At 43.2% G+C, this 507,191-nt stretch overlaps 21 protein-coding genes and 4 long non-coding RNA genes across 72 annotated transcripts; 15 read left to right on the forward strand and 10 right to left on the reverse strand.

Moving 5' to 3' along the window:
- Window positions 1-9,726: 9,726 nt before the first annotated feature.
- On the reverse strand, window positions 9,727-14,634 carry SUCNR1 (succinate receptor 1). Its single transcript, XM_040567477.1, has 2 exons — window positions 14,354-14,634; window positions 9,727-12,419 (listed from the first exon to the last, which is right to left on the reverse strand). The coding sequence occupies exons 1-2, from the start codon at window positions 14,354-14,356 to the stop codon at window positions 11,472-11,474; spliced, it is 951 nt and encodes a 316-aa protein (XP_040423411.1). The 5' UTR covers window positions 14,357-14,634; the 3' UTR covers window positions 9,727-11,471.
- Window positions 14,635-20,074: 5,440 nt separating this feature from the next.
- LOC121074812 (arylacetamide deacetylase-like) lies at window positions 20,075-92,222 on the reverse strand. Of its 3 annotated transcripts, none has more exons than XM_040567365.1 (6): window positions 92,153-92,222; window positions 69,995-70,091; window positions 27,740-27,962; window positions 26,562-26,631; window positions 22,863-23,034; window positions 20,075-21,960 (listed from the first exon to the last, which is right to left on the reverse strand). In XM_040567365.1, the coding sequence occupies exons 3-6, from the start codon at window positions 27,933-27,935 to the stop codon at window positions 21,352-21,354; spliced, it is 1,047 nt and encodes a 348-aa protein (XP_040423299.1). In that variant the 5' UTR covers window positions 27,936-27,962; window positions 69,995-70,091; window positions 92,153-92,222; the 3' UTR covers window positions 20,075-21,351. The 3 variants fall into 3 exon arrangements, with proteins under 3 accessions (XP_040423299.1, XP_040423300.1, XP_040423298.1); XM_040567366.1 differs by having other exon boundaries at window positions 69,991-70,091; XM_040567364.1 differs by lacking the exons at window positions 69,995-70,091; window positions 92,153-92,222 and adding an exon at window positions 33,827-34,257.
- On the forward strand, window positions 76,203-92,630 carry IGSF10 (immunoglobulin superfamily member 10). Of its 7 annotated transcripts, none has more exons than XM_040567336.1 (7): window positions 76,203-76,385; window positions 77,548-77,797; window positions 79,741-79,870; window positions 81,162-81,552; window positions 82,705-87,114; window positions 87,755-88,655; window positions 90,423-92,630. In XM_040567336.1, the coding sequence occupies exons 2-7, from the start codon at window positions 77,604-77,606 to the stop codon at window positions 92,329-92,331; spliced, it is 7,935 nt and encodes a 2,644-aa protein (XP_040423270.1). In that variant the 5' UTR covers window positions 76,203-76,385; window positions 77,548-77,603; the 3' UTR covers window positions 92,332-92,630. The 7 variants fall into 7 exon arrangements, with proteins under 7 accessions (XP_040423270.1, XP_040423271.1, XP_040423272.1 ...); XM_040567337.1 differs by lacking the exon at window positions 76,203-76,385 and adding an exon at window positions 77,101-77,397; XM_040567338.1 differs by lacking the exon at window positions 76,203-76,385 and adding an exon at window positions 77,101-77,315 and having other exon boundaries at window positions 79,716-79,870.
- A 1,794-nt stretch (window positions 92,631-94,424) lies between these two features.
- MED12L (mediator complex subunit 12L) lies at window positions 94,425-234,476 on the reverse strand. Of its 20 annotated transcripts, none has more exons than XM_040567361.1 (44): window positions 234,284-234,476; window positions 228,360-228,464; window positions 227,185-227,376; window positions 225,626-225,785; window positions 222,116-222,285; window positions 221,266-221,376; window positions 220,613-220,882; window positions 218,249-218,398; window positions 217,618-217,717; window positions 216,429-216,565; window positions 205,085-205,216; window positions 203,820-203,946; window positions 201,469-201,683; window positions 200,187-200,291; window positions 199,028-199,204; window positions 139,330-139,477; window positions 138,615-138,733; window positions 137,318-137,461; window positions 136,602-136,765; window positions 135,977-136,108; window positions 134,645-134,872; window positions 132,436-132,577; window positions 131,468-131,588; window positions 130,635-130,736; window positions 128,592-128,705; window positions 125,173-125,372; window positions 124,415-124,603; window positions 123,388-123,462; window positions 123,075-123,265; window positions 122,589-122,750; window positions 119,954-120,065; window positions 118,611-118,700; window positions 116,290-116,399; window positions 115,655-115,790; window positions 114,890-115,051; window positions 113,102-113,464; window positions 111,893-112,049; window positions 110,439-110,665; window positions 103,388-103,477; window positions 102,501-102,721; window positions 101,392-101,548; window positions 100,447-100,524; window positions 96,080-96,161; window positions 94,425-95,641 (listed from the first exon to the last, which is right to left on the reverse strand). In XM_040567361.1, the coding sequence occupies exons 1-44, from the start codon at window positions 234,380-234,382 to the stop codon at window positions 95,589-95,591; spliced, it is 6,519 nt and encodes a 2,172-aa protein (XP_040423295.1). In that variant the 5' UTR covers window positions 234,383-234,476; the 3' UTR covers window positions 94,425-95,588. The 20 variants fall into 20 exon arrangements, with proteins under 20 accessions (XP_040423295.1, XP_040423285.1, XP_040423284.1 ...); XM_040567351.1 differs by having other exon boundaries at window positions 96,080-96,164; XM_040567350.1 differs by having other exon boundaries at window positions 96,080-96,164; window positions 114,884-115,051.
- On the forward strand, window positions 139,510-144,293 carry P2RY12 (purinergic receptor P2Y12). Its single transcript, XM_040567370.1, has 2 exons — window positions 139,510-140,567; window positions 142,273-144,293. The coding sequence occupies exons 1-2, from the start codon at window positions 140,442-140,444 to the stop codon at window positions 143,314-143,316; spliced, it is 1,170 nt and encodes a 389-aa protein (XP_040423304.1). The 5' UTR covers window positions 139,510-140,441; the 3' UTR covers window positions 143,317-144,293.
- Window positions 140,435-148,556, forward strand: P2RY13 (purinergic receptor P2Y13). Of its 2 annotated transcripts, none has more exons than XM_040567369.1 (2): window positions 140,435-140,567; window positions 146,879-148,556. In XM_040567369.1, exon 2 carries the CDS (start codon window positions 146,892-146,894, stop codon window positions 147,921-147,923), a length of 1,032 nt encoding a protein of 343 aa, XP_040423303.1. In that variant the 5' UTR covers window positions 140,435-140,567; window positions 146,879-146,891; the 3' UTR covers window positions 147,924-148,556. The 2 variants fall into 2 exon arrangements, with proteins under 2 accessions (XP_040423303.1, XP_040423301.1); XM_040567367.1 differs by lacking the exon at window positions 140,435-140,567 and adding an exon at window positions 144,527-146,357.
- On the forward strand, window positions 154,899-170,173 carry GPR87 (G protein-coupled receptor 87). The gene is made up of 4 exons (XM_040567371.1): window positions 154,899-155,808; window positions 155,907-155,986; window positions 167,572-167,704; window positions 168,939-170,173. The coding sequence occupies exons 3-4, from the start codon at window positions 167,671-167,673 to the stop codon at window positions 169,982-169,984; spliced, it is 1,080 nt and encodes a 359-aa protein (XP_040423305.1). The 5' UTR covers window positions 154,899-155,808; window positions 155,907-155,986; window positions 167,572-167,670; the 3' UTR covers window positions 169,985-170,173.
- P2RY14 (purinergic receptor P2Y14) lies at window positions 188,048-189,174 on the forward strand. Its single transcript, XM_040567372.1, has one exon. The coding sequence runs from the start codon at window positions 188,048-188,050 to the stop codon at window positions 189,059-189,061; it is 1,014 nt and encodes a 337-aa protein (XP_040423306.1). The 3' UTR covers window positions 189,062-189,174.
- On the forward strand, window positions 196,261-197,784 carry GPR171 (G protein-coupled receptor 171). The gene has a single exon (XM_040567373.1). It carries the CDS (start codon window positions 196,261-196,263, stop codon window positions 197,239-197,241), a length of 981 nt encoding a protein of 326 aa, XP_040423307.1. The 3' UTR covers window positions 197,242-197,784.
- Window positions 234,477-237,669: 3,193 nt separating the features above from the next.
- CLRN1 (clarin 1) lies at window positions 237,670-246,621 on the forward strand. Its single transcript, XM_040567556.1, has 4 exons — window positions 237,670-238,055; window positions 243,692-243,871; window positions 244,368-244,724; window positions 246,396-246,621. The coding sequence occupies exons 1-3, from the start codon at window positions 237,803-237,805 to the stop codon at window positions 244,631-244,633; spliced, it is 699 nt and encodes a 232-aa protein (XP_040423490.1). The 5' UTR covers window positions 237,670-237,802; the 3' UTR covers window positions 244,634-244,724; window positions 246,396-246,621.
- Window positions 238,005-246,621, reverse strand: LOC121074911. Of its 2 annotated transcripts, none has more exons than XR_005822612.1 (5): window positions 246,396-246,621; window positions 244,478-244,724; window positions 242,137-242,299; window positions 240,242-240,403; window positions 238,005-240,132 (listed from the first exon to the last, which is right to left on the reverse strand). It is a non-coding gene; the product is annotated as an uncharacterized LOC121074911 (long non-coding RNA). The 2 variants fall into 2 exon arrangements; XR_005822611.1 differs by having other exon boundaries at window positions 238,006-240,132; window positions 242,183-242,299.
- A 2,382-nt stretch (window positions 246,622-249,003) lies between these two features.
- Window positions 249,004-250,636, forward strand: LOC121074777. Its single transcript, XR_005822533.1, has 3 exons — window positions 249,004-249,290; window positions 249,531-249,558; window positions 250,215-250,636. It is a non-coding gene; the product is annotated as an uncharacterized LOC121074777 (long non-coding RNA).
- A 7-nt stretch (window positions 250,637-250,643) lies between these two features.
- On the forward strand, window positions 250,644-263,899 carry MINDY4B (MINDY family member 4B). Of its 5 annotated transcripts, none has more exons than XM_040567294.1 (10): window positions 250,644-251,636; window positions 252,638-252,729; window positions 253,333-253,498; window positions 253,933-253,998; window positions 254,527-254,597; window positions 255,465-255,537; window positions 255,812-255,916; window positions 256,352-256,532; window positions 257,218-258,400; window positions 261,038-263,899. In XM_040567294.1, exons 1-9 carry the CDS (start codon window positions 251,385-251,387, stop codon window positions 257,358-257,360), a joined length of 1,149 nt encoding a protein of 382 aa, XP_040423228.1. In that variant the 5' UTR covers window positions 250,644-251,384; the 3' UTR covers window positions 257,361-258,400; window positions 261,038-263,899. The 5 variants fall into 5 exon arrangements, with proteins under 5 accessions (XP_040423228.1, XP_040423229.1, XP_040423230.1 ...); XM_040567295.1 differs by lacking the exon at window positions 261,038-263,899 and adding an exon at window positions 259,893-260,022; XM_040567296.1 differs by lacking the exon at window positions 261,038-263,899 and adding an exon at window positions 259,265-259,401.
- A 1,947-nt stretch (window positions 263,900-265,846) lies between these two features.
- SIAH2 (siah E3 ubiquitin protein ligase 2) lies at window positions 265,847-276,243 on the forward strand. The gene is made up of 2 exons (XM_040566958.1): window positions 265,847-266,378; window positions 274,755-276,243. Exons 1-2 carry the CDS (start codon window positions 265,941-265,943, stop codon window positions 275,310-275,312), a joined length of 996 nt encoding a protein of 331 aa, XP_040422892.1. The 5' UTR covers window positions 265,847-265,940; the 3' UTR covers window positions 275,313-276,243.
- LOC121074623 lies at window positions 266,629-268,649 on the forward strand. The gene is made up of 2 exons (XR_005822439.1): window positions 266,629-267,061; window positions 267,164-268,649. It is a non-coding gene; the product is annotated as an uncharacterized LOC121074623 (long non-coding RNA).
- A 2,346-nt stretch (window positions 276,244-278,589) lies between the features above and the next one.
- On the forward strand, window positions 278,590-288,079 carry ERICH6 (glutamate rich 6). Of its 3 annotated transcripts, none has more exons than XM_040566955.1 (12): window positions 278,590-278,840; window positions 279,170-279,285; window positions 281,525-281,571; window positions 281,679-281,795; window positions 282,645-282,746; window positions 282,825-282,982; window positions 283,975-284,042; window positions 284,872-285,086; window positions 285,176-285,261; window positions 286,049-286,201; window positions 287,012-287,243; window positions 287,495-288,079. In XM_040566955.1, exons 2-12 carry the CDS (start codon window positions 279,174-279,176, stop codon window positions 287,756-287,758), a joined length of 1,554 nt encoding a protein of 517 aa, XP_040422889.1. In that variant the 5' UTR covers window positions 278,590-278,840; window positions 279,170-279,173; the 3' UTR covers window positions 287,759-288,079. The 3 variants fall into 3 exon arrangements, with proteins under 3 accessions (XP_040422889.1, XP_040422891.1, XP_040422890.1); XM_040566957.1 differs by having other exon boundaries at window positions 284,872-285,029; XM_040566956.1 differs by having other exon boundaries at window positions 278,590-278,728.
- Window positions 288,080-288,168: 89 nt separating this feature from the next.
- Window positions 288,169-290,063, reverse strand: LOC121074622 (glucose-dependent insulinotropic receptor-like). The gene has a single exon (XM_040566959.1). It carries the CDS (start codon window positions 289,592-289,594, stop codon window positions 288,635-288,637), a length of 960 nt encoding a protein of 319 aa, XP_040422893.1. The 5' UTR covers window positions 289,595-290,063; the 3' UTR covers window positions 288,169-288,634.
- Window positions 290,064-293,692: 3,629 nt separating this feature from the next.
- SELENOT (selenoprotein T) lies at window positions 293,693-300,962 on the reverse strand. Its single transcript, XM_040567141.1, has 6 exons — window positions 300,763-300,962; window positions 299,820-299,930; window positions 298,578-298,704; window positions 297,023-297,110; window positions 296,037-296,188; window positions 293,693-294,501 (listed from the first exon to the last, which is right to left on the reverse strand). Exons 1-5 carry the CDS (start codon window positions 300,909-300,911, stop codon window positions 296,064-296,066), a joined length of 600 nt encoding a protein of 199 aa, XP_040423075.1. The 5' UTR covers window positions 300,912-300,962; the 3' UTR covers window positions 293,693-294,501; window positions 296,037-296,063.
- A 716-nt stretch (window positions 300,963-301,678) lies between these two features.
- On the reverse strand, window positions 301,679-317,738 carry EIF2A (eukaryotic translation initiation factor 2A). 2 transcript variants are annotated; one of them, XM_040567023.1, is made up of 14 exons: window positions 317,609-317,738; window positions 314,342-314,411; window positions 313,833-313,907; window positions 313,033-313,151; window positions 311,705-311,804; window positions 311,208-311,290; window positions 310,430-310,503; window positions 310,141-310,285; window positions 309,090-309,206; window positions 306,327-306,898; window positions 305,349-305,465; window positions 304,340-304,468; window positions 303,191-303,256; window positions 301,679-302,135 (listed from the first exon to the last, which is right to left on the reverse strand). In XM_040567023.1, the coding sequence occupies exons 1-14, from the start codon at window positions 317,634-317,636 to the stop codon at window positions 302,070-302,072; spliced, it is 1,761 nt and encodes a 586-aa protein (XP_040422957.1). In that variant the 5' UTR covers window positions 317,637-317,738; the 3' UTR covers window positions 301,679-302,069. The 2 variants fall into 2 exon arrangements, with proteins under 2 accessions (XP_040422957.1, XP_040422958.1); XM_040567024.1 differs by lacking the exon at window positions 314,342-314,411 and having other exon boundaries at window positions 317,609-317,666.
- Window positions 317,739-317,837: 99 nt separating this feature from the next.
- On the forward strand, window positions 317,838-318,664 carry SERP1 (stress associated endoplasmic reticulum protein 1). The gene is made up of 3 exons (XM_040567232.1): window positions 317,838-318,035; window positions 318,228-318,303; window positions 318,400-318,664. Exons 1-3 carry the CDS (start codon window positions 317,952-317,954, stop codon window positions 318,438-318,440), a joined length of 201 nt encoding a protein of 66 aa, XP_040423166.1. The 5' UTR covers window positions 317,838-317,951; the 3' UTR covers window positions 318,441-318,664.
- A 7,483-nt stretch (window positions 318,665-326,147) lies between these two features.
- Window positions 326,148-351,643, reverse strand: TSC22D2 (TSC22 domain family member 2). 6 transcript variants are annotated; one of them, XM_040566930.1, is made up of 5 exons: window positions 349,577-351,643; window positions 339,000-339,073; window positions 335,189-335,260; window positions 328,850-328,901; window positions 327,560-327,724 (listed from the first exon to the last, which is right to left on the reverse strand). In XM_040566930.1, the coding sequence occupies exons 1-4, from the start codon at window positions 351,556-351,558 to the stop codon at window positions 328,861-328,863; spliced, it is 2,169 nt and encodes a 722-aa protein (XP_040422864.1). In that variant the 5' UTR covers window positions 351,559-351,643; the 3' UTR covers window positions 327,560-327,724; window positions 328,850-328,860. The 6 variants fall into 6 exon arrangements, with proteins under 6 accessions (XP_040422862.1, XP_040422863.1, XP_040422864.1 ...); XM_040566928.1 differs by lacking the exon at window positions 339,000-339,073 and having other exon boundaries at window positions 326,148-327,724; window positions 349,577-351,642; XM_040566932.1 differs by lacking the exon at window positions 339,000-339,073 and having other exon boundaries at window positions 335,152-335,260.
- A 33,446-nt stretch (window positions 351,644-385,089) lies between these two features.
- Window positions 385,090-454,978, reverse strand: LOC121074605. Of its 3 annotated transcripts, none has more exons than XR_005822431.1 (5): window positions 454,510-454,978; window positions 452,981-453,809; window positions 393,354-393,518; window positions 386,534-393,088; window positions 385,090-385,975 (listed from the first exon to the last, which is right to left on the reverse strand). It is a non-coding gene; the product is annotated as an uncharacterized LOC121074605 (long non-coding RNA). The 3 variants fall into 3 exon arrangements; XR_005822430.1 differs by lacking the exon at window positions 385,090-385,975 and having other exon boundaries at window positions 391,004-391,176; window positions 391,833-393,088; XR_005822432.1 differs by lacking the exon at window positions 385,090-385,975 and adding an exon at window positions 404,122-404,332 and having other exon boundaries at window positions 391,004-393,088.
- A 198-nt stretch (window positions 454,979-455,176) lies between these two features.
- PFN2 (profilin 2) lies at window positions 455,177-460,860 on the forward strand. 3 transcript variants are annotated; one of them, XM_040566939.1, is made up of 3 exons: window positions 455,177-455,522; window positions 456,927-457,119; window positions 458,810-460,860. In XM_040566939.1, exons 1-3 carry the CDS (start codon window positions 455,391-455,393, stop codon window positions 458,905-458,907), a joined length of 423 nt encoding a protein of 140 aa, XP_040422873.1. In that variant the 5' UTR covers window positions 455,177-455,390; the 3' UTR covers window positions 458,908-460,860. The 3 variants fall into 3 exon arrangements, with proteins under 3 accessions (XP_040422873.1, XP_040422874.1, XP_040422875.1); XM_040566940.1 differs by having other exon boundaries at window positions 459,119-460,860; XM_040566941.1 differs by lacking the exon at window positions 455,177-455,522 and adding an exon at window positions 456,587-456,765.
- Window positions 460,861-465,053: 4,193 nt separating this feature from the next.
- On the reverse strand, window positions 465,054-498,993 carry RNF13 (ring finger protein 13). 3 transcript variants are annotated; one of them, XM_040566936.1, is made up of 10 exons: window positions 498,858-498,993; window positions 493,556-493,679; window positions 491,980-492,060; window positions 486,720-486,845; window positions 481,642-481,729; window positions 479,584-479,674; window positions 475,003-475,108; window positions 471,160-471,253; window positions 467,289-467,369; window positions 465,054-466,523 (listed from the first exon to the last, which is right to left on the reverse strand). In XM_040566936.1, the coding sequence occupies exons 2-10, from the start codon at window positions 493,667-493,669 to the stop codon at window positions 466,159-466,161; spliced, it is 1,146 nt and encodes a 381-aa protein (XP_040422870.1). In that variant the 5' UTR covers window positions 493,670-493,679; window positions 498,858-498,993; the 3' UTR covers window positions 465,054-466,158. The 3 variants fall into 3 exon arrangements, with proteins under 3 accessions (XP_040422870.1, XP_040422869.1, XP_040422871.1); XM_040566935.1 differs by lacking the exon at window positions 498,858-498,993 and adding an exon at window positions 498,450-498,586; XM_040566937.1 differs by lacking the exon at window positions 498,858-498,993 and adding an exon at window positions 498,510-498,558.
- A 349-nt stretch (window positions 498,994-499,342) lies between these two features.
- Window positions 499,343-503,828, forward strand: COMMD2 (COMM domain containing 2). The gene is made up of 5 exons (XM_040566938.1): window positions 499,343-499,467; window positions 499,605-499,682; window positions 500,237-500,319; window positions 501,509-501,682; window positions 502,069-503,828. The coding sequence occupies exons 1-5, from the start codon at window positions 499,401-499,403 to the stop codon at window positions 502,264-502,266; spliced, it is 600 nt and encodes a 199-aa protein (XP_040422872.1). The 5' UTR covers window positions 499,343-499,400; the 3' UTR covers window positions 502,267-503,828.
- The last annotated feature ends 3,363 nt before the right edge of the window (window positions 503,829-507,191 follow it).

Below are 507,191 nucleotides of genomic sequence, written 5' to 3' on the forward strand. Positions count from 1 at the left end.
TAAATTCCTTCAACAATACTGAAATAAAAGATACTTTGCATTTATATATGTCACTGACCCCTCATCTGTATTTTTAGTATATGACATGCAATTTCCTTATCTCATTCTAATCACTTGCCATCTGCTCAGGGATCTCCTTTGCTTCATCGCTGTCATGCTTTCAGAGTCACAAGGTAGTCTTGACAAAACAGGAGGAGAACATATACAGACCTTCGGAGTCTGTGGACAGAAATACATGCTTTTAAAAACGTCTGATTTGCTCAACATCAACTACTCATACAAACAAGAGTATTGCTCACACTCATATGCTCATCAAGTGAATTTTTAGTCAATAGTTTCTAGCCTAATACTATTACTCAATTTTGTTTTTACATTTCATCATCTGCAAATTCAGCTTATTGAAGATCATGAAAATTTTTCCCACTTCCTGACCTCAGTGTTAGACAAGTCCAATAAAACTAATTTGTATGCCACAATGACTTCTTCCATTTGAAACAAACTCAAAAGACAATTGTGTGGGTTTGTAAACACAGCAAACAAATTAAATTGGTACAGAAACCACACTTTCCTGCGAGCTTACACATCTGACATGCTGCAAGCATCACTGATTGCAAATAAGTAAAACCACGTTCCAGAGATGAGCTTCATCCTTTCTCAGGAAAACCACATGGCCCTCGCTGCTGCCAGGCTGCCCAGGAAACGCTTCGCCCAGCCCGAAGGGCAGCTCTTGCTGCAGCCCCAGGGGAGAGGGCTGACTGATGGAAGCAAAGAGGCAAGTGTTGGGACAGGCTGAGTGTCATTCACCCTCTGCTCAAATGAATCATGCTAAGTATTTAAATGTTTCATAGGATAGACTCTTTTTTAGAAGAGATTACTCAAAGTCGAAGTAAATCCATGGAAATAAATACTCCTTTCTACTCTCTCTTTATCCATGATAGTATCTTCCTAAGAAGCTATAATCTTACAGCCACTCATAGTTCAGGTGACAGTTTCTTATTACAGACATTATTTTCCAGTAGCTTTCACTGTAACCTCCCCTCCCAGGCACAAGCATGACATTTAGCTTTGTCATCACTCGTCTGTGGAAGAGTTCCATGGGGATTTGGAGGAAGACAGCCAGTGACTTACAAAGCAGTGCAGCACGGACATTTCTTATTTTACATCAACTACAAGGGAGGAGGCATGGAAGCAATTGTAAAGCAGACAGCAGGGAAACTGAGGCTGCCATTAAGAGACCAGTGCGCAAGCTAAATAATTGTTGCATTGTTGTTGCAGTGGTGAGCATTTTCCTTAAACCTGTGCAGTTATACAGCATGTATGTAATAAAATTACTCTTATTTCTTCATCTTCTAAGATACTTACTGTGATATGCTGCAATGAGCAGAAGCCAATGTTTTAAAATAAACTGATGACACATCACTAAAAAAAGGTCAATAGCCAAGGATGTTCTTAATCAAGTTCACATGATAAATCATGAAATAACCAATACATTAATAGCTCAATGCTTAATTTACTGTTTTGGGCATTTATAATGCATTTTAAGCATTAAGAAATGAAATCCATTTGAGCTCAGATTTCTTTTTTTTTTCCAGATCCTGGACACATTTGCTTTCACTAAAATCAATATTGTTATGAGGCTGCTGTTTGTATATATAAACTTATTCCAGCTCCAAGAAGATGTGAAACTGAACATACCTTTTGTCCCATAAACACTCACACAGATTGCTGGGAGCCTTGCAGCCCGCTCTCACCAGAGGCTGAAGCACAAGCACATCGTGCAAAAAGCCTTGGTGTTAGAGTGGGAACGCAGGCACTTGGGCTGCACCCAGCCGGCAGTGGAGCCTGCCTGGCCCTGCGAGGCCACTGCCTGGCACGGACAGGTGGACAGACGGATGGATGGATGGATATATGGATGGATGGACGGACAGACAGCTGCTCCTGGGCACATAAATATATAAATATAAATATAAAATTTATATTAAATATTACAAAAAAATGCTACATAAAGAAATGGCAGATTTCAGCACCTTATTCTGCATGTGGAAAAAAGCCCCAACTCTCCAAGAAGCATTCACCTTAAGCACTCTTTTCTTCCTAAATTGAGTGGAACATTCCGTACAGTACAAATATTTTTAAGTTTGTCACCTTATCCCTATTGTAAAGGTTTACTTTTCAAAGAAAAAGTATTTTAAGTGACCTTTTGACATAACTCAATATTGCATCTTTTAAATCACCAAAAGCTGCACTTGTGCAGCTGCTCCAGCTTCTCCATTTCCCAGAAGCAAAGTAACCAGGTTGTAATCATCTCTGCTGATCCTTGGTAGTTCTTTATTGTCAGTCCCTATGGCCCAAATCTAGATACTTAAGAATTATAACAGTTTTTAAACTTAGTGTTTTCATTTCTCAGCTCCACAAACAGGAAGCATTATTCAGGTTAGCAAGTTAGCAATTTAAGTATGTCATTAGGCAACATCAAAGAGTAGGTTTTAATCTGTTAATATGAAATCATAACAAAGGGGATTAGCAAGATTTAGATTATCTTGCTGTTAAATCAAGTTTTTTCAGAGAGCAGTGTAGATAGAGGCTGAGTGCTCTTTTCAGAGCTGTCCCCTCTATGCTCTCCTGTTTGCAGCACAGATATTTTAGCGAGTCTGTGAGCTTCCCCTGCTGCTAAGCAGAAACACGGAACCGCTGCCATTTCTACACCACTTGCTCTAATCTTTTCTGAGTCTAAAGCACTTATATTTGCACAAGGCAAGCATCTGTAGATAACATCAAGAGAAAAGCCTGAAAGCAAACACCATTGAGCAGCCAATGTACCGAGAAGTGTTTGTATCGCGTATTTCTCCATCAACAGAGAAGTTAAGGGTGACCAGCGGCTTTGAGAGCTGGCAGAGCTGCATCTAAGCACGCCGCCCGACTACTTGGGTGCCTTGTGGAAATCGAGCCCATTCACAGCTTTCTGAGACTCCATATAGTGACAGAAAAGGCGGTGTCCAAGGTGCTTCCATGGCTCGGACCAGCGGAATTCCTTCCTGGCCACCTGGGTGCCCGCGCCGCCAGCCTCGCACCCAGTGCTGCCCCCGCCCCGCTCGCCCCGCGCCACGGCATGGGGAGGTGGCACCAGGCGGCGAGGACAGGCCGCGCTGGGACATGGTGAGCCCTGGGGCCTTGCTGTGGGGCTCGGCCTGCAGCCTCTGCTGTGGTGCCGCTTCTGGTGTTCCTCGATGGATTTTGGCTTCAGCCACTTAGCAGTGAGCATTAATCTCCAGTCCTTTTGATTCACTACAAGCCCGTTTTATTTAAAGTTGCTTAATGTTGTGATGTAGCGTTGGAAGACTAATGGCTTTACGGTTTCCACCACATTTGCCTCAGGAAGGCGTTAAGGAGAGGATGCTGTGAAAGGAGCCATCTGAGCTTTCATGCATCAAAATCTTGATTCAGCCAGCACCAAGCATTTGCGGGAAGCCATGGATTGCCTGTATTCCCATCCTTCTTCTGCTTCCACAGCGCCACGCCTCAGAATCCACCCGCTTGTGGTACAAGCAGCATCCTGCTGAAGGCCGTTTCTTTTACACTGCTGCATGAGCACTGAGTATGTTTGCCCGTAGCTAGACACCCAACCGAGTCACACCGTTTCTCTATAGTAACTTCTATTTTAATGTGGTGCTTCACACCGCTGCTAAACAACACACTGAAAATGCTCATCTATGGGCTTTGTCTCTCCAGAAGACCACCTGAGAAGACTTTCCCAAGAAATCCTGCAGCAAAAATTCCTGCTGCAGTTTGTTACTTTCTTAGAAAAAGACGTTTCAGAAATGTTACTACACTCTTCCTTTTTCATTGCATTGCACTTTTTAATATCCCCTCTGAGTGAGGGCAGCAGGGCCACCCCTGCGCATCCTGGAGCCGAGGGGCTGCAGTGGGGCCCCCACTCCTGCTGCTGCAGTGCAGCCACCCCACAGCTGGCCCCACAGCAGCGGGCTCCCCATGGCACAGCCTGGGGTGGAAAAGCTGGGTTTGGTTTTTGTAGTTTCAGGTTCTAAGCTTTTTGAAAAGCAGAGCTACATGTGGCACAGCCTTTTCCCTTCCTTGCTAGGTTAACGGTTGAACTTTATGATCTTAGAGGTCTTTCCCAACCTAAATGGTTCTGTAATTCTTCCCACCAGCAAGAATAAATCCAGCTGGCAGCAGGTGGGACACTTCCTTCGTTTCTCAACAACACTCGCCAAAACAAAGCAAGTGCCCAGGAAGGACAAAGATATAATAAAATCACATCTTACGGTAGCTGAGAGGGCACAATTTATTTAAAAAGTCAGCCTGCAAGTTGCTGAACTGGTTTTCTTTATCAAAAGACTTAATTATTTCAACTGGAAGCTTATTTGTGAGACTTTCTATCCTGCAATTCTTGCGTGAACACATCAGGAAGTGAAGTAACAGTGCAGAAATGTATAATCTGAGGACAATTTGAAACAAAAACAGCAGTTAAAAGTTCAGCTTTACTTATATGGACTAGAATCAAGAGAAGACATGGAAAAGTAAAAAAATTAAGCCTAGCCTCACAGCTACCTTGCCTGTGACATCCCCCATGTGCAACATCTTATCCTCAGGGTGAAAGTGTGTAAGTAGTTAGGTCAGACCCTGGTGTTGCTGATTACTTGCTGTAAAGCTGTTTCGAACAAATAAATAAAAATGTAAGTATTTAAGTGTGTGATTTACTGCACACTTCATATGCCGTTCATGGACCTTGGGGTATTGTTGAGGTGATACACAAATAAAAGAGTGCATTTGGCCGGCTTACAGGCTCTTAAAGAATTAAGTTCCTCATGGGCTTCACAAGGAGTATTTAGCTTAAATACTTTTAGAAAGCGTGAATCAAACTGAAAGTAAGCAAAAGTCAAGTGAATGAATATCTCTATCTCTGTCAACGTCAGCAGTTAAAAAATGGGCTGGCTGCACCAGCTGTGCCATGAGGGGCACGGTGCTGACCCTCGCCAGCAGCGCCAGTGTGCAGGAACAGCCTCGCAGCACAGGTGGGAGCACAAGATGCGCGGCTCAGCTGCAGTGGGGGGAGCTTGTTTGAAGGTCGGCTTCCAGGCCTGTCTCCAGCTCCACAGGCACCCAGCCTTCACGTGGCCCTGCACTAAATCCACAACCACTTCAGGCATCCCATCCTTCTGCAAAGCCAGCCTCATGAGGGACCGCTGGAACTGCGCAGCGGTGCTCTGCTCTTTTTGTCCCACCACAGGTGCCAGTGGCAATGGGCACAGCTCGACCTCCAGCTGAATGGGGGCACGGCCCTGCTGGTGCTGGCCCCTGGGGACGGGCAGCGCCCCAGCACCTCCACTGCCACCTCCGCACCATCTGAAAGTGGGGCACAAGCCCACTGAAATACCCCTTCCAAAGTGCCTGCCCCAGTCTGCACAAGAAGCACATTTGGCTGTTACAACAAAACTGGTTTCATTCACTTCTGCTACTCAGAACAAGTCGGACGTCCTGGTCTTCTCGGAGTCCGTTCCTCTGTGCAGCCACGACTCCACTTGTCACTTCTCAGCCCTGGTGGCCGCCTTGCCAGTGCTGTCCCTCCACTGCTGTGCTTTTACTTTCAGCACTATGAGCTGCACGGGGGCTGAGGTTTGCTAGGTTTTTCAATGAAAAAAAAAAGTACACTTGTACATTTTTCAGGCAGCTGCTCTGGTGGCAGCTTTGGAGTCGTGCTACCATTTCCCCCAAAGGATGTTTCCCTTGCCCTGCAGCCCCCGTGGCTGGGACCAGACATCTCCCACAAAGCAGACCCCGCTCGTTCCCTCCACACTGCCACAGAGCCAGCGCGGCGCAGCGAGCCGGGCTGCGACTCCCAAGGCAGGGCCCAGCCCAGGCCGCTCCCTTCCCGTTTTGGAGAGCCGAGTGTCCCCGGCTCGCGGAGCTGACTCCTTGCTGGCACTGGCCTCGCTCACTGCACGGAACATTTATTTTTAGGTCGCTGACCACCATTAAAACATACTTGGACTATTTTCAGTCTGACTCACCACTGAATCGCTGTTCTTCTGGAGGCCAAGTTCTCTGTCCCCACCCAAAGCGAAGGAAGGCAAAACAAAACGAAACGAAAAGAACTGGACCAGGACCAAGGCCCTGCAAGCGAGCCTCCATCCGCCCCAGCGCTGTGCCCAGAGTGGGGTCAGGGGCACCCAAGGAGGGCCCCCAGCCCCCAGCACGGCCACCGTGGCAGCAGGGGCAATTCGCACTGCTCGGCCCCATGTTCACAGCACCCTCATCACTGTCCCCGCCTGAGCTGCCACAGGCTGCCCACGGCCCCTTCACCACGTACCCACAGCAGAAGGCATGGCAGCTGTCCCACCTGGTGGCCGGGTCACTGGATGGCCGGAGGCCGGTGTCACCGTTTGTCCCCGCACGCAGCCACAGCAGCGGTGGGTGCTGCCGCCCGCGGCTCCCTCCCGCACATCGCTCCTCCGGCGATGGTTCGGTTTTTAACTCAAATGGGTTCATTTTTTAATTCAAATTCATCTGTTAACTGCTCAGGAGAATTAAACGGAGACCAAGTACGCGCACACTGCTTTAGGATGGAGACGTTAGTCTTAGCACCACGCGGAGCAGGGGGGACGAAGCCCTTAGCACCAGGGGACAGCTGACGCGTGGCCCCGAGGCAGGGCAGCACATGCAGAGCTCTGCATCTGGCCTGTACGGTGAGACATGGTCATTCACGTAAGGGCATTGAGCTCTGCCCTTCGAAAAACAGAAATGTGTATCTGCAGAGAACAACTGTATAGGGAGGGAAAAATTCTCCTTGAATATTAGCCTTTTTGGAAAGACACTTTCACGTTTTCTAGTCAAATGCTATGGATCATTTATTCCTTTTCAAGAGAATTTCTGTAAGGAGTCCTTTATTGTTTCATTTGTGCTATTTTTAATTGAAAGACCAGAAGCACCATAGTAAGACGTCCAATGATCAGAATTTTCACTAATCGGCTGGGGGAGATGGAAGTAGATGGGGATTTTTGACATGCTGCTTAACCCACAGTAGGAAGCGGGATTATCTCAGCAAGTGAAAGGGACTTGAGCCCAACAGGTCAGAAAATTACCTGAGGTGCCTGAGCTTTGTCTAGGAGCACCTAAGCAAAAAAGAAAATACTTTTGCCAGGTCTGAGAAAATGGTCAGTGTCTGCAGCAGCGCTAGAAATCAAAACAGGCTAAGCGGAGCTGGCTGCGGCCACTGGTGCAATGTTCAGCTTAGGCTAGGCAGGACAAAAGCTGCAAATGGGCACAACCTCGAAATATCAGGGTTAGAATTCATATGCTTTGTTAATCAGGATCATCTAATCTGGTAATCATCTAATCTGGTCTGGTAAGAACAGACTCAGAAATAGATCTCCGCTGGAATAGTATTTAAATATTCACTTGAAATACCTAAAAGCTAAAGCAACTCACCCGTCCCAGTCTCAGTCCCAGTCCCGGGGGAGCAGTACCCCACTGCTGCCAAAGAGGTTGTTTGGCTCTTGGCTGGCTCCAAGAAAGCTCGGGACCTGTTTGGTTTTGCTTACCTGAACTGCTTCCACCCCGATGGGAAGCGCAGAGCCACCTGTCCTGAAGCACGGCTGGCTAACAAATGTCATCCAAATTCCTCTCCAGGTTTCTTCAGCCCTGTCACTCACAGAGGCCCCTTGTCCCACGTTGTCCCAAAGCCAGCTCTTACTGACCTCCATAGCCCGCGGGGGCCACGAGCCCCGCTCTCGTGCAGGGGGCAGCGGCGCTCTCCTGGGGAGACCTGTGGGACCTGCAGGCAGAAAAGATCCACAGGTAAGGTGCATCCTTAAAACGTTATTGGTGTTTTAATGGAGAAATACAATTTTCCTAATTTAACAAATGTTTATAATTGGAAGAGCAAATCTGGAAGTGGGGAACTACAGCAGTATCAAATAAGTGCATTAACCATGTAAGTGGCTGCATTCAATCATAAAAATTATTTGTCTTCATTTGTGTTCAGTCGCACAGACTTTAGCAATATATTTGTGAGAATATTGAACTTTTTTCCCTCTTTGCTTTTGCTCTAAGTCCTGTCAAGCCTGCTGCAATGCTGTTTCCAGCCACAGGAGAGCACAAAGATCTCGCTCGCTGGGAAGGAGCTGTGCGGACCAGGCAGTGGGTGCTGGAGCCCAGCCTGCGTCCCGCAGCCTGCTCTGGTCCCAGCCAGCACGGTGCTCTGAGCCGGGGCGAGCCTGCAAGAGGTTCGTTCGCTCACTGCGCTACGTGAGCTCTCCTTTAGTTCCGCAGTTTAACACAATTATTGCCATCTCTTCTCACCCCTGTGTTGTCTAACATTAGCGATGTGCATAGCACAGATGTTCTCTGCTAAATTTTCCTTCTAGAAAGAACAGTCCGTTCTGCTCAAGATTTATAATTCATTGTTCACTTTCATTCTAAAAAAAAAAAAAAACATTTCTAAAACTTAGTTATATAAATAACATTTTGTTTGTTTGGCTATATGTTTTTATGCCTAATTCTTCACATGCAGTGAAGTGAGACTTGCCATTCATCGTTACTGTTGATATGCTAGTCTGACCTCACCAGTCTGCCTTGAGCAGGAGGCTGGTTTAGGCTATCTCCTGATGTCCTATTATAGCATACTTTCACATTATTAGGTGGAAAATATTTCCTGGGATTAAACAAAAGCTAGTTGTTTTTGTCAAAAAAAAAAAAAAAAAGCGCAATAGCAAATACCTGTCCTGAGAAATCTCAGAAGATGCCAGTTTTACGTACGGCCTGGATCTGTGAACGCTACAAACCTGTATCATAAGTAGTGCTGGGAAAGGCAGTTTTCAAAAGCATTGAAATTTATAACCCTGATTTTCAGAAGTTTTGGGGTGCCCGTCACAACACACAGGCCGCCTGGGGAGCTGCATCGCCGCCAGCTGGGCTGCTCGGAGCCAGCACCCAGCCCTCAAGTCACCTGCCTCCCGCAGCTACACAAGTCAAAGGTGATTCTCCGAGAGGTGTTCCAGCCTAACGGGCACTGTTGTGAGTTCTCTTCCCCAGAAGAAAATTCCTCATCAATCCATTTGACCCTAAAAATGGAATACTTAACCCAATCGTGGATGTTCTGGTCATAGCTTCCTTGGTTCCGAGCTGGAGCTTTATAACGGCACCCTCAGCTGAATAATTACTACTTAGTGGTATGTACAATGGTCCTTAAAAAAAAATAAACAGGAAATATTTATAATGGAAATTCAAGTGCAGTCTTATCTATCCCGGGCCATGCTGTCATAACACACGATGGATCTTTTTTCCATCGCTGACAGAGCAATTTAGAGATTTGTGTGTGCAGATTTGTTGCACGGCAAACAAACAAAGAAAAGAACAATTTATGCTCATTTCCTCCTAGTCAAAACCCAGGTTAACAACTTGCCACACACCTGGGTTCCAGGGCAAACGGTAGGAACAAGGTGGGAACTGACAGCTAGGCACCCCTTCCCGGGGCAGGCCGTCTCCTGGGCAGGGATGGGGACGCTGCAGGGAACGGGCGCAGGGTGAGGCCGACCCCAGCGCTGCACCCGACGGGGCCTGCAGCACCCCTGGGCTCCTGCAGGCAGCTGGGTGCCCGGCCCCAGATCTCCCCCCCCCCCCCCCCCCATTTAGCTGAACAGGGAAATTGTAGATGTAATAGGCTAATGGACATCAACGGCAATAGCACAACGGAGGCTTATGTTTTTTAACAGGGTGCAGAATTTATTATCAGGCAGTTATCAATGAAACATTTGCACACAACTGACACACTGGAAGCCAGAAATGAAGTTGTCTCTGATACGAGGATGGCTGGAGGTCCTCCTTTTGCACTCACAGGGGTGGCAGCACCACCGGCACCCCAGGCTGTGCTGGGAGGAGGGGGCTGCCCACGCTCCGTGCCAGGCCCTTCTCACGCCACCGGTACTGCTGTGATGGGCCCACGCCGTGCCCCTCTCGTGATGGAAGAGTGGAAGTTACCAAAATGGCAAATCCGTGATGCCACCAGCACAGATCCAGCAAAGCAACAGGGTCCACAAGTGCATTTTCACTTCATGTGCAAACACTGCATAAAACACATTCTTCACTTCTCCCTTTTTTTTTCCAGTTGTCATTCATTTCACATGTTGTTGGTTTTTTTTTGTTTTGTTTTGTTTTTTACACTTTGATTGCATCAGTCTTTTCAGTATCTGTTTTCTCTCTGGTAGATTTCCTGTAATACTTTTAGCATTTGCTCTGCCTCCCCCCCAGACCTGCCCAGACAAGAGCAGCTGTATTCACAAAAGCAAATATCCCATACTCTGACCATTTCATAGGTCTTTTCACCCCTTATATTTGAAATCAGGTCAGTCACTGGAGAGCAAGTTTCTACTGCTTTTATTCTTCCCCGCTGCAATGATTTTGCAGGGATACCAGGCAGAGAACTGGCTCCTCATCAGCTCCAACTTCATTACTGAACAGTTAACGGAGTCCTAAGCGTGAGGTCGAAGCGCTGCCCCGAGCTGTACATTCTGCTCTCACTTAGAGATAATTACATTGAGGTTAAGCAAATACATACTTTGATTTTAAAGCTAGATTCAGCTTGAAGAAGTAAAAATAAGAAAATGTATTGTTTTACATCTTAACTAAGAATTGCCTTTGTGCATCACTGGGACCTCAACACCAGCCAGCGTTGGCATTTTGGCAGTCACTGCTGGCAGTGCGAAGGAACCTGCCTGCGTGCACACACATCATCACAGCCTCAGTACTTCCATGAAATGCCTCTAAGTCCAGCAGCCAAATCTTATGGCTCTGCACTCCTTGCCATCATCACAAATGGAAATAGCAACCTGGTCACCACCTCCCTGCTGGCAACACCAACAAAAACTCCACCTAGCTGTTTGCATATCCTCCTTTCTTGCCACATCCTAGATACCAGCCCAAACCTACCAGAAATGTAAAGTGGCTCAGCTTTTTATTCAGAAAAGTAAACCTCCCAGGAGCTGCAGAGTTTGCAGAGGGGGCAAGGAAATCACTTATGCAAAGAAAACTCAACACTGAGCCCCAGACAGCGCTGAGCCAAAATCAATGCTCCCAGGACATTTTATCCAAGTCCAGGTCCAGTTCAGCATCAACTTATGGGTCACAAAGAAGCTGTAATAGAACAATTTTTTACTCTAAGAAATGCCACAATGATATTTTATTTGGAATATTAATAGACCACAGCATACCCTGTTATGAGAGTACGGTGTCCTGCTGTCTGTTGTCATTGACATTACTTTTGTCCTGCTGAAATTAGATTAGTAGCAGGAGGTTTCCTGTACACTAAGGTAACAAGTGCATTTAGAGAAACACAATCAGCTTGTGCATATTCTGTAGTCTAAATAAAGCTATCTACAAAAATTGCACTCTACATTGGTGAAAATTCTGCCAGTTTTCCTCCCCTGTCTCCTAGTGTGAGAGTTCTCCTTAGTAGTTCATTTGCTGGGGGTTGTGAACCTGGTCAAGAGTTGCATTATTTTTGCCATCAGCATCTCTCTGAAGTGGTCACCCATTAAGAAATAAAAAACAGGATTAATGGCACTATTTAAAAATGCAATGGGTCTTGTGATGATGTAAATGTCATTGATGATGTCCTGTGTGCACGCAGACATATTCAAGGCTGGTATTCGGGAAGCAAGTCGGACGTTGCGCATTATGTGATAGGGAGCGAAAAGCAATGAAAAGGTGGCCAGTGCAAGAATGACTAAAGTAAGGGGTTTTTCAAGTGTCAAGTAAGAACTGATTTGCTCCCTCCAGTTTTTAAGAAAAAGAAACATCTTCACATAGAAAAAGCACATAATAGACAGAGGGATAAGGAACCCAAAGATAGTCAGAAACATACTATAGATAAGGCTTTTTCCGGGGTCTCCAGAACTTGCATAATCTAGACATTTGTAATTATTGGTAGACTTCTTAGTCTCCAGGAAAACCATCAATGGCAACAGTTCCAATATCACCAAGATCCATACGGCGATACACACGATAAAGGCTGTTTTCTTCTTCTGTAGAATATGTTCTCTGAAAGGATATTTTATGAGCAGGTACCTGTCAATACTGACAACAGTAAGGAAAAGGATGCTGGTGTACAGGTTTGCATGCAACAGGAACCTGTTGCTATAGCACAACGTGTTCGACTCTACCCAGTAGCCTCTGGAGTAGCCGTTCACAAGTATTGGTAAAGTACACAGAAACAATAAATCTGATAATGATAAATTAAACAGATAGATGTTGCCACTTTTCCAGTCTTTCAGGCAGAAAATATAGCCAAGCACCACAATACTGTTTCCAGTGAAGCCTAAAATGAACTCAAGGCTATACATGGTGGAAAGATAATACTTTTCTAGGGTTTCGCTGATCTCACAGCCATCTGTCTCATTCACAGCCTGGAAATCAAAAAAAAAAAACACAAACCACCAAAAATCAGTAAAAAATCATTGCATTGCTATTTTTATGTTGCTGCTGCAATAGGTGAATATAGTGCACTGCTTCCTTACACTTGGATGGTAACTAGATGTTTGAACTTGAAGAACACGTCTTATGCACACAAGATTTGTACTTTCAGCTACTGACCAGGGCTACCAAACAGTTTGTGAGCAAAAAAACTGTGCAAGGATACTGAGGTAAGAACATAACCTGGAGGCATCTGCTGCAGCACAACAGCTCAGCCGGGCTCAAGCAGGAGCAGAGGCTGGTGAGGCTTACCAGCCAGCAGCTCATCACAGCCCTTGCTGGAAGTCATCTGCCTCCCTCTTACTCAACTTCCGACCCGTGGTCTCCTCTCTCATCACTAAGCAGAAGTCCACTTTCCAGAAGAATAAAGAATGCGCTCATTGGCAGCAGCACGGCTAAGCTCTGACAACATTTCTCAGAATTTCTAAGAATTTAGAAGACTGTTTATTAGCTCGATTGAGCCATCCGTTGTGTACTTTATATGTTTTTGTTGGTAACTCAGCACCAGAATGGCACGGAAGACGTGCAGGTGAAGCACGTGTCTCCTGCATTGCGACAGGCATTGCGGGAGGAGATCTGAGCCACCCCTGTGGAAACAGGGTGTTTCTGCTCCTGGGGCTTTGCAACTCTTTTCTCATATCTTTCTACAAAAAGCTCTTTCAAGAATGGATGGTTAAACTACAACTGGTGAGTAACAGTTGATATGAAAGCTACTGTGGTTAACAGGACAATACAGTGAAGTCCAGGATAAAACTCTTTCAAAGCAAAATTTTTAAGTTATTTTTGATGGGAAAACTCCATGTATGATTTATTCAATCACAGTCAATAACTTCTGCTAAAACCCTCCGCAAAGAAAACGAAATCCCAGGTAACTCAAGTGCTGTGCCCAGCGCGTGGCGAAGCGCCCCGTGTCCCTCCCTGCAGCACGCAACGGGGCACAGCTGAGCCCTGAGCCCCCGCTCTGCTGCCACACCCCCAACAAAAAGCTTTGCCTTTTTGCTTGGAAGTAACACAGTCAGTGAGTAAAAAGGAGCATAGATTCCTAGGAAGCTGCACCACGTGTCAGTTTGCTTGAGGAAAAAAATTTGCTTCTTTTCTAAGGTCAGCTAAATGAATGCTTTCATTTCAAAGAAGCAGAGCAGAATCGCAGGTGCTCACTACCCTTTCTCCTCAAGTCTATGCGCACATACTCACCTGCAGCGGTGTTACAAGAAGATGATAAGCTTTAGCAAGAGCCTTCTGTTAAAACATTAGCAAAACAATTAGAAAGCAGGGGAAAACAAAATGTTAGAAAAAATATAGATTAGAGCTGAAATCAAGCTAAGTTTCAGCTCTGAACGAGCATCAGTGTGATCGCTGCAAAATCTGCTTAAGATAGGATAATGACACGATCTGCATAGAATAAGACTTTTCAAAGTTGTTCTGGTGCCTAGCGTCTAATTCTGAAACCACAGGTCTTGTGATCTGCCTTTAGAATAAGTACAGCACACAGAAAACTTGGTAAAGCTACAAACAGCAAAAGCCTGCACTTGCACCGTGTCCCTCCAGAAGCAGAACCCCTACAGCCACAAACGCTCCCTGGGGTCCCACAAGCTCACCAGCAGCCTCGCACCCAGCCCTGGCTCATCAGAGCCCTGCAAAGGAGCTCCAGACTTCAGCACCAGCTTATTTACAGAAATGACTGCACAGTCATCAGCATTTTAAATGCAAGCAATTAGAAAGTCAGTGTATTGACCGACACATTGATGTAGGTGGCTGTTAAAGATGGGCCAGCCGACCTCCAAGCAGGGTGAGGCAGCGCAAGAACTCCCTTGGAAGCAGTCTGGCCGCTGGAGCGCAGCAGCTGAGGGCACAGCGCACAGCTTACCATCCCAAGGGCTGATCCCTGCGTCCTGACAAGCGCGCGCTGACCATGCCTTGGATCCTTTGGATCACCGGAGCGCAGCACAGCATAGCTGCTTTAACCTCATTTGCATATGATTCAGTCATTAATGAGTCACAGCGAAGGAGCAATTTGTTTGGCTAAGCAGCGCCCAGGGGCAGCTTCAGCAGGAGGAAGACGCTGCAAATTTGCACGGAGCTGAGAGGAACAGCCGCGCATTTCCTCCTCGCAGGCCCCCTCGGAGCCGCCCGCAGCTTGGCAGGGCTGAGGCAGAGATACCAGCGGGGCTGTGCAGCACCGGGAGCACCTGCGGGAGGCCCGAGCCGCTAACGTGATTTTGGCCGACACAGTCCTGGCTTGGGCCAAGCACAGGGGCTCATCCCAGACCAGGGGTCAGGAGCTGAGGTCCCCAGGCCTTGCTCCAGCGGGCCGGCCTCCTGCAAGCCAGAGTGTGCCAGAGTTCCCAGCAAAGGCAAGGTGAGCGCCTGCTTCCCCAGGCACATGGTGGGCGCATGGCTGCTTGCAACATGCCGGGAGCCTCGCCAAGGCTTCAGGAGGGGAAATCCCAGTGTCTGGCCTCCTGATCAACTTCAGCATCCCAGAGAGCAGCAGAACAGGCAGGGCTTCTGCCTTTTGAGATCAGCACAACAGGTGCGACAGCTCAGTGGGGCTCTACAGCTAGCAGGCCAACTCAGGTGTTTTAATTATATTAAGCATAGTGCTAAAGAAAAACACCTGGGTTTTATACAGTAGTACATCTTAACTTTTCCCTTCTAGCTCTGTCTCCACCTCTACTGACACCTTGGTCACAACAGATTTAGAGCTCTTCAGAATATTGAGAACAAATTCTATAATAAGCATTTTCATCCAGCATTCCACAGCAAGTTGTGGTATATTCTTATTCTGCTAAAAAACCTTTGCATGAAACAACTGAACAAAGTATTAAATGAAAGTGTTTACAGTGAAAATAGCATCACGTGGCCAGAATACCAGATGTGCACGTGGTGTGCTTCTACGGCACCCAGACAGACCTGTGCTTCTTTGATAAGGTTTCCAACATGGGTAATAAAGAGACTTTAATTTCACAATGTTGCCACAAGTCTGGTACCTCTACTCAGGCAACCAGTAAGTAACTGCTCTAACCTTCTAGAAGAGATCCAGGCCTGGAAGGGAGGAGAGGATCATTTGGGTTGAGACCAGCCTAGAGGTACAAGGAGCAAGCACAAGCAATCCCAAAGCGCTCTTGCAGCCCGGCGAGCGCGCACCACAGTGTCCCGCGGGAAGCTGGCAGCAGTGGGCCCAGGCCTGGACGCAAAACTCGCTGACCTGGCATGAGGGACACATGTCCCTCAGCTAGGAGCCCTCATTCCCAGAGCCTCTTACAGCTGGTCACCCAGAGAGTGTCCTCGGTACAAACTTTCTCACTGAGAAACAACCCGCAGCAATCATCACCAAGTCAAAAAGCAATCCACCCCTGTTTGTTACAGATGTACATGGTGTTTCTCAGGCAAGCTGTTGAAATGTTGCTTCCAGAGATTTAATCCTACAGCTCCCAGTCACTCTGAAGCAAGTCTTCAAAAACTGACGGGCATTTAATCGGAGATGAGGGCAGACTCGGGCTGTAAGTTAATGCTATGCTTTAAATTCATTGGATTCTTTAGCATCCTGGAGGCCTTAAAGAAGGAAGTCAGGCACATTTGTTGTCATTAAATACCCGTTAGCTGGTTTATATTAAGACTGAGGCCTATCAAACAAGCCATGCATATTTAATGGTTTATTATGATGAATTTGCATTTGACTCACTGGAATGCGTCATTAAGGCTGACCTTGAGTGAAATGTGATGCTTCTCCTGCAAAGGCTTTTAAACAGGAGATGCTCATCCCTGCTCAGGATTTGTCCCAGGGAGGAAAACAGAGCAGGGAATTTTCTTTCAGGTTATAAATTAATACTGGGGGCAATAAATTTATACCTTGCTCTGGCTACTAGGAAGCCACAGAAGAGGGCTTTGTGATAACAAGCGCAGTGCAAATGGACCAGCAACGTGTGTTGCTGCTGCACACCAGCCCACACAGCACTGGGCAGAGCCTGTAAAGTGTAGCAGCCTAGTACTGCTCCTACCTGCGTGCAAAGAACAGGTAGGATAAGGTCTTTACTTCTGTTTGTTTGTGACCTATTTGCATTAGCCCAGAAGCACTGGGTTTACCTGTGCCTCAGGACAAATGCGACTTGTTTCTCCTCTGCTTCAGTCCCCAAGTCTGACCCTTAGCACATAACTCAGAGGTGCATTTCCAGCTCTCTGCTGGAAAGCCTCCAGGCCTCAGGCTCTGCTGAAGGCCAGCCCCAGCGCCACAGCACCCGCGGACCTGCAGAGCCGGTGCCTGAGCTGCGCCAGCCCCCTTCTGCAGCGCTGAGGCTTTGCTAAAGACACTGTTCAAAGAGGTGAGCTGCTGTATCTGGCTGCATGTTCAGGTGTAAAAACACCGGGAGTTACAGCAGGAGAGCCAGCCTGCTGCAGTGTTTGGCCAAACCCTGTAACCATTTTCATAGTGTAGTATATTTGATAGCTGACTAATTAACCCAAGCACAGGGAGCATTATACTACAGGAGTCTTCTGAAGCCATTTCTGTGAACCAGAAGTTACATTTTTTTTCACCATTGGCTTGAAGACACAATGGACAAGTGCTCTCCGGCTCGTGAAAGCAGCTGGGTCACAATGCTGGAGTGCAGGCAGGTGCCAGGCCTAGGAAGCAGCAGCAAGCCGCTAACGCCTGAGGGAGGCACGGAGCACAGGCGGTTGACAGCGTGCTTGTGCTAAGGGCAAGGGAGGGCCGAGCACACCAGGCTGACCCCAGCAGCGAGCCCAACGGCAGGCTCCTGCAGCTGCCAGCCCCAGACAGCACCCCGGGGACGGCGGGCACGGACCTGCTCTACAATTGCTGCGGGCAGACACGCAGCAAGTGCAATAAGCAGATAAAACCCAAATGAATCCACTCCTATGGATGATCTGGATGCAATTCTGCTTTTACGACAGGAACACATGAGGAAACCCGCAGTGTTATGACTGTGTGTAGAATGTTATTTGCATAAAGTGCTTCCATAATGCACATCTCGTAAGCAACAGCCCCCCTTAGCACTTTGCCATCTGTTATTTGGAATTGTACTGATTATATCCAGGGTGTGAAAATGAGGAAAGACATGAAATTGCTTCAATTATTCAATTAGATTTTGTTCCCTGAAGGAATAGATCTTTATTAACAAAGTATGCCTCGAAAAGTCTAACACAGCTTTCTTTGGCTCCCTCCAAGCCACAAAGCCCTTCTTGCTGACCCCTGTCCATGAAGGGGAGGAAGGGGCACCTGCTGCCCTCAGCTGCTGCACGGGAGATTGAAACTGGAACCTTTCCCCTCCTCTGTACCATATGGTACATACGTATAACATATCACCTATACGTATCATACACATAACTATTTCTTTTTGATGAAGCATAAATGACAACTGCATGTAATGGAAGGTCTTGTGAATAAATCCAAAAAAAAAAAAAAAAAAAAAAGGAAATCCCGGAAAAGTTAAATGCAAGATCTTGATAAACACAGTGAAAGAGCCTGAATATCACTATGATTATTTTCAATTGGGAGAGAAACATGATTTGGCTAATTAAAATCCCACCTTCTTTCTTGTTGTCTCCTTCTCTTTGGTAGTAGTTCTCAGGTTAGCAACTACTAACCTGATTAGTGTCTGGGATAGAAAAATGTATTCTAGTTTTTCTCTGAAGACAAGTCCAGTAAGTCAGCTAATACTTACGCATTAAAAAACTGCTTTAAAATTTCCCGAGTGGTTGATAAATAGTATTTCCTTCTCACTTACCAGCTTCTAAATATTTTGCACGTTCAGGCAACTGCTGCTGCACTGAAAAGTCTGAATGAAGTGTTTCTTCTTCTATGTGGCAGCACAACTCCAAAGAAATAGTAACAGAACAATAAAGACAAACTTCCAGAAATGTATATACACTTGCTGCTGCCCAGGATTTGCATGCGCAAACAGGCGAACTCAGGTGCGTTTGCAAATAGAGTCACGCGCAACTGCTCCATGCTAAAGCAATTTTCAGGGAAGATGAACACTCTTCATATGTGTGTGACCACCAGTTTCAGGACCAGGAATACAAAAGCCACTGCCTTTGACTACAAACAGCTCCGCCCTTCTGGCTGTGAATACACCCGATTTGTTGCACGGGGGGTATTTATTTTTCATAGCTTTATTCCTCAGTGTTATGAGCATAAAAAAAGTACAGGAAAGAAAAATTATCTCAAAGAAAAATACATTTCAAAAAATTGTTAAACAGAGAAAATATGCTTAATATCACTGTTTTATTCTTAATATCACTGTTTTTCCACGTTTGTCCCAGTTTAATGCATCTATGAACACTGTATAGATTCATTCTGTTTCTGAGCACAGTTCCCTAGCCCTGATTATCCTGAGGCCACAGACTTCACAAAGCTGTTAGTTACAGGGGCTAACCATATCGGCCTCTGTACTCACATCGGCTTCCAGTAGGCTTGCCAATACGGCATACCTGGATTAAAATGTGTCTCTGCAGCAGTTTTTGCTGCTGCCAAAGTAGCTGTGTCCAGAGCAGTGTGCAGCAGCTGGGATATGTGGCCGGGGCAGCTCCCTGTCCGCAGGGTGCCGCACAGCCGTGGTGCGCGCTCTGTCCGCTGCTGGCATTGCAGCCAGCACGAGGCTCGCCGCTGTTAGTGGGAACTAGACCAGGCCATCCCGGTGCCATGGTCAGCCCTTAGCCCTTAAAGGGGAGCCTCGCTCCCTCCTTGCTCCCAGCACATTCCAGCCAAAGCATCCACGGCAAGTTTGGTAACACTGCTAGCTCTCTTGTTTAGAACAAGTTTTTCTCCTACCTTGCAGGCACAAAGCCTTCCCAAAGGTAAGAACGATCATTTCTAGAGGTGTCTCACTCGTCTCCTTGCCAACACCTTTACTGCTTTATCTCCTTGATGCCTGCACATTCGCACTCCCCACGTTTAACCACGCTGCATTAAGGCACAACTCCCCCTTCTCCACTGCCTCTCCACGTTCCCTTTTCAGTGATAACCACCTGCTGACAGCCAACCTGCCTCCCCTGCTGATCGCTTCCCTACGTCTCTTCTCTCGTGAGCACTGCCCAAAGAAACTGAGCAGAGGCAAGGCTCCGCAGCCGCAGCTCCTCCGGCAGCTCCCAACAGGCCGCCCTGCGCCAGAGCCACACCACAAGGCTCGGGATGCGGGCAGCAGGCCTCGGGCACCCAGACCCTCGCTCGGAATCCCCCCGTGCAGCACAGGGCTCCAGGGGCCCAGCACAGCGGTGCCCATGGAAAAGGAAAACACAGCCAAAATGCAGCAACAGCACCGTAAGGTGGGGACGGATGCCTGAATCCACACCTTGGGCTTGGGCACATCCTCCTCTGACTCAAAGGAAGTAACTTCCCTCTCTAAATGATCTCTTAAGCCAGTCTTTTTTTGCTGCTTATATGGAAGAAAGAATAAAACAGTAAGAATAAACAGCAAGACTCAGAGAAAGGATCACCTAACTGAATAAAAGCCAGCTTGTTTAATCGTACTGACACTTGCAGTGCTGGAAATACCCTACCTTACTGTGTATACTAAAGAAGTTTGTTATTCTTTTCCAATAAAAGGAATACATGAGTGACAAGAAGTACATTGCAATCAGAAAAGTTTAATTTTTATATTCAACATAATAAAGATGAAAAAAATACAGCAATCTGACAATTCCATCTAAACAGGCTGCATACGCAGTTGGAAACAAACAAACAAACAACACAGTATTCTTGCAGATTCAATATCTTTTACACAAAAGATGAAACGGGATGCTAGAAGTATTTTTTGGTATCTTGCAATCAACCTAAAATCAATAGCTAATCAATATGTGCACTCATCATTCGCAACTTTTCGTACTTATGTTTAATACAGAACACATTTCTGTTGAGGATATTTGTTCAAGACAGAACTAAATTGTATTTCTTCAAGCCTACAATACTGCTAAGTTAATTTCATTTTTAAAAATTCATATGCAAAAGTTACTAAACAGCTTTAAGTATTATGTGTTCTAATTATCCGTGTTTAGTAAGTAGAACATAATTACACAGCAGTGTTACTTTAAGGCTAGGATCTTTGCAGTCTTTCTTTATCTGATGGGCATCCAGTGCTGTTCTGTTACACCATTTCCTTCTAGTACAGAGCTTAATGAAGGTAATTACTGAGTAAGACTGATGCACATTTTTAACATTTGCACTCTATCACAGCTATCCCCTTCAGTTTTCTAGCGCTTACCTTGAGCTGTGCTGCAGAGACAACAGCACAAACACCAGACACGTGCAGTGGACAGGGTTTCACAAGCAGTTGCCTTTTGTTTCATGAGATCTGGTCTCTGCACCTCTGCTTGCACCACCTGCCGACAGCAGCACAGGGTCCTCGCCAGCATGCCCCATGGATAAGGGGACAGGAAACAAGTGGCCTCTGATCACCTTTTGTGTGCAAACGTTTACACTGCACATTTGCACAAGCCTATTGCCACGACATTGCAATAGGAAGAAATGAGAAAACCAACCTCAAGTCCTACACTCCGCACCAGCCGAGCCTGCAGTGTAAGCAGTGGAGCTCAGCCAGGGGTTCCTCAAGCCCAGGCAGCTGTGCAGAGACAGGGTCAGGCACAACAACCCTTTTGGCCTTGGCCGGGAGAGAAATCCTAGGGCAGTCACTTCGTTTTAAGCTCAGAAGAAAACACTGAAAGAACACGTAGGATGAATCAAACTAATTTTCCTGCCGGAGATGATGAAAAATGCTGTAATGCAGACACTGCAGGGCAACAAAATGAATATGGCAATCACACCCCAAAACTCACATCGTCTCCATTTTCCTACACATCTCAATTTCACCCGTGATGAGCCAGGCATACTCAAACACCCTTCTCAAGTTACAGATTTTCATTTAACCACTCAGTGTATCTGTTTCTCAACCTGTTCCCTACAGGTAAACTAGTTGGACTTGATACAAACATCAGAGCCCCATGGAAAGCATCCTTAGCATGATCATGTGTGACTCGAACTCCTGCTGCCCTGAGGCGACTGACATACATAACTCCGTCGTCCCGTAAGACATCGTACTCGCATGTGAGGACGTAGGTAGGGGGCAGCCCATGTAACCTGGTGTCTTTGGCCAGCAGTGGGGCCGCTCTCGGATCCAGAAACCCGGGGTACTTTTTTGCAATCTTGGAGCTTCCAAAAACAGGACTGGTGTAAACGTAATCTTTTTTCATCTCTTCTGGTAGCAAATTACTCCAGTTTACAAACTGAAACAAATGGCCTGATTCAGCTGGGACATGCCTGTTAGAGGCCATTGCTTCCCTGAGAGATGAATCAGATGTAAAATATTCACTCCAGAACCTGACCATGAGTGATTTGGGTAAAATCAGGCCGTTTTCATTTTGTTGGTAAGATGGCAAATTCAGGTCAAGGGTTTGAAGAGCAGGATAAAGCAAAACTTGTGCTCTAAGTCTAGTTGTGACTTCAGAGTCCTCTAGCAGCTGTAAAAAGAATATAATAATAATTACACAAAGTCAGTTAAAAAGAGTTGATTCTGTCACTGACATAAGACCTTCAAAGTAGAGAATTAAGGCACACATTTTACAAGGTAAGAAAAATAAGATTGCCAGTTAAAACATGATAAATTAAACGAAATTCTAAATTCATAGGCAGCTCACCTAAAACAGAATGTTGTATTAAAAATTCTCAAACATTAAATATAATTTCATCTCATTTCTTATACTGAAGGACAGTGTTTAACATTATTTTTGAAGCATTGAGACTTTCTGAAGTATTGATACTTTCCTAAGTAGTAACACACTTTTTCTAAATTTTCTGTAAATATAGAAAATTCCTATTCCTATAGCTTAAAAGTTGCAGATTTCTAAAGCTCATTTAACCATTTCACACAGTTCATAAGCTCTCCAGGCAAGATTCATTACAATCTGAATAACTTCAAGAATAACAATATCATACTGACTTATATAAACTTGAATAAGACGTGCAAAAGGCACTGAAACTGCTTGTGATCAAATGACACTAACATTGTCTTTTTTCACCCCTGCTATTATTTAGCTCTATGAGTCAAGTTTCTCAAATTCCCTGTCCAAACAATAAACCTAAGCCAGTTAAAATTTACTTAAGGATGGTTTGATGCCATTAAATGAATAAAGTAACTTTGTCTAATTGGAAACTCAGAAACCTCATAGTTCTGCCTGTTGCATGGCAACCCATTTACACCAACCGTGAAAGATATCTGGGAGGTCCACTTGTTATAAGCAGAGCTGGTTGGTGTGTCTTTTTTTTTTTTGTTCGTTTGTTTTGTTTTGTTTTCTGCCTTTTCTAACTAGTCATGAAATTAAAAAAAAAAAAAAAGTTTTGAGCTAGAAAACAAGACATTTACCTTTTGTGCCACAGCTGCAGCTAAGTTGCCACCTGCACTGTCTCCTGCAACACAGACCCTGTTTGGGTCTACCCCATACTGGGAGAGCACACTGCTTTGGAGGAAGAACTTTGTCGCTGAATACACATCTTCAAATTGAACCGGAAAATGGTATTTAGGTGCCAACCTGTAACTGTTGAGACAAGCAGAAATGGGTTATTCAATAGCAGTCTTCCAATACCTTAGGGGAGACTACAAGAAAGATGGAGAGGGACTCTTTTATCAGGGAGTATTGTGTTAGGACAAGGGATAATGGTTTTAAACTAAAAGAGGGTAGATTTAGATTAGGTATTAGGAAGAAATTCTTTACTACAAGGGTGGTGAGGCACTGGAACACGTTGCCCAGAGAAGCTGTGGATGCCCCATTCATTGAGGGGCTCAAGGCCAGGCTGGATGGGGCTTGGAGAAGCGTGGTCTGGTGGGAGGTGTCCCTGCCCATGGCAGGGCTGGAATTAAATGATCTTTTAGGTCCCTTCCAACCCAAACCATTTTGCTTCTGTGAATACTGGAGATACTTGGGGAAAGCATTTTATGTTGTTATTGATTTCCATGAAATACCCACATGGATTTGTGGAGGGAGTTGTGTTTTCTCTCTAAAAATATCTAGGATATTTTTATCCTACAGTTTACTCCTAAAAATACTGCATCTAATAAAAATAACAACAATCTGCCTTTTTCTCCTTACGCTTCACTAAATATCTAAGCAGACCTCTAAGTCTAAAAACTCTTCTCCTTCTAACAAATATTCCCCAGGACCTCCCCACTCAGCAACAACATCCAATAACTTTCAGTATCATTCAATAACATCAACAATACTGGATTTGGACCTGCTTCAGGGTCTTACATAAAGATGTCTGCATCAAGCAGATTCCTCCCATACAGCCATCTCCATTCTTTTCCAACCCAAACAGCAAAAATACTCTACAGATTCTAATCATTTTATAGTCTCACTGTTGCAATCTCCTTTTATTGCAGCCCTGCTGTGCACCATCAAAAACACTTCTGTGATGATCAGTTTCCCAGAACATCACTTTGAGTATGTTGTACCTTTCTATGCATCTTTTCATTTTTTTATATTACTGTGTTTTGTGTTGTGAAGTCAACTCATCTTCAGCTAGTTCATAGTATCAGCCTTCATGAGCCAAGTATGTTTTGTTTTTTGGTTTGCTTTGTTTTTCCAGTTCTGATGGGGATCTCCCCATAAACACGCACAAAATGGATATCTTCCTGAAAAACCCTTCTAAAAAAACTCCTTTGCTTTTCTAAGGAATTGGCAAAAGTTAGGCAACTGGTATGTAGAGCTTTTCCATTTCTTCTTGACAAGTACTCTCTTATTATTTCATTTTAGCATTCCAACTCTGACCATTTCTTACTGCTCAAACCCTACACTGCATGGGGTGGAGAGTGCTGCTTTGTTCTCTGCGTGTATGCAGCCTGACATCTTCCTATAGGGCTGTGGCCCAGCACTGTAATAAAAAAATGTACATGTAAGTGGAATCATAGAGGTGTAACTTATTAAAACTCAGTAAATTCTGCTGGCCTGTGAAAAGTAAGCAACTCTAGTGTTTTCCTGCAGCTGTTTTTGCTCAGGAAAGCAATAAACGGGAAAAAAATCAGTAAAATTTACTCTAGTCACTCTAATGCAAAATGATACAGTTGGCCAAGGCCAACTGTATGAAGTTCAACAAAGCACTTGGGGCACAACAACCCGATGCAGTGCCACAGGCTGGGGGAAGAGTGGCTGGAAAGTGCCTGAAGAGTTACTGGAAATCTGCCCAGCAGAAGGGAATCTGGGGGTATTGGTCAACAGCTGGCTAAACATGAGCCAGCAGTGTCCTCAGGTGACCAAGAAGGCCAAGAGCATCCTGGCTTGTGTCAGAAATAGTGTGGTCAGTGGGACTAGGGAAGCAATTGTACCCCTGTACTCAGCTCTGGTGAGGCTGTACCTCGAGTGCTGTGTTCAGAGAAAGGCAATGAAGTTGGTGAAGGGTCTAGAGAACAGGTCTTACAAGGGAGGCTGAGGGAGCTGGGGTTGTTTATTTTGGAGAAAAGAAGGCTCAGGAGAGACCTTACCGTACTTTACAATTACCTGACAGGAGGTTGCAGAGTTGGGGATTGGGCTCTTCTCCCACGCACCAAGTGGTAAGATGAGAGGAAATGGCCTCAAGTTTAACCAGGGGAGGTTTAGGTTGGGTATTAGGAGAAATTTCTTTACTGAAAGGATTGTGCAGCATTGGAATAGGCTACCCAGGAAAAGTTCACCATCCCTGGAGGTCTTCAAGAAACGTGTGGATGTAGAACTCAGTAGCACGGTTTAGTGGTGGACTTGTCTGTACTAGGTTAAAGGTTGGACTAGATGATCTTAGAGGTCTTTTCCAACCTGAATGATTCTGTGGTTCTGTGATACATACCGGGAGCAAATCTGCTGAGTGGGAAGGGACCATTTTCCTGCACCACTTCACACCAGAATTTGAATTTCTGAACAACTTTCAGAATCTGAACAACAAAAGGAAAGCAAGCAGCACCGGAGAGGCTGGGACAACCTGCCTTATGATGCCTCCAAATCTTCTACTCAGCAGGGAAGTGCTTCTGTAAAGGAGTGGGGAATACAGTTTTCCTCCTGTGGTGCCCACAGCTGCCCATGCTGGTGCAGAGCAGAGCAGGGTCCTTGGTTGGGGACAGGCTGCTTGCCGTGACCTGCTCTGGGCACCATCACGCTCCTGCTTCCTGCCTCACTGCACTGAGGGGTGCCAGAAAGTAACTGCGGGCACCTTCCTCAGTCCACCAGACAGACTTGGGCTCAGTAAAGCAATGGCTGTTGTTCTCTCCACACCCCTTCTTTGAAACACGGTCCCACAGCCCTTCACTTTTTGTCCAAAAATGTTATCGATATATGCTGGGGTTTAGAGAAGGAATAATTCCTCAGCTGAATGATTTGTTTCCTATCAAAACTGGAGTTGGAGCATAGACCAGCTTTAACAAGTTAATGGAGTGCTTGTTAACCCTTTCTCTTAAATAGACAATGTAATTATGACAGCAACAACAGGATCTAGCAGGACAAGCATATTTACTAGTGCAGCAGGAAATCTGCAGCAACAAAAGCAATTCAAGAAAGCTATCTTGAATTACCTGCACTATTATTCTCTTTGCACACAGCTGTAATCAATAGAGATGTTGCTCAGGTGGTTTGCCCAGCAACACAAAAGCTATCCGATATCATTTATTTGAGAATGACCTAAAATTAAAATCCTATTTTAAAAGTTACTAGTGAATACCAAGCAGATGATTTTAGTATTACTGTTTATACAAAAGAGCAAGGAGATCAAACACTGCAGATGTTACTTCCTGCTGTTAATAAAAACAGAAAGAACAGCTAGCATCTGTCCTAGCTAGTGAATGCTTGCTATTTGTCTGTGCCTACAGCAATGGGAATTATCCGTCTATCCTGGAGACAGGATTTATTACCCACCCAACATCAAAAAGCAATATCCAAAATAACCACCAATCACAATTCACCACTTCAACCTTGACAGCTTTTGTTTACAAATACTTAAAACTAGAAGGAAAGCACATGATCAAAATAAAATACATTGCAAAATTAAATTGAAATAGATTAACTTATTCCAAACCCCCATTTAATCTAGAGGGAGAATCTCTTACTCGACTGATACGACCACAGCATCTAACTGGTTTGAAGTCCACCTTGACAGAAGGTCATAGGATTTCATGCCTGAAATGAAATGAGTCACTTAAAATATCTCTCAGCAGTGCATTTAAGAACAAATACATATACAGCTGCATGTTCCTCTTGGCAGAAACTTTCAGGTAACTCTGCAGCAGCATAATGTGACTGTGACATGTGGGTTTATCTCAAAGCACGAATTGGAGAAGAGATCCAGCCATCACTTGAATGCTATCCAATAGGATTAAGCATGGAAAAAAATATACTATACATTATTTAAATCTCCAAGCACTACACAACACAAGAAACAAGCAGCCCAACAACTTAAGTGAGCTATGGCTTGGTTGTTGGGAACTTCAGCCATATCTACTATAGCTCTGATGCCAGTTTGGGTGATGGCCAATGATGATAACTTGTCCATTTATGTACAGCACTGAACTACGGCAAAGAGGCAAAGCAGAGGATATGCTCTAGGGGAGAACGTGACTGGGCTTGAGATGGATCATGAAACATTCCCACGAAATAATATTAGCTAAAGCATAGCACACAATTAAAACATTTTAGAAAACCCTGTTGGAATTAATGTGGAAGAACACCGAACATGAGATGAATATTGACAGCACAATTGTAACTGAAGCACAAGAAACGTGCTTGCCCTCCTAGAAGCACATTCATGAGAATGAAAGATAAAGTAATAGATGACTTCTGATATGTCAAAACTCCCTAAAATAGATTTCAGGGGACAATAAATACCCCATGCCCTTCCTTGAGCAAGAGGTATGGGGAAGCTCCTGGAAATCAAGCTACTGGGAACCAAAGACCTTTAGTCACTGCATCCCCATTTGATTTCCATTTCTTTTTTTAACCTTACATGGAGAGGAGATTTGTTGTTGTTGTTTGTTTGTTTTTTCCCTGAAGATACTCAGTTTTGCTCTTTTCCCCAACTAATACGCCCTAACCATGCTAGTAGCTGCACGTAAAATACCATGACAGAAGTAGACCACTGAACCAGTGGTTCATACTCCTCCTCATGACAATGACCATCCTCTCCTAAGCTGCTGCATTTAAGCTGGTGAAATACCAGCCTCCAATCCTCTCTGTTGCAATTGGGCCATCAAGACCTTCCATCCAGAGCCTGAGTAACAACAGAGCTTACCCGCCTGCCCTACACACCATCCTCCACCATGAAAGTAGATCACTGCCCTCCTCAGTCCACCAGCTGGCTTCCTGGGCAGATACAGACGGACGGCCACGTTGCTGAACTCTGTGTCTGTCACGGTGACGTTCTCATCAGAGGTCGGTGCAACGTATTCAGCAACTGTGATCAGCGACAGAGCTTCCATGTAGTGCATCAGACCCAGCCGATCAGCAACCTCAGCCTAAAGCCCAAGAGAAGAGAAAACAGTATTTTAAACACAGTCTTAGTCATTCCAAGGTCACATTTCCGTAAAGCCACTTAACGTTGCACAAGTGTATAAAGTTGCTGCAGAAGTCCCTAAGCCAAACATTGCTGACTCAGAGGAGTTACTGTCTCAGACTGTCAATGCTGCCCAGTCCAAGCTGTTCAACTCCCTTCTCTCCTGCTATTTCCACGTGAAACTCAGTTCCAGGAGTGCCTGGAAGGCAGCCTGGGGGACATGGCTGCTTGTCATTGTTAAGACACCAGGTATGAAACGGGATGAGCTGACTAGAAGCCTTGATGGACAAGGACATGACAGAGGATCTGGAAGAAAGCAGAATCAACTGACCTCTCCCCAGACCCAATACGAGGGTCTGCTCAATGAGCAGCCTGTGTCAGTGCAGACCATGAATTCCCACAAAGTCTTTGACCAGAAGAGAAATTCCACCAGGCCAGCAGAGAAACCTGCACCAAGAGGGGAAATTAGGATGATGCTAACCAGTACCTGTTTGCCCAATAAATGCACTAGTCTTGAGAATATCCGTAAGATTAGTGCCTTTACAAAGGTTCTTTTTCCCAGGATTCTTGACCCTAGCTTGGCTGTACAGCAGGGCTGGAACCTTTGGCACCTCCAAGCTGGGAAAAGCAGGGGGGTCAAAGTGCCTGTGTGCAGCGGCTATGGGAAGGGCGGGGAAAGCTTTCCAAACAGACTTCACAGAAACTTCCTAACAGAAGAAAAATGATGTGATCCAGGGAGTTGGGAACTGCCAACCCTTAATACTGTTACAGCAGCTTCCTTTGAAAGTCACGTTCCAAAACATTTATTATGAAATTCTATGACTCTAGATTAGATCAAAATTATTTTAAAATGCTAAATAAAATTAAAACTAAACAAAAAAAAACGAAACCCTAACAAGGAAATCTGCAGGCAATCTGCAAGCTCCAAAAGCATATTTATCACCTTTGGCTTCTCTAATATCATGACAGTTGACATGGATTAAAACATTTCAGAATCCTCTTATTCACAGACTATTTTATAGCCTGAACTTAAAACATTTCTCAAGAATTGTGTTGGCTTTAATTGTACTCAATCCTTTGTATATGAGAGTGAATCTAAGCAAAAACATTCCTAATGGCATTTGCTAACAACTGTGCCAGAAATGCAGATCAGCTACTCATTCCAAAACCAGTCGCACACCAAAGGAGGTGCCACGTTTCCTCACAGCTGCCTTGGGAGAATTGCTACAAATACAGATGTGGCCAGAGTTAGAAGATACATAAATCTCATTTTATAAAAAAATTGTTTTTTTCATTAGATTAAATGGTGTTTTAAAGAAACTTACTTCTCACATTGCTTATAAGATATTTGAAATGTATCCTGGAAATACAAAAAAATGACAAAAGAATAATGTCACAATGAAAAAAAATAAAGGCTTCATTTTCTATACTGTGAAAGATGCTTAAATTTTTGTTTAAAGATCATATTAGGGAGAATTATATTATCTAATACATTAAGGAGGAGGTTTTTGTTGTTTTTTGTTGTTGTTGGGTTTTATTTAAGACAAACAAAGTGTTTTAAAGAATACAATTTTAAATTTGCTTGAAAGCCATTTGCTATCTGAATATCTGAAAGTGAACTAAGAACTCAGATTTCTCATTTCAAGCAAAATTAGAATTTTCAAACTAATTTACATTATTACCTTTTGGTTTAACATGCACTGCACTTGTACATATTCTAGTTAAACATCTGAAAAGTGAAAGGCTGACGTTCTGTGACAATAGGAGAACTCACCTAAGTTTCAGGTCAAAAATTATTTGTTTGAACAGGCATAAACAATCCCATAATTGCACTGATAACTTTGACTAGTTTTCTGTGAGGAAACAACAGCATTTGCAGTTTTGTGCTATAAGTTTACAATATTCAGAATGTTTTGCTTTCCTCATAAGATGTTCCCTATTTCAAAAACAAAGATTTAGTACTGTTTTCATACCATACAAGCCATAGTAATAAATTGGAATTGAATATGGTCTTATTTCCTGATTACGGTTGTTGTAAATGGTTATATACATACATAAAATCATAATTTTCTACATTTTATAAGCTCAATGAAGACAGATACATACACGTGCCAAAACTGCGCCTTTTTTATCTATAGAGATTACACAGTTTACATAAGTATGTCTTAGTTGTAGTATTTTCCCTTAGGATTAGCATCTTGTAAAATTAAATATATGGGTCAAAGTGAATTCTGTCGTAATTCCTCTGAGCTTGTGAAAGACTCCCACACGATGGTAGAAATTCCCTCAGAAATGAAAGACAAAAGGAAATCATGCTTTCATCTGAAAATTCTCATTGTCACAGATCCGAGGTTAATGCATGTTGCAGGGTAAGAGGAAAACCAACCACTTTAGTGTTTTTTTTCCTGTTCCTTATGCCTTAGAAAGCATTTTTCACAGTTGCTTTCTACCACAGGTAGCAAGTTCATTTTCGTTGTTCGTGTTGAGGTCCTTACATGACAGCAAAGAAAAAGACCACACATGAAAAACTTATTTATAGACAGGTTGTGCTTTGGCAGGCAGAGAGCCTAACATTACTTTTAAAGTCTTACTCATCTGAACTGGTAATAATTCAGGTGGAGGCACCCCTCCAGGTGAAGCATTCTGACAGCTGAGTATGAAGCCAGGCAATTTTTGTGAGATGGGCTGTACGGAACTCAAATAAGGATTTCACTGCTTCTGAGCAGCAAGACAAATAATGGAGAAAGCCTTGTGGGATTTTGCAGTGCTGCAGCTAGGGAAACATTTAGCTATGACGAAAGATGTCTTGCAATTTATACAGTGCATACATTTTATATTATGTGCATACAGTACTGCCTGAAAACGTGAAGAATTTTGTTACCACCACAGAAAACAGCCAGTTTATTCTCAAAGGCTATTCCCCACCTAGATAGCAAGCAGGCTTGATTTGTTATAACATAAACATGCAAACTGAGACATTCCCAGCCTCTCTTCTGTAATAGGATTTGTACAAGTGGAATCTCCCACGTGCCACAGGCTGGTTGTACCAGTGAAACCACACCTGCCTGAAATCCTCCACATGTCAACCAGCTGCAAAATCTAATCATGAGCCTCTGACTTGCCTTTGGGGAACTCCAGTACCCACTGCAATGCTGATTTTGAAATCACAGATTTCAAAAGAGGCCTGGAACCAGCACAGGCTTTATGCACATCAGCTATTCATCCACAGAACGGTGCTGATGTAGAGAGCGAACACCTTCCAGAGAGTGAAGACCCCACATGATGGAACCCTCTGACAGCACTGGGAGTCTGGGTCAGGAAGCCCAAAATCAGAGACAAGCTTGCACACTTTGGCTCAGAATCTAGACAGCTCTCAGGTACCTTTTAAAGCAAGGAGGAGGACTGAGATCTGCTATTTGACAGCTTTTGTTGTATATCACCTTGGGAGTTTCAACAGGAGACCCTCCAGGGAAGGAGTTTTCGATGGTGGCAGCCCTTCCTCAAACCAAACTGAGGGATTTAGACTAAAATAGGTGGTCTCTTCAAATCCAGAGCTACAATTAAGTGATTATAAATTGTTGCCCTGTAATCGGATGACCATTCAGAATGTATTTAGGAGGCTTTACAGACATCTTAAAAACTCCAAGGAAGCTATCTTTGTCAAAGCCCCACAGGATTATGGTTCTGCTTGAGATCTGAGCACGGTTATAAAACATGCTTGCTCCACACTACTGCTACTGATAGCAGACTTAGGTTTAACGGGCAGCTAATGCAACAGCGACGAAAGACACCAATTCCATTTTAAAGTGAAAACACAAAACGCTCCAACACTGAGAGAGCCTGCATCTCCTTCCTGAGCACTTAGCCCTGCTGTGCTGAAGGCTACAGGTTTGACCAAATGACCAGGCACAAAGCTTTGCTACAGAAATGAACTGTCTATAGACTTTTTTTTTTTTTTTTTTTTACAGGCTACTTCCAAAAGAAGATTTAGAAGGGGAAGAAGCAAGCCAGCATACCAAAAGCTGGCAGAGGTAATGCTCAGTTCCATGAACGTGCTGTTGTACGAGCATGGGCTGCTTGCCAGGAGGGCCTTTACATGCTTAGCAGCTGCCCCTCTTCCCTCAGCGAGGTGCACGGCTGTTCCGCACACGCCACTGTTCTCCCCACAGCCGAGCCTGGGGACGGGGGGAAGCCCACCCTGCTTGGCACATCCCAGCCACCACAGCCACAGCGCTTGGCCCAGGTGCTCTGCAGGGGCCCGTGAACCATTTCCAGTGAGCACGCTGTTTGTGTGTGTGCACAGCCATGCATCAGCCTTTGAAGATGCATTAAGGATACCCACCACTGGCACATTTCATTAGTGACATAATTAACAGATGAATGCTGCTTCTGACAAAAATGAATAGATGAATAGCAGATTGTCCCTATATCAAAAGTCTTACAGAAACCAACAGCTTTGTATTTGAAAATGATGTTATATGATTTTGTACTCTTTCACAACAGAAAACAGCTTTCAAGCATTTTCCCAACACGTGATTAATCCCACCCTTAGGAATCAATTAAGAATTCTTGTACTACCAGTGGGAAGCAGAGAAGAAATGCAGAAATGAAAGAGTTGGTGACAGAACATGACTGAAAACCACTGCCCAGCTTGACTCATCATCATGCACTTTTAAGCACAGCCCGAGAGTTTGGGTCCACAGCAAGCAAGCATTTCAGGAGCACCTGTCAAGCAAAACTAGAAACCTCTCCCATGGCTCCTTAAAGCCTCCTTTCAACAGATTTTTATGCTGGAGAAAAAAGCAGCCTCCAAATGTTTGCAGCCATCCAGAAAGATGTCTGCAACACTGCGTACCCCTGCTCCACCCTAACCTTCATCTTTGACCTTGTTTTTAGTGTGGTCACACTGCTGCAGCCATGGCTGCACGTTAGGTGCAGGCTGGATTCAAAACAGCTCCGAGTGCAATGTACTTCAGAGGTGGGAACTACAGAACTTACTTATGCTTCATGTAGAGGTTTGCAAATTATTTAAATACGTATGAAATAGCTGCACAACATGACTGAAATGAAGCAGGAGCCAAGGATGTAATATGTAAAAATAGCATGGAACAACATAAGGACCACACTGTCAGTAAATATTACCATGTAACTGCAGACAGGGTATAATACCACTTCCTTTCCAGACTGCAGCATATGGTTCTGTGCTGCTTAGCCAGAAACCTTTTTTTTTTTTTTTTTAAAGCCAAATTATGGTTAGTTCACATCAGTTTAAAAAAAAAAAAAGTGTAATTTCTTCATGCTCTAACTTTAACACCCCTCTAATAGCTTTGTTTATTTTTAGGCTCATGCTATCAGTAGATTTCTAAGAAACCACAAAGGTAACAGCATTTAAGAAGTACTCTAGCTTTCCGTCTGCTGACATCCAACAAAACACTTCTGAGGGAGCTCGATATACAGGTTCTGTGACACGCAAAGTTCAAGGGGCAGTGCTTCAGCTGCAAAGGACCATACCACAAAATACACTTGTTTGCATTTATCTATCCATATTCATATTATATATCACACCTCTAGTTAATCTCATTGTCCTTTTTTTCCAAGACTGTGCCGTTAACCTTTTCTAACAGTCTCTTTATAGTCAGCTACACAAAGTTCAATGCTCAATTTCAGATACTACTGTCCTATATACTAACTTATATATGTATTACACATGTATTGCCATATATCTATTACCCACAGAGCCACTGATAACATCCTCTGCTCTGTACCTGTCTCTCCCCAAGCCAGCGTGCTCTCCTGATCCCGCACCAAAGAGAGGACTGAACTCACCACATGCCCGACGGTCCGAAACATAGTGGTTACGAGCATCACCTTCCAGCCCTCCTCAATGTTCTCCGGAATGGGTGTATAGATGTAGTATGCAACAAGGGCAGAGGCGAGGCAGAAGCACAGCAGTTTAGCTCCCATGTTCTACGTGAACTTTTCTTCAGGACTGATCAGATTAAGTGCTCTCACTGACTCTTAACAGCTACAAGCCAGCACACACAGATAGGGCAAAGTTAATCCCATGTTATGTTTGGATCCCACCCAGGAGGTGATTTCTCATCTGATCACTCTGCACAGAGGTTATTCTGCCGTGCTGGGAGAAAACACATTTCTTCAGCAAGGCATTCAAGCACTCAAAGCACATAGAGTCAGCACTTTAACTCCAGATTAAACATTAAGGCTTATATACTGCAGTCACCCTCTTTTTGGCGTTTGGAACAGTAACCAGCAGGAAGGCTTCAGAGGAAAAAAGGCAGCTGGGGGAAAAAAAAAAAAAAAAAAAAGGAACTGGGTGGGTCTTGTGAACCAAGGGCTGCTGCAAAGTGACACTCAAAGACAAAGAGATGTATTGAATATCCAGGAGCTATTAGCTTTGTCATCATAATGTAGTTGTTCAAACACATCCCGGTTTACAGAGATACCAAACAGCATCAGACAAAAACCACATATATCCACATTCATTTCTCAAACAAACACACACTGCATTGGCAGGAGTGCACCCTTTATTGCGGACTAATACATCAATCAGTTGTGTAATAACAGGTGTGGCAAAAAAAAAAACCACTAGATATGCTTCTAGCTAATATTTGAAAGACTAGATTTAATTGCTGCTGTTCTCAGGACGAAGAGATTTCTATCCATGTCCCACAGGTAACCACCTCTGCACAGACTGAATTGAGAAATAGATAAAATAGGTAATAATTCCATTAAGGAAACGTTACAAGCTCTCACACACAAGGAGTGGGTAAGAGTCCTGCTTTAAAGATAAAAAATTTAGGCTCCTCCCACATTATCCTTCTGAGCTCCTCTGAGTGTGCAGAGCAGCTTTTTAGTTAAATAACCCAACAGATGTGAACAGAAAATGTCTTCCCTTTGCATTGAGCTGATTTTTCCTCCTCTCTCCCCCAAGCACAACTGAAGAGGAAAGAAATGGTATTAGCTTCTTCCTGGAGAGTTAGGACAAACCCTACTTTCCTCTTTTTACCAGCTCAGATCACCCATTTCTCAGGGACTCTCTTCTGAGGCTCAGAAGAAAAACGCAGGTGGAGGAGCTGTATTTCAGGCAGCAGAGGAAGAAGGCACGCACTGACAGGGAAAAGGCAGGGAGGAAAAAGCCCTGTCCCACTCCAGGAGAGACACGAGCTTTCAGGACAGATTTCTTGGTGTGATCAGCTCTCACTGTTTCCGAACTGTCGAATAGCTTGGGGAAAGACGTGGCCAGACCTCAGACTACCACAGAGCTGTTCTTAGCATTTTGTCACACTTCCAGAATATTTCACCCCTTCTGCCATACAGCTTTCTACAGCTCAAATATGGGTGTAAACTTTGAGCACATAGGTTCTGTGTGCTGTCCTTACCCTGAATTCACCTTTGGCTTAGGCATGTACTCAGTGCTTAGCTTCTGGATACTGCAATCTCCTCATCCCGCACAGCCAGCCTTCTTGTCCTCCAGTGAACTGTTGCAGCAATCTACCCTAATATACAGCAGTGAGGGTAATAATGAATGGAATTCACCATCTACCCAGGGCAATTCTGAAGCATCGACTTCAGCACCGAATTACCTACATCACGCCAACTTTATCAGAGCCCTCCTAGGAGAGGAGACCAGCTGAGACAGTACAAGACCCCTCTCAGGTGTGGGGTCAGGGTGCCAAACATGAACACATGAATGCTACTGGTGTTACCTCAGCAGGTGCAGGGCAGAGAGCTGAAAAGAGGCAGCAAGAGCAATCTTGGGAAGTACTTGGGGAGACACTTTGAATGTGAAACTCATTTCGAGTCTGACCAGATACAAATACAATACCATTTTTATACAGTGTCAGTTTTGGGGAGGTTACTTCTGGTGCATGTAGACGAGCATAAAGCACACAAAGATCTGAGCTACCTGTTATATCTATACCACAGAGTAATAAATGCATTTAAGTACAGACCAATTCTGTGCAGCAACTGCCTTTTGTGTCAGACCCGAACGTCTAGCTTCCACAACTTCTCAGAACCCTTCACTGCTGCCCACCAACTGCCAGTTTTCTGTTGCATCAGTCTTCCACCACTCACCATTTGCTAAAGCAAAAACTAGTTTTGCTGCCCTCCCTGAATATAACGTACCAACAAAGGAATAATTCAGTGTGCTCCCCTTCATATCTTCTGTATTTTCACAGATGCTAGCTACTACTGTTTCAGAAAATAAGAAAAGAAAGAAAAATAATAATAATGCAAACAGACTAGAAGACAAGGCTAAAACTGCAGTGGAAACAGAAGCAGACCACAGCCCTTCCTGGAGCTAGCATCCTCTGCAACAGAAGCCGTGCCCTCCAAGACTGTCTGATAGGACACATTGCACAGCCATGGAAAGATTTGCATGAGCTAGTTCACACACTGACCTGCTACCTCAACAAATCAGTCCTGCTAAAAACAGTATTGCTATATCAGACTGAATTTTCAAGCTGTGGTTTGGAAACAAGAAATTAATGAGCATGTGTAAGTTGTAAGCCCATATAAGTAATACCTCTTCACCTCTCTTGCACTCGTATTGCATTCTATGTATGTACTCTCACTGCATTACTGTGAAAAAATCATCCAGATCAATGAAGTTCTGTTCCAAAGCACAGCCTGGTATCTATTTGTTTTAGGAAAACACACCACGAGACAGACCTCTCCAAAGCAGAAAAGTATTTGCAAGGCAGTCCAGCAAAGAAATATTGTGTAACCTAAATGAGAAATAACTGAGTATAACCTGGTTGCGACTTCAGCTTTAATGATTATATAGTCCAAAGTACAAGACCTAAACAAATTGATCAAAGACTGTAGTATAATCCTCTCATGCACATTTAAGGCCTGCTGTTGTCAGTACAATATATTTCTAAAGAAAAAGAGCGAGTAAGTTTGAGAAAGTTATTAGCATTTTATTGCTAAATAGTTCTTTTTCCTTGTTTGTTAATGTAGATTCAGTAGATGTTTTGGGGCACTCGGGCTCAGGGGTTAGGATACAAAAGTGCAGGAGTACAAAAGCTCCTTACATTCAAGGTCAACATTCTGGAAAGATAAAACATGACCTCATTTGTGGGTCTGTTTGTTTTGTTTTTTGTTAGCGAAATGCAAGGGTGGCATAAGCTTATCATCTTTATGTATCAATCATTACATTTATTCCATGCCTACAATTTTAATTCTCTGCTTCTTTTGAAATAACAAATATTCTTGAAGTTTTAAACTTTCAGCATCTTTCTTCTCACAACTCTACTGCAATTTGTAGGTCCCTAATACACACCAGTTTGGACCCATGCCACCTCACTTCCCCATTGCTGCCTTCATTTTTTCCACCAGTTTGTTTGCAAGGTGGTATTTTGCATATCATTTGCATGAACTATACACAAATGTAGTAGACTGATTGTCTGAATTGCTGTCGTACCCAAAGTTGGGCTGAGACACATTCAGCAGATGACGACTCTTGGGTCGCGTGGGATGGTCACCTGCAGCTGCCCTGGCTCCGACCAGCCCCACCCGGGACCCCCACCACGGACACCCAGTGCTTGCCCAGGCTGTGCCATGGGGGTCCCTGTACAGGCTGGTTTGCTTTGAGCACGGATTTCCGTGGAGCAGCAAAGGGCTGCGGAGCACCCTTGAGAGGAAGCTGTGAAGGAATTTCATGGAAGCTTTGCCAGCCCCCATCTGAAAGCAGATCTTGAACAACAGGGGCAGGTCGATGAGCTGACAGCACGTGGATTAGCACCTGCGGGAGAGCAGGAGGGCAGTGAATGCCCTCAAGCTGACCCGGGACAGCCCCGGAGCAAGCCCAGGCTGCGGGACAGGCGCTATCGGGCTCGCTGGGCGCGTTGCCCACCGGCGCTGGCTGCACCAGGGGTGCTCCTCGTGGCCAGGGCTGCAGGGGCCCTGCTGTTAAAGATAGGCCGCTAGCTTGATCCCATGAGGACTGCGGGGTTCCCATACATCCGTGCTATGGGTCACGTCTTCACTGGGGTGTGGGCTAACGGCTGACGAGAACAGCAGCAGGCGCCGCCAAAGCCACCGAGACACCTATGGCTGTCTGTCCCCCTTCTCTCCCTCCTGGGTCCCTCCCGGGGCCACCAGTGACCCCCTGCAGACCCCTGTCCCCACATCCCCCCCAGCGGCACTGGGGTGAGAGAAAAGGCAGCAGTGCCCTGGTTAGTTATGCCCCGGCCCCAAATTAATTTTCTGTTCTAATGCCAGATTTTAATAAATAAACGAAAAAGCCACCGGGAGGCAGCATAACATTATAAATTTTTTCTTTCCACTAAAACTAGCATATTCAAGAGCACTCAAGCACTGGTAAGAAGTACTGGTTCTGTAAATGCTTCTCTCAGTGCAGTGAGGATCATCTGTGACCATCCTCCAGGGGCAGAGAATGAAGAGAAATGAGAAAAAGGCACACTGGGGCCAATAAAGATTGCCCATGGTGCCCCTGGTGAGACAAGTTGCAAACTTGTAGTAAAAAGCACAAATTTCCTCTGCTGTCTTTTACTATCTGACTGACATCGACTGAGCGATTATAATTGTAATTAGAACAGTGCAAGGCTGGAGGTACCCATGGAAGGCGGCAGCCACACATCTGCTGTAACTAGGTCTTCATCCAGTACACAAACAGGCACCAACAGCTAGTCAGGAAACAGCTGAAAAATGCTGGATATTATAGCAAACAACATCAAATCCACACCAAACCCAGATACACAGTTATTAACGTTAAGAATTCAAGCAGTGTATATTTTGTGATTTATCAAGCCATGCTCCCCTCAGTGCTGAGCTGCTGCATACTACTCGGCAATGACATGCACTGTTTCAGCTGCAAACTGTCCTGAAACTCTGGTGTTGCGTTTATCAGGGTTCCAATGCTTGCATTTCGTACCAACACATTCAACAGCTTCACAGTACCATATTACTTCTCACTGCACAATCAAATCACCCTTTAATCTTGCCCCAGTAAATAAGGCAGCTGAGACCTGTGTCCTTCTCTTTAGGGGATTAAGAAGTATTAGAAACAAAGATGAAATAGGATTTCACTGCCCAAAGGTGAGAACAAATCCTTGGCATGCCAGAACACAGTGTGTGTTTGAGGAGAGAGGCAAGGCCTTGAGCAGGGGCACCAGCACCACTCAGGACCACACGTCCGAAGACCAGCAAAACCCACAGGGACACCAGTGGGGGAAGGCAGGAGGAGACCTGCTCCCAGCCAGGCAGGACACACACAGCATCACCCAGTGCAGCCGTTTTTCCTCGTCCGCCCCCCTGGCTCTCCTGGGAGCAGCTAGAGATGTGCCCCCCGCCAACCCCACCTTTTGGGACGCGATATAGCCAGCTTTCCCATGGCCAGGGCATGGGTAAATCAGGCAGCCAGGAGGTGGATCTGTGCCTTGAGCAGCTGCTGAATTTGCCTGTACCTGGGGCAGCTCAGAAGGGCACACCAGTGGGGAGCACGCAGGGCACAGGGGGAAAGCCCAGCGTGCCGGAGAGCCCTGGGGGGCAGCAGCCCCCCCACCGCTGGTGCCCCTCTTCTTCGGCTTCAGGCCTTTCAGGCCAGAACTGCCCCAGCCAGCAACGGCTGGATGGACTTCTTGTTGCGTTTTGGTTTGTGGCTTTTCCTTTTTTTTTTTTTTTTTGGACAGAAATATATAAATAGTGAATCTGACAAAAAACTAATTGACTCACTTATTCCTTATATCTTTTTTCTGCCCAAACAAGGCTCAAGTGTACCTCCACCCATTCTCTACAAAACAGGCTTGAAGATGCCAGCAGTGTTGAACATACATGGTGGGATTCACTCTGGATTAAACAGCTTTTGGCTTTGTTTTCAGAAGCTAGGACTGTATTTCACTGAATCATAAGACTGCAGCCTAGTTAAAGTGATTTCTACTTTTATCTTATCTCCTTTGTTATTATCTCTACTTTTTAATGATGCCTATAGAAATGGATTTTGGCCTATTTTCATAAAATGAGGACATGGCACTCGCAAGATGTTTTATAAAAGAGGATTTGGATATAGTTCTCCCATCTGTTGTTTATTACCGAATTTTAAGTTGTATAAATGGAAACAAATGTTTGTCTTGAATATATTCATACTCTGAACTCAAAAAAGCAATTCACCAAAATTTAAGTAAGCTCAAATTTAACACATGCAGTATTTCTGAATACATGACAAAGCAACAATTCCAGAAATATGCTAGGGTCATAACAGCATTAAGATATTCAATAGACTGTTTTCCAAATTGGTCTAAAAAGCATATCATCACCATAATTAGACAACAGAAGATTCCAAATCAGTATTTTGTTTTGAAGTTTTCAAAATGTGATATTTTGTTCAAGCGTATCACTTTTTACTTCTTGGAAGAAAGGTATCAACATTTTTTTGTCTTTCTACTGTTCTGAAAATATTATTTTCCAACTTTATTCTCATTTTCACCACTGACTTGAAAAAGCAATCATTTTTCCAGTTAGAGAAGGAGCATGCAGTTGACATGAACACTGGATGGAGAGGCGTTAAATTTAAATTATCTACCTGAATTCCTTCTTTACCTCTTCCTTGATTACCTACATTCTGATGTTTTTTTTCCATGCACAAAAACTAAATCCATTTAAGATTATTATGTAGACATAAATCTTGAGATTATAAAGGCGAAATTGTTAGTCCATAACTGATGAAGACAGTGAAAGGTTAGGAATTAATGCAGAATATATCTGCTTTTCTTTAAGTACCAAAGAGAATGCCTCCCCTGAGAATCTCACAAGGAAGAGTCCCTCTGCCTTGTGGAGAAGGAAGACTGCAATTGTGGCTTGGCTCGTTACCCCAGTGAAATATGCTGAGGAGAAGTCTGCAGCAAGTGAAATTCCCTTTTTACTCACCTAGTCACTCTCCCAAGTGAAGAAATGCACTCAAAGAAAAGCTGCAGAGCTGTCGCACAAATGCACTGTTTCACAGGAGCCATCAGAAAGTAGTGACTGTTTCAGAGGTAGACCAAGGCAGTAAACTCCCTTACCTGATCCATACTAAACCAGAAATCCAGACATACTTCAAGCCACCTTCACTGGCTTCTGTTGTACCTCAAGTTTCAATGTTCAAAACAACTTAAGAATCCCAAACTTAAAAGTATTAACAGGTTCATTCTGCTTACATCTTTAATTTCTGGCTTCTCAGTGTTCACATAGTTTGTATAATTAGGTTTTCTAGTTCTTACAACAATAAATCACAATTCTTGAATTCATGACCCAGAAGCAGATTGTTGGACATCTCACTTTGCCATCCCAGGGGAACAGTGACTATTAGAGAAGAAATAATGCCTGTGTAACAGTCAGCAGGAATCTTGTACAAAATTAAAGTAGTACTGATAACATTTAAGTAGAAAGTGATCTTTCCAAAAAGTGGAATGATTGCATGACAGAACATGATTAAATAAACCATTTGCTAAATATTTTCAGCAAAGGAATATTTAGGTTTGCGCAAAAATACCTTTGAATTTATGTATGTATGGATATACATCTGTGGGCACACAAGCATTTAAGGCTGATTTCTGAAATTAGTAAGCCTTTTGGATTGCAGAGTCAATGGACATGCTGAGGATGATGAATGGAAGAGACATTATTCAAACCAGAGGTCTATTTTTCCAGTTGAGTTGCTGTGGAATTTGGGGGGGGGGGGGAGGGGAATCATACTGCTGCTAAATCAGAGCCATTCTGAACTGTAATTTCAATAGCAGATGAGACAAAAGCATGATGAAAAACAGAATTTAGTTACTTTTGCTGTTTCTCTTTCAAAATGAACACTTGGAGAAGTTTTTAACCAAACAATGCTGAGTTCTATAGCCGCAATATAATGGGAAGTCTGACGCTCTGCCTAACAAACCAGCAGCTTTTCAAAGCACCTTCCCACCGAAGGTGCCTGGGAGAAGCTGACTCAGATGTGATGAATGGGCTCAAGGGAGATGCATGCAGAATACCAGCTGCTGCCTGAATTTTACACAAAGCCTGACTTAGTTCTGTAGAGGCCTGAAAATAAGAGTGGTTCAAACTCTGCATCCCCAAGAGTCAGATCTTCTTGCCCAGTGGGGCAAGAACCTGGAGAAACCTGTAACAAGTCATCTCTGCCCATGGCTCTACACCTTTACAAGAGTATAAGGAGCTCCCACTGCTCTCTGGTGTGGGGGACAGATTATTTTCTGCTGCTCCAGATGCCCAACAAGACCATTGACTCAGGGCAGTCCTATGGACCCATGCTGTGCATGAGGTCAGATCAAAGAATTGCAAGTTCTTTCCTGACATTACAACCTTAAAATTCAAAGAGAGGGAAGTTCATGGTAATCCCGACTCCCACAGCCTCGAGGGGTCAGAACAGCCAGCAAGCCTAACAAAAGCAGTCACTGGAACAGGACTGCAGGATGCCATAGCGTGACCGCGTGTGGAGGCAGCCTGTCCTGCCGAGGCACCCACCCTCGGGAACACCCAGCTCCTCTCCCAAGCAGCCGTGGAGGGCAGCCTGTGCCACATGGCTCGTGGGCACGGTGCTCTCACTGCCCCTCCACTCATCTCCAAAGCTAGGAAAAAAGTTCCCATCCTTCACGAAGTAAAGATGGGGATTTAAATGTGCTGGAGAGACTCTTCTATACGCAGATAAAGCCACAATGAATACAGCTACCAGAAAGCAATCGTTTCTGTAGGATCTTATATTCATTAAAAACAAATATGCAGTACTAACAGTAATTTCATTGACAAGAAAATAAGCACCAGTATGAAACCATTTATACTTTGCCTGTATCTGCACAGCCCAGGCAATCCTTGGCCACCAAGGAGGTATGAACACAAAGAGTTCCACTTGTTTCTCCAGCAGACTCTCTTCATGTTAGCACCTCCTAGAATGCGGCCAGCCCTTACAAGTAAGGCTGCTCAACAATGAGAAACTAATGACCTTAAATAAAATAACTAAGACATGTTCACAAACACTAATGTGAATCATTTTTTGTGCTTTTGACTCTGCAAATTAAATGAGGAAGAATGTGTTTACACCAGAAGCGGTCACAGCTCCGCACAGCTCTCGCTTGCAGCTCCCCAAATCCGCTGTGAGTTTATGCAGCGTTCAAAAGAGCACTGCGTATGCAGGAGAGCCCATCGTCACAGGTGCTCTGCTTTGTGTCTCTTGCAGACGAGTGTGACAGATACGAACTAATTTCTGTGCCAACTTTCCTGTTAATGTAGTGCTGTCTAAAGTCAGCACTGCTGTTTATGAACTGCTCTGAAAAATAAATAAATAAATAAAAAATCTATGCTCAAGCAGTTAAAACAGAAATCTTCTTTATTCTGCTGCTCCAAATTCCTGAAATCTCTGCTTTGGGTAACTGTGACCAAATGGAAAGCAGGGAAGGAATATGGTTTGATGTTATCTGAGCCTATCCATATGTATATACCATTGCACTTCATCATCGTAAAAACACCACACAGAACATCACTACCTGAGTAGATCATTACCCTTGTGATTTCAGCTACTTTCCCACTGCCTATGTAAAAACAGTTTAACTATCTGGTGCCAAGATATCTCTTGCACCACTGTTCAGTGTAAATGCTCAAATTTGACATTTAAGATTACTCAAGGGAAGTGAATCACTCCTGGAGAAAAAAAAAAAAAAAGGAACCAAACAAGTACTTCCCAAATCAAATAGCCTTGCTGTGATGGAGTTAAGACTGTCAACACAAATTAAACTACAGCATTACTACCTTTCCAGAGCTTGTCAAAATAAAGACAGCATATGGCCATGTTGCCAAAGGAATACAACCTTCAACTTCTAGGCATATCTCTTTGCCTTACAAGAAACATCTACAGAAAGATATTTTAAAATACAGTACAAACTGTTTAAGATAACAATTCAGCATTTCTATAATTTGCAGTTTGTTTTATTAAGTGTAAATTCAGACTGAACATGATCTTTTCAGCAGCCTATGCATCCTAAAATAGAACTGTATGAAGCTGTGATCTTTGGTTTCACTCAAAAATTTCGTGACCATAAAGCTTCCACTTGGGAGAGGCAGCAGACAACCTCAGTTTCTCTGATCTGTAGCACTTGAAAAAAGATTGTGTATATTAACCAGCCACTGTTTAACAGCTGAAGACGTATATATACGTACTTCCTCCAGATCCTCTGATCTCTTCACTCCTGAGGTTCAGACCTTACACAATTTTTAAGGGGTATAGCTGTATATACATCAAATACTACTTATTTCAAATTGTATTCCACTAATGTCTGCAATGATCTAGACAGTCCAACAACAGATAATCTCCCTTCAGAGACTCGGTAACATTCAGGAGCTAGCCTGCATTAATGCTGCCACAGCTTTTTAAACCATAGGAACAGACTAAAACAAGGGGCACGCTGGAAGACTTCAGAACACTGATTAGAACAAAAAATAGTTCAGTGACGATTCTCCATACTCGTACTTTGACTGAGGGACACAGCAGTTTAAGAAATGGAGGACAGAATAGAGGCACTGCCCTGAACAACTGAGCAGTCTGCCTGCCCACCTAGAGACCCAGGCAAGCAGCTCGACACACAGTCTGCCTCGGAGCTGAGGCGCAGGCGGAAACAGGCAAGCGTCCCTAAAGAGTGCTCATTGCAAAGCCCCAGCATTTCTTTCTTCAAATCTGTTTTGGATTGATTGACTTCAATCACCAACTTAAAACTATATAGCTGCAAAATTATGAGATAACTGGTCAAGACAAAGGGAACATTAAAGAATGCAGATAATTACTTGCTCGTCTACTAGTCTAAAATCATTTTGTCTTACACATGAGCTAAAAGAAGTCACAGTCTGTTGGAATTACAGCTTGATTCCTAAGCAAACAATAAATCAAATGGAATATGAAACAAAACCTATTGAAAACACCAGTCCATGAGCCCTAGGTCTAGACTTTATTTTTCCCATATTAATACTCAATTTTGATTTTCCATTTTATTCTTACAGGAACATTTGTAGACAGCATACTTTGTCATACCACAAACCTGACCCCAGTATTTTTAAGTTCCATCAGCAATATCAGCATGTGGTCTATCCCAACTGTATCTAAGTGGATTTTGAGTAAGTATGAACATTTCATGAACTTAAATTGAAAGTGAGAGCAAAGCAGTAGTTTAAGATATCTTTTAAAGATACTGCTTTGCTAGACAGTATTACTCAGCCTAAAATCCATTATATTACTAATGCTGAATGAGCATGGAGCCTCAGGAAAAATGTTGACTTCTGGAGGAATGATTACACCTAGTTGTTTACATTAAGAAGCTTATTTGGCACACTTGCTCTGAGTTATCTCCTCTGAATCTTAGCTCCCTAATGCCTGATTATCTGCCATGTATTGACTGTTGAGCTATTTATTAGTCAGGATACTTCAGTTTTCTCAGCAGCTGACCAATGACACCACACGACAGACCATCTGCAAAGCTCTTGGCACTTAACATTAGTTTAATAATATAGAGATAACATCCAGGAACAAAGCAGGCAGAAGCCTGTGCTACAGCTTGCACTCCAAAAGCTGGAGGATGACAGAGCTGAGCCAACAAACACCTTCTGGAAAAAATCTCACCAGTGCAAGGTCCAAAAGAGCGAAGGTTCAAGCAAGGTCCACTTCAAGTAGCTCCATCATTCACACGAAACCTCTATGAGAGCTAGAACACAATAATAAGGTGGAAAGTATTTGGTTGATATTAAAAATCAAACCTTTTAAAACCAAAGCAAAAAAATGTGATCTGTGTAAACAGAACATTTCTTGGGAAAAAAAAAAAAAAAGAGAAAGAAAAAGAAAAAGAAAAAAAAAAGAAAGAAAAAATACCCTTCTGTAAACATAACCATATCAGTATACTATTGACATTGACCTTATTGCTTCATTTCTTATGCAAATTTAGGCCCAAGGAGGAAGTGTAAAATAATAACTATGATGAATAAAAAATGAATTACATAAAGATGGAGGCTAAGAGGGAGAGAAGACTAAATCAAGTGTAATGAAAACACATGTAGTTGGAGATCTGAGATGTCGCAGTCACGCATGGAGGAGCGAGCCTGCCAGCCCAGCACTGCCAGCACCAGCCCAGCACCACCAGAACCAGCCCAGCCCGTGTGGCCCCACGGGGCTGCTGGCCACGGGCATGCGGAGCGGGAATTGCAGACCATGGGGAGGCTCCTGGAAGCCCACTTCTACCTACCAGGTCGGGGATGCCTTGTATGTGCCACCTGAACGTTTATTTTAGCATTAAAACTCCATATGTTAAATGCCAAAAAATGTCTGTTTATACTACAGCATATTTCATGGGTAAAATGCAGCTCAAGTCAACCCAGTGGTATCAAACTGCACTTATAACCACAATTTAAGGTTGCTTAATGCTACGCTAATTTCCAGTTTTGGACTCTGTCCTACTTTCCAACAGCCTAATCATAACCAGAGCGCTTCAGTGATCTGCAAGCTAAACCTCGCCTGAAATGCAGCCTGAAAACCCCAGCACCACCTGGATGAACAGTAAAATGGTGAGTCTTTGTGTAGTGCATGTTTTGTCATTGTTATTTGAACGGCTGTTTCTGACCTTCCCACATACTAAAGATTAGGCTCTTAGAGCGCCTCTTTCACATTTTCTTTCTTTCAGAGCTGCCACTGTTGAAACTGATCTCAGTGACAAGAGCTTTCACTACATAAACAATACACTTAATAGAAACATTCTTTTCATTAAATTGAAAAGCAGTTCTTAGCTATTCCTTCTGTAAATCCTTATAAATAGGATTTTTGTCCTTAGTTTATCTTTATTCTTATTTTACTGCTGACCAAGGATATGCAATTTTTTAAAAGCCACATCATGCATTAATTTGATGTACCTTTTGTAGCCAACCTGTCTTTTCCAAGGGTTAATCTCAATCAGTGCTGCTTTATCAGTCTAACCGCTGGTATAAAAAAGGCCAGAGCAACGTAAGTATTTTCAATGGGAAATGTCATTTATTCTGAGTGAATTAGTGCTTAGAATGCCTACACACTGGTTTTAGGCTCAGAATTTTTCTAAGAAATGCTGCTATACCAGATACTTTTAGTAACCACTACAGGCATGGATTTGCAATAGCTGTTTATTAGTTGAAGGTTCATTAAACAGAAGTTTATTGTGTTTCAAAGCACCTACAGCATCCAGTTGGTTCCAGTTCTGTAGCAGAATTCCTGTGAGGCCTTTGGCAAAAGACTCGAGCTTCTCCAGCTCAAACTGAAGTCCCTTCAATATATCCACCACTACAGTAGTGCCACTGAGCCCGTGAGCTCCATCTTCCATGACTCAGTGTCCTCAGCTACAGCACAGCCAGCCCCCATACCTCTCGTTGGATGTTATGAAGTGAAAATTAGCTACAACTGTAGCTCACTAAGACCTTTAAAAATCATTTCTGATTCCAACAATAATAGTGCAAGCTAAGCAAATAGCTCTCAAACCACCTCTCTAAATGCTAAATAGGTTCCAGGAGGCTGTACTTTGCATGTGGGAAAATGAAGAAAAGAATGAAGTGACTCGCCTCTCCGTGCAGACCAAATAACAGCAGAGACAAGTCTGGATGTCGGCACCTGCTGACCTGCAGGCAGGCTGCGTTCTTACAGCTCAGCCTGCACTGTGGCCCAGTCAGTGACAAAAGCATTTCAGGAGGCACATCCGGTAGTTTTTTCATGTGTAAAAACAAACTTCAAGAGAATCTGCAGCCATTGCCAGTGACTAAATACAGTCAAATAATATGCTCTTAATATTAACAAGACTGAAAATACTGCTAGGATTTGACCAAGAATGGGTGAAAAGGATTGACCAAGAACTTCAAAGAAATAGTCTCAGAATGTGACCAGCACCAAAGACTAAAGATGCGTCTGAAGACTACATAAAAATATTGCTTCCTTTGTAAATAATCCCACCAATCTGCAACCAGCTTCTCTCGTCTCAGCCCATCACAGGCTAGTGTCCTTTGGCAAGCTCCAGGCACCCTTCCATCTGAGGGGTAATGTGCAGTTACCACCTCTCGGCATCCCCCACGTGCCGTGGGAAGCAGGAGCCGTACGCACAGGGGAGGCCACACAGGCAGCAAGGCACGGGAGTGGCAGTCGCCAGATCCTGGGAAAAAAGCACGTCTTGGCAGCCTCTGTTAACCATGCTAGCCTGGGGCTTCATCCAGCTTTCGTGGGAGTCAATGGAAAGAGATCCTGGGGTGAACCACATACCTGCAGCACAGTTCATGCACAGCGAGAGGTTTTTTCACCCTTTAAGCAATACAAAACTGCCAATTTTGAAGTACTGCGGGACTGAATCTAAATATAGAGTAACTGAGTGGCACGTACAATACATTTAATATAGAAAGAAAAGATCTGTCTGCAGCATTGCTAACTAATAAAAACCCAATTTTACAAGAGAAAGGGTATTCTTTAAATTGTAAAATGAGTTACAGTTAGTTTCTACAAAACAGAAATCAACTTCAGAAGGAGTCTTTCTTAAAACCACAAAGCAGCAAATACAAAATTATCACAGTCTGTGTAAGTGGAAACTCTGAGTTCCTGTGAAACTTCATCCCTTCTGTCTTACTGCCATAAGCAGAAACTTTTACTGTCACCCCTGCTGTAATCCTGCCACAACCAGAAACTTTTACTGTTTTTCCATAGAGTGAATTCTTTCTGGCCAGAAACATAAATTCTGGCTTCAGCTACCCAAGTGGGTTTATCCTAGAGGTGATCACAAAAACGATGTTAAAACGGAGAGCGCTGCGGAGTACTTTGCTGGCAGCTGCTTTCAGAAACACACTGGACATGAACTACACCAGCCTCATGGCACGCCATGGCTCTGGCCTCATCGCACCCAGGGAGCAGTGAAAGGCGCCCGCCCCGGGGGCTGGTGGCATGGCAGGGACAACGTCTCGCCCCTTCCTCCTCCTGATGGCTGCCTGGAAACAGCAGCCTCCCCCCAGAATGGCCAGGCGCCACAGCAGGAGGCCAAAAGCCGACTGTGGGAGCAGGAACGAGAAAACAATTCCAGCTTGTGCTGGTCAGTGGGCACAGGTCCCTGGTGTCCCACCCTTCTCCTATCACCGCCTTCGCACCGCTGCCGGTAGGCCCTGCGCAGCGCAGCCTGTGCTGGAGGGGTGTGGGCAGCAGCCACAGGCCTTGGCCTAACCTCCACGGGCCATGAAACAGAAATGGAGCCTCTGCACCCAGAGTTAACTGAGAGCTGTTAAAGGGCAGCAGGGGAGCACGCATGGCTTATTTGAACGTTCTGCAGGGCGAGGGTCCCTGCACCGTGGCCCACCTACTCACTCAAACAAGGTGGCTGTGCTGATGCCAAGATATCTGTTACAAGTTATTAGCACCTTTGAGCATAACATCACAAAGCTACTTGAGAAAAATCTGCTTGGATTTGCACAGGTGAGCAAAGAGCACCCATTTTCAAAGGGCAAAAGAGTTTGATAAGCTTCTGTAGCGGGGGCTGCAGCCAGCCTTGGTCCTTCCCATTCCCTGGGAAGCCCCACGGCGCAGACCTGAGAGCAGGGCACAAGCACACCTGTGGAGGTACGGCACAGCCCAGCTCCCATGGTGAAGGGCACCAAAGGTGAAGGGCAGTTCAGGACAATGAACATGGAAGTTGCTGCTCTGCACTAATCCAGCTCCCAAACTGAGCAGTGTGCTCCTGCTCCTAGGGGTACAGCTTTCTGGCTTGTAGAGATTGCTCTGAGAGCTCCTGAAGTCCACATGGCTCATCAAAATGAAGATAAAGACCTTCTCAGAGCACAAGACCCATCAGTTTCACAAAAGCCAAATAAATAAAACAAAGCAGACCCAATGGACATCAGAAGACAGCAGCTAATGTGACAATTGTGCTTTTTTCTATACTTCGTGAAGTGAACATAGTAGGCAAATCAACACAGACCATGACGTGAGCATCACAGTACCTTGCCATCTTCCTTCTGAACAGCCGTGTCCCAGATCAGTCCCTGGGAGCCAGGCACAGCGCTGTGGGCCGCAGCAGCTCACCGTGCCCTGCCAAGCCGGTGCAGCCCCGCTCCCCCCGGGCACGGCGTCCAGCCCCAGAACCGGTTCCTCGCTGCAGCTCCTTGGGGAGCACCGAACCAGACGTGCTGACAGTCGGTGTTTGGCTGTGCACAGCCAGCAACCTTTGGGGCAGTTTACTGTATCTATAGTGTTTCTGTGCTGGTTTCCTGTAAATTGGACATTTTCTGCATTTAGTTCCTTTACTACTTCTAGAAAAAGTGGGGAAGGCCTGAAAGTCATTAGAGTCAGTGGATTTACACCAGGAATGGATGTGACCCCATGTTTTTCCAGGCTTCGCTACCCTTCACCTGGCCTCCTGGCAATTCTTCCCAGACGCCTGCCTGCTGCGAAGCTCCTACATGACTGAACACTTCAGCAAGATCAGCACTTTCCTTTGTCAGGTTGTCAGAAGAAATCAGAATTGAGAATTAGGTCCCAGTTAATCATCAAAGCCAAGAAAACTACTATCTCTGGAAGTGAGCTAACGTATTAGAAATGTCATTCAGCCTCCTTGGCTCGTCTTGGTCTTGAAACAAATGTTATTTGAAAAGCTATGTCTGGAAACGTAACGCAGCCTCTGACCACCTCTGCATCAGGCCAGGCGCCTACAAACAATTTAAACACAGCTCCATTGTGCGAGTGGAAAAGACTCTCCTTTTAGCACATTTCCGCTAACTCAGGAGGAAAATTTTCATGGGATGTTCTGGGCTTACCTCCACAGCAGGGTATGCCTGCAGGAGGAAGAAGCAGCAACACAGGAAAGGACCTGCAAGAGACTCAGAGGTAAAGGATGCACCGAGCCGCTTACTGACACGCACGTGCTGTACAGCCTCTGCTCGTGGCTTACGCTCACTTTGGTGCATGAGTGACAAGCTACTGATGATTTCATAGTTACAGACAAGGGGCTTCTATCCCATTCAACTACTTTAGAGATCGAGGCTAGCAGTGTGAAGGGCAGAGGCACAACAGCAAGCAGAGCAGGGAGCTGCAAGGCAGGAACAGAGTGCACAGCACCAGTGGAGGTCCAACACTGTTACTTTGAATTAAGAAAAAAGAAAAAAATCTTCCTGGGCCTTTAGAAGTGATAAAATGGCCCAATATTCAGGTACTTGGTGTAAACTGACAACAAAACTTTTCAGTCCAGAAACCTTGTTACAAACGCTAAAGGTTTTTAATTTCAGCTCTGTTAAAATCCCACATTTCCATTGAGATCTAGGGCCTAATTTCTTTCAGTACAAACCACTTACTACTGGTATGAAATAACGACAAGTGACATGCTAACTAAAATAAGGCCAAACTACAAGCAGTGCCAGGAGAAAAATAAATAAATAAATAAAACACATCTGTTTACAACATTTCTTCCTATTTAACACAGCCACTTTTCCCACATGGTTTGCTGTTGCTCTGCGCTCGTGGGAAAGGCGAGAGCACCCAGCTGACAGCACGCCAGACCCGCGGCAGCTGGAGCTCCCCGCATAGGGCTGGAAAGTGGTTCAGGTGTGAGGGTGGGCAATGCTAAATGGATGACAGGAAATGAGACAGACAGTATCTCTGGATAGACAGATTTATCTAGAAGACCCTACTGCTGGGAAGCAAAGGAAAACCATGGTGTCTAAGCAGGAGTCTAGACAAGCCCTAACAGACAGGGTACGCTATAGATTTAAACACATTCATGTTAAAGATAATACTCTGGAAAAGAGTGAAAAGCATGACTTACGCTCATTATCAGGAAGAGTACCATGGCTACCAAATTTCTGTACTGTTAAAGCTATCTTAACTGACATATAAATGGACTAACAAAATACAAAACTAAAAACCAAATCCACAGGGTATCAGCTGCAACTATGCAGAACTCACCGGGTCAGCCCAGCTGCCCCCAAAACAGAGGCATACTTCAGGACATTCTGACCTGCTTATGGGTTTTTAATCCCTATTTTTAGCTGTTGGAAATCTGACATGTATTAAAAGAGAATTGCTTTTTTTTTCCCCACTTCAAATCAAATTGCTCCCTTGCTCGTCTGCCTACACTTTCTGTAGCCCTGGGATCTGACTGCTCAGCCATGCTCCCGACCATGGGGCTCATGACGGCTGGCTGCTGGCACAGACCTCCCCCCAGGGGCTCCCTGGCCTCCTGCCTGCAGCCTGGGCTGCAGCTGCGGCCCCTCTCCCAGGGCGTCCTCCCCTCCGGGGACAGTGACTGCCACAGATGCCGGATGCTGCCTTTCAGCCCTTACAAACTTTTTGTCCTTTGTGCGTTATTTCCGGTTCCTTCAAGGGGTCTACACTACGAACAGTAAGCTGGGGACCTGGCAAAATCCCAATGCCTTTTTTTTTTTTTTTTACCTTAATTATTAACTTAAAAGAGAAAATGCCAGCCACATCTACAGCCAAAGCAAACATTTTTCTGCGTTACTGCTACATTTAGCATCTGAAGAACTGATACTTGAAAGAACGTACAACACTGAAAAAACAGGAGGCCAGACATATTACATAAAGCATGCTCTAACATAACTTCTTTAAAGTTTGACAGAGCTCCATGACACTTGAAGCTTAAAAGGATTATTTCTGCCCCTTTTTGCCTCCCCAGATTAAAAAAAAGTAATAATCCAAGCCAAACAGAAGTACAGCCTAGAAGTAAGTGTTCACAAAGAGAATGGGCTCTCACAGGTCACCAAATTTTCTGCGGCTGCAGCAGTCAGCCTTAACATAAATTATTTTAAGAAAAGGTGCACTGTGCTCTGAAGATCAAAAAAAAAAATCCTACCTGATAAAACTGAGCCAAAGTGATAGGAACGTTGAACTCCCATTCAGAGCATCAACTGCCACAAAGGCTCGGGTTTCTCACTGTCTTCAGTTATTGGTCTCCTAACAATCATTCAGGGTAATTACCTCAGAAATGGTATATTCATAAAACAAATAAATCTGATTCTCTCAATGAATAGTGGCAGATGTTGTGAAAAATCTGAAATATCAGCTGAACTCTTGAATAAAGTCTCATGACAAACCAGCAAAAGCAGAGGGCTGTCCAATTTCAGCTTTCAGGCTGCCAATTTTCAGCAACACAAGATTATTCAAAAGGATCGTAGAAGGCTCCAGGTCTTGAGAAATTATTAAATCAGATCACTGATCTGTGATGCAAAAGGCATTTCGTAAGGTTACAAGATGCTCTGCTGTGCTTTAACCTGACATACACACAGGACGGGGTTTTCTCAGCCTGGTTTGAGGCACATGGTACAGGTTCAGACAAGCAGGTTAACAGCCCATGGCACCCTCACCGTCTCAGCTCCAGGCTCTGGGCATTTTCTACCCTTTATTTTTCATCAGTGAGAGATTTTCCATTTTTCACCTTTTAGCCAAACTGCTGATACTCAGAAACAAACAAGTTGATCCAAGAAGCCCGTTTGCAGTCTGCATCTGGTCAACTACACTCCTCTCGCCCTGCCCTGCACAGTTCCCATGCCTGCACCCCAACTCTGACTTGTAGTGTTAATGGCTTGTTATAAGCCTTGTTAGTTCTGAATGCACTTTTAATGCACTTTTTCCTGCATTTATCTGGACAGCTGTTTTATACAAGACACTAAAAATCAACTAGCAATCATTTTGAAAGCACATGGAGGTGGATTGGTCCTAGCTCACACAATAAACATTTGCCAATACACTGAAAATTTTTAAAGTATTAAAGAGTACTGTTCACACAAAATGAAATATCCCAAATGTCACAAAACAGATGACAAAACAGTGATCTGGTTCACAAATAAAACAATTTTGATTCTCAGATATAATTTTTATCCAACGTCTCAGACACCCTCTGAACTTTGATTAAAGCAGTTGAAGAGAGAGATGCTGATTAGCAGAAGCTGCAGTAATTCCGACATGTGCTGATCATTCTCAGTGCATTGTTTCAGCCTTCCAACCATTACCCTAAGACCACCTGAGCTACTTTCAGCAATAAATAAATTAAGGGGTTTTGAACTCACATGCGTATGTAAAGTAGCTACTTTGATCTGTTTGTAGTTAGAACAAATTTCAAAACGATATCATAAGCTGATGTGATTTATGCAATGGATTTTGCATATGCAATTTAAGTGCTGACTGCCACGCATGTGGCAGAGACCATAGCAACTACAGGGCTGGGGAGAAAACGAGCACAGAAGAGTGTTGGATGCCTGGATCATACAGGGAGGAGGCCTAAGTGAGAGGAGTCAAACGTTCTAGTGCTGTGGCCTAAGAAGTTTAAAAGCGTGCAATGTTCAGCATTCCTGAATTCCCTGCTGACTATAGCTTCTGTGCAGTATTTCAGTTTCAACACAAAACTACAGCTCATAGTATTGGTGAATAGAAACGTAACAAAGAACAGCGTGTACATCCAGAAAGACAGTGGAAATTTCCACATTCACTTGTGAAGTCGGTTCAGAATGGAAATGAAGCTGAAACATTCACGCTGTGCAGGCATCCTACACGACTCTTCAGAGCTACTGAGCACATATTGTTTGAAGGAACAAACTCACAAAAAATGCAGTGCAAAAATCTTTGTACTTGTGTGCCTAACTTGGGCACACTGATAGTGCTTTTAGGGTAGGTGCACATAAAATCAGATATTTGCACATTCAAACAGTTCCTTGCCAACTATCCTTGAACCCCTTAACTCTGCATATCACCCGTGCTTTCCTCTTGAACAGCATAAAGTGTAAGACAGTATGGTTTTGAAAGAAAGCCGAATCTGATTCTACCTATTAAACTAAGATATTCAATAAACCGTCACGTACAGCAGTTCTGATGAGCTGGTTAAATGTCACCCACCTTATGCACTGCATACAAAGCAAAGAAATCTAATGGGAGGAAGGCTGAGCTTAAATGGAAAAAAAGATATGCCATTATACATGACAAATGGACATGGCATGGATCTCTAAAAATCCTGGAAAAAAAATTAGCACCATTCTCAAAGAAAACATGAGTCTCACTTGAAGCCCTGTCCTTTTTAAATGACAAATTTCTACACTATCACAATACTTATTTTTACTACTTTATGGCTAACAGTCATATAATTTTAAATACTAGTGATCTTGAAAGTTATTTAAAAACCCCTGTTTATTTTAATGTTTCTTACTCAGACTCCTGCTCGAAAGGTGTGCACGACAGGCAATGTACGTTACACATGCAGTGACAGCCCCCAGGGACCCGGCCCACAGGGCTCTTCCCCCACAGCTCAGGTCACTTCAAAGTCCCCAGCCACAGCCCACGTGTGGGCTCAGCTGAGCCGATAAGTCACACAGCTTCAGCCTCACTATCGCCCAACTGTCTCTTGTCTGTGATGACTTATTATAAAATTGGAGGAGTCACCTCATATACTTTTTTGCATTAATGTCTTCTGCTCTTCATTAGTCTGAAGCATATGAGGCAAACACTTGAAGGAGTCACATCCTCCTACTCTTGATTTTACTTTTTGCCTCCTAGGACCACTAAATTGATACCAGTTTTGTTATTTTGTCCCTTCAGAACTACCCTGTTGTGTCAGTTACAAAACCAAATGTAATCAAATCCTCTGGTGGAGAACGCGCCCAGGCCAAATATTTTGTCTCAGTGGAACACCCCTCAGTATGGGAACGCTGCCCATACACTCGTCTGTGGAAGCAGCTGAATAAGTTTTGCAATGAGCATGCTGAGAATTAGCCATTTTTCCTCTTGTTCACGGTATCACAGCAACCATTTAAGCTATGTGATGTCTGCAGGTAGCGGAACATCACTAGTCTGCAGGTCAAACAAGTCCATTTGCCTGGAAGGTTTCAGCCTGGTGACAAGGATCACCCACTGCTGGCCATTTATGCACTACTCTTCCTTCTGGCCCTCTCACAGCCCTTCCTTCTGGAATGGTACTCCCACTATGGCTGTCGATACAGTGGACTTGAAGCATAATTCCGTAGTCTTTATAGGTGTTGGGGTCATCCCTTTCTGTCCACAAAGTAACTGCAGACACTTCTGGTAGTTCAAGACAAAACGTTTGCAAATGTTGTCACTGGAAAATGCAAAGCACACTCCTCCCTAGTATTTCTGGCTGTGTTATCTTCCAGGAAGTCTTGCAGTTATTTCTACAGTTGCAAGGCTTTAATTACAAAGTCATTTCTGCTACATGGCTGCAGCAGCCACACATGAAACAACTCACAGCAGCTATAACAGACAACTGAGATGGCAAATTAGGGGAAAATAGTGCAAGACAAAACAGATTTTACACTTCAGCTTTCTAATGAAGACCATAAGATGCACTGCAAGTAAGGTCAGATTTACACGGGGAGGTTAGTGTTTTCAGAAATGTCTTCTGTCAAGCTGCTGGGAGGGTGGCAGAGCAGGGACATGAAGAGGCAGGCAGGACCAGCTTGCAGCTGAAGAGCTGCCACACTTGCTACAGGACACACGTTCTCCAAACCCAAGAAGGAAGCCTAGAGCAGAGAGCTTATTTTATCCAGAACTGGTCTCCCCAGTGGCTTGTATGTGTCCCTGCCATTTCTGCAAATTCATAATGGTTGGACTTTTGTCTTATCTGGGCAACTGGCAAAGGGACAGGTAAGTTCTGCCTCTTCAGTTTGCCAAAAGCAGATAAAGCTCATGGATCCAATGCTATGATTCTGCAAGCACAAAATTTACATCTAGCACTATGGACGACAGACGCTGGGACAAATTCCCAGGGGAAAAGTGTACAGAAACAGTGGAGGAAGCATATGGCATCCTTACTCTGTTTTAGAAAACTTGAACCAAAATTGAGGGGAAAGGGAAAAGCCAACACTAGCAAAAAACATCCATAAGAGAATGTCCCACAGAGCAGAGGCTCAGCATAAGGGAAAATGTAATATGTTTGAATAATAAAGAAAACATAAGCTCGATTTTTTACACTACTTTCCAAAGCATCTGCATTTAAAAGATTTGATCCATCTGGCCTCTCTGCCAGATGTTTCTTATACTTTTTTTAGTAGAGATGGGTGAGAACAAGCAGAGCACATCTCTTTGCTCAGAGCAGCCTGCATGGGAATGATTGTATTCCCACTTGCCTGCCTTGGAGGCAACCTGAGCTTCACAGGGCTTGGCATGAAAGCAATCCAAATCACGGGTTGTTGCAGTTCTGCACAATTTTCAATATGTGAGTAAAAAAGGTTTGGTTTGGATTGAGCAAATAATTATATTCAACTCCTACATTTGTTGTAAAGCAAATTTCTAACCATTTTTCATTGAAGAGTTCTGAAAAAGATTACATGAATTTTATAAATATTTCCATCACAAAATCCAAGTAGTCCACAAAACAAAAGTTTTGAGAAAAACTGTGCTACACTGGGGAGTAGAGTCCTCCTGCCAAAACCATGCAAGAATCTCATCTGCTGTGAAATCAAATCTCTATTTGAAGGCATATCATAATGTAGGTACAAAAAAAGCACTCTCTTCCCTGCCAGCAGCTAAACTTATGCAGTGATATGCATGAAGGACATCTTCCAATATTCACACACACACACACACACCACTTCCTCTTCTTCTTCTACCAGCAAGACTAGCTTGCTCAGAGGTGTCCAGACCAGGGAAACATAGGGAGATCAGCTACAGGGAAAGACAGGTACATTTACAATGTGGTGTGTGCTCTCAGCCATGTGTTTTGTGAACACCTGCCTCGTGCTTCTGTCAGTTTCCTGCAGGGTTCTGAAAGAAGCTGTAAAGACCTGTGTTTATTAGAAGTGCTTGTTAACTTCAGGTTTACAAATCTGGAAGACAATTACCAAAATTCTGCTTGTGAACAAAATGTTGGTAGTTTCCCTCCCCAGTGAAGGAATGAAACCTTTTATAAGTCAATGAGATTTAATTACCACCAGGTCAAGTAACCTTGTGAGCTTCAAGAGTATCAAAATAAGGAAAGCTCAAAGCCACAACTCCAGAAAGCGTTCATGTGCACATACACATAATTGCAGAGACTGAAAGAGATGGTTCTCAGGCCTGCGGTGATCTCTGCCAAACCCTTTCTCCCTTGTGTTCACAACCATTTAACCTCCTCTTCTAACTAACGTTTACATACATGCAACTTACTGTTCAAACTCTCTGAATACGTTCTTCCATTTTCCTTTAAAAACTACTGTCACCTTCCTGGGCTCTATCCTCCCCGCACAAATAAAAGCTATAAATACGCCACTCCTCGCAGACGCAGACCGCAGAGCAAGGGATCCTCCTCCTGTCCTGCTGCCCCACAAGGCTGTGGCTGCAGGCTCAGCCCAGCAGCAGCTCCCCCCCAAACCCGCCTGGCCCTGCGGGGCAGGCAGCCCAATCCCTGCTGCTGGGGCTGCCCGTCGGGCTCTGCCTTCACCTGGGAGTGATTTCCCTGGTAAAACAGCGTTTGGATATCAAAACCAGCTGCCATGAGCGAGCGTGGCCACACGAGAGCGGTTGGAGGCCTGGGCAGAAGGGAACGGCTGCAGCCTCGGGGCTGGTGCTCGGAGGTCAAAGCCCACCTGCGACAGTGGCCACTTCCTTGGGACAGCACAAGACTGGGAGGAACTCCCTCGAGGGCTGGGGCCCCCAGAAGCTCCACCACCTCGTCTCCAACTGCCACACTCGTTCAGAGGCAGCACACCGTGCAGACAGCCCGTGCCCCTTCTGCACTATCACCCCAAATTAAGCCCCCGATGCTGCAGCGCTGGGTGAAAGGGTCAGACATTTGATACTGCCCTGGGGCCAACATAGGAACCAAATTAGAATGTTCTTTCTTATTCTTAATGCTATTACAAGATGAACATAGCATGGAAGTCTTCAGTTTAGTCCAACATGCATGACTTTGCTCTGAACTGTTTAATACTGTTTCTGTAAAGTCACTCTGGACTTCACATTGTAAACAAAAACAGAACAAAGCCAAAGGTTATCTGCTAAACACACAACAGATAAAGCATGCTAGAAGCCAAAAGCATGTGAATTTATAATTAAGTACTTCCAGACGGTGACACACTGATCCTGCCTAGTCTCAATGTCAGAAAGTGTTTTTTGCAGCATGTCTTATTTTTGCAGGATTCAAAAATGTATTGCATCTTTAAAAAAAAAAAAGCCAAGTTGTTTACTTTTTTCTTTCAGTGAACAAAATTCCAGAAAAAAATATTTTCAAGAAAAGGAAGGCAGTATGCCCCTGCAGCAAAGAAGGCCAATAGCATCCTTGGCTGCATTAACAGCCCTGCCATCAGGTTGAGGTGATCCTTCCCTTCTGCTGAGCACTGGTGAGGCCATACCTCAAGTGCTGGATCCAGCTCAGAGCAACCCCAGTATAAGACACAGCTGGACTAGAGCATGCCTGCTATGACAAAAGGCTGAGAGAGCTGGGACTGTTCAGCCAGGAGAAGAGAAGGTTTGGTGGGATCTTATCAATGTGTATAAATACCTCTAGAGAGGGTGAAGACAGGATGGAGCCAGGCTCTTCTCAGGGCAACAGACATAAACCAAAATACAGAAGGCTGCCTCAACACGAGGAAAAACTTTACTGCGATGGCCCTGAGCATGGGCTCAGGTTGTCCACAGGGTGCTGGGGTCTCCTCTTTGGGGACCTTCAGAAGCCACCTGGACATGGCCCAGGGTCCTGCTCTGGGTGGCCCTGCTGAGGCAGGGTCTGGATCAGATGGACCCCAGAGGTCCCTGCCAACCTCAACCAGTCAGTGATTTTGTGAAAAGAAAAGAGCACTTGAGTTCAAATGTAGGAAACTGATATTCTGGCAGGGTGCGGCCACGGGTTATTCCACCTATTCTCTGCTTTCAGTGTTGAGTAAATGTTGCCTTCCTCAGCAGCTCTAGGGGACATGGCCTCTGCTTGAAGGAAGAAAAAAGGTAAGTGTTCATCCTCGAAGTAGTTCTGTCCTGTATCAAATACAAGTCAAAGCACAGAGAAAAGAAGAAGAGTGAAGTTGCTTTAAAACAAACTCGGTGTTTCTCATGGGTAGCTAGTGCCTCTGTTACAAAACTAAAGAAAAATGTGCAAAACATTCTCAAATTAAGATGAAAGTCTTCTGTGACTAAATGCAATATTTACTAGAAGTAAATCTGGTATTTACAGACTTGTTTTTTTCAAATGCTTTGAACAGAAACAAGACTTTATAAATACACTGGAAAGTGTTTAAACCTCAGCCAGGGTTAAATGTTCCACTTCATAAATTAACATTGGCTTTTGGTTGATGGGGGAGTAGTTCAGCATGACAAAGGAACGTCGTATGGACTTCTTGATGAAGAACAGTTTATGACAACCAGTTTCCAGTTTGTAACTTCTATACAAGCCCACATTATATCATGTTACAGAGAGCTAAGCTTGCTTTGGTAATAATTTGTCCAATTATACTATCCAAGTATCATCAGCACTAAGACAGCATGGGGAGGAAAGACATTTTCTCTTCATACCACGAAAAATGCTGGAAAGCATGAAAATTAGAGGCAAACATTGTTGTAGAAATAAGAGAAACATTGCTCAGAGATTTCCTTACAGAGCTGTCGAGCATGTGGTTTAAGAACTGCTGAAAAAATTAAGGGCACATTCCTTTCCACCTGAGTCAACAATTTTCTTCATATAAAAATTACAGTTTTAAGCTTACTGTTGTGGAAAGCAAACACATTTACTAGTTTTTAATAGAGAGTTAATAGCTTTTAATGTAAAGCTTTCAGCCAGGGTTCACTATCTAATGAAGTTTTACCCAAGAAATACATTAAAATCATTACTGGTCCAACTATCTACAGTCACTTGTTTCTGTCATTCAGGAACAGAGTATTGCCAACATCCTGACCCAAAAAAAAAAAGGTTATTTTTATAACATTGATGTATTTTACCTATAGGTACCTCCTCACGGTCAGCCAAAATGAGCACGTCTGATAACCTTCCTTTGTTGGGGAAAACCACACAGAGGCCATGACGTGACAAAGCCGGTGTCAGAGCGCGGTGACTGGACGTGCTACCAGTGCCTGCTCCCCGCGAGCTTGGTGCTCAGCCCCAGGTCAGCCCCTGCCTTCCGGAGGTACCCTGCCCAGGACCTGTCCCCAGCAAGGCCACAGCTCTGAGGCTCCGGCCGAGAGCCCAGGAGCACCATATGCCAGGTCCCTCAGCAGAGCTGGGGCAGTGCGAGTGGGGACCAGACACATGAGGTCAAACCATGGCTCGTACCCCACAGCCCGCTGGGGCTTTGGTCCCACGCAGGGCTGGGGACACTGCTCCGTGACCTGGTGGCCACCACTGAGCACAGGAGCCCCCGACAGCCATCATTCAATGCAGCACTGCTTCGACAGCAAGCAGAAAGCCTGAGACGTGCAGGAGAGTTCTTAGGGAAACAAGACACCCCCATAACTCCTATGGACATTCCCAATAAGTAACCTTGCTGGTCAAGTGAAATAAAATCTCTCACTGACTGGCATCAGCACTGATGTCCTACCTTGAGTGGGACATATGGCAAAGCATAGGAGAAATGCAATTGTTTCGGAAATGTAAGCTACAAACCAGATTTATGATAATACAAGTATATATATATTTTTAATTGTTGGGTTCTGTAGTCAATGTAGAATCTATAACCATCATACAATTTCTATTTTTTTAATTTCATTTTGCACTTCATCAGCATGGCAGAGGAAAAAGAAAAAAGGGTTTAGTCACCGAATGCTAAGAAACAAAAGGAACCTGTAATTAAGAACTGTGTTCATCTCTTACGGAAGGGTTATTAGGGAAGGGGGAGGGGGGTGGTAATAGAACAAAGTGTTATTCATTCAGAAGTAAAGCAGTAAGTCCATTCCTACTCCTAGTGATGTTACAGACTTTACTGTTGATTACTACTGCAATAGGATGAAGTGCAATGTTATTTATTTTCTTATCCAAAGCTTAAAGCATGTTGTGCTAAAGGAGTGCAAAATAAAGGGTTACCAGGCATTTAATAAACAGACGCTCCTGCTGCCTGCTGATGTTAGGACAGCAGTTGTGCTGTTTTGGCCCAGCCTCTTTGCAAAGCGCACAGATGTGTGGGTGTCTCATTCCTTCAGCACACTGCGTGCTTCTGGAGAACCACGCTGAACTGTGCACGTTGGGAACCTTCCTGCAGCGCAAATGCTTCTGAAAACACACATAGGACTAGCTAGCATGTGGATGCAGGCACAAGTCTCAAAGCCTTTGTTTCTCAGTGCTGTGAAATCAAACCATTACACAAAGAGAAACAAGAGCTTTAGCTAGCTAATAGATTTTAAAATTTATGTTCTTGGAAACAGTATTTAAAGCCTTCATAAGCACTTGTGGTTTATAACACAGATACATGCTTAGCAGCTGCCCGCATCACAAAAGCACGGCTGGTGAGTTCGCTGGTGGCAGTTCAGGCCTGGAATGAGTGCCACCTTCCTGCCACCCTCCTGCCACTGCCCGCTTATGGCTCCCCGCGCCGGGCGCACCCACGGCTGGGCGCAGCGCTCAGCCCCTCCGGCCGCCCCGCACCGTGCCGCACCGCAGGAGGATGCGGTTTGGCTGCCGGCGCTGCTCCCCTGCAGAAGCAGCGGGCCGCCTTTGAACGCGCCTGGCCTCAGGACAGAGCAGCCTTGAGCACAGACAGGAGGGAGCCAAGCTCCGGAACATCCATCTCAACGTTTCTGGGAAAGTTAAAACAGCAGCTGAGCAAGTCTGGTATTCTGCTGCTTTTGCACATTTTGTTTGTTAATTGTTCTGCTTCCATCTCCTGTTCTTGGAGGCACAAGTTTGCCTGCCCCTTTCACTCCCCATCATCACTGAGGCTTTTTAATCCAAAACTGAATCCATTCCTCCCTGTGCCAATAAAACTTCCACACCACTGAAAGATGCAGACAGGACGGAGGAACCCCCTTACTCTTTCCTGTGTGCTCCCATTCCCTCACCCCCGTCTGTCTCTTCCCATAGCAGATGCCTTGCCTTTGTGGCAAGATCCTGCCCTTCCTCGCCGTGCTGGCGAGCCAGGCTCCTGGCACTAAGGATTCCTTAGCTGTGGTTACTCTTTTAATACATAACAGACAACATGAAACAAAAAATCCAAAACAGTGAATACCTACCCAGCAAGCTTGTGGTTTATAGGCCGCATTGTGAATGAAGATGTCTTTTAAAAAAAAAAAAGCTATATTACTTGTCTGGATTTGTTTCAGTTTTATAAATAAAGTTTAGCTACTTACCAACTGACAGACATGTTAATTTTTTCAGTAAAAAAGTGAAATCATATAGATGTCAGATTCACATGCAATACTAAAGATAGTCAGCTTTTTAAAAAAATCATTTCTTCTTAGTGCAATAAAAAATGAAGGTTTGCTTTTGTTTTTGAACTGTATTCAATTAAAGACTTAGTAAGACAAAGCTTTAGACTCTTAATGCATCACCATTTAATTTTTGAATGCAAGCCAAGGAATAAACAGAAAAGAACATTTATTTTAGTGGCTGTCAAGTTACTTCCAAATGCTCTCTATTCCACATCCCTAACAGAAAGCTAATAAAACAAACCAGATTATGCTGGGCCGAATACAAGGGATCCCAAGACTCAGAGCCTGACTCCTCACCAGAGGATCACTGCTTCTCCCAGGTGTCCCAGGGGGTCCTGCCACACCTCCAGCTGCAGAAATGCCCCACAGGCACCGAGCAATCCTCCCGTTGCTGCTGCAGGAGGGCAGGCCCAGGAGCTGCCCTGAAATTTCAGTACTGAGAAGCGGAGCCAGTAGTTACAGCAGGAGTGCATGCAAGGCAGACAGGGTCTGTCACTGCACCTTCTACAGCTTCCCGAAAAGACTGGATTTGGCATTAAGGCTTATGCCAGCAGCAACAAGGAGACAAGAAATGGGAGTAAGGTACAAGATAAACTTAGTTTTATTGCTCTTTGATCTGTATGAAAGCATCAGATTTCTTGAATGTTAGGACAGCAGTCTGATATTCTATAAGAAATTTTTAATGGAAGAAAACTGTTTTGGAATGCTTGCAACACTCATCCTTGGAGAGCATATTACATTCAGTAATGGAAAGGTCATTCGAATTGACTTATGGTTCTGACACAGACCAACAGAAACATACAGTTAAGGCTGAAACATACAGCATGTTTCCAAAACAAATGAAACATAATAGCAGTCACTTAGGAAACCAGTAAGAAAATGCCTTGCGCTCCACCAGTCTGTTCTTGCCCTGCATACACGCTAATACAAAAAACATTTGTTACATCTAGCACCCCAAAAAGTTCCCCATCTTATTCCTCTCTTCATTAAGCTACAGATCAGCAAGCGGCTCTAGAAGAGCTAGCAGAGAGATGGCATTTCCTCCTCTGTTTCCCCTAAACCCTGATAAACACCCACAGAAGTTAGCACTGGTGGAGCCAGTCTGCAAATGTCTAAAGGTAACAGTCCACCCTGATGGGGCAAAATCTGATTCCAAATGTGTTTTAAATGAAGTATTGTCTAAAAATAAAATAAAATAAAAGTATTCCACAGCTAAATAAATGCTATTACAAATTTAAGTGAGCTTTTTTGGCTGTACCTGATCAGACTCCAGATTCATGAAAATGGAATGAAATTTGCTCTGGTAAAAACAAGTTACGAACTTCTGGGCCCAAGAAACCTAAAGCTATGTACTTGCCTACAACTCCAGAGCTCAGGGCCATCCCACTGAAATAAAGCTTGAGATGTCTTGAGTCATACAATCATCTCAAAATCCCACCTTTCCTTTCAATCAATAAATTAATAGCATGATACAAGTAGCATAGATTTTTAAACATTGCCTTTATGAGTGTATTGGAAATTATACTGATGACTTCATTAGTATAAGTGTGAGTCCAGTAGCCTATATTTCTGTACGTACCACCTCACACACTATCAAGGTCACCTCTCCTCAACATTTTAGGTACTTGAATTACAGCCTACTGCTGCACTGAACGCATTTCTACACTTCATCAGATTTTAGACATCTGTACCAATCCAGTTAAAAAAAAGTAATTGCAGAGTTGCATCTGATTTATATAATGGCTCATATTTTTTTTTTGTACTAGTACTAGATTGGACTTGTGGACAACAAGAAACTGCACAATATTATTCAACGCTACAACCTAAGTACACAGACTTCAGAAATCTCACACTCAGATGTTTGTATAGTAGTATTTGGAAGAGACCTTTTTTTTCCCCCTGAGGTGATTCATTTTAAAGCAGAAGAACATAAAACAAACGTTTTAAATATAATAAACAACATAGCTTTTAACATTGTTTAAAAGCTGATCTGCAACATTCAAAGCAGAGTTCAAAGGAGGTCAGCCATTTCTCATTTAGCTTTGTCATAGAACACAACTGTTAGAAGAACGTCAGGAAGACAACTGCTACACAACTGTCCTTGCATACCGCTAAAGCCACTGCAGGACAGTATTAAGACAAAAGTAGCACAAGAGACAAGCAGCGATCCTTATTTAGCTACAATCTCATGACCTCATTATAAAAATTAAAATTGAAAAAATATTTTAGTTAGGTGTTTTATACTTGAAAATAATTGAGACAGACTCAATTGAACAATTTGAGACAAAGGAGAAAATGACAACCTTAAACACAATTTTTCACTCTTCTAATAAATGTCACTTTCATACTGATTTCCCTTCTCACAAAATATTCAGATGTTCATTCAAGACAGAAATTATTCAACTACTTAATTTGAAGGTTTTTAAGAAGTCATACCAATGTATGCGCCTTTTTAATTAGCTTATTGATGCAAGTACTCTGTAAGACCAACACCGGTATGATTTCATTGAACATATTTGTCCCCAGAATCTGTATGTTCACTTTTTGCTAGTACAGCTACAGCAGAAAAGCTTTATATTATAAATTAAAAAGTATATTTTCCTGTGGAAGTTTATTTTATGCGAGCCTCCATAAACGTTCAGCAAGTGAAATAACATATAATATAAACATATAATAAGCTAAAACATTCTTACTTCCTATACTGTAAGAACAAGAATATTCCAGAACAGTTGAATATTCCAGAACAGTTCTCTCAGGCTTTTTCCTGTAGAACTGGCATCTTCCCTTCCCCCCTCCCCATATTTCAATGCAGAAAACCACTAGTTTTCTAGCGTTGACCTTGACTTAGCAAGATCTGCAAAAGAACACCTTTTGCAAGAGATCTTATGTCCTGCTGCTGCTGGTCTTCAGTTCTAAGCCTCAAACTACTTCATTGAATGGAACACAGAACAGCATTAGCGCTTGACCAAGCATAGGCTGAGCATACGCTTATCTTAAAGCAGCCCCAGTAGGTTTGTGTACATAACATCAGGCAGTCTAACTCACCCTTCTAACATCTGAAAATAATGTCGTTCTCTGGCTAATTAAAAAATGCTGACAAATAGCAAAATTTACCAGCTCTGCAGAAGAAAGACTGCAGCTGAGAACTGAAAAAAGTCTACATGACCTTAAAGCATTCCACTTTTAAAATTTTAATTGTGAAATAAAACATAATACAATTTAGAAATACTCTCATCTGTTACTTTGAAATAAACAACCACACCTCATTTCTTTTACCTGAGAGGTATCTGCTTATTTGGGGAGGTAGGTGGGGTATTTTATTTTTATTATTTGTTTTAAACACTATTTAACAGACAAAATAAAGGACAGTGTGCAGGTCCATCTTCATAAGGAGATCACAAATTCTTACTTCATCACAAGCAAAAAGTATCCATGCCTTGCACCAACAATCAATGATTTTTGTTTACAGATAGGTTTTAAGATTCTCGTTAATTAACTGCCGGAACATCTTCCTTTAACTATTGCACTATACCTACAGGTTACACAGGCTTATATATTTTTAAGCAACAATATATTGCTCTTTGGACTCACTTATTTTTACTTAAGACACCAGCAAACTCCGCTTAGCAATTGTCACATAGTTAAAGATGGCATCATCTATTAAACAACTTTGTTATTCCAATTCCCACTGATACATTATGTCAGTAATGAGAACCTATTTAGGGGTGTGTTTGTGTGCGTAGTCATGACATTTTTGCATCACAGGAACTGTGATCACATTTTATAAGTTAATTTAGTGTTATCCTTAGAGCATAAGAAAGTACAGCCTTACCCAGACCATTATAATACATAAAAAGTGAGAATCATATATTTTTTGAACTGATTACTTTGCTATCTCCAGGAATTGGTATCTACTGCCCAGTAGGTGCTGAATGCCTCCTGGTGGTGAAGTACCCTCAATTCAGTGACCACATTTGCAGGTAACACTTTTTAAACTATCATACTGGGCAGTCTAAGGACTTTCAGTTCCAACCCAAAGTATATAACTACACCTTGAAGTACACAGAAGACAATGGAAATACCAGAGATTATTTTGGCAGGAGTTTAGAGTAGGAATTTATTCAAGCAAAGAACTTGAGAAGGCTTATCTCTGAAAACTCAGACTTGAATCCATGTCTTGCCTGGCTTGCTCAGTTCCCATCAAGCTACATGAAGTCCAGCACTTCTCAGACAGGTTTTGATGCGTTCTTTCTCCCAGTGAATTGGCCTCTGAGCCAAAAGAGGCAGGGGATCCCACATTGCCTTTTGTTTTAACAAATGAGCACAGAAACCAACCTGAGGAACTGAAACTGTTGTAAAACACGTGGACCAAGTTTTCCTACCGTCCAGGATCCAACCCAGAAGCATTCAGCATCAGAAGCCTAACCAATTTCAATAAAACATTGTCTCTGAAATGCACAGCAGGCAGAAGAAAATCCACACATTTATACAAACTCTTCATCCATATCAGATTATAGAAATTAATAACTATAAACTTCCATAAAAGGAAGAAAATACTGAACTAGCAAGAGTACATGATATTCAACCTATAAAGTAGCACAAGGTGCTGTGATTATTACTGATTCTTAGTTTAATTTCAGAATAAAAGAATATCTTATTGTTCATGCAAATATTTTATTATGGCCATTCCTTACCTTGCCCTGACAATGACTTAAACTTGCAATGCTAAACCCAAAGCAGAGTGGGCAACAGCAGCCTAAGCCACAGTTTCTGTTCAAAGGCAAAGGCACTAAAACAATCTACTGCAACAGACTACCATGCTGGGACCTAAGACAAACTGCAAGAACTTTCTTTCTCTGTGAAGTGTCATCCAGAAATGGCCCCTGAAGTTTCATAGGATTTTATATCTGATCTTGTATTCGTCCTGGTAGGCTGTTTATGCTGAAATACTCCTTTCCAGAGCAAGTAGCTGAGACAGTACAAATGCTTCTTTGAATTCAAATTAAAGTAAAATAGCTCTATCATCATAGTGTCTTTAATTAAAAAAAAAAAAAAAAAAAGAGGAAAGAAAATTTGCTGCCTTGTCTTATCCATGTAAATTCATAATATAAAGTGGACATCAATAAGCGATGGCATGCCTGATTAGGTATCTTTACAATTACCTACAGAAAGCAACACATAAAGGCTCTTCTAAATCTGATTTCTATATGGCTTTTGAAATTAAAATAAAGATATAACTAATGTTTGAGATTAACATTGGAAATATCCAGTCTACATCTGCAATATTACTTTAACAGCAATATCTGCATTTCAGTTCATCTGCTGCTTGAATATATTTGCAGGTTAACACCTTTGCTTGCAAGGTGGTCTGAAAGGAGATTGAAGATCTCATTATAGATCACGTTTAGTCACCCAGTTTGCGAATATGTTCCAATAATGAGGATAGCAGATTTTCCCAAGGCATACAGAGTTTTAAACAAGCTTTTTTTCATTTAAAAAAAAAAACAAAAACCGATAGGTGAGCCCTCTTTACGCCCATCTCTAATAACCATCCAGGTGAAAGAGAAAGATATTACAACTTTTCACAAGGCAAGAAAACACACCTTTCTTAATTAAGTAGGTTACTATGTACGTGCCTGTATCGAATGCACTAAGCAGGAGCTTTTAATGTGTCTGTCAGTACTGTGGATGATTTATCAGGCCCCACGTTAACTGATATGGTTAAAGTTCAAAAGCCATAGTCAGTGGGTGTCCTTGGCTGCTCAGAGCCAGTGCAGACATCAATAATAACCTATCCCAATCAGAAAAGATTAATTACTTTCTGGCTTCACGTGTGAGATGCTCAAAGGTCAGAAGGGTACACAACAAGAACAAAAGGAAGCCTAAGCTTGTGACAAGAAGATTGCAGACAAAGCTGCTTCTCTGCTGTGACCCGTCTGAACTAATATGACTTGAAAATGCAGGGTCAAGGTACAGAGCAGTGAGGCAGCTGAACTCCACATAGCATTCTCCACACCCCATAGAAGAGAACAGTTCTCCTTCTTAGGGGTTCATAGAATCCTACAAGGGACATAAGAGTTTAACTATTGGTGAAAGTTTGTGTTTGTTTGCAATGTGTTAATATTGACCAAATTCATCTTTACATTTTACAATTAATTCAATATCTGAAACAAATACTCCAAGGACTTTAACATAACTCCCGATTTACACTTTGCTCCTGGTTCTCAAATCGTGCTCTATCTATGCTTATAAGTTTGTATTTGTTTTGTTTATGGGGGGGGGAGAATTACTTATCCAGCAGAAAAAGAAAAAAAAAATCTACAAAATATTTACACTGTTCTCCTTCCTGTAAGTTCCAAGAACAATGCTAATTTACTTGTCACATCCCCTCTAACAGTAACTCCTTTGAAAAAGCATAGAAAACTTGGAAATTAACATACCCGACCTACAACTTCACCTTTCCCTAAGAAAAGGATCCTTGAAAATGCCTTATTACCTTAAATTTTAAATCTTTGTTACTGATACAAAATGATGGTTCACAAACTAGCAACTGATAGCAATGTTTAACCAAGCAGCAACATACCTTATAGTATTTTTCAACTATTGGCTAGAGTACAAAAAAATACATATATATTAAAAATCAGAACAGTTGCATTGTATATTGTGGTACCAGCCTTTAAGAGAAGGACCTCAGTCTCCACAGGGCTTTTGCTGCAACACCAAGAGAAACCTGGGCGCCACTGGAGGTTTTGCAACAGTAGTGAAATCAACCTGCAGGAGAAGCATAAAACATGTGAATACAATATGTGGAGAATACAGAAAAGCAAGGAAAAGCAGAGGCAACAAATAATCAAAGTATATGTTGTTTACAGTGACAGTCACTTAGCTTTTTACACTAATTTTATGCTAATTGAATTTCAGAGCATTTCAAACAGCTGGGAAGAATCAACATAGGTGCCAGAAGGTGTTGAGTTCCTCATCAAAAAGAAAACATTATACCTTGACTGGTTCTAGTGATCGCCCTGACAAAATCTGCGTCCCTGTAATTTGTGTCCTCTGGTAAAATGCTAGCTATTAATACCTGTCACAATACAGATGATATTTAGAAGGACCAACTTTTTAATGTAGATGTTGACTGCAAAGCAGCTTGTTTTACTTTAGATGCCATTCTCTGTTGCTATACATACTCAACAGTATATAGAAAGAGACCTATTGTCTCCTGATAAGAATGTACATTGCTGTAGTTTCACTGAAATCATCTGTATTTCTTTAAGCAGTAACAGAGGAGTAGGAATGGACACAGGACCAGGAAATCTGAGGTGCATTGTGAAGTCAGACTGTCCCTTCTGAAAATTAACAAGGCCACTGATTTAAATCAAAGTAAAACTGAACTCCAACAGGATTATTGTCATGAGATTTTGGCGGTAGGAAATGAGAGTGGAATCCATTTGCCCATAGACTAGCTGCCTTGTTCTCTGCATCAATAGAAACATTTATTTAAGCTTTGTCAGCATTCAGTACTAAAACACCAAGGTTCAAACTGTATGCCTGAATGTGTTTTCTTATATGTATGAGAAAAACTCAATCTTCTACAGATCTACTCCTCTAACATATTGCTTGGTTTCTTGGAGAGTTGTATATAGCACTGCATTGCATAAAGCAGGTATGACTAAAAGTCCCCATATTAATATTTGTATAAATACACTAGCAATTTAAAAACACTAATTGTATTTTAAGAATCAATGGATGCTTTACTGGGAACTTGTCCAGTTAATTACAATAAAACTAAAGTGCCTAACTATGGCCTTGAGCCACAGAAGTGTACCTAACTGTGTTATTTTGAAAATTCCCAGTGAGGCACTCAGAGAGTTGTGCAATTCTTTTAAAGGCTGTCCAACAACCCACTGAGTCAGCCCTTAACAAAACCTTTTCGTACTTGTGTTAGTTGCTCTGTTAGAAACCTGCATTTCACAGTCTGGAGAAAAAGACTCGCTTTAAGACTTACTTAAAGAAACTGATTTATATCACATGCTTTAATCAGGTGCCAGAGTTATGGTACTGCTCCTGGAGGTACTGTGGTCACATCTAAAAACTGCCATATTTGCTTTAGAAAACCAGATAGGATGACCTGAAGATTTGCAGAGAGTGTACCCTATAAGTAAAAGTAAACTTCCCCTTAATGTCTAAGAACTTGAATACGTTACTTATTAAATTAGAATTTTCTGCATGCTCTTTAAAGTACAGTTTACTTATGTTCTTAGGCGCTCAGCCTCTGAAGCTAAGATCTATAGCTCTGAAGGGTACATTGGAAATACCACAGTGAAATGTAAAATACCAGTCTGGTTCTGGCTCTGTCTGTTAGAATGGGTCAGAATGCCTAATTGTGCATAAAAGATTCTGATATTGAAGATTTAATTTGGAGCATTTAGGTTTAGCATTTAGGTTAAGACAAGCTGAGAAGATCTTACTGAAAGTTGCTGCTGAAAGTGCCAAGCAATTTTTTGCTTACAGCCTCATCCCAGGACTCCGACTCATTTTGTTAGGAATGGAGGAGCGTGGACATACAGCATCTTCTCCCAGAGAAACAGGTAGCAGCAGGGACTCCCTTCTAGATGCAGCAGTAGTTACTGCTGCAGATGTGAACCGGATGTTCTCTTACTGTACATTTGTTTCAGGTTTCAAAAACTTTGGCAGATGTAACTGCCTCGTCACATCTGCAGTTTTTTCCACATGTAAGTTATGGTAGAAGCTTTACTTTTTTCAAGGGAAAATAGTTTTGGATACAAATAGAGGGCTCTGGGAGCTGAGTGATTCCTCTAGCACTGGGCATGTATCGTTTGATCAGTTTTAACAGATTTCTACCCTCCTGCTTGATTATTAAAGAAAAATGAGATGGTAGGCAGCCTTGTGCCCTGTGAAGCAAGTACTTCACATGGGATTCAGTTCTTGGATAGATTTGGATCTTCTACATTTCTATATGTTTTATTTTTTCAACATGAATTTTAAAATAACATATTCCTAAAGCAGCTAACATTCTCCTGTATCACAAATGTTAATATTTTGTTTTGCTTGGTATCACTCTCCTATTTAAGAAAACAGTAAGACAATCCAGTTCTGAAAAATGAGACACTTGATCTGGTACCATACAGTGAATTGGCACGGAATGTATTAGGAAAATTTGGCCGGCAAGAAGCTGTGAAGAAAAAGACAGAACATGAAAACATTTTGCAAAGGGCCTCTAAGGAGAACTGGTGTGATGTGGAGAGAAAGGATATCTTTATGTTATGAGGAATGGAACGAGGCAGAGTGGGAATGTTGTATGGTGGGAGCTGAGACACCTGGAGTAGGAGTAGGGGTCGGCAAAATCAAAATCAGCCAGAGCAGTCTCACAAGGGAACAGTAAATGGGGGGGGGGGGGGGGGGGGGGAGGGATTGGCCAGTATCTGCAACCGAGGAACAAATTAAAAAGCAAACAACAACCAAACAAAAAACAGGTATGTTATTCAGACTAGAATTTCACCAAAAAAGTTATGCTGTCGCTGATGCATAAAACACATCCTTAGGGCGTTCTTTAAAATCATGACCTGCCCTGTTAATGTAATGTCTTTCAACTACTATAAATAAAGGGATTGTTCACAATTTCCTCCCAGATCTCAGCCTTGTGATTCATCACAATTAGCTTGAAAGAAACCAGTAATATACCTAAAAGATATAGAAGCCTTGGGCAACAGCTCCTAATGCGCATAGACAGCATAAAGCTCCCCTCTGCTGGTTTCTGCTGCTGCCACACCAGGAATAGTAGTATTCTAGTATTCTGACTTATTAACAAGGTTGCCCACTGGAGATGCAGACTTGCTGCCTGAAGAGTAAGATTATTCTCATTTTCAAAAAAAAAAAAAAAAAAAAGGAATCATTCCTTTCATATATCATTTGCTTTCTGTGACATCATTCTCTAAAGTTTGAGTCGTATTTGCATTTTTTCACCCTGAGGAAGAAGAAAAAGAAAGTGCTCATAAGCAAAAAGTCGAAAACCAAAATAACAACACTTAATTATGAAGTCTAATACAAGATGGATTGAAAAGCCTGTGTATATTTGACTTCATAGGCCTGGCTTTCTTCAAGGATACAGAGTTGTAAGTAATGTTGAAATACGTACTGAACTAGGTAGTGTTTAGTTCCAGAGTCTAGACTTCTGCTTGGTTGGAATGGTATTTTTGCCTGAAAAAAAGAGATCTCAGAATTGAAATCTGGAACTGTGAATTTTACACTAATAACACTGAACTAACGTTCAGGAGAGCTGGCTTATTTCCTTGCTGTGCCATGGGTATTTCTGTAGTTCTGTACCAACCATCCTGCAAATGGGACCCCTCTCTGCCTGGAGCCCCTTTGGTGTCAGGTGTGCCTCGCTGCATGCTCAGACAGCTCTCCGGGTGCCCCTGACACGCAGGGCTGCCTCAGATACGCCAGCTGGCTGCTGCTGCCAGTCATGGCTAAAAGCACGATGGCAGCAATGGTGAAACAACACAAAGTTAATGAATGTAATCTGACCACGGTGAACTACCTGTGCTTCAAGAAGCACACAAACCACACAAACCAGAGCTGTAGTGACACACTGCCTTGCCTCCTTCCTTATGCATGTGTTATATAAGTGTATATTAGGAAATGAACTGCAAAAAAACAAACTGAAATTGGGTTCCATTTTTGGTATGTATAATGTGCTGCGAAAACCCATCTCCAAAGTACTTTCTTCACTCTACTTTCCTCTTAGAGCTACTCAGTTTACACTCAACCACACTTTCTTGCCAAAATATAGTTTCATTTAACAAAAAGCTCCCTTGATTTTTCCTAATAATGACTTCCATCTAAAGCAATGTCTTTTAATATCAGACACTCCAGAATTTGCCAGCAAAACAGAAGGATCAGCATGGATTTGTAGAACCATTGTATTCTTTCATAAGTCAGGCCCATTAAATCACAACCGCATTAAAATGGAAAATATTCTACATGTTCTTCAGCAACCTTATGGAGGGAGAACTTTGTAGTTTTTGTAATTTAATACTGTGTTTCTCAGAAACATAGTAAGAACTGGGTTTTAATTACAATACACATAGTGTATCCGTAGATGAATATGCTTTTCTTAAAGCTTTGACAAGGTACATTGTGTACTTTATATACATGTGTGTGTGTGCATATATATGTATTTAATTCCAATGCAGTTTTTCAAGCATGTGTTTTGGAAGAATGTTCTCAGAAGAAACTTCATTCCCTTTTCTATCACAGATTATGGAGACTGGTACAAATCATTTGAAAATGTCTTTTACATCATGTTTACCTCTCTCCAGCCCCCCCGCCCAAAAAAATAAATAAATAAAATCAGCATGCATCACTTCAGAAGTCTTGACTTCAGTAATCTAGAAGAACAAAATAACTCATGAAAGCAATTCAGCTTTGCCCTTCAGACTGAAGTTAAGATTTAGAAATATGCCTAATGATACTCCTCCAATCCTCTTTTTATCTCTCAGAGGAACAGAATTTGGAAGGACTAGGGACAGGGTGATCTCTCCCCTTTTTTCCTTTCTCTCAAGGTAGCACCTAAAAATGTCAGCAAATAATTTAATGCCAGGTGCTCAATTGAGGCTTTGGTGTTTTTCTGAGACTGAAAGTGCCAAGCAGTACAAGTAGGTTAGTGTTTCTTTACATAAGTTCCCATGCTGAACCGCACTAAGACCACCCATGTGTTTCACAAGGACAACCACTGCAATGATGATGAACCTCAGCCGTAGGTACCTAAAGTAAAGTTTTATCAAAATAGCACAGTATGGAAATAAGAGGCAAGCCATCTGAATAACTGAAAATGTTATTTTAAATATGTAATTCCCAGAGAAGTATTGCTGATATGTGTGAAGGACTTAATTAATGTTCAGGCTTCTGCAAGAACAGGGATCTTCATATATTATTACCAAAACATTCTAAAAGATTTTTTTGTCTTTTTTTTTTTTTTTTTTTCCAGAACCAAGCTGACAAGAAAAGAGAAACCCTTCTGTATGCACACCACAGCTTCTGTTTGGCACCATGGCACAAAGGCAGATGTAACTAGATTCATGCTGACTTCAGATGCTTTGGCTTTCCTCACAGAGAACTGGAACATTTAGCAACATTAATACATCTCCAAGAAAATATAAATTCTGTGGAAAGTGAAAAACCTCAGTAAACATATCTGGGTTGAAAATTCTTATTCAGTTCAAGTCATAAATGACAATCTTGTCTGAAGGTTCATTTCGAAGCCAGGTGTCACCTTCCTTACAGACTTTCTTACACACAAAAAGTGCAGTCCAGCATCATTCATGTTACGTGAATTACATTGGTTTTGTCTTATCTCATGCTATGCCTTGAAAACAATCTTTGTCTTGTCTTTTAATCTGACAGCAGAATATATGTAAAACTGTAGCAAGACACTGTTAGAAATTGTTTAGTCAGATTTGTTTATGAACTGATGCAAAGGCCTGAATATTTATCTGTAAGAAAGCAACAACTGGCTGTTTGTCTGTCCAAACCTATCTAGAGAGTTGCACTGTAGTGACTTTACTGCGTACTAACATAGCTATTCCTTATATAAAAGTTTTTGGTGCAAGTTTAGCAACTATATCAAATAGCAGTAATTTCTCAGGCATAACTTTTCAGACAGATAAACAAGAGTATTTCTGCAAAAGAACATGGGGTTTATGTGACATTGCTAAGGGATTTGTTTTCTGCGACAAGATTGATATTTTGCTAATTTGGAAGAGATAGAGAGTAACAAATTTATGCTGCAGACAGAACTGATGTAATCCTGAACAATGGTTGGATAATCTGTGTGTCTCACCCAGGGTATCTAAACCCAGGTGCTGTTTGCTCTGCAAAGACAGAAATCATTTTGTGGCCAGACCATACAGAACAACAGCCGTATTGACATAACCAGCAACGCGCTGCACCTCCAACCAATTGATCTCAGAGGAACTATAAAACTGAAAAGAACCAGGGGCAAAGAGTGCCAAGAGGATTTGGGCCTTACTGGGATAAATTCAGGTACTGGGAAAAAATCAGTGGATTTTGCTGGCAGGCAGGGTGTTGGTGGTGGATAATAATGTGGAGTAAGAGGCTGGGAGGACGGTAGGAAGCCACGTGCCTTCTTCCAGGACCACCTGAAAGCTGCGTAACCGCACAGTTCCTAAATGTTGCCTTAGTGCAAGAGGTGATGGATGAGAAACTGCCTTTGGATGAGGGGGTTGTGTTTAACTTCATAAGGCTGATTGCATAAAGATATAATCATCTGGCAATGATAATTTATTAAGCTGCCATTGAAAAGTCTCGCAGCTCGAGAGCAGAGTGGAGAGCTAGGAAACCGCGAGAGAAGTACGTCTTCACCTTTTCTAAGGCGACAGAACCACGCCTTCAGCCAAGCGTGTCGCCGCTACACACCCCAGGTAGCAGAGCACGAGGAGACGAGGTACCGGGGACTCGCTCTACACCGGGAGCTCAGCCGCTCCCCGGGGCAGCTCCGCGGCTGGGCCGGGCCGGGCCGGGCCGGGCCATGCGCCCCGCAGCGCGGCGGAGCCCCCCGGCAGGCGGCGGCGGGGCTGGGCTGGGCTGGGCTGGGCTGGGCTGGGCTGGCCCCGCCCGGCCCGGCACGGCCCGGCTCGGCACGGCCCCGGTATCGGCCCCGCCGGGCGGGCAGGGCCGGGCAGGGGCCGCGGGCGGTGCCGGGGCGCGGGGGGCCCGGCCCGGGGCGGAGCGGTGCCGGTCGTTCCCGCACCCCGGGGGCTCCGCGCGCGGGGCTTTGAAATTGGTTAATTTTGTTTGGAATAATTACTGGCAAGAAAGGAGCTGACGTGTTCCTTCCCGAGGATAAATTGCTAGCAGATTTATAAGCGCTCCGGATAGCCGGAGCCGTGGTGTAACGGCGGCCAAACGCCACGGTTCCCACCTTTTCTCCGTTCCGACGTTAGAACTTTACCTGTAAGCAGCAGCTCACGGGGCAGTCTCAGCAAACGAAGGAAGCGCGAGGCTGCTTCTTCGAAACGACAAATATTTCATTTCAGTTTGCAGATCTAAAACCAGGGGAAACCGAAAGCGGCGGCTCTGTTCCGCGGGCTGTTTCTTTTGAGTTGCAGACTTTGTGCTCGTAGCTTAGAACCGAGCAGCTCAGCACAGATAGCACCATAAATGCTTGCCTTTTGTTTCCTTGTAGGAATCCGTTTGCTCCCTTTCGCTGTGAAGGATGGTGTTGTAGTGTTCTCCTGCAGGATGACAGCAATGCCCAGACGCAGACCCTGGTGGCTGGAGATCCTCCTCGGTGCCTGCCTGGCTGCTCTCCCCAGCAGCACCGCCTGTCCCCGGCTCTGTGCCTGCTACGTCCCCACCGAGGTGCACTGCACTTTCCGCTACTTCACAGCTGTCCCACCACGCATCCCTCCAAACGTGGAGCGCATCAACCTGGGGTACGTTTAATGCCAAGATTTCAAATATTCTGACCAGTTGCCTTGCAACGCTTCGCAAATAATTATGAAGTTTTCAAATTTAGGGCTAAAAATTAGCCAAGGCAAGGAATAAATCTTAGGTGGTTGTTTTGCATTAATCAGAAATGGTTGCAATGAGAGCTAGCAAAGTCTAAGAGTTCCAACACTGGGTGGAAGTTTGGGGGATGCAAGAACGTTAAAAAGCTTTGAACTTAAATGAATTCTTTTATATTACCTGAATATCTTGCATTTTTAGCATGGAACTCTGAAAGAGCTTGAAATTGAGCTAATTCTTACTGCAAAAAGATAGCTCAGAGCTCAGACAGGGGGCTAGAAATGCAGTGTGTGTGTTAAAATCTTCAGAGACTTCTGATGTGACTTCAGAATGTCATATAATCTCATTTTCTATGTTTTTATCCATCCAGTTTACGGAAATAATGCTTGTCTTTCAGCCTCCAAAATGGTTCTGTTTTTTAAGTGGTCAAAAGAAACAGGGAATAGATTTTACCCAGGTACAATTGGCCCATTAATGTAGTTTCCTGCAAGTATCCTGTCATACAATCAAATAAGAAAACCAATCAGCAATATTTGACTGACCCTGGTATCACTTTTGACACACATAACCTTTGAATTGTCCGTATGTGTATTCAAAAAGTACAAAAGGAACTTTACGTGGAAGTCTTCCACCCCCCTCTGCTGCTAGGCAATATAACGTGATCTCAGCTCCTGATTCCTGTCTGCCTTTTTCCTCTGAATTTGCCAACATTTTCCCAAAGTGCTGTATATGAAGACTAACTACCAATTCCTCTAGAGGACTATGGGTCACCTGAGGTGTGGGACATATATTTGAAATACGTTAGTTGCTGCTACAGACAGGCCTTCTTTATGACTGGTGTATTAACTTCACTCACTTGTTACCATTGGACGTAGGAGGTGTGACTGCAGCATGAGAAGAATCCCCGAGTTCTCTAATCGGGTCACGTAAGCGTGACAGTAGTCATGATGTCAAAGGCATCACGAGCAGGTGCTCTGTATTTGGAAGGTTTGCACAACATCACTTCCAGGATACTGAAGTGTCAACACTCTCAGTACTCACACTGGCTAGATTTAGATGTGACCTATGGTCAAACCTCCTATAGCAGCAGAGCTCTCACTTAAAGAGCTCTCAGTGTTTCACTTTTGGTTTCTTGTTTAAATTCAGCCTAGATTATCCAGGCTGTACGTATGCTCCTTGAGATCATGGGAGGCAGAGGCTTTGTCTACATGAACAAGTAGCATGCACTGTTGAAGACCTGTGGAGTGGAAATGAAACTCAAGATGTACAACTGAGGAGAGCAGACAGCATGGTCCAGCCAATTCTCCTGACAGCAGGACAAAGGCAGGGCTGCGAGACACTCGGCAGACCCCACCTGCACCGTGGTCGGGGCTCAGCCGTCGTTACTCAGGTGCCGGCAGAGGAAGGGCATGGCCCAGGCCCCTTAGTTGTATGTAGTTCTCTGACCCCAGAGAAAGCTGTCTGTTGTCCATAGTCTTCTCTGTGGTACTGCGGTGTTGGGAAAGCCCTCAATTAAAAGAGGCATCAATGTATTGCAAAATTCTACCATTGCATGAAGCCCTTTTACACTGAAACCCAAAACCGTCATTTTTGTCTGCATATTTTTGCAGTTATTTACCCTATCCACTTTGAACACAATCTTAAGGAAGCTGCAATGGACAAGTTACCAAATTTTGTGCTAACATGAAGGTATGATTTAAAGTTTCATCTTCGCCATCAGAAGTGATCCCTACCTTTATACATACCCAAAGAGTTGTTCTTTTGTTTTTGTTTTATTTGTTTTAAAATTCGTCAAGTTTAGTTCAGTTTAATTTAACTTTAATTTAGCTGTCTGACTAAACCCAGGTCTGGGATGAAATGTTTATTACAGTTACAACAGCTTGCTTAAACTGACTGAAACAGATTTTGCTGGCCTGGAGAAACTGGAGTTACTGATGCTGCACAGCAATGAGATCAGTGCAATACCTGACAAGGCATTCACTGATTTGCATTCATTACAGGTAAGAAATAAATGTTGGGGATGGCCTGATCTTAGTTTTCATTATGGCCTTTAAACAATCTGACAGTTATAACTAATTTGTGGAGGCAGACCAGTGGTCTCTTACCTCTTAGTTTCCTGTTTCTAATTGTACCCATGTGAAAGATAAGGGCCTGCAATAGCCAATATCCTAGTGGGAAATGTCTTTCACTCCCAGGTAGGCGTTCAGTTATGGTATAAAAAGTGTAATGAAGATGCTGGTAGATATCTGTCAACAGTATCTTAACTGGCAACCACAACTGAGACTTTCACATGAGAAAGATTATAGAGCTCCAAGTACTGCATTATGGTAGTAAACTTGTTTTTAGTTAATTTGTCACAGTTATTGTCATAGTTAGTTGTTTTTTTTGCATTTTGCTTTTTTTTTTTTTGATGATAGTTTTCCATTCAGATATCCCTTTCCCTTCAGTACAATGTAGTCCTGTCCCTTTCCATCTTTGATCAGAAAAAGGCTCCTACTGAATAGAAACTGAATATATCACATATAAACATTTTAATGTTTTAGAAAGAATTACAGTTCCTTGGTTTTATAATTATATATGCATGTAGATTTAAAAATGTATTATTTGATGCCTGTTTTGTTCTTTAACTGAAATATAGTTTTAATAGCGTTATATTTGGCAAATAAACTTGCACATTATTTATTTGGATTTTGTACTTTTTTTCTTCACTAATTTTCAAAATACAGAATTCCTTACTGTAACAGTATAATTCTAACAGTAAAAGTAACGATGAAAAGGGTGTCTTAGGTACCTTATTTAATACTTGAGCGATATACCAGATTTGTTCATCTCATAGTTGCTGACAGGTTCAAATTCAGTAACAAAATGTCACCTCAGAGTTTAGGTTTGGCAAGTAACATCTCACATGACACAAATCCTGAAACTAAGAACAACTTGGTAGTTCTATTCTGCTTTAATTGAGATTTTTTGGGTGAGTAATTAAACATTAATTTATTTTGTTTTTAATCACTACGTTTTGTGAATGTGACTGCAGAAATGTCACCCTGATGGATGGTTGGAACAAGAAAGTATCCTTGTAGTCCTTCGCAACTAACATTGCATTTAAAAATAACTTCTCCCACTAAGTTTTTTTTCCAGTCTCTTGCATTACTGACCCATTGAAGTATTTTCACTTCACAGAGTAACTATCAGTGAAAATTTGTTAGGAGTTTATAGCAAGTTATATAGGAGGAGTGTTACAGCAATATAACATGGGTTAATAACATACACTTGTTACTTTTTCATCAACAGGTCTTAAAAATGAGTTATAACAAGGTCAGTGTACTTCAGCAAGATGTTTTTTATGGTCTGAAGAGCTTGGTACGGTTGCATATGGACCACAATAAAATTGAAATTGTAAATCCCAACGTTTTCTACGGGCTAACATCACTGAGGTTGGTCCATTTGGAAGGAAATTTACTTAAGCAGCTTCATCCAGATACTTTTGTCACCTTGAACTATGTACAAATATTTAAAATATCCTCCATAAAGCACATATATTTGTCTGAAAATGCGTTGACTTCACTACCGCAAGAAATGTTTTCCTACATGTCTGAGCTAGAGAGTATTTACCTCCATGGAAACCCATGGTCCTGTGATTGCAGTCTACAGTGGTTTGCAGAATGGTTGAAACAGAGACCAGGTGAGCTGAAGGCTTTGTTTATGCTTTTTAACCCCATTATGAATCTTCTTTCTAATACAATCGTATTTTATCTAAATATTCTTCCAGGGAAGACTGGAAATGCAACTACATCTGATTTATTTTTAATTGTTTTCATGTTAATTACTGGCTTGTACATACCATGTACGTATTGATCTTTTAAAAGGGTGTTGGATGTGTTATCAGTTGTACCACATCACGTGAAAATCACTGCAAATTAAAAACTAAAGTAACAGATGTAAAGCATAAGAAGCTACATGAAACATGTCACTCTTTTATAGCCTGCCACTAACTGATTATGTACAGCAGACCATTATAGCACAGTGCCACGAATCTGGTATTTTCTTCTGTACTTCTGTAATTTTTTATTTTTTTCCCCTCTACTTAAAATGTTATTTTCTATCCTTTTTTTTTTTTTTTTTTTTTTTTTTTACTCTTAAGATAGTGCCATATGCCCTCAGGAAAAAAAAAATATATATATATATATATTTATATATATATATTCTTCTAAGCTCTTCTCTCTACTATTTTCAGGAGTGATGGTTAACAAGATTTTTGTAGGTGCATGTCATTAGGATAAACAGATTAATGCCCACCAGTTTCCTGGGTTAAATGAATCTAGTGGCCTTAATCTGTTCCCAGGTACAGCTTTCCATAACAAAATGTTTTTCTTGGCCACTCTGAAGCTTCTATGCACTAGGAAAATCCACAGGGAATAACGAAGCTAAATTTTACGTAACTCACAGGAGTGAAGGACATATTGTATGTGATTCTTCAGGAAAAAAAAATGAGAAACAGGACTTGAGGACTTTTCCTGTTTCTGCCCTGAGAAGCTGCAGGTGGTAGCCTAGTGTTACCCCCGAACTGCTCGAGCCTTGGCACGAGGCGGTGGCCGCGTGCCCCAGCAGAGCGCTCCCTGCACGGTGCGACACCGCTGCCGCAGAACGGCACCTTACTCGGCGGCAGCAGGAACAGTCACCGGGCAGCTTCATTAGAGAAAACTCACAGGCTGGTGGCTACTGTGGGACAAACTTCGTTTGTATTTCACTCAAGAGAACAACTTGTTGGTAACTATGTATGTCTTAATGCTAAAAATTGTATCACAAAAGCTTACTGGGTTTTTCTTCCCTCCAGATGTCCTAAAGTGCAAAAAAGACAGAAGTTCTGGTGGTCAGCAGTGCCCAGTTTGTGCTAGCCCCCAAAATTATAAAGGAAGAAACTTTATCACTATTCCTTCTGCATCTTTAACCTGCACTAAGCCAGTCATACATCACTTTCTGAAATTTAAAAACCTCACAGTGCCAGACGATGGGGATTTCAGTTCTGTGTCTACCAAGGACTTCATAGCTCCTATAGGATCCATAGTTTTGAACATGACTGACCAAGCAGGAAGTCGCGGTAACTTGGTTTGTAACATCCAGAAACCTAAAGAAATGTCTCCACTCTCATTTGACAAAGATGGCAACAACACAATACTGAAAACATCATTCGCAGCATTTCTTGTGTGCGATATTGCTTATGAGCATATCCAGCAGCTATGGAGCATACTGGCCCTGTACAGTAATTTTCCCCTAAAACTAGAAAGGAATGCCCTAGCAACTAAAATGCCTTCTGTTGCTTACCAATACAAACAAATCTACTCTGAAAAAGATGAACTTTACACCAATATAGAGGCAGAGCTGAGAGCCGAACCGTCTTGGTTAATGCAAAGCAAAGTAGCACTACAGCTAGACAGGACAGCAACCACACTTAACACGTTGCACATCCAATACTTCACTGATGCCCAGATTATTTTGCCCAGTCCTGACCAAAAAAAAGTGAGAAATAACTGGACAATCATCTCCAGGGACAACAAAACACAAACACAGCACAGTGTTTTGGTTGGGGGGACCGTAGAACTAGATTGCCAAGCAATTGGAGATCCAGCTCCTGCAATAGAGTGGATATTAGCTGATGGGAGCAAAGTGAGAGCACCTTATATCAGTGAGGATGGCAGAATTATAGTAGTTAAAACTGGAACATTTACGTTACGAACAGCTGACACCTTTGACACTGGGCTTTATCACTGCATAGGCACAAATTACAATGATGCAGATATTCTCACATTTAGAATTACGGTGGTTGACCCTTACGTGGAACACAGTAGTGTAAATGGAGCCCACCTTTCTACATCTGTTGGCAGCACACTATACCTTCCCTGTACATCTGCCGCTGTTCCAGATGCTGCTATTAGTTGGGTGTTACCTGAGCGTGAGATTCTTCATCATTCTGTCAGAAACAAACACATTTTTGACAACGGTACCTTGAGAATACAAGGGGTAACAGAGCAAGACAGTGGCTATTTTAGATGTGTTGCAGCCAATCAGTATGGTGTTGATCTTTTGGTTTTCCAAGTGCTAGTTAAAAAGGACAAAACCACTCCACAGAAAATGCATGTAGCTGTGGGAGAATGGGAAGAGAGTGATGGCTCTGGAAACACAATGCTGGCCTCTGCTAGAAGACACACAAATCCTTCAGCTACTCTGGCTCCCTTGATAGCTAATCAGGAATCTGCTGCCTCAGCATCTAGAAACCAGGTCACACAGAGTGCCTATAAAATGAACAGTTATGGGAAACCATCCTACCGTCACTACAGGGACAAAATGGGCAGGAGGTTTAGGGGGCAGAGGAGACAGTTTGTTTCCTCAGCCAGGAGGGTTGATCCGCAGCGCTGGGCAGCCTTTTTGGAAAAAACAAAGAGGAACACGACTTTTGTAGAAAACCAAGAAGTTGAAATAAAACCAGCTATTCAAGTTCGTCAGTTCTCAAAAGCACCTGTGGATGAGGAGGAAACATCTGGTGATCTCTCATCTCCAGAACAAGAATTCATGATACCAGTAACAGAGAGTGCCACTGTATCTCCTCTGGGGAAAGCAACACAAAGTGTGATAACTGCAGGGCCCAGCATGACCACAAGTAACAGTCCTGCTGGGACAGCCTCCCTCCTGGCTGCAGAGGCTGTAGCTCCGCTACCCTCTCCTTCTTCACAGTCTGTCTTGTCTGACAGCAGAAGGCTACAAACATATCTAAACCCTACAATTACAGATTCAAACTCATGGGAAAGACCTGCTTTAAGTCAAATATCAGCAAATGCTATAAAACAATCAACTGTAACAAATGGAACAAGTAGAACATCCACACGCTTCAGTGCTCAGCAAAGATTGGTGTCTCCTGGAGAAAGTCCTAGCCAGCAATTAACATTTGTGTCTTCAACACCCATGACAGATGTTACAGACACCAGTAAACCTGTAACATCTGAAAATACAGCGGGCAAGCTACATGTTTTTACAGAGTCTACTAATAAGATTTCTACCGAAACAGATCATCAGGTATCTGTATCAACAGTCAGTGAACCAAATCCTGGAACTGGTCACGTTTACCTTCATAGCACCCAGAAACCAGTAATTACTAAGCTGCCACTGGGCTCGAATACCATTACTCATCAGAAAATTCAAATTATTCAGGGTGTTACAACTCATGCACCTCAGCAGCAATATGGAAGAAGGAGAAAAATTTCTGGTAGGAGAAAAACTGTCAGACCAGGACATATTCCAAATATGAAAGAGCACAGGTACCGTTTTGGGAAGCAAGGCTCTGTCAGAGGAAATACAGCTCCAGGTGTCCTCTTGACTTCAAAATATACATCAAACTTACCTACCTTAAATAATTTAAGCAGCTCCATCAACCTAGTTAGCCCAGAAGCACCTCTGTCCTCCCCCTCCATCATGAATACGTCATTAGAGCACCCAGCAGGTGTTGTTCAAAACACAGCACTCCCCACGGCAGAGAACAGTGAACATGCTGCAAGGCAAAGAACTACTTCTACACCTTTCTTTACAAAAAGCACCCAGGATACCCCTCAACAGAAATCAGAGACCAGTGCACCATTTCAGACAAGTACTTACAGAGTCCAGCCTTTTAGCATCAGACCACCAACAATAGCAAGCTACACAGCTCGTGTTGCTGCAGAAATTACTCACACAGTAAGCACTAAGATATCTCCTACTCTTGAATCAGTCTCACCCAACACTAAGTCTAGAGCCTCATCAAAAAATTCCCAAGGAGGAAAAATTACTGGGGAACATCTCTTTGGAAACAGCACTCAGAAGGAAGTACTGAAAAAGTTACCAGAACACCAGACAGATGTGTTTCCATCAACGGAGGTATCAGTCTTACTTCCTAAAACTATAGCAGCATTATCTATGTCCAAAATTTCTCCTCTGCCCTTTACGCCCATTTCAGTGGGTGGGGATCACAGTAGTGGTTTCCTGTCTTTAAACAAATCCGTTCATTATGACAATGGAAAGTCAGGAGAACATCTTCCCACTGCAGAGCTGCATTCTTACTCTAGTCCTGCCACTAGCACAACCGAAGAAGTGGATGTAGCAAGTTTGAAGCCAACAGTTATACCTATTGTTACTCCTCGAACTGACACCAAAATCACCAGAAGTAAAACATTCAGAGCGGGAAGAAAGAGAGGTCAGAGGAGGAAAAGGCCCCCTAAAACATTTACTTCACAAAGCTTGACCACGGGCCACAGCACTTCAGCAATTCCTCCCAGGAATACAGCCATACCTGCCGTGGCAACAGTTATATCAGCAGCTACGCCTGCAAGTCTTACACCTGCAAAACTTCCCCCTGAGAGTGCAAGTGCAGTCTTAGTGACAGAAATGCCAGTGCTATGGAGCCTTACCACATCAGATACAGCTCTGCACGTGCCTACAGCAGCTAAGCAGACATCAGCGACCCCAAGCACACGGATGTACATCAAGTCTGTTAAGTTACCACCCAGTGGGCTTATTCCTCAGAACCCCACCACAACAACCCAAACCACACCACTGCTTTCAAAGCCATTCAGTGCCACAAGCACGCAACCCACTCCAGTTCGTGCTGGATCAGAACCCGCCCAGCAAATCAAAGCCACCACAACGGCAGGTGAACAGTCACACCTGAAAACGGAGGAGAAAGTTACCCGAGAAAACCACGTTTCACAGCCCACGTTCCCAGGAAGAACGGAGCCAAGTGCCGGAGCTCCTGCAGCCGCCGCAGGCATCGCTGCCCCCCGCGCTCAGCATCCCACCCCACTGCCAGCCCCAGCAGCAGCCAGGCCACCCGCACCTGTGGCAGAAGCCTCCTCACCTCTGAGCGGTGGGATCGGATTCTGGCAGAAGCCACCTATCGAAGCCACAGAGAAAGGCAAAATATTAGCTGTCAGCACCCTGACTCTTCTGAAGTCATCCCAGACTGCTACTCCGTGTGCTCCTCCGTGGGGTAGGGACCAGGACAATTCTGCCAAAGTCTGGTCTGACAAGAGGCAAGATCAAGAAACTACCACCAGCAGTCCTATGTCCTTCCAGCCTTTAAGCAGAAATCATTTTGCAAAGCCCAGAATAGTTGGAGGAAAATTAGCTGCTTTTACCGTGCTAGCTAATTCAGATGCTTTTATTCCTTGTGAAGCTATTGGTAACCCCCAGCCAACAATACGGTGGACCAAGATATCATCAGGTAAGCTTGACAGACCTCTCTGGAACTTACCTTCTGCTCTAATCTTGTAACTTGGCAGATGGTTTGTAGGACAGAGTTAAATATTGCTTCATCTTGGAGCACTGTGAAGTATCAGTGATAACATGAACTTGGAAATAGTGAGAAAAATGATACATTGTCTTAATACCAATTATGAAAATAGTTGCTTATGTAAATTTTAAGCATACGTATATAATCTATATTTAATGATAATTCTGCGCTTATTACCTGTTATTTCAGAACAATGAGACAAATGAAAAGAAAAAACTGTCTGCGGTAACAAACCATCAAATCACGTTACCACTATGGCAAAATATTTTTGAACATGCAAAGCCAAGTTACAACCACGCTAAAATATTTTTGGATGTGCAAAGCCTTATCTACCTTATCCAAACCTTGTCTCTACCGAGGAACTAGGTTTTGCTTTTACTTTAAAGCTTTTTTACTGCAAAAAGCAATATTTTCTATTTTATATGCAAAATATTATTATTTCTCTCTTTCTTATCACTATCATCTTGGTTATCTGGGCAAAGCAGACCAGGATAAGGAAAATGTGCAGAGTGAAAAAGAAGCAGAACAGTGATGGCCTGATGTGCTGTGCTGTTTCCCCCCACTTCTGCAGGGCCCCCTGCTGCGGAGAGCCAGGACGGTGGCAGATGGACGGTGTTTGCCAACGGCACGCTCTCCATCACGCGGGCAGGCCTGCAGGACCGCGGGCAGTACCTGTGCACCGCGGGCAGCCCGCTCGGCACGGCGCGGCTCCTGGTCACGCTGTCGGTGGTGGCCTACCCGCCCCGCATCGCCGGCAGCAGGCCACAGCTCCTCACCGCCCACTCCGGGAAGGCCGTGGCAATGAAGTGCCAAGCTGAGGGCAGGCCTCCTCCCACGGTCTCGTGGGTCCTAGCCAACAAAACGTACATCTCCAGCTCTTCTAAGGAAAATAAAAAAGTTCACATGCAACCAGATGGCACTCTAATTATCGAGGAAGTCACTGTTTATGACAGGGGCCTCTACACATGCGTGGCCAAAAATTCAGCAGGCACTGACATGCTGATTGTAAAACTGCAGGTCATTGCGGCACCTCCTGTTATTTTGGAGGAAAAGAGACAACGAATTGCAGGAATGATGGGGGAAAGCCTGAAATTCCCTTGCACCGTGGAAGGGAATCCTCATCCCAGTGTCCACTGGGTTCTGTTTGACGGAACAGTGGTGAAACCTCTGCAGTTCATAAATGGCAAGCTGTTCCTGTTCCCCAATGGCACCCTCCACCTCAGCAACCTCGCCCCTTCCGACAGCGGGAACTACGAGTGCATAGCTACAAGCTCGACTGGCTCGGAGAGGAGGGTGGTAAGCCTGCTGGTGGAACAGAGAGATACACTTCCAAAAATAGCTGCTGCCTCTCAAGAGATGACGCGATTGAATTTCGGGGATAAATTGCTTCTGAACTGCACAGCGACCGGGGAGCCAAAGCCCAGGATAATCTGGAGGTTACCTTCCAAGGCAGTTGTAGACCAGTGGCACAGGTAGGAGTCTTTTTTGTTGCCTATCTCTTTGAAAAATTCAAACACTGTTTTCTCCAATGCTCATATAAGGGGCTGTTATGTCACTGAAACAATACATTGTGAACTAAATTCACTCTCAAACTCTTAACAGTGGCGAAATATCTGTGGTGATGTATTGTTGTTAACTTGTAAGTGGGTGACGTCCTACCAAAATGCATACAAATCTTATTTGAATTAAGGCAGTTGATTTTAGTCTTATATTGGCCGAAATTTGGTCATTCTATTCTGTTGTGATTTTAGGATGAATTCTTAATTCTTAATAGAACAAAGTTTGCACTTTAATAAAAACTGACATTTATAAACAGGATTTATTAGAGCATTTTTAAACAGTGGTAAGATCTTTCCATACCACTACTTCTAACAAAATTTAATGTAATTCAGTTTATTTGATGACAGCCACAAGTAGAACATTTAGTGCACCTTTACCATAAATCTGGTGCACAATAAAAATTTGCTTGTTGAAACTAATTTAAATTTATAAAAATCAGATTGTGACTAGTGCTAGTGCTTTCACGTAACACCCAGATGGTTCAAAGTACTGGCATTGGCAACATGCACACATTTAAATACATACCAATCAAACATTTAGATTTATGGAAACGAAGGGCTTAATGCTAGGTAACAGCTGCCTGTCACGGCAGCGGAGGCTGTAGATTAGGCACTACAAATAGCAAGGAAAGCACCAACACGCTCATTCACTCACAGAACGGTTTTCCACAGTGCGGCATCTTGCGGCTTTACGTACCCACGCAGAGTTCGGCGAGCACACGCACATCCACGCAGTAACAAAAGCAGCGACTACACCGGGTTATGACCAACGGGGTATGTGGGCGGCGTGGACACAGCACCTTTGGAGACAGCCTCTGTATCATACTGTGCTGTGGCATTATGCATCAGACTATCGCAATTTTTCAAATTTAAATCCCCAAAATGCTGAACAACAAAATAAGATAAAGGAAAACAGCTTTAAGTTAAAAGAGGGTAGAAGAAGCAAAAGAGGGTAGATCAGCCCAAACAGTGCTTCAGAGAGGCCCTGACCAATCGGAATGGGGGCTCCATTAGGACAGCCTGTACGCTGCTGCAATATTGCTGACATTGGGGCTGATGAGAATATCCTGGCAGATGTTAGCAATGAACTGGCCATGGCTCCTGTGCAAACAACACTCTTCTGGCTGAAACTGCAGCAGGGCAAACAACAGCACGTCCTCCTGGTGCCTGATTGCGTTCTCAGCCTCTGCCGCCTCGCAGGCTTGCGCTGAGCAGTGTGCAGTGACAGGAAGAAGTGAATTGCATGAAGCACAGGTGCATTAGCAAGGATGTAAAGAAATACTATGCATACCAGTTTAGTCTATCTGTATGCACTTGGTGAGACTTGAAAGACCCTAACCCTTTTGCCTGGATTGTTCTTCACTGCCAGCACCCAAATTTGATTTTACCAACATTTATATTTCAACGCTGAAGTATTTTCAGTAAAGGAAGGAAGTCAAGGAAAACAGAAAGATGGGAATATAAAAATAGTGCCTTTAAAAATTGCTTATAATAGTCTCTTTTTTTTATACAGTGTATATATCATGGTGATTTATTAATTTATGAAATTAAATTAGGAAAAAAGAAAAGGAAATAACTCCACGCTGTATTCAATGAGTTAATATTTTAAGTCACTTCCAATGCTCAGTATTTACCTTCAGTATTTTGTTCTGTAATTCCTTTCCTCTTTCCCCACAACAGAATGGGAAGTCGAATCCATGTGTATCCCAATGGATCCTTGGTTATTGAGGCAGTTACTGAAAAGGATGCAGGTGACTATTTGTGTGTTGCAAGAAACAAAATGGGAGATGATCTGATACTGATGAAAGTCAGCATCACAATGAAACCAGCCAAGATTGACCAGAAACAGTATTTCAAGAGACTGGTACCATATGGAAAAGATTTCAAAGTGGACTGCAAGGCCTCTGGGTCACCTGCACCAGAAATATCCTGGAGTTTGCCAGATGGGACAGTGATCAATAACGTGATGCTGGCCGATGACAGCGGACACAGGTCTCGCAGATACGTCCTCTTTGACAATGGAACTCTGTATCTCAACAAAGTTGGCATAACAGAAGAGGGAGATTATACCTGCTATGCCCAAAACACGCTGGGAAGAGATGAAATGAAAATACACATCACTGTCATAATGGCAGCTGCTCAGATAAAGCACAGTTACAAGACATACATAAAAGTGAAAGCTGGAGATACGGCATTATTGGACTGTGAAGTTGTCGGAGAACCCAAGCCAAAAATATTCTGGTTGCTACCTTCCAGTGACATGATCTCCTCCTCGACAGACAGATACTTCCTGCATGCTAATGGTTCCCTGTCAGTCAGTCAAGTCAAACTGCTGGATGCTGGGGAGTATATGTGTGTTGCCCGTAATGCTGGAGGGGATGATACAAAATTGTATAAACTGGATGTTGAGGCTAAACCACCTATCATAAATGGTTTATACACGAACAAAACAATTATTAAAGTGACAGCAGTGAGGCATTCGAAGAAACAAATCGACTGTAGGGCAGAAGGGACACCTCCTCCTCAGATTATGTGGATCATGCCCGATAACATTTTCCTAACAGCTCCATATTATGGGAGTAGGATTGTAGTACACAAAAATGGAACACTTGAAATTCGGAACCTAAGGCCTTCTGACACAGCAGATTTCATCTGTGTGGCGCGTAATGACTGGGGAGAGAGTATGTTGGTGGTGCGGCTGGAGGTATTGGAAATGCTAAGGCGACCAATGTTTAAAAATCCATTCAATGAAAAAATAATAGCAAAACCTGGAAAAGCTACCATACTGAATTGTTCTGTGGATGGAAACCCTCCACCTGAAATAAGCTGGATGTTGCCTAACGGCACATGGTTTTCCAAGGGGATCAAGACTTCCCAGTTTCTTACAGGAAGCAATGGCACTCTTACCATCTACAATCCCAACAGAGACAAAGCAGGAAAGTATCGCTGTGCAGCTAAGAATAAAGTTGGCTACATTGAAAGGCTGATCATCTTGGAAATCGGCCAGAAGCCCAGTATTCTGGTGCACCCCAAGGGGCCAGTGAAGGGCATTAGTGGGGAATCATTATCGCTCCACTGTCTGTCTGACGGGAGTCCCAAACCAAACACAGCATGGACCCTGCCAGGTGGCTACGTGCTGGATCGACCTCAGATCAATAAGAAATACATACTGCTGGAAAATGGCACTCTAGTTATACGCGAAGCTACCATTCACGACAGAGGGAATTACGTGTGTAAGGCCCATAATAACGCTGGAGAGTCATCTATAACTGTTCCAGTCATTATTGTAGCCTATCCCCCAAGGATTACAAATAGACCACCACAGACCATACATACGATGCCTGGTGCAGCAGTTCAACTCACCTGCATGGCACTGGGAATACCAAAACCAGAAATTATGTGGGAATTACCTGACCACTCAATACTCTCTACAGGTAACCAAGGCCAAGCATCCAGGAACAAACTGCTTCATCCCCCGGGGACACTGGTCATCCAGGATCCCCGGCCGTCAGATTCTGGCATGTACAAGTGCACGGCGAAGAACCATCTTGGCAGTGACTTCACAATAACGTACATTCATGTCATTTGAGATAAGAAAAACAGAATGAATAGCAAAGTCTACAGATGGACTGAGTTTATTCTTGGAATAAGTTTAGTCAAAGGCAGCCAAAGGCATGTAAGTGCCTAAATACATTTACAGTATTCACTCTGCAATGACCATGCAAAAAAGAGAGAAACGGCTTGGGGAAAATTAGATCTAGCCTTACCATCTAGCGTTGATTCTTTCATGATTAAATGGACTTAAAAATAATAAGGCACTTTTGCTCTGCCAACAAACTTGGAATATTCAATAAAATTATTTTCTAGAAATGTACCTAGAGATGTTCAGAAAAGGATAGACTTTTTAATAGTTTAATATTGCCCACCTTGTATGACTATCATGAGCATGGATCACATAAAACAAGAGTATCTGAGAACCAAAGAGCAGATTTTATTGTGATACAAACTACCTTCTTCATATGTTTGATTATTCAGTATGTTTTGTTTTGTTTGTTTTTTTAATAAATATTCAATGGTGAAACATGTAGTGAATTATTTTTAATAATACACCTTTGTTTCATAGTCTTTTTGTAGAATTTTGGAAAGATATCTACAGAACAATTTTGTTCTAATTTTTAAAAAGAGATTAAGCTCTGCTTAACACTGGTTTAAAAAAAATAATACAGACTGCATATAGTAACAGTCCAGGTTGGCATAATTTTCCAGTTGCCACAAAATTACTTTTAAAGATTTCTCACTAGAAAACGATTACATCAGTCTGCATGTAAATTTAGAATCTTGCTTTCTCATTTCAGTAGGTAGGTATAAAGCTCTGAGTTTCTTACTCATTTTCTTCCTAAGAGATTAATGCCAGGACAGAAGGGTCAGATTTGCAAATTCAGGACATACATGTATCGTGGAAGAAATTGTGGAAGAGTCTGTGTTGCCACTTGCAGTCCCAGCTGCTCTAGCAGCCTGCTGCACCCTGCACTGCATCCTCAGCGTGGAGGAGCAGAGACTGAACAGCTGAAGCCATGGCTGTTTGGCTATAGCACTGTCCTCATCCATCGCAGGAAGTCTGCTGGATATACAAAGGGTTCAGTGCAACCACCCCCGCCTCGTGAGCTCTGTCTCTTTACATCTTTAAAATAATATTTTTAAAAAAAATGAAGAATTGTAACATGTCTTTTCCAGCCTATAATATCTACCACTTCTAAGATGAGGCTGCAGTAGAACTCCTCAATGATAACGCAGTAACAGCAGCTGAACCTCCTGCATTAACATCTCAGCAGCAGCTGATTAACCCATAAGATACTCAGGGGTGAGAAAGTATTCTAGTGCCAAGAGCTAAATGCAGATTCTATCTCATTTAATCACATTATAATCAGCTTGGGGATTTATTTTTAAGACTATAACCTCAGCTGGGATTACTTTTGTGCTGGCTTGATCATTTCCTGACATGAATTGCATACACGCAGTTCACTGTATGCTTGTTCCTTCCTTCCATAGTGTTGATAGAGTACCCACAAATTGTCTGGATTACATGAATCTCACTATGTAATACCTGTAATAGCTTCATCTGCTATGAAGAACAGTGAACTCTGACACAAAGGATAAGTAAATCTCTGTTAAAAAAATAAAATGAAGTTTATGCAAGTAAAACTTACCTGATTATTCTAAAAGACAATCAAAATATACGGAATTTAAGTATTTATTAAATCTTCCTGGATGGGATCATATAAGGCAAGTATAACAGTGTACAGGTTGAATGACTACTATTGTTGCAAAGAATATAGAAATAATCTTGTAATATGGGATATCTGTGACACAAATTCCCGAGATTTCTGTGCTGGGGGTGTTCCCTCACTCACCATTGCCCAGCCTTCTGCAGCTCTCTGCGGTGTGTGCAATGCATCTGTCCCCCACCCTGCAGGACACCCGATTACACCACCGCCTGTAAACTCCATGTATGGCAAATTAAGCAAACTGAGTTAATACAGAACAGCAAAAAAAGATTCCTATGTATATTTTTAATGCCCTACATGTTCCATATTCAAAATGAAAGCATTTAAAAAATCAAGTAGACTGACTCCTAAATTACATAAAATAGTAACAAATTTATTCTTTTTTTTTTTTTTTAAAAACTCAAAATTAGGACATATTTGAACAGGTTTAAATAATGGTTTGTAGTAATTTTGATTTGTAATTTACTTGTATTTTTGCACTCAGCTGATGATAAATAATGCATTACACCACTGCAACTCACCTAGCAATCAAGCATCAAACCCAGAATTTTAAATAGTTAACATACAAAGTAAGTAGTAGTAGACATATATAACAGGAATAACTCATATAGGGCGACTTCAGTATACACACGTGTCAGCTACGGAAACACTGAAACAGCAAGAAAGACTCTGGTGGCTTTTCCACCCTCTCTTTGTGAACCCTCGTATGAGATATTCTTACCGAACCCATCGAGATAGCGAGTCATCTCCCGTCAGGCTTTACCAGGATTCGGAGACTGCCCTACGTGAGCAGAGTAAAACCTATTTTGACTGGTCAGTCCTTGTTACTATGTTTTGTAGTCCTTCAACTGATCACCAACGAACTTTATATTGAAAGGACCAAATATGAAGATACACTGCTACTTCTAGTAGGTTTATTAACATTACATTGTGGCTTTTAATATAAATTTTAAGAGGTTCTAATACAAGCAATAAACCCACTTCAGCACCTTCTTACCACAATGAGAGCAAGAGAGAATTGGTACTTTAAACAAAGAACTTTATAAAGTGCATATGAAAATTACAGTCAAATGAATACAATTTAAATTAACATTTGTTCTACCATCAAACAAAGAGGTGAACATTTTAATGAACAAATAAACTTTTATGCCAAAATTGGAAGTGCCTTTCAATTCAGTAGTTTGGTCCAGTGCAGTTCTTAAAAAAAAAAAAAAAAAAAAAGAATAACAAGAAAGTGTTTCCCACAAATAAATAAATCCAGCATTCTTTGTCCTCTTTAAAAGTAACAGGACCTAAAAAGCACCAAATTCATAAAATCTGCAATAACATTCTTCAAGTAGGCCTACACATCCCTACATTTAAATCTAATTAAATGCAAAAGAAATCAAAACCCCAAAAAACCTTGTTACATATTCACATCAACTGCAGCACAAAAAAATAATTATTGAAATAAGAGAAGAAAACTAAAGTTTGCTTTCTAGCAATAACTAGTGCATTGAAATTTGAATGTTCTGTTCTTCAGTGCAAACGTAACTCTACGTCTCCTTTCCATCTTTTTCATTTAGAAGTGTGAAGGATGCCCATATTGATTCACTCCTTGTTGTGGCTGGTTACCTGGTTGACAAAGTAAAGGGAAGTGTTTGTGCCTCACGACTGTACTCTACAAAAATACAGAAAAACACCTATATTTCACATAGCAATAGCAAGTAATAGTCAACACATTCCCTTATATACCTGTCTAATGCACGCACGATTTGCTAATTCCCTCAGGGACTTTGCCTGCAGTATGGCTATGGAAGTGAGGGGAGAAAACGGGCAGCAGATCGTGGATGGGCCGCCCGTCCCGCAGGTGCCTCCAGAGACCAACAGAAGTACAGGGGATGTGCAAACACCAGGATTTTGCTGCTACATTGCAGCTGGGGCCTGTAACCTGCTGTTAAATTACTTACACGCATGCATGGCAGGACTTAAATAGGCAGAATGTCTCCAGAAAAGTAATTCCATATCCCAGTACAGACACGTACACGTGTATGCACACAAACGCCTACTTACTAGAGAGCTGCTTCTGGAGTTGCCTGACCAGTGCCGCTGTCTGTTGCTGCTGCTGTGTCTGTTGTAAGCCTTGCCGTGGAAACTGCTGAAGTAATGAGAAAGATGGAAGAAAGGAGCATAGCATAAGTGCATGTCAAGTAACAGCAAAAAGTGTTCAACTTGTGCCTTAACACGTGCTACAGAAGTGCAACCACGAACAGCCACGGTGCTGGCGGACACTCAGCTCTGTGCGTCCCCAGCACGAGGATGTCTGGGGGTCAGCCCCCCACCTTCTCCAGCAGGGCTGTGATAGGCATCAAACACAGCACTGAGTGAGCAGAAAACCCTCCTTGGCAGCTGTCCCAGTGCCCTCCTGAGAGCTGCGCTGCCGAGCTCCTGGCACGGCTGGCACAGGAGCACCACTGCTGAGGCCACCGCTGAGCAGCCCAGGTCGCAGCGCCGAGCGGCGGGGCGCTGCAGGCCGCTGGGACACCATGACCCATCTCATCCACCTCCAGGCTGACAGCTCCCACCAGGAGAAGATCCCAGCATTTCTTCCGGGCTACCTTCTTCTCCAGGTCTTTTAAAAAATTTCCTGACTAGCTCCTCTGCCAGCACTCACAGAACTGCGTGGCGATGAGGCTGAGAAGTGCTGGGAGGTGGCAGCAAACAGGAGGCAGCCCCAAAGCTGTTGCTGCCTGGGAAGAGCAATGGCTTCACAGGAGGGAGTAACACAGGTGCTCATGTCCTGATCTTACCAGCAGCTGCTCTAGCCTGGCCTTGTAGTGGGGAGCTATTTCAGTCACTTAACCCAGGAGAAAACACGAGTACGCGAGCTGCTGACAGCGCAGGTAAAGGACAACAGAAAAAAGGCAGACCTGCCGTAAATTTTAACGGCACAGTAAGGACACGTGGAAAACACTTAAAACTTACAAAATGTTTGTTTCCTTCATTCCCTGAAATGTTACAGTTTTCCAGTGGTGTTGTAGGTATCACGTGTGTCCGGTCTCTGTTACAAAAAGCTCATATTTTCCACCTCTGGAGAGGCCGATATTCATCCTGCGAGTCACTTTAAGTAGCTTTACTGTCTGCTTTGTGCAAAGCTAAGGCAAATCAAAACTGCTAATCAAAATTAACAGCCTTTTGGGCATTTTTAAACACTTGCACGTATTTGAAATGTAATACTCAAAAGAAACTTAAGCTTCCAAAAAAACGTTTCTCCCAAGGCAATGGCACTTCAGATAACAGGAGGGATAAACACAAAGCACAGGTTGTTTGGTCTGCTGCAGGGCTGTAGCTGCGTGCTTGATTCTTGGCTCCAGAGGAATGGGGACTGCTCAGTGCCCGCCCAGCTGGGCACGCTCATCCGCTGAGCAAACCAGTCATCTCTCTGACCCTGACCTGAAACCTGCAGGGATCAAGGCAAAGCCCTCCCAGTGCGTGGCACTAAGCACGATGGAATTAGACACAAAAAGCATCCAAAGAAATCTGCTGTTAATGAACTAAATCATGACTTCGATCACTTCAAAAGCACCCTTGGTGTAAATGCACTGACTTTCACCAATTTGCACACTATCTGTATCTGCATCAAAGCAGAATTTAATCTCTAACTGGTCTATCTGACAGCCTGCATTATTCCCTAGCTAGATGACACACGAAGTCTATTTTTCACATAAGACTAGGTAGGAAAACAAGCACCACTTTGTTTTTAACACCTCTACCTGTCATTCAGGAGAAAATCATTCTATATTACTAACTTTTACTGATCAGATAGACATGTCACAGTACTGGATATATTTCAATTTCAAATCAAGCTACTGAGTTATGATGGACAGATCTGGCACAGGCCATCTGAAGCAAAGGTACTGTTAGGATGGATACATCTGGTGCCAAAGCTTTGCATACACAAGAGGCGTTTCTTCCCTCTGAAAACCCAGGTGTCACCTGTAGGGAAGAAATATCTGTGTAACAGTTACCTTCAGGCTCTGCAAGGACAGAAAGCCAAAGGCACGGCCCTCACACTTCCCTACTCCAGGGAGGAAAATCGTGATGAATGAGACACTGCTATGCTAGTGCTGAAAACAAAACCTTCATCATTTATTGTATTACTTATCTTCAGGGCCTCTAAGCTCTTCTCTTGGTCGGTTCCTACGTCCTGTAACTTTCCTTCTCATTGGACGTGGTGAAAGGACAGTGCTTCTAATTAAGTGGTGGGTTTTGTTTGTTTGTTTTTAAATACAGCATCCACAGATTCTGCATAATAACATACCCAACCAAGTTGAAAACCTGATGTACTGAATAAAAATATTTGATACTATTGTCCATCACGTGCCCTACAGAATACACCCGTGCTTTGTTTCAGTGAAACTTTCTGGTTACTGAAGGGAGTTTCAGTGTTTTAGTAAGACATCAGCTTCTTTTCCCTTTCTGAAACCAAATCCTTTACTTAAAATACATTGTGTAATCTTCTGGCGAACAGTCCTTAGTAAATGCTGAGGTCAGTCAAAAGCATTAACTGTACCAGGGCTTCTTAGGGACGTGAAACCAGCAAAAAGCATCCTGCTGTGCTAAGTGTTGGAAAAGCCAGCCAGCAGCCAGGCAGGTGCTCGGTCTCCATGACAGACAGCCTTTCACATGCAGTTTGTTCAAGATAAAAATACTATTAGGAAAAACTTAAAAACGGATGTAAATAATCCTTCAATAGCTATCAGATAAACATCCTTCGCTCCTGCACTTACATGCTGCCTTCCAGTTTCTCCATAAGATTGCATTGATTAATGCTTGTAAACTCAGCAGTTAGCAATCCCAATTTTTCCATTTTTCTAGAACAACCTTTTTCTAATTATCCTCAACTACCTTAAATGTGTCTGAAAAAAATGAAAAAGTACAGGAAACATGGACAACAGCACTGCAAATTCAGTGTAAGCATCCATAAAAATTATTTGGTAGTGAGAGTGATTTAGTAAAATCATACAAAAAACTGTGAAAGGCTGCATAAAGGAATGTCTTACAAATAATTTTGTTTGTATAGTTGCCTTCATTCAGCTCTCTTATATGACTAATCATTTAATTTAAAAGGACCTTCAGACAACAGAAACTTTTTTTTTTTTTTTTCCAAAAAATGTTAGCATTACAATCTAAAACTCAGAGGCCTGATGTCACCAACAGTCATTGTGAACTGAATTAAGGCAGGGACAGGAGCCTGGCGGCAGGGGAGCAGCCACAATTCGCAGCCAACACCAGAGGGAGTGCGGATGCTCACACAAACACAGCACAAGCCTGGCAACACAGGAAAGTGCTGACAATCAGCACCATATGTTTCAAAGTGAATGTTTTTCTTTGCGTTACAGCAAAAACTTCTTCCACAAATAGCCTCACATGTATACGTTATCCTGTGTTCACCTTAAAAGCCTACAATACAAAGACATAAAAATCCACGCATTTATAGGCATCAGCAGCAACTATATATTTCTCATCAAGTTATTAGCTAGCAAGGGCTGTTCATTATTTTTTTTTTTTTTAACTAGGATAACGCTTGTAAAAACACATAGCACAGCAATTATAAACAGAAAAAAAAATCCTGCAGAAGTAAGATGTTAATTTACCTTACCTTGCTGCTGTGGGAAAACTAAGTCTTTACACTTCCAGAAGAAAAGATCCCTGACTTTTCAGTGAGTACTTGGTTCTGTACCAGATTTTAAAAATAATCATTTATTTATGCCTTAATAGTAGCAAGGGTGAGGATGATTTCACAACCTCTCATTTTTTTCCCTCTTTAAACTCGCACACAGACATAATGCAGCTAGTCTCATCAGTCTTGTTTTACTGGTGATGGAAAAGAGATGTACCGAATTAGAAAAGCACCAGTACTCATTTCGTAACTGCATCCCCAAGCACTTCTCTTCTCAAAAGAACTGCTACGGGTAGTTATTTTATTGTTTGGGATCTTAACCATTAGTTCTCGTTCAATATTGTTAAGTATAATTTCAAAAAGATATGTTGAAGTGAAGCATTTGAACCGCTCCCCCTTCCCAACACACACAAATCCTTTTTTCAGCAAAGCACCTTGTCATAGTTGGCCCAGCTGTGGTAACGGTTCTGACTACACCACTGAATGAAGCACAGAAGTGCAGGAGGCAGCTGTGCACCGCGGCCCTGGAAGGAGCACCTTTGAAAAGCAAACACACAGCGATGCTGCAGGGGCTGAGCAGGGGCTGAGCGGGGCAGTGCATGAGCCCCCTGCCCAGGGCCTGTGCTGAAAGCTGCTCGTGCCCCTTGTCCCGGCCGGCAGGCGAGGTGCAGGTCCCACCTGCTTGTCCCACTGCCCGTCTCAGAAGCGACGAAGCCCACCCTGTGCTACGCCCGCCCCCAGCCTCACGTTTGCTTACCAAGGGCTGCTGCGGCTGCACGGGCTGGAGACCGAGCGTCTGTGGCTGCTGCTGGCCCTGCTGCTGCCCCTGCTGCAACTGGAAGAAGGTGGGTGTTGAAATGAGGGTGCTGCTGCTTGCACGCTGCCTCAGGGAACGACCACGAGCCCAGCAAGATGGCTTTTCATGACTGCTTTACAGACTGGAATCTGGCCTTGCTTACAGCACTGGTCACTGAAGGCCCCATGTGGGAGACGAGCCTCACAGCGCTCCAGTTCTGTTCATCATCAGCCACACCAAGGCTCACGAGGACATTTTTAATAATACAAAAGCTGGTATATTTTGTTTATTATGTCAAAAAAAAATCTAAACAAAATGCATTATCATTTGACAGGAACTGGCACAGATAGCTATTGCATTAAAACAAAAATGTGAAAATAATTCCAACCATCAAAGGGCTATGGGAAAGATTTCTAATATAATTTACTTCCCCTGGGACAAACCTTATATACTTAGCTGACAAACCGATGCTTACCTCCAGACTAAAAATATATTATCAAATCAGAATAAAGATAATAGAACAAACAGGTCTATTTAATTTAATTATCAATTTAATTCCAGTATATAAGGCCTGAGAGGGTAGACAGAGCATAACCACTGCTTTTGTCTCAGTTCATTCAGCTAGGCTATTCTCGAATTTACCTTTTCCAAAAGCGTTCTACTATCCTGAAAAATTGAAGTATTGATTTTCACACGTATGCCTAGAGCTCTCTTTTGGAAGTCCCAGACATAAGCAATAAATTATTGCACTCAAGTGAAACCTGTCAGGATTAACAGCAGCCAGCTCCTCTGCTTTAGACTTGAATGCACACACAAGTGAGCGAGTAACTCCATCCCCTGCTACAGTGATGTTTACATTCCCTGCAATGAAGTATCCCTTGCCTTTGGTGCAGTTGGGTCCCTCACCTGGAAGAGTCTCTGCTGTCGAATCTGCTGCTGCCTCTGTCTCATTTGCTCCTGAGGCAGCTGTGCCGAGTTCAGGTTTGGATGAGGACCTGTGGTTGATGCACTGTCCAGTCCCCCTCCTATCAATGAATTCGGCTGCAAAGGCTGATGGGTCAATCTGCTTGAAAAATAAGAGAATAAAAAAAGGAATTGTACTCCATTTGTAAACAGAGCAAAAAGTTAGTCTAGGAGTACTCAACTACGAGCTACGACATTAGACTTCTACAGATTTAGAAGATGTTAAGTTTTACAGGAAGACTATTTTTCCAAATATGAATGCTTTGAAAAATATCCCATAAGAGAAGCTGTACCATCGTATTGCCTGGCAACTGATATTAGGTTTCTTAATTTTATTATTTCATATTATTTCAATAATTTCATTATTAGGTTTCTTAATTTCTAAAATACCGAAAAAAAAAAAAAAACACCAAGCAAGAAATGCTATCTTAGAACATTATAGTAAAAAAAAAAAATAATCTGCAATTCAAGACTTATATTGGAAACTCTAGTTTTCCGCTCTGGATACTCTTTAACAATCCTGTTTACGGATGTCTTTCCTGCTTCATCTGCTTTCTGTTTCATTACATTTCTTTACCACTGTATTTTTCCTGTTTCTTATAGGCTACAACTCAGATTTATTTTCAAATTCAAGTCAATTTAGTGTATTCAGGCTGAACTGAAATTCATTTATCTATTGCTAGTTAAACTACCAAATTGGTCTTGTGCTTTCTTGACTACAGAACCTGAAATATTTATTAATGTTTAATACTGTACACTTATTTGCATGATATGGATACAGCTTACAGAATAGGGAGAGGGGAGCAGGAAATAGGACCCAACAGCCACCTTTAAATGAAATTTTATGCTCTACAAATACACAGGATATAACTGGGCTACAACCTGTGCCAAGACCAACTAGGGGGTAACTTGAGAGAAAGGCAAATTTATTGCTAGTTAGACCCAGCATTAGCTTCATTTTGATTAACTTTAAGCAAAACTTCAGACCTCTAAATCAAAGTTGCCATAAGAATCTTGCAATGTCACCAGCTACGAGAACAGCAGAACCTCACCGCTGAGTGCCTGTCAAAGGCTGGATGTATGCAGCAGCCTGCTGTTGGATGTACCCACTCGGCTGCTGCTGCATCTGCCTCAGCCTCTCCATCAGCGCGGGGCCGGAGTGAGCTGCTGTGTATGCCCGGGGGTTGTAGCTGGGGGAGAGCACCACACCACCGGCCTGCTGCTGCTGCAAAGGCATCTGTGTGCTGTACATTGTGTATCCATGAGGCATGCTCTGCATGGGAAGCAGACAAAAGAGAGACTTCACTGTGTAACTTAACCCTATTTAAATTAGCTTCATTATAAAAGAAAGAGATGGCCTTTATCAAAGAACTAAAACCCAGCAACTGGAAGCAATCAGTACGAGGCAGGGTCCCCCATGCTGGTAGTGCCAGTACCATGCTGGTAGTGCTTCTGCTTGCAGCTTCAGGCAGCTAAAACGTGGCCGCATGCAGCAGGACCCAGCCTGGTCTTTGCCCTCCCTCCCCAAGAGGTACCGAGCAAGAGCGGGGCTGTGCTCACAGCTGCACCCCTCTCCTCCCCCTGCCCCAAAACCCCAAGTTCCAGAATGAATACAGCATAACAGAGGTTCATTTTAAAGCGTTACTGGTGTCAATATCTCACCAAAAATAGGTCAAATTTCAGACTTTGCTCAGAAGTATGCTTGTCTTTGCCAGCGACATCATTAGGGGAGAAACTGCAAAGTGGCTACCTTACATTTACTAGCTGCAGCGTGCAGAGAGCAGTGAACGCCCCAGAACAGGGCAACGCCATTGCCCTAGGCCACATGCATGAGACAAGTCCCAAGCAAACCTTCAGCACGGACAAGCAGACTGGAAGGTGAAGGAACACTGCTTAAAAAACATTTTTATGCACTCACTCCACCTGAGCAGCACAGTACCTGTGCTTGCTGCAACCCTGGGTACTGCGGAAGCTGAGCCGGGGGTCGAACTTGCGGAGTGAACATAGCAGCTTGGTCCATCGGCTGACCCTGAAAGACACACACGGATCGGGAACAGCCCCTGCGCCCCGAGCAGCAGCCGCCCCCAAACCCCACCACCGTGTGTAATAACGAGCCAGGGAGAGGCTTCACCACTTCCTTCAAAAAAACGGCTCTTTGCAACACCAAACTGTCTGCTGAACTGCACTCACTCACAGGGAGGTGGGAGAACTGACTTTCTGATTTCTGACACTGCTGTAACACTGCTGCGGTGAAGAAACAGACATTTACTGAACAGGGGTTTTCGCAGACACCCTTTAAAAATGGAGATTTGCAAAGCATTTCTTGAGCTTTAGAAAAAAATAAATAAATCTAGCTGGTCTTCCAGACAGAACACAAAATTGCACTGGAAACTTAGAGAGGGTGATAATCTCTAGTTTAAAAACACAGTTGATAACTTCCTCAAGCTACCTGACTGCTAGTTTTTGCACAGATGAAGCAGTCCAAATACTCATTAGCAGATTTCTTGATGACATGCAAAATATTTGTATGATAAATGGCTATGCAAACATTTCCAGCTCCCAGCAGCTTGGAAATACGCTTTGTATTTGTGATCGGCAGAGAGCCTAGCTTGTTTGCTTCAAATTGCCTCCAAATTTATGCCAAACTAACAGCAACTCATTTAAAGATTGCATTAGTATGTTTTGAAGCACAAGAAAAGAGAAAAAAAATTAGACATACTTCAAGACCAAGATTGTAAAAAATTGGTGAATGAGAATTTGCCAGAAATGCAATCAAGCCTGCACAGTTTTTTGTGTTATTGTGATGTTGCAATTGATCATTTTGAAAATTGTTCTACTCAAGGAATCTTAGTAGCAGACACAAGCTGGAAGCAATGGTGCTCCTCCACTTAGCTGTCCAGTTCATCACAAAAAAAAAAAAAAGGCAATTGACATTGTAATCTGGACATCCATACAGAGAAATATTGTAATTTAAGGCTAGAAGTCAGTTTGATAACACACTGCAAGCAGCAATACCACAATCGGGGCTACCAGCTGGAAAAGAAATCAAATACAAATAACAATGGATAAAACCACTGAACCACCAAAGGAACTTTCCTTCTTTATCTGCTCCCAGCCCTTCAGTAGTAAATACACCAAATGATAACAAGTCTGAAAGTGCCACCAGCAGTCTTGCAGATCGGCTATTAATTTGGACTGCATTTAAAAATAAGGTCATCTGCGCCAACAGACCCGGGAAATGAGCGGAGCTGCCTGGCCTGTGAGCCCACGGCGAGCACAGCGTGCGAGTGCTGCAGCTCCAGCAGAGCCAGCCCCGCGCGGCGCCACCTGGGGCTGGGGTCCCCAGCTGGGGCTTCGGGGAGGGAATGGGCAGAAGAGGTCACGAACCAGGTGGCGCAGCCAGGGGATGCCATGGGGTTGGCACGGCACTTGTTTTTAATGCCTTCCTTCCTTTTAAAGCCACGACTGACGTAGCTGGGGCTCTTGTGCAGGACTCTGGGACCACTGCTAAAGGAGCCACAAGGGCCAGACAAGATGGAAGGGAGCTCTGTTACGACAAGCTATGCTAAGCAGGCAGAAGCTATGCTAAGGATTTGTTTTAGAAAACAGCCAATATCTCTGGGAAAATTCTGAAAAACAAATCAGGGAGTACCAGAAGTGTGAACGGAAAAAACATCTATATCCCTAACTACTGCCAGGACTGAAAGCAAATTTAGCTGGAAAAATATCTGCAAAATCAGATGGGGAGCTCTCAAAACAACAACCTGGGAGGTGAGGAACCAAAAAGCTGAGCAGCCTGTATACCTTGCACACAGGATGCCCATAAAACACTGAGCAGCTGAAGACGCATCTAGTACAGTGGTATCGGGGGCAGGGGAAAGTGCTCAAAAACTTGAGGTTTTTTTTTTTTGAGAGATAGAAGAAGAAGAAAAACAACAAACAGACTAACAAAATAACCAATCATTTCTCTGAGCAAACTGCTTCCAAAACTCCTTCGTAAGGTGCAAACCATGAGACAGATAAGATGTAACTTGAATTCACCCAAAGGTAAACAGTGAAGTCTGATAAAACCATGACCGATTTTTCAAAACAACAAAACACAACAACCATAAAACAGGGCCTTGAAATATGCCTAGCAGTAACACAAACGACCCTGTGGGTTCAGTGGAAGTCGGTTTCCACAGACAGACTTGGAGACATGCTCCGTGTTTTGTTTTCTTTTTGTTTCTCCCAGGGACAGCTCACCTTGCATGCCCCAAACCAGAATTTCTCCACTCATGCCCATGGGTGTAAACTGTGCCCCTCTAGTGTCAATGGAAAGTTATATTGATGGAAATTGCATTAGGCTGTAATTGTGTGTGAAAATACTAAACGAGCAGATGCATGATCCCAGCAATATGTGGTGAAATCCACAAATGGCTTTTGTCCACAGACCTTCTTCCCACCGTTTAAACACCGACAAAGCAGCAGAGCTGCCGTGGGGCTGCGAATCCCAGAGCAGAACACCCTTATCAAAGACCACCACCTGAGGCACCACCACCCAGGCCAGACAAGCGCTACAGACAAATCTAAGAGTGAAATTTAAGCAAAAAGCTGTTCATCAGGCAGGAGATGCATCAATTTATTTCACTGCAGCACATGGCAACAGAGTAAATTCCCGTGTTGTGAGTGAGAGCTCTGCATTCCCGAGCAGCAACAGCAGGGTTACTAAATTCAAAGGGACTTCTCCCTTCAGGCATAATTTAGTAAGAGTTAACTGAACATGCAAGCCAATTGCTGCAAGCCAGAATTGTGCATGCACATTAAAAAAAAAAAAAAAAAGGACGAAGGAAAAGAAGGGAGAAAAACCCCACCACTTTTATTCAATGCTGATGCAATGTTACAGCAATAACCATTGTTCTCTTTGTTCTACTTACACCTTAAATTGAAACAAACACAACTTACTGCTTTTTCAAACTAAGTATGTGACCATATTGTATTTAGAATGCATTTGCTCTTCTGTGTGGTGTGTGAACTGGTAATCATACCAGCTATGGTATTGTACCCTGATTATGAATCAAATCTGATCAAATCTGACTTCAAAAGTAGGTAGTGAAACACTAGCACTTATTTAGGTAAGAATAACATCCTATGATGATAAATCTGACAGACTTCACTGCACACTTGCTGCATATCTAGGTGTGCCTGATCAGCTGTAAATACAGTGATCTATACCCCGTTCTGCCATGCTGCCAGTAGTAACTGTAAATACTGCACATCTATAAAATACTGGCAAACAGGGTAAGCAGAAAAGCCTTTTTAAAAATAAATTTTGTTTTTCCAATTAGTGTTTTTGACAGCATTGCAGTTTCCCTAGGATAGGAAGAAAGTCCTGCAAACTAATTCTGAAGCAGCTTTTCTAATTGACCATATCTGGCAAACTTTCAAACATGGATATTAGGGATGAAACTTCAGGCCACAAAGACAGATGTCATCTCTTCTCTCCACAAATGACTGAATTCTATGAAAATTTAGTATCTAGCTATTAACTGCTTCTTATTTTGGAAGAAACAAAACACGGTTATTCTAACTGCATGTCCTGCAGCTCAGGAACGCACCACCAGGCACTATACTGCTGTGCCTATGAGACGAAGTATTTTGGAAACTGCAGTTCACGTGGCTCTACGTGCAGGCTGGGACGTGCTGGCTGTAAAACCTGCGTGGTCCATCCTTTGCCTCTTAGCCAGCCCATAGGGCAGCGCTGCCTCAGCAGCCACCGCTACTGCACTGCACAGCGTGGCAAATGCCACCACGGTGGAAGGTGGCAGAGTGGAGCAGACCCAGGCACCAGCAAGGAGACGGGGGCAAAATGGGAAGGCGCAGGTCGTGCTTGGATGGACATGGCATCAGGCTATCTTGCAGCTACTCTAATCTTTTACAGTGAGAAACACAACATTTTCTGAAGAGAAAAAAAAATAAATCAATGATGCAGTTATTGGGAATATTTGTAAGAACAAAATATTCTGTGTGCAAGTATATTCACAGCCTTCCCGCATGCAGCCACTGCACTACCTAGCCACGAGGAGTACCCGAAGCGTATCATTCTCATCAAAAGCAAAGTGTGCAGCCTATGTGCTAAAAGAAATGCATGTTTGTGCAAAAGAGAAAATAAAGAGAAGAAAAGTTCACGATCTCAGATTGGTTACCATTACGTTGTCAAAGCCATCCTGAAGGGATACAGCAGAGCTACAGACATCCTAAAGGAAAAGGACAGGCGAGAAAATAGCAAAAAATACAGAGAATATATATGATTAGGCTCAGCTTGTTAGTACAGTAGTACAGCACCTTTACAGTGCTCACCTGAATGTATTGAAAGAATGCTGCTGTTCTGAAACACTGACAGAACCCTTTCAAGTGTTTCATGATGCTAATGAATCTCCATACTTTTATAAAATTTATGAACAGAAACTCAAAACATGGAAAGGAAACTGCCACCCACCGGAGCCTAATTATTCTATATATAGTATTCAACGTTTTGGACAAACCATAGTTATTGATTTTCAAGAGCACAGCATGAATGATACAGCACTGAAGGCCAGATCTTTGTGGACTGGTTTCACAGAACTGTTCTCTCTGGAGGTTTCATGAAACACCAGTTCTAATAATTTCAAGCTGCACAGGTAACTTTATTCTCCAGCTGCTGAGATATAAAAACCAAAGAGGAAATCTTCCCTGTTTAAGCTCAACCTAACAACCTACACCGCATAGTAATAATACTTACAAGTCATCTTCTTCCTGTATTTCCAAATACTACCTTCAGGCTTCTACTTGTACAGCATTTCCTGCTCTAAATCCAGGACTAGAGAAAGAACTACCGCAAATTCCCAAAGGCCACTTGGCTGAACTAAGGCACCAGCCATGCGTGCAGGCCGGTGTCCTGCTGGGGCAGCCTGCAGTCTCAGAGAGCATTCCCAGTGCCACTAGTACCTTGGAGGGGTTTCTCTGGTATCAATATTGCCAGCATACACTCAAACAAGGAAAGCAAACTGAACAGCCTGGTGAATTGCTCGTTCATTTTATCACAGTGAACGTTTTCAAATAATGTCCTGAATGAATCTCCCCAAACAACCAATCAGGCAAAAAGTTAGAAGTACACAGGAAAACGTGCCCATCTGTGGTACTCCCCAGGATGCTACAAAGGACGCCACTGTGCAGAGGTAGTTTGGAGACAAAAGATTGGTTTAACTTGGTTTACCTCAGCTTAATTTGCACTGACTTACTGCTGACACAAAAATAGAGCTGATACAGACCTGCTGAGTGGATTGAAGAACACCCAACATGACATACGTTAGCTGAGATATGCATTTGAACCTACCCAGCTGAACTTTAGTGCAACTGTTAGACTGGGCATGCCCTCACAACAGTATGAACCATATTTTATGAAAAAGTTCATGACAGACACCTTATTAAACTTATTTAGGCCTGGAGTCACATCTTCCTGATAGGCTGTTTCTTATTACTGACAAACTGTCTAGGCAGCACTTCAGAGAAAAATCTAACCACTGTTCTTAACATTTCAGATGCTGGTATTGTTTGAAACCAAAAGGCAAATCCAACATCCTTTGTCCTCTAAATATGACAATGTTAAACAACAGATTTCTTAAATGCGAGAATAATATGTTGTTCTAGATCTTCAATCATTACTTTTTAATCCAGCTAGCCATAAGTAGTGAACATCATTTGTTTACTAAAGGCTCTTATTGAAACCTGCATTCTATCATAATAATTGAAAACCAGTTTGACCTAACACTCAAATATTGAGGTACTGTCTAACGTAAGAGGTAATTCAAGGTTCCTATTGAACAGGAAGCAATGGCTCACTGTAGAGGCCAGTACCCTAACATTTAGGGCACCTAGTCCTTAGTACCTGGTAGTGCCTATTGGACACCAATGAGGGATCAAATATCCACTGTACCACTGACCTTACAAAACATGTAGTAAGAACTTCTGGAGGCTTTTTTTTTTTTTTTAATTTTGATTTTTCTTTTAAAGAAAGGTACTATATGACACACATACAGGAAAACCCTGGTTTCATCATTATGAACAGCCCATATAAAACTATTCTAGCCCGTCAGCAATTTAAGCACTGCAGAGGGCTTTATGTGCATCATAACAGGGAGATTGAAGGAGGGATGATAAGGACAATGAGGGAGCTCTAAAGAAACAGACACAGCGTGTGAGAAATTATGAGAATACTTGCTGAAAATTTTGATTATTTTAGGCAACCAGGGCACATCATAAAGTTTGAAGGCAAGAACTCAGCATAAGGACAATACAATACAGATGACTGCAGTGAGGGTAGGAATGGGTAGAGTAGGTCTTTAAAAGTAAAAGTGAGCAGTTACTGGTTGTACCGCCAAATACTGTACACACATGTTGTTTATCTGGGATCCAAAAGAAAAAAAATATTTTCCTTGGTTCTTATGCCATCAATTCAAAATCAGCCTGGCCGTAACCATACTCTGAAAATTATCTTAGGCTCAGAAGGGAGTTGCATAACAGGCATGTGTGGTTTGGCACACAGCAGCAGCACTCTGTAAAAATGTTAGGAGAATACCAGCTGCTTCTACAGAACATGCACATCCATGTGCACATGTGTATGGAAATGGCTTCTGCTGGACTTCCTGGAGTTTTTAGGTTTGTTTGGAGGTACATAGCACCATGCTAATTCCATCATGAAAGTCACTGGTGGAACAATAGGGAACTAGAGTAACATCAAGGAGCAGAAGCAAAACCTGATTTTATGAAACACACTAAAAATAGAAAGGGCTAAAAGACCAAAGGGCAAATGAAGTTTAAAAGCAGATGGTCCTGCTTAAGCAATATTTAGGGTGTTACTGTGAGTGTAAACGTCAGCTGGCTCTCCACTCCATGTGCCTGTGCAGGGCAAGCAGCCCCAACACAAGGCAAAAACACTGTGTTGCTCTTCAGCCTTCGGAGTTTGGACAAACCTGTTGGAGAGATCGTGCCTGTGCTTGCTGCCTGAGGAGCCGCTGCTGCTGCTGCTGCTGCTGCTCTTGCTGCAGGAGTTTCATCTGGAGCAACTGCTGCTGAGGTGTAATTGCATGGATAGAGGGGGGCTGCATCATGGTGCCAGAGCGTCGCTGCAGCATGTTCGACAGGGCTTGTTTCGTATTAGTTGGAACAAATGAGCTTGTTGGATCCAGTCTGGAACCACCTAAAACCCACCAAAAACACAAATGTTTTCTCTGCCATCTGCAGGAAAGTTGTTAGTACAGATCACTGCTAATTCATCACCTCCTGTCTGATTAGAACTCCAATAATGATGATAAACTCATCTCTGTAAAGGCAGACAGGGAACTGGATTAAACCAGATTACTGACCTGAAAAATTGAAAGGGCAAAATATCTTTGAAGACTACCACTTGTAAATGAGAATGAAAAGTAAAAAGGCTATAGGCTCTTACATGTTCTACATCAGCTAAGATGTTTGACTACTACTGAAAAACAAAATTTGCATGTCACATCAAAAGCATGATACGAACAGCTCATTATGTCAAATCATTTTATCATGAGATGGCAATAACATGCATCGGCACTACTTGAGAAATAACACATACATATAGGTCAACAGACTTAGGAAGGTACATCTTATACACGTTTTTTAAAAATCGTAATTTTCTTAATTTTGTTGACACTTTCTGGTATTTTCTGAAGATTTTTGTGCATCTTAAATGCAGATCTAGTTATATTTGGAGCTTCAGAAAAAATATTTAACATTTATAATTGGAAACAAACTTCCAAGCTTCTGTGCATAATACCTGAGAAGGACAGAACATCTATTTCAAAATCACCTGCTGCCCATAAGAACATCTAAAATATGTATCTTAAATTGTATACACATTAACAGTAAGAAACAAAACAAGCATACAAAAAATTGAACACATATCTCAAATGCTGAAAAAAGCTAGCCCACAGATTTATTTATTCCATCTAGCAGATACTAAATTACCCACCATGGTTCTTGATGTGAATCAAAGAAGAAATAACTCCAGAAGAAATAACCCCAAGGTCATTTGTTCCTGTTAATCATCCCTCTCATTTAGCTCCTCGTTGAACTTCTACCAGCTTTCTTATAAGAAAAATCTATCAGCATCACAAAAAATCCATCACAAAATCCCCAAAAATAAAAAATTAAAAAAAAATCCATCAGCAGGTCATTTTTGATTATCTACCACGAGAGTTTAACAGCTTAAGAGACAGACCTACAACTGCTAATGGAAGGCTCTTCTAAAAATGTCTAACTAAAGGAATAAAACCAATGGCATCAGCCATCACAACCTGCTTCAGAGAAAGTTTGGAACAAAATCTGGTTGTAGTAAGTCAAATTCTATCATAGATCAAACTAAAAAGGCCCAGTGAGTGAACTCAAAGCTTACACATACCTGGTGGGAGGGGCTGGTTCTGCACAAAGAAACCAGGCTGCTGTGGCTGTCCCATGATGTTGTAACCCCACAAGGCAGACTGAGGATGGTGCATCATTTGAGAGGAAATAGGTGAATAATTGGGAGGCACTCTGTATAAGTTGTTCTGTGGATATTCCTTAAAAAGCACAGTAAAAGTGAATGTTACTGACATTCATACCTTACTAACTCATAAATAATGCCAATTTTCCTACTAAATTATTAAAGGATAGAGACGGTTCCCATTGTCGTTTGCAATGTTGTAAAAAACAGATTAAGTCTCAGGCTGCCCACAGGTAATTAACACTAACAACTTCATAGAGACACCATCCACTTTTACCTTATTATAGCAAGTATTTTCTGCAGGCTATAATTAGGCAAAGCACAAGCACAGCTTACTGTATCAGTTTATCAATAACGGGATGAACTTAACAGAAATATCAAAAAGGCCAGAAAGCTATGTTAACATTATACCTGTTTCATACACAATACAATGACAAACCAGCTGGATGCTGTCAGAATACTATCATATCTACAAGACATACAACTACATCGGCGGCACTGTGGAAAGGCTACATTCGTGCAAAATGCTGCTATTGTAAATGTACATTATTATTCAGGTGGTGCCAGGTATGTTTTTCAAACCCCTGGCTCTATGGGATTCTTCAGCTGAGGAACTCACACCTCAAAACGACATTAAAGCCAACAGGGCAAGCAGTTCAAAAGCCAGAACAAACTGCACAGTAAAACAGTTTATCTGTGTGGAAGAGCTTTTTTCAAATTGGTTTCTATTTGAATGGGACCTAAGTTCGAACCAACATGCTTGCTCTGGACATAATTTGAGCAGGAGGTATTTTAGAAATTGACAGAGAATCTAAGTGCTGTAATTTTACACCAAACAAGAGAAAGCACATATGGAACCTGAATAATATTAGTGAGTTAAGTTCCAGTCTAGCATATTTTATATTGCATGCAAAGTCCTAAACACTGTACACTTCTCTACGCTGATTCTCCTGGAAGCTCTCTTTGACAGAAATCCACCCTCCTGCTGACCATCTCTATTCATTCCCTTTATTACGACCTAGGTCTCCAGGTGGGGGACAATTTCTGAAGGTAGCTAAGAGAGCACTATGCAACGTCAGATGCTCCAGCAAGGTATTTCAAGTTTTGCACAGGGCACCAACCACTTACATCAGTCCTTGAGCTTGACTTTGACTTTCTCTTCCTGCCTTTTGTCTTCTTCTCATCATCCATGGCATGTTTTCCCTGATCTGAGAGCTCTCCTGACTTTCTTTCTGGTTCCTGAGAGACAGGTGTGGTAGGCTCTTCCTCCTCCTCCTCTGGAGGAAGGGGCAAGGGCTCGAGGTAGTAGCTCCGTGGCTTGGGTTTGGGGTGTGTGTGATACAGGAGGAGATGCTGCTGCTCTTCATATTTGATCACTTTCCTATCGACACGAACTGTACCAAACCATGCCCAGGAGAGAGGGGCAGGATTTTTATGACCTTCAAATAAGTCCCAAGGGGACACTTTTTGTTTTGTTGAAACCTGAAGACCCTGTTTCAAAATAAAAGTGAAGTTAGCATTTTAGGAAAGTTGAACACTAGAGCAAACTACTTGCTTTTGTATGATTTGAGTCAGAAAATCCAGTAACAGTTTTTCTCCTCCACAAAATATATCAAGTGCATAATGGTGGGATTTTAACCTCCATCAAGGCTACCACTAGATAAAAGCCGTTACATTTCTATAGTACTATTTGCTTGTAGACATGCTAAATATTTCAAGTTCCATCTATCGCATTTCAGAGGAAAAGTCAAATAATCTACAAAGAATTGTTAATCTGAAGACACGCTTGCTAGAAGTTTACATATTTAAGTAAGGGGGGATAAGAATAAAAAGCTCCATCCTTCTCTCTCAAATAAATTCACCTTAAAAAAATACATATCCTTTTATATTGCCAAAAATTCCAAACCAGCTAACACACTTTTTATTTTCCCCTTCTTTCCTGTCTTTTGAAAGCAGGATCGCCCCCTGCTTCCTCTCAGCACGTAACAGGTCAAAAGGTTTCCAGGTCAAATGAGCTCTCAAATGTAGGATTCTGCCTGAAAAACAAATACTTTCGTAAGAGCTGCTGCTGTTCAGCTCCAAGTCAAACATAATCTTCCTTTTTGGCTGATATCAGTCAAGACCCCAGATTGCAAAATCAAGCAAGCTTATGCCAACACTCGTTACATTAGCAGCTACAAATTGGCCACGTACCCTGTGGAATTAATGAGGAAGGACATGCAGCAAACATCATTCACTTCTAGTTTGTATAGATGTTGATGGACAAACTTTAAACAAATCAGAAAGTGAAAGGTTATCCAAACTTTGGGTTATCCAAACTTGTATGGGTGTCATAAAATTGTTTCCATTGAAAAAGCATATACATCAAAAGCTCTGAGGCTATTTGCAAGCACTGGTGAATATTCAGGAAGAGAAGGACAGATCCATTGTCAGTACAAATGCAGGGCTGGTGGTGCTGCTGTATCATACAAGTCACACCAGGTTGCTCGGACTCGTACAGCTCCCTGAGTGCCCCTCTATAAATCCAGTCCTGGTTTCACACACTGTCCGAGAACTTTCACATGGATCATGCAAGAAAAACTGTGCATGTGTATTTCAAACAGAATTATATTTGGTAACAAAAAAGCAGTCAGTCATTTGCAACTGTTTCTAACAGTGCTGCTCTTACAAGCCCAGCATCGCTCAATTTTCGCATCATTGCTCATAGAAAGCCTACTTGTTTAACACAGATTGCATTGCTGGGGCTAAAGCTTTTGTAATGACTGCATTAGAAAGCTGCACTACAGCAGAAATATAATACTGGTTTTGATACTGTGTATAAATTCATGCACTCTACAAGCTGTACCTGTTTGCTTGAATTTCCCATGCATCAAAAAGTCATGAAAAAAATAGATGAAAGTAAACATTTACTCTTGCCTGTTTCTTATCAATGGAGTCAAATCCTGCAATTTTGTTGCCCTTGGTGTCAATCAAGGATCCCATTGGCTCACAAGTAATAATATCACATGTCTGCTTTGGCAAAGGGAGCAGCTGGCGAACCTTGTCAATGCTTTCTGACCGCTTGTCTCCCAGCTCTTTCTAAAGAATAAATAAAACAATCAATCAAACAGAAAGGGGGGAAAAAAAGGAAGAGAAACATTGCACTGCTTTCACTATTAGAAAATGTCCAGTTTCTGAATGAATCATTTCCCTGTACTTTTACTAAATTTAAACAAATGGTTTTGCAGAGCTATTTTTTTTTGTGTTTTTTTTTTTTGTTTGTTTTTTTGCTTTTTTTTGGGGGGGGGGGAGTTTGGTTTTGTTGTTAGTTTCTGGCCTTGTTGTCTTTTGTTTTGTTTTTTAAGAATGTAAGTTATTATTTCATCTCTTGCTTGAGTAGAACATAGAAACTATATAATACAATTTAAATACAAATTCAGTGTCCCAAACATGAATAAAAGTAATTAAGTCCCTTTCACGGTCCCTAAATGTAATGTAATGAGAAGAAAATCTTAGTAGACTGTCTCCCCACCCTCACATTCCTATTTTATTTAATTTCCTCCTTTTGTTCCTTATTACCACTAGCGCTGCTTCATTCTCTCCTCTTTTTCCGAGGCCTTCCCAGACACTAGAAATGACAGGATGAAAAGTTGAGAATGTGATTCAAAAGAAATGCTGAAAATGATGAGATGTAACACTTACTTTTAACTTTTTCACTAAATTCATATAAGCCCTTTTGTTTTCCTCAGGCCCTCCTTGAGAAGCATTTGACAAGTCGGAGGCAAGTGTCCCGTTGATGAGAACGCCCAGCATGTCAAGCACAGTTGTGAACAATTCACTGAGAGTAAAATTACAAGTGTTACCCAAGGAATTACTGATTGCTAAGAGATCCAGGGACAGATATTCACAGCAAAAGGCACAAACACAGCTCTTTAGACAAGCTGAATTTTTCAGTGCTTTCTGCATGCACACACAACTCAGCTCGCATGCACGGGCCCCAGTGTATACGTGCAGGTGAACTGTCAAGATACAGACACAAATCTTACACACCACAGCTCAGAGCTACAGATAGCACAAACTGCTAATAGTCATGAGGAACTACAGCTCCAATTTGGGAAACTGCTAGGAAAACATGCTTGTTAACGAGCAGTGTAAATAGTGTTTCCAGTGCTTTCCAAAATAGAGATGTTCCCCAACTGATACCAGCACCGAGCATGTAAGTTGCACTCAAGCAGTAACGTGGTAATAATAAGAAAAATATAACAGTGACATCCATGCAATCTAGACTTAAAAGCACGAAGGACATTGATTAGCTTGTTTAAACAGCGCAGACATACTTGTTGGTCTGCATATCAACAGTTCCTGAAGTGATTATCTGAAGGAGCAGAAGTGCCCAGTCTGTGGTCCACTGGGTACTCCTCTGCACAGTATCAAACATGCCACCTACCTGCAAAATAACACAGCAGATAGCAAAGCTCTGCATGTATCTCACAGATGCATGCTTCCTCATCACATGTTACTTATGAATAAAACTGCCATCCAGTCCCATGTGTTCTTGTGTGCTGACTGCCACTCCGATGTACTGAGCTTAAATAACTTTTTCTCCCCACCCCATGCTTTCAGAAAAAAAGCTTCTCCTATGAAGGAACTACAGAAAAGCAAAATAGTATTGCACTGCTCCTTCAGTTTCCTATCTTCACTTTCATATTTGACGCAACAAATTTTGAAGTGTATGAAAAGATTCTCAGAACTGAAAAGGTACTGAAGGAAAACCTTTTAGTTATTGCCTTCCCCCCACATACAAAAATTAGACAATGAAATCCACTGCATAGAGAAAAGGACCTAAAGAACATGATAGCATTGACTGAAAATAAAAACTGCCACATGATGTATTTGACCCCACGAACAATTGTTCACAATTCCTACCAGTATTTTATGATACTGTAAAATATGCCTTTTCTTTGAGAAGGAGCTGTTTTATCAGAACTGTTCCTGCAAAGGATTAACCTGCATCAACACAAGATACCTGCTCAGGTTATGAGCCTGATTTCCTAACCAGTCAGAATAGAGCCCAAACCCCACATTTCAAAGATAGAACACTTCTAGCTAATGCCAGCACAGCTCAAGCCTTCAGACAGGAGAAAATATCTCCCTATTACACAACAGGATGCCTAAGGGAGCTAACAGCAAACCAACGGTGCTCTCTCCTTGCTGGTGCACTGCAGCCCAGGGTCCTCCTGCTCTACCACGATGCTACTGTCAGCTTTGCTGGTTTGTCTATTATCCCTGCATGCAGTATCTGCTTTGAATCATCTTGCCTGTTTCCCATTTTAAAACTTTCCAAAAATATTTTTTTCATGTTTATAATCACACTAAATCCTTCACTTTTTAGGCCTGTAGTTGTTTCACTTCACAATTCTTCCCGGTGTTTAAAGCTTATTTCTACATTGTACTTTGCTCAAGAAACACAGAGACTGTTTCAACTCCCAGTACCTGCTTTTAGCTCCTACACCTTGCTGAGTTTATGTCTAAGATTATTCCTTGGACTACATATGTAGTTTATTGTTTACAAAGGGATAAAATCTTACTGCTTTAGTAAGAAACCACTTATTACCCATATCAAGTGTTGGCTCAAGTCCCCCTACCCTGAACCAGTGGCAGCATATGGTTTCCCCCTCTGGTTGCACCTGAGCAGCTTCCAAAGAGGTGGGAGAAGAACAATGCTGCAGTATTACTCCTACCTTGGAGCTCCCTCACTTGGCCTTACATGTAGTCTCTATACACCTACGTTGTCTCTATACACCTACGTCACTGTGCTAAACGAGCTGCAGCAACCCTGACATCTAGTACAGAAGTTTCAGGAGACGTGAGACATTGAAGGACTCGATGGAAACTTTCTAGATTGATTAATATCCAAGTAGTGGCAACTGAAATTGCACATGTAAATTAAACAGCCAAATATTACATTTCCCGAGACCTCCAAAACTCTCAACTATGTTGCGTAATTCTATAAAACCCTTGCTTGTCACAAGAGGATAAACCAGCCCATCAGTAGACAATGACCTTCGATGTCTACAAAAAGGTGATACAATTTCTGATATTCCAGTGCCACTGAATGGATGAAAGCAGCACAAAAACAAGGCGTGAATCAGGCATAGGCTGTCCTTCCTACTCATTTTATATGAACAATGCCCAAACACTATGGCCAGGAAGCATCAGCTGAAACAAGAGAGATGGGAAAAGCAGAGAACCCCCTGTGATGCCACGCTGAGGCACGGGGAGTACTAATGGCCTTTGCTGCCCCTGGCCAGCCCCATCTGGGGCAACCCCCATGCCCCATGCCTGTCCCTAGCCCAGGAGCTTGTCAGGAGCCTCAGCTCGTCCCCATAGCCCTGCCTAGAAATCCCAGCTCAGGGTTGTGTCTGACCATGCCTCTCCTCACCGGGCCTGATCCTGACACCCCCACCAACCAGCTGACACCCCGGTATGGCCTCGGCTTGTCCCCATCCTGGTGGAGGTGCCAGGTGCCCAGGGCTGGGATTTCCTCCGGGAGCCCTGGCGCCCGCACTGCCCAGACAGTAGTTCTTGCACCTTACCATGTACTTCAAGTAGCTGCTACATCTCTTTATACCAACAGAAGCACGTAAGTTTTTCTTACCAAATTAAGACGAAGTTGTAAGGCTTCATGCATCATTTGTCTAGCTTTAACATCATCCTGGTACCGTTCTTCCCTCCAGTTACTAAGGATCTAAAAGAAACCATTTGAGTAAGGTTGTTTTCTCCCTGTAGAGGAATTTTCTCCCCTTCAAGTTTAAGTATTTGTGACCATTACCTCTAAGGAGCCATAAAAGATTATTAACCTTTTTATTGTCATGCCTGTTCAAAGCTCAGAGCAGATTAAATAAAATAAAGGAGGGTAAAAATTGATTTTATAAAGGGTTGATACTCTGCTATCAATTATGTGACTAGATCTTCCTGTTGTAGCAAAAAGAAAATAAGGATCTTCATTATGCATTTATGAAAAATACAGTTTCAAACATCCTATTTAACTGCTCACCATATGTATATAAATGGATCTCTTGTACTGGATGCAGCTTCCCAACAGAATCGTGTTGGGTGCTCTGGATGAGAAATGACCAAAACCTTAGGGAACCTGGACCAGCTGTATTTCAGAGGAGAAACCATACCTCTAAAGAAGAATCCAAGTGACAGTAATACCAGGGAAAAAAAGATCAAAGGAATGAATTTAACTAGGATGTGGACCAAAGTCTGAGCCCGGACCTGCAGTGAGAGGCAGTATGAACAAATAACAGCCCTACAAGTATCAATTTTCACTGCCACAGTAAGTTAGAGAAACTAGAGACAGAAAAAGGAAACATATTCCCACTACACCGGGCACTGCATATGTTCATTTAGAGGACAGTCTCTAGGAGCTAGTAATATTCATGTAGGCTACAGCATCAATCAGATGGGAACAAGGAGACTACAGCAGAATCAGAGGTTGTGAATGAGCATAAGTGAAGGAAAAGTTGTAGGGATGGTTTCTCTGGGCAATAGGCCAGTTTGGGACTAGCAATATTAAAACAAACAAACAAGAGCAAAACAAATAAACAAACAAAAAACCTCACAACTTAACTGTACTAACTGGAAAAGATGAAAGGTTTTCCCAAAGATGTAAAGTTTCAAACTTATAAAAACATTTTTATGACCAAGCTAGAGACTGAGAAGACTCTTCCTCTCAGGACAAGCATCTGTTACTGTGTTTCCTGGAAAGAACTGAAACCAGATTCAAGTTCAATATATTTTTCTGTAACAATTTAAAAAAAAATAAAAAATTACTCTCATAAATTGATAAAACACTTCCCCATTCTTTCTTCCTTGGACTGTTCCTTTTGCTAGGCCATGCACTATAATTTTCCTGGTCTGAAACTGTCCTATAAACATAAAACTGATGACACAAACATCCAGTGAAGGGTGCTTATGGTTATGTGCTTGTTTTACCTGATTAACTTGATTCTGCAGTGATGTTAGAAGCCCTTCCCGTTGCTCATCCTGCCCCTTAAGGCAAGTAAGTACCAAAGAAAGGAAAGGTTGCTGACTCAAAAGAGACATGCTTTAAGAGAAGCAAACACAGAAGTCAGTTAGTAACATTATTTTAATACCCCCCAATCTTCACCACCTTCCTTGTTTTGTCTGTTTTTTCCCTCTGGAAGTGGCATTGCCTGCATCTATGTCTCTTTCTGTTTTAGTAAATTAAAGCCTCACATGACAAATTAAAAGAACATGCACATAAATAGGAAGAGCACCAGCCAGTATAAATGCACACATTATGCATGTCATTACTGAGAACCCACCTAGCTCAAGGCATCGAATGACCAAGAATTACATGGACACTTGAAGGCCTGACTCAGGAACAGAACATGTTATTTGAAGACTACTTTCATTAAACAGGGATATAATTGTAGTGGAGACTACAGCTAAGGAGCACCTAAAGTTTCTAATCCATGTTAGTGGTCTGAAGTGAATCCCAAGGTTCCCCTACAAGCACTGATTAGAATGTAAGCCACCTAAAATTCCACTTAAATTTTAACATGGGTTTAGTGTATGTAAATTGAGGTGCAGCTTTAGATGTTTTTAGGCAACTTTGTAAGGGCATTCAGAATACATACATACATACATATAGTAATGGGTATCCATTATGAACATAAAATTCAGACATACTGAAAGAAACAGAGACAAATCTGGAACTACGACATGTAAAGTAGAAGAGAAGTCAAAAATGTCAGCAAAGGTATTTGAGTAACAGTTCATGCAATGATTTTTACAGTTTTAGGCATGTAAGCTCCTAGAAAATTACATGCATCCTTGAACACAATAGAGACGTATCCATGCATACACACGTACATTTATTGTAAGTTTTCATTTCAGCAGTTATTTTCATTTGGCATTTAACTTGACTTCAGCGATTTATGTGACAACCAGTATAAAGGAATGGCAAAATCTCTAGGTTCCATAAAACAAGCAAATTAGAAAGTCTGCATTTATGGAAGTCATGTTAAACAGGTTTTTTTGTTTGTTTGTTTGTTTTGTTTTCATATTTTAGGAACACCATGGTAGGAACACGTGTTCATTTACTCATTCATTTCCATAAGAAAAATTTACAACTTGCAAGACAACTATTATCACAATTGTTATCCTTGCTACACAAAGTGGAGTTTGAAAAAAGATACAACAGATACGCTGTATAAGATTTTGTCACTAACAGAGTAGTAAAGTTTGTTTTTGATTGAGATTGAAAGGTTTCAAAAAGCCCCTGGTGAAGTCATTTATTGTTGGAACTATAACAACGTTGTAAATGCTTTCACTTCTGTGCATGGGACCTGTCATGGAGGAAGGGCTCAACAGTTTCTACAACATTTTATTCGTATTTTGAAAGGATTCCTGTTTTAGGTTTTCTAGACATGATCTCTCCCATACAAAAAGAAGGCAGAGAGAGGTTCCATCCTCCCTTTTACTGATGCAAAGAAAACAGGCAAATTGCAAGAGAGCCAGTGAATAACAGAAGAGTGCTGAAATACCCGGAAATACCTAGCAAAGAGATCAGTAAAGCAAGATGTCATTTTTGTCTATCAGAAGCTTCTTAAAGAAAGGGCACAAATGAACTAGGAGGGTCCAACATGACACAGAGTAACAGGCATATGGCAATTATCAGGGAAAGAAAAAAAAAAAAATAAATCTTTTAACCCTACGGGTAAAATAAGCTAGTTGGAAGAGGCTGAAAAATAGCAGATTTAAAAGGTTCCACAGAATTTAATGACAACCATAAGTCAAAAATCAATACACGCAACACAGATTTACATGAGTACTGTAAAGTGGTAATGCCCAATTATTGGTCCCTTGTTCAGGGAAAATATACAGCATGAAAAACATCGAGGATGAATAACAATGCTCAATAATTACACAAGAACAATAAACTTGTAGTGGTATCATATGTAACAGTCAAAAACCATGAGCCTTTAGGAACTGATTTGCTTTCTCTAACCAGTGTACTTTGGGAGAGCTTTCCAAGAAGAAAGATGGTCAGCATTTGAAGCTAAGAGGCTTTGTTGTGTAGAGTGTTTAACGTGATTTACATCATAACTAGAACAAAGTAAAAACAAATAATAAACACTGTACAAGAATATTTTACTAAAGGAAAAATCAATAACTATTAAATCATTAAAATTCTCATTGGTTTGGAAAGTTAGAGATGAACTTCAAGCTCTACTACTCCCCACAGGAATTAAGTGGCATCTTAGGACAGTTATGATATCTTACTGGCAAGGAAGTGGCCTACCGCCATAGAAGGGAAGACACAACAAGCCCTCTGATTGTCCTTTTTAATTTCCAACATTACGCAACAGCAAGCTGCAGAATAGCCACTGGAAGACATGTTACAAAGCTTTCACATTTTGTCTTCTGAAACCAATGGCATTTTTCAGACTAAATGAAACCTGAAACCTGTCTCAGTTTGATAACTTATTGCTCCAAAGAAGTGAGCCAGTGAGGTTTTGTGAAGCAAAAACCCAGTGCCCAATATACCCCTCCTTCAAAAATACCTTCCAGCTCTGTTTACAGAGATCTCCCAAGGTCATACCTCTTTTGCTTCTGTCTATCTCTTTCCTTCTTAGAAGATGACCCCAAATGTTGTCCTTTCTCCAGCTCCTCTCCCGCAGCTTTCAATACCCTACCTTGAACTGAGGTAGGCAGTTTTGCAATCAAGGGAGCCACCAGCCACACTCCTCGCCGCTCAGAAGAACTAGAAACAGAGCAAACGTATTTCAGCCAAAATATCCATGTAGTTTTGCAACCAGTACTAGCTGTTAAAAAACTGAACTGCTTTAATAAAGCAGTTGGCACAACACGTCTGGAGTAACTAGTGTGGACTGAACAATCATAATTTCTGGTTTCCAAAAATTCAAGAATACCGACTATATTTATCGTTAAACAAAAGTAAATAGAAGTAACCTTCAGGTAACTCATTTCTGCAGATTCCTGCTTCAAGTGCAAAAAGTCTAGGCAATCTATGCACAATTAAGCATCACGTTGGCTAAAATAATTAAAAAGGTGCTACAGAAAATACCTTAGGAATGTCTTTTTACCATTCTGTCTTGTATTACTTGTGTCAGCATTTCCAACAGAGTTTGGATTGAAGAGGCCTATACCAGAGTTAGAAGAGTTATTGTTTAGATCAGCGGATTGCTGAAACACCTCTATTGTCGCCTTTGCAATATTATCCAACAAGCTGTTCATTTCAGCCACAGACCCAGAACCCTACAGTAAAACATAAGCAAACTAGCACATTCATGGTATGTTTGCTCATGGACTACGTTAAAATTTAACATTCTTATCTAAATATTTAATGCAAAAAAGTAAGTTTGAAAACAAATACTCACAGACTCCTTCATGCACTGCTTGATCATTAGTTGCAGCTCCAGCCAAGACTGACGGAGAGTCCATTGGTCTAAATTCTGTGAAAGAATTAACATTACAAATACAGGTGTCAACACTTCACAGGTCTAAGGGGAAAAAATATCTCATAATTGAATGTATTATATGCAAAAGCCTTCTTATAAGCAGATCATCACAATCACTACTCTTTTTAATAATCTAATGACATTCCAGAACATCAGACCTGTTCAAGAAACTACGTTAATGGTCCAACATTACTCAGTAACTGTGCAACTTTTCTGAATAAAAATCCTGCTCTCTGCAAAACATGAGTTTAGTCAAATACAAATACAGAAAATGTACTTAGTTTTTTCTTTAACAATTATATTTAACCATGGCATTGACATCCAAATAGACACGTTTGTATTTAGTACAAGGCCATCTAGACATGATCAAAGTAAACCCAGCAGCTAAAGTGATTGTTTTGCAGAACACCAACCAATTTTTGTCCTGGTCTGGCTATTGCTGACTTGACACAGTTGAGATTTCACAGAAAATCCATTTTGTAAGTTTGAGGAATGAAATAGTCCTATAGTTGAATTTGAAGAAATGATCAATTTAGGACCATGTGGATTGCATTTGAGCCTTTTCCACAGAGCAGGAGTGTCTTTCAAGCCGCTGCTGTCACAGAGTCCTACTGAGACAGTATGCATCTCCACCTAAACATCCCCAAAAGCAGCTCCCTTTTCAGCAGCTCCCTAATGGCTGACAATGATAAACAGTAACAATGAGCATGCAGCACACTTGTTTCCTCCAGAACAGTGAAATCAGAGCTAGAGGCACCAGAATTCTGCAAGATGTTTACAGCAAAGACTAGAGATCCTGAGCACTTATAATGTTTAAAGAAGAATCTAATGCTTGATTGCACCAGAAATTGCAAATCAACATCACTTTGTGCTGCTGCTGAATGACAAGTTACGAGTTAGTACCTCACAGGTGGTTTTTGCACCTTCTTTTTCTCCACTGCATTACCTGAAGTATGCGTTTGATGTGCTGCCTCTGAGGGTTGTCCCCCTCAGTGCATTCTTTAATACCATGAGGATAGCAGATAAGTTGAAGAAGTTTCTGTGCTTGTTTGTTTGAAAGAACAGGATCCAAAATAAGATCTTTGTCTGTGCATAGCCTCTCAGGTTCTTTTAAACAGTGTTCTCCAACCCATTCCTGTAAGTAACCAGACAACAGATTCAGAAGATAGTTTCAATGTTCAAATATTAACTTTTGTTAAGCTAAGCAGAAAAGTGATTTTCTACATGCAAAACTTAAAGGAAAATATGGTTTATCTGAGATTAGAAATGTCATCTGTCATTCAGTACCACCTGAAAGTATGACTGTTAACTGTTTTCAAAAATGAATTTCTTCCAAGCTTTGAAGAACTTCTATAGTTTGAAAGCAACTTTGTAATAAAACAAAGACTACTGTAAAAGCACTTTGAACAGACAGCTGATGGAGTGGTCCTACTGTCTTCTCAAAGTGCTTGAGAGTCAGGTAGGAAAAATACCTCAGATCTGATAGAGCATAGGGAGATGCTAACAACTAACTTAAGCCATTTTTTCCCCCACTAACATACTACTCAGTCTATTAAATGTCTCTGCTCCAAAACAGGAAACCCAAAGAGAACTCAAATATTTAAATATTTCAGCATTCATTTTATACCAAAATACGTTATCCTTTTCAAATAAAATACCATTGATTCTCTAAATGAAGACAGAAGAGTAGTTTTTACAAATTACCTGCTGGCAAATAGTTCTTAGCACATATCTAGCATACTCGCTTAAACTAGCAGTTTCTATGGAAACAGCTTTTCCACATGATTTCAGTGTGTGAGAGGAACCCCACATTTCATCCTCATTGAGGTCTTCTAATAAGCCTCTCATAGTGAAGTCCTCGCTCTTCAAGGGGTTGACACTGTTGCTGCCAATCTCGGCATCACCTGCAGAGCAGAAGCACAGAAGTACAGAGTGACTCTAGACAGGGACATCTGCACAGGCACAGGCTAGCAGAGGAATAAAACAGGAGTGAAGCATTTGCTTTCAAAAAGAAAAAAAAAAGGTAGCAATAAGTTTTAGTGATCTGAAAATCACTACGGCCAAAGTATTGTCCGTTTGCTTCATTTTGCATAGTATCTTTTTGATGGATATTTCAGAAGCAGAAAAAGATTTATACAGATCAAACACAACTAAAACCACCGTGCTCCACAGGAAAGTGGAGCACCTGTGAGTGCACGGACTTGCTTTGGCAGATAAGGAAGTGTTGGGTTACTCATTGTTCTCAGATGTCTGATTTTTCCAAGTCTTCTCTCTTACTTTGATTTATTAACACTCCATAGATCAAGAGACAAGTCTCGACTGATGGTACCCTCAGTCATCTTACTATGAACTTCTCCACCAGAGGGATGGACCTTCATGGGAATGGAAAAGGGCAGCACATGGTGAGGGAGCCCTGGCAAACATGGGAGAGCTGATCCTCCCCACAAGGCATCAGCTCAGCTCTATGCCATCATCTGCCTGAAACAAGCAGGGATGACCAATGGAGCAAGGAAAAGCAGTTAGGACATGACACAAAAAATCAGACCTGTAACAGTTTATGTTAAAACTGATGTTTAAGGCTTTGCAACCGTGGACAAGAAAGTAGATGCAACTACAGCATGTAGAAGTGGAGAAAATAGCCCAAACTACTGCACATAATAACACCCTAGAGCCTGCAAGGCCTTCCAGGAGCGTGCAAGTGAAGCAGGCTAATATAGCCAAATGTGTTCAGTCAGCACAAACTCCTGTGGATCATACCTGTTTGACCATATATGATAGTTATCCCCCAGAAAACCTCTCAGTTTACTATCAACTAACAGGGCATGACAAGGCGAAATGGTTTGTTTCAGTGCCACATTAAATATTTACTCTTTTAAACACACACTTCCACACCATGGCCTCTGGTTATACATTATGCTAGGATATATTCCTAAAATCAACAACTACCAGCAAAATATTAAAATAAGGAGACTGACAGCGTAAATATGCCTTTCAGGAGCTGTGGCCACATGCCTGATTGCCACACACTTACACAGAGTGCCCAAAACACCATGGTGCACCAGGTCCTCCTGTGCACTCGGTTTTCCCATCTCTGTGTTCCCTGGTACTGCATTATCCCAGACAAAAAATGAGTTTTTAATAGAGGTACTGCTAACAAAAACAGTCAACACCTGCAAACCCATCCTAGTTTCTTAACTAGAGAATGACTCTTAGGTAAATGGCATACAATCCTTTTGTAACAAGACTGATCTCATATCTAACACCTTATCAAAACCAGAGTCCCAATGTGCTGTGACAAACCAGCCTGCAGGATGGGCTGTGACATTTCATCCCCATCCCTAGATCAGCTCTGCACAACTGGACCCACCAGGCTCACCCAGCTCTCACTGCAGCGAGCATGCTGCTGCCCTGACCTCCCCTGACCGGCCCACTGCAGCACCAGGGATCAACTCCTTACAGAGGGGTGAGACAGATTAAGGAGTGCTGTCACTCCTGAGACAGAATATAAATCATTTTCTAATAGGCCAATAGCAAAAGAAAAAAATAGAACATATCGTGCGAAGTGAAAGCAGGTATTATCCTCCTATTCCCCCAAATCCAGGCAAATCCAAAAACCCGTGTACCACTGAACCAATGGCAGGTAGAGCAGACACATAAGCCCTGCAGAACCCAAAGAGCAGGACAGGCTCATTATGAGGGATATGGGAATTGGGCCGAAGGACAACATGTGTGAACAGACAGCAGCAGCAAAATGGCCACCCACAGCCACCCTGCACTCAAGCACCTCATTATCTTGTGTACCATATCAGGCAATCATATAAGGCCCAAAATCTGCACCTGTGATGGACACGTGGGAGGAAGCTGGCAGGCAAACAATACAACGAAGAGATCGATACCGAGGCACACATGAAGCTGTCCCCTTCATCCCTGAACGCTTTGATAAAACTTGAAGACATTTATTACACCCTAGAGCAGTTACCTGCACAGCATCATCCTTCACTGTGGGTAGGGACTGTTGCAATTCTACGCTGATGAAGCTTCTTAATTAGAAATCCGTGTTAGAAAAAACAGTTATCACTTATCTGTTGCTTTTTCTCAGCCTATCAAGTATAATTTTTAAACAATTAATGCAGGGTGCCAAAAAGGGACATCTTCCAAATATAATATTTTGAGTATAGGAGATGAGTTGCAGTGAAGACAAAAATAAGCTGTGTGTCCAGATCTTCCTTCTTATCACCCTGCACCAAGACCCTACTCAAACCATGTCCCTGTGTAGGGACAGCAAAGGAAACAGCAAGTGTTCACACTGCACAGTATTAGTGAAGAAAAATAGCAGATCTCAGCACTCTGAAAAGCAAGAGAACATAGATAATGGCCATAAACGTATTCCAAGCTCACTTTCAATCTATCAGTCCATCTCTGCTAGCTACTTCCTTAACTTCTTTCCCAATATAGTCACGTCGTTAAGGACTATGAGGTTTTTGAGAGTTCTGAGACACTGGCCAACAGAGAACATAACATTAGTACTCTAGCTGGAGGTATACCTCTGTTGGTATATGCACATCTGGGAGATCTTGTTTGTTTAATTGGACATTTACTTAGCTCCAAAAATACACATCACCATAGCTCCCCACAGCTTTACCTGAACTTAAGCCAAATCAAAACTCTGAGATAGTTATTTGTTTGAATAAATAATACACTCCTTGTTCATGGAGAGTTGCTTAGTAGTGATTCTTTTTCAAGTTTCTCAATGACTGACAGACACAATTTGTGGAAAGCACAGAAAAGGGTGGGAAAAGTGATCTGAGACCTTATTTCCTCTATATACTTGAGCGTGACTTGCCTGAATTTGAAATGTACTGGGACTTGGTGGCAGGGGAGGTCAAAATGTGAAAAAGCCACATCTGCTTAAAGGTTCATCAGCTGGGGCTGACTCACCAGAGAAAAATGCTGTCTCTTGACCTGTGGGGGAAACACTACTCACATGCTACAGAAGCACACACAGCATCTACATTTTTCTTCTGTCACCGGCGCTTCTCTTTCCCAGTATACGTGAAGTAGCACTGTACAACTTTAACCCAAGCCCTAGAGCAAAAACATTACGCATGACTGCATAATCTTACCAAGCATCAAAATTGCTTTTAAGACTGCAAATACAGCTCCCACTTCTATACTGTTGTGAGCAGCAGCCAAGAGGTGACGATCACAAGAAGAACGAATTCCAGGAAATAATTTCCCTATGGAAAGAAGAGCAAATCTTGTGGAAAATGTTTATGCTTTACCATCTAAAATTTCCTTCGTACAAAATCCTTTTCATCCAAAACAGCTATAGAAGCACAATAACTGAATGAAGAATTGAATGTCATAACTGAAGCTGAAGACCAATGGGTAAGTCATTAAAATCAAGTGGGATACATGGTATTCCGGTTTTGGCTGAGATAGTTAGTTTTCTTCGTAGTAGCTTGCATGGTGCTATGTTTTGGATTTGAAATGAAAACAGTGGTGATAACAGTGATGTTTTTGTTGCTGCTGAGCAGTCCTTACAAAGTCAAGGCCTTTCTGTTTCTCACACTGCCCCGCCAGCAAGGAGGCTGAGGACGCACAAGAAGTTGGTGGGGGGTGGACAGCCAGGGCACTGAGGGCATGTCAGAGTGATGGCATTTGTCTTCCGAAAAAAACATTATGCATGTTGAGCCTTGCTTTCTTGGAAATGGCTGAACATCTGCCTACCAATGGGAAGTAGTGAATGAATTCCTTGTTTTACTTTGCTTGCATGTGCAGCTTTGGTTTTATGTATTAAACCGTCTTAATCTCAACCCACGAGTTTTCTCACTTCTGCATTTCCAATTCTCTACTCCCCTAGGGTGTAGAGAGTGAGCAGTTGAGTGGGGTTCAGCTGCCCACCAGGGTTAACCCATGCCACATTGTTGTGATGTATTAATATCAAATATTAAAATAAGCTATAATTACTTAAATAGAAAAAGGAGCCTGTCATTTCACTATTTCTATATAAACAGCGAATTTAGCCACAATGAGACGCTGAAGTGTATTTTGGTTTTGACTTCACAGATGTAGGAAATGACTTCCTTTACCTAGTTTTCATAACAAATGAGGCAAAATTAATTAATATAAATGCCTGTTGCACAGTTAAGCCTAATCCTACAGCTCAGAAGCATATTGCAAACGCCATCAGTGAATGCTTTTTCTGACTTCAAGGAGAAGATACACAGACTGAAAGATAGGGAGGGAGAAAGGAAAGACAAATCTACCACCTTTCTGACATGGTCAGCTGAGCCATAGGCAATAGAAGTCTGCAACATAGTTACATCTTGTTTGATTTGTACTACCTGCTAGAGTTCCAACATGACTCTCCCTTTCCATTTAAATTAATTTCTGTTTCTAGGGAAGCCTGGAGCCACGTAATGTATTTCGGTTGTTCAGACAGTATTCACAGCCTTTACTTATTTTGTTCAAACTTGTTAAGTGAGGTTCATTCATTTCTGTTGAATGAAGAATGTTGAAAAAGAAGCTACTATTGCTTTTAGATGGAAAAACTTGATGTCACTTAAGAGTTTAAAATAATCGATTTCAGTTTATTTTTGCCGTAGAAATAGTCTTGTCATCAAGTTTGCTGAAATGCTTAAAAGTCAAAACACACGTTATTTCAATGGTTATTTCATTTTAACTGTCAGGTGCTTGTTCCTTGCCCTGTTCCTTCCTCTTTTGGTCTGTGGCAAAACCACTTAAGTCAGATCACAGAATACTCACATTTTAAAAAATTAAAAAAAAAAATCCAAAAATTCCAAAAGGAAAGATACGTTAATGGATTTTGAGAACTGTTTTCCTCATGTTTCTTCTGTTGGACTAGATGTTTTACTGTGCCTCACTTATAATTTCAGTTTACACACAAGGCTACCAAACTGCATTATGTGTATCCCTATCAGTTTTTGTATCACTGCAGGATGACCCACATGCAGCATGGGCACACAGGACATTTTTCAAACAGATAAGAATAGTATACATCACCTTTTAACTAGTGAAAAATCTGTGATTTTAAGCAGGCTGTAATTTCTAATTGCACCATGGATATTTTCACACATGAAATCTGAAGCCACTAAAAAACATCCAGATTCTGAAATGAAAGGACCATGCAGCAGGCAGCTTACCTGTTTCCTGTGGAAAGAGGCAGACCTGGGGTGTCCTGAAGAGGTGCAGGAGGAGCCGACAGGTCATCCTGGCCCCAGGCTCTGCATCTGGATCCCCGCAGGCTATGGAATATGGGACATGGACATTGGGCATCTACCCAGGACCTCACAAGTCACGCTGGCAGGCCTGGAAAGGTTCTAATTCACAGCCCCATTTTAAATGCAAATACATTAATTTCATCGACAGGAATCAGCATTTATGGCCTTCAGTCATTAAAAAAAAAAAAACACACACAGAAAAGAATAGTATGATTTTTGTTAAGCAAGACACCTAATTAATGGCAGAAAAGAATACATGGCTAAACTGGCTTTTGATAGCCAGTGAAGTAAGAAAAACAAATCCAGGCAGAAAATGAAAAGAAATGTAATGTGGCCAACAAAGGGGACCATAGCCACTGTACTCCAGGGTAGGTGCAAAGATGGTGCCAGAGAGAAAATGTCAACATCAGGCATTGATGCCAGAAGCAAATGAGAGAGAAATGCCCACTGTGGGCTACAGAAGATACATAGAATGGGTGAGCTTCCAAAATGTTTCATAGCACAACCCAAGTAGATCTGGCAGACATTTGGTGATACTGCATAACAGAAGAGGACAGAGCATTGTCAACAACTCTGACAGCACTTGTCAACTGTGGGTTCTCTGATCTAACCTGGCATCACTCCTTTCGCAAACTGCGGGGACATACATGCTGTAATGTACAACAGGTGGTATTTCACTACTTATTCAATAATTGGAAGCTCACTAAAAAGTCTTAAGTTTTTTGTTCTAAGTTTTTCTCTTGATACATTCTTACCAGCTGCAAGAAGAGAAGGCAGTGCAACGTGCTGAACTACATCCTCCAGAGAAAAGCACTGCCGGGCAATCAATATAGCAATGAAAGTGGCCAGGGAATCATGGAAAGACAGGTCACTCACCTGGAAAGAAAAACATTGCGATGCTTCACATGACAGTGCACACCTCGCTGCCATGATTATTAAAGAATTTATTAATTAGAATAAACAGTAAAATGTATACACATAAGCATGTCTCCACATTTTAGTGCATTACCAAACTTTTAATGACAAATAATGATAGCTTTGAACTTAATTTTAACACAGACCTATTTCAAATAGCACAAATTAATTCCAAAATAAAACCCACTCGTCTTATAAAAACCTGGGAAAATTTTGTCACTCTATAAAAATTGATAACACCAACACTCATTCCTTAGCTTAAGGACAAAAATATGTCTCCAATGTACACAGCTGCAATCTGTTCCTAAACTACAGATCAATATATTGGACCAGATATTGAATAACATTAGTCACCATAATCCTGCTGACTTAACAAGGCTATGGTAACTTGTATCAGGTGAGTAAAGAACAGCAAAATGTACCACAAACTCTACAATTTAAGAGTCAACACCAGACACCGGGTCTTTAAAATAAAGAGTTATTTACACATCCATCAGCACTTTAGAAAAAGTATGCTGACATCTACTCCTTTCCAAGAGCACCTCCAATATTCCATAACATTCCATAATAAAGTAAGAAAAAAATGCTGATACAGAGAAATCTCTAAGCATTGCCCAAATTTTACATTCATGCTGAAGATGTAGGAAAGAATAAAAATCAGTCAGGAATCTCATGAAATGCCTTGAAAACTAATGGACATAGGACTAACTCTGTGCCCAGCATTATGCACTGGAGACCTTACTATACCTCAAAGTGAACCCGAGGTAAATAAGTTTAACAGATACTTTAGAAGACAGTGTGGACTTACATCAACGCTGCAGAGCAGATCATTGAAACCCCACACATGATTTGAAGAGCAGCAAAGAGCTTTGACAACCCCTAGCCACTCTGAGCTCAGCACTGTGCAGCATGCCGTCAGCTCCGCACAAAGGTTTGCTATGTCATTAATCCTACGAGAGAAGAGAAAAACAAATACAGAAGCAAGATCTTTTGAATACAATTAATATTTAGGTCAAAGGAAATCGGTGTTTGACAGCAGAACCGGTGTTTCCTTACTTAAGGGGAGGGTAATGTCCAAAGGTGATTATGCTACTGGTACATGTAACCTAGTGCAATTCGGCTGCGGACAACTGCCGCACCTACAAACAACATGCAACTTGTAGCCCACAGCTTGCATTCACACACAGCAGCATGGGGCCTTTATTTTCTGTAAGCCCAACTCTGTACACCTTGCCCTGGTACTCGCTCCCCTGCCTGTGCTAAGCTGCCCAGGAGGAGGGACGGAGAGCCAAAGCCCCCGCCGCCCGCAGCCCCCCATGCAGATGGATGCCCTCCCTCCCTGTAAGGGCGCGCGGGGCTCCCCTCAGCACTGCCCTGCAGACAGCAGCTCTGTCCTCGCTCACGCTAAGGTGCCACCGGGCAGCGGTGCGTGCGGTGCATGGCCCCAGCCCTCAGGGCAGCGCACTGCGCCAGGCCAGTGCTGCTGCCTAGGGGGAAGGAGAGAGACAGGAAATCAAACGGCATGAATGGATTTCATTTGACCGACTGCATACTGTGCAGTATGTGATTCACTGTGTGACTCAGAGTTGGGTAACATTTCAGAAAACAGAGCAGAGCTGACTCATCCCAGTGCAAGTTATTTTTTCCCTGTTCCACAGCGAAACTCGCTCAGCCACATTTGGATGTTGCTGGTCTACAAAATCGCTGCTTCTTGGCTGCTTTGCTCTCCAAAGATGCCCCCCACTTCCTGGATGGCCTCAGGCTGGGGAAGAGGAGAAGGGTACAGCAACAGCACACGCTTTGGGCAGAAGCCAATCAGGAAAAGAAAAAAAATCCCCATTTCCTCCGGTTTTGTGATCTGTCAGTAACCTTAACAAAGACAGTCAGCTACTGCTGCACCTAGGCCTAACTATCAAGACTAAGAATTCCTTACTAAAAATTGGAACATAATTAGAACAGAACAGCAAATACTGGTGATTTTCATGGTTTAAGAGGAATAAAAGTGCTGGAGGCAGGGGTAAATGCTAGATCCAAAATCGGTGCCCACTTCCACCTGCATCAGGGACTGCAGAACAAGAAACTAGGGCAAAAAGTTTCAACACTGCCGCATTTGCACAAGAAGACGGTCTATATACAGAGGAAGGAGAAAGCAATTGAGAAAAGAATGTATGAATTATGAAAGAAAACATACTGTCAGTGTAAACCTCAACACTGACGTTAGTAATTTTACTTCACGAGTTCTTCACTGTACTTCTTGTCAGTACTTTGAGATCGTCTAGAAAGATCTAACAGCCGTAAGATCCAAGAAGTGACACACAGGATCAGACAGAAGCTGCACTGTATGGTGACAAAAGTCAGCACCTGCTGGTGTCAGAACACAGCCACAGCAAGACAAAGCAGGAAAACCTGCTAAGTGCTGATCTCGTCCTAAACTTTAGTTGTTGGAGAACTGATGGAACCATGCACCATGAGGTCTAAACTACTCTTAAAATGTAACTGACAGTTGTTATAACTCTAGTAGCTTCTATTTAATAAAAGTTAATACTTTTTACAAAAGATTTTTTGACACGTTACATATTACCCACAAAGATGAATTTCACTATGAAAAATTAAATTACAACATTTAACGATTTAAACATCAATTGCATCAGAAGAAGGAAGCAACCTACTGCAGAACCTTCCTTCATTTACAGGCATCTAATGGGTAAGCATTGTGCTGGGCCATCCTACCTGAAGCAGCACACCTACTGATACAAAAAGCTTACTGCTTGTCCTACAGTGAGTACTTCCTACTCGTTAATCCCTTTTGTTAAACTATGCAGATTGATTTAATGAATGAAAGTCAAGGGAAACTGACAAAATAAACTTTCAGCAATAACAAAGAGTAATGAATGAAAACAATTGCAACACAGACACAAAGAATTGCAACAAAGACACAAAGCAAACAGGCAAAAGGAAACCTCAGCTGTACCATGTAAAAATCCATACAGTTCCAATTCCAGAAGGGTTTGCCTTACCTTCCTGCATCTTGATGCCCCATACACACATTCATTAGTGCATTGCAGACAAAGCTGTAGCGGTTGGCTGCGTTATCACTCAGGATCTTGCCCAGCATTGAGTAGTTAATGCTATGAGCTGAAGGATTCTCGATAAAATCTAACATGAACTCTGGGTCCCACAGCAGATTGGAATTTGAAGGCTGAACATTGCTGTATATTGTTTGCTTCACCTTAGAACAGGCACTACTGAGGACCAAAAAAGAGAGAGTTGCCCAAAAAAGAGTATTTTGCACAAATATTATTGAACATACCATGTGGGATCAGAAAGTTCTAGTTTGATTACCATTCTGTACACAATCTCGTTTTTATAAGAAGCTTCTATGACATCTACTGCCATGGTGAGTGGCTGGATAAAGGAACACACATACATTCCTTTTGTGCAGTAACTTCCCAGAACACCACAGGCCTTTCCAGTGAGCTATAATGGTGCTTCGTAACACTGCTCTCCCTCCTCATTTGTTATGACACAACGAACTGCAGCAGTGGTAAGCAGAATTAGTTACAGAAAAATGTAAAAACTTATCTAAATTACCCCCCCATATCTAGTAATAATGTGACGCAATTGACAACTTTTTGAAGGATGAGGTCAGTAAATAGAGAAAAGATACATAAAGGTCATGTTCTGGCGTTAAAAATTATGACAAAAGACCAAGAAATAATAAAGGCTAGCAATACCTATATGTTAATTTGCTTTCTTTGGTGGTGGTGGTGGTGGAAACATAGAAAAATACTATTAGAGAAGAACATAAATTTCGCACACAAAATAGTCTAAGGAGTGTTTGTCTCAAGTGTTAGATCTTATACCATAGCTGGGAACAGCATCCACACAGACAAAGTTCATTGGTTTTGTTATTTTCCATCCAATGTTGGAAGAATTTTGGTCAATCTGTTGCAGCATTATGGAAAACAAATCAGCCACATTAAAATCTGTGAAAGCGAAGGCAAGGGGAGGGTCCAAAGCTGTGTCACGGTTGCCTCAGCAGCTGACCCAATGCTGATGGTCCCCACTGCCCTTGCACCACACGTGCTCGCTGCACTGCTAACCACAGCACAGTGAGGAGGGCCCAGGCCATTGCTCCTCCACGGCAGGTACTGGCACAAACGCAAGGACTTCACAGGCTCAGGTCCATGTGCTGTGCACTTGGCACACGCAATAGGATTTCATCCATAAAGGTAAAGCAGCAAAGGCAACGGTGCATTTTCCATGGAAAGCAAACTGAACTGAAAACAGAGGAGTCCGCATCAGCCTACAGGTTAGGCAGTAATAAGAAAAATCATGTTTCCACCCACCTGAAGAGGTCTCCAAACTTGCTTCTCAGGTGACTACAGGATACATACAGGTCATAGAGGTAAGCTAAAATACACCTTTCTGGGGAGGAACATTCTGAGGGATTAACAACATGTTTGACCACCCCACACAACCTGCAAAGACAGAAACCATTCTGAGTTCATTCCAACACACCTTAGAAATGCATCTCATACTGTTACATATTGTATAAAGCCCACCAGCTAGGTAACACGATTACAAATGTTGCATCTACAAACTGATGGGGTCATTTGAAGTTCGGTGTCACCTGTGAGTTTACATGGGCTCCAGAGAGGACAGAACTCCCTCCAGACAAGGGAGCCCAGGGAAGAATCAGGTGAATGGGTAGCAAACTGAGATATACAACTCCGACCTGTTCCTAGGCTACCAAGGGTGCAGGTCCTACCAGCAGGAGCAGGCTGCAGAGTTGAGCCATCTGCTCGACACTAGAGCAAGCACAGACCTGAGCTTGCTTGCAGCCTTCCAGCGCTGCTGCAGCAGCTTCCAGTGCCATGCACTGCTTGGTCTCACTACCTGAACCTACGCACATTTTTTGTTTAAAAGAGAACAGCAGAAATACTTTTTTGGAAAAGTGTAGCTGCCACATACCCTTCAAATACTTGTGCAGTTTGCTCTGAGTTGAGAATGAGGCAGGCATGATAACGCCGCAGGACAGCAACAATGCAAACACACAGTCCTGTTGTGTAGCTTCCTGCCAGGCTGGATGACTTCAGCAGCAGCTCTGCCTCCACAACACTCAGCTCGTTCAGCAGCTAAAAACACATACACAAAAACAACCAGCTGAAAATAACTTCCAACTTAAACATGTAAAATAGGTGTCAAAAAAAAATTAAGGAAATACTACATGGCAAGCCAAAACAAAATCTGTTTTGCTAAAGAACAAGGGGAAGAGGCAGCAAAATCAACTGTTAAAGTACAGAACACGTCCCTCAGAACTATTTTTCAGAAGAACACAACATTTCTGGCACCTACATGCTTTACTGTGTAATAAGATGCTTGCGCCTGAAACAGTGAAGCCCATACTAAAATACTTTGTGCTAAAATAATCCAGTTCTTTATTAATTATATATATTTTTAAAATAAAGTAGATCCGTTCACTGCCCGTAATGGTCAGAGAGTAGGACAGAAGGGGAAGTATCTGGGTAGTTTTTTCAGAGGTTAGGAAACTGAAACAGAGAAAGTCCTATGACAGCAGATCAGGAGAATATAATCGGTTTGTGTTTGTTTTTTTTTTTCTGGTTTTACTTAAAAATGTATCACAGCTTTGTCCTGATGTACCTATTAATAAAATTAACTCTTCTTACCTGTATTGCAAAGTCTATCAGTCCATTGATGTTCAGTGCTGGTTCCATGAGATCAAAGATAAGTTGTATATGGTGAGCCAAGGGAAGATGATATGATGTTCCTGAGGCAAAACTAGTTATTTGTTCGAGAACATTACTGGAGATCTGTGAAAATAAACGTTGAAAAGTTGTATGATAACTGAGGACTTCTCAGATACACTACTGCTCCAAAAATCCTAAATTTGTTAATTGGTAATAGCAAATTACAGCATTTTGCAGATAAAAGCACTAACAAATCATGCCTAAGTATAGAGTATATCTTTACCATCATGCAAGTCAGTTGTAACACTTTCATTTGCTACATAGACAAAGCAGAAAAATGCTGGTCTACTGCTTTACAGCTAAATGTCAAATTGCTATTAATACCTACAATAATTAATTTTACTCTGTGGGATCTTTTTAAAATTCAATTTTTGTTTAAAGGAGAGGCAAAATCTATTTTCATCCTACTGTATTGTGCTTTTTTATTGAAATAATTACTCAAACGATGTCCTGCAAACAAAACATGTATTGAATTCATTCAAAACACCAGATCTAGTGATGCGTTATAAATTAAGTATCAAACATGAACCTCTTTTACTTTCTTCCTTAGGCTAGCCTGAGGTTATTGAAAAATACTTTAAAACAGTAACTAGAAGTAATGAAAACCTAAGCAGATACATTTGCACACAAGTCCTAATATAAACCAGGAAAAACAAGCTTGTCATTTAAAATAAGTTATGTTCTCAAGTCAGCCACTAATATAGTTTTTTAATGGCAAATGTTAACTATAAATTTAAATACCAAGAAAAGAACAAACTGTATTATCCATCTGTTTCTCAGACAGTCAGTTTGTTGCACAAACACAGAAAAGAGCTCACCATCCTTCATGCACACAGATGCAGTAACATACCTTTTACATACACGAGAGATTGACTGATAGGTACCTAATTTACCAGTGATCCCTAAACAATGATGTTGACTGAAATGTAAAACTGATTTCAAATTTTTCAGTTAAAAAATCATGACACCTGTAACAGCCCTCAAAGCTTCTTAAAATTAATTTAAAAAGTCCTAACAAACCAAAACAAACCACCAAATACCTACTGAAGCAGATATTTTAAAAACCAGTGCAGCATTTTTTTCTCTTGCCTTCAAAGAAGCAGTGCACTCAAAATTCTTGGTACATACAAAACATTTCTAAAAACCTAGATTCGCTTCCTATTTGATCTCTCTATGGCAGAATATAAAAGGCTACAATTTTATACATGGGGAGTACCTGAGATGTCACCTGATGTTGATCAAAATATGACAGTTGCTGTAGTTTTGTGAATACCGTCTCAAGGGTTGGAAATGCTTCTTGTTTGTTCTTCCTGGCTTTTTGCCCTTCATCCCCAACTTAACAGATAAAAATATTATTTTGGTCATTTTATATTTAATGGAGCCCTAGTAGCTCTGCAATATTACTGCTTTATAACACAATTAAAAAAATTTAAAGCTTCACTCATGACTACATAAAACCCTTCTTCTCTCAATTTTCCGTTATACTTGGTGAAAATACAGAGCATAGCAGGTAACAATGTAAAAGCTACTTTAAGGTTATTCCAGTGCAAGAAGGCGCCATTCAATAATAACTGAAAAATAGTCACGTTGTTTTACTAGGAAGGTAAGGAATATGTATGTAAGGGCTGGCCAGTATCTCATATTTGAGGCTTTAACCTAACGGCAATGTTGACAGCCAAATTGCTATAATGTCAAATAGGGATTTCTAACCACAGCATAGGGACTTCTAACCACAGCGGCCTTCTCCTGTCCCGGTGCCGCGGCACAGCAGGTGCACCCCGTGCTGTGGGAATGCGGTACCTCGCCCAGTGATGGTGAAGGGGATGAAAGCCAAGTTACATGATCAACATGCATGGCTTCAAACTTGCTGAGCACCTCAGCTCCCACGATCTTCTCTACAGGCTACCGTACAGCACTGTTAAAGCATTTACCACCCGTTTCAGTAGTACTCTTCTTATTCAGAATTTTCAGGATGTCTTTGGTAATCTTCTTCAATTGATGTCTCGCTTCGTCACGCTCCTTACCAACACCATAAAGAAGAATCATGCGCTGGTTACACTCATGACTTGAAGATTCATCCTGAAAAGACCAGAAGGAGTGAAGCCACTTTCCTTTATCTTTTTCTGTTATCACTTGCAGAAACCCAATAGCCCAGACTGCAATAAACAATAACAAACTCTTCATCACAAAAAGCACCTCGTGTGATTATTCACATGGAGGAAATCACTGACAAGGGTTAAAATACAGAGGGAAAAAATGTAACTTGGTATTATGAATTCTATAAGTATCTATGAAGACAGAGTCAGAAGATGCATAAGGATAATCACCCTTAGCTGCCCCATGGATCGATATTCAGTAGTAAGTCAGTAAATAAAAGACAAGATGTCTAGAAACTGTATCACTTCTCTTGCTACGTACAAATCCATTAAAAAGAAGATGCAGCCCAACAAAACTGTGTTCTGTACATCCAAAAGAAATAGACATATTTAAGTTTACTTAAATTCTAAATGGTTATATTTAGGCTTCTACTAAAATATATTCTAAAATGTTGATGCACAATAACTTAAAAACTTGGAGAACTGATTTGCAAGTCATATAAGGTGTAAATATTTCGTGCAGTAATATATTTACCTTCTCCAATGACTGTTTCTCTTTACAGAATGAGACTACTTAAAGTTTTCAGACAGATAAGGCTGTGTACAAAAGTCATACTAAACAGCACACACCACACAAATCACAAGGCAAAAAGATAGTAGGCGGAAGTGCACTGTACACTCAGAAAGTTGCAGTCTTACAAAATACATGACCTCTTTTAAAAATAGTGTCTCTGTCAAAAGCAGGAAGTAAACCTCAAACTATCTATAAAATTCTATTTCGCTCTCTGTTCTAGAGGAAACAAAAAGAGAAGCACTGACAGCATCACCTGGAATTTGCAGCTGTCTCTCTGGCTGAGAAACCAGTTCAAGCCAGAGGAAGGTCTAAGTGGCAGAACTGGGATGTGAAGCTGTTCCTCCAGCTTCCCCAGGCTCCCAGGGACTTGCACATGAACACTCCTGCCTGCTGCCACAGTGCGGAGCGAGAGGAACCGCAGGCGACCCTCTGCCAGCAACGCAAGCTTCCCATCACAGGAAATACACAAGATTTCATCACTTCTCAACAGCACACTACGGTAATCTCCTCTGTTTTCTGGTTTGTTTGTTGTGTTTTTTTTCCTGATATTGCATGTTTAGTGAATACTTATCTTGTTAGAATGACACTCAGCAGCAAAATCTGCCATGTGCTTCACAGCAAAGCAGATTTAGAAATTCCTCTCTAAGTCTTACAGACAGAAATAAAACTTTGCAGATCTGTGAGAAAAATGCTGGGGATGCTCAGGCACTGGCTGACAAAGCTTCAGCTCCTCCAGGCGTCTTATTTTACAAAGACAGAGATCGCTCTGAAAGATAGCAATTTTTACAATTGCATCAGTACACACCCGAAAGCCGCTCCTTTCATAATACCAAACTGACCGATTCAACACCCCTGCCTGGCTTCTTCTAGCAACCAGATTGGATCAAACCCGATCAGACCGAGGCTTTCAGATTAGGAGCAAGTTTTCCACTGAGTCCCTGCTACGAGTTACGTAGATGCACACGGGCGGGTGTTTGCGGTAACAGGCCGGGCGATGCGCTCTGCAGGATGGTGCCAGCGGCTGGGCGCCAGCAGCGCTGCCGGAGGCCTGTGAGACACCAGCACTCCCACACTGCTTTGGCACTGTGGTTCAAGTCAACGAAGTTTGAGATCTATTTGCAATATGACATTTGATAAAGCATCTGATTTAGAAAAATGACAGGATAAACTAGTAGTGAAGTTATACATTAATACTTATATTAATATAAGTATATAAATATAAATACCTTTTAATTTAAATATAAATACCTTTTACAGACCGTGCTGGCAAATGTGTAACCACTGAAGTAAGATGCTGCTAGCTATCTAATTGCTGGCATGCACAACCAAAGAGCAGCCACTCATGTCTCACCTCTCTCCCCCTGGAAGCAGCACTCAGGGACTCGGGGGGCCACGTACACCCCCTGGACCCAGCCCAGTGTTGGAAGCAGGTCTGAGGGCAACAGGCGGCAGCCTGCAAGTGGCCGTTCCCACTGTCTGGCAAGGGGCATGGGGGGAAAGGGAGAGAGCAGCCTCAAGGGTAACCAACAGCCAGGCTGGAGTAGTGCCTCTGGGAAACAAAGACAGCCAGCTAAGCAGAAAGAAAATAAAAAAGGGACATTTGATTACTCTTTACTTCAGCCTGGCACTGTTAAATCTGCAGTCAAAAGGAGTTTAACTGCCATCTCTTTTCCACACTAAGAAGAGGATGTGGAAAAGGATGTTTCTCCTTCTTCCTTGTAAGAAAAGGAGATAGTTTGTACAGACGCATATCAGACAGTGAAATGGCAGCCCTGCCGGCCCACACGACGGCCTCACTGCTGCTGCAGGCCACCCTCCCCGCTCACGGCCCTCACCGCCCAGTCCAGCCAGGTGGAGCTCGGCCTGGGGGGTCCCACCCGGGGGTACCACCCGCCCAGCCCCTGCCTGCAGCCCTCTGGCCGGGCAGGAACGCTGGCAGAGCAGGATGGCAGGTCACCTTGGCTCCTGGGTCACAGAAGAGCAGACCAGGCCAGGCCACCTCACAGGGACAGCTGTGCCCAGTGCCAGCTCTCCCCCTGCACAAACCCAACATCCTTGGTTAGATAAAAACCCACCTGGCAGCAGTCAAAGCCCCACTGGAAATGTTCCCACTACAAAAATCAAAAATAGACTAAAAAGGCTGAAGTCTCACAATAGATATAAGCCCCACTTTGTTTATTTTTTCTTTTGTTCGTTTTCACAAGGAGAGTGGAAAAGACAAAATGCAAATGAAAGCCACAAACAACTTCAGCTACTCTGGCAACGGCAGCAACTGCAGCAGCGATAACAAAATCAGTCAGGTCATCTTTCCTTTGCTTTACACACTTCTCTTCCTGGTGGGTCTCACTATGAATGGCCTGGCAACGTGGATCTTCTTTAAAATATCCAGTAAATCCAATTTCATCATCTTCCTCAAGAACACTGTCATTTCTGACATCCTCATGATCTTGACTTTTCCATTTAAAATCCTTAGTGATGCAAAGTTGGTACCGTGGGTGCTGAGAGGATTTGTGTGCCAGGTCACCCAGGTCATATTTTACTTCACCATGTACATTAGCATTATGTTTCTTGGGCTAATAACTATCGATCGCTATCAGAAAGCCACTTCACCATTCAGAACATCAACCACAAAAAGCCTTTTCGGTGCCAAGATCCTGTCCACGGCAATCTGGATATCAATGTTTACTCTTTCATTACCCAACATGATTCTAACAAACAAGGAAAAAACACCTAAGAATGTAAAAAAGTGTGCTCTCTTGAAATCTGAGTTTGGCTTAGTCTGGCATGAAATCGTGAACTATATTTGCCAACTTATCTTCTGGGTTAATTTAGCAGTCATAGCTGTATGCTACATACTCATAAGTAAGGAACTGTACAAATCCTACAAAAGGACAAGATGCACAGGAAAAGCATCTAAAAAAAATGTAAATCTAAAGGTTTTTATCATAATTGCAGTGTTTTTTATTTGTTTTGTGCCATTCCACTTCACGAGAATTCCCTACACTTTGAGCCAAACGAGAGACGTTTTTGAATGCTCTGCTCAGAACACCTTGTTTTACTTAAAAGAGAGCACGCTGTGGCTGACATCACTAAATGCTTGCCTAGATCCATTCATTTACTTTTTCCTTTGCAAATCATTTAGAAAATCCTTGCTAGACACGCTATGCAAGCACACAGAATCGCCAGAACTCCGAACACAGATGGCAGTGCAGAATGAAGGAGACGACACAGACGAGACACCACTCTAGCACGAAGAACTAACCATGTCCCTACTTGGCCACATACGTTTATTTGGAAGGCAAGGAGAAAGCAGTAAAATCCTGCTGAAAGTTACCTAGAATTTTGCCAACACCTTTACAAATTGCCCTACAGATGAAGCACAAACACACTGGAACCAACACCACTGGTTGCAGAAATGGCAAAATTAGAAAGCTTGAATAAAACAAGAGCACCATCTGATCACAGACTCCATGCTTGTCAGAATTTCTAGGAAAAAGTTAGAATTTATAGTTGGAGCTGCAAGAAAAAATTAAACCAGAGTCACAAAATGCTACAGAACAGAAGATGACCCGCAGAGATTTTGCAGAAATAGCTTAATTTGGGCCAGAGTAAAGTCCATGGCAACACAAGAGCCAAGAGATGCAAACAAAATCCACAATAAACATAGTTTTTAAATACACGAAGTTGTTACCTTGCATGCAACCAAAAGATAAACAGAAATATAGGACATATGTAGGTAAACTATTTATCTGTGCAGATTTTTGGTAACAGAGTAACATTTTGTTTACCTCATTACATGCTTGCAGTTCTTAATCCATTGACCAATAATTGTTTTATGTCAGAGGAAATTATTTCATAATCAGGCTTACCTTGATGTGTGTTCAATCTTCAAATGCTTCACCTTATTATATGAAAAATAAAAAATGTACACTTTTACAGAGAACAAAATACTATATTGGAAAATGCGCAAAGATTCAATCTACAGAATACTTAGATCTTAGTGAACGAAAAACTAATTGTAAAATCTTTACTAATTATTAAGGGCAGCCTGTTTGCACTATACAAGAATTGTAACCATTTATGCCTTTTCATTTGGAAAAGTGGGAAAAAGGAGGAAGGTATTCTCAGGAACAATTATCATTATAATTACACACGAAAAATACGCAAGGCTAATGTAATAAACTATGCTTCATTTAGCATAGCTGCAAAACAGCTCCCAGTCAGAGAAAACGTTCCATCAGCAAACAAGAGCTCAGACCTGCCCCAAGCCGATGTCCTGCCTACACCTCTCCAGCAGCCATCTGGTCCCTGGCAGGGCACAGGGAGCTTTCAAGATTGATATCCAACTTCCTAAAACATCAGAACACAGTTCACTTACTTCAGCACTCAGCCTTGGAGCTGATGCATCTCTTATAACCTGCCTGCCTAAATCAAGGATTTCACAAACTTTTCGTGTACAGCTTACGCTGGTGTACAGTCCAGCAGTGATTACAATCAGTGTTGGGTTACGCTGCAGAAAATAGGGCACCATTATTTCCCTGAAACCAGCAGCATTGCCAGTCACTTCTGAGTGCATTTTTGGCAACCACCTGGGCCCAGGAGACTGACCAGCTCCCAGGTGATGCCTGAAAGGGACTTGTGGGATGCCCCTTTTCCACCCAACACCCATTCTCCACATTCTTTGCACATACACACAGATTTATTATTTAATTATCTGCCAGCTGCTTCTCCTGATCAGATGGTGTGTTCAAACAACAGATACTGCAGCTCTCTGCATACCACACAGATGTCACTGATGCCACACGCAGGCACTTAGTACCTGCCTCTGAAGTTAGGAGCATTGTCAAGGTGTAAGAGAAGAAAACGTGGAAGAAGCTGACTTGGAAGTTGGTAATAGGATATTGCAACAGTCCATCTCAGCTTTTATAGTCTTTGAGGCATGTCCAGAAGTCAGGTCAGGCAGCTAGGGACATGTCATGCTGATGATGTTGGCAAGGGTGACCTTCACTTGGTCATCCTCAGGGCACTGCGCTCTCTGCCAGACTTTTAACATCAACATGTTCATGTATGTTAAACAAAATGTCTATGCCAATACACGGACGTTGTCAGTACAGCTACAGACTGAGAACCTCAAAAAGCAATCTGCATCTGCCCACAGAAGGACGGCTTCAAGATGAGCCTGTTCCCACACCGCACCAAGCAGGAAGCCAGAAACAGCTGACACAAAACCAGAAGATAAATCACATTACTCAAACAAAACATTCTGTTTACAGAGAAATGCATTAGATTCCAACATAATGCATAATAAATACATGATAAACACATAACAAATACAAAGCACACCATGAAGCAGAAGCAGCTTTTGCCAGAAAGAGAAAGTCTCTACATTCGGCATGCCATCTCACCTGGCCACACTGGCATCGAAATGAACCAGAAATGCCATTCTGAAGATCAGAAGTAAAGCTCGGGTTCCTGTGTGGGATTAACAGTCCCACAAAGAAAATACACCTCACATTTTAAGACTGCTTTTTTTTTCCTTCTTCTCTTCTCTGAATCTTCACCAGGAATTCAAATATTAATTATTGTCCAACAGATTTCAAACCTTAACTGCTCATTTCAGTGTAAACCATAAAATACAAAGACGGAATGCATTTTTTCTTGCCTTCAGTGGTCTATATAGCCAATTTCTCAAGCTACAGAGGGAGGGCACCATTTCTGAAAATGTCAGTGTACATGATTTTGTAGCCAAGTAACCCCATGGTGCTTCATCCCATTGTAAGGGCAGCTTTGAGCAGACTTTCTGATGATGGATTTAATGCCAAATAGTACTGTCCAGATCATGGGAATTCACACGCACAAGCTACATTTGAAGATTATCCTGGGAAACCGTCAGGAAACGTTCTTTGTTCATTCTTCTCACATCTCTGAAGGACCCAAATAGTCATGGCACAGTGTAGTTGATCCACATAAACAAAAATCCAGACAATGTGCCCACCTTCACAGATATGGTCATTTTTTTCTTTGTCAGTAGAGAAGAAGGTAGTATACTTTTTGACAGAGACCGAAAGGAAGAGAGAGAGGCAACAGCAAACGTGATTAACTAACTCGGATGATAAGTGGAAATGAGGAAGGAAACAACACATCACCACCAGCAGAAAAAGTTTCTTCATTCTACACATTTCCCCATTCTTAATACTTTGCTTGAGGCTTCTGTCAGCAGAGGAACAGCAGATGAAGTGGAGATAGCCAAAGACCCCTCTTCAAAACAGCTGCTGCCAAGTTTGCTCAGGTACTTGCACTATTGAGCGCTCATCTGGTATGACGGGGCACTTGGGCATCTGGCTTTCAGATATAAGAGGCTGATAACCAGCGGTGTGCATCTTATTCTCAAAAACATTATTTAAATATGCGCTGAGAAAGGAAAAACGGTACATGCTTGGTACGAAATACCAGAATTCACCTTCCCAGAGGCACCTTGGTTATCAGCCACAACTATAAAATTTGTATTCAATGTTAAAATACGTGCCCACATAAAGACAAATGGTTCTCTAGGCATTGTGCTGTTATACCTTGCTATTATGTTATCTTAGGCCTCTATAATGATTATATACCATTTCAACTTTTCATTACACATTAGTCTGTAAACCACTTAAACTTTGACAAGGTTTAGATTTAATATCAGCCAGTCTGTTTAATGCATGTTCCAGAGTTTTTGTGTAAATTGTATAAACCTGCTAATCACTGCCAGGAACATGTCATCTTGAATACAAACTGTTATGCTGTATGTTTTCTCTCTCCTTTTCACTCAAGTCTATTCTGGAAAATGGAAGACTTTGCAAACGAGAGTACCATCAGTAACTCCAGCGGAGCACCCTTCTCCACCCCATGCCACCGAGACACCAGAGTTACCCACCTGGTCTTCCCAGTACTCTATACACTCGTCTTCCTCCTGGGACTTGTACTGAACAGCCTGGCTCTTTGGGCTTTCTTCTATATTCCAAGCACATCAACTTTCATTGTCTACCTGAAAAACACCTTAGTATCTGATTTTATAATGACACTGATGCTTCCTCTGAAAATCCTGACTGACTCTGGCCTGGGACCATGGCAACTCAAAGCCTTTGTCTGTCGCTTTTCAGCCGTAATATTTTATGACACCATGTATATTAGCATAGTGCTCCTTGGTCTCATTGCTTTTGACAGGTTTCTCAAGATCGTGAGACCCTTTGGGAAGTTCTGGGTGCAACATGTGACCTCAGCAAAGATCCTCGCAGGTCTGGTCTGGCTCTTCTTCCTTGTTCTCTCTCTACCAAACATGATCTTATCAAACAAGAAAGCAACACCGCAGTCCGTAAAGAAGTGTGCCTCGCTGAAGAGCTACTTTGGACTCAAATGGCATGAAGCCGTCAATTACATCTGTCAGTTCGTCTTCTGGACTGTTCTCATTCTTATGTTTCTATTTTATGTAATTATTGCCAAAAAGGTATATGAGTCTTACATGAAAACACAGAAGAAAGAAAACAAAAGGGAAAAAAAGGTCAAGGGGAAAGTATTCATCATTTTTACTGTGTTCTTCTTATGCTTTGTCCCCTTTCATTTCAGCAGGGTTCCCTATACCCTGAGTCAAACGACAACCCGAATGGAATGCCGTCTGCAGAACCAGCTCTTTGTCGCTAAAGAAAGCACTCTTTGGCTGGCTGCCACAAACATCTGCATGGACCCTTTGATATACATGTTCTTGTGCAAACCATTTGTAGAGAAGATATTATGCAGGAGAGCAGACACACTTCAGAAAACCGTTCATACAAACCCCAAATCCGAACTGGACACACGAACATCGGCAACTGAACCTTGATTCTGTAGCTCATATTCATATGTGGATATTTGTAGAGAAGTTAAAAAATAATGTTTTACTTCTGCTGTAGAAAATTAAAGGGCAGTGGTACTGTAATACTACTACTAAATAAAAGTGGCACACTGCATTTCCATATTTATGGTCACTGCTTAGCTTCGATAGGCGAAAAGCTGTCACTCACATTGCCACCCCAGATCTAACACTGATCTTCCCCCAAGCTCTGCCCTCTCATTGGGATCACCATCACTAATCAAAGCTGGGGAAGCCCAACTGCATCTTGGTTGTTGCCCGCCCAGCCACAGTTCTGCACTCGCACCACAGAGATCTGTACCACCTCAGTCAGACACTAATGCGACTTCACAGCTGTAACCACACGAGTCTGAATAAAAAAAACTGCATTGGTGATGCATAAAACTAACAGTGATCAGCTTGTAGTCTTGCATTGCTGTGCTGGCTCTGCAAAGTTAACAAGAACTAAAATGCCTTCGCTTAAGAACGAGATACCGAATAATTCTATCTGCTTTAAACAAGCAAACAAAAACCCTTTCTTATTAACACTTGAACATCTTACTGACTATAGATGCTTCTAAAGATAATTTAGCTTTATTTGGGAATAAATCGCAGAGCTCTTGATTTTGTATGTCTGTAATTTTCCCCCTGGGTGCCAGCTCAGCTGGCAGGCTGTAGGGCAGGGAGGAGGAGCCGTACCTGACAGAGGGACATGCTCCATTCCCATCCCTCCCTGCCTCTCATACACATAATTACTTTCCTGCCACCTAACCCTGTTTCCTCATCCTTCCTCTCCACCTCTGAGGAGATGTTTGGGGAGGACACGGTTCTGCAATACCTCAGCCCCCGAGCACATGCCATGGCTGGTCGGCAGAGGACCCAAAACTGCTCCCTGCAAAAACCCTGAGCCGTGCAGCACGCACCCTACCTCACTGCTAACCAGCAGGGAGTGCCGAGGAGCGTCCCCTCAGTCGCATGTTCACCCTTCCCAGCGCTGATGAGTGGTGAAGAAAAGGCAGCAAGCAGCGCTGTCACCCCACTCAAAAATCCAGCTCCAGCTGGCTCATGGTGCTACTCACCTCTCCATCAGCCATCCCGCCAGGGAAGTCCAAATCTACCATGCCTAAAGAGAAACTGCTTGTAACCCAAAACCCTGACTTTTATTCCACTGCTACTTGTCCCTGACATACCCACCAACCCAGGGACCACCTCTTCATCGTGCGCTGCTCAGGCGATGCGGCATTGCAGAAGGGGCCTCAGAGAAAGCACCACAACTTGCTCTCTTCCATCATCCCTACAGCTTATTGTAACTGCCTTCACCCCCGCCTGCCCCACTGCACTGTGCCTGGACACTCACCTCCTGTGGCCCTTCTGCTTGGTGACACTGTGGGACAGAGATGGGAGAGTCCCCAGCACCTGGCTGAGAAACAGTCTCGGACCTTACCAACAAACTTCACTTCTTAAGCGCTCTTGCTAGCTTTGTGTCGTTCTCACGTGTGCCAGATGCTTTGATTACTACTTGTTTGCTATTTCTATGACTTTAAATATTTACAAAAGCCTAATGCAATCACGTAGGTTGCTCCATACAGCCTGATTTTTTCAAATCTGTGTTTAGACTACTGTGTGTTAATTACATCTGCCTTTAGGTTTCCCTAGCCTCTACCACACAGGTAGATGTGTTATTTAGCAATTTCAGCTCTGTATCTTCTCTACTAGGCACGTTACATACTTTCCCTAAGTATAACACCCTTTCACAACTGGAAACTGAACTAAGCCCCAGTCAGCTTCCAACTGGTTCTGAACTTCTCTATAAATCAGCGTTCTCTCAAACAGTGTCTTCCTCTCAGGATTAAACACTACTCAGGAATTAAATCTTCTCTCCCACACACATTCAGTGTTTAACAGGATTAATTTGGCTACTTTAGCTAAAGCAAATATATTAAATTTTAGTTGTTAAAATACTCACTACTGTAGCAACTGCATAAAGAAAATACAGAGGAGTCTGAAAATGTTCCACTAAGCCTGTTGACACACACGGCAATTAATGTTGTGGCTGAAGCTCAGCAATGGGGGAAGACAGCTTTTAAATCAGCTGCGATACTCAAGCAAGCAACCTCCCGAGGAAATCTGCGTTCCTGAGCTTTGGGTACACTAGGGCAGAACTTAGCACAAAACTTGTCGTTTCTACTGCTTGGAACACAACATACCTATTTCATGCTGTGCACAAACCCATCCTGGCAGCACACGCAGTTAAGCACCAAGAGCCTGTATGTAAGGGTGGGTGTAACCACAAAATGGGATGAGGTGCTCCTTAAATACGGGGTGTGCCAAAGTTTCAGAGGAGTCTTAATCATCTGTTTCTCAGCGGCGGCTTCTTAGGTAAAGGGGAGACAGATTTACCAAAATCTGCCACAGAGAAATGCCAGCTGACTGCAAGGATATCGCTTTCAGGAAAAGTCCCCTAAATTCTGACATTTGGGATCTTGCACTTCTTTTCCGTCAGTTTTTAGACCCCTGCCTCCAGACAGAAGTAAGAATTGTAACAGTTAAAATATCTCAAAGTTTAGGTCTCTCCTTTTTTCAGGCTCAAAAAAGGCTAAAGCAATATTTTAAATCTTACACAAACTAAGAGGCATTTCAGGAAGAGGCTTGTCTCGGAGATGAGGAAGCCAGCAAGCTGGACCACCGCAGCAAGTACCAGCAGCACGGCACAGGAAGCTGCTTGGCTGGGCTCTCCAGAGTTCCTCAGTGCCACTGAGGAATTTGTGCGATTCCATTTAGTCTACCAGCAAATTCAGTGGTAGTCACCGTTTTTCAAAATCTGATTTTTCTCCGAACATAATTAGGAAAGACTGGTACTGACACTCATGCCCCTGGAGCCACTGAGAAACCTGTGCTTCTAGGTTCAGCAATTGTACAAGACAGAGTAAACATATGTGACATTTTAACCTTAAACATGCTTACTGCAGTCCATCATCATCACGATGCAGCAGTGAGGCTTTTCCTTTCCACTTCCAAGTTTTCATTTACTTGGCTTGTTTGTGCTCCAGACTACAAACAACACACAACCTAGAAACTAGAAAGCTGGCAGCAGGCCTAAAACTTGTTCAGACAAATGAACTTTATTCCAGGCTCCCATGCTCCTGGCTTCGTGTGAAAACTATTGATGCTTATTCTAAATTTTTCTACAGGTTGTTGAGTTACCAAAAGGGGAACTACAGGGCACCAGGCAGTCAAGTTTTGCAGGAAATCAATCTTATTTGGGTCCACAAAGGCCAACTGTACTTATTATTTTACTTGCTTTTAAGAAAAATAAAATATATTATACCTTTGCCTAATATATCCACCATTTTAGCCTTTTAGGTTTTGCATCAGACTGCCTCTTCTCAGAGGGACAATAAACACCTGAACACCTAAAGACAAATTTTGTACTTCATATGTGCCCTGGCTCTCTGGCACCACAATACAACCCTCTCCAACAACGCTCATATGACTCTGAGCATCGAGAAAACTCTCACAGCAAACACCACTACCTCAGTTAATTAGAAATGCAAAAAAACAATTTGCATCATGAATAAGAACTGGGAAGCCAAGCCAAGCAACCAAGACATTACCCATACGACTACACACAATCACACAGGGCCAGCAGAGTGCATGTGAAGACTAAAGGCTCTAGAACTGCCTTACACCTACAGAAAGGATCTGCCAGCCACGGCGTGCACCTTCAGGTAATCTCTCAACACAATGTGAGGAGCTCGAGGATGAAGGAAGAAGAAATGAGCTTTATAAAAGTGAATCCTTTAGTTAGTTCTCTTCTTCTATTTTTATTTATTAAATAAAAAAGCTAGTTTAATGCATTATCCAGGTGGCTAATCTGCTTTAAAAATAAACCCATAGCTTGTACCGCCAAATGTGATAGTAAAGGAGTTTTAGAATAAAGCGACACAGTAATTGCTGTAATAAAGTTGTTCTGGCTCTTATGTAATCTGAGAGTTGCTCTGTAATCACCAGAATACAAAAAGGGACATCCAGCCTTTGAATAATGTGAACAATAGCAAAGTTACAGGTTAGCTCTCAGCATTTCTTCACACCACAGCTTCACATTTCTGTTGTGCTGCTTTTACGACAAGCTCTGTAGCATTTCCTTTTTATGTGCTGGCTAGTCCAGACCTGCTCCCGTCCGAGGGCTGCCAAAAAACACATCTGAGTTAAAAGCCTGCTACGGGATGCTATGACAGTGCTTTCTAATCCATTAAGTTCCGCTGATATATCAAAATACAGAGATCTTAAAGGAAAGTTAATGTTCCACTGCATCATATCGAAAAAGAAAAATACAGGGCACCACCTATTAAACTATTGGATCTCTATGAGAAATTGTTTTAAACTTTCTTATTTTCCCTTCTACTCTCTTCCCTTTTTCCCCATGACATACCCCTCAGAGCTGTTTAAGATCCCAGAGACAACCCCACTGTTAGAGACACCTGAAGAAGAGCACAAATCACGCAGACGGGAGCATATCGTTCCCCACAGCTGCAGTGCATGCTGCCAGGCAGGCTGCACAAACACTGCAAGCAAGACCAACACAGCAAGACCAACACATTTTGTTCAGCGCCCAAACTAAGAGGTCCTCAGAGGAGCAGAGACTTCAGATCCTGGAATTTTGGGTTGTCCAAACATCCCAAGTAGGACCATCTATTGCAAGAAATCCCAATAGAAGCAAGAGGCAGATTTCTCCTGCAACATCTACCACGTTTCTCACAAATGTCACACTGACAGCATTTCTCTTCAAGAAAATTGAAGGACCACGTGGCCTGCAACAGGTAGGTGTCCACATCAGCATCTGGGTGAGTGGTCAGACATAGCTTGAGAGCCAGGTTTCTGAAAGATGGGAATTTTGAAGAGGCTAATCCTAGCCAATTTTCCAGGTGTGGAAATGAGGATACAGTATTGTGCCTGAGACCAGCTAACAGCTGAACAAGCTGCTGAAGTCCTAGACTGTGAGAAGCCAGCACGAGGACTCAGCTTCACCCAGCTCTCCCTTGTGGAGAATTGTCCGGAGACCGGACACAGCTTGGCAGACCAGGACTGTGAGTATGAACCTCACTCATGTGCCTCGTCTCCAGGACCCATGCACCTGCCAACAGCAACCCGCCTACATGCTAGCCTGCTCTCCAAGCAGCTTTTTGAAAGGATGCACTACCCACAGTGCCAAGTGGACAACATCACATAGGAAATTGACCTGAGACATCCTGAAGATAATCTGCGCACAGAACAGCAGTCACAGACCACGACATTACTCAGCTGCAATCCTTTGCACAACCAGACCCCATAAGGTACAGACTAAAAATCACCACTGGTAATACCTGAGGGAAAAGACTGAGAAATCACCTTGTTAGAGCTTAAACTCAGAGGCACTAACAGGTCTAAGCTGCAACAAGGCTACTTTATAGGTCCTTTGGACACTGACAAAGGGAGAGGAAACCACAGCGGTGAAAAAGTGGTGCCAGGGTAAGATGCAAATCTGAGTCTAATCAGAGCTGACTCCAGCATCATCACATAGTACTGAGGAAGAGATCTGAGAAATCCCCAAGAGAGCTAAGAAACAAAGAAACTTATTCAAATTAAATCCCCCAAATTCTCAAAAGGAAGGAGACAAGGCCAACCCCAAAATCGGCACAAAACTTGCACATTACCCTGTCCTCAAGTAAACCAGAATGTGCTGGAAGCCAACCAGAGAGCTTGATGTACAACACTCATCCAGAGCATGGTAAAACCAAGGCAGGTGCTCTCAGAGCTCTGGAGCCTCCCACTTACCATTCAGCCACAGGAAAAAGGGTAAGAAACACAAACTGCCTTGTATGCTCCCCAGCAGAGCAGGGTCTCCACTTAGCAGAGCGTGAAGACAGTGGTTTACAGAGACAGGAGAGGGAACCTCAGAGGAGATCTAATACTGAAAAATGAAGCTGTTTGCGTGGACATGCAGCAAGCTGTACTGTACCAGAGTTGCACTGACGATAGCATTTACCAGCATGTCCTGGGGTGGCTGCCGCAGCCTTCTCTGCTGGAGAACAACTCAGCTGGAGGGAGCAGCATACCAGACCATCAGTCAGGAACATGCTCCTGTTTTACACTAGCTCCACTGAGGAGAAAGACCTGGATCTGAACACCTAACGTTAAGAGTGGAAAATGACTGAAAGCCGGTGAGGAGGTGAACCACATACGAAAGGAAAACAGGAGGCACCATTAGTCTAGAAACCCAAAAGCAGTTGAGAGAGGAAAAAAAAAACACACATGGAGCTGCTAAGCTGTGGAACACAAGGCAGAGTTGAAAGAAGGTGGAATGGTGGCAGGCACACTGTTCTACTTAGCCATACGCTAGGTCTGAGAGAGGCAGAAATGTAGGCAAGTCTTCTCTACCTAACTACAGAAAAAGCCTTCATCCTCCACTGACGTGATACAGGCACTCCACCGTATGCATGTAATAGCGACTATCGCTTAACGTTAGAGCATCCATCTCCTGAGATCAGTTTTGCAACTTCTAGTAATAAATCTAAACACATATGATAAACATAACACGTGTTCCTGCTGGCTTCATTTGCATCACCTGTTTTGCCTTGCAAAAGCTGGTCTTCAAAGATGAGCCATGTCAGAAGTCTCCTAAGATCAGGGACTGTATCTGATTGAAGGGAGAGGTCCTGAGGCAAGAGGGAATTTTACAGTTTGCCTGCTAGTGAACAGAGAGCAGAAACGTGAAAGTTATCACAGGATTCCCCCTGGACACGCAGTCTGGAAGGAGTTCACCAGCACAGGGACACCAGCTGGTAAGTCTGGCTCCTGCTCCGTCTCCAGCTCCTCCCAGGCCTCCAAGCAGCTGTCAAAGGGACCTATGCGGAAGACCTTCTCCAGTGTTAGAAGAGCAGTGCTGGGGATTCAATTACTCAGAGCTTCAAGGAAAAAAAAAAGAAAAGAAAAAGAGTACGGACAAATGTAGGCAGAACAGACAGAAGTCCAATAAATGTGACTTGGCAGCCACTGCTTTAATAGTGGGAAGATTATTTTTATTCCTGTCAATTTAATGGAGAGAGGGTATTGTTTATAACTGTTTTCTATTCAAGAAGGTTGCAGAAATGGGAAATTAACAACTTCATCCTCTACTAACACACAGCAAAATTTTGTCCTGATGTAACTACTTCTGGGGTTACTTCAATGTTCTTAAGGCACTAAGATATCTTCCTCTAAATGTGTGTACACCCAGGACCAGTGGAGGTAGGACTGCAGGAGGCAGCGGGCCCACAGTCAGAGTCTCAAAGAACACCGTGACAGCAAAAAGTATGAAGTAAACAGACAGTCTAGTCATTTTAGCTGGAATATTTAGTTACAGACCTAACATTTCGCTTTCATCCTACATGCTATTTAGAAGAGAGAATCTGTTCAAAGTACAACATTAAAGATGTCTAAATATAGTCAAATTAATAATTGACATGATAATCTTCATTAGCAGATATTTGCATCTACCCAGCACAAGAGTTTTCAGTTTACACACATCACATCACACTCATCGCATTAAATTCACATTCACCCTGCAGACAAAACAGCACTAACTGAAAGGCACAGGCACGGCTGCACAGGTTGCAGTACAACACGATTTCAGACTGCTCGCAACGTCTCCCTGCAGGACGGCTGCTGCCTTGAGCAGGCACTAACCCACCTCTCAGGTGAATCACTGTCTGCGTCCTGGGTGCTCGAGCTGCTCTGGAGCCAGGAAGTGAGCGGGGAGCGCGCGCTCGCCTACCCTGGCATGTGAGTCATTCCCGGGAATGAGAGAGCCAGTTGCTCCAGTTGCTCCTGGCCAGGGGAATTTTGCCTCTCTGATCAGGTACCACAAAAAAAAGCAATTGGAAGCAAAGAAGCTTACTTCCAGATATGGTTTATTTAAGTACCTTATCGCGAGAAATACTCTCATGACTATTTTAGTTTCAAGATGCACTCTGGAGGAGTCTAAGGCACTTTCGAGATGCAGCTAAGAGGCAAATGGAAGGCGACAATGGTGACAGGTAAGTGATTTTTGATGGTCTGAAAAGCATTTGATAAGTTGTTCTCTAAATCTTCTTGCTCTTAATCAGCCTTAACTGAAAAGAAAGTGGGAATTAAGATGCGGTTGCTGAAAACTGGACATGGAACCATAAACGGAATATCAGATCCATTAAAAATGTGAAAAGGTCTCAAATAGTGAGACTTAACTAATCTTTTATTCATTCAATGGCAAACGTCACTTGTTATCTTTTTCCCAATGGCAAAAATTTATATATATTTCTCTTAGTTATTCCTTCTAACATACTATTCAAAGTGCAGTAAGGTTCACGGTTTTAATAATTTATGTCTTGACAGAGCTTAAAGTCATATCAAGTAAGATTCAGTAAATATAACATCTGAATTTGATGTGAAATGTTTGTATTCTATCCTTTTTGCCTCTTTCAGTAAAGGAAAGCATAGGTGAATTCTCTTAATTACATTATACAGAATGAAGGTTTCTCTTCCTTCATACTTCACTCCGATCATGTTAAAACTTGTCAGGTTCACTGGAAAAACCACATAGCTCTGAACTAGCAACTCAAACTACGTGTCTGATTAGTCTCAAAGTTAGGGAAATATATGGGGTACTTTCAAAAAACCTATGTCATTTAACAAGCATTTTAGATTGAAGTGATTATTCTTAGCTACGAACAACTGAAAACAGCAGTGCAATTGAAGGTTTAAAAAAGTTTATATTTTATATTTAAAAAAATGGCTTGGCGTTTGTGCTCTATGGGGACTGCAGACATCCGTTTGTCTTCTCATTGCATAGGCTTGGTCTTGTTCTGATAGGGCTTCACACTTTTTTCCATCTTTTTAAAGAAGATTTTGCAATCTCCCTGTTAAAAGGGAAACCAGGAAACATTCAGCCAAGGTCACTACCTCACTTCCAGAAGTGCAGGCCCTGTTTGCATGGAAGCTGCCGGCCGTTCTCTGGCTGGGAGCCGTCCGGCATTTCCCCGTGCCCCCGCTCTCACTCCCCTTCACCAGCCAGGCCTCGCCCTGCAGGGCCACCATGCTGCCAGCTGCAGCCTGCGCGGGAAGACCTCCAGCCCGGGGACAACCCCATGGTGGGGAACGACAAGGATCAGCTCTCGCACGAGAGAGAAGCTGAAGGGCGTGAATGGATTTTAGAGACAGAAAGCATCTGTTTGCATTAGGGGCGTGTGAGAAAAAAGCAGCCCATTTTCAGCAGCACCGAGCCGCCGTTCCTGCCTGCCCGCCTGCAGAGGGTTTATTTCCCAGCACGGCCCTGCTGTCTCACCCTCCGCGCCCTCCCTGGCTGCCGGGGCCTCCCCAGGGCAGGGTGGGGAGGAGCGGGGAGACCAGCTCGCCCGGCACCCGCGCCCGCAGCCCGGCCTGCGCCGGCACGCACCCGCGCCAGCTGCTCTGGGCAGGCGCCCGGGGCCCACACCGAGCACCGGGCGGCGGCTGCGTGGCGGCGGCTGGCGTTTGCCAAGGCAGCCCTTCGCTGGCCCAGTGCTCGTCTCAGACAGGAAACCTGCCACACTTGCTGCACGTAGCCTGGGATGAGAGATACCCAGACAACAGCGGCAGTAACAGATGGGAGAGTCCTCCTCCTTTTACGAGGAGTCGCAGCGCAGTTTTGCACAGCGGAGTTCAGAAGGGCCTCCTCTCCTCCTCTTCAGCCACATGAGTGCCAGGGAAAACCAGTCCAGGCACCTGCGGTAAGACTGCAGCAGGAAACTCAAGGCATGAAATAGTTATTAAAATTCTGGAACCAAGTGAAAACGTGCCTGACGTACACCAGTGGCTACTGATCACCACACTGCCATCACACGCCAGTGCTCCACCAAGCTGCCAGAGACACTAACCCAGGTGCTGCCAAGAAAGTACTAGAGGAAGTGAGCAAAGTCCCACATTTCAGCTGTCTTAACCCTTCCCAATATTAAATACCCCAGTACCTTCTTTAAAAACAAAAAAACAAACAAACAAACCAGGCCCTGCATTACCAAAAGCAGGTTTCCACATCTGACCAACACCAAACCTCAAGAGATACAAGTTATCACAGCATGCTACAAGTTCTTGGTTTTACTGGGGAAAATGTTGCTGACACAAGGAAGTGACAACTGATAAGGAGCATTATAAATTGGCCTTGTATCACCTTCTGTGCAGCAGTGGCTTCTGCCACTACAAGGAATGGCCGGGAGCTGGCAAAGCAGCTGGGCCAGATGACGAAGAAAAGCCCTCTGGGTCCCACATGCTGAAACCATGCCCAGGATTTGCAGTCTGTCGATTTCTGAGAATGGCAGACAGGCTGAGAACACTTCATGAAAAATCAGGGTTGCAACAGGCTGAACTTCTCCCAGTCATACCCAAAAATCCCCACGTCCTTTTCCTTCCTTTTTGAAATACTGGTTTTGCTGCAAGTAGCTAGCATGGTTAGTCCCATGTCACAGCAATATATACTAAAGCACAGAAAAACCCAGCTGACTACAGTAAATGAGAATTTTTTGCCCTTTTGCAATGTGAATTAGAATTGCATATTAAAAAATACTAGAAATTGTTTCAATGCAAAGTAAAATACCTAAAAGTGAGGCCAGAATTACATAAAAATAATTGACATTACCTACACATGTGTACCAGTACTTTTATTTTTAACTACAAGATTTTTCACAGCATCCCCTGTACACCTGAGAGACGAGACAGGTGTACAACAGCCAGAGCTACAACAGATGAAGGTACAATGCAATCAATCACACATCTTCATTCTTGTTTCCAGACCTAGACATCATCTTGACTGTTTTTAAAGTTTCAAGTTTCTCAGCTTACTGTTTTTCATTGCACAAAGCCAATAACCACACTTAAAGCCTAGCATGCAAGAAGCTCCAGCACAGTAGCCCGAAGTCGGGGTCTCCACCTGGAAGAGGCAGAGGCCGCCTGCCCAGCCCGGCAGCAGCTCCCCACGCCGGCTGCCTGCTCCTCGGGAGGCAGCTCAAGGCCACCCAAACACCAACTGCTGAAACTTCATCACCAGACTGCTTACCGCCTCAACTGCTGTGTTTATAAAACTTTTTAACTTTTAAAAGACTGACTTCAGGATAATAAAGTATATAGGACAAGTAAGGAACAGCCCATGGAATTAAAGGAAATTAACTGACAAAAATTTCCAGGCTGCCTATTGTGCCAAGAACAGAGCCCACAAAAACACAAGCAGAACAGGAATAGAAAGGCTGGGGGAGAGACTTGTGAAGAGATTAAAAGAGGGAAAAGTTTAAGTTATTCTGGGCAAGTACATGTAAACGTGAAGCTGCTTCTGGCCTCCCCCTTGGAAGGGAAGACTAGAAACGTGACCTGGCAAGGGAATAAAAACTGCATCTTCCAAGCAGCAAAAGAACGGCAATCCAGTTGGATAGAAAGGGGACAAAGTTTGCAGGTGACCAGACTGGGAGGACCGGCTGATACACCAGAGGACTGTGCTGCCATGCAGAATGACCAGGACAGGCTGGAGCATTGGGCTGACAAGAACCTCTTGCAGTTCAAAGGGAAATGCAAAGTCTTGCCCCTGAGGAACAGCCCCAAGCACTGGGACATGCTGGGGCACCCAGCTGGGCAGAGAATGTCCTGGTGGACAAGCTGAACCTGAGCCAGCAAAGTGCCCTTGCAGCAAAACAGGCCAAGAGCCTCCCGGGCTGTGTTAGGTGAAGCACTGCCGGCAGGTGGAGGTGACCCCCCCTCTGCTCAGAGCTGCTGGGGCCATGCCTGGAGGATGGGGCTGAGCTCTGGGCTCCCCAGTACAGGAGAGGCGTGGAGCTGCTGAAGAGAGACCAGCAAAGGGCCACAAAGGTAACTAAGAAACTGAAACAAGCTGCTGACAGGAAGGGAAAGGATGAAACTGTCTCCAGCTTCATACTCATCACTGGCATCCAGATGCTGACATGATGTGAGAGATCAGCTAAGACGTGTGGTGTGGTGAGGGGAAGGATCCAAGACACCCGGCACAAGGACAAAGACACTAAGAGAGCCAAAACAAATAGGTTGGTGTTTTAAGGAGCTGAAAAGCAATTGCCAGACAAACAAAGGAAACTGACAGGGACCAGGAGAAGAGATGGAGAGGCAGAGGGCGACCCAGTGGTGGTGCTGGGGGAGAGGCTGGGACTGCGCTGCTTAGCTTCAGAACTGCCTCCACACCAAGCCTTGCTCAGAGCGCAGCCAGTGGAAGCTGCATCTTGCATGGCAGATTCTTAACAGGGGTTCAGAGAAAGCAACTTAATAGGGCTACAATACAGCTTCTCCTATTGGCAGGTTTTGCGCAACCAGAAACAACCATCAGCAGCATCTTCTCGACAGAAACAAAGGAAACATTCCAGAGTTAATCCTTTCCTTCTTCCTAATTAGAGGCTGCCATACTGGAAAAAAACATTAATTATCCCAACTCTGCCAACCACTGCATTGTCCTCTCTTCATTTTCACATAAAAATAATAATAATAGTAGTAATTGCAACACTTAACTCCTCTGCCACCAACAGCCATTTACCTGCTGCCCAGTGGGGTACCTTTGTTGGCAGTTCTCTCCTAAACCTTCATGTAAAGCAACTTCAGCCTGAGAAACAAATTTTAGCACTACACTTCATATTATGCTGCTTTAGAAATGGCAAAGTGCTGGCCACCAAAGAACCGATGCCTAGAATCTTGTCACTCTCCCCCCGACTTTTTGAGTGTAGCAGATTAAAAATCTCAAGAGAAGTGTAATTGACCTGAGTGCCCCCAGCCCTCTAGGCGCCCAGCAGCCCTGCAGAGCAGAGGACATCTGCTTCACAAAGTTACACTGACCAAAACCGAAGAAAATGTATCTCTCAGTATTTGAGATTTGCACCTGCAAGGCTTAGAATCAAAACTTTGTTTCTGTTTGGCACAAGATTGTCCTCTGCTACACAAACTGGCTGGACATAGGTATGGTACGTTTACCTTCATGTACAAAGGCTTAAGAAGGACTAAAACCCAAACTTGAGTAAGTGATTGCACGTGGGAAGCTCTGCAGTTTACAAGAATAGCTGACAGAGAATTTTTCTCACGGCCAGCTCTTGAGCTAAACGACCGTGGAGAAGGAAGTCCCCGTTAGCCGTGTGAGGGGACGGCTTCCTCCAGAGCAGGTGTCGGCACAGCGCTGGGCACAGCCTTCCACGGGACAGCTCTGCTCCTGAACCATTACTGTCGCTAGTCTTTTATTGAAGACCGATGGATAGGGCAGGATAGGGGGTCAGCCAGACACAGCTCTGCCACGAGCTGAAGGCAGATGGGCAGCAAGTTTCACCACAGCTGGTCTGGGGACGGGATGTGCTGCTGTTCAGAGACGCGTGAGAGAGAAGTCTGGGATGGAGGGGGAAGTGCAAGGAGGAACCTGAAAACCAAGAAGGGGGTTTTGTATTAAATACTGAGGCAGACAAGAAGCTTTCTGAGCCAAGGCGCTGGTTCCTGTTTCTGGGTATGACTAAGCAGATGGCACAGCTGAAGACGGTTGTACCTTCATATTGCCTCTTTGCAATCCAGCTGGTTAGGTGCTGCAGCGTTTCTGCTTTACGGAGAACCAGCAGACACGGCTGGCACACCTCTCTGCCAGCAGGCCCCCAGGGAGGCGGGCAGGGGGAGCAGAGGGCACGAAACCCCGAGGAGGGCTCCCCGAGGAGGGCTGCTTTCAACCTTCTCCCAGCCAGCCCACATTAAAGCAGTCCCCAGGCTGCAGTGGCCGGCATGTGACAGCCAGCCCAGCCAGACAGGCAGGCAGCTGGCAGGCAGCACCCCTTGGCTCGCTCAGCCCTTGGCCGGCAGGCAGCAGCGAGCAACCCAGCCCTCTATCGCCGCATTAGAAACCAGCCGAGGTGGGCCCCCAGGGACCCCGGGGCTGGCCCTGCTCAGGCAGGGGCAGCTGCACCCATTGCTGGGCATCTTCCTCCACCTCTTCTCCGTGCAAGCTGTGCCGGTGTCTGACCGCCCTCGCTGCAGAACAGCGACTCCTTATGCTCAGGTGCGGCCTCGTGCTTCAGCTTGCGCCCGGTGCCTCCTGCCCACGCAGCGGGCACCGCCGAGCAGCACCCGGCTCCCTGCAGCAGTGCCATGGGCAGCAGCAGGCTGCCCGGCGCGTGCCCTGGCACCACGCGAGCTCCATCAGCGCTCACGCTGATGCCAGTAGCACGGCAGAAGAGAATACCAGAGAAACACCAGAGAAGAGAAGAGATAACATTAAGGCTTGCCCAAGCGATGCAGGAAAGGAGTGGCAGGAAATACCAAAGAGAGCGTGTACACAGGCTCTGTACCTGCCACTTGTCAGCTTGCAGAAGCAGTGTGCACAAGTACACTGCAGCCTGCACCAGTGTATTTTTTCCAAAAATCTTTACAATTAACTGTCAGTGATTTGGTTCTGATGGGCAACAGAAAAGAGCATAATTGCAGCCAGCCAAGTACAAATTGAATAAACTGCCCCACATTTCTAATGCTTGCTTTAATTCTGCCATTTACCAGACTTTATGCTGACAAATGCAGACTGACTGGCAAGGAGTGACACCAAGAAGTTAGGTGCTTAAATAAACAAACATCACTTAAACTCCGCAGGGCTATGAGCTAGAATATTCGTTCAAGTTCACAAAGAGAATTTTCTAATTTTTGAGAAGTTGCAAATAAGAGATGAAAGAAGAATAATTAGATTTGAGGGTACAGAATTTCTTTAAATAGTGAGGCAACTCAAAGCCTTAGTCATCAGCAAAACCATGCAGTCATTCTGTACCCGTATGACACTGAAATATGCCATTCAGCCTATTACTTCATTTCTCATCTGAGGCTCTATCAGTCATGCATATAAACCAGTCTATCAACATTAGCAGTACAGTATTACCTCATCTGTAAAACAGCATGTAATTAACCTGCATTTGCTGCAACTGACAGCCTTTAGGGGAATGATAGAGAAAAAAACCAACCAAATATATAAACGACAAGAAGTATTCTGGTTTAAAAAGCTACCTGAATAAAGGAGCAGCTTCTAAGGATCCTAGCAGAACACATTTGTATGGAAGTGTGAGGCAGGACGTTGGAGAAACATGGTTAGGATGAAACTGGTCAGAAGAAATGTGTGAAGAACTGGAAAAAGAGTTAAAACCCAACCTTATCCAGCACAGAAATACCACATTCAAACAAGTGAAAAAGTCTCTGTTGGAGTGCATAATCAGTGAACGATTACAAAATACCTTAAAATGTTCTTTGAAGAGAAGATGGTCTTCATTCACCGTTCCAAGAGAACATTTTATTCTGGAGAAGAGGAGGCTCAGGGGAGACCTTATTGCTCTCTACAGTTACCTGAAAGGAAGCTGTGGGGAGCTGGGGGTCGGCCTCTTCTCACAGGTAACTAGTGATAGGAGTAGAGGGAATGGCCTCAAGTTGCACCAGGGAAGGTTCAGGTTGGAAATGAGGAGATATTTCTTCTCAGAAAGAGCAGTCAGGCACTGGGACGGGTTGTCCAGGGAGGTGGTGGAGTCACTGTCCCTGGGGATGTTCAAGGAAAGGTTGGGCGTGGTGCTTGGGGACATGGTTTAGTGGGTGACATTGGTGGTAGGGGGACTGTTGGACCAGATGATCTTGGAGATCTTTTCCAACTTTTATGGTTCTACGTGAAAAACTGTGAATTCTCCATAGGTGATAACCTTCATCTAGTTCCTCAAGTCTTTATCAGAAAAACTGGAGCTCTCAGAGCCTAGGGATACACCAGGTTTGACTCAGTTGAGCCTTGATCTCTCACCCTACCAGCGTAAATAACAAAGCCATGCTACTTAATGTGCTCTATCACAGTACTCCTTAGCTTGATAGACTCTGATGGGAAACTGAACACCTTTGGACTTCTGAGCCTAAAGCAGGATTGTTTCTGTGCATCCAGAAATTTGGTCACACAACCAATTCTGCGCAGCAAGGACCATCATGCCTGCGCCTCTCTGCTGCCCTGCACAAACCTGTTCGAGATATTAAAGCTTAAGAGCTACAATAGCGTAAGGGAAAGTCTGTAACACATAATTAGGGCAGCCAATAGTAGGTGTCTTCTCTAACCTCCACCCCATGCATGCACGGAGGCCTCTCTGCTGAGCTCAGCTGTGCTGGCAAGGCAGGATACACAGTGCTGCTAACATGGGTTAGCTGTCACAGTTTGTATTTGTGAACAGTTCACTTGCTTTTTCCAGCCCATGCTCTACTGGGAATTTTTTGGAATATGTTTTAACATTAAAACCATCAGGAATAAGATGATGCAGAGACATCCATTCGGGGGCTAATTGGTCTGCAGGAAGAAGGAGCAAGCTCCTACTATGGTTTCAAGGTGACCTGTACTTCTCTGGGCAATCTAGCTGTTCTCACACCTTCAGCAGCCAGGAAGATGCACGTGGCAGGGACTTCTCATGGCCAGCGCTCTGGTCAGGAATCAGCAAGCCCGTATGGGATCTGCTAAAAGAAGTGCTGACTTGAAAAGCTTAAGAGAAGGGCTGCTGCTGCTTCTGCTGTCCTTGCTGCACCTGGAAGGGGAACAGAGCACGGGGACCGAGTGGCTGGGCTGCTTCAGCAAGCAGAGGTTTTGCATGGACTGGGGAGATAAGCAAACTGCACCCGAGCAGACCTGTTACAGGGCAAGCACGGGAGCCGCGCTGATACCATCAAACCTGACAGGCACAGCTGGGCCCATCAGGAACTGGGGACTATATTTCATGCCCCAGAGTGGTAAGATACATGCCTGTCTGGGGAGAGCCTTCTGTGGCAGTGATTTACACATCGCTGGTCCAAGTGATTGCAGTCAGTCCCGTGCAGCAACGTTCAGCTACAAAATTACGGACTAAATCCCAGCACTCAGACTAGTGGCTTCAAAACACAGTACATACGAAACAGAATGCTGTCCGCAGTGAGGAAGGAAACCAGGAAGGTCCACCAAGAGCAGGGCGTGAAAGTCTTAAGTTGCTGTGGATGCCCTCTCTCTGCTGACAGTAAACCCCAGGATACAGATGGGAAAGTGAATGGTGCAAGCTAAAAGGAGAGCCCAGACAAAAGCAAGGCTGAGATCACATACAGCAAGAGAGCTTTCTCATCAGTGTCAGAAAACACCTTTTGGGATTATTTCTTTTTTGGATGCAAGTCAGGAGACAGAACCTTTGGAGAGTGTTGGGGCTGTTTCTGTATAAAAATGTGTTGACCTGTTGTCAGACTTGTGCAGTCTCTTAGTGACAACATCCACCTAAAAGGACAGAGGCAGAGGCGCAAACGGGCACAAGCCTCTTTTAACAGAATTTAGAGCAATTTCCTTTGGGACCTGGAGTAACTGACAGCCCACGAGAAGCTTGTTTAGCACAGATCTGATCCTCAGCTCCATCGAATCCTACAGCGTTTCCCAGGGTTACTGTATGGGAACACCGGAGCCATCAGTCACCCTGCTCTCAGGCAACACAACTGGCATTTCACCAACTCCTCCGTGCCGAGGATCTGGGAACGCACTTGCCTGAAGAGCCTAGAGCAGGGAGCTTTCCAGGGACCGGGACCAGGAATTACACAGACTTAAAAGGAACTCTGAAATGCAGGGAAATAGGCTTCTATTTGCATAAGATAGAGAGATATGCATCTTTTCATAAAATCACTTGTCCTTTTGATCTCAGTGCCTCCTGGGTAAAAAGGGATAGCTGTGAATTACAAACAACAGCACGAGTGATCGAGATTTTTCTTATTCCCTAGGAAGAAGGCTACTGCTTCTCAGCACATCCCTCAGTAGAAGACAAAATACCTAAAATACCCAACAGTCCCATTAGGGACCCCAATTTTTATCAGAGCAAATAATGCCATACCAAAAGAAGTCAGACTGAGAAAAAGCCTAAAATACCAGAATCACAATTTTTACTGAGGCTTTAAGATGTAACGATTTGCTTTACTGCCATCTAGTGACTGTTTAAAACTTTTTCACTCCCTGTCCCTAATACAGTGATGATCATGTAAAACAATTTAGATCTGCAAAAAGGCATCAGTAATTTTACCCTCTGTTCACAGCCATAGGAGAAGCAGTCCTGTCCTGCTGAGGTGTGAACTATTTAGCTCTAGTTTTCTTATCAAAACTAGTAATCAGAAAGTGAAACAAGGAAAAATTGTTGCACTCAAATAATACAAGAATAAACAAATCATCTGGGATGTTGCCTTATAAATTGATACTGTCAAATTTACTTTATGAAGCTTTTTAACTTCAAGAAATAAGAAGTTCAAAAATAAAGTCTATAAAAAGAAAATAAGCTACTGTCAGGAATCCGGCACTGAAATGTCCAAGATAAAACAAACAAACGGGACATCCAGACATGAATTGTCAGGAATAAGGCCAAGCCTTTATCACAGAGTAAGGAACCAGCTGTAGTGGCAGACCAAAGGCACGAAGTCCTCCAGCCAGCACATTCCGGTACTTGGGAGACAAGCTTTGCCTGCTGCAGGAACCGGGGTTGCATGTTTGCATCTCCTTGTACACTACGCTATTTTTAAAGCCTAAAAGTGTGGTGTAGAGATACACACCTACACAGTACCAAAGCCAGGACCAATTCATGGCCAGGTCATTAGAGGCTCATTAGTCAGACTACATTTTTCTGCACAACTTTTTGAGAAAAAAAAAAAAAAAGAAAGAAAGAAAACAGGCTTTAAGAAGTTGAATACAACATACTTTCAAAGAAGTTAACAAACTTTAAATGAAGTTTTCTTGGACAAACTCCACAAGATCATGAGGCTGAGGACAATACAAGTTTGCTACCCAGTGACACCAACTGCTGGGAAGCAGAGGGGACAAAGCGTGGCAGAGCTGACCCCAGTGTGGCCGCTAGCCACTTGCCTGGTACAGAAATAAGGAGGGAGTGAGGAAGTGAAACCCCAGAAAATATTACCTGAGGTGTTTCAGCAGTGATAAGGAACCAAACCACCATGAAACAAGCTTTTATTAAACATCATTTGCAAAACAGTGAACAATATCTGTCAATGGGGTTCAAGGAAAATCATCTTAACTGAAGCAGATGCAGAGGACTGGTACCTTCAAGCCTTAAAAAAAAAAAAAAAAGAGAAGAGTTGGGATTGCTTAAACACAGCAAATGAAGTCTCAGTAAATACAGAAATGTCCCTCTATAAACAGAGGTACAAGTATCAGAGGTGGGGAAGGTTTCATTAAATGAAAGGCATTGGTGCAGGAACAGAGATAGAAAGTGGCCACAGAGATCCCCAGGTTAGAAGCTAGAGTAATGTTTCTAAGTATTACAGCAATAAAGCTCCAGCACAGCTGTGTTAGTGAGGCAGAAAAAGTGAAATAGCTTTACAGTGAATGCATGGGCTTACAAAAACTAAGCTCGCAGGACTGCCTGCAGCGATGCAGCAGATGCCCAGCTCCAAGTGAGCAGCGGTAGGGAAGACCCTAACAGCAGAGCAGCTGCGCAGCCCGCCAAGGCCAGCCGTCAGCTCCACCTCAGTCCCTTCCTAGGGAATTCTGGCCAATACTTGCTTCCCAGAGCTCTCCATGCTGCAGAGAGAAAGACGGGAACTTCTGGTTTGCTTTAACTTCAGTCTTTTTCCCCAGAATGCGGAGCTGACACAGCCCCTGCTGACTCCAGGACCTGCGGCCGCCAGTGGGACTCCTGAGAGGTGTTCCAGCTGACGACCTACAGCACCGCAAATAATGGGGTACAATTTGTCCTATGGAAAACTGCCAGGTAAAATAATGTTGGAAACTGAAGTGCTGAATACTGAAGTATTACTACCAGTTCCTACCAACGTTTTAAAGAAATAAGTCATTTCAGAAAAGGTTGTCTGAATGCTGCCATGTGCTGCCCCTGTGGGTTGCAGTCCCGGTTCGCCACGCAAGTTCAAAGCACAAATAATTTCTTGATGGGGAAAAAAAACAAAACAAAACAGAAAATTTATAACAATCTGAAGTTTGCTCACAAATATTTATATGTGAAACCTTAAAATCCCCAGAGGCTGTGATTTTTAAATACATTTAAGTAAATTAAGTTTTAAATTATCATTTTAATAGGCCCAAAGAGACTCTCCACAGTCCTGTTTCTTGACAAACATCAACCGAGCTCAAACGTTGTCTTCTGCCAAGACAACCAAGAGTGCACACCCCGCTCTTGCATTAATTCTCCTTGCACTGCTACACAACATTCACACCCAGGTGTCAGTAACATCCTACGGCTTACTCAGGGATATCAGCAGGGATAACCCCGCTGCCAGCACCCTCCCTGTGCCGGCACCTCGGCGCGGAGAGGCAGCAGCACAGGCCTACAAAATGAACGCACATGCCCTGCTTCGTTCCCTGATTAGGTGACTTAGGGCAGGATTTTATAAAGTCACTGCAAATGCCCATTATCCTCACATTTATCAAGCTCATTTATCAAATTTCTTGTATGGAAACACCCCTCCTGAAAACTTTGGTAATGTACAGAAGAAAATTATTCCTGAACTGTTAGGAAAACAAAACAGGAGCAGGCATGGTAAGAAGGGATGAAAGCATTAAGCATTTACAACTTTAACTTACGACTATCTTCATACGAAATAGCATGGTACAAAGCACGAAAGCAGCACATTAAGTTCACCGAATCCTATTAAAGGGCAGGAGGGGTGCTTATGAGTATCACAAGAACTGCTCAAATGGACATTCATTTACTCACTGCATTTTTCTCCTGTTGTAAGTATTGGCAGAGGCACTTTGTACTCCAGCAGGAAGCAGCAGCCATTGTGCTCAGAGGCTAAAAAGCCACAGATGCATTTACTTTAACACATGCAATACTCAGGACTGCTGTTTCAAGCTCAGGTTTTCTGAGCTGGTTGACCTGAGCAGCCTCTGGGATTGCCCAGAGAGGTGACATTTTCTAGAGGACAGTTCTAAAACTGCTCCATTTATAAAACACTAAAAACATACTTCAAAATTGTTCTTTTCCGTAGCTCCTATAGATGACCATCTGAGCCAAGACGACAATACCTCATCGAATCACACAACAGGCTTCCTTGGGAACTCCACGCAGAACGAATTCACGACCATTGTTCTGCCTGTGCTTTACCTCGTCATTTTCTTGGCAAGCATCCTGCTGAACGGCCTAGCAGTATGGATTTTCTTCCACATCAGAAATAAAACAAGTTTTATATTTTACCTCAAAAACATCGTGGTTGCAGACCTCCTTATGACACTGACGTTCCCATTTAAGATAATTCAGGACTCCCAGCTGGGACCATGGCACTTCAACTCGTTCCTATGCCGATACACCACGGTTTTATTTTACGCCAACATGTACACCACAATTGTGTTCCTCGGACTCATCAGTATTGACAGGTATCTGAAAGTAGTGAAGCCCTTTGGAGACTCCAGGATGTACAGCATCACCTTCACTAAGATCTTATCTGCCTGTGTGTGGGTAGTTATGGCTTTCCTAGCTTTGCCAAATCTGATTCTTACAAATGGCTACCCGACCAAGAAAAACATAGATGACTGCATAAAACTTAAATCACCCCTGGGAGTCAAATGGCATACAGCTGTCATTTACATCAATACCTGCATGTTTGTAGTGGTCCTGATAGTACTAATAGGATGTTATATTGCAATCTCCAGGTACATTTATAAATCAAGCAAGCAATTCATTAGCTCATCAAGCAGAAAGCGAAAGCATAATCAAAGTATAAGGGTTGTAGTGGCTGTATTTTTCACTTGTTTTCTGCCGTACCATTTGTGCAGAATACCCTTTACTTTTAGTCATCTAGACAAGCTGCTAGATGACTCTGCACATAAAATCTTGTATTATTGTAAGGAAATGACGCTGTTCCTCTCTGCATGCAATGTTTGTCTGGATCCAATAATTTACTTTTTCATGTGTAGATCATTCTCCCGAAGGCTGTTCAGAAAATCAAATATGAGAACAAGGAGCGAGAGCATTAGGTCACTTCAGAGCGTCAGACGGTCAGAAGTGCGCATATACCATGAATACACCGATGTCTGAAGTCACCCACACAGAGACTTTTGCTAATTTCTGAGAGTATTTGTATAGCATGTAAATAAAATGTATCTTTGAGTATCTGACCATGGATGTTCATTAAGAAATGTGCAGACATGTACAGCTTTTTCATTTCAGCTTACTAACATCTATCTTGAATGTCCAAAGCCTGGATTCACACAGAGATCAGGTTCACTTCAGAAGGATTTGTGGTTTTTTATTTTTTTTTAAATTTGTTTTGTTTTCTTAAGGTCAACAGAAACTAAAGAAATCCAATGTCAATATCTTGTAATTTAAAGAATGTTCTCATTAACCAAGAGAAGCTCTTTTCCCTTATGGCTCAAATTCCAATAATTACTTCAGTCTAGTAATGCTCCTTTATTTTCATTTCATTTTTAATACATTTTTCACTCTTATTGATATTATATCAGTTCTTCCTTTCTGCTTTCTAGTAGAAATACTTTAGACAGTAAAATTGATATTTTCACCTAAAATAGTTACTGAGAATGTGAGAACGGCAAAAAATTTGCTTAACAAATAAAAAATGCATGGGTTGTACTGGCGATGCCAGACACTGAAGCCAGACAAAAGGCATCATGTGCTGCAGTTACGGAGGAGGAGGAAGAGGGTGACCACTGAAGGTGCAGGCCATGCCAACCCGTGCACACATCTGTTCCAGAGATGGGGACAGGGAAGTACTCATACCCAAGGGTGGTTTCACCACTGGCAAGCCCAAACCACAGCACTGCTCTTGACATGGACCATGGCTGGTGAAACGGTGTACAGGGTTTGTTTTTAAACACAGACAACGTCAAATGTCAGAGAAAACGTTATCAGAATGGAGCTACTTTTGCTTGCCTAGTGGCACTAATGTCCCAGCATGAGAGGTTCTGGAGCCCCACGCCTCACATGCCTTCTCCCCGAGCCCGACGGCCCCGACAAGACACAAGGACGTGATGGACAGCGATGCGGAGCTGCAGGCAGGTCCAGCAGAGCTGGGCGTGCTCTCGCCTTGGAGCAGGGTCTCAGGGGACTGCTGCCAGGGGACAGGAGAGCTGCAGGGCTGCTCCTGTGCAGATGGCGCTCAGCTACCTGCCGACAGCCCCTCGGCTTCTCCGCTCCGCTGCCTGCGGCGTCAGCAGCAGCCTCCTTTCCACAGGTCAAGCCTGCTGCAGCACTTCTCATCCCTTTTCAAAATATCAACATGAGAAATTCAAATACTATCCTAGTTTAGGTCTTTTCTCAAAAAACAAAACAAAAAACATTACTTCTTTAGATTCTCACTTCCCTCATGCTAAGGGAGGGCACAACAGAAAATATTCGTTAACTGACTCGCGTGTGACAGAACCGAGCAATAGACACGAAGCTGAAAACTCAGTTTCACAGCACTTTCTGTGCCTGCTTAATAAAGCATGAATAAAACCTAAGGTACTAGGAAATTTTGTTCAGAATTATTTATGTTGGCTGCTTGCAAATCTAAAAAAATCAAAAAAAATCAAAAAACTAACAGGGTGTCTGATAAGCAGGTGAAATCCTCTTTCGGACAGTTCAGGCAGCACCTCTAGGCTGTTATTTCACGCTGTGGGACACACAACCAGACTGGAGGAAATATTAAAGGAGAGCTTCCAAAGCCAAGGCAAGAAGAAAGGAGTAATACAGGACCAACGCAGAATCTGCTGCGTGAGAAAGAGTTGACTAATGACTAAACTACTCAGGAGAAGAAAAAAGTCCTGAAGAGTCCCCACCAGAGCTCACGCTGACTGGGACACTACAAGCGATTTCCCCTGGGCCCGGGGGCCTCCACCATGCAAGCAGCCGACAGCGTTCCGGAGGAGCAGTCGGCAGTCAGGAGCTCGCAGCGGGCTGTGCCAACATCCCCGTGCTCATCACCATCAGCTCGTCCCGCCGGGGGCACCAGGTCGGGCAGGCTGCAGGGCACACCGTGGAAGCCAGGTGGACCGGGGCTGAGCGAAGTCCATAAGGCTGCAACAGCAGCTCCTCCGCCCCGGGAAGCGCACGGACCTTGCCGCATGGTGCAGAGGTGCAAGCACAAGTTCCTGCTCCTCTGACAGCTGCGTTTTATGAAGACGGGCAGCTCTCACTGAACAGGGCCGGCGCACACCCCACGTGCCTCCTTGCCCCAGGAAGCCCCGAGAGGAGCTGGAGCTGACTCCAGCCAGCACAGAGTGCTGCGGGTTCAGAGCACGCCAAAGCAGAGCTGGGTGGCTGTGGGCGCACACCCGCGAGCGCCGCCCGCAGCTCGGCAGCGCCCAGCAGCCCGCAGGCAGGACCCCACCGCGAGGCTTCTGCTCGTGCTGCGCAGCCCCGACAGCCAGCACGGGGAGACCTGGAGGGAGAACGCATTTGGCCTTTCAAGGCCACAAGGGTGTGTTTGAATTTAGGGCGGTCAACTGAGCAATGCTTACGTCCTGTTGTTTCACTGGGGATTAAATCGGATTTGTTCAGAGTAAAAGCTCCTCGTAAACTAAACAAACAGCCAGCTTAAAAAATGTAGATTGCAAGGAGCTGACGGGTGTTTTGAGCAATGTATTTTTGATATGCATCTTATGCAACGTAGTGAAATTGCACAAACAGAGGATGGCAATAGTCCATCATCAAGTGCCTTATTCATATAAGGACTTGCCCTTTAGGATAGAAAAAAAATGAAAATGCAGCTTTCAAATAAGAAAGTAAGATATTCCACGAAAATACCTCTGATGAAGTATTATACAGAAATGTTTCTTTCTTTTTTTAAACAACAATTAGTTTAGTTTTATATTCTATTTTATGCACAGTGAAAAAGCTGAAGTGTAACTACTATAGATAATATTTGGATTACGTAGCTGAATTAAAACAAGTATTATAAAACTACTTATATTGTTGAGGGGTGATCACTTCTTGAAAGGAGGGATGCTTTGGATATTTATCCTACTTAAAGTACAAATACTGTAAATAGCCAAAATACCACAGAATAAACCCTATTTTCCAATCAGCTCTGTAGAAAAGTAAGTTTGCACACAGAATATCAAAGGCTAGTTCTGGGACTGAATTTGCTATTTTGTACTCTTATGGGTTTATGCATATACAAAACTATATTAAGAAAACCTTTTTGGGGACTGGGTTGCATAGTTCAAATTCTCTTAAGCTCCATATTAAGCGGAACTGCATACTACTGGCTTGGTTTTGTGAAATAGTAATATTTAGGACTGCAAGGTCAGTATGTACACAAAGACACTAATAATCAAAGACCTTTTTATTAGGTCTTACATGGTTGAAGAAAGTGATGACCGAGTACTTCTGGTCTCCCTTTTACGACACAGGTAATAGGGAATCACAGAAGGGTTTATGGCTTGTTAAACTGCACCAGACAATTACTCTGAGAAATGCACACACACCCCTCCCCGGGCTCTGCTTTGCACCTTTTGTCACTGCTGCACCATCTGCATAGCTACAGGAAGCAGCAGGTACAGACAGCTTGTCTTCTCCTTTAACAGAGATCGCTAGACAAAACCTTCCAGTAACAAGATCACTTACTATGAGGCTGCAACATCTTCATGTCCCCCCTCGTGCCACGCTCACCACGTGCTGCTTACCACCCAAGGCTAAGGCAGGCAGCTCACGCTATGGCAGGTTCCCAGATCTTCCCATGGCCTAGCATGCAAAACAAGTGGCTATCATCACACTTGTACTTTCTTGTAGCCTTCTCCAGCATTAATCTTTTGAGTTGAACTGTTCTGCCTACCATAAAGGCTATCCCGATTTACGCCAAACCACTGTCTGCCTTGCAACATAGAGATACCTATACATACAGAGCAAGAAAGCTTGAGCCCCTGTCTGTATTCTACATGGAATTTTGGTGCTTAAAAGCACTTTTCTCCTGATCATAGCAACGGTTTATTAATGTCCACTGCTGAAACAAACTTTTTCTCAGCTATTGGTAGAATCCTGGGTAACCATCACCATTCAATGAGCACGGCCTGAGGACTTCACTTTCAGATACATCCTCTGCTTTGTTCACTTCTCTGTTCTGAACTTTCATTCCTCTCTATGTCTATTACTTGCTTAGGTTACTTAAAATTGCTAGATTTTTAATTAAAGCTCCATTTAGAACCAAAAAAAAAATTAAAAACAGTACTAAGGTTACAAGAGTCAAGTGATAATGCACTGAAAACTCATGTTGCTGCTTTCCCCCCAGATCAGTCCGCTTTTGACACACAGCCTTACTTCAGCACACACACTACTTCTTGCTCCCGTGATACAAGTTTTAATGGCCTAACACTATTTCCCCTCACAGCCCCCCCAGGGCCTTGCATGACTCACTGCCCACTCCTTCAGTTGTACTTCTGGGGTTCCTTATTTTCTGTACTCTGCCCAAGTTGAAATAAAAAGGTGCAAGGCAGTTCACAGGAAGTCTCAGATCTTGATCTATAGCTGTTATTTCAGAGAAACAGGTCAGGACAGAAGCATGCCCAAGTTTTGATCATGAAGCTTAGATTCCTTTTTTTTTTTTTTTTTTTTAAAACAGGACACTACATGTGCAAGGTGTTTTTTCAGGTGGAGACATGACAGCAAATCAGACCCAAGAAAGCAAGGAGTGCACAATTCATGAACAATGGTGAAAGTTTTCACTTCAGAAACTTTGCATTACACTGTAATTGAGTAGCCCTGCCAGAAGTCTCCACGCCATGGGGCTACCATGGAAGAAATGTTACTTGAACATCTACTTAGAGACAGCTCTAGACCAAGACCCACACAAGACTTTTGTCACTACATATAATATGCCCTTTGGTTTCGAGGTTTTTCTAGCAGTTACCTTTACCAGGGCTTTCCACCAGTGCAGCTTCCTAAACAGCTCAAAAAAGGAAAGTAAACCCCCCCCCCAAAGGCTCTAAAAGTGTCTTCGTATGGACACACACCAGAATCTCATGAGCTCTGCAGCTGTCGCTGTGTAACGAGTGCACCCAGATGGGGCTCACTCCGACGTGCGTCAGCTCCCACCTCGGACAGCCTCAGCTCTGCCCGCTGGGCCACCCCGTACACCCCGTGTGGGCATGGTGAGCCACAGCGGTGCCACACGGGTATGGCCAGAGATCTGCCAGCTCAATCTGAGACAGATCATTGTCAGGTCTCTGAAGCCTACCCAACAATGATGTAGAGGCATCTCCCAGTCAGCAAAACAAAACTAGGCAGCAAATATTTGCTGGCAAGCTTTGATAGGCTAAAAACTAAACCCATAAGTCCTGCAGTGCTTTTGTAATTAGCGTGCCTTGGAGCGGGATTATTCTACACAAATATTTATCTTGTTCATCCTGCTTTAATTAATTCACGGCGCTTGGCCACAGATATAATACAATCTGCGTGGTTTCACATTTAGTAGGGCTGGAAGCACTGACTACTTCATTAGAAGGTTTTGATAATGAGGCACAAACCTCTGATAAGACTGGTAGACAGAGACATTGTTTATATATGGCAATAGTTTGGTGGGGTAAGACATATTTAGAACAAAAAAATCTGAACCTGTCAGCCCCATTCCTGTTCGCAAAGGTGTGAGAGCTACCACCCCAGCTTTCGCTGCTGTCAGCAGCCTCATCAGACATGAACTACATCACCACCACCACCACCAGAGCCCTTTCAGTGAGCAATGTGCCCTGATACGCTGTCAGCATTCTCCCGTCTCTGTCTGTGAACATGTATTCTCTGGTTCTGATGTAGAAGTCAATCAGCAGGACTATAAAATGGTTTCCTTTCATAGGCACTGAGCTCAAACAAAAACTTCAAATGATTTTTTTTAATAAAGAAAAAAACTAGACTAGGAGATGTGTGATTTGGGGAAAGAAAAAGGCTTATATGGCTAAGGGTAAAATACATTATCAGTTGTTCTTAAGACACCAAAAGCATACGATATACAGCAGAAGTCTTTCTGGCAGTCAAGCTCACTGCTTTCTTTCCAACCCCTTGGAAACAGCAGCTGTATCTGTAGATCCTTATATACTAAAATTGGCTGGTATTTTGGGAAAACATCCATGTTTGCATAACAAAGTGACCCTTCAGTTTGCCCTGATGTCTAGAATCATTCCAGCGGGGTGAAACTGCACACAGAGCCGAGACTTCCTACCCACCCTCAGAGCTCTTAATCCTCTGCCCCTGGACAACTGGTTACTTCTCTGAAGCATGCAAAAAGCTCTCTGTGCCATAACATTTAATCCGTCACAGAATTGCAGCTTGCACTCAAAAGCACTGCATTTCTTGTTCGTTTCGGACCTCACACAGGCATGTGGAGCTGCAGACTTCAGACTTGCACTGAAGGCAGCATTTTGACTGATGTACTTCAGTAGCTTTAGTTTAACAACTCTGGCAAGCTTTAACCAAGAATGACACTGCAAACCAAAAAGTACAGTCATACCTTTAAGCAATCCTACAATGACATAATTTCATAATATAACATACAACACAAAGAAGTCATCCCCACAGTTGCTCACCCCTGGATTCTGCTACCTTTCAGCATATTACCACATTTTAAAATAATTTCATACTATGAAGTTTGAGCTGCATCATGAGACCTGCACAACTTCAGGGAAACTACCAAGCACCCACACATTCTAGCACTTCAGCTGGTGTCTGAGTTGACTTTGCCTACTTAGAATTGCCTTCCCTTTCCAGTATGTGCTGGCTCCCTGCGATCTTCAGAGAGGAAGACCACTAACATTTCACTTCTGGTTTCCTGGCAAATCATGTTCTGCTTCTACTGTTCTCCTTCTAACAATAAACAAGATGGAAAAAATGATACACCAGATGAAGTAAGAGGGAGAAAAGAGATATCCCTAACAGTCCGAAAACAAGATGGCTATTTAAAGCCACAGGAACAGCTTTGAACATTTAGCATGAAAAAGCCCCTTTTTAGGGGTTGTTTATACGCTTTTTCTCCTTTACCTCAATACTTTAAACACATAGGCAAAATCATGTTCCTCACTCATTATTAAAGGCAAACACCATCGTCTTTATTCCCTTCTGGGCAATAAAGTTCGTGACTGACAGTATTAGACTGCAAGCCTGAGCAGCAAGGTCACGCTGCCCATCCAAAATTCCCACTCAGTTTATTTTAAAATACTTTGGGTGCAACTCCCAGAAACATTTGGCAAAGTACAGAAAACAACCCTTGACTTTGCAAGAAATAAGTGGCAACATTCAATCTTAAAAAAAAAAAAAAAATCCCTCTATAAAAATGAGATTAAGCTTCCACTCCAAGGCAGATTGCATTTAACAACCTTTGCATACCTCATTCTGGGAATTTAGCTCAATTGCATTACATTAGTAGAGCCAAACAAAAATGGTTATGAAAATATCTTGTTAAGTTTCAGCAGACATTGTTCTGAGAAGTCATGGAAGCAGGAACAGTCATCAAGGATTAACACGAAGCCTGCCGGTGTGGAGAACAAGCATGCTGCATTCGTTGGAGTATTGTGCTGTGGTCTTCGCTATGTCACAAAGAAGCAAACAGAGCTGTTCTAAAGAAAGCCTGAACCCCCAGTAATGCAAATGGTGGAAATCAACTGCAGCATCAGTTTGCTTACACTGTTACTCTGAGGTATTCAGTCTAAATCAGCAGTTTTACATAAATATGGTGCTAGTGTTGTTTTCTTCAGAGAAATAGTCTCTCTCTGCAGAACTACAGTTCGTTAAACATTCACTCACTCAACATCAAAGCTGAAAGTGCTCACTTCCAGAATCCTATTATGCAAAGTTAAAAAAAAAAAAAAGTCCTGCCAGCACTGCCAGCACTAATTTGCAATGCACGTCTTGTTCAATGTATCCTTACACTCAGCTGAAAAGCAACAGCCATCTCCACCATATGCACATTACACAAGACAGCTTTCCTTTAATGTTATCAGGGTTGACAAGAACAAGATGCTTCACTTTCTGTTTCAAAGCATTCGTTTCCTTTTTTCTTTCGGGGGGCAGCAGTGAGGAAAAGGATGGGAAAAGATATCCAAATGACAACGAACCAAACTAAGGAATAGAAGTACTTCACAACATCAAAGTTCCATTTCTAGGCTGCATAAGGGCAACTCAAGATTTGATAGGAGACACAAGGAAAGGAACCAAATTCTAGAAAGCACAGAGAACCCCTTTTATGCAGGCAGGAATTTTTCAAGGCGGACTCTCGATTCAAATCGAGCCTTTCAAATAGAGAGTAACCCGTAATCAAAATCCAAATATGCAAAAACCATGCATCCAAAAGTGCCCTAGAATTTGTCTTGTGTTGGAAATCAACAACTTCAGATCGGCATCTACTTTACAGATGCCTGCCCTGGCACCTTTGTGTATTATAAGCACATTCAATCCATGTGCTTTCATTAAAAGCCAGAGGTGCCTAAACCACAAATTCTATCCCACTGACAAATGCACATCTGACAGATTTACACCATTCCTATCTAGAGATGGCACCTGTGTCTTCTCTGTGTACTTTCTGCTTTAGTTCCTGCAGGATTGGCATATCTTTTAAGCAGCTTTGCAGTCCTGGAGCCTGGTCTTGATACCACTGCAATGATTTCTTGCTTACCTACACACCTACCTGCCACAATGCCAAGAACTAAGAGTACCATGGATAAAAATCAGCAGGTTCCTCCATGAAGCAACTCCTTTCTTGGAAGAGTAAGACACACAGACACACACACCCCGCGGTGGCTTTTCAGTTCTGTGCAGACTTAGAGGCTTAGAGGATCAGCTAATCAGCATGGCAGATGGCAGGGAACATGACACTGCACTGCTGAGATGATTGCCAGATGTGATGCTTCCAGGAAACCTCTGGTATGTAAGGAGAATTAAACTTTAAAACCTAGCAGGCCAATCCCCCAGTGCCCCAAGACATTTAATGGGCAATAACTTTGAGTGCAAACAGATAATTTCATGGGCTTTCTGATTAAGACATTGTAGAGCACAGAATCTGGGTATTTGGATTTTACGACTCTAAAAAAGGAAGTTTTCAGGCCAACCATGGAAATTAACTGTTCTTAACTTATAATAAAAGAACAACAGATTCACATGACTTAAAGTTTTCATAGCTGTCTTCACTGAAAAAGGAAAGTCAGTATGCAACTATGTACAAGACTCAAATGTGACCATTTCCTAATGTTTATTTGGTTATTAGCTTGAGGAGTACTTATTGACCAACGGCATCCCAGAGAAAGCTAAGATCTTCTCTCTTACATGCATCAGATTAAGAAGTAAGTGTGACACATTTCTCTCTGTAACCACAGCGCAAGACTGCTCAGACAAGCAGTCCCAGGACAGGATGAAGCTGAGGAAAAGGGCAGTTCCTGCCCTGCAGGACCACCATGCTCAGCTGCTGCAGGATGGGACAGCTGGGTCCCAGCCCTGGCTTTTTCCAGCCAAGGCAGGAGTACTGCACGGTCAGCACACACGCAGTCCAGACCACTCACCTGTGTTCACATCCACCTCAGTTAGCTAGGAAAGGTCTACTTTATAGACTGAAAAATAACAAATTACTGAGCCACTCAGGGACGGAGGCCTGTGATCGCACTGCAGTTCAGCTAACTAGCTCAAGAAGAAACATTATGCTTCAGAAAAACATAAAAGAAAATGCTATACACTGTACGGAAAAGCTAGCTCTAGCTCAAGCTTCCTGCATCCAGGAGCAGATGAGGAATTTATGGGCAGTTTTGCTTTGCGAAGAAGCTCCTCTTACCCTTATTTTATGTTTCCCTTTCAAACTTATTTGGTTTTGCAGACTACACTTTTCTTCCTCCTCTGCGAGGATTTCTTCCGGACACAAATGGACGATTGCTTACTGCAATTTTAGGTTTAGATGAGGAAGCTATTGGAAAAAGTTTGTTGTGAGTCACAATGTGAAAGTTGATCCTGGTCCCAAAAGGGATATTGAGGTTTCTGCTGCTGCTGCTTCTGGGAAAGAAAAAAAAAAGGGGGGGGGGGGAAGGACACGACCAAACAACAGCAAAAAAATAAAACAAAAAACAAAGAAAGGTTTTTACAGAAGGAATTACAAAGCCTGCCTGCCTCAGAGAACTGCAGGCTTGTAAAGCTCTTCTGATCAGCCAAAGCCTTATCTGACCCTCTCCTCTTTTCCTTGCTCCAAAAATAACATGACAATAGGGTAGATGGAAAGAGATGAAAAGTTTGATCGTGTGCCTTCTGGGGACGATCTGAAAAGCCTTTTGCACCATCCTGCCTGATCCTTGCCCCGGTGCAGAAGACCGCCGGCCAGAGGAGGAGCAAGCAGGGCAGGACCTGCCCTGGGGCCCTGGGGCGAGCTGCCTCGGACGGGCAGCGCCGCTCAGAGCACCCGGCTGCAGCGGGGCTGCCCGGGCTGCGCGGCTGCAGGCCCGCAGACCTGTAGGACGGGCAGCCTCGGCGCCTCGCAGGAGTCTCCCGAGGAGACGGCAGCACCCCGGCACCCTCGCCCATCGGGAGCCAAGGCTGGGCACGTGCCAAGCGCAGGCAAGGAGCCGGAGCGCTTCCCAGCGGCACACCTCTGCTTGCCTTTGCAGAGCTGATGGCCTGGTCTACTGCCACGCCCGGACAAAACTCGGGACCACATCACGGACCACAGACCCGGCTGTAAGAAGGAACAGTGTGTGCTGCCAGTAAGTGCTGTCCTGCTCACCGTAGGAAACCCGGCTGCCGACTCACAGACCTGTGTGATGCCTCTCAAGCTCTATTTCTGCTTTCTGAACAATCAAAGAGAATCCATACCTTCCTGAAGTGTGCTTCAGCTAAAAACAAAGTGCTATCCCACGACCACCAGGCTTCTCCGAGGACCCCAGCCCTGCCTGAGACGCTCACCAACGCTGGAGCCCTGGTAAGGGGACGCGCCCCAGAGACACCGCGTCAGCACCACCCGCCACCCCCTGCAAACTCCCCCCCGGGTCTGGCAAAGTACCTGGGACAACACCGCTCCCCCCAGCTGCTCGCAGCCCATGTCTGCAGCGCGTGACACCCGCATAGAGCTGGGAAGCAGGAAAATGGGCCCCTTCAAACCCCAGCATAGAGGGGAGAGGGCCTGAGCGGGACACAGGACTGCGAGGACGCTGGACAAGCAGGGAAGCAGCTGGCACAGGGAACAAAATGGGCCAGGCCGTGCAGGGCAGGTGTGCGGAACGGTCACGCTCGTGACATGGCACGGGGCGGCAGGACAGAGTAAAAGGACACAGCAGCCACTCCTCTAAGCACCACGGGCCACCGGGTTCACTGCAGCCGCCATGCAGGCAGACGGGGTCTGCTCCCTGCTGCAGGGCTGCACGAGTCAGAGCAGGGTTAAAACCTGCAACCTCTGGCACTCACCGCTTCTTCCTGAGCTACCAGCTTAACCCTCTTTTCTCCCAAGACATCTGAAGAGCAATGACTCTTTAGGTCAGATGGATTTCCTTCAACTTGTCTGGAAAATGGAAGCCTGATGACTTGAGACAGGACACACAAAGTCCGCAGGACAGGAATGCTAAAGCTGCCGCCCACCAGCACACAGACGACAGAACCTGTGAGAACGGTACCAGTGAAGCATGCTGTTACCGGCAAATCCCCGCAGGAGCCACAGGTGAAAGAGCCAGAGGTGTGGTAGTGCAGCAGGGACTGCGAGGAGAGGAGGGCGCCCAGCTGCAGGCTGCTGAAGGAGGTCAGCTGCGCCCTGCCTCTGACACCCAGATCCTCCGCAGTCCCCGGGCGGCCAAACCTCCACATCTCGGCAGCTGCCTAGCAGGCCTGCACTCAGACTCTCAGAGAAGCTGAATGCTCAAAGCTCAGCCGAGACAAAATATAAGGCACTATAAGAACGCTAAATGAAATGAACCTCCAAATTCATCACCTGAAAGCAATGATTAATTGACCATTATGGCTTCAACCAGGGAGTCTCAGAAATAAAAGAGGGATAAGAACACTCACAATAATGAAAGGCAATTTTGTTAAGGTCTCTGAAGATATCACCTTATTTCACTGAGAGAGATTCAATGCAATTAAGGAGACTATTAATTCAAGATAACAAGCCTTGGCTCTGAGTACAGGACGCGTACACTGCAGCAAAGCATTAGCAGGCCACACTTGGGCCCCTCCTAGTAAGGTGATACACGCTCACAGAAGGAAAGTCCATGAGGAAATTGTGTGTTCAAAGGCAGGCTTGGGTCGTGCACTGTGAAGCAAAGATTAAGTCATGTACTGCATGTTTATTAACACTACTGTATACCATTTACAAATTTTACTTTAATATAAACATCAATGCTTTCCCAGATTAATAAGAGATTATATTTGATTATCCTTTACCATATATTTCAGCTAGTTTTGTGCTTGGCTTTGAAGCCTCCCAGTAAACATATGGGAAGAACAGGAAGGGAGGAAGACAGACGGACATGTGGCTAAGTTAAAAAAAATATATAATAATAATAATTTGAAAAAAGAAAGAAAATAGCCATACACCAGGGATTTATCACTTGTCCCAGGAATAAATCTCTCGGCATTTGAGCACGCCCCGAGCAAACACGACGTAACCCCATGAACTCCTGTTCAGGACACTCCCATTAACTAAAACAGAAGCTATCGGGGTAGCAAGCTTTATAGAAAAGGTCACAGCAAGGCCTGGGAACAGCCTGGGGAAAGAAAACAGCAACCCGTAAGCCTACTGCTTGGCTAACTGCACAAATGTGTCTTTTTTGAAACCAATTCAAAGCTGATCTTTGTGGAAGTACGTATAAGTACACTAAAATAGCACCGACCATCTGTAGCACTTGACATTTCGACCACATTTGGTGAAGCGGCTCACCAACTTTTTGCTTGTGGAGATCAAGCTCGATTCTGAAACTTCATCACTATCAACATAGATAATGAAGATAATATTTCAAAGCATTCACTGAAAGAACTGACAGACTACCCAGCTGCAAAGGAATAACCCAATGGGTAAAGCAGAAAAAACAGGAGACTTCACTCTAACCAGTAAGTAACGACCTGCTGCAGCTTATAGCGTTCCTACAGTGATTCATATTGTAAGGCAACTGTAAAGGGTGTATTCTGTAAATTTATTTGATAGCTGAAAAGTCTTTCCAGCTGAAAGATCATGCCTCCTCATTACACATTTCTCTGTGTTATTAACATTCTTGAACATTTTTTTGAAACTTTTAAATAACTACTGTTGTAATTTAAAAAAAGAATAATAGACAAACAAGGGTCAACAGGAAATCATTCAGGTGCTATACAAGCCACAAACAAATTACTTAAAACACAATTGAACTGTAAATAAATACAACAGACAAGGCAAATGCCTATTAGTCTGAGACATGGAGCAGACTAAAGCTGCTGCACCTAAGGCTGCCGATCTGTACAGACAAGGATTGTTCTGGATTTGTGTAAACAGTTGAGGTGTAATCAGTAAAAGATATTCTTCTTAAGCAACTATTTTTGTTTTAATTTTTGATCGAGGAAACATAACTAATTTAAAACATCAGAAATGGCACTAAAAACAAACGTTCTATTAATAAAGAATATTAAAGGGAACAATTTTTTGAGACATTTGTCTCCTTTCAAATACCCAGTTTTAGGACAATAAAACTATCAGTCATTAAAATATTTCACTGACACAGTTGTACAGGAATAATTCCAAATTTGATAGATCCATTGCTACTAAAAGCTGGTTTCTTTAGTCCTCTAATCAAATCACCAACAGACTGTTCCTGGTACCATAGTCCTAACTTTTAGAATCATTGCTGCTTAATTCAAATATTTAACTGATGGGAGACAGGAAGGATTTGGAGATTTTTTTGTAAGGCTTAATTAAAAAGCCTGGAATATTTGGGTTAGATCTGAAAATGATTCCATATACAAAACAGCTCAAAGCATTGCCCAGGTTTCAGTGTGAATATCAGGGATCAGACACCGATGTAGGCTCTAATCTTTCAAAGATAAAAGACTGCGTTCTTAGAATAGTTTAGAGCCTTGTCTAAAAATCAGAAATGAAAACAGAATGAAAATTTCAACTTCTCATCAGGAAAATGAGGCTGTTAAATTTCATACATAAAAAGTAGCACAGGGACCCCTGGACAGTAAGAAGAAATGAAACAATTACTAGCAGTTTTTGCAAGACTGAAATTCTCCCCTCGAGTGTCCTCACCCTGCAACCAAACAAGCTCACGTTGCCCTTCAAAAGCTTGCTATTTTAACAAGAAAATAAACGATCTTATCTACAACGGCTCTTTATACCAGTTGGCTCTCCTCACTGGCTTTGTCCTTCAGAACACCAGAAATTAATCATAAATGCTGAGAAAACATAACATATGATCTAATTGTCTGAAAAAATTTTGGTCAGGAAAACCTGTTATAAAATGATGTCAATGCCAAATGCTGTCTGCATTAAAGGAACCATTTTACGTGGTGCACCATCTCCTGACACGTTAACAACAGCAAGTTCTTTGCTGAAGTTGTCTCCGAGCTCCCCAGAAGCCACCCGTGGAAGGCAGTGCACGGAGCACGGCTCAGGCAGCTGGAACGCCGCGGTCTTCGGGAGCGCTGAGCCCCAGAGCCAAGCCCAGCTGCAGGGCAGGGTGCTCAGCGTGCTCAGCACGCTCAGCACCTCCGCAAGTCCCCCGGTCACGTAACTCATCCCCACTGCCCTCTTTCCAGGCTGGTACAGCAGATTAAGTTGCTTTGATCTAACCTGGAAATAACAAGTTACTTTATTTTCCTCATCACTAGGTCACCTGAAAATGTCAGCCCACTTTTTTTTTTTTCTTTTTCTAAATGGTGAGAAGATGGGGAGGAAAAGAAGGGAGGAATAAACTGAACAAATGCTCAGTACTCAGTTCTGTGTCAGGTTTAGAAACAGTTGTTTTACATCCATCTTGAAATGAGAATTCACTTACAACTGTAACAAAAAAAAAAGTCAAGACTTTCTACTGCAACACTGCGTACTTTGAAGGATGCTAATGGGACTCCTCTCTGCCCAGTCACTGGCAGGAAATGTTGGGAATGCACTGAACGTACAAACTTGGGGATTGTTTTTGCAGACACAAGGAATGAGAAACACAGACACAGAATCATAAATTCATAAGGTTTTATGTACGTCGTGTTACACGAATAAGTTAAATTCTATTTATTCTTTCTTCCCCTCAAGAATTATATAGCCAACCAAAAGAATACACGCCGCCAGGAGCAATATAATCCCAAAAAAGAGATGTCACAAAAGATGTCGTGGCTTTATTCCATGTGTGTTTTTTTTTGTTGAAATAACATTTGACTGGCTACAAGATACAGCCAGTTTCTCTCAATCTGAGCATCTTGGCTGCTCTCTTCAGGTAGAAATGAGGAGGAAAAAAAGTCCAGGCTAGGACTGCTGCTGTCCTGTGCAAGGCAAAGGGCTGCAGACAGAGCTGGTGGTTAAGGGTTAGGGTGAGATCCTGTCCACCAGGTCAGTCAAGGGACTACGGTGCTTGGCGATGCTAAGCAGGGACACTGACAGAAGGAGTGACTGTGTAGGGCTTGGGGATGAGATGCATACAGGAGGAAAAAGCAGACAGCACTTGGGACAGACAGTATAGAAACCCCGGCAGTAACATCGGGACTGGCATGTCATGTGTCTTAAGAAAACCCCAAAGAACTTTCTGATTTGGAGGACCGCACCAGTTCAATGACCTCCTGCGGCAGGAGATGGCATCCCATGGACCCACCGTGTGCCCAGCAGCTCCGGTCCTCTGGGGAGCGCAGCCAGGTGCCTTCAGAGAGCAAGTAGGGACAAGGCCTTTCACAAAGAGCTACGTGTCTGACCAGGTGACAACAAGGGCAGATACGTTTTATCATGAATACAAATGACATGATGCACGTGAGAGGGACAAGAGGCCCCGATCTTACCCACACAGCGGTGGGCTCCAGGTTGAACACGGCTGCTACCTCTGTGGCTCTGTCCCTAACAAATGGTGAAGTCCTGCTGAAAGACCCAGGACTCCCCCGCAGTACTTATCCCTAGGTAGGCTAAACAGGAGTGGCACTGGGGAAGCCCCCAGCACCCCAGGGTTACGCTGTCCTACCTGGCAGCGCACACAGCTCTAACCACCGTCTTGTCCTGTTTCACACAGCTCACCCAGCAAGAGGAGAGGCTCTGTGCCTGCGAATGGAAGGCTCTCTAGACCCTTAATACCTTAACAAAAACCACCACAGCAGTGAAATCAAGAAAGGTAAGGATATATCATTGATACTGAAAGATTTACAAAGTCTGCCTTGGCCTTTTTTTTTTTAACCATGGACAGTTGACAAATGTGCTGGCACCAAAATTGAAATTTGTCTAGGGTTTCCTCCATGGTGCTAGAGACAGTGCACTTACACAGTTGTAATTACCACATCTTTAATCACACGCTCCTGAAATTATCCTTTGTAGTATGATGCCTCAGTGCAAGGAATAATTCATGGACTTCCCAAGTCATTTAACGTCCGCTACTACCAGGTCCAAGCGTAAAACAACCCACCTCCATATACTTTGTTTAGGAAGCCCTACAGATCAGGAAGAACTTCTGAGCACACCACATGCAGAGAAGGTCCTGCCTGGGCAGCCTTACAGGACAAAGAGTACACACACACTGCACACAGCAGTGGGAAGAGAACAGCTTTCAACTACAGTATGTTAACACCTTAAATAAAAATGCCATTTGTTATTGGCGCTTTCCAGCTGACTGAGGACGGAGAGGGAGAAGCAGAGATCCTCCTACTTCCAGCAGTACCACCCCAAACCTTACCCATTATCATCTCATAATCCTACACACCTGTTCACCTGGCAGTTTTATTTCACCACCCACTGGCCACACCATCTTTTCCCGTTAAAAACCCAATCAAACAGAAGCAAATCCCTCAACAACTAGAGCTTAAACTGAAAGATAGGACTGCAGGTCTCCTTACAGGAGAACAACCAGGTAGAGATTAACTGAAGGCTCTGGGTGTGAATAATGTTAATTCATGCTCCATTATTCCACTTGGAAAGCAAGTTCCAAACCAGCAACTAAGCTTGTCAGCCTTCATAGCACCTTCAAACGAGATACACAAAACAATATACCAAATGAAACAATTTTACCTATGTGAAACAGAGTTCCCATTTCCAGTTACTGCAAAGTTGAATGCAGGTTCCGACCTGCTACACAGAGGCAACAGCCACTGACTGTGAATTGTGGCAACATTAAAAACACTTATTTTCTAACAGGCAGGCTGGGCTTTTTCCCCCCTTTTTTTTTCCATCCAGCTCTGCGGCATGTGGTTTCCAGTTGCCGTAGTTTTCATTTGCCAATGAAGCAGCAATATATCTGTATTTGTTCAGCCTTTCCTACAGAGGGTAATCCATCCCCCTAAGCCTTCTGTCGAAGAAAAGCAGACAGCAGATTTGATTTCTCAGAGCCTTCATGGGGATCATCTAAAATTTAAGTCTGAATGACTTGGGAGCACAGTTCTAGCTTTTATTTCATGCTGATACACAGACTCCTGTACGTTGTGCTACTAAAAGTAAAAGTTTAAAGCAAACTGTGCTAGCTGCACATAAGGCTTTCCTTCAAGTGAGCATTAGAAAACATTGGCATATACTACTTATTCCCAGTCTCGGCTAACAGAAGCATGTTTACCATGACTGTATACAAAACAGAACACTTGTACAAGGAATATTTATATCCCTCACATGTTTCCTGGTTAAACCAGTGCTAAAAATACATGCTGGTCCTTAAGGTTTAATGTGATGCACTTAGAGTCACTAAACCATTGTGGCTCAGCCCCGTTTCTAGTTCCTCACACACACAAAAAAAAGGAGGGTACAGGACTCGAAGACAACGGACTCAAGTCCAATCTAAAAACAAACGGATTTTCAGAACAGCAGCATGCCCTTGAATATCATCCAAAAGTGAGACTGAATCACTTGGAAAATACTTACTATGCATCCCCCTTGGAAATGAAAATGTGATTTCTCAGAAGTATGCCAAGTTTACTTTGAAACAAGAGTAGAAATCTCATACTAATTAATGGAAAGCACATCACGGTTTTATCTTACTAAGATAATCTTTCCTCTGCTTCTAGGAACAAAGATATTGTAAGATGTTCAACTCCAGCACAAACTCCTCGGGAAACAACTGCAGTTACGACACTGTAATAACTAAGACAGTCATTCCCCTGGTCTACTGTTTAATTTTCATAGTAGGATTCCTGCTGAACAGTGTGGCAGCATGGATCTTTCTATACGTTTCTAGCGAGAAGAGCTTTATTGTCTATCTCAAAAACATTGTTGTTGCTGATCTCCTAATGAGCTTGACGTTTCCTTTCAAAATTCTTGCTGATTCAGAAATTGCACATCCACAGCTCAACATGTTTGTGTGCAGATACTCTGCAGTTGTTTTTTATACAAACATGTATATTGGAATAACATTTTTTGGCCTCATAGGTTTTGACAGATACTATAAAATTGTAAAACCTTTATTCACCTCCTTTGTTCACACGGTTAACTACAGTAAGGTTATCTCTATAATCATATGGTTATTGTTTATGTTTATAACCCTTCCAAATATGATTTTAACTACTGAAGTCTCTAAAGCAAATTATTCCAGAAAATGTATTGGTCTTAAAAGCGAGCTTGGCAGACAGTGGCACAAGGTGTCAAGTTACATTTGCACAGGGATTTTCTGGATTGTTTTTCTTCTACTAATCATTTTTTACACTTCAATATCAAAAAAAATATATAGCTCCTATAAAAAATTCAGAAGGAACTCAGACATTACCAAGAGAAAAACCAGTCGTAATATATTCAGTATCATGTTTGTATTTGTCATTTGCTTTGTACCATATCACTTCTGCAGAATACCATACACTTTAAGTCAAACTAGCTCACAGTTCAACTGCCAGTCACAAACAACTCTGTTCTATGCAAAGGAGTTTACTCTTGTGTTGTCTGCTGCAAACGTGTGCCTTGATCCCATTATTTATTTTTTCCTCTGCCTACCTTTTAGAGAAAAGCTGTATCAAAAACTGCACCTGAAGCTGAAAACTTCACGTGAGGTTGACATTTCTAAATCTAGAAGATCAAATACACTTCAGGAAAGTGTGAATATTCTGTAAGTTTAGGTCTGTAAAATAACGCACGCTTGAAAGTTACTCAAGAACGCAATGTCTCAGAAAGAAACTGAACAGATGAGAAACAGCAATAAAACAGAAAAAAATGTTTCTGAGTAAAATACCAAGTGGCATTTCTCTCTATAAAAAGATTTTTGCATGCTATCAGTATATTTACTATGTGCTATTTCAGCTGATGCTATGATTGCATTATGGTGTGATATGACCTATCTTGATCTCAAAAAAAGAGAGGAATAACTGGAACAAAACATTCTGGGCCTCCAGTCCACAGTTCTCAGAAAGGATTATCCAACATCCTAATCATCAAATTGATCTTCTGTTTCTCGTGAAGCCAGGCACGACACACATGCATAGCAGGAAAACAGCCTGAAGGGCCTGGGAACGACATTGTCCCACATCGACTGGAGCAGACTGCTCCAAAGCAACACGAAAAGCTGAGCATAACCCCTCTCTGACTTGGCCTCTACCAGCCAGCTGAAGAGTACCGAGATCCTGAGGGGAAGTTCTGTGGGTATTCACCAGCTCACAGAGCAAAGCTATGGTACCTTCCAACAACTGCCAAGGAAAAAAAAAAAAAAAACTTTTTGTTGTTGTTGTTGTTTTAAATACAGTGATCAAATCCTCAACAATCTGCACAGAGCCTGAAAAACAACTTAAAATTTATAAAACTATGTTGGCTTTCTTAGGGGAAGCATTCTATAAATCTCGTGAATTAAACAACATGACTAGTTGTCACTCCTAGACATCAAGAAGTCAGAGAACTTCTCTAAAAGGCAATGTTCAGTACAAGAAGGTGTTTAAGAAGTATTCCTTCTATAAACTAGCAAGCACAGCTACACTGTACCATATTCTTTAGGGCTTTTTTGAAATAACATGGTGTGCACCAAAAGTGTTCATGCCCAATTGACTGAGATTTTAGTAATTGACTGAGATTTTAGTAACTCCCGCCTGTGCTGCTGCAGGAGGTTAAGGAGCAGTTTGAAAACACACACGTACAGCCACCTAGGAACTGTAAGGCAGCACATTTAAATCCAGAAAGAATGGTGGCTGTTTTTCCTAAGCTTCTGGCACTATGGTAAAACACTCCTCTCTGTACAAAGGTAAGAGCTGAAAGCCCCCAACCTTCTATGTATAACTGTAATCTCATTTTTAGCAGTATTTTTCAGCCCAGCCACTTGTGTTGATTGATTTTACCATCATACAGGAAAAACACAGCAATGCTGGAAATATCCACAAAAGGCAATGACTCCAGGAGCTGGATGCTCTCATTTTGCTTAACAAAGAAGTTATAGGAACAAAAATAACAAGTGCTACACCTTTCTGCATCTATGTTTCATTTTAGTCCTAACAGGTAATGTCTCAGGGTGATGCAGGAGCACGTCCCACTGCAGGGGCCTGCAGCAACCCACAGCCTGAACTGGTGCTTAGGGACTACAGAAGAGGGCTGTGTCTGTTTTTTTCTTGTTTGTTTGTTTTCTTTAAAGAAAATACATAAAAGATTACCTGTATGGTTCCTTTAGAGCTCTCTGATACACATCAAACTAAAACTTTGCAGGCTCTTCCCTCCAAGCAAGGAAAATATCCTGCAAGGGAAGGGAATCATTTGATTTGTGGGTGATTTTTTGTTATTTATTGAAAAAATATTTGGCTTTATGTGCCTACATATATACATATGTCCCTACATACAGTACTGTGGCATACAGAGATGAAAACCATGCCCACAATACATATTTGTATAAACATTTTTATTACTTTCGAAACTTTGAAAAAATAATTTATATTGGGGAATTTTCTCCTCAGCCCACCAGTTTACTGATATCAGAATGACAAAAATTTGCATACAGGAATCCAGGTGAAAGTATGCTGACCAATACATCTTTTCAAAAGCGATACTAAATTTCAAGCTTTTGATTCATTTGAAAAACAAAACAAAAACCCCTCCCTCCAATAACTGCACTAGTCAGAAAACACTTGTGAACACTGATCCTACTGTAACCCAACACCTTGTGAGTAACAACTCAAAGTGACTCTTTAACAGACACTGAACTTCCAAAACTGTAATTGTTGTTAAAAAGATAAGATCATCTTTTATGGGGTTGGCCTCTTCTCACAGGTAACTAGCAATAGGACTAGGGGGAATGGCCTCAAGTTGTGCCAGGGGAGGTTCAGGTTGGAAATGAGGAGACATTTCTTCTCAGAAAGAGCGGTCAGACATTGGGACGGGTTGCCCAGGGAGGTGGTGGAGTCACCCCTGCGGGTGTTCAAGGAAAGGCTGGACATGGAGCATGGGGACATGGTTTAGTGGGTGACATTGGTGGCAGGGTGATGGTTGGACCAGATGACCTTGAAGGTCTTTTCCAACCTTAATGACTCTATGATATTCTTGATTCTATGATTCTCTTCATTAGCACATCTAATAATCATCACTTCAGGGCACTGCATGTTTGTAAAGCTCTGTTCAAACAGAACTAAATCACGCTAATTGACAGAAGGCTAAATGGAGGCTATGGAGCTACTTGACATTTCATAGCACCTGTGTCTTCGTGGCTGCTGCTGAAGTTCATCCCCAGGACATTTGGAGGTACTGCTTGTGGTTGCCTACCCCTAATACCTGGAGGTCTCACAACGCCGCGTGCCAAACAATGCTCTGATCCCCATAGGGATCCGTGACACACTACACGGAACAGATCTTTGTGCATTTAAATAAAAATACAATTTTTTTTCTTAATCAGAAATAGGTATTTCTGCTCAGAATTTAAGATCAGTTATATTTTCATATACAACACAGACACTGTAATGGAATAAAAATTTCTAATCTGCCAATGAAAGCCACGAAAAACTGTAAGAGAATATGCTGGACTTGCCCGTTTGTACAACCACTTCTCTTGGTTTTAAAGCCTCAGATGTCTGAGCGATTCACAAACGCTAATGCGAAGCACCGCGGAGAAGCGCAGCGGCAGGTGAGTCTCACCAGGCCCTTCTCCAAGGAGCGTGCTGTAACCACCCCCGGCTGCCCACCGCACGGGGAGGAGAAAGCGCGGGGCAGCATCTCCTGGTGGACCATCAGGGGAACCAACCCGAGCCAGCCCTCGGGAAAGGGATGTCACACGAGGTGCTGCGGTCTGGCTGGGCGCAGTGTTTGTCAGTGCCTCACCACACCGCCCCGGCACAGTGCTAGCGACACAGTATTACGCAGTCAAAAAAAACAAGCCTGGCGAAGGCAGAAGGGCTCAGGGGTACATTCAGACTCATTCCCCATCCGCCCCAGCTACTCTCGTATCCTTCCCTTTCTCCCAGCCTCTCCCCACCCCGTGCATCGGCCAGCAGGCCCGCTCCTCGAGGAGCTAGCCCGAGCTCTTCAGAGGCACCTCCACCGGTCTCTCTCCATCGCCCCTGTAACCATGCTTCCTAGACCACGCCTAGGTCTTTAGACGCCTTTCTCCAGCACTGCCCCTCTGACCAGGAGCGGGCTCTTCCCTCGCGCCTGTCCCTGCTGCACAGCCTCAGAAGACAGCGAGACGCTGCCACCCACGGCGGGGACCAGCAGAGGGACCCACGCTGCCCGGCTCCCTGCAGAGGCAGGCACACGGCCCGGCCGCACGTGCAATGGTGTGTGCTCAGGAGAGAAAATAGCAGTTATTGCAGCTGAGCCCCAGAAAGCCTCCAAAAAAGTCTTCTGTAGCTGAGTACACAGAAGGTGGAGACGTGTCAGAAGTAATCCCGATGCCAGGATCACTCACGTAAGTGCGTCCAGTTCGAAACACAAGGCACCTAATGTTTTTATAGGTCACCAGATTTTTTTGATTTTTTTCCATGTTTAGTTATTTTTCCTTTTTCCTCAGAATTGATTAACCATTTTGGCAGAGATCCCGCTCATGCCAGCACCCCATCCTTTCTTTGCACCACCCTTCCAATCCCTAGGGGTCAGCCTAAGCATTCATCATGGAAGATTTCAAACCCAAAGTCAAAAATTCAGCAAAGCTTAAGCCCGTTTTTTCTGACTTATGATAAGTGCTCAGCAACCTTAATTACAGCAAAATCTACCACCTGCATCCGTAATTTACAAACTACAATGGTCTTCTACATTAGATATATAGACAGGGGGATAGGATGAAACAATTAGCAGTATAAATAATTACAACTCGGTAGTCTCATGTTCTCATGTTTCCTCTCCTCTGGAAATGCTTGTGTTGGAAGCGTAGACCATTTTTGAGTGATGTTTGACCTGATTTAAAAAAAAAAAAGATTGAATCCTGCATTTCAAGTTAAAAATAAATAAAACTATGCAAAGATTGGCTTTGCATGGTGAGCATAACACCATAAAATTAGTTCACATTTGCTCAAAACTGAACATAGGATCATTCCAGATTATGAAGCTTTGCAAACATCTCAACAAATATGGTCTGAACTTTCATCTTATGACTAAACCTAAAACCAGACATTCTTAACTTGTTTTTTCACAAGGCTGTGGTACATGACTTGTAAATTCCTGTGGATTCTCAACTACAACAGACTGCTAATGTTGCTTTTTCAGTATTGTTGTCAGTACCTCAGCCCTCCTAGCTTGGTTTAAAGAAAAGAAAAAAAGGGAAGGAAGGGGGTAAACTACAAGCATTTTCCCTATATATCCCCACTGTGCTATTTTTATTTTATTTATTTTAATTGTGTCTGGCAAATGTCCAAAGGTTCAGAATTTTAATTTTTAACAGAAATAATCCTTACACGCTGTTAAATCTGTAAATTAGGTTACAACTCTAGAAAAAACACGCATGAGATTTCCAAAGCTTGGATTTTCATTCAAGAAAATTATGAATGAGGACCAATGACACTGCAAAAACCATATGCTTCTATCCCTGATTGCCCATAGATTTTAAGTCTAAGTCTTATATATTAGAAGGAAAGAGAGGGTTTTGTTGTTTTTTTAAAGAAAAGATGGAGTCCATAGGGTGTCACACATCTAAAGTCCCAGTTCAAGAACCTGGGACCAATCTGTACCCTGAGGCAGTTTTAAGGACTACAGGAAAGAGTCCACATGCTGAGGCAGACCCAACCATAAATGTCTCGTCACCCGTACATAAAGCGAACACACAGACATTTAAAGTTTCAGACTTGAAGTTAGCAGAAGACCGAAAATTTCACTGCCTTCAGGTCTGCAGACATCAACAAGTTTAAGGGACTATTCACCATCCGTATCAGCTCTCTGATGCAGACAGAAAGCAACTGTGACCATCTTCCTTACACTCCAAAAGCCGCAAAAGCACACTCCGAACTGCGGCTCTCCACACCCCCGGTCACACCGCTGCGCCTGCCCAGCTCCTCCCGCAGCACCCTTCTGCCACCGCTCTCGGCACAGCACCCGGTCACGTCCCCGGGCCGGGGATCTGCCGCCTGCTGCCGGCGTGAGCCCAGCCTCCGACGCCTGCGCTAGGGAAAGGAAGCAACAAAGGCACCCTTGGGTTGTTCCACGAACACTTACGTCTTTCTGGCACCTCTCTTCTAGGTAACTTCCACGTGGTTTAGCTATTTGAATGCTGGTTTTAATTGCGTCAATCAGCACATTTAAAAACCACAGACGCATTCAAAAAACACCAGTAGAGGCAGCGAGGGGAAAAGATTAACATGCTATTGGACTATGAGCAAACAGTCGCAGAGAGACACCGAGCATTAATAGCCTGATGCTCCGGAGACCCCAGAGAGCAGTAAGACAGGTATGTGCTTTCAGTCTTTGTTCCAGTCTCCCTAGGTCTATGTAAATATACAGCTTGATATCAACTGTGCCAAACGCATCGAAAGTCAGGTTCGAGCACTCAGCTCTCCAGCCTGTGCTCCACCTGCAGGCAGCATTACTTGGCAGCGGCCATGCTGTACGCCTGCAGGCTCAAATTCCAGCCCCGTTTCGGGGTTCAGCCCGCTGGGCTGCCCGTCGGCAGGCACGATGCCACCCCCGAGCCTGGCGGAGGCCGCACCACGAGCACAGGAGACCCCAGCATGGGAGCACAGCAGCAAGCCCAGCGGGCCAGAGAGCGCTGCCTGCCCCTCACCTACGCTGCGCACACCAAAACTTCACACGATTCTGTTACGGGTTTTAGGACAATAGAGGCCACCTGCAGAAAGCTAATTACAAGACACAAACTACTTTTTTCCTCCATTTTAAACCACTGGAGTATTTGTAACCATTTGCATTTATGTGAACTGTAACAGAAATTACCATACATCTGGATACGTATTTTACAGCAGAAAATAAATATGCAGATGCAGTAGTTCACTTGTATATTAATATCTGAAACAATACAGTGAAATAAAAAGTGTTGCAGTTTTAGGCTATGTAAGACATAAATGCATTGTTCTTCGTTCCAGGAAATTCTAACAAACATACCTCCATCCCAGCTGACATTCTGTGCAGCACTCAGACGGCAGAGCAAGTCAAAACAAAACTTGGCTGGGAAGTAGTAGATTTAGTTTAAAAAAATACCACCATAATTTTCTACTTTTCTTCCCAATAATTTCTACTGAGCCTAAAAATGAGGTTGATAAAATTATTTAGTAGCTGCTTCTTTCTAATAAGCTTTACTAAAGGTCTCATTAAAATATGCAATTAATTTATCCTCTGTTCAAGTAGAAAGAGGGACAGTAATTGGCAAAAACTTAGAACTGATGAGAACAGTTTGGTCATCTGGCTGACACCTCTGCATATCGGTTTGACAGTACATTAACTTCAAAACTCCTGATACACTTTTTTTTAGTGAGAGTGAGACTGCTACAAACATCACTAGTTTTAGATGTAGTTTAAACTGTTCCAGAGTTACAAAGGTTACAGCAATGATTATTAATTAGATGCATAAACAGATGAGAAGCTTTCTTTTTGTATTTTTTTGAACTAAGCATACAACCTGAAAGACTGCTCTTGTGAAAACGTTTCTCAAAAGTCTATATGCTGTCATGAACAAATCCTCATACATTTCTAGACATTTCCAACGAGAACAAAGCTCTCTTAAATGTCTGTGAAGTAGCATGAATAGTGAGAAAAATATTTCTTCCTGATTGCATTTTTTTTCATGAAATTATTCAAGCAAAATCCTCAGATAACTACTACTGTTGGTCAGGAAAAGTTGACGTCTTCTTGGTTTTTTTGTAGGTTCTTGATATCTCCTGACAGCAAAACCAACGCGCACAAGAAGTTTACCATGTCAAACGTTTCACAATGCTATATCAAGACAGAAATGGAACCTTTTACCTATTTTTACTACTTAATTTTTCTAATGGGTTTTCTGGGGAGTTGTTTTGCACTATGGGCATTCACACAAAAAGGTCAAAAACAGAAGTGTATGAGCATCTACTTAACTAACCTCTTAACGGCAGACTTTCTGTTGACTTTGGCATTGCCAGTGAAGATAATTGTTGACCTAGGAGTTGCATCCTGGAAACTGAGAATATTCCATTGTCAAGTTACAGCCTGTTTCATCTACCTGAACATGTATTTATCAATTATATTCTTGGGATTTGTAAGCATGGACCGTTGCCTTCAGCTAATGCACAGTTGTAAGATCTACCGCATTCAAGAGCCTGGATTTGCCAAGATGTTGTCTGCAGTTGTATGGACAATGGTTCTCCTTATAACAGTGCCTAACATGGCTATTCCAATAAAAACCATTGAAGAAAGGCCTAATGCAGGGTGCATTGATTTCAAAACAAAATTTGGAAGAGACTGGCACGTGTTTACAAATTTTGTATGTACAGCAATATTCCTGAACTTTTCAGCTGTGATACTGATTTCCAATTTCCTTGTTGTTAGACAACTCTACAGAAACAAATACAGTGAGAGTTACGCGAATGTGAAGAAGGCCCTGATCAACATATTGCTTGTAACAGCAGGCTACATACTGTGTTTTGTTCCATACCACATCGTTCGCATTCCCTACACTTTGAGCCAGAATGATGCCATAACCAACTGCTCTCTGAAGCAAACACTCTTTCAAGCAAAAGAATCTACCTTGCTGTTTGCAGTATCAAACCTCTGTTTTGACCCTATTCTGTATTATCACCTTTCCAATTCATTCAAATTGAAAGTTACTGAGACTTTCATAGCACCCAAAGAGACAAAGGCTTTCACAGATGAAGAGCCAGAACACAGAAACAAACAGCAGGTGCAGACATACGGATTCTGAACTACATGGAAACTGTGTGCAAATACAGGATATAAACAGCGATTGTGCAATTAGAAGCATGGCTACTAGGGTCAACAACATTATTGTTGAATCATAAGCCCAAGCAGAAGGAAAAAACTTGAATGACAGTACTAATTGCTTTGTTATACATTCACATGGTAGGTCTGAACTAGCAGAACATTTGACACTGCTTTTCAGAAATATTTCAATGTACCAGTGACAACCTATGAAGAATCAGCAACACTTCAGAATATTTTTTTCATACTCAAATATACATTCTAATTATTTACAGTAAACACCTGAACTCACCCTACGTAAAATATTGCATGCTATATTAAATGACTTGGTGCAATGAAGTAAAGACTTTTTTTTAAAAAGGAGTTCATTACCTGCACAGCTCTTCATAGATAAAATTAACCTAAAAGCATTTTAAAGAGTATTACTTATTCTAGAAAGCAATTTTAAGCTGAACTGTTTAGAAAATACTGTATTCGCTTAAATTTCACCTGCAGTTTTCATAAATAAAGTTCTTGTTCTTATCAACTTCCACTGCCTTCCTTTGCTCCTACTCCAATGAATATGAAAAAAAAGCTAACAACGCGTTATTACAGAAAATTCAAGGAAATTTTAAAATGAAGATTAAAAAGTAAGTATAAATATACAGTGATCTCTTAGCTTGTTGTATTTATGAAAATGTATAAGGCAGCAACTAAGTGTATTAATAATGTATTTTACAAACACTTTCAAAATAACTCATATATAAAATAGTCAATAATTAAAGTCAAAAATCAGTTTACATAGGCAAAGCATAACTACCTGGATTAGCTTCATCTGTAAACCAAAAATATTTCAGAAACAAAAACAATCAATTTACATTTTTCAAATCCTTAAAATGTGCAAAATATAAATTAAACTTTAAGCAAGCACTCGAAACCGGCCTTAACAGAAACATCTCATTCAATATTCTCCTAACAACAATTTATGTGCAATAACTCAGAACCCAAACTCTGTAGAGGAGGAAAATTAGAGCAAAGAAATCTGTATCATATCATACACTCAGCTGACACTTCCTTTACTTGTAGGATTTAATACTGTTAAGAAGTTATCATTGTTGTTTCAAAATAATCATCATCATCACCACCAAGTAGATACACTCTAGATCCAGGCTTCTTCAGTATTTGGGCCCTTTTTCCAGCGGAGTAGAAAACATGACAAAAATCAAAAAATGGATAAATAAAAAACAACCAAATAAGGGTTTGGTATCTGGAATGTTAATCATGGGGCTTCCTTCAGTTCCCAACAGCTCACAAACAGAATAACAGCAGCAGACAAAAATCCATACTGCAAACAACAGGGAGCGGGTGGGAGGAAATAACACCATTCCACCCCTCACATTCCAGAACTACTCCTTTCAGATAAGCTGCTATTAATCCATTTGTCCAACTATCAAATTTTCTTTTTAGCAAAGTTTCATTAAACCCTGGAACATGGTGTTTGCAATGTGGTACTTGTCTCCTTACTCTAGTAAGTCAGCATATATTATTATGCCTCTTACGCATTTTTCCAGTTAACATCCTCTGGATAAAATAAAGATGCCTGTATGCTGTACTAAAGCCATCCTGCAGTATACAACTTGTGCACACAGGCAGAAATAGCCTCCTGTGAGCCAGCTGGGCGCCTTCAGACAAAGGTCACTCAGCTCTCTACGCAGTGAGTTGTTCTTTCTTTAAACACTTTGCCATCACATCAGGCAGTACCGTTACATGCACAAAGAGAATACACTCACCAGTGGTATAGGGAAATGCGTTGCGTATTGCAAATGGCGAAGGAGGTCATAATTGGATGGAAAAATCAGTTCTCTGAGTCTTTCCCTCTTCACTGACTTCTCACTGGTAACTGAAATTCTTCTGTCTAAAGAAGAGTTCATATTCTCACAAGACTCCCCAGGCATCGGAGAAAAAATCTAAGTCATGTAAAACAAACATTTAAGATAAGTGTAACCTCTAACTTTCGAAATTCATCAATTCCAGAGATACAATTTTGTTCTCATTTACTTTACAAATATCTGACTGTTTTTTCAAAGACAGACAAAGAAAGGGAAACAGTATTCTAGCCTGAAATGTAATCAGATACGTATATGTCATATCTCTATGCATATCTCATTGTTGCTAGACAAGTTTTAAACTAGCAGTATTCAGTCAGGAAAAGACAGCATTACAATTCAGAGCAATTTCCACACTTATGCTGTTGTGACATGGAAAACGCGATGAGACAGTCCAGTGATCGAGGGAACGTAATGAGAAGGGTGAAGTGGGAGGTGACAGAAGACAAGACACATTGTAGGCAGGCATGGATATGCTTGAAGCCATCAATATGACAGATGTCAGGCAGAAACAGGGGTCCCAATATCCTGCAAGTGGATCTGCACCAATAGGTCTGGGCACAGGAGTCCATGCGATGCAGAACGAGGACCAGTCCAAAGGAAGAAACTAGGAGATTCAAGAGTAATCCACAATCAGGCTAACAGTTAGGAAAAGAAGAGGGGGAAACAGACTTGGAAGACAGAGCAAAGACAGAATAGTCACTTGAAAAGCAAAAGGTATCAATTGGGGCCCCTCAATGTCAAAGAAGAGGGTATATCTGCATATTTGTTCATGCTTAACTGTACCACATAGCACTCTGAATATGCTGGGGGGCAGAGGAAAGCCCCTAGCTGTGGACAGCTAGGGGATGCACAGCAAAGCAACGCAGTTGTCACACAGCAGAGATGTACAGAAAAAAGGTCATGCACCGACAGAATGTATCAGGCACTGGCTCCAAATGACACTGGCTGTTGATGGAAGAAGCGAGGTGGTGCTAGGGGCACAGAGAGGCATTCTTAGTGACAACAGCAAGCAGCAGACACAGGCATCGAAGGCATGCAGAAAGTTGAAAGTTAAACCTACTGGAAATTCCGAACCAAAATCTGCCTTAAAGTCACTCTTGTCTACATCATCAAAAATACTAGTGGTTCCTGAGTCAATGCCCATATGTTCCATAATACTATGATCCTAATAATTGTCGGAGAGAAAAACAAGCATCAGTTACATTTTATTGAAGACCTATTCAACTGATCACAGGTAAACGCAAGCATTCCACCTATTTAAGAATCAAGGAAAAAGTACTGATGGTAGGAAGATTTCAGGTAACTACTTGTAAATATTTATGAAAACCTTAATTCACAAAAGTGAATTTCAATCTCAAGCCTAAATCCACAAGGGGATAGAAAAGACCAGGAGCTGAAGGGGGGAACAAAACTTCACAGTATACCCCCGCGTGCAGTTCTGCTCCCAGGGATACCTATAGAACAGGAGGTGGACTCTTGTACCTGCCCCAAATTTATTTGCTATTTTGTTGTAATATGAAAAGCAACTTGGAGAAACCCCCTACATCTTAGCACAAATTTGGCCATGAGACCTTCATAAGAGATGTACACGTGAAATGAAAAATAAATGAGAGAACACTTTAGCTGGCCACAAGCTCCACAAGGACTGTGCAGCAGAACAACAGGCTGCATCTTATCATACAAGTACAAATGTGGTCCATGGACTGGATTTTAAAGTCACCTTCCTCTTCGACTCATTTTAGAAAAGATTAAGAACTGCTCATCTGATGGAAGACTCAGGATTACACATGGACTGTGCATGTTGGAGTCATGAGGTTTCACTTTATGGTCGTCAGTTCATGGCTGTTCAGCACACAGTACGCTCCTGATATCTGCAAGTAGACTACGGGGCTGTGAACTGTTCATAGCTGCACTGTGCCATCACATCCCGTGCGACACAGGGCAGTGGGGCGTACCCCAGGCTTACTGCTGACTCCACCTGCTTAAAGCTGTCTCTACTCTTCATTAAAGCATACCTCCAAATAAGTTTTTCCACTGGTAAGTTCAGAAGCCCACATTACACCTTTTTGTTTGTCATGAGTTATTCAGATCACCAGAGAACTGACTGCTCAGCACATTAGCGCCAAAACTGCAATACTTAAGTTACATACAAAAGTGAAGCCGACAAATCACTTTCAGTCTTCTCACAGTGAGAAAGAGATAAAGAGATAGATTTAAAAAAAAAAAAGTAAAGAAAGAAAAAAACACCAAAAACTCACATCTGAAATACTAACGCTTTAGTGAAAAACCTACATTTTATGAAACTGAGTACCAAACATGGGGGAAATAACATGAAGCGTTACCTCCATTTTCATGTCATGATCCTTAGAATAGTGTTCATCCACAGTTTCCCCATTAGGTGAACGTGATCTAGCAGTTGCAGTGACTGACAAGTCTCCACGGGATATTAAAGTGCACATGTACGCATCATGGGAGAAAACATCATGTCGAGTGAATTCAGAAAACAGCAGCACCAAATTCACAAACTCTGTCTTCTCATGATCACTATTTGGGTCAGCTATTCCAAAACCAAAAAAAAATGGACTGTAATTTCAACATATAAGTATCTGTTTCTCAGCTACCCAACTCACAAACCCCAGCAAATTCATTTTAAAGTTCTAGAGGCCTGATAAAAATGTCTCAGGGATCCTGGACAAATTTATCTTTGCCTCCGCAGAATGAATCACTTCCCATCTAGTGACATACAACCTGCACGTTTGCTCAAGACACACAATGGACCTCAGACAGCAGTGGATGCCAGAACATCCTACACTATCCACATACTGCAGCTGGGCATGTCCGCAGTTAAGCACAATGTTCTGCTATTTATTTGATTTGCCTTTGAAGTAAGTGAAAAGAAAAAGGGGGGAAAGAGGGCAAGAATGTTCCTTGTGCGCAGAAAAATTAAGTTTACTGTGAAGCTTTGGATTATAACAGACAACCCAGTGACTGTACTTCTCCAAAATGTTATTACTAGGGTAAATATTACTGTCTTGTCTACAGTGCTTTTGTATTCCTAATACAAAAGTTTTTAAAGTATTTTCAAAGAATTTATTCTGGTTACTTTATTTTAACTAATAAGTGTGTTCACACACATCAGGAAAAGGCTTGTTAAAAGAATTGCATGTTATTTTGCCAATGACAAAGCAAAGTCTAGAGAAATACAATTTTTAAATTAAGTTTTCATTTGTCACAGCTATATTTAATTTTACTAGTTCCATAACAAAGGAAGGTTTGCAATATCGCAGTTAACACAAAATAGCTCTATACCACAACAACTCTATTTAGCAATAAAAACCTCCAGCTACAAACTACCAAATCTAAATCATCAACATATACTTACAGCAAATTATGCAATACAAGCTCAAATTAATTCAATATATAACAATTTCTATTTAGAATTGTCATTTGTTGTCAAACTAACAGGCAATTTACAGATAAACAATAAGACCTACATTAGTCTTTCTCCCACGTACAGTAAACAGAGACATTCTTTTGATTTTCACCCTAACACACTTTCTTCTCATGTTTGTTGAAACTCTCGTTACACTGCAGTATAGAAGTTGCAACAGTAAGCCCAAGAATACACCAGTTCTAAGTTAGAACTCTTCTCTGCAAACCTTACCCATCCTGAACTGCCCACCAAGACACACGTGCTAGATGCCACATGGAAAGGCACAACAAAGAGCATCATACAAACACACCCGCACACTAAGTGATTTGCCCTCAGTCAAAATATAGCAGCCACGTGCTTTTCATTTTTGGAGACAAAGAATCTCAACCACCATAAAAACGGTATCACACAACAAAACTATTCCAGTCCTCTAAAAAAACAAGGAATATTTCAAGCAAGGAAAACATTCCCCAGCTATTCTCCCTACACTGTCTCGCAGAGCTACCCATGTGAAGAAAGATGATACCATATTTGAAACAAGGAAATCAGAAACACAAGTCTAAATAACACAAATAGTTTGGATGGTTTAGTAAAACTTGGGTCACCAATGACACGAAAATAGAGCTACACCAATACTCCAGAGTCTGCAACAGATTTTTAAGAATTTTCTCCTTTTTCGGATGTTGAGAGTTTTCAATATCATGTTTCGAACCACTTAAAATCCCCCTCAATTTACGGGCACCAAAAAAAAAAAAGCACGAACTTCCAGTACTTAAGATACCAGAAACATGAGGTACAATATCAGATGGTTTTATTAGACCAATACATTTCTTAGAGCAACCTACAATGGACAAAGATTCCTTTTTTTTTTTCAGCTCACCTATTTGCCACCTAACAGCTTTTGATTTCAACACTTGTGCACAATATTCAAGTCAGTCACTTTGAATGTAGATTTGTCAAAAAGAGGCAAGTGTTTGGTCTTAACTATGCATGTAGTGCAAGTAATTTCCCTAAATCTTTTACAGCCTAAACAGAAATAAACATTGTTTCTTCCAATTTTCCTTTTGTGGAAGAAAAAAAAAAATCACAGAAAAATCCTATAACAAGGCAGGAAATTTCAAAAATAAATACATAAGAAAATCAAGCAGGTCATCACGGAAACTGCGAAACACCTGCTACAACAAAACAATAACTTCAGCAGCCAGAGAGCAGACCAGTCATTTCTGACCTACTTTGGAATACAAGTTAGTTAATACTCACATAATGAGGGAGCCTGTGTGTCTAAAAACCTCAGCAGGACATTCTGAAAAACAGGAAGACTGGAACCTGTCAAGGAGGCTGAAGACAGAGATTCCTTTTCATCTAGGACTTCAGATTCACCACATCTCTGCACAGTTAAATACATAAAACAGTATGTATCCACACACAAACACATCCAGTATTCCCACAATTTGCAAGTGAGGCACCTATATGTGGGATTCTTTCCTACCTCTCCATAAAATGCAGACTTGCTCTAGAATGACAGTTTTCTCCCATTACCCCAGTCAGGTTATTACTGAAGTGTTTTATTCACTTTGGATTACTTATTGAAAAGGAATACCTCTCACAGGTACCATCATCTGCAATGGCACAATTTCATATAAAAACAACAACAAAATTAAAGATCCAGAACTTCCACGACCGAAGTGAAGACGAAAGGTAACTCCTCTTGTTCGTGTAAGCGACAAGAAGCGTAGCAACAGCCAGGGCGAACACCTCGGCCGTGAGTGGGTGCCGGGGAGGGAGGCAGCAGCACCTTCCCCCCGGCAGTGGTTTGTGGTGAGGCGAGGACGACGTGAAAGCCTCACACAGCCCGGCTGCAGAGGCTGCACCGCGCAGGGCTGTGGGGTGCTGCAAGCCCAGGGACCTGCAGCAAGGCTGCGGCTAACACACCGCCCCGTGCACGCCGAAGCGCAGGGCTGGAACGTCAGGGAAGCATCGTCAGCTTCTGCGGGCTGCAACAGGACCGCTACAGACAGGTAATTGCTTACATTAAAGACACCGCTGTCGTGTTTTGCCTCTCCAGCAAAACATTATCATTTCCCCTGAAAATGGATGCAGTTCTACAGAACGCAAGATGAAAATTACACTCGAGTTTTGCCTCAAAATGGTCTTTGTTTTGGAGCCGTCCCCAAGTCCTCCAAGCAGGAGCACACCCGCCTGTGTGCAGGGGAGATGTATGCCCCACTTTTCAAGGAACTCCAGGTACTGTGGCATCCATTTATTTGGACAAGTAGCTCAAAGAAGTAAAACAGTTCAAACAAAAAGGCATAAAAACACTCTCAGGCTGTAATTTCTTACCTAAGTAGACGGCTTTTTCATTTTATCTAGAATACAAAAACTGTAAATGATAACGAAATCTCCAGTGTTCCAAATGCAATCAAACTTAGTGTTGCAAAGAGTAGAGATTAAAGTGATTTTTCTTTAGAAATATCTTTCTTTTTAAGCATACTGCTTATGCTATTCTAGAAGTAGAAAGAACTTACTTCTGCTTCAATTTCTGCTTGTCTCTTCTCCAGGAGTTTGGCTACAACCATGGCCCTGTGCTTACCAGACCTTTTACAGCTTACAGCCCATTCACAGAGTAGAGTTACCACAGCTTCGTCGTTTGGGGCTACCTGTTCAGTGCAAGAACAAAAAGAAAACCATTTCACCTACACGTCCAACAGGCTTCTTTATGAGCAAGCAGCTTTCAGCAAGGGGTGTTCTGAGGGAAGGAAAGAGAAGCTGGGTTTTTTTCTTTACTACTAATGGATGCACAAGGTTGTTTCATTCATATTTTCTAATTAAACATAACCTAGAAGCAAAAGAGGGAAGTTCCAATTTTCACACTGCTGATACTCAAATCAAAACTGTCTTTTATCATAATGTTGCTTCACAAAACAGTAAAGGGCAAAATAGGAAAAGCATATCCCACAAAGCCTCTCAACCAAAATAACCACACAGAATTTGTCTTCTTTATAACAATTCTTCCAAACCTCCTCCACGTTTCCAGACCATGAATAGCACACCACCAACTCATACCAAAAAAAAAAAAACAAAACCAAACCCACGAACTCTGGAGGCGTGAGGATCAAATAACCAAGGTCAAAAAACTCCCAAACAAAAAGCTCAACTTACTTCTGACCTGTACATGCCTAACAGGCCTTTTAAGAACAGTCTTTAGAAAATCCATCCTTACCAAGTAAGAGCTATGCTATACATTATGTTTGTATCTATTGAGTGTTTATCAAATCCCTGTTTCCACTAACTACCTACATTTTGGAAGTATTTTTCTAGTGTGCTACTGAACTGGATCTGCTGAACTTCCTCACTCCTGCCCAAGCTCGCTACTACGTCTGAACATCGAACATAAGAAAGACCTGCAAAATAAATAGATGCGATTTCTCCTCTCCTCCGTGATTAGTGGAAACTACATTTACAGATAAACATTAGAAAGGCTAGAGCTAAACGTAGCTTCCCCAGAAAGTAGAAACTTTTTCTATAGTGATTAAGAATTACAGGCTCCTAAGAATGAAAGTTACTGCAGTAATATGCCAAATAACAACCAGGGTATACATGTATATATGTACACATATACACACACGTTTCCTGAAACGCATTTCAATGGGCCAACAGGAGACACTAAATGACAAGGGCGGGGGAAATGGAGGGAATAAGGGGAATGCTTCTCTCCAACCCAAGCGAAGCCACGCAGCAATGCCACCTCCGCTGTGGTTAGATGCAGTCGGCTGACAACCGAAGTATGGATACTGTGCATTTTCAAAAGGTCTGATCTCCACACTGACTTCTTTCCCTTTCTGCCAACAACAGAAGCACTTCTGTGCCTCAGGCAGACACTGCCTGGGAGGGCTGCCCGTTCCCTGAGGCTGCGCCTGCGCTGCAACGCACCCTGAGGCACCCCAAGGAGCAAAGGACCTGCCTCCTTCCTCACAGGGGACTGCACTTGGAAATGGCAGAGAAGCTTATCTTCTTGAGAGAGGAGCAGGTGATGCTCCTGGGACCAAATCTGTTCAGAAAAGTAGGCCAGGAAAGCCTTCGAGAGCTGAGGCAATGGGGTAGGGGCACAAATGCTGCAGGTCAGAGCTCACTGGGCTGGAGCAACACAGAAGGGGACAAGAGACTCCAAAGCGAGGCTTACACGGGGTTCTGTTGAAGGTAAAATGGCTGTAGCAGTGATCCTACACGTTTTTGTTCTGGCCTAAAAAAATGACTTGAGTTGTTTGGTGAAACGTCAAATCCTAGCAGAGGAAAGCCATCAGTTATTTTCCATTTGAGAGAAACAAGGGTGCTGTTCCTCCAAGGAATACACACGCGGCACAAACACTGCCAACACACAACCACTAAAGCACACGTACCTGTGCACACACCAGTATTTCCTTCAGACGCTGTGTCCGTGGGTCATGAGTGCCAGTCTGTTGCCCAGCTAACCTCACTGCTGCACTCAGCTGCATTTAGCGCTGCAAGGCGAAGCCACCAGGGCTGGCGCTCGGTGGGCTAACTGCCCCCGCTGCTGCCAGCTCCCGCTGCACGAGGGAGCGGCTCACTTACAGCTAAGCCCAACAACAAGCCTAAGAACAACCCAAGCGAAAACCCAGGCACCGTATGCAAGAACACACACAAACACCATTCAAACCAAACGGCCCCAGCAAGCACCACACGACATGGGGCCGTGCCGCCTGCCTGCCACCACCGCAGCACAGGGCTCAGCAGGGCCAGGAGGCCTCCGCCACCACGCGGGCCATCGCCGACGGCTGTCCCTTTGTGCAGTGCACCATGAGCACCAGCCCCGAGCAGGTGAGCCCACACAGCGGGCGACTCGAAGCAGCATGTCCCCGGAGGGACCTCACGGCGAGCACCACGCCCACCGCACTCAATTGTCCATTTAGTCTTAGGTATTAAGCCAGCAATAGTTGCATTCTTATTTAATTATTTTTTTTTTAAATTAAAAAAAGGCTAAACATTGTATAATTGACTTATCTGACAGCCCAAACACAAGAAACCACGGGACAAGCTGACCCTTTCGTGGTAAAGCTGGAAGTTACTTCAATTTTTTCAAGAAATGCTATGAACTCTTACTTTTGCATAATACTGCAATGTGTCTGTATTATTAATTCCTTTTAATATAATTTTAAAGGATGGATGTTTGTGCACTTCACAAGAAAATAGCATGAAATTACTCTGGTCACGACAGCACTGAGGTCTACATAAATTAAGTACAGATTAATTCCTTGTCTGTTCTATCTGAACATCAGATTTTGCTGAATGACTGACCTGTTTCAAATGACAAACTGATTTCTTTCCCAAACAACAAGAGACAGACCGCACTACAGTTCAGAAAATACAGTCAATTTGTTCTAAGTGAGTCATCTGCTAACACTGATATTTATTAGCACAAGAATATAAAAATGAATCCCTAATTCTATGCCTGTAAAAAGCAGAACTCCATTTTCAGAGATGCAGAGTCCAACGCTGCTACAAGTCAGACAGCTAGAAGTGAGTATTCACGTTAAAAAAATCACGGTGCGGATTCTCAAGTTTCATGTATACAGAGAACACATGGAGGTGTTTATCCATCTAAGAATTTCAACCACACAACTTTTAAGTACCTAAAAACAGTAGGTTTGGTTCTCAGGAACTGACATGAGCAGCAATAAAAAAAGGCTATCTGAGTACAAGTAACTATTTCAACCCAGTCAGACTTGGTATACTGCCCAAACAATCACCAGAACTATTCACACACATCAAGCTCTCGGAACATGGGACAAGTGCAGCAGCTGAGAAAAGTAAAGTTGAAGTGTCTAACCATCAAACACTTCATTCTGCTCTTCAATGAAAATAACAAATGTTTTACAGCTATATCAAGTCCCTGCAATGTAAAGAATTATCCAAGAAACCTCACAGTAAGCAAGCCTCTCACACACAGGCAGTGGTGAAGACTTTTCTAAGCAGCCCTCAGCTCAGCTGCATCAAAAAGGAAAATGTTAGAATGTCCAGTGTTGGAAACTCTGCGTTGGGTGCTCGCTGCTTTGCTGAGCACAGATCGTGGTTTGCTGCTCCTAGAAGCCAGGGACGCAGCAGCCTGTGACGCTGCTGAGCACGCATGGGGAGCTCTCGCTTCCTGCCCCACTGTGTGGCAGCTTCACTGCTCAGCTTCCTTCCTCCTGATGCTGCCTCACGATAGCTTACCTCATGATTTCCTCCCCTCTGATGCTGTAAATGTTTATTTACACACGCCAAGAATGCAAGTGAGTAACACCTCTTAATAACAACCAGGTTCTGGATCCATCTTATTTGGAATTTTGTATCTGCAGATGTTCCAGCCTGGAAAAGCGCAGACCACATTTCAGAAGGGCTCAAACTATTGCCTTGAAGAGCAGCAATGAGATCACACTTGTACCCTTAAAGTTTCAGGGGCAGGAAAGCCGTAAGATCAGTTCACATGTTGCTTGATGATTATGTTTTTTGTAGGGAGGACACAAGATGATGTGACAGCACAGAACAGACGCGGGCAGGTGAGACCTGGAACTCTGAGCTGCAGGAGGGAACTCCCCCACAGACAAGGCCCTTTCTTCAAAATTCCCAAACCTCTCACCATTCCTAGTGAGACAAAAACACTGTAAGGTGGCATCAGACGGCAGAGATTAACTACGTCTGGCAGCACGCACCTTCCAAGCACGATTTCAACAAGTTTAGACACCTCACTCACAACCTGGGCAACCTGCCCAACAGAAGTCCGCTTGAGAGGATTTAAAGCATTGCCTGTACTCCCGTAGCCTTTTTATTGCTGCAAATGTCAGTTCCTGAGAACCATACCCACTGTTTTAGGCACATAGAAGTTGTGTGGTTGAAAACATCTCACTCACAAATTTGTTATTTAGCTATTCCGGGTCTTATAGTTACGACTTAAAATAGCTGTAACTTTCTGAAAGTCGTTAGTCAAGCCCTTTCAAAGAAAACCAAAGGTCTCACCTCCACCAGTTTATAAGTAGAGCAGAAGGTGGGCGAGGATGAGCAAAGTCACTTGTTTCATTAAAAAAAAGAGAAAAGAAGAAGCACAACTACTAATAAAGGGAAGCACTGAAAGTATTAAACATGGTTGTTTCTGATACACTTGGAGATAGAGAGCCAAAAGTATTATTAAAACTGCTTTTTATAACTCAGAGCTCTTTTCCCACTAGCCCCTGCTTTTACTATTAACTCAAAAGTTGCTATTAAAGGCAAAGTTTGACTTTTACTCAAGCTAAGGCCACCGCTGAGGTACTCAGACTGCAGAATTTCTTTTTGTGACGGAGGCAGAAAGTATGACGTAGCGTTCGCTAACTAGCTCAAATCACTAAGCAGGAGGAAACCCCCATCCCCTCTCACTTCTTTTAAACCCCTCAAGAAGGGGAGCAGGTGCGTGACTCACTGCCGCTGGGAAATGCCAGCGTCGTTTGTCGTAACCGCTCCTCCGCGATGTCACGCCCGCAGCGCTGCGCCACCGCGCTGGGAGCCCCTTACGGGAAGCGCCCGCCGCGCCGCGGGACGGCACTGCCCTGCAGGGCACAGCACCCTGCGCCGGGCACAGCGCCCTGCCTCGTGCTGGAAGGAAGCAACAGCTTGTAGCAGACCTGCTCTCCTGCGCCTCAGAGGTGCCTGAGGAGGATATGGGTGAGATACACTGTATACACCTAAGTGTATATATACAATATACATATTTATAAGGATATTTCTATTATTTTCAAAACGTTTTGAAAACGTCTTCAAACAAATCTTTCCACGGATCTAAGCATATGCTTTTTGCAAGTCACGTCCGTGTCCGATGAAGCCAGAGTGCCCTTAAATCATGAAGAAGGTTAATAAAACAACAACAAACGTGAGTGCCTCCTTGCACAATACAGTTCAGTTTCAAAATGAGCTTTTTTGTTTCAAATGTAGCAGAATTATCATTTAAGAATACTAACCAGGCTTTTTTTTTTTATGCAAGTCTACATAATAAATTTGGAATCACAATTCCAGTTAGCATTTTCAAATGAACTCCTCCATGAAAAAGACCGGTATTTTTAAACTCCAAATTTGTTTTCTAAGACGACAATAAATGGTTTCCAGAAGCCTTTTTTTTGAAGGCTGTTTTTAGATCAAAAGAGAAAACAAAGAAGGGGAACGATACGGCAACATTTATTACTACAGCCTGCCTTTCTAACCTGCAAATCCCAGACCACCACCTTACTGAAGGAGCCGAGCTCCCTGCGGGGCAGCCAGCTGCCCACGGCGCCCCTTCTCCCCTCGCGGGCAGGCAGCTCCTCACGCTCATTCCGCCCGGTCTCTTCCTCACCCAGCTGCATATCCTTAACAAGGGAGCTCTCAAGGTGTAGTCACTGTGGAAAAAGTGCCCTTTAAAGGTCTGGGGTTTTTAAACCAACTAAATGCACCAACCTCAGCAGTACGGGCTATATGGCACGTAAAGAAACGCCTCCGACTGCAGCCCAAGAGGGACAAAGCCCTGACAGTGTTGTAGGCAAGCTTTATTTTACACCACAGCACTATCAACAGCTCAAAGACAAACCTTTCTACTGAAGTACAATTTATGTGACCAGGTTCAACAAAATATTAACCACTTCTCTGTAGTTGTCTTATGTAAAAAGAAAAAAACAAATTCTGTGTTCTTATTAAGGACTCTGCCAGTTATTTATGTCACAGAATATTTTTTTCCCTCTCAGACAAGTTTTGTACTAACTCTCTTCATACCTAGGTGAGCAGGAATATTATGCTGAATTTTCTGAAATAACGAAGGGTGAAAACACCTGCACAGACAAGTTTCAGATAACCAAGCAATTCAAGCAACTGAACTAATGCTAACTGCATTATTAAAAACACTGCAAGAATGTTCAGAACATGCTCTATTTTCTCAGTGTTTGTGGAAACAGATTCTGATTCTACAGATATTTAAATTCATTTTATTTTGTTCATCCTGTTTCTCTTACCCATCATGCATCCCAACATACTCAGATTCAGGTCCCCCAGACAGCATCAAACTAACTGTTAAATTCTAGCTTAAGGAACTAAAACAGCATCATTATACCTCCTTTCCCACAGACACAGGGGGTGGTGTGTTGGGTTTTTTTGGTTGTTTGTTTCATTTCCAGCAAAGTGATCTCAGAAAGGCAAATATTAACTCTGCATTTGTAGCAAGCCCATTCGTGAGAACCAAGATTAAAAGCATGAGTTTTTCACTCTAAAACGAAAAAAACTTTTGGCATCATAAGAATTCAGTTGGACTTTATGCAGTCAGACTGTTGTAGACAACACGAGACACAAGACCTAAATATGATTTCAGAGACCTGAACTTTAAAATCAATCCAAGTGCACAAATATCCATGAAACTTCAGGCTTTTACATAATGATACCCGCACAATAACATCCTCAGTGCTAATCCCCAATGCACAAGAGATATTCCGTGTCGAGGGGATGTCAGATGGAAAATACCCACAGCTATAATTAAGACCAATAGTATTTTCTACAATACCGTCAAATGAAAGTGAATTTACTGCCTTATGCCACGTCACAGATTTCTAGATTTCAAATCCACCTACCCAGCTTAATCTACTGAGAAACTCTATGCAAGTCAGTAAAGCTGAATTGGAAATGAAAGGTCTTTTGTATATACTACTTTTCTTTTGTAGTCTTTTGAGTACTTTTGTACTCACTATGTTCACAATGTAATAACATTCTTACCATATTAATTGTGAAATTTTACTTTTATTGGCTGCCAAACATTCACAGCAAAAGAAGAAGTTGTTATCAGTTGGACTTCATGAATAAAAAGCTGAGCATCTCACAGATGCCTGCACCACTTTCTGGTCCGCACACAGAGCCTGGTGATCACCCTGCACCGGTAAGAAGTCCTCCTGTAAGAGCAAACCCAGGCTGGGATCTACAGTTAAGGTTCAAACCAAGCTACTCATGTGTGATTATGCAGGAACCATCACTCTTAGATCACAGGGACAGTCTGCAAGAAACTGCAACATAATTCTTATCTCCTATTTGAAGTCCACTTAATAATGCAGCATCAAGTCACTGGAGAAGCACTAGATTCTTCTATCACTTCTATGGCCTCTCTCAAGCAGGTCAAGAACGGAAGGTTTGTCCCAGGTCTGGTCAAAATGTGGATTTAACATCACATCTCACATAGCTTCAGTGTGCCACCTTTGTCATCTGCTACACGATGCTCGAAGCCTGAGCTTTGTTCAATGTATTCTGTCCTGTTTGTCCCACTTAAACTCAACGTACAGCCACAGCTCAGCCCCTCACACCACATTCTTCCTCCATTTTGGTCTCTCTGCCCCGTCACCAGTGTTACCAGGTATTATCCTTCACCATCATTCCTCCACATCTCCCCATGGGATGAAAAGCAATCCTTACTCCTCCAGGGCCTAGGACACATGGCCTTGCAGCTAATCTACACCCACCTACCCTCCTTCGCTCCAGCCACTTCCCCCAAGTCTTCTTTTGCTCCAACACTTAAGTAATCAGCTGTATATTAAAATGATTCTGAAGAAATCAGCAGCACGTATAAAAGCAGCATCTGAAGTGCATTTGTGTGTGTTTAGACCCACTCAGAACCCAAGCACTTTGTAGCAGGAGTCACTTTCCTTCTATTCCAGTGCTTCAGAGCACCACTGATACGTGCAAGCACTGGCATCATTTGCAGTCTTCACAACAAAATTTAGCAATCCAGCAGGAAAAAACAGACAGGAAAAAAGTTCCAAACACATTCCAGTGGATTCCCATCACAACAGGGGATAGTAGATAGCTGTCCTTCAAACTGTGCTGTGCTTTAGATAATTACGTCAGTAGGCAGACATCCCTGAGATAGCTATCTTATTCACAGAACAGAAGTCCTTTCAGGCTTACACGAGTTGCCATCTGAAATCAGAACATGCAAGACCTCTTAACTTATGACCTTTTCTGCCTAGGAAAAACAGCCTAAGTTTATTAAGTGGGAAGGAAATAGAGAGACAAAAAAAGACAAACAGCTTTTCATGTGGGAACATCCTTATGTGCTTCAACTTGCAGAGGGTGAGCCAGGTCCCAGGCCCACGGGACATCAAACTGCCATCTAGTGGCTTCGCAGCCTGTTGGAGAAAGCAGGCAAGCCTCAGAAACGTCGGATAGGACTTCGCTGGCCACGGGCACTCAGTCTGCCCATGAGGCAAGCAGCTAACAACAAAACTAATAAACGTGAATGTAATGGTAAAAGTTCAAATGTAAAAAACACACAGCAAGTACTACAAATCAGATATTCAGCAACATGAGGCAACCTCATTTGGCTGCCAAAAGTTAAGCCTGAGGCAAGCAACAACAGTCTTGAAAACTCCAGAGGACTTTAGAAGCTATAGATTATCTAAATGTTTAATTTCATACCAGCTCCAAACTCAGTAAGGTACAACTGAAATTTTCAAGGTCAAGTTTTCTTCTCTCAGAAGGACATCAAAAACCTTCTCGTCTGCTTTCCCTACAATATCCCACGACAACTGTGCAAACACAGGTACATCATCACTTTTGTATGACAATGCTTCCTTACTACTCATCATTCTTCATCTCAGAGTAAAATCATTATGCCATTAAAAGACAGGCAGCCCTGCAAATTAGCCAGACAGACCTTGACAAAAATGTTTGGTACCAGAGGCGGGGAACACATCTTTAAGAGAGCTGTTCAGGAGCCAAAACAGATGTATTTTCAAGGCAACCCAACCTCAGGTCATAAAGTACCACTTAACAAACATAATAATAGCAGACAACCAGCAACAAGAACAGAACAATTACCTTGCTTTCAGAACACTCACTACCAACACTGCCTCTTGAAACACAAAAAAATGGTTTGTAAATACAATTGTAACTGGAAGTTAGAAAAACCTTTTGAAATGTAGGAAGAAGGGAAAAATATATATATATATAAAAACAAATGTAGAAGGGCAACAGCACAGAACTACATCAGCTGACCCCAAAAACAGATGCAAACAAAAAGCTAGCACTTAAAATGTATTAAACCCTACCCATTAAAAAAAAAACAAACACTTGTGTGTTAAAAATCCTCACTGCATTCAAGAGTCAATGTTATGAACTTTCAGCAACTTCATCTGTCTGATATAACAGCTCTCCTTTATCTATTTCTTCACCACCCTTAAATTTTACCTTTGCAGATGCTTGCTGCGTTTGTCTTAGGCCCCTGAAAGGCTACAATCCATCTAATCACCTGCCTCTCAAAAGGTATAAAGCATTTCAAAATGCACAGAGTGGTAATCTTCATCCTGCTGTTCTGAATGCCAGCTGTCCAACACAACAGACCTCTGTATGAAGACAAGAGCTGGAATTCAACAGCTGGAAGGAATGCCAGAACACGGTGTATTGAACACCAATTTTCATTTCAAGACCACAGGACAAATCTTACCAGGGTATGAACTGGCAAAGGGATAAAAAATTCAATATAGAAACCATGCAAGTTATCCTTTCTTCCACATGAAAGCAGAAAAAAAGCTTGAATGAACCCAGCTTTAATCTGAGCTATACAAAAATTTTAGCAATTATTATTTCAATACAGTTAATATATTTCAAATTGAAGCCAAATTTTTAACATGAGTTATGATGAAATGCATCTTACATAACAAAGAAGCTAACATTATAATATATATATGTACATAGCAATTTCACAGCTATATGAGATGCATAACACTGCAAGTACCACATAACTCTAAAGATTTCTAATGCTTTGAGCTGAACTGCATAAGACTAAACTTCAGAAAACGTAGAAACTCTGCAATCAAGAAAGGCTTGTCCCAGATGATTCAAAACACAACCACTGTTGCTGGCATGAGACAGCTGTATTTTTTCCTCTCATGATCACAGTAATGTGCCTGAAATACAAAGCCAACTCTGGCAAGTCTTTCATTCCTGCCTACCAGTTCTGAGCTTCACATGCAGAGTTGGTTGGCAGGTATATCTGTATGGAAATATTTCCAAAGAGATCTTATCTCCCCACCAACATATTCTGTTCATATATTGCAAAAGTCATTATAACACTGAATGACTATTACTATGCAGTGTTCCTGTGCAATATAGGGCCTTGCATTATGAATATCAACCACTAAGAACATGAAGTTATAAAGAAAAAAAAGGTATATTAGAAAAACAAACCACTTTGCAAAAAACATTTTTAAAACATTAACATAAGCAGCTATGACAGGTTCACCAGATTCACTGCTATTTTCCACTTGAAATTTTACTTCATAAGTGTATTGTTAAAGCTGGTTATTCTTTTCCCCAAACACCTTCCAAGGAAGCTCAAGAGTCTGACATTACACATAGGCCCAATGATGCTGTCATCTGCATTGTGCAAAAAAAAAAAAAAAAAAAAAAAAGAGTAAAATGTTGAAGACTTCCGATAATGATTTTTATGATCTCTAAAAATGGTTTTAGTAGCACAGGTAAAAATATCAAAAAAACAAAGTACATGATTTTAGAATGTTTTAATATATTTAATAAGCCATTAATGTAAAACTTTCTACAATAGATGTAAAAGTGTAAAAAAAAAAGACAATACCTAATTCACGACCCAAAAGATGATCCAAAAAATCATGTATTCTCCTAAATGAGTTTTACAGTATATTGCACTGAATTTATAACAGCAAAGAGCTTTTTACTCCTAATAAACCAAATGTTGAATAATAATTTAAAAAAAAAAAGCTTTTGTATCAAGTCTGTACTTACACACATACACACAAACAATTCTCAGAAGTAAAAATAAAATCCACGGTCTACAGATTACACAGTGAGAAGAGTGGTCATTACCTCTTGGTTATCTTTATTCTGGTTTGCCCAAAAAATCTTATGATAAAGCGTCTCCATTGAATTGCTGGAATCTGATCTGTCAAAACAATGTCGATCCAACACTTCTAAGGTGTGCAAAACTCGGCTGATGGTCACCCCTAGATATGGGAGTTAGAGGAGAAAAAAAAGTTTAAACAGGAAGATGCTGTGGGATTTAAGGCATTATCAGTCACAGCCATTATAAGCAGCAGGACAGCACAGGATCCTGTATGAGTCAGCAGAAGCAGGAACCATCCACTTGCCACCAACACGGAATCCACTTCTCAGTGACTGCAGTGGAGGGCCACGTCACTACTGCTGGCAGGTTTACCTGTAAGCATTTATGTTGCTGCCATCCTCTAGTAGAGGAAAAAGCTGACACGCTGGACTCCTAATGGTTTAAATCACAACAAGCAACTCAGTTGCAAAAGGCAAATCTGAGCCACAGTACCACACTGAAGTTCAGAGGCCCTCAAAACATCTGTGAGAATGACCACCAATAAGTTTGGGCTGAGAGACTTCCCTAACACACATATGGATGGTAACATCTGTTGATCAACAGATGAACAAGTTAAACAAACAAAACCCCTACACTAAGAATAGCGCTAGTACACTAAAGTTCTCCAAGCACAGAATGACCAGAAACAGACAGCAGCCTAAAAGCCCATACAAATCTTTATTTGATGTTTACCTCATTGTTAGGTGGCTGCTCGTACTCTCCATAGCCTGATTTCCACAGATATTTATTTTTTTTGTCATGGAAAAGAAAGATCAAGTATAAGCTTCAAAGAGTAAATGTATATTTCCTAATTTTGTATGTTTTACATACATATTTCAAGCAAGAATCTCTGTCCTACTTAACCCTACCTAAGCTGCAAACAAGCTCTTTCAGACACGTTTCTCACCTAGGTACCCAGCTCATCCAGGAGCTGCAAGTACCCAAGCCCAAACCTGATGTTTTAGCTTTTACCCAACACTTCCATATTAATGTTAAATTACAAGTACAAAACCTGAGGACTTTGTGGAGAAATGCTGGCTGGCTGTTACATTACATCCATCTGTCAACTCTAATACTAGAATTAAGCATGGTGCACCAGGTTTATACTCAGAGAAGGAGAACAGATGCAAACCCTAAGACTCCCAACATTTTCTTCATTTTGACTTGTCTTACCTGCAGTTGATTCTTGGCACTTGTCAAAAGACCACCGCACCTCCACAGCACGACCTCTTTGTTTTATCTGCTGTTCTACTTCATAAATCTTTGCCCGAACCTGTTAAAAAAAAAAAAAAAAAAGTAGTTGCTAATTAGCAAGTCATAGGAAGTCTCAATTTTCACTTCAAGTTTGTGACAGGTTTCTCACCAGGAGCAACGTACCCTATGGCATTCCCCAGCACTTCCTACATTTGGGAACAACAAACTAAAGTATGTTCTGTTCAAATGCTTTCATTACTTAAGAATCATTTTGTACAATAAAATATCTTTTCACGTAAGTTCCTTAGATTCAACCCAATGGAAGTTAACTTTCAATGTGTCTGAAAAGTCACATCTCAGAAATGGTATGACAAGCTTCCTCTTATTTGCCATTTTACATCTTAAAGTAACTGAAAAACATCTGAAAGTAAATAAAATCCCAGATATTTTCACAAAATCGGTACCTGACTGAAGAAACTAAGGTCATCAAACGCTAGTACATCAGCAGAACTACTGAAATCTATAAACTTAGGTATAGTCCTCGTGAATGCAAATCACTTTTGGGGATATAAAATACATCTTAGTAAACTGAAAATTAAAAAAAGCTCACCTGTTGATTAAATGATGAATTTCCGCCTGGCATAGGTAAACTAGATGGAGCAACTTGAAGTAAATCCAGAGGCGAGCCTGGATTAATGTTCTTATTTTCATTTGTGGAATAATTCCACACCAAGGCACTTGGGCAACAAAGAGTTACAGTCTGCAAGCAATAGGATAAAACAGTAAAGTAGTACATAATAGACAAGACCAACAATACCAATAATAAGAGTCCATGAGACTAGAATCATTTTTGGCCTGTTACAGTGAAAGAAACAAAAGACAATCCTATTCACAATCACTTTAAAACATCCATTTGAAGAAATTAAATTACTATGTTATTTTCCTTCTTCGTTATTAAAAATTGTATTTAAATACATGCATGTTTAATTCCCATTTGTGTTGCTTTTATAATGCCACCGAAAAACATCACCAAAGGTTAATTTCAGTCAGATCCCCTCTGTGACACATGAATGGGCTTCAGAAAAAAAGTCATTTTGGTGTTTAGCTTTCAGAAGGAAGCTACGTATGAAAAATTAGAATTTAAGAAATTAATTAAAATGAATTCTTCTCTCAAGATTCTAAAACCCACAAGTTACTGAAGTGCACCAGTAACTTAACATTTACCTCAAAAGAAAGATTTTGCATTGACAGGCTTCAAAACAATCATTTTACAACAGCTTGAAGGCAGATACCTATTACTCTTTAGCATCTAGTAACGTACAGAGCAAAAGCAGAAAGCTTTGGTGTTTTGTGGTCAGACATTAAATATCATCTAAAGCGATGGCAGTTGGTTCATCTTACGGATTATTATTTTTGAAACTGCTGGATTACTTGTTGGGATGTTCTCCCAGTCCAAATTGCAAAGTAGTAATTTAGCAAAAAGGTTGCCTAGAGAAATGCTTCTTTGAAGAACCAGAGATCTTATCTGAAACAGAGCTGTCCTCTGGACCCACTTGGTAGCACAAGAAAAAGGGGTGAAAAAAACCACAAAGAGCACACACACAAAAGAAAAAAATAAAACGAATAGTACAGGAAGAGCAGAATGATCACCCACTGTGTTGTTAGTAGAGAAAAGCTGTAAAGCTGCCAAAAGAATATACAATATAGCCCATGATGGAGACAAATGCTGATGCTCCTGTGACAGATCTATGTTCAAGAGGAAAAGAAGTTACAGCATGCTTAGAGTCAGGCAGGATCTAACTTCCTGCGCTCATACACCTGTGGTGGGGGGCAGAGAAGCTGTGCTCCCCACCTGCATGTTTCAGATAGCACTGGCTGAGCCTTTCCTGCGTGCAGCTCAGCCTCCAGGCTCTAACCTCCGGGTGGTGCTACGGCTATGAGAAAGCAGCAGCCCTGCGAGGAGGAGCTGCCTATCACAAGAAAACACTTTTTTTTTTTTTAAACTGTGGCAGCAGTTAAACACTGGAAGAGGATGCTCAGAGAAGTGGTGGAGGTATTCAGAACCTGACTGGACATGGTCCTGGACAGGCTGCTCTCGCTCACTGTGCCTAAGCAAAGGGATGGGCTACGTGATCTCCAGGGGTCCCTGCCATCCTCACCCATGCTGTGACCTTCTGATCCCACAATCATCAGCACACTCCTGGTACCACAACCAGAAGAGCTCTGTACAACCCCCAGAGGCAGACACTGAGCAGGCAACAGCAGGAGGGTTTGAGGAAGTCTCCCCAGGTCAGCACTCAGGAAGGCTAACAGCAGCAGCAGACCATCACACAAACCCTTTTTAGGAAAAAACTACTCCTGACAATCCTAGCATCACTGACCAATAAGCACAAATGAAGTTTCTTCTGCCCCACTGTCCTAAAAACTGCAAAAGTTGGTAAGGCAACAAACCGTTTGTAACCCTGACAAAGTCTGAACAGTCTGCATAGGCACCAAGCACCCACAACAAGCCGGAGGAAGCAAGGAAATCCTCAAAGGTTAGGGCTTGCAGGAGTCAGTATGGTGCTGTCTTCTGTCCAGCTGCGCTCAGCAAAGACAACCTGGGTCTGGCATAAATGAGCAGGTTCACTGGTGATGAAAAGAAGCTGCACAGAGCCTTACTGCAACCAGAAACTCCATCGCAGAGCAGAGGCTTGCCCGCTCCTGCCAGCAGAGCTGCTCCCTCTCGTGGCAGAGGTGCAGACAGACACACAGACAGCCCGAGTCTCCAGGCGGTTCTGCCACCACTCCTCACACAGCGTTAAGAATCCACCCTCCAGCTCCCTCCAGATCCGCTCAGTCCTCTCACGTTACCTGATGCAGCTGCATTTCAGACCACGATTACCACACCTTGTCAAACCCAGAAGCACGCTGTTTTCCAATAAACTGAATGGTTACAGCCTTACAAACAAGGAGCAACAAAGCACTGGCTTACCTGCAGCATACAACTAAGTCCATACACCAGTGGACGATGTTGTGGGCAGGAGAGGAAATCTGAGCAGGCTAGCTGTACCGGGCTCACCGCAGGACCAGGTGCGGTCGGACTTGGGGCTGCCAAAGGAGGGTTACTTGGTCCAATTATCATATGAGGGGAATGTGCAGCTACAAGGTTAGGACCATCGCTTAACAATAACGACAGGCGTCTGGCACAAAAGTAAGCAAGGCGACGGGATAGGTAAGCTGATTGAACAAACTCTTCTGAATACTGAAATTAAAAAAAAAATTAGTTTACTACTCCACATACTCATTTTTCATTAACAATCTAACACATAACATGCGTAAACTAAAAGGGACTACAAAGGAGTATCCTAAATGCAAATCTGTAGTTCAGTCTCTTTAAAAATTTCATCTGTCCTGCAGGACCAGCTACAGAAAAAGAAACCTCCTATCAATTCAAGTTGAGAAGGATTATAAAGTTTAAAGGTGTTTATATATTCCAAACATGCACCACGCAATGTATTTCCCCAAATGTCTTACGTAAAAATCCCTACACAGATTTTAACACCGCAAATATTACAATCATTTAACATGTATGAGTCATGCTTACATTGATTCTATAAATCACATGGCTTTAAACCATGCACATACCTGCAGCATTAGCGGCAACAACAGCTTAAGAAGATCATCATCAGTAGGTCTGATTTTTTCCAAAACATCCAGTATCCATGTCAAATACTCATGTCTCTCGAGCATTCCTTCCTTAAAGGATTTTAAATAAATGCATCACTCGTTAACTGGGAGCACTAAACAAGAAGGTGTGTAATTACAAGTTTAATTTCATTTCTGGTTTAACTCTCATTACCCATGGCAGCTACCAGGACGCTCATACATCACTTTACATGCAAGAACCAACCACCATCACAGCATCCGCATGGATACGGGGCCGTGACCGGGATTCAGAGTTATTTCTATTCCAGGAACAAAGCAGCATTCTTCCTTGGAGGCTTCTACCACCGTCACTGCTCGAGCTCAGATGACCTTGGGTCAGTGTCTAGCAGGACTTCTGCTTACACTAAGCCACAACATGTCTTCAGCTGAAGGCTGTGTGACTGGGGACCGCAGGTGTCCCAGCTCCCTGGCCCGTGCAGACTGCAAAGGTGGGCATGGGCTAGAATAACATGGAACTGAACTGCCAGGTTGCCACTCGAGCACCCAAGGCTTCGTGCTCCACAGCAACCGCAGCCTGACTCACAATCATTAAACACACCCTTAAAAGATGGGATAATATAGGAAGAGAGAGAATAATTGAGTACATTGCTGCAATCACAATCAAGGACAATACGCAAATCAAAGTTTCTTCAGCTAGCAGATCTCTAAAATGAATTAGCATTTAAAATTTATGCAAGTCTTATGACACAAACTACCAGTAATATCTAAAATTCAACTTTCCAAGAACAGTGACCTCAAAAAAAAATCCATTCACTTCTTAAAGTATTACCTGAAACATGTAAAATGACAATTTTTCATTATATTCCCACTGCTTCAAGGCCTGTTCCATCTCTTGAGGCATCACCACAGAGCCGTTGCCTTGGCTGGATGTCACATGGTAGAACTCTGCAACCTTTGCCAGCTGCTCCCGAAGGTATCTGGTTGTAATTTGAGTCCATTCTACAGAATAAGTTCACAATTAGAACACTTCAGATGACAAAAGGTTTCTTTCACAGTGAGAATTGAAACAAATTCATGTTGAAAAATATTTCTCCAAAGCATTAACACATGGTTGCATAATGCAGCACCCAGTGTGAATTAATGGGCTTTTTATGTGCCTCTCCTTTGCGCTGTTCCCAAAGCACATATATATACTGTCAGGCATGCAAGCAACCTGCTAGCTCAGCGTGACGTAAAAAGCGCAGATACGAGCTATGCCTTCAGGGAATCACCTGTCTCTTTCATCAGAGTTCAGCATTCAACCACTAAACAGCTTTGAAACAGATCAAATAAATATATTTCATTACTTCCTTCCATACGGAGGTTTATTCCCCTCTTCCCTCCCCCTCCAAATACAGCCACCAGAACACTAAACAGGGCTTTTGCACGAGCAATGGGATATAAGATTGTTCTTTCTGCAATCACTGAAACAGACAACTCCTCCGGATTTTTCCTCTGATGAGGATGCAGAAGTTCAGAGGCAGCTCCTCAGGTCAAACTGACCTGCACAGTGCGGAGGTTTGCAATTAAGACTGATTCGCTCTTCTTTGTGATACATAAGATAGTAGGTACTGTTCACCAAATACACAAACCTACCCAAAACTATCAGCTTTTCTCTATGCTCCAGCAGTGATTCTATACTTAGTATAACTGTGAGAAATTAGTAAACAAAAGTAAATTGCTTGATCATACACAGAAAACTTTGGGAAAATAGAAATTGTAAAGAAGGCATATTCTGAACAGTGTAACTGGGACAACCAAGGATAGTTGTTACTATCTCACAAACATCTGACAGGAGTTGCATGTAATCAACATGCAGCGTATTTTGGAAGAGCACCCTCTTTCATGAATGCGTAATGCAATTGCTTTGACAACCTAAGCCTGTTTACTGCCAGAGTTACAGGAACTAGGGCTCAAACACAACTATTCTTACTGTTTACTACCCACCTCAGATTTCAGCTAGTGCTTTCCTTCTGTTTTTTTTCCCCTTTGAATTTGTAACTGACAGTTCTGTTAACTGAATATTCTGTCATAGAATATTCGTTGAATGCTTTTCTAACCAAATCTGAAATTTCTGTATGAAGCTAGTGGGTTTCAGTGTTTTCATATAGGTATTTAACTAGATTTACCTCAAACATTCACTCACTTTTGGAAAAACAATTCCAAATCCACTATATCACGCTTGTTTTCATGTCACGGTATGAAAGAATAATTTTCCCAAAGCGATTACCAAAATCTCTGTGCTACTGAGTTAGAACAACACAACCACCTCTCTGTTACCTAGGGGACAGATCTAGAACATTTTGGGGAATGTCAAAGACTACATAATAATACACATCAGATTACTTCCCCCAAAAATTCCAAATAACCTAACAATTTGGACAGACAACATAATATTCAGCATCACTTTCGGCACAGTTACAGTGGAAATCTGCCTCAGAACACTCACTGATAAAAATCACAGGCCCCTCAGCCCACCAGTACTCACTGGCTTCACCCGTTCTCCTTGTGAAGCAGATGCCACCATCAGGCCAGCCAAAAGCAGAGCCGGAGCAGGAGTACCTGTGCCCCCCTCCACCACACACCACCACCTTTCACCGTCCCAGGAAGCGAAGAGCTACAGCTCAGAGCAGAGCAAACCAGATGACCTAGTACCTACCGCAACGGAGTGGACAAACCTAGCTTGCCTTACCTTCTTGCTTTGCTTTCTCCCCCACTCCAAGACAACCAGGAAAGAGAGCGTTTGTTTTAACTACACCATTAATGAGCACGCAACCAAAGCAAAGCAACATCACCAGTCTTCCTACCCAGCAGCACCATTTCTGTCCCCCAGAACAGTCAGAGGCGCTCTCTCACCCTTAGCAGTGCTACTCACGACAGATTAGGAAAGCAACCAACCTGCTCTCACCACCTGTTAAGTTTTCTACTAGGGCCTACCCCAAAAAATGCTCATGTGAATCAACAGAAAAGGAAGACAACCTAGGAGGTTAAAGGGAACAGAAGGGAAAAAAACAAAGGCAAGAGGACAGAGTTTAGGGCATGCCTAATGCCATTTGCTGAACTGCAGGCCGATACACCCAAGCCAGCCAGGACTATCCCTAAAGGACAGCAGCTCACAGGCCACACCAGAAGCATGGTACAGGCTTGCACAAAGATCCTCCAGACCAAGTCCTTGAGAGAGAGAGAGAAACAGAACCAGCAGGTATCAGCCTCCCTGTCCACTGCGCCACACAGGACTGCCCAGCTACAGGCACGCACCAGACTGAATTCACGAGGCTCTCTGACTCCCTCCTGTCCCAAAGCAGGGCAAGGTCAGAAGCAAACATCACACAAGGGAAGCCAAAAGATGCTCATAGGGAAGCCTGTCAGTACTGCAGCCGCCCCCATATAACTGAGCAAGGGATAAATACATCATATTCTGCAAGTACTTCAGAAGACTATGCCACAAGGACCCCACATCTGTAACTATAAGGAAAAAATAGGTGTAAGATGTTCGCTGGGAAATGCTTTTTGGGCTTTAATTAGAAATTCAAAGTGAAAATGAATGCTTCAAGCCTAAAAATAAAAACAAACAAACAACAAGAAGAAGCAAAGTGAAAGAAACAACAAAATGAGTTGGTAGAAACATGTAAAAATTTCTCACAGCAGTATGGAGATGCTGCTAAAGAGCATCTGATCACAGATGCTTTAAGGACAATGAAGGAAAAAGTTCATACCACATAGTGGAAGAGTTGCAGCTATTGCATACAAACTGAGAGTAGAACTACAACTTCGCTAATAGTTACCATACCTTGGATCTCTAAAAGGTGCTCACTGTTTGGTCTACTGGCTTGGTGCCAGACTGTCATTTAACATTAATACTTAAAATAAATACATTACCACCTATGTTTTAACACATACACTTGCAAATTCATTTTGTTTCAGGCTTTCTAAATCAGCAGCTCAGTTTGCTCCTTGGTAACGTTTATCTTAGCACAGCCTTTGCCACTCCTGGCAACCCCACAGAGACCGGCATCAGTGGTTAAGACACAGCGCAGTCGGCTCCTCAGATACCCTGCATGGAGATTTAAGGAGAAACCAGCTGGGAGGAAAACAAGCCAACAGGGCTGTATTTATGCCGCATGGCTTTTTGTACCCTTTGACATACAATTCTAAGCAAAACCAATTAAAAAGACTTTTTATTCTCCTTCCCACTACACAGATTCATCTCCGGACATTCAGTAACACAAAAGCCACAACCAGGAATAGCAGGTCCTTTCAGCTATTACTATTCATTTGGACATTAAAGTTATTTATTTACCTATATTTGGATCAGTGGCCTGGCGTTTCTTGATTTTAGCTTCAGAAATAGCAGCATAGTAGGCACATGTCATTTTGATCAGCCATGCCGCTCGTAGCAGTGGCACAGAATATTTTGCTAAATAAGCAAAAACATCTTCTTTTTTACTGAGAATTGGAACCTGAAATAAAACAGGAAGCAAGTTATAGCACACACTCCAAACAGCAGCTAGCACCTGCGGGTTAAGCCCAGGCCTCCTCTCCTCAACCCCTAACTAGCGGGACAGTGGCAGACCTCTTCAGCGACCTGGGAAACCACTAAGCTGACAAAGCCTCTTGTTTAGGTACATACAAAGAGGCACAACAAAAGAAAGGTACTGCCCCACACTTTCCCCAGGTTACACCAGCAGCATCCTTCCCCATCTTTGAGGTGCCTACAGGGCCACTAACAAACCTGCCAATACAGCCAAAGACATACAAAGCGCAGAAAGGGTCCTGCAAGGTGATCCTCAGAACTTCTGGAAAATAAGCACGTACTGAGATTTTGGTTATGGGTTCAGTTACGCAGATGCTGTCAGTATCCTGGGTGCCCCTGGCTCAGAGCCCAAAATAATGGAGTGCACCAGGGAAACAAGGTGGCCGGCTGCGACACGTGTCTGTGCCAAGCACAGAACAGGGCTGCTCCCACAAAACTTCCCGTGAAGAGTCACTCTGTTCTGTCACAGCAATCCTTAAGCCTTCTGCATAAAGGTAGCATAACTTTTTAATGTATTTTTAAAGCAACATATATGAGTAAAAGACATTTCGCACCCAGTGGAGATAGAAGGGAGTGGAGGCACAAATATTACGCTTGCTGTCCCCCTACGAAAAATACTAATTACTCCTTCACGAGTATTCAACCTTTCTAAGAGAGTGCCTGGAGAACAGAAGCACATCAATGCAGAAAAGCACAGCAAACCAAACACAGATGATTTTCGGTAACACTCTTTTGTAGTCATTCTAAGGTCTAGTCTACCCAATTAGTTTCAAAGGGCTCTTAACACGCTTATGTATGTCCATAAGCCCCTTTTTATTATTATTTTTTAAATCATAAATAACAAAAGAGATCTCTCTGGTGCTTTTATTCAGAAAGTTAGCCTCTAATAAAGTTATAGGGAAACTTAGAGTTGGTGGTATGCTTGCCTCTCCTCCTCTTTGTTGAGAAATTGCAGAATGCAAAAGCAGGAAACAGAATTTAAGATCTTACTGCTATTCCTTTTGCAGTCAGCAGCAAAATCTCATTATTTCATAGGAACTCATAAATCACCCATTACCCTAATCTCAGTAAAAAAGGTACATCCCCAATAGCCACATTTCTTTTATAGAGTTGCCAGTTTGTATCCATGTGCCTTTCATCCCACTTCTGATTTTCAAGAAGCTACTTCTAGTGTTAAATAAAACACAAAATAATAAAACATTTTTTAAAACAGATATAGCTTAAGCTCTAACCTTTTAACTTATTTTATGAATACTGCCTTATCCTTACAGACCAATTCAGTACAACCCAGTATCCAAGAAATAGGGGAAGGAGTATTTTTATACCTTTTTTGCTAAAATAGTCAGTGGTTTACTTCCTGCTAAATCTGTGAACCAGTTGTGAATTGCACTCTGAGACCGAGCAGTAACCAGCCAGTAGTTATCTTTGGCATTTACTTGTGGTTTCTTCTTTCCTGTGTCCTGGAACGTGTTAAGTTTTAGCTTTTCTGCTAATATGCTGCTAAAGTAAGCGCCAATCTGGTGGGGAAAAAAGGGAGGAAAAAAAAGAAGAAAATAACATATATGACAACCCAGTTAGCAAGCATCTATTGTACATTAATGCACATGAAGTCTTTATCTGAACAGATGCAGTCATCACTCTAGTCCAGGCTATCAGCCTAATAAGATTACACTTTAAAGCCCTGCAGCTAGCAGATAGAGATTCCTGATATTAAAGCAACTGTGCAACGCTTTTGCAATATTGCTATAAAAGCTGCAGGCCAGCAAAACCAAGCCAAATCAAAGAAGACCAGGCCTCAAAGGCAACAGAAATGCAGCCACCCACTTACAGTGACTTCACTGTAAAACACCAGACACACATCATTCCAGGAGTTGAGTATCTCAGATTTAGGACCTGACACAGCATATTCTACAAGTGTCAGCATTTTATCATGCCATAAAGTATATATATCTGTTGTTCACTTCTAATAAGAACAAACTACACTGCCACAAGAGTTATAACTTTCAGTTTGGAAGATAATAGCTAATATTTTAGTGATTTTCATTGCTCTTTTGTATCTCAGATATCTTCAACTCTCAAAAAAACATAGGAGAGCTAGGTTAAGTTTCACTAAACACTCCGAGAATATAATAGAAAACAACCTGATGAAACACATACAAGACCAAAGCAAGGTAATGGTTTGTAAACACTAGGGACTTCCAGGGAAAGAGTCACTAACGGCTTTGTAAGTGAAGCAAATAAAAGAACAGGAGCAAAAATTAACATGTCTTCTACAACGAAGTGCAATAGCTATGTGTTGTTCTCAGGACGCATGTCTTCCTCTGAAGACTGGTAACACCAGGTAGCAGGACCACAGCTCAATATTCCTGTATTAGTTCTGTAATTAACTTTACCATGAAGACTTCCAACTAGAAAGCAAAGAAGTCGAGAACCAAGTATAACCATTGTCAGCTTGGTAGCAAGCTAAATAAATATACTCAGGTAAAAAGCCAGGCCTTACCTTTGAGGCATTAATGACGATATTTCTAGCAGACCCATGCTCATCTCCAGAGAAGGCAGGTTGATTACTGAAGCCTTGCTTTACATTCACTGCAGTAAGTTCATCCTGCAAAGAGTGTTTTAAGGATGAAAAAATGAAATGACAATTCCAGAAGTCGCATCATTCTGAGAAGCATGTTTTTACAAAGAAGTGTTATCTGTACGCTAGTCCATCATACTTGACTAACCCTTGAAATGTTTTGTACGTGCAGGATTCTGGCGAAGGGAAATGCAGTGCCTCTCCTATTCTCCGGTTCCCATTAAGTGTTCTCCTAACTACAGACTTCAAGGCCATAACTTGATAAGGATGGCAACCGTTTTGCTGAAGGAGGGTTGCTGCCCACAGAAAGGGTAGCAGAAAACAAGGCTCATCCTCCTTGGAAGTGAATCATCTCTGGCTTATCCGGAGGCACCGTCGCGGCTGCACGCGTGGCCAGCACGAGGGCCTTGGTGCCGGGGCAGCCAGCAGCACCGGGCCAAGCACAGCACCCGCACGCATCCTGCCTCACGGGGCCTCGGGGGAGCCCCCAGCGAGCACGGGTCAGAGCTGCACAGGCCGGAGAGCTTGCTTTGGTTCTTCCTTGGTCTCTCCCCAAAGAGAAGGCAGAAAACTCCCTCGGCAAATCAGCCACCTGCCACCGAGGGTACTTTCATCAAGCCCAGCCTGCAGTCCGCAGACCACCTCTAGCAGACGAGATGTAAAAACCGTCCCCGAGATGACTATGAAATGACCCATGAAAACAAAGAGCAACTGAAATGCAACCAAGCAAACAAACAAAATAAAAGGGGAGGAAAAAGAAGAAGAATGTAGTAACTTTATTAGAAGATTTGATTACTGGTTTTGGGCACCTTGTCCCCAAAAATAATGACCCAGAAACTTCCATTGAGTTTATTCTCTTGTGCTTTGCAATGCGTTTCGCTTTTCAGTATTTTCTCAAAGTTTGTGAGTAACACAGAAGACAGCACTGTATTTAGAAGAAATCTAAGCTCTCTAGGGTTTATGAAGTTAGCAAGCCTCATCTAAATTTTAAATGAAATCAACAAGAAGTGCTGGAGCACTCCTCCACCCACACTATCCCCAAGACAGTCTTGAAAACACAGATGAAGGCAGAGATGAAAGTGATCAAAGGGATCATAAGTAAATAAATAAAAGGTAAATGGCAAACAGATGGAGATATATGTTACTATTAGAGCCATTTCCACAGATGACCCGAGCTCTGTTATCTTTAAATTTTTCCTCTTCTAAAAAAAATCTGTCTAGATATAGCTATACTGAAAATAACTGAGAACCGTATGTGGTACTGCTGTAGCTACCGTTACTGTACGAGCAAGCTGGGGATGGACTGACAACACAAACACAGCAGTATTTTGGTTTTGTCTGGCTCAGATTTCTCCCTGCCTCCAGCCATAGTTCAGAAATTTTAAACATGGAACACAGGACAGTTGCATAACCAAACACCAACTACAAATTAAATTAATAGACATGCCACCCATGAACACAACACGCAAAGATACAAACAAATCAACAATAAAAGTTCAGCTGAATGTTCGCAGGAGTTCTCATTACGTCTCACGCCAGCCCCACTAATGGCTCAGGGCTGTTTTCCACGAGCACAGCTGTTCTAGCAGGGGAATATTTCCTAGACGAAGCAGCAGGGACACCAGCACAGCTAAGCTGTACAGCGCTGAACGCAGGAGAGTTAGGCATGCTTTCACTCGGCTCGATCCGCAAGCCCCTTCCTAACAACAAGCAGAGGAGCACGGCACGCTGCTGTCACTGAGCGATCTGCGCTGGATCCGCCGCGCTCCTGCAGGGATGTCGAGCTTTCTTTCCAAATGTCAAGCAGGGCCCCAAGCGAGCCCAATCAAGACTTTAAATGGTTTTGAAGTTTAAATAGCCAAATGAACACCCAGGCCCAAATTGTATTAATTTCCTTTGGAAAGTATTTTAATTGTTTCCCGTGGAATGCTTAAAAGCTACCTATATATTTGCAGCACTTCCTTTGCTGAGCATTTATGAACCCAACACGCACAACCCTTACAGAAACAAAGCCTAACAAGTTCAGACCAATGTTCACAGGCACGGAGCACCGTCAACTCCACAGGAAGTCAGAGCCCAAACTAAATCCGCACACGTTACTTCCCCGCATCACAGCGACGAGCCCTGCAAAGCCTGTTCGAGGAGGCGGCCCGCAGCACGCAGCAGCCCGGCGCGGTTAGGGCACTCACACCTACACCAGCGAAGCCACCACAACGATCAAGCACCGAGGCATTATCGCTGGGTGTTCTGGACTGGGTAATTCTGATTAATCTGCTTTTAACAAATGAGCTCCTGCAACTTAAACATTTTCCTACCTCCTTATTACTTGTTTATTACTTACAACACTTGTTTATTGCAGCCAGTAGGTGAAAAATGGAAAGCTATTTTTGAAAAACTAGGAACTGGCCAGTTTACTCTGACATCTAAACCGAGCAGACAATGTACAGAGCTACACTAGCACAATTTTACAGTCAAAACGAGGAATATTTGAAATACATTCTTTTTCTCCCTAACCTCAAAACTTTCCTTCAGAAGAGAAGCTTAAAAGAAGTTCATGAACTCATGAGAGGAACAAAACTGATCTTAACTCAGTCATTCCTTTCAGATCCTCTCACAAGCTCCAGCTTTTGCTTTGTGCCTCTTTATTACAAGAGGGCATCCACTTTCAGCGGCTTGGAGCTACACCAGCGTTGGTTTGGAGGCCTAAACCCTGTGCAGGAAGGTCCAGCGTTCTACCCTGTGCTGTAACCGCTGTGCCAAAAACCCTGCACTCAGGCTAGGCTTACACCACTGAACGGCACGTGCCTTCTGACCGGTGAGATCAAAAAGTAACTCCCTAAAAGAGACCGGTGTACAATAAATATTGTGCCAGTTACAGATTAGCAAGCACCCTGGGATTCGCTACAATGAGGAAGAACCTTGCGGCGCTCAGAGGAGCACTGTCCCCTCGGCACCCGCAGCTCAGAAACCACAAACAAGGACGAGCCGCACCGAGCAGCCGAGCACGCAGGCAAGTTTCTGCACTGCCTAGGAAGATGACATACTGGCCACGCTATGAACGGATAGCGAGAGCTTAAAGGAACACCATTCTCTTATAACACTGAAGGGCCTAAAAAGACAGACACATTCCCAACCAGCGTAAGGAATACTGGAGAGGCCTCTCTGACAGAAATTTCAACCGTTTTACCATGGCCCAGGTGAGAAGGCGGTCCGTGATGGTAGGCGTTGGTGAGCTGAGCTGTGGGAGGCTCCAACACTGTACACCACGCGTGGAGAAGGCCATGAAATTCCTTACCTGAAGGCTATTTCTCAACATAAAGTGATGTGGTTTGTGCTTTCTCATGTTTTGAATCTAAATTAAATTGAAGTTAAAAGGATTACTCATGAGTAAAATTATCAGGATCTGGCCCTGATGATATGGTATATTCAGTATTTATATCTTTGTCTTTAAATAAACACAATTTCCATTATATTTTATCTGGTTCGGGAGACAATAACCATTTAGAGTATAGGAAGCGCTAGAAAAAAAAATAATAAATTCTAATAGTTGCCTACAAATGCTCCTGCCACGATTTCCAAACCTACTCCCAAATCAAGAGCAGGTATCACTGATTATACAGAGAAACTACATGCAAAGCACTGTCCAACGTTCAATGAAAACACGTTACAGAAAGAGAGGGAAAGCTAGTTCCTGCTAATCTGTCTCTTTTAGAGCAGCGTCAGGTGTTAGGAGCAACCCCAGCAGGTACTCTGCATCCAAGAACAAGTAACGTGCTATGCAATTCAAAGATTTCTCTTCAGCTACTCCCTTGTTTTTGCAGAGAACATTTCAAACATGTGGCACATGCCAGTACTCAGCGGCAATGTGTTACCTCCAAGCTTTTCATGAGGGGACCTAGCAAAGGACCCAGATTTCCACCTGCAGCTCACCTGGATGGGCTCTGGAGCTGGCCTACTCTTGCAGAAGGAGCTCACCAGGTCGCTGGAGGTGCTGGCTCCTAGCAGAGCAGGGATCTGGAGAAGCACAGGGCAGCAGTCTGCCACACCAGCATCACCAGACAGCCCGTTCCTACCTCTGCTAGGACTGGCAGCTATGGGTTTGTCTCCTTTTTCAAATGATAGACAGACTTTGCCAAAAAAAAAAAAAAAAAAAAGCCAGAAACAACATATATTCTGTAAATACTCGATGCAATATATACTAATTCCACACGTACATGTGAAATAAAGACTCTTTCCCAAAACCATCTTTCAATCAATTATGTTACAGGAAAAAAACAGTAAGCCTGCTGCAGTTATTTTATCCTCACTGACGCACCCATGCAACCTATTTTAAATATTAACCACCTAGGCACTTGCCACTTCCATTCTTATTGTAAGTGACCATGATTATAAATGTGTCTACAAGAACCGATCTGCCACCTGACTAAAAACACGAAACAGTCCAGAGCTGAAAACCAATCTCCATGCACTGCCATAGCTCAGTTCAGAAGCAGTTCTGCAAGCCTGGTCAAGATCAGGCATGAAAAATACACGCTACATAAGTATTTCTAAGTGCTGTAACTGTCAACTTTATTATAGTACAACAAGAACAGCGGTATAAGGGTGAAAAGGCAGAAAGATGCTCGAGGTAAAAAAAAAAAAAATAAAAAAAAAAATCAGAGATGGCTCGAAAGATTAGCAATAGACTAAAAGACACACATCTCCTTGCACGTTACTCCAAGCCCCTCTCTACCGGCACTGACCAAGTCACCCTCTGATGAGCACCGGCCAGCCAACGCAAACTAGACGATAATTCTCATAAACAGCTAACAAATTAGCCTCAATCGGCCTACTTTCTGGAAGCCTCAACAAGCAGACAGCGAAGCACAAAGCACACTGCACTGCGCCCTGCTGCCCTTTCGCCATGGAGCTGGAGGTGACCCCCTAGCCCAGCCTGCTGGTGCCTTCCGTGCGCACCGAACCCGGCGGGACGGAAGGCGTCCAGGACAGGGACAGCAGGAGCGCAGGCCGCCCAAGCCCCCCGGGAGGCCGTGTGCGAGGCACGAGGCACTGCAGCCCCGCGTGCGAGGCACGAGGGCACACCCCAGAGACGCCCACGGGCTTTCTGGAGCCTTCCTCCCGGCGCCTGCGGAGCGCGCGGCCTGGCTGCGGTCACCCCACGGCCTCGCCGCCGCCCCGCTCCCGGCCCTGGTCCCCGCCGGGAGCCGTGGCGGGGCGCTGCTCTCGCGCCGGGCCGTGGCTGCCCAAGCCTCGGCCCTCGGATTGCGGGGACGTTCCCGACCTCCGAAGCCCCGCGGCCCGGCCCTCCCCTACCCTCCGCCGCAGGGAGGCCGGCTCGGCAGCCGGCGGCGTCCCCCGGGAGAGCTCTCCTCAGGGCGGCCGAACCCCTCGCCCCGGGCCGGGCGGTGCCCCCGGCGGGACGGCCCCCGGCGCGGCCCGGCCCCTCGCGACCGCCCGTGCCCGCACCGCCCGCGGCCGCTGCCCCGCACCGCCCGGCCGGCCTCAGGGGGCGAGCCGGGACCCGGCCGGGCCGCGCCGCCGCCCCGCAGGGCGGGTACGGGTCAGCGGGTGCGGGTCAGCGGGTGCCGCCAGCACCGCCCCGCCGCGGCCGGCCCGGCCCGGCCCTGCCCTGCCCTGCCCGCCCGCGGGCCGCCGCCGCCGGCATCCCGGCCCCGGCCCGCCCCCGCCTCGCCGCAGAAAATGCAAGTCAGCGGGCGGCTCCGCGGCCGCCCGGCGCCGCTCAAAAGTTTCGGGGGAGGCGCCGGGCCGGGAGGCGAGGGCGGCGGCTCGCCGGGGGCTGGGGGGCCGGGCACGGCACGGCACGGGCACGGCACGGCCGGTCTCACCTCCTTCTGGCGCGGGTCCTGCGGGTAGACGTCGGGCGGCCCCAGGCGCGGCCGCTTGAGCGGTCTCTGCTCATAGCTGAGGAGCCCGAAGGCGGCCATGATCGCTCATGTTCGCCGCCGCGGCGGGCGGGCGGGCGCTGGAGCGGGCTCCGAGCGCCAGGGAGCAGCACTCGGCGGCTCGCCCCCCGCCTCAGCCCCCGCCGCGCCGGGGGCGGGCTGCGCGCCGCCGCCACGGCCGGGCACGGGCACGGGCACGGGGCGGACGCGGCTCGGCCCGGCCCGCCTCGCCCGCTGCCTCCCGCGGCAGCCGGTAGCGGCGCAGGGCGGCGCGGTGCCGCCCCCGGCCCCCCGGCGCTGCCCGCCGCAGCGGGGTGCCAGCGGCCGCGCCACGGCCAAGCGCCGGCCCCGCCTCGCAGCGCCGGGAGCCCCGACCCCAGCCCCACGCTCGTGCGCAGAGCCGGCTTCCCCTTTGTAGCATCGTTAATTGTAGCGAACGGGTAATCGGCCAAGGACGACAAGTCGTCGCCCCAGACGAGGCAGATGTGGCCGCCTCCCGGCTCCGAGCAGGGCTCCACGCAGACGGCGGGCTTCGGCCACCCCTGCCGCCCCGGGGCGGCCCTCAAAAGCCAGGCCGGGCGCTGCGCAGCTCCTCCCCAGCATCCATCCAGTGACTCCAAAGGGGCGAGGGGTCTCCGGCCTCTGCAGGAGGAGCTGGAGGGCCCCCGGACACCAGCTGGCGCCTGAGGAGGGTGCAGAGCCCCCGGCTGCCGCCCCCTCTCCTGCCGCTCCTGGCCCGTGCCCGACGGAGTGAGGCCCAGGGCCGCAGGCCCCGCTCCCTCCGGCTCCTCTGCCTGGTGCCTCCTGGGATCCCGGTCCCACGCCCGGAGGTACCAGGTGGCAGTGGGGGCACCGTGCCCTCCGCCCGCAGTCACCCTGTCCATGCTCGGGCTGTAGCACGGGATGGCCCTCGGGTCATGGATCAGCACCGCAGTCTCCTTCCAGCTGCCACCAGCAGCAGAGGCACACGGCGCTAAGTCCCAAAGGCTCCCGCTGTCCTTTCCAACACTGAAAACAGTGAGAAAACGGTAACGGAATTGGTGTCATCTCACACAAATGGGATGTAAGCCAGGCAGGACCTGAACGAGACAAGTAAGCTTAAGAAGGCAGCCCTTTTCCAGTACAAGGGAGGGGACCATCGGGGGGGGGGGACCTGAGGCCACAGCACAGCCTGCAAAACAGTTCATGATGCTGCGAGATGCATTGCCTCAGGGAGGAGCATCCAGGCAGTCAGGCCAGCTGCTAGTTATCATCCCTTGCTCCTGTGCCAACCAGCCACAGCAGCGCTTTTACAATATTCCTCGGTTACTTCTGTTTGTTTTTTAACCTTGGCCTCAAACAGTGACTCCCTTAATTCTTGTTCCAGTGTGACACTAAGAGAAAGCCTGGAATCTAGTGCCTAGTGCCTCTGAGGAAAAAGCAACAAAAAACAAAACCAAATATTTTTGTTTCCCCTTTTTGTCTTTCACTTGTTGCATCTTCTTTGGTTTTGTCATATATTCAATGTAGTATTCACTGTGGTGGAGCATGCAGCATTTGCAATAAAATATTTTCTGTGATCATCAGATACCTCAGCTTCACTTTTTTCAGTTAATTACCTGAGGGATAAAATAACCAATTATTTCCTTCGTGTGTTCTAGAAGAGGGAAGACATTACAAAAACCTGTCAAAACATTTATTGAAAGAGACCTTCCTTTTCTGCCAGTCTAACATGAAAACATGTGAATTTCTTTTCCTGTATCTTCTTTTCCTGTATTTGTTTGATAAACAAAGCACCGCAGGTACCAGGGAATATCATTTTAGCCACAGAGAAAGCAACATTGTTTTACTGTGCAAATATGAAGAAACAGACCCTGTAAATATCTCCTTAGTGTTCAATCTGGAATTCAGCAGCTAGATGTGGAAAGTGATTTGTACTGTCTACCAAGATACATATCAAAGGGTTTTTGAACAAGTCTGTAAGAATCCGTAGCTGATAATGAACATTCCTGTGACAAGTTGCTCCAAAGCAAACTCCAGAGCCACTCTCAAGTTCGGTTTCCAGCTTGTCTGTGCACAAAGTTCTCTCCAGCCCACTCCCCTGCTGCCCTTACGCCACCTGCCACTGCCTGGGGCAAAGCCCTAGGAAGGGAAGAAGGCGGGAAGAAGGCTGTTGCATGTACATGCATACATTCAAGTCTTGCTTTCACTGCTACCATGTGGTGATAGTTATGCTGAAATGCTACACTTCTTCAGGGAATAAATGCATTCTGCATAAGTGTTCAAAATCATCTTTAAAAATAATCGTATTTCCAAACCTACTGCTCAACATCATGCACTGTGCAAGCTTGGAGGGGCCAGATTCCAGTGACAGTGCCATCTTTTGGTTACATGTCATGATCATGCATGAGACAGTTTTATTTAAGCTTTAGCTTAGAAAAAGCCACGTCTGTACCCAGCCTTGCTTCATTTTAATTCTAAGCTTGTCTAAAAACATATGTAGTTAAAGCAGACTTAGTCACCTTTAAGCTTAATTGATATGATACTCTTCTTTAAGCTTAATTGATAAGATACTCTTAAAACATCTGAAGAGTATTCCCTCCACAGACATGCATCCAGATAAAGCACTTAGCTGAATTGGATTGGAAAATAGAGAAAAACCCTTGTGTTGTCTAGAAACTGCTAGCAGCCAGTAAATCGATGCTGCCAGCCACACGGCTGACCCCAGGTGATGCCCCGGTGAGGCAGCATGCCAGGGCAGCCCCAGGAGCAGCAGCAGGGACCCAGCCATGGGCACCCCACCTGCACAGCCTGGAAAACCAGGTGGAAGAGTTTGCCAAAGCATCCTGCTGCACACAGCAGCCAGGGCAGGAGCAGATCCAGCAGACAGCACCATGCCAGGGCAGAGCAAGTGCCTGGAAACAAGTGGGTGTCGCAGGGAGAGCTGCCCAGCCACCACACACTGCCTCCCCGCTGCGTTAGGAGCACCCGTAATGGGAGAGAGAGCAGCTCAACACTGCTGGCTCTAGAACAATTCCTGGAAAAATAAAGCCCTCTAAAAACTTTACTTTTGGATGGGGGATAACCAGACAAGCAGCCAAGCCCAGTCCTGAAATCCTCGGGTCAGCCAGACAGACAAAGGAGGAACAGAGCACTCCTTGAATTACAGAGGTTCCTTCTGTCATCTTAAACCATTATCAAGTGACACAGGATGCACTGAAACACTCTGCAAACTGCTTTTTTCCAGGCTGGAGCGTACAAGCTGGAATTATACAGCAGACAGAAGGGGAAAAGGAAAACAGACATCCCCAGCACCTCGCAGGGCAGCGCGCCCTGTGGTGCCTCACTGCCGAAGCCCCTGAGGAGGGGGCTGCCAGCACGGGTGTGGCTGGGCTGGGCACCCAGCGCCTGCCCACCAGGGCAATGGAGAGCTCCTCACTGCCTGGCTGAAGCTGCATCGCCCCAAGGACTTTGCGTGCCACCATGCCAGCCCAGCAGAAGAAAGTCGTCTTTTGCCTAGCTGGGGTGTTCAGCTTCGCTTGTGCCCTGGGGACCGCAGCAGCCATCGGCACTCAACTGTGGATTAGAGGAACGATCCTCTGCCAGACCGGAGCCCTGCTCGTCAACGCCACCGGGCAGGAGCTGGAGAAGTTTATCGGGGAAATCCAGTACGGGCTTTTCTATGGCGAGCGAGTGAGACAGTGCGGGCTCGGGGGGAGACCTTTTCAGTTTTCATGTGAGTAAGAAAGGCGCTTGAATTATTTAGCACTGTGCTGCTCACTGCTGAGGGAACCAGGATAACTGCCCTGATACCCCCTTGTTTGTACGCAGACCTTAACAGGCATGAAATTTTCTAAAGCCTAATGCTACCCTTACAGCATTTCAATCTTCAGGTTTAAATTACTCTTTTCTGATACTAGCAAAGCCATACTAATGTTTTCAGCAGTTTGTGTTTTAATTACACAGATATCTACAATTCAAAAGATACATTTTTTAAAAGTAAATGCATATATTGTTTGTCAATTAATCTCTATCATCTTCCTGCGCATGTCAACATTACATCCTCTACTCTGTCATGAAAGAAAAATAAACTAGCAGGAATCTCATGAAAGAAATAGGGGTATGGAAGCATTTTGCTGCTGCTGAGAAACAAAGCAGACAAATTAGTAATTTGCTGTATTAATTGGAAAAATATCTGGTTAATACTAGCTGACATTCAGACAATTGATCTGCAAATTGAACTTAGTAATCAACATTCAAAATCTTATGGAAGACTGTTAGCAGTGGTTTTGCTTTACATGTAATATTCATAACCTGTTCATCTTCAAGGATAAGAAGATCAATGAAGTGATCAAGCGAAGACATTTTGCATGTAACAACACTAAACAGATGATAAACAGTCATTTCTTATACATACTGTATGCCACCTGAAATTATTACAAAACAAAATTTGGAAGCAATCTGCTAAAGCAGCACTGGCAAATTGCTTACATGAGTCATCTAAGGCAAAGTAAGGTTACCAGATTAGGCATCATAAATGGTCTACTACATAATATTTTTTTCAAAGCAGTAGACTAGACTCATTTAGTACAATATGAAGACTTACCTTCTCTAAATTCCATTACTAATCTATTTAGCTAGCTGGAAGCTCTCGGTACCGCTGCACGCTGTGGCTGTGAAGAAAGCTGCGCTGCCCTGCAGGTATAGGCTGCAGAAAGTTTTCAGAGCAGTCCACAAAGCCCCAAGGAACTCGTTTCCTACCGTGGGTCGAGCTGTCCCTTCCCATGAGCAGTTGCCAGCCCTGTGGCCGAGACCTGCTGGGGCCCCTGGCCAGCACTGACAGGACCACGGGGCTCTCGCCTGCCTCAGGCAGGGGCCTGGCCCTGGTGCTGCTGAGTGGCCACCTGGGCACCCCATCCTGCAGGGAAAGCCACCCCAAGCCAGAGGCAGGCAGCTGGCTTCTGCTCCTTATCAGCTGCTTATCAGCTGCTGAGACTCCCAGACCTTGAGACCATTTCCTTGCCTTGCTCAAGCTCCTGTCTGTACACTTCTGCTTTCTTAAGTTCATCGCGTTATGGCTAGAATATGTTAATGTATTGCTAGGGTGATTCTACCAATAGTTTCTCTGAAAACAGACATTAGGCATTCAAAGCTTTCGGGAATTCCGTAAAGAAAAAAATGGAAGAGTAATTCACTCAACATCAGTAAATGTCTTTTTTTTTTTTTACATGGAGAAATGAAGTTTGAAGCAGGTGCTTTAATGCCTGTTCTCAGAATCTGAACCTAATGCTGGATTTAATCTCTGGCCTGGGGGGGTCTCAGGCATGAAGAGAAGCTGTGGTACACCTGTGGTAGGGCAGCATCCCCCCCTAGAGAGAGCAGGTGCCTGGTGGCCCAGCCCACCACCAACAGCAGATCATCACCCAGGGCAGCAGCATGAGCAGGTCTGAGTGGAACCTAAGAGCCTCAGCAGGCCCAAAACAGCCTGCCCAGTCTGCCTAAGGGCATTATTTTACCTTTTAATTTCCTTCTGTGCAAGTCAAGCATTAATAGTGAAATACTTCAGTAAGTCCCACTCAATGTTACAAGCACATTGTAGGCTGTTTATCTGCCCTGGAATCCTTTATGTAGCACATGCTGAAGAGGTAATGCTGCAAGGCCATCTCTGGCAGCGCGTGCACCCAAACCATTGCCCAGTCACAGCCTGAACAGCTCCGTCCATGAGCCCAGCAGCAGGTCCCGGCTTCACCCCCCTGCTTTCACTGACAACCGATGGCAAGCATTGATGTCCTCTTCACAAATTGTTTTCAGATCTTTTACTTAGACTAAAAAGCAAATGCAACAGTTATTTTAATAGGATTAATATTTAGAAAACAATGGTTGGGTGGCTTAGCGAAGTATGCGTCTACCAAAAGCATTCACTTTAGAGACCAGACACTGAGAGAGGCCAGTTCACACTCCCTGAGGCTATAGGAAACCCATTCAGCCTGAGCCAAAGCTCCCTGTGAGCATCCCAGAAAGCAGAACCACCATGTACAATATACACGTCTGTCATTTAATGCACTGAAGTGCACTTTAGCATGTCTAAGAAGAAAAGACATGGAAAATAGGCTAAATGATTTAGTTCTATGTTTGTTCCCATTAAACACTCCCCTCTGACCACTGTATCTCTTAATTGTAAAATGAATTCGCTCTGCCAGCAAGCCCTGTTAGGCTGGGGAAAGCCTTCTGCCTCATTTACTCTTGCTGATTCTCATCTGTTTCTAGGTCAGCAGTTCATTTTCTGAAGGTCACTGACATGCATACCAAAACACTATTTCATTCATTACAGTCAAGGAATGTTTTTCTTTCAAGACAACATTGTTACTGGAATTAATTTTTCCCAATATGTCACTTATAAAATTTTAATGACAAAAACTATAAATGCAGGTGCCAAGGGAAAGATTCAGCACAATGCAGTAGCATACTTGCTTAAAATAAACAAAAATCTGTACTATTATATAAGTTCTTCATGTTCTCCCAAAGGATTAGGTAGTGTTGCATGAAATAATGCTATCCCTTGCTATTCCTTGCACAAATTCTGCACAAGCAAGGACTCCTCAGCCTTTTGCTGGCTATTTTGAATAGTACAAGTATAAAATTTTACTTTATAGCATACTAGCAGTACAGCTGTTCCTTACACTTGTAAATACATAGCATTTGTAACTTTTTGGAGTATTTTGCAGTCCAACAGACACAAGGTATAGTTTCCAAAACCCGCTTCATTTTACTAGGATGATATAAGCAATTTAGCCATCAGCAACAACTGGACAATACACGGCCATCAGCAGCAGCTGCCTTCCACGCATGGAGATTCTCCCTCCACACCAGGCAAACCTGTCCAGTCAGTAACAGGGCAGCCGAGGGCGAGCACCACACTGCAGCATGCTCACAGGGCTGTGCATGCACCACAGGCCCCACAGTGCCCCTCTCTGCTCTCAGCAGATATTAGCAGCACAAAGTGGCAGTCAACACAGCTTCAGGAGCAATGCACAAACATTTGTGCCATTAATTTCCCTTTCGTTCAGTCAGGCGATAAATTGGCTTGACAACACATTACCTGCTTCTCTGTATTTACTGCATTGCAGGCTACAAAATGTTTGCTGGTAAACATTTTGCAAGGTAGGTTAATCTACATGAGGCTTATTCCTCCCAGCACATTGCAGCTGCAGCAAGGCAGCTCCAAGGTGTTATTACCCTGCTTTAATCATGCCCCTGTGGATCAGCAACAGCTAAGTGTGTTTGATGATTACTTCTGAAATATCCATTGTCACTAAAAAAACATGAGTGATTACAGATTACCCTTATACCAAGGCTGATCAACTATCCCATGCCCCAGCCAAGCAGGATCACACTTTGAAATAATAGCTAAAAAACTGCATGAAAAAAATATTTTAAATGATTCCTAACATTTGGCCTATGATGGTCACACAGGCCATTACATGGCTGAACCTCAGCACAGCCTCTGTTAGATCAGGCAGCAGTAATTAACTGTAAATGCCAAATCACTCACAACATGGCTGCCGTTTCCCACTGTGAGGGTCTCCTTGTGCTGCATGGGCTCCCGAGGGTGGGCTGCTGGGGCAAGCATCATAGCAGCAAGTGCAACCAGTGCTAACACAGGCTTTGGAAACAATTATATAGCACAGAGCAAGCAGATTGCAGGGACTGCCTAACAGGCAGTGCTCACACAATGTTTTTTCTCTTGACCCTGCAGAGCAAAGCTCTGATGCAAAAGCAGCAGCATCTTGCCAGCCAGCAGGAGAACCAGCACAGACCTGAGCAGCACTGGGTTTCATAGCCACACACTTCAATATTTGACACCTTGTTTTATCTTGGTATCCTACTGTCTTAGTGTAGGACTTCTCCACTTCTCATTAATTCATCTTCTCTTTTTGGCCATATGCTTCCAGAAAAAAAAACATCCCTCAAGTCTTTCACCTGTGGAAATACAGGGGAGAAAACTTTGATCACACAAAATGCTACATCTTTCAAAATTTCATTTGGAGTTTGTGGCACGTACTCCTATGATATAACCTTTATGAATGACCTTCTTCTATTTTAAAATAGTGAAATAAGATACAACTTTAAGAGATTAAGGTAAGTACAGAAATATACCCTTTAATAAAAGAATAAAAACAGAAAAACATCAAGTGATAGGAAACCTCCTATCCTTTTAGGTGTCAAATCAAATCTTTGGTATTGTTAATGGATTTTCACAGGGAGTTTCCAGTATTTCCATACTGTAAACATCCACACATATTACCTTCCCCAGATATCATTCATTCTTGCAGCTTTTAATGTCACCCAGAAACAGATCACACTGCAGTTCACCTGTATGTCAGTACCACAGGTTTACTAATGTTTTCTTTTTCATTGTTAAATGTGGACCTTTAAATTAACATATTTATAGCTTAAGATTTTCAGTTAAAAAAAGCATTTAGCCAAAATTCTTCATGTGTAAGCTTAACAAAACAGCAGTGAATATTTGTGCAAGTCAAAGAGATGGAGTCACTGCTTTCAGATGTAATAGAAACCAACATTACAGCTGGGAGCAGTTCTTTGCTTTCCTAGCAGACAAAGCAGCCAAACCCTCACATTTCTACACTTCAGACACAGATAGCACATGGCATTCCGGACCCAGTGAATATCCAAGGCACAGCAGAACCTACCACACACCCACCGAACAATCATCTCGCATAGGGTTAGGACCACTGCATTCCTTGGGGGCTTTGTCACTCCCACACCAGGCTTGCACCAGCAGGACACCAGCAGAGCCTGGCCTTGTCCTGGCCCCCCTGGTGCTCTGGGCACAACTCAGAGCGCACCTGTGAGAGTAACAGCGCTCAGCAAGGTGCTTCTTCTTGTCCTGCATCGCAGTAAGCAATGTCTCATCTCATCCTCTCTGTGTGTGTATTTTGGAAAACAAACTGCACTGGCCAGAACAATCCAGTCCGAGAGACAAGTTTTGTATGAATTGCTGATCACTCCAGACAAGATCAAACACAGAAGTGACACTCACATCAATCGTAACTAAGTTTGGATGCTAATAAAGGTCTGGGCAAAGCAATAAATATAACTGACATTCCAGTCAGTGAATGAGCTAAGGAAATATAATTTACCCCTTAGTAAGGCTGCATGAGCATAAATGCAGGGAGTTTATTTCTGGATTTGCTGTCCACCTCCCCGAAAGACAAATCTTTGGCCAAGCCTCTGAGAGACTTGAGACTAGATCTGCTGCATTTGGAAAAGCACAGTTTAAATAATTTGCACAAATTAGCAACAAATTGCTTATATTTTTATTATTTATTTATTATTTCTTATAATTTTTAGTTTTTCCAGATCTGCTCAGAATTATCCCTGCAAGTATCCATGTGAGTGTCATTCTCTTCTGCATGGTGCTGATCGTCTTTGCCCTGGTGGGAACAGGCTTCTTCATGTACAATGCTTTCGGCAGCCCCTACGAAACCCTGCATGGCCCTGTAGGGTTGTACCTCTGGACCTTCATTGCATGTAAGTACCATTCCACATTACCTGAATTTGGGATATTCTTTTTTGGCTGATTTATCAGCACAGGAGACTATTAAGGACTACAGATGCATTGACTCTAAAGTGACAATCTAGGAGAGAGGTGGATAATTTTGCTGTACTGACACCTGGCTTTCCTCCAAATTGGAGTCAGGAGACTAAATGCTGAAGTTCCCCATGGCAGTGGGTGGTGGGACAGGCCAGCAGGTAGCAGAGAGATGGGACAGGCTGCCCTGTCCCCTGTCAGGAACATGGGGACCCCAGCACAGCCAGTGGGCAGTGAGCCCCCGGCACAGGGAGACAAGTGGGGAGGTCTGCTCATGACACAGCCTGGGGTTGGGGTCTAGAAATAAGCTCCCAGTAAAAATTAAGTCATGATGGCCATAATGACACCATCAATACAGCATTCCATTGTGATGGATGTAATATAGCCTTGCTGCCAGGGTTTCTGATGTGGTGAGCATCTCTCGTGCTCTTTCAGGTTCCTGCAGTTGTCTCATCCTGATTCTCTTCTCCTCAGAGGTGAAGATCCACCACCTTTCAGAAAAAATTGCTAATTTTAAAGAGGGAAGTTTTACATTTAAGACTCACAGCGAACAGTTTGCAGATTCCTTCTGGATCATCCTAGGCTGCTCCTTGGTGCACTTCATGAACGCCCTCTTGATCCGCTTTGCTGGATTTGAATTTCCTTTTTCAAAATCAAAGGATTCAGGGACAACCACTGGAGCAGTCGACCTGATGTATTAGATTTACATAGTTTATGAACATTTAAAGCAAAGAGGTTTATCACTGCTATCTTCAACAACCACCAAGCATACTAACTTTTAAATGATTAGCTCTAAAGAAATTAAAAACAAGAGAAGGTTTTAGATAAATGTCAATGTGACATATACAGTAAACAAAAGATAACATGCTATTTGGTGGTATCTAAATCAAAATACTTTTTCTTTCTTGGAGTAAAACCTTATCAAGATATCTACTTTTCCTTCCTCCAGGAACTTATTTTAGAATTAGGTGGTATGAACAAAATTAATCAATAGCATTGAACTGAATCTAGATAGTAAAATAAGTAGTCAACCATGTAAGAGTTTGCTATCACCAGCAGCACAGTTTTCACCTTTACCTGTTGTAAGAGCCACGATGCAACCGTCACAACATCAGGGCAGCAGACCACAAGGGGAAAGAGCGGCAGGGCCAAGAGGAGAAAGCCCTCTGGCTTTGTGCCTCAGGCAACAGGCACTGCCCCAGAAACCCCACTAGGGGGGAAGACATGGCTATGGCAAGGGCTCATAGACAAAACCCAAGCACCTGAACCCACCACTAACACTTTAAGCTTGTGTCACATGTAGCAGTGCCATTATTTCTGTCCATAGACCTCTCTTGAGTTTTTAATTTTAAAAGCCCAAACTATAATTCTTTGACCCTGAATTCCCCAGTGCAATCACTGCAGCTGCAGGTATGACATGCCTTTGGTTAATTGGTTAAAGGCCTACACAAGCAAACTGCTGTTTTTTAACCCAGCCAGCAGCTCAGCACCACACAGACATTTGCTCACCGCCCCTCCCCCCCCTCAGGATTGTGGAGAGAATCAGAAAAAAGTAAAAAGTTTATGGGTTGAGATAAAGACAGATTATTAGGACAGAAAATTAATAACAATGCGCACAAAGCAAATGATGGACAATGCAGTTGCTCACCACCCACTGACCAATGCCCATCCCATCCCCGAGCAGCACCCCAGCCAGCCCCCCCATATTAATTGGGCAGCATGATGCCACGTGGTACGGAATACGTTTTGGGTCGGCTGTCCTGGGCCTGTCCCCCCCAGCTCCTGCTGCACCCCCAGCCTGCCCGCTGGCAGGACAGAGTGAGAAGATGAAAAGTCCTTGGCTTTGTGTAAGCACTCTGCAGCAATTAAAACATCAGTGTGATATCAACATTATTCTAATCCTAAATCCCAAACACAGCACCCTACCAGCTACTAGGAGGAAAATTGACTCTATCCTAGCCAAAAATCAGGACAGAAATGTAAGATGTAGAGGAGATGCAGAGTACTCCCTCCTGCTTACACGAGGGAGGAAGCCTGACCAAGTACTGCTGAACAGCCACTCTGCAACACAGCAAGGCAAAGAGCACAGCCAGGAGCACAGCAACGTAACTCCAAACCAGGCACCTTTTGTACTGTGCTACATCCACCCAAAGCCTCATTGTCACAATTATGAAGAGCTCTGCCAAGAAAACAGCCAATTAGTGCTCTCTCAACAAGCAGTACAAATAAAAGTCAAAGTTCTTAGCAAACAGCAGCAATGGAAAGATGCATCGGACACACTCACACAGCACGCTGCAGCTCAGCAGAGGCTGACGAGGAAACACCTGAGGCTCTCCAACTCAAGACATACAGGAAGCCAGAGGGGATGAACACATCGGTCCCTGTGTCCCTGAACCTTTGCAGGTCAGGTAAAGCAACCAGGCCACTCACCCCAGCTACAGCTACGTCAGTCCAATTACTTACAGGCAGGTCAAAAGAGCTTCACCTCAGCAAACACCACCTCCATGGGGATGAGGCTCCCCTTGCATGGCACAGAACTGCTCTTCCAAGCTAACAGCAGAGAAGGTGCCCTAGGGGAGCAGAGGCTGCACCAGCTGCCCATTTATCTGCGGAAGTTGCTGCCCCCTTCGGGTGCAGCTGCAAGCAATGAGCAATCCCACTCATCACCCCTGGAGTCACCTTGCATCTCTGACAGCCTTGTGCCTCAAGCTGCAGTATCTTACAAGATGACCTTGCTGACATTTAGGCCAGTTTTTATACTTCTACTATGAATGGCAGAACAACCATGCTGACTGCTGGTTATTTTTGTAAAAGGTGTGTCATCTACGTTCCCGCTCCACCGAGCCTTGTACAGAACAACCCTGCCTCCCAAGCTGTATCATATACGCCTAGTTTCTAACAATGTGTAAGCACTACTGCAAGTTTCCATGACCACCAATATTTTTTTCATAATTTTCTTCTGAGTTAACGTGTCTTCTTGTTAATTAATATTAGTGTATCTTCTAACACATAGTTTGCATTACATTTCATTGTATTACTTACCATGGAGCAAGTAATGAGAAGTAAAGTTTAGTCCTCGTTCCTGGTGTTTTATGAAACCTATCTGCTTTCAGCTCTGCTGCCCCGCTGGTGGCCAGTAGCTCAGAGGTGAGAGGTACTGGCTGCCCTCAGCGCTGTGTCTGCCCTATGACCTTCGCCAGTTCTGAAAAAGGAGCAAGCCTGTATTTGTAAGGCAAAGAACTGTGCGGACCTGCCTCAATGCAGAAGATCAACCTTCTCGCCATGTTTTCTGTGCAGAGGAGAGGGGCCCTGCTTCTGGGGAGCCCCTTCACAGAGAGCTCCTCTCCATCCCACCCCATCCCCTCCCAGCCCACTCTCAAGTATGAGGCCAGCTGTTAAAGCCATGCTTGTCCATTTCCCAAGGCAAACATAATAACTTCTTACTAGCAAAATAAAATCTCGACAATATTTACATTGGACCAGCTGAAAGCAACAGTTGCAGTGAGCATGAGATGCTCAGCTCATGCTCCTGGATCAACACCAGCATGTACTGTGGATCACTTTTAATCCATGAGCATCAACTAAAGTTTTGCTCTACATCATTTCGAGACTACTAGGTTTCACAATTAAAAAATACATATATACAGTTAGGAGAAATATGTAAATATGTTTTGAAGGTTCTTGAAAATTCAGATTTTTTTCTATCACAATAAAAAAAAAAATAGTACGCATGTGTGTCTGTGTCTGTGGGCATGCAGTGAGCATACATATAAACACAAGCATGTGCAATACATGTTACACAGGGTGTGTATCAGGCTTATACTGCCGACCCAGCAATGCCGACCCAGAGGTGCTGCAGACACAGGTGCTCCGCGCCTGGTAACCCTGCGCTTCAGTGCACGGCTGTGAGGGGAGCCGGGGCCGCACTGGTGCCTCTGCTGGCAGACTCTTTTGAAACAGATCCACTTTTACTTTTTTTGTTGTTGAAGGTACTACGCCAAGCAGCACCCGCTTAAACAGTAAATGCAGTCAGCTTCTGTGCTGTGGCACCGGCAGCATATCCAAACTGAAACCTACTTGCAGAAACTTTTCTAAAGAGCACAGCCAGGAAATTACACGCATCTGCAGATGCTGGGGCATGGAGCAATGAAGGTGTTGGTGCAGTGGGAGAGATGCCAGAGGAGACCCCTGCAGGGGCGGCTGGTGCCCTGGCGGGGTGCTGAGGCCCCAGGGTCCCTGCGGGCAGCATTGCCATGGGGGGAGGGGGTGTGCTGCTACCCCCGCTGGGGTCCTTCTGCCCCCAGCAGTTGTGGAGCTGGAACCGTGCGATAGAAGTTAATGGAAGCGTACAGCTGCCCCTCCAGCATCTCGCAGCACGTCCTGCACCACGGAGAAGCCGGTGGGGCCGAACCTAGAGCCCCGCTGCTGTGGGTGTGGGATTCCCCTGGGGCCGAGGCGGAGGCAGCTGCCAGAAGGAAATTCTCCAGCATTTGGTGGGCACCTCATGCGCAGCTGGCCTGGATAGCTTCAGCGTTAACAAACCAAGCTGCAATCTGAGTTATTTCGGATGATCCTGCAGAGAACACAGTGAAGTTGGAGCCAGTCGGGGGCCAGAACCCGGCAGCTCCCCTCAGTCAGGCCTGCGCCAGCCCTGCGATGCTGTCAGCGGGGCTCTGCTGCCCGCGCTCCTCCAGCGGCTTCCCCCGCGCTCCCCTCAGCTCGTTCACATGAGCTCAGCCTCATGTTTTTCCACCAAAACTCAGAGGGATAGCCCTGGTCTACAGGTTACCACAAACCGAAACAGAAGGAAACTAATGAAATTTCCCTGACCGCAGCAGCATGAAACCAGTGAATTTCCCACAGCTTCATCAGGCAGAGCCGCTGACCCCTGTCCCTGGGAACACAAGCCTTCTGGCAAGCCGGCAGGCACTGACCAACATCCCCCTTCCTGCAGCTCGCCCGTCCTCAGCTGGGCTCCCCGTGAGCCGGTGGCTGCGTGGTGCCTGCAGAGCCGTGTCGTGCCCTGCTCCACACCACGGCCACAGCCCTCGCAGCCCAGCTGGGACCCGCTGTGTCCCCCCACTGTGCTCCCGCGGGCACCCAGCTGCAGCCAGCAGCGTCTCGGATGAAGCACCAGTGCCACTCAGCAGTGAGCAGGAAAACAGACCATGACCAGCACTAATGAAAGTTTAATCACGATGTGGCAGCGGGAGGTGACGGTGAGCCTGGGGCCACAGCTCTGATGGGCGAGCAGGGAGCCGGGCACCCTGGGCACCCCGGGGCGCAGGCAGCGCTGGACGAGATCTGCAACAAAATTTCAGATCTAAACAAATGGAGAGAAATCTTTCATTTCCGTGGGTAAGGTTTTTGTCCCCCTTCATTATCACATATTTTAAATTCCAGACTTTTTGTAACATTAAGTTATATTTCATCACAAGACTTATGCGAATGCAGAAAAGGTCTTCAGGTGCTTAGTAACGCGAGTGCAACAGCTTTTCCTCCTCTTCTCTTCTGGAGTTCTTCTCCAGCTAGTCTCCTGTTTCTTAATGCATTAACAATGCCTCTATTTTATTTTTTGATTTATATTTTATTTTTCAGTTTGGAAATCAGTACTACTACTCATCAGGTAAGCATTTCTCTAAAAGATAACATTTTGTACTTGTCTACCAGTTTTTGCAACTGTTTTGCCACGTTATCCTATTGAAGAAATTACTCATCCGAGTGTGCACTACAACAAACAGCCTTTATAGAGACTTATTTCTTGTGCTCCTTTTCTAAGAAACATGCATTTTCTTCAGGTATTTAAAAGGGTGTTTTCCGGATCTGAATCAAAATAGCAAAGTATTTCAACATAAATTGACCTTTCTGTCTAAACATAACAGTTTTCATGGTCAATGGTCAATTTTAGAAGACAGGGAAGAAAAAAAAAAAAGATAATGAGTGAAGAACATAAAATACAAGTATTTGGAGAACCTATTCCATCCTTAGGTTGACAAGCACTGAAGCTTATTTTCTGAAATTCGGACAACCACAACATTCTTCTTCTACACTATAATCATTTGCTTGAGTGGGAGTTATTTTTAACAATTAGTTAAAGTTAGTTGGAAGTGAAATATACAAATGCACATTTATCTATCTAACAGAAATATATCTAAGCCTCACACCCTCATCAGTTTATACATAGCATAACAACTTAGGAGCGTAAAATTGATATTTGAGAGTAAATATCACGCACCTTTAAAACAAACAATTTGTAACTAAAAATTGACCATGTTTACCCAGGCCTGATTTAAGCAGAAATATCCCCAGTTGCTGTTAGCCTGTTAGTGTTGAAGGGGGCTGTAAAGGAAAACCTGGCTGCGCAGGGCCCATCCCCACAGCCAGCAGTGGAATGTGGTGCACGGCAGAGCCAAAAGCAGCGCGCTGCGGCAGTGGCGGGGAAGGAGGCGAGCAGGGGGTGAGCACACAGGGCACGGGTAGTGTGGGGACTGGTGGGGTGAGGGGACGAAGCTGCTGCCACCAGGCACCGTGGGCAGTCCTGCTGCTGCCCCTCGGCCCCGTGTGCCATCATCTGTGCTTGTGCTGGGGGCTGGAAACCCTGGGAGCGCGCCAGGAGCCAGCCGTCTCCGAACACCTGCCCCTCTCTCCCTTCCTCCAGGGACGCCCGGGCTGCAGGACAGATGGAGGGCACGGACCAGGTGGTGCTGGAGGGACCCCACAGCCTCGCTGCCCACCCGCGGTGCCCCGGCCTCCCCCGGCCTCCCCCAGGCGGGGCGGCCAGCCCCTCTCGCTGGGCATGGCGACGGTGAGCAGGGCTGCTGAGCCGGGCACGGGCCGGCCTTCGTCCCCCTGACACAGGGCCTGGGAGCCTCCTCCAGAGCTGGTCTCGCCGGGCCGAGAGCTGCAGCCTGCGGCTATCGGTTACAGAAGCACATCATCGTAGTTACTTATTTATGGGACTTTTAAAGAACACGGCTGTAACACAACCTCAAAACCAACATACTATACTTCACGTTAGATAATAGGTCCAATGGCAAGGCACACAATGTCCCTGCTTCTTGGTGCGTTCCTAGGGAATAGCCTCAGAACAGAAGGCAGAAATTCAGGAGAGCAGTAGGATGTTTTTCTGCTTGCCCACATGGCTGCTCTCCAGAGCATCAGTGCTTGGTGCTGGCTGTCCCTGGGCTTTTACCAAGGGGCTTTACCAAAAGCTCGGTGGGTTTTCTGCAGGGGGAAGGCAGAGGGGTCCCCAGTGCCAACCTTGCCACCTGTGACCTCCAATACAAAACCCATCACCTGTCACTGTGACACAAACATGGTAAAAAGCTCAAGAGCTTGAAAAGCCTGGAGAGGGCTGCCGGGCTGAGCACACCTCCGAAAAAGGTCCCATCCTGAAGAGATGTGGGCACAGAACTGCCCTTAGGGTCAGCTTCACGGGATTCCACCTGCTCCATGAGGAGCCCCCACTCACAAATCACGTGGATCAGGGCAAACAACTTGCGTGTTCAGGGATGTGTGCCTAGTGTTTTTGCTCCGAGGCTGCAGATCCTGAAGGAGCTGCACCCGGCACCTCTCCATCCCCAGGGGCTGCGGAAGGTGCTGTTTGGAGACGCGTCCCGTGTCTTCAGCCATGACTGGGCACAAGCGCACTTCAGGTTTCGTGAGCCACACTCCGACCTGGCCTACGCTCTGGAGGCAGACAAGGTAACACTCCAGTGCTGCGGCTTCGCCTCGGATCAGCCCACGGGATGTGGCAGCCAGAGGTGCGCACGTGTGCACCCGTATACCTGCAGACCTGCACACACCCCTCCTGCACCTGCTCTGGTGACACACGGTGGAAATACTGGAGCAGATTTCAGTGGAACAGCTATTCTGATCCAGCAGCGTGCTGCAGACACAGTCTCAAAATACCGCAGCACTAAATGCATCCAGGGACAAGTAGAGGGTTGCTGAGGGTGGGCACGTACAGGTGTACTCGCCCATTTATTTGGGGCAATAGTCAGCCACTACTTACTGCCCCACCTGGAAATGAAATAGGTGAATTTATCTGCATTTTATCTTACTAAAATAGGGTGGTTGTATTCTTCCTTATTTGCCATCATAATACTGCCCCCCAAAGAAGCAGCAGACCAAGATACACACTTAAAATTGCAAATACTGTTGACCTGCCAGGAGGTTAAAATGCTTTTCACAAGGGCTGGTGAGGCTCCCTGAGGTCCAAGAACACTTGAGTGCAGTGAAGAAGGCAGATCTGCCTTCGGCAGCAGGCAGGGCCCTGCATGCGGCCCCCCCTCAGTTGGAGCCGTGCTCCTGCCAGCCCCTGGTCCCTTTGCCACGAGGCGGAGGAGAGGAGGCAGAGCCCATGGTGCTGACCCTGGCCCCTTCTCTGGGGCTGGGACCCCCGCCTCGCCAGGATGCACACAGGCATCCTCCCTGCATGAACACAGTAACAGGGCCGCCACGGGCTCTTCTTGCATAGAGACTTCTTATTTTTAGGCACATAACATCTTTTTCAACTTACGTTTCTATTTATCTCAGAAGTCAGCAGCCGTCCTGAATTACCAGGGAGAAAAGAAACACTACTCCCCTTGATGCTGGCAGCAGGATGGCTCAGACGGTCAGAATGCTGCAATTTCCAGAAGACCTGCACGGCTCAGCTTGTTTGTGCTCATTAGCACTGGCAAGTGTTTGGTTTCTGTTTCTAGGGGGGAACGAGAGCCATTCTGATGGCTGTACAAGGGAACATCATTAAATATCTGCTCTTCGTAAGAAACACAGAATATACTCACCTGGAAAGGTAAGCAGATGAGCCTTCCTGGGGAAATACAAAAACTTTCCTTGCATTATTAGAACTAATACAACTAGCACCTGCCTCCAAGTTTTACCAGGTGAGAACTAACTTCAGGGCTGCAGCTACAGACGGGGACTTGCACCCTGCCGGAACGCTGTACCTGGCTCCCAGGCAAGGATTTTCCCACCAAACCTTTGCTGCTGCAGGAATGGTGCTTGTTTCCTCGGCACAACCTCCGGTGCTGTGGTCGCAGCGGGGCACCCTGCAGCACTCGGACGGTCCCTGTGCTGCTGGAAACGCCAGGGGCAATGGGCACAGCTGCAGGCTCGGCTTCCTTCCTGAATGCCCTCCTGCCTTTACAGGTCCGCTCCTTAGGGCAGTGTGGGCCTGACTCAGGATATTCAGGCAGGACAGGGCCTCTGGGGGCTTGGCTGTGAGCGGGACCACTCCAACCTGAGGGTGTGGGGACTCTCTGCATCCTCGAGGACAGGCACACAGCCAGCAGGCAGCTGAAGGGGACATGGGGCAATGGGGACACAGACCCCCTGCTGCCACCGCCCCCGCCTGCCTGCCGCACTCTGCTCTGTCCTGCTCTGCCCTGCTCTGCAGATTGTGCAAAATAAGCCAAAAGGAGCAAGGAGAGGCCCTGGCTGCAGCCCTGGCAGACAGCCTCTGGGCAGCAGGAGAAGGTCAGGAAGCCATCGTCTGCCTTACCTCAGCAGCCTCCCACTTCGTCCCTACCGCAGACTACAAAGCAGACAACTTCACTGAACGGGTGAGTATGAAAACATGTTCTGTAAACAATTTTTTTTTAAGATATTTGGCCTGAAGATTTCAGAAAAAAAAAATCTCATAAACCTGTTCCCTAACTTACGACGCATCACAAATTATAAGCACACAGGTCCCACATCCCAGCTGGAGCTTGGAAGATGTTTCTGTCACCTCATGAAGGCTTTAGGTGAATCCAGGGGCTGTAATTCTTTTTCATTAAAGACTGACTTTTTTTCTGGAAGAAAAAAAAAAAGAAAGTTGACTTAAAGCCCTTCCTTTGACTATTTGCAAAAACCTGAACTCCACAGTTGAGGAGTGGTCAGAGTAGTTTCTTGTGTTAGTCTTTCATTTGTCTGAAGGAAACACTGAATTAAAAAGCTCTGCTTCTTGACATAATGTCTCTTTTTTGGTTTCTCACCTTATGCTTTTGCCCTACAGATTCAGCTGTTTAACTTTTTTGAGAAAGCAGCAGCTCAGAAATTTATCTTCGACCATATAAATTGTGTACGTATGGAATATTTGCTTTATTCTGAGTTATTTTTTGCTTGCACCTGATCTCTCACGCAGAAGTGGACCTTGCAGAGCTCAATAGCAGGGCCTTCAGCAGGACAGCCAGGCTGTTAGCCCCAGTTGTTTAGGGAGTTCCGTTTTTGTTTTTTTTTTTTTTAATATGGGAAACGATCCCACTGCCACTGCAGTCACTGGAACCTCACCACAGATGCTACGTAAACAGGGTAACATTTTGTACGTTATTCAAATTAGTTTCTTGCACCTTTAGAAAAAAAAAAAAAAAACAAAAACAGAAAAACACGTACAAAAATAGGTTAGTCAAGAAATGGACTTTTTTTTTTTTTTTTCGCTTGGTCCTATTCAACAGAATTAGTAGCAAAGCCAAAACCTCCCCACATTAATACCATATTCATTTGGCTCATTATATTTATCTAGGGTTGATTTAAGCAGAGGAATTGTTTTAATTAAGCATCACATATGTGCCATACTTCCTTCCCTGTGATTACTTTTTTCTTTTTCCAGTTCAAAAGCGAAGGAAGTAAGGGACTGATCCTGTTTTTATACAGTTTACTTTTCTCTAGGACACTGGAAAGGTATGTTTCATTTTTTAAATAATTTTCTTCTAGTTTAGTTACATTTTATGAAATAGTCTTTTTCTTATTTTAGTTAAATGCCCACTCTTAGACTAATGAGGAGAAGCAACAGTCAGAGGAATGTAGAGCTACTGGCTGAGTTTTGAGGAAAAAGAGGCTGATATTATACGTTAATGTGTGTCCTTCTTGTGCCTACACGCCCAGGAGCAGGCAGGAGGGAGCAGCATAGAGGCGATGTGCCTGGCTGCACACACAGGAAGAACAATGCACTGTACCAAATCAGGAGTTATTCTACTGGTAGCCATAATCATACTTACAGCTGATTAAACTTAAACACGAAAATCACAAAAAGTTTATTTAAACACAGGAAAAATACATCAGCATAACTTTATTAGCAAAGGAAGCTGATACAGTCTTTCTACAACCAATGTAATTACATTTGTGTAAAGATGCTATAGAGAGATACAGAGGCATAGGTGTACCAGTGATTCATACTAATGTGACACTTGGCTATTTAGCAAAAAAATTGCAGTGCTACTTCAAATAGTTATATTCAGGTTAAACTTGGGTGTAACTGAGGCACTGACTGAAATCTCTGTTCCATTCTGCAGAAGGTTTGAATCCGACCCTCGCTTTGAATTTTAACAGAAATAGGCCTGAAATGCGAGAGCTCAGGAGGAACATAAAATTCCTGTAGTAGGACACTACTGCTGTGCTCAAAAAAAGAAAAATAAATGATTCTGTGAAATTTCTTTCTGTTTTCCTTATTAGTCAGACATGATGTATAAAGCTCCAGTCACTGACCTGGACATTACATATTTTGTGATATTTTGTGATATTGGCGATATTTTGTGTCTGGTTGCACAGGGTCCAAAAAGATTTAGGTGGCACGACAGCTCATCTGTTAGAATTCAGTTGTGGAAATGTCATCTGCACACAGGTAAGGTCAGCCTAACTTTCCAAGTTTTTTTATCATTGCTATTCCTCCTATGTTTGATTTTCGAAAACACCCCCACCTGTTAATCACCTAAAAAAATCATAAGGCAACATTTGCTGTAGACGTTACCCGTGACCTGCCGGCGGTGCCATTGGAAGGCCGGTGGGCAGGCAGGGGTCCCGCGGCCACCCCGCGCTGTGCGGGGCCAGGGCCCGGGGCCGGGCTCCCAGCGCCTCCCCTCACGCTGCTCCAGCCTGACCACGGCCCTCTCCTGCAGCCACTGCTCCAGGTCGTCCTGGCGGGCAGCGCGTGCCCCAGCCACCGCTGCGAGGTGGGCTTCCTGCGCTGGAGCCGGGGGGAAGCCGGGCACCGCCTGTCCCTGGTGAGCCCTGTGCACCCCATCCCCAAAACCACTCCCATCTCCAAACCCTGCTCCCATCCACAAACCCTGCTCCCATCCCCAATCCCATTCCCATCCCCAAACCCTGCAGCCATCCCTGAAGCCGCACCCATCCCCAAACCTGCTCCCATCCCCAAACCCTGCTCCCACCCCCAAAACCCACTCCCATCCCCAATCTACTCCCATCCCCAAACCCGCTCCCATTCCCAAACCCCGGCCAGCTCAGGGGGCCTGCAGCTGGGCAACAAGGGCTGCCTTGGCTCCTGCTCATCCTGCGTGGCAATGAGGACGAGCAGGCAGCAGCGCGGCAAGGCAATCCATACCTAGAGCAGTGTAACTGAGCTCCCAGGGAGCTCTGACGATGCTGAGCACCTGCTGACAGTGAAAGCAGACCTGAACTGCCTGTTCCACCTCTAGGTTGGAAGCGTGCTGAAAACCCCTAAATTTCCTATCTGGCTGTGCAGCATCAACGGGATGCACAGCGTCCTCTTCAGCACCAACAGGCTGCTCTTGTCTGACTGGAAGATGGAGCATGTTTTTCATCTGTACTTCTACAACGGGCAGCGAGGGCAGACGAGAACAGCCCACCTCACAGTAGGTGAGCACTCAGCCTAACCCCGGGGGGCACCGAGCTGCGGGTGTCACATACAGGCGTGCATGGAGCTGTGTATGCATAGTGCTGCGTGTATCTGCTTACATACACAACCCAACGGAGCAGTGTACGTGCACTGATACAGACATATGCATACAGCACGTGTTTGCGTTTCCGTGCCCAAGAGCAAGGTGCTGCCAGGCGCCCCTGAAGCCTCACACGCCCCGGGCAGTGCGGGTTGCTCCTCGCAGCTCCGAGCGGCGCACTCAGGAAGGGCGTTCCGTGCTCCCCAAGCACTGCGCAGTCACCTCCACTTCCTGAACACCCAGCCCTTCGGCTCTCCTTTCACCATGGCATTTAAAAACAAAAAAACGTGAAAAACATCACACTGAAGGCTGAGCCTGCAGGAAAGAGGGGTGAAGCGAGATTCACTGTCACAGTACGCAGCATGGCCGCAGAGAAGGCTGCGTGCACCTGTGCAGAACTGCAACCTGCAAACATGCTGCAGGGCAGTGCTTCCACAGGCTCCCCCCCCCACCAGGTGGGCAGCCCACCTGCAGCAGCTCAGCTCTTTTGCTTTTAACCTTTTTTAAAAAATTTGTTTGTTTTTTTGTGTTTTTTTTTTTTTTTTCGGGGGGTGGGGGGGATGACCCAGTGGGTTAGGTGTTTTTTAACTGCATTTCCTTTCCAGACACTCACTCCCATCACTGGGAAGAGGGCCGCTGTGCAGACACAAGCAGCCCAGGGAAGAGGTCTCCGTCTCTAGAGATGGCAATCAGGACCAGGTGGCCAGGCGCGGCTGTCAGCTGGAACGGGACGGATCCCTTCTACTGAGGCATGCCAGCGTCTCCCCCTCCTGCCACAGAGCACTGCGGTCTGAAGGGGAAAGGGCGCTGCCACCAGCAAAACCACGCGCGGACGCCGAGCGGACGCCCTGCTGAGCGGGGCATCACACCTGCTCTGAAAGCCTGCACCAGTGGTGAGCAATCACTGGCGATGACACCTCCTTGCACACGATTTTTGGGTGGTGGGATGCAGTCTGCTTCTCACTAAAGTTGGCAGAGGAAAGAAAAGAGCATGGCAACATGATTTCCTTCCAGACAGAGATGTTAAAAAAAAAAAAAAAAAAAAAGGAAGTGCTGTGAATGTGCTGAACACAGTGAAAACGAAAACAATATTGAGTGTTGACAATACTGTGTGCATCAAATTTATTTAATCCAGTGTAGGTAACTAGTTTATCTGGTTGCAACAAGAAAGGTTTTCTCCCAGCTCTCCCAGCTGTGACGTGTATGTGGATCGCTCTCTTCTGCCCTCAGTAGCAGGCAGAGCCCAGACCCGCTGCAGGACTCGTGGGGTCCTGGCACTCTGAGGCAGCCTGGCCGAGGCAGGCAGGGCGCACCGCTGCTCACACGCACTGACTGCTTTCCACTTCCTTTTTCAGACGTTGCCCAAAAAAGATCTGTTAGTCATACCAAAATGTGTGTTGCTAATGACAACTGTACTGAGAACAATAAACCTTTCTGCAAGTGATCCCGAAATTTAGACTCTTAGCTGACAAAAAAGAAGAGGAAAAAAAAAAGAAAGAGAGAGAGAGGGTCCATAACGAGCCAGAAGTGCCTCTGGGACGGGAGAGGAGCCTGCTGGTTAGCAAGCTAACGTGGGATCTGCACTTGTCCTTGCTCCCTTCATAGAACCATAGAAACACAGAATGGCTCAGGTTGGAAGGGATTAAAGCCCCTTTAGTTCCAACCCCCTGCCAACAGCACCTGGAGCAGTTTGCCAGGGCGATGAAGCAGAGCCTGCTGCCGCCTTGCTCCCAACACCCCGAGGTGACCGTCGCTGCCTGGCGCAGCCTGCACGCTCCCGCTCCAGAGGTAAGCCGGGTCTGCGCGGCCCCTGCAAGCCACCCCTTGCCATGAGCGTGCTGGGGGATGCTGGGCACGGGCTGGGACGTGGGGCATCAGGAGCAGGTCCCGGCCCCAGCCTCTGCCCCCCGCCCCCACAGCGCTGCGTCCTGTGCACGCAGGAACACAGGTGCAGAAATGCATGCGTGATTTTTAAAGAAAGAAAAAAAAGCAGAAACCATGCTTCACCAGACTGATGAAACACACACTCGCTGCCTCCCTCGGGCTTTCATCCTTCTTCCCCCACATTTCTATGTCTTTTTATAACTGCAGTGCAAGGCTAAATTCACCATGCTAATTCCCCTCAATGAGAACTAAGTTCTTGCTCATTTCTATTAGTTAAACTTGGCTGGAAAAAAAAAAATAGGTGAGGGATGGGAGAATTCAGCATCTCTGACACCTCAGAAAGCTCTGTACTTGTGACAGTGAGCACAGCTACAGATTTTTGTTTCTAGTCCAGAAATTTATTTGCAGAAGACAAATAAACCTCTCTCACACCCCACATGCTCAGGAGCGTTGTCACGCACTGAAACACAGGAGTATTTGGGGGGGGCAGGGACTACCTGAGAAACTGCTTAACATATTGGCAAGAAATGCAGGACACAAATCCAGACATGCAGATGAAACTCATGCCACAATTTGGCACCTTGCATGAGTCAATCTCAAAGAGACAACAAATATGGGAGCCCCTGAAAGCTCACGGACAAGGTGCAGGACTTTGCCTCCAAGAGACCAGGACACGGAGGAAGAAATGGGATTACTTGTGTGAAATGGCTCCCGAGTGCCACACAGGGCCTCCCGAGGGACCCTTTCTTTCATTTTTTTCTTTTTCAGAGTGCTTAGAGCCTGACTGTATATGAGGTGCAGATTTTTTAAATTGAAATTGAAAAGCCAGTAACCTACACGTGAAATAAGAAATGCGTGTCCACATCCGCAGAGATGCTGCTTCAGCAATGCGGTGCGGCCACCTCCACCCCATGCAGCACCCTGCCCCTGGGCCGCCCCACTGCCCCATCCTCATCAGCGGCTCCTTTCTCCATTTTTCCTGGCTTTATAAAGCATTGTTTTGCTGGAAACAGTCACTGCAAGGGCTTAGACACAGCATCCTGCTGCGCCAGTGGATGCCTTGTACTTTTCTGGCACTTGCCCTGTCAGCTCAGCCGACATGCGCCTTCCCACCCGCCCCAAGCAGAAGAACAGACTCTGTTCAGGGTATATTTAAACCAGACAACCATCTTCTCAAAGATGTTTTGTACATTATTTATTTAACAGGAGGCTTTGGAGTGCTAAAAATAAAAATAAAAGTGGAAAAGCCACATTCTAACATGTAAATATACATATACAAAAATAATGTATTTTAAAATTACTCAGTATTGGGGAAAAAAAATCTTTGTACAAACATCCACACCATTCCAGTCTATTTGTGAAAAGGCTCTTAGTTTTTCTCTTCCCTGTGCCACAGAATACACAACAAACCATAAAACAAGCAAGAGGATTCTTCCCCCAAGACCGTAGGAATGTCCTAGCCTTGTTTTCACCCCCAGCTGTGGAATCAATTTCCTCGATAATACTTCTGCTGCAGACAGCCAAGCCGTGGGCTGCGGGAGCCTGGAGGAACTCTCCAAAGCCAATTCCAGCTCCCACAGTGCCACTGAAAGACCACGGTATTTCCATGAGATAACCTGGTCATGGGCAAGTGATGGCAGAATCTGTGCCACAAAAGAACTCCAAAAATCTACAGATCTACTAAAATTTAATCCAGCGAACAAATTAAAACACAAGCATGGAGCATCAGCATGGTGCACAGGAGCACCATGCAGCACAGACAGTGCCTAAATTAACTCACAGAGGCCATTGTAAAATTATTCTGCAGTGGTCTTATGTATTTTGGGATTTCCAAACAGCACACTTCAGACAGACTTTTACCATTATTTGTTCAGTCAGGCCTACACCCTCCTTCTGCTCCACCGCTGATAGGCAGCGGCGCGGTGGGACCGGCCACAAGCGGGCTGGCTGCAGCTGGGTGCTTCCAGCACGCCGCAGCCACCCCTCGCACCACAGCTGGACACAGCAATGCAAATGGACCTTAAATAGCATCGTCCAGGTTCTGAGTCTAACACGCACGTTACATACATGTGCTCTTGAACTAACACACATGAAAATGTAACCCAATGGCTTTTTTTTTTAATAGACTGCTTCATGAAACATGGCCCTATTCAAAGCCAAATGCAACCATAAACAAACTGGTAAATTCAGTGCACTCAGAAGAAAATCTACAATAAAGATCCACTTCGTGCAGGATTGTGAAAGGGTTCTTATAAGGGCCTAGGTCCAACCAGCAAAATGAAGCACACCTTTCTGATGAGATGAGAGGCAATCTGCCAGTCTTAAAACACTGTTAAAATGCACAAATGTTCCCCAGAGGAAACTGGGGCACCCAGGCAGCTCCGCGGACAGGCGGAGGGGCGAGGCGAGCCGCAGCGCGGCTGCATGCTCGGGGTGCGCAGCACACGCAGGCCTCCAGACCACAAGGTCCTCACCGGGCTGGCTTGAGGGGAGAGGAACGCTGCTCTCGTCACGCTGGCCCCAGCTGCTCCTCTCTTACAGCTGTTACAGGAACCAGTTGCAGCAGAGAAGGTGCTCGTCTCGTGGTGCTGCGGACAGTACCTCTCGGGGGAAGGACACCTGGGATCTGCAGAGACCCACGTATGCCTTGTGGTGGCTCCAGAAGCCCCCAGCCCCAAATAAACTAAAAATAAACTAAAGCCAAGGATAGAAGAATGGGGTCTTGCTTAATCTCATTGGTGATTTCTAAATAAAACAATCGTTATTATTAAAGCCAGGAATGGAAGAATGGGGGCTTGCTTAACCACATTAAAAGTAGATATTGCTGTGCCTTTGCTTACTACTGTGCAAATTAACCAAAACAAGGAGTCTCAGGGCCCCTCACAGAGGATGTTTCCTGACAAAAATGGGGAACCTGTCTCACAAACCAGCTGAGACTGACCTTGTGGTTTGGACAAGAGCCAAGAAGCAGCTGAGTCTGTACAAAAGCAGGGAGGGGGTCAACTAGCGGTGATGAAGAGTTATCAGCCTTCATCCCCACAACCCCCTGACGACCACCACCAGAAGGCACTGCGCAAGCACAGATGGGAGGAGTTTATGGAAACGACTTCTTGGAGCTAATTTTAATTCAAATCGGGGATAGGTTATGCATATGTATAGGCGTACTGGGAAACTTCATGCATAGGTAACTCTTTACTGCATATAACCAAGGCAAGTTGCCGCGTTGGGGTGTGCAGGCCTTTGGGAGCTATCCCGCATGCGCCTGCCGTCGAAATAAACCACATACCTACTTTATAACTCATTTGCTTTGAGCTGTAGAGTTCTTCCACAAATCAAAACCACATCATGTTTTCACTGTGCTCTAGATGAGATTTCCAGAGGTTTTCTGCCAAGGAGATAGTTCAGTTCCTGACCTTGTGATTTCTTGAGATAAACTTTCCCCTAAATCTCTGTAAGAGGTGCCAGGTTTAACGCCTCTCATCTTTGTGTAAGAAAGGAGGGAGCAGGGAACAGCACATCCACACAATCTGCTCTGCCAGACCTCACCACAGCACCAGAGGCTGGCAGCCTTTAAGAGGAAAAACAGCTTTGTGTTTTTTCACTCAGAAAAGAAAACCCCCTGGGTTTATCCAACTGACAACCACCTTCAGGTCTTCCAAACTGGCTGCTGAACCCAAAGTGCTACACAGGCCAAGGAAGCACACGCACAGCAGCAGGTCACGAAATTCTCACCTGTGACCTCCTCTGCTCGTGGCGCCCAGCCTCCTGCCCAACGCTTCCCCCTCCCGTAACCTCGACTCCTCAGTCCTCTTTGCTGATGACATTTTTCACCTTTGTCCTGTGGTGACCCTCCAGCCTGATGCGATTTCTGTAATTATCTAAATGCTCCCAGTGTTTGGACAGGGTTTCCTAAATACTGCAAGAGTGATTGGATTTGAGGTCATCCACACCTGTAACAATATCACGTACAAGGCCACTCTCCGCCTATGTCCGTGTGTTGCTGATGCATACTGAAAACAAAAGCAGCAGCAGGACAGAGAATCACTCTTTCTTCATAGACTCTCTTAACTCATTCTTGTTTTTTTCCCAACTCATCAGCCACTAATTTAATCAATAAAGAAGCCCTTGTGTCACACCTACAAGTTAACTTCAGAAATTAATAAATAAGAGTACCCTTCAGTAAGCGTTACGGACCAGGAGCTTGGCATGGTCGAGACAGAAGAGCACAGCCCTGCAGAGAAGCCAGGCACAGGTCGGGCAGGAGGTGGGCTCGGCAGCTCTGCAGCCCAGCCTCGAGGCAGGGCCTCGGGGGCTGCCGGGGGTGCCCAGGGCTTTCTGCAGCCCAGCCCTGAAAGCCCTGGGGATGGACACGGCACAGCCTCTCAGGGCAGGCCAGGGGCAGCCTGGTGCTCGACTGTCCTAACGGTGGAGAAAAATCCTTAAATGTGAACAGGCACCAATAATTCAGGAGAAAACAAGAAAACATAAGTAAAGATAAAAAAATAAAAAAATTTAGAAAATCAGGTACCACAGGAAACTTAATGAAAAATTACCAGAAGATGGTTGACACACTGGGTATCAGTCATCAAAAATGCACGTGTGAGATTTTCCACTTCAAACAGAAAGGCAACACAAGCACAGAACCACTCTTCTGGGGACTTCCACCCATCCCACGCACGCGTAAGTGGTTATTTACATCCTCATACAGGTTTGTTCCAGTCTGGACAGGGTAAGTATATATATATATATATATATATACATACACATATGCGCTATCATTGCTTCCTTTCAGAAACTACTGATTTCAGTCAATCCTGTTCTGGTGTTTTTCCCTTTTGTTTGTTTTCTTGGTTGGGTGTTGTTTTGGTGCTTTTTTTTTTTTTTTTGCTTGTTTTTGGGGGGTGGGGAGCTTGTGGTTTGTTTTTGTGTTTTTTGGGGAGGGCGGGAGGGTGGTCAGAAAAGGACTCAGCATACCAGGATGAAGGCTAGAATCTCAGAACCTATTAACCTCAGTTCTCTAACTTCAAAAGAAACACTTATCACCTGTGGCAAAATTTCTGAAGATACAGGGAAACTTACTGAAACCTTATTAACTATAGCCTTTTTCAGTCATATAACTTCAAGAGAAAATGGTACAAGGTTTGAAAATAAAGCATTTCAACTGTGCTATGCCTGAATCTATTCAATTTCCCCTCCCCTCTCAGCAGTTAGCTATCAAGAGTATGGCTTTCTGCTGTGAGCTCAGTTTTAATCAGAACCAGTTTGTTAATTCATTGGTGAAGATCCTAACTGTAATTTTATTCCAAGATGCCAAAATACTGTCATTCTTTGCCTGTGATTTTTTTTAAACTGTTCAGTGTTAACTCCCAAATCCTTCCTCAGTGGTGTCTACTTACCTACATCCTTCCTTAGTGGTGTCTGCTTTCTAAGGCTCCATGGAGAGAAGGCTACCACAGGCTTCATCCAGTGAAGTGCCTATTTAATACCTGTAAGAATTCAGCAAGAATTCAGGTGCATGTTCCCTGGTGAGGTTTACCCTACAACACTGCTAATTTTTATCTTGTGAAGTGCAAGACTTTCCATTATGTCTGAATGTGCTGTGTAAACGATTTCGCAGAATACCAGACAAAGGGAAAACAAACAACAACAAAAAAAAACACTATCACCTGAACTACATACTAAAGGATTTCTTTTTTTTTGGTATCTTGGGCTGTGTCATCTTGCAAGGTTTAGTAGTACTTCACAAACAGGAGAAAAAAAAAAAAAACAGACCTGATAATAAGCACGTTCTTTTTAATGAAAGTTGAGAACAGATAGTGCCTTCATTTATATTTTCACAAGGCTGAGAGTCAAGAATGAGTCATGCAGTTGCACATGCTAAAGGAACTTTGATAATAACACCATTTTAGGGAAGTGTTAATAATGCTTGCTGTGGGTATCTCAGAAGAAAGTATTGCTCATTTAAGGACATGAAGAGTCAAGTCACAAGGAGAACTCTTGCAAAAATAATGTATGTAATTTGAACATTTTGCTGACAGGGTAAATAACCTTGTATGACGGCACTCACGGTCATCCAGATCGGTTGTGCTGCTCAGGGGCACTGAAACAGTATTTTGTACAAAAGTTCAGAACTGCATCTAATCCCAGAGCAAGGAGAGCCATGAAATCACAGGAGGCGGATGACCATCAAACTTATACAAAATATGCACGTGTAACTACAGCTCCGCCATCTACAAGAAAACACTTATTCTTTCTTCGGTCTTGCTATAAAACAAAAAGGACTTCGGAAGCTTTCTGTCCTGAGATTGTCTTCACTTCTCCAAGGTTTCTAAAACACAGGATGTTTAGAACATCGCATTTTATATTCAAACTTCTTTTGTCTGGGGAATTAAAATAGCTCAACTTATTTCACCATCTGATCCTCACATATAAAACAGCGCTGCAGAAGAAAGTATTTCACTCTAAGTAACATTTTTAAATAAAGATATCCTTTATTCTTTTTCACATTTTGACATTACAAGCCTTTCCTAAAGCAATGCAGCAAACTGTGCCCAGTTCCCCTAACACGCACGCTTACGCTTGCCTGAGTAATCTCATTTACGCCGGCCGACTTCGCTTTCTGGGTTGTCTGGCTCCCCACACCACTATCCACGCACGCTGGCAGACGCGTTTAGTTCCCCGGGAACCGCTGAGGTTCCGGCACCGGGGCCCTGCAGACAACGATGCCGTCGCACGCTTCCCACCGCGCTCCCCCACGCGCCACCACCCGATGTCCCAGGCCAGCCGCCGCGGCCCCCGCGCGCTTCCCAGCGCGCCCGGGCGCGAGGCGATGCCGCTCGGTGACGGCCCGCCCCGCGGGCAGCTCCGCTCGCCACTCCGCAAGGCTCGCCCGTTACCAGAGCCCCGCTCCGGAGGGCTGCGGGCCGCCCGGGCTCGGGGACGGGCCCGTCACGCGCGGCGGATGCGCGGCGGAGCGGCGAACGGCGGAGCCGCCGGGTGAAGGCAGCGCAGGGGCGGCGGCCCGGCACGCTCCGCCGGAGGAATCTCCGGAGGGCGGCCGAGGCGCGCTCGGCCCCGCTCGGCCCCGCCGCGGCGCGGTGCCCGTGTCCCCGCACAGCAACGCCCGCGGGGCCGGCGGCACCTCGGGGCCGGCGGCCGAGCGGCGCCCGAGTCACGGCCGGGCGGCGGCGGCCGCGCCGAAACCGCCGCGCTTCGCCTCGGGGCGCGGCCGCCCCCGCGGCCCCGACGCCCTCCGGCAGCCCCGGGGCCGGGCCGGGCGGCGCGGGCCGGAGCGGGGCAGCCCCGGCCCGGAGCATGCTCGGAGCGGCCGCGCCGGGGGAGGCTGCGCGCAGCCGCCGCCGCCTCTTGCGTCAGCGCCGCGTTGGGGCCGGGCGCGGCGGGCTCCCGGTCGGCCGCGGCCCGATGGTGGTGGGCGCGCGGCGCGATGAGCCGCCCGTCCTCCGCCGGGCCCGGCGCTAGCAAGCCGTGCGGCAAGCAGCAGCAGCAGCAGCAGCAGCAGCAGCAGCAGCAGCAGCAGCAGCAGCAGCAGCAGCACGCCCCGTCCCCGGCCGCCGCCGCTCCCGCCGCCGCCGCCACCATCGCGGCGTCCGGCGCCGGCTCCTCGGCCGTGCCCGCCGCCGTGCTGTCGGGGGCCGGCGGGCCGGTGTCCCCGCAGCACCACGAGCTGACCTCGCTCTTCGAGTGCCCCGTGTGCTTCGACTATGTGCTGCCGCCCATCCTGCAGTGCCAGGCCGGGCACCTGGTCTGCAACCAATGCCGGCAGAAGCTGAGCCTCTGCCCCACCTGCCGGGGCTCCCTGACCCCCAGCATCAGGAACCTGGCCATGGAGAAGGTGGCCTCGGCCGTGCTCTTCCCCTGCAAGGTAAGGGACGGGCAGACCCGCCCGGGGCCCGCCGCGCCCGGGATCGGGGGCCCGCTCGTGCCCGCAGCCTGGCGCTGGGCTCGGGGCCCCCTCCTGGGAACGCGGAGGGAAGAAGCGCGGCTGTGGGGGCGGCCCGGCGCTGCCCCGGGCCTCCTGCCCCCGGCCCCCGGCCCCCCGGCACGCAGCGGTGCCGACATCCCGGTGTAACCGCCTGGGACGGGCCCGGTGCCGCAGCCGGGCCTCGGCCAGCAGCCAGCAGCCCGAGGGGCGCCCGGTGCGGGATTTCCTCAGCGGGTGCGCGTCGCGTTCTCATACAGCGACGTTACAGTACGTGAGAGGGCTTTAAGAAGCTCTCTGAGACAAACGCGGCGTAAGCAATAGCAGGTTCGCTGGGCGGCGTTCAGATGGGGGGGCGCCTGGTGGCTGTGCGCTCCCTGCAGGTACCCCAGGAGTTAGTTCCCTCCTGCACCGGGCCTCGTCCTGAGCCACCGTGCGAAGCAAGCTGCAGCTCTGCAAAGGCTACGCTTTTTGCTGGTCTTTGTCCCGTCCCCAGCTTTTATTTCTTCCCCGTCGTGAACGCAGAACAGAAAAGAAAGTACTTGCTGGCCTCCGTTCTATGTTTGTGCAGATTTCTAAAGTGACACAGCGTGATGGGAGAATCACCAGCCTCTGGAAACAAGCCTGTAATGAGTCTTTCTAATTTGCTGTAAATCCTGGTCTAATTTTTGTCCTGGTGTTTGGCATAATCAGTAATTACTAAGACTAGAACTTTTTTTGTTTTCCAGATATTTTAACCTATGGTGATGCTTAGTTGAGAGAGAGAGCAAGTTTCTTGGAGGTGGCAGAAATCCTGTTCCCAACCCTCTCATTAGTTCTTGGCAATCCTCCTTTGGAAGGACAGGGTCTGATAAGCTGTCAGTTCAGTAATGATGCCTGAATTTATTTTTTTTAAAGTCCATTCTGTCTCAGTACTATTTCAAGTATTCAGATTAAACATTTAAGTCTTTTTTTTTTTCAAGTAAGTGTTCTGTTTAAAAGAACAAGGTGAACTGCTGCAAAGTTCACGTCCTTCCTAGTGCACATTTATCAGGGTGGCAGGTGTGTGCGGGCAGTGCTGAGTGGGCCCTTTTTACGTCTTCCTGGAGTCCCTCAATGCTTAGGCCTCCACAGTTGCAAAAGCACTTTAAAACCACAGGCTGGAGTGATGGTGGGACAGACACAGGAACTGCTGAAGCCATCGTTGACGTGGAATATGAGAAGGAAGATCTAAAATAGGGAGCTGCCAGTGGCAAGGTGGGGAGCAACAGCCAAGCAGGACTGCTGGAGCCGTATCCTGAGGTTTCTGGTGGGAGCTGCCCGTTCATCGCATGTGCCTGCCAAAGCCAGGCCCTAAACAGCCTTTCTCTAGCCAGCCCGCAGGAGCCAGGAGTCATTAACGATGCAACAGGAATAATGGCACCTCCGGAGTGAATCATATGTTAGTTCCAGCAGCTCTGTAAGCGCAGGTGGTGGTGAGAGAGCACCTGTCTGAGAGCTGGCTGGGCCACAAGACAGAGCGGGATGGCTGCAGGCACCGCACTGAGCTTTTGGTAGCGTGGGGCTGTTTTACCGCTCGGCTCCTGCGTGGGAGGCAGTCTCGTGGTGGCAAGAGCAGATGGCACGTAGTGCTGGTGCGCAGGTCCTCTCTCGGGTAAGCACCGCTGGAAGGGCAGCGTGTCAGGTGCCCAGCGGTGGCTGGTTCTGAGCCTAAGGGAATAAGAGCAGTCAGGGCGTTTCTGTGTTGTTGGGTTTTGTTTTGCCTTTTTTTTTTCCACTAGGACAAATGCTGGCCTACTTTTCATTTTCTGAAGTGTCTCGTCAGTCTAACCTGTGACAACTGGTATTCTCTAGTCATCCTTAGTGAAACTGATGCATCAACATTGGAACAGCTCCTCTGACCAAATCCTTACAGTTATTTTTTGCATTGAAACGCAACACTGATACGTGCAGCATGCAAATTTGCCCAGCAGCGGAACCACCAGGCAGGACACCTGCTCTTCCCCACGTGATACGGTTAAACAAAGTATGGGGAAAAGAAGAAAAAGCCTACAGACTCTTGCCTTAAAGAGGATAAGGCATTCCTAACTTTGCCTGTCAGACTTTAATTTACTCCATTGGTAACAGGTTTCTAAAGCCCTTAATTGATGGGATTGGCTTGCTCACCCCTTTAGGTTTTCTTTCTCCATGGGTAGAGGAATAGAAATCAATAAAGATAAGTACATTTCAGAAGAAGAAAAAAAAAAAAAAGAGCCTTCCCCTAACCCAAGAACTGACCCAACTGTCAGTCAAGTTTTGGTTCAGGCACATCAGCTATCAACACTTCTGCAGATGGGCATTCTCTAAATATAAATAATAATAAAAAGACCAGCACATGTAAACCAATTAAGAAAGCAGTATTTCCAAAAGTACTTCCAAGTGTTAGTTCTGTGGTTAACGCCATGCTGTTCAAAGCTGTAGCTTGCAGACAGGAGGGATGCAAGTGAGGCTGGATGTTTGCAGTGACTGCAGGAAGCCCAGGGCATCAGATAGCTCAGCTTTTTGGTTACGGGACTGGGAGTGGTTTGACTGTCTCCCCTGAGGAGACTGAGCCAGCAGTGGTTTGGTAGTCTCTGAAATGATCCCGGACTGGGCTCTGTGCTAGAATCTCCCACCGAGGTGCGCAGGACTGACTGTGCTGGGTTAGTGTTGACTTGGGGTTTGTTTGGGTTCTTGGTACGGTGCTTGAGGCCTCGTGCAGAGCTGGGAGAATGTGAGAGTTGAACCAGCAGCAGTTGGTATGCTTTGCCACGAGGCGTTGTGCCAGCAGGAGGCCAGAGCCCATCTGGGAGCCGCAGCATACGGCGGGGGCTCTGGAGCGGTGCGGGGATGGCAGCAGTGTCCATGCGGCTCTGGGGCCCAGCACAGAGGAGCTGGGCAAGCTCTGCAGGCAGGCCCTGGACGTCTCCAGCAGCCCCTGGCCACACTGCCAGGACCACACGCGTGCCTCTGGCGCAGGGCTGTGCTTGCGCTCAGGTGAGTTGTGTAGCTCAGGCCGCACAGAGGGCAAGACACTCAGCGCACCCGCCTGGTGTCCCGGCCAGCGTCCCGTTCCTGCCCCAGGCAGGAGTGTGCTTCCTTCGTACTCGCCAGTATCCATTCAAGGTCTCTCTGCCCCCAGTTCTCTGGGCACTCAGAAGTGCCTTGTAGAGGCAGAGAGGTGAACAAGGCTCTGCTTCACTTTCCTTCTCACACCCTCTTTTATGTGGATTTTTTTCTACCATGAGTAATTCCTGTTCTGCTGCTTTCACTTTTCCCAAGAGCAGCAAAGTGAAATTAGCATATGTTAATAGTTTTCACTGTTCTTTCTCAGACCCAGAAACAGCAAGGAGACTGTCAAGACTAGTTCTCACATTAGCGCTTGCAAAGCCACAAGCACCCACTGCGGAGGTGAGCATCACCCAGGTCAGCGGAGCCTGTCCCACCTGGGCTCATGCCGCAGCAGCTCCCAGCGGCAGGGTGAGGACCACCTCACCTCGTGCTGCAGCTGGCAGGCAGCGGCTCTGCCGTGCTGAGGAGCTGGTCCTGCTTTATCACCTGGATTTTTAACAAAGTTAGGGGAATCTTTTTTAAGTAGAATTAAAAAAAAAAAAGAGCTCCAGAAGATGTGGATGAACAAATAAACGCAGTTGTCTTTCCAGAATAGTTCTGTGTAGTTCTAGAAATAACTCTGTGAGTGGTGCTAGAAATAAGTAGGGCTGAGACGTGATAGCACTGACAGAAAATGGGGATTTGGTGCTGCCTGTGGCTGCAGCCACTTTGAGGGTTCATAAATGGTTTAAGAAAGAATTACAGTTAATGCAGTTCTGAAATTTACAGGACTTCTGGAAAAAAATCTGTGGGAGATTTAAATCTTAAAATCACAGTAAAGTTACTGAAAATACAGCTTTTAGTGTTCAAAGCAATATACAGAAAATTAAGCGCAATCATAATCACACACAAACGCCTAAATAATGAATACTACAGTATTTTTTCTCATCTTTTAAGTAAGTACAAGTGGAATAACGTAAAGTTGCTCATTAGTTATGAAGCTGACTTAATTTGTAATTAGGTTCTTCTGCAACATTGAATTTTTTTGTCCAAAACTGGCTATGAAAAATCTTGTGACTTCAAGGCTTCACGAACAGACATCAAAAGCCACTTTTACAGCAATCTGGTGAGATATATTGTGATTGTCAGCTGCTAAAAGCTGGGACTGTGACCTGGCTAACTGAGCAATATAGCATAGGAGAGGCATTTTTATATTTAACCATTTAATCCAAAGTATACTAGAAAGCAAGTAGAGCTGTAAGTGGTCTTAATCATCATCTCCAGAACTACAGTCCTCATATAACCACATGTAGTAGCAGAGATCTGTGTCCTGCCATGTTTTGCTAGCCTTTTGTAATGGGACCTGACAGAGCTGTTCACGCCTGAGTTACCTTGGCAGTGGCCATGGAAATGACATGGAGACAGCCGCTCCTGATCTGTGCTCTGTAAAACTCTAGGCAGTTCCTGTTTGTGTTCCAGTTTATGGTAGAATTTACCTTCAACAGCAAGACAAGAATATCTGTGCGTTTGTTCACACACAGTTAGCAGCCCTGTTGGGCAGGTTTGTGGAATTGCATTTAGCAATGCATAATGGGGGGGGTGACCCCTCATGGGTAGGTACATCAATGAGTTCTCAGTGGTATGATTAATTCAACTTAAAGATGTTTTATATATGACAAAGAAATTGGCTTTTCTAGTTATTACATACATGAGAAACATCTATGTACATAGGACTTGATTCTTTGGGGGAGTGAAACATCATTCTTTCTAGCTTTCCTAGGAGTGGTGTCTCTGTATCTTGGGATCTAGGACAGAGGTACCTCACATAAAGAGGGTCGTCCAAGATCCTTTAATACAGCCATCTCTAACTAGAGGTATTGCCATATTTCTGAGTCTTCAGATGGTTCTGATCCTTTGAAGAAAAGGGAATCCAGTAAATTCATTTTATTGTACTCTTAGGCTCCACTTTGAAGCAATAAATTGAGTCTTTCTGCACCTCACAGCCAATAGTAACGTTCTGGATTTTAAAACTGGAAGGTGAGGTAAGGCTGTATATAAACTGAGAAGTTTTAAATATGTCAGACTGATCGCTCCCTCAGATTTTCTTTAGTAGGAAGTAGGCAGAGATGCTGTATGTCCTTAGACCACTTTCACTACACCATCAGTTCAAGGGAAAGAATGACAGGCTTGCTACATAAGCAAACCACTTGCCGACAAATTGCATATTCATGTTATTATTGTATGTAAATTTCTGTATGTTATCTAATGCCTACTATACAGCCTCTTCAGAGATTTTCTTAATTTAAAAAAAGTCCTTTTTAAGATTTTCAACAAACTAAAACAAGATCATACGTATTTCTAAGACATAATAAACTCTAATAAAGTGGTCTTTTCTTTCTGATAAAAATACATGTTTATTTTGCTTAATATTTACTGTTTAATGTCTTTAATTGATCAGAGATCCCTTACACACAGAGGTCTGCCTATGTTACCCTATTTGCACATGTACAGAGCCTGTGCACTCTATATTTAATGACACAACATGCATTGGCCCTTTCCAGGTGAGCTGTAGCAGAACACACAGCACTGCTAGCACAGCAGAGTTTCTAAAGGCAGCCCAAACGTTCTTTCGCACTAGCATCACTGCTAGATTGGGCTGAGCATCTGTCACTGAGCTTGAATGAATGCTTTGAAAGGCTGGAAGGATCTTCAAAGCAGGGATGGATATTCTACAAAACACAGGAGGAGGGAAAAGCAGGAGGAGGGTGTAAATCCTTGTTGGGTCCCTGAACACTGCTGTTCTATGTACATACAGGAGCAGGAAGGCTTTTTCTTTCCTGGAAGCATAATTTATATCTCAAGCTACTTGTATACTGCAGAGAGAGTCTGTTGGCTAGAGCAGGATAGGGATTTGGACTTGGCAGTCTATTCCCAGCTCTGCTACTGATTTCCCTTGTGGCTCCAGACTAGTTACTTTAATCCTGTGTCCCTGCCTGCCTGCATTTATGAGGACAGCAATACTGGCCTGTCCCTGTCAAGCACTTTCAAGCTTAGACAATGTTTTCAGAATGCTTTAAGACACTCAGATATCCTGTCAAAGTGAAGTCCAGACCAACACATGTGGAGAGACATATATGGCAAAAATATGGAATGCCAAATTATATATATCGTGATAACTTCTGAGCTGTTTCCTCTTAGGAAAGCAAATATGGTGCTAAATAAAACGCTATGAAAACAAGTACATAATACTTTTAAAAACTGGAATACTAGAAATGGAGAGAAAGGCAACGAAAAAGCATAAAAGTCACATCAACCCAGGCATTAGTGGCACACGTGTGCTAATACCACATGCAGCCCTGGTTCCCCTGTTTCAGAAAGGACGTAGTAGAAGTGGAAAAGGTAGAAGGGGCAAGTAGATCAAAGGTATTGTATAACCTGTACACAGGGAAAGACTTAAAGACTTTTCAGTTTGAATGAGGGGTACAGTGAATATCAATGACGTTTGCCAAGCAGCATGAAGACAGCAAGTTCTCTGTTCTAGATGATCCTTAAGGGTCCCTTCCAAATGAAACCATTCTATAATTCTGTTCACAATCTCCCACTGTCAGTAGGGCTTGCCAAATGTCACCAGCAGCAATGTGTTCAGGAACAAACAAGAGGAGGTATGTCACACAGTGAAGGAAAAATCCACCGGTGTTTACTTCATGCTCTTGCCATGTTCACCAATGGTCACTTTTTGAGGCAGGATGCTGGTCTACGTAGACATCTGGTTTTGCCTAACCGGCAGCTTATATAGTCTTACTTATGTTTTTGTTAATCAGGTTAGACTCAGAGCAGCTCTTCAACACAGTGCAGTGTGATTAAAGTGTCAACAGGGATATGAACGTGGGGAGAAAACAGCAGAACAGTGAGAGAAACGTACGGTGACGACGCAGCCGGCACAGGATCCGCATGTTTGCCTGATGGGGCTTCTCTCTTTGGCAGGAGGACGGTCTCATTCTGCTGCAGCACGCCTCTGCTCTCCTGCATCTCCTGCTCACATATGTGAATAAATCCTTCAGCAGAGGATTAAGCAGCAGGGGCAGGCACAGTAAATGAAAGCTCACGTTAACATATTATGGCTTCTAAAACAAGCTCCTACAGAAGCCAAAGCTGTAGTTTCTGTCCTAGTACTTCTAGCACCGTGTTGCAGTTTGGGTGATTTGCCAGAAGTGAAGAGGATTCTGGCTTTTTGCATCTCAGGCATGTAACCCTTTGAGCTGAAACTTCTTGCACTTGTATTAACCACAAAATAAGCATTTAAATGTTGGTTAATTCTGAGTTTCCTTTGTTGACTTTTTAAAAAACAAAATTCTATATAGACTTGGTTTTTTTCGGCCAGCCTTTTGTCACTTCAGACATTCTCTTTAGGATGGCAAACGTGGTCCTCACATTTAGTCTCAAAGAAGAATGCCTGTCCTCAAGGAAGCGTTGTAGCATCTGTAAGCCGCCATGCACACAAGTTACAACCTTCGTGATAGTACTAGCAGTGTTGTAGGTAACACCACAGCTATCTATAGACTGGGCAAGCTATGCTCTTGGCAAGAACAGGAAAGATTTTTTTTTTTTCCTCTAGAGGTAATGAGGAAGCAATGTAGTCAGTGTAGACCACTGAACTCACTGTAGAAAAAGGAAAAGCATCCCTGTTTGTTTAAAGCACATTAACCTTCAGAGGTGCCCAGTGACATTAAGAGAAGTCACATGGTACTTATTTGTGCACCGGCTTCATGCTCACTGAAAAAATCATCATCTGTCTTTCCACTCCTCACAACTGCAATGTTGAAACTGTTCCAGTGTTAAAACTGTTGGGATTCTGCATTTTAGTTTAATGGAAATGCATTTGCTCTGTGATGGTAATTAGGTGTATTTATTAAAAATACACCACTCTAGTAGCTGTTTGCCCAAACTAGCATCCTTTTTTCATTTTAAAGAAAAGAAAAGAAATACCAGGACCGCTTCAGCTGATCAGATCTAACTACAACAGCAAATCTATCAACCTTATAATCCATTTTATCTAAGTGCTTGCATTGAAAATAAACAACAACAAAAAGTACAGGAATAACCTGTTTTTAAGAGGAAAAAAAATAAGCTCAGCTCTAAATTCAGAGCTAAATAAAAGTATCTAATGTAAAATTTGCAATGAAAACGAGAGTTCTTGTTGATCAGAGGTGGGAGCAATGAACAGTTATGCTGGGCGTGTTTCCTGATGCCTTGTATTTGGTCTTTTTCCAGTACGCAACGACAGGCTGCTCTCTGACACTACATCACACAGAAAAGCCAGAACATGAAGACATATGTGAGTATCGTCCCTACTCCTGCCCATGTCCTGGAGCCTCCTGTAAATGGCAGGGATCTCTGGAAGCCGTGATGTCCCACCTTATGCATGCCCACAAAAGCATTACCACCCTTCAGGGAGAAGACATCGTTTTTCTTGCCACAGACATTAACCTTCCAGGTGCTGTTGACTGGGTCATGATGCAGTCATGCTTTGGTCACCACTTCATGCTGGTGCTGGAGAAACAAGAGAAGTACGAAGGTCATCAGCAGTTTTTCGCTATCGTGCTGCTCATCGGCACCCGTAAGCAAGCAGAGAACTTTGCATACAGACTGGAGCTGAACGGCAACCGCCGCAGGCTGACCTGGGAGGCAACTCCCCGCTCCATCCACGACGGGGTGTCTGCTGCCATACTCAACAGTGACTGCCTAGTTTTCGATACAGCTATAGCACACCTTTTCGCTGACAATGGAAACCTTGGAATTAATGTGACCATTTCTACATGTTGTCCGTGATATATTTGTGTAGTTAGTGAAACCTTTGGCTGTCTGACATAGTGCTTTACATTTACCAAGAATTTTCTTTTTGTTCTGTTTTTTTAAAATGATATTCAACCATGTCTTTGTGTATGTTAAGGTTCCTAACTAGCCAACATTTTTAAGTTTGGAGAGAAGAGGAACAAAAGTGTCCTGTAAGTAATATAAGCAAGAAAAGGTTTTTTAAATTCTTGGGTGCCTTAGGAAGATTTCCCCCCACACGGACACCTTTTTAAATGTAATTATATTTTATTTAAAGAGTGCTTCCATTAGATGTATGACTTAAAAGACTTGAAGGACTGCGTTCCTGTTTGGAGTGCACCTGAAAGCCCTTTCAGCATTTTAGGCTGTAAGTCTGTCTGAAAACAGACTTACTCTCACTGGTGACTTTTAAGAGTTTTTAGTAGGTGGGAAAAGAAAGAAATCAAAGCAACTTCTCACAGACCTCCCAAGAGACGTTGTGGCTCAAAGTAGATCAATAGGTACGTCAGTGTTGCTACTCCATTTCCTGCTACCTTATTAAAAAGGGATGGGCATAGATTATTTGCTGTGTTTTCAAAAAAAGGGGGAGTAAGGATGGCTGAAGCATAGCAGGTTTTACAGAGCATGGGAATTGCCTGCTCTGGTCCATTTTAGGGAGATCAGGGAGCCCAGCACAAGGCACAGCAGCTCACAGCTGGATACTGGTGAAAGCAGGAGGCACACAACTTAATACATCTCAAACAGCTAGAGCCAATAATATAGAAATATATTCAAGCTGTCTACATGCAGCTTCCCTTGGAGACATACTTGATTATTGTAAAAGACTGGTTAGAATAATAGAGCTTTATGGCCAGTGTCATGTCATTTGCTATTTAAGTTTTGTTGCCATATTTACTTTTATTTTGTAATAAATATTTTGCAAAAACTACGCTGCACTAATGCGCATGTGTGGTAGCAGCTATTGCTTCCAGGTCCCTCGGTATTCCCTGCCTCGCTGAACGCACTGAGCTCTTCCTCCAGCCGCTCAGGGGCTGCAGGATTTGATTCCTAGCCTGACTCATGCGAACTGAAATCTCAGCGTGCCACTGGAGCTGAATCTGCCTGTGAATCCCCTTCTGCTACCAGAAGCCTTCTGTCTGAATCAAGAAAAATACTAGGTCTGCATGTGACTTTGCAGAGTATTAAGATGCCAGTTGGAAGAGGCAATATGTTGTGAGGTTACACAGCCTGCTGAATTACTCAGAGGTAGTAAGCCTCACGATAGTGGAAAACTACGTAAGTGACAGATGAAGCTTGGTGCGAATAAATATAAAATAATACATGGGGAAGAAAAACAGTCCTAACTATATGCATTCAGGGAAGAGATCTCTCAAGTTATGACACAAAGTCCTATGCAAATATCACACAGCACTTGGCAGCAGTCCATAGAAAAGCACAAGAGAATTACAAGAAAAGCATCAGGGGAAGCTTGTTCTGTCCTTGCGAATTTGGAAGTGATCATGGAAAAAAAAAAAAAACATACAAGGAATTACCGTAATCTTTTTGTATCCAGTTCCTGTAAAGATCCTACATTTGATCTCATTTACACTGTACTGGCAGAACTCCAGCAGCATCAGCCAAATGTACTAATTTACTCCTGCTCACGCGGGATCAAAGTCAAGCTCTGGCTTTTACAAGAGTTAACACCTATGCTTTTAGCAGGACTTGTTAAGCAAGTATTCCTAAGAATTTAATTCATTTTCCCATATCTCAGTAACATTTATAGTGGAAGACAATTTTTCTTACTGACAGTTGGGGCTTAAGAGCTTTTTGTGTAAAACAAAACTCTGAAGCAAGTCTTTGATTGTAGCAGGGTTCATGAAATGAAATTAGTTAGTCCAATGTTGCTAATACCCACAATAGATAATTTAACACAGTTTCACCATGGTTTCCTACACCATTCGGTACTTGTGAAGGAACAGATACTTTTTGTTACATGTTACAGAAGAAAAGAAAAAGAGACACCACCCCGTATCTTTCTTACAACTGAGTTTAGAATAAGGAATACCTCAGCTTGTACTGCCAATAAGTTGTGTGTTTCCCCTTTAGGTCAGTGAATGAACATGTGACGTTGGTTCCAACACCTGATGAAATTGTTTTCTTCCCTAGAAAACTGGGTGCAAAGGAGCTGGCACAATGTCCTGAGAGCAACATCCAAGGTCGGGGCGGGAGAGGCTGGCAGGACAGTAGCACATTGCCAAGGAAAGCAGCAGCACATCAGTTAAGGAAGTTTCTCAGAATACTCACAAAAACATTACAGAAGTCAGCCTGGTTTTATTAACAAAACTCCTGACCACAAACAAAGCAATCTGACTTTGAAACAAACAGAAACGCACCCTGGGAAAACTCCACCCGAGGTGACCGGCAGCAGTGGGACCACTGCAGGGCCAGTGCTACCAGCTGGGGGAGAGCTCTGCCCATGGTCTGCAGGCCCTGCAGCATGGCAGCGCCGGCGTGTCCTGCATCGTGGCAGCGCCAGCAGGCATGGTGGCATGGCCATGCCAACACTGCCAACAATACTTGACTGCAGCTTGTGACAGGGTGATACGAGGCATCAGGAGCTGTACCTTGGAAATTTTTTTTTATTTTATTTTTTTCTGTTGAGTTGATACAATAGACTGTTGAGAATCTTCCCTAAAAGCATTTCCACTAAACAAACGGAAAAATGCAAGGACTTGCAGGGACCAGTGAGTTCACCACAAGAGTGTGGCACTGCCTAAGCTCTTCCACCCTGTGGCTGTGTCATTGCCAACACGCTCTCCATTTTTAAAAGTGAGTACATCTCAATCATCCTGCGTAACATGAGTGCTGGTAAGGTCACCGCGGCTGCAGACACCATGTCCAAACAGCAGAGCACATCCACGCTGCTGTGGGTCAAAGCTCAAGCCTGGGTCTAACACCGCCTGTGGCAGACGGCCCATAGCAAACACAGCACAGAGCTGTGCCACCCACACAGCACCCCAGTGCGGCTGAGCGCCCACCCCAATGCCCCAGCAACACCAAGTTTTGTGAGCCCTGGTCCGGCTCCCCTCACACAGGCAGCCGCAGCCCCACCATGCCCAGGCCCCCGCGGCCCCAGCCTGCCTTCACGCCAGATGGCCACACCACAGCACCAGGGTGGCACCGGTGGCTGTGGGCACCGCTCCCTGCTGGGCTCGCCTCACGCTGCTGGCACTGTCCCCAGGGCACACGGCCCCAGGCGGGGCAGCCCAGCAGCCCCTGCGCCCGCCGCGTCGCCATGGAGACTGCACTGAGACCAGAGTCCGCCATGGCCAGGGCCGAGCGGTACGGCACAGGGTCAGCCTCACCCCGCGCTGCTGGCTGAGGGCCAGCCCCACAGCCCTGCTCGCGTGAGGGGCGCACAGAGGAAGCCGGTATCGTCATCTGCAGGGAGTGCCGAGATGAGCGACACCGGTGCTGTGACACGCACAGCCACCGAGCCGGGCACTTGGTGACACCTGGGCGAGACGGGGCAGCGGTGGTGAGGCAGCTTGGGGATGCCAGGGCAGCGAAAGCCCAGCCAGGGCATCCCAGGCACTGTGGGAGAGAGAGCGGGGTCATGGGCACCATGAGGCCGTGTACCAGCCTTCCACAGCCTAACTCGGGGCACATTTGCAGCCTTTAGACCAGACACTTGAGGTGTCCTTAGCCAACAGCAGAAAAGCCAGGGTCAAGCCCCACTTCCTATGTCTAAACCGTTCTAATTTCTGGTTACATACATTTGGAGAAGTTTTGTTTATTAGTTTATTCTTCAAAGGCAACTGCTTTGAAGTCATTGCATAGGACTAATACGCAGGTTTCTGTCTTAATTTAAGGGAGATGGAAACATCAGGCATTGCCAATCCCACAAGTGTGCAGAAGCCACCAGGAATTTCAGTGTCCATGCAAACAGAAGCTAGCTGGCTTTACGAACATGCCTACGAAAAATCACGTAAGCAACAGCTTTTCTCAAGAAGCAGGTTGTTCACCTGCATTCTTTCACAGAGGCTGCCTGGTGCCCAAATGCCTGCTGTAGAGGATGCTGCTATTTCCTCAAGAACTTTCCGCACACCAGCACTAGCCCAGGGGCAGCCCCAGCAGTCCCCTCACGAACCACTGCAGAACTGCTTCCGGCTGAACCTCTGGGCCTCCACAGCGTGTGCAGGAATTCTGCGCCAGCCAGTGGGTGTGGAAGTGCTCAGCAGATGGCAGGAATAGCTCATTGTATTCTTTCGGGAGGTACTTCAAAGCCTCTTAGCTGAAAATACATCAACCTTTTTTCTCCTCCTGCTCAGCTGAGTCATCCATACGTGTGACTCAGTAACCAGCCCCTTCACTTACTGGGTGAAGCAGGTTGTACTTCAGCAGACAATATGTTAAGATTAGGTAGAAACTAAAACTATCCCTTTTGAGCACCCCATCGAGCATCCTTTGTGCTTCATTTTCAATGCCAGGCAGTCACAGAATGGATGAGGTTGGAAGGGACCTCTGAAGATCGTCTAGTCCAACCCCCTGCTGAGCAGGATCACCTAGAGAACATTGTGCAGGATGGCATCCAGTCCTCTGCAGGGGAACGTCTCCTGTGCCTCCAGGAGCAGGAATAGCAACCTGGGTTGTAAAACACAGCACACCACCTGGAAGTAGTGGAGAAAGCTGTGTGCAGATCCATCCCAATAGAAAGGGGGCATGCACAGCCTACCACAAAAAAAGAATGCTCTCTGCTAACCCTTGGAGAGCATTTGGAAGGTCACTGTGAATGTCTTTGCGGGGGAAAAGTGTTACAGACTTTTTACTTTAGGTGGAGGTTCACATCTTCGCAGCATGACTGTCAATGTCGTGGTCAAAGTACAGAAAAAAAGAAAAAAACTTGTGCCAGCAGTAAATCATCTACCTGTGTTTGAATATAGCAGCAGCAGATAGAGATGATACAGAAGGCAGGTTAAGGACGGGGAACATCCTCCAGCACTGTGGCCAGGTACTCGGCTTCCTGGCAAGCCCTCAGCACTGCAGCACACGCAGGGCTATGCCCAGGCTGCACAGTGCTGCTGCTGCGTTTTGCCCTCCTGAAGTCACTTCTTGGGTGGGGTTTGTGAGTGGTTACACTCTGTGATACAGCATGATTGCAGAGGATGATAACTACATATATCTTTGAACTGCAATTTAAAAAAAAAAAGTTCAAGCAAGCCATCAGCCACATCATTCAGTCTTTTAAAAGTATATGTGACTCCTGTAGCATTGTTTTCTGCTTTTCCTCCTGCACTAGTGCATTCACTTCCAGACACGTCACCAAGCAGCAGCTTCCATCGCAGACCTGGGAATTGACCTGAGGCTGCTGTGATTCTTACCCCGTCCTTTCCAACTACACACTTGGATTTTGTCATATTTTCAAAGAGAAGGACTTAGAAATGCATTTGGTATTTCAGCCTACCCAGGACTTCTTTATCTGCTTTCCAGAAAACGTTCAGCCAGAATGAGCTTACTTAAATGGACAAGACAAATTGTGTACCAGCAAAGGGAACTGAAAATCGTGATTAAAAGAACAAGGAAACTGCTTAATTTGCCTGGAGGGGAAGCAATGGCAGCTCACACACTGACCACATCAGTATTAAAACAGCAGGTGATGCACATGGAGCAGCAGTAAGATGCACACCTGGGGCAGCTGGGTGTTGGTAACACCACCTGCCTGGAGTGAATGTGGGGCTGCTGAGGACAGTGACAGAGACCCGGTCACAAGATATTTTTCCTGCCACCTCAGAGGCCAAAACTCTCTTCCTTGCACTCACACAACATGGGCTGCACTTGGAGATGAGAAAAAACAATTGCCTCTCTGACTCATACTTCTCAGAACCAGAGAGACTGGAAATGTTTTAGAGTGCAATGCAATATTAGTTGAGTGCTACAAGTCATTGACTGTAAGCAATAAGCCATCTCCGTGACTTCAGTGGGACTGCTTTTAAGGTCAAGCCCATTTCAGGTCCTTGTGGCATTTAGGAAGGGTCACCCTCAGCTCCCGGGCAGCCTTTCTGAAGTAGTAGAAAGGTGTGCGTTGAGGAGGTCTCAGGCCACTGAGGTAGCTGGTGAGAAAAGGGTGGCATGCTGGAAGAGAGGAGATATTGGAGAGTCTAGGAAATCTTTTCTCTGGGAACACAGCACTGCTGTTCAATAATTCTCATTATTGCTATCACTTGCAGCCCTGCCAGACAAGTTCAGCAGTTTAGATACTTTGTGCAACTTGGAGGTAAGTACTCACCCAGTTTTGTATTTTTTATATGAATTTTATGCTTAGTGTTTTTACCTTTGAACAAAGATATGACTCCATATTGCCATTTCTTTTTCCTCTTCAAGTTCAAAGAAGATTTTGTGAAGCTGTTCAAGCAATCACTACAGACGCTCCCCTCTGTTGGCCTGCCGACTATTCTGGCCTACAGACCTGAATCATCATGGGACAGCATGCAGATTGAGGTGAGTCAGTGGCAGTTCCAGAAACCACGCTCCAGAGAAGCCAAGTATTTAAAAATTATATGGTCAGAAAAAGATTGATTCAAAAGTGCTAAACATGTGGTATAGTAAATAAAGTGTGGTTGCCAAACGGCCATAGCAAGTACCCCTTCACCACTTACTGTTGGGGACAACTGCTGTCTCTCTGAAGAGTGCTGAGCTCAGGCGTGCTGCCTTTGTGAGCAGAGGCGTTAAACACTACATTTAGCAGGTGCTCTTGGCAGCTGCATCTTTTATACATCAGTTTCAAAATGTGTTTTCAAAAAACAGATCAGTCTTTCAAAATATCTAGCATCCATCCTTAAAGTGCATCAGTGCAACAGCTATGACTTGCATCTGGTCAAATATGTTCAGCTTGTTTAATCGGCAAGTCTGCTGGTGATTCCTAATGAAATACCACACAGATTCTTCTATGATCAACAGTGCTGCAGTCAGGAAGGTTTTTCTCTGCAAAACCACAAGCAGTGCATTTAAAAGGGTTAATGCAGCAGAGTACTCAACTGTAGCATTCTGCATGCTCCAAAGCTTTCCCTCTCTTTGGGATGGATGGGTCTCAAACACTACATTAATTCAATTTCTTTGAGCAGTACTAAGATTCTTAATTGCTACAGACCAGCTTTTCTTTTTAGTAGTTTCCTGAACCTAATGGCCTGATTTAAATTGTTCCAAGATATCACAGACACAGATATGTTTTAACTGTTCTTACACACATGCTTTAAAATGTTGCGCTTCGAGCAAAGCTATATTTCCCCAATATAAAACAAGGATTTGTGTGCTGATACTATACTTCTGTCATCCATACCTCCACTTTAGGTAGAGGAGGATTGCACTCCAAAGTGTGAGTTCTGTGGTAGCCTGCTGAAGCCATTTCCTTCCTTTGAGGACACTTGCCCACAGTCACAGGATTATGAATCAGTAAGCTGGTGGGAAAGGATCAGCCGATGTTTACTGTGAAAAGTCCTGCTGTAGTGACACTGCTTTTCTGCCTTCCAGAAGTTCTGCTGTGAGCAGAATCGAGACCTCTACGAGTTCATTGTAAAGGAAACAAAGAATCGCGAAAGTGCTTGGAATGTTCCCATTGCTATTAAACCCCACAAGTCCCATGGCACTGAAGCTGAAAGACGCCTGTCAAAGGAGAGAGCGTACCAGAGGTACCATGAAGCAGCTATGGAGAGAGCTAAGGATTAGTTTTGTACAAGAAACAATAGGCTACTCTGGAGGGAAAGTAGCAGCAAGAAAATAAAACTACAACATGTGGGAATGAAAGAAGAAAAAAAAAATCAGGCAACATGCACTTATATTCTATCTAGACCCTCTTAGCTTTTCTTTTACTAATTTGTATGAGAGGGTGGCAAAGCATGTGCTTGCTGTTCGTAATAGATACAACATACCCAGACACAGGTAGGGCCCAAAATGTAACTATAACCTACCAACTATGGCAGGGACAACATTTAGGTCTCACTTTTGCCCCATGTGCCAAAACAATGCTTGAATTTTTATTTCCTTATTTTGCTGCATAAACCGTGACATGCATTTGGATTCCAGTTTGCAGAAGGCTTAAGAACTCTGAGTTTGACTTCTGCTGAGTTCTTTAGATATCTGCATAAACTTAGGGCTTCCTACTAAGTGTATGACACAGGCTTGAAGAAAATAATACAGCACACCTGGAAGTAAACTGCTAGTTTCCCTAAAGATCCTTTGCAGTCTGATGGTGTGACTACCTCATATTATACACAGAACATAAACCAGAGCCATTGTTAGGCATAGTCAAGTTTATAAGAAGCTAAGCAAGAAAAAATAGTGAAAATATTCTTGCACATCACCTGTCTTGTTCATCTAGCGGGCAGCACTACTTTTACATAAAAATCCTCATATAAAATTAATTAACATGTTAAGCTTTGCTATCAATAGAGTTGATACCATTACAGAATTCATTCACTGAAATTTCTGTATGGGAAAAATTTGTCTTTGCTGAGATATTAGATTGATAATATGCTATTGTTTCCAATAGTTATTTGCAATTACAGTAGTGGAGAGAAAAACAGATTCAGAAACTTGCATTCCTACTGCAACAATATCCAGCACTGCTAGCATTTAAAACAGGATATATGAAGTGTGTGTCACAAAGACTTTGATTTTCCAGGCAGCAGGAGAGACAAATGGCCAGACAGTTAGCTTTCCTGGCAGCTGAGCCAACAACTGTAGCCGAATGTGAGTTTGCATTTATCTACGTATTTATTTATCTATTTATCACAACAATGAATTTGGTGGAATTGCTTGTTTCTAATGCTCTCTAATCAGATAGGAAGATTTATGCAGTGACATGCTAGTTCATTGTCCAGTGTGCAATCCCATTATTTAATATAGCAGCATCTAATTTAATCTCTCACATGAAAAAAGCAAGAACAGTTACGTGGCCATTGCACAGAGAGGACCTACCTTACTATGACTTTCAGTGCTTCTACCTGAAGATTTCCACAAAGATACGCAGAAATTAACATTAGAGAGCAATAAGCTTGTAAAGCCAACCCCTTGGAAGGCAGGAACTCTCAGAGTTAAGGTGATCAAGGTTTTACCTAATAAAGTGAACACTGAATTTCTAGCTCAGACTACAGGTGACTGAGCAGCTTTTGGGATCTAGTGAGTAATAGCAAAGCCCTTTTGACTAAGAACAGGTAAACTGGATTTCAAATATGGGCATATTTTCCACAGAAGATGTCAAGACAATAAGGTTGCTGTGTCACCAAGGGTTGCTTATTCTCAGTCCTCTAGAGCGTGGAGTCATGAGTGCTCTCTGAAAAATGTCATTATTTACACACACATACATATACATGTAGAAAATTGGACTCTGAAGTAGCTGAACAGCTAGGACAATCCTTGTCAGATAAAAAGTACCCCAAGACACTCCCAGGATGGAGCATTTCAGCCAGAGATTTGCATTCCACCAAATTACTGTCTCCCTGCAGAGACATCAGGCAGCCCTGACATCAGAGGTACCAGCCCTACCTGATGCACACAAACCCTTCCCTTCCCTCTTTAGGTTCAAGACAACCTGGCGTGATTTCTTACCTGCTTTCTCAGGAGCCACCATCTCCAACAGGCTGGACACTGGTACCTGGTGAAAGAGCAGCAAAGCTCAAAGAGGAGCCCATCTCCTACAGCATCACCTACTGCGATTTCACCATTGTGGGCGGAAAGGCAAGTAGCTGCTGCTTGATGGGACGAGCTGCACCTGGATTGCACCCACACTACAGAGTAACTGGAGCCCTGCACTGGTGCCTTTAAAGGGGCAGCTGTGTGCTGGACTTCTGTCATTCATTTTATTGTTTCTTTTCCAATCTTAGGTAGTGAAGAATGAATTGTTGGAAAGATACTACAAACATGGAGGGAAATTTCTTACCATGCTTCCAGATGGAACAGCACAGTTATTGTATCCTTACGGGGCTTACCTGCCAGCACTAGTCCAGGGCTGGAAATGTAATTTTAAGTGTGTTCTAGCCTGCTTTATCACAGAATAACCTGGCCCACCACTTCCACTGTCAAAAAAAAGCAGTAGTGAAGCAGCTTAAATAGCCCTTGGTGTAAAATATTTCCAGATCAGCCAGTAACTCTGATGAAGGAATGGCACTTGTGTGTTTAATACTCAGCTTAGACACGTCAGCTTGGTGTTCAGACCCACTCCCAAGCTGTGGTCCCATGGATGGAGGCCTTGCTGCCAGCCCCAATGAGACACAAAATACCTGCTGTTCAGATACATTCAAGTCAGGTTTCAGGGGCTAGGGCCATTTTTTTCCCCTGGTTATTACTTTTTTTTTTTTTGGTAAGCTGTGTGAGACCTGCCCCTGCTTTCTCTGTCTTCATTCACGTTAAGTTGGTCGTTTCATGTTGCAAGGCTTGTACTTTCAATAATATGTGTTACAGGCTCCACGAATGTATCGTTAAGGCTTCTAAGCAATTCTGCCCAGGTTATTGGTTAAAAAACAACAAAAAAGTGTACTCTGACCACTTATTTGTCAGTGTACAGAAAACTAATGTAGGAAAACAAACTTTGGCCCTTTCCCAGGTAATACCGGCTGCACACCACCATTCTGCCTTTAACACAATAATCCAGGTAGTACAGCAACTTTTATACTTCAAAGTAGTGCTCTGAAATATTTAGCATGTAAAAACAGATCAAACACAAACAAAGGCATTGTGAACACCTTATCTGACAACAGCTATCCATCTGGAAATCTGGCAATCATTGTTATACGAGAAAGAAAATGGTTTATTTGCATAGTACGGGAAGACAAGCACAATAACGCCGAAATACAAGCAGTATTTAAGTCCAATGGCAGAAGTACTTGTTATTACCCACACGGATCTGTATGGTATGTTTGTGGCAATCATAGCATCTTTTCTGTCCACTGCACATTTTATATTTCAAAGGTCATAAAATGTATTTTTAGTAGCACTCAGAAATTAAAAGACAGATATAGCATAGGGGAGGTGCGATCTGTAGAGAGGGCAAGTGTGTTTTACAGACTCGTAATGCTATTGGGAAAAAGCAGTCTTTCAGAGACACAGAAGTGTGTGCCAAGTTAATGCAGCAGCCCCTTGTTCCGTGGAAATTCTTCCTATGAAGGGAGGAAGCCTTGGCTCAGAGGTGTTCCGGACAAAATTAAGATTAAACCCACCCATTTCCTCTCCCCACACCAGAGAAATATTTGCCCACAGTAGTGTAGAAATGCAAAACTCTGAAACTGGCTGCTGTTTTGTTGTTGGTTTTTTTGTGTTTTTTTTTTGTTTGTTTGTTTGTTTTCCAAACAGTTAGGTAAGGAGGAGAAAGCACTCAGTGTGCTACTGGCCTCTCGTTTTTGTGTTTTTTTTTTTTTTTTTTTTTTTTTTTTTTTGTATCCTGGCTGCAGCCTGGGTAGTTTCCAGGGGCTGAGCATCCCAGAAGTGGCTGAGCGTCACTCCTGTTGGGGTGCCAAACTTGTGGCCTTGTGCTGGGAGCCTCCCTGAAGAGAAAGGCTGCTCCCCATTGTGTTTTCTGGGGGGTTTAAACCCTAAACTGGCTGTGTCTTGGCTTGCAGAGCACTGACTTGAGATCCTGTCCCTGTGGGGTGTCAGGGATACGGGCAGTGGAGGCTGCAGACTGCACCATCTTGGTGTGGAGCTTTGATTTTCCTCTCTTTTAGGATAAACATGAATGTTCAGGGAGGGCAGTATTTGGACAAGGCAGGCAGCAGGGTGAGAAGGTGGATGTGGCCAAACAGCTTAACATCATCAGGACCCTGCGTCCCACTGAGCCCCATCTTCATCTCCCTGAACCAGCACGTTGGGGTCAGGATTGTGGGCCAGGACAAGATCACTGTTTCCTTCCTCGCCATGGGACAACAAGCAAAATTCAACGTGGGAACCAAAGTGCAGGTATTTCTCAAGCACGCAGGCAGCTCTACACACAGCTGCTCCCCGCAGCAGGAGTGGGGCAGCCGGGGAAGCTCCTGCCCACGGATCACGCTTGCCCCACGGTGGGTGCCCCCTGCGTTGCCCTGCAGCCCCAGGGTCACCCAGCTCTGCAGGTCTCTCTCCTGGCGAGAGGCCTCACCCCAAGCCCCCACTCCTCGGAGCCAGCACATGGCCACGGCTCCACTGACACCGCTCGTCTCCGCTCCTGCCAGGTCGGCCCGGCCAGCCGGCTGCGTCCGCCCACCCCGCTGAGTGAGGACGACCTCCTGCTGCTGGCCCTCAGGGTGAGGATCCTGCGACTCTTCGATAAACTGCGTGGATGCTTAAGCTTTCCTTCCAACGAGCAATGGGACAAAATCAAGCCTCCAGCATACCTTATGACACAGACTTTAAAGATCTTACACCTTTGCACAACTTCTGACCTAAGCGAAGAGCTGCGCAGCTCGGTTAGGGCGATACTAAATGCTCAGGTCTGACCAGCATGTATGGTGTGAAGGCAAAATGAGCCAAGCCTGGGAAGAGACAGAGATGCCCCTGAAGCTGTGGCACTTGCATGTGCTCAGCAAGGTTCCACCTGCAGCTTTAACCCGCTGCGGTGTGGAGCCGAGGACAGCCTGTAGCCCTTCTGCACAGCCACTCTCCTGTGGCCCTCCCACCTGACAGGTGCTTGCTCAATGTAAGTGAGGCTGTGGTGCAAGAAGCACCAGCTTGTGAGCCCATGGCGAAGTATATCTTGTCTGTGAGGCTTGAAGAGGGGCTTTGCTCAGGGTACAATAAATCCATGCTTGAGGTTGGTGCATTGCTCCTGAGTGGCTTCTTTTCCATCTCCCAGAAGAAACCAGCCCAGGCTGAGCAGTCATTTCAGCCCATAAATTTGGCACAAAGAGGAAAACAAGCAGAGCATAGCTAAGGCACAGCCTGTGACAGGAAGGCAGGGAAGAGGTGTTCACTCAGAGGTTGCCTGCCCAGGCACCTCTCTGCGCAGCCAGCATTTGCTGAGGACATTGCACCACCGGCATGTCCGGACTTCCCTGGAGGGAGCGCCTTACGGCAGCTCAGCCTGCTGCAGCTATGAGACAGCGATTCTCCCATGCAGAGGGAGACAAAAGGCCACAGTTCACCCAAAGCAATCCCAAGGCACTGCCTCAGCAGTGCTGGGATGGGGGGACAGTGGGCCGTTAATGCAGATACCAGACGGCACGCACAAGCTGCAGCCCCTGGCAGCAGCTCGTGAGCAGCTGATGGACCAGGAAGGCCCCACTTCACACCCGCACAGCACCATGTGTCACCCTCTGCTAGGGGCCCGACAACCACAGGAGGAGTGCGGGCAGAGGCAGCGGGACATGGATGCCTCATGATCCGGGTGCCTCAGGCCAGCCTCCATCCCAGCTCCCCACGGTTCGGACGTTGGAAGCCAGGGGCTTCACTTGGCCCTTTGCCCTGCATTTGAGCAGCTTCGCGAGGTGGCTTCTGATGTCTTTGCTGTGCAGGGCATAGACAAGGGGGTTGATGAGGGAGTTGGTCTCGCCCAGCAGGAATAAGGCGTCCTTGAGCGGGTCAGACAGGTTGCAGGAGCTGCAGGCGGCCTGCACAGCGCCCCCCACCAGGTACGGCCCCCACGAGAGGCTGAAGCCGATGATGACGATGAGCACGGTCCGCAGCGCCTTGAAGTGGCGCAGGCGGGAGCGGAGGCTCCCAGCCTGGGCGCAGGCGTGCTGCAGCCGCTTGTGCTGCAGGTAGGCGATGCTGCCCACCGAGACGTGCAGGCACACCAGCACCAGCAGGGACGGAGCAAAGATGCCAAAGCAGATCGTGTAGAGATACTCACTCTTGGCTGCATAGAGGAGCCCGCAGTAACCTGTGTAGTTGCTTTGCTGGAGAGAGGGAAAGATCAAAGGCAAGTGTCCAAAAAGGAAGGAGAGCATCCAGAGGACAGTGAGGGAAAGGACCACAGGCATTTTCTTTGGGAAGGTGGGATAGGAGAGCGGCAGCCTCACCGCCAGGTACCTGTCCAGAGAGATGAGGAGCAGGGTCAGGATGGAGCCGATGCACGGCGTCATGCTCATGGAGATGCGCAGGAGGCAGAAGGACTTGCTGCGGTCAAAGTCCCCATCAAGGATGTCGTCCAGCGCCTCAGAAATGCACATCACACCCACCAGCAGGTCAGCGGTGGCCAGGTTGAGGATGTAGATGTAGCTGGTGCCTGGTTGCTTCCTCATCAGCTGGTAGACAGCCACAATCACCAGCAGGTTGGCCGGGGGAATGAGGCAGCTCAGGAGGGAGTGCAGCACCGTGCACAGGATGTTGACCATCTTCCCAGATGAGGAGGGTCGTAACAGATGCCCAGAATAAACAGACCCCAGCACAAAGAAACCCTGCTGTGAGGAGATGTGTGGCCAAGCTGGTGGAATGGGACAGAAGTGCTTCAGATTCTCCAGCTGCAGATTGAGGCCAGCAGCATCTAAGTCAGTCCTTTAAGAGGTGCTTAGTCCATCCCAGGAGACCTCTGGGACCATCCCAGTTGCCGCCAGTCACCAGTGGTTTTTTCAACACTTTCAGCCTCTCTTCTTCCCATCTGACTGTGTTCCACACCCGCAAGGGTGCTCCAAGCGATGCAGAAGAGCTGCTGCTCTCATCCATGCTCGGTGTGAATGGCTGCAGGGTGAACTCTCCGGGGAGGAGTGTGCTGCAGGGGCACTGGCTGGGTTGGCCAGCTCCTGAGCACACCCGTGACGCACAGCAATAAGGAGCAGCTTTCCAAACAAAGCTGAAGCAGGTGGATGGCAGCTGCTCCCAGGCACCCGTGGTCAGGGGGGATAGGAACTTGGTGTGAGGCCACTCTGCCCACAGCAGAGGTCTGAAGAAGACCCCGAGAGCTCTGTCCCATGCAGCCTCCTTCTCCTGATGCCCGCAGACCAGCCCTGGCACTTTGCATAGTAGTATTTTAGACCCTAAGTAAATGCTTTTCTTAAGGCATTTGCAGTCCAGAGCGTGGCAGACGTGACTGCTGGGGCTGCCTGGGCTGCAGCAACCCCTCTGCCCGTGCTGCCGGGCAGCGTGCGCGGCCCCGCGGGGTTTGGGCAGCAGGGTGGCCCTGACCAGCACAGCAGGTTTTGGAGGGCCTACCTGAGACCATGAGAAACAAGGGAGCATTGGAGATACCAGGGGAGCATGGCAATACCTGGACAGTTCTTCACTGTCCCACAGCTTGTCGGGTTCTCCTGGCAGTGGGTCAGAAAAGACGCTTGTGTGAAATTAGTTTTTGTTATATGTAGCTGTAAATGCAGCACTAATTGGAAGTGGCATGGTAAACGAGTTCAAAAATACTAAATCCAATTTATGTCAAATTAGGCTCAGGATAAACATACCATATTCATTAAATTCACATTTATGACAGATTTGGAATTGAAGTTCACCAGTGCAAGACAGATATTACTTGCAAGCTCCTGTTAATGAGTGGCATGATGGCTCTGCTAATGGCACTGCAAACACTGCTGCGGAGGAGTGCGTGCCGTGCTGTCGCAGCCAGGCAGTCACTCACAGCACCGCGAGGCTCTGCCCACCTTGGGAAAATGCCTCATCCGGGCAGAAAGGGAAGCAGAGGGTATCGGTCACGCTCGGTAACCTGTTCTTGTTCTCATCACCATGGTGTAAACGCGGTGCAGGACCTTTGAGAAAGGGCAGGTACTGCATGTTCAACAGAATCACTGAGGTTTAAACCCATGCCAAAGGCTGTAACATAGTCTGCTGGGCAAAACTGCATCCTCAGAGCACTAGAGGTAACGGGGTATCAGCACATGCCCTCCGGCTGAATACACGGAAAATGCAGAGGGTCCAGAAAGCCCTGCACTGAATATTTTTGGAGGCTGAGAGCTTCGAGAGGGTGAATGGGAAACAGTGTACGCTCGGCCTGAGGTACGTCCTCTTGGCTGCTGCTGGAGATGGGTTCCCAGGCTCAGGGCACCCATGGTCTGAACCCATCCAGCTGTGCTGAAGCTAAATTCTGGGAAGCACGGACTTCAGGCTGAACACATCCTCCTGGTTGGAGTGCCACAAATATTGAGTTGTCATCTGGTGTTTGGCAACTGGTTTGCGGGGAGGCTGTCAGATATTGCTGACTAGTGACTAGCAAGGCTCTTTTTTCCATTTTGTTGTTCAGTTTTTCAATTGGAAATGATCCATGACTAATGTTCATGAGGCCTGGTCCAGCCCGTAAAAACAAATCTGCTCTGTGCACCCTACAACCCAGAGCAATTACAGACATGACTGAAACACAGCCAGCCTGTGCTCCCCGAGCAGAAAAGCAGAGAGGGCTGTGCTTCTGGTGTATTTAAAGAACATCAGCCCAGGTTCTCACGTACCTAACTCCAACATGTTGTTACGCAATCTTGCAGAGATGAAAGAAGAGGAATATTGTGGGCAGCGAGCAGATCATGGGCAAATATCACCAGCGTGATACCACAAGCAGCTCATGGAAAATCATAGCCTAGCAACACATCTGTGCACTTATTTGTTCTGTCTGATCTGTTTGAAGTATATATCTAATGAGAAACTAAAACTCTATCCATACTAGACATTTTGGTTAATATATTTCAGAAGATATTTTATGGATTACCTAAAAAGATTATTTCATCATAGAATGAAGAGGCCATTGTATGTTTAATGGTTGGGATTAGCAACACCTTTATAGCAATTGGTGTCGATTTTTCTTTCCTCTAGGTGGATGGAGCTTTGCAGTTATTTGAAACATTACTTAAAGCGTTCCTTAAAGTCTTGAGGTGGGTCAAAGACTGCTCTTACAAAACATGGCAACTGCCCTCATGACAGCTCTGCAGATTCCCTTCTTGTCTGATTTACTGCCCCAACAGAGAAAATCTCCCAGCCTCAGCTCCCCATCCAAAGATAATTTTTGATAAGAAGGATCCGGGAAGTACTTTAAGTAGTTTTACAAGGGGGGCAAAACCCAGTACCTCAGAGCAGGAACAAAAAGCAGAGTGGGAGATGAGATGTCTCTACCTCAGCGGGGCACAGCACTGAGGATCCCAGCTGTGCTGTGCAGCCTCACTGGAAGCAGTTTTCTGCCTGTTTTGATGGCAGGATGGGCTCAGTACGAGCTGAAAGAGCAGGGCCAGAGCAGGACCTGCAGCTACCGCAGCTCAGACCCAGCAGGAAACCTGAGCACGTTTATTCTCAGGGAGAGGACTTGGCCCCGGGCACAACTCCCTACCAGGCAGGGCGAGCTGGAGCGATAGCGATGCCACCGCCCGGAGGACAGCCCCAGGACAACACCCCAACAATCGGAGAGCTGCAGCTTCCATAGAAGCCTAATCCCACCCAGCACCTGCTGTAGCCACCCAGCGCTTGCTGCACAGCTCTCCAGCAGCGGTGACTTTCAGGAGCTTCCTTGCCACGGTGTAAAATGGCAGCCCTGGGCTTTACAGCCTCCACCTGGTCCTTAGGACAGGAGCTCCCCGAAGCCCCCTCAGGGGTGCCACCACAGGAGGCTGAACCAACACGTGCAAACCACCATCCCCACACAAGCACTGTGGTTCCTCACGCCTCACGTTGGTGGATGCCACTCCGCACCCAGCCATGTCACAGGCGCAGTGGAGGGGGTGATGGCTGCCACCGCTCACCAGTGGGACGCAGCTCGAGTGCCCTCTGGGAGCAGCCAGGCAGCACCCCATCGGCCACAGCGGGTCCCCTGCAGCTACTTACCGCGGTCAGGAGATGAAATGAAGACGAGCTGCAGGTTTCAACCGTGCTCGTTCTGCCAGGTGACAGGGGCAGGGTCTGCATGCCTACCGGTCACACTGACATAGGAAGCCCAGCTGAGGAGAACCCTCAGCTCCCCCCAGAAAGCTGCGAGAGATTACTTTAATCCAGTGAGGTTCTTCCAGCACAGCACCTGCACCATAATCATAACCGAAGCTTGGCAGACCCGAGGAACGGGTGCCACAGAGCTTCAGCCAGGCTGTCGGCCTCCCCGTGGCCCCACGCAAGCACAAGGCTGGGGGAGCAGGTACACAGAGGGGCCTGGGCAGCAGGGACCCCACACCACTTCTGTGGGAAGTGGAATTATCCCACCCTTCATCCAGAGTGTGGCACCGACCTCTGCTTCACGTTTCAAAACTCAGGCATGAAGCGCGGCTTAATGCAGTGCCCCGAAACATCAAGCAGCTCTCACTGATCACAACTCCCAAAGCCGTGGCATGCAGGCTGCCCAACACCCCCTGGTTCACGCAGGCACTGGGCACAGCACAGGTGGGTTTGTCAGTGAAGAACTGCAAGAGTCTGGTTTTTGCAAACATTGTTTGGAACCGGTGGGGAGAAAACAGCTGTGCACAACAATCCTAACAGAACACAGATGCTGTAAGGCACTCACAGAAGACAATGAACACACCACTGACTTTGGGAAGTGGACTCTTTATGTATTTTTCGGTTACAATTCTAAGAATATCATCACCATCAGCGACTCAAACAAGGTCCTTCACATAGTCAATGAGAACTCTTTATTTAAATTAATTTCCTTAGCTTCTATTTAGGACAGAAGAAAGGCCCAGCTTTTCAACTCTTCAGAATGGTCACAGGAAAACCTCTTCAGCTGGCCAACACAATTTAAAAAGCAGTTGACCTTAATTTTTACTGAATTCACAAAATGATGCAATTACTCTGCATATAATTTTGTTCATATAATTTAGTATATATGCACTGTTCAACTCTGCCATATATTTTGAAAAATATACAACCCTGCTTTAACCACATTAGAGATACTTGATAAGACAGCTGTCAATTACTTAACAGATTAGGACAATATCAGACACTCCTATAACTTCATTTTAAACTACAAAAAGAACATAAATCCATATAAAATACAACAGATTAAACAAACTTTTTCCAAGGGATAATTAGGTATCAACTCAATCTGCCATTGTGTGAAACATGAATATAAAATAAGTTACAATTAGTAATGCCTGCATTGTTGAGCTGTGAACTGGTCGAATGAAATCTTAAAAAAACTATACAGTATTATTGCACTCCATGAATGTGCAGTATCTGGAGACGTGCCAGCACTGAAAGATGTCTTTCATTAAGGTTTTTTCAGGAGGCACAACGTGACTGCAAGAGAAGCATCCAGTCTGTACCAACAGCAAGCTGTCTTCAGTACAGGCCTTCATTGGTCCGAGACACGCGGCCCTTGGAAATCACCACTTAATTCCTGAAAACAGAGAGACAAGCGTTACAGCAGGCAACTACTCCTGAGTTAAACTAGCAAGCCCGTAGTCAGCACTGCCCAAACAATGCATTTGCTGAAAAGTAGGAAGAAAGGCAGGCTGTGTGTGCTTCAGGTAATAACAACTGAATTATAAGCAGTGTCTCTTGTGAGGTTGTAACTCATGACAAGAGGGGATTATTATTATTTTATTCTGAACAGTTGTCTACAAGGATACGATCAGAGTGATACTACATTAGTATGAATTAAATAAGGAGACACTAGAACACAGGCAGTGAGCCTCACTACCAGAGTCATCTCAATGTGTAGTGTTATTTTCCATGTGGATAGAAATACCACTGAAGGCTTTCTGTTTTATATTTAAACTTACATCCTCTTAAAGAGAACTCCACAAAAGAACAGTCTTAGCATGTGTTGTAAGCTTAAAAATGTCAAAATCTACTTTGCAACACAAAGAATGCTGTCTTTGTAAAATCTGTACATACAGGATGTCAGGCTTCAGCATGTAGATCTAAAAAGTACTGGAAATACCAAACTTTTAAATAATGACATTTCTAAAATACAAAACAACTTCACAATTAAAATGACTTCTGCTGTATTACCAGCAGACAAACTGGACTTAACTGAATAAATAAGGTATGTCTGCAAAAATCAGAAGTCAACGGTTTCTCATATTCCCTGCACTGCTACTTCGATGCAACAACCTCTTTGAATTGCTCTCCCCATTTCATGAAGCTGTGCAAGTGTTTGTGGAGGGAGGCATCAATAGGTCACAAGAGCTGGGCAGCACACGGTCTGTCACTTGAGAGTGGGGTGTCTGCTGGCAAGGTAACGCCAAGCAATCAGTCCCCAAATCCGAAGCATTCTTTTGCAAAAAACTGTACCCCAGCTTTTTTCAATCAATAATTCACGAGTGGTCCCTTAAATGTAGATTCTCCACTTTTGCACCAAGACAGTTTTCTCCTGGCACATCACTGGTCCTGTGAAGAACCGTAAGCTAGACGTATTGAAAGACACAACTGATGCTGAAACACAGAACTGGCTCATCATAAAGCACAGAAGCATGGATATGACCACTCAACCTCTGCTACTAACAGTCAAGGAACGTTTGCAAAAGGCTAAAACAGCATAGCACACAGATAAAGGCAAGAAAGCATGTTCTACTTTCTAGGGTCATGCAATTCAACTAGGTTACAAAGTGTAGACAAATCCTTCGCACATAGACCATCATAAGGCACATAATGAAGTGTGTTTTCTGATGTCTAATACAGTTCACTAACTCGAGGCTTTTTCTGGCCAAAGGAAAACCAGCTCCCAGTTTTGAAACAAACCCCAAAACAAAACCTCCCACTATAAGAGTACCTGTAAAATCATTTAACTGAAAGTCACTAGAACTGTTTGGGGTTTTTCTTCAGTAAAACACTTTTAAATGAACAAATATCAAATACAGCATTCAATCTGCAACATACAGCCCTTTACGTCCAAGTGAACAGGCAGCAGGCGACTGGAAGAAGACTTACAAGAAGTTTCAGTGCTGTTAGATGGGGCTATGATCGATGATGAGGCATTGACTCCATGTGCACGTTGAGCTTCATTTCATTATCAAGAATTTGTACAAGCTGCTGCATGGAAGGAAGGTGGCCAGACTCTAGCTTAGACCACACCGGGACATCTACCACAAAACACATGGAGAAAACACAGTTAAATTGACAAAGAAACATGTAGGGCTAGTTTACACACAAACTTAAAAAGATCTAGGAATCTACGCAGGTTGGTACTAATTTTTTGTTGAGAGAAATACCTGGATCAATACTGCTTCAACTACTCTGACACGATGCAGTCAGTCTTTACAAAGGTTCTGGAGTATAAAGCTCAGCTTAGGAACTACTACATTGAAATGCACCCTGCACAATTATAAATTGAGAAACAAAGCACAGAACTAGATTACAGACCTGCACCTACAGCCTGAAAAAAATTGTACTCCATCAAGCTTACATAGTCTTTAAAACCATAGAATTATTTGAAGGCAGAAGGTCCACAGACTCTTAACCAGAGACATCAGTACTGCTGTCTACCAGTACTGGAAATTCTGGGAATATCAATAGACTTAACATGATTGCAAGTCCAAACCATATTTAAAAACCGGACAGCGAAAGCATCTAACTGGAAACTGTTCCTCTAGTTGATCGTTTCTTCCTTAATGCACATCACACAAAGAAAACACAATACAGCTACTCCAAGTGATCAAACATTCCCCTACGGTTTTCTTACACTGCAATTGTTAAATACATGTAATTGACTGTACTGTAAGACCTGCACAATTTTCATCATGTACTGTGACATGTAACATCTGAAGTTTGAGGATGGGAGGCATTACACGCACCATCGCATTTTGGAACCCACCCATTTCATAACACCACCCCTCACCCTTCCAGCTGACAAACAGCTCTCACAGATCTGCGTACACATGCACCAGGATTCCCGGAAGAGAAAGTTCGTGCCTCACCATTCAAAGTTATCTCAAATGCACCTGTTGACATACACTGGTTCTCAATCATGTTGCTCAGGAAGAAAACCATCATACACGCATAAACCTGGAAGAGAACAGAGAGAATCCCAGACACTTTGGCCGTGTAAAGCACAGCTTATTTTATTCACTCGTAAGTGCTGAAGTTCACAGGCATCTTAGTACTCCCCTTTGCAATTTATTAAGTAGTCTTAAAGTGGCATAGTCATCATCCTTTCATCCTCTCCGTAAAAAGATTTTGCACATTGTCTTTCAAAGACAGGTATTAAAATTGCTCTGAAAGCACCCAGCTCACAGTTCTGATTCAAGGAAGCAAAGTTGCACCTTCTTTCTCCCTTCCTCCACAAATCTCCGCACATCTCAACAGCCCGTCTGCAGAAGTATGTGGTTAAGATGGCACTTGTAGGATGACAAGGGAACGCAGATGTTCCTACACACTGCCTGTCATTTTCAGAGTAACACTTAAATCTAACACAGACATTGAACAACTGCAGGTCTAGACACACAGCAAAGTCAAACTGCCTCGTTCGCAGCAATTGCCAACCCTGGAGCATTTCTTCAAACTAATAATTTAGAATTTTCTTTGTGCACTGGTGCCTCCGGAAGAACTGATGCAATCTCCAGCAATGCAGCACCTCACCCCATGGCCACCACCGCTTTAATTCCCTCTTCATGCAGAAGGGCACAGTCACACCGGGTGCTGCGATGCCCGTGGATTTAGCATGGGAGATGTCAGCTGTTGAGGACACCACGGGCACGTCACAGCCAGCCCAGCTCGGTCCTGCATTTGGCCCATTTCACTAAAGGTGGTATGTTTCAGCCTCTGTACGTTCAACCTGACTGAAGACACAGACCAGCTGCACTGGGTAGCTGTTTGAGGTCTGTGCACAAGTGAAATGTATGCAGGTTAACAGACTTATACGTTGCTTTTGCTTAATAGAATAAATCTGGAATAGGGTTATTATATATCAGAGTACAACGCCATTGATCTGTTAGTACTGACTCACGGGGATATTCATCGCACAAGTCAGAGTCTGTCATACCCAAGTAAGTTCTGCAAAAAAAAAAAAACCCACAGAATTTCAATTTGATTTTTCTAACCACGATCAAATTGTATGCCTAATGTATTAAAATTGGACAAAAGCAACCACTGCAAAATAGCCATGAGACAACAGAAAAAGGAAGCTGTAGTTTTAATAACAATACCAGCTTGAAACTCCACCTGAGCCCTTAAAAAACAAAACAAAACAAAAAAACCCTGCAGAGTGCCTTCTTAATAACTGCGGCGTTTCTTTAGCAACCAGTGTTACATCTTTATCAGTAATGTTGACCGCATCTGTCCCTCTACAGCACCATCAGCTTGGAAAGAGAAACACCAGGAATTAAACCAAAAGTTACAGAAGCCTAAAGGCTCTGACAAGACTACAGTGTGCTTAAGCTAAGTCAGCAGCAACGTTCAGTTCTCCCACAGCACCCTCATGAAGCCATTCTAAAACTGCTTTTCAAAAATAAAAGATGAAAGCAAACAGTTTACCTTATTTTCTTGGCCCCACTGCCAGATGCTTGGAGCTTGCATGCCGAAGAAAGCAAATGGATCCTTGCCAACAATTATTAAGCCTATTAATACTAGTTTGAAGACTGACAGGAAGGATGCTATATGCCTATCAAAAGACAACACATAAGAGTGACTTAGAACGTTCCCATTACAACTTTACTGCACATAGCTATGATTTATCTCATTAGAATAATTTTCATAATGTACAGTCCAGAGTTTCAGAGGAAATATACAATTTTTCAAGTAAATTTATCTGTCTTTAAAAATACCTGTAATCCATAAAAGCAACACACATGAACAAAAACACACATTCTCAGGGTACCAGTGTTGTATGCCTCACATACAGATTTGTTCTTTTTTCACAACCAGACCTTAAACAGAAATTTCAACTTACATACATCTAAACTAGAGAATGCATTTAGTTTCTTGAAGAAGCTGTTCCGTATTATAGAGACGTGTTCAATTGGTATGCACTACTTCCTCTTAAAGCAGCTTTCCAGCAGGTGCAGAGAACTCCATGGTGCTCTGCAGGAATTAGATCTATACCCAGAGAGCAAACGAGCGCTGAGGAATTCAGTCTCGTACCAATCTTACCACTGTGCTTATTAGGGGTAAGTAGGTCAAGAAGTGGCTCAGAAGCCACCACAGTAACTATGGCACCACGCTCTAGTGTGTACACGATGGTTTAAATAACAGCAGTAAACGCTGTTTTCATTCTCTATTTTTCCAAATTTCTTTGGGGTTTCCTGCCTTCACCCTGCGCTGTGGTTAAGATCCCCCAACATCCTCTCCCCCTGATTTACATGATAAAAACAAGGTTTTCCCTACCCTGCAACCTTGACCTATTGCAAGAAATAGACACGAAGTGCACAAGCCTGAGCAACAAACAAGAACTTATATCCAGATATATCACGATGAAAAGCTGCAAAACTTCATTGTGAGCAACATGGACTATGCAGGTTACTTTAGATTTCCTTGGAGCACACCAGGCCTTGTAACACAGAAACCGCCTCAGTTTTCCATACACACATTACCACGTAGATATCTGGAAGAGAGACGATGCCATGCTTGCAAACAAACACAGCAGCAAAAAAAACCTTTCATAAGCTTCGATTTTCAATTTTATTTAACTGCAAAGGCACATGTTCACCACTCACCATGAGCATGCATATTGGGAAAAGAGAAAAAAGAAAAAAAAAGCACTGCTCGTGATTTGCTTACCTATATATAGGTTGAGGAAGGTAGTTTTCCCCTTCGATTCGGATGTCTGGGTACCGCTGGCTAATGACCCGCATGTACTCCTCAAACACCCGCCTGTAGCCTCAGGAGACACTAAAGGCAGACAGGAATCGTCACTGACACTGAAGCGCTCCGTGCTAAAGTCGCTGCAAACCTGGCATCACCACAACTCACAAATCGCTTTTATTTAAAAGGAAACTAGAACGCTTCCTGCCAAAGAAGAAAACCGTTTGCAACCCAGTTACACATCAAGGACCTGAGAGCTGGCCAGGCACTGGTTCTTGCCCAAATCCGTGTCGCCAACCAGCACCAAGCCAAGTGCTCCGCTGAAGGCCGGTGACCCAGGACTCAGCCGTGTCCCCAAGGAAAAGCCCCAAGCCACGAGGCCAGCCTCAGCATCGCCCTGCCCTGCGCCCGCCGGCCCCACGCGGGGTGCCACAGCGCCGCTTCACGCCCTCGCCTTTAACTCCCCCTCGGGCCGCCCGCGGTCAGCGCCCCGGGCCCGGTTACTCCCGCCGGGGGGCGGCCGGGCTGGCTGCTGCAGAGCCGCCCTCGGCTCGGGCCGCACGCGCCTCTGCGCCGGCTGGGAACCAGACAACGGCTCCCAGCGGCGGGCAGCCCCGAGGCGCTCCCCCCGAGCCGGAGCCGCGGCCGCTCTCCCCGCCCCCCCGGCCCCCTCAGGCCGCCGCGGCGCCGCCCGAGCCCCGCTGACGGCCCGGGGCCGCCGGCAGCCCCCCCCCGCCGCGGCCCCCCCGAGCCCAGGCCCGCCCCGCGCTGAGGCCCGCGGCCCCCGCCCGCGCCCCCGCCCCGCCACCGGGACCGGGACCCGCCGCCGCAGCAGCAGCGAGGCCCTGGCGGCAGAGGAAGGAGGGGGGGTGAGGCCGGGCCCGCCCGGCGCCGCCATCTTGCGGCCGCGCTCGCTCACCAGATCTGGAACTTGAGCAGCGGCCCGGTGGCGTAGGCCATGCGCAGCCTCTTGGCCGGCAGGCCGCCCTGCTCCGCCGAGCCGCCGCCCGGCGCCGCCGCCAGCGCCAGCAGCAGCAGCAGCCCCAGCCCCGGCCCCGCCGCCCGCATCTCGCCCCCCAGCGCCGCCGCCGCCGCGCCAAGGTCACGCGAGCGCCGCCGGGAGCCGCGCAGGCGCCGCCCGGCCCCGGCCCGCCCCCGGCCCCGGGCACCGCGCGAGGCGGGGCCGCCGCCGCCGCCGCCGCTCCGGGCGCCGCCGGCGCCGATGCCGGGGTTGCCCCGACGCGGCAGCGAGCGCCCCGCTTCCTCACGGGCAGCAGCTCCTGCCGGCCCGCGGCCGTGCCCGGGGAGCGCACGGGGGGAAGCTCGAGAGGAAACGGAGAGCACGCTCCGAGCGCCACCCGTGCGCTGCGAGGGCGGCGGACGTCGGAGCTGCGGGGGGGACGTCGGAGCTGCGGGACACCGCCAGCCTGAAAAACCTCCCGGGCTGGATCCAAGGCGTGACGCCGCGGGAGAAGGGGGCACGGCCCGGGCCCCAAACGCACCTGGTGGTCGCAAACCCTCCCAGCTGGGGTTTGGGCATTGGGCAACGCGGCATAAAACCCACTACCGCCTTTCCCCTGCATACTTTGACTTTTGTTTGTGACCCTTAAAAAACGGACGACAAAAAAACAAAAACAAAAGACTTGAAAAAAGCGAAGGGGAAAAAGAGAAGTGGAAGAAAAATAAAGTCACGAGTAAAAAGACTTGCAGGGGTCATCATTGCTGCTGCAGTACCTGGAAATGCGTTATATTGGTGCATTATTTTTGATTGTGGTGGCACGGCCTTATTATTTTAAAAATTCCTCCCTTGTAACAGAAGAACAGAACTACTTTTATTATTAAATGCTCTTTATTTTTTATCTACATCCCATAATTGCATAAAGATCATGTCTTTTTAAATATAATAAAGCTATTAAGTAGGTAAACCTCATCGCCTTCCCTCCTCATACCCAACAGAATGCTTCTGAGTTTTGTTTTTTTTGATATGCTTTATGAACATAAGCACATTTCTGGTTTGAACAGCAACAGAACTGCCTGTTGTGATATTACTTGTTTACAATTTCGCATGTGCACAAATCTTTCAGAAAGCTTTTAAAAAGGAAAGTGTGCAGGAAATCTGTAAACTTCTGCATCATCAGTCATTCCCTGAAACTTTTTCTTATGTCCAATATACATTAGATTTTGCATGAAGTTTTTATTAACAGCACATTGGAGTTCCATGAAGTTTTAGAGACCCAGTTCTAAGTCTTCCAGTTCCTGAAGGAGAGCAGTTTCTTTCTGAATCTTCTCCAACTAGAACAAAAAAGCACAAGGTAACACAGATGGAGCTTATTATGTGGGAAATCAAAAAAGCTGTATTTATGAAGGTAAAACTAAGTTATAACTCTGCTCTGCAGCAGAATGAGAGATTAAAATAAACCTTAAAATCACTGGAAACTGGGTTAGATGATGAAACAGGCAAAGAAACAAACACTGTCACATCCTGCCTGTACAGCCTCACTGCCCATCTGCTGGAAGGTGTCACCTAGGCAGGAGAGCGGCAGACAGGAGAGGCTGCCAGACAACACACTTCCTCATCTGAGCATTTACATTGCAGCATGTTCTTCAGTAATGCACTCAGTCTGAGACTACCCCAAGCACTGTGACTGCTGTGTTTTTCATTTTCTTGCTATCTCTGCCCCAATCTCACGTTGCCCTTCTTTCCCATTGTCCTGCCACAATCTAACGTCTCCAAAATATGACATAATCCTTGCCATATAAACCAGGAAACTAATGGCCATCACTACTAGGCAACTTCTGAGTTAGCCAGTAAAGCTAGAAGTATACCAACAAACGCACACCTGGTGCCTTATCCCATGGTATCATCCCTTACGTCTACAGTATTTAGTTCAAAGAAAGCCTGACTCCATGCTTGAGCCAAGGGGTACTGCAGGCTGAAGCGATCCCATGTGCAAGAAGCGCACAGGGATATCAGAGGGGGCAGCATAGGAGAGTTCTCACACTTGTTTGGCCACTGTACATTGGCATCATTTGGTCAGTGTTAGTACTCATTTCCACATAACACACAGGAGCGGTGATAATAGCAAACATGGCCATATGATGAATCAAATGGGTCATTTGATGGGGGTACAGCAACAGAGGTGGGGACACCAACTAAACAAACATCAGGTTTGCTCTCCGTGCATTTTGTTGAATGCTTGCTGCTAGGAACTGTCTCTGATTTTGAAATTGAAAGGATGCATCACATCAAAATCTTACAAAATGTAAGCATAATCATCACAAAGCAACACGCACCAAACACGGGGTAAAAATCCAACTCAAGCAAGCTACCCAAATCTTAACAGTACCTGATTCTTCTCTAGCTGTTTGCCAGCAGCTGCTTGTTCTTTCAGCTGCTCAATTGCCTTTAGTTTCTGTGAAAATAAATATGTATATAGGTGAACCAAGAACAGAAAAAACAGTCTTAAAAGTTCCTGCACTTGCAATTGCTAAATTTACCAGGAGGCAGTTCTCAATGTGGAAGGGACATTTTCTTTAAGCATCTCCAGATGCTCAATCCAGAATTCCCCACCAATAAAAGAGATTTTCTTTTTTTTTCCAAGAACGAGACAACCTAGAGAACAGGAATGCTTAGTTTCTGAAACCAGAACACCATGCATCATCTGACTGAAGGGCCAAATCCATTTCAGAAATGACTCCTACAGCATCGGCATCCCTCTTCACCACATATTTTCCTTTGAGGCCCAGGACATAACAGAGGACCGTGAATAGCAGGAGGTGGCGAAAAGGAAAAAAAGCCCTGATGGATTTTGCAGGAATGGGAAAGATTCTCTAGCCTTAATTGAGCAAATTCCATTCTAAAATTATTTAAATCCAAGAACTTATGAAATTGGCAGTAAACTTTGCACTCATACCACTTAGAGGTTAGGAAGAAATTCAAGCCACGTATCACTGCTCCCTTCTCAGATTCAAGATTTAACAATGTTCAAAAGCTCGCTCTCTCTCCCTCAAAAAACACAAAACCAAAACAAAACAGCCTTAAGATTAGGGGAAGTAGATTTGTCTTGCTTAGAATCAAAGCACGTTCCCAGATCATCTTGGGCTGGTGAAAGCAGCAAGAGCAAGAAACTCCCACAGCTGCCTTTATAAGCATAAAGGCATTTAAGCTATACTCAGTTGTGAGGATTCAAAATCATCAGTTGTGAGGATTTTGTCGCACATCCAACGGTATTCATAATCGCAGGCTGGAATGCATTTCCATGCACCTTTCAGTGGCTTCTATGCTGTCTAGACTGAGAAGATCTTTAGGAGTCTTGGCAAGTGATGACTTCCACTATTTTACGAAATGAAAAAGCCAAGGAAGTTGGTTTACAAATTCAGGAAATTACCATCTAAGTAAAAGCTACCCTGTTGAGCTCAGGTCACCTTACAGTCAGACTAGACCTTAAAAAACAACTCTTAGAAAAATCTGATGTTCATTTAAGAAATCCCCTTGCCTTTTTTAAGTTCTTTATCTTCTTGTCAATTTCAGGATCTCCTGATGTCACAGCAGGCACAGCACTCCGTGGTGTGCTCTGGGATGCTGAGGACTGTGTAGGTTCCTGGTTGCTATCAGCTTTGGCCTCCTGTAAGCAGATTTAAAAAATAATAAATAAATCACATTATCTACAGGAAATACCTTAGATTACAGCAGGCCTGAAAAATCTTTTTCATCATTTGAATTGCTCCATTTTATATTTCTTCCTCCTCTGATTTGCTCATATTCTCTAAAATTTGTATGTGACTTGCTATGCTATTTTGTATTACCTATTATATAGATAAGGGTTTTCCTTGGAATGTCACTCACGTTGTTTCTTCTTTAGTTTCTACTTCATGAAGATACCAACCATATATAGCATGGGAAAACACCAGTAAGGATGACATGACAGACATATACACACACATTTTGTAAAGGAGACTGGTGGGTCGTCATCTCTTCACGACAAAGAAAAGGCTCAAAGACAGTGTAATAAATTCAGAAACCTAAGCTCTTATTTTAATAAATTATTACTTCAGAAGTCTGTAAAATTTGGAGCGCTAATACCAAAAAGCTGATTTTTATCTGCTTAGGTGAAGAACAGCAAAGAAATGAAACAGAAAAACAAGCTCTCTTTGGTCTGCCCTGATAACACCCCTCAGCCCTGACCTGCAGAGCAACCCCATTCTCACTTCCTACCCAAGTCTGGAAAGAACCTTGCAGATTCACCATGCAGGTGAAAAGGCAGAATTGCATATTGACATTCATTTCATCTAACCCCTGCAGCAACTAACCACAGCTGTTATTTTTAAGTATGACTAAGGCAGATGCGAAAGGATAATTAACACATCTACCACCCTCCCCAGAAGTGAGCACATGCAAAATCAGTGGGGATGGGTTTCAGTAAAACTAATGTCACTGCTCTGAGACTGATCACTGGCATTGTGAAAATTAGTTTAACATCCTTGAAAGAATTACTTTTGTAGTACCTGTTTAGCAGCTTTCTTTGCTTCATGTTTCTTTTGATTTTTGAGAGCTGTTTTAGAGAGTGGCTTTTCACTGCTTCCTGACTGTGGTTTCATGTTCTGAGGTGGCTCATCCTCATGCTGCAGGACAGGCAAAATTAAATTTTGAAACCTATTCCATATTGGTACAAAGAAGAAAAAAAAAAACACTTCCAAATTTACTCAAGACAACACCATACGCAAAGCTGAACTGTGACAGAAGAAAAAGTACATGCCCTTTCTCCTAATGGAAGGCTAGCGGTGAAAAGGAGTTTAAACTCCTCCATTCTCAAGTTTTCCCTTTTAGGTGGTACTGTCTTATATTTCCTGAATATTTTACATATGTCCAGCAAAAAAGCAAAATCATCATGTTTTATGGAGGTGGTGGAGGAGTGGAAATCAAACAGGAATAGAACAGCTCGGCGTTTTGCTTTTGCTGAGAACTTTTTAATCAAGCTCCCTGTGACAAGAAAGAAAAAAGAACTGGGTTGTTTTATAGTTGTTGTTTTGGTTAGTGGAAAGAGGAAGTTCTTTAGCCCCAACTCCCCAGCTCCTCAATTAACAGTTAACGCATATGACAAGTTGGGAGCAGAGAGCAGGCTGGTAAGCTGGGACCTATCCTAACTCAAGTACCCGGTGTCACTGTAAACTAAATTTATAGTTTATTGTTCTTGTGCATGTTGTAGAGAACAGTTTTAAAAGTCTGCAAACCACCTTGAGAAAGAACAGTGTTTGGACGAAAGAAAACTCTGTTCCTAGCACAAATTCTTGCAAACGGTGAGCAAATAATTGGTCGAAGAGGACTGTTAAGAAAACTTCTCAAGAAAAACGTAATACTCCTGTCACTCTGGTTACTCTTCTAGTGTCCCTTATAAAAAATATACACATATTTGAGACCAAGCTTCAAAGACAGGCAAAACAATGAAACAGATCAATTAAGTACATATATGGCAGTCTACTTACAAGCTTGGAACTTGTCACAGGTTTGTTTCTCAAGGCCGGAGGTCTGTATGCCTGGGCAGGTTTTGGCTCAGCGCTTGGCAATTCACTTGGAACTGCTTGGTACTTCACTGCTTTCACTGGGAACACTCCATCCAAAAATGGCTGCCAGAAAACTTGCCACATTTCTTCATTTGATGGAACTTCATAGTTGTGTAAAAGAGAGCCAGTGTAGTGCCATATCTTGTAGCCATTACTGACTCGTAGCCTGGGAGCACAAGTAGCGGTTACAATGTGCTCCCCATCAGGACACCAAGCAAAGTATGTGGAATCCGAGGCTACTGGTTTGGAAACGAGTTTGTAGTTTTTAACGTCCCACACTTCCATCTGTCCCCTGAGATTTCCAAATCCTGCTAGTACTAGGATGTGTCCGTGGGGGCTGTAGTAAGCAGCATTGCGAGGACCGGTTCCAAAATCAAACACAGGGTCACATTTCAGATTAAAAACTGTTGCTTTGGCAGGCATAAAACCATACACAGCACAAAACTCGACAGAATTGGGGTTCCAAACAACATCATAAATAGGACCATTTTTAGCTAAAGGAAAAGGAAAACATGCAGCCATTGTTACGAGATTATACTATTTCACTTGCACCGAAAAGATACCAATGATTCTTAACTCCACACTTTGCTAAAATCCTATAATCTAATTATTGACTGAAAATGAATTTTGCTAACAATTACAGTAGAAACAAACAATTGTCTCATAATTTTAGTTAAGGTTTGCAACAATAACTGCAGCCATTCCAAATTACCTCTCTGGGGTCAGCATCAGCACTTTAAGCATATGTTTTAATGTAAAAAAAAAATCCTTTATCTTTTTTCCTCGTTATTCAAGAATGGTATCTCAGGACCATCTCAAACTGTCCCACTGGAAACCTGCAAAAACAGGAATTTTATACCAGCTGGATACTAGTTCCTCTTCTACTCTATAGCATAGCTCAGCTTTGTAGAGCTAAAAATGTTGATTTAAGTTACCTTTGCACCATGCTCATGCATGGTATTTTTTAAGACAGATTTTGAAGTGGGAGAGGACAAAAAATGGCTTCACACATACTGACTAAAACTTGATATTATTGGAAGCTATTCTGGGGGGTAGAGCATTAGGAGATACTGAAAAAATGGTGGATTAGCGATCTCAATTCATGTAAGATACAGAAGAATGAATAAGACCCATAGGTCATTATAACGCTCCATAATCTGATTACCTTTACGTATGTTTCAGGTAAGTGCCAAGTGCATTAATGATAATTCTTAACTTTGAACATTGCCTCAAAATATCAAACTGAATTGAACCATTTGTTGTTATTCTAAATCTTCAGTATCTTCGGGAACCTCAGTATCTTTCAGCTGTGCAATCACACTGCGTGCTTTCCCTCTTAAATCTTTTTAGATAACGTTACCCAAATGCAATTGCAGAGATAGAGATCTGAAAGAAAATTATGTTCCTACAAGTTTCATGACAGTAAGCAACTGGAGAGATTATGGCAGCTTTATATGGGCTTCAACAGCTAAGGCAAAGGCTGTAGCACATATTAATCAAAACTGAACACCCCCCCCCCCCCCGGCTTCTGTGAAAAAAAGCTTCAAAACTGGACCTCAAAAGCAACCAGATGATACAAATCATTCAGGTTGGAAAAGACTTCTACGATCCATAGGAAATGAGGCAGCACTCACTCCAAGTGCTCAGTATTTGCTTTCCTTAGGAAAGAAAAAAAAGTTTTACCCTTTATCCCCCTTGAAAATGAATAGCTAAATTAAATTAGAATTCATGACAGACCTCTTGTTAAATAAAGATGCATTTGAAGTAAGTAACTTCAAAGGTCAAAGAAGGTTTTAATAAGCATGGAATTTAAGAACTAGCGTTCTCAATGCAGTAAACTGCCCCCAGAGAGATTCTAGACATTGAATTATAACTGGTTATTTTTCCCTCCAGTCAAATTAGCAACAAAGAGAAACAGGGCATAGTACTTGCAACCACAAGTTTTACTACAGAAGGCAAGCTGGAGATGTTACCCTGATCAACGCTAGTACTGAAGGGAACATAGTCACAATCTCTCTTACAAAGTCACTTACGTATTACTTGTTTACATCATCACATCCCCAGCGTTTTGAAATCTTCACAACAAACTAGCTTCTTTATAATCCCAAACACGACAAGTATTTAACATAACAGCAAAAACTTAAGATAATGGAAAAAATACTACCCAGAGGAAATTTATGCAGATTTCAGTACAAAGAAGACACTGAAAATGAGTGCTTGCTCCTTCCAGATGAACATTACTGACAGTATCAATCACATGCCTAACACTGCACGTAGGATTGTTCCATTTGGTAAAATACTTTCCTGCCTATTTTGGATCCTCAAACATTAAGCTGCCTCCGTTGTCCAGGTCCTTCCTCAGAAAGAAAACACAGTTCCCTTCCTGTGCACTCTCACAGGTAGATTATTTGTATATTTTAACTGAAAGTGTGTGCTCTGTGCTACTGCCATTAAGACGAGTATATCAACGACAACGATTTAGCTACTGAAAACATACTGCAGGTTAAAAGAAGGCTTTGAAGGCTTTTTAAATAATATTGCTTTTTAAAGAACACTTCATTTTTGTAAAGAATACTACTTTACACTGACAAAAACCACCATGAGACATTAAGGAAAAGCTGGTGAAGCAGCAATTCCCACTACTGAGAGCTCTAATACAATGAAAAATTCCCAAGAGCTACTTACGCAGTTGTACGACCGCACTTTCTCCATTTGTTGCAATGTAGTGCAGAGTTTGCTCTCCATAGTATGAAGCACCTGTTTTATCAACTTCTGTACTAGCTATGACTAGTACAGCTGTGGCTAATAGAATAGACAGAGTTATTTCAATACAATTACTGAAAATAACAAGCTTTTTCACTAACTACCATGCACAAAGAGACATTAACTTGATAATGAACTTTACAATCAGTTGCACGCATACCGCTGCTTTTATCATTCTTATCATAATTATCATTTTTATCATTCTATTCTTAGTTGAACTTTTCATAAACCCAAACAAAACTAGTATTTTCCTTTCTCAAATTAAGAGTACAAGCCAAGGCTATTCATTTACTATTGGATTATAAGAAAGTGAACAAACTTTGGCAGCCATAAAAAGATGTTCAGCAGCAGCAACAGCGTCTAATGCTTTTCATGTAAGGCAAAAAACAAGCATCCCAATCAGTCCTTGAATAAAATGTATCATCAACAGCTTTTGTACGTACGTCTATTTTATGCAATCACACAAACCACACGTGGGCTATGTAATACCTTCCCTGTATTCCAAACAACATGGGTTGAACTAAGGAATTTTTTATTTTTTTTTTTAATATTACTCAGCTTGTTGCTCACAAACAGCAAAGCATACAGAGGACTGTGCAAGTCATCTCAATCATGATTACATTTGTTTATACAATTTTACAGAACAGTTTACACTCCGAGATAATCTCACGTTTACAGTTTAAATATGTTACCACAGAACACAAAATTAAATTTGAATTCGTTATTCAATTGCAAAATTTTCCAACACGTAAAATACTCTGGATTATGATATAAAAAAATCATGGAGGTCAACATGGGAAAATTACGAGCTCTTCAGGGTACTGAGAATTGTAACCTTAACACTGCATTAGCACTAATGGCTATCTTTGGTATTTATCTGTATATGCAAATAAAATGTAAAATCCACATAGTAAACAAAGTAATAAAATCACAAATGGACGGAATGCCAGGTTTAAATATAGAGCTGCTATACCTTTTTTGTTCCATAGCATTGTCACCTTGTCAGCTTTAAAGAAACTTTTATTGGCTAGTGCAGACTGAGGGCCACCGAAGTTGGGATATTGGTAGAGTCTAACAAACGACGGTGCACCTTTACTGCCTGGAACATACACAGCAACCTAAAACAAAGTCATGAGATTTTATTGCAGACTATATTCTTGGTAGCACATAGTCTTGGTCTAGTTATTACTCATACACTGTACTAAAATTGCAGTATTTTTTTGAAGAAAACCAAAAAAAAGTTGGAAAAACATCAGAAGTACCTTGGTTGGCTGTGCTCCTGGAGATAACACAAAATCATTAACCTTTTGCAAATGCAGTTTATTTGCAATAGTGTCTGCAAAAAAGAAGTCACAGATGTGATGACATTAATGACAAAACGTCAGCCTGGATTACTCAACTATACCTTCTCACGAGTCTGTATCATGGATAACAAAGAGAGGTATATATAACAACAAAGGATTTATTCCACTAGGCAAACAAACTTTAACTTCCCATTTCAATAAACTAGAGGTCTGACTAGACCTGTTTTCTTTATTGACATCTCCCTCTACTGAATCCAAATATTCCACCAATAGTAGTGAACTTCTTTGAGGAAAAAAAAATACCTGTAGCTTCACAGCCTCAGTTTTGCCATCAATATCAGTTTTCTAATGAGCCATTTTCAAATAGTTCATCGACAAAATACAGACAACACAGAGAAGTAATCATTGATAACGTTATCTACTGAGAATTTCCTCTCAATTTTCTACTCTCTATTTCCCGAATCTCATTAAATGTAAAAATACAAAACCAAGCCTTTTTATCTGAAAATGTGTTTCATAGTAGGTAAGTATTAAAAAGATAAGCTAAAGAAAAAGGAAAACATACTTCATTAAAATGTAGTAATTTTGATTTTCCAGAATTAAAATAGAATGCAGACAATACTTCAAATAAAAAACAAGCAACAGAAGAAATGAGAGGGAAAAGTGGAAAGTGAAAAAAAACAGAAGATGCCTACACAGAACGTAATTAAACTATCTTATGGAAACATTTCCTTACTGAAGTTGTTGTTTTCAAAGAAGTGCACTTCATTGTTTACATTCCTGGCACAAATGCTTTCATCATCTGCCCAGCAGGGACACCTACATTTAAAGAAAAAAAATTAGAAACAATGAGCATTGCTCATCTTTAGCAGTCTAGCATTTTTTCCTCCTATCTTACATCTAAATAAGCTCAATCAGAATATATTTCAGATGGATAAATGACACTTGCCATCTGAAAAAATATACAATTTACCTTGTAAAAAATATACAACTCGACTTACGATTATCACCTGCCCAGCTTTCTTTTTCTGATGTCAAATGATAGGGGATCTACACTAAGAAATACATAACTGTAACTGTGTAAGAAGTACTAACAAGCACAGTTACTTACTTTCAGCTAGTAGCAGGAAACATTTTGAAAGCCAACACCACACCAAAAGCTCCACTTACCCGTATGAGAACTTGGAAGCCACATTTCTTTGCAAACATTAAGCACCGGGAAAAGTTACTTACCAGTTCTGCATCTTTTTCTGGATGAAAGACTTCAAACACTTCCCAGTTTTCACATCATAAAGTTGTAGGTTGGGCACCCCTGCTGTGCCATCTTTAGCAGCTGCAACAAAAACATGTATTAAAGTGGTGATCTCTTGGGATTAAATCTGCTTCACCACGACAACATTCCACCTCATGATTCTACAAGCATCTAAACACGCATAAACTTCTTAGAGGAAGCATCCCACTCCCTAACAGACTACTAGGTTATTAATTGCTTTACCTATTAACGTAAGTCTTCTTGCAGTCTGTCAGCGTGCAGAAAGAACTAACATGTGGAAGCGTAGGGTTTCTATCCCGTTGCAAGACTATGGCTACCAATGCTAGGACAGCTTTTTAAATGCGTGTTTCTGTTGTTTTTTGTTTGTTAGTTTTTAAATCAAAATCAAATATGCTCTCTTGGCAAAAAAAATGGAAGGTATATTCTCCACTATTACACTGTGTTCTCACAAGAACCCAACACATTTTGTCCAACACGTTAATAGTCACAGCTGTATCTATAAGCCATATAAAACAGCTCTGCTTGTTTTAAACTTTTTTTTTTTTACTCATTCCAGATATTACAGCTACAACCTGCCTGTTACTACCAACAATTAAAAAACCACCTCCTAACAGTTCTCTAACAGTCCACAGCTGTCATCAGTTCTGCCACTAGTACCACCTCACCTTATCCTACAGCCTGTCCCAGACCACTTCCCACAAGCCTAGCTCATGGCCAGCTCCTCCTATCGCAGGAAGCATTTACACCATGCACTTTAGACACGTAATTCGGTAAGACCGAGAATATCTAAACTAGGAACATCAACTCCACACAGAGGCAGAGGAGAGAATAAATCCCTCTGGACAAAGGAGAACACTTATGCTAGCTGTGCCCAGCAGAGGACGTGACTCCTGAGACACCTTATGATTTTCTTTGTCTATACACAAACACAAGCTGCTTGAACGGTGTGTTATTGAAACATACTCTGCACTAAGATCAGTTTGCATTTTTTGGAAACATGCCATTTACTTAACAGACCAATAGCTGGTACATGCACTGATTTACTGTTGGTAAGAAACGGTCAATACCAGATGCTTTCAGAGGATGCCGTCCGTCCGTCCGTCCGTCCGTCCCTCCCTCCCTCCCCCACTATATATTTGATTAACCACATGCTTTTTCTGTACACTTTCCACGCTGCTCTTTTAGGCAGTGAACGTGCTACAATGGCAAATCAGGTAAAAGAAAGTCTGCAAACCAAATTAAAATATGCACATACCCTGCATACTTTTATAGTGGGTAAAATACTCACTTGTATAGGCCTGCCATGTTGCTAGAACGTTATTCTTTGGTGAGAATTCAAGGCAAACTACTTTTGGAAGATCAAAGGAACGCAGTAATTCAGCACTGGTGACATTAAAAATATTCACTCTGGAACCAGAAAATGATACTATCAATAAAACATGCTTACAACAGTTAATTAACTGCCAAGGTAACTTTTCATGTATTTGACTCTCCTAGATCTGTTCCAGATTTGGCTGGTGTTGAAGAGCTGGTTTTTCCTCTCGCTTTTACCAAATTTTTGAAAGAACGCATTTTAAGCCCAGACATCCAAGCACAACAGAAACTGGCTCCATGAAACATTGGTCAAAACATATCCCGTATTTTGATCTGCCACATTGTGACTCTGAGTCGGAGACAAGGTATACTCCGTCCATGGAGAGTTCGTCCATGCTTCCAGCGTTAAAGTTGAGAAAAGGCCAACAAAGATGTAACTGAATTAGAACATACATTTGGACCACATATTTTAAAGGTCCTTTTAAAGGTCTCGAGGGAGGTATCAGGAAATAGGAACAAAAACCCCAACTAAGTCATATCAAGATTCCACAGAAATAGGAGCATTATAAATATGAGAAAAACAGTAATTTTTTCATCAACTATTCAGAAAACAAAGCCATTACTGCAAACAACATACAAATTAAATTGCACTTAAGGCACGTGCAAATGCTTTCATTAATAGCAACAGCCTTCACACACATAAGGTAAGCGTAACATAATTGACTCAATTTACTTTATACAAATTAAATGATTAGGATCATAAAAGGAACCAACTTTTCTCCATTGCACCAGGCAAAGAGGGAACCGTCCTTGCTAAAAGTAACAGCTTTGCAATTTTTTCCAGAGTCCCTAGAGAAATAAGAAATGCACATTAGTATTAAAATGCACTGCATAAGGTATCGAAAAAAAGTAAAAGAAACTCAAGTTTCTTCCTGCACTCCTTCATAACAGAGCGATCTACTCTGCAACTGGAGAGCTGCAGTAGGCGATCTCTGAAGGTCCCTTCCAATTCAACTATTCTAGCTGTTCAGTGATTACTATTTGGGCAATTAGATATCAGGCAAGGGTAAAGACTTCAAAGCCACTGAGGTTTACTGAACAATAAGAAAAAAATACATTTTTTTCATACATTTTTCAATTTTAGTCTGCATTTACTTCTCAGAAGAAAATCTGAAAGACAGAAACCAGTCCAGATTTGGACTCAATGGCCCTTGTGGGTCCCTTCCTCCAACTTAGGGTATTTCTTCTGTACAAAAGGTCACAAATTGTTGGAACAGCAGTACCTTTGAAATGCCGTACTCTCTGTGAAAGCAGGCGGCCCATTCACCATGTAAAGCCCTTCAGATCCTCTCACTGGAAAAGTAAACAAAAGTGTACTCATTTCAACTTCAGAAAACTGCCCAAACAAAAACCGTAATCTAGTTTGTGACCCCTGAAACCCGTAAGTACTTTTTCCCTCTTCTTGCAGTTTAAAGGTAGCAAAAATGAAGGTTGTAAAGGGACATTCGGAATATCAGATGCTGACCTGGCTTCATCCAGAGTAACTGCAGGATTAAAAAAAAAAAAAATAACAGGGACCAGACCGAAGTCAGACGCCCGCAGCGCGACTGGCGCCAGGGCAAAGAAGGGAACAGACGCTCAGTGCCGGGGCAGGGGGAGGCAAAGCCGGGTGTGTCGGATGGAGTCAGAGGCAGGGCCCCACACACCCCGCTGGGGCTGTGCCCGTTCGGGAGCCGGGGCTGTGCAGGGACGGAGTTCCACAGCCTCCGCGGGCAGCCGGTGCCCGCGCGCTGTCTCGCAGCGGTCACTTTTCCTGCGTTTCAACACAACTCCCTGTGCTCCAGTTTGAGCTCACCGCCCGCTGTCCTGTCAGCGGGTACCACAGAACAAAAACCTGCTTCACCTCGCAGGATGACCTCAAGCTACAAGAGAACTGCACCTGTGTGAGGAAGGAGGTGGACACACACCTTGCCCTAACGCGGCTGGTGGTCCTCAACGCTCAGCCTTTTTGCAAGAGGCACTTGCACAAAGCCTAACGTGCAGAACTGCAAAATCCTCCATCGCCGCGAGAGCTACACGGTACTCCTGCACAACGGAATCACAAAGAGCTGTCCAGATATTCCCCAAAGCAAGGATTAACTACCTAAACACAGGAAGGGCGTTTGCCAAAGGAAGATTATGTCGGATTTTTTTTTCGCTGACAGGAGTCTGGATGTGCCCTATAGTTAATTTCAACATTAAAGTTCAACTTAAAAAGCAGAAAGCATGAAAGAAATACTGACAAAAAACGTGTTCCAAATTTCATCATGTTAAGAGAAATTGCCATGCTTATGGCACTAGAAAACAAGCAAGAAATAGAGACAAAGTCCGTGCAAAATCATGCATTTGGAATCGTTATATTGTGAATAAAGCTTTTTTTTTTTTTTTTTTTTTTTTATCCTCGGGTGGGTCTGTTACAAGCATGTTAGAATTCAAAATTAAACCACAAAACAGACAATTGCTACACAGGTATTAGCTGTGGTTTAAGTGTTTTCTTGGGATACCAAAGATGCATACTTCTTGAGTCCTGGATTTTCACAGAATCACAAAATTGCCAAAAATAAAACAGCCTTACGTGAGGCAGGAAGGTGTAACACACACCCCAAAATAGCGCTCAGCGTCTGAGATTCTTCACAGGGAAACAGAGTGTAGTTCCATGACATTTGCCAAGCTGATCTACAGTACGTCAATCTCCTAACTGCAATTCATAAAAACAGTCACGGGTACATTCTTACAAAGGTCTGTCCCAGAGATTCAAAAATTGTGTTTCCTTCTGATTCTAAAATACAAAAACATATTATTACTCTTATATTACTTATTACTCTTATATTCAGGGTATTCTTGCTGGCTTTCTTTTGAACAGACTACGTAAGATTATTAATTAGAGTGTAAATAGGTCAACACAAATTTCTCAAGTACATAAGAGGACTGATACCATATTTCAAATAAATCAGCTTCTAATATAAATGGGTATTTGTTGCAGAAAGGCCCTAGTCACTCTCGATACGGGACAGAACGATAAAGTACAAGGTTGTTCAGATGAACAGGGATTAACAAAAATAACAAGTTCTTCACCGTCTCCAGCAAGTGTCTGAACTACTGTACGTTCAGTGCTTCTCACAAAAAGTCCAAACGTTTCAGGAACTCCGTAGGTGAGATCCTACTCATTTCAGTAAGAGTTCCTCATGCGGATGATTTACAGGTGAAGTCCAAAAAGGTACAAGATTCAATCTCATGATGCTGATCAAAGCAACTGATCTATGGCATGCTTCATAATCAAACTTGAGTTCTGCATTCCTACAGCAGCAGCAGACAGTAGCTTTTAATGTAAGACTTTTAGATCAGAAACGATCAAAGCTAAAAAAAAAAAAAAAATCTCTAAGTATACACCAAAAAGGTACAGCACTTCTGTTTTAAAAGCTAAGGCTAACAGCCTGCGTAAAATGTTGATGTTTGATCAATTTATGGATGAAAGCTGAGGTGAAAAACGGTTTCCTCACCAACAGGACTCAAGATACCAAGCAGACGCTGCCGCCAGGTTATCTCAGCGAGCACCAGGTCTGGCAGCACGCAGGGGCCTGCCCAGAAACCTCCAGTGCTCCCGCTCGGCCTCCCGAGCTCGTACTGAGCCACGCCACGGGGTCCTCACGCAGCTACAGCAGCGCAGCGCTGGGAGCCAGTGCTGCCTGCAGCCACCCCCCTCACACCGCTCCTCAGAGCTGCTTCTTTACTTGCTGCGTACCCCCATGCATCTCTCTCCCAGCACCTCAGAAATGCTCAGGATGAGAACGTTTTAATCAAGAGAGCATTAGTTTGGCCAAACCACTGTGTCGACAGATTGCAAATTCTCACGTGTGTCAAAGGGGTGCGTTTCAGCACTCTGAGCACTCTGCTGGAGCCTATTGCCCAGCTCCCGCATCAGGCTCCAAAGAAAAATCAGGACCTGAACACACAGCAGATTGCGGGCAGTAACGCAGAGCCAGGACCAGCCTGGACAACTGTAGCCCCCGGTACCCCGGGACGAGCCCTGCTTTCAAAGCTTCGCAACGGAGGAGGGTAGAAGCCGGTACCCCTCCCGCTACAGGCAACTTTAACGAATTAAAGGAGAGAAAGGCACGGAGGGGGGCCACGAGGCGGCCCGTGACGGCTCCGCAAGGGCAGCAGCGGCACCGCGCCCCGCCCCGCCCCGCCGGGAGCCCCGCGGGTCTCCGGCAGCCCGCAGGGCCCGCAGCCCCCCCGGCCCGGCCCGGCCCGTTCCCTCCGCCGGGGGCGGCCGAAGCGAGGGAGCCACGGGGCGCCGCGGCCCGGGAGGCGAGGCCGGGGGGGGGGGGGGGCGGCCGTGAGCACGGGGCGGGCGCACGAGGGCAGCTCCCGGCGGGCGGCCGCGGCCCAAGGGCCCGGCCGCGGAGCGACGAGGGCGCGGCCCGGCGGCACAGCGGGACCCGGTCCCGCTCCCGGCCCCGCTCCCGGCCCCGCCGCTCCCGGCCCTCCGCCCCCGGCCCGGCGCCCACCTGCCAACAGCGGCGCGGGCGGCGCCATCTTGGCGCGAGGGCCGGGCGCGCTTCCGCTTCCGGGCGAGCGGCGGCGCGGCGGCCGCAGGGAGCTCCACGTCGCGCGGCGCGGGGGGGGCGCCGCGGGGCACGTGACGCCGAGGGAGCGCTTCCGCCCGCCGCGGCGCGCGCGGCCCCGGAAGCGCCGGAGGCGGGCGCGCGGGTTGGCGGCGGGCGCCGTCCCGCGTCACGTGGCGGGGGCGCGCTTCCGGCGGGCGGCGCCGCGCGGTGCTGACGCTGGCAGCGGGGCGCAGCGAGCGGAGCGCAGCGCAGCGGAGCCGGCCCGGCCCGGCGCGGCCGCACCATGGTGGCCAAGCAGCGCATCCGCATGGCCAACGAGAAGCACAGCAAGAACATCACCCAGCGCGGCAACGTCGCCAAGACCTCGGTGCGCGGGGACCGGCGGGGCGGGGACGGGCCGAGGGACGGGGCTGGGCCGAGGGCCGGGCCGGGCCGGGGAAGGGGGCCGGGGCCGGGCCGGGGGGCTGGGGCCGGGCCGTCGCGGGCCGTCCCGCGCCGTCGCGGTCCGCTCCGGGCGCCGGGCGCGGGCCGGCCCTGACGCGCTGCGCGCTGCCCGCAGAGGACGGCCCCGGAGGAGAAGGCGTCGGTCGGGCCGTGGCTGCTGGCGCTGTTCATCTTCGTGGTGTGCGGATCAGGTGAGCCCCCCGGCCCCGCCGCCCGGCCCCGCCGCCCCCCGCAGGCGGCCCCGCGGCCCGCTGAGCGCAGCCGCCCGCCCGTCTGCTCTCTTGCAGCCATCTTCCAGATCATCCAGAGCATCAGGATGGGCATGTGAAGGCGCCTCCCGCCGCCACCGCGGCCCCCCGAGGACCGCGACGGACTGTGCCCCGCGCCCGGCCGGCCCCGGCCCCCCCGCAGCCGCTGAGGGACGACGCCCGGCGCCGGCCATGCCTCATTCCAGGTCCCCTCACGAGTCATTCCGAGTTTTCTAGTCCGTGCCACAGTGCCTTGAAAAGCACCACATGTATAAAGCAATAAAATTCTATTGTTGATCTACAATCGTGGACCTACTTATTCAGCAGAGCTTACCTTCGTGTTCTATGTACGCCTGCTAGCCTGTACGCAATGTAGAGATCTGGGATCCGGCAGCTGTTGTACACGCCGGTCTCGAGACCTGTGTAAGCCTCTGTATAGCTGGAAATGCTGTTATATAAAGTCGGAAGCCGGGATTTCTGTAGTAGCCGGAGTACAGATTTAAAGCATGTTCCTACCGAAGCAGTCGGGCCGCACGGCGTTCTGTTGCTTATCTAAGTGAACCGTCATCTCTGTGTATGTAGACCAGCACTGCAGCATGTGGCAGTGCGCTAGCGCTCAAATGCTTATCGTGACAGAAAACTCTATCCTATACTTCTTGTTCTAATAAATAGAAGATGCTTGTTTGTATAGCTAGTGGGAGTTACTTAACTAGAGACCAGCGTGACCAAGCAGCAGCTGTTTCTGACATAACCCGATGCTGAGGTTTCACAGACTGTTTATCAGCGAGGGCAAGAGCTACTGAACTTCTCCCGGCGGCAGGCTGTGACTTTGCTGTAAATACTTCTTGGACAACCTTCAACAAGTCGTGGTTTTAAATTTTAAAATGTTGTATGGGGATGTTTCGTGCAGGTGCCAGGGACCCTGCCCCTCCTACCCACGGTTCTGCTTTTATGCCTAACATCTGCGGAGCGTGGTGTGTCTTGCGATATATATTCTAATCGTGTTTAAGGTAAATCCTGCTTTCAGCTCTGTTTCCTCTGACGATGGATCCACTGCTAAACTGCTTCCCTGTGGATCGTCACAATTCCTTCTTAGTAACGTTGAAATACCAAACGAAACCCTCCCTGCCTGTATAGAAGAATGTAACTTAAAATCACAATAGAAATGCTGCTATTGATCATACTTTATTGCTGATGGCCTCGGCTCTGCGGCGGCCTCTCAGTGTCTGTTGCGGTAAATGAAGGCAGTCTTAAATCGGCCTGCTGTTGCATGCAGTTGCTAAAGGAAGATTATTTTTTTCAGGTTTCTTAGAAGACATTTAAAATCTGGTTACATTGCTAGTAATAGAAAAAAGTTTCTGTAGAGATGAATTACATGTCTGTTAGCTGTGAAGGAGCAGACTTTTTGCTGGTATGAGTTGTCACGTTTCCATTTGAAGTCATTGGAACTGGTGTAAACCAGCACGGCCCAGACCGTGCCCCAGACTCCAGCCATGTGGCGTAACGTACGCTCCTTACTCCTGGAAGCTCATATTTTGTAACCGGTGGGGGAGGGGAAGTCTGTATAATCTCTTATTTTAAATAAAGTTCTTCTCAAATGTGAGTTGTGTTAGTTTTGGGGTTGGCAAACTGGTGCCTTACTGGGTGGTGGGGCCGCGTCACGCCAGCCTTAGCTCGGTGACCGTCCCCCCTCGGCGAGGGGAGCCCCCGCGGCAGGCGCTGCGCACGCCTCGGGCAGGCGTCGGGGGTCCTGCTTCTGCCCAAAGCCTCGCTCGGGCGGCCTCAGAACGGGCTGTGCTGGCCGCCCACGTGCCCAGAGTTTGATTAAATTTGTAGAGGACTGCTTGCTTTGGTGCAAACGCAGAACACATCAGCATTTGTGATGCTTTGCCTATCTAGTAGCTGAGCATGCTCTTTCGATTTCTAGCATCACCAGATTCCGAAAAACAGAAGCACGTTGTTAGTCATGTCTAAATGGGAGGACGTGCAGTAGCTGCTTCTGCTTGTAAGAACGGTACGAGCAGCAGTCCTTGTCTGAGAGCCAGTGCCAGCGATGACCTCTGTCGGATAATTACGGCTTGGCACGTTGTGCCCTTTGGAAAGTGCTGTTGGATTTAAACCGGTGTGCTGGGGGTTCTCTACATTAAAAACGTCAGAGCCAAGAACAGACTGGTTACGTATGGGATGAGGAAGCCCCATGGTTAATGGTTTCTTTAGTGATCAGCTGGCAAAACAAGAGCAAGGACATTTTGCAGGTGACGTGGTATTAAATATTAGGAAAATACAGCTAAAGAGGGCTGCAGCACAGAAAGGCAAGGAAGCCACCTTGCCTTTTGCAGCAATTACTGCTTGCGAGTCCAGCCTCCGTTACTTGGCTGGTTACATTGGGGTGTCCTACACCTGGTGGTGCAGGGTAAGCCCTGTGCACCCCACAAGCCTGCAAACAAACGCTCAGGGACGATGCTCGTTTGTGAGACCAGCTTTATCACAACGTGTGGTCAGCCGTCTGATGGTGGACCTTCCAGCTTTGAGTAATTTGTCTGTAGAAACAATATTGAGTGGTATTAGCGCTAAGGTAACAAGCAAGCAGACGCTGATACCCTGTTGTTGCTTCCAGGGAACGGGTCTTTATTTCATAACAACTTTGTATTCAACTAAAAAAGCTTCCTTTGACCAGTAGACTCTACATACTTGGGAAGATCCCACAGTGCGTGACACTACGTGATCTGAACGGACAAAGCAAACAGCACCCTGCTCTTCCCGGCTCTGCGGGGCCGGTGTGCTCACCAGCCGCAGGGGCGATGTCGCAAGGAAGGCTTGGCGGCGGTGCAGGAGGCACCGGTTATGGGATATCCGAACAAACGGGGCCCAAGTCTACGGGACCCGACAGGGTGCACCCAGGGGAGAGGTTCCCGAGGCCTGGAGGGAAGCAATCGTCCCTCTCGTCTTCAAGATGGGCGAGGCAAAGGATCCGGGGAGCTGCAGGCTGGCTGCTCTGCAGGCCGATGGAAGGAAACCTGCTGCAGAGCGCGTCCAGGCACCCTGCGGACGCGGAGGCGGCGTGGAGCAGCTCTGCTTGGCGAGCGGGACAGCCCCGCCGTCCGCCCCTCCGCAGGGACCCGCGGCCAGCCGCAGGAGGGGGGAGCAGCGGGCACCGCGGGCTGCGGACGGGCTTTCGGCCTTCCCGAGGCCCCGCGCTGGCACCAGGCCGGGGCAGCGGCCGGGCAGAGGGGCCCGGGGGGCAGAGAGCCCAGCAGGGGCCGGGGAGCCCCAGCCACCCCGCCTCGGCTGCGCCGTGTCCGCAGCACTGAGTATAACCGCTGCGGAGCGCCGGGCTCCTTTATTTTCGGGGCTGCCCGAGGGCCGTACCCGCGTCTTTCTCCCATCTCATGGGACTCCGGCTTCCCACTTCCAGGGCCCGAGAAGCGAGTTCCGGGACACGCCGGCCTACCGGGGCGTCTCGGCCCGGCAAAGCAACCCCCGGGCACGACCCAGGGACGGCGGGGAGCCGAGCTGCCTGTGCCGCCGGGGCGCTGTGCCGGCACCCGCAGCGCAGCAGCTTCACGGCAAATCCCGCTCCCTTCCCCCAGCGGGGCACGCAAAGGCCGCGAGGCTGCACCGCGCTGCCACGCAGCGGGCCCGGCGCCTCCTGCCCGCCCGCGGGTGGCCCCGCCGGTGCCGGTGCCGGTGCCGGACCGCCCGGCCCCGCGGCTCCGAGCCCGCCCGCAGCCCCGCAGCAGCGGAAAAGCCGCGGCAGCCGCCGTGCCCACCGGGCGCTGCCACCCGGGCGCTGCGGAGCCGCCGGCACGGCCCGGCCCAGCGGCCAGCCCCGGCCCAGCGGCCAGCCCCGGCCCGGCGCCCGCGGCGTGCGGGAGCCGGGCCCACCGGCGCCGCCCCTCAGCGCCCAGCGGCACCCCGGGGGCAGGGCGCGGCGGGGCGGGGCGCGGCGGGACCCGCCTCCGGCGGCGGTCGCTGCGCCGGGCTCCGGCCGGTGCCGCTCGGGCGCTGCCGCGAGCCCCCGCGGGCGCCCCCGCGGCCCGGGGACGCCTCTCGCCCGCCGTCCGCCGGGGCCCGGTACCGGTCCCGGCAGGAGGCCCCGCCCGACCGCAGGCCCCGGCCCCGCCGCGCGGCGCCGCCCCGTGGCCGGCGGCTCCACAGCGCGGCGGCGCCCGCGGGCCCCGGGCCGAGCGCCCCGGGGGGTTCCTCCCGCGCGAGGTGCGGGCGCCGAGCAGGCCGCGGGGTGCCCGCACAGCAGCGCCGGCCCCGCCGCTTGCCGCGGTCGTCGCCTCCAGCCTCCGCCTCTCCCCGAGCGCAGGCCTGCCTCCGGCCCCCGCTCCCCCGTCCCGCTCCCGGGCGCAGCGCCTGCCGCCCCGCCCCGCCGCTGCTGCAGGCCCCTGGCTGCCGGCAGCCCGGTGCAGCCCCGGTGCCGTTAAGGCGTTAAATCGCTCCGCCCGGCGGCGAAGAGCCCGCGGAAACGCGCAGGGACCGGCGCTGCGGCTGGGCCCCGGCCACCGGCGGCCGGAGCTGGGCCCGCAGCCGGGAGCCAGCCGGGCCCAGCCGCCCTCCCCGGCAGCAGCAGCTGTGAGCGGGGAAGAGCTGGCCCAGAAGCTGCAGCGAGGCGGCGGAGCTGGGACCCTGCGGGATGTTGTTTCTCCGCTGCTCTGCGGAAAGGAAGCGGAAGACTTAGGGTATTGCTAACACAGGCTGCACAAAAAATAAAAATCACAGCTCTTAACTACAAGAGCAGAAAAATTCCCTTGCATGCTCACGGGAAAAAGAGGAAGGAAAGATGGCTGTACTGGAGACTGGAAGTCAGAACTGCCGCATCCTCAGAGACTGCAGGGACTTGCTTTCCTGTGACATGTTTGTTAGTGGTAGAAAGGCAATGAATCTTGTTCCTCCCCAAATTCAAGGGGGTGACTTACTAGATTGTTGCTTAACTGAAATCTTACCTTAGCCCACAAAATGTGAGCACGTTATTGAAGAGAAAAACTTTTTCAGAAAAGATAGGCTCTCTACAAGCTACATACTTGGCCTGGCTAGCCTGGTACGTTGTCGCAAGCCATGCCAGTAGGCAATGTTACTACGAGCAGGCAAGTTCGCCAGCCTTTACAGTTCCCTCCTGCTCCTTTCCTCACAGCCACAAGTGCTGTGTAGGGGTGATAAGGGTGCATCCCTTTTCACCAACCTGCTATCCAAGACTTTGTCTAAGCTGTTTCAGAACATAGTGCCTGCCTCCAACTACACCCTGCAGCAACCAGTTCCAAAGTTCACTTTCTGCTACTTCAAAATAAATAAAGAAATAAATGAAAACTTGCTTTTTCTCTTAAGCCAGCCTCCTGCCAGTTTCACTGAGTGCTCCTCCTCCCCATACCTGAGCTTCAGTGAATCACTGTTTGCACTCACCTCATTCAGCACCTCCGGAGATGCTCTGAACATGTTCTGCTGCCTTACCACTCAGCTCTCCTCAGCAAGCGTTTCCTCCACATCCTCCATCACTTTTGCAGCTTCTCCTTGCATGCTCAATCATATCCTTTCTGAGACGCCAGGACTAATTCAGAACTGGCAGAAAACTAAGGCTCGTCACTTTAAGACCTTTTTGCTCTAGCACGCTTTTTGCTGCAGAGGGACACGATTCTTCCTCTCACCCACGCCAGGCACACCCACGGCCACAGGGTCCATCTAACCTCTAAGCACCACAAGTCCAGCAGCCGAATCACTTCTCTACTCGCTACGCTGAAGCGACGGAGTAATTCCCAAGACGAGGAACCGCAGCGGCACCGCTTCCTACCAAAGGACAGCATCACCTCCCGGACGCCCGGCTGCACGCTGCTATTTCCCTTAACGCGGCCGCTTCCCCGAGGCCCCCCGAAAGCCGCCGGCGCTGGGCTCAGCCGTGCGCGTGCTTCCCGCAGCCGCCCCGGGGCGCAGCCTCCCCCGCCGCCCGCACCGCGCGGTGCCGGCGCCGCCTGACTCGGTCGCGCGGTCACACGGAGGCGACGACGGGAGGCGGTGCAGCAGGGGGAGGCCGACTGCACGCGGCCGTCCGTACGGCGGTGCAGCCCGTACAGCCCGACGGTAACGCGATCGCTGGCGAAGGAGCCGTCCTTCCAAGTCCGTGAATCAAGCGTTCAACAACATCGCGACGAACATCACGTGCCGAGGAGCTGCTGCTCCTTTCTCTCTCCAGGCAGCAGCCTCAGACGTCCTCTCAAGAGAAAGCAGCAACGCAAAGACCAGCTTCCGAACCCAGTTCTGCCACTTTATAGCATTCTCAGTACAGCAAGCAGCGGTATTCGCAGCTGAATACAACTTAAGACCAGGAGAAAAGCTAAATACAAACAACAAAAACCCCTAACAGGAGCAAAGCAAGCAAAGGATTAGAAACAGGATCAGCTTAACCTTTGTCTCAACCCCCATTTCCAGCAACCTTACTACATGTTTTTTCCTTTTCACCTGCACATAGGTGGATCTACTTGTCCTTTCAAGGCAGAGCTTGCACAACGGCAACTCTACGCACCAGGATTACAGAATCACGCAAGGAGAGATGTATAGAAACCAGCTCCATGGGAATGCAGAAACGATTAGGACTTTTCTCAGTCCAAAAGGCTTGCTTTTCTACTTCTACCATCGTCAGAACACCAACAACTCCAATGTTTCAAATGCCTCCTTACTACTTACAATCCTTAAGAACAGGAAACACAGTGTAACCATATAAATAGTTTGCTCCCCCCACAGAAGTTTGAATCAATTACTCACCTGAAGGGGGACTTCCTGTACAAATAATTCCTAAAATTTGTCTATTTTACCAGCCAATCATATCAGACAGGAGCTCAAGACATCCGTATCCTTGCTGTGTAGCCAGAGAGCTTTTGCTCACACTTGAGGGAAATAAGTTTAGCTACTAAAATATTTTTTTCCAATTTGTATGCAAAGCTATTATTTCACTACATGCATGCTTATAGCAGGCCAAGAGCACCAACCTACCACTGAAGATATTTTAGTGTATTACACCAGTGAGTACTTTTACACACACACACCCTTTTCTGAACTGTGCTGTGAACAGATGCTTACCAGAAAGGGGTGGTGCTGTCAACTAGTAGAACACCGGAGGGGAAGGGAAGGCACCAAAATTCAGTTTCCAGTGTTGTTTTGTTTTTTTCCCCCAACACATGAACCTGACCAGAGCTGAGACAAACACAGGGTGAGGACACGGAGGTAAATGCTGGCACGCTGACGGAACAGGTGCAGGCCCAGAAGCGAACCAGACCGCCTGCTCTGGAAAAGCAGCTCGCAGCTGTGCCCCACACTGCTCTTGGGGAAGGTGTGCTGTGCAGTGTGCTCTTCGTAGAACCTTCTCAAAAGTAAATTATTGGCTTTATGTCACGAAGATACCAAACCATTTCAAGACCCCAGCACATAGTGATTGGTACAAGAACAAACCAGTAGAGTCACCGACGTCATTAGAATTATGCTTTTCCCAGAACACCCCTCAAAATCCACAGAAAAAAAAACACAGCAAGATTATTGCAAGAAAAGCAGTTAGAATTCCAGCATTGCAGTTAGAATTCCAGCATTATTCCATTACTGGCTCCCTAGTTGTCTTTGTTTTGTTAAAAAAATACAGAATTTAAAAAAGGTACAGAATTTAGTTACCTTGTAACCACATCTACAGCCACAAATTTTCAAAACTGCAATTTAATTTCAGAAAATGTGTTAAAATATATATTTATACATCAATTTGACACACTGTGTTAGTTTACACAAATGATGGTCTCGCTTGAAACTGTATTTATGAAATGTACATTTTTAATTTAAATACTCAGTATACACTGCACTTAATCTGCATGTTGCATTTATTAAATACATTAAAATCTGCAATGTAACAAAACGTTTTCTGCATATGAAATTCAAAACACCATTTTAAATGAACAAAAGATGGCTCACTTCATTTTTTTAAACAACTAGTGCATAGCACACTAGCTCAGCTCCACCAACACCAGCTGTTCTTTCTTTATTTGACATTGTTCACAGACTATTACATATTACAATAAGAGTGCTGGATAAAAACATGAGGTACGAAAGTGGTTCAAAGATTATAGGTCATGCAGATCATGCTAGACAGCAAAGAAAGTTGTGAATGAGAAAACACTAAATAAAAATACATAAAGAATGTGCATTATAAAATAAAAAACTCAATTACACAGCTTTGCTTCTTTGGTTACAAAGTAGGTTGAACAATTTCACAGCTTTTTATTCCCACCCAAAAAAAAATTATACGAAATGTCAAAAAGCAGAGGAATCGTGGCAATTTCTCTCTATTAGAAAGTAGAAACAGAAATGAGCGAAGTTTTCTTCATCAAAATAGCCCATCAATTATTTATTATATCACAATAACTGGTGACTACCTGTACAGATGCACTATGGTCTTCATACTTACACTCTATACAAAATTTACATTCAAGCTGGATCTTTACTACCGTAAATAAATACCAAAGGTAAATTGCCATTAGTGTTAGAAATATGCCAGGATTCTTTTTGTTCAATTATTGCCTAAACATTTTTATCTATTAAACGCAATCCCATCTATCATTTTACTGATACATACATTTATTAAAAAATTAAAAAAGTTCTGTGACATTGTTCATGTACATTATGAAAATAGCAGCCCTGTAATAAATAAAACAAATAAATGAAACTAATGTAGGCAAATGTTACTTATATTGAAAGAACAGTGGCTCTTAAGATGAATTGTTACTTCTTACAAGATAGCAAGGCTCAAAGTAATCCATGGGTAATGGAAACCTCGGAGAGCCACCAAAGCTCTTAAAGACCTCACTCCGGCACACCAAGCAAATGCATTCTCTGCATTAACAACTGTCTACCACTCCCCTTGTGCACTGATGACATAACGGACACCAACTGCACTTCATAACTTATCTGTGAGGGAAAGCTCTTGGAGAATGATTGTCTAATACTGAAAAGGCCAAACACACAACAGAAGCATGGCTACTTGCTTTCATATAAAGTGGAAAGAACATCAGTGGCACACAAGGACAGACTGCTCTCAGGTTTTTTGTTTTTTAAACGAGGCAAGAAAGCTTTACGCTGAGGAGACATTCGGCTGCTGTGGAGGTTGTGTTGGCTGTGGAGGCTGTGCTATCACTGCTTGCGCTTGTGAAGTGCTACTAGGATTGGCCTGTTGGGTTGAAAGTTGGGATAACTGATCGTTGTTTGAAAGAGATTTTAACAGTGCATTTTCTCGTTCAAGTAAAGAGTTTCTTTCAACTAATTCTTTTATTTGTTCCTTCAGGACTTCCACTTCTTCTCTTACTGCATACATCAAATGGCTTTTCACTAGATCCTGCAAAGAACAAGCTGACAGTTACTCCAACTGAAAGAACAGTTCCATTCCACCCCAAGCCCAGAATTCACTGCTTTACTATAAATAATAATTTATAATTAGCCTGAACAAATTAGCCTTCAAGAACAGTTAACCTAGTGCTTTAATTCACAATAAAGTGGCCCATACATCCAAAGCTTTGCTTGCAGCATTCAACAGTAACTAAGTTCTAGCACACAGCAACCTAAGTATGTTTCTATTATAACTGACTTCTATCCCACCTCACCCCCCACTGAAGAACAAGGAATATTGACAAAGTTAAAGTAACCTGAGTAGATACAGAACTTTTGAAAGGGTCTTTTTGTTATACTGCATGTATTTATAATCCAACAGAATATTAGGACAACAGTAACCTTCAGGTACTATCCTATCCTTATGGCCTTAGAGGCCGGTGTTAACTGCTTAAATGAGGCTCTCTCCCATGAACAGCTTCGACAGGCAGGATTGCAGTACACGTAAACCATCACCTGCCATCTCGTGAAGCCTTGTCACCTCAGTTATGCTGAAGACAACGCCCTAGAATTATGCAGCTACCCAGAATGAAAGCATCAGCTCTGAAGTTTTGACCCCATGGTAGGAGTCCAGTGTTGAATCCCAAGCACTGAGGTGTACGAAAAATCAAGAAATAAGAAAGCCCCTAAATCAGCACAAGGAAAAAATCAAACTGAATTTAACTGAAGCTGAACTAACTGTGAAGGATGGCGCAGCAGAACTGACGATGAAGAAACCAGAAATGAATATCACTAAAATAAGAAACCCGTGCTATTTTCAGCACTGCTTTAAATTCAGTCTCAGCTTGTTCACAGAAATTTATATAAAAATTCGTTTAAGAACATTTTTGGGCCAACAATATAAGTGACAAGTATATAAGCAAAGTGTCACTTTTAACTTAAAGTGAAATACCTTGTTTGTGGTCATCCCATAGCTTATACAGAAAATCCTTTCTTCAAACAAATCCTTTTTTCTCAGTCTGACCCAACTGAAGGAAAGTTACTGACTCATAGAAAGACAACACAGCTGGAAACTTATGCTCAATGACAAACTGCTGAACCTATTAGAAATAATAGCTTGGGTTTCTTTACTTACCATTGCCTGTTCTATTTTGTTGTCAATGGCAACAACACTTGCACCAGATGCACTGTAAACATAAACAGAAAACTTTGTGAGCATTACCGTATCATTTGGTTGAAACTCTGCACCTATTGGCACCCATAGGATTCCTAGAACACGTTTTCTGAAAGGCTAGAGCTTCAGTGTCAAAGGTTCAATACATAATCATGTATTGCCCCCCCAGCCGTACTGCCTAGTACAGTTAGAGCACCTGAGACACTGCTCCTTCAGTCTGTAATTCCTTAGACTACACGTACTTTCCTGTGTGTCATACATTTGAATAGACAGTAGAATAAATACTTTAATTCCTTGCCTCATTTTTCAGCTTTCTTTCCTGGGGAAAATGGGGATACATGGGATATTCATGAGGTCCTAACCTCTAGTTTAATTTCTGCTCAATTGCTTTTATAAAGCACCGAAGAAAAAAAGTATAGTATCTGTTCTCTGGCTTTACTTGAAGATTACTTCCCATTAGGAAATAATTGGATCTGCATTGTCTTTACTACTTTACAACCAAGCAGCAGTAGTCAATAGGAGTGTAAGACATGTCCAGAGACCTGGAACTCCACAAGAGCATTTACTCAGTTTCAGTGAATTCTCAGTGGATCATGTTTAACGATCTAAAAAAATGCACTGCCCTTTGCCTGCTTACAGCTATGAGTCAGTCTTGTTCCGAAAGACATACTAACGCAGAGCAGTCCGACAAAACATCTCAATCATCGGTACAAGAAAGCAGGTATTTACTGTGGGAAACAAGATGTTGAACTACATCTTTAAATACCAGATTACAGCAATTCAGGTCTTTTTAGGCTGGCTGTTTTCAAGTCACAATATAGAAACACAAATCAGGGGGTGTCCCCTGATCTCCTCCAGACTGATTCTCTAGGTGGAGAAGAGGTGTAGCCCACCCCAGGGGATAAGACAGGATTCAGCAGAGGAACACATCCACAGCAGCCACAGAATAAATTCAAACCACATGCATTTTCTGTCATCCCTTACGCTCCTTGCCTGACCTCCTATACTAGGTCCTGGTGATCCGACTTTACTCCACAGCTCCATGTCTGACACAAGACTGCAGTTCTTGGACTACTTGCCAGGCCTGCTAGTTGTATCTACTGATACGCTCCACCAGAGGAGGAAGTTGCTATCGGTAGTGTGCAGCCACGTTAAAAAACAAGTTAACATGCAGGAAAAATGGAAGGTTTGCAGTCAGGCTTGGAAACTTGCCCCTTTAAGAATACATAACACTCGCTGATACCATACACTAAGAAAAAATACTTAAGGCTTTTTACAGTGAGTATCAGCAAGGTGGTCATAAATATTAGTTTTGTACATGAAACAAAGCCTCACTGCTGAAAGAATAAGTCACTATTTAGAGAAACCCATTTTACAGAGTCCCACAAAAACAGCCAGTACCTAACACCAATCATTTACAAGTAAAGGGAATTAGCTTCTGAGACTGAGAAAGTAACAGCCTCTATTGGTAAAGTACACAAAGCCTGTAATCTGTAACTACAATGCTTGAACATGTATTTAACAAGAAATGCGTTCCAGTTGTGCAGGGGCTCAACTTAAATGCCTCTACACAAATGCACGTAGCAGGGGGAAAAAGAGCAGGGGGAAGTGGCACTTTCAGCTCAGTCTCAGGGCTCTGATATCCTAGGCCTTGGTGAAATGCGGTGGGATGGCTTGTGCAGCTGGAGCGCTGAGGTGGATGGCTACAGGCTCCTCCAGAGAGAGGCAGGGAAGGAGAGGCGGTGGGGTAGCCCTCTGCATTAGGAAGGGCCAAGCGTCTCTGGGTAAGAGTCAGGGGAAAGGCCTGTAAGGGAGATACTGTGGTTGGAGTATGTTACAGAGCACCCAACCAGGATGAAGAAGCAGAGAAAATCTACAAGCAGCTGTAAGCGTCATGATCGCTAGCACTTGCTCTCAAGGGAGACAACTTCTCAGATGTCTGCTGGAAATACAACACAGCAGAGAAGCAGCAGAACGGGAGACCCCTGGAACGTGTGGAGGGTAACTTCCTGCCACGGGCGGTGAGGGAACCGGCCAGGGAAGGTCACCGCACCAAGGTGAGACTTACAGTAATCTTTGTCAGTTTTCCCAGCTACAGTTTTGCTTTTTAACCACCTATCTCTAAAGGCCCTTCTATCATACACAGCAGACGGACAAAAACCTACTTAATCTGAGAAATCCTCATTTAGATGATTTCAAAAATCCTGGTGGCTTAAATATAGTTTTCACATTTTATTTTGAAAAGACCATGGGCAAAACTAGATTTGACTGATAATACTGCTTAGCTATAGCACACAATCACGTATGCAGCTTTCGGACCAAAAGTGTTTTATCCAATACTTACAGCTTGCACCTCATAACTCTTTACATAGGAAAAATATTCTTAACATATATATACACAACTCAAGAACAGCACTATTCTGTTTCAAATGCCTTGTAAACAAAAAAGAAGCCTCTTGGACAACCATGTACATACAAATGAAGAAAACAAGAAGAGAACTGGTAAGTCTAAGTGCACATCTGATTTCTAGTGTATGTTATATTTAATGTAGAGCAATTGCACTTTCCACAATGCAGTGCATTGTTAAAACCTTGGTGTAATTCTGACTTCACTGCTACAAAAATTTCTCCTATGGAGATATGGTATCCCACAAGTATGGAAAGACGTTACTAAGAAGAGGCTTCAGTATCATCAACAAGCTATAATAATGTGAAACAAGTCTTTGGTATGCCTGTTAGCACAACATATGCCAGTATATAAATTACGGGAAGTATTGGTATTGCATAGTGATCAAACTAGTGTTTTCTTTTGTAAAGTGTAATTCTATGGTTCATGAAAACTTGCTTACTATAGACTATTCCAAAAAGTTGAATGACACTGTTCAAAAGAAAGTGAATAAAATAAGTGATGTAAAAATTGAGGATCAGTGGATCGGGAGACAGCAAAGAAAGTTAACGCCTTAACGCTGACTTCATTAATGGTTGGAGGAAAATTTAACCTTCAGCACTACCTGACATATGTATGCATTATAACCCATTTCAATGGTGAATTCAACAAGCACCACTGTGGTCAATCTAGTATTTTCACCATTAGTGACTTTAGACAGACCCATCATCCTTCCAAGAGATTTGTACTCAACTTCAAAATTCGTTTTGAAAGCTAGGTAGAAAGACCAAGAATCTAAGTTTCGAAAGAAAGGCATTTACAACTTAACTCACTCTGTATGCTTAAAAAAAGAACATTCATTTTTACAGATTCCAGTCCTCAGTAGTGCACGTATTTTATATCAAAATTAAATGCATTAGGAACATGAGTTATAAACAGTCCCACTTTGGCACTGTCAAGTACTACACTAGGTAATAGCGCCCCACATTTAAATGAGACTGCAAGTCCTAGTGACAGGATGTTGCAAGCCAATTTTGAAGCTTGTGTGAGAGCAGGAAAGACTACCTGCAGAACAAACAGCAAGAGGTACACTGATGGTAGCAAGTCACATCCCATAGCTAACACACGGTAACTCTTCCTATAGCACTAGATCTATCCTGTTTTAGTTGAAATTGGAAAAGATGGCATCATAAACCACAATCAGACATCCCTGAAACTAAGTGACCTCCCCTAGCTCCTTCCTTGTTACCACTTTAAATGAAACTTTGAAGTAACCTTTCTGAAAGGATAAGTAAGGTATTTCAAAGCACACCCATATTTGTTCTGTTTGTAAGTGAATTTCAAACTAAAACAATATGCATGTTAACTTGTTCTTTCCCCTCACTGGGGAGTTACCATAGTCAACTACGCCCCTCTTGACGTCTTACCACTAGCCAAACTATTCAGTCCACCCATAGAAGCCTTATCTATTCTTTAAGGAGTTAAGGCGAGTTTAACTGATCTCCTGCAACACTTAAAATTCATGAACGTTTAATGCTTCACATAAAAATGCAATGGAAACTTAATCATATTGCTTGGAATTAAAGTTTAACAACAACAATGGCTGTTTCAGGCAAATCCATATAAAGCTCCTATTCTACCATTACCACACAAAGGAAATCACGTCCCAGAAGAGCAATCATCCAGACTCATATGGATATGCCAAAAAGCCATTATTCCTCTTGTTACTCCTCTGAAGTAATAGTGCCAGTCAAAAAGAAAGACTGATGAGACTTGTGCCCTGAGCAATGCCTAGGTGAAAACTAAGAAGGGAAAACATTTGCAGGGCTCCTCATTTCACTAACATTTAACAGTTTGAATGTTATCATCGCTCTTCCCTGCCAAGGTGTATTAGTGAGAAATACCTGTCTCTATTTTAGTTAAGAATTCTTAGCAATATCTATCTATTGTGATAGCACGTAGCCAGCTTTGCTGCCTTCAAATAGTCCCAGGAGATGGCTGCTCATAGGAGAACAATCCATATTTGTTCAGAACAATACTACAGTTACAGAGGAAGATTTTCTTCCATGTTTGCACTAAGTTCTCCTAACAAATAAATCCCTGAGGTTCATAGACTGTTTCTGAAGGAGCTACAGAACGTAATTAAAAAGCCTACGACCAGGTTTAAGATCATTATGTTCCGCAGTATGTGAACCCCTAAGTTTTGGGATGAGGAAACAGGGATTCTGAGGAACTCAGAAGGACTTTCATTTTTTGCGGCAGAGACTTCTTTCACAAACCTGAGACCACAGAAGCCCCAAACCACTTAACTTGCCATCAGACGACTCAGGCCTGAGCGCAGGCTCCTGCTGGCATTAGAGGCTGCCCCTGCCCACCGGTTCCATCCTGCTGGGGCTTCCCTCTGCGTGCCCACAGCCCAGAGAGGGAGCACGGACCGCGCTTCAGCTCCCCTGCCAGGTTTTCACTGGAAATACTTGCACCAACCCTGATGAAGTTGCTTCAACATTTTTACAAATGCTTGCTTTCACTATGAAGTGTTCAACAAAGATACAAGACTATTTTTCAGAAGCCACTTATATTGCTTTTCTTCTCCTGTATTCCACATTTCCTGTGCCTGTTTTGGACATTATACAGGAATCCAATATTTGTCTCAGTTGTAATCACTAGCAATTTTAGTTGTCTGGGTTTTTTGAATCCACTTCTGCATCTTAAGGATTATTTCAAGTTATAGACAAAAATAAGAGAAACAAATGAGTGATAGACCTTAAAGTGCATTTTTGGTTTATGTACCAAACTTGTACTCAAGGCCATGAAGTTTGCTTCAGTTAAATACGTCTTTGAACATAAATACTACCACTGTCCGTAAATACATAGAAATGGCATCATCCAGAGCTTAACACAGAAATACTCATTTGTACAAGAAAAGAAAGATGTGCTTTTGAAACTTGGCCTAAAGCTAGCATTTTAACAAAAAACAGCAGGATGCATTAGCATTACTTTTAAGCATCAGTGTTGTAAAATATACGAATTATTGCCAAGCAAACTTTAAAGGATTCAGTTAAGCTTTTGCAAGTTGAAGAGCCTCTCAAGTCAAATGCAGCCAGTACAGTGATAAAATTGTTACCAATACTTAAAAAAAATAAGATCTATACTCCACAGAGCTTGCTAAGCAGTATTGTGACAGGCCAGAGCATCGCAAAACATTAAGTCACATAATCACTAGGACTTAATGCTGACAATAAAAAAATCTTCAAAATCATTAAAGTGCAAGAAAGAAACCATTTGCAGCTACTGATGAATTAGTAATGCATCTCTGGTGAGTCATATCTGTAACAAATATGACTTTGTTGCACTTCATTGCAGTTTCTCGCCATGAATTCAATGCTGACTTAGTAAGCTTACTTTGTCCTCATACCATGTCACAGTTCGTGTTTGTTACCCATCTAGTTTAACTTAAGCAGAATGAAAACAAGCCACTAAGCTTCCTTTCCTGGCCTCAAGCCTGAAGGATTTTAACTTTATCAGCAACATTTTCACAACCTTTTTTCTGACATAAGACTTAAGAGTCACAATGTCAAAGTTGTGTTTTTTTTTTTTTTTGACAAGGAAGCTGTAAAATGTTTTATTGAAGGCCAGCTATTAGCTGACCAGCATTAAACTCTTTCAGCTTATACTTTATTATACATGCATAATAAAGGAAGAAGAAAAATAGCATTTCAGACTTTAGTTATAAGTTTCATTACATATATTTCAACTCCATGACTGCTTTCAGACTTCCAGGCAACAGAGGTCCAACATGAAGTTCTGAACACAAGCAACAGTTCTGCGCAAATGAAATGACGAGAAACTTGCATAGAGCAAAGCCATTCATGCATACCTCAGCATGTATGCATTCCATATTTAAGCATTCATACCTATCCCAGAAGGTCTTTGACTCACGTAACTTGTTGAAATGGAACGCTTGGTAGAATGCAGTTGACGGATTCCTATGAGATCCAAGAATCAAACAGAGATATTGAAAATGGATATATAATATAAATACTAACTCTTATTCTACCAAAATAATTTAGCTATCCAGACAGGTTAAGTTTTTGTCCACATGTTTAGATTTTGCAGAATCCCTAAAAGTTCAATGGCTGCAAGTCCTTACTGTTTCTATGAGTTTCCATTAAAGACACATTGATTCCATATTTCCTACTAATTTTCACGCTATTTCAAGTTGCTTCTGTAAAGGACTATACAGTAAAAGCTATTAATGAAACATCTCATAGAATGCTGACAGTCTCCTATAGGTAACCTGTATAGCACCCTAGTGCTATACATACCTAAATTCAAGGCATTTCACAAAATGTCTCTAGAACACTACCCAGTGTATCTGTTCTACCTAACACCCTGCTTTATATTAGAAACACAGGAGTTCTCTAACTGGACCTCCAAGTCAGAGCTAAATAGGCCACGTTCAACCTACTAAAGTTTAAGTTAAAACTGAAAAACAGGTTAAGTTAAAATTGAAATACAGAATCTAAGATATCGCTAACTTTGTAAGCGGTTGCCACAGTTGTCCTCACGCTTCCCCTGACGTACAACAGGCCAACTGCTGTTCAGGGGCCCCTTGCTGACCCGTAAACCTGAGCGCACTAGCTGCTGCCCTGGTTCTCACAGAGCTCCAGCAGACTGGTAACTTTTCTGAACACAGGACACGGTGGCACAAGTTCTGTCACCAATGCCAAACCCTTAAGACAGCCTGACCCTCCTTGTTTGGTGTGTATTTGCCCACAGACAGCAGCTATACCAAGAGGGTAATTTGAAGACCATAATTATCCAAACACTCATCTGAAGACTTACTGCTTATAGGATACTAGAGGAAGCACAAAGTCAAAATTCTCCACTGCTAGTAGCTGTATCAGTGTTACAGCTAAGCTTAGGAACTCATCAGTACTGCTGTTTATCCTGACACTGGTGTAGCTATGCCAGCCCTGGAGAAGAATTTAACAGCTTAGTTGAACAGTCTTCAGAAGAGCTAGTATTGGCTCAGCTTCCTTTTGAAGGCAGTTTTAAGATCAGAAGCTTATACCAACATTAGAAGCACAGGTGTCCATCCCTTTTCTAAGTTTGCAGCAAGAACACTTCTTAAAACAACTGTCTTCGAGGTAATTATTTCCATTTAAGCACAACTACTGTATGTATACTTGAAATCATAAGAAAACGTCACAGAAGCAGCACCATAAGACGCTATTAACCTGAAGTAATTTGATTCCCATGACAGTTGTATACAAACAGCCTAGCAAGGTTAGTAGTTAATAACGCACGTCTCAGCAAAGATCAGGAATCACTTGCTTGTGGTGTTTGTCACTCCATCTCCTACCTTCAACTCTCTACCCTCCATGAATTTAGCTTAAAGCCTGCTACAGATGTTGCTTGATCAAACTGACCAAATACCATGCTTTCGTGTTAGAACTTATGTTTTCCTAAGTATTACACACTTGAGTGACAATTCAAGTACTTATAGAGAGAAGCAGTACGTAGCAGCACAATAAGTAAAGGACATATGAGTGATACAGGGACATAACATAGAAAGCAACTGGCATCTGCAGATACAACAGCACTCCTTTGCTTAAAGGAAGGATGAGGCCCAACCTCTTCTAATTAAGTTATCTGATGCATATGTAAAAGTCTCTTCCTCATAAATTGACTGTAAACAAAAAGTCATTTATCTCCCAAGATAAATTTACTTGCATCATACAAAACCCTATTGCTATTGTTAGCTTTGAAAGGTTGTGGCTTACAACCACACAGCGTGTATTTCACACAATCTGTTTTTGCACTGATAGGCTATATGCAATATACTCTCACAATTCTTCAGCAAGTATCTGGAAAATATCTGGAAAAGCATGAGCAAGTTTTCTTGTTAAATTCTCATTTTTACAAAAAAATCTCAGCAGCAGGGTATATTACCTTAGACAACTAACATTTTTTACTCTGTAGCTATATCTCACTCAACAAGATGTCAATGGGGGATGGTGCGCTATCTCAATACAAAAAGCAAATCCAGAGAGGTAACTGATGTCTGACATGCAGGTCTGAGCTGATGTTTGAGTTCCAGACTGCTGAGGCATCTATTTTTAACCACATTAAACTGTAAAGGGTTGGAGAATTACTGAACTCCTTTCAGCTTGCTGAAACAATCAAGAAAACTGCTTACAGCAGCAGTGCAGCCTGCCCTGCAGCGCAACCGCCGGAGCACCAGAAGTCATTCCGACACCGTCCCCACCACACCTAGGGGCGGCCCGGACCAGGGAAGCTGATTCCCGAGGCTCCCTCCCCAGAAGCAGGCACCACGGTTCAGTCCCAGCTGCTGGCAGACTTGCACAGCGGGGCCCAACAGCCAGCTAGAGAGGGGGTCCCCAGTGCTTCACCAGAGGAGTCCCCTCCTCTTCCACAGGAGGTACACCAGGCATTTTTCTCCATCTCTGGTTGAAGAACAGGTGTTCCCAAGGATGGCTTGATTCTAGATCCAGAGACTGTGACAGATGACTAGCATAGCAAGTTTAGACATTCAAACTGCATCTCACTCTGCGCAAGAGTCTGTTTCTCTATGATTAAGTCCTACGGCAGATTTATTTCCTCTAAACACTCACAAACTCCAATGTTCTCTACACACTCCAGAATTACCGTTTTTAACAACAGCTTTAGCATGACAGAAACTTGATCTAAATTTAAAGGATGACAATTTTAACAGTTCTCTGCATACCTGAAACATCAAGTTGTCCCTTTAAAAGAGAAGTCTAAACCATATCCGAACTCTCACCTCACATTTGGAAGGATTTAGAAGGGTATCCTCCCTCCCACTGCTGTTAATCAGGGCAAGCATGTGCCAAATTGAAACTTTACTCAAGAAAGCTCTGCTTTGCTACAAAGCAGGCCCATGAAAGCTGGCAAATTTTCAGGTACACAGACAGATGCTTTTTCATTTGAATAAGGCTACTGGCTCTGGAAGTACCAGTTACCAACATGACCCACAGAGGCCTTGTTTCCAGCTCCCACCTCCGAAGGAAGACTAGGAGCATCGCTGCTCATTACACAACCAAGCATGTTCCAACTACTGGCCAACAGCAGCAGTTAAAGGCCACAAAAGGAGGAATTCCTGAAGAATACCAAGAATTTTTCAAGGTGTCAAAATAAGAGTTCATACCACTCCACCTCAGACAGTTCTGTCTCAAGATCAGTGATTAACTGAGGACACAGATGATGCAGAAGACTAAAAATGCCAAAGTACCCATCTGTGAAGGTGAAGAACATGAAACTAACAGGTCAAATAACCCATGTTCAATACCTCAGATGAAAATCAAAGCAAAATAGAACCACCTATTATTACCTATACAGCAGCAAACCAGCATGGATTGCCATTTTAGAAGCTTATGTGAAACAAAAATTCTTTACGAAAAAAATTAACAGGCCTCATATAGAAAGAACACAGAAGATCTAATTATTATTAAATTAGTAGTGCTTTTAATGCCACCTTGCATGACATCTTTGTAATTAAGATCATGGCTTATTCAAAGTGGGTCCACAATTGATCAACTACTCTGTACACGTGGCTCTCCAATAGTTCAGTGGAAGAATGGAAGGATGCATCAACCAGAGCTCTCCAGGGGTCTCCTCCGAGTCTGTTATAAGAAACTTTAATCCATGACTTGGACAGTGGAGTACAGACTATCTTTATACCTGCAGATGATCTGCAAGCACTCTGGACAGCAGGAATAGAATTCAGGAAGATCTTGCCCAATTGGAGCAATGGTCTGAAATAAAAAGGATGCAATTCAATAAGGATAAGCATGAAGTATTATGCTCTGGTAGCAATAATCAGCTGCACAACTACAAAACATGGAATCAGTAGTTCAGTGCAATTCCACAGAAGAGAATCTAAGCAGAAGTAAAAATCTTGCAGAAGTATCAAAGTTGTGATACTTCAGTCTTACACAAGCTATGCATATACTAACTGAAGTCTTGTTTCATTTGGCCCCTAACTTAGATGTCTTACAGTTTCAGATGCAAACTGTCCAGAAGGATATAAACCTACCAAGGTTCAGGTAAGACCACTAGATGTTATCTCCATTCCCTCCCTCTCCCCCCATTAATCAGTATCACAAGTAGGAAAATTAAGCATTGAAGAAAGATGGAAAACAGTTCTAGGCTTCATGTACTTAAAAATATCTGCAAAGGAAAAGAAAATCTCATACTTGTTGGGTATAAGCACAACAAAAATACTATGGGTTTTTGGGTTTTAACACGCAGAAAAAGTTTATATTACACATCAGAATTGTTTTCCACGCAAACAGTAAGGAATGGAAAAGAACTCTTACAGTACTGGTGGAATTCCCATCCTTGGTGATTCTAGAAGAGATCAAATAGTCATTGCTCCAAAAGATTTCAGGCCCTTAAAGCCCCAGACAAGCCCATCGGCCCATCTTTCACAATTCTCTGAGAATTCATGAGATCACTAGCAAGAACTTTAAAGTTCTTCCTTTGAATAGAATCAATTTCTACAGGAATCAAATTTAACTATGAAACAGAATAGAAAGAAGTAAAGAAAGACTAGTTCACACTCTGAAACCAAGCTGCCTTTCATTTCAATTGTATAGTTCATTTACTTTTCTGGTGGAAAGTGAAGAATGATCACCCTAAAACAAAATTCTTCTTAGTTGCACAGAAAGCTCATATCGTAGCATGTTAAGATTAGAAAGTATTAGTAAAGCATCCTGTATTCTTGTGTTCCTGTTCTTAGAAGGTCATTATAGAGTAATGCTCTTGCATCAGAAGGATGGGAAATTCAGCAGCAAGCTTCTCTTTCTTTATCCTCTGCACAGAAGTTTATAGGAACCTGACTATGCATCTGTAAAATAAAACCGTTCTTTAGCCATACTTATCAAAGCACAGAAAAAAATTAAAATTTATACAAGATTATATTGCCTAGAAGGCATTTGAAACAGCAGTTAGTTTTCAGTTACATGCTGTACTGATCACCAAAAGGCTGTTTCACTAGTAGCTTGCTATGTAACTAGTAGCTACAACCTGCAAAGACCGACTACAATTGGTGTTCAGATGTTGGGGTGGTTTCTTTAGGAGTTGAACCATGGGTTTTGTTGTCACTTGACAACAGCTTATCAGGAAACTCCCTGCAAAGTTTATAGTATTTTAAGATTGTGTTTAGCCTAATAACAAAATTCCTTCTCCACTCCTCTTTTAAAAACTGTTCCACTTCTTATTTATACTACTATAAATCAACTGCGGGATCTCCTGATATTCTACAAAACATAGTAACCAGAGTACAAAGCTTACAAGAGAGACTTGGCAAATATTAAACTTGGGGCAGTCAATGTGGAATTAAAGAAAGAGAAAAGATTAAAACTATCAAGTCATGTTTAATTATGTAGTTCCATTGACATCCTTCTTTAAAGCCATTATACTTGAAATACATATGCTGAGAAAAACAGCAAGAACTAGACTGTTGCATTCAGTTTTAGATGCATTTTAACTATTGTGACAGGAAAGGCTGACTAAATTAGCAGCCTGCATGACTGTTTTTGGGACAGTGGCTCCAAACCACCATGTACTTTTTGTTTCATAGTCTACTTGTGAATGAAAGTATCATGAAGTGGAAACAAAGCATTCAGCACAGGTCTGTCCTCCACCAGAAAAATCAAGAGAAACAAATTTAACTGCTAAAAAAAATCACTTAATATAGGACATGCTTAACAGCAGTTTTGCAACATAATTCAAGATGGAGATGAAAGAACAGCCGGATGTAATGTACAGCAGCAATCAGGATACTGTCTGCAGCACCAGCAATGCTTCAGATGCTTTACAAACAAGCTGTGCACTCCCTCTCAACTCTTCCAGAAATGATGAAACTGCAGCTAATGAGCTAAAGCATGTATCACCTGAAATGCAACATCAGTCTGACATTAACAGCTTTCTTTCAACTAAGCTGCATCTCAAAGTCCTGATGTTTGGATTTAAAGTATGAGAAAAGAACTAGTTTCCTACCAGAGTTGCCTATTCCTTTCCACAGGAAAGATCAGAGCAGTAGCCCATATCTTCTCCATAAAGAGGATTTTGGAATTTTTTTTTTTGTACTGACTAGAGGTCTCTAAGGAGAAAGTGAATGAGATGACTGTCAAGTGGTCGTAGTAAGCAAGTCTGACAGAGCCATTTCACTACCATCTACTTGGTCTGTTGAAATGATGGCATTAGCTTGCCCTTGCTCTGGGGGCCTGGATCTCTGAAACACACTTGTAACATTCTTCAGTCCCGACATTCGCTAGGGAAAAAGAGTAAAAACACTTAAAAGAACTGAAAGTGAGAATACAGAATGGACTGAGCAGGTGAAATTGACATTAATAATGGTCACAGCAGAGGGATACAGCAAATAATCTGAACATTTAGCACACAGCTCTGAACAAAGCAGTCACTGGTACCTCTACCATGCCCTCCCAAGGAGGATCACCATTCTCCTGAGTTACAAAGAAGAGATGCCAACAATTTCTCTACTTGTTACAGCAATGAGTAATTGCAGAAAACACTTTTCTACTTGACTCACCATTACATTTTAAAACATACTCAAAGTCCTTGATAGTCTTGTTCCAAAGTAGATCAGATACCATTTCACAGCATTATGGAACAGACACGCCTGAGGTGATAGTGGTTTGCGAGACAAAAGGTGACCCAGCCTCACTTCCGCACTCAATTAGTATCAAATAGCAAGTTTTTTTCCCCATGTACGCTTTGGTTGCTTGGTTGATTTTCTCATGCCTTTTTTTTATGGTGGTGTTTCTTTTGTTTGTGAGGATTTTTTATTTATTTATTTTTTAAAGAATTTGACTATCAACTCTGGAAAATCTTGTCTAAAATACCAGAACCTTTTGAGGCAACATTAAATCCGAACTAATTTCTTAAGTAGTTTAATATTTAATATCTACGAGTCTGTTGTACATTTGCTTTACAGAAGCTAACCAGATGAGATGTCTTAGGTGCAACTATACCTAAGCATTCACTCAGGTCTACCGAGTTTTGCCACCAGTAAATTCAAGGCTTTTTCTGATTAATGTCACTTTGTAGCTTTTGCCTGCCAAGTTTTTGGCAATACAAATATCAGTAAATACAAAATCAGTAGAACACAGGAACATGAAAAGTGAGACTTTTCTCTTGATTTTATTACAATCTTTGAAAGCATGAATGAATGTTTCTATGAAGGAAGAATTACAGCTCAATTATATTGGCAAAAATTAATGAGGACAGTGGGACAGCACGCTTCCTGTACACAGAGCTGTGAATTGATAAAAGGGAGGCACCTCATCATAAGACATAACTAAATAACAGTGGTCTGTAACTGCACTAGGTTAACAATCATTCTTGGAGGGAACTTTGTCTAAGAGTTCAAGTAGTGCTCAACTTTTACATTTACATTTAAGAAAAATACTCTGAAACTCAACTATTCCTTTCATATTAATTCAGTTCTCAATATAAGAGAATTACCTTGATTTCTACTCTCAGCTTGGCTGGTGAAGAAGAAAGCATTTATTAATACATACGAACTTATTACTACAGAGGATTAGGTTCCTACTGCTTGCTCTGCCCACAAACTAGATTTCATCAAACCTATTGGTGAAAGGAAAAACAGTTTGATTATTGATGAAAGAGACATTGCAGAGTGAACAGTTTGCTTGAGAATATTAATTTTCATAGAAAACAGCCCAAAATTGAAACCCCCCCCAACTATGTTGCACATGAAGTTACAGTACAGCAGTTTAAGATATTTTAGCTACCAATAAATACTAGTAGTTCCTGTTCTTTGACAACAATGTTTATTTCAAGATCTATGAGAAAGAAAAAAAAAGTTAAGGAAAACAGATTTTCAAGGAGACTTAGCACAATCCTACCTGTCCTTATTTATGTGACATGGCTCAAGAAAGCATCTCTTAGCGAACAGGTTTAAGTACTTAGCTTTTTAAGCAGATATTAGAATCTAGAGTATGTATGGCACAGTTTGCAAGTTTACTTCTTTGCCTTTCTACACCATTTACAAGTTGTTTACAGCCTGTTTCATGCAAGCACACGCTCAGCTGAAGTTATAACTAGCACACACTCAGCACAAGAGCTACCACTTGGCTTCAAGATGTTATTTTAAAGAGGCACTGTAAGGTTGGTCAAGGTGTTGAAGGACCTTGCAACCTCCAAACCAGCACCAGGGGCAGAGGCCCCGGGCACAAACCTCAGCCGGGGAGGCTCCCTGTGGCCCCCAGGCAATGCTTCTGTGCCAGGCGGGTGCCACAGGGTGCTGGGGTCTCCTTGGGGACCTTCAGAAGCTGCCAGGACGTGGCCCTGGGCAGCCCTGCTGGGTAGGGCTGGGGCAGAAGGACCTGGAGGTACCTCCAAACCCAGCCTGTCCCTTTCTGTAGCTGTCTTCTGCTATTGACACAGATCTCTTTCAGTTTGTAAACTCCAATGAGCACCACACCAACAGGCCAGCTGTCATTGTGCTAGACAGCTGACAGCGCTCTGTTATACTGATTAGTATTTCCACCTTCTCACTGCACTGAGAAAATAATTCAATCAAGCTGTCATGATACAAATATTATTCCTAGCTTCAAAGGGTGAACATGCATACAAAAAACCTCCTGGAATAATTTTTTTTCACGCAAAATAAAAAGAGAAGCATCTAGCTGTCCTTCATGTGGCAGAATAGGCAACTCACCTGCCTTACGTGAGTAAAAATAGATCATCCTGTAATGCAAAGAATTTACTAGAACTTAATACATGTTTGAATTTATAATTTAATTTTAAAAATAAAGGGATTTTCAAGAAGAATAATGAAGACACTACACTTCAAGCAACCTTTTATGCCTGGAGAACCTTCTCAGAACATACTAGCTTTAGTACTATAAATAAAATTATCTTTACAGTTTGTCAAATACATGAATAAAAGTAAACACCTGTGCTGACAATCTAGATTTATCTACCAGAACTAAAATACTCATACTTTGGCAGTAAAATTTTCACAGAATCTTAAAGAATCTTTGCTAACACACAAAATGCATAAACAAAATCGGTATTTTTCATGAGCAGCAGGAGCTATTAATCATCAGCTTTATAACTGAAAAAATATATAACCTCAAAATGCAACAGGCTGATACTCAATATCCAGTACAGTCACAGGGAACAATTCCTTTTCCCTTCATGGTCCCTTTAGGCTGTAAGGGATTATCAGGAACTCGGGAGGACGCACAGTCTGAGACCAATTTCAGTTCCCGTAGTTTGGCAGTAGCTCAGTAGTCCTGCCTAGCTCAACAAACCTAAAGACTTGAATATTCAGCTTTTAATGAGAGCTTTCAAAAAGCTCCCGTGAAACATATGCTGTTATTTCTATCATACAAAACGGCATTGAGAAAGAGGCTGACTATGGAAAGCTTGCACTCTGCTGTAGTGAGTAGAAAAAAACAAACCTACAGCAGCTGAGCAAAATACTTGGGAGTATAAGGTACAGAGAACCATTTATTTCAGAGCTGGTATACTGCAGTCTTCAAAAGAAGCTGAATTGTTTAAATTTGTGAACTTCTTTAAAGTATTTTCCCCCTTTCTTCCTTTTAATAACCATCTCATCTGAAACAGTTATATCTCATTAGGTTTAAGACTGTATGGATTTGCCCTTAACAAAGGCATTTAAAAGTGTAAGCTGGAAAACAGCACTGTCAAACAAGCAATCACAATTTTCTGTTTAAACGCCTTTCAACACTCCAGAATATAGAACATGTTAAGTTTTCCATAATCTAGAAAACATTGTGTTAGAGTTACCTTACGGAATTTTTGCTATAGAAAGTACAAGACATGAATGCAACCAATTGCAGCTTTATTTGCGTTAACTATCATTTGATATCACCAACTGTACCGTTCACCTCGGAGGTCCCATCTCAACTGTGTTCCAAGTGCTGTAGTTCTGGCCACTGACCCGAAGGCACTCACTTTGAGAGCACGCCTGCATTTCATTCTCACCTGCCTCTGCAAACCCTCTTACACAGAACCCTTTAGGGGAGATGAAAACATTCAGATCCGTAGCTGCAGTGGAGTTCAGAGTTTTAATAAGTTTACAAACACAGTGAAGAAAGGGACAGAATTCAATAATAACGCAGTTCAAGTACTGCTTACTGGTACGCATTCGCAGAACACTCATTCTTCAGGAGTACAACAAAATGTGCATCGAGGGCAATACATAAAAAACTGATACCAAAGTTACATCCATGCCTATGCCGTTTCTTTCTTCCTTACATTATGAATACGGTCTCATGAGCTCAGTTTCAACAATTATACTTTGTCAGCAACAATTAGTACACTACACAAAAAAGTGATTTAACTGAGCAGAGAGACCTATGCTGTGAAGAGGTCTGTATAGCCAGGTTTTCAACAGTTTAGCTGCTGTAGCTGACAGTCCACAATTGCAGCCATTCATTAGCATTCCTGGAATACAGCCGGCACAGTTCAAGCTGGTCAGCTATCTCTGGAAAGTGATCTATACTCTGCTCCTTTTCCAACACGCCTAGTAATATTTTGCCCCCAAAGCCTGCCAAACATGCAGGAGGTTTGAACAAGCCTTCTCAGTAACATTCTTTTAACATAGGCAACATATTTCTTTTCCCCCAAGAGCCAAAATAAAATATTAAACCAGCTAGAACATTATGCCTGTCAGCTACAAATTTGGGTATACATGGACATAAAGGTGAATGAGGAACTGACATACACTGATCCTGAAACATACCGCTGTTAAAGACCAGCACATAAAGACCAGTCGACATGAACATGAGATCCAGTTCTGACTGTTTTCATAGCATTTGGCAGACATTAAACTCAAAGTGGATTGCAATGTCCACATCTAGCTCAGTAAGAGTAGCATTTCCTCAATCCTTGCATACTGCTGCAGTTTATTCTACTTGTAGACACACAGAGAGGAAAAAAATGTTATGCAGTAGATCTTTCATAACTTGTACAGAATATATTTCTCTTTTTAAGATCTCAGCAATTTAGATATCTAAACTAAGTAACAGAGCTTTGCTTTTTAAAGGAAGGCTGTGACGTGTCAAAGGCTTTTTTATTCTGGACCCTCTCCCCCCCGGTAAGATTTCATGGTTACTCAATTCATCATTATTCAGCAGGTCAACACAAGGAACTGCAGTTTCATTTACATTATCATAAAAGTGTAATGGACTATCAAGGCAGGAAATTGAAGGTTTTTAGGCAACACATCTTGCAAAAAAATCAGTTCTACATCTACAGATAAATAATTCTATATATGTATCATCTCCTCACACCTCAATGTGTGTATGCATCACTTCCTCCACCCCAATTTTAGACGTAGGACAATTTAAAACAGTAGACCATAAGAGAGGAATAATACAAAGAACTTTTTTTCAAACAACATTGGAGCTGATCAGCATTTTATATAGGCCTCTGTCTCTTACTATAGCTCTTGGTCTGTTTTGAAAGGGGTCTCTTCCTAAACTATTTTACCAAATAGTTCCTCTTCATATTCGAAGTGGTGAATGACTTACTAGATGAACTCACAATATTTAGAGCTATACAGTATTCCTTGATGAATCATTATTTTAGAAGAGTACTGTAAGAATAATCTATAGAAGTTTGTGAAGTTTCAAGCCTGTAAAAATGCTTAAATATAGTCAAAGGTGTCAGAAGAAATGCAGACACCTGCCTACAACCTTAATGTCACACATTAAGGTTGAAAAGAAAAATGCCTTCCACAGAATTTCTAGCTCTTGCAATCACAAAGTAAGTTCTCTACACAAAACCAAGCGTTAACTTCCTGAACCAGCAGGCAGCCTGAAGCAGTGACTCACGATGTGCAAGCTCCCTTTGCGCCCTATTAGTTTTATCGCAGTGTCAACCCTCAGCCTATTAATGACACTTGAAGGTCTTCATTAACTATTTCACCACTGGTTTCAGACCAGTGAGCAGCTGGGAATAAGCCCAGGGGAGTAATGGTGTAATTTAAATGGCTGGAAAGAGGAAAAAAGCAGGAGGAGGAGGAAAACAGCAAACATGCAGTTATTTTATAACAAAGCCTTCTCAGCGACTACAGCAAATATAAATTAAGTGGTAAAACAGCATTTAACAAGCTGTTAGGCTTTTCTCCTTTGTCTGGAAACAGGAGAAGTAAAAACCTTAGATCTCCATCTCCTACTCTGTGCGACGCGTAGGCCTGTTTAGAGTAAGCTTTCATTACTTACCAGCATTGCTACTAAATAAAACTATTCCAAGCTGGCAGACACACACCCCAGAGCTCCTGCTCAGTGCACCACTCCAGCAAATGACTAGGTTTTATCACCCAGCGCAGAAGCAGACAACTGAGAAGTACGCATTTCTTTCAAGATAACCACAAGTTAGTTTCCCTACTGCACGTCGTAAGGCAGCACGTACAAAGAACGCGCTGCACTCCGATCCGTTCCTGTTTCTCACTCGCGGCTCTCGTGGCCACATTTCTGAGAAAGCTTCAGAAGCTAACAATGTACGAAGCAGTGCTGCAAGGTGGCTCAACCTCAAATAAAACAATACAAAAATAACTTTTAAAAATCACTGTTCAGGGCATGGCTACCAAGACCTGTCTCACCAGTACCCAACACAAAGTTTGCAGGTTACAGCTCTAAGTCACACGAGTCTTCCCCTCACCATTAGGTAAGGGATTCACTTGTCACAGTCACGCCTGTTACTACACTTTATATAAACACTAAGTATTACAAGCTATGCAAAATGAAAGTCATTAACATGATTAAAAACACGCTTTTTTTTCTGATAACATACTGAGCCATTGAAAATACCTGGCTGAAATCAAACCTTATTGGCACTATGAAGACTTTGCCAGGAACCCTCCTAAGGTAGGCACGACCACCGGAAAAATTTAACTGTATAACTAAGTCTTTTATGGCTTTAATTAGAACTCAACTGCCTTCAAGCCAGCTCTTGCTTGCATAAAGGTATCAGTAAGGTTACCACCTCAAACGAAGCTAGGCAAAGCTCCAGAGAGCACAAGACCGTTGTTACTGCACAACTAACTCTTAAAACACTAATTTGTCTCTGGGGTACCTTCTCCATCCAAGACACCCTGACCCCACACACGCAGCAGCTTTACTAAAAAGCACTCGAAGCAACGCTGAGAGCATTATCATACAGTCTGGTGTTCTTCCACGGGAAGGGAAGGCCTAAAGGATAATTTAGGCACATCAGACCTTTTCATAAAGGTGTTATTCCTATTTTTAAAGATACAAACAGTATAACCCCCGTGTTTTATTCCCCCAAAATGCAGTAATCCCAACAATAAATGTTAATGACATTAACTCAATGCTCAAACTCTGCTTTCCTTGGAAGTCTTCTCTCAAAGGAGCAGTCAGCAAGAACAGCTTTAGTCATCATGCTACCCTCCAGAACAGTCTGACAAGTCTACAAGAATCAAAGAAATTTATGGTCCCTCTCTCAGGCCCTTCAGCAAGCCTTCTCATATTACACGCCACACTACATTATTGAAATCAACAGTTCCTAATTATTTTTCGATTACAACCTCAAAATACATTTTCTTACTTTCCACTGTGTCTACATCTTCACTCAAGTAAGCAGAGTAAGTGGTATCCTTCTCATTCAAAGAGCTGTTATCTGTAGAGCTTCCACTACGTCAGCACATTACATTCACGTCCAGATGCAAGTACTTGCCTTACTGACTGGTAATGTAAAATGCAGGATAATTAAAAAAATGGAATCAGTGCTAGAAGCCTGTAAGTTTTCCGAGATACCTCAACTGGCTGGCCCTAAGATAGCAGGGCACAGTGCAGTATAGCAGTGGAGTGTTATTCTAACCTGGCTGTCATTCGGCTATTTTATACTAAGTTCAGGGGAAAGGAAAGGAGTGAACTGAGCAATAATTCTTCACACACTGAGCAATTATGTGTAGGAGGGCAGACAGTTTTCAGTCACTTTGATTCAGAAAATGAATTATTTGTGCATTAAGCAGCTTTCTTGCTGTTTTTTGCCCTGCTTTGAGAGAAAAGTAATCACAATCACAGCCCGAGAAAAACTACAGTTTGCTACTTGCCTAAACACCCTGCTAAGCTTTGTACAGTTCAAAAAAAGTAAAGTTTCAGTTAAGACTTTTTGAAAAATATGAACTGATAGAAAACTTGACAGTAAGTTGAAGGATTTTTACCCCCTTACTAAAAGGTATTTTTATGGTGTTAAAAAATAACTCATACCTGTCTTCATCACCATCAACGGGAATAGATATGCCAAACACAGAGCTGGCAAGACTGTTCATAGGAGTACTCGCAGGTAACTGAAGAGGGTTTGCTAGAGCATCTGGAATGGGAGGCTTCACAAGAGGTTTTTCAGCTGTAAGAGAAAGTGGTGGCTGAGGTAGGGGTTCCGATTTTCTTCTAGTATCATCGATCTGGCCTACTATGGATTGAGCTTGAGTCTGAAACTGTCCGAGGTTTGACTGTGGCAGATTCGTAGGTACGTTAGGGGCGCCTTGTATTAAGGAGTGTCCGACATGCTGCTGCTGGACAACACCGGTACTTCTACTGACAGAAGTGTGGCTAGTCAGTTGCGACTGGACCAGCGTAACAGGGACATTTGGCATAGTAACAGAAGTGGTAGACACACTAGGCACGCTTGTACCGGGCACAACTGCAGGCACGTTCTGAACTCCAGAAACCATGGCATGGGGAGCACCAGGCATTCCAGACACTTGACTGCTTCCACCCATTTGATGCTGAGTCACAGATTTCTGTTGCACAACCCCCGCGTGTCCAATCCCTTGCTGCACCACACCTCCTGGTTGCGGAACGGCAGTCTGACCAGCTTGTGTCTGGCCGCTCTGCATTACTCCCGATCCCTGTCCGACCGCTTCACCCGGCTGCGCTGACACCCCCATCACAGGTGCTCCCACAGGTGAGGGATTTTGGCCAGTCACCTGGCCCACAGGGAGGCTGGAAGCCACAGTACTTGGAACAGAGCCTGCAGTAGCTTGTTGAATAGCTCCTTGAGACTGCATAATTGTCACGTGTTGCATGTATTCTGACTGACCAGAAGGTTGCGTCGGCAATAGATGTACAGGTGGTGGAATCTGGGACTGAGAATAAGCAAATTGTTGAGGCTGAGTCACTGGTATGCTTGCTTGTTGCACCTGCTGCTGTGCCACAGGCATGCTGGGCTGGCCTATTGTTACACTTGGAGGTGCCATGCCTTTCCCATTGGGTCCAGCCTGTGCAACACTCTGCGTATTCACCTGTGGCTGCGATTGCTGTGGCACCATCATTTGCTGATTTGCTACTGAAGCCCCAGAAAACATAGGCTGAGCGGTACTTTGAGGCATGGCCCCACCTATGGGTTGCTGCGGCTGCTGTTGTTGCCCAATGACAAAACTAGGTTGCTGTAGGCTCATCTTCTCTGTCTGGAGCAGCTGTGACACAGCAGTAATGGAACTGTCAGCTATGGAATCAGGGCCATGTGCCGATGCTGGCACAGCAGAGACCACGACGGAACCTCCTGTGGCACCAAGACCGCTGTCCCTCTCTTGAGCGGCCTGCTCGAAGGTGCTGCTGTGCCTAATGCAATCTCCAGTCCTGCCCAGGACACCACCACCATCTGAGTCCCGGTCATAATACTCCATACACGTCCATCGTCCTCGCCTGTAGGGCTCGCCTGTGCCATGGTCCAGCTTGATCACCCTGAAGCGTGAGCTGCACGCAGCAGCCACTGTCTGAGACATCGTCCCAGGGGCGGCGGATGCAGAAGGCCCTGTGGAGGGCAAGGCAGTTTGAGCACCGCTGCCTCCTGCCACGGCAGCGCCAGGGGCTGCACCTGGCAGGGGCACGGCAGAGCTCTTGGGCACAGCCCCCCCACTGGGGGCCACGGCTGGCGGAGCGGCAGCTCCCCCGCCAGCAGCCGCAGCCAGCTGCCCATCCAGGAGGAGGTTGGGAGAGACGCTGCCGGGAGTTTCGGCCTCGCCCACGTTGTTGAGAGTCTCTTCGGAGGAGCTCCGCTCGCAGACGTCCTCAGGGCCGTAGTCGGTGGCTCGGGAAACGTCGAAGATTTCAGAAGACACGTCCTCGGTGCGGGACTCGTCGGGGTCATCCAGACTCTCCGTGTCCTCGGTGATGCTGCTGGCCACCTGCGCCGTGGTCACGCTGGTGATCTGGAAGCAGCTCTTCTTCTTGGCCGGCATCTTGGACATGTTTCCGCCGCGGGGAGGGGCTCCGGCAGCCGGGGCGCGGCGAGCGCGGCGCCGGCCGGGGGCGGCGCGGGCTGTCACGGCGTGCCGGCCGGGCCCCCGGCGCTGCCGCACATCCTCCGGCGCCTTCCTGCCCTGCGGCGGGCGGCCGGGCCCGGCCGCGGCGCTCCCGCTCGGGGGCCGCGCGGGGGGCGGCGGCGCCGCTCCTCCTCTTCCTCCCCGGCCGCAGCCCTCCTCCCGCCGCCGGCCGCGGGGCCTCCGCCTCCTCCTCCTCCTCCTCCCCGCCGCGTCCCCGCTCCGAGCTTCCTGCCGGACGGCCCGGCCCGGCGGGTGGGGGGCGCAGGGCGCGGCCCGGGCGCGGGCAGGGGGCGGCCGCAGAAGCGCCCCGCGGCCCGCCCCGCCCGAGGGCCCCGCGGCGGCCGGGCGAGGCCCAGGCGGCCCCGCGTCCCCCCGCCCTGCTCCGCGCTCTACCTGGAGACCAGCGCCAGGCGCATCCTGCTCGGAACCGGCCGCGGGCGAGCCCCGCGGGCGGAGGAGGCGCGGCCGGCGCGGCGGAGGCGGGCAGCGGCCCCTGGGCGGGAGGGCGGGCGGCCGGGCGGGCCCCTACCCTGCGCTGCGCTGCGCCGGCCCCGGGCGCGCGGGCTCCGACTGCGGCTCCCTCGCCCAAGATGGGGCTCAAGTCCTGCCGCGCGGCATGCCGGGAACGGCGCCGCCCCGCCCCCCGACGCCGCGGCGCGGTGACGTCACGCCCCGCCGCACGCCGGCCCGCCGGGCGGTCGTCGCGGGGCGGGGCGAGGCTGCGCGGCCTGGCCCTGCGGAACGCGCCCCCCCCCCCCCCCCCGCCCCCGCCCCCGCCCCGCCCCGCCCCCGCCCCGCCGGCAGGGGGCGCGCTGCGGGGGGCGCGGCGGGGCCGGGGCCGCCCGTGCCCGGCGCTGCGTTGGGCCCGTCGTTGTCACCGGCTGTGCCAGCCCCGGCTGCAGGGCGGCGGCGGAGTTGGTCGGATGATGTCCGCCCGCGGTGTCAGCGTGCTCTGGCAGCCCGACGCCTCACACCCTCGTAGCCCCCGTCCCCGGACATTCTGTGACCCCCGTTGTCCTGTCACACCTCCTCATGCCTTCTCAGGGACGAAAGCACTCTGCTGACAGTCACCCAAGTCCCCGTCTCCTTGAGCACTGCCATCATTTTCGGCAGCTGTGGAACCGGCAGTGTCCGCGACCACATGTACAAAATAACCAGCGGGTTTTTTGCCATTAGCCTCAAGCCAACATTTCACGGCCTACATCCTTGCAGATATTAAACCCCAAATCTTCTGTCTCCTCTGGCAGAGGACCGTCCCTTTGCCTGTTCACCACACGCACTGGGCAGTCTCTTTCAGATCCCAGGCCTCGGGGTATACCCCGCCCTGCAAAGCCGCCTGTTCTGCGGAGCCTCATCAGTTCTTACATACGTAAAATCCTTGCTCTCCCCGTCTGGGCGTATACAGCGTGCTGAGACTTTTTCTTCACTACTTAGCACTTTGTCTTCTGCCTATCCTCTTTACGCTACTATGAACCTTATTCTCAGTTCCGTTTCTCTTTGCACTAACTCATCCCTCATTATTTCCTGTCCTCATATCCTTCAAAGTCTGCCTTCTAGAGTTTCTTTGTTCTGCATATGTTAGGAGGTGATGAGCTGAGAGTGCAGCATCCTTTTTCCTTTTTCCCCCTTAATGATTTTGAATTCCCATCTGAACTCCATCTCTAATTCTTGGATCTCCTTCTGGTAGACAGGAGTTTTCCCTCTTGGTATGAGTTCCACCAGGCAGCTCTTTCTGGAATAGCTTCTACCAGGTATCCACTGGAGGATAAAACACATTCTTTATTTTCTGCTTGCTGCCATCTGTTTAACTTCCTCTAGACCTGCGATTGAACCTGCATTCTTAGAATTCGTCTTTTATATTCAGCCCTGACTTTGAAGAGGAAAGAAGACAATTCCCCAAACTTCCTCCCAAACAAATTCCCTCTGACATACGTTCCTTTGTTTCCTGTACTCTCTTCACAGTATGATTTCAGATATACAAATGTTGGAAAGGAAATGTAATGCAGAGCGTGCAAGATCTTTTAAAATGCGTAATATCATCTCAATACTGAATTGCAATGTTAAACCTTTGTATTTCAGTCTAAGAAATGTCTTATGTCCATGAGAATGTCTATTTTTGGCATGGGATATAAGGTGTTAGACCTTAAACCTGCCTTTAGCCCCGAAACTATTACTCCTTATTCTGCAAGTTAATTGAGTATAATTTGATAAAAGAAAGGAACTCTGTATTAGAGAAGAGAGAGTAACGCTTATTTGACAAGTTTCATTTTAACAGGCAGCTTTTGGATGTGTCTGGGAGTTTTTGAATTACTTACAACAATGGTGGATTAAATAGGTAAGAGAAAGTCATGTGGCTGATGGTATATAATAGTGCAGTATACTATATGGTACTACCGTTTATATCACAGATACCAATGGGGTCAGCAGGAGTTCTGTTCTGTTTTTTCAGGTCACCATGAAGGCTGTAGCGAGGCAAAGCATCTGGGGTTGTATGGGACATGGATCATCTATAAATGGTGATAATCTTTGAGGAGGATTTTCTAAGGGCAAGTAGTGGCTAGCTACAGGAAACAGTCAAGATTTGAGATAATTTTTCTATATAGATTTTTTAAGTTTTTTAATTTTTAAATCAGAAGCATTTGGGCATATTAATACAATATATTCAGGACAGCATATAATGCATCATTTTTTGGATAGCAATAAATTTTAAAACATTGTCCCGACACAGATAAATAATATGCATAGCAGTGGAAGGATGCAGGATGCCAGAACATAATAGGGAGCCAACCCAACAAATACTTTTTAGTCAATAAGTCTTTGGATGACTGTTTATTGTGGACAAAAGTGTCACAACCTTTACCTCTCCCAAACATTAACATTTTCTTCACTTTGAAGTGGTACGTCTTAAATATACAAAGATATAAGGTAGTTGTGAAGGTTCTTATTGACCAGCTAGTGGATTTGTGTGTGGTTATTTTGCTGCAGTAACAAGTGAAACTGATGAAGCCTCTCTTAGGAAGTGTTATTTTAAAAACCTGCAAGGGTGCCTTAAAACAGAGGCAGAAGTTATTCTACTAGGTCTACCCCTACGTGTGATCTTTCAAATGATTAAAAGAAGGATATGTAATTAGTGGGATGAAGTTCATTCCCACCACATAGGTGTATAGACCCATGACAGATAGGGTAACGCTTTTTTCAACATTAAGTATTGAATGACTACCAGTAAGCTGTTCAGCAGTAGGCTGCTACGCTGTAAGAACAGAAGTTTTTTTCCTGACAGTGCAGTAATCCAAAATTAAGAGTTATTTTCTTTGCATTTTATGCAATTATTATATTACTTTTTAGTGTAGGAAAATGTGTATTTGTAAAATATAATGGTCTTCTGATTTAGATGCATCTGAAATTTAAACCATCAAAGATGTTTTTTTTAAAATCTGTTAATTCGGTCCTGTTCATAATAAATTAACACTTGCAATTATAAAATTATAAATCCCGTGTAGAAGCAGTCATATCAGGAGCAACACTCCACTCATGAACTGCATATATATGAACATTCTAATGGAACCTAAAATGTAATGAGGAATGGACTATTTGGCTGACATTTACAGCGGTCTAGCAAAAGAGAATTGGAAATTAATAAAAGGTAAAATAGGCAAGGGATGACGAACAAGAATGAACAGGATAAACTGATTCGCTAACAAAACAGAAAGGTTTCTGAAAAGTCAAGTATAAAAATTGCTGCAGTCCATGTCCAGGTTGGCCAAGATACACACAAATAATCCACACAATGGCCTTGGCAGCTTTACACTGATAATATTTTTGCAAGGTTGAATTATTGCTGAACAATATTGTAGTATGTTGGGCACAAATATCCTGTTATTTTTATTAAGTGTCAAGCATGTGTATATTCCTTTTTTGCCTGCAATAATAACATCTGCCACAGTTAGTTAAAAGAAATTCCCACATGACTTCTATTTGACTTCCTGTGAGCATCAGCTGCATGGGGTCCTAATGGTTTCTGTGTGCGTGTGCGCATGTCCTTGTTTTCTCGAGGTCTGGCATGGGCAGGTTCAGCAGGCGCAGTGAGGGCAGACTCTGTGGCAGTGCTCCTGCGCTGCGCACAGCATTGTGCGACTCTTCCACGGTTTGCACCTCCTTCTGCCACTGTGCGTCTCACTACGAGGATCCCTTGGCAGAGCTTCATCAACGAGAGCAGTTGGTGAATTTCCACACTTGAGGTTCTACCATCTGGGGGCTGCAGGTGAACTTGCATGTTTTGCCATTTAAGGATCCGGTGCCAGTCATGCAAAGGACATGCTTCCTTCACAGAATCTCTCTGGCTTGGAGGCTGAACGCGCTGAAACGTTATCACAGATGACAGAAGACCACAAAAGAAGTTCTTCTATTGAGCATAAGCTGTGGATTCAGACGCTGACCACATGTATGGATTCAGTGAAAATGGTACTAAAATGTTCTGTTTGTATGTTTGTTTATATGATTTTAAATGGGCAAAAGGCAGTCCATCCCACTGATTATGGCTGAAGTCTATATATCATCCAGGCAGTTATGTAAGTTGTACATTAAAAAACCTACAAACTTACAGAGTTTACACACACATACACACTCTCACGTCTATAGATGTATGCATGTGTGTATAAAGATGTGTAAGCATATTAGCGAGTGTATATGTAAATTTAGAATTTTGAAGATCCCTAATGATAACATAAAAAATACAATGCGTTTAAAAGAAAGCCATAGGAATTACCAAAGGGAGTCAGACCATTTATTGGTATAAAGAGTTCATGGGTTCAAATTTCCTAGCCTTTAATAACATTAGGTGATTACTGTAGAAGATTAAAAACTAGCCTGGGGAAGCAGTGTGCTCTAACAAATAGGGCATTTACACATCAGGAGTCCAGGCTAAAATACTGTTTTTGTGGTAGTCAGTAGGAAGAGTTCAGGGGATCATTGTTTTAACCTCGGTCTTACACCGACGCTGGTATTTATCTTCAGTGTGGCCTTTTACAAGTTATTTTTCCCCCATTTGTGCCTCTTTTTTGTTTTCCCCTCCAAAAGCCTCATATCATCTATGTGATAGTCTCAGAAATAGTAACAAACTGGCACAATAATGAAAAAGTGGCAAATACATTTATCATTAGGTTCAAATTTGATCAGAATTTTAGGGATTACTAAAAATTAAACTTTTACATACATTAAGTTTAGCAGTATGGTATTTTAGGAGTGAACTCCCTTTCAGGTGATTCTTTTATGAAGATCCTAAGTTAACATCTCAAATTTAAAAATAAACAGGCATATCAGAAAATTCTTTCTTTTACTGTAAACTGTACATTTTACAATTTATTAAGCTAGTGGTGTTAGACAGTAAGACGTACATCCAAATTCTTGTTTTTAAAACTTGTCTAAATTACCACAAACAATCTCAAACTGCACCGAGATGTGATGGTAATATGGATTTCAAGCTGCAAGACATTGACTGGAAGACGTAGGAGACAAATTCCAGTTTACAGACTGCTGGAGGGAAGAAGGGCATAGAAAAGGGCAAATGAGTTAGTTGAATGTCTAAATAGATTTTTGCGTTTATAAAGGCCACTATCAGGAGAACCAGTGAACAGTATTAGCTTCAGGCTCTTCTTAAAGTCTCATGTGACAAAAATCATGGAAATTTCCTTTTTCTCTCACCCTAACAAAATTGTTCTTTTTTGTCTTTGCAGTGTTCACTGTTTTCTATATAGAGAATAATGGGCACTAAAAACAACAACTAAACAACAACAACAACAAAAAGACTATGACAAAGAACTGAGAACAGGTGGAAACCTTTACACACATGGAAACACATTTCAAGTTCAATTGGAAATGAATAAATTATATGAAATCTCACCAGTTACTGTTAGCCTGATCCTGACCCCTTTCAAGTCAATCACAAAGCCCATTAAATGTCAATGACATCTGTGTTTTACTTAAATAAGATATGTCAAAATCTAACATGAACATTTGCACAAATTAATGGACAGGTCTTTAGTGTGACATTCTCTTCTTCAGGAGGGATACATTTACTTTTTCTGTACTATTTTGTGCTGCACGTGATTGTGCTGTTTGACTGGGAGTGGTCTGGGGCAGGACTTTTCCTCTGTTCAGCCTACTGTGTCAAAGAGCATTGTGCACACCTAAAGCGTTATGTAAATAATTTAGGCAAATTACAGCATAGTATGGAACTGTTGCCTGAAGAGCTCTGTTTCATCAGGGGAGTCTGAGGTTGTCTGTTAGTAGGCTAGTTATTTTCAATTACTTCTGGGCTGTATAAGCCCCTGCATGGTTTTTATCTGTTTGATTTGGCTATTCATATTTCCATAGCTGTTCTCAACCTTGCTCTTAGCTGTGTTTTGAATCATTTGTGGTTTTGAGGTAGAAGAGAAGTATAAGTCAAATCTGATCAGTAAATCCAGCTTGGAATTGCAGTATGTTCTTGATGCTAAAAAGTAATGAACTTATTTTGATGTGATTATGAGCCAGCTCCCATGTGCTGGCTCCAACAATGAATTATTGCTTCAGGAACAACACTTTCAGGGAAGGCAACATCTGTAATTCCTGTAAAGCATTACAGCAATACAGCTGTATTCTTGGGTTCACTGAAATCTAAGACAAAATTTTATCCTTCAGGATCTTTGGTAAGGAGCAACTATAAATATGTGATAACAACTGGACAAGAAAAAAAAAATATTTCAGCACATCTCTGTCATATACAACATGCTCAAAGTCCAGAATTAAGCCAAAATTGCTCACACTTCCACAATTTTATTCAAAGGAAATTATGGTATTACACCCACTCAGCATGTTGAGATGAGTAGAATATCCCCATCACCCTAAGTATCCAGTTGTAACTTTCAAAGTCTAGGGAGGTATTCTTATGACCAGCTGAGAGTGTAATCATTTACCTTTTTTTCTTTGTTATATGAACTGATAATGGTAGCAAAATTTCTTCTCAAGTTTTCATGACTGATTTTGTTTGTTATGCATAGAGCAGACCTGGTTTCAGTGTTTAGTTTAAAAGTCAAGAAATAAATCCTGGCTTTACGATAAATACGTCAGGCTGGTATGTCTTCTTTCTGACTATGAACATGAAACATTTTGTAAATTATGGATATTTGCTTAACATACTGTCATCCAATGACATTTAAAGATACTTAAAATGTCTTCAATTTGATGTATAAATAGATTATGGCATTTTCAGCATTCTAGTCTTATGATCAAGTGGAATCTAGATCAGGTTTCATTTAACCTAGTTAAGAGTGCAATGTGAATGGTTTCAGATATCGTACATGGAATTCAGCAGCATATTCTCTCATACATTTCAAACTCCTATCGAGTAAAGACTACAAAACATTTGGAACACAAATTCCAAATAGCTAGTCAGATACTTAAATAACCCATGGCATGACTTGAACTATAGTTATAGGCCAGTCTGCAGTTTGAGTTCCTAAAGTGAGAGTCTTTATGTAATTCTTGTAGCATAAGAGTAAGGAAGTGTGAAGTAGATCATCTCTACTAAGATGAGAGAACAGATCTCTATCTAAGATGAGAGAACAGTCATAGAGAAGGCATTAAAGCAATTGTAACTCGATAATAACAATAATAATAAATATTTAAATTGACTTTCCAGGGAGCCCCGATTGTTCAGTGTGGTGATGTCTGCTCTGTAACTCTAGCCGAGACAGCATTCATTTGGCTGAAATACCTGAGATATGCAGGTTCAAAGGTGAACCTGTATCTATGCCCCTCACATTTCACTTAAATGCACGCAATGCCTTTTCTTCCCCCTTTTCCTTGGTAAGTATGCATTCAAGAGCAAAGATTAGAGCTAGATAAATAAAGGTGTGTGAGAACTTCTGCATATTTAGGTTCTGAGTAATTTTTGACAGATGTATTGCTACCATGTCATGGGATACTGATTAGCAAAAACTGGTTCCCTGGCTTTTTTTTTTTGCTTTTTTTTTCTTCTTACAAACATGCTACATAAAACTTACATTCTGCAATAGCTGCAACTTTTCTACAAAAGCACAAGCATTATTTTTGTTCTGGATGGTGGATTGATGGACTTTCTGACTCCAAATGGAAGCTGTACCCAAAACACTAGACCTCCATAATATTCATGCGGTTAGTTCTTGCTTTTCTAATCAAACTGTACAGATACTATAAAAGCCTGTGACTTCACACTTTCTGAAATACTCATGCTGTTAGGCACTAAAATGACATGATGAGTATAAAACTAAATTCTGTTCACATAAGTCTCAGTTTTTATGCTGTTAATTTTAAAGCTTACATAAGTAGTTCTGCTGAAATCCACTGAAATAGAATTGTTAGTGAAACTGAGGGATTCCTCAGCAAAAACAAAAATGCTAGATGTAGAGAAGCGATAGTTGTTTATGACGATCTAAATTTTGTATTGTAATTACTATTTTATAATGGAACACTTGCATTATAAACATGATTAAAAGAACAGACACAAGTTTTTGTCCATCATTAGGGTGGCAGAAGTGATCTGTCTGTATATCTGTGTGTGCAGATCAAAACGGTCTCAGAATTCTGTCTTGGGAGCCTGAGAAAAATGGGAGAACAGAATATTTGGGGAAGTGAGCATTCCAAAGCCTGTCAGGGTGAACCAATGGAAGTGTTACAAATTTACTTCTGGATTAAATGAAAAATATCACTATGCTTTAAAAAACTCACTGGCAGCATTTTCATTTGGAAGAGGGTATTTCTTCCCAGTTGCACTATTAATACATGTAATTCCTAATGTAAAAGAATTAGGTTGTAAATTTTGCAAGTTAAGACCGTCCGTCATTGCTCTTCATGGGCTTTGTATTCTGTTAAGGCATCAGGCACCTGAGAATCATTGAGGACTGTAGGTATGGAGGGGTCACCAAGAGGAGCTGTGGTCTCTGTGGAGAATCGTTGGGACTTCCTCCCTCCTACAGAAAGAGAGGGGTGGTTGTTATTTTTTCTCCAGCCACATCCACACTCTCTGATGCTTGAATGAGTATGCCAGCATCTAAAGCCAAGTAGCAGATGACTGCACAAAGTTAGCATTGCTTTGTAGCAAACGTGACATCACAGCAGTCAAGTGTAATTGTGGAAGGATGTGCACAATATATGCAATAGATACTGAGCAGGTGCAGACACAGCAGAGTGGCACCTTTGGCTTCACCCCAAAGGAAACCCTATGCTAGTGCTATCATCAGAGAGCCTGAGCCATGGGGCTCATGTCCCGTCTCCCTGTGCTGAGCTGGCCAAGCATCCTTGCCACAGCAGAAGCCAGAAAGGAAAGAACAGTAGCGGCGTCAGAAACACGGGGTTCGTGCATCTGGGATGCACCCAGCGCTACACGTGCAGTGCCAGGTGACTGGCGAGGTTCTCGAGGTGCCACCTGTGGTGCCAGGGGCAGTCTTCCCTTCCTTGAGCCCTGCTGTTACTGGCACCACTATCGTCCCTGGCCCTTCCCATTTTGTGTACAACAAAGTAAAAAATAATAATAATAAAAAAATCTGTTTTCTGTTGCCATTCCCAAAATAGTAATTGTGGATCCTAGAAGCTCAGCTGGAAAGCCACAGAGAGATCTTGGGGCAGGCTTTGTACCAGGACCAGAATCAAGGGAAAGGCAGAACAGCACTCTGTCAGTACAGTGTTGTCCAGAAGTCTCCAATAAGAAAACAACATTTCTCCTTTGCACTACCAGAAATAGTCCCCTAATGTAGTACTCTCTCATTTCCTGATCCGTTGCCATTTACCATAGTCACTGAAACACAGTAGTTCTAACACAAGTTTATGTATAAGTTGCTGGTTGGAAAAGTGGTAACTGGCTTTCTTTTGTAGCTGGTGTCAGCAAGACAAAAGCACGTGAGTCCATTTTCCCATTTTTTATGATCATCAGCAAGTATTGTATCAGGGGACAGAGGAAAATACTTATTAGAAAGAAACATTTGCTTCCCACTCATGAGTGTAATCCTAATAGGAAAACCATGTATTCACATCCAGAGCTTGTTAATGTCAGACCACATTACTCTATTACAAAAAGGGAGACATTTGTTTTAGGTTACTCTAATAAGCAGCTATGCTTTCTCCTTTTGATTATCAAAGGTTTATTTAATCATGCAGTGGATTTCAGGTACAGGTGTTAATTTTTTATTCTATTTGTATGAATTAAATTTACTTACATTAATGGTTGCAAAAGCAAATAGTAATGTGCTGAGAACATGGAGAAACAAAATATGGTTCCTGGCTTGACAAATCTTCGTGACCGATAATATTTTTCCTTCCTGGTTGTCTTCCTCTAGTAAACAAAATTAAGGGCTAGACCATTTTACTACTAATAATTCTGTATTGGTGTATAAAACAAACAAAAAAAAAATTGCTATCCTTCCATTTCAAAAGAGGAAGCTACCATTTTGCTGTAACATGACATACAAAGCCATTAAAAATAAGCAAAAAAAATTGGCAAGGGAAAACAGATACATTTATTGTATAAAATATGCCCAAAAAGTAGTTCTGTAACATCAAAAATGTGGTTCTTATGTGGTTGTTTAGTGATAGAAATGGAAGCAAAGGTATGACTTTCTTATCTGTAGAAAAAATTACTGAATAGTGCAAATATCTTGTGGAGTCTTGAAGTTGTATTGCTCTCCACTAAAAATTTATGGAGTGCAGTAACTGAAATTAATACTAGCAGATGTACATGAAATACTGCAATTAAGCTTGAAATCCTTGTTCAAGCAGTATTCCAATCAAAATCCAGTTCGGAAATGAACGTCAGCAAGCACTTAGCAAATTTTGTCGATGTCTGTTAGTGTGAGGAACAGTTTGTAGACACTCTACACTGTGCGATATATAAATTCATAGTTTTTTCTTTCATTAAAATGCTAGTCAAGTGCAGGCACTGCTGATGATGTAACTCAAACCTGAATTGCTGACAAAGCCTGATTAAAGCTTGTGGAATTCTCAAGAAGTTTTTAACTGGATCTGAAATTAAGATGAATACACACCCAGAGTGTTCAAACGTAACATATGTAATAGCAGTTGTTGGAACTGCAATGAGCACAATGGATTCTTATTGACTTTCCCATACTATGACATTGTGCTATTGTGTTTTGGTTTTGGCAGGAGATGACACAGAGATTAAATATCAGTCTGAAAGTTGTCTTAAGTTGCAGGCATCAGATTGTTGTGACTGGTTCTTTTAATATTCTTCCAAATACTAGAAAACATATCAGATGCGTTTATATTAAAACCAAACATGGCTTAGGAAAGCAATAAAAAATATAGAGGTGATTCCCCTTCTAACTGAAGTGAATCACAAGATTTCTTTTTACTTCAATGTTGTGGTCATAAACCTGTAAAGACAATATACATTCATTTGAGAATGAGCCACCCTCATAAAATGAGACACTAGGCAATTATTGTGCCATGCATTATCTATTATTAAGGAAATCTGCCCTCTGAAAAAAATGTGGACTATTTCTCTCTGAATTAGTAAGTCTTACACATGTCTATTCACTTCTATTTTTTCACCTTTTCTCCCTTCCTCTTTGTAGACAATAACAATTTTGACTCACTTAAACGTAGTTCCCTTGAGAATAGCTCTGAAATGCTTTTGCAGTTACACTACCACTTGTGTAACCCTATTATAGGTCAGCACAAATTTGGCCCATATTTTCCATTTGTTTTCTTTTCCAGTTTTTATAAAATAATTGAAAATGGAAAAAATCGTCTGTGCTACATAGGTAGTAGACAGGCAGGGTTTGATCACTGAATATCATGAGTGATTTAGATTTCCCTTCTCAGACTATAGTACTTGTTTGTACTGGCTGATACTCACACTCTACAGATAACTCACTTCAACAGCTGGTAACTAATTCATCTTGCAAGCAGTTTCATTGTGTTCTCTCCATTATAGTGGTCTGGGGCTTCTTTTCAGCATTGTCATACACAATTTTTGGATAGTCAGATAAAGAGCAGATTGGTTGAAGGAAAAGGGAAAAGCTTCTTTCTGAATCCCTGAGTCTTTCAGCATTGGTGCCTTCCATTTGCATAGTAACAACTGTGTAAAAACCATTCAGTTTCTCACTTTTTTCCCCTCAGATCAAAGACCCTGTTGTTTTTTTGTTTTTTTTTTTTTTTTGAAGTACTGGGACATTTCTCCACCTATCTTAGAGCTTTTGTTTATTTTTTTATTTATTTTATTTATTTATATATCTTTATTCCTTACCTTGTGCAAAATAACAAAGGGCAGAGATGAGAAGTGAAATCAAAAGCATTCCCCCCTGTTCCCACAAAATGGGCAGGTTGCGCAGGGCACCGCAGTGTATCTGGCAGATTTCTGAACGCAGGCCTGCACCAGCCCTCCTGACCTCAGGCCCCTTGGCAGGACAGTTTGCCTGCAAGCTGCAGGGCTCTTACCCAATAACCTGTGCTTCTCAGAGGTGCTATCTGAATGCCAATATGTGTAAACCAATGCAAAACACACTGAGCGCAAGATGTGAACTGTAAGTGGGAGTTCTATGAAGGAGAGGATGTGGGCTAGGAGAAGATGTTGCTGTCAGGGTGTGGGTGGCCCTCGTTCTGTTTCAGCGTGGGGGCTTGCACTGCCAGTGATGGCAGGGAGACGATGGGTCATGCTCCTGCGCCCTTCTACATGGGCTGAGGGTGACTGTGGCAAGCATTCGCCTTAAGTGAAAGACACAGGGCATCACTCTTCTGCGAGCTAGCTCTGATGGCTCTCATGCTTCAGTTAATCGGAGCTTCTTCCCTGGGGGCACTCTGCCGTCACAGCCTGCTCCAGCCCAAAGGTTAGTGAATCGGCAGGGTCTGAACGAGCACACGTGGGTCAGAACAAAGTGAAGGGGACAGAGACAGGGGTGGAAATACAAAATAACAGTATGATGGAACTCTTTTTATTCTTTGTAGGCCAATATCATTGTTAACCCATGTTAATATTTCAATAATTACTTATGTAGTAAAAGACTTTTATAATGGGAAGTAAATATGTAGTATGATAGATTAAGCATATGGGAAAGTTACCCTCTATGTTCTTACAGCTACCCTTTATTTTTCTTTATTCACCCCAAGGTGAGCTCTGCAGGAATGTAAAGGCAATGTACACACAAGTAGCAGAAAGGGGGTTCAGATGTTTTAAAAGTTAAAATGTACATGCAGGCATGCTGTTCAAATTGGCATGACAATATGCACATAATAATAAGAAATGATTCTTTTCAAGAAAGTTTGTATGTTCAAATTTGTCAGCCTATAGCTAGATGCCTAAGAAAATACCTACTTTTCTTCCAGTGTACTTCACAGAACCAGACCTTCTGTGCTGTCACACACCCAATTATTAAAAGAAATATGCCATGTTCTGGATCATGTAGCGTCCATTTCCATAGTGCAGCATATGTGAATGGCATGCACTGACATTTCATCTTCTGGTGAAATGTAATTAAAAGACAGATTTTAGAGAAATTTCCTGAAATCTCCCAATTTTTTTTAGGTAAGGAACTGAAACCTAAATTGCAAATGATTCACTCAAAGTTGCAGACACAGTCAGCGTGGCCAAAGTAAAATTAAAATCTAGGATTTCTTGATCTCCTGCCTAGTACTGTGAACACTAAACAGTGTATTGTGTGAACTAACTTTAGCATGTATGTGGATTGTATAATACACACTGCACTAGCCTGTTGTTTCTGTGTATGTGTTTTTGCAAATGTGTTGACAATGCACAAGATATGGGGGGAAAATGATTTTGAGTCTTAAATTACTAAAGGATTTTTGAGCATATCATTCACGTGTTCTCTAGAAGAGGAGCAAGGTTGTGCTTATAACAGAGGTGATGCAGAACAGAAACTTGGAAAACAAGAGATACAGTTGCGTGAGGAGAAGGGCGATGCTCTGAGTTCCCTCCCACATTTTCTGTTTATATCTTTCCCTATCACATTTGCTTTCTCCTTTTCATGTGTGGCAGCAGGAGGAAATTTGCCAGGTTTGCAGTGTAGGGTTCTCCATTGGTGGTCAGTGCTACTGGCTTCCGTGGGGCTGCAGTGGCTTCCCTGAGCTGGTGGCCTAGTGCTCAGTCATCCAAGCTCTCACAGAGTGTTTTGAGGACTGCAAGCCAAACTCTTGCTGCCCCAAAGGATTGCTAGAGATTTTACATGAGACTATGTTTAAGTCACGTGAGCATAATTGAAAACGGTAGTTAGATCTGGGATTTTAGTCTGGCCAGTATACACATAGCTAAGCTGTAGCACATGGAAAAAGTCAGTAACAGGAGCCTGGCAGGAACTTGGGTTATTTGCCGAGAAACCCCAAGCGACAAGTTCAAATGACTTTACCCTCTAGAATGTGTGAGGTGTGTTGCTTCCTTCCGTGACTCATAAACAGTCACACGTAGATAGGAACCCTGTAACCCTATGTTCTCTTTTGCAAATTATTACAATACCTTTCAAACTCATCTTGCAAAAATAGTAAAATGAAAAACTGCAGCCTCATGGTCCCCGCTGACCCTCACCCGGTCTGGGTGAACTCCACTGTGCATCAGCTATGGGCACTTGCCCACTCAGCTGTGACAGAAAAAGCTTTATGACAGTGCTGGTGGTAGGATCATGACTGCAAGACAATCCTTCTTCATTTATTTTTGAAGTTAGGTTTATATCGAACATCATATAGCAACTGAAGCCATTCAGGAGTTTACAAATACAGAGCAGAAAAAGATGGGAACATATAGCATAGTAATGTTCTTGTCTATAATGAGCCTACGTAGATACTATGCAAAATCAAATAATAATGACAAGTTTTAACAATTAAAGAGATCAGAATCTGATACAACATCTGGGTGGGTGCAAGGGGCAGAGATGAGCATTCTACGATTTTTCCCACAGATGACACAGAACCTGAATTACAAGCTCACATCAGAGCTCTGATAATGAGTAAACTTGAAAGCACTTGTCCTCAAACTCTTCCATGCTATGTGGCAAAGAAAAAGTATCAGAATATCTTGAAAGGTGTGGAAGTGAAAGATATGTTAGAGTTTTATAAGCTTATTTTCACATGTTCTAAAACAAGAAGAAAAGAGTAATTCAGCAGTGTTTTTCTTCGTATATTTTGAGTTTAATTTAAATGTATAATAGTGCATTGTATAGGTGCTTAAAAGAAAACACCAGATACAGAGAAATTTGATGTCAAGTCTACTTCCAAATTCTCTAAATATAGAGGAAGTCATACTTTGTTTTCAATTCCGTTGATACCTACGTGGAACAACTGTGCTACCAAATGGAAGTAACAGAGAAACTATGCACATTCTGACTCTGTAAAATTTGACTTCTGGTAAAACAAAGGACCTGAGAAGTTCCTAGTGTGTATCGATGAAAATATAACCATAACTTAATTTTGCCTACAGATGTATGTCTCCAAAATTGTCAAGTTATGCCTAAGAAAAATATAAAACCCATCAGAATGATACTCATTTCAGAGACATCTACTTATGCCTTGAACCAGAGTAAATTTATAAGCCTGAGGGGTATGTAGTGTAGCTTTCATCCAAAACCTAATCTTATTTTCAATTCAATTGATGAATTTACTGTACTGGTTTCAAAGTCATAGGGCATGTTGGCTGGATGGATAAAATTTCTTCAGAAAGGGGGTTGTGTATTTATAAGGATAACAGTAATATTCAGAGTGACATCATGAAGGGTTATGAAAATAATCAAAAGAGTTTAGTGAAGGAATTAATACATTACCACACAGAATAACAAATGAGGAGTAGGAAAATATGATTATTATGTGGAGGTTTTGTATAACTGCCTTCCACTATTCTGCTTTCATCTCCCTCTGTGATCATCAGGGCTGACCACCAGATTGCACACATCACTTTGAAGTGGTAGACCACTGTTCCCAAATAGGCAGCCAGCACCAAATAAATGTGGTCACGGAGCTCTTGCAGCCCCTGATAAATAAGGTATAGTTTTGCTAAGAAGCATGAACAAGTATGGTATAAACATAGTAAAGACCAGGTATTTAAGGATTTTGGGGAGGTATATGCCATGAGCTTGGCTGATTCATGCTGTGGGAAAACCAGAGCTTGTTCTCTGCTGCATTCTTGCCTGAAGATTGCTTGTGCACGTTTGTTCCTTACAGCTGGTTTCACCAAGCAGTGGAGACAAGCCCACAGACCCATCCCCCCAGCGCAGGAACAATGTGTCGTCAGGTCTTGTGGTAACCTTGTAACGTGGAGAAACTGGCATGAGGATGAGATCAGGCTGGCTCTGTTTCCTGATCTGAAGGAATGTAGGTAGCCTCACTGACCTCATATATATGCAGACGCTGGCAGATGCTCTTATTCACGCTACTTTGTCATTGAGCATTATGCTTAGCCATCACGCTGCATCATGCAGTGCAGCAGTTGGCAGCGAGTGGCCTTATGAGATGCCAACATTGCATCAAGAATAAAAGCAAGCTCCTCAACTAAGCTGACCCTTACTCAAGGGATGGCCTAAGGTGGACCAGAGCCTCTCATTCCTGGTGAAGGCCCATGAGAAGGGACGCAGAACAGAAAACCTGGCTACCCCATTACTTACGCAGAGGACACTGCAGAGGAAAAAGCGTGATGGGCAATAGAGTCTCAAGGGAAGACCACCTGAATACGACTGAGCTTGTGGGAAAACCCTCGTGAATGTCTGAGACTCCAGTTACCTGCCTACAGAGCTTCCTCTGCTGTGGAAGCCCCTGTGGAAGCCACCATAGGAATTCCTTTTTAAAAGCATTCATTCCTGGTGTTACTTCCACATGGAAATCTAGCAGTGACCAACGTCACGAGTGTATAAACTGCATGTACAGCCTTACCTGAAACCAGCTTCGTCCACCCTCTCTATCACAGCTCAGGTTGGCCCCAGAGGCAAATCTCTGGCATCCAAGTTGAACAGACATTATTCCTGAAGAAGAAGACGTATCCTTTTATTCTGTTTGGACAGGGAATAAGTTTCTGAAGAGTATCCATCTATTTATGAGCAGTATGTGGTTGAACAAGCTGTCCATATGCAATGATTGCTATTGCAATCTAGGACAGTGAGAAGATGGTTATTAACATCTAATCATATATCTTTGTTTTCTGCTATAAAATTGGGTGCTTGGGAAGCATCAACTGGCCGTGAAAGGTAGAAATGATTTGACTCAGCTTGTTTATCTCCAGTTTTCTACGGTGTAGGTAGTTCAGAGCAAGGTGCTGAGGTTCCTTGTATGCTCAAAGGCCACCTTCAACAGCACTTAGGCGTAGACTGTTTGATGGTAGTCACAGATATTATGTAAGAATATTACAACCCCTGAGTAATTCTATTAATTAATATAATTAGTTCTATCAATTATAATACTTAAGGTCCCGCCAGGAATGTGCCAGAGAGAGCTCCCTGCTGCTGGTGCGCAGAGGGTGTTCCAGGAGGGGATAAAGAGCGGGCGGTGCGTGGGAAGGTCAGTGTTGTTGCACCACCTTCTGCTTAAGTGAGCAATGGTGAAATGCCACTCATGAGCTGATCTTGCCGAGGGGCTGTGTGCCTGCGGGCAGAGGGGCAGGGACCCGCCGTGCCGCTCCCAGCTGGCTCCAGGCCTGGGGGGGAATGGTCTGTCTCTGCACGGGCTGTTACAGCTTGATGACGGTGTGCTCCCCAAATGCTTTTGCCAGTTTAAACAATATCTTATTCTGGATTTTCTTTAGATCAGTTTCCTTCTCTGGTGAGATTGAGTAAAAACCTCTACAGGCAAACAATCAAACAGAATTATATGTACACATCATGTTTAAATAGGAATCTTTTATTGGTTTTATTTCAGCTACAATAAATAAATTAATCTTTTACAGAAAAAAATAAAATTTATAAAATTGTTGTTTCTGCTCCAGCAACTGTTTTTGTGTTCCATAAGAACCCATTTACTAACCCAGTTCAGTCCCCACTTACCGGAGAAGTCTGGGGAGCAGAGCAGACCAGAGATAATTAGACGTTTAAGGAAAAGTTCTGATGAGGATAATTCAGAAAATAAACAGTATAGTAAAAGACCCGTGCATTATGACTACAGGTTATCATCTCATCCTAAACCAGTATCTCAACCCCAAAGTTTTTTTTGTTGTTGTTGTTTGTTTGTTTTTTTAATTAATTTGAAACATAAGGAAACATGTACTGAAAATGCAATGAGAAAACATCACAAGGCCGGTTCATTTGCATGGCATGGGTTCATGAAAGATACCTCTATCTTTACAGGATATGTCTGTGCTATGCTATGAATTATTTAACTTTACTTTGATTTCAGAAGCTGTAACAAGGTGGCTCATGGTTCAAATCTGTATTAGGCTGTAGTAGTGTGAAAAAATAAATGGCTCTCTGTTCTTGTGTTTGACCTTTTAAGTGCTTTTTAGCAATATTGAATATCCAGATAAACCAATATTCAAAAGCTACTGTGGAAAGTGATCAGTGGTAATATAGGCAGAGATGATTAAAACATGTAAAATAAACAAAACCTTGGCATCTTCTAAATATGTCTGTAAGGTCCAATCATTTTCTCTTCATCACATGTATTTCAAATGATTCATTGATACATTATGAAGAGAAAGTTTGTATATATAGCAAAATTCAAAAATAGGTCATAGTTATTTGCAAAAATAACACTTCTCCTTTAAGAATGAATAGCTGAGAGTTATTATACCACATCATATGTTCACACGAGCAGTGTTATTGACTCCAGTGAGGATAGCTGTGGGAGCAGAGGGATGCAAAATCAGGTCCAATTTTTGTTTGCTTATTCTAGCACAGATCCTTCTCAGAAGAGCACAAAAAAGACTCTGTATTCCAGCAAAATTTGTGGCATTATCCTCTGTAACCTTGATGAGGGTGGGGAGTTTAATACCTGACCACTCCTACCAGCACCTTTGCACAGCTGCTCCCAGCCTCAGACTTCCTGAGGCTGCTCTCCCCGGGGAGTCAGCGCAAGCCAAGGCGCTCCTTAATGTAGCACTGCAACACACTGACCCCCCAAGAGAGTGCCAGGGGCTACTGCTGTGAGAAACGTGAGAATAAATCCTCCTTCTCATAAAGAGAGGCAAAGAATTTAGGGGCTAACTGAAAAGGTTTGGTCAAGTTCCCACTGAAGATACTTGAAATGCATGAAACTGAATGAACTAGGAAAGATGACAAGAGACTGACAAAAATGACAGTTTTAATTAATAGGCTCTGTTCAGCTGTCAGAATCCAGTGCATCTAGTGACAAGGCATAGAAATGATATATCAGCCTCTACTAAAGTCCTGTTTACTACCTTTAAGGTAGTAAAACATGTTTAAAAACATATACTTGGTTGTCTGCACGCATCTGGGAGTCTTTCACACATGCCCTGATGCACAGAGATTTGTATTTCAATCACAGATTTCCTTGGAAGAGACACTCAATTTAACTCCCTAAAACAAGTCAAGCCTGACAGAAAAATGATTCAGTATTGCACAAAGGTATCATAACTATCTGTGAATAAAGAGAAGGAGGGAATTTCAACTTTGGAAATACAAAATTCACAGTTGTAAGTTCTAGTGAGTTGTGGTGGTTCTTTTTTTAATTACTCAGGTTAATAATTTATTTCACAAGTGCTAAAAATAACTGCTTAACATGGTGTTGGGTGCTGTTGGTTTGTTTTGGAATGACGGATATTTCCATAGGAGAAGAATGTGGAATCACAGCCTAAAATCTCACATCACAGAGGTAATGTCTTCATTCTCGCATTATACTAGAACTGGCCAACTACTAGGGAATGTCATCAAAATGATTGCAGCCACCAGTGAAAGCACATCAGTTCCTTTCACTAACTGCAGGTATGGCAATAGAGATTTCTCCACAGTCTTTTCTTACAGTGAGTACTCAGCTATTCAGTAGAGCTCCCCTTTAATGAGAAACTACACCATTTCTCATGAGACACATGCACTGGCACGTACAGGATATCGATTACATCTGACCACATCAACACTAAACCTCCTGGCATTAGTACCAGCTCAAAGCTAGTGATTGAGTTACCATGGATATGTTCCTGCTTCATAATGAAGCCGGCACACCTGAGAGCAACAAAAGGTCTCAAGGGGATCTCCCAACTCTTGGTACCCCTCCAAGCATCCTTACTGCAGCTGCCTTCTTGCTTTGGGGGAGGTTCTCTTCCAGAGAAGGTTCTGCCCAATTTGGAGCCCCTGAAGGCGCTTTTCTTTGTGGAAGAAAGATCTGTGAAAATCTCTCAGGTGCAGTCTAGGGATCCCTCATTTCAAGAAGAAGCTGTGGAGCTTTGGGAAATGGCCTGTGCATGTCTTCTGACTGTGTATTGCATGGCGCTCACGGGCTGTGTTTGTGGGTAAACACAGCAGAAAAAGTGCTTCCAGCTCGAAGGAGGTCAACAGGGGCAGGCTGAAGGAACAGAGCTGAGTTCTAGTTCAGCTGAAAGTGTCTTGTCCCGATTGCTCAAAACAAGGACAGTCAACATGCATTATTTGAATCAGAGCTGAGTATCTAGTCAGTGGTAAGCATACTCTTAGCAGCAAAAAGAGAGCAAGAAAGTGAAAAGTGACAGAAATAGTCAGTATTTTCTTAGTTATTTTGATCTTCAAGTTAGTATTTTGATCTGCACGTCTTCTCTGCCAGTGAATTCACATACCCTCAGCTGATCAATTTTCTTTCAACTGCATAGCTGTGTTGAGAATCAAAAGGGTCTAATATAGCTAGTACAGGGTCTCCCTGTGCGCACACCTTCCCTGGGTGAACTACTCTTGTGCGGCTGCTGGGAGATTTTTCAGGCTGTGAACTTATAGAAAAAATAGGTGGGTCTGTTTTCCCTAGTCATCATGTTTAGTATTACACATGCCATGATGATGAAGCATTGTAAATCATGAGTCTGCTTGCATTCACGGATAAACCGGTCATGCAAAAGGCTCTTTGGAGTAGGAATTCAGCAGAAGGCATTTTACATCTGTCAGAAATAATTCCAGGGTGTGGAGTGACTCATTGGGAACTGTGTGAATAGTCAAGACTTCATTTTCAGTAAGACAAAGCTATGAACTTTTGTCTGGCACATCAGTGGGGAACACATTCCTAGTGCTAGGGACTTCATTCTGGGGACTGATGCTATAAAACAGCAGATGGATGGATTTTTATTTTTTTTCAATGAAAATGTACTGGACACTTTTAAAGTGCATTTTTGTGTATGTCAATATAGCATGGACATAAGGCTGCAAAGCTCAGTGTAGAAAATAAAACTGAGAAAGCAAGAAAGCCACGCACTGGTGTGTAATCAGAGGAGCTTCTACTGTAATCAGAGATATGATATATCACAAGGTGTGTCAGTTTCCTAAGTCAAAACAGTATTGCAGTAAATCAACAAGAGAAATCCACAGCCTCAAAGCAGGCATGGACTGGGATCCGTCCCAGAGATCCTAATCTGTCCCCTTTCCCACCACTAGCTCATTCCCTAAATCCTTCCCTGCCCTCAGGAAGGCTTGCAGATTACCTACAGTGCAGCAGGACTGCAAACTCTCACGTAGACGACAACACATCCTTTTCTGCCAGAGCAGCCAGCCTCCAACTTTTGCCATGCACCTAAATTCCTCCTCCCATGCATCTCTCCTAAATGTAGCGCTTGTGCAAAGGGTCTGAGGAGAATCTGTCAGCAACATCCTTACCTCTTGGTGTGGCTCACGTTAAACCACAGCATTTTACCAGTGATCATTCAGTGTCACCATACCTTAGCTCCTCTGACTACCCTATACAACTTTGTCACATTATGGATTTTTATTTATTTATTATAATCAGGTTCTCAAAATATATGCCTTAATCTATCATGATTCTCATCTCTGATGGCCAGCAGAACCTGCATGTGCAGGAAGGTGACTGGAAGAAAACGAGGGTGATCAGTGACACAACCTTCCCACCCAGAGCTCAGGGACACCTTTACCATACAAATCTAACAAACACTTTTTGAGAGATCACTTCATAGATTTTTTTTCCAGAACAGATTCTTTTTTTAAATTATAGTCAGGTAACATGTTCAGTCATCAGTTAATCAGTCTATTTAATGGACATAAACTGTGTTAAGAAAAAATTGATGCCAGGCAAACCTTAAATGTAAAGGATTAAACTAAAAAGCAAGGCATAAGATTTGAGATTAGAACAGAAAAATGGGAAATTAAATCAGCCTAAGCAATCACAGAAGCAAACAGATTCGTGTTTCAAAGTAGTGATAGATTAACTATTTCCTTTGCCCTTGGCCAAGGCTAGACAGTTGCCAGCCAGTACTGGTTCCCACTTGCTGCATGGAAATAAGGAGCTCGATTTTTTTTTTCCCCTCTAGACTGCAAATTAAGCAACGATGGGGGTTTTGCAGCTTTGATGTTTTGATTTGCCCTGCTGCATGAGGAGAATGAGGAGAAGGGGGGAAGGGAGAACCATTTTTTGGCTGCTCTCTGCCTGAGTCCAGGCTCAAAGTACCTTCAAGGTGAGACGCTGTGGCCTCAGGCTTTGTTCCATCCAATCTGCATCACCTGGAAGACAGAGTTGTCTGCCAGAGAAACTTTGAGAGTCTGAAATCTGAACAGCACTTGGGAACTGGAGATGGTAAACATAAAAGATGGTAGGAAAAGCTTTATAAACTGAGAAAAGGCTAGGAGAAAGCTTGCATATGCTGGTCACAGATCAAAGCAAAATGCATTAAGCAAAGGACTTCTGTTACATGCGTAGTAAGCTCCAGAGGTCATCACTGCAGATCAGATATTTCTAGCATTTATTTTCTTTAAGTAAGTTGTAAAATACTTCAAGAAAGTACTGGTTAGGTGGCAGGATAATGCACCCTTAATCTGTTCTCACAAGGACAGGATCACTTGGCTTTTGAGACTATGGTCTAAATTTATCATTTCTGTAATGCAGCAGCACTTTGTAGGACGACTTGGTGCCACTTGAGAAAGAAAGACAGCAAATGTGAGCTCCACGAGTGCAAGTACATGAACAGGGCATGTCTTGGAACATGTGAGGAATGCAGATGAGTGTGCTAGGTGTGGCAGGTATGTGTGAGCTGTCAATGACTGTGTAGCAGAAATCCTGATGACACTGAGGTGAAGGAGTCCAAGAACTGGAGCAAACCCCTTGCTTTGGTATGAAATGAAGGACTGATCGGCAGCTGTAGCAGCTAGTGCACATTAGTAGGATGAAAATGCTGTTCAGCAGCAATTCTGACTCTCACATACAAATTTGGACATGACTGGTTGCTATCTTAATTTTCAAAGACTTCATAATGCTTGGCACAGCCATCCTGTCTTTCATTTGAGACTTCACCAGGTGGGGCACTTCACAGCTGCTTCCAACATTATCATCACAACACCTCTCCAAAGCTGACCTTGACATCCACTTACAAGTGAGGAAAGGCAGCAAATTAGGGGCTTAATTTTCCCTGACGGAAACTTAATACAACTGAGAAATCTGATAGATGAAATATGATAGATGAAATGTGATAGATGAAAAACACTCTCTAGCATTCATAAACTGAAATATGACAAGCTGAAGTTCTGCACCTTGAAATATATGGAGTCTGTCAGACTGCATGTCAAAGTTATGGCTGGATCCAGCCCCCTGCCCTTTTCAGCCTTGTGACTTAGTTGTGAGTCTCTATTTCCTCATTTTATGTGTTTCTCCTGTGGAATGCCAAAGGGACCTACACAATACATATGTGAACACTTGCTCTACCTGCCTACATTGCCTAGCTGCAAAGAATGACTCTGAAACACAGGTGGTCAACATTGTAACAAAATTGCTTCCCCTAAAAAGTTCAGTGACAGTCATCTTATGTGCTTCATCGGCTCTTTGAATTCCCATTGGCAGTCCCCACATTGTGTGAAGCACTGTAGCACACTCCTGAGAAGACAATTGCAACACCACAGTGAACACTGGATGCAATCAGTGCTTCCTACCTGGGGATAAAGTACTCCCTGGCCATGAAATGAACCATGCACCTAAGTGATCTTCCTTCTTGCCTGGCAGTTGTCCCACCAAGACATCCCTGCTACTCCCGTGGCCGGAAGGAGCAAAAGAGATCCTGCGACTGGCAGGTGAGCAGCTGTGGGTTTGGCCCATGTCCAACCAGCAGCGCACAACTGTGTGTGCTACCAGCAAATGCACTGAGGTACGCCAGGCGAGAGTCATACTGCTTCCATCTCATTTACATTTTCAAGACTCTACATCCCAATTAATTGGCTAGGTGATTGTTGCTTTTTTTCCTTTTCTTTCCTTTTTATTCCTTTTTTTTTTCTTTTCTGCATAGTAACTCAAGATATTTACTACACAGACAGGGTTTTTAATTCCTTAAAAAAAAACCAGCCAGACTGAGCTACTGAAAGTAGAGTTATTCATTGATTGCACTCAAGGTCTGCAGACTTGGGGCCTTATTAATTTATCTTTGTTGTCACAAACCCTGATGTGCTGATATGGAGGGCTTGAATATACAGTGCCAACAGCCACTTGGGATGCATTCCCCGCCAGCAGTACCCAAAGCCACTGCAAGCAACTGGCATGCACTGTAAAGCAGGTGAGAAACGGGCAAGCTAGGAGGGAAGGGAAGCACAGGCTGTACTCTGGTATAAAGTAATGAGAGCTTCTTTTGTTGGAAACTTAATGTATGTGCCAAATATAATCACTGCCACTAAAAAAAAAAAAGGGGGGGGTGGGGCTGCTCTGGTATAGTCATCTATGTTTTAATGGCTGTCAATTGTGAAAGCTAAGAAATGCCATCCTGTCCACAATAAGAGGCCATCTCTGAATCATATCCTTCGTTAAATATGCCAGGAAGCAATGTAATGGAGGTTCTCATCAGTGTATACAAGTACTAAAGTTTCCTGGGAATAAGTGAGGGATCTAGAGACATTCTAGAGGCTTGTTATCTGCCCCACGAGTTCTCGTTTGAATGGGTTAATCCTTAGAAAGGTGCTTTAACGCACCAGGAGAACATGTTAGTCATTACTTTACAACAGCTTTGCACATCCCTACCCAAGAGGGAAACAAATCTTGTCTTAATTATTGTCTTCTGAGTCCCCAGCTTTTCTGAGCCGAATGGATTTGTAACACCTGAGAAGAGTGAAGTTGATCTTGTATGTGGACAGTACCATAACACCACAATTAAACTATAATTTTTTAAATGCATGCACTTTGGCGTATTCTTTCAGTGAAAGCTAGTGCATCCTGTGCTACTGATTTCTTCCAGGTTGACTCATATTTAAATCCAATTGTTACAAGAAAAGAAGAGCGAACGTACTCAGCTAAAATGATTACAGGAGGAAGAGAGAAATCAATTTAGGAAATATGAATCACTTGAACTTCACAGAATTCCTGAATGGGGAAGCTGGGGCTCAAAGATAATTTAAAAATTCTGTTTGGTACCAGAAACAAGCCAAGTCCTGTGGCTCCTATGTGGGCGTTTAACCACAAGACTTCCTGTCTTCATCTAAACCAAGATGCTTGCTCATCAGTTTTTAGAAGGTGCTATTCTAATCTTTTTTCTTCACATGTAACAAACAGTGCACAAAGAAACTTAGCTTTGTATGTTATGTGTTAGTGCAGTCTGTGATGTGAGAATGAAGCAAACCAACAACCCCATCATGTATACTAGCAGAGCCCAAAGTAAGTTTTCTGTTGCAGCTAAAGTTATAGGAGAATGATTTCCTCATATGATCTAATATATACAGTGGTTACAAAATCAGTTGTGCTACTTTGATGGAAAAGGGGATTGCAGTGACTGGCTACGTGGCCTGACCAAAGAGCTTTATGCACTGTGGAGATCATAAAGATTTTTCATTACAATATATGGGAATAAAGTGTTGATTTACATCTGACAGTAAATTAAACTAAGATGACTGACACTGTAGCCATCCTGCCTTGACTCTCTTGGATGTTACTTACCCTGGAGGGAAAATGCTGGAGGGAAAACTTCTAGCACCTCATGACCCAGTGAAGCTACAGCCCAGCATGTTAAGCAACTAGCACTTACTGCAATATATTGCAGCAGTAAGAGTTGACTATGAAGAAATGCGTAAGGACCTAGAAAAACTGACTAAGAGGGCAACGCAGCAGAATTAGAACTTGAAAAGATGCAGAGAAAGGCAAGAAAGATGCTGGAAGCCACCAAACAGCTTCTGTGTGGAGGACGAGTGTGCTGGCCAGGACTCCTCAGCCTGGCAAATAAGGGGTAGGGTGGGGTAGAGGATTGCACGGGGCTGCAAAACAATAAGCAGTGTGGAGAGGGTAGATAATAGTGCCTAGAAGGAGCCAAGGGTCACAAGAGCCAAGTTCAAAGCAAGGTTGCACAGAGAGGTTATGGAGTCTCCTCTGGAGACATTCAAAATCCACCTGGATGCCATCCTGTTCAAGGTGCTCTAGGTGTTCCAGCTTGGCAGGGGGGGTTGGACTAGATGATCTCCAGAGGTCCCTTCCAACTTCAACCATTCTATGATTCTGTGATTCTGAGTCATTCCTCAAACAGCTGTCCTAGCTCTGCAAAATGATTTGCAAAGAATATTTACAAAAGCACGCAAAAATTTCCCAAGACTCAAGGGGAAAAGGATAAGTACACAGAATAGAGCTGGTAGGAATTACCAAAAAGACTACAACTAGCTCATAAAAATATCCTGAACTGAAAATATCAAAAGGGAGATTACTGGGGGAAAATGGCAGATATGTGTGCCGTTCTCTTACTGTTCTATAGGTATTTGCTTACAGCTGGGCTAAGAACAGTGGACTCACAGCAGCTTGGTCTGATGCAGCATGGTCTATGTTACGTCATACACCTGACCATCGAGTGTGGCTTTTCAGAGACTGATGTGTGTCCTACTCATCTGTGCTTGCTTTAGGTCCAGCAGCCTCCAAGATAGCAATGTGGAAGGCAGTTTCTGGTCATAAGAACTTTGGGCATGCAGTTCACTCCACAGCTGCACCCGAGTTGCATCCAACTGCACCGTGATAAATTAACTGAGGAGCTGAATGCATCCTCTGCCCTGCAAGAGCTGGTATGTGCAGCCCTGCCCCTGCCTGCACATCTCCAGCACAGGGAATTGGCCAGCAGTGATCCTGCGTGCCACTTACTGGCTTCACACTCTGCAATTACAGAGAAGCCAGGAAAGAAAAACAAGACTGATCTCTAGCAGGGACCCAGGAACAGGCAGCATAAAATGCCTCTGGGTTGGGTTCAAAGTATGCATGAAGAATCATATTAGAGCTTGGCACCACATGGGCCTGTCACTGCTGAGACAGCTACAATTGCTACCCCAAGACTAAACTTTCAAGAAATACAAAGCCATTAAAACACAACCAGTCTCTCATCCTTCTGCCTGTAGAAATCTTGCTGAGAATCTGTTAAGAGCAAAACAAATCTCTGACATGGAGCTGAAGATTCGTCTAGTTTACTCTTTCCACCATGGGTGTGTTTTTTTTTCTAGTTTTGTGTTGCTATTTCCCTTCTGATAATTGTTGCTCCTTGCTGAAAAGTCTGGACAAGTGTCTCATAAACACTTCTCCAAGAGGGATGTGGTGTTGGTTGTGGATATTTAGAGCCACTGCTCTGAGTGATCACTAACACTCATGGATGTGAGAGTCTCTGTAAACAAGAAGAGAGACAGATCTGCTTTCATATGCTGACTGCAATGACACAGGTCTCTAGTCTCAGGAATAGCATCAAAAAAGATGTCCTGCTAAATGGTATACTTATTTATATCATGACTGTGCTAGTACATTGGGTTCACTTCTGCATGTTCACTGAATATGACTGTGTTCTGGTATCCTACATGTTTTTCAGTATAGTTTCATGAAAATATAATTGGAGATTCAACTGTCCTCTAATAGCACTGATTTTAGTAGATGACAGAATTGCACAGTTCTCCTGTGTGGTGCAATCCTACACAAATGCTCTGCTGAAAGCTTCTGCAGTGTGCAAAGAAAGCAACAAATATTTTGATTAATATGAGTAATTGTCTCTTTACTTATTATCTAGGAAATCCACTGATTGGTATTCAGACACAAAATTAGCAATTATTTAGAAGTTGTCAGGAAAATCCTTACATTTCAGGCATGAGACTTCAGGATTTTGTCTAGTGAAGAGGCAATTTGATTTCATGGACTCTTTCTTCCTATAGCCTGAGCAATACTGGCTTCTCTTCAAGACATAAGCAGCAAGATAACAGAGTTGCGAAAGTCTCAGAGCTATGAGCTGTAACCTTCATAATTCAGACCAGTACAGGTCTGCACTGATCTGAATCCATCCCAGATCTGTTGCAACAGCCTATAGTTTTTCCAGATGCAAGGGCTGCCCTGACTGAAGACCCTCATAAACTCTGATCATTCAGATAACTTATGCCCACCTTTCACCTCTCAGGTTCGTATTCCTCATCTCCCTAAAACTCACTTCTACTCCCATAGTTTTATCTTGCATAAAAAGAAATTATTATTATTTTTATGTATGTGATGTTTTTTTCCCTTCCATTTATATTTCTTTCCTAAGTTACTTCCACAGTAATTCCATAATTGCTCTTAAAACTTTTCCTACTAGGAAGTTTTGTCTACGGTATATTTTGAACTGTTATTATAAGATCTTCTTTTACAAGCCAAAGAAGGAAGGAAGGAAGGAAGGGAGGGAGGGAGGGAGAAAGAGAGAAAGAAAGAGAGAGAAAGAGAGAAAAAGAGAGAAAGAGAGAAAGAAAGAAAGAAAGAAAAAGAAAGAGAAAGAAAGAGAGAGAAAAAGAGAGAAAGAGAGAAAGAAAGAAAGAAAAAGAAAGAAAGAGAAAGAAAGAGAGAGAGAGAGAAAGAGAGAGAGAAAGAGAGAGAGAAAGAAAAAGAAAGAAAGAAAGAAAGAAAGAAAGAAAGAAAGAAAGAAAGAAAGAAAGAGAGAAAGAACTTAAAGCTGACAATTCTGCAATTTTTGTGTGCAAGGCAATAAACTGGTACAGGATAAATTTTGGGCAAGTCCAGACTTCACTCTGAATAGCATAGCTAGTCCTCATTTCTGAGAGCAAAACCTTTTATTTCTCTCTGAGCATGCAGTCAGGGGGTAAAAACCATACTTGATTGCTGGCCAAATAGCAAACAGCAGAATCTAAATAATCTTTTCATAAGCAAAAATGAATCCTTAGCAAGATTGCCCACAAGTGAAGTGATTCTCTTTGGCCTGGTTTTCAGAGATCCCAGGTAACTGTAGTTCAGCATATCTGAAAATATAGATGCTTGACCTTTCTGTTGCCAAAAAGCAGAGCAAGGAGTTCCTACAGCTATTTTACATGTATTTTGGGGCGTGAAGTATGTTACAGGCATTCACACATGGGCTCTGGTCCCAAGGTATGCAGGACCAGAATATGTTGTTCAGCAGTATTCGAAATGCTTCTCCCTTTCCCTCGCTTATCTCATGTCCTTGCTGTCTGCTCCTCCATGTGCGGGGTCTCACAAAACTGCTGTGGTGTTCCCCGTCCAGCAGACTGGCAAAATCCAGGTGCTGTTGTCAGTGACATACGTGGTGTCACCGGCTTGCTGGGCCCACATTATCCCCGGGCTTTGCTGGGCACCAGTTAGACAGAAATACTCAGCTGAACTTTTTACTCAAAACTGGCTGTCCCTAATTTCATTGGAAAATGTCTTTAAATTGACTGGACTATGACAGATTCTGAGGTGACCCAGGTACAGTCCGCTGCCCTCTGCTTCTCTAAAACAGTTCATTGCTATCTGCAAACCAGGGCTGAAGTTCAGAGATAACTCTGGAATGATACCAGAGGGAAGCAACGAGGAGAAACATACAGATAAGAGGAGTTCGACAGGGAAGCTGGGTCCATGTGGAGGCTGAGAAAGGCTTTGGCACTGGTACAACCTCTTGGGGAGGAAGAAGCAGCAAGACACAGCGTCTGCCCATGGGGCTGGGGGGGAGGAAGCAGCTGCGGCCAGCCGGCTGGCAGGCCTGGGCAGGGGGCAAGGCTGTCGGTGCCAAACCAGCAGTCGCTGCGCACGGGCAAACCTGTGCTGTACCGGGCAGCCCAGAGAGCACTGGGAGCTCTGCCGGCCCTCGCTGAGCACAGGGACCTTGGGGCTGATCCTTGTTCTGCGCAGATGGGAGGGCAGCACAGGGTGATGACTGCCACCAATATTCAGAAATTTGTCTGCATGTTCAAAAAGCCACAAGGTTAATTCAGAAAAGCACAAGGCATATTTCTAGACCTTCTCTACTTCCCTGTCATAATAAACAATAATTATGTACTGACTTTACACTGAGATGTTAATTTAAAGTCAGGCTCAAGCCATACACGCTCAGTGTCGGGGCAAGGCTGTGGGGCATTCGCACCATGAGGCTGGGGGTGCAGGCAAGGCAGGGCGTGGAGCCTGGGTGGCTTTATCTCAGCTGTCACCGTGGACTTTTCAACTCTCACAGATGCTGAACAGCTTCAGTGTTGTCCCCTCTGTCACGGGCTGTTTCAAAAACTTCAGCAGCCTAGTGCAAAAGGCACAGTATGTAAGCTGAAATGTATGGGCTGAGCCCACCCACCCCCTCCTTGCCCATCAGCAGCAAGGAAGGCCTGGGCACTGGTGGCTTCTTCCTGCTTCCCATCTGTGGGGCTGGCCCTCTGGGTCCTGCTAGAGCTCATGGAGGGGAGCACATGGCTCAGCCGGTTCCTGGTAGGTGCCTTGGGTGGCGAGAGAGCCTGACCAGAGAGAGAAAGCACATTTTGGGTTCCCCATGCTTCGTGCAGGCTCTCTACCCTACTGCATGCCAGTGACCCCTGAGGGCTGAGCAGCCAGCCTGGCTCTGGGGGGTGGAGCAGGATGGTGCTGTCCCTCCGTGTGTTCACCCAGCACATAGAGCAGGACCATGCTCATGCAAGTATGAGCTGCCAAGCAGACATTCACTGTATTTGCAAAAACATTAAATAACATAAGCCACCGGATTTCTCCATCCCTCTCTTCACGGGGCCTCACCACCTTTTCATCTTTCTGTCAATGTGGTATTTAATGCCTATTTTTAAAGCCCACCAGTCTCCCCAGGAGTGCCTTATGGACCGACTGAATGTTATGTGGTCAGTCTGCAATGCCACAGGAACCCTAGCCGTGTGCTCTGCCACTACAAAGCCCCTGTACAATGCTGCTTTTTATATCTTGCACTAAGTTAAGTGTTGGAGCAGGCACAGTTACTGGCGTCTGGTGTCTGCTCAGCTTTATTTTGAGGTATTTAAACTTAGTAAACTGGCTTTTTTTTAGGTCCAGATGCACAGATCAGGTGGTCACCTGTGGCAACATGTTTATTCGCAGATTCTAGCCACTTTCAGGGAACAGCCTTCTCCAAATATAATCAGGGCTATTTAAGTAGCTGCTCACAGTTACCCGTCAGTTCACACAAAACACCACATACTCCCTCATTGAGCAACAGCTCCTGGAGATAGAAAGGGTGGAAAACCATAGGCAACCTTGCTCTTGAGTTCCCCAAAGATTTTTATGATCCTGCTGTAAACGAATGTTTACTTTTGAAGAGCTGCATGCCCTAGTATAGTTTGCAATTCTATTAGTTCTGAAACTAGCAGATTTACCGGGCAGTTTGACAGTTGCTAATATCCCTTAGCCTCCCTTGCTTATTGACTGCATTGTGGACAGGCAAATAAAAGCCTGGCTCATGGATGGATGTGCATTTAGCTGGTGGCACAACAGGTCCTGTTAGCTCTGGTAAGTGTGCTCAGGAGGAGGACTAGGCTCAGCTTCATAGAGAGGATGAAGGGGAAAGCCTTGGCACAAATGAGTGGTGAAGCTTAAAAGTCTGGAATGCATCAACACAGAGGACAATTTTCATATATCTGATGACCATGTTCCCTTTCTTGGCACCTCTCCTCACTCCAAGACTACAGTGCTCCTTCTGCCTCTCCTCCTTACCCTCCGCTTCACCTTTGTCCTCCATTGTGCTGTTTCTTGCCTTCCTTCCTTGCTCCTTGATGTTAACGTGGGCCCCCCAGATGCTGTCTGCAGTGACTGCTGCTCCTGCCCCCACGCTTACCTGGCTCCTCATGCATCATGCTGGCCGCCCTCCACCTGCCTGGCTTGTCCCTCACTGCCAGGCAGGACTGTGTGTGAGAGGATGAAGGGTTGGGGGACACTTCTTCATCTTTCTGTCAATGTGGTATTTAATGCTTATTAGATGCCTATTAATGCCAAAGAGAGCTCCTCAGCACTGAGAGGATCGCGAGTGGATACAAATTCACCTCTCCAAGGAAAACTGCTTGCTTTGAATGAAGAATAAAAACAGCCTCAGCTCTGGGGGATTTGCTTGGTGCTTTCCTGTCACCAGACCACTTTGTTTTGATGACAAGAACATGCCACTATTTGGGAATGCTGAATTTGTATCTTTCACAGAGAAAATTTCAGCCAGAAAAGTTTGTGTTGGTACAGAGGGAATGTGTGATTCATCAACACATAACAACACATATAAGAACTTTCCCATGAAACTCTGTAATACTATTGTAGGATATTACCTTTCTGGAGATTTAAAACTAAACAAGTCATTGGGTGACTAAAGTGATAAAGCACTGACACATAATTTAAAAAAAAAAAAAAAAAAGAAGAGGTGAATTTATTTCATTTGAAGCAAAGAGGAGAAAAATGTGATCCAAGGTGATTATACCTCAGAGGGGGAAGAATTATTTAAAATCATGACAGTTGGATTTTACAAGGAGGAGAGCCCTGAAACTAACTCCAGGAAAATTAGTTTACATATTAGAAAATAATTTCAGGAGAAAATTGATGAAATGATAGCATTTTTGGTTCCTGGAAGTAATGTACACAGCCTCAGCAGCAATATTCAGCCCAGACCACAGAACGACCTTGTAAGCTCAGCCACCAGCTGAAGCAATTTGTACTGTCCAGGCAGTTTAACATGAAGGACCGTGAACATGAGTGCCAAACTGCAGCCACACTGCTCAGTGAGCAACTGAGAGGAAATCAGTGCCTCTGTGCATCAGCAAACACGTGAGCATTGTGCTGGGAAGAAGCAAGAAAGAGAAGAGTAACTCCAGCTCCAGGGCCTTACATTCTGACTATCAAACTTGTAAGGATGCTGCACCATCGTTCCCATCGGGAAGATTACACATCCATGTAATTCAGTCCATCTGGGCCGCACAGACACAGCCTTCTGGTGGTGCCTGCAAGCACAGGACGTCGTGTTTGGCCAGGGCAATGGGAAGGAGCCCGTGAATCCGAGCCATCTGCTGCAGCATGTGGGGGAAAGAGGACACCCAAGGAGTGCTGCAGTCACAACTCTGCTCCCACATGGGTTTCCTCCACAGAACCAGGTTGGCACTTGGTGAGGAGGTTGCATGATTTTTTATTGCATCTCAGCACACATGGTGATGTCTGCATTGCTGCGTAAGAGTTGGTCATGCATTTATCTATGAGCCAGATCCCTACATTTACTCACAAAACTGTAGCCATGAAAGCTACAGTGACAGTCAATCTGAGTTATTACCTGTGAATAAGGAAATAAAAACCTGTTCCCAGGTGCCTGTGAGATCTGTGGAAATGTGGCAGGTTTCAGAGTGATGCAAGAACCAGGAGATTGCACATCTTTGGTAGAAACATTGCATTCTCTGCACGTATGTAATCTGCCTGGCCCGCACAGAATTTGGTGCCAGCGTGTCAGATCGCAGTGGATGCCTGCAGTAACTGCATTGTTCCAGCTAGCTTTGTGCTTGCATTCATCCGGTACTGTCACAAATACAATTGCTCTAATTTACGAACAGGGAAATAAGAAACCTGAAATAAGCAAAGGCTATTTATAAACAGCTCCCCCTCCCTTCCTAAAAATGTTATCAACTACTTCATAATGTAACATCAAGCAGGAAACTTGGTGCCAGTTTCCAGCATTACACGTATCACTGAAAAAGAAAGGAAGCTTTCCAAGCAGAAAGGGGGACCTCAAAATAGTGTGGGCCATGCAGAAACCCTCTCAGAGGGTTTCATGCCTCCTCCTGCTCCATCAGTAATGGTGAAAATACACACTCCAGTCTGCTAAGGCATAAATTTCCCTCTTTGTTCTGCCTTTGAGAGGACTGTCAGAGCAATCAGGTAGTGCTTGTACCAGCTCCATATTGAAACTTAAACACCTCTGAGATCTACTAATAACATTTTTCTGAAATGTCACAGTCTGGATCCTGGAGGAGGATGGAGCTCAGCTGACTGCAGGCAGTTACAGAGAGAGCTACTCACAGAGAGATGATTGTGGACCAGGGTCTTTTCTAATAGCCTGTAGCAAAGAGAGGAAGAAACAAAAAATTCTGCAGTCATTTGTATATATTTTTTCCATGTTACTTACATGTTTAGCCTGACTTACAAATTTATGTTTCATTATTTTCTTCCTCATAACCAGTCCCATTTGTTACCCAGCCATTGTAAACCAGCACACAACAGAGGGCCTTGAAGTGCTGTTCTGAGCAAAATTTCTCTTTGTGTTTTTTTGAGTTTACCATGCTAGCCACATGGTAAGGAGAGAGATTGGGTTACAGCTCAAAAGCCACATTTGTAAGTCTTGGTTTTCATGTTTACCCCCGGGGATTTTGCCTGTCTCCCTGCTCCTGAGCAGGAGGAGGGAGCCAGCCACACACCGCCACACACCAGGGTCTTGCACTTTGAGAACAGGGTGTCTCAGTCCCATCAGCCTTCTTGCAGTGGTAAAGCCTGATGTGTATCACACAATTAAGGCTTACCCCCCAACACACACACACCTCGACACACACACACACACACAAATTTCATTTCTGGGATTCCAACAAGGCCATCATACTAAATTGATTATAAAACTTACTTGCGCATTAGGCTCAGCAGGAGCAGCTTTGCCTCTGTAAGGTCCCTCACTGGCTTCAGTGACATTATCCTGGCTTTATGCAAGTGTCAGGCAGACAGGACTTGGCCCCGACCTTGGCCCCAACAGGCAGGGAGCTATCAAGTTATCTGTAGCACGAGTCTCATTTTTGGAGCAGTGCAATTTTCTCCATAATGATGTTGTCTTTGTTCCTCAGTTTCTGGCAGCAGAGTGGCTCACACATGATATTAGCAGATGGTGTGAGATGTACATGGAATTTGTGCCCAGAACGTTTCTTCCATTCTTCTTTCCAGACTGAAGAAGTGCAAATTCAAGCTAAAAGCATCTACTAACTACAACCCTTCTCCAAACAGGGCTACAGATAGTTAAAAGCAGGATCTGGTATAAACCTCTCAAATATTTCAGTCTTTCTGTCGTAGTTTAACTACTCAGCACATACTCTTAGTCGGAAATGCAGGGAGTGCATGTCTGTAAAACCATACTCCTTGATGCCCTTATGTCAGTGCCTTTTCAGGATCAGCTGTTAACAACCAGTATGCTTTACAGGAAGACAGAAAAGTTCCACGAATCTCTCCAGTAAGATGAGGCATCCATCTGTGGCCCATAAGTAACTGTTGTAGGCTTGGCAGACCTTGGTGAACTTTGCATAGACCAAGATAAGTGCATAGGCTTAAGTATCAGGCAGACAAAATGCCAGAACAGGCATGAATTCAGGAGCATGGACCTGTGCGCATTGCTCAGCCTCCAAAAAGAGGAGGCACTGGCCTGATGAATTCCACCTCTTCCCTATTTATGCTGCTATGAGCTTAGACTAAACTGGTCTTCCAGCATGGCTGCTGCCAGAGAAAGTCTGGGAGCTAGTATTCTAACCATGTGCTTCAGTGTTTTCCTGAATAACCATCCACTTTGATCTGAAAATCTTACCTAGGGTAAGAAATGGCTTTCTGAAAAATCTTCTTATTCAGGGTTCTTCTTTTACTTCTAACATATGATTTTCCTTTCTGTATCCCTGAACTGAGGTGAGTCTCACTCAGAGATGTTCCTGACCTTGAAAACAAACACTGATGAAAGACTACTGCTTTTAGAGCACCTCAGCCTTCAGAGTTTATGTGAGCACCTATTTTTAAGATGTTCTGCTTTTGTCCCAAAGGACAGTTTTATTCCCACTCCACGAGCTTGTGTGGAAAAACAGCAGATCCAAAGACACAAAATTCTGTGGAAACTTGACGCTAACACTTAGGATCCAAATTTAAACTCTGCATGTTGACCCCACATATCAGTAAGGGGAACAGTCCCATAACATGTCAATAAGAAAGGTGCGATCAGTCCATGCTTTGGGACACACTGCTCCATGGTGAGCCAGGTCACTGCCTGCCCACTACCGCTGTCCCTCTTCCTGTGGAGGCGCCATTCATAGTCACAAGCTGCCTCCTGGAGGTGGGTGCCCCAGCCTGCACAGAGCCTCCGTCACTGAGTAACCCACTGCTTAGGCAGAGCTCCCACCAGGAGCAGGGATCTAACTGAAGTTAGATAAGGCCTCAGCCCCATCCTGCTCACTTGGGTAGTGCCTGGATCCTGAGGTGAAGCATGCAGCCTCTGGTGGAAGTTGCTCCACCTCATGCTGGGTGCCACAGCCGTGCTTGGAGCAACACCAGTACTGGCTTCACAACCAAATCGACCAACAGCCCCACTGCATAGCTGGGTTCTAGCATCTGGCCCCATGCAAGGCTCGGTATCCTGTGCAAAGTGGAGCCAGCAGGCGCAGCACTACCCTCCTGCTGAGGGACTGGCAGGCCAGCCCTGCCTGAAGCCCTCGCACCCCCAGCCAGAGCAGAAATGTGTTCCTGGGGTTTCCTGTGCCACAGACAAGTGCCGTGACTGCTGGGATGGCAGCTGAAAGCACATCCCACACCTGCAAGGACCAGGACAGCTTCCTCAAGAGGCCAAGGTCATAGGTCCCAGTGGGGATGAGGCTGGGCTCCATGGTATGCACCCCACAGCTGTGCCGGCAGCTACAAGGCTCACGGGCACCTTAATGTTTGATTTCAGGTTTAGGCACCTGTCTGCAATTCCGGGTGTTGATTCCATGCCTTGGAGTACGGGAGCACTCACCATAAGGAAATCGTGGTTAAAGTCCCTAGAGAAGAGGCCTTCAGTCATAAACCAGATGCATGCTGTAGACCACAGTGGGCACAATCAAACCTTGTACCCCGTGAAGCTTTCTGTCATCAAAGGACTTCTCAGGCAGAACAGACTATGATTCTCCATGGACTCAGGAGGTTACTGCTATTTTATACAGTAAGATTAAAAGACTGGAGTAATCAAAATTTTTGATTTGTCTCTGTGTAGATTTAGAGTTTCCACTTAGAAGCTACTATCTCAAATGTAAATTCTGAAATTTCTTTTATTGGAAAGATATTACACCAAATATTTAGAAACTGCTTCATTGCTACAGTTCCATGATGATGTTCCTCTCTTTCTAGCCAGTCTCGGAGAATTTGCTCCTTTTGCTCAATAACACAGGCAGAAGGGGCACTGACTACTTGCTTTTATTTGTGGAAGTCCTTCTATTCCAAAAGTATTCAAAATAATTTTCTTTTGTGCAAATGTACTTCCTTTTGCGTACTGTGCTCTCTCTCATCAAAGACAGAAATCCATCTCCCTAGTTTTAAGCAGTCTTCAAGTTTTCAGATATTACTGTTCTCACAAAGTACAAAGGTCCATCTCCCTGCATTCCCCTCTAGTGCTGCTGGCAGTTCAGAGCAGAGGGGGTAGCAGGCAAAAACACCACTTTGTGTCTCTGCCAATACGAAGCTATCAAAGTCATACTTTTATGTACACCTGCTTATACCTTCCACTGAAGAAAAAAAAAAAAAAAAAGAGTGCATAGTAGAGGCACATTTGTGCCAACCATGGAATTTATTTCCTTAGAAAGGTATTTTCCCTAAAGCCTAATAGAGATTGCAGCCCCAGATAACTCACATACTTTGTTCCAGTGTCAAGGAACATGCAATAGAAAGGGCTGCAGAAACACCACAGCAGGCCCCTGGAGTGAACACAGGTGATGGGATAGCCAAGTTATCTCCCGTGTGCAGAGAGAGCAAAGGCAGAAGGAAAGAAAAGCTGAAAGGGAAAAATGTCATTTTTGTTATATTTTTATCATACTTGGGAAAAAAAAGAAAAAAAAGAGAAAAAAAAAGAATTTATCATGTGGCTAAGAAAGCTAAGTTTGACGTAGTCTGCAATGCCTACCTAATGCAATGAAACAGTTTATACTAAAAGCTACTGATACCTCAGATCTTTCCTCTGTTACTTTCTTTTGAAGTTCAAATCCAAAAAGCTACTTTGACTTGGGTACCTTTATTTGCCCTTTCTTTTCCTTGAAGCAAACGTAAGTTGTAAAATTCCCTGGTGGATTTCTTGCTCCTTCATGAAGTTTATTCTCTTCTTTGCCCTCCTCCATATAACCAGACCCCTCTTCACACTTGGGTAAACCTAGAAAATCACTCAGAGTGGGAACCACGTGAACCAGTTCAGTGAACATCAGGTAATTGTACTGTGCCTTAGAGGTCTTTCCAAAGGTCAGATATTTCTGGGTAATTTTCCAGCTACTTTCTTTGTTAAATGAAAACACACTGAAATTGGGGAAAAAATGAGGTAGCTTTGTAGAAGTCTGTAATTGTACAAACAGCTGGGCTGGCACCTCTTGAGAAATCCCAGCCTGTGGATGAGAATGCCTGGCCACATGGCAGTGCTTTGGGGCTGAGCATCAAAGGCTCATACCTTCAAAATTTGTCTGTTTTTACAAAACTGGTATAGTTTACTGTTGCCCTGAGAATGGATGAGATTTTCAAATACACATTTCAGTAGATTCTTATAATTCTCAGCCACTTCCAAGCTTTTGGAAAAACAAACAATCAAACAAACAAAACCATGTCTCTAAACACAGACACACATGCACACCAAGTAGACAAACAAACAGCAGGGCTTCTAAACCTGGAGATCTGTGATTGCTTTCTGTGAGATTTCTCCAAAGTCTAAAGTTAAAGGTGAGTTGACACTGCAGCTTTTCCTTCCAGGCATTACAAATTTGTGTCTCTAACAAACCAATAAGCTATGTGATAATAAATAGGAAATTAAAACATGGATTTAAATGAACTGAAACGTGTCAAAGCCTTGGGATGGTCACATAATCCCAACTTCCATGCACTGTTGCCAAGTGACCCCTGAAGAGCAAGGAACATCTACAGCTCTCCTCTGAAGCTTCACATGGTTTTCTGTGTACACCAGATGATTAATGCTGTCTATGTATGTAAGTGGCTAAGTTTTGAACAAAGGCTGCTCATGGTCATCTGAATTTTTGACAAGATATTGCAGCTCTTCCCAGGTTTCAAGTCTTTAAGGCATCATACTAGAAGTATTGGACAAAGCAGTCACCTACCACATACCAGATCAAATGCAGAAAAACTGATTTATTCACTACAGTTGTTCCAGATTCAAGTTGAAGATAAGGTTCATTGGTTTGCAGGGCACTTGGATGCTTGCTAGACATTTGTTGCTTTTGGAGTAGCTGTCAGAGGCAAGATGACTGGAAAAAGCTCAAGGATATCCTTCTGGAACATGCACTAAATGAGAACAAATGAAGACAAAGTATAGGTTTTTTTAAGTCCCTTCCAACCCAAAGCATTCTGTGATTCTATAGCAGTGTGTTGTTCCTTTCTCCTCCTGCCTGTGGCCTGGGGTTACTAAGATCTGCTGATTATTTCTAGAGTTTCCACAGAAAGTAACTTTTGCAAATTGTCATTATTGCACAAGGATCTGGACCTCTGCTGGGACAACTGGGGTAATGGTGCACAAATCAAGATAATGAAAGTGGCTTCTCGGCATCAAAGTTTTCTGGAGAACACAGACTGTCTCCAGTACTAGATACTTTTGAAAACATAAGGACATAAAATTTGTCAGAGGCCCGTGCAACCCAGCAGTGTCTCCAATAGTTGTCATTATCGGTTCCTCAGGGAGAGATAACTAAATTACTCAAGGCTGGCTGTATTGCTTTAACCATATTCTTGCAAACTATTTCAAAGATTTCCAGTAGAGGCGCCAGACCTCAAAAATGTTTCCAATCTTCTGGACAGTATTCACTATTCCCAACATTTTGCAGACCATAAAAGAACAGAATCAATAATTACACATACGCAGCTCTCCAGAGGTTGTCTGGTTAAAAAAAAAAAAAAAAAAAAAAAAGCTTGGCAGTATCTTAGTAAATAGATCAATGGATTACCTCTGACGCCTTTTAAAAGGCTTAGCTACATCTACCAACTTCAATTTCTCAGCCATCAGGGTTGATTTACACAGAGAGATCCACACTTAGCTGAGCCGTGCCAGTTTCACCTTCTTCTACTACTCTTGAGCTGAAAACCTCTGATTTTGGAGGTTTGTTACTCATCTGTTTGGCTGACAGCTGACGTGGAGACAGACCCTCCTGCACACCCTGTAAGGCACGGTTCCTCAGGTGTCTCCACAGCAAACACAGACACCAGGAACTGGTGGCTTGTTGGTGCTGTGCCCCCTCCAGCTCCTGCTGCACCGCAGCTGCCTTGGGTGGCTCAGACACACGTGCAGCCAAGCGGCTCCTGGACACGTGCCGGTAGCAGCAGTGAGCATCAGTTCAAAGACAAGTTGTGCAAATCCCCATTTGAGATGTTTCAGGAACTCGACTTAATTAGGTAACTTTCACAGACACAGAATTTGCATAAAGTCGTGGATACCAACATATGGTCAATCCATCTTGCCCCATGGAACAGTCATACACTGTTCAGCACAACGTGCTCTCTTCCTTCATGCCTGCTTTGATTTCTTGATGCAAGACAAGTTCCACTCCAACTGCATTTATGTTGTACTTGTGTTTGAAATGAAACATTTCAAACTTGCACATGCAGGTCTATTTTTAGTAATATCATATCTATAATAATAATAATTAAAAAAAAAAAAAAAGAACAACAACCAAAAAAAAGAACAAACCATTTCAGTATTTTCAGACTGCAAAAGTTTTTTAGGTTTAGGGTCAAAACGGAGCCCAACTGGAGGAGGTCAGGTGGCAGTTCCTCCAAGGGTGGCTAAGCAGGCACTCTCAGGGCAACCCACAGGCTGGGCTGTTTTGGCAGGCAGTGCAGCATCTGTATGTAGCAGGGGAACATCTCCCTCACCTCTTCCTCTTTTCCTTCTCATCCTTCTCCTCTCCTCCACCCCCTTTTCCTGTCCCGTTTCTGTCCCTCTCCTCCAATGGCAGCCTTGGCTTGGCACCGTCATGCGAGCATGCATTCCCTGTATAAGTACGGATGTCTTCAATGAATGATAAGTCAGTTTCTTCTGCTGAGGTGGATGCCAGGAGTTCTCTTCAGTATCAGTAATGTTTCATTCATGAGTTTGTCTGCTCCTGTGTGGAAGGAGCACAAAGCAACAAGCTGCCTGAAGACTGAGAGCTCTTGAGGGAGAGCAGAACCAGACCCCAGAATTACTGCTGACCAGAGAACCTGCCTGAGTGGAAAGAGAGAGCATTAATTAGGATTAAAGGGAAGTAATGGGCTTAGTACAACATGACAGCTGTGCCAAATAGAATGCCACACTTTCTAGCTGCTGTCTGTGTTATACTTTGGGTATTGGCCAAATTATGCTGGCTGTATAATTCCTCTGTTACCGTAAGTTACTGGAGAAGGGCAGAATTGTCTATATTTAGGCCACCAGATCCTCTGTGTTAATCTTTATTCCCTCTTTGTTTTAGTACTCTGCTTGCTATTTTTACCTTGCATATTCTGCAGCAGGTCCGAATACTTGAAGAAGGCAGGCCAGCATTTCCCCAGAAGAATTTAATGGACATCACTCTGGTTTGTTTTCCACTTACTTCTTTCTTCCTTTCTTCATGTGCGGCTTTTCCTACAATAAAGGCTCCAAACAGAAAACAGCAGATCTGAAATGGAAAGCCAATGATAAATCAAATGGCAGCAGAAAAGAAGGTAACATTTGTAATGCAGTTTTGCCTAGATTTTCAGTGGCAGCTGCACGTATTTAAGATTATGAAGGTACATTTGAAAAAGCAAGCAAAAGATTAGTGGATGACAGACGCAAATCCTAATAGCACCGTTGCCAGACTGAGACAAGAGAAATACTTGCTGCACACCTTCATTTTCCATCAGCCAGGTCCCTGCCTTGATCACAGTCAGTAAGACCACATCCAGCCAGAAAAACCACTTGCTGAGTAAAAAGGGTGGTAAAACCTGGTACTAGGTAATTAGGACAGTCATATATTTGTCATTGTAAATCAGTGTTATTGCTAAACATCTGATCTCTACGTGATGTAAAACATTGGCTGAACAACAATATTAATTGTTATTTTCCATTACTGTAACCTTCAGGAGTTTTGGTTTGTGTTATTCATTCAATCTGAACAAAAAAACCTGGGACCAATCTTCCAGTGCATTGCACAGCTCCTCAAGGTGCATTCTTTCTGGTGAGACTGAGCCTAACTTGCTGCCCCCGCTCTGAAATGACAACAGGGCCCAGGCACACCTGGGGAAGGACTGGGGGCTGCAGCAGGACAAGGGCAGCTTCACTCTGGCTCTGCACATTGCTGCTGGACCACCTCTGTCTTGGCTCTGTCCTGACCATTTCCCTGCTTCCTCCAAATTTCCTCAGAAGGAACCTGATCTGAGAGGCACATTTTTCATTTCCTCCAAGCTTCGCTCATTTGGGAACTTGAACATGGTGGCACAGCACATGTCGTTCTCCCCTGACATCCTTGAGAGCATCTTGGAGTTCCGGGAGTTCCTGCCCAGATTTCCTTCTGTTTGTCCTGATTTCTATCTGCTTTCCACTGGGGTTGAGAGAGTAAGAAATAGAGGTGAATTCAGAGGAAGAACAGTTGTGAGAACAGTCTTGAGCTGTCTCCCCTCACAGCCAGTGCAGGGATCTGCATGGAATGGTGTTGTGCACATTGTCTTCCCTCACCACCTTTTGTCTTCCCAGATATTGCTGTTGGGGACACACTGCAGGAGAGGAAAGCTGCAGGGCACTGGGGAGGGAAAATCATAGAATCACAGAATACAATCACAGAATCATCTAGGTTGGAAAAGATCTTCAAGGTCACCAAGTCCGACCACCACCATCAACCTGACCTACCGAGTCCCATCGCTAAGCCATGTGCCTTAGTGCCATGTCCACACGTCTCTTAAATACCTTCAGGGATGGGGACTCTGCCACTTCCCTGGGCAGCTCATGCCAGTACCTCATGGGCATGCCCCAGAGATGCCTGCCTTGCCAGCTGCAATCAGTAGTCTCAGACCTGCCCCTGCAGGGCATGCTTTGGAGCAAACTTTGCATGGTTTCAAATAATACAGATTTAAGTGACATTCCCAACTAAAGAGGGACCTGGTAACCAATAGTGATACTTTTCTCAAAGCAGAAAAGGTATAAGGAGGAGCACAGACAAGGAGAAAAGAAGAAATGTCTCTGGAAAAAAGCTCCAAGGCTGTTGATGATACAAAATGCACAGCCTGGAACCTGAGGAGTGCATAAGCAAAGAGCACTCTGGAAAAATTAGAGAAAGGTTAAGCAGCATCCCTGTGCAGCAGTGGAGCCACCGTGCTGGCCAGCTAGCCCATGTTCTCACCCATCTCAGACCGTCAGAGCTGAGGTGCAGTGAGGGGCAGCAACACCAGCCAGGACAGGGTGATGCATGAGGGTGGGGAGAAAAATTATTTCAGAGCTGGAGCTGATTTGTGTAGAATCTGGCTGTTAAACAAAGAACCACACTGTTTTTAAAATTCTGCCTGTTGAACTAAGTTTCCCTCCTGCCAATCGGATTACTTCAGCTGGCCAAACAGTGACACCTCTTTTTAGAAAAGAATTTGAGAAACATGACCAACACAGTGTGACGGTGTACCTAGCCATCCCCTTCACTGTGCTCAGAGAAGAATGTAAAAGAAAATTCAGAGAATTTCTATTTTTAAGCCTAATAGGATTCTGTGCTTAAAAACAAAATCATGTATTGGAATGTATATTCTAGCAGTTTTTACACATTTGCATTAAATGTATAAAATGATTTTTTTTGCATTAAAAATTAAAAAGAAATAATTTGATTATTGCATATAGATAGGTGCTTTTGGAGCACAAGGCCTTTTACTTCTGAGAATGCTTTTCAGGGCAACGTGAAATCAGACTCTGAAGTAAGGTACATTGTCTCAGATGTGTGTTAAAACACTTGGATGTCACAGGACAGTATCAAAAACAAACCAACACAACACAGCTGGGAAGAGCTGGAATTATTTGGGACAAAAATATGTTGGGATACCACCTGTGTGAGAGGCTCCTGCTATGGAGCCCTTAGCAGCTTTTCTTTGGTATCCCAGTTTCATCGGCAGAAATTGTCAGACTTCATTAGATCAAACTGAAACATCTCTCTGCCCGCAGCCAGACAGATCACAGCCTTTTGCCACAAGTTATACCGATCAATGGTTCTTAGACTGTAACTGTTCGACTGGCATAAAGTCTAACACAGACATACGTAGATCAGGTTGTGATTTTAATTTGAAGTTACTCTCAGTGAGCATAATTTAATATTCCTGAGACAGATCCATATCAACTCAGGGCAAAATTCAATCGGGATTTTGAAACAGCTTTGAAATCAACTTACAAAAATGTATCTTCAGATGAATCAGTTCAACTTTGTACTGTTCTTTAAATAACAGTCATTTTTATGGCTAGTGTACATCAGAAAAGTGGAAGATATGCAGGAACCATGTTTGTGAAATTCTAACTGGGTTCCAAAAAACATAAAAAATATAATTTTAGTTATTGCCAATTTCCATACATTCCTGGCAGCATTTGTAGCCTGTAAAATCCCCATCTATATCGGTCATTTCTCTCATTCAATGTGCTCATCTTCGCTTTCTGACCATTGGCTCTCAGCCAGTTTAGAGCCTCACTGTGGGTTGTGTTTTTCTAGATAACTGCAAAGCGCACATAAATCCTGCCTTCCTACAGAATGCCGAGGAACACACCCCATTTGCCAAGTTGATAGGGAGGGGAGGCCAGGACCGGGCCCCAGCCGCCGCGCAACAGCAAGCGCCTGCGACCAGTTCTGCCTCTGGTCGGGGCTGGGGCTGCACTCAGAACACTGTGGCTTGGCAGGCAGGGAGAGCCAAGCACATTCACAGTGAGAAATGGTAAATTAAAAGTGCTGGAGTGTCTTAGTATTTAGATGTTTTCCCTTTCTTTTTCCTAGAATATTTTTAGCTGATACTTTATCCTGCTAAGGTTAGAGGTTGCCACTATCAAGACTTTTCTTAATGAGAGTAAGTCAAAACCAATACAGAAAGCTCACCGTTTTCTTAGCATTTTGTGATTTAGCAAGTCCTGAGCTCATTTGTTTCACCCTCCACATTGTCTCCTCTCTTTGGGCAGGGCAAAACGATTGATCGATCTGAGGACTGGAGGAGGCCAATTTTCTGATCTGATCAGGAAACACGAGGCAGGGATTCGAGCCTCTGGTTGAGCCGAAAGCTCTGCAGCAGCCAGGCATCGCACAGGCTCAGCAGCTTGTCTGCCTATGGCCAGGACACTGCGAGGTCTAGAGGCAGTGGTGCTTAGCTCTCGACCCACTTTGAGCTCTGGCACAGGACTCCTCTTGTGCCTGGGCAACTGGCAGCAGCTGGACCTGGATGAGGTTGCACAGCCCACCACAGCCACTGCAGCATGCTTTTCTTGTTCACAACCCTTGCTCAAAGCATCAGCTGGGAGCAACAGAGACATTTTACTTCACTTTGTTTCACTCATGGAAAGCTGGACCCTGAACCACCCCACCCCAGCACAACTTCAGTTTCTTGCCTGAGGAGCAGAGCCAAGCACTCAGTGCTGTTTGGCTGGCGCAGGGACCAGCAGACTTCATCATGCACCCAGATTGGGAGAGCACAGAGCTTTGAGCACCCTGCAGCCCCAGGTGGCCGTGCTGCTTGATGCCAGCCCTTTGCACCCTCCTCCCATGCAGTGGGGCCATACTTAGCTCCCCAGAGCCCGAGGGGCTGATGGCAGCTCACCCCAGCTCCCTGGGCAGAAGCTCCATCACTGGCTGCACTCATGGGCCACTTGCATCCCTTCACTTTGTGCTAAGGACCAGGCGCTGAGCAAGGGCACTGATGCCTGCAGCTCTCCTGCAGAGGGCTGAGACACCAGCCACATTTGGCTGCTGCTCCAGGTGGGTATGCAGTCATCCTCCCACTCCCACCATAGCTTGAGTATAAAGGAAGCCCACGTATACAGTCATGCCAGCAAGACCAGCAGGTCCACCACCGGGATGCAGCTGAGGAGCATCCCTGCTCAGGAAAGCAGTGCAGTGGTAGCGGGGGTTACTGGAAAGTGCCTTAAGGTTGTCCTCCTGCACCATGAAACCCACCAGCCTTTGGATGTCAGTCTGAAGATTTTCGGTACTCATTGAAACACGCAGGTCACAAAGTACATTACAGTGATCTGTGTACCTTATTTAATACAGTAATTTGAATGTATCTGCTTTTTCACTTAATACAGGCAACTGTTGTTTCAGTGTCCCCTCAGGACACTAAGTTCTCCAGAAAAGGGCCCAGGAACAAAGAACATCTTTTGAAGGCTCTCATTACTTCTCTGCCATATTTATCATATCTGATAAGCTTATCTGTGACATACCAAAAAGAGATGTTTATCTCCTCTTTTACAAATAACTTAGGCTAAAGTTACTTTGATACAAACCTTTTGCAATTCCTTTCTGTAAAGAACTACTTAAGTGCTACCCTTGAGGAAATACTAGCATAATGTTTCACATCTGTCTCATTTTGTCTCTAACGAAGACTACTTTTTGTACCAGCTCTACCCTTATATAATTACTGTGGGTTTTTAATTTCAGTAAGCAGTTAGAATTTTATTTACTTTTTACTGCAGTTACAGTTTCACATGCATTTCTCTTTGAAATCAATGAAACATCAGGTATATTTTACATGAAATAAATATTTATATGTTGTTTTCATGCAGTACAAAAGGCATTTCATGGATTCAGGATTTGTCTAAGTCCTGTGTATTTTATTTCTTGACAATACTCCGAAGTAGATGGGAAATTAACAACTGTGCCTTAGGAACTGTAACTCTCATAGGCTGGACAGTAGGTCAAGGCATGTAGCCACATGCTATCACACAGCACCACACTGACCCTATACTGAACCATACTCCCAGTGCCACAGAACATTAATTCTGACTTATCCATGACAGTGAGCAATTTTCCTGTGAGAGGGCAGACTTAGTGATCTTAGACAGGCAGGGTCTAACACGGTGAGAGATGAGTCCTGTTGAAATCTTTCAAGCATGAATGAAAGAGGAAGTCATTCTTCCTATTTATGAAAAGTCAGCATCCAAAGGCTCTGACCAAGCAGGCTGGGTAGGGCTACAGCATCTGCAGTCAGCAACAAAGAGGTTCCCGCAGGAGCACAGCCCTGCTGTGCCACGAACCTTCTTGTGGGGCTTGTCAGGACACATCTTCAGCCTTGTGCACACTATTTCGCAGAGTCAACCTGGCACATCGATCCAGTGCGTGTATCCTTATGCAGAAGGAGCTGGAGCCACCTCCAAGCTGGAAGGACCAGGACATGTGGTCTGTGTAGACTCATGCCTCAGGGCAGCTTTGCCTCGGGGCAAGCAGGCTTGTATGTCTGATCCTGGCATGTCAGAGCATCACTGTCAGTGCCTGCAGTTGGGCACCTTGCACGCTGCCTGCTGGCAGAAGCCAGCTTACCATGCTCGTGGTGCACCTTGACGGAGTGGTGCAGCGCAAGCAGGACCAGCAGCAGTCTTCATCTACTGCATTTGCTAGACTTAGTTCACTGACTAGTGTGGTCTTTGCCCTATTCATTAATATGCAGGAGGAACTGCACACAACGGGCAAAAAAAGAAAAAAATCAATAGCATTGCCAGTAAGAATCTATACTGTCCTACAAAACGTGTATTAGACCAGTCTAGGATAAGCTTATCACGTCTTAGATCTCCATGCTGCTCATTCCAATGCAGGATCTCAGGTTAACCACAGAAGAGAGAGAAATAGCTGACACAAAGCACAGGAAGAATTTTAAGCATTCACTACTAAAATACATTATATATTAAAAATGCTGTCAGAGTTTACCGCTGAAGTCAAGAGCATCACCAGATTTAGGCTTTGTTCTATATTTCATGCTGAGTTCAACAATAATATTTAATCACCAGAATTCAGTTTGAAATTTCAGAAATTTTTAAGAGTCTCAAAAACAGTTTAAAATGACTCCCTAACACACAGTGCCTTTCACAACACTCAGAACGCACTGGGATTATTGCTGCAAACTCTTGGACTCAGAACGCAACTGCAAAGCCCATTGTGCAGGAGAGGTTTGTGAAAGCGGGCGTCTGTTAGGAGGCCTAGATGGAGTGGCTGGCGTGCAGCCACCCTGGGCTGTTCTCACCCAGCTGGGGCTAAGCCCAGCACAGAGTGCAGGAGCCACGGCTCCGGCCTCTCCTGGCCGGGCCTTGTGGCCCCGTGGCACCTGGTACCGTGCAGCCCAGCCCAGCTGGAGGCTGCTGGTTGGCAGGAGCTGCTCTGCTGTGGGGCTCAGCACAGGCACGTCCGCAGTCTGGGGACCCTCACCCTCCACCAGCCCTGGAGAGGGGCATTGTCTGAGGTCAGCACGTCATGCTGACTGCCAACAGTGGTTCTGCTCACTGGTCAAGGCTGCCATCCCCCCAGAACACTGTTGCATCTCATTACTATGTGGGCACCACTCCCTGCTCCATGCAGCCCACCAGGATGGACCCAGGGCCTTTCAGAAATTGTCCTTGTTTAGCTTGTTTATTAAATAGAACAAAAGTCCGAAGCACTGGGGAGCAGGGGAAGGAAGAAGTTTGGGTCTCTTCTCTTGTCTTAGAAGTATTTAAGGAATGCTAAGCCTGTCTCGATTTGCTATAGGGTCTCCTGTGGCCCTCACAGATGTTACTTTTCTCACTGTTTCCTCAGTAGTTGTACAGACTTTCAGGACCAGAATTTCTCATCTAGAATACAAAACAGCAAAACCCCATTCTTTCCTGCAACAAGACCTGTTAAGTCTGGTCTCATTCATTTATCATTGCAATAGTCCTCAGAATCACAAAGCCCATCTCCTTCCTCCCTCCTCACAAGGCTCGAGTGAGGCCAGCGGATGCCCAGGAGCAGCGGCTCAGCCCGGCAGCGGTGCTACTAGCACCTGCAACACTGCACCCCAAGGGACCCAGTGAAGCTGACCAGGAAGAGTCAGAAAGCAAGTCTGTCTGAAGGCTGTCACTCAGAAAGACAAGTCTGTCTGTCTCATAGATTTGCAAAGCCCCTGGAAATGCAAGTGCAGGTTACCAGCTAAAAAGACCCATGATATGAAACACTTTAAGTTATTCAAAGTGAAGAATAAAATAAAGTAATACCAATAATGAATACTTGCATTTAAAAAAATCAGTACATATATCATCCGCCAGGAAGGCTGCCACATCCTCCAGAACAGACTGTTTCTGAAAAGACCATAACCTGTTAGCTGCTGTCACCACTGACACCTGAGACAGCAAACAACAGCTAATCCTTACATGGTCTTCGTGCTAATGACTAAACCAAGAAACCAAGATAACTGGCACCCCTGGCAAACTTACCATTTAATTCAATTAACTCTAAGCAGGCCTGTGCTGATTGAACCAGTCAGCATAAGAACGAGCCAGAAGCCAGACCCCTGGCTTGTGACATTAACGAACAAGGAGGATTTGAGTGATACGCTCTGGCACAGTTGCCAGCAGTCTACCCTGTTGCTCCTGAACTGCCCAGGATCCTCAACAAGCTTCTGCTCAGAAACTAGTATCTGGGGCAATTTGCCCCCAGCAAGTGCAAGATGAAAATTGGCATAGGTTTAAGCAGATTCTGATACTTCAGTGCACGAGGCCAGCACCAAACAAACCTTCCTGCACGAGATGCTACACAAGGAACACACACGCACACATACACACTTCTCCATTTGTCTCACCGTGGGCTGGGTATAAATTTTCTGTTGGGAAGATTTGGTGATGAAAAATCATCTTATACAAAATGGTGTGGAAAAAAAAAACAGTTTTTCTGAAAATGCTCATCTTTTTGCTGAGAAAATGAAAGCAACTTATTTCATAATGTTTTTATTTATTCTGAAATACTGTTATGTGCCAGTTTGAGCAAATGACACGCTGCATCTCCTTACTAGCACATTGTGTTAGAGCTGCAGAGCTTCCAGGAAGATTATGTTTCCTCTAATGCAATGCAGATGTCTTGATCGCCAAGCTGCTCTATGTGCCCTGGAAGCTGCTGCCCTCTCCCTGGGGACACTGACACTTGCAGAGATTCAGGTTCCTGAAGTGCTGGCCAAAACATGCAGTTTAACAGGGAAAACACTTCAAATGGAAATTGACTTTGAAGACATTCAAGAAACAAACTGACCACTATTGATTCTGGGAATGCTGAAATGTTTCGATTAAATAAAAAGGCATTCCTGAGCCCTGTTTGGATTTTTACCCCCCCCCCCCCCCAATAAATAAATAAATAAATAAATAAAATTAAAGGTTTTCATTGCTTTTGAGATAAAAACAAAAACTATATAAATTTCTCATCAGACAGATACTCAGTTTCGTTCAGCTCTGATTTCATTTCAAGGTAATTTCTTTAGAGCACAACTACTAGAAAATTTAAACAATGTCTGTTATATGGTTACAGAAGAAAGGGGGTATAATGCCAAGTCTCTCCTTCCCAAGCCTCACTAAACATCTGACTCCACTAATACCATTAACTGCTTTTTTCAAACAACTGTGAAGAAGAGAAGGAAATCTGACACTGCACTGCTGGTATTTGTACAGATGCAGCTCTTTAGTGTGTTTGGTTAGTAGTAGGAGAACTGGAAGAACTTGAGGCCAAGTCTGAGGAATGTGCAAATACAGAGACATTGGTGCAGACCTTTGCAAGCCCTCTAATGAAGCACTTAAGGCTATTCATATGGTGAGATGGCTCAACTGGTGGGACATTATTGACTGCAACCATTTGAGTGGAGGATGCCATGTGCTACACAAGGCCTTCTGTTACAATAGGCCTATCTACACCAAAGTAAAGAAATTAGTGCAGTGCTGTCATTCCCCATCTGCCGTGCACTCTGCAAACCAGAGGCTGCCAGTGCCTCATGATGGCACTCAGGATGATCTGACCAGTTCAGGGTGATCCATCACCTTTCCCAGCGCTGTGGTCAGACTGACAGGCCTGTAGTTCCCCGGATTCCTTCCTTCCTGCCCTTCTTATAGATGGGTGTCACATTCCCAGTTAACCTTCCCATTTAGCCAGGACTGCTAAAAAACTACTGAAGGTGGCTTGGCGAGCACTTCCACCAGCTCCTTCAGTACCCTTGGGTGGATTGGATCCTGCATGGCCCCATAGACTTATGAATATTCAAAAGATGTAAGAAGTTTCTTACAGTTTCCCATGGGATTATAGGGGTTTCATCTAACTTCCTGCCACCAGTTGTTAAAATTTTCAGGTCTGTGTGATAGAAAAAATACTCTCTGAATATTTTCCTTTTACTTTTGAACATTTTTCTACATTAAGTTTCAACAAGCTGCAATATATTTGCCTGCTCACATTATTTATTTAGTTAAGGTTTTGAAATAGAAAGAGATTCGTATAGATGTTTCCTCAGTGGCGCTTTTGAAGTGTTATGTCTGGGATAACTGCTAAAATCCCTAGCAGTATATACACTGCCAACATAAATAAAAAGTATATTTAAGGATGGGGGATTATCCATTCCATGACAGGGCTGTGCTGCATACCATAGTCTGCTGTTAGTTCTAGCAGCAATTTTGTTTGAAGTTCAGACCAGCACAAATAATGCTGATGGTCTTTTCTCCAAGAAAACAAAGCTTTCCGACCTTCAAAAGGAGCTGTAAGGACTCATGTGTGAACACTATCTTGGATGTATCTCAGAAAGAGCAAGAGCTAGCTTCAAAAAGTTTTCTTTGGGGAAAACCTTTTATGGTGTTCCTGTCATCTTCTGGCCTGTGTGAGTATCCTCCAAGAGGGCTGAGCGTGTAACAGGAAGCTGAAACTGCTGCTAACAGTTACCGTGATGTTGTATTCCTTCCTACCTGCAAATTCACCAGAGAAAATAAAGCTCAGGTGCTCTATGTCAGCAGAACTTCAGTGCAATCAATCTTTGAAAGTTAGAAAACCTATACTCTCGGCCCAGCTCATTAACATTTAATATTATGTTTATATAAACCTTTAATTTTGTGGAAGTTTTTCCAATGGATGGGGGTGCCTGGCAGCGATGCTATGCACTCATCTCCCATGCGCTCCCATCTGCATGTTCATTGTCTTCCAGAAAAAAACACTCCCAACCGTGCTCTGAAAACCAGTCATCTCCAGGTGTCTTCTGCCCCACCAGGCACTGCTTGTAAGCTAGCTGATATCCATGGGGGATAACACAGATGACAATAGAGACACGCAGAAGTACCTGCAGGCAGGTGTGTCCTGCAAAGCGCAGTTCTGGTTGATGTTCCCCTTCTCAGCAATGACAGAGGCCTCTTTGCCAGATGGTCTGGTCTGCTGGTGTGGCCACAACGGTGCTGCATTGCACAAAGAAGTTATGCACAAAAGGGCACCAGTGTGCTGCATAGGTCACATTGGGGCAACTGCAGGGCAATGAGGGCTGCAGTCAGACAGCACTGTAAAAATAAAGGAAAAAGCCAGGGCTTTAAAGCAATTCCAGATTCCATCTTGATACGTCTGTTGGGTGTCAGGCTATAGGAGCTAGACAATCCGCCTAGCATGTTGGTACTAGACTGGGTACTTGTCTGCCAGCATCTGAGAGACAAGCTGCCAGTAATCTGCAGAGCCCTTCTGCTGGCAACAGCCACGTCCTGTTCAGGTCAAGATTAAAGCCACTTCTCTAGCTGCATTACTCTTTTTCACAGGTGAGGGAAAGGATTCTGCAAAAGGCAAAGGCATTTGTTTGTGGAATTCAGTCTGATAATATTTATTATAAATAGCACAGGTGTCCTTTGAACATCACTGTGACAGGTCACACACGAGGAGTAGCAAGATCACCAGCTGGAGGGTGGTTGATGCATATATCAGACCACTACACTTCAACTGTGGCTTAACTGGCCATGACTTTGGATGTCATAGCAGAAATCACAGCTTTCTACGGGAACAAGCATGAAAATGAAAAGAGATGGACTTTGAGCACTCTGACTTAGATTTCCTCTGTAAAATTCAGCAGAACTATTAAGAGAGATTGCTCAGCACCAGTGAAAGCCTACAGAAACACCTGATGAGGAACCCAAGCCTGCAGCAGCAACATGCCCAAGGAGGCTGAATGGCACTCACGTTGCTCTTGAAGTGCTCAAAGGACTGGGCAGCAGCACCCACCTGTAAATTACTTCATCTGCTTTCGCTCAGGACAGTTGTTGTGCATGAACTACCAAGCTGTCCCTTGCTCCACTGACTGCAAAACCAAGCAATTCAGCTAAACGTAGATGTCCATTAGTACTATTGTCAAGACTACTTCCTTCCCAAGAAGTTGGTTCTGCCTAGGTCCAGGCAAGTTTCCTGTTTTGTTGCCACCAACTTCTCATACGGGACCCCAGCTACAGGTAAGAAAGCAGCAGGGACTTGACCTTGAGATGTAACTATGTGCTGTCATTTGATCATATATGCAGGTAAGTTTGGAAGTGATGATAAGTTTTTGCTGCTGCTGCTCCTAGCAAAATAGGGGGATGCTAATATTAACAACCAAGGAAGAGAAAACATCTCCTGCTAACCACCACATCAGGGTATCATAGTGCAAAACAAACCCAGCCTGGATGAGGGTATGTCTTGTAAATAAATCAGAAAATCTTTTAAGACATGCATCTAAATCTACCAAAAGGAATGGAAGCCTTTCAATTGACCTTTCTAGCGATGTCACATTTTAGGCAGAGAAAAATACTCCCTATTTAATTGTATATATTGTGAGGGTTGTTCTTTAAGATCCATAATGAAACCTGTAATTCCTAACATATTGCCATTACAGCTGCAAAGTCATAACAATGAAGAAGTAAGCAATCTGCTTCTATCATAGAAAAAATGCGTTAAAGACCTGCTGTGAAGTCTCTGGCAGCATGCAGACTCTTGCAGGCTTTTAATGCAAGCACTGGGTGTATGCTCTTCTGTCTGTGGTGTGTTCGTCTGTAATTTGTGGGAAAATGTTAGTTCTATTTTTAGTTCACTGCTCTGCATAACACCAGGAGTTTCTGATCCATAAATACGTCTCCTTGGAAAAGCTGCAGGGTGCTCTGCCTCAGCTCACACCTGAATCCTCTGATCACTGATGGTGTTGTGCTTCCAAACCAATGCCTCCTCTGGTCTTTCCTCCGTATCTGAGTTGCTCTTGGTCTAGCCAGCAATTTTATTTGCATCTCCTGGTCCAGATATTGCCCTTGTGTCTTCACAAGAATCTCCCAGTTCTGCTGTGATCCCCATTGAAGGAAGGAGCACTTCACTGTGGCTGCGATGCAGAGCAGCCTGCACAGCCAGGGCAGTCAGGCTGGGCCCCCCAAATGCCAGTCCCGCTCCTGATACTAGAAGCATCTGCATAATTCGTACGATCACCACACAGTTCATAGCAGACAGCCAGTTCTCTCTTCTCCCCCATCTTCCTACACTTGGTGCATGCATGAAATGTTCCCAGGCTCCTGCAGTTGCACCCTGAGGTACACTAAGTCCATATGTTGCTGGTCCCTTTCACATGAATTTCAAAAGAGCCAAGAAATTCACTCCTTGGAGATACACTTCTTTGTGCCCAGTCCATCCAGCAGAATGAATAAACTTAGTCAAGATGGCCAGAAAAATATGTCATTGCTTAAGGTGACTTGATATTCAGAGATACCAAGTACATTTTCTGGGGGGTGAAGCAATAGATCCAACCCTACCAAAGTAGCATACCTAACCTTTCTTAAGTAAAAACTTTTTAAATACTTTTTTGCTTTAAATTTCTTAGTTTGCCAGGAATAGAAGTGTCCATTTGTATTATACTATAGACATAGTTCATTCCACCATTTTTTTTCAGCATTTAGGGTTATGATCAGAGGACTCAATGTATTCTGAAAATGGCCTGTGTGTATTAAGAGAAATCAGGTATCTGTTTATTAAAAGCTTACAGTTTATGGCTGTTCTTGGCTTCCCTCACATTCCTAATTCTGTTAGAGATGTCTACTCTGTCCCAGCATCCGGAGGGGGAACACAACCTTTTGTCATTGCTGCTGACAAGGCAACCCAACAATGTGAGAGAAACGGGTGACTGGCTGTAATTCCTAGCGCTCAGCAGCCCCTTTACAGGCTGTGCAGGAATATCAATCCTCTGAGTCCTCTTCAACTCATTCCATCAGTGAGGAGAGCATTTTCAAGTGAACCAATGCTATACTTAAAGCTGGTTGCAAAATACAGACCACTCTGATCAGGATTTATTTTAAATGCCAAACGTTTTTTGACTGGAGCTCCCAATTGGTGGGTGAGTTCCTGTTTTAAGGTAACAGCACTTTGGTCAGTGTCACAAATGACCACTGCTTGAAACGTCATCAAAATGACACTTCACTAAGTGTCATCTGCATGATCATATAGATGAAGTTGTCTGGCATATCTCTCCAGGAAACTGAGGCATAACTAGTGTAAAGAACTGTGTCTTGTACAAAAGCTTAGACTTGCAGCTGGAAATGCCTTTTCCCAAACAGCAGCAATTGCAGCTTACATCACAATATTCTTGACAACTGAAGATCCGGGTTTCAAAAATGAACTGAGACTGAGCGTTATAATGCAAAGCTCAACAGTTGTATTCAAGGCTGTAACAGCCTCACTGGTCTCATCTCCCTTCCTGTCTCTTCATGTATATGAATTATCCTCCCACATAGCTCCTTTTGTATCAACAACATACACAACATCTTTCCAAAGGCAAAGTGGAAATCCCTGCAAGTATTTCTGGTGCTGCTTCCAGCCAGAAATAACAGTAATCTGATCCATGAGCAAATTCCATTTCTGTTACTGAATTCCTTTGTACAAATATCTTAGCTTTGAAAAGGTTTGGCAACAGCTAGGCACAAGCTAATTTTACTTATAAGGTGTGAATCAAGGAAGATTTGCAAGTTTCTGCATCACAGACAGGAAGTGTCTGTGGCCTCTCTTACCACTTCTGATTGTCAACAGAAAACATTTCAGTTCAGCAGTCTTAGAGGTAACTTTAAACACACTAAAAGCCCTGCAGATCCCACCTCCAGCCACCCTCATGGTCTCCAAAACCAAAACAGCATGGCCAAATCCAGAGCCTTGTCTTGAGACCTGGAAAGCTTCCAGCCTTCTTCAAAACCCCTGTCATTAACAGGCCGCATTATCCTGGGCAAAACTAAGTCTGCAGTTTACAGTTTAAAGAGTTGAGTAAATTATTAATTCAGGAGAATCCAGCAGACAGTTTGTGAGAGAAACGGTGACTGAGGAAAGGGCAAGCTCCTCTCCAGACTGCACAGTGCCTAAACCCCAGGAAAGCACAAGCACCAAGCTGCCAGCACTGCAGCAGCAGCAGCAAACTCCTGGAGGCTGCATACTGCCCAGCGGCCAACCCTGCTGCAGTGTCACAGCCAACTAGCAGCCTCCGTGCTTCTTCACTGCCAACAGCTCCCATCCAAGCCAAGGCTCCTCTGAGTACAGAAGCAGCTCTACCACACTGCTGCAGCCTCACAGCACCATTTCCTCCAGTTCCAAAGTTCTCACAGTTTCTGAGAGGTTGCTCATGGCCAGGTTTAGCCAGCAGCTCAGCTGTAGGGGTCACTGGCAAAACCAGAAACAATGGGAGTTTATTTCTATCTAAGCTAATTGGCTGGCTGGTCTGACTGCAATCCCGGAGAGCCAGGCGCTGCCACCCAGCATGGTCTGACAGCACCAAGCAAGGGTGCCACGGCTGCTGTGAGCACACACTCCTAGAATTTTCTCTCTTCATTCTCTCCTTACAACAGACATTATCTCCTCTGGCCCTGATGGGACCAAGCCGAGGGCTGGCGGGCCTTGATGTGTCCTTGCAGTACCACCACTCATCCGCTCTCCAGTCTCCAGCAGATCGTTTCACTGCCATGGCCCAGTTCATGGGTGAATGTTGCTGCACTTTCTTCTTTCTTACAGCAGATCCTGAGGGTTTGCAGATGGCAAACACGGCACAAAAATTGAACTGTATTGTTAACAGGAGTGAAAGGTCCTCCAACTCCTAGCTATCTGTGGGATCTGGCCATTGAATATAAAGATAGAGTCTCCCGTAATAACAGCATCAGGCTTGCTTAATCTTGCTTAATTATTTTTGTACACTACAGCTCTGCAACCTGACAGTTCATCCTCTGCACAGATTCAAGGTATATCACAGCCATTTGTCAAACCAAATTGTTTGACAGTCTGCGGATACATATATTTGCCATCTGCAATCTATTTCTTGGTTTCTGGCGCCTATTTTCAGTGCTTGCTTTCAAAAGCTTTCATATTTCCAAGGGCTTCTTCATAACCTCCACCAGCAAAACATCACACAGTTTAATTGTTGACAGCTGTGTTGAGAAGTATTTTACATTTCTTCTGTTGTTCCTGTTGTTGCATGCACATGGGTTGCAACATTCAGGACCGTTTGGCTGTGTAACATGCACCAGGATGTGGAAAGCACATGATGACTTCAGAGAGGGTATTACTGCAAGTTTTGTTTCTTATGGTTTTAGAGATATTTGCAGCTATGTATGTTCAAACAATGACAAGTAAAAGACATTTAAGTAAATGAGTGTGAAGCTCTGAAACTACCAAATAAATATTGACAGAGAAGTACAGGGCTAATTAGCGTAACAACTGTACATAATGTGCTCAGGCAGCTGTGTCCTTACACAAAGGAAAACCCAATGCTAGCAATTCATTCATCAGTCAGGAAAATTTGCAAAGTTGCATGTTCCTTGTCAGACTCTGAAGACCAGCAGGGTCCATCCTTGACACAGGCAGGCACCTGCTGCAGCACCCACCAGGCCAGCCTGTTGTTACAGGTACACCAAGCAGGGAGGCAGGACGTCCGCTTGCACCTACCTGCAACACACAGAGAGGAAAGGGTAAACAGCCATTGATACAGCTCAGAAGAGCTTGGCGCAGGCAGTCCACATGACTCTGAGCTAAAGCCCCACCACACAGAGACCTGTGCTGTCCCTGATGCATCCTGTGTCTCTCAAAGGTCTCGCTCCAAAGTGGTCAGACGTGTATTCAGCAAAAAACTCCATATGTATAGCAAATGCCAGCATTCATAAAAGGTCAAGTGCCTTTGTTAGTCTTGGTACACTTGACACCCTATACCCAAACATTTTTCTTAGTATATATAGTTTAAATATATAAAAATAAAGTGACTCTCTCCTTTGGAGTCTGCATTTCAGTTTCATGGTAAAGAAGCACCCAGTCAAAAAAAAAATAATCACTACTGAATACTTTATTTTTTTTTTTTAAAGGCAGAAAAGAGTGGTGCAGAAGATGTGGTGTCAGAACATATCTAGGAGGTGTGTGGTTGTAATACTATGAAAGATGGAAAATGCTGGGGACTAGACTGCTCTCTCTTCTGCCAGGCTGAACTCAAATCTGAAACATCTGTTCACAATACATGAGATGAGCTCTCTAAGTCAAGTAACATAAGCACAAGCTCTTCCTGATATCAGTGCAGAACAATTATCAGATAAGCCTTTTGTGGAATTCTAAGAATCTAGACACTTCTGCTGTTCCCTGCAAGCACAGAATAACAATGTTTTTACCACCTGATAATCACTTGCAAACAAAAACTAACACTTTCTATTTGTAAAATATATGGTCACAGTGTTATGAAGCCTGTTTTTTTTTTCTAGAACTGAATTATATAATGCCCTTCAGGAACTATCCAGACTGGCCAATACTATCTATATATAACACATATCTCAGGCCAGCACAATTGGCACTTGAACAGTAGTGTCTTGGTTCAGCCTATTGCAAAGATAAAGGTCAGTGGAAAATACTAAGTTTTAGATATGCATTACCACTATTAAAAGCATAATCCAAAGGACCAAAGAGAGCGGAATGTTAGTTCAAAGTATTGAAAAGAATTTCCTTGCAGAATTCACACCCACACATTCACATACCTCGTTGCATCTCCAGGCTTGATAAAGAGGGATCCCGTTCTGCGTAGGGCTAAATTTTTATTTAAATGCCTGTGTATATTTACACATGAAGTACCTCTCTGCTATCTAAAATCCAGTAAGCTCAGAAATAGCACCATAGCAAATGAAGCAAAGAGCCACAGAACTGTGCACTATCTAGACTTTTTCCCTGCTTCTGCAGCTCTAGAGCAAATGTTGCCTGCAGCCCTCCTAAAAATTTCCGGAGTCAAAAGGCTTTGGACTATGGACTTCTGCCAGGGACAGGGGCAATAAATCAGGGTCAGTTTCTGTTTCTGCTCCTGGTTCTATATGGTAGGGGACTGGATTTGAAGTGGAAGGTTCTAAAAACCATAGTAAGAAGGAAGAAAGGAAAAAAGAAAAAAAAGAAAAGGTACATGGTATTCAGCAGCTGTCCAATAGGCCAAAAAAAAAGTGCCATTCTAGTTATTTTTGCCTTCTCTTTGTACAACAGTAGATGGAGCTCTGCTTTCACCAGCTTCAGGAGTCCATTAATGCCTGCAGTATTGCAAATTCTAGCACTGTAATTATTCTGTCAGCACCTGCATGTGACATATCTGTGATGGTTACAAAGGAGGGATCTCTGGCTCTATGGCTGCCCGCATGACATCATTCAGCAGCGCAAGATTCCCTGAAATTTCTAGATGACAAAAACGTTTGATCAACCACAGTATTGCCTTTCCTTTCAGTTAGGCATTGTGTAAAAATCTTCCTTTCTTTTGTTTGTTGTTACCAGGCTTACATAGAATTCAGTACAGCTTGGGAAACGAGATGAAAGCATGTTTTAGTTCTCTTGCAAAATAAGGAATGAGAAATTCTCGTGCCGTATTTAGAGCATATATAAAAATTGCATCAAAACTGGAGACTACATTATACAGATGGTTTTACAGGAACTAATGTCAAGGGATCTGGGGCAAATTTCTCAACCCGTTTGCAGATCTAATGCCTAAAATCTGCATGTAAAAGCACGATAGAGGAAGTGGAAGGAGGAGGAACACTGGCACTTACTTGCCTCTTCACAAGCTGGGAAAAATTACAAGTGTACATGTTGAATTTTTCTCTTGACCCCAGTCTTCACATGCTACTGCAAGTGACTCTAATAAGGCTCCACCTGGACACAGAAGGCTTTCCTTATGTTGTACACTATGGGACCAGAACTACAGGCTGCAGTTGCCTCAGGATATCAGCCAGAGCTTCTGCAAAAACAGCTGATTTACCAGGTTTTGCTGACCTTAATATCAAGACCTTGGAAACTCAGACCCCTCCTGCAGGTACATCAGGGCAAAGAGAAATGGCAAAGGAAGTACATTTCTCACAAGGAGATCTCTGACAACCTAGAAGATTCCTTCCCCCAGAGCATTTTTCCTGACTCTGATGAATGAATTGCTAGCATTTGTTCCCAGTAACTGGGAAATGGGAACATGGATAACAACATCCCAACCTGAAATGCAAGCAGCTAGAGGAGCTCTTTTCACCTCCAGCTGTCAGGAGAGCACTTGGAAAAAGCAGCAGGGAAGGGCTTGGCCTAAGGGCTGAGCCTAGGATTGCCCTTCGCTTTCAGCTGAAGGATGCTATGGTATCAGCAACATAAGAACTCATGAGCATTCAGAGGAGCTTGCATAAAGCCTTTCAAGTCTCTTTGATAAAGGAGAACAGGACATACCTGTTACTGCTTATGTTCCCCTTCTTGGGACAACCCTGCTGCTGGTTCAGGTTTTTGGAGAAAGTGTTCGATGGTTGAGCTTGCAGCAGCAGCACATGGTGGTTTTTCAAAACAGAAAAGTCAAAGATGTTTATCCTTATATATATATATATATGCTTTACATATATATGCTTGTCATTTGAGACTGGTTAAAAGCCAAAAGCCACTTTACATACCAGCTCAATTTTATATACACTTTGACAGTCGTAATATTATTCATCCACCCTACAATCATTCTGAGAAAGTGTGCTGCTTAAAATTAAGCAAGAACAGAAAAAGGCAAGGTGGATATGCAGCTCACGTAAGGATTTCATGCTCCTTAACTGCTGCAAAGTATTTACAGCTTGTCTTCATGGCCACCTCTTAGGCTCGTCCATAAGGTACCAGGAACTCCACTCTCATTATCCCAGCCAAAACTGGGCTGATGTACTATCACAGGAGTAAAGCTGGTATAAGTAAGAGAAAAATTAAGCTGCTCATATTTTTGTTGTTGTTACCTTGATAAAGCACTACACACATACTGGTTCATTCTGCTAATTCCAAGTACAGGCTTGACTTTAAAAAAAAAAAAAAAGAGTAATCTCACACTGTTGACTGCCAGGGAAGGCTATCTTCAAAGTAAGCGTATAATTCTCTGGAAACATGTACTGCTATATAAGCAGTATATAAAAAGATATTTTGACTATATTTTTTTTAAGATTCTTTAGAGAAAATTTAATGTTATGCAAGTAGGAAAACCAAGAATATTGTAGAGTTACATGAGATGCTGGATATATTTGCCCGCTGGATGATATTTGCCAGCAAGGTAATTCAATATACCTCTATTCTGGCATTCAATAATTAAAGAGAGGCCCCCAGCAGTGAATTTCTGGGTGATTAACTCACAGCAACAGCTATCCTCAGCCACCAGAGAAGTGCCAGCACCTGCAGACAGGCACTGGCAACTGTGTGCCACATCTTCACAGTCAGGCACTGGAATACAAGCAGGAAGAACTTCTCGCAGAACCAATTTTTTGTTTCTCTAAATAAAAGTTAACAGAAGAATGAAGACAAGAGATTCATCTTTAAAGACATGGTTTTTTCCTAGCAGTCACTAGCAGGCTGAAAAGTAGAATTTCTACATTTAAGACATCATCCTGCATTTAATTCTACATATGTATAATGGTCTGTTCAAACAGGATCTGTGATTCAACCCTAACAGAGAAAAAATCTAGGTAAGGAAGTTGAAGTTTGGTCTTTAATAAACTGAAGCCAACAGCTGACAAATTAAATACTTCAGAGAAGTGAAAATTAAACAGTCCTGCAGTCACGAGTGTTGGCATATGGAAAGCTGCCACTGAGCTAATAATAGAAGTGTCTACCGCAGCAGAGAGGGAGGTCCCAGCATCCTAGAGCAAGCCATGCATCTGGGCACTGGGAATACAGCCATTAGGCAACGTATATTTAACTAGCACATATTTGTTACCTTCCTGTCAGCTATTCGTCTTTGCAACCACTGGCTGAGGACAGCAGCCCACAGGCAATAGTGCCGCACTTGTGACACCAGATTCATCTCTGCCCACCAGGTTGCCATTTTAGCAGATGAGTCTCCTGAAGCCACAGGAGCATGGAAGGGTCTTTCACCAGCACACTGCCTGGCTGAGTGCAACTGCTCTCCCAAAATCCAGACCCAAATCCAGACTACTGCTTCATTTGCATTTCATGTCGCACATTTGCATTTCCCTGTTCTGTACACCAGCCACTTATTGCTCAGACAAATTCAAGTAGCTGTATGAAGCTACCTGTGGACTGGGTCTTCCTTTCTTACTCCACTCTGACCCCTGCATAATTTGTTTGTGTACAGTGAAGTCACACTGCTGAAAGGTGGGAGGAGAACCACGGTCATTATGTGGAAGACAAAAAAGCATAGAAGAATTACAAATGAGAGAAGGAAAGTGATTTAGGCAGGTGGTTATGAAGCTCATCAGTAGTGCTTGCATAAGGTATTCCCCCTTTAACAAATAAGAGAAGAAAAATCAGGATGGTGGAACTACAGACAGCAGCCAGGTAACTTGGCTTCAGTTGCCTACAAGAAACCATCCAAGCAGAGAAGGGAAGACCAAAGTATATGATGTGCTACAGTAGCCAGCAGTAATATCACATATATATTATCCTCCTGCCATAGGAGGAGAAGCACACTCATGTGAAACATGCATCACCCCCACACGTGTAGTTCTCTTGGAGATGACAGACAAGGTTGATTCACAGCACTTCTCCTAAATAGTGTCCTACACTCTGTAATGCAGATAGCTGACAAGAGGCAATGGGCACTAAAGAGCAGAAGTGAGATAAAGCTCTAAAGAGAAGAGGGAGATAAAGTGCTGGAGGAGATACACATGAGTGCGCACACAGAGGAACAAGATCTATTAGAAAGTACAAGCAGCCTCTGCCAGCTTCAGCACTGAATCAGTGCTTCTCTTCCTACAGTATCTGGCACATGTACTTTAGGAGACTTTCAGAGGTACCAAGCCATAGAAAGTTTTTGGTTTCATCAGTACCAAGCAAGCTGGATAAAACGGGGCTGAGCGGTGAAAGAGCAATTCTGCTGATGTTAAGACACCATCAGTCCAGGGAAGAGAAGCTCCTGCTGGTTGTAAGGGTGGCAAGGAAGCAAAAGGAAAGGAAGTTTTGAGAAGTTTCTTGGCTGACTCTGTATCCACTGATATGCACTGCAAGGGGTATTTGCTGGCTCAGGATGATGCACCATCAGTTTGGATGATGACTACAGAAAGGCCAATCCATTTCCTTCTTCATCAGATTATTTTTTTCCTGCCCCAAACGTCTCAGATTCAACAATGGGGATTTCTGTCCAACTGTCCCTTTCAGAATACTGTGAAAATAACCACCCTAAGAGCTATCAGCATCTTGTTCTCCGAGTTTGTGCACAACACACAAGTTGCTTTTCAGTCAAGTCCAATGCCCATAATGATGGACAATGCACCTAGGGCTTTTACTGTAGGTATATATATATATATATACACACACACACGTGTGAAAAATCTGCACCTCTTTGCCTCAGGTTGTAGCAAGAAAAAAAACAAATAGAAAAGAAGCTGCAAGTTCTTCTGTTTAACATTTTGGTGCTTCCAGATCAGAAGCCAAAAAGACTATCCGACAGTTCTGCATCTTCTAGCCGCTTCTAGCAAGTTTCTATCTTCCACACACACAAGCTCTCCACAGGCAGACTTTAGCTGGCAATTTTATCCTTACAGAGACTCCACCTATTGGTAATGCATCATCCATGAGTAGAATAATCACATCTGGTTGGGTACATGAGCTTCAGAGAGCTTAGAGCTGCATCAAATGAGTTTATAACTGGCCTTTCACTAATGTGCCTGAAAGCTTGCCAGAGCAGAAAGTTTGACTCCAGCAGTGCTGGATACAGGGGACACACCTGGGATGAATTTCTTCTGTGCTGGCCGGGCTCTTCCATGCCTGAGGAGGAAATGATGGCTCAGTCCTTGCATGATGGACAGGTTGCTGCAGCTAGGCTTGTCACCAGCTAGAAGGTGAAAGGAATACTTCTAGAGGCCTGCTCTTTCCTCAGCACTGGGTGTTGACCACAGCCACAGAAAGGTTTTGGCACCGAGCATGGTGCCCTGGCCTTCCCTGTCTGAGCAGCAGCACGAGGAATAGACTGGCATTTCTTCTTTCTTTGGTTCCTTTATGTTCTCCTCTTCTGCTGACTTCTTTGGCGTCTCTGTGCTCTTCTGCCCACACTTTGGCTTCAGCAGCATATGATACAGGCAAAAAGCAAAGAGCACGGTACAGGCAGCGGAGTATGAGGGGGGCTCGTACCCTCTTACTCCCTACATGGCACTCCTGGGAAAGTGATACTTGTCCATGCATAGCAACAGCATTGATACCACACAGGGCAGCAGATTAAATTAAAATAGCAGCAGTGCTGACAGTATTCACAGGTCTCAGAAAAGAAAGGTGATGCCGATTTGACTTGTTCATCTTTCCCATGACAGGAAATATTTCAAACACTGTTAACAGCACAAACATTGTCTGCTTCAATCATTCTTTGTACCTCATGATACTCTGCCTCAGGATCACACAAATAAAAGAACACCTCAGTATTCCTTTTGCTTTCTAAAGAAAGAACTCAAAATGCAATAAAATCCAACCTCTCTGTATTGTTCTTCATATGCTCCAAAGTGTTCAGCTGCTCACAATATATCATGTTACAGCCGATGGATGCACCAGTCTAAGTAAAGTAAGCTGGTCACCCAGCAGTCAGCTGCTGTGGTGACCTCAGCAGCTCACAGGCCAGCAGAGGCTGCATCCTGAGCCAGCAACAGCGCCAAGAGGAGCTTTCAGCCAGTCTGCCTCCGTGAAACAAAGCCTTCTGCTTTCCATCCAATCTATTAACAGCAGAGTAAAGAGGCACAGAGGAGGAAGGGTAACCAGTGCTCAAGTACACACACAGAACTGTCTTAAGCTACCATTTTTCAACTACTTTTCTGCTTTATGGGCCTTAGCACATAAGGAAAAATGGAGCTGAGATGCAGAGAGCAATCAGTTTCTCTTCCAGCATCACACATTCACACCTAACTAGTACTTAGATCAGAGAAACCCCAGGAAGCACTTAAAAAAGCATGCATTTTTCAAAGCTTTGACAAAAATATTTTTTCCTTTCTTTCCCCAAATGACCTGTGTCCTGTAATAACAAACGAAGGACACTAATTGTAACTTTTTTCAAAGGGTACCCTCAAATAATATTCCTACTGTGTTTTAGACACAAAATAAAAAATTATGATTTCACAGTGTTAATCAGGAGTAACTTGAAGAAGACATACTGGAAATCACAAATGAATCCCAGAAGTTTTGATCTAATTTGGAATCTGTGAGTTTCAATTCTTGCTGCACAAAACTTCATAAACCTGAAAACAACAAAAAGAATGTAGCAATAAATTACTCACAAGAATAAGATCCACTGGGGAAAAAAAAAGTCTGATTTAGAAAAAACAGCATGGGATACACCATTCGCTTTGTCTTACAGGGTTCCAAGCTGCAAAGCCACTCTCAGTTTCACTGCGAGGCAGCCTGTTTGCATTTCACTGCACCCTGTCCTGAGCATGGTCCAGCAGAGAGCCACAACCCCAGAGGAAGGTGAGGTTGGCTTCCCCATGCTGCCTGAGATCTCCCCCACAAGCAGCAAGCAGTAGGGCACACACAAAAGCAGCATCACTCTCCCCCACTTCCCTTTTAAATTATCCTGGGAAAAATAAATTAAATCTTCTTGACCTGCAGCTGCAACAGACTGAGGAATTCCACTGTGCCAGCTCCAGAAGCTCTTCATGCAGAAGCAGACACGCAGGCCACGGATGCACTGAGACCCCTGCCTGCTCCTGCCGTGGCAGAACAGGGCTGCCTGCAGCGCGCACTCCAGCATCGCCCCTGTAGCCATTACAAAGCACAAGGAGCAGGGGCTGCGCTGCGGGGAACGAGCGCTTGCACCAGCCCTGGCTCCCTGTGGAGGCCAGTGTCCTGGACCAGGGCAGACCTGCACCAGTGCATCATGAGTGGGCAGGGCAGGCCCCCCCATTGCTGTGGTGCTCATCCCCAAGACGTGCCCAGCCATATGTGCAGACCACTGCCAGGGAGGGCTGTCAGTGACACGGGACCAGTGTGCTCTGGCCACCCCACACACAGCCCATAACACACCACAGCTCAGCAGCAGATCCCACTGTGGCACAGAGGCAAGACAGCCCCTTAGCTCATCGCTGGCTTGCTCCAACTGGAAGCACCTGCATGCACACTGAGCAGCAGGGAGGGAGAAGTGTCGGACATACGTGCTAATGAGCCCCAGGCCAGGCACCTTGGGGACACACTGCGGTCAGTCCACACAGGCACCCTGTCATCAGGGAGGGCACGTGGCCCCCGCATCCCCAGAGGAAAGTATGCTGACAGACCCATGCCAGAGGCAGGGGTACAGCTTCCTGTAGCCCATGCAGGTGCTGAGGACCACAAGGCAGTGAGGGACCCCCTGCCACACAGCAAGATAAGCATTCGATGCCTGCACCCAGCTTCAGGGAGCTCTGCAGCAACCTCACAGCCTCCAGCATCAGCTTCCCACCTTCCAGGTCCTCTAACAGAGACTGAGGCAACAGAACAGGGGGGTTTCTTTGGCATTTCCTAGTTTTTCAGGGCAAAAAGAAGTTGGTTTAGAAAGGCTGCATTAAGGACTGAAATGCCCAGTTTTCTGTTGAGCGTATGATGTGTACCCAGTCCTGGGTGTTACACTGGGTAGCACAGAGGTGGCAAACGCTGCTGTTTCCCCTTTCTCCATGAAGAGCACTGCAAAGAACAATAACTTTTTTCTTTTTTTGCATTAGCTTTTGGCTCATTTGCCTGCATTCTTTGGACACAATTAACTAGACTTTTAAGTGAAAAAAAAAATTATTTCTCATTAAAAATTGCCTCAAACTGTATTGTCTTAGTGACTGAATATACAGCTTTTGGGCGTGTTACGTATGTGTATTTGGTTGAATCTCAATAGTTTGCCTGTTTACTGCAAATGAGTGTTTTCCAGGGGGAAATAGCACTTGCAGTAACAAGCTGTCTCTCAGGCCCTAACAGCACAAACTGTAGTTTACTGTGATATAACAACTGTTCCAGATGTCTTTCTAACCTACATTACACACAACATGGAGGTTTCAGCAGACACAATTTTACTCCATGCAGAATGCAATTTTCTTCCACACATATGAAGTCACAAGTGCTGGCTTGTACAATGATCTGACAGTCCCATACCTGGGCTCCCACCTGCAGAGGTCGGAAGTATCAGATATTTGCATATTTGAACACAGTGCACAGCTGCACCAAAGCAGGTATGCATGCATGCAGGTTGGAAACAAAAACAAAGGGCTGATTTCTGATAAAAACTTGGCCATCAAAACCCAGAATTAGGAATATATATGGATAGAAAACTAATTTCAGATCAGAGTAAAACATGTATTAGTATTATGGATATTAGTTATCTTCTTGGGCCTTCAAAAAAAAACACTTGTATGGAATAAAGCAGCTAAGATGCCCTGTGGTTTTCCTTACCATCCAAAAACTAGCTGTGAACTTTTGGCAGTTACTTTCCTGAGTTTTTTAGGTTATTACCCAAATAGATGAGAGACAGCCATCACACACTGCTGACCTCTCTTCTCTGTACCCTGGTCCTGGCCCTCCCTCGACCGAGTGCTTCCTTTTTCTCTTCTGCAGCCTTGACTTCACATTACTGCCAGTTCTGGTTTTCCTCACAGATGGCAAACATTCATCTCTTGCCTACATTCACTTGCAAGAAGAAACAAGCCTTCTGCCTTGCTCTGCACAATGTTAAAAGAAATGACATGAGACTAAACTTCACCACTAACCATAAATGCATTTAATCTACTAAAAAGCTGGGGGAACAGAGCTTGCAGGACAAGCCGCTCTCCAAAGTCTCAGGCCTGTGGGGAAAATTCAAAGCACCAGTTTTAGAATATTTTATGTGGTAGAGGGAGATCACTTAATCAGTATACTAGAGGCAGATGAACACAGAACTCAACATTTCCAGGACGGAAGAGATTTGTCCTGCAGTGCTCACTATTAAAGACTTTACATAGTGTGCTACCTGCTCAGTAAACCCAAGAGATTAGACAACTCTGTCACAAATTTACAAATGATAAATAAGATTCAATAAAAAGACTTGGAGATACAAAGACATTTTTAACTCCCATCATGGGAGCTAGACCAAGGGTTGAGGCCTGTACATGGTCTGTTCAGCATGCATGCTCCCCAGTCACCACCACATTCCTTCCTCTGGGGGTAAACAGCAGTCTGAGTGAGAGTCAGGGGCTCCCTCCTGACAAGCAACAGCAGAGGCCAAAGAGTGTGCAAGCCTAAAGGCACAAGTCTGAAGTTATTTGAAGACATGGGAATATACAGAAAAAAGTCTCTGTTTTAAAAGCCACACAGTTGTGCCCAGTACTGTGATCAAATGCTATCATTACTCTACCAGAGCTTAAAATAGGTTGAGTAACAAGACAAACAACTGTAAAAATCCTAAGCTACTGCCAACAGACACGCAGGAGGCAGCAGCATCACAGTTTCACTTCACTTCCAGTGACTGCATTGTTTGTAGAAGGAAGGAGTCTCCATTATGATTCAGGAAAACGTTGAACTGAGCAATGATACAGCCAGAGAAGAACTTCATCAGTAAACTACACTCTGCAAAAGAATCCATAGATCATATGCAATGTTATATCAACCCAGCTCCATTGTTGCAGGCAAGTGCATGCATGCACAGAGAGCCCTTAACTGTGAGTACACAAGCAGCAGTTCCCTTACTTCATTTCCCTACTCCACAGGACAAAAACTGTGTACAAGTTCATGATCTATGATCTTTCCAGATTCTCTGAACTCCCCCTGTTGAGTCCATGTAGTTCTCATACTTTAGCTATTGACTGCACAGGCTTTGCTAGGCTGGAGGCTGAGGCTTTGTAACAAGCCCCAGGAGTTCAGTACGTTCTGTTCAGAATGCCAAAGGCACTGAATAACCACTTACATTTGCATTTGCCTAAACATAGCCTAAACATACTGCAAAAAGCAGGAATAGGCTTAGCACTGAATAGCACAACTAAAAGCAACAGACACCCATCAATAATTTGGTATTTTTCCAGAAAGGCCAGAAAACACAACATGAATCAGAATAATTGAAGTGGTATTTTTGTGCAGACAGCGCAACAAAAAGAACCACAAAGAATATAAGGTTTGAGATGTTTACCACAAACTTTAAAACCTACTTTTAACCAGTCAGTACATTTTATGAGCTTATCTGGAGATAAGATAAGCTCCTAAATACTGTTTCTAGGGTTTAGACTTTTTGCTACAGACATGTGCTATCTATTGCTGCCTGAGCTTGTCTGCTTTCCTCTGCCGCAGCAGAGGCAGCTCGCAGAGAGGTATCCAGCCTTACAGCAGAACTGCTGCATTATGAATCACATCATGCTCACCAGGAAAAGGCAGGCTGTAGTTCTTAGGGTGGGTTAGAGAGCCAGGAGGCTTGGGGTGATGTTTCCTGGCATTGCCAATGATTCGCCACATGACCTCGTGAAACTGACTTTATCATTACATACATCCATTTCTCAGCTTCTGTGTGTTAAACATCAGCAGTACTGCAAAACACCCCAGAGGCTGATCACCTCAAGGAGTCAGGAAAGGGAAGGAAAAGAATTACTGTCTGGAAAAGAAAGGAAATAATCCAGTGCATCATGGTACACTTACATTTCTGATTTCAAAAGCAGTTTGGACTGTATTTGGAACACAGGCTTTAACCCAAATAATAGAAGAGAAAGGAAGTGTTAAGAAAGCAGCACCTCTTTACAATTATTTCATTCCCTGGATGTTGATGAGGCAAACATTACTGTATTCTAAAACTTGTGAGGTATCTGCATACTGAGAAAATCAATGCTTCTGATGTACCTGACCAGATTCATCCTCACAGCATCCCTGCATGAGGGAAGTAGGATAAGTGTGATTTGGTGCAGAGACAGTTGTAGAAGAATATTCCTATAGTTAAAGATAGCCCATGTCACTGGATCTGGTGATGCATGCCAATGATTTTTAAAGAAGCTCCGCCTGGTAACAGCACAGGATGCAACCTACTGGCAGCACAGAGAAATTCCCACTCACAGCTGATGTTCACCAAGTCCCCAGGCAGCAGCTCAGACAGCACATTTCTGCTGACAGCGCCGTTCCAACAGTCACACCAGCCAGCCCTGGTGCGGTGTGATGTCAGCCAAGATGTCTCATGAAGAAGAGTTTCACTGAAACTGTCTCTGGCCATGCCAGACTGCAAGTCATTCAATCCGGCACACCCTGCAGCAGCCTGTAACTGTGCTATACACATGCAGCAGCCTCCAGAACATAGCATCAGGTGTATTTTGAAACACAGAAGGTCCTTAGTTCATGCAAGTCTTTAGCAGGAAACTACAACAGAAGTTTCATTAGCACAGCTGCAGAAGCAGAGGGGATTTAAAATGGCCAAGTCTGTTCCATTGGAACCAAACACCGTCAACAGGCACCTACAATCCCCCTCACTCCCACTTTCTGCCCAGTGGCACAGGGTAAGAGACATCTTGGGCTACACAAAACAAGAACACAGCTCTGTATGACCTCAGATAAGCATTAACTCTGCTTCTGCATCATGGCAGAATCATAGAATATCCTGAGTTAGAAGGGACCCACAAGGATCATTGAGTCCAACTCCTGGCACCACACAGGTCTACCCAGAAGTTTAGACCATGTGACTAAGCGCACAGTCCAAATGGTTCTTAAACTCTTGACAGGCTTGGTGCGGTGACTCCTTCCCTGGGGAGCCTGTTCCAGTGTGCAACCACCCTCTCGGTGAAGAGCCTCTTCCTGATGTCCAGCCTGAACCTCCCCTGTCACAGCTTGACACCATTCCCTTGGGTTCTACCTATCGGGTTCTGGTCACCAGAGAGAATAGATCTGTGCCTGCCCCTCCGCTCCCCTTAGTGAGGAAGCTGTAGACTGCGATGAGGTCTCCCCTTAGCCTCCTCTTTTCCAGACTGAACAGGCCAAGTGACCTCAGCCACTCCTCGTACGCCTTCCCCTCTAGGCCCTTCACCATCTTTGTAGCCCTCTGTGCATTTCATTCCTGTCACAGCTTACACCAAAACTTCCATATTCTAATATTAGAACACAAGACACCAGATCTGGAAAACCTTTATACACCGTAAGCTCAGGTGAGAATTGTTCACTATTCTCTGCAAAACCTGGTGTATGCACTTCAGACTGCTCTCCAGCCACACGGCAGGGCCCAGGACTCTGCCAGAAAGGTGGAAAAGGCAAGAAAAGAGATGATGAGAGGAAAAACTGGCAGAACTAGAGCATGAAAGAATGTGGAAAGAGGAAGGGCACAGAAGCGTAAGACTCTGTAAAACTATGTCTTGTATGGAACTGTTGAAGGACTACTGGGTAGTTTGTGGAGGAAGCAGAACATTCATGAACCCGTTGTCATCAGATACATCTGTCTGTGCGAAAGCCCTTTTCCAAAATACTGGCAGCCATGGCAGCAGAAAACATGACAATTTCCTGATTACCACATATACTTTTTAAAGCTCAGACAAATCCTAGATTGCATCCTGCAGACCTGACTCACAGCTCCACCTCAACATGCCACCTCATGGTGTACTGGGACAAGCCATCTCTTTCTACACACCACACAATCTCACACTCCTACTGTCCTCACTCCTTTACTTCTAGGTTGGCTATATCTTTGCTGAACAGAAACACTGTGATTCCTAAGAAAGGAATTGTGACCAATCACTTCAGACAGTGACAGCAGCTTCTGTGACTGCTACCATGCAGTTCATTCCCATTTTCAGACTTCTTTATGTTAAGTAATTACTCTCTGTAGTGAGGCTTCTGTACAGGGTGTGTCATTACCATTTTAGAGACAGAACAATAAGCCCCTCCTGATGCTGAGGATGTAAAATAGCACTCTCCAGTCAACAGATCAGCTTTTTTTGAAAGCCAAGAATCACTTGGGTTTGCTCTATATTTACCACGTTAATCCCATAAACCTACAGAAACACAAGCAATCAACTCTTTCCTGCTCTCTGCTCCCTTACAGCCACAGCTATTCTCACCTCTCCCATCACACAGACATCCTCAGCATGCACCCGGTACAAGGCAGTTAACCTCACTGTCAGATACTGTTCACATGAAGATATAAGGTACAGTATTGTAGACCATGAGCTACATGTTCATATTCTGTTACCTTGCACACGAAGTTCTCCATGTGAAGACACTCAGGATCCTGGCTGTGCTTGCAGAAATAGATTAAAACAACAAAAAACAACCCCACTAAATCTTTCTGCTGCACCTCCAAAACAGTACTTCATAATGCAACAGTCTCTGCACATCCTAGCATGTCTATAGGTGCCCTTCAGTTTCCTGCCCTATCCTTGTGTTAATACAGTCATGGCAGTCAAAAGGCAGAAAAATTTAGTGGGGTTGTTTTTTTGTTGTTTTAATGTATCTAGTGAGAGGCTGAGAGTGTTTAGTCATGAGAAGAGAGGACTCATGGGGCATTTTTATCAATGCATAAATACTGATGGGAGGATTGAAGACAGAGACAGGCTCTTCTTAGTGACAGGAGAACAAGCAATGGGCACATACTGAAACACAAGTATGCTCAAGCATAAGAGAAAACCTTTTTACTCTGAGGCAGGTCAAATACCAGGACAGGTTACCCAGGGAGATTGTGTAGTCCCCGTGTTTGAGAGATGCACAGCCTGTTCTCATTGCCCCTGCTTTAAAGAGAAGAGTTGGACAAGATGATCTCAGGAGGTCCCTTCCAACTTCAGCTATTGTTTAATTCTGTGAGAAATGGGAAGAATGTGATTTGAAAAAGAGAAAGAAAAAGCTGAAGGTGGACATAATGGATCCTTTTGAAGACTGCAATCCTTTTCTTTTTACCAGGACAGATGAAGTAGTAACATGCTAGCTTTTTGGAAAGGATGACGTAGCTTGATTTTCTACAGATTTAAGTGCCGGAATAGGCCATGGAATCCTATCAGCAGCAGATTTAAAGAGGAAAACAGGTGAACAGCTATCAAGAATGGCCTCAGGATTATTAATTTTGCTTCAGAGAGTGTGAGAATTCTACTACTTGGACCAGCACTTTCCAAGCAGATAATAGGTGGCTTCAACACATATGCCTTCAGCATGTCCTTGCTCAAGTGGAGCTCCCACAGGAGCCACCACCACGGCAGGGAGAATGCAGCAGGAAGAAAGAAGGATCTTCAGACAGAGGTTCTGAAAGAAAGAAGGTGCACAGAGACAGATGGAGAGCTGCAGGAACCAGAGGGCATAATCATTCTATCAGCAGACCACAAGCCAAGATGACAGTGCTCCTTAGAATGACAGAAAAGAAAAATCTCCATTAAACTGGGTAACTGGGGAGGGGAAAGCCTCTGTGACCTCATTTCTGTCAGCAAACTAGCTGCTTTGAGTCTTGCAGCACACAAAGCACACTGATCCTAGACAGCAGAAAATGTCACAATTTTTTTTCCTGCCACCCCTTGAGAAAGATCTTTTTTTCTATAGACAGGTTTTGCAATCTTAAAGGTCAATGGAAGAGACAGGTGAGAAAAGAAATCAGATCAAGACTGATGAATTTAACTTGTCAGTATAGATATGCATACTGCACATTTAAGCAAAAATCAAATATCCTAAAGATATCCCAAACGCAGCCTGAGAATAGAAAATCATTGTCTAGCCAAATAGTAGCTTCACTCCAGCTAATTCTTGCATTTTAATCAGTTATATTGCAAACAATGAACTATTTGGAACTAAAATACACTAGCAAAATAAATAAATAAGTTATCTAGAAGTCAATTCTGCAAAGGAACCACATACCTGAAACCCAGCTCTGACACACCATTCACAGGACCCACCATCATTTGCTTAGTTTTGTTTCTAAAGTATTCCTTTATTTTAGTCTCTATTCATCTTAACAAGTAGACCTTTAACATTTGAAGTGGTGTTTCTGAAAACAACATTTTTATTGTTGTAGTGAAACCACTGAGAAATTCGGACTAGTGTTTCCTCTCCAGTGTATTACAAACACTTAGACTCACCTTGTCCTTTAGGAGACATCTGACAAGTGACATTAGTCAACATAGCTATATTGTCTGCTACCTCTTATTCTGCTAAGAACACTGGAATACTCCATGCTCAACATGGAATACTATAGGGCAGTGTTCACTAGGGAAAGAAATTAAGTTAGCATGCAATCTTGTCTCTGCCTAGTTGGTTAGAGATTCATTTGTGCAAGGTTTTTAAAAAGCACCAAATGAACCTGTGGCTACAAATAGAGAACTAGCTTTTGTAGGTGGCAGTGTTTAGGGGGCTGGCAATGAGACAGCCTGTTTCAGTGGCTGACATGTGCTTAGAAATGACTGAAAGGCCAGATGATGGCTATTGCGCCGGGAGACAGATTATACCAGCCTAGTTCTCAGTCAGCAAGCAAACAGATGGTACGCAAACATCCTCTCCCACACCTGCTTGCATTTGTCTCCTGCCTCCTGCTTTTCATTTGCCCAGTGTCTGGTACTACAGCTCTGGTCTTTCACTAAAAATCCTGCAGTCTACGGTAATACAAATAACCACCAAAGATCATCACTGTCAATCTTAACTGCAGGTTGAACATCAGGACAAACAGCTGACTAAAATTCATGGAAAGTCAGAGGAATTACTTCCTTACAGCTTGGACTGGGCTTGAGGTGGCCAAAGAGTATCCACACAGGCATACAAAGTGCTCACAAGTCCTAGTGGGAGCAAAGACTCCGACTGGGTCAGTGCAGCACAATGGGAGCATTTCGGCAGTGATGGGGTTTTGAAAAAACTTTGTGGCAAAAATGCAGTGCAGTAAAGCCTATTCCACCTAAAAGCAAGGAGGAATTTGATCTTATCTGTAAGAAGTGCAAGATACCATACTTTCTGTTGTGAACATCTGAAGCCTGCTTTCTGTTTCTAAGGTCCCAGGCAACAGAGACTACATAAGGAGACCCAGAGAGACATAATAAAATTTTCCTGTACACTACAAACTTTAACCCTGGTATAGCTTCCTATATGAAACAACAAAATGTCTGCTATCACTATCCTTGTTGTTGCTTACATGCCATCATATATGTGGAAGACAGAATTATACATATTAGCATTTTTTTCAGCCAAACCAGCTTGTTAGCAGATAATGAATAGTGTCAGATGTACGAAACAGGAAAAAAAAATATTGAGGAATATATTGGATTTCTCTGCCACTGTGAGATACTTTACCTTCATCTAGCAGACTAGTAAATTAGATTTGAAACTACTCAGAGGTAGAAAATAAGCAGATAAAGCTAACTAAAATCTTCTTCCATTTAAAAGATATGTTGTTTCCACTAATGTGACTAATTATTAGTAGCCTGTCTTCATACACAAGGACTATCCCATAGTCCTACCAAGACCAGCTTAGTGAACTAGAAGCTGTGTGGTCTTACAAACCAATGCATGCTTGAAAGTCAGAGAGCAGTAATGCCTGTTTGATAGTAGAAATAAAGGAAATCCTCATCAGGCTTCATTTCATGTTATAGGCCAAAACATATGCTTACCATTTACAGGTGAAACTTGTGCCTGCCTCAGAGGATCATTGCAATCTCACAGCTGCACCCCAGGACACATTTCACTGTTTCCCACCTAATTCCCCCGCCAACAAAATACCAATGGTGATGCAGAGCAGCACCCACTTTAGCTGGAGTAGTAGCACTTGTGTCTTCAAAGCTACAGAGTGGTGAAAAAACCCTACATAGGCTGGTATAACTGAAGGGAATACATGCATGTTACAACCCATGTTGTTGCTAAGGTGCAGGTTCAAGTGAATTCAAAGCAAAAATAAATAATCACTGCTTTACATTTCAAACTTATGTTAAGAAACCAACCTGTGAATGCAAAGTAACATCAGCCCAGACTCACAAACAGATTTTGTATACCAACGGATCAAGCTTGTTCAACCATGTGATCATGGATTTGTCCCATTTTCAGTATTTTTCTAAATTTGCTATGTTCCTAAACTGAGGAACTAAAAGTGCAACGTTCTGTGTTACAGTCACACATATACTGTGGCATTCCCCTTGCATTTTCTGTTATCTCCCTTTGTATGTGCATGGATACGTACTTACTGATACAGCATTTAGAACAACACTACCTACTATCGAGGTTTTACATCATGATTGTTTCCAGCAGTTTATCACGCTGTCAGACAACAACTGCTCCACCTATATTTTCCATGCCAAGAGTCTGTTTCAAACTGAAGTCTTTGAGGAGTTTCTGCAAAAATATATCAACTATTTTGAAGAACAGAAATGGGTAACAATATAGTACTTTAACAACTGTAACATCAGAGTAGGCTTCAGTAAGCGGGCAGGAAATGAACCAGTAGGTTACTGCTAAAAAACAGAGAAAGCAAATATTGCATAACTACTGTACTGCATACATGATGCAAATTCCTCCCCAAGCAATTGTGTCAAAACAAGATTAAATATCTCATTGGGACTAATACTTCCACTTTGATTTATAAAAAATAAACTATCTGCAAAATGTAACCTAGCATCCTTTATTTTTCATTTCTTCCTTCCCATAATAAAGCTAACTCTGCAAATCATCCTGTCTATATGTTATTTTTATATCTAAGAGCACTAAGCGATAGCAGTTTGGCAGGACAGATCTGACTAAGAGAGAAATAAATTGTTCAGCTTCCCAAGCATGCAAGAACAAGACCATGCTCCATAGCCCGAGAAGCCTGATTTTTAAAGCAGTAGGATGAAAATGACTCAGCCTGTGTTAAAATTAGAGGTATGACAAGATTAAGACTGCAAAGTAAGTACTGAATGTATTTTAACTCAACTTAAAGAAACTTTGTTGTTAACGTCTGGTAAGGGAAATACAAGAGATCTAGAAACTTTAAGAGTTTGTATAACACCTTGTAGGTTTGATTATTTCATAAAGCTATACAACCATTCATTTCCCACCACAACTACTGGAGGAAAGCAAGACTTGACTGAGCAAATCATCTGTATGGGGCAGGGACAATGCTGTGGGCCTCAATCGCTGCATTTCAGGGGGGTCAAACAGCCCCAGAACCATGCATACACGGGTGCAAGCCACAGACACGGGAAGATGATGTGAGGAAGGGATGAGATGAGCGAACAACTGCATCACACAACATGCTGCCTCGTGCCCCTGCGTGCCCATTGGCGGCAACAACTTGCTCTGAAAGCCTCCACAGCCACCTTTAGCGCTTTCAGCACTCCCTGTTCATTGGAATCTCTGCAGCCAGTTTCTCCAAGTCCACGCCTTTCCCACACACCAGGGGGAGAACAGCTCTCAGCCCACCAAGAGCCAGAGGGAGATGCTTCAGGGAGTCAAGTGCTCACCTCCCCACTCTCTATAGCACTCTGGCAGCAACCCAAAGCACATGGCACAATTGCTCACAACAAAAGCTTTTATCAAATCAAATACTGACAGAGCTGTAAGTCATTTAGCTCAGAATAACCCTGATAAGTTTTCCTGTGTCTTCTATTGCTTCTGTGTGCTCAGAGACAGAAGCACAGTATTTCTGGAGACTTTAATAGTGAATAGTTACTAAAAAATAAAATAAATGTATATAAAAACCTCCAACGCTTTGGATGCGAGATGAAGAAAATGTAAATGGGAAGAGTACACTAGGCCAAATAACCAAAATGAGAGATTACCCTTCCCCTCCTTCCAAAACCACTACTTAGAGCCAGGCAAAGTACTTCACAGCTCAATATTTCTCCCCAGGCTTTTCCTTTCTCTTAAAAGAAATCCTCCAGCTGGCCCTGTTTCATTCTATAGTGCATTTTAATTTTTTTTCCATCAGTTGAATTCAGGTGCATGCAGGCATTTGGTATCTGCCAGTAGGTGGGTGTTGTTCCTGATGAGATTTCTTTACTTTCCTCATTGCCTAGGTTTCTTTCTTAACAAATCCCTCGCTAGCAAATTAGAAGTAAAAATGAAAAAAAAAAACGAAGAGCATTGCCTCCTGAGTTATTCTTTCAATTATTTTCTGTCTTTCTGCTGTATTTATATATGGATATATACACACACACACACACACATATACTCTTTAAAGAAATGGGGGAAACCAACTGCCACCAAAGGATTCTGCATCTCCCAACACAGATTAACAAAGTCCTGCCTAAGTTTGTGTTGATGATTTGCATAAATGTTACGCTTTTTCCCCTAATAGGAGGGCACAGAGGACAATACTGTGATAAATTACTATTCCATTCACACAGTTAGTGCTGGCTGTCTCCCTAGGTCTCTTGCACAAGCCCAGAGTCCCTGAGCTGCTATTAGTAGCACTGTAACTGCACTGTGGAGTGAGGACTACAGGCAGAGCCTTGGTGACCAGCTTTTCAGGCATGGGTCATTTTCACTGATGCAATGTTGAATGGCTGTGATATACAACCAAGGATGAGCAACTACAGACCACCAGCATTTTGATGCTAGCAATTTTAAAAGAATTAAAACATTAAATAATGAAGAAACAGATTGGACAATTCAGAGTCTCATTTACCTGGATGGATGGCTGTAAAATAAAGTTATTAATAAGAAAACAATTTCTACCAACTGCTTGTGAACTTTGTGAACCAGCCTGAATACGCACCACTTCAGCAACAGTTCATCACTTGTCACATCTTACTGCATAGCACATTATGACAAGTGGAGGTTCTAGCTTTGCACTGTTTGAAGCAGCTGCATTTTTGATTTCACCAAACCTTGCTTTTCTGGCACCAGCTACCAGAAATGCTCCCACTTGAGTGCAATTTGAGCACAGAAAGCTGATTTTGCCTAAAGAGTTTTCTAGTCCCCAGCTGTGAAGGAGCAAATACAGTCACCCTTCTAGAAAGGGAACGAGTGGCCTGACTTAGCAACACAGGTCTCACCAACATGACTATGAATTAGGTATAACTGTCACAAGTTAGTGCAGCCACACCAGAGCAGAACTTCCATGAGACCAGGATCATGCAGACTGCAGAGCTGATGAAAATGTATTAGGTCCCCTGGCTCATCTCACATTGTCCTAATCTTTCTTATGCATCACTGTGTGCATGAATTATATTACATTTTGTTAACAATGAAGAATTCTCAAAATTAGTGTGGCACTGGACGTGTTCAAAGTGTTCCAATGTGTAATTAATGATGAACTTTGATTTTCTATCTCAGTTTCCCTGTCAGTCAAGTGGGGATACTGTCCAGCTGAAGCTGCTGGGGACTTGGCACACGCGCTCCATTTGATTGTGCTGCCGTGGGAGCCCTGGAGCAAGCAGTGCTATGGAGCCTCAGCCAGTGAGGTGGGCCACAGACCCAGGCCTCCCAGCAGGACTCCGCTCCCAGCTCTCTGCTTGCTCCCCACAGGCAAACGCCTCCGTAGGCAACAAACAACACACACTTTTTTCTCCCCTCTCTCATTAACCATATTGCCTTATGCAGCTTGGTGAAGTCTGCAAACACATGCAATTAAAAACGTCAGGATGTGATAAAATGTCATTGAAAGAAAACAGATAGTTCTTCTGAGAGCCTTATTTTCCAGAGCAGGAGTGCCTGCAACAACAGGGAAGCAAGTACCTCAGAGATGGCAAATGTGCCTGCTGAGGCCCAACCTCGCCATGGTGCGGTCCTGGCGTGGCTGATGGCCTGCGAGCAGACGCAGGGTGCCAGCCATGGTCACCACACCCCAACCATTCCCTGGTCCCTGTCTGAAACCATTTCACAGCCATGATGGTTGAGCACTGCCATTAAGGGGTGCAGAGGCATGGGGTTCAGGCCAACTGGCACAGACAAGGTGGGGACAGGCTGAGGCCACCACCACCCCACAGAGCAGCCCAAGAGGAGGCCGCAGCTTGGTGCTACATGCTCCTTGGTGCTGTGGCCACCTTGGCTCAGATGCTCTGCCCCTAGAGGAGAGAAACAGAGAATGCAGATCCTGCTGCTCCTTCCATCTCCCCCTCCTCTCCCCCACGCCCTGCAGAGCAGCTCAAAAGAAAAATGGGAACGTAATATTTGGGCAAGTAACAGGGAATTCCCTCCTTTCTGAAAATGACTACATCCCTGCACTTTTGCCTGGGGCTTCCTGCACTACATCCCTGTTCCTCTTTGTAGCTGAGCTGCCTGGTGTGGGGAATGGCCCTTCTCCATGCAAACTTCACAAAGAATCAATACTTGAGTCCTCATGGAATTACTGCCCCGGGTAAAATTTGGCCCACAGTGTTTTGTGACAGTAACTTGTGAATATTTTTTATTTCTAAAAGCATAAGAATGTGGTTTTCAAGAGTAATGCTTTCTAGAAAACTGGTCTGTGGTATCAACCCATTGAAGAGGGAAGCTGCAAGTTGGTAACAACCTGCAAGTATGTATTGCACAGCCCTTCTAAAGGAAGACTTCTGTAAAGGTCAGGTGTGGTTTCATGGCACAGCTTTACAACTTGGCCTCTCAAAAGTAGACTATATTCTCAGCAACTTGCTCCCCTTATTTACCGCTCTGCGGCTGTTACCTTCCCTGTGGTCAGGAGGAGTCTGGCTGGTGCTGCACAAACTGATTGAAGGCTGACCGTGACCAGCATGAGGTGCTTCCCAGCCCCACAGCTGACAGCCCCACCACCCACCTGCACCACAGTGCACAGGAGCGTTCAGCCAGCATGTCACTCACTGGCACACACCACACAGCATGAGTCTCCCAGCAGGGCAACTTCACTTCCTGCAGAAAACTCTCTGGGTGAATGAGCATCAGCTCCATTACTCGATCTGAACTATTCAAATATGCTCAGTTTTGAGGGGCAAAGCCCCTTGGGTTCTATTCTTCCATACAGGCCTTGCTTTCACGAGACCTTGCAAGGATTGCAAGAAAGCATTGATTATACATTTTTCAGAGCAAGCCATTGTAAGAGAGAGGGTGAACAGGCTGCTGAAAAAACAACCCCTAGAAAGCAGACTGCTGGTATAGCTGGAAGGGGGTGAATCATTCTTGTTTCAGAAGCAGTATCATTAGCCTGGAGCTAAAAGAAGCAAAATAGGGAGTAAGGTAAGGCATTTGATAGGAACAATGTCCTTGTGTTTCTTTTTTGTTATGATTAACAGCTACTACCAGTAAGTAGCAGAATCTGTGACTATACAAAGAATATAAAGTTTTGTTCTCAGAATAGGGGGCAGCATTTTCACCAAACAAGAATGGACTGGGGCGTTATTTTAATTCCTGGCATAGCTGGGCATGTCTTATCTCCAGCTCATGAAAAAGTGGAAATGCATAATGAAGACAGACAGTTTTCTTGCTAGGTAATGAGATACAACTTTCACCACAGGATGAGAGTTGTTGGCAAGATGTGGTATCAGTAAAGAGAAACTCAGTATTGCCAGCTGAATAGATCTGTCACATTTCTTTCTACAAATGTTATGTCTACTACTGCTACAAATAGCACAGCTAAGTGATAAAACTTAAAAAATGTGAAAAAATATTTTCTCTATTTCCACCTCTGTTTGCCTTGAAAATCTGACAGCATTTTGTTTGGTCAGAGTCATATTTCAGGTCCACAGGACCAACATTTCTTAGGCCTTTAAACCTGTGCTGATCATTAACAGCAGCAGAACTTAAAACAGTTCACAGCAACTCACATGGGACAGAGAAGGTAGTCTTGTTAAGTGTCTTTTAACTAGAAGGAAATAGGAATAAGATAAGCTTGCACAAGAATATTAGCTTTAAAATGTTGAAATGGGGTCTTTAATGTCTACTGGTTATGTCCTGAGCCTACAGAAACAGAAATAATTTCGTGTTGCCAGAATCTTCCATCCATGAAAGTCACACTGATTTCATGAACTTCTTTAGAATCAATCCTTAGATGACTATTTTTTTACTATATGAAGACCAAACAAGTCTAAAAGACCTTAACCCTCCAGCTGAGTCTATATATGTTTTAAAGCTATTCTAATATGCACATAATTAATGCGTATATTACTCAGGAAAGAGCAAACATCAAGTGCTGCAGTAAGGTTCATGTCACTCATTTGATTACTGTACTGAAATATGCTACTGTAAATAAACTAGTACATTACAGTTTGTTATGAATAATTACAATTAAAACAGCAATTGACAAAATGAATGAAGCAAGAACATTTTGTAACTCTATATTCTTCTTACCATACTTGGTAATCTGAGTAAAATACTAAATCTGAGTCTGCTTAAACAGAGGAAGGATTCATAAGTATCATTTATTAATTTGGAAAGCACCTCAGTCACACACAAAAAAATATTAAAACATTAAAACCCATGCACAAGCTGATCTTGGATAAAACATCAATTTGTATGCCATGCAAAATAAACTGGTCCTTAGCCACCTTTCACAGGTCTCAGAGGTGAAGCTAAAGAGAGTGTCTTGCAGAGGTGCTGACCCACCCAGCAGGAAGCCCTGTTGCTGACTGTGAGACATTAATGCCTGAGAAAGAACCCATCCTATCTAATAACAGAGGACAAGGGAAACAGGTGGGCTTCTCAAGTCATCCCAGCTGATACTCAAGGAGGTGAATAGAAACTATGTGCGTCTCATCAGCCAAGCTTTTTCACAGCAATATCTGCCTTATGACATTGCAGGCAAAACTGATATCTGAGTGCAGGGCACAGAGTCAGGAAAAATAGACTGCACTTTGGCAAGTTATTTTAGAACAAGTCAGCTTTTGAGACCTAGAGATAAGAAGAGACAGATAGGTGAACAGGATATGAGTAATATCACTGTATCTTTTGAAGGGATTTTTAAAGTAGACCGAAGATGCTTTTATGCAACTTCTTAGAACTCTGCTTGCTCCATTATATCAATCAATAACAAGTGGCAAATTGTTTTTGAGACATTTTCTGTATTCTTATTTATTTTCACTGGAATAGCAGGTTCTTTTTGCTTAGACAGACATAAAATGGACTGACAAAACCTGCTGCTTTGTTATCTATAGGTGGATTCCACATTCTGCTCCTTCACTTATCTCAGCTCTCTGGTCTTCTCTGAAGTACCACAGAGCTTTCCACCTACTTTTATTTTTTTTGTTATTTACCTACAGGACAAAAAACTTTATCTGCTAATCTACTGTTTATGCTGTCTGAGCTAGCCTTGGCCTTCATCTGAACAGAGAACAATCCCTGCTGACAAGTTAGGGCCAGATCCTGCACTGCCTCCTTGCAGTACGCCATAGAGGTATGTCATTGCCCACCTCCCTGTTCCAAAGCGGCAGGTGGGATCAGAAGGGATGGAGTTCTCAAGGTCACCCTTTAGGTACAGTTCCCCATGTGGAGAGGGCTCTGACCCAGTTTCTGCATCATTCACCTCTGGAGTCCTCCATGGCATAGAAGACTACTTGGTGCTGGCTCGTGTGGGACCATAGGCATCCCTGGGCTGCCAGCTGGATGGGACAGCACACTCACTTCCCCATGCTCCTTACTGCTGCGAGTGAATGAGGAGAGATGAAAGGGAAAACAAACAAACAGATATGCACATAACCTTGACTTCTGCAGTTGCACTGGAGCAGATGGAAACTATAATGGACAGGAACCCTCTTGCTTTGCAGTGTTAGGCAGCTTCCCCCAGTGGAGTGGGGGTATGAACAGCAAATGAAAATGGCCCAGGAGAAGAGATCATTTGTAACTGCCCTGTGGCAGCAGGAAAAAGGATTCCCTACTCATCTGTTACTGCCTACACTCATTGTTGCAGCCTTAGTTGGAGGTTGAGCAAAGGACCTAGCAGCCTGCTCTGCTACACAGAAATCCCACAGAGGACCCAGGGGGCCTTTGGACCACATGGCATTCTTCAGGCACTGAGTGATACTGGGAGAAAACAGGATGCATGTTTGGCTCCAGCAGGGTTGCAGTTCCCTAGGAGATCTTGACCTTTGGATAAAACCTTGCAGCAGAAAGCAGAAGCCTGTAATACTATCCTGTCATGGTTGAGGACACCAGTAGGTTTTCCCTGGGTATGATTAAAGGAAGTTTATAATTCTCACTTCTTTCTAATACCAATGGATTAATCTAATTTTTGCTAATCTGCCAGGACAGAGTAGCTGACACCTGATTCCTCCAAGTCACAACAGCTGCTTGCAGCTGTGTGAGCCAGAGATTGTTAAGCACACAGTTAACTCCCACAGACTGACTTAATTTCCTTTTTTTTTTTTTTTTTCCTATAACCATTTCTTAGGCAAGTCTCTCCTGGTATTTTAAAAATTCATTTTAATCAATTTAAAATTAATAAAGAAACAATTAAATCCTTAGGGCCTGCAAACTCCAATCTGCCACACTGGATGTGATGAATCAGCTTCAGCACAGCCCGCCATGGTGCCCACTGTGGGAAGCCTCCAAGGAGCTGTTGCTGCAGCTGAACTAGGTCACTTGACTTGCTATTTACAGAGAAGCAACCATTTCTGTGATTGTATGTTTCTCTGTTTCTTATCTTAAAGAGAGCTGCTGTATTCTGAGGGCACAACCTCTGACAATATCAGACTGTGGCCACACATGGTGTGGCTCTGCCTGCACATTTGCAACAAGCAGAGGGCCAGACATGTGCAGAGCTGGACATGCACGGCCAAGAGGCCATTCAAACAAGCCTCTCTGAGAGAAGCAAGAGGATTGCAGATGCTGGCACGAGGGCACTGCAACACACAGGACCCCATTCCACTCCTACAGCACAGTGCAGCACCTATGCAAAGGACAGGCTCTGAAATTCCTCCAGTTACCACCCCCACTCTTCCCCAGGCCGGGAATAGAAAACAGCAGTCCAGACAGCCAGTCCTCTGTGCCAGCCTCTGATTCACACCTCCTCTTAAAACCTGGGCTCAGCCCAAGCCCAGCTCCACTCCCTTCACCAAACTGCCTCAACTCTGCCAGGTTGTTTGGGGCCAACTATAGTGCTGCAGCCCTGAGGCACTCCTGGGCATCAGCAGCAAGCCTCTGCTGTGAGCACTCAAGCAGCACACGAGGAAATGCAGCTCCTGCCTCACCAGCTCAGGGCTGCGAACATGGCAGGTTGGCTGCTCACGTGCATATGTCTGTGAGCCATGGCAGCGCTGGGATGTGAGCACCTTGCTGCATCCAGCATGGGGCAGAAGGAGGCAGGACAGTAATGGGGAGACCAGCACCCTTAGGCTGTAGGTAAGCTCTCCACGTCCACTGCCAGGGGGTGATGGAGGCTGCAGAAACGTTACAGCACTTTGTGGCACAGAAGTTCCTGCTGTGTAGCTGGAGAGCAGCAACAGGGCTAAGAGAACGGCAGAAGCCCCGTAGCCTGCCCACAACATCTCTGCATTCAGTCCTTCCTACCTGTGTTTTCCCCCAGCATACCCCTTCTGAGCACTTCCAAGGAGAGGGCATAGGAGTCCCCTCAACAAGGACCCTTTGGCAAAGCCATGATTTCAGCTGCTGTTCGCGCAGGCTGGAACGAAGGGGATACAAGGAAGCTCCACGCCAACCCTTTCGGTAGCAGCCATGCTCTGCCAAAAGCAGAAGGCTGCCCATTATCAGCTTGCAGCTATGGTGAAAAGCAGATCTGAACTAACACTGGCTTGCAGTACTTACCTGAAAACATCAGTGACCCACTTTGCAAGAGACAAGTGCACAGCATCCCATGGGAGCAGGCACCCCCTCCTCAGCCGTATCCAGCTCTGCTCCTGCGTGGAAAGGCCTGGCCACGCATGAATGCCAGGAACTCAGCCCATCTCCCCTCAGCAAGAATGCAGATGGGCAGCAGCTGAGGCACTTCTCTAATGCTGCTCTGCTGCCAGGCTCACCTGACTTCAGTTATTGCTCCTCACACCAGAGCCCTGAGAGAATCAGACACAGCGAGGGTTTCCCCGCAATGAGAAAGAAAAAAGCAGTGCTCAGCTGGGCCTTAAAAGGGGAAACAAAAAACATCACAAGGAACTGCCTGCTCTTTCTCAAAAGCAGCGGTTTCACTTCCCTTACAAGCAGTGGCTCCAAGTAACAAGATGCCTTGAGTAATTAACTGAATGTTCTTTGGACAGAGCTTGCAAAAGGACCTTATATGTATTAAATAAGAAAGAAAGATCTAAAGCCTAGAACTGGTTCTTTACTAACAGGCAACAGGTTTGGACTGAATCCTTTTTACACAAGGACCTCACACTGAAATTATTCAATAGAAAGAACTGAACAGAGTCTAGCATATTTGTCAGGGGCTGCCCAGAAAAAGCAAGTTTTATGGTTGGCTTGTTCATTTTTTTTTTTTAAGGAAATCAAATACTCTTTTTTTTGGCATTACCATGACAGAGCTGTAAAGATTTAGCAGTAGCACCACATTAGCCTTCAAGAAGCAAATAAAAGAACTGCTTTCTCAGCTAGGTCAGCTTCTATAGCAAGTGTTATATTTGCCATTATCAGAGCTGAAAGTGGAAAGGAATACCTCATTAACACATGGAAGGACAAAGGATCTTCTGTGTAAGAAGGGCCTGCGTAGTGCTAGGTGCTGGTACTGAATTATGTCAGCATCCTGAATTACGCTTGCCCAACACAACCTTCTGCTCCTTTAGAAGAAGCCACTTTAGTATAAAGCTGTATAATTGTCCTCCTTGAATCCCTATTTTTTACTTTCAACAAGAAACAAAACCAATGTTCTACAGTCAAGATAAGGTAATCATAGCAACATGCAGTTGTTCTAGATGGAAACACAACTGCGCAGCATCAGTATTTACTACACAAGGCTCAGATGCTCTATTGTATTTGGAATAAATTGCAATAGCAGGGAGATAAATTTGCCTTGGGGTCTGTGGAAAAAAAAAAAAGATATCTAACAGAAATATGGAGAAAATGTTATAATTAAATGGGTTTATTTTGATACCACAAAAAAAAAAAAAAAAGCAAGAGTAAATCAGTCTCTAGCCATTTATCTTTACAAAGTGTCCTTAAAGGATAAAAGGGCTGCTACCCTCCTGTGTCTTTGCCCCAAAACTAGTACTATGTTCATACAGAAGGCAAAGGCAGTCATGTCATGTAACAGCAAGTGGCACCAGAAAAGCCTTGAGGAGCCAACTCAAGAAATCTCAAAGAGAAAAAAATAAAAACAAAATAACAACAACAAAAAAAACAGTATGAGGCCTGCTGAGATGCCTACTACAGTCTCACTATGCTGTATGCTGGCCAAACACACCTACTTTGGCCAGGAAACCATTAAAAGCAGCTGCACTCTTCTATTAATCTGAGAAAGCTTTGATGATGTGACTTTTTCCAGCTCTTCATAACTGGCTTGGTATAAAAGGTCAGATTGGGAGTTATACACAAGACAGGGCTTTCCATATTTCTGGCAGACTGGTTCATGCTAGCTATTCTGGAAACTAACTTGAGCACAAACGGTATGCAACTTGCAAAGACACAGAGATAAATCAGCTGCTACAGAACACTCAGAGGCTAGAGGACTAGGATTGCTTTTACGTTCAATTCCTGCTCTGGCAAGTGCTCTCTTTCTCACAGCAGCTTTCCAAAAGGGCCCAGCCACCTCAGGGACTTAAGCTCCAGCATTCCTGCTTACCAGCTGCCTAACTCAGACAAGGCTGCATCTCTAAGTTAAAGTCTCAGGACACCTAAAAAAAGATCTGAACATACTGGGAAGCAAGAGTCCTAATGCAACATAGTGTCTATTTCATAACTAAGCCTCTCATATTCCAGACGTGTTTTTGTTTCTTCCAGGGAGAAGCAACATGACAAAAATATTTCCTGTTTACCTATTCATATTCAGCTGTGATAGAGACAAAAGATTTCAGCTCATGCCCTCATTTGCTCATTGAAGAGAAATAAAGATGAAACAAAATGGTCAAATATGTTTCTTTTTTAATTAAAAAAGGTGGTGGTTGTTGTTGTTTTACCTTAGAAACCGAAGTCCTGCTTCACTTGAACATGACTAAGAGCTGGTGCAATGATAAATGATGGAATAAACCTGTAAAGTTTGTGTGTGACGTTTCAAAAAGCTTTTTCTCAAATGTCATAGACTCAGCATTGCTGGCATTCCTGAGATAAACAATTCAATTATTTAAAGAAACAAACAAGTTTTAAGCCTTCTTTACATACCAAAAAGAAGGTGAGAAAAGAACAGAAGGACTATTTATTGTATGTTATTTGCAAGTCACATCTAAGTTCATACTCTAGCTGAGATCATGGGTAAACTGACATTATTATGTTGTATCATGTACAGGGCTCAGTTATTTCATTTTAAGGTGATGGGGTTATTTCACATTTGAAAATTATTGGATAGCCAACAATTTTAGATCTGCCTTTTGCACCTATTATAAAAAGTATTTTTTTCTATATTTATCCTTTTAATGTTCTTGCTTTATCTCCTTTAAACACAATCTTTCTGCTCCTTGATGTGCGAACAACTGCATACCTTGCTGAGGACTCCCAGTTGCACCCTACTCATCCATTCCTACTGTCAAAGCAATCTCTGAAAAGATAGGCCTATAAGAAAAATCAAAATTCAAGGACAGATTTTGTAGTGAAGCAACAAAAAATATTCAATGCTTTAATGACAGTGTTTGTTATTGGTGTCATCATTTCAGTTACCAACTTCTGTTTTTTTTCTGTTACTGAGATTAAATCTGAGTAAAATACAAACATTAAATCATTGTCATAATCAATGAATAGTTGTTTAGTCCTTTTTCATCAGCCAATTAACATAGCTTATCTAGGGGAAAAAAAATTTAAAAATTAATACTCAAAGAGAAGGGACCTAAGCTTTCGGTCATAAGCTTATGCTTACCTTTCTGTGGTTTGGGTTGCCACAGTTACTGTGGACCTAGTCCTGTTGAATAGGGGATCATTCAGAGATCATGAGATGTATCATAACAAGGCACAGGACATGATCAGATTCAGGCTGCAAGTGGCTAAAGAACATATCTGTTTGCCTTTTCTACTCATCATTTTCAGTGCTGTCATCCTGCCATGCTGATGACACAACAAATGGAAAGAATTCAGTACAATTTTTCTGAAATGGTATTTGTAGAGTGCCTTGTCCTGAAAGAGTCTGATGCACCCAACTCAAAAAGCATCTGCTACAGAAGGTAAATAAAATATTATAAGAATCAAATTCTAATAATTAATTAGTTCTATTTTTTTCTAATAATAATTAACTAATGCTATCTTAGTTCTAATTATTCTAATTATTCTAATAATTAACTAGGAAAGCAATGCTTCCCTCGCAGAGTATGCTAATACATACTGCTCCAAACTCATTCCATTCATGGCTGTAGTATTACTTTCGGTTTACATCAACAGAGGTAAGAGCAGGTTTGCTGCTTCCTTGCTTGATTTCATTAGCCTGACCACTGCAAGTTGGGAGGATCATTTTGAACAGTTAAGTGATTTACATTAATTTCTCTCTGGGGCCAGTATGAATTTATAATATTGCACATTCAAATGCATTTTGTTCATATAGTAGTCTTTAAAGTGTACCATCCTAAAAGAGAACCTCATTAATTACACAGGAATATATTCCCCAGCATGCTACAGAAAAATATGCTTTTACAATCAGCTTTTACATTTCACATATCCATAACTGTAGATTTAGTCTCCTGCATGGGATAAAGAAATAGCATAGCCTAGTTCTTCCAAGCATAATGGACCTGCCTGTGCTGTCTCAGGTGGACCTATGACTCTCCAGTAACTGGTTGTGCTTCAGCAAGTGCAAATTATTAAGAAAGAACAAGGCGGTGATTTTAGTCTTGCTTATGGCATTGGCACAAAGAATGCTGGAACTGTCTACAGCTTTGTGTGTCTACATTTAAAGTGGACACTAAAAAAGTCAGACACACAAACAAGAGCTGCAACAGCAGTCCCAGTAAGGGAAAAATGACTAACAGTGATAGGCACAAGCAGTTCTGTCTATACCTTACTAAGATGAAGATTAAGTAACAACTTGGTTATTATGTGTATATAGCTTCAATGGAAGAAAACACTGGAGATTAAAAAGCTCTTTAATCTACAGGAAAGGAATCAAACAAGAAATAAGGAGCAAAATGTTAGTAGCAATATATTCGGGTATGGACTTGATCAGGACTTGAAATAATAGCTATTTTTTATCTGCCAATAAATCAAATTAAGTAAAAACATCATGTTATGAGATTCTTTTCAGTTTAAGGAAAGTTTTATCTCCATGATGCTGAATAATATGCAAGAAAAAAAAGCATCTAAAAATCTTACTTTATGAAATACCACATTAAATTAGCTGGAGCAGCTCTCAGACCATTTTTATGTTAAACTCAACCTAATGTATTTGGATACACTGGTGTTCGTACAAATATATTTTCAAACAAAAATTTATTTGAACTGCTAAAAGCAGGATGAAACAAAAAATGAGGGCCTTCTGAAATGACAGAAATGATAATAGTAAGAACTGGGAAAGCAGACTTGTAACTGTGCAGTGTCACAGCAAAACAACAGTGCAGCTGCAGAAGAGTAAACACAACACAACCCTTTTTCTTCCTCCTGCAGGTTTCTGATGTACTCCGACACCACAGAATGGCTCCAGAACAGGACAGAAGGATCAAGGAACAGGATATTCTCCTCTCTGTAAAAGTTCTGAGGAAACAACGGATCTTGAAACAAATCTTCAGGAAGCAGAGACAGTTTTAAAGCCTTGGTCGTTCTGCCAGTGAAAGCAATGAAGTGCTAATGAAAATGCTGGAATGATGCTAAAGGACTTTGTAATGGTCAGACACTCTCGGGAACAGTGAATCAGTACCTGGGACATTTCAGTCAGCCCTTCCCTTCTGCAAGCTCTTACCCTCTCACTTAAAATTACTACTCTGTACCCTTCTATTCAATGTTATGACCTTACTTTAACACCTGTTCTACTACCCTAAATGCAGATATAAATCCTCCTCCATGCGAATATTCATCCCCCCAACAAATCACCTTGATGAGGATGGTCCAATGAAATTCATCTAAGGAAGGAAAAGAACGAATATGAAGTAAATTTTCTTAACTAAGTTCTACTAAAACTGTAAAGGATTTCTTAAAGCAATGGCATAAACCATACCTGGGGCAGCAATTAAATGTAGAACAACAAAGCACTGGACAACATAGACCTACATATAGTCCTCCTGTGTGTGTATATACATATATGTATACATTCTATATGAACTAATCAGCCCTTAGTTTCCAGAGGTTCTTTTATTCTGCATTGCCAGAACCTATTTACTTTACTTGTCAAGATGTTATCCAAACATCAGGGCTTCCAGTTATTTAAGTAAACATTTACATTGATCTAAAATCAAACATCCCCATTTACAAATGGGAAATTTTACCCAATCTTTAGGTCAGAGGAAGCTTTGTGGGTAAATCCTATATCCCTCTTTAAAAATGTAGGGTATGCATCTTCTTTTCCACTTGCAAGGGAAGAGGAAGAGTTGTCCATCCACATTAATTGCTATATGGGACAATGAGATAAAGAACATCTTAAAAAGAAACAAAAAAGTCAGTTCACGTATTGTGCAGATTTTATGACGCTTACTTCTATAGATAGGCTTTTTATATTATCCTAGTGGAGCCAACAGACTGCTTGCCAGCTGCATCTACTCAATCAATGTAATGGTGTCCACATACAGCAGAGGAGCTGCTAAATGTGTAACAGAGATTGTTCCTGTGTGTTCTTATCCTTAGTAATCTTCCTAACAATTTGTAAAATGAAGAGAAAATGTAAAAAAATAATGACATTTAACTTTTTTATGCCCTGTATCAGTAATGCTACCAAGGATTATAACTTCTCACTGCTCTCCAAATGCAGTTGAGGAATCAGATACACCAGTATATCCCTAGTACCCTTGCTTCTGTCTTCAAAGAGTGGCAAACTTCTTCCCTTGAAACCAGTACTAATGACATTTTACAGTTGAAACACAACTGGTGACAACCTCACAAAAACAGTTTTAAAAGATACTCAAGCATCAAACTTCCATTGATTCCCTTGGAAATTATGACTTTGAATACACATAAACATCTGGTCACAAGTAACTATCAAAATTTTCCCAGGTCAGCTACTAAACACCCCTTTAAAATTACTATCTTAAACAGGCGTTTTCTGAACACTGCCTGAGATACTTCCCTACTCAGAACAGCCAATACTGTGAACAGATTGCCATATGCAAACACTTGTCTACAATACAGCATGCCCTCTTCCTTATATAATACGGATCCTAAGCACTTTTGTAGTGCAGTAGAAATCTTCCAATATGAGCAAAAGCACCTCTCTGACAATACTGCATTTATGTAGTTTTCCACAAAGATTTTTCATCCTGTGGTATGCATGGAGTCCCTCAGCCCTGCTGATAAAAGGTGAAGGATACTGAGAGATTAGACCTTGAGGAGGAGATGGCAGTGAGATGCTGCAATATGCAACCTTGTTTATCATATCCAGTGTTCCGAGTACGCTTTGGGATTTTTTTCAAGTATCTATCTCCTGGTTTACTTTACTAAATCATTTTTAAAAAGAGCAGAGGGGTACTGAATGGGAACTGATTACATATTTGATACTTCGCTGTCTGGAAAATAGTTTAGACTGAACTAGTCTTTTGGTGATAAGAACATTGGAACGCAACAAAAAATCTACATCTACTTCCCTTTATTTCTGCAGAAGGCAGACACGGTGTTAAATTTCTGGTATGGACTGTGCAGCCTGTGAGACATGATGCTTGCTAAATAAAAAGTATTAAACACTACAGCTTCAAAGCTGTTTTTTATTTGTTTTTATTTGTTCAATATTTTCAAGGGTAACACATGGAGAAAAAAATGAAGTGACTGATAACAGATGATTCTAAATTGTTGGCTTTAGTAGCATGAAGTAAAAATGCAAATGCATTATTGAATGAGCACAGCAAACAGACGGCTTGGTCACCCCCACCCCATCCTGATATATAAACAGAGATTTCATTCAGAAAATGGCATTACCTTTACTCAGCACAGCCTAATTATTAGCTTAAATATGCAGCACATTTTCAGTACATCTATTTCATAGCAGCTTCTCCCATGAGCTTGAGAGTACATTAAAGTGTGCTAGTAAGTGTGATTATAAACCACCTACTGGACAGAGGAAGTTCTGCTGCGATATTTTAATTTATCATTTACACCACTCTGCTAACAAATGGAAAAAAGGGCACTGTAAATTTAACAGCAGGCATACATATCTTCATTTATTCTTCCATATTTTTAACTTGCAGCGAAACTTAAGACTTGGAAGTGCAAGTAGATTAAAGCTCCATCTAGTGCCAGGGTCCTGGAAGTTACTGAAAGACTTGCAGTCAAAAAATAGCAAACACGCTTGCCAAACTATCAAGAAGCAGCAAGCCTAACGGCTCAAAGCTGTAACACACAAAGGGAAGTCAGTTGGAATTACTCTTACATTGTATAAGGGCTTAATTTTAAAGCTGCTGTGTCTTGTACCAAACAGAAAAGAAGATACTAGCTGGATACAGACAACATTCTCCAAATGCGCACATCCCAGTCTGTGGAACCAAGCTTCCACTCAGGCAGTTCTCTCTGTGGCAGCAATGTACGATTATTATGGTAATATTCTGCACTACTGATCTTCTCCTGATCCGATGAACACAGCGGGTGCAGGCAGGGAGGGAACATGGAGCACTCCTCCCTGAAGCCCACTGCCTGGAACTAGGGTGCTCTCAAGAGAAGTGGAAAATCACGTTTGAAACTCCTCAGAAAAACAGATCCCACTCCTGGCCTTCCCATTCCTTGCCAAGTGCTTCCAAACTGCTACACGGCAAAGGCTCAGCCCAGCTGCAGAGGCCACTTCATCCCACGGGGCCTGACACCTGCACACCTGCACCGTGTGCCCTCGCAGGCTTCGCCACCCAAAGGCAGGCCAGAAACAAAGCCGGCATCAGGACAGAAGCTTTGGAGCAAGTGCCTATATTCTGTTTTTTGGATCTATCCCCTGGTTACTTTCTCTTTTCTTTCAGCAAAGCAGTTCATAAATAAAATCTTTGTTTTAATTCTGGAATTTACTGTAGTGGTATTTAATAGTAGGTATAAAATGGCAAAAAAAAAAAAAAAAGAATTCCCAATTAATGCTAAAAAAATAAAACAAAACACAACAGTCCACAGCTAAAAGAAAGATAAATCACAGGGAGAGGGAGTAGGGGAATTGACAGAAGGGGAGGGGAAAGAAAGAAACAAAGGAACTTCAGCAAAGATAGCAGAATGGTTCATTTAATCTTTGCTAAATTCAACTTACCATTCTGCATGCTGTAAGGTGATCATGTTTATACTGTGGTTAAAATTGCAAATCCTTTTGTGGCATTTCTATTTCCTGTTACATGATATAGTTTGTAAAATATCAAAAATATATACAAAAATATTTAGTCATTTAAATTAAAAACATTTTTTTCTACGAAGCCACGCATTTTCTGCTTAGTCTTTAATGATATTTGATAAAAATTACTGTTCTCTCAAACTAGTAAATACCAGAAACTACTACCAAGCAGTTACAATGCTTTAAGCATGGAGAGTGAAATGTAATTTTTCACCACTAACTACTTCTCTTAAAAAAAAAAAAGTTGGAACTAGAGACAAATATGTGAACAAGAACGTGAAAAAAATGTGCCCAGTAGAAATACATTATAAAAGGATAAGATGGAAAAGCATATAAGCTGGCATTTGAGGAACTGCTATTTCCACTGCTGCAGACATCATTTGACTGATGATTGTCCCAACTTCCACACCAACAGTGGATTTTGAGAAACAAAAATACATTTGTCTACATGCTGCTTCCAAGCTGTCCTATTTTAGTAAAGCAGTTCCATTTGCTTCCAAAGAGCACATATTCCAATTCATCCAACTAAGACATATCTACAAATCGGTTATTAATGGTTTTGAAAGACTTAGGCCCTTATGGTTTTATACATGGCTTGACTACTAGCCAGCATTTACCATTATTTTCTCAAAAGACATCCTCTGATGACGCCGTAAGAAAGTGTCTCTATTAAAACAAAATGAAAAAAAATCTAGCTGGTGCTAATGTTCTCTTCCAATGTTTTTCCACATTTTTTTGCAATGCAAAGTGCTAAAATTGTACCTGTTACTAACTCTGCAACCAAAAATGTGTTGTGTGTTACAGCTGCGTTATGCACACTATTCTAAACTAATAGTTAAAACAAGGGTTTGTCCAGGAGGACATGGTAACAGGATGGTAACTCAGATTGTTAACAACCAACGCAATAATATGCTGGATTATTGATTATGATATATATATGTATTTTGGGTATACCAAAGTCATGTATTTTTTGTTTAAGGAAAGTGGTCCTCATTCTGCATTTTACGTTTGAGTTTCAAAGAAAACTGAAAGAGGAGGAATCTTTTCGTTCTTCTAGATAAATGTAACACACCTGAGTTACAAATCTTTAAAAACTACCCTTTGCCATTTTGTGTTTACCTTAACTGTGAGTACAGACAAGTTGTGTTAGATGCATCTTTCCCATGTACATCTCCACATAACCTCAGCAGGCACTGGGAAGCACATACTGTTCGAAATGTGCATGACCAAGAGCAGAGTGTTCCACAATTGCTCCTATCTAAATGTGATCCAATGACTTTGTGCAAGCTGAATTTCTGTATGAGGACTCCAGGAACATGGACAAGAGTGCAACAAGAGTCACATAGCAGATGACTGGATTCTTCCTAACACCCGTAACACTATTAAAAAGGTCCGCTCCCAGCTGCTGTAAACGTTGATAATAAAAAAAACAGCACCCACTTCAAAACAGCACATAATCCAAGATTCAGACTCAATTTACACTTACCATGTGGAAAATGTATACTGGTTTAAAACCAGTAATACTTGGGGAGTTGGAGGGGAGCGGGTGGAAAGCAAAATCCATACACAAAAATGCCACACAAATGTAAGCCTGACTTTCTGAAGCCATTAACCAGGTCTAAACAGACGTCAGTTAACTGCGATATTGAAATGGGCCTGCTTCACACTCCCACTCTAACTTTTCATTACCCTTTGTACAATTTCTTCAACTTAGCATTTTCAACATGTTTACCTATCTTAACAGCTGTTTGATTGAGATGTAGTACTGTTTCCTTAGCTTCAGTGAGGTATAAAAACAAAAAAGGGAAAATCTTATAAACGAAAATAGAAAAATTTGAGAATTCTTAGGTTACTTTCCCTTTTACTCAATTATACTTTTCCCTGTTCCTCCCATTTTTATGTTTTTAATGTTTTCTTTCATCCACACCGGATTTGATGCTCTACAGTTCAGCAGTATTAGACTTTCATAATAAGTACACCTTTTCTGAGCACATAATTCATGTATTTTAAAACTTTTTCTAGATCATCTTTGGTGACTAGATAGACAAATTTGAACAGAATAATGTTCATATACTTTGTCTCTCAAAAATGCAGTGTTTATTTGCATTGATATAATTGAGAGAAAACCACAACATCTATGGCAGAAACAATTCTCTGGGTGCTGAAACGAAATATTACTTCATATGATAAATTAATACAGAAATATTCTAAATATTAAATATACATAGACTGGCTCTTCTTTGGTGAACAGACAGCAGGCAGTTTGACTGCTATTCATAGCTAAAATGAAGTACTTCCTGGCTAGAGAGAATTCTGGTACTAAGTTAAAAAAAGAATTGCAGGAAAAAAGCATTTAGTAGTTTCTGGTTTATTCCAAAAATAATATATATTTGTAATTTTACAGGGCAGTATAAGGTTGTAACTATATAATTTATCTGGGAAAAATATTGCCTTCTGTACTACAGAATTATTATTAAGTGCTTTTGCAGACAGTGAATGTTTTGGGTAGACATTACATATGATAAACAAACTTATGCATCTGTGATCCAGAAATCCTTTGCACTTTTAACAAATAGCAAGCATCAACAGCAAAATTATTTGTGATCATAAAAGGAAATATCACCCAGATAGACATATTTACAGATAGTTTTTTACTGAAAGAAAGCTCAATGAAGGAAATAATGTACTGAAAAAAAAATTCAAATTTCCTGGTTGGCCATGTGGTAGACTGAAAAAGCAGCAGAAAGCAGTGCAAAACCAATCACATAAAGAAATTGTGAGCTAGAAAAACAAAGTTTTGTCAGTTCAGTAACTGGAACATGACCTTGCACAGGCAGCCAAAAACTGGAGCCAGACTGTGACAAATACATGGTTTGCCAGGATGCTGCTGCTGACGTTTGGATCATTTTAAGCATGAAAGAGTCCTGGCATTACTGCAGTGCACCCTCAGTGTAATGCTGCATTAGGAAAAGTGTGTTCTTGTTTTTTTTTTTCCTTAATGCCTGCTAACACAGTGCAAAAATGCAGATCTGTTAAAAAGGTAAAATTACCTTCCATTTAACATTGACAGAGAAACAAACAAACAGATGAAGCCTGGGAAGACTTAAATGCTGTTCTTTTTCATCTAACATCATTTCTCAGCGCAATCAGTGCTCTGCACAAAGAGCGGAGATATGGACTTCATGCAGTAATAAGTTAGCTACTCTTGTTGAACCCCAATCAATGAAAAAACAACTGTCTTTAGAACCCATGCTTACTATGTTTCATTTTCTAATTTTCTATCTTCTCTCTTACTTGGTACTTCTCCAGCTCCCTACTGCATTTCTTAGTTTTAGTTTGCGTTCTTCAGATCACTTCTACACAATCTTTCACCCACCAAAAAGATCAGTTAACAAAGGCATGAAATGAGTCACCAACGAACTTGGATAAAATAAAATTAAATTAAAATTAAAATAAAATAAAATAAAATAAAATAAAATAAAATAAAATAAAATAAAATAAAATAAAATAAAATGAAGAGCTTCAACGGAACATGCTTCCACCCTCCCTCACCTGTGTCAAGCTACCTATAAACTGACTAAATTTCAAAATTTCACACACTCAAGTAAGAATTTGCATACAAAAGACATTATAGTATTAAGGATTTTTGTTTGTTGGCTGCTGACAAGATCACAAACTTATCTTAAAAATCCAAAAGCTGAGCAAAGTTTCATGATTCTGGACATATTTTTTAGTTCCCTGACTAGACAGCCTATAAATCTGGCCCACAAAGAATTGTTCTCAGATTTAAAGCCGCTGTTTCTGGAAGCAACTTAAATAGAAGCAATCTCATACCCCTATCATCTGACATAGCAAGCACCCCTAAGCCTGCATTTGATTTAGAAGTTACACTTTAGCTTTATTATTTTTTAATTTGATGGCTGAGTAAATGACAAATGAGAGAAATTCTTCTCAACTTCATACCTAATGAATTAATCCTTAGCAAGACAGAGGTTTTGCTGAGATATCTACATGGTAAAGCTGTATAAAGCAAGCCTGCTATACAAGGAAGAAACCAACATCTGCACAGGGAGTTAAACCATCTTTCCCAAATGGTGCAGGAGATACCAGAATTTATTTTTTTTTCTTTTTGCAGATCTTTCTGGATGGTTTCAAGTGCTGTTATACAGGGCTCATTTTAGTGCAAGTAGAACTATGCTAGCACTTGATATGACTTTAAGCGCAGGTATAGCTATGCAATAAAACTTTGCATTGTACTCTTAATCTAATCTTTGTTGCATTTTGTAACACCCTATTTTTTTAAAGTTAGCTTCAAGTTTTCAGCTCATTAATATTAAATTTCTACCATTTATTTCAGTTAACGCTCATCCCAGCCTTTGGCGGCTTCCTTGTTTTTCAGCCAAGTTAGTTAATTAGCTGGGGAAGCACCCTGCAAACACTGCTCTCTAGTTATCACCACAAGGTCACGAGGCAGAATACTTCTTGCTGCCTGGCTTTTAATCAACAGAACTGAATCTGCTAACTCATAACACTTTTAAATCAGTTTTACCCTCTGTACTTCCGAAAGCACTTGTGGTCACGACAAAGATTGCCACAGGAAACACAATATGGTCTAGAGAGGAAGTAACAAGAGCAGTACCACAAACTAATCTTATAACTGTTAACGCTGAATGAACTCTAGCTCACAGGTCCTACATGAAATGCCACTGTCAAGCCACTGGAAATTCATGGCGTGGAATCTTTTTCCCATGATTTCAGGTAGACTGATTGTAGCTGTGATTCTTTTCCCCCAGAATGCTAAGCTTTTAATTAACAGCAGTAAGACAATCCCTTTGAAAATAATTTTTCATTTGAAAATTCTGTATCTCAGTAGATTCTGTATTGAAAATAAAAATAAAAACAACAAAAACCAAGCAAAATTATCTTTTGGATATTTTTCTGTTAGCTCTGTAAGGTTTAATTTTCACATAGAAGACAATCTTGCTTTCTACTGATGGCCACTTATTCCTCCTGTCTATACATAAGTGATGTTTAATGTTTTCTCCAGGTGGGTCAATTTGGTGAAAAATAGGACGAACGAGGGATATCACAAGAAATCTTACCTTTGGCTCTCCAACCGTTTCAAGCACAGCAGCAATTCTGGTAGTTACAAAGCATGATAGAACACTGCACGTTATTTTACTCACACAATATACACATTGCTTCAAGTTTTTGGTCACTTTCAACTTTTACATTACCGATATAAAAGCAGTAAAGTTTCTCACAAAGTTATAAATCATATGCTCTATTTAAATACAGTCTATATTTTCAAATTATTTCAAATGATTATTTTTCTTTGATGTGGTCCAATATAAATTTTAGACAAAGTTCTGAATTGAAGACTAATAACTGTTACAGGCTGCATTTAAAAAATGTGGCAGCAGTGTGCAAATACCTTCCAGAAAGTAGAACTATCAGGTTGAATGCAAAAAGAGGCTAGTACACAGCAAATCACAATATAGCTACTTTTCATCCTAACTATATAGCTTACAGTCAGATGGCACCACTTTATACAGACAGATACTGATGTTAAAACAATCCACATCTACCAATTTTAATGATATTTTTAATATATCTATACTCTTCATTTAATGATGAACAATGTCAAAGATTCAAATTATGCTTGTAACAAAGAATAGAACTGGAAATCCTCTCTCTTCGTCTTTACCGCACAGAGCACATCCTCATTTTCTTAAACCCAACAGACTCAAATGTGCTCTTGCAGTAGTGTCAATAAAAATAGCACTATAATGACTACATAAGCTAACATACAACACAACCAACTGAGGCAACTCTTAGCAAAATTAGAATTATAGAATTATGATTTTTAGCAAAAGTTCTGGTGACCGTTGAAACTAAATTTTACAAACTACCTTGTAGTTTCATAATATTAAATAATGGTAACCTGATTTAATCTTCACTTTCTAAATCTATTGCTGCTAGAGTTACTTCACAAATAAGATGAGTAAAAGCTGAGCTACCACGTATCTGGCAAATCTCATCCATTCATTTATATTCAGGTGATCCCAGACTGCAGTGCCATTATTTCCAATGTACATCATTAAAGGCAGACAACTTTTTACAGTGATTTTCTGTATTGCTAACATCTGTTCAAAGTAGCAGTCATACTACTGATCACCTATCTTATGCACATATTAATAAAACGTGACAAGACGTCCCTCTGCAACTCGCTGTGGAGGGCGCAACACACCATGCTGAGGGGAACAAGGGCTTTGATGAGGCTGTTAAAGAAACTTTCTTCCTCCTCAACCATACTGCACTCAGATAAAAACACTGGCTTTTGCTGTCAGTGGACAAAACAGCAGAGGTTGAATTCCCACCCATCAGCTAGAGACACAAAAGATGGGCACTGAAGCAGCTGCATTTCCCTACAGAGTAAGTCCAGCTCCTAGCTGGCATTGGCCATTTGATCTCTACTTACCATGAAACAGGACTGGACACTGGGCTGTGAGGGCTCTGAAGCTGGAGTTCTTGGTCCTCAGGCAGAAGGGATGACCAAGTATGTTGGAGAGTACATGCAAGAAGGTGATTCAACTCCAGGCCAGAGGCCAGTATAGCCTTTGGCTAAAGCCCTGGAAACCCACAGGTGTATCTGAAAACTACCTCCAAGCTTGTACCAACCAGCCTGCCATCCATGCAAAACCCATCTCTCATTAATCATAGGATAGTGACACTAGCAAACAGGCAGCCCAGGAATTCCCAAGGCCTGTCTCTGGGTTCGGGATGATATTATGTCTGCCTCTGTGTTTATAAAATCCACTTGTTAAAGTGAAACAGTCTGAAATTCTTACTGGAGCTTGCAAAAAGCAACAAAAAATCCAAAACATATTCCAAAACACATACACAAAACCAAACACATTTTGGTCCAACTCCAGAAAAAAAACAAAAAAAACATCAGCCTCTTGCTCGTTTAAGAATGATGCGTTTCATCTACGCAAGTAACAAAGTTGAACTGGGACCTCCTAACCTCCTAGAAGGGAGCATGAAAAATGAGAAGTGGCCCTCAACAGCAACAGAAGAAAACTTTCTCTTTTTCTTTCCCTCCCATGAAAAGAATCTGGGGAGGGAGGATGATGAGATCCATCCAAACGTCACAGAAAGTTTTAGCTATTTAAAAAGCCAAAAGCAAATTTACAGTCTATAAATTGTTAGCACATGTAAGGCCATGAAAACATTTTTGGTACCCATGGATGGCAGGAAAAGGATAAAGCAAAGTTCTGGTGTGGTCCAAACTCAGAGGGGCAAAGGCACTGTGAAAATAAAATAGAGGAAACATTTATGGAATTAAGCTAAAAGATGCAAAATAAGCTCTTTTTAAAATTATCTAGTAATCTAAGCAAACTCTATTAGCATCTAAACAACAGTCAATCCCATGACAACTGAATTAGGTTTTAAAAGGACTAAGAACACCCTCAAGTATGTTGTAGGTATACTGACTGTAAAAAGCTGGTGAATGTTCTTACTGGGAGACATAGCCACAGGAAAAGACAGATTCAATTGCTGTATTCTATGCCTTGGGAAATTCAGGTATGAGCTGTAACTTCCTGAATTAAAGCTTCAAAGCAAATAGCATGGAAAGCCACTTCATATTTCAACAGTCTCCCAGGAATCATAATGGAGCCCAAGGAAGGCAAAGCTGCCCTACTCAGAAGGGAGGTGACACCCCACCCTTCCGATTTCAGTTTCAGGCAGGACCAAGCTGTCGCCCTAGCACACCCGTTCAGTGGACGTTCCTGCAGCTTTCAGCGGGGCAGCCTCCTGAGCAGCGGTCCTGCCAGAGCCAAACACCAATGCAGCAGAACGCTGGTAATAAATCTGGGCCTCTTACAAACAAAGGTGGAAAATAAATTATTTCTACAGGAACTTGGTGGAACCCGGAGGGAGGAACAAAACTCCAAACTGCCACTTACAAAATCATGCAGGAATAAAATACGCCATGCTAGTACTTACGATGGGGAGCCCACCACCTTCACACAGCACAAACGCTTCGATACAGAAACCCCCTCGCCACCCGGACGGGACACACAGTTAGCGGAGGCACGGGGCAGGGGACTGCGGTCCGCTACCGGCGCTGTGACCAGCAGCGCTCTCCTGGAGGACACCGCCAGCTGCTGAAGGAGACGGGACGCGCCCGGGGGCACCGCGCACCGACCCGCCGGCAGCGCCGCCCGGCAGGGCACAGCCCGCGGAGCCCCCCCCGCGCGCTCCCCGGGCAGGCTCCGAGCGAGCACCGCGCGCTGCTCAGCGCGGAGCCCTGGGGACACGCCGGGCATTTACCCGGGCAGCGACCACGCTTCCAGCGGCAGGGAACAGCGCTGCTTCCAGGGCGCGAGCGAAGCGTTCGCGGCTCTCCAGCTCAGAGCGGCTGGCAAGAGGCGGCGGGCTGCGGGCGGCGGCGCCGGAGCCGGGGCCGCATCGCTCGCAAGGCCAGGCCGGGCCGGGCCGGGGGCACCACTCTCGGCCGCCCCCGGGGAGCCGGGGTGCCGGGGTGCCGGGGTGCCGGGGTGCCGTGGCCCCGCCGCCGCCGCCCCCCGCAGCCCCGCCGCAGCCCCGCCGGGGGAGGGGGCGGTACCGGGCCGGGCCCCTCCTGCCCCCGCCCCCCGGCGCCGGCAGCGCGGAGGGGAGGGGAGGAGGAGGAGGAGGAGGGAGGCTGGGCTGGGCTGGGCTGGGCTGGGCCGCGCCGCTCGCTGCAGCGCTCGGCTCCGCTCGCCGAGGAGGAGGGAGAGGAGAGGGTGCGCCGCGCCTCGCCTCGCCTCAGCCGCCCGGCCCGCGCCGCGCCGCTCGCTGCCCGCCGCCGCCCCGCTCGCTCCCGCCTCCGCCCGGCGCCGAAGATGGCCGGCTGGCAGAGCTACGTGGACAACCTGATGTGCGATGGCTGCTGCCAGGAGGCCGCCATTGTGGGGTACTGCGACGCCAAGTACGTCTGGGCAGCCACGGCCGGCGGCATCTTCCAGAGCATCACGGTGAGGGCCGCGGCGGCGCCGGGTGATGGGGAACCCGCGGGCGGTGCCGGGGACGGGGGCACCTTGCGGGGGGACGGGGGTATCGGCGGCGGCCCCGGGGGGGGGGGGGGGGGGGGGGGGCGGCAGGCCCGCGCCGCAGAGCCGCTGAGGCGGGCCGGGCGGGCCGCGGCGCTGCGCCGCCTTTTTGTCTCCGGCCGCCCGCGGCCGCGGGGGGAAAGACCGGGCCTCCGCGCGGGGGCGGGGGCCGGTGCCAGCGCGCGGGGGCCGCGGGAGGCGGCGGCGCGGCGGGAGAGGCCGCGCGCGGCGCGGCTTGCGTAGGGCTGCCTGCGCCTGGGCCTGGCGCTGCGGCGAGGCTTACGTGCGCGGCGTAGGCGGCGTTCGTGAATGCCCACCTCGCCGCTGGCTCCATGTTTTCCATCGCCAAGATGGCGCACTGCCATTGATTCCTCCCTCCCTCCCCTCCCCCAGCCCTGCCCGTCCTCCCCCCGCTGCCGCCCGGGCCCGGGCCCGGGCCCGGCTCCCGCTGCCCGTGCAGAGGCGCCGCGCGGGGCGGGCCCTGCGGCACCGCGGCCCCCTCCCCTCCTGCTCCGCGCTGCCGTGGCCCGGCCGCCCCGAGCCGAGCCGCCGGCCCGCGCCCCGCCCCGCGCCGGGCCCGGCGCGGCGGTGTCGGGGCTGGGGCCGGGGCCGGGGCCGGGGCCGGGGCCGGGCCCGGCGCGGCGGTGTCGGGGCCGGGGCCGGCGCGGCGGGGCCGGTGCCGAGCGGGGCCGCGGCTGGGGCCGAGCGCGGCGCGGGGCGGCGGGGCCGGGCCTGCCGTGACTCTGCACTTTGCGGCGGCCGCCGCCTCGTGTCGCGGCCAGGGCCCGGCCCCCGCGGCGCCCCCCTGCCGGGCCGTTCCATGCCCCCCTCGCGGCTGCCCCCGCCGGCCGCCCGCCTTCCCCCGCTGCGGCGCCGGCGGCGCGGGGCCGTGCCCGACCTGGCAGAGGTCGCGGCAGCCGCTCGGCGAGGGCAGGCGCCAGAGGCCGGCACCCGACCCGGCCGCGAGGGGCGGACGGCCGGCAGGCTCTCCTGCGCTGTGCTCAGTGTCGAAGCCGACTCCTGCGGGCACCGAAACGCGTTTGGCACTTAATAAGTTCAGTCGTCCAGTGCTTCCGTTAACGACACCTTGGTACCCAGCAATACTTAGGCTATGAAGTGTTTCGGGACAGCAGTTCCACCGCTTCCAGTGGCAGCAAACCAGCACGATGTATACTCCTAATAACAAAGCAGTCTGTTCTGGAGTACTTCCTGGTGGGAACAAGGGGAAGCTTTCTATCTAATCCTCTCAACCAGAGACAGGACGCTTTTGAAATAGAGATTGGGCAGTAAGATAAAGTAGTGCTAACTCTGGACTTTTTTCTTTGACAGCCAGTAGAAATAGATATGATTGTAGGAAAAGACCGAGAGGGTTTCTTCACCAACGGTCTGACCCTTGGTGCAAAGAAGTGCTCTGTGATCAGAGATAGCCTGTATGTTGATGGTGACTGCACAATGGACATCAGGACAAAGAGTCAAGGTGGTGAGCCAACATACAACGTTGCTGTAGGCAGAGCTGGCCGAGGTAAGCAGGATTTTATTCACTCATAGATCATTCAGTTAACAGTATGAACCTGGGCATAGGCTCCGGTTACTAAGTCCAAAATCTTGTATTTAATGGTTAACTAATCGGGGTAGGTGGCGGTGGTCAGGCTGATTAACTAGATTTTTGCTTAAGATTAAACACTTGTCCTGGTTCCCCCATGTGTGATCACAGTTGGGCGCTAGGCTGTGAAATGGTTGATGAGATCTCAGGCAAGAAGGACCTGGTTATTGCTGGAGTAAATTTGCCGACTATATTGCAACTAAAGTTTACAGTAGAATACCATAGGGATACATTAATGATTTATAGTGAAATAAGCTTTCACATTGAAAATGTCTCAACCAAAAGTTTATTCTGCACAGAAGTGAATTTCTTGTATGAGCTACTTCCACTTGCCTTTTAACAAGTTCTATACTAACTCTTCTTGCACTTACTATTGAGCTCTCTGAAGTCTGTCTTTGGGGAAAAAATGCCTGTCCAATTTGGTATCAGGGAGAAACTTGCTTTATGCTAGTTTGTCTACTCCTTGTGCTCCTCACTTAAATTGCAGCAAAACATGCTACTGAGAAGGCATTATGCTCAAATGTTTAAAGAAAAAAAAAAAAAGTGCCTCAAAATACTGGCTACAAGCAGTATGCATTGTGTTCAGAATACCTAGCTTAGCGTTTTTTATCTGGCTGTAGAATAAATTGGTGATCCCTGGACTTCTGCATATAATTTTTTTTTTTAAAAAAAGGCAAAATTTGTCTGTAAGTTAAAGCCAGGTGACGAGTGTTTGCAGCACTTAAAACAAGCAGAGTTCTGACTCCTTGCTGCAAATTATGGAATGCTAATGAGAACTGTCTGTCTTAAGCCTTTTCTGAGCAAATTGCTATGGAGATGTACAATCACCTGTAGGTAGGCTGACTGCAGTATTTCCAATTACACTGTACCTAACTTGGGAAACAATTGTGCTTGTGAGAGCATAGTGCTTAGTGTGTCTGTGTACCTGCTAGTGACATCTGCTGGCAACTTGCAGATGGTGTGTACTGCTGAAGAGCCTTACCGTGTTCTTGTTTGCAAGACAGCTGGGACACTTCATCACCAGAGTCCTGAGATTAATTGGAGTCAGCACTGAAATCTTTGTCTTATGCAAAACGTGAAGCATGCTTTATAGTGGTATTATTGCATGACAAGTCTTAGTTCAGGTCTGACCCTATGGATTTTTTTGCTAGCAATAAGACAGTTATTCTGGTTCTTAGACTGACTGGCAGTGTCCGCTGCAGACATGACTATTACCTCTTGTGCTCTTCAGTGTCACAGTTCTTCTATGTGTACAACTACTTTTGTCCCTGACACCACTTTTTCTCCCCCGTTTTTTAACATGTAGCCAGGGTTTCCTGGCTGGGTGATGGCAGATGGTGGATAGGCACTATGGTGCTTTTTTGAGGTAGTTGGTGGCATTTTTTTTATTTTTTTTTTTTAAGCGATGAACTCATGGCTTACCTGAAGGATAACCCATGCCTTCTCCCAGCCCTGTCTACATCTGTATTTTTTACAAGATTCCTGTAAAACTAGCTTAATACCGAAGTACTAAATCTTGAATTTGAGTGTGTTTATTGCACTGCCTAAAACTTGCATTATTTCCTTGTCTAACACACTCTTTTTAAAACTTTTTTCTTTTCTCTTTCAGTCTTGGTCTTTGTAATGGGCAAAGAAGGGGTCCATGGAGGCGGATTGAATAAGAAGGCATACTCAATGGCAAAATACTTGAGAGACTCTGGGTTCTAGTTGCTAGGCAGACTGTTAAGTACTAGGGGAAGATTGCTATTAAACTTTCCTGGCGGTGAGCTTTAAACCTTACATTCTGGAAACTTTATTAGCAATGCAGGGTGATGGGGTATGAACCTGTGTCTCCTTTGTATCCCTTTGTTGGTGGGGAAAGGTGTTATTTTTTTCTTTAATTCTGTTCATTTCTGTTTTGTTTCCTTGTGTACTCCAGCATTGGTTATAGTCATGGGAAAGGAAGGTGTCCATGGAGGGACACTCAACAAGAAAGCATATGAACTGGCTTTATACCTGAGGAGGTCTGACGTCTAAGCAGCCTCTCCCCATCCAGCTAGCAACTGTCTTCATCACCACCCAGTTGTGTTCAGTGCTACCAGACTGTAGATGGTAGTTTGTGTTTTTTATTTACCCACTTTCTAATGTCATAATTCCAGTTACCCTTTGTTCATTTGTATGTTAACCACTGTGTGTAACCAAGTCCCATATCTGGCACCATTACTGCACCACAAAGACGATATGCATGATACCTTGAAAAACTATTGGGAGGGTAATATGCCAAGTGTAGGCTTTGCTTTGTCTTAGCAATTAGTGTGTATTGACAACTAAAACAACTTAAATACTAAACAAGGTGCCGATTGTACAATCTAATTTGATCGATGCCTCTTCAGCACTTTGAGCAATTACACAGCTCACTAGTCTTCCTTTCATAGAGCATGGTTGGGAGGAAAAAGTGCATGCATATCTTTCTGTCCCTCTCCCCTCTTGTGTTTTTGTTGTGTTTTTTTTTTTTTAATCCACATACGTTTGCTTACACCTATTTTTATAGTGCCTGGTTTGTTTAACCAATTTGCCACTCAAAAGCTATTAATGTTAAATCAGTTTTGTTGTTGCACTTCACTGTAGGTTTAAGTCTCTCACTTTTTCTTCATGATGTCTGAAGCTTGTACTGCTTAATAAGTGCAATCGCAAAACTATCAAAGGGTACAGATGCACTTCCTCCCATGACCTTACAACCACCATCCCGAATGAATCCCCAGGGACATTCCATCTTTGCAATAGCTCAGGCACTTTTTTTTTTTTTTTGCCAGCTCCTGTTCTGTAGTTGAATTGTAAAAGGCTGCCATTATGGACATTAGATATCCCAGCATAACCATCTGGAGTGTGTCTGGTTTCAGTTTTTCATAGGACCAATTTTAATTTGCAGCTTGGGTTGTTTTGTTTCTTTTTAATTGAACTGCAGTGTCATTGTGGAAAACTGCCACCTTCAGCTATTCTGGGAGCGCTGACTGACTCCAGTCTTTCTGCCAGATTACTTACTGGTTAAAGAGTTCTGCTGCTCTGAAGCCATTATTCAGATGAAGGTTGGTAGTTTGAAAGCTAACCTGTCAAAATGATGCCATTTCAAATTTAAAATCTTCATTTGGCCTGTTACACCCTTGCTGCAGAAATCATGGAGTGAACTGCCTTGTGCACCAGTCATTTGAAATGTCTGTAACCAAACTCTCAGTTCAGGCACGGTACTAACTTGTATGTCCATTTAAAGAGAACTGCAGAACTCTGTATACAAAAGAATAAATGGGAGATGGTATTGGTTGGAATAACTGACTTGGCTGTCTTGTGATGAATTTTTTAATATGTATTCTGTGCCATACTATTGTTTAAAAAAAATGAACTGTTGCTATTGTGAGATGGATTTTAACTGACTACAAGGGTTTCTTTTGAATGGCACTACTTTAGGGACATTCTAGTATTTGCTTCTATTGTTGGGCCTTGTGGATAATGTACAGATTTAAACAAATTCTTGTTGCTGATTTGTCCATTTCTTTCCCTGCACTTTGTTACATCTGGGATACAGTCTAACTCATCTGATTTAATATGCATTTCAAAAAATGCCATAACTATTAAAAACACCTTGTTTACAGACAGATGAAATAAATTTATTCCAACCAAACAAAATAAGACTCTTTGTAATTTCTTTTTTCCGCCACAACTATCCTCTGAAGCCCTTCCTCGTTGCATGGCTGACTATAATACTTGATCTAAGTGCAGTTGTAAGTTTTGTGAAATAGTAATAGTATGGTAATACCCCTCTAGTTAAAGGACAAAATTCTAAGCCTTTATAAAAGGCCTTTGAGGTAGATATACCTAAATTAAGAGGTGATTTCTTTTGGCTACCTCTGCGTTTACCAGCGTAAAGGGGGAGTGCGTTCCCACCTGCTTTACAGCGTTTCCCATCCTATGAAAATGTAAAAAAACACTAAAAAATGGAAAACAGAAGCAAGAGGAGACCTCTGCCACACAATCTATTCAGCAGGGTAAGAGCTTGCTCCCCTCTGGTAGGGAAGAGGTTTAAGGTCTGCCAGCTAAACAGCATCTATGAGGCTTCTGGTATGTCTGCTACCAAAGCACTCTGAAACCCTGAGTCACATGAAAGCAGTGTGCCTTTTAAGATCTGACAGTAAACAATGGGTGTTTGAGGGAGGGGGGGAAGAAAGAAAAGCCCAGACCTTAGAGGTTAATCTCCAGCTAAGGTGATGCTTTTCTTCTCAGTCCTGACAATGCCAGTTGCTTGCTGCTTGGATGTTACCATCAAAACGCCATTGTTCTCCCCTATCTCCCCCTTCATCTTAATCTTCAGTGTAACTGTTGCACCCACTCTTGCTCCTAGCTCCCCCTCTTAACTGAAGCCTTCACATACGCAATATTTATCTCCTCTGGCTGCTTGAGTGGCTTAGGGTCTGAGCTGTACCTTCCACCTTTAACTTCTATTATAGTGCTAAAATTGAAACGGACTAGAACAAGCCCACAGCCCAGAACAAGTTTACTTTTGGTAGTTTCTAATACAAAGGATGCAAACCTCTCACTTTTCCAGTAAAATTGTTATATCAGAATATGTGTTTTGCTCTGTATCTAAATTTTGCCTAAACCAAACTTAAAATTGCACTTACATTCTGATTGCAGGATTTTTATTTTTGGTTGTTTGAAGTTTTTTGATAATGAGGCCATCATATCAGGAATTCACTGTAATGGCACCTCAGAGGAAGGAATAACATTAGCAGCACATACTGAGTACTTCGCCTCCCATTCCTTATTCAACCTAACGTGGTTTCTTTACGATCAATCCCCTGTTCTGAGCACGTGTCCAGAGGAGGCATCTACATTGTCACCTAGCCATAGCTACTACTTCTTGTGAGAAATAAGTGTTGCTCAAACTACCTTCCCAAATGCTGTTCAATTTCCACAGCAAAATAGTGTCTGCACACATTATTTAACAGGATCTACCTAAAGTATATTTCTTGAATAGCCTAAATGCTCATCGAATTTGACTCCATTACATTTAACCCCTCTACTAATTTCCAGATTATACACAACTTAAAAACAACTTAAATTCCCCCGTGCTAAGAACTTAATTTCTGACATAGGTTCATTCTGCATTCAAGGTTGTTTTTTTTTTTTTTCCTCCTTGCAGAAAGGTACTAAAAGAGATACAATAAAATACTTTATCTTAGACTTTATCAGTTTAATTCTATTGACAGCAAAGTCACATGCACAGCAATGTACTTATTGCCCTTCTCTTGGTGATTAGCAGCGTTACACTGTTCAGGGTCTAACCTGCCAGTTAATGTTCTGTGATATAGTACTGCTCCAGCCAGTTCTGAGGTAACAGTTTATAGGTCGTACCACTACTAACAATTCACCACTCCGGAAAATTAATGCAGAGAAGAGGCAGAATTGCTTTAAAGTTGGGGTGGGTGGGTGTTTTTAAGGGTAGTTCTAAAGTTGTTCACTCTCTTCCCAAACTCAGGAAGGAAGATAATTCACTACTGACTGAATTGCTTCGCTATTTTAAGATTCACTTCTCCCTGCTCTATCCCCAGTTCCTTATGCCCCTGTATGGCACACGCTGGCAGATGAGGGAGAGCTGAATTTATGTGCAGACTACCAGGACTTTACAAGATTGTAATGCTGACTTCCAGGCCATTCTAATTAGTCCCTTACCTTCTCTGAAATCACACTTCTGAAGTTAAATGCCAGTGTGTTCACTTTCTCCATCCTAATCATTCACAGACAGGTTTCAATTATACCAGCCACTAGGACTTCGCCTTTTATATGGTCATTATATTGATTTCTCACTAAATTCATTTTTATAATGAATGGTACTTAGAATTCTGTTAGATGTTTCTTGCCTCTACTGAATTTAACTATTTACAGAAGGAATTGCATTTTGTTTTAATACTCTGTTCTATTATTTTACACATAGCTGTCCCATTATTACTGTTCATTCACACATTGCCCTGGAGCTCTTACAGTATTATGTACTGGTTTGTTTTGCTCATTAAATCTTTTCTCCATTCCTTGGTGACCTGTTAAGAAAAACACTTGTCAGACTTGTCACTTTTTCCTGTACTCTTCCCACCTCTCAACAAATGAGCACTTATCTTTCCTTTCAAGGGTAAGTTTTAATTCTGTCTTTTGGTGTCTTTTCAGAGTAGTTTATTCTGCTTATGTAATGAAAGGTTTGGTTCAAACTTATAAGAAGCTATTTATACTGGTCATACAAATAATTACATTTTGTGATAACAGTCAATGATACTATGCTATTTTATGTAGACATACACCTCAGAGGACTCATGAAATATTTTAAATTCAGACACTAGTTATAGCTATTTACTAGAAACTTTTTTCAGCTAGGTAACCAAGCATGAACCTCTTTCAAGTACCAGTGTGCTATTTGGAACATAGCTAGAGACTGAAGTTGGATTGATGGGCTTATAATAAAGGGGGAAAAAGATTTTAAAAAGCAACTGTTAGTCAGCTGTTTGTAGCAAGGTGAGGAAACAATGCGCCTTCACATGGTAAACTAGGAGGTCATAGTCCAGAGAAAAATCCAGATTTATCTTTTCCTGTAGGTTTGTGAAGACACTGCCTTTTGGGACAGAAGATTTATCCAGCAAGTTTTAATGAAATATACAAGTCATACTCAGAAATGCAGAGATTCCTTTAATGAAGTGCTGATCTTTTCATTCACATCCTCACTGGCAGTGGCAACAGATGAGTAAACTACCTCTGGTGCAAGGCAGGGGGAGGGGTGTGGGGGAGAAATGCCATTTCAGTGTTTACTACCAAGGCCTGCTGAAATGAAACTTACATTAATAGCATTACGAAATTGGACAATTTTTTGAAACATACAGTAGGCTTGGGATGGAAACAGAGTATCACTTGCTGCCTGCATTTTCTCTGTATAGGATGGAGCGTGGCACATGAGAAACTGAAGTCTCCTTTCACTTTTTGTCATTGCAGCAAATACTACACTCAGTGTTAAATGTAGCATATGTTAAAAAGTTGACTTCTGTTCATGGTTCTGGGTCTCTTCAAGTTTTAGGGTGCCTAAAATGCAATTATGAATAAACACATGCACTCATTACATATTAACAGCAGGAACCTATTTTAAGAAACATCTTACAGCTTAGGTTTTCATATTTGGTCTTAACTAGACATATGCCATTTGAGGTGGAATTTTACACAGCAAAATCTAATACATTGTGTTTACCCCATGGATTGCTGTTGGCAGTGGTTTGTATATTAATTATTATTCTTCATTATCCTTTTACCATGCCTCATTCTGAAAATGAAACCCCCTTTGCTGTTCACCAGTCCAAGAGAATTGATTTCCGCTACCAGGTGTAAGGAAGGAGGGTATGTAGCTGCACTGCACGTTAGGTCGGAAATAACAAATGGAAACACCTCACCTGTAATCTCCTCAGCCCAGGATTTGGCACTTTCTGACTTTCAGAACACAAACACTTAGTCTTCAGCTGTAAAGGTGTTGGCACAGCAGGCAGGAAAAATTAATAGTACTCTGGTCTTATTTCCCCCATACAGATTACATGTACAGACCTGGACTGTTTCAAGCTTCTCATCAAACTAAATGAACAAAAATTGTTTTCAATGTAGCTTAGTCCCACTGCATAGTGTTGATCAGTATAAAATTTGTACTGCAATACATAGTACAATATAGGTTAATGTTACTAAGGGATGTTCACAATTCTATGTTCTGGATCTTTAAAAATACTTTAACCTTACGTGGTAATACATGTATAAGTACACAATGAATGTAAGGTGTAAGTTAAATAAAATCCTTTTGATACGTAAAGTGGAAAACATTTATTAACATTCTTTCAAGCTTTCCTTATTCAAGGCCATATAAAAAAAAGTCTCTGCATTTTGATTATACATGTGCTGTTACTTTCTACATAGTTACAGAAGTATTATATATAATTTACTTTTTTCATGATACACTGGTAAGTACTGAGTTCTGTTTAATAGTTATAAGCACTTGTTTTCAAATCAGGTATTTGAAAGGAACAATTTTTCTATATACATAGTTTAGCAGATTAATGTAGCATAAAATGCTCTTTAGTAAGAGGTATATGAGTTGAGGATCAATAAAATACTTACCTAAAATTCTATGTGGAACAAAACCTTCCCTGTTTTAGTCACCCTCTCCCCAACTCCCACATCATCACTGAAAACCAGACTACATCGTAGCAAACAAAGCTAAATTAACATGTTATGGATGAATCTTACCTTGTGAACCACTTAAAACTAAACATATATATATTCTAAGTTTCCTTATCCTAGGAACTGCTCAAGAGGACTGCTTAAACTCAACTAGAGTGGCAAACTCCGAAGGATTATTTGGAATCAGTGCTTTGAGATAAAAGTGGAATTCCTTCTGCTTCGTTTTGATACATCAACATATAGAATATTGATCTGTTCTACCTTTTTTTTTTTTTCAGTAGTGGTGACAGCTTTTAGGCAAACTCTATACAAACATGCAAATACATTTTTTGTTGGGCTTCAGGGTTAACACATACCATACACATAATAAATATTGCTATCGGTATGACCCAGCTGTAGCTACAAAAAGGATGAAAATTATTTCCAGCTAAATCCCATTTCAACAGACACTGACATTTAAAGTACTCTGTGTAATATTTCTAGTTATATAAACTATTAACATTATTCATTAGTATTGTCAAGTCCAGTTAAACTGTTTGTTTTAAGAACACGTGACTGAATACCTGAATCAAAAATAAATCTATTTGTAATGATTAAACAATAGTACTACTACATGAACCGCTATTGAAGAAACCAGATGGATTACAAATTAAAATATATTACCTACATAAATGTTTGTAAAGTATGACCTTAAGAACTCTTTTGTTCATACACTATTAATCAATAGTAGTCTCAAACAATATTTGTCACTCTATAATCCCTTTCATCATTGGACTGTAGTTGAACTACTATACTTTCTTCATTTATTCCATTTTCTGCATCACTGCTATCAATATTGTCATTGTCATCTTCCTCATATTCTGAGGACTCTGTCATGTTCTGATGGGAGTGAGATTCTGACAAAGCCCCAAAGGACTGAGTACTAACTGAGGCTAATGGTCTAAGCAAGGGGGTATTTTCAGATACTTCATTTTCTTCTTGACTACTGTCTGTTTCAGAGTCAGAGTCTCCCTGAGAAGGGACCACTTTCTGCTTACAAACAGGACATGTTTTTTTTGTTTTTGTCAGCCATGGGTCCACACACTTGCAGTGATATGCTGTTAGAAAACAAAATACAAGTACATTATTATCTAAGGAAAAAGGACAATTAAACCTGCTAAATTGTATTTATATTGAGTAAAACAGAAGCATTTTAGAATTTAACTCATACTGAGAATTTTACTTAAAAGTTTGTTGGCATGTAGACTGTATATCCTTATGTACAAAACACCTAATAGATTAGGATCTAGGACCTAATTATGGACCATTAACATTATGACAAATAATACAGTAAATACCCATTTCCTCTATTGAATCAATCTGAGAGCAGCCCTGCAATGGGCCACATTTGATAAAATTGTCAACATTGGCTTCCAAGTGCAGTCAAGGCAATGATTTGTACAGCTTCAGGCTACAGGACAGACTATAACCATTCATCCACATTGTCTATGTCACTAGTAATCAACTAAATTAAGTTTTATGGTTTAATTGTCTTGGAGAAAGTAAAAGCTTAGTTTTATGTAAAAGGGAACTCTGAAATGTACTTCCCTATTAAAAACAGACATTTAGGGGACAGTGTCAAGCCCAGATTTTTTTTTTTTCCACATGCATATCCAAAGAAAAATGCAGAGTGGTAACGCTAGCCTTTTTCCCTTTTAAAAAGAAAAAAAAAAAAGTTTGCTCTTTTCATAATTTGTGTATGTGCTCAGGAATATTAGCAAATGAAAAATTTTATAGATTTGTCAATAAACTGCGATTTCTAGGCGTGGTATTTTAGATAGCTATTTTAATGCAAATACCAGACCTAAAATACAGCTGCTTACCATGAGAACATGGAAGGATTCTGAGCTTGTCTCCATCCTCATATTCATCCAGACAAATGGCGCACACATCGTATTCATCTCCTACAGCACATAATTGAGAATATGTTTAACTTTAAAAGATTTGCAACAGACGAACACATGCATATAGGTTCTCTGTTAGTTTCATGGGCTGAAGAAACTACTGGTTTTCCCTGACCTTGCAATGGGCAGGTTCTTTGAAGCTCTATTGTTGACTTTACTGTATTTCTTTCCTTATACAGACTATATTCACTTTCCACTCAGGTTAATAAAAATATTTTCAACTGTGTGAAGTGCTATTATTGTAATATTCTCTCATTCTTATTAAAAAAGACACAGTTGTAAAGCATCCACTTTTAGACCAGTTAAAAAAAAAAAAAAAAAAAAGTTTTCTCAGTAAGGACTATGCTGAACTTCTCAAATACAGAGGCCGTGAAACTATCTGACACCATCTTGGCTAACTGCAACATTTTCCTGGTTCTTGCCATGGACTTGTACTCAAGGCCTACCCCATCCCAACATCTGGGTCCCATCTTTCAATTGCACAGTAGATCTGAACAGGTCCTCTGCGCAACTGCTTCATCTGCATCCACCGGATTCCATCAGGTATAGTCCAGCTGCTACATTTCCCCAACAAGTTACTAGAGAAATTAACTAACGCACTGATTCTTGCTCTCATCCTGGCTTGGTGCAGGAAGACAAGCCCACACAGTAGCAAAGACCAGAACTGCCAGCCCTCCCCAGCGCTCTGAGACTCGTATGGTTTCTCTGTGCATCTTGGAGCCTCTACTACTTTCCAAATTAGTTAATTAGTTTCCAAGTTATTTTCACCTCCATGACTACTTGCCTCTCAAAGGACGTAAGATTTTACATAATAAGATGTAAAGTACAACATAAGATAAAATATCTTGCTTAAACTCTGCAAGTGGAACATCTTCAGTAAGCAAAATTCTCTTTTACTTGACAAAAATACAGTATTTTCAGAAACAGAATTATCCATCCAGATACATTCCATATAGTTGTATACTTATGAACAATTTAAAATGAAAAAGAAAAAACACCAGAAAAAACTGCCAAGACTCTAGCAGACCTTAGGACTTGTTTTGTCTATTAAACCTACACTGTACTATGCAGTTAGGCAGATGGGTCAGTAATGAACAGTAATTAGATCAGTTACAATCCCATTTTCAGGAAAAAAAATCAGCTTAGGAATAACTAGTAAACTGCAGAACCATGCATACTCTGGAGCAGATTTTTAAAAGATTTAAAGATTTTTAAATACAACTACTACCCATTATTTCTCAATCGTATGCATCAACCTCCATATAAATGTATATACATAAAAATTCAATATTCATCATACTTAAAGATGTCTTTGCTTAAAATTATATGTACTCCTACAGCCTATTATTTGTCACACATGGGGCTTCCCCCCCCGCATATACATGTATACAACTTTGGGCAGCTGACTGCCTGTAATTAAGTTCATTTCATATTTAAGCACTTAACCAAACAGCTCCACTAAGTCTCGTAGACATAGCAACTCCAAAATTCTGGATACTTTATCACACATTTAGGATCCTAACCTTTGACACTGAATGTAGGAAAACTAACTTCATGAGTTTTTAATTTATTAATAATGTGTCTACATATCTCTTTTCTTTTCCAGCAGTCTATCTTCTTACAGTACCAAACTTACAATACCTTCTATTCTGCATGGTTACACTGCCATTTCATTGCTGGTAAGATCTAAAATCTTTTCATTCTTGGCCTAAATTTCATTTTAGTATAAAGTTAAAGTAGTTTAGAAATAATGTATTTCTGAAAATAAGTTGTATTCTACAATACATACCAACTCACAACATTTCTAACCGATACTATTTCTAAACTATTATTCTTCAGAGTATTCAGGTTTCCTAATGATGAAATTATAGGAATATTATATGGATTTCTTTTTTTTGCTAGGTTTGCTTTTGTTATAAAAACCTCACAAAGGGTATCAACTCCCATTAACTTTTATATGGCCAAAACATAGTCCTTTTGGTAAGGACGAACCACAACAATTGCCACAAAACACGTTCAGTGTAAAAAACAGATTTTGGACACAGCATGCATTGCATTCTGTGGGATTACTCAAAGGTGACAGGCTTGTTGATTAGAACTGCACAGAAGCTATTTCACAAATGACACGTACTTACCAGGTTAAAAAAGGAAAAAAAGCTACTACTATGCAAAGACAGTCAATGAGTCAATGCCACTTTTGTTACTGGACTCTCTACACAACATAGAAATGTAAAGTGCCTTATCTAAAGCCTACTGAAATTAGTAAAAAAAAAAAAAAAAAAATGTATTGCTAGTATTGTCATAGGCCTAGTGCAGAAGCTCTGAAATAAAACATGCTTTTTGTTCTGCTTTGCATAAGCCACTAAATGCAATGAATAGCTGGATATTCAAAGACAGGTTTGCTTTAGGATGACTGACTGAGCTCCAAACAGTTCATTTTGTGTAAGATTCAGCAAGGGAAAAGAGGTAGAAGAACATGGAAAACAACAAATAAGGTGTCTTCGTGCACTCACTTAGTCATGTAATCTCGAGATAGTAATTACATATGCACACATGCATATGATTAACTGAAAAATGCATTAACTGGCTTTCTCAAAGCCATGCATTGGTCGTCCCCCCCGCATTCTCCCACTTTGTATTTTTATTTCAATTAGATTTCATATGGAATCACTAAAAGAAAGCAAAAATAATATTAACTTTATTGGCTCGAGATAATTATTTTTTTCAAGTTAATTTTGTATCCATATCAATTTGGTCAACCCTGCAAAGGGCAACATGTCAATTAGTGTTTTGTTTGTTTCCTTGAAATAAGGTTGACTAACATTGCACAAAAACTGTATCCACTCAAACTGAACATCTGTTTTGCACAGAGAGCAATATTATTAATAATGTAGGTTGGCTTTATCAAGGGCAAAGACTGGTAAGTGGTTCTATCCTTGAATCCAAGCATATCCCCTAACACAGTATTCATACCTCAGCAAATCCCTGAGGACTTGTCATGTAGTAATCAATGATTTCAATTAAATAGTCTTTCCAGCATTAGTTCTTGTAACAGTTTTTATGAATGAACAATTGGATGATACGATGGTAACATTTAAAAATCAAAATGGAGAAGAAAGATTATTTCTACTTTTAAGAAGCAGACTGCAATACAGAAGGTCTCAGTGCAGTTTTTTTTATTTCATTCAATAAATTAACTTGCTACAGCTTTATTTCTTATCTCATCATTAGATATTGCATACAATGAATTATTAAAAAGAATCACAACAACAAATATTTTGGCATTCGATTTCAATCACTCTTGCCCTCATAGAAGCATTGTGATTCAATGACGGGAACACTCCTCTAGGAAAGCAGGTAAATTATACCCAAAAGATATCTTTGCTTTTATAGTCTCTACCACGTCAGGCAACATACATGCCATTAGTATTTATCCAATTCCAGACAAATTATAGGTATGATGCACTACAGTGACTGACTGTTGTCATCACTGTTAATGACAGAGCAGCAAAGAAGTTTTGGGGAATTTCTGTAATGATTTTTTGACATTTTAAGCAATGTTTTTGTTTTTTACCCACACTATGCATATGATGTCCACTCTGCTTCAGTGACAAAATGTTAGAACTCTGTTTCAGTGAGAGCAGGGTCAAAACACTTTTTTGTGTATGCTTTCACTTCAAACTCTACTATTATTTCAAGCATACCCAAAATTATTTCCAAAACCCCTCCATTTAGAGATATTTGGTGTTATAACAGTGGGTTCTAATTAGACAAAGAACAATACACTTGCCTTTCTTAAATTTATGTACAGGAAGTTTCTTAAGCTGATCCTTCCTAAGCCGATTCCTTCTTGCTCTGTGTCTGTCTTGCACAAATTTTGTGATCTGGAAACAGACATTAAACAATGTGAACAGTAACTTAAAACAATAAAAGAACTATAAAAGTTTTGGTTTATGAGCCTTCATTGTAAGTTAGTGAAAAGGGAACTGTGGCTCAAGCTGAACTACCTCTTCCCTTTTCTCGAGGATGGACCACAGCACTTGAAACTGAAATGACATGCAATCTTTTTAGGAAAGGGTAGAAAAAAATAAGATAATATTCTCTATATGTAAAATAATAGCCATTGCTGCGATTCCCTACTGAGATCTACATACAGTAAATGGCACACTTCAGGGCAAAATACAATCCATTAAGCTTGACAGGTTTTACTTATGGCAGTTTTAGATTATTACAGCTCTTTTTGAAGATTATTCAAAAAGAATAATTATAGAAAATAATTTTTCTTCCAAAAGAATTATTACAAGAACTGTTTCCATAGTATTGCAAGTAGTCTGGGAAGCAGGGAAGGGGTTTACTTCAAGCCATGTCACTTGCTGTCTTCAACCATACTAAAGATTCTGTTTTCCATTTTCTTTACAGTCCTTAAGCCTATTTCCATTTGGTTTCTAGTCCTAACACAATATGACTTTTTTTTTTTTTTTTCAAATACAGCAAAAAAGTAGCCTTAACCTATGCATACACACTGACAAGTCTTGAAAATTAGAGAGGTACTACACACTTTGCTACACTGTGGATAAGGTAAACACTGAGTATTAACATTATAAACAGCATTAATCTCTCTCACTTTAGGAATCCCTGAAAGGTATTGTTGCACTTTCACAAAAGATTTAAAAGACAGTTAAGTATAAATGTATTCTTGGGAGGGAGAGGGGGAGAACAAGTAACTTATTTATCCTTCTGCATCATACCTGTCCTTCATTTTTAAGCATATTTGGAACTAATCTGTTCACTCAGGTTCTTTTTACCTCAGCTACATGATGAATTACACATATGGACTGCAGTCTTTCTGGTATAATTCACTTACTAACAACCAGATAGTCTTGCATTGATTTCTTAGTTAAAAACAAAACTTCCTGAAAAGAAACGGGGCAGAAACCACAAATGAACACGGACAAGATCCTATCTGAAATCTCCCTGAGATCACGTTCACTGTCTGCATTAAGTAAATGAATTGAGTAAGATTATTTTTGAGATTCCATAACAGGTTTCAACCACAGCATTTTTCACATGGGAACACCTAATGGGTGCTTTCGTTTATTAAGTCTACTTTGAAAAGTATTTCAACATTTCAATATACTTGCATAGTGTTTGACCTTTCAGCATACAGGATATTATTTCACATTGCACGTAGGATTAGTACACATAGGTAAATAATCTACTACACTCTGGAAAATGCATTCAAATACCTCTTCCCCTTTTTTCTCACAGTTTATTATAAGCTGTGTAGATGGATTTTGGTATTTCAAACTTATATAATCTGTTTTCAAAAACTTCCAAATATCTGTCCCAAATACAAAGTACAGGCAGCCCTGACTTGCAGACATACAGGATAATTTTCTCCTGGTTCCTGTCTGTTTTTCCTTTACAATATGATTCTAAGACATGGAAAAGACCGTTCATTTTCAGCACTGACTACCTATTGATACTAGCAGAAGAGAAATTCAGGTCTCTTAGAGTCTTTGATTTTAACTGGAAAATATTTCACAAATTTTGTATTTAGAAAAATAGATTTTTAATCATACTTTGCAGACATTTCCCTCCCTCCCCCCCCCCCTTTTTTTTTCTAAATTTCCTCACAGTGGACAAGCAAGAAAATTAGAAACAGGTTTAAGAGCCTCTGACTTTCCTCACCAAATGTTTATTTCCTTCTCTCATAGCCAATCCTACCTAGCACTGGTTTCTTTCTTTTAGATTGCACATACAGAAATTCTAAATACATATATAGAGAAGAACTATCAGTAAAGTACAACTTTCAAAATCACATTAAATGAAAAATTGTTTTAATTCAGAGTAGTAGCATGCAGATGGAAAAAAGCTCTTAAAAGGCAAATTTAAAATAATCTGTATTTATGGCTCACTTACTCCTTATTTGCCCTAAAGACAAACACTTCAGAAATTTGTTTATCTCACTCCTGTAACACTTTTACTGCCACTTCTGATGTAGACAACTGCTGTTTTCACAGTAAGGGAAAAGCATTTGCAATTCTAAAGAGAGGTGACCTTTCAGATGGATCAGCCTTGTGTTTGTTACATAGCTTTTGTTCCTTGGTAATGTGATTGGTGCAAAGCAGTATAAAATTTAGTCCATTTCCTGACTAGAAGATGACAGCTCTGAAGTGCATGAGGTAATTTTTTGCAACTGATTTATCATCACCTAAAAACAAAAGCAGCTGAACCGGTTAAAAAAAAAAACTGAAATAAAATATGAAGAAATACCTTGAGAGTAAAACACATCTCTCTTATTCCTGAATTTCCACAATGGTGCACATGATAAAAGTCAAGCTGCCACTCCTCATGACTACAGTTATCATGCCCCCCCTCCTTCACTTTTTTCTTTAAATGTAATCTAAACCTCTCTTGAAACAAGAAGCCCCATAAGTATTCTTACTGACTCTCTTCATTTTGTAATTAGTATTATTTTGGAAAACGACGGATCAGTGCTTCACAGTAGTTTGATAGGATGCAATATGGTGACTTTGATACTCTTCTTCATTCCATTCCTTTGATAACCAATATCTTGTTTGAATTTATAACTCAGGTGCACTGTAAGCAGACAGCTAGTGCAGCTAAAGTCAGAATTCTAATGGTATCAAAACAACAGATGTTCACAGAACATTATCCCTGGTGACTGCCCTTCCTTTGTAACTACCATCTCTCCAACCCTCAATCTGTTGACCTTCAGAATACAAAGATAGGGCTATACTTTCTCCTAACTAACTGGGACAATGAGGAATGATCAAGGTTATCACCAGAAGGTCAGACAAAGTATTGGTAGATTTTACATTTTCTCTAGTAGATCACTTCTCTATGCTGGTTCCACAAAGCTGCTGTAATTCTGATTGTGCCTAATGTGCCCAGAATTTTTAATTAAATACATAACTGACAGCAGAAACAACACTAGCACAGAAAGAAACATTTCAAGAAGTTTTATGCAGCAGTTGACACATTACTTCATTTTTATCAAAAGGTAAATTCATAATTAAGTCAGAGATCAGCAGAAATTCCAAAAAGTGGGGTGCAAAATATTCTGAAATAATACACAGCTATGTTCTTTTACCTTTTATAGGAGACGTCCCCAACTCTATACGTAATGTATATGCTGTAAGATATGTGCAGTGTACTGTAATAGGTTGTGAGCTTACTGTCTGACTACTATACCTGTGGTAAAAAACAGTGTGAGACTTGCATTGTAGAACAGTGGGATCAACATTAAGAAATGCAAGGTTGGTAGAGTGGGACACATTCTCAGTGTACAAGACCACAGGTTGTTCTTTACAGAGTGAAAAGGGAAGAACTCATATAGTGGTAGAGTACCAGGAAGGACAGTTCTCTGGAAGTAGTTCTATGCTGGGTAGAACATCCTAAAGGCTCCTGACATCCCTTTGCCACAAGTCTGCATCTCTATTTATTGTACTGAGAAAAATAAAGGATTACAGGTAAGCATAGTATTGGTATATACAGTACACAAAGCTTTTGTTGTTCCTTTATTGTAACCCTTTATTTAACTTCAGTAGGTGACCATTCTGTGATTATTTGTTTGTGAGAAAATATGTTATTAAAAGAAGGAACTTACCATAAATATGACAATGAGAATAAGGCAGATCCCTACTATTATTAGAAAAGGGATTAAGTAGTATTCCAAAGGAAGACTGAACTCTGGGATCAACACAACATGGCCACTGTAGAAAGAGAGAACAGTTTCTAAAACAGGTTAGAATTTAATGAACAGTGAATTAAAAGAATAAATGCAAAGAAAGACAAAAATAAAAGTTTATCACAAAACACACTAAAGGAATGTCCAACTGTGTACAACGAAGAATTCAGCTGATATTTACATAGTATAAACTCAAAATGATAAAATAATTTTTCTTAGAACTTTTTTTTGAGTTAAAACTACTTACTGACTTCAATCATAGATAAAACTAAAGCAACCAGCAAAATAACCTTATAGCTGTGTGGACAGCAGAATGAGAAAATATAACCCAATTATCAACAGATACTGTGATCATTCTTACTTCATAGAATCATCATTGAATGATAGAATGGTTTGGGTTGGAAGGGACCTTAAAGATCATCTAATTCCAAACCCCCTGCCACAGGCAGGGACATCTTCCACTAGACCAGGTTGCCCAAGCCCTATCCAACCTGGCCTTAAAGACTGCCAGGGATGTGGCACCCAAAACTTCTCTGGACAACCTGTTCCAGTTGCCTCACCACCCTCATAGCAATAGTAAATGTTCAAAAGAAATTCTTTACATTTTGGATTACACTGCAGGTTTAGTCTCAACTCATGAGGCATTGTAAAGTACAACCTCTTGTCCTCTGGAGAGTCAATAAATTACAGTACAGCAGTACAGCAACCAAAAGTCTTCTCAGAGAATTCGATGTGGATGCTGGCAACCAGATATCTGAATACTAGTATTTATTGATACATAAGGAAGTAAACTCCCATTATTATTCTGTTGGCACAAGCAGTCAGAAACACCTGAGAATGTACAATGGATACAAATGTTAGCAATTCTATTACTACTACTCATATGGAGTCGAAATAGTTTCTTATCAAGCAGTTTCACCAGCAAGGTATCTACTTATAACACAGCCTAGTTGTTATGATTAATTTACTGGAAGGACATCAGAGACCTGAAAAAGCAAGATCATTAGACTAATATAAAATATACCTTTTCCATTCTATTCAAGGTATATTATTTTTAAGAAAAACATTGTGAGAACAAGATGTTAAAGTTTTAAACCCAAAAGCAGAAAAGAGCAGCGCAAACAGTCATGCGGCCCTATGGACTAGTCTCAAATGCAACCTGCAAATTCACCTAGCATAGAAAACTACTAATTAAGGATGATGAAAAAAAGCTTCAGTAACCTTACACTATGAATACCTATGTACGCAGAAAGATGACCAACTTCTATTCGCTTTCTACATTTCTGAGCAAGGAATGCAGTGGAGAGCACCAGGGAAATCGACAATCCCTTTTTTTGTCTCTCTTGCAGAGCAGAACTGCACTTTAAGTCAGAGAAAAGTTAAACGCTGAAAATGTTTGAACTGACAGCCATTCAAATTCAAGCTATCCACCAATGAAATTCTCCATTTCAGTGCTTATATGGATACATTAGAATGCTACAGAAAGAATAGATTAAGACATACAATTCTGTCTTGACTTATCAATAGTTTCAGGACTACATTGTCTCCAACATGCCTTCAAGATATTTATTTAATTCAAAGATCAGCATTTAACTTGTTCAAACTAACTTGCTTAGGAAACTAACGTATTGTATTCTTACAATTGATTGAGCTCTTAGGTCTGAAATACATATACTCACAAAAACTTCTGTAATTTTTAGAGCGTTGGCTAAACTAATATATTTAATGTTACATGAAAATAAAAGGAGAAACATTTGATAAATCCATGGTAACCCTCTTGCAGGAAAGCAATTTCATTCATGTAAAGAAAGTTTTCTGCCCATTGCTCTCAGATAATTTTCTTCTAAGAATGCAAAAAATGAACATGGTACAGTGCCTAGATGAAAAGGTGTTGAATCTTTCAGATTTGACAGATAACTTCATAATTCAACGTTTTAACATATTTTGCCCCAGCTGCAAAATCCTGAGTTACTCTTCAAATATAGGTAGATGCTGAAGGCTTCTGCACTTCACTCAGAAAATTGTGTATGCAGAAATAGTTCAAACTGTGGCTCGATTCACATACATCTATCTACAATTTCACCTATTCAAAGATCAAAATTTTGTATTAAACAGTTTGCTTTCATGCATTTTAAATGGCTACACAATACAAAATAACTGTTTCACTTCATACAAGATAGAAAAGCAACTGTGTACTCCTTCACCAGACTGTATTACTCAGAGATAAGCAGATTTTGTTACAACAGAAAAAATAAAGAGAAACAAAACAGAAACAGAACATGAAAATTATATGGCTCATAATCATCAATGATAACCTTTATAATGTACGGTTCGCTTATCAGATATTACAACATTTTAAAATGTCACCATCTGTTCAGGTTCACAGATCTGCTGTAGAATTACCACCCTTAACCTCTGAAGGACTATGAGCATACTCCAGCAACAAATTAACACCAAGATTTGTTCAAGTCATTCTTAGGACACTGCATGAAGTCTAGTTGGAGGCCACTAACTAGCTGCATGCTCCAGGGGTCAATAATGAGTCCAGTTAAGCATAACATCTTCATTTATCATCTGGATGACAGGGCAAAGCATACTCTCAGCAAGTTTGCAGAAACTGGAAGTATTGACAGATTTGCCAGATAGACCGGTTGTGCTGCCATCCAGAGAGACCTGCAGAGGCTGGATAGGGACCATCTCTATGTAGCCTCATGAGGACCTCTCTACTTGGAGATATCCACAAGCCATCCTGGACATGGCCCTAGACAACCTGCTCTAAGTGGCCCTGCCCAAGCAAGGGGGTTGGACTAGATGACCTCCAAAGGTCCCTCCCAACCTCAACGAGACTGTGATTCTGTAAACAGCAAAGAGAGAATGAAGAAGGAACAGGGAGTAAAACTGTGGTACTACTCTGGAAATTACAGGATATTTATTTCACCTTAGAAAAACTACCTTTTTAAGACCTAAAGAAATTTCACAGAATCAAAAATAGTTGAGATTTTAAGGGACCTCCACAGATCATCTGGTCCAGCCCACTGTTAAGGCAGGGTCAGGTATAGCAGGTTGCCTAGGACTGTGTCCAGTTGGGTTTTGAGCATCTCCAAGGACGGAGACTCTACCACTTCTCTTTGGCAACCTGTTCCTGCACTCAAACACCCTCACAGTAAAACTACTGTTTTTAATATTAAATTGGCATTTCTCATACTTCAACATGAGCATATTCACAAATTGATCCTGAAGGGCTAGTAGCTGATACTCTAGAAACTAAAACTTAATTAAATCTGATCTTTTAAACATTCTTCTAACATTTTTGAAATACTAGTGACCAGTAAACAATGTCAATACATCTTTCTTACAACTTAGGCAGCCAGAAAAAAAATGCATAACAGCATAAGTTTATTACAATTGCAAAATTATATAAATAACAAAAATAAATAGTATTTCCTTTAATCATCCCTTGTTCTCCCACAATACTAAATAAATACCAATGCTGTTTCTCTCATGAACAATGCCTTCAGATAAAACCAAGGGATAAAACAACCTCCAATACAAAATCTCTAGCTATACTTAGTTCTAATGTAAAAAGGAAATTGGATACCATGTACTGTTCAGCAACCCTGTGGCAGGCCTGTAGCTTTTTCAGTGCAGCTAGACGAAACCTGAAGGTTTCTTTAGTCCATGTAATCCACAAAAGTTCTGTTCATGTTACTTTTTAACAGGATTCAGGGTTCCCTCAAAAGAGGCTGGGGTCTCTGCAAGGTTCATCTAACTTGGCTGTTCATTTCCTTCAATCCCTGAACAGTACAGAGTGGCTGAGTAATTTCACTGTGATTCTCCATTTTTCCCAGACCCACTCAAATCCAAGTACCTTCTAAGGTACTTGTACATCCTGAGTTAGTTAAAATTGAAATTTTCTACTAGTTTACAAGGCTCAAGTGCAGCAAGCAGCAAACTGGGAATGTAGGACTGAGAGAGAACCTGAAACGTGGTATTTAGCTTTACATGGCATTTCTTCTAAGAAAATATCCAAAACATAGTATTCTTTGATAATGCAATAATAGGGTCAAATATATCAAAAAGCTCATCAAAGTAGCATTCAGGATGAAAGGGGTCAATAAGCAGCACTCAGTATGTATTCTTCAAAAAAAATTAAAAACAAAAATTGGACTGATTTCATCTTTGGGGTATGAAATCAAGTACCACTGCAGTCACACACGACTTCTCAGTAGACAGTTCCAAGAACTACTTTTATTTCACAGTCACAGTTTAACCTCTCTATATAAACAAGTGGGTGCTTAAGGTACGCATTAACAGAACAGACAGTGAAATTACAGATTCAGTGAAATCAGCAGCAAATCAAGGCATTTACTTCTACAGGCACAAGGTTTCACCTGGAATACCCAAAGCCTCTGTTATCACAACTCATTGCCTCCTTTTGATATTTATTTAAAATAAGCTATTAATCCAAAGAACAACATGACTGCATGTGAGGTAACTTACCCCTTTTCATAAGTAAATTCTTCCTTAAGAGAATTAGCTGATGCCTCTCCAATGAAGACAGAAGGAATGTCAATCTTCTTTAAAATTTCAACTGTATAAAAAAAAGGATGAGAAACAGTGTTACACAGGCACTGTATGGGCACTCAAGATGTAAGACTTGCACAACATGACACTATCACAACATAAAGATATATTTTAATTTAGTTACAGACTGATGCACATGCACGCTACTACTTTATGTCATATAGTAAAGCGGTACTATTTTTCCTACCGATTATCTATGGGCTTTATTGCAGGTATAGAAAACAGAATTCGTAACAGAATCTTACCTTACTAAGGGAGCATATTATTACAAAGGGAGCATAAAATACATACTCTGACAAAGAGAGGTATCATTAGAGTAAGTTTAACCAGAACATCAATTCTTACTTAGAAACTTGATAAAGTCACATAGCTTCACTGATTTCCAGAATTTCTGTGAACTTATATCTTATGATCTGGTACAGTAAATTTTAACCAGTCTTTCTTCCCTTCTTTTCACCCTAAAAATGAATGAACACCCTGGAAAGGTCAAAAATCAGAAAGAAGAGAACGAACAAATCCCCTATCTTTACTTCAGTCTCAAGAAACTGTAGGGAACTATCTTCTGTCCCCTTCCCAGTTACTAATGAGGGGAAAAATAAACTCGAAAGACACAACTGAAATGAAAAATTATTGAAAGATAAATCCCACGTTCTAGATTTTTTTTCCTTAGCTTCAATTTGTGTTGATTTTGCATCTCACTTACGCTTCACATTTCAGGGTCAAAAGCATCCTAAGTTTGTATCAAAGTATTCTGGTTCCCTAACGTAAAAGCATGCATGGCTTAATGTCACTTCACACTACCCAAATCTGTATTTATTGTGAACTTGTTCTACATTTGATTTCATAGTGAACCCTGAAAATAAGTTTTATGTGGGTTGGGAACTCATTAAAACTACTTCCACATAGCTTACTGGGCTACTCATCTTCCACTTAGTTTGATGAAAGTTAATGTTCTAGTTCACTCTATGGTGTTTCTACTTTGATATTTTTTTGTTCTCATTCATGTTCTTGCTCCATATTCAGAAACCTCAAGACACTAGACATAATAAAGAAACTCCACAGAGAAAGTCATAAGAGCATTATAGACAAAAAACAAATACCATAAAGCAAAATCGATATTTTGACTAGATTGCAAGATGCTTTGAATATAACCACTCGAAGAAAGGATAAAGTCAGAACGGCTAGCATCAGAATAAATCAGAAAATGGCACATTGATCTCTAAATTCTTTCTACAAATGAAAAACTGAAAAAATACATACATGCGATATGCATTACAGAATGGCCAAGGTTGGAAGAGACCTTGGAAGATCATCTAGTCCAACCCTTCTGCCAAGCAGGATTAACTAGAGCACATAGTACAGTATGGCATCCAGGCAAGTTTTGAGTATCTCCACAGAAGCAGATTTCATTTCCAAAGGAGTATTCATAAGAAATAAAAGAATCCATTTGTTCAAAGGAACAGAAAAATGCACACTGCAGTTCAATAGCAAAATGGAACCACGAACCATTAAGTAGTCATATTTTGAAGTTTCATTTACTTCCAAACGAGTATTTTTCCCCTGTATTTCTAATTAATAGTCAAGACAATTAACAGTACATTTGCTATCTTCCACATCAATCATACAAATCTATCTCATAAATTCAAATTAAAGGTAAACCAAAGACACACTCAGAGAACATACAAACTCAACACTACGTATAATACACAAGTATACGTATATGTTCTTATACTAACAACTCCCATTTTAAAGCATTAAATGCAGGAGGATTTGGGGTTTGGAGCGTTTTTTTTTTGTTTGCTGTTTGCTTGTTTGTTTTCTTTAGGTTAAGTGTTTTTTGTTGGCTTTTGTTGTTGTTACTGTTGTTGTTTTGGTCGTAGTCCACCATAATACTTTATACAGACTTTAATATTGTTTGCTCTAGTGGGAGAAATGATTTTCAAACAGGAGAGAAGAAGTGATACCTGTACTTACTGTCGTTGGATCCCATGCTTATGAGGTCATCAGAATCAACATTGTGAACTATAGCTGCCTTGTATCCAGCTCTCTGTGCATTTAAAACCTGTAAGCCATACAGAGTACTTATTAGAAAGAATACTGCTTCAAAATGCTGCTTCAGTAACTGCTTTGTCCTTTGTAAGACAAGTAGACTTTCAGGACGTTATGAACATTAGCACAGTTTCACTTAGAAAACAACAACCACATTTCAAAACAAAATCAGATAATTATTACACTCATATAATTATATGCTGTTATTCCAGAAAAAGTCATTAAGATTCTGCAGACAGATTTTACATTTAAGTAAGGATAAAACACTTCCATGGGTAGTTTAAAAATTATATTAAATCATATTAAAAAATAAGTACTATAAATTACTTTGGTGAACTAGAAATTATCATTTTACTCTTCATGAAATCACATCTTTTCTGTGCCATTAAAGAAATAGCTTCTGATACGTGGGCTTTCAAGTAAGGTTTCTCATGGAAAAGTACAAAATAAGTATAGGTATAAAATTCTAAATATACTGTTGACCAACTACATTTCTGAAACATACCAGCTTTTTGGCAATACAAGCAAAGCCAAGGGTCCATGTAAATGGTATTCACTGCAGTGATTACCACTAATGTAAACATAACTAAGTTACAGCTGAATTACTCATTTAGACACAGTTTCTAATGAATACATGACAGTATAAAAGCTCAAAACAAAATGCATAAAGTACTAAAGAACCTTGATGGGCTTTCATCCCATATTCAACTCCTGTTTAAAACTGCATAAGCTTGCTTATAGCTGGAAAAAACTTGCTCTGAACTGAGATAGCATTGGACAGTTATAACGATTATTTGTAAGTACTTTATTTATTAGTTGCAGATAATTATTTAAGGAAACAAATTCAAATACGTAATTATGTAATGGGCAAACGGACAATTATTAAGTACAACTGAAAAAAAGATCAGACAATTGTTATCAGATCTAAAAAACCCCAGGGAAAATTCTGGTGCTCTTTTTCAAGATCTTTATCCCCTAAGGTAGAAAAAATGTATATACTGAATTTCCCTTCTCAAGGCACAAATCACAGTGAGGAACACAAGATTGTAGAGGTAGAAAATGTCCACTGACTATTCTAAAGAGAAAAAAAGATCTTCTCTAAGTCAAGCTTGAAGTATGAAGCCTTGTTGTATGCCGCACAACAGCAAAAACAGGAGAAAAAAAAAGAAAGGAATAAGAATTTGAAGACATGGAAAGGATTAAAAAAGACACTGAATATCTATATGTCCAAGATTGTGACAGAATCATCAGTAGAATCATCACTGATAACATACATCACAACTCACAAAATACTGAAACTGAAGAAAGGAATACAGAAATTCATTAAGTAATCTGAACTTTAAAACTTCTTGGTTATTACAGCTTATCCTTGGCTACCTCAATCTTCATATCTACAGAACTGTGTTATTACAACTTCCATCTGTAGTATGAAAAACAAACAGCCAATAACAACTCCAACAAGGGAAGGAAGATTAACAACAGTATGCACAAAACTATCAAACCTTGTAACAGTAATTAAAATGTAAACAGGAAGAGGTGTAAGATTAACTGTTTTCTTACTTGGGTGAAAACCTATTTCTTTTTATACCTATTCATACAGCGATCCTTACATTATTTGGAATAGCCACTACTAAAGGATGGGACCTTATTCTATCATTTTTGGCCTGATGACAGTATTCATTACAAGACTAAGCACAAGACTGAAAAACATAAGAGGGGGAAAAAATTAGAACAGAAAAGAGAAACAATCAAGATTTCATTGATTCAGAAGATTGCTCTGAATAAGGAATTGTGGTAAGAAACCTCTGTCATTCTTGTATTTCATACAAACATATCTATAATCATTTCTCAATTAAGATAAAAGTTTGGAAGGTAGTGGTAGGAGAGGTCCAGAACTATTAAGTTGAATGTGTGAAAACAAAGTAAAAGGGTATCATAACATTAAGTCTTTTGTCTCTCAAGTTATTGTGAAATACGAGTTAAAATAAACAGACAATTGTTTCTTTCACTGTTAATACTTATTTTTTAATGTAATTTTTGATATAATCCTATCAGCTAAGACTTGAAAATAACATTATCAGATTACTGTTTATCTAATACATTTTGAATGTATATTTTGATGATTACTTTACATACACTTATAAACTACTGACTGGATTACCAACTCACACAAATTCTATTCCACAGTTCCAAAATACCAGATAATTAGATCATAAGAACCAAAAGTGCTTTTTAATGTTAGTACTTGAATTATCTTAATAACTAAAAGACCCATTTCAAGTTAACAAATTTCAGAAACTGCCAAGAACAAAAAAGCAAGATGTTTTTTAAAATGTACTTCTTTAATGAAGTCATATAGCTTCAGTTAGATATAATAATGCACAAACCACTAGTGTACTTCTTCATAAAGTACAAAAAGCATGAAATAAAAAGTCTGCCTCTGGTCTTAAACTGTCACTAACAAGCAGAGAGTGATTGTAAATATTTCCACGTGACTATAAAATGAACTTAATTTGCATTGCCCAAATTGGTTGTCTTACATTTTGTTCTTTTAGTTCATTAAAATTGTTTCAATGTTTCATAATCATGCTTATTTTGTCCTCATTTTAAACAGAAACAAATATTTTATTTCTCCTTTATTCTTGTTATTATCTAGGCACTCTAGGCAACCTATCTATGCGCTACCATAAGAAACAAGTATACTACACTTCAGTGTTTTCAAACCGTTTGTTTTTTCTTTAACAGTTAAAGATTGCTTATATACAGCACTCGAAACTGAGTTCAAATTACAATCATGTAACAGGCTTACTGTCCAAGGCACATTGCTTGGAAACAACAACCACAGCCAGGCACCTTCTGCGTAAGCTACCGTGGAGCATGGACTTAAAGACACCAGCCTGCTTTGAAGAAAAAGGAACTATTGCCTGTGCAATTATATGGACGAGTTGCAACTGTATTCTAGCCACCCTGGGCCCCAAACTAAAAAACATTGTGCAGTAAAACTGAAGCATTAACTCATTTTTAAGATATATCTAAACAGGATGGTATAGCTTCTGGATATGATCTCTTACTCCATAGTAACATTCCACTGCAAGAAAATGGAAATCAAATCTATTCAATAATTATATACTTCAGAGTGCCATCAGTTCAGATTCTCTCCCAAAATGCGCCTAACAATTAAATTCCAAACAGCAAAATAACGTTACTGGAAAATGCAAGCATCTTGAGGAATCTAAGTATTTAAAAAAAACCCACAGTTTTAGATGTAAACATAAATGCATGCCTGGGAGTCTGACGAACATTATGATGTAATGGTTAATAATGTATTTACTGGCCTTTATGCCTAAAGAGGCAGAGTTTTTAATATATTGAGGTATTGTTTACTTAAATTACATATAACCCCAGACCATTCTAATAAAACATGTAGCATAATTTTACATGATACTTATTTTGCTGCATGTTTTATATTTAGATAGAAAATATGCTAAGATCCCTACAAGAGGTCAACAATGTGTTTCTCAGTCACTGATGACCAGACCCTAAATGCAGGCTTGAGAAAGCAGTTTTGTAATTATGCAGTTCAAAGCAAAGCACCACCCCCTATTGACAAGTCCCCTCGCACACAGGTCACCAACATGAACAGGAGCTAGGTCAGTTTTAACTAGCGAGAAGACACATTCCAAATGGCTATAAAACTGCTTCAACTTACTTCCAGCCTATACTCTTCCTATTGCTACACAATTTTTCCTGTAAGAAATAGATGTGAAGAAAGAAACAGAAGGAAAAAAGATTGTTTCTGGACTAGTAAAGATGCATCATACACAAAATCAAGAAACAGCTATGCACTTGTATTTGTAGTTTTTAAGGACAAGGTGCTAAATGACCTCATCTAGACCCTCTTTTCCATTAAAGAGTTGTACCAGAGGATCTTTCAAGATTCCCTTCCAAACTGGGTTGGTTCTATGATTCTTTGAAACCAAGATGCGTAAATTAAAAACAGCAGAGTTCAAATTTAGCATGTAATTAGCTATATGGAAAAACAATTCCGTATGTCTTCCCTCCTGCTTGACGCTTGCCTCTAGTCGAGAGACTTTCCAAAGCTACTCAGAATCTCTCAAAATACTGTGCCCAGCAATAAATGTGTGTTTAGCAACAACAGGGTGAAAAAGCTGAAGGCTCAGTCAAAATGCTGACTTCAAGACATCAAGTTGTTTTTAATGAACAAGCAATTACATACTCCACTACAAAATTCCTGACCTGTTACATTAACAACACCTTCAGAATTAACATTGTCCCATAGATTTAGAGGCATCTATTAGACAGGCAAAGAAGATGTGCAGAAGGCAAGCAGTCATTTGCCATCCCTTTTCCCGCTAAACCATATACACAGGTGGTGACAGGATTCACAGTACAGAATACGTGACCTCCCAGAGCTTGATGTAAAGCTAGATTACATGAACAACGAGGCAACCTCTACGGCTGGAACCCACTATCTGGGTAGAACTTACGTATTAAGCACAATACTACATAATTAAATATATTACATAACAGGAAGTATGGTTGAATCTCCTTTTATTTCATGAAAGTCAACAACAAATTGAAAAGCTCTATTTTTCTTAAGGCATACTTTGTCGCCCCATACATCAGGTTCATTTATAAGAAAACCATGTATTATAGCCAAATGCAAATCATTCTAATTTTGTATTTTTAAAATAACAGCAAACACTCCACTTCAGCTGCAGATCAAAGTTTATACAATACTTTACAATATAACATCTAGCTGTTGTACCGAATAATATCATTCTCATCCTGCCACTTGTTTATGTCTGCCTGTTTCTGCCAGGCAGCGCACTGTCTCCTCTCCCCATCAACCAACTGTGACACTATAAAATTCTCCCCTCCCTTCACATCGGTATCCACCCTGCTGGGAGAGAGGGATTTCTAAGCACAAGTAAATTCTTAAAGACCTTGAAACAAGGAAGAGGAGAAGAATAACACCTTACCTTGGTATCAAAGTTGCACTCAAGCCTTCGAATTAACACAATAAAAACACTGGTTGAGTTGTCTTTCAGCGGAGGGGGGGCTATAGGCTCACAAGCATTCTCTGGTTTTGAATTTATTAGGAATCCCTGAAAAACAGTAACAGGATATCGTCAGCTTCATTTCTTTGGCTTAACAAAACAGCTGACGGACAAGCATAAGGAAAGAAAAACATACACTTCCATACAACAGCTAAATAAATTCTTACTATCAAATCAGTCCTATCATAACAAAATTTCTGCAACATCCCTACTTATTTTTATGAGAATTTTTGTATCTGCAAAGAATTAGAAAGCTAAGAAGAACATATATTTTTTCCCAGTTATATCATGTGAAATTGTTAACTCAGACTATGCAGTACAATCCAGTATAAAAAGGAATTACTCTTATATTACTTCTGTGGAACTACTGTCATAAGACACACCCAAAGTAATCAAGCAAACTGAAATGTAACAGCCTGAGAAGCACCAACATAAACTCAACAACTGTCAATTAAAAGGCAAAACAAGAAAATTTCATGTGTGAAATCAACCATTAACACTGAATTAGTAAACAAAATAGCTGGTTTACTATGGTATGCAAAGCCTAGAGATCATGAAATTTGCTACAGTTGAAAGATTCACAGAAGTAGGAAATTCTGCAAATACCAATATAAAAGCAACGTTTGGATTGTTGTAAGTGATAGTTAACATTTCAATACTGAAAACATTTGGAGCAAAAAGTCTCCTAACCTACTGCTTTAATATTTGCTAACAAAAATTCTACAGCTTCTCTCAGAATAAACGTACTCATCTAAACACTGAAAGTACTGATACTAGTCACTCTCCATGATGTGATTTCAACATTAACTACTCATTAGAACTTTCTACCCTACAACTGTAAACACTCAAAACACTGCTGACATAAAAATTTAAGCAAGATAAATGACAAAAAAAAATGCATACCAAACAACACTATTTATTTTAGCTCTAGAGAGACCAGAACTTCACTGCTTCTTTTTCTAGAATACTCTTACTTTTTTGGTCAAATCTCTAAATCATCCGAAGAAGAGCCTCCCAAAAATAGGAGCCTAACACAGTAGCTGCTCTGCTCATGTGTGCATCATTTTCCAATTTTATGCATTCAGTTGATGCAGCAAAGACAAAGTTATAAATGACTGGTAAGACCCGAAGTCCATTTTTTTAGCATTAGGAACAGAATTAGGCAAGAGCACTAATGTAACCACTTGTCTAAACAGACTATATTTCCTTGAAAAATAACTTGGCGGGTTACTGGCAACAGGCAACAGAACAATCAGTTACCTGTTCAAGTTGTTCTGTTCACCAGTTTTGCTAGCTACTATTAAGTTGCTTAAGCTACTAGTTTTAAAAATTGCTGCTCTAAGTTCATAGAGAATACAAATACCTATCACTCAGAAGAATCAGTAAGTTTTTCTTTACTATAGATTTAGTAAGTGTTGCACTGATTTTGCACTTTATCTCAGTCATGCAGTTTGAAAATTATAGTCAGTTTAGAAAGTCTTGCAAAAGTTTATTTGAATTATTAGCTTTCATTTGTCAGACTCAGACTCTGAATTTTAAAATTCTCTTTTGTTGCTTTGTTTATATAGATATATAAGGTTGAACTTTTTATTAAAAGGTAGGGGGGAGAACATTCGAAGTCCAAAGTCTGTCTGTCTGCTTGGAATTATTTAAAACATGAACATTCTTAAGTATTAAAAGGTTTTTCTTTCAGAAAGCCACACACCGTCAAGACTAACGCATACCAGGTAAAATGGTTTGACAACTTTATTTATTTTTATTAATAATACATCATCACACAACACAAACATTACATCATTAGGTCAGTTTAAGATGTTCTTTATCTTATCCCATTCAGCGTCACCTGGATCAGTTAGAAAGGAGCCACGACCGTCAGCCACATTAAGGAAAAGTGACCTTGGTCACATTAAGGTGGTAACCTTGGTGTTAATTAAGAGAAATTGCAAAACAGAAGTTGAAGAGAATCCTTATTCTTTCAGTACTCGTACAAGACATTCAAATCCAACAGGCACAACCTTAATGTACCAAAGAAAGCACATTCTGTTACTCTTACCTCAAAACAAATGGCAAAATTACAGAAGTAACAAAAATCCTTCCAGGATTTTTATTTGTTAACTCATCCTTCCATAGAACACTAGAGTTGAAACCAACAAGTGCTACACACTATTTTTTAACCTGGACACAGTAAGATTGAAAGAACAAATACATAATCCACATGATCTACTGTTGATTTTTATGCTCTCATTCCGTAATACCTTACTTAAAAAAAAATTAAAGCAACAAAAACTTGCAATTAATTCATTTCACCAGAAAAGGTTTTCATCCTGCCCCCCCCCCCCCCCCAGTGGAATCTAGAAAAGGTAATGCATGAGCCAGAGCTAAAGCACTTGTATTACTGTCTTGTATTACTGTCCTAGTTGATGTAATATTTTCACTGAAAAAATTAAGACCTACAGTAAGATCTATAGACAAAGTATTCTGGAGTGTACTACAGCTCTTAAAATATGCTATTCTAATGGCAAAGATCGGTATTAGATCTTATGACTAGCAGAGGTTAAATAGCCGAGTCTGAAAAATCTGAGTGATTTAAAAGCTCTGACATTAACACCTCTGCAGAACTCAGACTGTATTCACAAAACAAATACCTTCTGGAGCATTACCAGCCTACAGCTCAAAGGCAGCAATTAATGCATCAGTGGATGGAATTTCATTGACGATCAGGATTCAACTCACAATGCTATTGTAAAATTCAATTTTGATGCTTTATGAAGTAAGATATTAAGACTTTAAAGAACTTTGCTTACTCATGTGCCTGCAAGGTTTACAGAAATGGTTACTCTGCATGGTAACCCTTGAATTTCAAGTCTCTTCTTCTGCTGCTTGTTGAAAAGCCTAAGGCTAACACTAAGAGACCTTTCCACAAAACGCCTAAACGCATCACCCATGTGAAACCTTTGCAGTTCATATTCCTAATAGATTCATATTTAAATGTTTTAAAACTAGAACGAATAACTTTCTGATAAATAGAAGTGAAATGCCAGAAAATAACAATAAAAGCATGTAATTTGTTTTATGCAAATAAAAATCATGAGACACTGCACTACTACGGACTCGAGAAATTATTGTTAGAAACCTAATTCATCAAACTCTTCCACAGTATTACCATCGTCTTAAGGTTAGATATATCCTTGAGAGCTTTAAACTCTCAGTTTTCCAGGATAGATTTTATATATATACACACAACTTTTATTTTGTACATAGATATACATTATTCATAAAGTTTACCCAAAAAAGAGAAGAGTACTTTTCTTTTGAGGAATAGATTTTTATAACACTAATATATCCCTTTTGACAGAGAAGCTGCACCAGCAATCCGTTCTTTGCCAGTTTTGTGTGACGTTGTTCCTGTCACCAGTCTGTAACAATTAAAAGCAATATCCATTGAAATTTCTACACTGTTTTGCTGATAGCTAAAATTAGGTTCCCAAGCTTCTCCTAAATCATGTAGCAAACACTACTGAGGTTTAGGTTGGATATTAGGAAAAACTTCTTTACCGAAAGGGTTGTTAGGCATTGGAATGGGCTGCCCAGGGAAGTGGTTGAGTCACCATCCCTGGAGGTCTTTAAAAGACGTTTAGATGTTGAGCTTAGTAATATGGTTTAGTGAAGGACTTTTTAGTGTTAGGTCGGAGGTTGGACTAGGTGATCTTGGAGGTCTCTTCCAACCTAGACGATTCTGTGATTCTATACAGTTTCATGCAAAGCATTTACACAATTTTAACAGGAGTGACAGGTATGTCTGGAACCAACTGTATTCTATAGAGAAGTTACACACAAATCACAAAACATCACATTGCAGTTAAGTAAATACATACATAGAAGACAAAGGCTAAACATGACTAGACTTTTCTTAATCTAGAAGATAAAATATAGCATATATTCTCAAACATCTTTAACCAGGGAGATGTTCTTCTAAGGACACAGTGAAAGGGAAACAAGCTACTAATGTCAAGCAACAGCTACCTGAATTCCTCACATACCAGTGGAACACAGGCATAAGTGACTACTTTAAGAACAGAACCCAAAGAAAGCACCTACTTTTAAGCTTTAGCATCAGTAATTACAGAATCTGACATCCTGTGTTTTACAGGTTGTACATTAACAAATAAATCCTAATCATAAGCGCTGAACAAGTATAAAATTTTCATCCTATTTCAATCATTATCATGACACTTTTAAAATAATTAAAATCTTGATGCAGACAAAAGTTTCTGTATTTATTTAGCACTTGAACTCATTTTTATTTCTACACAAGTGACTGCACCTACCTAACAGATAAAAAGCTACTTTTTATCTATTTTTGATGTATTAAATTAGCTTACTACTTGGGCAAATCACTTCATCACCCTCTGTTTCTCAATTTAGTCAGTTAAAAACTATACTAGTGCTACCTTCACCTCCCCCCAGAATAAAACCCACTGGGCATGAAAGCGAAGTCTTTTTGAAGTTTCGTTTGCTGTGGAATTCTTACACCAGTTTATTCCTCTTTGGTACTAGAAGAACACCACCAAATTAAAAAGTGATCCACCCTTGCACAACCACATCAGCTTCATTTTCATTTACATAAGGCATGGAGAAAAATGCACTGTATGTTTTTTTTCTTGAATTCAACATAGTACACCAGTATTTGACAAAATACTTGAGCTATAAAATCTCAGCAACAAACTTACCTCGGAAGACGTGCAGACTGTAACTGAACTGATACTCATCTAGCTAGTAAACACTTTTCTAGCTGAACCAGCTTTTTACCAGCTGAACTACGACAACAGCTTACAGCATCACCATATACTTTTTTTTTAAATAAATTATTTGCTATCTCCTCTGTTTTATTTAACTCAGATAAAAGTGAATTTGTCTTTACACCAGTCATTTACTACTGCCACCAGAAGATATGAATGGCTACTACCTTAGCCATCCAGAAAAAGTAGAACATGCTTTTTCATTGTCGTCTATAATGCTACATTTGTTCAATCTTATTCATAAATAGTCCTTTCCCATTTCACCTTGATTTCCCTTCTTCGAACTTCATTCATCAACACATCTTACTACATTTGAAACCTATTAAGTACAGTAGACACAAAGAACAGCCTGTGGGATTGTGTGTTTTAGTTTTATAAAATACCTTCAGGCCTTCTGCTGGTAGTCTGTAGCCAAACCTGGCAGGTAGATCATCAAAGGTCTGGGTTCCATTTTCAAAGTTATACTAAGAAAAATAAATTTTGAAGAAAATTCAGGTTCGCAACACGAGGGAAATATACAAGTATAAATACAAATAAACAATATCATTTTTTTTTAATTGAAAACATTTATCAGACATAGGACCTTGTGAAACCATGAATGAAAGTCACAGAATTACTTCTTCCACTGGTCTTCCACTCACACGACATCATCATTCTTACGTAGTTGTCAAAACAAGAAGTTATTTAGTAAATAATAACCCTGTATGATAAATCTCTTTCTACTGTCTACAACTCCAATAACACCGTATTTGCAGAACAGAATAAAATAAAGTAAAAAACTGAATGTCTGTTTTTTTGTTTTGTTTTGTTTTTTTTCCCCTTTGAATTGACCTGTGTACAGAGAAGGACAAACAGCTTTTACCAAGTAGCTTATTGTAGGCAAATAATAGACTCCATATGTTGTTATCCCCTCTCAATTCCCTGCTATCTATTTAGGTTAGTAACAGAAAACTAGATCTACAGTTTTGTTTTATACTAACAGTGTGCTTTCATTTCCAAATAGAGGAATGCTGTAAAGACCTTAAATCTGGGGAAGCTTTTTCCCGCTTCCTCGTGACACCTTTTGTAGCAACATGAGTTGGCTACTCAATGGAGAATCCATACAATAAAAAGTTGAAACTGTATGTATGCTAAAATATGCATTCATTAGAAGTTTTTTAAAAAGTTAATTTCCTGCAAAAGTTAATTATATAATGAGTTGAATGTACATCAGTTGTTAAGTTTTATTAATTCTTTATTGACTCAGCAATATTTAACTGTTCATTATATAATTATTTCAGTGGCTTTAGCACAATCCTACAAATACATGTACTTTTTTGGAGGAAGTTATACAAGATATTTTACATTGGCAATGAACACTACCGAATTTTTACCACTTTTACCACTACGGTCACTATACTGCCTTAAGTTATCAGCCTTACATCACAAAGATTGTTTAAAACTCTACTAACATGAAAAATATTATTCTTAATTGTCACAGAAGTTAACAGTTACTTTAAAATACATGTCTCTAGGTGCTGCATACACAAAAACTTTACTGTCAACACCTCCAGCACAGCCATAAATAATACTAACCATGGGAAGAATATTTTTTTTTACTTTATTTGTATATGGTTACCCTACAAGATAGCAATTTAAGTTTTGGTGTGGATGCCATCTAAATCAAATATGCATGGAATTCATTTAAGAGATTTATAACATGCCAGAGAATACCTGTTCAGAGTGGAATTCCCTTAAAGTCATTTAAGTGCTTTCACTCTCATGTTATCAGAGCACACAACATCTGTTAAATCATTTGAAAATGTAGTCTATTTTTGTATTAAACTAAAGCATTACAGCAACTCTATTCTAAACAACCTGCTATCAATTTTACGGTACTAATTCCTTAATAGAATAGTTTAAAAGAAGATTCAGTTCTATAGAGATTTCATCTGTGTAGAAAAACTTTCTTATACTTACTGCTAAAATATCTGCCTCCACTGGTAAAAGATTCAGGAAAGCAAATAACTGAACAGTCAAAATAGTGTATATCTGAGTGGCAGACAACATCAGCATTCCTATTGACAACAGCATATTTTAATACCTGCAACAACAACAAAAAGAGTTAAGACATAGAGCAAATATTTTCCTCTGTCATTTTACTGGTCTCGACTACAACTTCAACCCCTTCTAAACTATGCAAAAAGTTATTCTACGTTTACTTTTGAGAGACAAGCTTTAATTTAGATGATTGTTTTAGAGAGAGAAATCCCTTTTGCTAAGAGCATGTAACCTCTATGGGTATACATGCATAGAACACAAAAGTTATAGTAACACTTCAAAAAGCCTTAGGCAGCTTATGGCAATGGAAGCAGTATACAGGAATGAACATTCACAAGTTGTTAATCATCCTTAGACATTTTTCATTTTAATCTTTACTTCTTCTAACATAAACCCAAGTCAGCAAAGTTTCTCATGTGCCTGGAGTGATTCTACTAAAAACATTTATTCTAAATAAACACTTGCAAAACCAGTGTAATACCAGCAGGTAACAAACAGCAACTAATTCTATTAACTTCAGCAAAATGCATGAATGCTTAAATGTGATTCATGATCTGGACAGCAGCAGAGTTCAGTTTGATTCAGCCTCCTGTAAAGTGTGTGTTTTTGAAACCTTTTAAAAAAAGGAAGACAAACATTATCTAAAGCATTCTTGTATGCTTTTCACAAGCTAGTGACATAAAAAAGTTATTTCTGCTTTGTTGATTAAAAAAAAAAAAAACAGAAGCAAAAAGCAACAACTTGCCTCTTTGGAAATTGAGGGATGTGTTTGCTAACAGAAACCTTTCTTTAAAACATCTGATTTATCATTAATCAAAAGAAAAAAGCAAGGAAAAGCAATAAGAAGCAAAGCAACATTTTGATATTTTTCCTTTTCCATACAAATAGATTTTTTCCATAAAAATATTAAAAATACAAGTTAAGGGCCTGAAAGCCTTCCTTGTATGAGCAAATAATACATGCACCCTTACTGAAGTAACTGAAATTATCGCATTAACCTATCAAAAACAGAAACGTGAGTAACATGGAACAAATCTGCAACATTTGCAAATATCAACTTTATTTTGTTAGAACTGAACTCATCATCGATGCACAATTTCACCAAAGTGCCAGCATAACATGTTCTGCATCAATGACTCGCAAAAATAAAACCTCACCTGCATAAGCATTTTTAAAGCTTTACAAGCAACTGACTTGAGATGTTTGCTAAATTTGGATTATAAAAGAACATATTTTAACTATGCTATAACCTAGACCATGTAGCAGCAACACTTCCAGCTACAGAACTTAAGAGACAGCTACTGTTCATTTCTGTGTCTCATCCTCTTACAATCTGACTGCACGAGCCCAACTTCTTCAGAAGGACAACTACAAGCACACAAACTTAGAGTAATATCTCAATGGGATTCCGCATTATGATCCAACTGAACAACTGACACATCGTCTGCTGGATAGGATCTTCAAAAAGAACGACAGAACTCTCTCACACTGAAAATGTATTCCAAACAAAGCTACTAACAGAGAGAGGCAACATTTTAGCACTTAAATACTTTTTCAGTCTTTGAAGAGGACAGTCTTTACAACAACAAAAAAACCTGTTCAGCATAAGTACAAATAATGGGGAGTTACCTTCCCACAACAGACTTCCACTGATTAACCTGGGTTATAGAAAGACAGGTGTGTACAGCCTGATCATCATTAATTCCCCAAAAATCTGACATCAGAAATAGCCCCATGAGAAAGCGGTAGTCACTGATAATCAGAAGTAGCAGGAATGAACTTGCCCTGAGCTCACACTTCTAAATGCCCTTCCCTGCAAACTCACAACTTGACACCAAAGATTGGGACCCACGTCCTCCACTGGCAAGTTACACCCGACAATTTCTTTATGTAGTGTTGCTTCAGTGATCAACCAGTCTTACAACAGACCCTGATCAGCTGTCTACCAAGGAACTTTCAATTCCTCTTAGAATTAACTATAACATGATCACATGCAGGCAATCTCTTTAGAACACAGAAGTACAGAACACATTATTCCCCTTGCAAAGGCTCACACTTAAATGTAATGAAGTAAAAAAAATAAAAAAAAACATTCAAGATTCCAACAGACAGAACAAAAGCCATGTGATCCAGCAGACCTCCTTCAGATTGCAAAACAAACAACGATTGAGTGCTACATTGGTCCGCTGACGTCTAAGTCTCTCTAGCACTTCTTCTAGCATCACAGTAAGAAATTACTTGAAATGACAAAACGAAAGGAGTGGTAAAAACCTTACACAAAATGACAGCAAATACGCTGGATACAATACGGCTATACCAGTTACAACAGAAATTCAGAGACAAGTTATAAAAGTAAATTGCACGTGCTTAATATTGGCATTATCAGAACATCTGGATCTCCTCTAACTAGTTTTATTAGCAGAATTCAAAGTATTTCACAAATAATTAAACTGGGTTGCCCAAATTGTTTACGTGATTGCTGAAAACCTCCCAATTGAGGCTTTTTATATAAATGGTTTCAAGTGAATTTCATCATACTGAAGATAGTTCATTCTGAAAATCATGGCTTTGTTGACTTCAATAATAAATTTGATTTAATAATGAATTAAAATTCATTATTACTATTGGAAGGGAAGAAGTAGTGATTTTTGAAAACAACTCTTGTGATTCTCACTTGGTCATTTAAACATGTGATACTTTGGGAAACTTTCAACCAGTTAGAAGAACAGAAGTTACAGTCACAGGAAGTTGTCATAAGTTACAAAATGCGTGAATTTTTATTTCTAAATTAAGATTTACCAGTTTCTCTTACGTGTTATCCCTAACAACCAGAATGTCACTGAAACTGAAGGGCACCCATCCAAAAAATGCAATCTTTTTTTAAGATGACAGAATTAACACTTCAAACTATTACAGTATTATAATCAATAGAGTATATTCAGAACATACCTTAAAATGTACAAAAAGCATTAAAATAATATTAAGTGCTGTTAGAAAATACCAACTTGTTCATGCAAAAAACATGCACATGCAACCTCCTCCACCAATTACACACAAACATATCCAAGAACTGTTACCTCAAATACAATCAATAAAGCCTTACAATTCCTGAAATTCCACGGTTCATTTATAGACTAGACTCTTAATTGAACGAGGCAACTTATAGCACATAGAAATACAGGTGTATGTAATTAAAGGCTATGTTGTAAACAAAACAAATGCAGTTAAACTTCTGCATTAATCTTGAGCACTTAACATCTGTTTTTCCAGACTATTGACAGGGTTCTCTGAGCTATTCTTGGTGTCTGAGACTGATTTTTTTTTTTTTCTCTCCCACGTTGCATCCCAGAACTCACAAAACTACAGCAGAGCACTTGCACACCGCCGTCACGGGACAGAACAGGATCATCAGGTCAGAACTGAGGAGGGGAATGTGTTGAGGGCAGCAAGACAACCTTAAATAACTACATGAACCCAGAATACCTCAGACAAGGCATTTCCCATGAAGATAAGGCAGCAGCACTACTGTTGTCTGTACAACACAAAACAAATTTCTGATTAAGCTTTTTACTCAAGTAGAGAGCATAACATTGCTTCTCATCTCAAGATCTCACTGCATTAAGAACACCGGTTTTTAAACACCAGTACACCCCTTCCCATATCAGAATATATAACCTGAGGGAAAAAGGTTCTTCTAGATACAGTCCCTGCATCCTGTCAAAATACTGGTTTCATATCCACCAACATAAACAAGCCTTGGGAGTAAACATATGACAGAAAACATGAAGAAATTGCTCGTTTTGGGACACAGAGCAGACAGGAATACTCAGCTTTTAGCAACTATCCTCAAACCAAGCTTCATCAAATGCATATAAACATCAACTATTCCAAAGTGTATTTTTCAGTCAACTCAAAATTTACTTCACAGCAAAACACAACAAAAGACAATTCTTTGTCCACATGCTTATGCTAATGCTTCAGCTCTCAAGAGAACAGCTGCTCCTCTTTCATGAAAAAATTCTATTTTTCACATCTGTATTTAACAGACCGAAGTTATGTTTCAGTATCAAACGGGACTACAAAGCCTAAAGCTATTACAAGCATCAAACAAACACGATAAAAACTCCGTCCCACAACAAACTCAGCGCTTGGGCAGATTGGGCTGCCGTGCCAAAACACAATCAATGAAGTCCACCCCCCCAAAATTCCAGGAGCACAGCACAAAGTTACCCAAGTACTAACAACAGCTTTCGCGGGCACCGCGAACACCTCGATGCCTTCAGCTTTTTGTATTCCGGTGCCATCGCATCGTCGCTGACCTCCACCCACTGCGTTTCTGGGACCCGCCCACAGAACCGAGCCACCGCGCAGAACGGAACTCCGCCGGGCAGGGCCGGCGAGGCGCAGACCGTTCCCGTTCCCCTCCGGTCACGTTCGCCCTCCCGCTACCCGCCGGGCTCCCGGCCAGCCGCGCCCCGCGCCGCCCGCGGCCTTCCGAGCGCGACCGCCACCTCGGCGGCAGCCGGGCCCCGAGCGCGCGGGGCCGCAGCGGCCTCCCCCCGCTCGCCCGGCCTCCCGCCGCGGGTGCCCGCGGGAGGGAGAGGCCCCGGGGCGCGCGGCGGTGCCGCCGTGACGCCGCCGGAGCGCGCGGCCCCGCGTCGCCGCTCGAAACCGCAGCGAGGAGGCGCGGCGGGCAGCCGGGGCGGAGGCAATAAGCGCTGCGCAACCGACCGACGGCTCCGCAAGCGGCCGGGCGGCCGGGGCGCCGGGGGGGCCCGAGATGGGCCCGGCGGCCGCCTCCCGCCCCCCTCACCTGCGGGCCCTCCGCGCAGAGCCTACGGCCGCGCCTAGGCCGCCTCCATGGCGCGCTCACCTCCGCCCAGCGGCCGCGGCGGAAGCCCCGCCTCCCCGCCGCGCAGCGAGGGGCGTCGGCTCGCGGCAGCCCATTGGCCGCTCGGGCCGTCACTCAGACACCGCCGCGGGACGCCTCGGGGCGGGCTTCCTGCGGCGGAGGGCCGAGCCCGGCCGCGCCGCGCACTGCCCGAGTCCGGGTGTGCGCTGAGGGCGGGGCACGCTGCGCTGCAGAGCGGCCGTTTCGCAGAGGAAGCCCCGCGCCGGAGGCGGGTCGCTGTGGCGCGGCAGGCCGTTTCTCGCTCCAGCTGCTGGAGGTGTCTGACAACTGCACGCGCCCTGTTCGGCCTGACGTTGCTTCCTGACATACCAAAGCGGTGGAACCGCGCCTGTGCGGCTGGCAGGGTAGCGGGGAGCGATCGGTTCCTGCGCTTTTCCGCGTGGTTCCGCCCCGCTCCTTCGCAGTTAGGCGGCGGCTCGGGGACCCGCTCCGGACGGCCCGCCCGCCCGCGCTCTCCGCCCGCCGTGGTTGGCACCTGGGGCAGGGAGGGAGGCCTGGGCGCTCCGCGCCGGTACCGGGCAGCACGGCGCCGGACGGGAGCCGTGGGCGCGTAACAGCGCGGCTCGTCACAGGCTTTCGTGAACCAAAAACCGCCCCGGTGCCGCAGCAACTCCCCGGGGGCGCGGGCCGCTGCCGCGGGAAGCTCTGCAGCGCCCGGCCCGCAACGCCCTCCGGCAGCTCCCCGGCCGCTGGTCCCCAGGTCGCGGTCTCGGACCGGAGGGGCGCGTCCCGCCAGCCCCACGCCTCCCCGGGGCCCGCGACGGCCTCCCCGGCGGCTGCGGGCGCGGCTCCTTCCGGCCACGGCCTCGGCCCCGGGCGATCCCTCCCCTTCCTGGGCGGCCGAGCGCGGCGATGCTGCTGGTGCTGTCGGAGGAGCAGAAGGGGCACCTGGGCTGCCTGCCCCGGGTGGGCGGCGCAGGTCCGGCGGCGCCCCCGTCTCTCCGCACGGCGCCGCGGCCGGGGGGGCGCCGGCCCGGGGGCGGAGGTTGGGGGGCGTTGGGCGGGCCGGGCCCGGCTGCCTCGGGCCCGCGTCGCAGCCGTGTTCTCTCGTTTCAGCCGTCGGCGAGCTGGGGCGCCTGGCAGTGGAGCTGCTGCGGCGGGGCGCGGCGCCCAGGGCCTGTGAGACGGCCGCCAGTAAGAGCCGGGGGTGGCGGGGGCCGGGCCCTGGTCTGGGGAGCCGGGGGCTGTGGCGAGGCTCGGGGTGGCTCTGCCGGAGCTCCTCCGGCCCCGGGTGTAAAGGTCGCGAGTGCGCGGGCTTAGGCGGGCCTGGCGCTGTTAGGAGAGCAAAGAACTGACGAAACGTGGGCGGCATTTGTGGTCGGGCACTGAAGCGCCGGGAGCGAATGCCTGGTGCCCTTACCATGGGCCACTGCAGCACCTTTCTTTCCTGAGGTGAAATCTGCAAGCTGCTGCTATCTGTATCAATGTATTGTTTGGTGATGTACTGCGTGAGCGTGCTGTATTCTGTATGTCATACCATTAGATTTTTTTTTTTTTTTTTTTTTATTGAGGAGTGTCTAACATGACTTTTGGTCCCTTGTGTTACTGCTTGAAGGGTGCTCAACTGTCCACTTTTATTTTTTCCTATAAATGTTTTGCCAGTTAGCTTTAGATAAATTTGCAGCTTTGTGTGTTGTCACTGTGGTGGCTTAGTAAGGAATTAAAAGGTATTTATGCTTTCTTTACAGGAAAACTTAACACTGGTGTTGACACCATACAGCATGGAGTAGAAGGACTAATGTATCTTCTTACTGAAAGCTCCAAGCTTATGGTAAGGGTACCTTTGTGTGGTAGATTCAGGAATACACTCACATGGTGTCTACTAAACAATTCTTGTTTCAAAAATACTGATGAACGGGGAAAACCCAGTACAAAATTCTGATACAGATTTTTATTTATTTTTTTAATGGAAGTGGTGTTTCTTGCTGTTCTCTTACTAAAACGCTGCATCTTCATGGATGACTTTGGAATTTGTATTCAGTGTCTTTGACACTAAAACTCAGCATTTTGATTGTTTATAGCAAGAACATTCAGTAATTTGTATTAGAGAAGTTTACACTTCACAATTAAGGTCTGTCTAAATAACACAACTTTAGTGAAGATGTTTTTTCTGTGTGCTATGCTAACCCCCTAGTAAGTATTCCTTTTGTTGTCTGATAAATTAGGCTTGAGAGCTCCTGGCATCAGCAGTTCAGGTAGATGTAAGCAGATATTAAAAGAATTACAGCTGGGTAAAAACTCCATTGGAAAGCCTTCTTATTATTGATACGGTACGCTATTTGAACATGGAACAGGGATGCAGAGACAATTCCAAATTAAACTCAAGCAGACGTTGCTGTGAAGAGTAGGTATGGAGGAGAATGAAATACTGCAGAATTTTGCCTAAGGTGACTTGACTGACAGATAAATTGCAGTGGTATTATGGTAGAATATAGTTGATCACAGAATACTTTTATTGGATGAATGCACTGTAACATATGACTTTCTCTATTGAATAAATAGCTGCTTCCACAGTGATGAACTGAGCTCCTCCAGTTCAGCACAGACATTGACCACAGGGAATCAGTTTCTGAGGGCTATCCTGAATTAATACAATGCAAAGCCTTGAAGTCGTGCCTGCTGCTTTCTTACACGTATAGATACGCAAATCATTTCAGAGTATTTATAACTTGAGTATCAACATTACATTAAGATACTGTTGATAATTTGATTATGTAGAAATGTACTTCATTATGACAAAGTTCAGACCCTTCTATTGCATTCTGTTTTCAAATTTATCAGCGTGTGAATTACATGGATGATTTGTATTTTCCTAGCTACAGACTTGACCTCACACGCTCCTGCAGGAAAGTAACTGCACTGTACCATATTTATAGCGTTTACTTACAGTTTTATTTATTGAAAAAGAAATAATGATTATTACATAGTTCTGTAGTAAGGCCTGAATTGTTAATTTCCAGATTTCTGAGATAGATTTCCAAGATTCCATTTGTGTCCTGGGATTCTCAGAAGAATTGAACAAATTATTGCTCCAGCTTTACCTTGATAATAGAAAAGAGATCAGAAGCATTCTTAGTGAGCTGGCACCAAAGCTTCCCAGTTATCATAGTCTTGAATGGAGACTAGATGTGCAGGTAACTTCTATTATTTTATTGGTAATCAGTATATTTTACTTTGTATTTTTTTTAACAACACAAGCAACTATGAAGATATGAATTTATATCGTTTCAAAGTAGTAGAGGCAGCAGTATTTTCATATATTTCAAACAAGTGCTTTAAGAACGTTAGCATATACTAAATATATTTGGTCTTAAAGTGGATTGGTATCGCTTAAAGATAAAACAGAATAAGTAAATAATAGATAGTGTATATCTTTAATGTGGATGAAAATATAAGATTTTTACACAGGCCTGCAAGCAGGTCCTGTAAACCTGCTGTGAATTGTTGATACAAAAGTTGATAACTGTCTTCTTTTTCGTTATTTGTATCCCTACTCCCATTTCATCTATGCTATATGCAGCTTGCAAGCAGAAGTTTGAGACAACAAATTAAGCCTGCTGTGACTATGAAGCTACATCTTAATCAGAATGAAGATCAAACTGCACAAGTGTTACAAACTGACCCTTCTACCCTCGTCCACCTAATTCAGCAATTGGAACAAGCTTTGGGGGAAATGAAGACAAACCATTGTAGGAGAATAGCACGAAACATGAAATAGTATTAATTCATGACTGTAGTCTTACTAGGCAGTCAGTGTTCACAAAAACATTTCAAGAAAAATAAACATCTGGATCAGATGAAATGCTTTCCTGGGCCAGGATCTTGAGCCAGTAATTATAGGCTGAACGTCCTCTGGTGCTAAGTTTATGCACCTGCCTGATATAAGATAGGTAATTGCTTTTGCTTTACTTACATATGTAGAAATTCAGCATGTTATACAAATAATTTCTTTATCTCTAAATTAGTATAGCTCTACTTTAAAAGCTTTTATCTATTAAGTAGAGCTGTCTCAATATTACATGGGACTGGGCATTTATTTTTACATTTAGTAAGCATGTTTTTTCTTGTTTTTTGCTACTGCTTTGAAATAAAAATACCTATACTGGTGGGAATGACACTTTATAGGAATGCTTCTTCCATCTAGACCCATGTATGTGTAGAACAAATCTGTGGGACTGCTGCCCTTGTCCTCCAAAGGGTTCAATCAACTCAGAGGCTGGCTGTTAAACCACTTCTACCATTCTCTTCTGCCCAACACCTATTAATTGTCTTGGAAACATCTTCATGAAGCAGTGGTATATGTCATGAAAACTTAGTTCCTGGCTTTCTGGTGAGACCTGCGCTTCAGGAAAACTCATGTAAGGTTAGGTAGGCAACCTTATATAAAAAAAAAAAAAAGTATAATCAAGCTAACACTTCCATTTGAACAATGCTAGGTATAAGCTCTACTAGGCAAGCTTATGCTTTCTACAGGTAGCAGTTACTGTAGAAAACCCAATGGCCCAAGCATAACTTAGCATACTGATTATTTCTATACGTAAAGGTGATCTGAAAAGTTGCAAAAGTAAAATTGTTGGCTAGTAAGCCAATTAAGAAAAGGTTTAACTTCTGTTAAATCACATCTTCCTGTTGTGATACAACAGTTTTTTCCTCTACTTGGATAGTGTGCTTATAAAGGAAGACTAGCTAGTAAATGAAGCTTTTCTATTTCTTAGAAAGATGTCAAAGGTTATGTTAAAAACTACTTTTCATTTGTATTCAAATGCAGTATTTTGTAGCTTTTGTGACTAAGGTTAAATAGTATTACTAATTAATGTTTTACTGTCACTAAGTATCAGAAATCCCTTAAGTTATATTGGAGAGCATAAATAGACAAGAGAACCTTAACATACAGATTCTGGCAGTAACTATGTATTTATTGGCTTCCATAGCAACACCGTAAATTTCTGTGATAATTGGGTTCCCACATTCATAATGCATTTCCAAATGCATTATTTTCTCTTTATTTAGAAATACTGTGTCTTTGAGAAACACTGCTTTAGATGAAACCTGCATGGCAAAAGTGCTTTAATCAATAACAGTTACTACCACTTAACAAAGTCAGTTTTCTAGAATGCAACATTGCTTATTCTTAGTGGCTTTACATAGCATGTCTACAGCATGAACAATCTCCTTTCCGATACATCAATCAGCAATGTGTTTCACGTGCTATCTGTATATGCTGATTTTTTTCTTCACATACAGTATGTGGTAAATAAATATGATAAGTTCCTTCCTTGAGATTTCCGAATCATTATATTTTGTTTGTTTGTTTTGATGTAATTGGCCTATATTTTCAGGTGGAATACAAGAATGGACTATATGTAGGCTAGTGTTTTCCCTTTACCCATCTCTTCTCACTATAGCCATAGTCTGGGACTCATGGCAGCAAAGATAAAAGTTTTGGATACAAGTCTTAGAAGCTTTTTATGTCTTATCTCACTATTGTCCTATGAACCTGAGGATGATCAAGATAAAGCTTCAAAGCAAGGTGAACACTGGAGAAACTCACACTCTGGCAGTGATCCACAAATGGCTTCAAGAATTGTGAAGAAAGATCCCTTATACAAAGCATGTTGCTTTTGAATTGTACCTTTCAGTTTGTTCTGGGGAGGAGTACTGAGGCTGGGAAAACAGCTTCTCAACAGCTACTCATTTTAGCTTAATTATTAGAAAGGTAGACTTGTCTTCATGTGACGTTGGAAGTGGTCTTTCCACAGCCCTGCAAGTTCTCCATTTGCCCGTGTTGGCACACACAGCAGCTACAAAGGGCCTTGCAACTCCAATGGTAGAAGTACTGACGTGCAAACGCAGCACAATTGTATGTAAGACATGATGATTAGTGCAAATGCACAGCAAATGACACTTGCTGCTGTTGATGTAATCATAGTGATTTGAATTATCAACACTGGAATTGCAGTATTTGTATAGCTGTTGTCTTGTAGAGCAGATAAAGCTGAAGAATGAAAATACATCTACTTCCGTATCTCAAAGATAGTGGTAAGAGGATTCAGTTGTGGGTCTGAAATTTTCAGTTTTAATCTAAGCTCTGTCCAAAATTAAAGGTGACGTACATGTAAAACTCCATTTTATATACTTGTTTCCCCTCATGAATTTGCAATTGCTTTATAGAAATCTCCGAGCAAAATTTGAAGAGTACAAAGCATTATTCACAAGCTATTAAAAAAATGGTGTAATGGTGTTACTTTTAACACATTTTACAGGCTTTTTTTTTTTAAGTTATCTGGTATATAAAAGCAAAGTTAAATGTGAAGCCATTTGTTTATTACTTTTTTTGCAAATCTGAAAGAACTTTTTTTTTCTGCTGTAAAATCAACAACTTGCAGTTTACCTCTTGAGAATTTCCTTTTTTTCAAAGGGACTAATCAGATTTGTTATGTAGATGTTGCATTTTAACCTTGAAACAATTTACAAGCATCAGTTAAATTCTGAATATTCTGTGAGGAAGTTGAATGTATTACTATTTCATCTTTAGAAACCTATTAAGTTTGTAAGATATTACCTGTTATCCTTATTAGAGAACTTTTTAATGTTCTTTGTTTGTTTCGTTTTTTAATTAAAAAAATAACTTTGTCTCAAAGAATTGTGTACATCAAGTAACTTTTGGTTTTATGAAGTAAGCAACTTGTGAATGTGTCCTGGCACTTTTCTGATAGGCCATTAAATTCAGGTAAACTTCATGCTGGTGCTGACTTCCACATGCATGAACAACTAAAAGTCCAAGTATTTTAAGAGTAAGATAAATAACTTTCTGAAAAGCAGAGTTAGGCTCAGCCCTTTGCTATATGCTTCTCATACATACCTCAGTTTATTTTTTTACTGGTCTAAACAGCAGAGGGCAGAAAGTTGTTTGTTTGTTTGTTTGTTTAATCAACTAAGGAGAAGTTTCATTACAAAATTGTTTTCAAGGCCTGTTTCCCATTAAGATTTGTTCATAGTCTCAAGACTCAGCTTGGAGTGTACTTCACCTTGTGTTTTCCAAATTCATGATCACTTTTAAACTGAAAACAATAAAACTTTCAGTATTTAAAATACCTGTAAAACATACTGGTTAGCTGTTTTCTTGTTTTTTTGTTTGTTTGTTTTAATGTTTGTATGTTTGTTTGTTGTTCTTTTTTCTTGAACCTGCTAATAAAGAATTTGCTAAAACATTTAGCCAAGAACATAATATAACCCAATTCTTAAAACTCAGGATGACATTGTTCATGGCATTGTAAAATATTTATATTCTTTTAAGCATTGATTAAACTCAAGCAGCAATGCTTTTCTTCCTCTTTTTTTTAATCCTTTTGAATGAACTATGTATGATCACTGTCCATTTTATAAAATATACTGAGTTTCTGATCCAAGTTTTAATCGATTCCCCAATCTCTGAAGCACATTTAGACTCTCCTACAAGTTTTATTTTCTTGTACTTCTTGTCTCTGTCACACCTTCTTGCAAGCTTTTAAGGTACTAGACTGAATACTCCTTCACCTTTCCTCTGTCTTTCCAATTCAGTAGTTGTATCTTGAGTTGTATGAGGGGAACTGTTTTTGTTTAAACAGGTGTGGAGTTGGTTTACATTAACACACACATGAATCAGTATCTGATTTTTGGATCAGGCCTGGGATTCTCATTTAACAGAAAAGCCTTTGAACTCTAAGATTTTGTCTTAAAATGATCTTTTGAATTTAATATTGAAATGTACTAGACCTGTTTCAAGTATATTACTGTTGATGAAACGTGTCCATGTACAGACTAAAAGGTATGAATGGTGATTTTGTTCCAGTTTGTATAAGAGTGCCCATTTCCTATACTGTGACTTTGTAATATTAACAATGGATAGTGTGTAGGAAAGGAAGTCCAAGATTAGGAATGACCTGGCAAAACTCCATGACTAAAACTGTGTTGTTTTTTACTTATCTAAATAAAGGGAAGGAAGTCTCCTGTCACTCTGTGTTTGGCTTTGTGGTAAGGGTCTGCCATATTACAGCACAATTTTTGTTAATACTGTTGCTTGTTCTGTTTTCAAGATAAATGTAAATTGTGTCAATTTGAGGACTGCACTTGTGTCTTGAAATCTGAAATTTCACCTGTCAGATTGTATCAACAGAAGACACTATTTTTGGTGTAGGGTTCTGTGGTTTGATTTATTTGTAATATGGTAGTTTTTAAACATTACCAGTAGTTGTACTGAAGCTTGAGTAATGAGCAGACTGCTTTTACATACATAAAAGTTCAGTTTTTACTGTGTTTGTTAATAGAATTTTAGAATGCATTTTAGGAATTACCCAGATCATCAGCGCTATGACCTGCACAACTTATGCTAGATACATAAGGACAGGCAATCCTCCAATCTATTTATCAAATTAATGGAAGTTTGTAGGAGGACCACCATTTTAAATGTTTGCATCCTGGTTCTCCCAATACGTAAATAATAATATTCAAGCTAAGATATTAGCTGTAGTGACCAAATATGCTACAAAACACAGTAAATACATTTTTTTATCATTAAATATGTAAGAACCTTCCACTGATCTTACTCTTTGCCTATTTATTGCTCTGTCAAAAATTTTCCTTTGTTTTGTTTGTATTTATTTT

Source organism: Cygnus olor, chromosome 9 (assembly GCF_009769625.2).
Source record: "Cygnus olor isolate bCygOlo1 chromosome 9, bCygOlo1.pri.v2, whole genome shotgun sequence".
Classification (NCBI taxonomy): domain Eukaryota; kingdom Metazoa; phylum Chordata; class Aves; order Anseriformes; family Anatidae; genus Cygnus; species Cygnus olor.

Excerpts from the sequence above, each read along its gene's own strand:
- P2RY14 (XM_040567372.1), top strand. The coding sequence starts at position 188,048 with ATGTTCAACTCCAGCACAAACTCCTCGGGAAACAACTGCAGTTACGAC.
- GPR87 (XM_040567371.1), top strand. The coding sequence starts at position 167,671 with ATGGGGTACAATTTGTCCTATGGAAAACTGCCAG. Across the intron at positions 167,705-168,938 it reads GTCCTATGGAAAACTGCCAG|CTCCTATAGATGACCATCTG; the intron begins GTAAAATAATGT and ends TCTTTTCCGTAG.
- IGSF10 (XM_040567333.1), top strand. The coding sequence starts at position 77,523 with ATGCTTGCCTTTTGTTTCCTTGTAGGAATCCGTTTGCTCCCTTTCGCT. Across the intron at positions 87,115-87,754 it reads GTGGACCAAGATATCATCAG|GGCCCCCTGCTGCGGAGAGC; the intron begins GTAAGCTTGACA and ends CCACTTCTGCAG. Across the intron at positions 88,656-90,422 it reads GTTGTAGACCAGTGGCACAG|AATGGGAAGTCGAATCCATG; the intron begins GTAGGAGTCTTT and ends TCCCCACAACAG.
- TSC22D2 (XM_040566928.1), bottom strand. The coding sequence starts at position 351,558 with ATGTCCAAGATGCCGGCCAAGAAGAAGAGCTGCTTCCAGATCACCAGC. Across the intron at positions 335,261-349,576 it reads GTTGATGGTGATGAAGACAG|GAATCCGTCAACTGCATTCT; the intron begins GTATGAGTTATT and ends TGGATCTCATAG. Across the intron at positions 327,725-328,849 it reads ACAAAATAGAACAGGCAATG|GATCTAGTGAAAAGCCATTT; the intron begins GTAAGTAAAGAA and ends TGTTCTTTGCAG.
- SERP1 (XM_040567232.1), top strand. The coding sequence starts at position 317,952 with ATGGTGGCCAAGCAGCGCATCCGCATGGCCAACGAGAAGCACAGCAAG. Across the intron at positions 318,036-318,227 it reads GCAACGTCGCCAAGACCTCG|AGGACGGCCCCGGAGGAGAA; the intron begins GTGCGCGGGGAC and ends CGCTGCCCGCAG. Across the intron at positions 318,304-318,399 it reads CTTCGTGGTGTGCGGATCAG|CCATCTTCCAGATCATCCAG; the intron begins GTGAGCCCCCCG and ends GCTCTCTTGCAG.
- RNF13 (XM_040566936.1), bottom strand. The coding sequence starts at position 493,669 with ATGCTGTTGTCAATAGGAATGCTGATGTTGTCTGCCACTCAGATATAC. Across the intron at positions 481,730-486,719 it reads AGTGCAACTTTGATACCAAG|GTTTTAAATGCACAGAGAGC; the intron begins GTAAGGTGTTAT and ends TATGGCTTACAG. Across the intron at positions 466,524-467,288 it reads AATCCTTCCATGTTCTCATG|CATATCACTGCAAGTGTGTG; the intron begins GTAAGCAGCTGT and ends GTTTTCTAACAG.
- COMMD2 (XM_040566938.1), top strand. The coding sequence starts at position 499,401 with ATGCTGCTGGTGCTGTCGGAGGAGCAGAAGGGGCACCTGGGCTGCCTG. Across the intron at positions 499,468-499,604 it reads GCCCCGGGTGGGCGGCGCAG|CCGTCGGCGAGCTGGGGCGC; the intron begins GTCCGGCGGCGC and ends CTCTCGTTTCAG. Across the intron at positions 500,320-501,508 it reads CTGAAAGCTCCAAGCTTATG|ATTTCTGAGATAGATTTCCA; the intron begins GTAAGGGTACCT and ends GTTAATTTCCAG.
- MINDY4B (XM_040567294.1), top strand. The coding sequence starts at position 251,385 with ATGAGGAGCCCCCACTCACAAATCACGTGGATCAGGGCAAACAACTTG. Across the intron at positions 253,499-253,932 it reads CAGACAACTTCACTGAACGG|ATTCAGCTGTTTAACTTTTT; the intron begins GTGAGTATGAAA and ends TTTGCCCTACAG. Across the intron at positions 255,917-256,351 it reads CCGGGCACCGCCTGTCCCTG|GTTGGAAGCGTGCTGAAAAC; the intron begins GTGAGCCCTGTG and ends TTCCACCTCTAG.
- P2RY12 (XM_040567370.1), top strand. The coding sequence starts at position 140,442 with ATGAACACTCCTGCCTGCTGCCACAGTGCGGAGCGAGAGGAACCGCAG. Across the intron at positions 140,568-142,272 it reads CTTCTCAACAGCACACTACG|GAGAGTGGAAAAGACAAAAT; the intron begins GTAATCTCCTCT and ends CGTTTTCACAAG.
- PFN2 (XM_040566939.1), top strand. The coding sequence starts at position 455,391 with ATGGCCGGCTGGCAGAGCTACGTGGACAACCTGATGTGCGATGGCTGC. Across the intron at positions 455,523-456,926 it reads GCATCTTCCAGAGCATCACG|CCAGTAGAAATAGATATGAT; the intron begins GTGAGGGCCGCG and ends TTTCTTTGACAG. Across the intron at positions 457,120-458,809 it reads TGTAGGCAGAGCTGGCCGAG|TCTTGGTCTTTGTAATGGGC; the intron begins GTAAGCAGGATT and ends TTTCTCTTTCAG.
- MED12L (XM_040567341.1), bottom strand. The coding sequence starts at position 232,682 with ATGGTTTTGGGAAAGAGTCTTTATTTCACATGTACGTGTGGAATTAGT. Across the intron at positions 136,109-136,601 it reads ACTGCACAAGTATTTGAAGG|GTTGTGTGGGGTGGTCAAAC; the intron begins GTATGTGGCAGC and ends CTGTCTTTGCAG. Across the intron at positions 120,066-122,588 it reads GATAGACAGAAGCAAAAGAG|CATGTCTCTTTTGAGTCAGC; the intron begins GTATGACCTTGG and ends CTTCTCTTAAAG.
- CLRN1 (XM_040567556.1), top strand. The coding sequence starts at position 237,803 with ATGCCAGCCCAGCAGAAGAAAGTCGTCTTTTGCCTAGCTGGGGTGTTC. Across the intron at positions 238,056-243,691 it reads GAGACCTTTTCAGTTTTCAT|TTTTTCCAGATCTGCTCAGA; the intron begins GTGAGTAAGAAA and ends TATAATTTTTAG. Across the intron at positions 243,872-244,367 it reads CCTCTGGACCTTCATTGCAT|GTTCCTGCAGTTGTCTCATC; the intron begins GTAAGTACCATT and ends GTGCTCTTTCAG.
- GPR171 (XM_040567373.1), top strand. The coding sequence starts at position 196,261 with ATGTCAAACGTTTCACAATGCTATATCAAGACAGAAATGGAACCTTTT.
- EIF2A (XM_040567023.1), bottom strand. The coding sequence starts at position 317,636 with ATGGCGCCGCCCGCGCCGCTGTTGGCAG. Across the intron at positions 313,908-314,341 it reads GAGAGTACGGCATTTCAAAG|GGACTCTGGAAAAAATTGCA; the intron begins GTACTGCTGTTC and ends TTATTTCTCTAG. Across the intron at positions 304,469-305,348 it reads CAAAGAAAGCTGCTAAACAG|GAGGCCAAAGCTGATAGCAA; the intron begins GTACTACAAAAG and ends ATCTGCTTACAG.
- LOC121074812 (XM_040567364.1), bottom strand. The coding sequence starts at position 33,964 with ATGGGAGCTAAACTGCTGTGCTTCTGCCTCGCCTCTGCCCTTGTTGCA. Across the intron at positions 26,632-27,739 it reads ATGGTGTGTAGGGCAGGCGG|GCATGAAATCCTATGACCTT; the intron begins GTAAGCTCTGTT and ends ATTTCATTTCAG. Across the intron at positions 23,035-26,561 it reads GCTGTGGTCGTATCAGTCGA|TTACAGGTTGGCACCTAAAT; the intron begins GTAAGAGATTCT and ends TTGTCTCAACAG.
- ERICH6 (XM_040566955.1), top strand. The coding sequence starts at position 279,174 with ATGGAAACATCAGGCATTGCCAATCCCACAAGTGTGCAGAAGCCACCA. Across the intron at positions 282,983-283,974 it reads AAGGAGAGAGCGTACCAGAG|GCAGCAGGAGAGACAAATGG; the intron begins GTACCATGAAGC and ends TTGATTTTCCAG. Across the intron at positions 285,262-286,048 it reads GATGGAACAGCACAGTTATT|CTATCCATCTGGAAATCTGG; the intron begins GTATCCTTACGG and ends ATCTGACAACAG.
- LOC121074622 (XM_040566959.1), bottom strand. The coding sequence starts at position 289,594 with ATGGTCAACATCCTGTGCACGGTGCTGCACTCCCTCCTGAGCTGCCTC.
- P2RY13 (XM_040567367.1), top strand. The coding sequence starts at position 146,191 with ATGAGGAAGGAAACAACACATCACCACCAGCAGAAAAAGTTTCTTCAT. Across the intron at positions 146,358-146,878 it reads CTGCTGCCAAGTTTGCTCAG|TCTATTCTGGAAAATGGAAG; the intron begins GTACTTGCACTA and ends TTTTCACTCAAG.
- SIAH2 (XM_040566958.1), top strand. The coding sequence starts at position 265,941 with ATGAGCCGCCCGTCCTCCGCCGGGCCCGGCGCTAGCAAGCCGTGCGGC. Across the intron at positions 266,379-274,754 it reads CCGTGCTCTTCCCCTGCAAG|TACGCAACGACAGGCTGCTC; the intron begins GTAAGGGACGGG and ends GTCTTTTTCCAG.